This window comes from Leuresthes tenuis, unplaced genomic scaffold, assembly GCF_036924035.1.
Source record: "Leuresthes tenuis unplaced genomic scaffold, fLeuTen1.0.hap1 SCAF_24, whole genome shotgun sequence".
NCBI lineage: Eukaryota > Metazoa > Chordata > Actinopteri > Atheriniformes > Atherinopsidae > Leuresthes > Leuresthes tenuis.
Genome location: NW_027325378.1, coordinates 13,699,403 through 14,276,118, shown reverse-complemented (window position 1 = coordinate 14,276,118; position 576,716 = coordinate 13,699,403). Strand labels below are relative to the sequence as shown.

General features: G+C 40.2%; 17 protein-coding genes and 1 non-coding gene across 29 annotated transcripts in view; 7 read left to right on the top strand and 11 right to left on the bottom strand.

The window, feature by feature from the left end:
• The window catches only part of arxa (aristaless related homeobox a), a 7,350-nt gene extending 6,230 nt beyond the window's left edge, over positions 1–1,120 (top strand). Inside the window, exon 5 of the mRNA XM_072378324.1 lies at positions 1–1,120. This exon is cut by the window's left edge and continues 702 nt beyond it. The gene's annotated coding sequence lies outside the window, so the exon portion shown is untranslated.
• Positions 1,121–6,241: 5,121 nt separating this feature from the next.
• pola1 (polymerase (DNA directed), alpha 1) lies at positions 6,242–57,249 on the bottom strand. Of its 3 annotated transcripts, none has more exons than XM_072378227.1 (37): positions 57,097–57,249; positions 56,345–56,472; positions 55,838–55,934; positions 55,665–55,739; positions 55,462–55,577; positions 55,236–55,298; positions 54,912–55,013; positions 54,642–54,798; positions 54,388–54,559; positions 53,818–53,990; positions 53,582–53,694; positions 53,377–53,490; positions 53,194–53,268; positions 52,960–53,098; positions 52,706–52,860; positions 52,301–52,385; positions 52,064–52,125; positions 51,810–51,899; positions 51,571–51,687; positions 51,277–51,452; positions 50,989–51,118; positions 50,508–50,627; positions 50,317–50,407; positions 50,093–50,217; positions 49,867–50,016; positions 49,397–49,519; positions 37,855–37,887; positions 37,357–37,449; positions 37,042–37,247; positions 36,738–36,870; positions 36,411–36,542; positions 36,140–36,314; positions 35,140–35,321; positions 31,977–32,108; positions 23,600–23,716; positions 13,548–13,641; positions 6,242–6,754 (listed from the first exon to the last, which is right to left on the bottom strand). In XM_072378227.1, exons 1-37 carry the CDS (start codon positions 57,143–57,145, stop codon positions 6,618–6,620), a joined length of 4,431 nt encoding a protein of 1,476 aa, XP_072234328.1. In that variant the 5' UTR covers positions 57,146–57,249; the 3' UTR covers positions 6,242–6,617. The 3 variants fall into 3 exon arrangements, with proteins under 3 accessions (XP_072234328.1, XP_072234329.1, XP_072234330.1); XM_072378228.1 differs by having other exon boundaries at positions 54,642–54,795; XM_072378229.1 differs by lacking the exon at positions 57,097–57,249 and having other exon boundaries at positions 55,838–55,954; positions 56,345–56,404.
• Positions 57,250–58,406: 1,157 nt separating this feature from the next.
• Positions 58,407–70,558, top strand: pcyt1ba (phosphate cytidylyltransferase 1B, choline a). 4 transcript variants are annotated; one of them, XM_072378581.1, is made up of 8 exons: positions 58,415–58,759; positions 63,312–63,411; positions 66,084–66,200; positions 66,333–66,484; positions 66,968–67,046; positions 67,136–67,278; positions 68,505–68,693; positions 68,827–70,501. In XM_072378581.1, the coding sequence occupies exons 1-8, from the start codon at positions 58,679–58,681 to the stop codon at positions 69,049–69,051; spliced, it is 1,086 nt and encodes a 361-aa protein (XP_072234682.1). In that variant the 5' UTR covers positions 58,415–58,678; the 3' UTR covers positions 69,052–70,501. The 4 variants fall into 4 exon arrangements, with proteins under 4 accessions (XP_072234680.1, XP_072234682.1, XP_072234681.1 ...); XM_072378582.1 differs by lacking the exon at positions 58,415–58,759 and adding an exon at positions 59,632–59,937 and having other exon boundaries at positions 68,827–70,558; XM_072378579.1 differs by having other exon boundaries at positions 58,407–58,759; positions 66,084–66,484.
• Positions 70,559–70,560: 2 nt separating this feature from the next.
• On the bottom strand, positions 70,561–79,108 carry pdk3a (pyruvate dehydrogenase kinase, isozyme 3a). The gene is made up of 11 exons (XM_072378578.1): positions 78,740–79,108; positions 76,705–76,846; positions 76,527–76,598; positions 75,851–76,035; positions 75,668–75,757; positions 74,404–74,481; positions 74,122–74,198; positions 73,893–73,994; positions 73,671–73,778; positions 73,432–73,545; positions 70,561–73,070 (listed from the first exon to the last, which is right to left on the bottom strand). Exons 1-11 carry the CDS (start codon positions 78,840–78,842, stop codon positions 72,921–72,923), a joined length of 1,221 nt encoding a protein of 406 aa, XP_072234679.1. The 5' UTR covers positions 78,843–79,108; the 3' UTR covers positions 70,561–72,920.
• A 1,215-nt stretch (positions 79,109–80,323) lies between these two features.
• slc51a (solute carrier family 51 member A) lies at positions 80,324–89,122 on the bottom strand. Its single transcript, XM_072378583.1, has 8 exons — positions 88,924–89,122; positions 86,445–86,596; positions 86,273–86,346; positions 85,885–86,043; positions 84,703–84,814; positions 82,165–82,311; positions 81,875–81,980; positions 80,324–81,729 (listed from the first exon to the last, which is right to left on the bottom strand). The coding sequence occupies exons 1-8, from the start codon at positions 88,997–88,999 to the stop codon at positions 81,581–81,583; spliced, it is 975 nt and encodes a 324-aa protein (XP_072234684.1). The 5' UTR covers positions 89,000–89,122; the 3' UTR covers positions 80,324–81,580.
• A 3,278-nt stretch (positions 89,123–92,400) lies between these two features.
• zdhhc20b (zinc finger DHHC-type palmitoyltransferase 20b) lies at positions 92,401–102,246 on the bottom strand. 2 transcript variants are annotated; one of them, XM_072378894.1, is made up of 14 exons: positions 102,068–102,246; positions 100,730–100,756; positions 100,276–100,370; positions 100,069–100,189; positions 99,908–99,977; positions 99,742–99,774; positions 99,343–99,463; positions 98,747–98,782; positions 98,389–98,521; positions 97,263–97,389; positions 96,993–97,082; positions 96,803–96,921; positions 95,408–95,455; positions 92,401–95,316 (listed from the first exon to the last, which is right to left on the bottom strand). In XM_072378894.1, exons 1-13 carry the CDS (start codon positions 102,225–102,227, stop codon positions 95,412–95,414), a joined length of 1,176 nt encoding a protein of 391 aa, XP_072234995.1. In that variant the 5' UTR covers positions 102,228–102,246; the 3' UTR covers positions 92,401–95,316; positions 95,408–95,411. The 2 variants fall into 2 exon arrangements, with proteins under 2 accessions (XP_072234995.1, XP_072234996.1); XM_072378895.1 differs by lacking the exon at positions 98,747–98,782 and having other exon boundaries at positions 102,068–102,242.
• A 317-nt stretch (positions 102,247–102,563) lies between these two features.
• Positions 102,564–104,201, top strand: LOC140284886 (arylamine N-acetyltransferase, pineal gland isozyme NAT-10-like). The gene has a single exon (XM_072378896.1). It carries the CDS (start codon positions 102,724–102,726, stop codon positions 103,588–103,590), a length of 867 nt encoding a protein of 288 aa, XP_072234997.1. The 5' UTR covers positions 102,564–102,723; the 3' UTR covers positions 103,591–104,201.
• Positions 103,857–117,019, bottom strand: LOC140284884 (E3 ubiquitin-protein ligase MARCHF6-like). 2 transcript variants are annotated; one of them, XM_072378892.1, is made up of 25 exons: positions 116,652–117,019; positions 115,254–115,353; positions 114,152–114,225; positions 113,768–113,911; positions 113,185–113,257; positions 112,934–113,102; positions 112,427–112,613; positions 111,861–111,922; positions 111,711–111,743; positions 111,522–111,573; positions 111,359–111,417; positions 111,187–111,267; positions 110,930–110,998; positions 110,465–110,539; positions 108,894–109,028; positions 108,554–108,774; positions 107,184–107,321; positions 106,877–107,099; positions 106,265–106,334; positions 105,883–106,064; positions 105,512–105,646; positions 105,327–105,416; positions 104,939–105,071; positions 104,565–104,700; positions 103,857–104,382 (listed from the first exon to the last, which is right to left on the bottom strand). In XM_072378892.1, exons 1-25 carry the CDS (start codon positions 116,668–116,670, stop codon positions 104,295–104,297), a joined length of 2,748 nt encoding a protein of 915 aa, XP_072234993.1. In that variant the 5' UTR covers positions 116,671–117,019; the 3' UTR covers positions 103,857–104,294. The 2 variants fall into 2 exon arrangements, with proteins under 2 accessions (XP_072234993.1, XP_072234994.1); XM_072378893.1 differs by having other exon boundaries at positions 104,939–105,035.
• A 404-nt stretch (positions 117,020–117,423) lies between these two features.
• On the top strand, positions 117,424–117,497 carry trnat-agu (transfer RNA threonine (anticodon AGU)). The gene has a single exon. It is a non-coding gene; the product is annotated as a tRNA-Thr (tRNA).
• A 1,446-nt stretch (positions 117,498–118,943) lies between these two features.
• On the top strand, positions 118,944–120,755 carry cmbl (carboxymethylenebutenolidase homolog (Pseudomonas)). Of its 2 annotated transcripts, none has more exons than XM_072378024.1 (6): positions 118,944–119,073; positions 119,474–119,688; positions 119,812–119,919; positions 120,052–120,194; positions 120,277–120,368; positions 120,465–120,755. In XM_072378024.1, exons 2-6 carry the CDS (start codon positions 119,474–119,476, stop codon positions 120,642–120,644), a joined length of 738 nt encoding a protein of 245 aa, XP_072234125.1. In that variant the 5' UTR covers positions 118,944–119,073; the 3' UTR covers positions 120,645–120,755. The 2 variants fall into 2 exon arrangements, with proteins under 2 accessions (XP_072234125.1, XP_072234126.1); XM_072378025.1 differs by having other exon boundaries at positions 119,471–119,688.
• A 545-nt stretch (positions 120,756–121,300) lies between these two features.
• Positions 121,301–125,118, bottom strand: cct5 (chaperonin containing TCP1, subunit 5 (epsilon)). The gene is made up of 11 exons (XM_072378023.1): positions 124,885–125,118; positions 124,428–124,488; positions 124,064–124,228; positions 123,660–123,858; positions 123,302–123,494; positions 122,772–122,921; positions 122,545–122,664; positions 122,260–122,445; positions 122,034–122,171; positions 121,736–121,916; positions 121,301–121,618 (listed from the first exon to the last, which is right to left on the bottom strand). The coding sequence occupies exons 1-11, from the start codon at positions 124,987–124,989 to the stop codon at positions 121,491–121,493; spliced, it is 1,626 nt and encodes a 541-aa protein (XP_072234124.1). The 5' UTR covers positions 124,990–125,118; the 3' UTR covers positions 121,301–121,490.
• Positions 125,119–126,342: 1,224 nt separating this feature from the next.
• Positions 126,343–149,365, top strand: mtrr (5-methyltetrahydrofolate-homocysteine methyltransferase reductase). The gene is made up of 14 exons (XM_072379053.1): positions 126,343–126,495; positions 126,686–126,839; positions 126,975–127,092; positions 127,217–127,721; positions 127,808–127,921; positions 128,013–128,169; positions 128,365–128,453; positions 130,220–130,400; positions 133,606–133,648; positions 135,588–135,768; positions 136,406–136,524; positions 141,653–141,745; positions 146,733–146,921; positions 149,217–149,365. Exons 1-14 carry the CDS (start codon positions 126,352–126,354, stop codon positions 149,359–149,361), a joined length of 2,232 nt encoding a protein of 743 aa, XP_072235154.1. The 5' UTR covers positions 126,343–126,351; the 3' UTR covers positions 149,362–149,365.
• Positions 143,443–348,542, bottom strand: LOC140284993 (uncharacterized). Of its 2 annotated transcripts, XR_011910234.1 has the most exons (6): positions 348,181–348,542; positions 347,841–347,941; positions 347,564–347,723; positions 344,379–344,511; positions 342,492–342,812; positions 143,443–143,473 (listed from the first exon to the last, which is right to left on the bottom strand). XR_011910234.1 is itself a non-coding variant. In XM_072379052.1 (5 exons), the coding sequence occupies exons 2-5, from the start codon at positions 347,858–347,860 to the stop codon at positions 342,637–342,639; spliced, it is 489 nt and encodes a 162-aa protein (XP_072235153.1). In that variant the 5' UTR covers positions 347,861–347,941; positions 348,181–348,542; the 3' UTR covers positions 341,703–342,636. The 2 variants fall into 2 exon arrangements, 1 of the variants encoding a protein (XP_072235153.1); XM_072379052.1 differs by lacking the exon at positions 143,443–143,473 and having other exon boundaries at positions 341,703–342,812.
• sema5a (sema domain, seven thrombospondin repeats (type 1 and type 1-like), transmembrane domain (TM) and short cytoplasmic domain, (semaphorin) 5A) lies at positions 192,687–321,587 on the bottom strand. 3 transcript variants are annotated; one of them, XM_072378376.1, is made up of 23 exons: positions 321,040–321,585; positions 299,406–299,449; positions 286,259–286,472; positions 275,396–275,495; positions 273,407–273,452; positions 265,054–265,116; positions 262,078–262,176; positions 257,361–257,574; positions 255,795–256,080; positions 254,011–254,146; positions 249,846–250,050; positions 246,654–246,861; positions 244,870–244,987; positions 240,967–241,148; positions 240,235–240,378; positions 233,720–233,867; positions 223,581–223,806; positions 207,202–207,411; positions 204,387–204,557; positions 203,999–204,154; positions 200,365–200,409; positions 198,795–199,006; positions 192,687–194,087 (listed from the first exon to the last, which is right to left on the bottom strand). In XM_072378376.1, exons 3-23 carry the CDS (start codon positions 286,404–286,406, stop codon positions 193,968–193,970), a joined length of 3,237 nt encoding a protein of 1,078 aa, XP_072234477.1. In that variant the 5' UTR covers positions 286,407–286,472; positions 299,406–299,449; positions 321,040–321,585; the 3' UTR covers positions 192,687–193,967. The 3 variants fall into 3 exon arrangements, 2 of the variants coding, with proteins under 2 accessions (XP_072234477.1, XP_072234476.1); XR_011910196.1 differs by lacking the exon at positions 299,406–299,449 and adding an exon at positions 195,228–195,454 and having other exon boundaries at positions 194,004–194,087; positions 321,040–321,587; XM_072378375.1 differs by lacking the exon at positions 299,406–299,449.
• Positions 348,543–349,884: 1,342 nt separating the features above from the next.
• timm21 (translocase of inner mitochondrial membrane 21) lies at positions 349,885–353,221 on the bottom strand. Its single transcript, XM_072378857.1, has 6 exons — positions 352,774–353,221; positions 351,714–351,776; positions 351,507–351,604; positions 351,296–351,369; positions 350,574–350,679; positions 349,885–350,357 (listed from the first exon to the last, which is right to left on the bottom strand). Exons 1-6 carry the CDS (start codon positions 353,066–353,068, stop codon positions 350,265–350,267), a joined length of 729 nt encoding a protein of 242 aa, XP_072234958.1. The 5' UTR covers positions 353,069–353,221; the 3' UTR covers positions 349,885–350,264.
• A 957-nt stretch (positions 353,222–354,178) lies between these two features.
• Positions 354,179–438,714, bottom strand: neto1l (neuropilin (NRP) and tolloid (TLL)-like 1, like). Its single transcript, XM_072378871.1, has 12 exons — positions 437,943–438,714; positions 437,317–437,376; positions 437,109–437,243; positions 436,574–436,822; positions 380,909–380,950; positions 380,514–380,641; positions 373,356–373,438; positions 371,186–371,331; positions 365,623–365,736; positions 361,512–362,139; positions 360,573–360,647; positions 354,179–357,496 (listed from the first exon to the last, which is right to left on the bottom strand). The coding sequence occupies exons 1-11, from the start codon at positions 437,968–437,970 to the stop codon at positions 360,587–360,589; spliced, it is 1,674 nt and encodes a 557-aa protein (XP_072234972.1). The 5' UTR covers positions 437,971–438,714; the 3' UTR covers positions 354,179–357,496; positions 360,573–360,586.
• A 68,643-nt stretch (positions 438,715–507,357) lies between these two features.
• On the bottom strand, positions 507,358–517,638 carry fbxo15 (F-box protein 15). The gene is made up of 9 exons (XM_072378263.1): positions 517,517–517,638; positions 516,218–516,322; positions 513,973–514,203; positions 512,257–512,460; positions 512,032–512,161; positions 511,795–511,877; positions 511,015–511,160; positions 510,583–510,707; positions 507,358–507,638 (listed from the first exon to the last, which is right to left on the bottom strand). The coding sequence occupies exons 1-9, from the start codon at positions 517,636–517,638 to the stop codon at positions 507,372–507,374; spliced, it is 1,413 nt and encodes a 470-aa protein (XP_072234364.1). The 3' UTR covers positions 507,358–507,371.
• A 3,469-nt stretch (positions 517,639–521,107) lies between these two features.
• cbln2b (cerebellin 2b precursor) lies at positions 521,108–524,145 on the top strand. Its single transcript, XM_072378358.1, has 4 exons — positions 521,108–521,389; positions 521,744–522,279; positions 522,864–522,983; positions 523,081–524,145. The coding sequence occupies exons 2-4, from the start codon at positions 521,992–521,994 to the stop codon at positions 523,276–523,278; spliced, it is 606 nt and encodes a 201-aa protein (XP_072234459.1). The 5' UTR covers positions 521,108–521,389; positions 521,744–521,991; the 3' UTR covers positions 523,279–524,145.
• The last annotated feature ends 52,571 nt before the right edge of the window (positions 524,146–576,716 follow it).

Below are 576,716 nucleotides of genomic sequence, written 5' to 3'. Positions count from 1 at the left end.
CAAAATAGCTGATTGTATGAGGTAATGCTCCAAAACAAACTCTATTTGCAAAGATTAGAAGTGAGACTCCACCGGTAACATGTAACTTAATGATAGCAGTATCACATTCAGATGAGGTTACTACACTCATTAATTTAAAGAAATACAAAAAAAAACAAAAAAGCCAGTGACAGTTCTGATGAGTGATTCAGTTTCTTTTCGTTCTGTTTTCGCACACACAAACACACACGAGCACAGTTCTAACTGCAGAGCCACAGGGGAACCCAGACCTCTATTTTTTTTGTTTTGTTTTTTAGAAAGGATTCTTGTACTACTTAAAATGTGGAGAACAGAGTGCTCGACTTTAACACTGCTTAATCTGTATGCATTGATGTGGGCTGAGCAAGTCCGCTTTTCTAAGGCGAGTTGGAGGAGGAGGAGGAGGTCCCCCACCACCCCCCCTGCCCCCCTGAACCAAAGGAAAACTGTCCATAGACCTTCCATAGCCTTCTCTACAAGCCTGACTCCTCTCCACTGCTCGCCTGTCCGTCAGTCAAACTCAGCAACACGACTTTCTGTATCATTTAAGTTTACATTCAAGTTCATTTGCATCCACGTCAGTGCAAGATTTCAGTAAATTTAAGACTTTACTTCTCCCTCCTTTATTATCACCACAGCAGTGGTGCTTCCGCTGAGTCTGACTACAGGACACGCCAGCATGACACGTGAGATGTGTGTCTATAACGACCTGACTGTGTGAGAGAAAACTGTACATACTGTGTAAAAAAAAAAGAAAAAAGAAAAGAAAAAAAAATACGACAAAAAAGGATGATTTTCAAAACAAGGTCGTGTATATTTCAAGAGACCGTGTTTTGATAATTTGCACTCGGTGTAGTGTTCAATGAATGTCAGCCTGTGTAGAATTCCACCTGTGTTTATGAATTATTAGATTTTTAGATAATTATTTATGTCAAACGTCCCACCCACCCCCCGAGGAAACGAGTAAAGGGCGGTTTTTCTTTTTTCATTTTTTTTTTGGTTCTTTTATTAAGTGATTGTAAGTTTCCTGGTTTAATAATGCTAATTTGAATAAATTACATTGGTAAAACGAGTTATCTTTTATTATTTCAAATTCCTTAGGACTGACATGCCTAAACCAGGAAAAAAATTAATTAAAAAATAGACATATATAGAACTATTAATAAAAGGTGTTATGAAAAAGATGGGCTCTCTGTCTCACATTGAAGAACTCGCGAACATATTCTTAAGGAAACTTGTGGGGCTGCTTCTTTAAAAAAAAAACAAAAAAAAAACAAAAAAAAAAAAAACAGTTGAACATGAACTAAACCCTCTTGTGGAATGTGAAATAAATGTCCAACTCCAGTGACAGGTGTTCAGAATGCCTGCAGGCCGGCGGGCACAGAGCACAACAAAGATGATGAATGCGTCGCTGCGGAGACGCGCAGCTCCACCTGCTAAATGTGTGAGGTGTTTAATCCCGTGCGCTGCGTGCGTCTCTCCTCTTCAGCGCAGTTGACAAAATACTAACCATATATTCATGAGCCTAATCCCCAACATGTGAAACGCGCGACAAAGGCGAGGGGTTTTCAATTAGATCGCCCACTTTATCTTGGGGGGCCTGTCACAAAACTTCCTTTAATACCCTTTAAAGGCGCTAAATTGGTCTTAACATCTGTAATACCGTGTCGATGGAAGAGAGTCTCCTTTGTCATTAATGAAGTAACAAACCACTTCATCAAACGGCTTTTCACTCTCTCACACACACAACCTCGCAGAGTTAATTCCCCCCCAAATCTCCCCTCTCGACTGGATCTCAGCACTGATGCGGGACTATTACAGCAATCAATGGTTATTCTCCTCCGTTTGACCCAGCTATGGTGTCCGACCAAATCGCGTGAAATTACCCCGCGGATTAATGTAGTCCCTCTTTATCTCGTCTGAGTCTGTGAAAGCCTTCCTCTAATTCCTTCAGCGCTCTTGTTTTGCGGGTTTCCGCGGCTTGTACCTGTTAATCACTCAATTTACTCCAAAGAAGCATCCGATCAGGGACTGATGTGTCCACTGATCTCTCCCAGCACAGCCTCGGGCAGCACATCGGCTGCTGAAATGCAATATATACATATATTTATGAAAAAACAGGAGAATATAAAGAAAAACTCATTTCTCCTGTGCACCGTCCGCGATGCCAGAGCTTAATGTTTAAAAAACGTCTTTTGCTCCAACTCATTGAAGCGTGTTTTTTTTCTTCTTCTTCCTGTATGGCCCTATAGGGTTTTGATGAGATTGTCCGAGGACCTTTAATCTTATTGTGAATATAACTAATGAATAGCAAACCAATTTGTCCCTAATATCTGGGGAATGCCAGGAGGCGGATGACCCGCTGGGCGCGAGGCTTAAACTTCCTTTGCAGCGCAAAAAGGCGAGAAAATTGAAATGCTGTCGAGGGCCAGTGGCTCTGGATTTATAAAGTCACACTTGTTGGATGTGTGCTCTTTTATTCAAAACGGGCCTGTGTTTGGGATTAGGTGCCAGGAGGCTCCTTATTGCCTGAATGATCACGGTAATGAATGTTGACGCATGAAAGGGAATTGGAACAACTGTCCAATCACGCGCCGTTTCCTTGCAAGTTGGTTGCAAAATAGAAGAGAAACCTGCATCATTTGGTGGATTGTGTCGATGTACCGGTTCTGAATGCCGCCGCCCGCCTCTCTCAGGTAAATCCAGGTGTCCTGAAATGTCCTCCCACTGGCATGTCTGCCCATTTTCATCAGCGCTTTTTCCACCCGCGCTCCTTTTCCTTCCCCCAGCTGTTGGACTTGATTTGGCCCGTGATTTGGATTCTCCCGGGCCTCGTTTCGCCCACCACGTCCCTACCACAGAGAATAGGCTCAATCACTCCACAGCCTCCGCCGGATCAGTCCTTACTCAGTCCCCGTGAGTGGAGCTCTAAAAGGCGCTTTGATGAACACCCCCCTACCCCCTCCCCTGCTCCCTCTCCCCCACCTCTCCCCCCAATGCGGCGAACCGGCTCCGATGAAAGACCTGAATAGCAGGGCCATGGCTCCGCGCTCCCCTCTCGGCTCGCCCCTTAATTCCCCGTCTCTCTTGCTCTCATCCAATTAGCTCAGTGTATTAAGCGGTTTATCGTCTCATAACCGCCCTTTCAGCTCCAACAAGGGAGACACTTTGCAATAGGACCAGCTCTCCTTTTGACACCCTCTCTGGTGCTTGTATGTTCCACAGCGCTATGAATATCAGGGACAGAATAGGCGACTAATTCCCTAATCAAAGCCTACCTTGTCCATCGCTGGTCAAAACGACAAGCAATAAAGCTTAACACGACAATACAAAGAGACTTGTTCGACCTTATTAGCTTAGCAGGGTCGAATTAATGCAGGGACCCAATTTGACTGGGTTTACTCCAAACTGGGGGGACAAAACGGGGGCCCTCATTTGAAAATCCTGCAGTTTGATAGTGGGAATAGCAGGGCCTGCGCACATTTAACACATGGACTGTGAGCGGAGGTTGATTAAATCAGGGGGGGAGAGAATAAGCAACTGTGGGATAAGAAGTGGAGCCGATATGATTTAATAAATATGTAAAGTTATGAGCAGTAGGCTGTAAATGCACGGAGACACTTTTCTCTCACACACAGCATGTTCTATCCATTGCAAAGTGAATCATAGTTTAAGTGTTCAGCCCACTTAAGGTTGCCTTCACAAGTCACAGAGGATTGAAGTGATTTGTGAGGCGTGCAGTGTTTATGGAAATGTGCACAGCGGCATGGAGTTGAAAGAAAGAAAGAAAGAAAGAAGGAAAGAAAGAAAAATGTGGACTGTATCAACACAAAAGACGAATTCTTGTAGGAAGGAAGTGCTCAAACACTTCAAGTAGCATGATGAAGCAGATTAAATCCAGGCAATATTTAGAACAGTGGGGCCAAATACTGCATTCTGCAGTCTCATAGTGCTTCTCTTTTCTTTAGCATATGGTTGTTTTAGGCCATGTCAGTGTTGGGGTCTGCTTCATGAACTTTCCCACTGAGGCATGGAAATGCAGCGATTTCCATGTTTGACCAAGCTGAGTTTTTCCAACCGGGCTTTTCAGAGTTTCCAGAAAAGCTGCCACATCACAATGTGACCACATGTGATTGTAATGTGCAGACAGAGTAAATCCACCGTCTCTGAACACATTCTGGCCTCCCTGTGACTCCTTATTCAATTCAATTCAATTTTATTTATATAGCGCCAGATTACTAATGTCATCTCACGGCACTTAAATAATATAGTCCAATTCGAGCCAATTGGAGTTCAATTCAATGTAATCACAATCCAATGAATTCATTTCAAAATAATCCAATTCATTCATATAGAGCCAATTCAAAAACAAAATCCTAGCTAAGGAAACGAACAGATTGCACTGAAACTGGTCTTCAGTCCAATCTCTGTCCTGAGCGTGCCTGAGGAAACTGGACGGGACCGGCCCCCTTTTAACAGGAAGAAACCTCTGGCAGAACCAGACTCAGGAAGGGTGGCCATCCGCCTCGACCAGCTGGGCTTTGAGAAGACAGAAAAGAGGGAAAAGAGGGGGGGGGAAACACCATAACACCATCCAAAGGATACCTGTTGGAACAGGGAAAGCAGTACTTATCTCACCCCAGATGACAAAGATGCTTTTCATTTTTACAAAACCTTTGGTCCTTTCTCAGTAAAGCCACCCCCCACCCTTTTTTTTTTTCCTGATAAACTTTCCTGAACATGTGGACTTTTTCAGGTGCCGATTAATCCCAGTTGGTGCAGTAAGCAGGAGGGGGAGACGTTGATCAAAACCAAAATGATGATGATGAAATTTGGGGGTAAAAATGGAGCTCTGTGGTTACTTTTGGCTCAGCTCACCCAGCGCTGCCACTTCATGTTATTTTGTCACAAAAAAAAATAAATTGATTTCAAATGGCAAAAAGTGGCCGAATTCTAAACTCCAACTAAAAACTAATGTTGTTGTTAAACTACTGCTAAGCTTTTTCAGTTTGGCCCGTTCTGCCCTAACCTGAGTCATTCCGGCAGCAGTGGGTTGGGTTCAGAGTGAGGATGCAGGACACCTTAAGGAGGATTTAAGGGGGAAGAACAACTACTAATTACTAAAAGTAGATTAAAAAGAAAAGAAAAAAAAAACACCCTCATTTATACAAGTCAGTTTGTTATAAAACTGGCTGTAATATTACATTCAGAAACATTACACAGTTAAGTGTGTTTTACTCTTGTGTTGTGTGTATGTGTGTTTTATTTTTTTTTACCTCTGCGTAATACCTATACTTACAGGCCACTTACCTAAGTACACCTGTGAAACCTAAAGTAATCCAATCCAACAGCTCTGCAGCAAATCACATAATATCTCCTCCTCCCAAGTTATTCCATGGTATGAACTTTTTTTTTTTGGGGGGGGGGGGGGGGGGGGGGTGTTGTGGTTATGGTCTTTTCATGGTATTGAAATGGACTCATATGGATTTTTTTTTCTTATCGGTATCGGCAAGATAAATCAACAGATTTATCTGTTATCTGTGAAGGTGAATTAGATGTGACTCAACTGATACCACAAATGTTAAGTGGGGAGACATGTTCTTGACCTTCCCTTATGTGCAGTGGTAGCACAAAAGGATTTCCATCCATCCATCCATCCATCACACAAAATCGACTTCTTATCGATGATGATTGATTCTTTATTGAGATACAACTATAAAACATGAGCATCAATATCAAAATAACCAATTCATTTCAAAGCATTCTGGTCATTACAAAACAAGACATAAACCTTCCTGTGAAATACAACTGTGACAAAGAAAATGACATGCTTTAAAACACAATTTGCCCAAAGCGGGGAGGAGAAAAAAAAAAAAAAAAAAGGAGTAAAAGGGAAGAAATGACATCAGTTAAACAGAAGCAGTGAAGGAGAAGCAGATCAGCTGTTCGATACTGTGACAAAAGAGCTGAGGAGCGGCGCGTGTGGCCTTCCTTACCCCGCCACTCCCTGCATCCTCCTCACCCCTTTCTTTCATCCACTGATCTGACACACACTCGTCACACTCACACACGGGATGAATGGTGGTAATCAGAACAAGTGTCCGATCGCTGCAGGAATCCAGTGGTCTTACTGGCTGGGGTCACTATCATTGGCTAATTATCTGCCTTTGGAGACTACTGGCTGCTCTGAAGATAAGTCATTTTTTTTTTTCTTATTTTACACACACACACACACACACACTGACACACACATCTGGCACAGCCAGCCTCTGCACATACAATAGATGGTCATTTCAGTATGATTGCTACTCACCCTTACCATACAGAGTAAGGGTGATGGGGTCAAGTCATGAGTGTATATGTGTGTGCCGGTGGTGTCTGTGTGAGGAAAGTGGACAAGAAGAAGGTATGATTGGTGTTTTAAGGCATATAACAAGACCATTAGGTTGAGGGAGGATGACATGAGGAGGACAAAGCCTTTCGATCACCAATCGCACCACATTTGCAATACCCAAAAACACGTGGTTGAATGTGCAAATTGCCAGCTTCGCATTAGTTGTCTGAGCCTTTCGGCGGCCGTTGTCATGGTGGGAGTGTTTTTACTTGAGGGAGGAGAAAGCCTGGAAGAGCTTGGCCAGGTTGATCTCTGAGTAGCCGCTGGTGGCCAAGGCTTTGTCTGCCACTGCCTTTAGCTTGTGATAGACGTCCTGTTCAAAGTTCACTTTTTTCAATTGAGCTAGAAGAAAGAAAGAAAAGCAGAGATGAGAGATTAAAATAAAATAAAATACAGTGATATTCCAGTCATACCTCCGGCCTCCACGGTTCAGGCAACTTCTAAAGTAGGAGGAGCAGAAAGCACACCAGCTTTGTCTCCTGACTAAAAACACTTCAGAGCATTTCAACCTTAACAGCGGAGCAACCAGATCCAATAGTGTTTGAAAGTAAAGCTATCACTTTGAGGGCTGCGAGGGCGATCGCGCAGAATTGGACAGATGGGTCGATGGCGCAGGCATCCACGCAGGATCATGAGATCGATAGAAAAGCCCAATGAGAACATGGAGTCAATATCATGTCCCTGTTATCTCTTCAGGTGGGCTGTAATAGGGCCAGAGAGAGGACTGAGGAATGGCTTTTTTTGAGCAGAATGGTCACCACAACCAAATCTTCTCAATATTATACTGAGTATCAAGTGTAGATTAAGTCCAATGAAACCAAGTAATAATATATCATCAGAAAAAAGGAAAAAGAAGAAGAGTGCAGCAGGTTACACTGAGTATTACAGCGAGCTCAGCGACGGGAGGAGCTCAGTTTGGTTTCAGCAGCGACTCTCTTTAACTCTTTGTCTTAAATAGAAAGAATTCTCTTACATTATTTTTTACATTTTGAATTAAATGAATTCATAACCTAATAATTGTTGAAACCTTCAATGCAAAGTATGGATCCTCAAACTCTCATCAGATAAAACTGATCGAGAAGAAAAAGCAGCGCAGCACATGTATGGAAACGGCCGTTTAAGATTTCCATGCCAGGAACGACAGAAAATATCAGTTCTGTCAGAAATCGATCTGGAATTGGGGCTCGACGAACACTAATCCTAAAGAGTCACTGACGCTGAGCCAACTGAAGCCGAGACAAACGTCTGCGTTTCCTCGGGTACACGAACTCGCAATCATAAGTCTCAATTTGTTCATCCATTTGTTAGAAGGTCCAGAACACAGGACATTGCTTGACTCGATGTAGAGCTAACAATATTTTTGAGAGAAATATTTTGCAAATCAACAGATGATAAAAATCGATGGCGGCAGCTGTCATTACATCATGAAGCCTCAAGGTGATGGTTTCCAGTCACAGATGCACATACTGAAGCTATCCTGGCTTAATAAATGCCAAAAGCATGCAGGGAACAGAGCTGGTCATTTAGGCTCTGTTGATCTACTAATTGTTTCAGCTTTGCTTCAAAAAAAAAAAAAAAAAAAGTGCAAAATTTATCAGCTTTCCTATAAAGAAGAAGAAAAAAAAGGAAAGAATCTTGTCTCGAAGAGTGATTTGTATTTGTTTGCAAGTCTACTTGAGTTCTGACTCCAGATAACAAGCGCACATGCAAAGTTGTCCATATGGCCGGTTGTCATGCCCTCATCACCTTCACAGCCCTATCTCCTGCCTCGTCCTTCCTGCCTGCTGCATTAGTGGCTGCTGGATAAATATCGGCCCATCGAGTGCCCAGGGGAACAAGGGTTAGATACACACAGATCAACAGTGAGGCAGCCACACACACACTGAGAGAACATACACAACAACCAAGGTAGTTAAACACTTAAAAAGCCCAGCAACACAGCCACTAAAAACATTCAGATGTCACAGTGATCACACATGCATGTGTTCACACACACACACACACACACACACACACACACCGAGCAGACGATGGTGTGGTTGACTAAAGCACCAGCGGCAACTATTACCAGATAATCCTCATTTTAGCACGGACAGGGATGGAGGGAGAAATGGGAAAGAGGAGAGGCAGGGAGACACTATTTATCTGGGGATGAGAAAGGGGGTGATGATGCATGATCAAGCCAAAGCAATCATGTCATCATTTATGAAAGGTAGAAGAAAATAATTCTCCCCTTCTTCTTCTCCTCTCCTCTTCCCCAACTCAATCACTGCGTGGCGAACACATAAAAGAATGATTTAAGAGTCACAGAGAGGAGAAGAAAGAGGGGGAGATCTTGCTGGAAGTCAGAGCACAGCTGGGAGTGTAGTTAAAAAAAAAAAGAAGAGCCAGTGAGAGGTGGAAGGAGAGAAGAGAGGTGAGACGGCGCTACTGGGGAGGCCCAGACGTTAAAGGGAAAGAGGTGGAAAAACAGAGACCAGAAAGAAAGACATGCGGATAAAAAGCTCCCAGGTATGACTGGATCTATCACCCAGATCTCATCATTCCCTCCGTCGCACTCATACGGAGTCCAGCACACACATGCTCACAGTGAGTGTATCAGAGGTTATCTTTGCTCTAACTAGGTGTTGTCACACACTCGCACACACACTGGTGGAGCTGGGCACGAGTAGATCGGGGCTCTGCACGCTCTAACTAGGTGTAAATACAATAACAAGCCTGTAATTAAGTGAGCACGATGAAGTTAATGGAGATCGGCCATTCCGTCGGCCGCCTCCATGAATATTCTATTAGGCTGGTGGCGACGGGCAGCTGGAATAGCAGTTAATTTAATCACTACTCGGAGCACAGGGAAACTTCTTTGTGTGAGTGTAATTGCACAGAATGAATAATTGATTTGACAATCGCACCCGTGGATTTTGCCACCCCGCTTTGTATCGCCAGAGAAAGGGAGGGGCAGAGGAAGAGGGGAGCGAGAGAGAGAGAGAGGGGAAGAAAATGGAGAGAGAAAGGAGGAGAGGAGAAAGAAGACAGAGCGAGAGGAGGAGTGGGAGGGTAGAGGAGGAGCAAATGCAGAGAGCCGAGAGGTGGCAGGGAAGCTGTCGGTAGATGGATCATTAGAAAAGCGCAGCTCAAGGACAATTTATATTTTATCAATGCAGCAAAATTACATTATTGCTCACACACGCAATCATACTGCCCACACTTAAGATTGAGACCTGGGAAGGGGGGGGGGGGGGGGGGGGGGGGGGGGCAGCAGAAACAAGGGAGGTAAAAGGGGGAGAGCAGGAGAGAAGAAAAGTGACATGAAATGATTTGAAAGTCATTGATATGGGATGTTCCCAGCTAAAGGACGGACAGCATGCTTTTTTTCCTCCACACTGTGTGTGTGTGTGTGTGTGTGTGTGTGTGTGCGTGTGTGCGTGTGTGTGTAATCTATTAAAGATCTCCTGCAGTGGATGAAATTACCTCCATGTTTTACTCAGTCGCAGCAATCAGGAACAAAAACGCAACGTACATGTAGATAAGGCAGACGCACCCTTTCAAATGCACACACGCAAACACATTCTTCAGCACCGTGGAGCACACACACCAAAATTATAATCCGCCCTGAGCCACAGCCTTTGTGTATTGTATGCACGGGCTTAATGTCTTTAAAAGACCTGTTCAGTACGTTCTTGAACGTATACATTCAGACGGCACCATCAGAAATAGCCAGATGTCATTTGAACTACGTAACTCTACATAAACCGTGGTGATGGGTGTTTACATTCAGCAACCGGAGCGCATCGAAGCAACATCCTCGGTTGTTTTTAACGATGAAATGACCAAATTCAACAACTGGTGGAGCTTCTCTCCATCGTATAAGTACAGCCACCAAGCGTGTGCACTGAGAGGAGCAGTGAAAGAAATACTATCTCTTTAACTCATAAGTTAGTAGTTTCTGGTGGTGATCAGCGATAAAGTGTTCATGTGTCACTCTCCACAGCTGTAACATCTGCCCAGGTACAGTCAAGACTGCAGATGGAGTCAGGAGGAGGCTGTTTATACATTTACACATCCAGGTGACCCCCCCACTGTGACCTTTGATGGTCTTACTCTTACCTTAAACTGCATTTTGTTGCTTTCCTTCAACTTTCGGGTTTCTCTGCTAGCTCAACTTCTGTTGTTTGACACCATCTTTAAGTAGTGAATTAACAGTCTTTTCCAGTCTTTTTCAAGATAAGCAGCAAAGCAAAGGTAATGTGGCCAGAAATGACATCAGTGTATCCATTTATCCATCTTTTACTGACACAATGTAAACAACAAAGGCTTTCTGATGTGTTGCATCTGGTGACAAAATGCTGTCACGCTACTGGAATACACACAGTGATGAGCTGACCACTCTGATTGATCGTCATTAACAGATCCTCAGTAGAGGAAAAAGTATGTCAAAGCTGCATTTACAACTTAAGCCACCAGAGTACAAACAAAGTTATTTGCATTCAGGGCAATCACCACCCGAAGAAAGACAATATTGAGTTGAGATGGTATTCACGCACAAACAGTTCCCATAAAGCTGCACTTATGCACGCACCCCAACAGACACGCAGAGCAGAGTTAGGTGTGTCGGGTTGTTTGTCTCCTCCCTGTAATCTGAGCTGTGTGGCCCCTGGGTGCGTAATGCAGTAATATGGGGTATTACTGCCCCAGGACAGACGGATAACACCTTCAACCTATATTTTATAGCAGCATGAGCGCGTGTATGATTACATCCGGTGCATCTTTCTTGCTTTGAGGGAAGAAGTGTGTGTTGATTAATAATTTGGATTGTAAGTCTTGTCAGACAGAACAACATGGTACGAAAATGTAAACCAGTACCAACAACACACTGACACATCATGCTGTCTTCAAGACACAATAGATCTGCTGTAAATGTGATCTCTCACCTAAACAGAAGGTGTCATTGTTAGTATCATTAACTCTTGGCCACCAGTCATATATTGTATGATACAATCCAGCCTCAGATTAAGTTAAATCATGGTTGCTAGCATGGTTGAGCTAGCAGTTGCTTGGTATCCTGATAAATCATACCTTAATGTTTCCAAAGTCTTTTTTCCATCATTCATTGATTTTAGAAAAGCACTGATTTGATCAGTCACATGTAGCCTGTAACCTATCCGTTTCATAACATCGATACTGTTACAATTCTGTCATTTGAACACAAACTGGATCAACATAACATTCAAAGCGCTTCTTTCTCCAGGTCTACTTCTGTTTACCACAAAGTATATTTATTAGCTTGATTTCAATTGGTGACCACATTTTCATACTTAAAATAAACTAAATAAATAGAAACCTAAAAAAAAAAACTGTTCAGTATGTAAATACTGATCAGCCATAACTTTATGACCAGAGGCTAATGTTGAGAAAGTCTTCCTTGTGCCTCCAGAAGACCTTAGAGGTATATGTGGGACAGGTGTGGTGGGATGTGTGGGACAGGCTTGGTATTTGGGAAGTTTGGAGGCCATCTGATCATCTTAAACTCATTCTGAAGTTTCCATAGTCATGTGATGAGCAGCGTTACGGCTTAACCTGTCGCTGGTTTTAATGTTGTGGCTGATCAGTGTATGTAGCAGTGGTTAACAGACGGTGGCAAGATGAATTGTAGTGGTCAGGAGTAGATTAACGGGATACAAAAGAATCCAAACATTTTTCTAGCTTTTTTTTCCCCACGACACATCAAACATCAAGTGTGTCCTTTGTGTGTACAGTATCTGACGGTATGCCACTTCTGGCTGTGAAATATGAAGCTGTAGAAGTCAAGGGAACACAAAAAGTTGACTTTTTTTTTTAAAAAAAGCAAAAAAAGGACACCCTTTTTGCTGTGAGGCAACAATGCTAACCACCACACCACCTTGCAGGCCCTGTACAGTACTGCATAAAAAAGGAAAAAAAAAGCCTGAAAGGAAGGAAATCAACAAGACTGCAAAGTACAAGAGAACATAAAGAAAAGGAGGGGAGTCAAGAATTGATTGGTGATGATTTCTTGCATCTTGGCAAAGACAGAAATAAAAGAAAGCAAAAATGGAGGCTGTAATCATGTTAGCGCTCCCCCTTCCTCTACAATGGTCCAATCCCTCTATTTCAGCACTTTCCATTCTCTGAGTGGTCATCTGTTGATTACACGTTATATTTAAGTCGGCTGTCTTACTCTTTTGCTGCCTAACTCTGCTCTGAGCTCACACACTTCGCTAGATTCAGGCATACATACATAAATAACATACATACATAAATATTTAATCAAATAAATAAATCACTCAGCCCGGCGGCCCTTTCTAATCAAGTGACATCAATCAGGGAGAACTGTGGGTAAAGAGGTCTTGTGGCTGACGCCTACTGAGTGCACCCAGACCGCTGGAGTAGCGTCTATTTGAGTCCAAGGGGGGAAATATACGCTCCATGTCCCATTACAGGAGAAGGGCTATCCTTTCGTCAGCGCGCCCATTACTCCCCCTATCATTTCCCCAAATCTAAAACCTGTTTTCAATCAACACAGCCAAACGAGTGCCTGTCCAAGAGAGGCAGAGAGAGAGACAAAAAAGAGAGAGGGAGCACAGGAGAGAAGGTATTAGAGATGGACAGTAAGGGTGGAGGGAGGGCGATGGAGGGCTCTTTCCTTCTTTCTTCCAGTGATTGGAGCGTTTTGCATTCTGTATGTGTGTGTGATTGAATCCGTCTCCTAAATTAGGGCTGTCGACTCGAGGAGCTGAATGTCCTTAACCCCCCTCCCCTCAACCAATGCCCATGCGCAGCTACTTGTGTGTGTGTGTGTGTGTGTGTGTGTGCGTGTGACAACACTGGTGAATATTGTAAATACAGCCTGGGTAAAAGGTTTATGTTGAGACATTGATTGCTAATGCTATGTTGTATGTGTTTTTGCGAGGAAAGCATTGTTAGGGTATTAAAATTCAAAGTTCTCTGGTGGCGCGACGAACTTGATTTCAGTTCCAAAAGCAGTGCGATGGAATAGGAAGAAAGGCAGCAAAAAACTGAATAGAAACTTTATGATTAAAGTAAGTTGTAGCCAAAATGAAATTCACTCCATGCAGCATGAAATGTGTGTGTGTGTGTGTGTGTGTGTGCATCGTCTTACTTCTCTCAGTTTGAAGCATTTTGGAGAATGCGTAGTCCCAGTCAAAGATGGACCGATAGAAGCAGAGCTGGTTGTATAGGGCCTTCTCCGAGTACTGGAAAGAAAGCAAACAAATGTTACTCCAACGACACAAGAAACACCAAACATGATGAGATGAGCTTTAATCTAAACATTGGTTCCAGCAGTCCTGATTCAAATCTTAACAAATACAATATTTACCCGTTCCATTGTGCACATTGCAATGGTTAAATGGTGTCAGAGGGCTACACGAGTACCCGTAGAGAACTGGAGATACAACCACAAACAATGTTCTGAAGGTTGCATGATAGAGCGGGTAATTTAAGTGGATCTCGCCACCAGGGGGCGCTGCCGCACTCGATTGGGCTGAGTGCCACGGATCGTGTGAGAGAAGAAGTGACAGAAGACGGTGAAATGCTGGATAACGCGAAAGAAGCTGTTATTTACATAAAAAGGCTATTATTTGTGTCGGATGATCTGCCATTTGTGGTTCAGTGTGTGTCCAGAGAAATGCAAGTGATACTGTTTATTTACTGGAGGCGTTTTCTTGTTGCAATCTTTATGCTCTGCGTCCTTTTTATGCTCTTTCTTGTTGTAATTTTTGAGTCCATCGAGAGCCACTTCTATGGGGACAACTGGTTACAGAGCTTCCCAACTCTAGATATGGCCAAAGATGTCGCAGACAAGCTGAGAGGGCTGCTAATGGAGGGAGGCTTTGAACTGCGACAGTGGGCCAGCAGCATGCCAGATGTCATCAGCCACCTGTCCAGGGAGATAAGGTCAGAGACTAGTGAAAAGTTGCTAAACCACACAGACATGGATCCACAAGAACCGGCCCTGGGGCTGCGTTGATTATGCCATTCGGATACGCTGCAGTATAAGACGAGGCCACTGGAGCGCTCTCCTGCCACCATGAGGAATATCTACAAGGTAATGGCTAGCCAATATGACCCCATAGGCTTCTTCACGCCATATACCACAAGGGGACCCGGGGACGATCACTGCAGAATCTCTCAGGTGAGAATCGTTGGATCCATGGACCCCAGTTCCTGCGACTGCCACCCGATCAGTGGCCAGTGCACCCAGTCACAATGAGTACAGATATTGCTGAAGAGCTGCGAAGGCCTACAACCTGCCTGGTTAGCACGGTCACTGGCACTCACCATTCCTTGCCTGATGCTCAGCAGTTTAGTACCTTCAGTGAAATGGTGAAGGCGACTGCAGGGTACAGCTGCTGATGCTAAAGAGACTCCTAGAGCTGAGGAGTTCAAGGAGGTGGAACTCAGCATTCTGCAGTCTGCACAAAGAGACAGTTTCCCTGAAGAAGTCCATTGTCTGACAGCTGGGAAACAAGTCCCTTCCTCCAGCTGCTTAATCACCAGAATATGATGCTTCCTTACAGCTGGTACGAGTAGGAGGTCGACTGCGACGTTGCCAGGATCTGGAGGACGATGTGATCCACCCTGTAGTCCTTGACCCGAGGCATGCTGAGACGAAGCTGCTCATCCGACACGTCGATCATGAACTGAAACATCCCGATGCAGAGCGACTCTTTGCGGAGCTGAGGAGGAAGTTCTGGATCCTTCGTGGCCGGGAGGCCATAAGAAGAGAGCAGCGCTCATATCCTGAGTGTCAGAGATGGAGAGCCCAACCCGTCAACCCCCGGACTGCAGACCTGCCCCCTGCGCGGCTCAGGCTGCATCAACCAGCCTTCTACTCTACGGGGATTGATTGTTTAGGTCCGATGCAAATCAAAGTCGATCGAAGGAATGAGAAACGCTGGGGCTTGCTCTTCAAATGCCTCACAACAAGAGCAGTCCATATTGAACTGCTGTCCAGCATCAACACGGACTCCTTCCTGATGGCCTTAAGGAGGTTTGTATCCCGTGGTGGGAAACCAGCAGAGTTGCTCTCGGACCAGGGCACCAATTTCAGAGGTGAAGATAGGGAATTACAAGAAGCCTTTCAAACCCTCCATCCTTCTGTCCAAGCCCAGCTGGCAGAGTATCAGATAAAGTTTCACTTCAACCCACCTAGCGCCCCACACGTTGGAGGCTCCTGGGAACGAGAAATCAGGTCTATTAAGGCTGCCCTGACTGCTACCCTGGGCTCACAAGTTGTCAGTGGCGAAGTGCTGACCACAGTCCCGATTAAGATTGAGGGTATACTCAATTCCAAGCCCCTCGGCTACGTATCATCTGACGTAGCAGACCCAGACCGGGTCACCCCCAATCTGCTGCTGATGGGGCAGCCAGACCCTTCGCTACCTCAGGCAATATATCACGACTCAGAGCTGCTCAGCCGTCGTCAATGGAGGGCCTGTCAAGTGCTGTCCAATCGCTTCTGAATTGCGGTTCCTGCGCCACTATCTGCCCACACTGCAAACCCGGTCCAAGTGGCAGTCAGATACATCCCCTCTTCAGCTGGACACTATTGCAATGATTGCCGATCCTCAACAGAGCATCGTGGCCTGTTGGGAGAATCAACAAGGTGTTCCCTGGGGCTGATGGTCTGATTCGCACAGCGGAGGTTAAAGTCTGGGACTGCACCTATGTCCGACCTGTGAGCCGTCTTATTAGACTCCTTGCTGTACCAGAAGAGAATGACTAGTGATGGACTGAATCTGAAAATGTGCCGGTCCAAATTTGGGGGCGGCTGTTCTGAAGGTTGCATCATAGAGCGGGTAATTTAAGCGGGTCTAGCCACCAGGGGACGCTGCCGCGCTCGATCGGGCTGAGTGCCACGGATCGTGTGAGAGAAGAAGTGACAGAAGACGGTGAAATACTGGATAAAGGCTATTATTTGTGTCGGTTGATCTGCCATTTGTGGTTCAGTGTGCGTCCAGAGAAATGTAAGTGATACTGTTTATTTACTGGAGGCGTTTTCTGGTTGTAATCTTTATAAGTCTGCTAGTTGAGTTTTTCCAGATCGTCATCCTCATGATGACTATTGTGAATTTTAAACTGCTTTACGATGGCCTCAGACTGAAGAACGTCCGGTACTGCGTTGCCACTGCACACGTAATCAATGAGCGGTGGCTGGGCCATTTATTTACTTTCCATGATCCGTTTTGCACCATTTGTCTCCACATGTTCCGTCTTATATATTCATTCCATTCACTTTGAACCCTTTTAAAATATTTCCCACAGCAGATATGCTGACAACTTTAGGGAACCTGCATTTTGGCACAGCTCACGTAAAGTTGAGGTGCACTCAGTGAACCTGATACTGATCAAAAAAAAAAAAAGCCTAACGTATGTTACAGAGCTCTCCATGTGATTAAATACAATAAGAGACAGGGAAATAGGTTACAGTATAGTCACATTTTATATTTTCATTACATTAACCCATCGGTTATGTGCTGTGGACTGATAGCGGAGGATTTTTTTTCAGCCTTTTGAAGGCTTCCTCAGTGGTGGAAGTGAGAAAAGCAACACTTCAATACAGGTTTTTGTGTTAATGGACTGTGATCTTTCATTTTTCAATGTTTTATGGTTCAAGTTCAAACAATAAAAGTAAAAAACGCAGTTGTTGCTTTTTTTTTTTTCCTTTTGTTTATTTCTAAACTTCATGTTTTACACATCAACAGCCCTCTTGAGAGGCCAATATGGATGCTATGGCAACAAGACCTGTCCTCTTGCATTATACCTCACTTGACGGACCATCCAATCTTTAACCGCTGCCATGGGTATGTACGAATGAAATTGTGAGGGATTTAAACATAACTGTGACCAGGAACTGATTACAGAGGGCGGCTGCTTCAACAGATAGCCATTATTGTCCAAAAAGAGATACATCGCAATGCTATTCTTCATCTGTCATGCTGTCCTGTGTTTAGTTTATAAATTACTTCATTTATCTAAGCGATCTTTTTTGTGCCACAGTCATGTGGCTGCTCAGTTCAGGTAAAGCAGGAAAGTTTGGGCAGCTGTTATCGATTTGATGACACAATCGGCACAACTCCTCTTAGATGGAGATAAAATGGCAATGGCAACCCCTATCACTACTTGTTTGGTCCTTTATTCTATTTACTAATTAATAAACATTATTTCAGAAAGCTGAAAGTAGAGTCAGTATCATGACAGGACAAAACCAAAACATCGAAAACAGATCAACAGAGCTGGTTCACCAGGCAGATTGAGCATAAGGATACACCCTGCTTAAATGACTACACCTCCCTGAGAACATCTCCCTTCCTCTGTGTGACACAGTAAAGCAAGAAAACAAATTTGCTTGCTTTGTTAATCTCCACTGCAATTAAGTGGAGCCACATGACAGCCTGCCAGAGGAAGAGAGGGGAGAGAGACAGAGAGGATCAGCTCGACAGAGCAGTGGGAGGGAAGAACAGATGAGGAGCAAAGGAGAGAAAGAGTAAAGAGACAGAAAGAAGAGAGAGATAGCAAAAATCACACAGTGAAGAGGAGAGAAAGAAGAGAGGGGATCAGACCTGATACACCCTCCCTCATAATAGTTTGTTGTGATAAGCCATTGTGAGAGAGGCATGCGAACAGCCGAGGCTGTCAATTTGATTAGCCATTATACTGCATGTTTAATTGCAGTTATTGGCTCGTCATTTCCCTGCTACACTGCAGAGGGCACGCTAAGCCTCGACCCCACACTGCCATCAGGTGTGCGCCGAGTGCTTTATTATTACCACCAGGAAGAATCCCCTGACAATTCCTGCATGTGAAGAGAGTTTGTGTGTGCCCATTATACCTGCCAATCGGCAATGTGCGTAATTGTAATTTCAGTTTTTACTGCTGTGGCATAATCAAGTGGTGAGAGTATCTAATGCAGCTAAACGTGACGTGCGGAAGTGAGCGAGTGTGTGTGTGTGTGTGTTTTTAATGGCTTTCTATGGCTGCCCACATGGCACACACAGCTGTTGACCGTTGATGCACTGCCGAGTCAACAACCAAACCATGCACATCTCATAATGGAGCCTTGGTTACGGTTGCCAAGGTTGAACAAGCTTGGTCGGCACAAATACAGCACACACCCCTCTTCCTCTTGAAAAAAAAAAAACAACAAGAAAAAAAAAAAAAACACAAAACATGCATGCGTACGTGCACACACACACACACACACACACACACACGCACGCACACACACAGGGAAAACACTAACGTTCAAACAATATAAAGCTGATTGTGGGCGGGGCAGTCGCTGCTTCCTGACTGACTGACAGGTGTCAGGAAGGTGTGGCTAAAATGTTACAGAATTGTTATTGAATTTAGAGCCCCACAACCCCACCTCACTCTCACTCTCACACACACACACACACACACACGCGCGCATGCATGCACACCTACCTAGTCATTCAGCTCGGCGCTTTGTTCCCGCACTGACACCATTTCAATTTGCTCCACAAATCTGCAGCATTTTCAGCCTGACTGCCTAAGGAGCAAACCAGCTGTGAAATTGCCTCTCTCCCGGGAGTGTCGGACCCCCCAGCCCCCACCTCATACCCCTTGCTCCTTTGCCTCCCTCATCCCCAACTCCCCCGCCCCCACCATTGACACACATATACACATCCTGGCCCCTTGTACACAAGCAAAACACACAGGGAAATGTATGTGTAAGAGAAGAAAGGGGGGGAGGGGGGCGTGGAAAAAGCAAGAAATAAGAAAAGGCTAATTTATACAAAGGAATCCAACTTACAGAGCAACAGCACAATAGCACCTGTCTTAATATTTGAAACACACACACTCACAACCACACATCTGACCTCGGAAGAAACTTTTTTGTGCACAGTCGCTCGAGTGCACCAGTGAGGCGGTTAATGAAAAAAAAAAGGTAGTCAGTCAGACAATATTTCTGCATGCATGTGAGGAGAGAAAGAGCAGCGGTCTGAATACAAACAAAAACACACACCGAGGGTGAAAAGTGTTGCAACCCGCTGAAAAAATTCAAAGTATTTATCAACCGGTGCACCAGAGGCACAGAAAAGGCCTCACGGCGCACGCTTCCCTCCACACTCTTCCTTAGCTCTGCAGCAAACACAGCGCTCTAAACGCTAAAACTACAGCATTTAAGCCCTCGCACAACTGCAGCTGCAGAGAATGAGAGGGAGTGAGAAAGGGAGGGAGATGCAGAGAAACAAACATACATTTTCCCTCAGCTGTGAGGCCACAAGGCTTTAAAACTCTTGAGCTTTTTAGATGCGATGAGCGTTATTGCCGGTTGTGGTAGTCACGCCGATCAGCTTCACAAGACACCATAATGAGTCAATATATGTAAATCTTTACTAGGCAAACACGGCGGGAAACAAAGGCATTTAACTGGTGCTCTCGCCCGCAAGCCTCCAACGATTCAGCACCGGTAATTTCTCCCCATTGAAAGGCATAATTGCCTGCTATTTGAAGACATTCATGCTCAATTTTTGAAATTAATTTCAATTGGGGGGAAATGTAGAAATGTCAGCTCCAGTGAAAGGGATTTGATTTCAATTATCCTCGCTCAAAGGACTGTGATTTCCAAATACACTTAAGCAAAATTATGACAAGAATTTTTGTTCGGCAAAATTCAGTGTTTAAAGAGCGATTAGGCGATAATGGGGCAGCTTTGAGCCGGCAGTGAATGCAGCCGTCTCCCTCTGAAAGGCACTCAATTATCTCTGATTGCTCCCGCTATAATGTATCAAATAGAGATACCTGCTATTGCCGTAATTTGTGTGAAAATTAACATGCTGCAATTTCCACTAGAGGGAAAAAGGGAGCTCTAATGGGCGCCTGAGCGTACATCAATAAAATGAGGGGAGAAAAAGAGAGCGACAGAATGGGAGGGTGAGAGGAGGAGAGAAAGAGCGAGCCAAGAGAAGACAGAATGAGTGTAAGAGCTAAGGAGGGGAGGGAGGGGAAGAAAATGAAAAGAAAGGAGCAGGGAAGAAAGCAGCGAATAAAAGGGGAGAAGAAAAGGAAAGTCAGGACAGAGATTTGAGACAGGGTGAGAAGAAAAAAATAGGCTTTCTGAATTAAGCACCGAGGAGGGAGGGAGAGCTGAAGAGTGAGGAAGAGAGGAAGAGAAAGAAATTTAATTTACTGAAAATATTACAAATTGCACCTGTGCATAACTCCCCCAAATTACCAACCAATCAAGGCAGAGTGCCTATTACTCTCCCATTACATGGAGATCAGATCACACTCTGAATCTGTGTCCAGGGAGAGAAAGAGGGAGGGAGAAAGAGGATGAGGCAGAGTGAGAGAGACGGATGGATGGATGAGGGAGAAGAGACAGGCCCCGTAGCGATGGAAAAAAATGTACCAACAGAGAAATGGAAGTGCAGAGTCACACATTAGATGCTTTTGCAGAAAACCTCTACATACACAAAGAAAAATACTTAACCGGCTTTCTGGCTGGTGCTCAAATCGGCTCAGTAATCTACGATAATGTTGGCAAATAGAAAAAGAACGTAGGACATGTCGGTGATCAGGCAGGCGGAGAATCTATCTGGATGCGCACAAATCTGATAGAAATTTTAAAAACTATAACTTTTATAAGAAAATGAAAAAAAAAAAAAACTCATTGGAAACTGGTGGATTCCTCATCTTCTCTGATCAATCCGTCTATTACCATTTTAACAGCCACGAATGGCCGCTTGAGTACTTAGAATAATTAGAAACAATTAAATATGCAATCTGCAGGGCAAAGGTTAGCCTACTATGAGCCATGATGTAAATGATTTCTAGAAACAAAATACAAAGGAGGAGCTAAGTGGCAATAATCAGGGTTTATATCCATTTGGCTTGAGAGCCATTTGGCAGGGAATATGCTTGTAATGTTACATGGCAGCTAGATATGAAAAAAATAAAATAAATAATAATAATAATAATATAATGTTTAAATAGTTCAAATTTGAAGATCAACTTTATTCAATCGGCAGATTTCTTAAAAGGTTTAATGATGAAACATTTGACTTTACATAGAAGACCTGCAGCTTGTGTACAAACCAAAATGAAGCAACAAAACATTCTAAAACAAAGTCTTGAGTCAAGTTTGCTACCATGTGACATCCGCAGATGTTACAGAGGCCCGTCATCCCTCCTCAGGTTGTGGTATTTCTCTGGTATGGTTTCCTGCTAACCGACCTATTACCGAAGCGTCCGTCAGCAGCTTCCAATCAATCCAATGAGCATCACAAGAAGAATTACGATTAGCCAATCAGCTCTAGAGGCATTGCCACCCGCTTTATAAGAGAGTTTCAAAAAAAGTTTTGAACTGCAACAGCGCTCTGCACGTGCAGATAAGCACAATCACACAGAGAGCATGACGCAACATCCACTGCAGTCCAGATACAGATAATCAGGGAGTTTGTGTTTACAGCATTTTACTCTTAATACCAGCTCATTTCAATCTGCTGTAATTAGCAAAAGTGTGAATAAAGGTTGAGAAATAACATGGCAAACGTATTCAAATGCTATGTAGCAGCGTCCTAAACTGCTAAACCTGGTGAGAAACTTGGACATGGCGCCGTGCGTTACTTCTGCAGCCTTCAGGTGCGAATTCCACCAATACGAATAGCTCATAGAATTTACTCGTGCGGATTACATGGCCTATGACAGGCCAACTTCTGGTCTTCAGTCATCGGATAGAATCATCTGAAAATCATGTCACCCGGCCAATACAAAGTGGAGGAAACGGAACGCCGCAGACGCTCCATCTGGTGTGTTTGAGTTTGTGCACTGAGGTCAAAGTACTGTATCTGACTGATACATCAGGGTGTTGTTGAAAATCAATGTTGCTGTTGTAGCTCCATAATTTGGAGCTAGTTTGAGCTATTTTACATTAATCATACAAATTGATACAGGTTCTTCAAAATGAGAGATATGTCCAAAATGTGTCTCTCCTTTCCATTTAAGTATATCTCTTCTACACTCTGTATGTACGCCGTATAAAATATATCCTTCAATTAAATACTCACAGGTCATGAATAAGATGCAAATATATATGTTGTTTTTCTAGCCTCGTGCAATAAATACATCGAAAATAAACAAAGAAATAAATGGATTCATAAATAAATGTCTCAACGTGCAGCTCTGCATAAAGTGGGAGCAGAAAAAAGGAGTCGTGAGATGATCAGTGGAAGAGGAAAGAAGAATAGAGGTTCTCGAGCACAAATGTTGATGTTTTTCCGATTTTTTTTTAAATTTGAGGAGTAATTTGCTTTTTTTTTTTCCAAACAGAAGTTTTTTCTGCAAAACTGTATAAACTTAAGTGCACATGTTAACTTCTGTGGTGAACAGAAAGAAAGTGAGGTACAATGAAGCCAGGCTGCAGCTTTCTTTTTTGGTGGACAAAGGGTGCATGAGCAAGAACAGAAAGTTAAATGTTCCATTCAACCCACAGCGAGTGCTACAGTCCTCAGGCACAGCAATGGCCTGCCTAAATGGCCACAGTGACAGCAAAAATTGGCCTTCTGGTTTACAACCTGTCGCCACAGAGCCAGACAGAGCAAAGCAGCCGAGGGGCGAGGGACAGACGGCAGCAGAACACGTGGGATTTAAAACAGAGGAGTTCAGGGAAGGGAACGAAACAGGGATGGTGAGAACGGGACAGAGAAAGAAAAGGCTAAAGGTAGATTGAACAATCATGTTCAAATTGACAGGGGAGAGTATTCCTTTTAAACCCAGTGGTCAAACTAACAAAGTGTTCATAAGGCCAGAGCTGCAGAGAGATGCTTTAAATGGCCGAACTACCGTGCAGCTCTTAGAGCCTTTCAAAGAGACAGAAGCAAGCGAGCATCCCTGTACACAAAAAGCTATGGGACAACAAGGATATGAGATCGTCTAATGTATGGCGAAATGCGACACTAATGAGCAGAGATGTGGAGGGGAAACTGCAGCTCCATAGCACCATCACCTGGAAAAGACCAACAGAACACAAAGCCTTCGGGTGTGTGGATTCAACTCAACCTCAGCCCCCTGCATGTGAGCGAAGAGGCAGCTTTTGGTGGTTCATTGTGATACTCTCATCCCTGTTTGCATTGATTTAACTCGGCAAGCGTGCAACTGTGATCTCTGACGTGTAAGACTCACCTCAGGTCTGAGTGTAGCCCGGGTGCAGGCGGGGCAGATGGGTCCGTGTCTGGAGAAAGCGATGGGCAAACGTCTGGTCCTGTTCTGACAGGCCTGGTCCTCGCACACCAGCCAGCCCTGTGACAAGCACATCAGACGGTTTTACAAGTTCTCCAAACTTCAGAGGCTCGAATAATCGGTCCTTAAAACTAAACTTCCAACGCTCAATTCTAATACTGCATTTCTAGTTGCCTCAGAATACAGAAAACCACAATACAAAACAATGAGGTAAATAAAGTTGCAAGTCTGCAAAATTGACCCATTTACTAAATACTATTCTGTGATTTTTAAAGCATTAATAAACCTCCAGGAATTTCCATTACTGCAATACCACTGCTTTTTTTCTTTTCTTTTTTAAGTTAAAAGAAAACATAAACATGTCAAAAAAGACGTGATTAAAGTGAGCAACAGAAGGAAGGGCTTAAAAACACACACACACACACACACACACAGAGCCGTCTTCACAACCTTTTGTGATTCCTCATTTCTGAAACATGTTCATGTTGCCGTTTACTTTGTCGATAAAGATGTTCTTTAGGAATTGACAAAAAATAAAAAAATATATAAATAAAAACTTTTTGTTGGACTGAGACACTTTTTTTTTATTATATATATCTTTTTTTTTATAAAAACGCTTCTGGTAATGAGGGAATTTTGCTGAAAATTGTTCCTCCCATTTAACGGCTCTAATTCCGCACAAGAAAAAGGACTCTGAGGACGAGGCAGAGAGTTTGTAAAGTGTAAAGTGAAAACAGCTGAACGAGATATGGGGGGGGGGGGGGGTGTTACAGAAGTATACATGTGACTTCACGTCCTACCTTCTTGCCTCTCTTTACATTACATTACAGCCTCAGCTGCCGAGCGTCAAGGTGCTGCCGGACAGCCAGAACAGCAGTAGTTAGGGCCTCCCGGGGTGAGGCAGTGACCCTGGGCAGGTGCTGTGTTCTAACCCGCTCTATCTCACCATATTCTTCCAGACTCCTCCTCCTCTCTCTGCTCCTTATGCCCTGTCATTACCAAGGGGGGTTTAAAGGGGAGGGGGTTAATGCCCAACTAATGACAGAGCATAAGACCTACTGCCATCAACGCCTTTGCTCTTCTGCTTCATCCATCTTTCCTTCCTTCCTTCCATTCACTCAAAATAAACCCCCTCTAAATCACTGCACCTGTCTTTCTGTCCAAAGCTCCCCCCCCCCACACACACACACACATACGGGCATGTCGTATTCCTCAGATTGATTTTTAGGTCTGCCTTTGTTTAGTCTTTTGATCAGTTTTGAGCAGTAGGAGCTAAAAAAAAAAATTAAAAAAAAGAAAGAAAAGAAGAATGGAAAATAAAAGGTGTGGAATATTTTCCTTTTTACAGCTTCCTTAAGGTTATATAAACACCTCTCCTCCGCACTGACACCTTCACCACCCCAAGATACGGGCAAAACAAAAACTATTCTGAGGCATATGATCACAAAAATCAAGTTCGGTAAGTTTTTAAATGCAAACAAAACTATATTATAGTGTTTCTGAAGGAAATCATTTCAGAGGGACCCTCCAAATTAGACCATGGAACCGCTGGTGCCAGTAAACCGGGCCAGGGAACTAAAGAACACAGTGCGGCTTCTTTTACAACTGTGTTTCTGTATTCCAGCCTAAGCTGTGGTCTGGTTTTAATAATCCGAGTACTCTCATGGCTGCATGAAGTGAACCATCAGAAGCAGGTCACAGTGGAGACGTGTATTGGCAGCAACAACGTGCAAATGTGTGGTTAAGCTTCGGACACGCTTAAAACGTTTTGTCCAATTAAATAGTGGCGCAGCATGTCAAATGTATCCAATGCAATTCCAAACACTTCTTGGATTCCCATAAGGCTTTTACCGAAAAGTGATCCAATGTACAGCATATGCATGATTGATTTATTATGGACAGTAAACAGAGCTAAGAAGAAGAAAAAAATCTATTTTACAGAGAAAGTTTTAGGATGTTTAATGTGTAAAAGAGGAGCATTTCATACAGTCCATACACACACACACACACACACACACAGATCAACCAAGCCAACCTCTGAATGAAAATCAAACACACATATGTCCCAAATCAATTAGAAAGTCTCGGAGTTCACAGCTTTACCCACAAATCCCAGTTCCAGCACTAATTACCTTAACACCTTTGCTGCTCTTCAGCAGAGAGCTGAGCATCATGGGAAATGAGATGACTGTGCCATCTATGAGAAAAACCATGCATGACAGTGGCTCGAGGAGATGAGTGATCAGAGGAGCCCTGAGTCCACACACACACACACACACACACACAATATGCCACCGTTCACATGGATTACAATAAATTATTTAATTTCATTCCAACGAAGGCACACACCAAAGACTGAGGAGGCTCCAAAAGGAGAAATGCTACCCACAATACCCTTCTGCTTAGCTATGGCGACCCCATACCTATCCACACCAGCCACACGTGAGAGAAAATAAAAATTAAATTAAGATTAAGTGCAACAGACCTGTGAGCCGCACAGAAAAGATTAAAAACAAGAAGCACATCAGGAGCAAGGAAGGGTGAAAAAAAAAAAAAAAAACATCTAATTGAGGCATTTTGCCAGAGTGAAGGAGGGGGGGTGGGGGTGTACAGTCGGACGCGAGAGAATAAAGGCTCATAATTGCATAATTATAGCAGTGGATACCTGACACACTGAATGCAGACGTCAAATGAGTTCCACATAATTTAACCAAACAGAGGCAAGACCAGGCCATGACAGGGCCCACCACGAAATATACCCTCCCTCTGCTTCCTCCTCTTTGTCTGCTCGCCCCCCCCCCCAATTTCTTGCAAAACCTCTTTGCTCTGTTATTGTTCAGCTCATGGTTTGAGATTTCTACATCCCACTTAGTGCTGCACTTTTCTGCTGCAGCTCTAGGGACAAAATTAATGGGACATTTTTGAATAGCAACTTCCTGCAGTCAGAATCCTTCTGTCCCTTAAACCCTGACTAAAAATGGTGCTTTATACAGAAAAAAAAAACCAAAAAACAGTCGACTCGACAGTCAGCAAAACGAATAGGCAAAAACTGTGATAATCTATTCATTACTTCAGTGAAGAAAGAAAAACGCTCACGTTGGACTGTTCGTCTGATGGAACGTGACAGAGACTGAGCAGTGTATCGAACAAGGTACAATATGGGTGAGACAACTGCATTTGCATCGATGAAGTTTAATGTTGTTTCTTTTCTCTTTTCTCAGCCGCGGCCCCGCTCTCCTCAAAGCCAGCAAATAAACCCAAAGACTGAACTCATAGGCTCTACTCCCTGTTGTCAACTCGTCTGACAAGATCAAGCCACTTCCTCTAAAAATAAAGAGGAAAAAAAAAAAAAAAAAGTATGGGGAAAAAAGAAAGACGTTGCCCTGCAAACATGAAGTCAACTGACATCAATGAGTTGCACAAGTGTGTACTAACTTTCTCTCCGAGTCATCATTTTACATGTAAATGTAACCAAAAATCACAGCGGCCTGTCCTAAGAGTATCATCTCAGATGATTAGAAAATCCAGATTTAAGAGTGCAAAGCTTAGAAGCTTGAGAGTGACGGCTGCTTGCATGCAAATGAAAACCGTTTTGGGAATTAAGCTGCATTAAAACAGTAAATACAAGCAGCCGAAGTAGGAGTGAAGCAGATTTACAGCGGCTTGCAACTGTAAGACGTTACATCTTACCATCGTGGACGTTATAAGAGTCAGTAACATGTTATCTGGACTTAGGGGGCGCTTATTTGCTGCTTTTTCCAGCAAGTGATGCTAATTTCCCTCGTGGACTAATTTGTTGAGAACTTTCTCAAATCATTTAAATCAACCACTTTACGATGGGTCAGAAAAATGCTTCACATTGCTGGGTTTTTTAGCCAGTTTTTCTCTATTCTACTAATATGTGGCTACTTGCAGCTATAGGAGAGCTAACGGAGGGAATTCTACACACACCTCTACTGGGACCACTTCACCGACACGCATGGCTGCAGCACAGCTCATTCACTCCGGTAAGAACGTCCATCTTACTCAAAGTCGTTGTTCACATTGTCAAAATTTAATACATATCCTGCCATGTTGCACAAAACTAGCAGCAGCAAACTCTGTGTGAAGTTAGCCGACTGTCACAGAGAAAGGAGTAAATAAGCTGTGCTCCAGGGGGGCGTGTGGATAAAGTGGTCCCAGTAGAGTGCCTGTGTAAAAATCCCTCCGTTAGCTCTCTTATAGCCGCAAGTAGCCATTAACAGCACAGATTAGCTAACAGAGCTATAGTATATGTTCATTCATTCATTCTTCTTAAAGTATTGGTGAAATAAAGACAGATAATGCCTTATTTAGAGGCAGCATTGACCCTGCCCCGTTCACTCCGTTATATGGATCGCGAGTTATCTAAATAGTTTCCGAAGGACGCCGACTTTCACCAAACTGTTCTAAGTGAGTAGATGAATGTATTTCATGCCAGAAATAAGGTCTAGGTTTAAAAATACCAGAGTTCCCCTTTAAAGAACTGCCATTAAACGTGTTTCCTTCATAACAAAACCAGGAAGCGATTAGAAAAGGAATATAGATTGGACCTGATAATAATTAAACAACTCCCGTACTCCTGGAGTGGAGAAGCACCTCGGCTACGACTCCTGTGGCAGAGCACTCCCTCTGCCACACAAGCTGCAGAAAGACCTCCAAACTGGTTTTTGTGCTTCATCAGTCAAAACTTTCACTTCCAAGGAGAACAGGCCTAAAAAACTGATCTGCTTCTCAAACACACTCTTTCACACGGACACACAAACAGTGAAAAGAGCTCAAACGGTTCCACTTTGTACCTCCTCCACTTAATCAAAGCTTCACTATTCAACAATTTGACCTTTTGTTCAAAACAGGATTATCACCTTCTCTGGTCTTCATTCACCCTTTCTCTCTCACTCCCCCTTTCTTCACTTGCCCCTTAGCCCGTTTCCAGGGGCGACCCGCATGACGAGGGTAATTGCAATAATTTGTTAAATGCCATGGCAACGGTGGTTAGATGGGAGGGGTTAAAAAAAAAGAGAGAGAGAACGGAGAATGGGTGGTTCAGGAAACAAGCAAATCTCGGATTTTGCCAAAGACAGCGGGACAAGACAAGGAAAGTGTGACGAGTGTGTGTGTGTGTGTGTGTGTGTGTGTGAGATGGAGAGGGTGAATCATGTTTGCCCATTCTCAGGGTGCTGGTTTATTGATAAAAGTGGGGATAAGGGTGTTTAGGGGTGGGGGGGTGAGGCCCGCAGAGGTAATTTCACTAACGATTAATGTCTCTGTGGTCCCAGCTCAAGACGCCAACACACATGTATGCGTGCTCTTGTGCACACACACACACACACACACACACCTACACACAGAGCGGTACAGAGCTTTCACTCTATCTGGCCGGACAAACAGCTCTATTTGAACTCTCCCTCGGCCTGAAAGGAATCCTTAATTACACAATATTACCCCTCTTCATTGCCCCGCTGTGTGTGCTGTGTCCACTGCTGTTCAGCCTACAGTGGGTTGTGTATGTGAGGGAGTGCGTGTGTTGCTGTGTGACGTGTAAGTATTCAGTGGTAGCAGCTGTCTCACACATCATGACAAAGGGGCTGAGGGGGACTCTCTCCCCTCACATTCACCACACTAATTGATTTCTGTTCAGCACTGTGGGAGAGTTACCCCCACATACACACCATTACAGACAGCGCATTCCACTCACTCAAGACCAAGGTGTTGGAAGCTACCCAGAGGGAAAGAGTCCTCCACAAAGACAACGCCGGCATCCAGTTTAATTGACTCTCAGGCTGCGGCCTGAGTACAGTAACAAACCTTTTCACTGTAGCGTTTCACATCTTCCGTTTCTACTGTGCGTAAATGGAATCTGTCAGTTTGTGGATGTCTCAGTGTGGATCTACTGATATGAACCAGGGTGACTCTAACCTACCTAGTTTTCCTCGGTATCTATCAGCATCCTTCACAAAATCATGGCAGGAGACCATTAATTGATGCTTTCTGGGCAGCAGTGGGAAAACAAAGTTGCAGTCTTAACATTATATTCCACTGTCATAAAACACCAAAATGAGTTCTGAAAGCCAGCATCGGGACACGCAGTGGATTTTATGAACTTTTTTTTCAGGTAAAAACCAAAAAACGTGTCGTGTGCACAATCTGCCGCGCACAAACGCAGCGATATGGTAATCAAACTAATATGAGGGACCACGCTAGCTGTTTTGACCAAACGTCTGCAACGCAGGAGGAACGCAGCCAGCCCGACAAATCAGCCACGACTGAACAAGGTGCCGCCAACTCTGTGTTCCAGCTCAGGAACGAGGACCACCAAATCAGAGGCTGCTTTAATCGCTAGACCTTGGAGCGGCATTGTAATCTGCTCCCAAAAACAACCTTGACTTTTAAAGAAACGGCTGCATCTGCGTTCTAAAACCAAATTAAAGGCCAGGTACAGACATAGAGAGTAAAGATCGTCCAAAAGATCTGTGGACTTAAGAGGCACCTGATATATGATGTAAGATACGCACAGTACTGAGGTGAGTTGTGGGATTTTTTTAAGGTTCTACATAAAAAAGAAATCCTAACGGCTGATAATGTGCAATTCTATTGTAAGCAGAGGACACAACTCATTACGATGCATAAAACTGTTCACAGATTAATAAATTATAATCGACTCATGAGGACAGCAAAGATTCCCAGCTTTGCAAACTTTGCGAGGGAGGTGGTGAGGGAGATCTTCTGTCTGCAGCTCACCGACGCCGAGACATGACGCAAAAGACGGGCTTTGGAAATCTGGGTTTTCTTTACGACTTGTTGTGAAGAGCGCATGAAGCTCCTTGTAGTGCTGATATCAGTACTGCGTGCGTTTGTGTGTATTCACAGTGGTGAGAAGCGAGAGGAGAGCTTACTTGCACAGAAACAATAAATGCTTTGCAAAATGTACCCACATGTTAGCATGTTGCCTCACCTGCTCATGATCTGAGATTTTTTTTTTTATGGGAGGCTGTGTGAAAGAATCTCTGCACAAAGTCCATAGCGAACAGTGTAGACATTTGAGTTCATGCGTCCCACCGGTTCAGGAACATCTCCAGATGTCGAAATGCACTTTTTAAAAAATATATATAGCATCTTTCTCCTGTAGGACACTTTCCTTCATTTTACTTTCCCGAGAAGCCACATTTAACACTTTTCTTACCGTCAATAAGTGGAAATACTTAGTAGCCCTAGTAGCGTAAAGGTTTAACTCTGAAGTAAGAGTCACCAAACCCCTCAAGATGAATCCTCAGAGAAACTCGAAGGCCCCAATAAAACCTAACATACCTTCAGCAACCTACGAGAGACGTAGGGGTGCATCTAAATCAGCTCTGTCAGCATGTCGCTTTATTCTTTTTAGTACTTTAGTGTTTGTTAGAGGGCAGTCGGTTGGAGGGTAAAATTGAGTTTATAGACATTTGTCATCATTTTTACATTTAACTATTCATTCGATGAGCAATCTCAAAAACAAACAGTTGGTACCAATCTAGAGAGCCCAGGATCCACATGTTCACACACAAGACGACACGTGGAAGGTCACTTATTTCTAAAGCATCCAATCCAATTCTGCACAAAGTAATCGGTCTAGCAGAGATAATTCCTGCATTCTGCCTCGAGCTTTGAATTCAATTTCTTGCGTCATTTGTCTTTTTGCTTAGACTAACACTTAGGATCTAAAAGAACTGCATATGCATTATTGAGTAGAAAGTAAAAATGCCCATTTGAACATTTTCATAAATCACGCTTCTACAGCTCTCCCTGGAGCTCTTTACACTTAGCATGCACAGCATGCTCTTTGGCTCAAAATGTCAGCACACTGCCCTGCTGAGGATTCCATCTTTAGTCCAACATCTTTGTGATGGCGTCTTTTACTATTACCGCATCTGCTGCATCCCCTGTTGTGTCAAACACAGCCCGGGCCTTTGATAGACACTCATTTTTCACAAGTTACATGAGGCAATACAGTCGTTTCTCTGACCATTTAATTGGGTATTTTGTCTGCCAAAGCGTTCACTTAATTCATCTAAAAAAATATGTGTTGACAGAGGCACAACAGTCGTCTTTTTAGCCCAAAGATATGCTCCTTTTAGATTCTAGCTCACATGTTTTGAGGTGGCTCATATAAGCAAACTAATCTTTAGCTTAAGAAAACAGGGACATCACCTGGCTAGTAGTGACAGTCTAGTAAGTTTGAACATGACTCAGTGTCATGGCTATCAGTTTGAGGGTAGAATCAGTTTAATTCCTCAAAGTCTCACCATGACAACACAGAAATACTCACAGAGTAGTATTTTTTGACGTGCCGACGAATGTCAAGGAGGAGTTTGTTGCTGATGTTGACAACGCAGTCCAGCGGGCTGCTCTCACAGGGGACATGACAGCATCGCCTCAAACTGGGCTCCAATTTGTCGCCCTGAAAAAGAAAACAGGTGTCACGTCGCAGAAAACCTCGGCTCCCGGCACCTCTGCTGATGTCATTCATCAATAACATTCCCAAACATTCAGACACCAGTCACAGCTGTCGGTTTTAATGTTGTGATTCATCTGTTCGATTGTTCAAGCAATAATTGTGCAGGGAAAGTTTCCCGCATTCCAAGTCGTACAAGTGCTCCTACTGAGTGTTTTAAAGTTGACTTTGTACAAAATAAAACGGACTTAGGGTGCTTAAAATAGTCCCTCGGGTGTTTTGGCATTGGATGCAAAGAACACTGGATTCAGGCCTGAGTTAATCCAATTTATTTTATTAAAAGGGCTTTTACATGTTGGAGTCTTGTTTGACTGTAAGGGTCAATCATTTACTATAATCAGATTCTCCTGAGCATAAATATACAGTTTGCGTACAGGAACTAGCCACAGCTACATTTTTAACCCTGTAATCAGGAAACGCAATTATGTGCTGTAACATAGAAACTTTGCCATTAACTTTAAACCGCCACAAAGAGCATGTCAAACACTAAAGGTGTAAAAGCTGAAAGCTGCCCTGGGGCTGGTAAACTTTTACATTATTGTAGCCTGAAAGAAAACAGGTCAGCGTGACCCCGCTGAACTGTCCACTTGACAGCAAGGCTTAAAGCTAATGCAATGAAAAAAAGGCTACCACGGTACATAACAATTACACTAAATGCAACGGCTTTAAACACCTGCCCCCTTGGAACCTGAACTCCATTTACCTGTCGCACTGACAGCGGCAAAAAAAAAAAACTGTTTCTGCAGAGAAGTCAATGTCACAGAAGTATGCAAGCGACAGCCACCACCGCTACACACACAAGGGTTATTGTTTGCTTGCATCATTCCGTTTTTAGAGAGAAAATAGGCAAGATTTTCTGACATTTTGAGTCCCTCGGCTGATTCAGCCTGCCTCAGTCTGCTTACTTTTCTCCTCCTCATTTTTCTTTTTAAAGGTCTGCTCCAGATGAAAGGAGCCCCCCCCCCCCCCCCCCCATTCAATGATCTCCTCCACATCCTGCTCTTTATCTCACTTGTTTCATTCCAAGCTTCATTTTGCTATGTAAACCCTCCCACCTAAACAAGTTGTATCTATTAATATTCACCCACCACTGCCCTGGCAGTTATTTTATCACAAAGCAATTAATACATGAAAAATCCAAAGTACTTTGAACGTTTGTGTCAGACTCTTGAGGAAGGTTAGACGCAATCTAAAGACAGGATCTTTCAGCACTCGTTTGCAACTTGTACCAACTGTCATCTTTACTGTCGCCGTTTGTCTGCCCCTTAAATAACTGCTGCAACCTGTAAAACACTTTTAGAGGTTTACAATGTCAACCGTCTAACCAGCCCAGTTTTCATCGGTCTTGGTTTGATAATGGGCAGCTTTCTGTTTTAACTGCCCGTGCAGGATACCTAACGCTCTTTTCAACCCCCCCCCCCCGCCTCTCTCCGGCTGCCCCATCACACAACTTTCCTCCCCTGTCTGTCCTCCATCATCCATCACCGCCTCCTCCTTCCATCTCTGGCTCTGTGTCAGCGGAGGAGTCAAGGCCCATCTGTCCTCCCCTCTCACTGAGCTGTTAGACCATGTTTGCCACCTTAATTAACTTACTGTCTTATCAGTTCCAGTGCGTGCATGCATACCAGCCTCAAAAACACATGGCGGATCAGAAATCTGATGATTGCTGGTTAGCCTACAGTTCGAAATGATTCTGACAGATTATTCAAAAAGACATTTTTCTTCCATTACAAGTAGGTTGCCTCTTTTCTTTTTGTGTATGCGAGAGTATTTTAACAGAAGTATTCTTTCTCCCTTCTGTGACGGCTAAAACTAAACCTTACTGGGGTATCTGCCAAAGTGTGGAATGATATCATCCTTTTATGGAGTGTGTGTGTTTTACTCCTGTTCTAATTTAATGCAAGTTCTCCCTCCTCCTGTTGAGGACAGAGGCTTGTCAGTTTTATTAGTGTCTTACAGACAAGAAAAAGCTGTGTGCCCTGCTCCTCATTAGAGGCTGATAACACTCGAGCACACGACCTTGGCCTGACAAATGGTAGGAGAGGAGTGTGTATGTGTGTGTCCGCTGAGCGGCGGGGTTAAGGAAAGGCTTTTCAAGTTGTGGAGTCCAAACTATGCCAATGAAAACAGAGTCCGTTCTGGAGCCAAGCAGCTGTCTAAAAATACAGACACAGCCACAATATGGAAGATGACTAAAGCGTGATTCTTTGACAGGAAGTTTTACCGAAATGCCTTCGGAAACGCGACTCTCCCACTCTCGTACTCCTTATTGGTGTCTCTGCCGACTAATCCATTACAACTGCGATACACGCTAAAAGTGATCACCTCCTTTTGATTCCGTCTCTCTCTAATTGTGTGTGCAGCATGTGCTCTTCTGCCACTGCCACACTAAAACGGTTTACTGTGGTTTCAAGTGCAGCTCTCACATCTAAAGACAAGTTAGCGATTAGGAAAGTTGATTAAAGTAAAGAAAAAAAAGAAAGAAAAGAAAGGAAAAGGTGCCGAAATAAAAGGAAAAACTCTAGGCCCCGACGTTGAAGCAAAGCCGGAGCTCTGTTGGGGGATTTCCAACAAAGCCTTTCTGGGACTGGTCTTGGCCTTCATCCATTTGTGATACTGCAGTTTGTGGTGTGTTTTCTGGTGGTTAAAGAAGTCAGGTGTGCTGCTTTGTGGCGTAGACACAACTCCATTTTCTCTTGGTTAACATCCCTTTGCCTAAATGCGAAGTATTCTGGATTGAGGGACAAGCTCTCCGTCCTCCTAGTGAGGCGATACCCGACTCATCATGAGGTTTTATTAAATGGTTTTATGAATACAACAATGACAAGGTGTTTCACACGTCCCACACAGTTGAAGAATCAACGCGAAGAAGTATTCCAGGTGTTCGTGTGCTCCAGAAGCTTACTTTATCTTGTGTACTCTTGTAGTTTGTGACCCATCTGTAGCTGAATCTGAGCTCTTTCACACATTTACTTACAGCTCCTTCGAAGACGCTATCGTAGATGTTGTCGGTGCCACACTGAGGGCAGGTGAAAGTGAACCTCTCACAGTCTTTATAACGCTCTTCGTCACTCAGCTGGAGAGGAGCTCCCAGCATGCCGTCAGCCTCCTCCTCCCTCTGATACTGCTGTTGGGATCTGAACTGAGTCGGGTCCAGACCTGAAATGGACAAAAGCTTTCATTGTCTCACATAAGCTCGCAGCGATTTGTTTTTTTTACACCAAGCTTTCTAAAGGGTCTCTCAGATATGCGCTGCTCAATCTGACTGCAACTGAACGCATCAGCTTCACACCTGAACAGAACATTCCAACAGATTGCATAACTGAATATATACTAGTGCTGTTCGAACCTTTGTTACAATGTTTTTCCTGACCATTACTTGATGGAGCATCTATGTGTACTTTTCCCACAGTGCCTGAGCCAAACGAACAGGGTAAGAAAAAAAAAAAAAAAACTCCAAAATTACAGTGGCAACTATAGCCACTTGGCTCTCTCCTTCACTATTGAGGGCTTGTCTGAATGAAGCCTTGAGGAGCATTAACACAACAGCATGGCATTACTTCAGGGGGAGTTATTGTTATGGATCTCATGAAGTTTATCTATATCAGCTGTCAACAGACTTTATAAAAAGAATGATGACTAACACCATCACAACAAGGTTATTGGTAATATTAGGTATCTGTTGGTTACAGCTCATTGAAACCTGCAAGACAAATATTTATCTATAAATTAGCACAAGAATTGCACCGTGTTGAAACAGCAAATGAGACTTAATTTAACTAAATTATTTCACAAAGTGTGGCAATGTGAAGCCAACAACACCCCTATTTCTTCTTAATTATCAACACGCACTTGAACTTTTGATTTCTTTGAATGCTAATCAGTATAATTTGACATTTTTTCCAAGGCATAACGCAACGTGACACTCCTCAAGTCAAAGTCTTGTACAGTCAGACATCAACCTGTAATTAGCTTACCCAGCCATGTAGCTATGAGCACACTGTCAATGCCCTCGATGGGGTCACAGATGCGGGAAACCACAGGGTGGATCTGCTGGGCCAGGTAGTATTGCGTGTCCAAACTAAGACCCTCCTGCTTCTGTAGCTGCTCCAGAGCATAGGCTCTCTGACTGGCTGCCAAGGTAGAGCCGTCCTGGAGGAGAAAGAGGATTCGTTTCCAGTAACACTGATTGTAGGTACAGTGCTACAGTCAAAAAGACTTAAAAATGATGTGAGTAATGACGCCCACCTTGCAGATGAGGTAAGAAACTGTATCTCCAGCTTTGACTCGGCGACCACCCTGTGAATTAATCCACAGAGCTACGTGGACGTGAGGTAGACTCTTCTTATCTGGGTAGTCCTGAGGATCCTTTGTCAGTGCCTGGTTTTTTTTTTTTTTTTTTTGATGAGATGAGAAGTCAATCAGTCTCAAAGTAGCAGCTCATAGACTAAATGTTGCCAGAAAACGTAGGCGATGTGCGCTGAGACGACATTTGTTGTGATTTGGCACGCTATGAATAAAACTGATGAAAATTGAACTGAGTTGAATAGATGCAGAATCCAGCCAGGTCCTCACCTTGTGTATCTCGTACTGGTTGAGTGGTATGTCTCCACCCGCCACCTTTTCTCCCACCTCCACCAGGTGTTTCTGGATGTTCTCAACAATGACATCTCGGCTCTGGTCTGACAAGATCTGACCAATAACATAACTAGAAGTACGGAAAAAAAGAGTGTATTCTATTATGCTAAACAAAGACTTACAATTGACTGTAATTGAAGTTCGTGAACACCCTCAAATTGCCTCGTAGGTCTTTGTATAATAACACTCCAGAAAGTTAACATTGGCCTTTATAGTGCCACAGGAGGCTAATCTAACGTACTTGCCACATTCCTTGGCCAGGTCGCACCAATCCCTGCGGACGATATCCAAGCCTTTGAGCTCCTGTTTCACAGTGTATCGCCCTTCCCCGTGTTGCTCCACCACCAGCGCTGCATATTTCTTCTTCTTCAGCAGCAACAGCGACTTGAACACACCATCGATGTCGATCTCCAGTAGCTTGTACAGCTTGTTCACTTCTGCCTTTATCTGGCAACAAAGCATGCATACACAGACGCTTTATAAAGCACAATAACACCTAAAAGAAAGCAAATTACAACAGTGGGGTGGGTGTGCGTATACACAAAGGGACACAAACCTTATTTCCCAGTTTGTAGACCTCCTCGAGACATCTGCTGTTTGTGTTGATCATGATGGAGTCAGTATCTCCGTAGATGACTTCCAGATTCATCTGAGACACCCACACAATCACAGATAAAAATGTAACCAGCCTCCAGTTTCCAGCATATAGAGAACAAACATTACAATTGCATGATTTTTTTTAAAAACACAACGTGAACCTCATGAGATTGAGAAAAGTTACGTAGCTTCACAGAACTCAGACCTGGCTACGTATTATAACTCTGCAACAGGTCTGCCGAATAGGTTTCCACCAGAGTGTCGATAATTAAACGTTATATTGTCATATTTCATCATCCATTACCGGCCACACATAAACTAATCAGGGAAAAACTAATCTAAAGTGACAAAGCGTAAAGAAATTGTCACTTTTTTTTTTTCTTTTAGTATTCTTTGAATTTGTCTTGTGTACAGAAATGATACATAAACTCAGCAGAACAAGATGATAACAACTCACATTCTGAACCATGTCTTTGGTGTGCATCAGAATCTGAGGATGAGAGGAGACATTACAGTGTGAACGATACCAACAGCAAGCAACACAACACATACACAATCCCAGTAAACAAACAAATCACTCAGGAACAAACAATGATTAAATATTAAGCTTCTATGTTATTTGTCGAGTGTGTGTGTTTATGTGTGTGTGTGTGTGTGTGTGCGCGTGTGTGTGAGCACTCATTCAAGTGGACATGGGAGCAGAGCAGGTGACTTGCTTTTAAATGGGGAATAATTGGCTAAGAGGGCAATTATGAGCGCATACTGTGACAGGCGTCTTTTCAACCCACACACACTCCTCACCAGGCAACACACCCTCAAACACACATACATGCACCCTAATGACTCGTAATAGCCTTTATAACCAGCAGGGTGAGTGATGGAGAAATAAGAGAGTTCCGATAACGCAAGTTGTCCACTCTGTGTGTGTGTGTGTGTGTGTTCACCAGAGAGGAGGAAAGCAGCAGAGGGATTCTAACAGGTGGGGGCTTCGAGAAAAGGGAGGGCAGTGAGGGGGCCTAAGGTCGCTAATCTGGGGGGTCGGAGGGATGGAACGTGGTGTGACCTGTCACCAGCAATCTGCTCCTCAATCAACCACGGCTGCATATATATACCCCCCCCGACTCACACTGTGCTCCGTGTGGGGACAAGGACGTGGCTATTTCAGAGTGTGAGGAAGGGGCGGGGCCATTGCTTCCACTCCCTGAAACCAGAGCGGGACGTAAGCATGCTTTATGGGCTGCTACATACCACTGTACGGCGAGGAGGGGGGGGGTTCGACTCATTCACAGAACAGCCTCCTCCGTTAGGAGCCACTGTCAAGGTCAAGGTCTCACCGCTAACACACACACACACACACACACACACACACACACACACACACACACACACACAATCACACACCCAAATTTTGGCCTAAGCACAAATGCTGTGAATTGTGCTGCTAAGCTTTGACGCAGACAAAACGACTCCTGCCTGCCTGTTTGGGAGAAGAAGAAAGAAGACGATGCGTCTTAATGCCGACAAAAACTCCCTGCACTACCTTTATTTCCGAGACATTTTCAAACCTTTGCAAATGATGCAACTTTTACGCAGCGAAAGCTTTTTAGTGATAAAAGAAAGTGAACCACAGCTACACACAGCGAGTGTGAACATGGAACATGGAGTATCAACACCTCTTTTTAACAGTTAATGAATACCTAAATTACATTCCTCTGTGGATTAAACCTGCTTTCGTAATCAAAGGGGACATGGAGATGTCCTTGAAAAAAAGATAGGACTTTCAGGTTAAAATAACCTTAGTCGAGCAGCGTGATATCAGACTGAGAATTGTTGATCACTTCGGTTTCATTTTCACCGTAATAAAGAAAAAGCTTGAAGGAAGGAAAAAAAAAAGGCTGCAGGGAAAGCTGGAGTGGTCAGAGAACAGATGAGAATAAAAAGTGCTGGAGAGGTGATGAATGGAGAGATGTGGGAAAGGGCAAGCGAGGTGAGAATACGTTGATGTAATTGATGTGTGGACTCATTTAGACGGGTTTTCCATATGCTGTCAGTTCCAGCAGGACGGACAGCTTTAAGGAATGAACTGCGTGAAAGACAAGTCGTTTGACCATGACGCTGGAATGCGCGCAACTGACGGCGTGTGTGCGGGAGTGCAGGAGCGCTCGTCTTTAAACACATACCGACATATGCATACTATACCGACCAATGCAAACACATTTCCCCAGGGGGGCGAAAAGGGTGTCTGTGTGTTGTTCTTCCCCCTGATGACTACACTAGTCACTGTGGTGCGTGCCGCTCACACGGGGCCACGCAACTGAAAAAGCATGACAGAGGGTTTGTATTACTCCATACAAATTCCTGATATTGTGAGAGGCCTTTCAGAGAAGAAGGCTTAAAGGCCCTAAAATGGAACGGTGACAAAAGCCAATGTTGTGTTGAAAATGATTTCAACTGCACATCCGATTTCGCTTGACATCTAACACCAGTCCAGCTCATTCTGGACTTGACTCAATTTACCTAGTAACTACTCAGTAAATGTATAAATCTGGTAAAATGCTCTTTTCCTCACACCAGAGGACATCACTCACATTTCTTAGGTCCCTGCCTCTTTCCCTTCTCGGCTCGTTGGTGTTAATAAACGGTAATTAGACTGGACAGTAATTGAGCAGCTCATTGGAAAGTGCTCCCACGGAGTGAGGGATCATGACAAAGCACTTGTGAGCAGAACGGAACAGACAAACTTTTCGCGATGCATTCAACTTGAATGCGATATTTGAAGTGCGAGTGCTGTGGAGTGTTCTTGCATCACTACAACAGTTCAACTCACAAGTGACATTTTTCTTTCGGGCAGCACATTTTTAAAAACATAATGCACCCAACGAGTCTCCGAGACTCAAGGACACGGGCTTCGGAGGCACCAGAACATTGCAGTTTGGTAACTGGTGCCACAGTAGTCTATAACAATCAAAGCTGCTGCAAAGTGATCAAGAGAGAAATCTTCAGGAGCACAAATCCACGAGGAATAACAAACTCTGTCCAGTTGACTCGTGCAACTGAAGAGAGAAAGAAAAAAAATAAATACTCCAAATAAAGATTTTCAAGAAAAGACTGCAAAAGATTTATGGTTTGATACTTTAACAAAACCCCTTAACACAACACCGTCCACATTTCTAATGCTCGCCTGAATATTTCACTGTAAGTGCTGCACTTTCCCACTGTCTGCCGTGACTTTTCACAGCTTGTATTCCCCATTTCATTTAGTGCTTTTCACAATGTCTTTAGCCTTCGCGCGCGCACCTCGGTGCCAGCAAATAAGCTGCATCCATTAGTTACTGCACCCTGTCATGCTAACTGACGAGTGGTTCAGCCATGTTGTGATATTTACATTTTCCCGGCTGTTGCCAAGGTATTTGTTGGGCTATTAAAGATTTGTGTCTGGTTTTAATGTCAATTTCAAACAATCTACTTCCCCCTCCTCCTCCTCCTCCTCCTCAACAAATCCATTTTGTCTTCTGCGAGTTTGAGTTGCAGTGAAGGACTGTACCAACCGAACGATAGGCAGACAAATGAAAAAGGACGGGCCAGAATATGGACAGACTAAATCATTTACAATGTGGTATTTTGACGCTGCGTTAGACAATTCGTTTCCCATGTAAAGCTGTAACTGGGAATTTCTCCTCTGCTATGCCACTGCGCTTTTGACTTACTTCCCTTATCATATCTCCTCATTGTTGGCATCTTTTCTAATTGCTTTTTTTTTTTTTAAACTATCGCTAATTATAGCAACATGTTGGGCAAGCCACGACAATTTCCTTTTGAAGAGGGTAGGTCCCAGGACAGCTCGAGGGCTCGCTTTTCTTCCCTTACCTCAGCAGAGCAGCTGCAGCCTGACGGCGACTGTGAGCGGCGCGTGTGAACCAACTTTCTCAGACACATGTTAACACATGCGATATCATCAACAGACACGGTTAAGCTATCACCACGTAACAACTAAAGACCTAAATGACTGCGTTTGTATGTCGTTTTCAGAAAAAAAAAAAAAGAAAAAGAAAAAAAAGAAGCTAAGTAAAGAGTAAAGGTGACTTAAAAGGTGTGTTTACACCGTGTAAACTTAATGGCTTAAACCGGTTTAAAACAGTAAAATGTCTTTCATTATTAGTTTTCTTTCAATAAACACCTTCACTCACAAGCACCCCCGATCAAAGCTGTGTTTAAAACGATGAACTGAAAAAAAAGGTAAATTACATTGCATTGCCATCATTTCTAAAAAAAATACTAAGATATCACTTTTTGGACATATTGCCCAGCCTAAGACTAGCATGCTCATTGAAAGGGCATCTTACCCCCTGTATTTTTTCCATTTTATACCCCAACACACACACACATAATTGGATATTCATATATATATATATATACCATTCACCCTTCTGTTAATCAGCAGATCAGAAGCAGCATGTTGAACCTCAGTGGCAAAGAGCCCTTGTAAAAAAAAAAAAAAAAGAAAAAAAAAAGAGCCTGAGCCGCTGACGATTGTTTTGAAAAGCACTCAGCTGAAAAGCATTTTGGGATGACAGTCGGCCGACTGAAATAGCACCTGTGGAAGAACACACCACTGTCAGAGCGTGGTGGGGGCAACAAACGCACACAACACACAAAGGCGCTTGAGCCTGCGTATACATACATCATTTTCAACACAGTCACACACACAAAGATTAAAATAAGTTTAAATCTCATTTGCACTCAGCTCCATACAAACCAAAGACAGAAAAAAAAAAATCTTAGAAATGAATACATAAATCCAAAGTGAGCGCACACACACACACACACACACACACACACAGGCACCTGTCCTGGCAGATGCCACAGTTATGTTTTCGTGTCTGCTGTGAGAAAGGTCAATCGGTTGTAAAGCTGTGTCTGATTTAATACAACCGGCTGAGATCGCAAATGCCGGCTTTGATTGAAAATAACTCGACAATGCCAACAATCCTCCGGTTGTTTGGTCAATTAAAATGTGGTGCTTTAAAAGCTGGAAAGGACATCTCCTGGTATGTCACTGCATCTGCCCTGGCATATAGGCAAAGTAGTCCCAGACACATTTTTCACATGGTGTCAAGCAAATAAGTAATTTATGTGCTCATTATGGCACTAAACTTGCTCCACATTACTCAGAAAGTGGCATCTGAGGCTCTTGTGTCATTCGGAAAACACTTGCATCAACCTGGGAATGCAGCAAAGTAGCTTAGACGGTCACTTTTCATGGTTTGCTTTTTAGAATCTTTAAAGTTTTATTGAACCCAACATGCACGCATATGTAACCTCAGTTAAAACCATTTACTAATTATCCGCTCATTTACAACTATCAGCAGGCCCGATAAAGACACCAGATGTCAGATCAATCCATTATCAATTGTAATCCCTGCCATTAGCTCCGTCTCACATGGCCTCATTAGTAGGTGTTACGAACGCCGATTGAATTCTAAACTTTTGTCCCTTCCACCGTCGGCCCTAACAGACAAGCTAATGTAGCCAAAATAGCAGCGCTGCTCCCATGTGACTATTTGTTAAGTCCAGTCCTATCAGGAGTAAAGCCAGCTCTTTAAGAGGACCTTGGAAACATTAGTTTCCCTTGACGAGCTCGCCACCATGCCTGTGCAGACACACTCGCGCCTATCAGCGAAAGCGGGCTTATATTCTTACATCTAATTCAGGGAAATGTAAATACGATCCTGCGATTCTGAGACAGCGGCAGCGACTGAGACCCTGAATGAAAGAAATGTGTCCAACAATGTTTAGTCGCAAAGTCTGACAGATGAGGCAACAGATGAGACGGGATAGCATGGTGGAGGTATTCTTGTGTCTAATTCCGAGAAATGGTTGGTCATTCTTCAGACATGAGGAATGATATGGAACCTGAACGAGGGATGCAAGGGGCAACAACATTTACTTAGACTTCATTACAACCACTTCCACACATGTACATACAGGAGTTTAACCTGAACCAAACTCTGACCTCCCCGCACCCTCAGATCTGTCACACAAGCCCGCTTCTATCCTTCTCTTTGCATGCCATCCAATAATGTCAAAGACGAGCTCCCGTCAGGCTGTTTTTAAACACAAGGACAGAGACTCAATTACAACAAAATGGCTTTCATCCTAAGACCCACACACACCTGCTAATGGTTGTCAGATTTGCTGGCAAAAGAGACAAAGGTCAAACCAATCTGCAATCCACAACAATCAGCAGCTTCCGCCGGCCTGTGCTGTTAACGTCACTCGTTAAAGAGGACATAAACACTAAAGCAAAACTCAAAAAGAAAAAGAAAGGAGCATTTTTTATGTCTGCAACCACTCCGAAGAGATAAGCTGAATGTTGAAGTAAAGCACTGTTTGATGACCTCACACAGCAAAAATGAACCTCAGCAACCAGCCAGATCCTACAGTCTTCCCTGCACCTTCGCCAGTACGTTTAAGAGTTTTTCTAAATTTCCCTGCTTCACAGTTCTCTTCACTTGTCAGGTAAAACCATCCAGTGATGAATAAGATCCATTAACAAGCAGCTGATAGTAGATTTGCCTGTTGAGACAAAAATATTCATCAGCCCATTATAACCACATGTGCTGAAGATGTCCGTTTCATATATCTGTTCCTCTGCACTCAACTGTTCTCTGGCGAACATACAAAAGAACCCAAAATAACGCTGAGGGGTTGAGGGGGACATCAATCTGTAGTGGACCCTCGACTGTGTAATCCTAAACCTTCACCTTCCTCTTAATACCCATCATCCCTGCCTTTAATACCCACACATACCAGGACAGAGTAGGCCACAACAAATGGTCTGCCGACAAAGGGCAGAGTTCGGCCAGTAGCACATGCACTGATGTGCGCTGACACCCATCCGTGTGTACGTGCGCGCCTACAGGCAGATAGTTAGAAGACATACCCAAGAAACACAAACAAGAGTCAGGAGAAGAGATAAGTGGGGGGCTTTCATCCCTCTTAAGTTAGCAAATTTGACCAGAGGAGCCACAGCCAAGGGTCTGTCAACCCTCTCCAAGCACCCCCCCCCCCACCAACCCACCCACATCTGAACTCTCCCATGGCTGAGAAACCACTGACTCCCCCGGGCTGACCCACGCTGCCACATGGGGGGTTAGGCCTCAATTTAAAATGAGAGTGAGAGAAAGACGAGAGCTAAGCCAATCAATAAATGCAGAGGACACATGCACATTCACTCGGTACGCCGGTCCAAACACACGAGGGGAAGGCGTAGAGGGGCGGGAAGGTGGATTTACACTGCGGACAGAGTGGTGATCAGTGTACATGTTACAATTATAAAAATAAAAAGCCTCCTAAATCATGAGATGAAAGTAGAGTGCAAATGTGATGATTAAAATGGGGGCAGGAGAGCAAATGGCAATACCCACAAATACACTAGAAACGCAGCTATAAATGCCAGCTGGCTTTTCTGGCTCGCTGCATTTGGAGACTACTGAGAACTACTTGGCTTACGGTCTATTAACTTTAGCTTCTCCATGCAAATTCAGGAAAACTGGCTCATTTTGCTCATGATATTGCTGCTGCTGCTGCTGTTTGGTGCCTTGCCTGGACCACTAAGTGTACACGGTCAAAACGTGACGGTTCAGGTACTGGGGGAAAAAAAACCCCCCTCAAAGTTTCAGTGACACTTTTTCTGTCTAGAAGAACAAAAAAAATCTGGCACCTGACAGAATTTCAGTCGAGTTTAAGGATTTCGAAAGATATTTGACACAGTTTTTAAAACAAAAACAAATGTCAAAATGCTGATTTCTAAAGTACTAAATTATCCAAAAGCCAAGACATGCTGGTTTGTGGATAATTTATTCAAAATCCACTTAGTTTAACAGCGGGAGTGTTGTTCTGATGCACCGCTTCACCCACACTCATAACGTGCAGTATAAATAGAGTTGTGTCCAGGATCATAGATACAAAGTAAACAAAATACTAAGATCATGAGAAGTGGGATCTCCTGCTACATCAGCAAGTCGAGGCACAAGTTGAGTCCTCAACCCACATTGGGTTCAGATCTGACCGATGACCTTTCGATGCGCATCTCTGCGATATTTTCATAACACTTCTCACGGTGTGTGATGCACTAATGCAATAAAGCTCCAGCAGAACACAATCCAATCTTTCTACAGTCCCCCTCAGCACACTGTAACCCAAGAACATTGAGAAAACATTGAAGGCAAAGCCTGGCTTTGGGTTTCAAAAGAAGCTCTCGTGTTTCTGGAACCTCTACTGGCAAATAGGATTAGATGCAGCCAGCTAACACCAATGCTCTGCAATACGACAATCCTAAAATAAAAATACTGCCTTCTTTTAGCGCTTAACATTCAGTTTATTTAACCCACTATAACCTGAAGGGAAATTATACTGATAAAAATATCAAACTTGGATAATAATTGATCAAACAATGCCTGGAATGGAACCCCAGGTCTGGATGACTTGAGGAGGAGATGTCTGGGATCCAAAACAGGAACAAAATAGAGAAAAAGGAGGAGGAAGTTCAAACCATCGTTCCTTTGATCATCATGGGAAGTGAGCGATCACTGGCAGATAAAATGAATGAGCTCAGATCCCTGGCGAGGAGCAGGAATATAAAGAAGGAAATATCTTTTTCTTATTTTACCGAGTCGTGGCTACAGGACAGACTAACACCTAACAAAGAGGAGGGATTATAATGCTTTTTAACAGCAGATAGTGTAATCCTGGTCACTGAGAGGGAGGACCTCTTTACCCCAGATGTCGAACTGTTGGCTACGAGTTCTTGTCCATTTTGTCGAGTTCATCTGTCTTACCTGCCAATGCTGTGAGTGACATCAGCTAAAAACACCTCCACCCATTCATGGAGATCTCTGAAGATTTCTACCACACCTCTGTCTGCTACATCTTAACTTAGTAAATATTTATAAGCCGATTTTAATCTCGTTTTATTCTGTTATCCAAATATACTGCAGCAATATACTTTCCCATTTGAAACAAATAAGCATGAAGGCAAAATTAGTCATTGAAAATAAAAGCTTAAAGGTTTAAAACTGTCAAAGGAACTTTGTTTCACGTTTCTAGTTTCTTCAGAGGATGAAAAATCTAAAGCAAAATAAAAAAAAAAAAGGTTCCAGTCCATGCTTTTTAGTTCTCTAGAAAACCCTCGTTTTAGAGGGTAGCCTCAAGTCGAATGGGTTAACTGTATGGTCATTGTAGAGACTCCAGTTACTGCTGAAGTGTACTACATTATGTTGCCAATCAGTGATTTTATTTTGGCAGTGTGGGCAGGGTAAACAACAAACACTGCAGGGTAGAATGCAGAGCAGTTAAACAATACTGATTGCAGCAAAGTGCTTGAAATTGTAACGAAAAGATGTTCTCGTGGACAAGGACCTGGCTGATGCGAAGCCGTCAAAAATAATCAAAGGTGTCCAGTGCACATACTCCTCTTTGTGATGAAATCAGTTGCTTCCTGATGCTCAAGCTAAATCACGACTAGCATCCTCCTAACGTAAGCTAAACGTCGGTCATCCCTGCTAACAGCAATCACCATGCATAATGAGAGCTTATAACGATTGTTAAAAATATAATAAGAATAATGATAATGCAACATGGGATCACCCTTTGGGATAAAGCATCTTTTCATTTGATTTCATTTTAGGGATTTGTGCATCGTTTGCTCTTTGAAGGACTGCTTGTAAGCCGCTCTAAACACCCGTAATCCTGTGATACAGGTGGACAATCATGTGTATAACCAAGAAACTGGCTTATTCTCAGTCAGTTATTAGCATACTACCACATCAGTGAGTCATGACAAGTACTAAGTACTGAGGTAGTCCTGGCTAAGTCTAGGCCAAACTAGCTGGACCCACATAATACAAAATCCAAACTGTATTCAGGACATTTTCACACCTATTGTTTGCTTGTAATGATCTTAATCAGCTCGGTTCAGTTGACAAACTTGAGCTTTTTTCCCCCTGTTCAGTTCAGTCAGTATAAACTTTCTATGATCTGGACAACAGAAGAGCAAAAACATAACAATGCACCGAATCCACTTTGAATGTGCTAATACAGAACATGTGCAAGCAAATGTAAACCACAGTCTAACTTTGAACTTGTTTCACAGTAAGAGCTGCGAACCTCAAACTTGCAACTTATATTCCCACCCCAAAGAACTTTGTTTTAGGTTCAGAGTGTAATAAAGACTGGATTGATTCAACCTCCTCCTGCTCTCCAGGTTCTACATAACAAACCTATAGTTTACTGTGAGTCGATTCAAACGGACCGAATACTTCAAATATGAAAGCAGCTTTCAGCTTTGTTTCATCATATTTCCAACCACTTCGTAAGCAGTGGTGTTATTTTTGGAGATTACCCCAGATATCCTGCAAGAAATTAATAATGCACCTATGTCGGGTAATTTGGAACAACTACATGAAAGGTCTGTTTTGTAGGACGTAGCAACTTCTCACGGCTCTAATTGCAAAATGAAATCAACTGAATATTTCCCAAACACCCCTAAAATGACATTATAAAAGATTAAGAAATATTTTTCTTCACATTTCTGCCAAGAGTGCTCTCAATGTTACACACTGGAAGCTTGAAAAAAGAAACCTGGGGATAAATTGACTGTGGATTTTTATCGTTGTTATGCTACCTTTTGGTTGATTAAGACTCCGAAAACAATTAATTAAGACACGCGTAAACAAATCCATTCGGCTTTAACACAAGAGCCAACTTGCACAGAAAAACGTCACCATTTCAGATAATAATATGTATCGTTCTCGGCCAAGACACTGATGCTTCCTACATCAAGTAAAGCAAGCAGGAGGTAAAATGTAATTAACTCATCCGGCTCTGGCTGCTGACAGATACAAGCAGTAAGTTTAAGGAAGAGAAACTCCCACCTGACAGGGGAATCAAACGCACAACTTGACAATGTAGCTCTGTCAGAGGAACACTGAGCATGACTGGAGGCACCAATGGACTGACAAAATAACAAACACGCACACTGAGTTACTGCCCTGCCCTCTATTAAGGAACACAATGAGTGTGTAAGGGGATCTTAATGAAGGACTCCCCTGAGGCAAAGCCTGATGCCTCTGCTGAGGACTTGTACTGTTAGAGCTCATTAAAAGAACATGAGTACTACCACCGACGTAGTGTGTGTGCGCGCAGGAGGTGTTCAGTTACAACACCGGCTTTAGCTGTTTATGTCATCCAGTACACATGCTGCTTTGCACCAATTTATTGAGTGTGCATGCCTATCAGCTCTTACACAATCAGACTTTACATGGAGAGAGTGTAAGTTTCATCATGCGTCTGTGGCATTTTGTTATTGGAAAATGCTTACAAAGTGCTATTAATATCCGAGACGCTAAATCTGGTCTTTTATTCTGGCATAATGTGCTGGAATGATGGTCATTTTTAGAACAGAGAAGGGCAAGAGGACAACAGATAGAATGTTCTGGGAAAGGGGAACAAATCTGAGGTGGGACTAAAAAAAAAAAATAAATAAGATGAAAAGTAAGAAATGAGGAAGATAAAGAAAGGAGGTGTGAATAAGTGTGGAATATGATGTAGCAGCGCCCTCTTGTGGATGGAAATAGGAGCGTTTCAGATTTCCACCAAGGACAGACTAAAGGGGACTTCCAAGTGCAGATTGCATTGTCTTTTTATTCGTGAGCTTATACTAAAAACTACCAGGGTGAATTTTAGGAAGCTTTGTGTCAAGGCCAAGCAAGTGCAAATAAAAAATAATAATTAAATGATAATAATAGTAATAAAGCAGATCCAGATGACTTTTACAAGTGCCAGACGAGGCTATGGCCTTGACTGAGGAATGCGCTCGGAGTGCTTCCTCAGTCTGGGTTTGCATTAGATATCAAAGGTTCCGTAGCAACAACACTGGATCTCCATAAAGGATCCAGTGTTAATTATGTGTTTGTACACAGTGTGTATACTTGACTCACCTCTCTACCCTTGTGTGTGACCAGAGCAGCAAGTGGCTTTGCATAGAAGCGGCTGAAACTGAATCCCAGACAGCCGTACATACTGTTAGCAGTCAGCTTCAAGGCCTTCTGACGAATGTCGTACTTGGGAAGAAATGGAAATAGAAAACCATTTTTACTCATCTCAGGATATCGTTAAACATTTCATCAAAAACATCACACGCATTTTACACGATGAACTGATTTCAAACAGCAAATGGTTGACTTTTGTAGCCCAGATGCTTCTAGTATAAGAGAAAAACTTTGCTCTGCATCTTAAATGCCACCTTGCAAATGACAGAAATTAAATATGAAGCAAATCCTCACAACTTGAGAGGCTTTTGCTCACAGCTGGCTTTTATGTGTGTGTTTTTGTGGTTGTGAGCACAGAAATTGTGTGCGTCATTCGCCTGCGTGTTTGTTTTTCATTGTGGATGCACACGTGTGCGTACCTGCATGTAGAGATCAGGATTGATGTCTTGCTGCTTCATCAGCTGTTTGACCTGTTTTCGCCGTTCGACCAGTTTTCTGATTTCTTTGGGCAGGATTCCCATTTCCAAGTTGGGATCTGGAATCTCAGGAATTTCCTCTGCCTCGTCCTCCTGTTGCCATGGAAGAAAATGTTTAAAAAGGTGGAACTTTTCTCTGGTAGATTGGCTGTGGAGGCACTTTACTCACATAATTCTTCTTCTGCGAGTTTTGAGCCTCCCTCTGCACAGTGGTGAAGCAAATGTTGAACTCTTGGATGATTGAAGGGTATAAACTGTTGAAGTCAAGCAGCAGCACAAACTTATCGTAGAAACCTGAAAGAAGAATGGTACGAAATTGAGAGATCAAGAATACGTGAACCGGTACATCAATAACATGAATGAAGGTACGTCTCTAAGACCCACAGCACTTACCAACTTTAGGATCCAGCACCAGTCCGCCAGCATAGGCTGCCTTCTTCTTCCTCTTTCCTTTTCCTGCATCCACATCATCCTCTCCCTCATTCTGGAGCACAGAAACAAAGCGAGAATCCCAAGTAAAACAACTGATTAGAAGGTGGAGGAAGAAAAAGAAGAAGTTTGCATGCATCTGTGCCCATCTTTACCGTCTCCAGCTGGGCCTTTTTGAAAGACGGTTTGTCAGGGACAATGAAGTTCTTGTCATGGAAGGCGTGAAGCAACAGGAACTCGTTCCTCTCAGAGCGCCCGCCCATCAGCGTACGAGACTACAGGGAAGAGGCAGAGAGGCATCAGGTGGTGGAAGCAGAAGAGAAGAACATTCATGAGCCAGAGAGAGTGTTTGACCCATCCCGAAACGGTCTTTCATAATCTGATCATAGCCATAGTCCAAAATGTATTTTTACCCCCACAATTAGTATAACAAGTGACCCAAACAGCAGCTTAACTAAACATTTCTCATACTCTGTATTTGGATTCTACAAAAAGTGAGTTGAAAAGGAATAAAATGCATCGTAATCATACTGGTCATTTGAGTGTTGATACAATGCCATTGAGCGAAGTATGCGACTACGATAATACGAGTAGTAAAAGGTTGTAAAACTAATCAGCTGCCTTGCTGTGAGTTACCATGACATTGCCAGCGATGTTGGTGATCTGCAGGGCGAGCGGCAGCACGTTGAGCTCGCACATGATCTGGAGGATCAGCTTAGCGTCTGTCCACGTCAACTCCAGCAGGTACAGCAGGTGAGGAGAGTCACTGACACAAAGCGCTCACATTTTAGAATAAACACTCATTTCTGTGCAAAGATGATTATGAAGGCCAAAGAAAAGCAATTTACAAAGTTTAACAACTGACATACAACCAGACATGTGTTTTTGAGGGTTTTGTTTAAATGATGCTTGAAGCTCACACACCTGTAGAGATTTTTAATGGCTTCCTGAGGGACTGTGGCTCTCTCAGTCTTCAGCACCTGTGCAGCGAGCTCTGTCAGATGATAACTTTTACAGCGAATCAGCTCCTTGGCTGAGATCTCCACGTCGCACACCAGGCGGCCACAGGTCGCACTCTTCTCTGCAAAGGCGCCGCGACCCTGCGAACGCAAAAACGCCACACGTATACACTAAAACAAGGCTGTGAAATGTTTATTAATGCGCGCCGTGTCATAAAAACGCAACACGCTATTCCTATTCCTCATCGATTTTTCTTACCCCTAATTTGGGCATGTTGGCCCTCCTGAGGCGTCCTATTTTAGACCAGTGGGGAACTTTGCAAACATTGATCCTCTGCAGAAGAACTTCCAAATCAAAGCCAAAGAGGTCGTGGCCCTTTAGAAAGAAAGAAAAAAAAAAGGTCTGAATGTGGCACAGCTGCAAGTCGATATTCTGAGTTTGACAAAAATTGTAAACTCAAAATATATGCAATTGGAATCCCAGGCTCTAAGACTCACCACCAGCACATCAGGGTCGATCTTGTGCATCTTGGCTAGGAAGAAGCCAAGCAGAGTCCGCTCTGTCGCAGCTATCTCCACCTTCCCATTCTAACAAAGGGACAAAATCTCACGATCGGTGTCTTCACATACAGTCAGTAAAAAGACTTAGCTACTGAAATGTGCACAGTATAGTCTGAATCATGAAGAGACATTCGTGTTTCTCTGCAAAATAGTTCAGACAAGCTACGGTTTACAACCGCGCGATCGCTCACCTTCTTCCTCACGGCTTCCTTGAAGTCGTAAGGGAAGATGCAGTCGGCCGGTTTACTGATCACTGAGGAAACAAAATCGCTGCCATCAGATGTTGTTCAGCACGTCCACAAAGGTTGGTCAGCATGAACTTCAGCTTACAGCTGATGGTTCTTCAAGAAGCGCGTCATTTATGTAACAGTTACAACTATTCTGTTACGTGTACAACGGAAAAAGTAAGAGTAGAAACCTTAACTCACCACAGAAATGAGTCTGATATGGAGGTTGGGGAGGAGCTTTATCCATATGGAATCGATAGTGGATCAGTGCAGCCAGAGACACGATCTGAAGAGGAAAATGACAGCATTAAGTTCATGTTCCCTCGATGTTCAATCCCATCATGAAACAACGCATCAGTGTATCGCTTGGGGAGAACAGTACTATCGCTGTTGTGCATACGCAGCACATTTAACTGTTTTCCAACTCATTTTGAGAACATCTCGTCTCCCTTGCTTTTATGGCCCACTGAGAGATGACAAGATGAGATCCAATCCTTTGCAAAGTGTACACACTGAGCAGAATTTTACCCGTTTATACCCAAAACATGCCATTTAAAAACAACAACAACAACAACAAAAAAAAAAGATAACAGAAGAAGCACTGACCTCATTCTGGTGAGTCTTGGGGTTCTGAACAGTCTTGAGGCTGATGGACATGACAGTGAGGGGCGGTGGTGGCAGGTCTTTAATCACACTGACCAGGTCGCTCCTCAGAGCGAGAGCCTCCACCTTACACCAGCTGACTGGATGGCTCATCAGCTCTAACATAGACACAAAGGGAAGCTGACATGTTTTCTGTGTGCTTTTGAAATAAAATTAAACCAAGCAGATGATCTAGATATTCTAGAAGTCTTGCTTACGTGGCGTCTTGATGTCCAACCAGCAAGGGCCTTTAATCTTCCTACCGAGGAGGAAGTGCTCCAGGCTGGAGATGTTTGTTCCAAAAATGTGGGAAAAAGTTGCCCCCTTAAGGTCAGGCGGCAGCGTAGGGAACTCAGCCTGTAAAAATCAAAATTTATATCACTGTGCTTTCAAAACCCACATCTGCAGGCCTGAAATATCTGGGAATGCTGAACATGCGTGTGTCTGCTCACAGAGTATCGAACTTCGAGGTACTCGCTCTGACTGGGCACATCAGGAATTTCAAAAGCATAGTTCTTTTCCACTTTCTGCAGAAAGAGAGAGACCCAAACCAAACACCAGTTCAAAACTTCACCTCCCAGCTCTCTGAAGTGTGCGCTTACACCTTAAAGTCCGCATCAACGGCTGGTGCATACCTTAGACTTGAACTTCATAATCTTAAACTTCTCAGAGAGCTCGTTGAACTCCTGGTAAACATCCATCATCCCAACAGGTGTGTCGGACACCTCCCCAGTCTTTGGGTTTACTCTCTGTTGATTACAGTAAAAATCACTTCATACCTTAGCATTGAATTAACGTGCACGTTGTTTCATTTGTCGTTTGAAAAAGCACCAAACTCACATGTTCACGTGGGAGAAGGTACATGGTCCGCTCAATGTTTTTGACAGTGACGCAGCAGCTGACGTGAGACTTTGCTGACTCAATCCACACTTTCCCGAACAGGTACACCACACCTAGTCCAAAGTTAAAGTCAAATATCAGATCAGGCTCTACAAACCTAAATGGGATTTATTCAAGATATCAAGACTGAAACTGCACGGTTTCTTTGTAAGAAAATTTGTAAAAATATGCCATACCTGGTTGGTTGTATGGGTCTTCAAAGGCATCCAACCAATAGAAGCGGAACACCTGCTCCCCGTCTGCCTCTTCCACCAACGGGAGCTGACTGGAGTCGACCTGCACCTCCGCAGGAGCTTCACTGACTTTGCCCTCATCCTCTTGTCCCCAAGACCCTCCAACTCTACTGGACCTATAAGAGGGAAAAATATAGAGTTAGATCAAATTAAAACGTATTAACAGAAAGTGGAAACAGTTGGCTTTGGTCTAATTATTTGAAAGACCCTTTAACTTGAACAAAAGTCACCCTCACATGTGAACAACAGCTATCTCTGCCAAGTAAAAATCTCAGATTTGGATCCAATCGAACATCAAACAACAAAGCTCTAAGTGAAGCCTGCCCATCTCTGGTAAAACACACTTTATGCGAATCTATTTAAAGCAATTCTCAACAGAGTCAAAGACCAGCATTTCAAATGACTCCAGTAAAAATGGCCCAATAGATGAACAGAACTTTGCTTTGTCCTGCATTCACTAGAGAGCATATTAAGCACATTATGGGAAATGCAGACCAAAATAAACCAACTCACAAAAGAAGCGGATCCTGAGGCTCAGCTTTGGGCTCCACTTTAACTGCAGCCACTGTCGCCGCTGCTGTAGGTTCAGCATCGGCGTTCTCTTTAACCGCAGCCTTCTCCGCCTCGGCCCCAACTTCCATCGGCTCGTCAAAATCCACCCCATCAAATCCCAGAGAATCATTCTCTGAGAAACACATTATCGTAGATTTTAAGTGTGTGTTCTTGTTATGTGGTTGAGCAGCAAAATGATAACGAGCCTTCTTCACCTTCCTCTTGCTTTAGCTCCTCCACATCAGCCCTTTGCTTTGTTTGAGGAGAAGCAGACGTGGAAGGAGGAGCGCGGGCTGATGGCCTGGAAATGGGGTCTGCAGGTGATGCTCGAATCCCTTTGGCCTTTAGGGACACAGCAGAGGACGACTCCTGCTATGACATAATGAAATTTCAAGATTATTTCAGTGTGATGTTTTATCAGGCTAATTTAATTCAAATTCAACGGCTCATCAATATGGTAGAGAATCGTGAGGAGCACGGCGCACCTTTGGCATCTGAGGTCTGATGGAGAAAGGATTCATGGGTGATCCCACAGATTTCTTTTTCTTTAGAATGATAACTGGTGGAGGAGTCAGAAGAGCTGGTTTCTGGAATCGTGTTGACATATTGAGCGAGGTTAGGACAGAGAGATATAGGGAAGACAATGTGTCACAATGACTACGTATAATTTGGTTCTTAAGTAACCGCCTCATAGAGGTTTCAATGTAAATTTCAGCATGCAGGAAAAGTTCGGCTAATTCTGCTGACATGCCCAAGTAAGTGATTAAATTACAGGGTAATTATGAAAATGATGGTCTGCTTAGTCCCACCTCAGAGTGCAGGTCCTGTAAGATGTCTCCTAAAAGGTCATCTTTGGACAGGTCAACATCTTTCTGCAAGAGAAAAAAAATTGCAACACTGCATGAGCAAAAAGAAGATGGTTCGCTGTTGGTTTGCGCATTTCCAACCGCTGCAATGTGAAAAAAAAGACACCACGGACTCGACCAGGTACAATAAGTGTTGAAAAGGTTACAGAAAACTGTCCAGAATACACACCTCCACAGGCCTCTTGACATTACTGTTCATGAAGAGGCTCTTGATGGTGTTAGGTTTGGATACGACAGACTTCTTTGCAGTTTTCTTTGAGCCCCCTCCTTTAGCGCCTCCTTTGCCTGAACAAAAACAAACAAAATGCTTTCACACATCCGACCTGTCTGTTTGCCCATCCTCACATGAAGCGATTTACTCCCAGCGTTTACCTTTGCTTTCCACCACGTCATCATCCAAGTCATCGTCAAAGATTTCTCTGCCATCCTCCACATAGCCTGTACCATCTGAAAGAACAAGGGCACAATTAGGAATCAGGACTTCCAAAGCAGACCAGTTCATGAACACACGTTGCTGCATTAGGAGTCAGGAGACCGGAGCTCACCGTCATCAATGATCCAGTCATCCTCTTGCCTTTCTCGTACCATCTTCGAGTACTGCTCCTCGTCCACCTCCTCGTACACACTGGTAAACTCCTCCACCTGGAAAAGATCGACACCGGCTGACAAATAAACAATGATAGAGGCATGGAACAAATATCAAACTCAAATATACACATCTTGATGTTGGATTTTAACAACATATTGCTAAGATGTTTTTCCCAGACCAGGTAAGACAGCCCAAAGGCCAAGCTCTTAGATTTACAGGGATCTAGCCAGTTAAGATTTGGCTTTACAGATGACAGTTCAACAACCAAAATAGGTCTTTGTTAATAATCTTTTTTTGCTCCAAATGTAACACGTCTCTATTTCAAATCCCTTTGTCTAGTTCTGTTAAGATGTTCTTAAATATCAAGTAAGGATGGAAGACCAAAAACATTAACTGTGATTAATTTCCCAGGACAGTATGGACCTAGCAAACAAGCATTAACAACGTTTTTATGTTGCCTTACCTCATACTTGACCTTTTCCCCCCTCTTGACTTTCTTGAGCTGCTCCAGAGCAGACTTCCTCCCCACCTTCTCCCTCTTCTCTCGTCTGGATCGAGACTTTGCCAGACCACAATCATCACCCCCGTCGCCTGAGGTAAAGAACGTGTTGTCATGACGACGCAGCATCAATTTGACCTGTCTAACATTTTCCAAAGCAATGCTTCACTGCTGCCAAATCTGCATGTCTAAAGCTTCGGCGTTTTTCATTTCAGCATCATGCGAAAACACACCAGTTTGTCTATGTCAATAGAGGGCAACCTCATGGGTGCTCAGTCACAAATTGTAGATTTCGTGGCCTTAAGCATAACTGTCAGTGATTTACCCAAATAATCTAAGTGTATAAAGTGCACATTCAATGGAGCAGCTACAGCACGTGATATCCCTCAATACCCCTCCAGCTTGAAAGGTTTAATAGCTTAACATTGTCTAAATAAATAACAAAAACACGCACAGCAGTCAGAACTCACGGCCAACAGCCAACCTGTTATAGCTTAAATGTGTCTTGTACTCTCTTAAACCCGAACAACATTGAAGCCGTAAGATAAAATGTTATTTTAGGGGAAAAGCATATCGAAAGACTTGAAAGACACATTCAGTACTACCGTCTGAAGGCTGTTAGCAGGTGTTAATATCAGCTAGCTGTGTTAGCTAGCTACTTCGCATTCCCTGTAGCACAAGTCGGCAAAAAAAAACAACGAAAGAGACAAACATACCACCGTCCAGAGCGTCCATGTCTTTATCTGTGTTTGATACTGGAGCCATGGCTTTAAATTTTTGCCTTTCGCGTATACTCACTGACAGCTACCCAATGTGGCGACGGCGGTAGGGCAACACAACAACAGAACAATCCGCGCCAAATTCACCTTCCCGGGGAAAGTCATATGCAGGAAGTGACATCACAGTACTGTCGCCCAATTACCGAACATGCTGTCTATCGTCTGTCCGCATGGTGGCAGTGTTGCACAGTGTAAAGCTCTGATTTACTGACCTGATCTTATCAGAGCTCACAAGCAGCGTGTTGTAACTTGAAAAGGCTACTTAGGATGGGTGGGTGTCATGTAGTTGGTAACACTTAATTAGATTATGGATACAGTTTAAGTGAATCTAGCAAGATTAAGTTTAATTTTTACGACAGTTTATTTTTACTTTCTTGGATAGATTCAGTCTCAGTAATCTAAAAGATGATGACTTTGAAGAAAAAGCATGCTTTTAAAGGGTAACTTGATTTGACCAATTGAAAATTCTGCTAATCGTTCCAATCCGATCTATTACATTGTTCGTGAATAAAATTTACCCCTAATCCAGCCCAATTTTGGAGGTATTTTTGTACTTTTCATTTCACTTTTCATGACCGAAATAATTTTGTGTATTGATTTTTTTTCACAGATTGTTTTTAAGCAAAGATCTTATTCAGTTTAAAAATAATAAAATCAAATAAGTTCCACCAAATGTATACAATAAAAAACGATGTACGCAACATATCACACATCTGCTTGTGCTTTAAGAAATTGCTTTCTCTATTTCCTTATAGGCTGAAAATAGCTGTCGTTTAATCACATATTGCTTTTATTTTATCTTTTATACATATTGTTATATTGTTTTTACAGGTTGTGTACATTTCAGGTTATGATTTCACAGGCCATTATTCTCCATCTCTTATTCGTCAATGCCTGCGTACGCGATGAAGTTCGTTTCTATAGCAACAGGGCGGGTCTTTAGAGGGCACAATAGATTTCTGTCCCGGAATGGGGCCACAGTGGCTCTACAGTACAAACAACAATGCAAACACAAAGTAGGTTTTGTCCCCCCCTCCCTCTGCCTATTTTGGCGTTGTGTACCTTAAATAGGACTGTGATAGCTCAGATTGCTTCTTACTGAATCTATATTATCATACTCATCATATTAACTTTTTGAGCACGTTGTAACTTACGCCCTAATGGGTTGGCATTTGTCTTGACCTTCCATTCCACACAATGGCAGTAAACCTACTCAGGTCATTTTGGGTTTTAAGAGCCACATTAGGCCTATTCATTTGAATAAGCTAAAGGTTTTATACGTTAGGGAAGATGGTTCATGCATGTCCGATAGCCGTATGGCGCACAGTTGGGTCTGGTCTGGCTCTGCCCGCAATTGTTGCTGCTCGTCAGTGATGAGCAGCTGACCTGTCTCTGGGACAGACGGGCAGCCGCTGCTCTGCTGCACTTTCCTGCTGCGCAGGAGCAAGAACAGAGATCCTCCCGACCCGAGAGGAAAAAGCAGGGGACAAACAAACCAGTCTTTAATTTGAGTTTCGCCATGGTCAAACAGCGTCGCGCCAGAGCGCGCTCCTGTTGTGCAGCTGTTGCGCCTTTTTGCTCCAGAAGAGGACCAGTTAAGGTAAGAAGAACAAATTCCCAAAACATTACCTTGCGCTCTGTTACTTCAAAAAGACTACAGGGGGGACTTTGCTAAGTTGCAAATTGTCGAAACGAACAATCAAACAAACAAAAAAATCCTAAACTTGAAGTTTGAAGCCGGTCGCCAATTTTACATTTCTGTGCTATAACGATTTGTCTGTGGCTCAGCTTTAGGACATATTTTAAGACTTTAATGAAGTGGTTTAAACAGACTAGCTGTTACAGCTGTTACAAACTCTGTATCTGCCAAATTACAGCATATTAACTTCAAAAACAGACATCAAACACGACAACACTCGCTCTCCTACAGCGAAAGCGTGGCAAATATGACACACGAACATTCTGAGCTCATCTGAGTCAAATGCTAAAACGTATCCATGTAATCTTACAGAACCTTACTCGCTTATTTGACATTTGACACACATATTTGCTGTGGCGCCGACAGTCGCGCCGTTTGGCACAATTTTTCACTGATGGTGCTATTGAACACTCCGCCAATCCTGTCCGTGTACACTGCTGGACTGCGCGAGCTGTTCTCTGATTGGTCCATTCTCGGTGCTCTCTCCTCTTTCCCGTCGCCATGGAGAAATCTCCTCACAGAGCCCATCCCGTTTAGAAATGCTCTGCCGAGAGGCTGCTCTCATGCAAAGATCGTCTATTAGGACATGGGCTCACTCGCGTCTCACAAAAGTAGTCGCTCAAAGTATTGGGGGCATCGTTTAATGTAATTTTCGCCTGAGAGGAGGTAAGAGATAGCTACGGCACGTGATACTCTGCCTTCAAACTGACTGTGTTGTGTCTGCCGCTTCCACTTACAGCGCAGTGATACAATGGCACCGGCGAAGCCTTTTAGTTTAAAAGACAACGTCACACCGGGGGAGGTTTCGTTGCTTCTCTTACGCGAAGAAATAGTCAAAGAGTGAGAGCTCTTCCGTGTCTCGTTTTCTGCGGCAGGGAATCGGGGAAGAGGAGGAGGGAGTAGGAGTAGAGGACAGACATAGAGGCAGAGCAGGGAGTGGGCGGAGAGAAAAAAGAGGAGACGGAGTAATGAGGAGAGAAGCATCGTCTCACTGATGCTGAGTCACATAGAGAGCTGCATCCCATGAGTCCTTGGGAATAATGGAGGAGCTTGAACACACCTGCCCTCATCCCCGGACGGTAGGGCAACTGGGCCTGAGTGTTTTCTTACCTTGCGGTGAATGCAGAGTGTGCGTGACAGATAGATTGGGGGGGGGGGGGGGGGGGGACAGAGAGCTCTGCTTTGTCCCTTGTTATGAAACAGATCCTCTACAGCATGTGGCTGTGGGAGATGCTCAGAGTGCTGAGTGGATGGTGTGTTTGTTTGAGTGTGCTGCCGAAAGGAAGAAGGGGTTGGCTCGACATTGCATACATGTCCTGCTGAGGGGACACTCCTGCAGTGAAAACATATAGTCTCTTGTGTGTTGGGCTTCTTTCTTATCGCTCTTATCCTTGGTGTAATTCCTGGTATCTGTGTTTCTTCAAAGTCTCCATTTAGCCTTCTATTCGCCCTATCCTGCATGCATTCTCATGAGACCGTCTCCTCTGTACTGTCTTTGTTATCTAATGCCCCATGTCCCCTTTTTGTCATCTTTTAATCCTTCTTATGCCAGATGTTCATTGCTTGTGCCAATGTGAGCTTTACTGAGCACGCTCACACCGCCCTTCCTGGCAGGCCTTTGTGCGCTCGTTGTCACAAAGTTAAAGCTTTGCCATCTGCTCTTGCTAAATGACTCCACTCTCGCCATGCTTGAGGGATCCCGGGTGATTAGGTTGCTCCTCAAGACGTTGTTGTGGCTGCTGTTAGATTGTAGCTCAGATTCTTCCAAAATCTAATAAGCAGCTGAAAAAAACCTTACATAGCTTTGAAAAAAAAAACAACAACATAATTTTGCATCTTCTTGAATTGCTTTGCCTGTTTGAATAAATGTTGTCATTTTTTTACTAGTCCATTCTTAATATGCCTGTTTCCAGGCCTCTAAATTGTGTCCAGACGTCTATGTAATGCAATGGCATTTAATCTACCAGATCCAGCTTACTAAAGGGCACATTGTGACATGCTGCAAGCATTATATATTTGGGAATTTCCTTTATGCATCTCTTCCAAATATGAGTCACGTGCAACCTTGCAGCTTCTTTTTGACCGAAGGTCTAACAAACTCCTACTCTTTCTGGCTGCAGTATTGCCTGTAAGGTAATGGAATTGTAAACATTGTTTACAATGAAAATGCAGCCCAACATGGGATTTTTATGTCTGGGTATTTTCACCAATATATTGTCAGAATTGTCTGATATCTTTGGATTTTAGAGTTTATAATCTGACTTCATCTCCCAACAATAATCATCATAACATTCAGCCTTCTTTCACCTTTCTGTACGTTTGTGCTACTTCATGAAAACAGGGAACATTATATCAGCAAATCTTCAGAAATCCCTCCATTGCCCGTCTTAAACAACGCTTTAACTTATCTTAAATTGCATTTGATACCATGCTATCATGGTATTAGTATTATTAAGTACTGTTCATGCACTTTCTCATCAGTGCATATTTTAACGCTACATATGGGACAGTTTGTACCTGCTCTGCCTTCTACAAGGTTGTTGTTAACTCGATCAAAAGTCCTTGAACAAGCCACAAAGTCCAAAATGGGGAGCAGGGATATGGGGGGATGGAGTCTGGGTTGATAGCAGCAATATGTGCAGCACCTTTAACAGTGGACTTCAGTTCCAGACAGCAATCCAACAACAGGTTTTTGACTCCCTTGTTTTCATTCATCCACTTGCTGTTTATGCATCTACTTGATTGTGATACACTTTATTGTCTCCCTGGGGAAATTTTGGGCTCGACTTCTGTGACAGTCGTGTCACAATCTGCCTTCATGACAGATTGTTAAATTTAACAATCTAACTGACAACACTCCATCTGTTACCAGAGATGCATAGCAGTCGACCAGACAATGGATGGGGTGAGGCAACAGTTTCCTACTTAGAGTTAGGGAAAGATCATGCTTTGAACTAAAATTGCATTCTTTCACATTGTTGCCTTTCAGCAAGCAGTTTTGTTGGTGGCTGACGCGTGTGGAAATTTGCGGTGTTAGTGAGCAGTGACATCCAGCCACACCTGCCATTATGCACAGCAGGTACCTCCTGGCTTGAAATGTTACTTCAGTAATGATGTATTATGGCAGCGAATGATTGAATTGACAGAATATTTTTATATCAAAATAGGAATTTACTGTCAGAGATTGTGCAGTTTGTTATGCTATACTGTGACATTTCCCCCCTACGAAAAATCTTTCAAGTGAAAATCTGTTGAGAATTTAAAATAAGGTTATTTTTGAGAAATCCTAATGAACGAAAACTATCCTAAATATCCATCCAATCATCCATCCATCCATGCAAGTGAATCAAGGACCCAGAGCAGACCATAAGGGTAACAGCACCTCTCAGATGTTTTAGTATAATGAATCGGAGCCGGCTCTTGAATTTCTACCGTCAACAGCTAATTTCTTATAGCTTGCTGCAAGATATGCCATGAATTAAAGGATTTATGGCATATGTTGCTACGTTGCTCCTGTGCTGAGCTGCTTCACTTGATGCAAAGAACATTTTGACTTGATTTACCAGGAGACGACCAGGTATATTATTTATTATTGCATTTCATGATTAATACACCCGTGTGGGCACACGTCCTTGTGTTTTTAATGCTGGCTCTCTGTCTCGGCTTGCTGGGACACATAATGAAACTGAGCCAGAAATAAAACCCATTTCACTTACGCTTCCTGCAGTAACAAGTCAAAATGTCTGCGAGTGAGGCGTCTCATTATGTTCAAATCTAAAAGAAAGATGTATCTGTTTTTTTCTTTTTTTCATCTCTCCAAATGAATGTGGGGAAAAACACGTGCTTTCAGAGTCATGCCAGACTCCGGTTACATTGCCTCTCCTTGAAACACTGACGTCAGGTGCCTTTCTTGTCCATAGAGACTAAAGCTCTGTTTCCATGTCTTCATCCTCCTCTCCCACTTCTGCCCTGCACTGGTTTTGTTTCACCGGTGCGAATGAGAGTCGTTTAATATCTCCTGCAGTCAACAGATGGCACACACAGACAGTTTTTCAGGCAGGCTCACACTGCAGCACTTTGACCTTGATGTAGTTTCGATATTAGCTCGCAATACATTACATCCCTTATCTCACTTGTCCTTTCTTGCTCTTTGCTTTGATGTCACACTGCTACTCATGCTTATCCCGTCCAGTTTACTACACAAGATGCCCCCCCCCCCCCTTTGCATTTTAGCGGACTCCAACACCCCAGTTTCTGTGGCGGTAAAATAGACATGTAGTTGGTTCTATAGAAGTGAATGTCAGCTCAGTTTCAGTGATCAATAACACCGATTGCAGCGCTGGCTGTGGTCAATAACCTAATGGAGGTTACCGTTACTGGGAGGGGTGGGGAAAGGGAACCATATTGTATCCCTCATAGACTCTATCTCTAACCTCGTCGCTCTCTGTCTCAGACTCTCACCGAGCCTGCCATCTTTGCCAGGGAGACCAGCTGTGACTGTCGTGCACCTCATGAGAAGCTCACCATTGCGCAGGCCCGCAGGGGCACCCCAGGTACACCCCCCCCCCTCCCCCCGTGATCTTCCTCTTTCCTCCTCTTCCCTCCATGCAGCCTTCTCCCAGTGTTGATGTGTGTCGTTTATTCCTTACATCTGCGTTTCTATAATGAGATTTTCTATTATACTACGCTGCTGCTTTTTAAACTATTACAATACTGCAACTGCTGCTGGTGCAGCTGTTTCTTCGGTTATTGTAACCTCTGGAGCTGCTTCTGCTAAAATTCCAATACTACCATTACTTCTACCTCTTCTTCCACCACCGGTACTGCTGTCACTCCTTCAACTAGGTTGATTACTGTGTTACAGCTACCTCAAGTTCCACTGCTGCTGAGTTAACCATTTCATTTTGCACTGTATTTTCACTGGTACATTATTAGTATATTACAACAACTGCAAACAAAGAACAGAACACAATCATTTACAGATCTCACCAACCAATATTTTATTCAGAATAGAAAACAGACATTGGGACACTTTGATATTTCATGAAAAACATGGGCTCACCTTGAATTTGATGCCAGAGACACTTTTCAAAACAAGCCGGGACAGGGCCATGTATACCTCTGCGTAACATCACCTCTTCTTTTAATAACTGCCTGTAAACATGTGAGAACTCAGGAGACCAGTTGTTGTACCTTTGGGAGAGGAATGTGGTTCCATTCTTATCTGATGCAGGATTCCAGATGTTTAACAGTCCTGGGTGTTCTATGTTGAACTTTCATGAGGCGCCAAATGTTTTCAGCTGGCGAAAGGTCTGGACTGCAGGCAGGCCAGTAGAGTGGAAGGACTCGTCTACTATGAAGCAATGCTCTTGTAATAGATCAAATATGTGGTTTAACTTCTCTGAAAAGTGAATGAGAGCATATGTTGCTCTAAAATCTATTTATAGCTGTTTATAGCTGGGCAGGTCTCCAGATTCTCTTGATATTTTGATGATATTTTGTCCTGCAGATGACAGACTATTCAAAGTCTTTGTGGTGAACATTGTTCTGAAACAGCTTCATTATTTGCATATGCAGTTTTTTTTTTTTTACTTCTGATCTGTTGCCTGTACCCAATTAGTTGCAACTTGTTCCTCCAGCTGTTTCTTTTTAGTACTGCTTACTTTTCCGGCCTTTTGTTGATCCTGTCCCGACTTTTTGAGACATGTTACTGTCATCAAATTCAAGATGAGCTCATATTTTTCATGCAATCGCAAAAATGGCTTCATACACTTTATACATCCGATGTGCCTTAAAGATCCTACATATCCAGATCCATATCTTGAAGTGTTTACCTTTGCCCCAGTCTGTGATCTCGACCAGTCTGGAACAGGTTTTCACCAGTGCTTGTTACCTGTATTCATCAGGGGATTGTGCTTCTTATAGTACTAGTATAGTTTTATATAGATTTGCTCAGATAGTTTTTGATAAACTCCCAGCATGCTGTTATTTGCCTTTCAGAAAGGGTTGGCTTCTGTCTGGGGCCTGTACTTCAAAACAGGATTAGTACCTTAGTAAGGTGACTTCAGGTTCTGCTCTGGATTTTCAGTATCACAAAGCTAGCTCCCTTCTGAGCAGTGCTGATTGTCATGGCAACTCATGTGGGAAACCGAATCATCTCCGGTAAGGGGTACTTTAGGAGATAAGAGATAAACACATGTAAAAGCACCACCTCGTGATCAATCGATTCTCTTGGACAGTGAAAAGAAAAGATGTTTTTTTAAAGTTGTGTGGACAAAGACTCACTCCGAAGAGTCAAAGACTGACAATGCAGTGAAGCCTCTTCACGAGGGATATGTCAGCACAGAGTAATGCTCATGTAGCCTTGATTTGGAATTAATATCATCATTTTTTATTTATCAAATACACGACTGGGTTAGAAAAGAAATTACTTGCCTTTTTTATTGTTTTCTTGACTGTACAGCATGAAAAACTGCATCAAACTAGTTTTTTACTGTCCACGAAACACTTTTTTTTTGTCAAACATTTTAGAGAAGTTGACAGAAAATTCATTTAGACATTTACAAGAACCCACTGACTCATTTGTAAGGTTTTTTTTTGTTTGTTTGTTAGTGATTTACTTTATGTCGAAAACAATTCTGGCAGAATAAGACTGAAACTCCCTCAACTTTCAAGAATTCAACCTTGTGAATTGAAACATGAACACAGTCTGCATTCTTTTTATCATTTCACGTTTGGGCGTGTTGCTTTCAGCCTGTTATAAATACACTTTTGGGATCGGTCCTCTGAAGTCAGCTCCACCTGTTTTACATGAACACATACACACCTAGAGTCAGAAACACTGCGTTAAGACCATAACATCAGTAACTGGACGATCACTTACTTAATGTAGAGTGTATAATTCATTGTATGAAAACGTCCTGTTATGCCAGTCATTTCTATGCATATCATTACCACTGATATCAGCTCCCCAGCTGGCCTCTTATTTGGGTTAATTCACTTGCCCCAATATTTCTTTTGACTTAACATAAGAGGCTCATGGGTATTTGTCACATTTACATTCCATTTAGGAGAGGTCTCTGTATTTGTCTCACTGGGACACCAACAATCTGCTCTTTTTTTAATGTTCAAGCTATTTTGCTTCACAGCTTGAGCCTACATTAATAACACACCACTGCAGTGAGTCGTGCCTTCTGTGACTCTGTTGTTGTGTGTATATTTTCAGTGGACCGGCCTGTCAGAGTGTACGCAGATGGCATCTTTGACCTGTTCCACTCTGGACACGCTCGTGCTCTCATGCAGGCTAAGAACTTATTTCCAAATACCTACCTCATAGTAGGAGGTCAGACGGACCACACACACACACACACACACACACACGCACACACACACAGACAGCAGTCTACAACTGGTTGGATTCATTTGTGTTTAATGTATGTTTTTATTGGGTTTATCTTTCTTATTCTTGGCGCAGTGTGCAGCGATGAGCTGACCCATAAGTACAAGGGTTTCACGGTCATGACGGAGCACGAACGCTACGAAGCGCTGAGACACTGCCGCTACGTCGATGAAGTTTTGAGAGACGCACCTTGGACTCTCACGCCTGATTTTCTTGAGAAACACAAGGTGCGTGTGTGAGGTTGATTACAACATGTGGGCGTTTATATTGTGGGGCCACGATCAAAAAAACGTTAGTCCGCACAAGTCACATATGTTTACTATTGATTTAATTTCATTCATTGTGACCTGTGATCTAGTGCTGGTGGCTTTACTTCCCATCACTGACACAGACATGCCGCTACTCGTAGCCAAAGTGACTGAAATAGCTCAGCAACACATTGTCATCCATTGCAACAGGTTCAGAAAGCTTTGAGTTATCCTCAGTAGTGATCTTATCTCTGTTTAGGAGGACTTCCACAGATAAGATAAAGCAGCCTGTGAATATGGCCCCAGGGTGTGTAATGATGTGTTTAAGACCAAACTCTTTTCATGTCCCACTGAAGGACCTATTTTGCAGACCTTAAAAGACCTACTGAGCCATGACTTGTTGAGGCATGATTTGAGCCTTGTTTTCTGCCATCCAGTACGTGTCCTTTGATCGTTTCTCAGATCGATTTTGTGGCCCACGATGATATCCCATACTCCTCAGCGGGAAGTGAGGATGTCTATAAACACATCAAGGAGGCAGGTTAGTGCGCAGTGTCTTTGTAAGATGGAAAAATGGATCCCCCAGCGAGTGATTAACTTCTGTTCGTTGTGATAATGTGTGTCTCTCAGGAATGTTTGTGCCCACACAACGCACAGAGGGAATCTCAACCTCGGACATAATTACCAGAATTGTCCGAGACTATGACGTCTATGCCCGACGCAACCTTCAACGTGGTTACACAGCGAAGGAGCTTAATGTCAGCTACATCAACGTAAGACCCTGATCGGTTCTATGTACAAAATCTGCTGCAGTCGCTATATTTCTAAACAGTGAATTAACCCCGAACAGAAGCAAGCTTGTTTATCAGCTACTAGGATTTCTGCATTGATTACTCATAAAATTTGATCTGATCTCACAAAAAAAAGTCACAAAAATGGACTTGCACAATCCAAAAAGTTTGACTTTTCATGCGTTTATTCAACACACTGAGATATCTCTTGGAATTCAGACTGGGAGAAGTAAGTAATTAGTTAATAATTTAGTAACTCGTTGAACCTCAATTAGCGACACCAGCCTCCATCAGATGTTTCCTGTTGCTGTTTGAGACTTTATGTCCAAGTCAATGTTTAATTCCATTCAAATTTCTGGTATGTCTCAACTGAACAGGCATCCTGAGGTCATGCCGATGTATCTTGGCTGGGTTAAGGGTCAGGACTTTGGACGCGGCCATTTCAAAAACATGAACTTTCCTCTTTTCACTGTTTTACCACCCAACACTCAAGCTAAATACCTTTAAACAACTTTAAATAGGTAAGGCCAAGAAGTAGCAAAGCAGCCCCAAATCATGACGCTCCCTCCACCATGCCTCACAGGTGAGATGAGGTGTTGGTGTGTTGTCCCGTCATGAATCATGAATAGGTTGTTTAATCCTGTACACACTTAGAAAGTAAGGACCACCTCCTGTTGCTGTTTGAAATGTCCAGACTCAACAAACTACTTTAATGGTGTTTAATGCTAAGCTTTCTTTGGTGAAAACACATTTGAGCTATTTAACCACATCACAAACATTAAAAATGAACTGAACCCACCCAGAAACTGCTTGTTGCACCCCAGTGGGAGCCCAACTTGCTCTTTGAAAACCTCAGCTGTGGAGATGTTTAGGTTAAATTTTTGATGCTATCAGTCTATTTGGGTTGTGTTTGTCGGTAAAGATAAAGATCAGAACATGTAAGCAGTTAAAGGGTTCACAAACTTTTCCAAGACGCTGCACATTTTCTGTTGTCATCATATTAGCATACATGAAACTGTGTATGCAAACTGAAGTTCCTCAGCCACTGTGTGTTACAGCTGCACACCGCTTTATTTGTCATTCTCAAAATCTTCGTGGAAAACTTTATTCAAGGTGCAAAGATCAAATTCTGATGTTTTTTTAGGGGGTGGGGGGGTTCATGTGTGAAAGTAATTCATGGCTCTTCCCTCAACATTTGATCCCCTCAGGAGAAGAAGTACCGGTTACAGAACCAGGTGGATCGCATGAAGGAAAAAGTTCGTACAGTTGAAGAAAAGAGCAAACATTTTGTTTACCGTGTCGAGGAGAAGAGCCACGACCTGATTCAGAAATGGGAAGAGAAATCTAGAGAATTCATTGGAAACTTTCTAGAACTTTTTGGACCAGATGGGACATGGGTAAGTGGAGTTCACATATTGACGTATAAAAGTATAAACAAGGCTGGAAATGTTATTGCATATTAGACATTGGAGCTTAATCGGATCATGATCTGATCTGGTGTCCACCTTCTTTTTCTCCCTCTCTGTACAGAAACAAGTGTTTCAGGAACGCAGCGGTCGAATGTTATCTTACGCTCTGTCTCCCAGAGAGTCCCCCTGCAATAGTCCTCCCCGCGAACTCTCCCCCCTGCGCTCTCCTTCTCCCCCATCTCCCCCCGCCCGCTGGTACAATGCACGACCGTCGCCCCCTACCTCCCCGAAAGGAGCGTCTGCCTCTATAAGCAGCATGAGTGAAGGTGATGAAGATGAGAAGTAGACGGACTCCTTCACACGTAGAAACACACACACACCCCTCTCACAGTACACTGCCTTGGAACTCCTCGCAAACACACACACACACACACATACACACACACACTGCTACAAACACTGGCTGGAAACCCGAGACAGTTCTCCTCAAAGACGTTGCAAATTTGCAATGCCAACGGCGATCAGGGGAAATGTAGTTCTGAGCTGCAGAGCAAAGAAGCCATAACTGTTTCTGTTGTCTGGTCAACCAAGCAGACAGAAGGGGAATGAAGATGAGGATTTACCATTACTGTGTCCCTTATTCTAAAAGGGAAACGAATCCTGTGCAGTATCTGTCAAGAGGATTTGCTATGGAATGTCCAGCACTGACAGACTCTGAAACAGCCTGCTTATGATATCACAGCGTTGTTTTCTTTGTCCTGTTATGTCAATTTTTCATTTTCTCCCTAAGACGCTAAGTTTTTCTCTATAGTACTTGGAATATAAGTTGTGAGTAGGCTCAAAGTTAAAAAGACTGTTTAGTTCTTGTAAACTAGAACTTTTTATTCACCATGTGTCATCTTGTGCTTGAACTGAACACTGCACCCCCTAGAATAGCAATGATGACACTGTAAGGAACCTCTTTGTACGCCAACACACGGTCAGTGCTGGTTCACACCAACTTAGCGTAAACGATTGCCGAGAAATGTGAACTTCACTGAACACGTGATCCCTTTTTTCAGTAATCACCACTTTCAAAACCTACTTCTTATGATACGCATGAATATCTACATAGGAAATTATGAGCCTCTGAGCATCCATGAGAGACCCAACTGATAAAAAACAAACAAAAAAAGCTATTCTAACTCACATTACTAAATTCTGCTATAAAACAACATATTCACTCAGAGTAGCCCATGAGGATAATACAGCAATTACCCGTTTTTCCCAAGAATTTTGATTGTGTTAAGGCAGAATAGCAGCCATCGTGTTGGCTCTCTGAATGTAAACCGTGTCTTTGAGACTGCATCTAGAGGGCAAATGTAATCATTCTCGTCCGAGGTTGTAGAAACACTTGAATCCTTCGGCACCACGGCCCTTTTTTAGACCTCACAAATAATACCTCTAACAGCATCCTATTGATTAAAAAAAAGTTCTTGTCAGTGGCCAGTAAAAACCTGACAAACCGATGATACTTGAAATAGCCACAAAGAAAATTAAGCCACCTGGAGTGAACCATCTGGTTGTCACGAGCCTGAGCTTTTGCGCGAATATTTTTTGTTGCCGTTACCGGAAATGTGTACACCAATTGTTTTGCACAGGTCTGCGGATCCACAACCAGGCCGGAGGAGACCTTTCTTTCACCCAAACAACACAGTAAATGCCCTCATGCAATGTAAACACCTTAACGTCCTGTACGCACTACGTGTTAATCTGCACTATATGTAAAAACTTTGGGGATATGTGTCCTTTTTTTTTATTTTTTAATGTTCAAATAGCTTGACATGTAAATAAAAAACGTAGAACAGAAAGGGAATGAATCACACACAACAGTTTGCTTTATTGACAGTTGATCTCTTGCTGAATCATATTAGAAGACTGCTCTGTCGCTTTTTGGTGAATTTTGCAAATTTCTCGCACATCTCCATATGGCTGCCTCCACATTGAAGAGCATGCAAATACACCATTTAAGCTGGATGTACAGAAGGATGGAAAACACAGTGATCACTCCGCACTGCATGTACAGCAAATACATGTTATAATATATAGGCAATATTCTCTGAAATACCCTAAATATAGTCTTTGTCAACGGTTCAGTACAAGTTTAGGGAGCTTGGAAGATCCTCAGTCTTCTTTTCTTTTTTTTTTTTATCAAGACGTGGAGTGTAGCTATTCTACGACACAGCAATCCCTTTTCACTCAGGGAGACTGGCAGGTTTCAAAGGCATTGGCAGTGATGAAATCTTAAGAGAGGTTGAAATTCAGACCACAGGAGAATGAAGCTTTCAAACTGAAGAAGCAAATTCTTCTTTCATTTCACATCAGATCAGATGGAAGCTAAAAGAGATGAGAAAAGGAGATCACTTCAGACCGATGAAACGCCCCATCATCTGCTTTTTACACACTATTCGAAGTCTGTTCTTTTGTTAGTCGTCGTTTAAAAAAATAAAGTGGCTATTATGAAGGGCTGACCTGGAATTTGGCCAGATGAACTAATTCTTGGGGGAGTGGGAGCTCGGAAATTATTGTTTAAAAGCGCTGTCAAATACAAATATATTTGCATGGTTTGTAAAGTGCACTAAAAGTCCCCTGAATATAACCCTCGTGTCAAAACCGAATGGTTTAATGCAACGTTTTAGTGATTAGATGCTCCGCTCCTTTGTCCGCAATTTCCTCTGCCAGTTTTTAGACACTCAGCTTTGTCTGCTGCGTTACTTCTTCTTGCATAAATAAAGGAAAATAAAGTAGACAGTCTACAATGTTACAAATGACCATTAAAATATAATCAACAGTAATCATCAATGATTTAAAAACCCAACAGGTATCAACTTCTCAGCCGTGGAAATAAAAGACGAGGGCATTTGTAAAATTCACAAGCTTTGTTCAAACTCATTCAGAAGACTGTAAGGATTAGTTTTGCAACAAATTGGACACACGGCTGATAGGATGAAGCCAAAAGCAGAGTTAGGATAACAGGTCCAAGCTGTGAGCATGCTATTTACCCACCATGGCAGATCTACAGTAACATGTTTGAGGAGTGAAATGTGGAGCGGTTTCTTTTGTTAGGTCCATTCCTTTAAGGATTTCTACAACACGTCTTGCTGGTGTGGCTGTAGCTACTCACCACACAATGCTGGAATGGTGGTGTTTCATAAGCATATCATAAGTGCTCAGGGAATAAGAGCTGGACTGAGAGCAGAAATGTCAGTTGATGATCAGTACCATCAGTGGTCTATAAATGGGCGGCTGAATAAAGTCAGCGACTAAAGCGAAATCAGTCAAATATAAACCAAAGAAAAATCTTCCCAATTTCATTTTGATCTTATCCCTTTATGAACGTTCTTTACGTTCAAGTAGAGCCTTCAAGGCAGATTCTTTTTAAAACATCAAATATACCTTAGGTTTTTCAGAAGTAAGGCTTTCTCTCACGAAAAATCTAATGAAAAGGGCAACTTGTCAATAAATATTCTCTTTTTTTTTTTTCCCATTTTCCCCTGACAAAAGAAGACGAAGAGGGGGAAAAAAAGTGCAAACAAAGTCTTTGCCATGCTCGTGGCACACTGGCCTAATTGTGCATTCAATCAAGAAGCGTCTCCCAAAGGAAGAAAATGAAACCTCTTCCTCTTTGCATTTGAATTGAAACTATAACCCTCCCAATTCTGCCTGTGTTTTGAGAGGAAGAAAGATAATACAAGCTTTTGACTGATGGTGAGAAAGAGACTCACCCAGCAGGGCATGGCTTACTCAGCCACAGGGAGTAACGGCCTGGTCAGCAATGCTGAGGCAGGTTGAACGGTTCAACACAGGGAGGGATAGCAGCAATGCGGTGAATTTAGCTTGAGAGGATGAGGTCTACATTTGTCAAGATTTACCAAAACAGCTGGCTATTTGGAAATGGGGTTAGACGGTGGGGATCGACACTTTAGAGGAGATTCCTCATCGTCTCAATTTTGTACCACAACAATGAAAGCTACGCTGATGAAGGTTATTGCCATTGGGTCCAAATTCAAGTCAAGGTATTCCCACCTTTACAAACCTTCGACTAGTGGAATGTAAAAGCAAGTCTGATTCTAAACAAAGCCTTCACCCAAGGGAAACGTTTCAGCGAACATGCTCCACGCAGAGTGCAGGCATTTTGGCTCCCAGCAGAGGGCTATGCTAGCACGCCGGGCGGAATTATCTGTTGGCTTTGTATATGGACTTGCTGGCATCGCGTGGCTCCTTGCTCGGGTTGCTCCAGTCGTCCGCCTCGGGGCTGGTCTGGTAATGTCGCCACGCTGACTTGTTGAAGACAGGCAGACGCTCAAAGGACTCACTAGACAGAGCCTTTAGATGAGGAAACAAAACACGAGAACCGATGAATACTGTCGGTCATTTATCTTATTTGGAACGGTTAGTTTCTTTATACAATTACTGCCAAAACAGCAGAGAATTAGCTGAGAAGAAGCTAAGAGGAAACAGCTAACATTAACATAGAGATTTGTTAGACAAGTGTTTTTTCTTATCTTTTGTTTATGCTAAGCTAAGCCCATCATCTCCTATTATTATGATAAATAGAAAAAATTAAATAAAAAATAAAAAACTGAGCTAAAATTAGGATAAAATAACATCAAAGCTTGACAAAGGAGCTCCTGCTAATCAAACAAGGTCGTATTTGGACTAAAGGGTGGGACTGAGATATAGTTACCTTCAGGTAGATTACAGCATCCGTGCCCACTCCCTCCATAGAATAGAGCTTCAGATCCCCCTGGAAGTATCGGGCATAAAGCCGCGAAATGGGTAGACCATAGCCAAAACCAGCCTAGGAACAGGAAGGGGAAAAAACCAAACACCTGAAGTATCCAGATGACATGCACTTTATGAAAAATACATGAGCTGTACCGTTACATTTGTGACTACTGCTAATAGTGAATGGATTTTGTGTACCAGAGGGACAGCTCCTGGCTCAAAGCTTGGCGTCGGGGCAGTTGAGTACATGTAGTTAAACAGACGGTCTATCTTCCTCAGAGCAACTCCTCCTCCTCTATCGCTGATCTTAGGGCAGATAGGGATAAATAAAGAGATTGAGAGAATGAAGCAGGTGGATAAAGAAGATCAAACAATACATAATATTTTCTACAATGATGCATGCTGTCGGTGTCCGTTTACCTTAATTGAGAGATCCTCTTTGCCCAGAGTGACTCTTGCTTTTACTGGTGGTAGCCCCTCTTTGCTCTGCTCATGGAGCTCCACCGTTGCCCTCATTGAGTTCTGCAAACAGAGTTCTTTAAGTAAGCTCAGCTGACGTCCTCATAGGATTCTCGTCACACTGCAGATCATTACATTTAAAGAGCGCCATGCTAGGTAGACTGACGGCACTGAGGCTTCCCCCGCTCACCTTGAAGAGCTCAAACAACATGTGGAACAGATGTGAGGGCACATACACCGCCTGGATGGGCTTATTCGGAGCCTTCACTGGAGGGCAAGAATGCAAGGACTTTAATAAAGATTTGAACAGACACACATACAATTATACAAAGATGGTTCTTTGGAAGTTAAAGAGATGGTGAACCGTAATCATTCCAGGGCTATATTTGTATTCCCAGGCTGCACCCATAAGCTCTAAACAGAGAAACTGAGCACATGGTTTTACTGCTGCGCGGTGCCACTAAACTCTTACTGTTGAACTCTTCGATCTTGAGCTCGGGAGCAGCTAAGTAGTACTTCTCGCACAGCATCTTAGCAGTGTCGTAGGCATCTGAGGAGGAAGAGATAAAGCAAGATGAGACAGAACAGATGAACCCCAATCTCTCCACTGTTTAGGTTTAGCTTCCTAATGTAGCGTCTGTCCCTTTCTGGTTTATAGAGAGTGCAGCTTTTTGATCCATGCTGCTGAAACCCCTTTAAAACTATCACGGATGTATGTGTGTGCGATGAAAGGAGCGACTCAGCAGTTCCTAGAAACACTACAGATGCCACCAATCCAAAGGTTGGTGGTTCAATCCTGGCAAGGGCAAGACAGAGAAGCCCCAAGTTACTTCTCATAGAGAGTGTGCACCACACATGGAAGCTCTTTTAGAGGGCGAGTGCAAACGGATGAATGAGAAATGCTTTGTGAACGGCAGGAGAGCGCAGAGGGAAGTCAGAAAACTCAAACTGCATGTGGGACAGCTTTAGTGTGAAAAAAGGATGGAGTCTACAACAGGATAATGATCCTGGACAAACCTCAGAATCCACAATACACTACCTAAAGAGGCATAAATAAAGCTGAGAGTTCTTACAATGGCCCTCACAGTCCCCTGAGCTGCACGTCACGGAAAATCTCTGGATAAATAGAGGTTGAAGGAGCGGGACACACACACACACACACACACACACATGCTTTTACAAGCTGTGATAGATGCCAGCAGGGGGTTGGTACAAACTAACCACACAGTGTGCCCTAACTTTTACTTTTACACTATTCTCAAATTGAGGAAAGGGAAAAGAAACACACAATATTGCCGCCGACATTACAGAAATTTTAAATGTTTAACTGTATGCATTGTGGAAATCAGAATGAGAGGTTTTCACTACCGTACTGTATGCACCTGGATAAGTGTGGTGCACAACCGATCTGCTTATATGCTGAGCTCTGGGCGTAATGACTCTGCATTTTCTGTATACCCCTCTGGAAGCAATTTGTAATTAAAGAGGCCCACCGAGTCACACTGTCTGCACTACACCTTCATGTGCCTCGTTTCCCACGAACAACTACAAACACACAATTCTTGGAAACCAAAAAAAAAAAAGAACAGAACTCATGAGAGAGAGAAAGAAAGAAAGAAAAGGGGATTCTGTGTGGTAATGGAATATTAACTGTAGCGAAGCATCAGAAGGATGTAAGTTAACCTGACTGTACAGTGATTTCACTCAGAATAACCAACAGCAGCTGTTAAACTTACCGCTGACGACTTCAGCTACGTTGCAGTTGGGATCAATGCTGCCGATGTGTTTCGGATGAGCCGGGTTGGTGTCGTTACCAAACAGGAGAGCTGGACACAAACACGGAGAGAAAGCCTGACTGCAGACACAGGTGAAAACACCCCCGAACACACACCACACTTGGGCCTCAACAAACGACTCACTGTGCTGGTTGATGAGCATGCGGAACGAGATGCGGTTGGTGTAAAAGCGGTCGAGAAAGTACTGGATGTTGCTGCTGATGAAGGGGTCAAAGCCGAACTTTTCCTTGTACTCTATGACCCCCTGAGCCATGGTGGGAACCACATCATTGTGACGGTTCCGGATCTCAATCAAGAGCTCCAGGAAACTGAGACAACAAGGCGACCGAACAAAGGAACAAAGGAACAAAAAGCATAAGAAACAGGAAAATGAGTTGAGGATTGTCATACTTCTATTGTACACTACATTTAATATCCCTCCGGTGGTTCTCTATCATTGTGGGGCTACGCAAAATGCTCAGTCAGTCAGAGCGAGCGTCAATCTTAATGTTACTGCTGCTTCATTTCAAACTCTTGTTGTGTTGGCGAAGCAGCAAGGCTCTCCAAATTCCTGTCTGTGTTTATCAGTCACGCTCGGCCGTTTATCAGGCGGGCGTTTGCTGTGTTATAAACACACGGCGTTACCTGTGCAGCGAGCAGAGACGTATGCACACAAAGAGGATTAGCTATAGAGAAGAGGAACCCTTCCACAGCAGCTTCTAAAACCAGCGTACCACCAGCTGGCCGCTCGACAAAGCTGCGCTTACCGCTCATGCCATGTGTTTTCACAAGTTTTATCACTGAGTCAATATGCACTCACTCGTTCAGAGTGTGAGGGTCCTCCGGCTTTCTGTTCTCGTAGTCCAGCAGCTCCACAAAGCTCTGCATGTACCTAACAGAGCGAACAGAGGTCAGAAGTCGACTTTTGCACGCGCTGCTCAGCAGCACTGCGACCGTAGAGCTGATCCTCAGCCAGTCAGACAAAGAAAACTGCTTACCATTTCTGGACCAGCCTGACGGAGGGCTGGCTGAGCAGGTTATCAGGCAGCAGGTTGACCTCTCTCATGGTGTTGGCCAGCCGAACCGGCAGCTCCTTCCGCAGGAACATGTAGGAGGTCTTCTCGCATGCATTCTCCCTGCCTGAAAGGGGGGAAAAAAGGAATATTTGTTAAGATTTCACCTTTGAGGAGGTCATTTTATGCTGTTTGGGAGGCTCCTGAGCTCTTATCCTTCACCTCGATGGAACATCACGGCGTTAAGGAGAGGTGGTTGGAAAAATTCTTAAGATCTCAGGAAGAGACGGCTGCAATGACAACTGCATCACACTAAGCTGTGATGCGAGTCGACAGCAGTTAAAGTGAAGAAGTACAAGAAATACAGGACGAAAAGTGCTTTCCACGCTTTGCCAAATGCAATCTTATCACATTACACAAAGGTCATCTCATCCATATTTTATTGGAGGTCATGTGGAATATTACGTTGATCAAGGTTTGTAATTAAAAAAAGGAAAGAAAAAAAGCCTCAAAAGGTGAAATATTGTGTGTGCAGACTGCTCACACTGGGGGAAAAAGTATTGAGCGTCACTACGCCTGTGTCGTCCACAAGGAATTACAGGACGGAATCATCTCCTTTCTTTAATGAAGGAGGATTCCGTGCATCCTGTGCTAAAGGAGATCTTAAGTGAAGCACCGGAGCTTCTTTCCAGGTAAAAAACAAGAAAATGAGCGTAGGGCAAAGAAAATGAAAGAACAAACACCAGAAAGTAGTTTTCTTTCTGACGATAAACATTGGTTTTTCACACTTTTCAAAGTAAAACTTTCAAGGCTGTTTTCAGTGTAGCAAAAAAAAGAGGCAGCCTCCCGAGCTGCAATGTGTCCATGAGACATAAACGCTTACTCAGAGGCCGCAGCTGGACTTACTGTCTGCTGACACGAGTTTATGGAAACTAAACTAGGAAATCATAAATCCACGAGTCAGAGAGGTCTGGTGGATTCTAGCCTTAGATTTAAGCAGAGGTAAAGATTTACTGTGGCGGCAAATCTGCCGCGTTCAGGTTATTCCAGCTTTTAGGGCAGGAACACAGAGATGACAGAAAACCTTTGTGCAGACAACCGTGTCGCCTTGTGAGTCACTTGAAGACTCTAACCGAAGAAACTCTTGTTGCGAAAGAGGTTAAAAATTAAATGATCCAGCAGGATGAGAGGGACCGTCCCACCACCTAAGCTAACAAAGAAAAACTTCAGCACCGTCAGCAATAATAACAATAATGGAAGGCCTGGCAGGAAAAACGGGGGTAGGAAAACCACAAGATGTCAACCCTGAGATGACACAATCCACAGCTTTGAGAACATATTGCATAACAGACATGACAGGCGTTCAGTCACAGATGGATTAAGAAAAGCCGTGAGAGCAGCAAAAGGAGGCGATGACAACTGTTGTCTTCTGCTTTGAGTCTCCTCAATGGGTCCCTTAAGGTGTGCCTTGGGAACAAACCCAAGACAAAACTTGGATTTGACTTTTCTTTTTTTCTCGCCCCCCATCTTACCTTAAAAACACTCGACGTAGCTTTTATGCAGAAAATGCAACAATCAAGCTCTTGAGACTGAAAAGAACCAGAGAGGATGAGTAAACCCTCACTGAGAAACTGGGCCAAAGTGTTCACAATTTGCTGTTGTCCCAGTTAACACCTGCATGTAGGGAGAGGTGTGCCAGCATGTGTTCGCACAATAAACACGCATGCACCAGAGAGCCACCATGGAGGGCCATCAGCTTGCATGCTGCAGCTCGTTCTGTTCTGGGTGAGTTGCAAGAGTAACCAATTCAAATGTCAAATCCGATCATCCTCAGTATAACGTTTCACCGCAGCTTGTCGTGGACTTTTTTCTATTAATACCAAGTCAGGGCGTGCATGTGACACTGGCAATGTGCGATAGCAGTTGATAAGAATGAAACAAGGCTGTCACAGGCCCCTGCTTTGGCTGCCCTCCCAAACAGCGAGTCATTTCTTGAAGATGGGAGCTCTGCACTACTCACCAAAATCCAAAAACTGCTTAATGGAGAGCGGGGACGGTGAAAACCTGGAGTAGTACTCGATTTTGGGGTTCGCGTTTTTCAGGAGAGACACGAAGATCCTCATGTTGAAAGTTTAATGATGATGTCTGGATGTGACGTGAGCGTCAATAAAAACACGTCCATATGATCCACGGCAACTCTGGCAGATGTACGGACAGCGCTTCTCTCTCATCGGCGTCCACATTTCCGGCGGACACGAAACGACGCGACACATTAATGTCCATGAGATTCCGATAAAAATATACACCAACAGCTCCCAATACGGCTTCCTGGGTCTACATTTCTAGACGATCAGATCAGGCTCGTCGAAGTAAAGCTGGAGGAAATAAATGATCTGTGTCCTGTTGAGCTTTTCAAAATAAAACGCTGCAACTCGTCGTGCGATTTAAGTTATTCTAGATACCGGTTATCAATTTGTTGTTATTTAACGGTGATACATTCATAAAATGCCTGTTGACATTTGGACGGTCATTTTAACCGTTTAGTTATGATTTTACGGCATTTGAAATTGTATATTTGTAGTTGTAGACCCCTTTGTATTTTCAACCATGACCCATAACGCACCTTAAACTACAGACTCAAAAGCCAAGGCTGTTAATTAACTTGATGAATTTGGCTGACTGAAGCAAATCATTGCCAGTACTTGCTGTGTCATAGTACCAGCTCATTTTTGGCGTGTCAGTTGTGATCCACTATGGCTATCATTTTTTTGTTCAGGTTTTGGATTCTTACCTTTTTCGAGCATTTGGCTGTGTTGAGAACAAAGACAAAAAAGAGCCATCTGGATCTGTGCCATCATGGGAACTAATTATTTTGTTCATACCTGGGAAAAAGTGGCTTCATCTACTTCCTTACACAAAAGCATTTTGGTGGGGATCCCATAACATACATACATCATTGATAACATATGTGATAGCCTATTTAGTTATTGGACAAAATTATTTTTTGAATTTCGTAATACTTTTTGTCTTATAACTGTGATTTATTGGCCAAATATCATATGATCATCTAAGTGATTTTCTCTTATAAATTTGAACATCCCTGTCTGTGGGATCAACATTAGCTTAGATACCGTTTCTGTTACATGCCAATATTTTATTTTGAAGGTTAAATCTGGCAGCATCCGGCCCAGTGGATGTTTACAACAACACGTACTTCAGAAATTTTAACCTCAACCGCACTTGGCGGAGGTACTTTGAGGCGCTCCGGTGATTGGTCTAAATCTGGAAAGTGGCCAACAGCGACAACCTGATTGGTCAAAGGCGTTGTCAATCAACCTAATTTACGTTGCCTTGTTTATTCGTTCATATAGTTGATGGGGCAGCGCACGAAGAGGATTTCGTGAGAGCTGCTTTAAGATGAGACTGTATATGTTAAAAGCTTTATGTTGAATAACGTAATGCTAACTAACGTTTTAACAACAGTAAAAACGACAAGCGAAGATCATTACTGCAGTTTCACCGGTACCGGTGTCCCCCAGGATTTGATCTCCAGCCCCATCTAGCGGTGGGATGTTGTAACAGTGGAAAAATATAATGACACCAGTTATGCATCGATTGAATTTCTATCTGAATAAAATGCTTTTTATGTTGACAGAAATTCAGGGTTGGAAACACAGAATGGAAGAGCACATTTATGATGTATCTGTAAATGTCTCACAAAAATATAACAGATGTGTATATATCTATATAAAAAAGAGTGGTAAAGCTTATAGTCGGGGAACATATCATTTGTATCCAAGTCGTCATAAATAATAACCTTATTTGTCAATATTATAAGACTATTGACCAATTACCTATATGTATCGGTTTAAAACTGCTTCTACATTCCCTGCGTTTAGTGTTTCAAAAAGTATATGAGCATTATGTCGCTGCAATGATTTCTAGTTGTAAGACAGGGGCTCAAGGCAACAAGTGGCATGCTAAATTCAAACGTGCAAATGGACAATGGCATTCTTTTGGCTGTGTACAATTCCCTCCTGTAATCCATCCGTGGCTTCATCTTTTTCCAGTTTGATTTTACGTTGACAGTCTGTTATGTGCAGTACAAATTATACCAAAGGAAATTACAGACCTATGCAGACCTGGGTTTTTTTGTTCCGGTAAAAACAAGCAGGTCAGAGAGGACACGGGTAGGATGTCAGCATGGGTATGACAAATAATCAGTCCTTAATTCCATTAGATTAAATGATATGGTAAAAAAACAACTTTTTCAACACTCCATCCTTTTCAAAACAACCATTCATCAGCTATCCTACAGGGAGTTGAGGGGGGTGGAAGGCAGTGTACGCCTTGGACAGGCTGCTGGTCAGTTACAGGACCAGCAAAGAGACGGATGGCATACATCCACCTTCTGCCGACATAGAAACACCTCTGCATCCAAGATGCGTTTGTTTAAACTTTGGGAGTAAGCGAGAGTAAACGGGCACAACGCAACCTAAAATGTACACCTTGTTGCTGCGGTTGTTGAAAACAAATAATAATCTCACTGAAATATCAAGAACATCCTTAAGTTCATCACACCTTGACAGCTATGAAATGAGCAGGAGCAGATTTGGTATCCATGATAAAAACTCACACACACACATTGTTCTCTTACAAAAATGTGAAAAAAAAAAGAACCTGAGCGTGTCATCAGTCAAACAGTCCTTGTGGGTTTGCAACACACCTCAACGTACGGCCACAAGAGTAATTTACATATAATTCATATTATTTATACAATGTCTTAATCAAATACCTGCAGATTAAATTAAGACTGATACTCTCACACACACACACACACATGCATACATAAATTCTCTACTTATACAGAGCTGGGTAATGCAACCATCTTGGTGTTTTCATTATTGTCTTGCTCTTCTGTGGGTAAAGGTTCGTACTGTCGCCGATACAGCAGCCGTGTAACCAGCTTGATAATGAACATCTCCAGGATCAGCAGCTGCTGACTCAACACTGTGGAGACAGGGGGTGGGGGGGGGAAGGTGAGTTCAAGGAGTCACCCATGGTGAACAAATATATGGCTACATGGACTGACTTGCTGCTAACTTGTCTGATAGATAATCACACAGATGAATGGACTGATTGTATGTTGACTCACTGTATCCTCTGTCCGCGGAGGAAAAAGGTGGAGAGCAGGCAATAGTTCCATTCAAAGCCAAGATGTTGATGATGGCTGACTGCAGCTGACTCAGGATCAGCACCAGCTGCCAACATAAATACCCATGAGTGTTAGCTCTGACAAATGCAGTGTTAGAAAATTACATTAAAAAAAAAAGAGGCAATTTCACAATCTAGAAATGTACGGTTGCCTCTGCCAAGACCCTAATCAACACCAAGTGGTGGTGGGGAGCAGCTGTGGTGTGCAGCCATGCTTCTTTAGTCAATTACCTGATACATGGCATACTTGGGGATGATCTTAAGCGTTTGCAGGGCGGTCTTCAGGTGCATGAACATGATCGCTACAGGCCACAGAGCAATGATTGTCAAGATGCCCACAAATGGGTTGATCCATATGGCAGCTCCAGTGATTTCCATCTAAAATGTTTTCACATTAGGTGACAAAAAAAAAAACATTCATTATTCAATATGTTCTTCTTTTACCCCCACAACAAAGAATGCAAAGTAGTTTGTTTTGACACCGTATTGTACTCTTGTGTGCCCTGAGGGCGTCTTTTTATGTTCGCACACATCCCGAACTCTGACTAATGGATAGTGTTTGGGTTTCTTTTGCTCAAAGTGCAGGCTTTGCCTCTACAGTAATCTCAGTCCTGATATACTCCTCATAAACAGATTTTTGCAGGGGCTCGGATATTGGCACAACACCAGCTCATCAGTAAGCAGATCTGGTTTTCAGCAGCATAGGTCAATTAGGTCCAACTTCTCTGCTTCATCCATTTTCCATTTTTTTTCCATTCTCCACTAGATTTGGAAGTTTTTAGCCAAAAAAAACCCCAACTAATATCACAACAATGACAGTAGCTAAAGTAATGAGAGAGCATTCTTTACCAGATGGTTTTCCTGTCCCAGCATGCAACACAGCGTCACAGACCCTCACCTTCTTTATTGTGAGGTGAGAGTGCAAAATAGTCATTAAAGTTGTGTCGGGTAATTGTTTAACACAAGGGCATGCAGTAACATGTAACTGTTTGCATCTTGCTACCAGTTTAATAACAAGGCCGACTTTCATATTCTCTCCTTGGCCCAAACTCATTCCTACAGTTGGGGACAAGTGCCCCTTTTCTTCTCAGATCAAAAGTACTGATCGTCTAATGGTTTAAATTAAATTGAAAGGGCTGGATGAAATCAACTCCTTCAGTACGAAGGAATAGTCGATCCTTACCTCAAAAAAAAAATAATAGAAAAAAACCAGGACGGGGGGCCATGTTGGCTCTGTCAGGCTATTTTTAGCTACATGCTAACTCTAGCATGCTAAAATGCTCACAACGACAAATAATAACATGCAGAAACAAAGCTCATATAATATTTCTCATGTTCACCATCTCGTATTATTAAATGTTAGCTTGCCACAGTGGCAGCCAAAATGTTTTGGACAAAACTCCTCTGTTACTGTGACTCCGTTTTGAGATCTCAGAGAACTTTATCAGTTATTCTAGCATGTTAGGGCTATGACTTGTTCGTGGTCATTGTTAGGAAAGGAGATGAAAATATAAGTACTTTATAAATACCATTACTCTACGATAACCAGCATGGGTTGCCATAAACAGTTATAACAAACAGAATAAATGATGCCAGGAAAGCTGAAGAATACTATAAGAACATAGAGAAGAGTGGAAAGACTGCTAATGGGACTGTCGGTAAGGACAATAATAAGTCTTATTCGGATTAAGACCTTCAGCAAGATTTAAGCAGATGGTGTGATAGTCTACAGTGAGGTGAGCCCTGTAAAAAGCCTGATCTTTTCAAGTCATCACAGGAAAATCTTCTGTGTCCTCAATGCAAAACTGAGCATCTGAAGTATGCAAGAGAGCATCTATACAAGCCTGATGCTTTCTGGAGACGAGTCCCGTATACTGGCTGAGTCAAACTGATTTAGAACATTATAACAGGGTTATCGTCCTAAACAACGAAAAGAATCCCCAACGGGTACTCGTAAAAAGATGAAACGTGAAGGTTTCGCTTAGATCCCTGGACTTTAAACCTCTTCCAAAATTTTGGAACAGATCTCAAAGGAGAAGTGCATGCACCAGACAGCAGAAGAACTAGAATCCTTTTCACAGGAAGAACAGGGGAAATCATCTAAAGAAGATAAAGACTCTGAACTCTGAACATGATAAATGTTTCAACTTTTGCTTGTAGTAAGCCACTGATTTAATTTGCCTTTTAAAATGTTAAAATCTGTAAATAAAGAAGAAATCTTCCTATGACACCGATAATTTACATACTCTGGAAACCTGACCATCTGTCACTTGCTCTCGCTGGAAATGAATGGAAATCAAAAGTGTGAACAGTGGGGCTTAGATTTTAGCACGCCACAAAATTTGATGTGTAACATTAAAGAAAAAGTGCAACTAAGGCTGAATTATAAATCAGTGATAAACTCCCATCCTGCTGACAAAGAATAGGAGTTCAGAATCCATTCTAAATGAATTCATGTGCTTCGGTATGGCTCATATAGGAGTTACTCATCAGTCTAAAGATGGGTAATAAAAGAAGATTTCAACTGTGGCATTCTAACGGCAAGTGTCTGAAAATATATTGCTTATCTATAGAAGAACAGATGAAATTTTAGATGACAAAAATAAGAAACAAACAGTGAGATTAAAGGTATATTGGCACACTAATATACTGTAATCTTATGACTCGTTCATCTATGAAAAAAGCTAGGAAAATAATCTGTAATACCACAACTTAGGGATACAGATAAACAAAGAAATGCCATTCAGCTTTTCCATGTTTCCAACTTACGTTTCTCAGGTCAAAGTTCTTATTGGTCCAGAGGACAATGGAAAGGATGGTAAAGACAATCTTCAGGATGGCAAACTGGAAGGAGCCGAGCTTGAGCAGGAAGAGGCTGCGCCTGGAGTTGGAACAGAGGAAACAATTTCATGGTCGCTTCGAATCACACAAAATGTTCGAGTCTCTAAATACATTTGAAAAAATCCTACACTTCCTGGACTTAAACCGCAGGATGTTTTTGAATGATTCAGAGGGGCAAAGGAGACATCTTTTTGGGTTGAGGCAAGTCAAGATTGGAACATGATTGTGCAATCACAGCAACACCGACTGTTACAATGAGGGGGCTCTATAATTTTTTATAAACAGATAATGCAAGAAGTAGCTGAACACGTCTCGGCTTGATCCTGGTCGGTAACACCTTGTGCAGACTGACTGTTTTTAAAAGGATTTCATGTGTGGGCTTTAGGGAGCAGCACAGCAAAGTGTAGAAGATGGACACATCTGTTTGTTATTGCTTAACATTAGAATGCATTTAAAATGAGATTCCACAACCGATTAAATGGTGCAATCTCCCCCAAAAATTGTAAAGACAACAAACAAACAAACAATGTGTCCGTGAGACTGTCGAACTGTGACATGTAGTAAGAGTGCAGCCAGTTTCCACTCAGCCAGAGAGGGGCACGATGGGACCTTTGCATGGACGTTGCCCTGCCCTGACAGAGGTAAATGACCGCGAGTGTGTTCAACCTGTATTCAGAGAACTACTGTATGCACACAGGCTCACTGATGCTGTTCAAACAGGCTCAAAACTACATCGAAACCATCCGGAATGGTTGTATAAGTCAGAACACCATCTGTGCTTCATCAATATCGCAAGATGTTCCACTCAATTACATCATCAGTGTCTCTAGGAAGGTTAAACTTTGAGACAAAGCAGGTCTTTACCTTCACATTTTCATGTGAACGTTTTCATACAAACTCATTGAAAAAGATGTACCCCTATGTCAAGAATTAAGGGAGGCTGCTCCACTTTCCATACTAAAGAAACGCTTGAGTTATCTGCTCCAAGAAGTTATTCACAGTTAGCGCGTTGTTTAAGGATGACTGCGCCCAGATAAGCAACCAAGGCACCTAAAAGCAAACTGATGAAGCTGATGAACAACAGAATGTGTGTGGCACTGGGAAATCTACCGTGTGATGGCCACATGTGGGAGGCAGGGGCAGCAGCAGCAGCACGGCCCCGTGCTAATCCTCAGTTTATGTTTCCCCGTCCTTTTCAGGAAGGCCTCGTCACCGCCGATCTCCTCCAGCATCATGATCAGAAACTTAAACACCACGATGGAAAAGTAGCTGCAGACACACCGGAAAACAGGTCGAGGGACTCAGGAGGAGTTGAGAAAATGGCAGAAAATTTAAACCACACACATTACACAACAGCACTGTTGTTGTTTTTCGATAAAACACTCTGAAGGTTGTGAGGTTCAAGTATCCCCGTGATCTCTCACTGCGAGGTTTTAAAAAAAACACACTGACAGCACAGTGACAGATTATAAAAGAAGTGAGGGAAAGAAAAACCTACCAGGCAGAGGTCATGTCAGTAAACATGATGGCTCTGGGCATCCACAACCCCAGGCACGACATGGTGCTAATCACCTAAAAAAGAAAAAGAAAAAGTGAGCATCAATTTATATATTTCTCCCACTGTAGCAGGTGGAAAACGATCCTCTAAATCCTCTGTATATTGTCCTTACCGGAGCTGCCCCATTCACCCAGATGATTACGCTCTTCTTATTGGCGGGAACTTTCTTATAGATGAATGCACATTCCTCTATGAAGACCAACAGGGTAACTGCTGCCATGAAGGTCAGTATGGAGTACAGTATGATGCCAAAGATGTCCAACTCTGAAAGATTAGAGGGTAAGTTAAAAGAAAACTAGAGGTTGTTCCACTGAAAGAGAAAGTTTATACAAGCTTTGATTCTGTTGGTGCCAAGTGTAACAAGTCCTAACAAGATTTAGACCCAACTTCTGGGAAGGAGTATTATATGAGCATCAACGCAAGATTTATTTTCTCCTGCATATGTTTTAGCCACTTAAGAGGTGGGTGTGATGACAGGAATTTCTTATTTAGCAATGAACTTCATGCAGAGGTCAAAGTTAGACTCTGTTTGTTGTGCTGATGTAACAAAGCAGACATAAGAGTTTATTTTGTGAAATCAGGAGGGCAACACAGGAAGCCAACAACAAAACAGTTTTAGAGTAATTCACGCTGACATCATGAAACGAGCTACATTGATGAAGAATGAATGAATAGATTTCTTTTTGAAAAATCAGTCAGAGGTGGAAGAGTGACACGTTGTGCGAATTCGAAACCTTTTTCAACACTTTTCTCAGAAGTTTGCAGAAGATTGTCAGAGGAAACACTGCGGCTACCATTGCACAAACGTGCAACTGGTTTCACTGCAAACGAGAGTAGCTGGCAGAGGGTTCTTTCCAGAGATAACACAAAAAGATCGTCATCAGGTGACCTGCGTGTTTCCAAGTGGATTACTCAAACAGATGTTTCAAAGAAAGGAAAAAGCATGTTAATGCAAATCCCCAAACAAATAATGGAAGGAAAGGCAGTACATTGTTTCGGCTCATTGTCCATAATTGAGAGTAATCTTCCTTTTTAAACTGCGTCATTTATTCTGAGGTTGTCTGAGTCATTTGTGGTAGTCAAAATGAAACCACGCACACACAAACACATGCTCCTCTCCCGTGGATTGTTCTCCTCAGGTGGTCCACTGTGCCAGCTTGTTGTTTTTGTCCAGCCATCTTAAGATTAAAAAAATGCCAATGCAAATTAGACTTTTGAAACTTTTTCCAAGTTCTAATCACATGCACTTTGAATATTTCCAGGCTTTTGTGATCTTGTTATTTTTAGCCTCTTTATGTGAAACACAGCTGGGGACGAGCGAGGCCATACAGATCAACTTGTTCAGTGAATTGTTCGACTTCTGGTAAAAGTTTTTCCCTCTTGTGCACAGTACAAGTAATCCAGGATTTTTAAGGTTGGTGTTCATATTGAAATTCAAGAGACTAAAGAATAAGACAAGACGCTGGCAAACAACTGACAAAAGACCTTATTTCTGAAATGACCTAAAAAGGCATTATCTCTGCAATGCAATGTCTTGTTATTTATGATTCTGCATACGCTGATGATCTGTCTTTCAATATCATGCAGTATTTTGAAGTCTCATTCTAAACACAAGGTATGTTCAGCAAACTAAGATGTAACTTAAAACCATAAAAAAAATATTTCTTTATCCTTAAAAGTGCATCATACCCATGGTCACTGCTGTGGAGCTACAAATAGATCTGGCAATGTGTAAAATCCACAATACCACCTCACAATAAAAGTAAAAGAGCAATGTAAGAGTTTCATGAATTCCTGCTGGTCCGTATTAATAAATATGTCCAAAACCTTCTGGAATAACTTCATAGGTCCTTTTTAAGGGTTAGTTGCCTGATGAAAGACTGACAATGAGATGTGTAATGAGGTAAACTGGATTTCAGTGACACTAAAGTCCAATCCATGTTTCTATATTTGTGCATTTTATTGGTATGTTGGCATCCGATGACCAAATGTCATCATATTTATTACAAAATGTTCTGCTTTCATAGACGCTGAGCAAACACGGATCTAAACTTAAGTTCTATGCAGGTTAAGATAAATTAAGCGAATGAAGACTAGGATTTATAAGGTGATGATAATATCTCAACACTAAGCAACAGGAAACCATGATGTTAATCTGAAAGTGTCATCAAACAAACAAGGGATGCTGACGGAGCAGGTGGTCCAACTAAGTGAATGAATGCAGGTGAGCGAATAAAGAAAATAATCCTGAAAGGAAAAATACAGACCGTTACAGTAATGATAGTAAAGAGGAGACCACATTCCACAGAATCTCTGCCCCCTGCCCAGGGTCCAAGGACTTCAAGGGAATACATTGTGTCAGGAATAAATAACGGCCACCAGTTCCGTTGCTACCACATTTCTACAGTTTGGAGATACAAGAAAAAAAAAAAACGAAAAAAAAACCTCATCCAAACTAATTAAAATTCCGGCAGGGAAGGAGCTGCTGGTGCGTAAAGTAGCCGGCAGCCCCTCTACACTGAGGCTCATTAGATTAGGCTCCCCGAACCTTCATAAAGCCCGATCTGTGCCACAGAAGCCGGTGTACTCACGTAAGATGATGTCCATGGCATAGGGAGTTTCACCCGTGCAGTGCGGGTCGATAGTTCGGTTGGATCCATTATCCATGTTGTTGGGTTTTCACGAGTGCGTCGTTGCTCGTTGCTGCCCTGCCGGCACCAACAGACTGCAATAAAGTCTGCGAACTTTCCGCTCAGAGGTTTCTGCCTCTCTGGCACCCCGAAAAAGTACTGGGAAAAAAAAAAGCACTTGCTGCAGTCACTAGACCCGCCTTCCTCCAATGTCATGGGACATTGAACCGTGAGTCGTGCGTCGCTGGTGATTTCTGAAGTAATGAAAAAAGAAAGTGTGATGTTTAAGGATGTCGGTTTGAGGATGTGTTGCACTCTGTTGCTTGCTCATCTGGTTAATGTGTAGTTAACTCACTTTTCGTGGCTCACTGAGCCAGTTCACTGAACCTCCGACAAACTCGATTACTTACAGTAAGACAGCACAATTCCACCCTTTTGATACCCTTGTTAAACACCTTTTTTTGTTGTTGTTTAACCTCTTTTGGAAGCACACGGCATGCTTTCTAAGCCTGTGGCCAACCCTGGCACTCACATCATATGTCCAACAGTTCCCATGGCAACGTATACAGGAGGTATCATCATGTAAGGCATTTTTTTTGTGCTCTTGGCTTCTTTTGAGCCATTTCCCCAGTTTTACACCGAATGGCAGCGACGCCAGTAAACAGTGTAAAATCATCTCATTTGAATTTACCTGCTTCCGAGTCAGGTATCCCTAATCAGAAGTAGCTGGGGTTTTTTTTTGTTTGTTTTGATAGAAAAATCTAATGGTTCTTATCTTAAAATCCCTCACTATGTCTGTCATGTGTAACTTTCATCAGAGCCTGTTTAGTCAGGCAAACCTTGGCTCCTGAAAGTGTAAACTGACTTTGCACTCAGACGGCTTCCCTTTATCCTTGCATGTTCAGACCCATTATGGACTGATTATTAGATGTCTGAGGGGCAAAAAAAACGAGCATCTGTCAGCACATCATATGACAATGTATGAGTGTCAACTACAAATGTTAACATACAGGAAGGATGAGAAGTCCACATCTTTTTACGTATATGTAAATATGTACAGTACACGTTGCCATCTTTTACAAAATACACATATGAGCCACGTCTGTCTCACTTTAAAGACTACTGAATCATTTTTATTCAAGTCTGAGCAACTTTTCCGCTCATGACTGAATGTAGACACACCTTTTTGCATTTCAGTGCAGCAGATGAGTCTGAAATCATTTGTCCTGACTGGTCTGAGTTTGGGAAAGACAGAGAGAAGAATATGAAAAGTCAGGCTATGAATATTCCATTTGATTTTTTTTTTCTCTTTCTTCTAAATTCCACAACACAGCTTTGGCTTAATTTTTCCACCTAAGTTTGAACAAGTCTCTCTCGGCAGAGTCTGTAAGTTGACGAATATCTGAAAGGACCATGTTCATTTGACCAGACTCCTGCTATTTTATGATTCACATCTGGAGGCCAGATATTCACATTAAACACAATTTCTGTATGACTAGAAAGTTAGAAGAACCCGATTGCTTCTGGTGTCCTGCCAAAATTTACTGTACAACTAGATTTGTTTGTAGGGCCTGATGTCTCTGTCCAATATTACGCTTTAATGTCTGCGTCTTTAAAGAGACCGTGGCTGCTTCGGCAGAGTGGAGGTCAAACCTGTTTTTTTTATTCAAATCAGTGTTTTCCTTGACTCAAAAAAAACTGACCCAGAGTTCATTACCTCGTGAAGCTTTTAGTTTACACGAGCATGGATCCACACACACTGTACAAACACACGTGCACAAAACCGGTGAGATCTGTTAAAGATTGAAAGCTTCAAGGAAAGCAGGCGTTAGGGGAAGCTCGTGTTCCTCGGCATTTTTCTGTTCTTTTACTAGAATGCTGCTGTAGGGATTTACAGTCTCACAGAAATATTGATGGCAAACATATATGTGAGCAACTGGGGCTGCACTGGCGTCTGCACGGCAGATGTCCTACGTTTGGGTTTGCGTAAGCAGTCATCTCTGGCAACTTCTCAAAAGGGGAAATATTCTCACTCAAGAGGATGAAAAGGGACTGGAGCGAAGGAGCAGGGCGGTCAGCAGCAACACCGGTACAGCACAAGTCAAGGGCCTTGGTGTCACAAAGATAGCAAAGGTCAATGATCAACTGGGCTCCTAAAATCAAGTCCTCCAAGAGTGTTGACTGATCTGCGGCCAGAGCTCTGTTTACTGTTCCTAATCACTGTCTCCGGCTGACAGAACAAGGCTGCACGCAGTTAAGCCATCACCAGAGGGCTTTATCACATGCAGATGTTAATACTGGGGTCTGCTTCACAGAAACGATTAGTGAGAACAACTTACCGCAAATGGTGCCAGCACATGATGACTGGCACTTTCATAGTGAAACAGAGGATATTTAGTGTAAATCCGGTGGAAGTGAAGCGTGGCGTTTGCTATCTGTTTAAGCCACTTTGCTGGTGAGGTATTTGTATGTTTGTTTGTAACAGGGAACTTTTTAAAAAATTTTTCCTTCCACATTCAACCCAGGAAGTCTATTCTGTGTAGGGGGAAAAAAAAAAAAAAAAAAGCTGAATGGAACTGCCACAGCTTGCACGTGGGAAACAGACTGACTGGACACTGTAAAAACTCCACTCTTCTTACTCTAATGTAGCTAAGGTACGCAACCACAGTAATATTTACGGAAAGATTACAGCCACTTCATCCACATTTCCTTAAAGATTCGTTTTTTGCAGTTAAGCACCTAATTCCACTTCTTTTTTCTTAAATCACAGTCAAGCTACAGCTCTTTAAAAAAAAAAAAGGCAGGATACGTGACATAGAGACATTTTGTGTGTCTCCAGAGGAAGCTGCACCTAAAATCGAGCAGTGTGGGGCAATAGATTAGAACATTTTCTGGAGCTCGGTTGCCAGCTCCACACCTCAAACTGAGGCTGCCAGCTTGAGGTTGCACAAGTCACCCGTTGCACTGTTTGAGGGTGGAGATAGCTTCAGGCTTTATCCAGAAAGAAAGCTGGATGCCAGGGAGGAAAAAACCAAAAACAAACAACAACAAAAACAAGACTGTTCGAACAAGCTTGAAAGTCAATATTTAGTCTGAACTTTATTCTTCATCACACCCTTGAACCCTCGGAGACAAGCGTTCTGTCCTTTAATTAAACAGTCTTCAGGAATAGTTCTCCAGGCTTCTTGCAGGATCGTCCCAAAGCTCTTCTTTGGATGCCGGCTGCCTTCTCTTCTGTTCTCGGTTGAGATGATACCACACTGCTTCAGTAATGTTGAGGTTGGGCTGTAGGGTAGATTCACCCCTCAAAGCTCTGTTGGCAATCATTTTCAGTCCACAGCTTGTGTCAGGTAGCATACCTCAGTCAGTCAGTCAGTCAGCCAGCGCGGGAATATCTCAAATATGATAGAAAATTTAAGCTGGAGGTTTAAACAAACCAAAAAACAAAAAAGACATTTATTGTTATTTTCACGTTAATTGTACAGAGGCGTGTACTTCATCCACAAAATAGGGACAGTAAAATCAATCAGAAAAGAAAAATATGTCGTCTTTCTCTTACATTATCAACATATATACACACACACATTGTAAAATAGGACAAAAAGAGAGCAAAATGTAGCGCTAAGCAAAGTTATGATAGGCTACAACCTGCACGTCAAGTCAGACACAGTCTACATTTGAGTTTAACCCCCCCCCCCACAAAACTGATATTAAACTGAAATGAGATTTTCAGATTCTTCCGGTTTCAAAAGAGGTTTTATGGCTTCAATTATTCAGTTTTATACAGACCAGAGTAAAGCTAATTGAAAAACATGACACACACCTTGCAATAGTTTGAAATATATATATATGTGTATATATATATATATATATAAAAAAAACACGTCACGATCCCCGATATGACTGCACACATTTTAACATCAGTTAGCCATCATGCCTTTTTGAGCCAGAGTCTGACAGTTATGTTGACAGATGAGTAAAAATCTCATGGCTGCACAGAAGCATTCCTCCCAAAGACGCCAATTATACAAAAGAGAACACTCACTGAAGCGTTACAAAATACACGCACACTTAGCCTCGAGGCCGGAGAATATAGGCAACTGTAAAACAAGACGAAATAGGGCAGAGGTTTCAGAATCAGCGTTAGTGAGCCGGAACATGCCAGGTTCCTTACATATGCGACAAGAAAAAGAAAAAAAGTTTAAAAATCCTTCACTTCCACAAAGTCTCTGTGTGGTTATAAGAAAACGTCTGCACACATATAACCTTGGCTTGGATGATAATCTCCAAAAGTAATTTCATCTACTACTTAGTTGCAGGTTCTTAAAGTGTCATTATAAATACACCTGGGAATATATAAAGTCCAAAGAGCAGGCTGTTCTGAACAAGCCCAACTTTCCCCATCAAATGCCTTCGCTGTCCCGTCTGTGGTGTATTCAGCACAGATGGGACATGACACTTTTAACACTTTTAACAATACAAGCTGACTCTGTACAATAGAAAACGCTGTAAACATGGACCTCTGAGTCTGTTTACCTCAGGAGTTTGTGTCCAGCAACAGGCAGGGACGCGATCAGAGAAACAGCACACATCAGGAGCTCTTCACCGTTAATCTGAAAGCTTTAAAGTAATGCTGTGGAAAAGGACGGGAGTCCTTTCTGAAGAAATGGTTATTTATAAAAACAAACAAACAAAAAAACTTTCTTTACAGCTTTTGCCTAAACACAGTCACAAGATAACCAGTCTTTAAAGTTTTATACAATCGGAGGCCTTCGACCTTTCACAACACTGAGCTTATTCCAAAAATCACACAGCGACAACGAGAGCAGAAGCCGTAGTTGATGCCTCAACTCACTTTCAAAGTAAATTCAAATAAGTGGTAAAAGGAAAGCAATGCATAACAAATGCATCCGAAGAAAATATGTCAATCCAGGGGGAAAGCTGCACCTGTAAAATTAGACGTGACTTGAGCCCAGCCTTCGTGTGATGAACTCTCTGACTGAGTGTGAGCAGAGTTTTTGTCGCCACCCGCTGGTCTGCACTTGCATTACAACGACATCATGCCCCGCAACAGGTAAGAGAGACGGATGAATGATGTAGAAAAATATTGTCTCACATATGCCGCTGATAACAAGTTTGGTTATGATGACCCTGGCCAGTGAGGTTAAGATAAAGCTAAGATGCTGTAAACACTTTAGGTTCAGATGTCAGACCTCCTGACATTCCAGCCCTTATTTTGGCAATGCGTGTTGGTGTCTTGGTCGGGTTTGAAAATATCTGAGTTGTAGAAAAACAGGTCAGATTCTTACAGAACAGGTAGTGATGGGATGTGGGCCGTTGCACTGTGTGAAACACGGTTGGTAAACTGAGCAGCATGTTTTAACACCAAGTTGGCTTCAAAGACACAAAGCTCAATTTTTTTTTTCTTTTAGTGCCTTTTAGTTGTTAGAAAAATAAAAATGAATGACTGCCACTTCAACTGTTACACATTCTATCCCATACACGCACACAAAAAATAAACCATTAAACTACATGATCAAACATCTGTCAAACAACGGATGGACACGATTTCAGATAAAAATAAAAACAAAAAAACAAACAAAAAAAAAAAAAAAGCAGCACGTAGTTTTTTTTTTTTTTTTTTGATGGACGCTAAAAATCAACAAAGTGCAAATGCGCCATCTTGTGCTCTGATATCCAACTTGCCACCCAAAACTTCGTCTTCGCTGCTCCACTGAGCCGTGCAGTAGAGTTCTTGGGAAGACAGTCCAGGTTTTTGGTGGAAATCCATGAACCGTAGATGCGTTCCAACATTATCGGTTAAAAAAAATAAGACACAAAAACAGGTCACACAGTGGACTGATCCATCTCCACTGCATTAAAGAAACCTACACGCTGCGCTGCTCCGGCCCGCCCCGCCCCGCCCCTCACACCCTTTTCACTGCAGCATTGTGTCTGTACGATACTTCTCGGTGCTTCCAGAAGGCTTTGGCACAAAATGTTGCATCATTAAAACACAGAGATGCTCCAAGTCCCTCCGAGTTTGTTGAGATTTTCTTCATCGATTAATCTTCCACTTGTGAGAAGAAAAAAAACAGCACAAGGAAATATATAGAAAGCTGAATATGAGTGTGTGCGTGTGAGCGAGACTGGGAACAAGCGCGTGTCATATTTCTTATGGAGGTGGCTGTGAGATATGCTTATGAGACTACATGCAGAACTGCTATAAAAGCGTCACTGTGCTGTGACGGTCAGTAGAGTGCATTTCCATAGTTACAGGTCTGTGTGGATGAACTCGCTCTTGGGGCTAAACTGTCGGTTAAGGCATCGTATTAGATGACTGATGAGTTTCTCCTGTGGCAGAGAGGAAACGGCAAAAAATAAGAAGTGAGATTCAAAACTTGCTCAATGCTCTGAAAAACCAAAAGTGGCTGACTTTGGTTACCTGGTTAGGACTCACTCTCCATAGAGACTGTAACTGCGTCACTGTCAGCTGTGGAGCCAAACAGAACATGGGATAAATGTTACGCTGGAAGTGTAAAACGCAAATGAAGGGAGAATGCAATGATCTGAAAATACCGTAAACCAATATTCAGTTAATATCAAACGATTAAAGTGCACTTTTTTTCTTTTTACTTAGTAAAAAAAAAATCTTAGTTAATTGTGAAACAGGTCTCAAAAACATTAGGGCAGGAGTAAGAAAAAAAAGCTGGAAGAACATGTTGCAACAGACTCGTAAAACGAACAGAGAGCACCTTAGAGAGGCAGAGTCTCAGAAGTAAAGACAGGCGGAGACTCAGCAGTTTGCTAAAAGCTGCATCTACAAATTGTGGAGCGATGCTCTTCAATATAAAATTGTAAAGACTTTGACATTTCTATCATTTACTGTACATTAAATCATCAAAAGATTTAGAAAATCTGGAAAGATTTAGAATCTGGAGACTTCTCTTTGAGCAAGGGACATGCCTGGCAAACAGGACTAGGTGTCAGATACGTTCCAACCCTCGAGTGACTGCATTTAAAACAGCCACGACCCTGTCGTGGAGATCACTGCACAGGCTCAGGAACACTTCCAGAAATCATTTTCTGCTCACACAACTCACTGTCTAATCGACAAATGCAGGTTAAAGGCAAGAAAGAAACCAGTATTCTATGGGCCAAAGCTTAAAAACCTAAATGCGTCATTCTTTTCAGAAATCATGGATGCCACATCCTCCAGTCTAAAGAGGAGAGAGACCTTGCAGCTTGTTGTCAACGCTCAGTTCAAAAGCCCTGCATCTCTGACGGTACGGGGGTGTATTAGCGCCAATGGAATTAACAACATACACATCTAGGAAGGCACAACCGATGCTGAATGGTTTTGGAACATCATATACTCCCATTCGAATAAGACTTTATCAGGATTGTGCATTTTTCTGCGAGACAAAGCTAAAGCTCTTTCTGCATCTATTCCAACAGCACGGCCTCCGAGTAGAAGAGTTTGGGCGCTGGACTGACCTGTCTGCAGTCAAGACCTTTCACCATCTGAAAACATTCAGAGCTTCATGAAATACAAAATACAACAAAGAAGACCCAGGACTGTTGAGCAGCTAGAATCCTACATCCAAGAGACAATTCCTCTCCCAAAAGTCCAACAAAAGATGTTTACAGAATGTTGTTAAAAGAAGAGCGGATGCTTCAAAGTGGTAAACGTCGTCCTGTGCCAACGTTTTTGAGACGTGTTGCGGTAATCAAATTCAGTATTAGCTAATATCTAATGAAACTGAATGAAATGTCTAATTCTTAACGCACAAATCTACAATTTTATATATCGTCCAGCCTTTTTTAAACTGAAGCTCACCTGGTTTGAGGGCGTTATCAGCCAGCTGGTCAGCAATGTTGTTGGCGTGCTGCTCGTTGCTAAGAAGGCGATTCTGAGACTCGCTGAGTGGGCTCACAGGGACAGCTACGTCAGCCACGCTGCAAAATTAAGCATCTTTAGCACAGTTTCAACACTACAGGGGCTGCATACCATGTATTTTCTATGTCACCTTCTATTGGGCTCTGGATGCAGTGTCACAGTGGCCTGCTCCACATCGGTGTTGACCAGCCGGGTGGGGAACGTCAGCCCATCGCCCTGGCTGGAGGGAAGCAAGAAGGACACTAAAGATTAGGGATTGGCAAACACGCTGTGGATGGGTTTTGATTTCCACAGCAGCTGCAACAACCTGAAATGTCAATATTCACTGCGCTGGAACAACATCCATTTTCTTTAAGTGTAAAACCAAATTAATTGGTTAAACTACACGTTTGTCTTTTACCTGGTGAAGATGGGCAACAGCCAGTATTTCTTCTGGTCTCCAAAGACCTGAGCGATATTCTTCCGGAAACCCAGAGAGAAGCCATTCTTATCAGAGCCCGTTCTAAACACTGGTGCTCTGAATGCCTCTGCGGGGAGGGAGCAGCATGCAGAGAAGGTCATTAAACAATAAAACAGGGGAACAACAAACAGAGCGGGTCGGACAACAGATTGGAGGACGTCGAGCCTGTGCTTCAGCTGTGACACAGACATTAGTACGGACAGAAAGGGTTGAGTTCATATTTAGAAACACTAAAAATAAACCTGGTAAATGTCACATTCTACCTTTAAAAAAAAATTGGACGGCCAGATAGCTGTCTGTTATGTTTGAGAAGCACAGTGAATTCAGTCTTTTCTCTCTCTAGTCCTTGTGTTAACTGAGATGAAAAGGCTGAAAGATGGCATTCTCTTAAGCGGCTGAAAAAGCTAAAAGGCATCTTATCCACCTCAGCCTCATGAACTGATGAGCACCAGTTTTTCACTGAACAGTCACAAATTATTATTATTTTTAAGTATTTAATTTATTATTTATCTTATTTTATTATCATTTAAGTTTTTTTTAAACTTTTGTTCATGTGTTCATCCATTCTTCTGAAGCTAGAGTACTTTAAAGTCAATTTTCCACTAATTTATAAACAAAAAATGGCTTCTTACGGCTAAAATCCACTGAACTGGAGCTGAAGTTGATACAAGATGACTTTTCTTCTTTCTTTTTTTTTTACCTGTTCATGAAGTCAGTCTGACATTTGATCATGTGATTAACAGATGAACGAATGAAACGGTGGTGACAAAGATGAGCTACAGTGTAATCACGAGCACGTACATAAGCATGTACCATGAGTCTAATATGAGCACTGAAACCTGGACACATACACCTCAGTGGCATTTCAAGAAGTGTCATTTACTTGTCAACTTTTTTCCAGCTCGACTTGCTTTAATTTGAACTTCATGTCTAAAGACAGATGTATAGAAATCTATTAGTCCTCTTTGAAGTGCCAACTGACATTTTAAGCCTAAAGAAATAAATGTTCACATCCTCAACAAGCAAAACGAGTTAAAAACCTATTGAATGTGTCAGCGTTTCTTACCTATAGTGGACCTGTTCTTCCCCACAAGCCAGAGGTGGTAGCTGAAGAGGGACAGAATACTGATGCAGAACATGGCCGCCACAAAAAAAAGAAACAAGACATGGAATTTGGCATGAGTGTCTGGCAGCTCATTCTGGGGAAGACATGGGAGAAGAGCAAAGCGAGACAGGAATCAATAACAAATTCACTTTGAGTATATTTATGGAACAGAAGGAAAATAAAAGAGGGAACGCAAAAAGACAGAGCGATAGGAGAAATGAGAGGAGTCGTGTGTGAGCCACGTCACTGCATGCACACCACGATGGCATAGATGGAGACGCGCTTCAACACTAAAGGCTTCGGAGGGTGGCTCGGTTACCTTTGGGCAGTTTTCTGCCGATTTCCTCCGGCAAAGCTTTAGTACAAACAGAAACAAGACTGGTTAGCAACACCAGGAGAAAACAGGTGGGAGGGCGGGGTGGGGGACTAATAAGCAAATTCAGGTCACGGCCAAGTTCAGTGAAACAGCGGAAAAAAAGAGTGGGTGAAGGTAGAAAATGTGCCAAGAATTGAGAGAACAAAGAGATGAAAGAAGAAGAAGAGAGAGGAAATGAAAGTGGTCCTGCTAAAAGAGAGAAAACAGAGGAAGGAGAGGAGGTGTTTGCCACTGCATAAGAGGGTCTGACTGATGGAACTGATAGTGGAGAGGGAGACAGAAGAGAGAGATCAGAGAACAATGGTCCAGTGTGCGACAACTTGGGATAACAGAGGGGGGAAACAGAGAGGGGTCAGGGGGTGAAAGCTGAGAGAGGACGGAGAAAACAGAGGCGCAGCACAGGAGGGGAGAGGTCAGCACCATGCACAGCCAACTCAAGGGATGCTCATCCTGGCTTTGCCATGCACCCAAATCTGCATCTGCAGACACATATTCATATTCAACACATATTCACGGACGTGTCTGCACGGTTTACTCACTGTCCAGAACTTTATGAAATACTGTAGAACTGTTGCTGCAATGAACAAACAGTAGACCAGCGAGTAGGCCAGGAAAAGGATGAAAAACTTATAGTTGGAGAAGCCTACACAGTTGTTAACCCTGCAGACACACAAAAGTCACATTTGATATCACTTACTAAGAGGGAATCTTATCAAGTTCAACATTTACAAAAGGTGGAAGCTTTGTGCTTCTGGAAAGAAAACACCAAACAGTTCTTTTTTTTTTTTCAAAAGTAATTAAAAAGGGAGGTCTCTGGTGCTACTGAGGTTCATTAAGCAAAGCCTGCACAAGCTATTTAAGGTCTGACAATGAAATTAATGCACATAATTAGCCATTTGAACAGTTTTTGGCAGAAGCAGGAAGGTGGTCTTACATACCAGGGACAGTGGTGGTCCATCTTCAGCACACACCTGTCACATACAGCAAAAAAAACTATTTAAAAGCAAAAGACCCACTTTGTTGTAAAAACTCCGATTAGTACAAATACTGGCTAAAACATGAAGAATTCTCACAGCTGGTCGTTAGTAAATATGACTCTCTTACATGTCACAGGCAGAGCAGTGATGACACCGGTCCGGCTTGATGACTTGACAGCGGTCACAGTATCGGATTGCTGCAGCATGGAAACGCAATCTTTTGTCATAACTGCATAGCTCTAACACAGGCAAATTCAATCTCATTAACATCTGATGTTACAGACATACCTCCAGCACCAGTGCGGGTGTACAGGGGCAGGCTGGTGGCAGCTCTCCACAGGATCTCCTGCTGGGACTCGGGCCTCTCCTCCTTCTCGTAACGCTCCTTCTCATCCTTTGGCAGGCAAAACTGGGGCGGGAAAGAGCGGCATCGAGACAGGGGATTACAGACATGCAGACAGAGACGGATTGTTCCAGGGAGTTGGGCCATTATACCTCTTTGGAAGGGTTGGCAGGCTTGGTAAAGATGGTCTTCCAGTAAGACCACACAAACATGATGAAGGAGAGGTGGAAGAAGATCAGGTAGACAACTGGAGGGTGAAAACAACGTAATCAGTCCAATTTGTGCATCAACGCTGAACACCGCTACTGTTGCTAAGGCGGGAAGCTAGAAGAAGAAACTGTACATCTACATGATTAATGAAAGAGGAATGGAAATAACTAATGCTGATTGAGGGGGAGTTGCTGGGCTTTTAGCAGGAAAGCCTAAGCACTTTGAGAAGAAGCACAGTTTCTGTGCCAGCCCTTTTTTTTTTTTAGAAAACTCTACAGAGCACATTTCAACAGACCTAAGGGAGATTAACCCAATAACAGGCCACAGGGCACAGTTGAGCAAATCAGTCAGAATGGATTAAATAAATGTTGCTTTGCTTTTTCTTGGAACACTTACTCTTCTCTCCTATACTGGGAATGGTTACTGCAAGAGACAAAGAGAAAATGTAAACGTTAGCCCATCAACTATACTGAACAATTGATGCATTTACATAAATGGCAGCAGGTTTGGCAGTAGGCTAAACAGGGAAAGTGAGGATTGTAGAAGTCATCCATCTTGCATTTGCTGCAAAAGCATGCCAGACAAAATAAAAGACCACAGCACGATCAAAGTGATCAGCTGGCATTTTCCTTTTAAATAAAAGGTTGTATTATCCAACCTCCTTCTAATGGACAAAATCATGAAACCGCACGGTTCATGGTTCAGGAGCTTTGCAGACGTCTGGCGCTCAGACGTTCGGGAGCTTTTCATCGTCTCATTCAGCAGACAGAGCTTGTGATTCAATTGCTTTATCCACTGCTCTGTCCAATGTCAGGAACAAAGTTTTGAGTTCAAATTTTGATTTTATGTAAACCGAACTTCCTCCGAGGAAAAATAAATTTAAAAAAAAACTTTACTCAATTTGCTGTGGAAATAGGAATTTTCTCTGAATATTTTTCAAATGAAAATGACAAAAACGCGAGGCTTTTAAAGAAAGACAGTTTGACAGTTCATGTTATATATTCTGTAGGTTGGGGATTACATGGGAAAGCACTATTATAGAGCCTAAACACAGACTGAGGCTTTCTGAAATATACTTATAGGCATTTAAACTGCACTTTTGTTTAATTTCCACGACGTACGAAAACAAAAAACATTAGACACCGACATTAAATTCTGTAGGGGTACATTTGTGATGGTACAAAAATTGAAAACACTAAAAATACACGAGCTGTGCATAATTCATAAGTCAAGCCCATCAAATCGTCTCTTTTCCTCCATTTACTGACAAAGTTACAGCACTATCCCTCATTTAATAGGGGAAAAAAATCCGCCTGAGCCTAAACAACTCGCTACTAAACCAATGTGCCAAGTTAATTACTGGTCCCAGCAGTCTATTTAGGAAGAAAGTACTGATGTGGTCAGCCGGCCAAATACCGTTTAGCTAGCATTTCCATTCTCCACTCAGACTCTATTCAGCTCGACACAAAAACCACAAAGCCAAGAGGCTCAGCTCTGTGAACAACAAAAACGAAAGTTTTTCTGTCGCCAAAACACATTCCCCCTGAAATTAAAGTGAGCCCACAGCTAATAATGAGATAATTCGCTGTATCTCGACTTAACAACACCTTTGTTGAGCTGCACTGCATTCACTTCCTGATGGCAGCAGCTGTATGGTTGTGTGAACGGTACAATGGAAACAACCCCGTTTGACTGTAAAAAAATGCAACAGAGGGTAGAAAGACATTGACTTACTTATACAAAGCTCCACCACATAAGCGTAATAGGACCAGCAGACGACAAGGGCGATAAATATCACAGGTATCCATGCTAAACCCCGTTGACAGCATCTCAGTACGTGTGTAGGCGCCATCTTTTCCCCTCTGCTGGGGAAAAAAAAAGGGAGTGTCGACATGTGACGTTACTTGAGCGAAACGAGACAGGAGGCGGTCTGTTAAAAAAATTAAAATGAAAACAAAAAAAACCCCCAAAACTGGTCGACGTCCAATTTATTTTGGACGGTATGAATGAATAGTTTTAATTCTCTTAAGTGCAAATACTGAATGTTTTATCGCGTTTACATCGTCACCGTCTGTTTCACTTTGAGTACGTGCTCCAAAAAAATGCCCCGTTGGTGTCAGTGTATAACAGTGTGTGTTCCTTACAGTCATGTGATGCGAGTTTAAATTAAAAAAACATTAGTGCCAAACGTTGTCACGTGTTTTATGACTGTCTCCAGGAAGATGTACGTTGAAGTTTGAACCCTTCTACGTGGCACTGTACAGCAGGCTTTACACTTAAACTGTCCACTGACCGGGTATTATTGGCCTCGCTTGAATGTGCCTTTTTGGGACAAAAGTTTAAAAGAAAAGCGAAAGTGACGTGGCGCGCGTCTACGGCGAGCGGCGAAAATGTCGTCCGTGGACATGGATGTGGAGAGGTATTTACTGCGGATTGGATTTGCGGGGTCCACAGCGGAGCCCAGCCTGGAGCTGCTGCGCTCGGTTCACAGCTGTCACCTGCTGACGGTGCCGTTTGAAAACCTCACCGTGCACAGCGGCGGACGTGCCCAGATTGACCTCCCCATTCTGTACGACAAGATTGTAAACCAGCGCCGAGGTGGCTTTTGCTTTGAGAATAACTCTATTTTCTCCTGGTTGCTGACCAAACTAGGCTTCCAGGTCACCATACTCTCGGGCCAGGTGAAGAATTCTATAACAGGTCGCTACGGGCCTCCATTTGACCATTTGATCTTAATGGTGAATCTCGAGGGACAGCGGTGGCTGTGCGACGTCGGGTTCGGTGTGCCGGGGTTCAGCGTCCCCCTCTCGCTGGACACCAGCAGCCTCCAGGAGCTGGGCCACAGAGTTTATCGCCTTAGAAAGGACATGAGGATGCACTTTCTGGAGTGGCAAAAGGAGGAAAACAGAGGTGAAGATGGCGACTGGACTGAGATCTACAAGTTCACTCTTGAACCTCGGTGTCTGGGGGACTTCACTGAGATGTGCCAGTACCACCAGAGTTCTCCCTCTTCCATTTTCTTCTGCAAGTCCCTCTGCACAGTTTTAAAACCGGACGGAAGGCTCACTTACATGGGCCGCAGGTTGACAACCACCACGTTTCCGTCGGAAGGAACAGGAGGCTTGTTGGAAAGCACAACTAAGGATCTAGCAGATGAAGAAATCCCTGTTGTTCTCGCAGAGAAATTTGGAATTGTACTTTCATCTCCACTTGTACCAAAGGACGATACAATCACTCCACCCCCCGTTCTATACTGATCTTACTTCCAGTATGCCTCATATGACTCCAAAGCTTTTGTTTGTAAAAAAAAAATCACTTAAGTATTTGAATGACGTCATCCAAAATGGCTTTGTACCAATTGATCATCATGGAAATTCAAGTCTGAATAAACAATGATATATTTACATGATTGCTATAAGGTACCAATTAGATGATCTGATTCTGAGCTGGACACTTTACCGTATCATTAAAACTTACCAGTTGAACCATCCATGCTGTGTTAAAAACAGTACAACATAAAAGATAAACTGTAATTTTGATTTAATAAATTATACATACACTTAAGATGTACAATGGTCATTGCATTATTACACAACTGTCCTTTTTCATGAGACAAAGTCTGTGTTCAAAGTATTTACACATGTACAATTATCAGGCAGCACTTTACAAAGCAAGGCATGAATGACAATACAGATGTTGGGCTTCAAATCAGACCTGCCTACACCGTTTGTTTGAGATATTACTCTGCAGTCCCATCATCAGGACTATAATACATTTTCCAACCCCATCTTCGATGGGTCTGAAAGGAAATCGAACATCATCCATCAAATCCAACAAGATCCACTGAAGATTCAAAAGGATCTGAGGACTGAGCTGAAAAATCAAAGGACAGGGTAATGGAGGTGGAGGGTATAGACAGGGTAACTGGAGCAAAAAAGGTGGCAAGGTGACGCACAAAGGTTTACTCTGCAACTGGGTTGGAAGGTGGGACTGAAGTTGCTCTGCCAGATTTCCGCTCATAGTTGACGAGCCTCTGGCCAACCAAGTACCTGCATGAACAGAAATCAACACGAATCAATACTTCATTTCTGTTGTAATGACAGTTTTACACTCAGAACATAACTACATACACTGAAACACAAGTTTAAAGTTAAGAAGATAACTTTGATAGATACAAGCTTGATGTTTTAAAACAAAAACTGATCCACTGCATATGCTAAGCGGTACATACTTGTCGTTCTTGATGTGTTCATAGAGGCGTTTAAACTGTCTGATCTGAAAAGAAAGGATGCCGATGAGCGACACCACCATCAACAGGAACGGGTAGATCCTTCTCTGCATTAGAATTTCCATCTCTGGGGTCACTCCTGTAAAACAGATTTAGAACTTTACTCGCTTCTATCCTGTAACATTTCACTTTAAGAATAATTGACTGCAACAATGTTGTGAATCCTGTTAATAACTTGACTGAAAATAGTTACTAACAGGATGAATCAGATGCAAACTGAGCGTTTTCAGCAAATGGTTTAGGGGAACTTTATTCTCTTTCTTTAGCCACTGTAATGAGCACTCTAAACCTTACGAAAAGTTCATTCAGATACTGACCAACAGCAGGGACCACTCCAGCAGCGATCACATACGGTACACACAGGGACAGCAGCAGGACTGAGATGACAGGAGCTGCCAGCCTTCGGATTATGAACTGGAGATCAATGTTTCGGATTCCATTAGCATAAACCTAGGAGAAGTATAACGTCACTTATCTCTTTTTAGGAAATCTCTGCCTCTTTTGAAGCTGTAAGCATAAAAAAAAAAAAAAAACTATTCGTCTTGAATTATTGTTCTAAAATCCATTCATAGAAATATATATACGAGAAATTCTTATCAAGCCTTGCCCAGAGTATGGTAGTGTTAAAATGTCGGCAGTGAATTCCCAATAGAAACTTGGTCAAAAGGGAGAGGACTGTGTGTCAAACATTGATAAAAAATTTACCTGCTCAATGACAGTCTTCAGCCACCACTGAGGGCCCATGAGAGTGATGGCAGCAATGATTTTGGCATGCAGCACTCCAAGAGCCCAGTCCTGCCGGTGAACAGAAATGAAAGAACTCCTTAATGCTTCACAGTACCTTCACGAAATCCTGCCGGTTAAAAGCTGACGTACGGGCATAATCATACCTGCCAGGGATAAAAGAGGGGTGTTTGGTCCAGAGGTACCCTGAGCGGGGCCACGATGACCAGTTCAAACAGGAGTCCCAGCAGCAGCGGAATGACACCAGCAACCAGCAGAGCCACAACAAGGGTCTTCAGGATCTACCAAAACAAGTGAGGATATACAATTAATAAAAGCATGGGTGGCCTCTCCTTCATGAGGTGAAAATCTGCAATCGCTGGAAAGGTTGATAATAGCTCCAAATCTGGATTTGGATTTCAGATAATGAGATTGTGATAAGCAACTAAACTCTGTACTAAGGTGTAGCTTCAAAACAGTCAAATGGCTGGAAAAGGAAACTATTTAACACTTAACACCGATGCTCACTAATACTGACCATGAGGGACCATTCCTGGACTTTGCGCACGATAACGGTGCGTCCCTGTGGCATCCAGGCTAGCAGAACCGTGATTCCACGGATAGAAAGCCAGCAGACATACAGGCCACACGCTGCTGTGTACAGCTCATGGATTTTGGAATTTCCAGTCCAGAAGGACATCAGCCAGCGGCCGGTGAACACTGAAAGAGAGGCGGCAAAACAAACGTCCTCATTGTGCCAACTTCATAACGGTTGTGGAGGAGAAAAATGACTATCCTTACTTAAAATAGATCAGAGAAAACACCCTGCTTCGTACAAACACACATCTTTTAACTTAGGTTTGGGAGTGGGTCAAGAGAGTAGAAAATGAGTTTGTTTAAGTGCATGCATCACACCTCACCTGGTAGGGTTAAGCACACCAGACTGGCCACGAGCAGAGTGATGCACATGAAAGCAATCAGCAACACAATCTGGGGAAAAGAGAACATGTTTTTTTAAAAAAAAAAAAAAAAAAAAGGTCTCATATACGACACACCGCAAAACTAAACTCCATCTCCTGCTGCACTGTAACGTGAAGGCATTTCATAGACTGTTGTAATAGATGCGGAGAGAATGGGGTCTAAAACTTGAAAAGATAAAACAGGAATGCACCTCTGCAAAAGCCCCTGTGTCTGCAACTCTTTGGAAACAGAGTGGTTGTAAACAGGATAAATAAAGGATAAATATATTATATACATTTATTTATGTGTGTGGGAGGATACTCAGTCAGATAAGCCAGTGGAAGTCAAGAGCACACATGCTTTCAACTGGCTCTCTTTGGGTCCTTGAATGCACAAGTTTGTGTAGGCCCATGGAAAGATTTCTTTTGCCAAATGTGCACAGAGAGCATCTTTTACACAAATGAATGAGGCACCATCTTTGAACACAGAGTCTTGTTTTCCCAAATACATCTCGTGTATTCTGGATTCCACAATCTGTCCCGATATCGTTTAACGGCATGAGATTGCCTCACCCTGAAAGGGAAGCGGAGGGGTCGGTGGTAGGGCTGGAAACCCACAGGTCCCCCTTGCTGCAGGATGGCCTGGTGGGCTGCATGCAGCCCCTCCCCAACAGCAGGGGCGGGGTTGTTATTGTTGTTATGATGACCATGCGGAGGGTTGTTGTTGTTGTTGTTGTTCACAGGCTGGTTGGCGTCATTATCTTCCTGCTCACCGAGGAGGTAAGAGTGGAGGTCTCTGCAGACAAAGAGAAGTGGTGAGACATGCACAGGTAGCCATAGAAACAAATCTGTAAAAAGAAATGACTCAGGCTTGACTTACAGTAAATAACCAGCGCTGACAGTCCAGGCTCTGACCAGGCCTTTCAGCCACTGGCGAGTGTGTCCCTGCTCCAATAGAGCAGGAAGCACAACCTGGAGTAATAACAGCTCCAAAGACAGCTCACTGACAGGGGCGTCACTGAGGGGAAAGAAGGGAAGAGGGTAAAAATACGATTAAATGGATAAGTCACAGCAATCCTCGTCTAGGGCTGAACGATATGGAAAAATAATCTAATTGCAATTCTTTTAACAAATATTGCGATTGTGATGTAATAAGAGGTTTTTTTTTCAAATATAGGGATTATATCTTTCTGTTATAGTAGGCAATCTTATGTAGAATAAACAAACGAGTCGCAGGTCTTTCATTAATAATATCATTATCAGTGTTGCTGTTATTAATAGCTGCTCTGCTCAGACTCATGGGAGACGTACTTGTTTCCTGCCTTTTCCATAGCGACAGCGGCGCGCCAGAGAAATGTTCAGCCTAAGAATGTGTGGCGGGAGTGCGTGACAAAGACCGAAAAGCGTGACTGTCACGCTCGCTGAGTGAGACTTCAGAGCCTTGGCTGAAATGTTTTCCCTTGTGTGGTCGCCTGGGAAATAGCTCGTTTGTAGGCAGCGACTTTTTAGGTGTAAATCTTCATCAATAAAATGCACGTTAGACTCTGATAGGGCTCCGCTGTGCGACTTGACCACATGTCGGACGTGGTGGCAACAGCTGCTGTCAGCTCTGCAGTCACTCTCTGCTTGCATTGTTTATGCAGCTCAGGTATAGCAACCTGGCTAAAACATGTCCGGGATGGCATGCTGTACCGCTTATCCAGTGCATTAATTAAGGCTGTAAACCCAAGCTTGGTGATGGGCATCATGTCAAAACTTATTATTGCTCGAGTGATTTCTCTGTGCCGTTTTGACGAAGTTTCATATGGAGTCACCCTGTCGGGAGCTGTGTTGATCATGTGATGCGCTGCTAGTCGCCATTTGAGCCAGCAGTTATCATATAAGGCTTTATGGTGTTTTTTTTAAATGTTGAAACAAGTTTGTCAGGTTGCCTCACGAGGTAGTAACAGCAGCAAGACATTTTACACAATACCTGGCGCTGTGCAGCATCCTCTGTTTTAAAACCAAAATAATTTTTTCACATTGCGATTTTATCACAAATGCAATCAATCGTTCAGCCCTATCCATGTAGTAAAACACCTTTGTTGACGATACTGACAGCCTGCTGTTTTTGTAACTGTCCTTAAACGATTTTATGGAGATCTCGCTGAAAAGGAAGTGGCTTTTTCAATCATTCCAGAGACACAGCAGATGTTTCACACATTTAGTTGAGAGGTGACCCATCGTTTTTTTCCCATGTTTGATGGTTACCTGTAGAGCATGACGTTGTATGGGAGGAAAGTGGGCAGCAGCACTTTTATCAGCCTGATCGGCAGCCACAGCATGAGCAGCACAATGGAGCCAAAGACAACCACAGACAGGATGAACCGCCGCAGGTGTCTGTAGATGGGCAAATGAATCATCTCCTGCACTGGGTTAAAATCCGGATCGTTGAGGTTTCTCAGAAACCACAGCACTCCAGGTCTCAGCACCTGATGGAGACACAGCATGTAAGCCGTTTATCAAGTTATGTTGAATCATAAGCTAAATTAACCTGAGGCACAATGATTCCCTAAAAAAAAGATGGAGTCCGTGTTACTTCACGCCTTACCTCTCTCAGAAGGAGAATAAAAGACGCAAAGTAGAAGACATACACCATTCCCACAAGCCAGTGCAGGAACATGGTAGTACCGGGTGCCGATTTGAAGCTCAACTCTCTGTCTTTCAGTGAGGCATCAAACATTTCCTGCAGGCGAGAAGACAGTATTATTAAAAATAAATAAATAAATAATAAATTAAAAAAATCGGACAATAAATTCAATCAACTTCAGCTCTGGGTCAAAGATGTTTTCTCGTTCTTTTAATTTAGTCAATGAATGCACAGTCAGTCAGTTGTCTATTTTCTTTAGCATGTAAGTTAATTACAGCATGTTAGTATTTCTGTTAAAGGCCTCTTTGGAAGATGATCTTATCTGTGATAAGATGTGTTTCTGTTGATGAATTCACTTTGCAAATGTTGTCTGGATTTGTGTAATAAGTCATAGTGACTCTGGCAGACTGTATTGAATCGTTTTAAATGCATCCTTTACAGCAAACAGATTAGATTCCCGAGTTCAAAAGGCTGCTGACGGACACGCTGCGCTCCCATCAGCATATTTGTCCCGGCGTAGTTCATGCTTTTGTGCTTTTTCATGCCTTACGTTTTCCACAGGGTCAGCAGATCGGTTTTTCCTGCAAATGTCGGGCCACAGTAAGAGCAAAACATATGACACCTGATGCTTCTTTCTCTGCAGTACGTCAGCCATGTAAGCTTTCTAAGCCATCCCTAATGAAGGAGCATTTCTAGCTTTTTACTTTAGAAAAAAACTATACAGGTTAGTCATTCTTAAAAGCACCACCACACCACGCAGTCTATTACACACAAGTCTAATTTAAGACCGGTCAAGAGTCTGTTCACAGCTGAATAGACCTAGCAAAGGTCCAGGAATACATGTCAAATGCTTTGACTGATTTGGAGAAATATAGAAATTCCATGTTGTCGCTGGAGAAGACAGACTCTACTCCAGCTACTGCGCTGCTAAGCGTTAACCCACCCAAATCACCTAAAAACAGGAGAGAATTAGAGACAAAGAGTCACACACACCACAGTACCATGGTACTCTCTCTCTTTCCAGTCCTGCAAACCAGTCTGTTCTCTGTCTTTCTTTGTGGTAATGAATGTGTAAACTGTGTGAGCTACTGTATCCGCGTTTGTTTTTGTGCTGGATAACCATGCTAAATTCCACTTCAATTACTGTGACAAGCTCTCCAGACAATAAACAACCATGCTCGTTCTGATGGAGTGGATAAAAACAACTATTCCAAGTATGCTCTGAAATGTCAAGAATGTCCAGTCACTGTAGCTGCAAGAAGCATTTCAAATAGGTTGAAAAACATATATATACTACCTGAATAAAGTATTTGGCACCATAATAAATTTCTCTATCAAGAGACACACCAAGGACAATAAATAAAAGAAATCTAATAACCTTCATGCTCACATCATTTGAATCCAATTTAAACTCCTCGACCAAACTACTTAAAAAGTTTAAGAGAAAACACAAACTAGTGTTGGGAGCTGAGGCTTAAAATGATAGGACACGAAATCATAAAATAATAAGAATAAGAGCAAGAATGTCTTACTAAAGAGCAGATGTCGAGCCACCAGCCGCAGATCAGTGGAAAAACTCCAATCTCCACAACAACCAGCAAAGACACCTGGGATAGAAGCAAAGGTTTGGGTTTTTTTTCCAGTAAAAAGTTTACAGAACACGCTGAAAATTAAAAAATTAAAATCTCAGCACCCCCGTCACTGCAAGCATGACACATTTCAAAGAGTCTGATTACCCTGTGAAAGTATGAAAGGTCTGCCCGTAAGCATGTTCTATTAATGCAGGGCATTATTAAATGAACAATGGCATCAGAAATCTGCAAACTTTGTGTCAGTAATTAAAAAAAAAAGCCTATTTTTTTAGAATTGTCAATAAAAATCGTCGATAAATGTCAAATTCAACACTATGTGTAGGAAGAAAAAAGTGGTGAATATTTCCACCAAGGTCACCGTCTACAAGAGCAACAAGAAAACAGAAATGCATTTAGAGAGGTTACCTTGACAACAATGTAGCAGACTCCTAGGAGGCGCCGGGAACGTTGGAACCTGACCAGAGCAGCCAGTCCCTTTAGATAGACATTAAGGATGAATGCTGCATGCACAGGTTGTAATCTGCCATACAATTACTCCAAGATGCAGCTATTTATATTCCAACAGGAACACGATCCGCATGTTTCAAACTCAGATTCTGTAGAGATTCAGATTAGCATTAGAGGAATTCATGGGCTGTTTATCTAGTTAGGCAGAAGGATACATGACACAGGATGAGCGTCATGGCCAGCAGTATATAGCCCACGATGGTTGTGATTAGGCCCTCAAAGTGGGATGCTTGAACCTACGGTAAAGCACAAAATTGTATTCAGTGAACCAAAAGTATAATTCAAGGAAAGCATTTTAAAGGAGAAGTGGTTAAAGCGATGTCTTACATATTCCTCAAAGCCAAGGCCGACAACAGAAAAGTGCCCAATGTGGTAGGGACAAAATGCTGAAAGACACACACAGAAAACAACAAGGACAGTTCTGAATCTGTGTCTTAGGTGTGACAAAAAGAACAAGAATCACATGGAGTGTACTGTTCAGTCTACTTACCAAAGACCAGGATGAAGAGTGTGTTCAGAGACACCACCCAAAACACATGCTCCTATAGGACAAAGACGACAGACTTTACTCAAGTCATCAAGTGTTAAGACCTGCAATTCTTACGGCTCCTAAGCCATAAGAAGTGACATTGGAGAGCGAAAGCATTGGAGAGAGAAAATTACAGATTTTAGGACTTACCAAAAATACCAGCGAACCATCCAAGCCAAGCATCTAATGGGAAATTAAAACATTTCTTATTTCAATGTGCACATTAAAGAGCTATAGATCGTGTACAATGTGTTGGTGGTGTTTGGACACGAGTTGTTATGTAATGTTATGCACGGTTACCCTTTCCCAGGTGAGCTCCTCTGCTGCTCTGTCCCACTCCAATGCATTCCAATTCATGTCATCTGCAGCAACAGAGAAATGTGAAATGCAGTGAAGAAGATTACTACACTGGTCTCATCAACGGGTTGAAAAACAGAAAAATAAATAGCTTGAATTTAAACTGCATTTCTATGCTTGTCAGACTGGTCGTAGAACAAAACATAGACCGGACGTTTCATCTGTTTGTACAAATACTTATGAGATTTATTTCATTTTTCTTCTGGCTAATCCTTCAGCTTTTGAGGTAGACAGTTGGTATTATCATCAATTCAAATTTGTTGGCCCTGAAATGCACCGATTCATTGATGTGTAGTGAAAACCCACAGTCATAATGTCTAATACAATAACAATGTTACCAGAATCTGACCATTAATCGTATTTGCAGCAAAACAAGACAAATGTGAACTGAGTGACACTGGCAACATTTTGACACATTGTTATACCATTGTGGAAAATGTCTGCTGTAATACCAGTTGTACAGAACTAAATGTACCCAAATGTTAAAATGTTAGAAGTCATATTCCAACCTTGTGCTCCATTGTTGGGGTCTGCATCTTCAGCCGCTGCTCCCTCCTCTTCTAATTCTGGGTCATCAGCCTGGTCTGGGGGAACATCTGGAGGCTCGGGTTCTGCCTCATTCTGGGCCGGAGGATCAGCAGGGGCCGGCTGGGCTGCGGGGGGCTCATCAGCTGCTCCCTGACCCGCAGCTTGTGCCTGTGAAGGAACACGAGGCACACCTTTAATAGCAGTACAACGCGTTGTACAATTATGGGTTATTTAAGTATATGGCATGTGAATGCACAGAATAATACAAATCAAATGTGCATACCTTAAATATTCTAATGATCCTGTGACAAAGAACCAGATCCCTACTGTGTGTTTTTTTTTTAAAACATTTGCTTGAGCAGTGCAATGCAATATCTGCAGATCTTCACCATTTACACCAATTTCTGATAAACTTCAACGCAGTTTGCGTTTGTAAACTGAGGTCATCCATTCATTCATTCATTTCTGTGATGAGCCAAACCGTATACCTCGTTGGCTTGTCCGGCCGGGTTGGGGGGTGGCGGCTGGTGCTGCTCTAACCACTGAGGGGCACCGCCATGGACTATCTGTTCTCTGAGCCACACGAGACTGATGAATGCACACAGGGTGCAGGTAACAACGAAGCAACCTTGTAGACAGTCTGCAAGGAGGTTCTCTCTGCAGAAACACATTGAAACATAACATAAGTAACCGAGCCAATCGTATCGCTTTCATGCTGGTGAATACTGTTCTTACTTACGTAGAGAGCATGTCCAGTGGCAGCGTCAAAAGAGAGCTCACAGAGCCAGTAAAAAGACACTTGTAGATGCGACCTGTGACAGACCAACCATCTCAATAAATTTGTGTCATCGAAAACATATGAAATAAATTGTGTAATTACAGGTTTACAAAACACCCCAACGTGCCAATTTACATAATACGTAAGCATTAAACAGTTCTAGCCTACGTTTTACATTGAGAGGGATTTACATTTCGTGGCATACACAAAGCATTGCTTGTTATGTAACGCTACTGGAGCAGTAATTCTCTTGATCATGTTAAACCATGCACATGTGCTAATGTGTAAAGCTTCTGCCATTTTCACTTAATCACTGTACAGTGTGCTACAGAAGGAGGAAAAGTTCATCAATCTGCTTTACTTTTAATTTACTTCTAATCATACTGGGTGGATGGGGGGAAAACATAAGCATCAACATACTGTATAATAAAATATATCTAACAAGTTGATCCACTAAATCAAAAATAAGATTTTATATTGTTTTGATTCACCAGTTCAACGGACAAATAACATTTGTGCATTCATGTTTGTGCAAACTACTCACATGCAGTGAGGGGAACCACTCCAAGCCATGCGAAGGCAACGAGTGTGTAATGAAACCAGTAGCGGATGGCTGTGCCCACACTGGTCAGCAGGCCAGCACAGATGTCCTGAATGGGCAGACGTGAGGGCATATCTGGGGAGTAGACTGAAGTGGAAAGACGAAGAGAGTGAAGTAATTCAAATCTTCGCAGAGTGGTAATTTTATGCTTACGACACTGGAATGTATATCAATTAATCAAAGGTGCGTGTCAACAAGAGAAGATCCAACCAATAAATGTAAAGGCACATGCAGACAGAACAAAGACAAAATTAATCATCCTGTCCAATTTCCACTGCTTAACTGAGAAACATAAGGCTGAAAAAAGATTTTAGCAGATGGACTTACTTGGTGTGAAAGCAAATCTATGTTTGCATAGTTCACAGTACTCCTTCCGGCTGTGCTTCAACCATTGGACCAAACTGCAAAGTGACATTTAAACGGTGAAATCTACTAATTGACTTTCATTAAAAAAAAAAGATGAATATTTGTATATTTTCACTGCTCAACACACTCGCCCCGCAAGTGTACATTTAAAAAAAAAAAAAAGACAAACTCAAAATATATTAGCTGTCTGGGTGTGTGATTAGAGCTCATGTGTGTTTGCATTATTCAACATTTCCTGAACAACGTGCCCATGCTCACGTGCTTAACAAGCGAGTAAGAAATGAAGCTGTTGCACCAGCTGATTCCAACATGATGGCATTAATCAAGCCTGTCAGAATTACACAGAACTTTTTCTTCAATTCTTTTCCCCTTGTAAGAATCTTAGGCCAGCTGCCTGGTACGTGCATCCTGTGGAAGTATACTATCCACACATAAGTGTGTAGATTTCAATTACCACAGAACAATCAGGGCCTAGCCTGTGATTCTGCCTGAGGGATTTACATCCACCCGACACTCTTGGAACCGGTGACACTCACACTACACACCAGACCGACGAGAACACAAAACCACCTCCAGATTACTTGCCAGCACTGGTTTTGTTTTCACGAGGCAAATCTAACACCCAAGGCCAGTAATCTGGAAGACTAAGTGATAACCTTCTCCTGATGCTTATGTTACTTTAGCTGTCCAGCCATCGCTATAGAAATTATCACAGTCCATGACCCATGTTTAAAGTTATCTGATTTCATAACAAAACAGTAAGTGAGTTTCTCAGTAAGTGAGAAAGTAAGTGAGAGTATTTGTACTCAACTGTAATAATCTGGCTAACTTTGATAGATAAATCTTTTCATCAAAACACTTGTGAACTCAAATCCAGATTTCTTTAAACTCTTGACCTTAAGTGTATTGCATACTATTGTTTTGGGTTGCTAATGCAACTTGCATTGAGCTCCATGTTCAGAATAAAAGTTGAATATTTTGCCGAGGGTGTTTAAGGATAATCTTACTTTGCAAGGGCACAATAATGCCAGCCCCAAGAGAAGAACCATCTCGACACACTTACCATTCCTGGTGAATGAACTTGATGCTGCCAGTGCAGACACAGGGGTGATACAGGGGTTTGTCCGGGGTCCCCTCGGAGCGGCACACCCGACAAATATCCGCTGATCGCACAAAGAAACAAGCAGCATGTGACTGGTTGTAACACACGATCAGAAGTGAGCAAAACAGACGTGCAGATAAACTCAGAGTATGTGGTCTTACTACAAGGACACATTTAGAGTCGAGGAGCGATATAACGACACATGTATTAAATTACTCAGACAGGCAGCACACAGAAATTTGAATGAGTAGCAAGAAAAAAAACAATGTTTAATAACTAAAAGGCATTGGTAGATAGGCTTGTCAAAATTAACTACAAGTTAATTGTGTAACCCCAACTATTTGAGAGAGATCACCTGTGTTGAGTGAAATGAACAGAAATGTCATAATTCTGCCTTGTTTTCCTCCATTTACAAGAGATAAATACCTTAAGATTTTTCACCCTTTTAAACGACTGCTGTTATTCATTAAGGGTTCTTAAAGCTGGATTTACTACATAGAAATCAACAAAATAAGACAACAAAATCTTAATACTTGTCCAATAAAATTTCACAATGATTGCGGGCCTAGTATAGATGAAACACTCAGACACCATTCGTGAAAGAGAATATCAACACAAAAAAGGAAAAAAAAAAAAATCCACTACAAGTAAGCACTAGTTCAATTAAAATGTTTGCGGTTGTCAGCTAACAGTTGATTTTTCGCTGACATGTTGGACAAGTTTAACAATTGCTGAAATCAAACCACGAGTGGCTTGGATAGTTCAATGCAGGCACCTTAAATCAGACCCGATCCCACGTTGCATTTTGTTAAATATTGGAAGCAAATCAGGCTGATTTATTCTTTATAGATGCGTTGAACTATAAAGGATTTTTTACACTTTGCAGTGCTTGTTTCTCTGAACAGCATTCAGCCGCAACAGCTGTGAAATGAAACTCAAGGAGCATACAATACATTTTCCCTAAGAAATTTAAAGAAGTGAATTATGAATGAAGACCAAACAGAAATAGTATTAAGACCTTAAGCTGCAATGTGTGTGTTTTTAATGAGTAAATGTACTAATTTACTTTACTCCACTAAGTTAATTGACATAGAACAGGAAAGTGATGACATCACCAGCAACTTCTGGTTCTTTCTACGCTTTCATAACAGTTATAATACAGTTAGTCGGTCACTGTATTGTGCTCGTTTGCGTTAAAACGTTTAACCATCGTCTTCTGAATTAACCTCACACGACACTGACAGGCAATGCTAATCAGTTAAGTTAACCATCAGCAGGCCAACTCAACGGCAAGCTTGGTTCACGTTGTCTTTGCGAAGCTAATTTTTGTTAACGAGCAATGGAAAAGCAATGGCTTACCTTCTTCGGCAGTGTCCATGTTACTGGTTAAGCACCACAAACTCTTTCTTCTCGGAGGACCTTGTACAATGAACCCATCCACGAAACAGGCGATATCGTTTGGCTAGCTAGATTAAGCTAGTGAGACGACTGTATCCTTATGGGTCGGGTGCATTGGCAGTCATAAAATGGTTTCTCCACAGATTAACAGCAAAACGTTTGCTTTGCTGTGTCCTTTTACGTGCAGCTTGAGTTCCCTGATATACCAGTATGTCTACTTTACGATATAATTTCAATGTAAAACACTGCACCAGTAAGACCGTGACATTCTATGTTTTGCTAAAACGACAGTTTGAACCTGGATGACAAATGGCTAGCTGCTAAACTGACTTTGCGCATGCGCAAGAAAATACGACTACCAGATCTTGTCACAGCAGCTTTACTTCACCACAGCGCTAGATTTTTTACGACAGCGAAAACTTATTCAACAGCAATCATGTGATTGTGAGGATCAAGTTGATATTTTGTTATCAGATGATCGAAGGTGTTTGAACACAATTCAATTTCACGTATTGACACTGGAGTAAGTTTGAGCAAGGTTTTTCAAAGACGGTTTAAGAAAATATTTCAGTCACACGTGTCACAGCCATATACAGGATGACACTTCAACACGGCTATTTGGGTAACGCTTAACTGACAGTTAATTAGTCGAACTAAACCAATAACTCTCAAAATGAATCACAACTTCAGGTTAATAAGATTAATTTCTGTGGTATCATCGCCGGAATCCAGTGGCGCCGTGGCTTAGTTGGTTAAAGCGCCTGTCTAGTAAACAGGAGATCCTGGGTTCGAATCCCAGCGGTGCCTTTTGAATAGACTAAGCACCTTCATAGAGATATATTGTCAGAATTAAATGTGATATGTGGATTAACGATCATTGTTCAAGATCTAATAAACTATAACGAATATGACTGAAATTTGTAGAAGACATAAATGACATTGCAACAAACAAGTTAATACTTGTGCAACAACATGTATATTCCTTGGAGACTGATCATAATCTCTGATAAATATGTGAATTTGTTTCTTTCTTAACCTTAATATATAGCTAACACTGGTATAGAAAAATTTGGAAGCTATGGAGTGCACGTAAATGGTTAATTAACGTTTTAACAGCATTTTCACAAAGTAAATAAAAGATATGAGGTTGATCGACCTCTTTTAAATTGTCATTTAAGTGTCATTCTGTCATGTTAGTTCTGTGCACCTCCGGTGACAAAATAACAATTACAGTACAAAGATAGAAGAAGGTTAAAGAAGTTGATTTGCCAGGTAGATGTATTTTGTGGGAAAAAAAATGTATGGATGTATGCTCTCCATATATTACATAACTTCTTGTTATGAATACAATGGTGAAGTTTTCATTTGAATGTGTTCAAAAAGCAGTAGCAGAACAATCCCTGCGTACCTCGACAAACATTTAATTTTAGGTTAAACTCACAGAATGTCTACGATTATTTAATTGAATGCCTTTATTGTCATTGCATGACATAATTATAATCCAATCAGAAACTGTGGAACACCAACTGTGCCAAAAATCACTTCTGTTTGAATCGTGTGAATTTTGAGGCTAAATATGGCATAGTTGGTATTCCATAAGAAGCTGGTTACTTATGACTTTTCTCTTTAAATGAATCAATTTGAAAATTTGACTACAGTACAGAAAATGAGAAGTTTAAGCAACACAGTGTCTAGTGTAGGCACAGACCCTGAATTCTAATCTTAGGATAGTGTTTCTATGCTCAGACTGTAGGTTTAGCCTCTAAAATCATATCTCAATCTATTCCTAATCCCCCATAACCAAATGTTGATTACGATTGTATTTAGCCACTTAAATTAGTATCAATCCACTTAGTAAAATTCCCTACACATGACTTCATAGAATGAACACATCTGTGAACCTATTTAGTAGAAATATAATTAGTTTCCTTTTTAGGAGTTATCTGATTTCGGCACAATACTGGCTTGTTAGTGAGCAGATCTTGCATTCAGTGGTGCGATTCAGATTCAAAGTTCTCTCCCTTTTTTTTTTATTGTTCTCCATATCCTCTCTTCTCCCCTCGATTTTGGCCGTTTTTTAGCCAATCAAACCAAAATCCAACCAGACTATTATTGTCTTAAACTGAGGTTAATGGGAGACCTCACAAGATGGCGCTAGAGTCCCGGCATACAACACGGCGTGACGTATCCACCACGTTCCCTAATAACAGCTAATATTAACAGGGCCAGGATAACTGCAAAAGCTACCATTTCCAGTACTTTTACTTTGAAAGTTTTGGCAGGAATATCGCCGCTTGAGCTTTGTCACGTGACCCAGTCGTCTGACTGTATTCGAGCCCTGCAAAAGTCGATTTACAGTGGCTGAAAAAAACAGGAACCCGCGGTAAGTGTCTGATCCATGCAAATCTTCAAGATATTGAAGAGAATACTTTTAGGCAACAAGGGTTTGACCACAAAAACTTAGTTTTTCGAAAAACGCTTCGTCACTGTATTGCGCAAGACGTGAACTTCTCAACCCCTTAGAATTGAATTTGAGTAGCTAGATTTATCTTTCTTTCGCTTTTTAATTTCCAGTCTACCAATTTTCTTTAAAAGAACACAGACACAAATGTATCTACTTTATAAGTATATATATTTATTTATAATTTGGCGTCCTCTCATCTTTTAGCAGTTTTAATTAACACCATGTCATGGATGTGGAATCCTTCCCTGAACGTTGGTTGGCAACACTCCCCTTTTCACACCTGACTCTCATTTTTTTGTCTGTTTGTGTGTGTCAGTAGATGGCAAATGAAGGCAAGCCATGCCCTTGTGATATTGGTGATCGGATTGAGTATGGAGGACTTGGCCAGGAGGTCCAAATAGAGCACATCAAAGCATATGTAGTGAAACCCTCCTCAACATCTGACAAGGCCATTATCGTCATTCAGGACATTTTTGGGTGGCAGCTTCCCAACACCAGATACATGGCTGACATGCTGGCTGCTAATGGATACGTGTGAGTAAAGTCCAGTACATGATCTGGAATCGTTATTAAGTAGATTGGGATTATGAATCTTGTATTTGTTTGGACTCGTGGCTTTCGGTTAACTTTCTCATACTATATTTTTGCTCTGAGCAGTGCTGTTTGTCCGGACTTCTTCGTCGGTAAGGAACCGTGGAATCCAGCACATGACTGGTCCAAATTTCAGGAGTGGCTTGAAGACAAAAATCCGACAAATATAAACAAGTAAGTACACTATCACTTCAGGAGATTTGGCAGCTGAAGGCTGGAATGTGTTCGTCCATGCAACCTTCCTTCTGCCTGAAATATCTGGAGAGATGTGTGGATAGAGATGTGTCACAAACATTTCCTTCTCAGGGAGGTGGATGCAGTGCTGAGGTTCCTGAAGGAGCAGTGTGGGGCCGAACGCATTGGAGTGGTGGGCTTTTGCTGGGGAGGGGTTGCCACACATTACCTGGCCTTGCAGTATCCGGAGATTAAAGCTGGAGTGTCAGTTTACGGTATGCCATTCCAGCAGCAGAACATGCACTATAAATTCTTTGAATTTGCCTTTTGGTATGTTTTCCATGTGGTAATGTGCAGGAATAGTCCGTGAAAAGGAGGACAGATTCACGCTGAAGAGCCCGACACTGTTCATCTTTGCAGAGAACGATTACGTTATCCCTCTTGACCAGGTTAGTATGACGTTTTTGTTGATTTTACCGATACTGCAGGTTTGGTAGATGGTATTTCAGCACATAATCTGAAAATAATGCTTTTTCGCTCTTTAGGTTAGCGCCCTGGAGGCAAAGCTGAAGGAGAAATGCACCGTGGACTACAAGGTGAAAATATTTCCTGGTCAGACTCATGGCTTTGTCCACCGCAAGAGAGAGGACATCAATCCTGCCGACAAAGTCTACATCCAGGAGGCCAGAACAGACATGCTGAACTGGCTCAATAAGTACATGTAAAAAGATGTTTAAGAAGCAGTTCTCAAAGTCCAAGTCTGATACAAGTTATAACAGAGGACAAAAAATAGTGCCTTAAATCATAAGTCAAAAGTTGTGGACCATATAACAGAATTGTGGAGGTCCCATCAGTTAAGGAGTGGTGCTTATAATTATCATCACCAAATGTTCCATTTTCAAAAGTCTGTATAACTCTAATTTATATGATGAAATGTGCCTTGAATGTCTATGAAATGGAAATTACATTTTGTATTTTAATTTTGCCAAGTGCAGACTGTGACTGCAGTTCATTATTTAATTAATCCAAGACCAATAATGCTAAATAACAGCAGGCAGTAGACACGATGACTTCACACTGAGGGTGTGGAATGTCATGAACGAAATCAATCGCACCGGCTGCTGTGAGACAAGTTTTGGCGCAAAGCTTTTTTTTTTTCTCATATCTGTAAAGGTAAGCATCAAGAGAAGCTGTTCAATAAAACAGATAGTGAAAAACATTGGCTGGCCATCAACCTCTTGTCAGCAATTGTATCTTCCTGTAGTTTCAATGTTCAGGCAACAAGTCAAACACTGATACAGTTTACCCATTACGATGATTATAACGATTTTAAGTCAATTTAGGCAGTTAACCACGGTAGAATTTAATTTGAGTGTAGAAATTTTGACAGACCAACATTTTATTGGCAACTTTGATACTACAACAGCTGGGGCATTTTGTATTAAACGATAAATAGCAATATGCAGTGCGGTTTGGACGCGCAGCTCTGGGAAGTGCCAAAAACCTCAACAACAGCTCAGACAAAGATTGAAGAGCACATCCGAGCCATTTCTTTTCACAGCACGGGGGCTTCAGTCCTCGCTCTCTCCTGGGTTTCGGATGTCGTCTATCTTCAGGATCATTCGGACTACTTGAGTAGCCAGTAGGATCTGCTGCTTCTTGCCGATCAGGGTCTCAATCACATGTTGCTGCTTCATGTCTGTACAAGACAAAGAAAAAGCCTCTTAATACATCACCTATGAATCATTAATGTTTAGCTGAAATGAGTTCATGTTGGTACATTAGACACCACTGCAGGGTATTGATGGCTGCTTACCATTGGTGTTGTTGTGCAAACAGTCAATGCCAAGGAAGGGGTTGTTTTCTTTGACTTGTTTGGCTCTGATCTCAGTCATAGTCTGGATGGGGTTCAGCCCACTGTTCTCAGCCAAAGCCATTGGAATTACCTCTAGAGCATCAGCAAATGACCTCATGGCATACTGTTCCAATGATGGACACTGAAGGAGAAAATGGGCAGAATTAATAGGATAAAAGCAGTTGATGTGAACATCATAACTATTCTGATGCTGACGGAAAAACAGCGCATCGAACTGAATGTGAATCAAATGTCTCACCTTATCAGCAGCCTGGTTTACGGCCAGAGCACATGCAATCTCTGAAGCTCCGCCTCCATACACAACGCGGTTGTCTCGAACCAAATTCCGGATTACACACAGAGCATCATGAAGAGCACGCTTGGCCTCCTCAATGATCTATTCCAAAGATATAAAGGGTGAATTAAACTGACGTGCGCCACATAAACGTGGAATTTAAGAGAGATTAGGTCTCATATGTGCTGACCATTTTGTTGCCTCCACGGATGAAAATGGTTACAGCTCTGGTATTTTTGCACTCTTGGATAACCAACATGCGATCCTTTGTCGTGCCGAAGGAAATCTCCTTCACCAGGCCAGCTGTGCCCAGCTTCTCTGGTGTCAGCTCACAGAACCTCGGCACGATGCGGCCTCCTGTGGCTATCGCTATCAGCTGCGCAGAAACCACAAACATGAAATCAGTGAGCACAAAGAAGTCCATTTAAAATGGTCTTAAACAAATGAGCTCTTTGACACGGTGAACTGCTCTCACCTCAATCTCAGGCCCTCCGACCCAGCGCACAGCAGGCAGCTCAGTTTGCAACAGAAGGTGGTTTGCCTCATCGTCAAAGCCCCACTGACAGATGGCCAAATTAGCTCCATTGCTTTTGACCTAAAAATCAAAACACACCAACATATAATCGGCACATCTACGATCATTCAGAAAACAGTTAACTGTTAATGAAACTTGGGTATCTAATTGGTTATTTGGTTACTAACCTGTTGGATCATTTCTTCAAATTTTTCTTTTTCATACTTCTGGAGGGCTTTGTAGTCCTCCACGGAGGTCACATCCAACTTATGCTTGGTCTTAGGTTTAGGGGGCTCAAACGGGCAGGTGAGGATCGCAATTTTAACATCTTTCAGAACCTGGAGGGCAGAAAAGAGCAGCTGTTAGCTCGGTTACTGTACAGTTACAAAGACATACTTCTGTGACACGGCAGCACCAACAAGCACACAGCAGTGTCCTTTGTCACATTTGAGCAACAACTTGTACATTTTTTTGTCTGGCTTCCATTTCTATGCATCACCTACACATAGTCATTAGTCACTTCTAACGAATGCCTTTAACAGACTAAAACAATTTCCTTAATTACTAAAACAGTTTAACTTTGCGACTGGATATTAGCTTTAACTTTATTTTGACCCCCATGAACTGTCAACTGTTTTAATCCTTCTCATCACGTGTGTGTTTGAATCACCGAAGAGGGAGCCAATGGTGTGCTCTGAGGACTCTCCTTTAATCATACCTTGGGCATCTGAGGGTGGCTGAACTCCTTGTCAACTACCACTCCCTTGATGAGCTGTGTGTCCTCCAGCTTTCCCCCCACCTTGCCCTCCATCTTGATGAGCTCAAAGTCTACATCCTTTCTTTCCATGTCAGCCACAGTGAGGATGGCATTCACTGCAATCTCTGCCATCTGCCTGTGGCACCGGTTGATACTACAACACAACAGAATTTTAAATTTTAGTTGGTCTGACTTTGTTTCCAATACAAAGTAACAAGTCAAAAGGGCACATTGCAATAGGAAGAAACTGAAAATAAATAAACCTACTTTGTAGGATTGCCACAATTAAATATATATATACAAAGATGTTCCAACTTACACTTTGGATCCCAGTGTTGTCATGGCAGTCTGAATGAGTGGTTCTGTGTTGTTGGGATCATAGGGGAAGGTTTCAGCAATTTTGTCCAGCTGCTCGATGGCATAGCGTGCAGCCTGGTCATAACCGTCGGAGATCCTGATGGGGTGGATCCCACGATCTAGAAGCTGCTCGGCCTGCTCAAGCAGTGCTCCAGCGAGCACTGAGGACGGAAAAGACAAAAAAAAAAACAATTAAACCGGCGAACAAGTACATCTGAAATAGGATACAATTAAAGCTGAATATAAAATTAAGGACGTGCCACTTATCATCAACAGAATCAATCAATCAAGGGCAGAAAAGTAACTAACCACTATTATGCAGGGACTAGCTACAGATCTATCGGACAGGGTCGGCAAATAACGTACCAACAACTCCAGTAGTTCCATCACCAATCTCATCATCTTGAGACTTGGACAGCTCCACCATGAGCTTGGCAATCTGGTGGTCCACATCCATCATGCTGAGAATAGTGGCGCCATCGTTGGTGACAGTTACCTCTCCATCCCTGTCAACCATCATCTTGTCAAGACCTAGGTTAAAAAAATAAAATAAAAGAGGGGGGTTCGAGAGAAGCCACAGCTGTTAAAATTTATATTCCAACTGTATATTGATGAGGTAAATAAAATAATATATTTTTTTATTCAACTACACATCCAAGCACTTCTACCTTAAGTTAATCGTGTCTATTAAATCAGAAGATAATACAACAGGACTGCGTTTACTGCTTACCATTTGGTCCCAGAGATGTTCTAAGTGTGGAAGCGACTGCCTTGGCCGCCATAATATGAGACTGCAAAACACAAACACGAACATGTCAGCACACTCTTTAAGCTGGATACAACTCTTTGTCTTTAGACGTTGCCATTTGCAACTTGAAAATGGAAGTGAGGTGCATCACCGATGACCATTTTGGGCACAACCCCATGTAGCAACACCCACCGGTCTTACGCCTTGGAGAGCACATGGGCCTCTGTGTTAGCTTGACTAGCTAATCAAATGAAAAACACTATCCCGATGTTCTTACATGAGCAGTATAGCCTACCTGTCAAATGTATTTGTAAAACTAACAGACATATGTGCAAACTCTCATCGTACCAACTTTACGTCCTAAACTCGTGTAATTAACAAATTAAACAAACCGTTAGCGTACATGCCGCAGTTACAATGTACTGCTAACCCATTGTACCTTCAATGCATCAATGCCTGTTAACCGTGTCTTCTTGTCCTGGTCTTTAATGATGATGAAAGGCCTCCCATACTCATCGAAAGCCAATGTCCCCAAACTGGACATTTTGGATTTGGATTAGCTCACGCAACAAGACTTTAAATTGGAGAAATATACGTTTTAATGATGTAAATCTGGAGGGTGGCTGAGCTGCAAGCCGCACGAGTCTGCCGGCTACTTCTGGAAGGCTCCACGGGCGGGGAGGGCGGAACCAAATAGTATTAGTGTGTTAAATTAAACGTTTGTAAACCCTTTTATACAAAGTAAATTTAACTTGATACACTGAGCAGATACAAAAAACTATATGTGAAAATAATTAGATCCTTAAAATAAACCTACATTTTAGGACGATGACAGAAAATGTTTTTTTTTATATGTGGTTCGTTCCAATCCCGTTCAATCTCAGTTTGTATTCTAATCTCGCGCGACTTCAGGAATTATAAAACTTCATGGAAAGAAGTGTACACGTGAATTCTCTCAGCAGTTCCGTACAGGTAGGATTTATCCATGGACACAGCACAGCATATATATCGGCTTTTGATTATATTCATACGTGTTACCCTAGTTGTGAAGTAACGTATTGCTAGAAAGGAAACACGTTAGCAGTTAAGGCTTGTCAGGGTTCAGCGATTGTTATGTGTTTGGGTTCAGATACTAGCTGTTGATCATTAATTTCAGCTAAAACATACAACTATGTCATCTCTATAAACTGACTGCTTTGGTTTTAAGTGTGAAAGACATAAAAACGTGCTCAAATCCGCGCTATGGTAACGTAAAAATTTGACGTAACGTCAAAATCTGACCATATCTGCTGTTATGGTGGTGTTCAGATCAGCAGCTGTTCGCCTTTCTGCGAAGGCTTTTCTGGGGACGCCTGTCTATTACTTGTCCGGTTTTGAAGTATGTTATTAAGCTGACATCTCTGTACAAACACAGGTCCTAATCTGTCTTGGTAATATGAATTAAATTTCTGTCACCTCAAAGGCAGCTGTTAATGTTAAAATACTTGGCTCAGTATTGTTGACACCTTGGTTTGTCTCTCAAACTTCAGTTGTCTAGATATTTAGTGAGAGTAAGAGATGAAATGCCAACATTTCAATGGATTTCAGAGGATAGAAGCCAATTAAAATTGGGGACTGTGTAATGGCAAAGAAGGGCATCTGGTGCTACCTTCATTCCTAACTGCTGTAGTAAAACATTGTCAAGTTACAGTAGGAGATATGTTGGTAAAACAAGGCCACTTGATTTTATTTGAAACATTCTGGTATGAAGATACATGCGAGCTTATGCTAACTTCTCCCTTTAGTTTGCTTTGTCTTGTCTGAGTTTGCTGCCTCAGGATCTTGGTTGTGAGTCTGGTTTCTAAATGAAAAATCCTTCACGAATGTGTGCATGCACAGATGACACTGTTTCTCTGTTTTTTCCAGCATGCCTTGTGAAGGGAAGCCTCGGTTTGTGGTCCTGTACGGGTCTCAGAAGGGCCAAGCTCAATCCATAGCAGAGTGGATTGCTGAGGAGGCCGAGCAACACGGGCTCGTTGCTGATCTCAGCTGCTTGAACCAGAATGAGAAGGTACATGTCAATATGTTCACTTGCAGCAGAGCTACTCTTTTATCTTATGGCTTTTTTTCTTTTGAGAAATAAGTCATCAGTATTTTAGTACATATAACCTCACGTGATGAATGTGTGACTATTGATGGAATGTGTTTCCATGTGGACTGTGCAAAAACTAGACCCTAATTAATCATTTAACTGGTTCCAGTTCAATTTGGAGAAGGAGAGGGCGCCAGTGGTCTTCATCGTGTCCACCACTGGAGAAGGGGAGCCACCAGAAAATGCACTACGTTTTGTAAGGGGCATCAGGAAGAAGACCCTTTCCCCTGACCATTATAAACACCTTTGCTATGCACTTTTAGGTAAATTATTAGGGTCTGAAGTAGCTTGTTTCTGTTTTTTCAATTGTCAATGTGGGATTTTACATTTGCAAAATCATATTTTTGTAAATCACTGCACATGGAGAATCTTCACATGTTATTTTCTATTTGCCTCAGCTTTAGGAGATACAAATTATGCCGATTTCTGCAACTGCGGGAAGAAGATTGATAGTCGTCTACAGGAACTTGGTGCCAGACAGTTCTATCCCACTGGATATGCAGATGACGGCACGGGGTAAGTTTACAGAATAGTAAAGTGTAGACATTTAACCTTCTGAGTTTAACATTTAACCAACACTCCTTTACTTTTCGTTTCCTCTGCCGTCATTATATCATCTTGTGGACTTTGTTTGGTCCAGGTTGGAGGTGGTTGTGGACCCCTGGATTGAGGGACTGTGGAACGGCATCAGAGAGGCCTTATCAAAAATGGCCTCTGACAGGACTGCTCACTTGAAAGAGACTGTAGAAGATTCAATCCTAGACATTCCTAATTTATCCATACTAGATGTCCACCTGAATCCGTTGAGCATTTCTGACCAGCAGAACTGCGAGCCAGTCATAGCATCTGTAAACATGGACTCTAAACATGCATCTCCTGTTTCATCCTCTGCTTCTGCTGTTTCTGATCTCAGTCCGGCCTCCTCTGCAGGGAGCACTAGGTTAGCTTCCCAGTCTGTTGGTACTGGCAGTGTCTCAATATCAGTACCAAAGGCACAAACCAAGGATGATGGAGTTTCCCATGCTGCATTGGCAGCCTCTTTGACATCCTCCCTTCCGCCTCTGTCTGAGTCTTCGCTTAATGTGCCCGCACTGCCCCCACCCTATTTAGATGTTATATTTCAGGAGGTGGACACAGAGGAACAGGTGATGAAGCGCAGCTGAAAAAGTAATTCATTTGAGCCATACTTCACTATTCACCTCTTTAAATTTATTTATTTTTTTTCCCCCAGAGTATTGGACCATTGAATAAAGAGAGTCTTTATCAGGTGCCCATATCCAAGGCAGTTCAGCTGAGCAGAGGAGATTCAGTCAAGACTGCTCTTCTAGTAGAGCTGGACATCTCTGTAAGCGTCACAAATCGATGATTATTTAGAATGACTGAAAACATGGATCTGGACAGCGCTTTCAGTTTATGTGTTCCTTTTTCATCTCCAGGCTTACCCAGTGATGGACTATCAGCCAGGGGATTCCTTCAATGTGTTCTGCCCAAACAGGGAGGCAGAGGTCGACAGCGTGCTCCACAGACTGGGCCTTCAGGACAAAGAGAATCATCATGTCCATGTTACTCTAAAAAAGGATACCAATAAAAAAGGCAATTCAGCTGTTTAATCCGTGCTTAATACATCTTTGAAGAAAAGAATACATATTGTAACAAGGTGTTGGCTTGATGGAACAAAGAAATGCGATAGGTCACGTTGCATGTTGATGTTTGTGCTTTCACAATGACCCACTTACTTGCAGCACGCAGTTCTTCTCTGATTAGATTGTCTTTCTTTCCATTTTGAAGGTGCCCAAGTCCCCTCCCACATCCCCCAGAATGTTTCGCTGCTGTTCCTGCTCACATGGTGTCTAGAGATAAGAAGCGTTCCCAAGAAGGTAATGTACGCTCAGTCACTGCCCTGCAGTGACTTTCTCTGCATAGGCTGAAACTCTATAATGTGACACCCTGCTTGTTGTTTTAGAGTATCAGCACACTAAGAGGGATTTTTTTTGTCACTTATTTGCCAGCTTTTACTTGTTTTGACAACCATAATTCTATTATTGCTATTTCACACCAATTTTGATCTTCCTTATTGAACAAGCCCACTGGCACTCAGTTTACATCAGCATTGGGTCTGGACTCAGGTTTAAAGTTTGGTTTGAGAAGTTCAAGCAAGATTTGATTTACTAGGGCAGAAATAATCATTAAACACGCCTGGTGCCCTGTGGCAGTGCAGAATTACAATCACATTTGGTGCGTGGAAAGGTGCGTGGCAGCAGTCCTGAGCTAAGAAAGGGGCCAGAGCTTTGTTTGAGGATGTTACCAGCATTGGTTTCACCCTTATCTCACATTTAGCAACACTGCCGCACTAATGGTGGTGAATGTGGGTCTCTGAGCACCCTCCTGTACTCTGTGTCCTGGCTCTGAAGTCAATCTCTGGAGTTACGGCAGTATTATTTCACCTGCTGCTCAGTATTTTGTAAAAATAGTACCATCGTTTACGCATGTTACTTTATTTTTAAGAGGAGGAAAATATAATGAGGAGATGTGTCAGAAATATACTCTACATTTAAATTTTAACCGCTTCAATCAGTTCACTCTGGGGGGAAAAGTCTAAATGAATTACTTGTAAATTACTTTTGCACATATAAATTGATCCTTTCAAGCCAAACTGTTGTCTACTGACCACTTTGGTTTCCAGGCAGCCACACAGTTTATTTAAGCTCCCAAAATGATCAAACTCCCCCATCATAGAGAGACATAATCACCTCTAAAATGATGTGTTAAGGCATCATATTCAGGTGGACGTACGTTCTGACTCACCATCTCTACAGAGACAAATGTTAGAATATATTATTCAATCCATCCTGCCACAGAGCCAGGCTTTGTTTATACAAAAAAAAAATAATCGAATTCATTCATTTAATTTGAAATACCGTTGAAGGTGCCGGCTTCTCAGGATGCTCTGGAGGGTGGAGATAATAATTCTTCCAGTGCAAGTTACGAGCGTGTGCCACTAATCTCTGCGCGCGCGCACAAACTTTAATGAGTCGCCGGGATTATTCAGAACACTTTGGCGTGACAAACATTTCGATGTTCTGATTACCGTGTCAGTGGCTCGTTGGTTCACGGGTGCAGAATAAAGTCGAATCCCTCTAAAAGTCAAAGAGTCTCCATCATTTCTTTAATCCTCAAATTTGAATTCATTGCCTACAGTTAGAAAAACAAATAGTCATATTAATAAAAAGGCAGCTTTAACTGCAGCATGTCTTCTGCAAATGTAACATATGTATAATTTAATAAGGATTATTGGTTTTGATGAAGTTGAGAATTAATAACTTGCCTCTGTCTTTCTTTGTAGCCTAAGGAGCATTTATAAACCTATAGACACTTGTATGGTAGTGTGAGTGCATATTGAAATGGCTGCATTGCATAACTAGGCCAGTGCCACGGTCTGTCTCTGCTGTTTTTCATTACTGACAAAACTGGAAAAGCCTTATATTTAATAACCCGGGCACGGTTCGTCTGTCTGGATGATTGCGATTGTGCCTTTCATTTACTGCCGAATGAGATGCGAGTTAGGGGAACTGAAAAGTCACGGTCGTCGGAGTAGCAGAGCTGCTGAGAGTGACGCCACGTCTGATTCCTGTATCTCTGTCAGGCATTCCTGCGAGCGCTGGTGGAGTATACAGCGGACTGTGCTCAGAGGAGGAGGCTGCAGGAGCTGTGCAGTAAACAAGGTGCCGCGGACTACAACCTGCATGTGCGAGAGCCCAGCCTCAGCGTTTTGGAGCTTCTCGCAGCCTTCCCATCCTGCTCGCCTCCTCTCAGCCTCCTCATAGGTCAGACTTCCTGTTTTTTTTTTTTGTTTTTTTTCTTTGAAAACTCACTCTCTCAGTAGGTCTTAAGCTCAGAGATGATCTGAATGTAAATTCAGAAAAAAAGCAGGGATTAAACCGTTTGTTTAACTTTTTAAAAGACTCCAGGTATGTCAAGTTGGCCCCTCTGTATTTGTTTGTCATGATCACTTTTCAGCCAGTAGGGGGCACTGTAGCCTCAGTAAAGCAAGATGTTTGAGCACGGTCCGTGGCTGATTTTGTTATAGCGTTTAATTTTACAGAATGGTCTCTCAGTGTGAATCCAAAGGTTTCTCTAGAGGGTCAACATTAATTTCCTAGTTTAATTTTTTGAGTCGATGTAGTCCATTATAGCTTTTCTTTCTTTTTTGTTTTCTTGGCCACGGTTTCTGTAAATATTGTAGCTCTGAGTAAAGATGTGTTTTCAAGGTTTTTTTTTTCTCCCATTATCTTCATCCCTGCTAAAAATTCAGCTTTCTTCACTTCTGCCGTTTGTCACCCACGACCTCCTTTTCTTTGATCCTCGGAGCCAACTGATAACTAACATTTTCTCTCAGCTCATTAGGATAGTTGGCTGGTCATTCAGTATAGATCCTAATAAAATTTGACTGAAACTTACCCGACAGTGAAATGAGTTGGCTACCGCTCCACATACATACAAGTTGAGTTGTCCTCTAAAACTGCTGTGTCACAGCCCTTGGCCTACCCTAATGTCAGTTATTTTAGGCCTACTTGCCAACCACAGCACCTTTTTTTTGTTATTTTTTAAAAAAAACAAGCAAAAAAAAACTGGTGAACTGATGCAGAAATTGGCAATCGGGGACATCCATGCCCTCGTGAGAAATGGGGTGTAGGAGGCCCCTCGGGGTAACAGCTGTTAGCTGGTTTACTGGCGAGCCGCAGAGTGTTGCAAGGACACAAATGTGCAGGGTCAGTTTGGATCAAAGGTTAATGGTCAACTCTGACTCAGTATGTCAGCGTTAAAGTGCACTGCTGCGTTTTCGTGCTGATCTTGGTTCATTACCTCCACTCAAGGGGAGCTAAGGCCGTTTTACACTAACTGTAAATAATGAGAAGAGATGTGTCTAAACCCAGATGTCTTTGGCCAAGTGCAGGCTGGGTGTGAAAAAGGGAGGTGCTGGGCATAAATGGAAATGGAAAGATGCCTGCCTCTCAGTGTTAGCTCTTCTGTTATATGGTCCATTGTGTCAGACATAAACTTTGGGGGTCATAGGCTGTTAGAGCTACCCTTTTTTTAATTGGCATCTTTTTCATTTTATGAAATTGTGCAGTAAATTTTTTTTTAAATTTTTTTTTTTTTAAAAAGCTTGATTGTGACTTGTGAAGCAAAGCAATTCATATCCAAAGTAAAGGGAATATATCTGTTTCCCTAGCGTGGCCACTGTCTCAGGGAAAGAACAAACTGTAACACACGCTCTACATATTCCTACTTTTTCCAACTATGATAAACTGCTATTGATGATATTAAAATAAATGGTTGGGGAAACCACAAGCTAACAGGCCTTAAAGTTACTCTACAAATTTCATTTAAAAATTTTCTTTTAAACAATTAAATGCTTAAATGTTAGCAAGCTCCTTAATTTCCATTTCCAGCCATAATTCTCAAAAAAAAAGTTTTAGTTTTTTTTTTTATCCACTAAAACGGTGCCTCTGCATATGAATTGCTGCGCAGACGAACTTTTGAGATGAATTGGATTATATTGTTGTGCAGCGTGATTGATGATGCCCTTGAAAATAATAATTTCTCAAACTAAGTTTGTTGGATCACGGGGCCCTTTTGTAAACGCATAATTCAGAATGTGTCCCGAAGCTGCTCGCTGGCGACGGAGAGATTTTGTGCTCGGGAGCTTTTTAAAAGGGGTGCATCCTTTGTATCCATCCACCAGCAGTGTTATCGTGATGCAGTGATGTGAGATGATGGATTGATTGCGCTCTGCTCCAGACATGTGCTGACGCTGTGCGATAGAAAGGCAGCAACTCGAGCACCTTTGCAGGTTCGCCGGATTGTGTGAACATGCGTGATGCACCCTCTGACGTGGAGAAGTGTGAACTTTGACTGATGGAAAGTATTGGCAGATATGTTTGTATGTAATAATTTGGGCAGTTATTTCTTAGATCTTCTTTTTTCACTTTGAAAACATCAAAGATGTTGTTAATCCCCTCTGTTGATGCTTAATTTCTAAAGATTAATTCAGAAATGATTGAGACTGAGCTGCATCTTCAACAGAAGCATATTGATTATAAAACTAGTCATTTCTGGCTGTTAAGTTAAAAAGCCCCATTTTTCAAGGCATCAGATTTGAATAATCTGAAATGTGCTATTTTAACTCCTATGTTTTCACACAAACCTGAACTTAAGTGATGAATCAAAGGGTTCTTGGATCAACAGAAGCTGGTAACTCTCAATATGCGTCATCAATCCAATTAAAGCCGTTTTTGTTTAATTCACATGTTATTAGCCCTACGTTCTCTAGCTTTGTGTGATTGTGGATTTGTCTCCGACACCCTGAGCTGTTCAGATGTTAGACATATCCAGACTGAATGGAGAGAGCCAATTTTAGTCCAGCTGTTTGTCTTTGGGAGCAATTTAGCAGAAAAATGTGTTATTGTACAGCCACAGCTGGTACATATGGTGCTGTTTTACTTTTTCTGGCTTCATCCATCGCAGAGATACAAATGAAATGTGTGAGAGTGCATCGTAAGCACATAACACAGCTCTCAATCACTCCCTTTGCCCGTTTCTGATAAGCGGTGCAAGTTGCTGCGGGGAAAATGCTGCGTCCTGTTGCTGAAGGGTGAGAAGTTATCTCATATGTTTCCTGATTTCTCTGACACCTCCTCAAGCATTCAACGTTTTACCAAAAAGAGGGCACCTTCATGGCTGGCGTTGAAATAAGGTCTGCATAAGCAATCTGTTTCCTATTGGTTCCACATCTGGACACTTGGGATTCCATAACCCTGAGTTTGTAATTTCATAAATATAGAAGTGTGTCCCAGAAACAAGACTGTAACCTGGGTGGGGGTTACTGAGGATAGATTGGTAGGTAGGATGTCTCGGCGGGCCAAGATGACTTTCACATATTTTTTTTTCCCCTCCTCCTCTCTGTCATGGATGTAATAAGATCTTAGCAAGACAACGAGATGATTGACATTTGTGCTTTCCTTTCAGAGCATTTGCCGAGACTGCAGCCCAGACCTTACTCAGCAGCAAGGTAAGGTGACAGAAAAACGAGAGTAATGCTTCATTTTGTACCATTTGTATGCTGCTGAGCTCTGACATCCTCATTTACCTGGGAACCCCCCCCCCACCTGCCTCTACGTGTATGTCATTTGTGTTCTAACTCACTGTGGAGGGTTGAATCCACTAATTTCCTGTGATGCTTTCAAACCGCACTATAATCAAAGATTATGGGATAATTTATGGAGGCCAATTGTTTGGTCCTTTGAACTCTTGTAATCTCATGTGGAAATTTGTTGTCAATGTTTTATCACTGTGCATTCATTGTGATGGATTGCCAAATCCTCAGGTTTGTTTATTAGAAGATATTAGACCGTAAACTCCGAGTTTGCATGATGAAATATATATTGATATTGCTCTTGGCAACTAGGAAGTGCAGTGGCATCCACACAGGAGATCTGCTGTTTTGCCAGCTCCATCACCGGGATGGATCGAGCTCTCAAATCACTGACATTTAAGACGGTTGGAGAGAAGGAGTAGATAACACCTAAGGACAGCTCTTTGAGGTTTACAAAGTCTGGCATTTGCATACGGATTTAGATTTTCGGAGGCATTACAGAACGTTTTAAAAAATAAGAGGAACTGAGTTTATATTATATAGAGAATAGTGTCGGAATGACTATTTGAGCATCTACATGTGTGTGTGTGTTCCTGTCTGAAGTATGCCACAGATCCTTTTTGTCAAAACTTGGACATATGTTGTAAGTTTGGGTCTTTTGTTGATGTAATTTCCCAACAAGCTCAATAATGGAGGTAAACTATGCAAATGAATGGACTGTAAATATTGTATAGCCTTTAGCGAGTTATAGACCAAGAGTTGCTTCTTTTACCCTCACTTAGCCACACATTGATTTGCTCTTCCTTTAAAGGAAGTGCCCATTAGGTTTGCTTTAAAGCTAATGTGGAACAGCAGCATCTAAAGCAATGCCAGAGCTTCTCAGCTGCTCTCATTAGTCCCTTACGTAGCTGCTTATGTGTGTGTGTATGTGTGTGTCTAGTGCAGAGAGGTAGTGCAGGAGTGAGGGTGGCTGTAGTTTATCAGATGGTGCAGAGACATTAGAGACCTGCATTATTGATGCTGTGGTCAATAGAGGTCTCCAGTGGCCCACAGGAACTGGAAAGTGAAGGATGAGCGCGCATGAGAGAGCTTTAGCCAGCAGTGAAGATGGGAGCGGAGAGGAGGGAGAGGCGCTTTTATTTAAGCAAGACAAACGGAAACCCATCCTTCGGGAGCACATCTGTAGGTGCCAGAGTTTATGTGGAACGATTACAACGCAGCTCAATCAATTGGGAAAAGAAATCTAATGATCTTTTTGGTTGATTAAAAGTATTTGCATATACATCTTTTTTTGTCGAATAAAGCCTTAAGATAAGTACACTCAATATCGTACAATAATCCAAAGGGGGAGCAAACATTAGGTAATGCACTGCTGACATAAGCACATCTTTCCTGAGCAGGATGTAATCTTAAGAACTATTTACATCTATCATTCAGCATTAATAGTGCTTATTACTTCCATGTACACTGATTCCTTGCCATACCATCACCGATTGCTTAATGCTGTGTGGTGATAAAAGCTGAAGGTTTCGCTCACTTCAGCCCGGAAGATGAAACATCCAAACTGATAAGATTTTGATTGCTAGAACCACAGGACAGTTTTCCACTTGAACTCCATCTTAAATGAGCTCGGGTGCAGACAAAGTGGTGACTCTGAATCGCACAGCAGTTTGTTTTTTTTTCTCTTTAATTCAAAATGTTTTTGGCTGCTCATGAGGATTCATCAATAACATTGTGCCCTCCTCTTTGTTTCACTCTATTTTCTAATTCTCTGTATATCTCCCTGGGTGTCGCTCACAATTTGCCCGTGTTTCCCTTTTTCTGTCTTATACACTCTGTGGGTACATATCTGTAGCTCCTGTCTGAGGCATCCAGGGAAGCTGCATTTCGTCTTCAACGTGGTTGAGTTCCCAGCATGCTCTGGGAGGCCTGCGGGGGGCCGAGGCTTGTGTACCGGCTGGCTGTTTGACCTCATCAAGCCCGGCCTGGTGTTTCCTGTGAAAGCTGAACCTACCAGCAGCCTGGCTCTGCCAAAGGTAATGAATAGACTGAAGGAAGGAAAACTGAAAGTAGATCTGTGGCACATCTGTAGGAACTGCCTTTGCCGAATCATTTCTGCGTGCTCATGTACACTCACAGAGCCAGAAAATGAGATTTACCTCTTCTGACTCCGTTACCATTTAGCTATACATTCCCTCTCCTACCTCACTTTGTCCTTGTTTAGAGCTGTAAGATAATTGCCAGCTGACTTTTCCTGCTATTTCCTGCTTATCATCATTGTAATCAAGTGGTTCTTGGAGAAAAGAGAGCGCATGTGTTGTAACACATCAAATTGTGCAATATCTGGCAGTGGGGATTAAGATAAACAACCTACTACATGTTTTATGCTGCTCTGGAAACTCTTAAATGGGTAAGACTCTTTAAAAATAAAAAAATAAAATAAAAAAAAGAATGAGCTTTGGGCCAGCTGGGTTTTGTTAATTAAAAAATTAGCTTGCAGCAAGCAAATCCTGCCTACTACAGACTCTATGGATTCCTGTTAAGTTTTCTCATTAGTATGTCTTTGAATATTAAGCAGATCAGCTAATAGAGTTCCAGACCCACAGTGGCGTCTCAGCATTGTTGTGATTATTCCAATTCTTTAAAATGATTTGAAATGGCTTCTGACCTTAGGTCCATGTGAGTCTGAGGCCCAACTGCTCCTTTCGGCCCCCCTCAGACCCGTCGGTGCCCTTCATTATGGTCGGACCTGGCACCGGAGTTGCTCCTTTCATCGGCTTCCTCCAGCAAAGGTATGAATGTTTATTTATCCGTTTCTTTTTATATTTTGATAGCATGTTATATCGTGTACCGTGTAACGGCTTGAACAAAAGTTTGGGGTAAACGGATCATTGATTTGTTTCTGTCAATAAATAAAAAAAGCTGATGAGGGCAAGAATTCCAAAAGACGTGAAGTTAGAGGTGACGTGCTTTAAGCTAGGTAACTTTTAATCTTTTGCGCTTTTCACACAACAGAAAAGAAGAGTTTGGATAACCTGCATTGCCAGTACTTGACAATGCCTTTTTTTTTTTTTATGGTTTCTGATTTTTCTATGGTGCTCAAGTCTGGGAACTGTGAGGGCCACATGAAAAGCTTCAGCTCGCACCTCTCAATCATCATCAATTACACATTTTATGCTGTTATAGAAGCCATCCTTTTTTCATTCCTGCATCCTCTGCTTTCTCACAGATGATTTGACACCTGTTTCCAGAATTTGCTGCTATTTAATTATATCCTTATATCCTGTCTTTCCTTGACTAGTAAAATGTTCCCTGTGCCGCTGGCTGCAACACAAGACCCAAGAATGACTGATCCACCCCCATGCAAAAGTTGGAGAAACATTCCTTTCTTGAAATTTAGCCATGTTTTTCTTAAAAAAAAAAAAAAAAAGTAGTGTCCACAGGTCTTGTTTCCAAAAGGCTTCATGCTTATTAAATGTTAAACTTGTAGAATGATGTGGGCTTTATTTGACTTGGACACAGGAAAGGTTTCCTCCTTCTCGTCATCTTCTCTTGCTTTATGAGCAGCAGTTATTTAAAGCGTGCGGCAGCTGTGTTGAGGAGCATGTGGATGATATTGACTGGGGGGAAAAAGTTTGATCTGTCTTTTTTTTCCCCCATTTTTGAGATTTTACACATCAGGACATGTTAATCAATCATCATGTTTGTATGGCGCGATCCTACATTTTACCTCTGAAATATCACGAAAGAAAAAATACCGTAATCTCTCTTTAAAGGCTGAGTTTTTTTTTTTTTTTTAAATCTTTAACAGTAGCAGGAATTGTTGAGCAAGAATGACCAGACTTTTACATTTTGAGACCCCCCCCCCAATTTAAAAAAAAAAACAAAAAAACAAAAGTCGTAATATTGCTCTCAATCCTGTAAGCAGCTGCTGTGGGTCAGTTCATGTCAAGCATCAGGTTATGTACTGAGTGGCGCCAAGTGTGACACAGATTATTCCTGCTAAAATTGTGCACCCTGTAATGAATATTCACAATGCTGAAGTGATGTTAAGTGCACATCATCCCACGTATTTTCCGAGCAGCCTGCAGAGAAAGCTAAATGAGACCCTGAAGGTCCGCACCGTGTGCGTCACGTAAAGACTGACACATTTAAGCAGCTAGGGCTGCGAATACGTCAGGGATTACTTCACCGCTTTTCCGCATCTCACCAGGAATAAACCAGACCTTGTCAGACGTTTATGACTTCGGTAATAAAGAGCCAGGATTCAAAGCAGCACATGAGATGGTATTGATTTGAAAGTAAAAAGTCCTGAAGGCGGTGGCCATGTTATAACAGTAAATCATCGCTTGTAATTGGCTGCAAGGTGGTGTGAGCGTATTGACTGTAAGCAAAGTAGGTGGTAGTTCTCTCCAGTTAGTTAAACCATCACTGGAAGTCCCTCCCCTGAGGAGAGCTGTCATTTGAAGGAAGATGTGACATTTTGTTTTATTTTCTGAGCTTCTGAATTGATGGCTGAATCAAGATTGCATGAGGATGACCTGTCAGAGGGATTTAACGTGACTGATGCTGCTCTGTCCAGGCTGATGCCAGTGTGTTTAACCGTGCTCACAGCCACCGTGACCTGTCAGAGAGCAGAGTAAGCCGTTTTTGTTTTACTCAGCCTGACGTTGTCTAACTCCTGGGCGGCTTTGTATAAATGAGGTTGTGCCCCAGTCAAATCCAATTGTCTCTAAATCCTTGGGATGTCTGCTGCGTTGTGGTGGGTGGCGTCAGTGGGGGATCGCTCTAAGAGGTGACACGGCACCAGCTGAAGAGGTGGCAGCAGTGGATTGTCTGCAGTAGAAATGGGCGGATTGTCATCTGGGATAAGGTGGGGTTTTAGCCGTTGGGAAGGTGGAGCACTTAGGATAGCACGGACCTGGTCACACCCCGTGGAGATGGAGCCCTTTTCTTAATGATGACTTTCAGGCAGAAGCACAGCGCTCCTTTTTGCATTGCTGTGATACAAACATATCAGTCTCTTTTTCATTTGTGCAACGAAGCCAAAATATTGCTCTTTGAAATCTCAGACAATAACACTCATGTGTTTCATTAAAGCTGAACTGATTGTGGAGGGCTTTGTTTCCTGATACAACACACAGCTCTTAGTGTTTATTTTCAAAATGTCTTTTCTCATTTTTTTTATATATTTTATTAGATTTATTTCAAGAGGCTCTTCACTGTTACAATACAAACTCGTGTGAATCGATTCACCAGCTCAGCTGCCCCCTCTCGCTCTCGTGTTTCTCATCCTCCCCCCCCCGCCTGCTGCGTATTGTGCTGAAGGATTCTATGAACCTGTCATGGTGCGCGTCATTGTGCAGAATCTAACTTGAGATTCCAAACAAAGCCTCGCCAGATGACGCTGCACTCTGAAAGCAGATAACAATCACCGGTTTGTCAACGGGACGCCGTATCTGCCCCGAGGCCCTTGAAGGGTCGTGTCGGCAACAGAACGACATGGGAACACTTCGATCTTCCCATCTTTCCCCTTTCTCCCCCCACTGTTAATCGATGGCAGTTTTCAAAAGTACTTTGCACGGGTGTACAGCTCTGCTAACAAGTGGAAGAAGAGTTTCTAAAGGTCATAGCCTCACTTGGTGGTTGCAGGAGATTACAAAGCACCCCCCCCCCCCCCCCCAGTTGTCTCGTATTGATTGCTGTTTGCAGTTTTATGGAAAATTGGTGGGGTTTTTCTTTCCATTTGTTTAGCTTGAATCATTGGCAGTTTAGAACATATATTGCCTTTTAATTGCTGGTTAGCCTTAATCTTTTCGAGTAGCTGCAGTCTCCTTCCTTTGGGAGAAGACAGAAATCAGTTCATCTTAAAACTAAGGCACGCTCATAGGCATGCTTTACACATTCATTACGATTATGTTTGTTTAAAGTTTGTGTGGACAGTGGTTTCGCTGACATTAATTAGTCTAACTCTGTTGTGTTTTTGTTCATGGGCGTGTTTGTGGAATATGATATCTGGGATAAAGCCTTGAGCTGTTGTATCCAGGCTTTTTTTAAAAAAAGAACTTCGTTCTTGTTGCATTTTTAAATGTACAGAACCACTCTGCTCTACTCTCATGAAGCAGCAAAGATAAAGATATGAGATAATTATGTTTACCCAGTGTTAACCTTGGTCCCCCCCCCTGCTGATCATCTGAATGGCGCTGAAAGGCAACTGCTTCTGATTTAGGCCCCAAATAGAGTGCTCTGTGGATGCTGCCTCCTTCCTCCTGGGATTATATTGCAGGCTGTTATATCGCGGGGATGTGATGTGATGTGATTTGTATTCAGGGAAAGGCGCCAGTGTGGTCTACTCAGAATGGAACCCAGGTTTTTCATATTGGTATTGATCCCTTTAGGGCAGGCGGCGAGAGGAGAGAAACGAGCCCACTAAAATGAGTTTACTTCAGGCTGTTTGCAGATCAGAAGAATCTCGTCCAGGATGCTAATGGATGGGATCTGAGCGTTCAGATCGAGGCAGCCAGACAGCTCTCTTACGGAGCTTCACAGAGTTCAAACTAAATATTTTTTTTATTAACTAGCTAACTTAGCATTTAATTAATGACGGCAAAGCATTGTGCGAGTATTCACAATCACACTTTTGCATTGATTCGGTGTCTCCCCTGTGCTAATTAATGTAGAGCCGCTTCTAACAATAGATTAATCTGTTCATTATTTTAAAAGATGCAATAAATCTTTTAATCCTCTTGCCTAGAAAATGTCTGGAGATGGGAAAACATGTCTAGAGCACAAGGTGACCTGAAGACATTCTCCTTACATTGACATAAAACACAGAAGAACATCAAATGTGCAGATTTAAGATGTTGAGAATAGCAATTAATGGGAATATTTGCTTGACAAGTGACTTCATCCCATTTTCTGTCATTTTTTTTCTTCTTTAAAAGCAGTAACATCAGCCCTGTCTCTGAGTCACTTGTAACCCAACTGAAACTCAAATTTTAGCAGCTTCGGGTTAACAAAATGATCAACTTTATAATTGAGTAAGAAAAACATGTTTTCTGGTTCATCTCTCTTATCCTGACTGGTTTTGATATTTGTGTGGTCTTTCATGCCTTCTTTCATGTTATTTTCCGTCTTGGCCTTGTACATTTCATCATTCTGTGTGAACACAGACTTGTTACCTGAATCTTAATAGTTTCGTTTTCCCGTGGCTCGAAAACACAGCGGGACTCATTAACTCGGTTAATGGCACAATATGAGGTTCAGGAGGCGCACTTTTACAAACTCAGAAAAGCAGTTCAGCACAAAGAGCGGAGCCCGTCTTCCTGGTTGGTCACTTCAACATCCACCCAAGCCTCCACAACAGGGTAACAGATGATGCCTGGTCCTTTTGACCATTAGATGACGGATGGCATGGTGAAAGGTTGAGGGTCAACCGTTGTTATCTGAGACAGAGCTGTCACCTTCACAGCAGGTGTGTGGCACAGATAACTGCATCCTCAGAGTCGCTCTGTGGCATTGTGTCGCCTGCAAGGGGTTCTGGGAAGTTTGCCAATCTCAAAAGCTACACGAGGAATTGCTTTTTCAGGGGCAGTTGGTTTATTTTTTTTATTTTTTACTGAAAAACAGTTGGACACACAACACGAGGTCACTGAGGCCTGCTTTCATTATCAGCAGCTGTTATTTGTGATGGGAGCCATCCTGTTTGGGTGAAATTTAATAACGCGTATAACGTCCTCGTTTCTTCGCGCACGCTCGCTTTCGTGCTTTTAGCAGTTGTGGTGCTCGGTGTGCTGTCGCTGCAGACTGCTTCACAGCGTCTCTTCTCTTCTTTAACCTCTGCTGCCAGGAAGGGCTCCCTGCCCTCCATCTGGTCTGGTTGTATTGATTCACTGCTAACGTTCGCTATTTGACTTTCAGAGAGGAGGAGAGGAGGAAGAATCCTGAGGCCTCGTTTGGCGAGACCTGGTTGTTTTATGGTTGTCGCCACAGAGACGGAGACTACCTGTTCAGGTAAGCTGTACGTTTCTCTTCAGTTTAGTGCCCATCCACACATCCCATTCTATACCTGCTTAACCTTTAATGTGTCACATTTATTCCCTGCCTTTCTGAATCTGTGACCTGTCTGATGGGAAAAACATCTGTAACCTTTGTATTCACAAGGTTCATTTTCTTTCTTCACTTCTGTTCTTTGAGCTACTTTTATATTAAGCATACAGCAGCTCAAGGGTAAGTTGTTAGATGGAGGGAGGAAAAAAAAGGATATTCATACCAAGGCCACACTTTCAATACTTTTAGTTGTGATAAACACAAATCTGATAATATAAAACCTTTTTTTCTGAATGGAACTGAAGATGAACAACATTAAAGCTGCACTGACAGAATTTTCTTTCTGTAAACGATGGATTTAAGTGTGTGTAATGTCCACTTTTTCAGCTGTATGGAGCGCTTTAGCTTCTTTTTGATGAGCTCCAGCAGCAGCCGGAGGGGCTGTAGCACAGAGCAAGGCCCTCAGAGCCAGGACTTCTCTTTGTTTGCTGACGTAACAAAATCAAAAACTTACATTCGGAGATAATGGGCACTAGGACAGGGGTTATAATATTTCTTAACGAACTCAGGCTTTCCTCTACATCAATAAGATCAGAGCATTTTTTTTTCTTTTGAATATTTTCTTATATAGAAAGTATAGAATATAAAATATATTTAGTCTGTTCTGAATCACTGACCAAATGCATATATATATATATATATATATATATATATATATATATATATATATATATATATATATATATCTCATGGTCACATGACTCAAACCCTTTCTTTCTCATAACTGCAAAGCGTCTGTCAGACTCGGCAGGTTTACTTATTTAATGTATTCCTTCAGCTGAGAATCTGTGTCTTGAGTTTTTAATTAAACGAGTTCAGGTTCAAAAGGCTGGTTTTTAATTAGGTTTGAAATCCATGGTGGATCTAGTATTTCAGAATTGAAATAATGAAATGGTGTCCCTGAATCTAACGATTGAAAAGCCACCATTTGTTTAATATCTGAATGTGGTACTGCAGCTATTTTGCATAATAGTAAATACTTTAAATTCGGTTAAAGTGTCACATCTTTCAACACACCTGCATGTCACCTTTTCAATCTTTCAATCTGATGTTTCATCAAGGAAAAAAAAACAGTCAAATGATGGCACCTTTTAGTGATTTAATCCGAATAAAGTGCTTCTGAGCAGGTTATGAGCCTAAGTTACCATGGTGACGTCGCCAGATTGATAAAGAGCCGCCTTAGGGACACTGAAAATTCAGACTTTCAGCTGAGAATAGCTTGCTAAGCCACTAATCTAGCTAACACCCCTCAGGAGTTTTTCCAACTAAAAGCTATTCAGCATTTCCTCAGATTGTGGCAAAGATCAAATGGAGGTAAAAGTGGATTTAGTATTGGATTTTAATTTGTCATCTGGGCGCAAGCACTGTTTCCAGATGAATGCTAATGTTCCTCCACATCTGCTGCAAGTGTAACCAAGTAACTATAATTCGAGATGTCAAGAATGTTTATAGCTTGTGCAGCTATTTTTTTTCTTTTAAAGCCAAACCCAATTTGATTTAAAAAAAAAAAAAAAAAAAAAAAAAAAAAGAAGTTGCTATTGGATTCAGATTTGATCAACTTGCATTGAGTCAGAACCATGTTGTTCTAGGTTCCACTCACTCTCTCACACACACACACACACACACACACATCTGCAAGAGAGATACAGTTGAATGCAAAAGTCCTCTTCTGCCACCCCTCATTTCTTTGTATTTCGTTTTGAAGGAGAGAAACTCTCTTTCATTTGTTCAGAGTGCTTTTAGCAATAGTTCTGCAGGCTTTCTGAAGATCTCTCAAGGTTTTCTTTGGACATTGGCTGTTATGTCACTTATTTTCAGTTGTGTCCTTGCACCGAGGAATGTTTTTTTTTTTAAATGTATTTATTTATTTTATTTGTTAAACCTTTTCACACTGACCGATCAATCATTCGGGCTTAAAAAAGACACCCAACTCAAATGATGAACCAGAGTTGTGTCAACAGACAACTTTGCAAAGACCCAATTTTAAATAGCATGCTTTGGCACTCGCAGCTTGTGCCAAGACACATAAGTTGTTCCCATTTCTTTTTTTGTATCCATGAAAACTGGCAAAGATAGCACAGTTTGATAGACGCAAGATATTATTTTTTGCACCAGTGAGGCCATTCATTAAGACATTCTTTTTAAAACTTAATTCCCACAAAACAATTGAGGAAATTGAACAACTGGAGGACAAAAGGCCTGGCCGGGCCTTGAAAAAAACAAAAAAAAACATCTGCAGCAGCTGAATAGTATCTGAGAGTGACGTTCTTTATAAATAGGAAATGAATCCTGACACAGGACCTGAAAGATGCATCTGGACTTTCAGTTGATCCGTACACTGTTCACTGAAGCCTCGTCAGAAAGGGTCTCCGTGGAAGGGTGGCTGTCAAGAAGCCGTTCATGAGGAAGAGAAAGGGCTGAGGTATGCCACATGACACAAGAAGTGGAGGTGCAGGTATTGTGGAGTGATGAATGAATTACCGAACCGATTTCCTGTTTTCCTGGAAATGTGTAAGGAGGAGAGGCGACTCCAGACTTTTGCACATTACTGTATGGGGGAAAAAAAACGCAGTTATTATTAACTGTTGGTGGAATTTTTACTCGCAAGCAATCTTTTCGCATCAATTATTCACCCACCTACGGAGCATCGGAGGCTGTTTTTCTTTATTACTTAAAAGAAAGAACAAGAAAAAGCGAGTTTGATCCAGCTAAATTGTACTAAATATCGGCTCACTGCTCCTAATTTGCTGCAACCTGATGTCGTCCTGCCAGATATCCTTGCTCTGATTACTTTGTTTTGGCTTTACTTTCTCCTAACTACATACTAATTACTCGGCTCCTCTTGGTATCAGCGGCAAGCATGTGCTCAACGCCGGCGCACTGATCAAGTCTTTTTCCTGGATTAAATAGTGTGAATGGATTAGCATCCTTAATCACACAAGAATAGATCACAGAGGATGTTGTTTGTTCCCCTCCATTTCTTCGCTCCTTTACTTGAATACGAGCTCACAGCCAGGTAGTATGTGGTGTTTGCTCACAGTGTGGGCTTCTCTTATGTATACCCCCACAGTGTTGACCAAAGTGATTAGTCTGTGTTTTATGAGCCACCCATGAAGAGCTGCACTCAATTTAAATAGGCGAGCAGAATGAGAACAACATGCCAGCAGTTGATATTTGGCTGCCTGCATTCATCTCTGTGGGATTTCTCTCAAAGTAAGTGCAGTTTGATGTCTGGTGTTGCCTTGGACCGCGGAAACCGGCTTTGCATACACTTTGTCACATTTCGGCGTCTGCTGTCACGAGAGAAGTTCTCCGTTGGGGTCCTAAAAAAAGGGGGGGCAACGGTAACGATGTTGTCAAGTCGGGATGCAACCACCTCTCAGATTGTTTTCTGAATGCAAAAAACCAACGAGGCTTGTGATGCATCGCAATTCAGCCGCATCACTTAACGTCCCTTTGACGGATCGATGCCAGCTTGTCACATCAAACATGTCCTCCCCTCTTCCCCCGGCTGCACTTATGCTCGACACCTCCCTCTGCTTTCTTGGCCTCTTTGAAGCATGTGATTCCATACTGCAGGCCAGAGTTGACTAGAAGGACTGCTGGGCTCATGTTAGAGGCCAGGATACTGCCACAGACTGTAATGTGCGAAAACACAACAAGGACTTTGTCACAGCTCTTAGAAACACTTTGTCTGTTCTGTATCTAAGAAGTCAATTGCACTTTGTCATCTGCCAGTCTCTGCTCACGTGGTTATCACTCTGTGATGATTTATATCCCACCGTCAAACAAACGCTGCCCCACTCATTCTCTCACCGTTATTCACGCCTCTCTTGCATTCAAACAGACTCTGTAATCATCACACAACTTGGTAAAAAAACAATGGGATTTCTTTTAATGATCGTCTCCAATCAAACGTTAGATAGTAAACATTGCACTAGAGGCAATAAATCTGGACTTTTTAAATGGACCAAAGACGGCAAGACTCCCTTTAGTATTCGCGCAGCAGCTTCTGTGTGTTCCGCAAAAGAAAAATCCTTATTTTAGTCTGGGAGGTTACAGTAAAACACAGACGCCCGAGGTGAAAGACCTTTACCAGTGATCTCTGAGTCGGTTGTGTTTGGCTGCGTCTGTGTACGCCATTATGTTCATTCCAACTGCTTAACTTCAAACATGACGCTCTGAGCCACAGTGAACCTCACTCCTTCACCAGCACCGTCCTCCTTCCTTTCCTTGCAATATCACCCCCGGGCCCTGTGACAGAGGCAGAAGAAGGAGTTAGTTGGCAAGCAGAACACTGACTGGGAGCAAGGTTGTACCTAACTGCAAGGCTGAGAGGATTGATTATATATAAAAAAAAGCTGCTTATAACAGTGACTCAACCTGGCTTATGAAATCTGTATCTTTTCTGCACATCTTTTGTGAAACAAGGTAAATTGCATGTCTGGCACAGCTTTGATCAGACCTTGTCCATCACTGTTCCATTTCATTGAGCTTGATGGGTGTTTTGTGTCCACAGGAAATAGTTTGAGGGGTAACACACCTTGTAAAGCAGACAAGCAGTCTATTGCTAAATCTCTTGAGAGAGTATTTGGAGGGAGAGGGCAAACAGCCAGCATGCAAAACTATGTTGAATATGTTTCTAGATTTAGTTTTTCGCTTACAGCAAAGATATGCAAGTTCTTTTTTTCTGTAATGCAACTATAGAAAGATGCTGACAAAGCCGCCCTCCCACTCACTCCAACATTATCTTCTCTATTTGCATCAGCAATTGAAACCCAGGTCTCCCGAATACAGCTTTTAGAAAACCAATTTTCACAAATCAGGAGCAACTGTCCAACAACACGAGAACAGCCTGTTTAACTTCTAAATGGAATTAATTTCGTCCCAGGGAGGAACTGGAGAGCTTCGTGATCAGCGGCACCCTGAGCCACCTCAAAGTGTGTTTTTCCAGAGACGAAAGGAAGGACGAGGAGGCCGTCACCTCGGCGCCCAGATACGTCCAGCACAATCTGCTGCTTCACTGCCAGCAAGTCACCGACCTTCTGCTGAGACAAAACGGTTGTTTCTATGTCTGCGGGTAAGACCGACTCTGATTTTATAATCCTCTTAATTCACCCTGAATGTTTTATGGCCCTTTTTCTACTCCATTTTACATTAGTCCCACCTGGCAAGGTTATGTCACCTTTTGGCTGCCTTTCTCTCAACTCGGTCCCGGCTTTTTCTCCACTCTGTTTACATGCATGGCCTACTTTTGGCAGGTCGCCTTGAGTCTCCCAAGCACAGAATTGACTTCTACATCAGTACAGATTTCCAATGTATTTAAAGATGCATTAATCACCAGGTCTGTTTAGATCAATTACTTTCACAAGAGAGACCCACTGACCATGTGCAACAATCAACACATTGACATGAAAAGATAAATTGCATACTGGCATAGTGTCTGAAAGAAATAAATGACGAGCGTGAATATTTACAGATGTATTCTACACGAAATGTGTCCTGAACGTGGTCGTTAAAGTGACATTTTCTTGGCCTGATTTACCTTCAAAGAGCAATAATCGGTGGATGTGAAATCATTTTTGCAGTTTTCATTTAACGTCTAACTGCAGTAAACGCAGACCGACCGTTTTCTCTCAAACTGCACCGCGCTACACACACCGCTCTCTGCCACTGGAAATCTGTCAAACTGAGGTACTTCTTCAAAATCCAAAGGAAAATGAATTAAAGCATCCCACCTTTATACACCTGATTTTATTTCCTAAACCGTTTTTACTCTCTTTACTCATCTCACAATATTGAAGTGCATCACAGAAGGGTCTTACAAAGAGTCTCTGTTGTACAGGCAAAGATGATCCATCTTGATTTGATACGGCCAGCGCCTGAAACCAAAAGGTGTTTATTTTTTTTTTTATGGCTGTTGAAGAAGAGTGCCCTTGTCTGTGAGTTCAGGTTACCTGGATTGCTTGATTGACTGACCTGACTGATTTGAGGATTAAGGCTCTGTGGAGTAAATCTGCTGTGGAACTCCTTGCTCTGCTTGCCTGTGAACACACAGTATGTAGTTCTTTATGAGTTGGGTTACATGTTTAGCCTCAATCTCTGGGGTCCTTGATTGAATGCGAAATGATTCCCATTATTTGGATGATGAACCCACTGTATGCCAGAGAGGCGAGAACACCCATGGTCTATATCGCCTTCTTTGTCAAATGATTTACAGTTGTATCACATCTCGGTTAATACGTTTCCTCTAAGCTGAACAGTAGTGCATGTGCTCCTGTTTGAAATGAAAAACTTAACTATTCAGATCTGCTACAATGAAATAACTAGCCTCACAGCAGGAACTGACTAAAACAAAACTCGGTTAATTATTGAGAGTCAAATGTTTTATTTTTTCAGCGCTTTGTGTGTTTTTGGTGAGAGACTTTATTTTTCCCCCCAGCATGGAGGATGCCATTGTTGAGTGGGGAGGTTAAGATAATTACCACATGGATAGTCGTTAGCATATTGATTCAGAAGCTATAGATGCTAATTATAAAGCAATTTCCATCAGACGTAGCTATGTCAACACCGTAACATGGAAGTACTGTTTGCTTCATGTGAGGAAAAAACAGAACGTGTACATCATCAAAGTATTGATACTCGCGAATGTAACAAACGGAGGGAGCTGCTTAAACATTGTGAACAACAATAGACACACTGAGACAAAGTTTACCCCTAAAAGGGTCTAAATATATATATTTTTTAAATTATGCATGGCCTGCAACATTTTCCCAATGCTTTTACACATGAAAAATCCACAATATATGCTGAAGCGCCTTCCTAACAGAGATGATATTTGGCTTTTTTTTTCTTCCAAATTCAAACATAATCACTTCCCTGATTCATACCGTTGCCTTTACTTTGATGCAGCTTTATGTTCTGTTTATAGTAATATGCTCACTCTGCCTCTCCATGTCACAACACATCATCTCTGACGGTACAAAGACAACAGTAAAAAAAAAAAAACTAAAAAAAACCTCTCCAAATCCCTTCAACATTGTGTAGGTGCTTGCATTTTTTTTTCTCGACTTTCTCACAGTCTGGGCACTCTCCTCACCTCCGAGTAATTACTTTTGAAAAATCTGATCTATGTGAATTTCTCAGAGTCAGAAAATATCACAGTTAGATGATGGATTTCTGTCAGTAGGCAGCAACATAGAGATTTCATAGAGATTAGGTATTTCTTTTTTACATTCTCTAGGACTGGGTGCTCTTGGCTTTATAAGATATTAGCTTGTCAACAATGCAGGTTGTTGAAAAGAAAACCTCTCTTAATGATGTTTTCCCTTTTTTTTTTTTTTTTTGCTAACAAAGCTGCATTTTTACCTTCCAGGGATGCAAAGAACATGGCTAAAGACGTGAATGAGACCCTGATAGAGATGATTCAAACTGAGCTGCAGTCGGACAAACTGGAGGCCATGAAGAGACTGGCAACGCTAAGAGAGGAGAAACGCTACTTACAGGACATCTGGGCCTGACGGTGGATAAGGACATAAGGGCATTTTGCCGCTGGACTCACTTACATTAATAATGATAAAAAAAAAGATAGATATCGGCTTACTCAGCCATAACTTCTGGAACCATAAAATTCCAGACGCTGAAGCCTAAAGGTAGTTAACACCACCCAATGTGACTAAGATGGAATGACCCATGCTGCCCCGTGGATATCAGTTCACTACACCTTCTTTGCCTTGGCTGTTTGAACAGAACTGACCTTGGTCAGGCGCCAGTGCTGGAGACTGGTCCAACAGTGTGAAAAGCCTTTTAGTGTTGACAGGACCTCTTCGCTTGTTCTTTCTCAGGAAAAGGCTTTTATTTCTGCCGACCGTGATGGAGCGACTGAGAGCAGGATAGTGCTTCAACTTAGATGGACGGAGCACATCGATTTGTCTTTCACTCTCGCAGGAAAATGTTCATTCTCATTCAGGGAAGAAAGGAATCATTTTCACATGATGTCATGTTTGTTTTTGGGGATATGCCAAGTCCCCTCTGCCAGCTAAATGCACCCTGTTGTGCCTCTAGAATTAGTTGAAATTCTATCATTGTTTTATTGTTTTTCTTATCACCAAATTTAAAAGGCAACACTTTTATTATTAACAAAACATGATTTGTTTGAATGAAGCAATCTGTTGGATATTTAATCAACTGCAGAGATGAGGTGGATGTTGCCTTTAGTAATGAATAAATCGTGAAAAACGAGTGGTATGTTTTTATGTTTTGTTAATGTTCTTAATGATTTGGAGATATCTCTATTTTTAAAACCAGCTTGTTTGACTTGTGTCAACATATTTTGTTCATGAAACTGTAGGTGTAGTATTCTCTTTAAGCCATTTTAGCCTTCATGGCTGGTTTTAAAGGGCACACTGTATGTCTAAATATAGGTGAATGGGTTTATTTAGGCTCAACTAGAGGAGGTTTATATGTTTAATCCTCAAAAAACGCATAATTGTTCTCATACTGTACTTCACCTGTCACCAGAAATGTTCAGTTTCTTTCTGAAATGTCCAGCCTGTTCCGATTGGTCAGCTGATCGTGTCAGATCAGCCTCTCAGCATGAATTATGTAAATTTCATGACGATATCATTACAAACGAGACGTTTCAGACAGATCAAAAGCAACACCATCCCATTGCTGTTGATTCGTGGCTTTTGGAACTCTACAGACCTTTTACACACACAAATAAGCTATACAACACTCTGAAGGAACAGGAAAGAAATTGAGCTTCATAAAGCCGGGCTACCACACCCAGATAATACTGTTGGGTTTCTTATCAGTCCTGTGTCTATAGGCTCAACTACCATTACCACAGGTGATCTGTACATGCTCAAAAGTTCTATCTTTTTGCATTTTATGTATATCGATACAACGGAATTCCCAATAAAGCTGCTCTCATTCACATATTTTTGACTCGTCTTTTTGTCAGATGGCTAAACGCATCAGAAGTTGTAGACTATGAATGGACCAAAAAAAAAAAAAAAGAGAGAAGAAAATCACCATTCGAGGCACGGTCGAGCTGTAACTGTGGCTCATCTCAACTGTGCATGTAACTGTTACGAGTGAAAATGAGCAGCCCGACAGAAGCATTTTTATCTGCCTTGACTGTTCCTGGTGTCTGTCTGCCCCGACATACCCAGCAAGACCGTGCAGTATGTTGTGCTAAACCGCCGTCAATCTTTGAAACTGTGCCTAAAACAAAGGCATGTTCCTGTGTCATTGCTGACTTTGAAATAAAAACCTTTCACGGTAAACTGTTGTTTTGTGATGTTTATCAGTACCCTGCACACACAGGTGTGTTGGTACATGACCCAAATGGTGTTGAAGTGTGTGGGCGTGGAGACTGGAAGCTCTCCCAGTGTGCTTGAGAGGCAGTGAGAATTATTTCTCAGCTAATGAACTCTGATTGATCGGGAGTGATTGTTTTATTTAGATTTAGAGATAATTTGATTATTCAAGGTGACTTTGGGTGGAAGATGAAGGCACACGCTTTTAATTGAAGGCTTTTTGCGATAGGCCTGTGAGTGCAGCGTGGAACCCCAGAGAGAAGCTTCTCAGAACTAAATCTTCTAACACCAGTCTTTTTTTTTTTTTTTTTTTTTTTTTTTTAAATTTTATCCTCTTGTACGGAGGGGAGAGAAAAACATGTTTACAATTTCTGCCGCCTGACACAGTATTTGCTGCACTTTTGAGCCGCATAAACAAAACATCCACTTTCACAGATAACAGTCCCTGATGGTGAATGATTGGTTTAATACGGTGTTGTCGAAGGTAGAGCTGTCCTTGTGTTTGTCCAGGTGCAGCTGGCTGCGCCACCTCACCCTCATCTCTCAGTGTCCTACTGCTTCTACTCCACACAAGAGCAAAAGGAGGACAAACAAGGAAAATAATGATGCTGGATGGACTTAACAGCATCACCAATCTTCACATGATGCACATCTCCCAATTTGTTGTTGGAGAAATTACAAAAAATCTTTGTGTACATTAAGAAGAAAGTTTAATCAAAGTGACACAACTGTAATCTTTATTCATGACAAACTTAAGCAGCATGAAGTACACTTTGAGCTGCGCTGTCCTTATTTACCTACCCCATTAGCATGGCCTCATCTCCATCTAAAAAAGAATAAATGACCGTTGTGGAGACGGAAAGCCTGCCGGCTGCTTATGTCACCCTGTCCAGGGACCAACTACGACTAATGAAGTTTTAGATTAAGTCTTCATAATTAAAAAGGTTCACTATGGCAGCTTTGTCCCGCAGCGATAGTGAAAGGCAGCGCTGTGGACATGGTCAGGAATAAATCAGAGCTGCTGGAGGTCAGTGCCACCGCAGAATAGTAGCACCTCTGTGATAGATGCCCCCTGTTAAGAATGGCTTAAATGAAGCAGAAAGATGTGTGCCGAAGATAATGACTGTTATTATGGAAGTGAAGAGAGAGCCAAGTTGAGAAATGCACTTTATGCCCATGACCTCAGAATTAGAAAACCTGCCAAACCTTTTGCTCTGTGTTGCAGAAAATGCAAGCGGTGAGGAAGAGGAGAGTAACTTGAACCTCTCACACTCTTCCTCATTGAGCTCTGCAGGGATGGTGTCCTAATTAGAGAAGTGACAGTTTGTCCAATATGTCACTTGGTGTAGCTGAGATACTGAAGGTAATAACTGCAGCTCAAATAGCAGCGAGTTGAAAATTTGTCCCTTCTGACAAAACTTCGGTGTCTTTAGTTTTAAAGAGACGTGTAGTGTGTATGTGTGTGTGTGCGCGTCATGCTGAGAGTCCAACCACAAAATGAAAGTTTGTGAGAACGGCTCAGTTCTGTGTTCTCGCATTAGCTCAGGCAGGAGAAATCTTCCTCCTCAAGTTCTGTCATCTCCTCCTTAACTGTGTTTTATCACTAAAAAGAGACACTTCCTCCCTGTCTCAGCTGTTCTCCGTCTGCCGTCAGTGACCCAGGAATGTCTGCTCAGCTCTTTGATGTGGCATCAATGACGGCCCTGCGGGTGCGCACACGCTCAGACAGACAGACAGACAGCGAGAGTCGCAGTCAGCCTGCTCTCCAGTGCCCCAGCTGTGCGCAAACACTTTAACTTCAGCATTTGTCAAGGGTGCTGCAGGAAAATCTATGCTTTTCTAAAAAGGCTGCAACGCTTCTATTGAGTTTCCTGTTTTCACTGTGAGATACCAGTGTTGCTCTGGTCTTTTTATTGATGAGCAGGAGAGATATCCCCACTTCCTATTCAGTCAAACAAACAGCTGGTGTAACTACTACTGGCCAGAGGAAAAATATTCAGTAAAAACTTTGTGGGTTTGAGGAAGTATTTCCACGGTGGATTCAACTGACCAAAAAAAGCATGAAAAACGGAAGAATAACTTTTAAATATATCAACATGAATGCGTTTGTGACAAGTATATGACAGATTGTCCGTGGCAGTCAGGTACTGCATATCCGCATCAATTAAACAGAAACTGCTTAGCTAATCAAATGTATTAATGACGTTCCAGCAATGGTTGCACTGTCTGTCTCATTTGTCAAAGAAATGTAAAAATTGGTTGTGCATTTTTTAAAATTCCAACGACAGACGAACACTTAGCTGAATTTATAGCCTCCTTGGTCCTGACAGCCATAATGACTTATGCAAATTGGAGGTTAAGTGCTGAGATGAGGCTGTTCAGCAAAAACAGAGATGTGCAAAGGATTGATGGAAAGTGGAAGAAAAGGCTGACGAAAGGATAAACTGTGAGCACCTGACATTTGTCACCTTTTGAAGCGTGGGGTGCGTAGAACTCGATCAACATGACCTGCTCTGGAGATATTTTGAAATGCACCTGATGAGAATAATTTGAAAAGGAAACCATTTCTTTATCTATCATCATGCGTTTCGAGCGTGCGATAAATGCAACCCCAGTTTGGGTGCCTATAGCTCTGGAAGTACAGTGGTCATTCTTCTCTCGAAAGGCTGTGGTTTGATTCCTCATCATCCCAATATACATGTCGAAGTATCCTTAGGCACGATACTGAACCTGACACTGCCCTCTGATGTGTTCCCCTTATGTTAGTTGCTTGGGATAAAAATGTCTGCTGAATGAATGTAATGTGATTCCAAAAAAAGTTGTGGTGCTGTGTAACGTGAAATGATAAAAGAATACAATGGTTTGCTAATCTCATACATTTTTTCAGAATAGAACATGGAAAACCTAACAAATGATGACAGCGGGGCATTTTACTGTTTCATGAAAAATGTACCCATCTTGAATTTGATGACAGCAACACTTTGTTGTTGCACCTGAACCCTTCTACTATGAAGCCATTTTGTTGTTATAGAAGCTATTTGCAGTTCAGCATTGTCTTGCTGAAATATGCTGGAGATGGCCTTCCCTGAAAATCTATAGGCACTAATGCACCCCCTAACCATCAGAGATGCAGGCTTTTAAACTGAGTGCTGATAACAAGCAAGACGGTGTCCATGATTTCCGAAGAGAATTAAAATTTTGATTTGGGTAACCACAGAAGAATTTTTTCCATTTAGCCTCAGTCCATTTTAAATAAGAGATGGATGGATGCAATAGAATCATGTCTGTGTTTTAATGAAGTGCCGGCTCACAGAGATGTTTCCAGATTCTCTGCAACGTTTGGTGATATTTTTTGACTGTATGTGATGGATAATTCAAAGTAATTATGTTGAGGAAAATTATAATGAATTTGCTCCACAATTTGCATCTGTTTTTGCAGATTAGGGAACCTCTGCCCATCTTTACATGTGAGAAACTCTCCTTAATAAAGTGCTCTTTTTATGTTCAATGGTGTTACTCACCTGTTGTCAAATAACCTGATTAGTTACAACATGTTCCCCCTGCTGTTTCTTTCTAGTTTTATAAAGAATTTATCACAGGTATTATTGTGCTACAAATACATCAACACTGTTTTGTTTGCAAAGTGAATCGGCTGCTTGTGTTTACTGATGCATAGCCTCCTATATTCTCCTCTTGCTAAACTCTGCTGTGGCACCAGTGACAGTCCAAACCTTACCCAGTGCCTGATAAGCAGCCATGAGCTGTCTGGTGAGTGGGGCTCATCAGTGGCAGATTAATGTCCAGCTGTATTCCCTGCACCATGCTGTGAAAGGGATGAACAAAAGGAGTGCCGAGAGAGGTAGAATGGCATTGTAAAGTGGGTAAGACTGATTTTTAAAGCCTTGAGATTGGGTTAAATATTGACCAATCTGATAGTGAGACAGGGGTGCGAGAATCATTTTCATCTGTGGAGAGAGGGATAAACAGATGAGGACTTGAAGATGAAATGATGACTGACATTCCGCAGATGTGCAACGGCCCAAGTGCAGAAGGTCTCTGACTCTTGATTTATTATATAGTGCCTGTTGTGCAGAGGGAGGTGGTGCAGATTGAGTTGCAACATCCTTTGACCCTGTTGCAAATTTGACACCTGCAGGGATAGACTCAAAGCTATCACACACATTAGCACATAAATTAAAAAAGATACAACACAAGTTGTTTGCCCGCATCTCAACCGTTCAGGAGCTACATAAAGAGTTTATACTTTCATCAAGCCCATAATGTCGAAAAGAAATGATACACAGTCCCCAAGGCAAAAGAAGGCAATAAGAATGTATTTAAAAACGAGCAACTGTTTGTATGATAAATGACCATCCCACAAAGTGACAGCACATGTGCATGTAATGGTACAGCTGGGATTTTACTCAGTAATTACTGTTTTATTGAAAAATCTATAAGTACAAGGAGCAATTACAAAGGTTATCACATAAAATGTTAGTGCTGCAGTGTATCAGTGTTCAAGGCACATCATTCATCACTGAAGGAACTGTGTTTTCTGCTCATTTGTGAGACTAAGTATTAGATAAATTTGATATGCAAAAACATGAATTAAGAGTGGAGATTAAAAAACTTTGAGAACAAACTACTGTAATAAAAGATGCTTTTAAGAGACCCACTTTTAGAACACCTGAAATACAAAGTTTCAAGCTACATGAAAACATGCAGCTTTTTTCAAAATCTTGTCTAAAAAGGAGCATGTTTGCCATTTCTGCTTAAGACTCAACTAGTTGCTTGGCAACTTGCATTGACATCAAGAGTCGACTGCTGCGAGTCCTGCACGCATAGTCCTGCTCATATCCTCTCTGATCCACAACTTTACATAGGCACACGCTGTTTTTTGGAGGCGCTTAAACAAACCTCATATAGACCAGTAAAGGTCAAGTTATGCAGCAAGATTTTTAAAATGACTTCACTTGGAATAATATATTGTGTCTCTGATCTTTCCACAAAAACTTAATATGACAAAAAAAAGAAAAGAAAAAAGTTATTGAATATCTTTAAATAATTGTTATTCTCTCTTACTTTCTTCTAAGCACTTCATTGCACAATTACTGAACAACAAAAACAGTTTTCATGTCACCAAAGATCCTGACATTTCTTCGTTTTTAAATGAAGACGTTTTACAGTCCAAAAGCTGTGTGGATGTGTCCAGATTGGGGTGCTAAAGAAAAACCCTACTGACATTTGTACTGAAATTTTTAAGGTTTGTTCAGAATGTAGAAGAAGCACTTGGCACAACCTCTTAAGCGCTTCAGGCTTACCTGGAGCAATCTCTAATAGTAGTAACTAGAGCTCTTTGAGCGAACACCACGGAGGACACCACTACTGGAAATTTTGATGTCTGCAAAGAGTTAAACACATTTTCCTCCACTTTTTGGAAGATTTTCACTTTGAAGGGGAAACCAAAGTAGTGATATTTAAAGAGTGCAATGTATCCGTATGTTTATAAGTGACAAAATGAAGAAATATATTAAGATCATCGCGCTTACAGTAAAGTTTGGTGAAGCTTCTGTCATGCTGTGGGTCTGCTTCGCTGCTCCTGGTACCAGAATCCCTGAATGTATCATAAGAATGATGAAAGCAGCAGATCATAAAAGACTTTTTGAGAGTTATATGTTGGAAAGCTGAAGTAAAGGTTTGGGCGTTTCAGCAGGATAAAGTTGAGAAGCACACATTCAACAGCACACATAAATTACCGGAAAGGAAAAGTTTGTCTGTTTCAACCTGGCCAGCAAATCCTGACCAAGATCCCACTGAAAAACATGAGAGAGCTGAGACCATTTGGAAGGAAATTTAAAAGGGCCTAAACGTGTAGTGGGCGACTGACTGAAATGTCCAGCAGACACGTCCAAGAAACTTTGCGATGAATACGCAAAAAAAAGTCATTTACACCATTATTTGAACACCTATATAGGGATTCAAAAATTCCGCAACACTTGTAGTATATATACAGAGGGACTTATTGTGAATAAGTTAAATAAATAGTACTTATTTGAACCTAGCAAAGGATAAGTGGCTATATAAGTGTAGACTACTTATTATTTAAGGTGATAACTTCATAAACTACACACAGGCATATACTGTACATAAATGAGCAAGTTCTCTTCACACTGGTTCACTGCGCAGAGGATCAAGGTCAAACTGACCAGGTGATCACCATCTAGACAGCGACACTATGGGAAAACCATTTGAGTATAAATAACAAAATTCATTACATCAAAGGACAAAACAATTGCACACTCATACATTCAGTTAGGATTGTAATTCTCCCAGAGAACCATTAAGGTGGAGTTTGATTCAGTGCCAGTGATTAAAAACAGCTTAAACGTAGCTCTTTTCTTCGGAAGCTATAATAGTTTTACAATACACAGCCATCGCTGTTGCTAAGTAACTGGTCTGGCAACTGATCTTTTCATCACTTCACTTATATTGCAAAAGGCTTTATTATATGGAGTCAAGGCGTTTTGGTTCGAAAAGTAGTGGTAACAACCCAACTTTCCAATTTTATGTTATAATGACAGTGACAATGACAGACAGTAAAGTCTGAAGATATGTAAAATAAACTGTTCTCTTTCAAATAGTTGCAAATGCAAAAAGGAAAAAAATCTGCCAAAGCTAAACTTCTGTTATCATGTGTTTTGTTGAAGAATATTTGCTGCTGAGAACGTGATATGATATCAGTTGTAATATGTGTTAAACAAATTTTGATTCGACTTACAGCACTCCTTGGTTGCCAAAGCTGAATAACTGTCAAAATGCTACTTAACATTTTCCCAACATGATGATGGGAAGCAGATTTACAATTAGGTTTTCTTCAAAATCTATTTGCAGTTTCACTTAGCTGTGTAAGAACAATTTTATTACTTTACTCTATCAGTGATGCAAGAATAACAGTTTTTATTTTCCTGCTTCAAAAAGTCAGAAAGTCTGCTGTGGAAAAGGTTGACTAGAATGTAACCGCGTGCAAGCTCCAGCAGCCAGCCTATCGGCTGTTTGATTTCTCTGGTTAACTTGCCCAGGGGCTCATATTTAACAGCAGCTATGACACACAAATACATCAGTTGTGTTCCAGCTTTACTCTCAGACCACTTGCACATGTCAGGTTCTCGTGCTTTAACATTAGCAACGTACAATCATGACATCCTGCTGGCTCACTTTATTGCAGTTCTCACCTACTCTGTCCAATCGACTTTCTCATATTCCTTTTTTTCACCCACACCTCTGCTGATTTTCTCTCCCACCTGCTCTTTAATTCCAGTTAATTATGATCACCTGGGCTTCCAGGTGTAAATCAGTCTCTGATTGGATAACTTGAATAAAAAACAGCTGTGGGCTTTGAGGACCAGGATCCAAGGTCACTGCTCTAGTCATGTTCCTGTTTCTCTTCCCTGAACAGAATATAAAAACTAATGAACTAAAAGAGCTTCCAAGACCTCCTATGGTCCTCTGAAAAAAGTAATCATATTAATAAAAAGTCACCTGCTGTATTAGACCATATTGTATTTCCCTTGAGAGTTAAACCACTTGCTTATGTATGCATGCTTGCCTGCCACGAGCACACATAAACACAAACACACACACTGTTAGACAACTGCTGAAGCTTAAATTTTGCTGTTTACCTGCAGACAGTCAGTGGTTCTGTGATAAATCACCGTCTCTGACAGATGTCTCTGGGTTTCACACAAGCTCATGAACCTCGCCCTGAGAAAAGGAGCGAATGAACGAGACAGACTGCAGCAAATTCTCCCTGCAAACCTCAGAGGAGGCCGGACAAAGAGAGTGGAGAAAAAGACAGATATTCCACTGAAATGTGTTGCAAAAAGAACTAGAGTGAGGCTAGACAGCAAAAACTTAATATCTACTCATAAACTTATAGCCTTAAGTGTATTCTTTATTGATAAATGATCTGGTAGTTTACTGCAAGAAGTCTGGCTGAAATTTTTGAGGCAGGCATATTATTTTCTGTGCTTTATTATTCTGATTGAATACCAATGTACAAGAGATGTGACAGCAGTACTTGCATTATGACTTTTAGAGACAAAAAAACCCAAAACGTCCTCCAGTAATCATCATGTAAAAATACTACGCAGTATGCACTGCACCAGAACAGTAGCCATACTGAAAAAAGTTACACCTAATTACGACCTACTAATAATTCTGTATCGTACACCCCATACTGAAAAAAGAAATAACCTCCCTTTAAGGATGTTTGCTGGTCATTTAACTGACATGTCCGTCCAAGAGAAAACATGCTGTATTTCATGCTTTTTGGCCTGAGGCAAGATTCATTACCATCCTTAAAAAATTACCTCAGTATCACCAAACCTTGTTTTGGATTAATGCAATGAGAAAAGTGTCCAAAGTCTCAGTGTCTACCTGTGCATTTACTACAACAACTGCCATCTCCCTTGGTCAAACACATGTCATCAGTGATTTTGGAAATTTGCTTGCTTTCTTCAGGTGGTCATCTTTATTTCTTTCATTGGACCAGCAACAACCAAAAGTTCCAGCATAATCTCCTTGTCCAATGCAGATTGGTGATTCATCATTAACCATCACTGCTTGATAACACGCAGGAAATATTGGCACAGTCAGTCAAACGATAGCTGCAATAGACATTGACAACATGGGAAATGCTCCTTACCAATCAACCACCAAGCACCCCAGTTCCATAATGAATTCATTTGCCACAAATTTTTACTTTATTTCTTTGGTATTGATTTAAAAGATGGAATTGTCAGCTGTTTAATCACATTGTTTAATTTGTGTCATATCAGGGACTTTTTTTCTTCTTTGAGATAAAAAAAAAATAAAAAATGGATGAAATTCTCCAAGAGAAGTGATTCCATACTTTTTTCCCAGGGGTTGTTGCTTCATAAAACATACAGTCCATCATCCTTGTAACTCAAGAAGCAAGGATTAGGGTACCACGTTTCCCTGGAGAATCCACCATATGATTCTTGATGGAACAGCAGCTTGTGAAAAGGTCCGTACACTCATCCATCACTCCATAAGTCATTTTTTATATAGGAGCTAGCTGCACCGCCAAATCACTCATCTCTTAGGTCTGTTTCAGAGAATACTGATTAGTTTTTTTGTCAAATAAAACAAGTCTTGAAAGTACAACTTTAAATTACGCAGTGACGAGGCAGCAAGGAAAATTGCTCCATCTGACTCCACATGCCACCAGTCAGCAGTGTGTCTCATTTCTTGATTTGACTTACATGCACCTGGAGGTTTGATCTGTCGTCTGCTTTCCTGCTGCTGACAAACATCCCCCTTTCATCCATATTTGTCATTCTGAGAGTTTTATTCAGTCTGCACTGACAGGAGAGAGCACCAGCAACACAGATAACAATCTAAACAGAAACCTTCAAGAAATATAACACACAGCGAACTAACCTGAGCCTGGCAACAAGGCAAATGACAAAGTTGCAAGCTGACAGATGGACGTGAGCTCAAAGAATGGGGCATCTTTGGATCAACTTTATCCTAACAGGATAAGACAGCACTGATGTTACTATTTGGTGTGCGATGCTGAGGGGCAGCTCTGTGGTATTAGCAGTTACCTTGGGCTCAGACCTGCCCTGAAAAGATAATCTAACACTGGATTGCTCCTGTATCACACAGCATGTAGAGTAGATGCAGCTAATTATGTATTCTATCGAGCGCTGAGGAAGATGAGGGCAGATACACACAGTAAAATCCAAATAAAATGGCCCTCAAATACCTGAAGCTTTAACCACCCGTGTGGCCTTGTCAGCAGTCTAGTTTAAATTTCATCCTTACTTTGTCATGGATGGGTGGGAAAGGCAACATAGATTTAACTATAAACTGTCCCTCTAAGCATCAAAGATTGCTGTGGACTAGTGATGATTTGTCCCTTATGGTATAATAGGCAATAACATTTTTGGCGGTTGTCCAAGACATGCTGAATATTTCATCTGCACCACAATAAGACTTTGATAAACAGCTCAGTTTAAAATATGCTGACCCCTGTCAACAGGCTTCATTTAAGAAAATCCCAAAGAGAAGGAAAGTATGCAGTCCTGCACCAAGTTATATCATAAAGGTGTTTTTAAACTTTAATAACCAGATACCTATCTTCTCTATTCATTATTAAAACTTATCATCTATATATAAAACTGATTTGGTGCAAACATGATACAAGAATAATGGCTACATGTTAAAAAGCATAAGTACTGTACTGTAGCAGAAAGCAGGTACCATACTTGGAGTTATATTGTGTCACACTTGGGTTAATCGAGCAATGTGACTACCCCACAGGACCTGTCCTTACTTTCAGACTGGTATTATACTTTATTAATGGAACTTTATTCTATTTTTCCGCACAAATCTATGCTTCATAATAGCCTGTAGGGGAAGATAAGCAGAAATTATGGGAGTTAACTTTAGTTGCTGTAGCCAATGTAGTTTAACTGTTGGAGCCACAGGGGTGTTCGTAATAGCCCAAAACTAAAATGCGTGCATAGAAATGGAAATAAAAACTAGACCTCCATTCTTGTAATACTAGGCAAAGTATACTGTATATAATGAATGAATACGGATCCTTTATCTACAGTGGCACCTCGGCCACTGTAGATATAGATCCATATGTCACACATCAGGAGAGCACAGGATTCAGCATGCACCACAGAGTCAAGTTCAAAGAGTTCACCTCTTTTGAAAAGCAACGAAGGAAAAAGAGGTACAGGATTAGCCGAGGAGCAAAGTCATTAGCCAGGGAGATGTCTGTAATAGGCAGAAACACCAGGGAAAATGAAGTCCAAAACATGTAGAAGGTCATAACCAGGCAGATCTGGGATGACGCGATTGGCACCCGTCAGAGGGCAAGTGGAAGTAGACCGGTTTACAACATATACTATGGAACTAATGAGCTAAGGGAGAACAGGTCAGAAGGGGGGGTGTGGGTATTACGGTGACAAGGAAAGGCAGGAGGTATTGGGGTCGCAGCATGGCAGATGGGAGGGGATTGGTCTGTAATGACGAACAGTTAGTGGGGATGGTAGAGGGCAGGCAGCAATAATGAATGAACTGTGGTATCCATATGTATGCATTAATAGTGTGATCCTGGTTTTTGATTTACAAAGAAGGATGTTTGTTCAACTGAGCATTATCAGTTAATGGAACCAGAATGCACACTTTTTCAAGTTTTCATTTTGAAAAATCGGGTGAAGCAAGTCCAGACAAAAAAAGAAAAAAAATGACATCCTCTCACCCAACACACATAACAATGTCCAACAGAGACACACAAGCAAGTGAATTATTCTAAAGGAATGTAGTCTGAGAGACTCAACCTTGGTGTAGTCCTGAGAGGGATAATAGCCGGGGCAAGAGATGGAGACTGGGCGACTAATGAGGCAAGTCACTAATTAGCCACCAGTGTCACTGGCCTTTCAACTCTCACTTGCCGTGAGTGGGAGTGTGTATGTGAGTGTGTGATAGAAGCCGAGGCGGAAGCAAGGAGACTTGTTACAGTCATTCCATCAGCCGTGCACTTACATCCTTCATCTAACATGGAACAGTTCAATCTAAAACTAAATCAGAAATAAGCTGATGCAATCAGAAATAGAATGAAATTGTATGTTTTACAGTTTTCAAACAAAGCTCAGCTGTGACAGCGTTTGTTGCCATGGTGTTCTATTTATTGCCCAACTCACCTCCTCTCTCAGCCATGATACACTGGAACGCGGCTGTGAGTTGCATGGTGGCGCACTGTGAAAAATGATAATTAGCAAGATCATTATCGGTTATCTTTTCTCTCTTTTTTTTTTCAAATAAAAGGCATGTCTGTAGAATAAAAAAATTAAAAAGAATCTCTGCTATACATAGTTACTGCCAGTGTGTATACAAAGAGTGCATTTTTTAGCAGATTACCAGCTTTTCTTCAGTCCCTGTCCCATATGTTATTAACAGGGATGCACTGTAAGCAGCCAGACTTCATTAGAGGTGTGGACAAGGTCGGCTCCTCCACAGAGGATTCAGTGCAAAGATGACTGACATTAATTCAACAGTGCAACAACAAATGCTTGGGAAAATAAATAAATAAATAAATAATCAAAAAGTACCTCATGCTGCTGCTATCTCTTCTGGTTTATTGGTATTGGGGAACAGATCTGCCTCCTCCTCTGAAACTCATCCTGTCAGTTCGGATTGATTACACAGTCAGTCTCCCCTCAGTTTGGGGCTGCATGTGGCCCTGAAGGTCTGTGTCCTCTTCAAGCTCTTGTACATGAAGACTGTATGATACTGCTGACAGTAACACGCAGCCAGGGAGCTGGGCAAAGGTTATGCTACCTAGATTTGTGAGCAAAGTTTTATGCCAGGGTGATACTAAAGCAGACATTCAGAGCTGGACAGAGAGAATACATGCTTTTGCCATCATTCCTTCCTTTTGAGGGCATTTTAATGGGTGTTGTATATTGTATAAGCTGGTGGTGTGTCACAATTTCTCCTACTGAACACATATGATGAGCTAGAATGTTAATCTGATATTGACTTGACTCTGTCTACTTTATGACAGATCTGCCACGTTCTTGCATTTTCCCTCTGATCCCATCTGAGATCTCGCAGTGTTGGACCTTGGCTGCAGAATTGGGAAACTAGCTTGTGCGCAAAGACCTTCAGACACCATAGGGGTTTGCTATTTTTTTTTCTTCCTCTGCTGCTTATCTTGAGGGCGGAGGAGGAGATGGGACTTCACTGAAATTGCTACTGAACAGAAAATTGGAGAGCCGCCAATCTAATTGCTTCCAATGTCCGCATGTCCATCAGTCAATGTTTGGAAAAGCTCTGAGCAGCCTTGGCTGGGATTACTGTGGTTCACTTTAAGTTCAATTACAAGGTTTGTACCTAGATTATCTATCAAATAAGAATTATAGTGATAATAATGGGTGTGGTGGTTATCACTGTCGCCTCACAGCAAGATGGTTCTTGGTTTGAATCCCAGCTGTAGCCTGTAAGCCTTTCTCCCACTGCTCAAAAATAAACATGTTAAGTTAATCAGTGATTCTAAATTGACTATAGGAGTGAGTGTAAGTGTAATGGTTGTTTGTCTTGTTTGTCCTGTGTGAACCTGTGATGGACTAGCAACCCTTCTGAGGTGTACCCCACCTTTATACCCCGGTTTAAGTGTTTTAGCCTGAAGCCGAGATACCGTGGATAACTATAGTTTTCCAGGAAAAATGTTTACTTTATGTGAACAACTTCATCATGGCACGACACCTGGCCATTTAACGCCATCACATGATAGGAACTTGATGGGTGAACACTGAACCTTTACATCTTGTCTTTGAATAGACAAAAGGAAATGAGAGTGGAAAATGTAGTCATGGTTCAGTTGGTCCACGCTGTATTATCCATTCAGCCATGAGATTAAGTTAACAAATTATTCCTCTCTAAAGAGAATCACATACAAGATTTCAAACCACCAATTTATCTGGGACACATCACCACTAAAAATTCAGCTCAACAGCCAATCATCTGAAGCAAAAATAAGTCTTTTAAAACCTCAAAATTTGATCTCAGGACCTAAAAATAACTCTGAAAACGCCTTTTCTGACCACACCGAACATTACAGCTGAAACGGCATGCTAATTACACTCAGGCAAAGAACTTTTGAGATATGTACTCTGAATATTATTCTGGACTAGTAACAGAGATGTTGGTCACAGAGTAAACTGCTTTTTAATGAGAAAACTGTGATCTTATCATTTGGAGTTGTTTTGCCTTCTCAGGAACTGAACCGCTTCAGTATTTCAACTATGAATTTTTCAACATACCAAAGAGTGAGGACAATGAGAGGCCGACTGTGTAAATGTTGATGCTGAAGCTGAATTTGATTTTTCAATCCTCTCCTATATACCAGCAGTGTTTGCTGCAATGTTTGCTGCAATACTTGCTTCATCAGTTAACATTCCTTTTGAATAGATAGTAAAAGCTGTTTTAGTCAACTTTATGTCTGTATGCAGTGTATCAAAGAGGATCATGCGCTTGATTCTTCAAATATGTCAATAATGACACATTTGAAAAGAATTAAATTCTTCTTTCGACCGTGCATAACAGTTTCTTTCAGTATTTCATTCTGTCTACCCCTTCTTGCATTATAATCCTTTTTTTTAAAATAAAATCTACACCACTGAGATTGTCGTACAGATTACAGCACAATGAAGATGTTAAAAAAATGAGCTTGGCATTTCTGGCCTCTTTCATAGAGGTTCTTTGAAGTGTATGCTGAAAGGGTTCCTCGTTGCAGCTCTGCTCTGAGCTCTGCCTCACGTTGAGAATGAAAACTGTGGGACTGTCCCCTAAGACTCCTCAGGCGCTGATTGATTGGAATAGATTTGCGACACTTTTATCACTGCATCCACTCCCAACGCTTAGTGTGGCTGTAAAATAAGTCCTGAGCGAGTGATGCAGAATACCAAACACACTGAAAAGGTCAGTCAATATCTAATTGCTTTGTCAACTCAGGCTTTATTCGTATCTTAAATATTTGATATTGCCATAAAAAATTCATGGGTAGGATAACACATGATGACATTAGAGAAGATCTCATTAAGCATTTTTCATAATGAATGACTTTTTTTTTGGTCTCTAGCAGACTACTTTACATGGATATTCACACCTCTGGGACACTTGTCTCCACTGTGTGAAACAGAAAACAAAGGAAATGAGAAAATGTTTTATCTTATTGTCACGATATAAGATAAGAAATCCAGCAGCGACAGAAACTCCACCACTGTGTGTTTCCAACAGGAAAAATAGTGATAACCTGTTTGTTTGATGAGAATTAGGTGATAAAAACATTTACTTTACTCCTTATCTCATGCACTAGAAGGACGATTTGTCTCAACATCAGCAGTTTGGGCACTTCGGCTTTCTATGTTTCCAAAGATGAGAGATCCACTTCCTTTTCAGAGTGAGCTGCCCTCTGTATTCCAATCAATTCTGAGCCAAAACGCTGGACGCGCCACTGATGGAGTCCTGACAGGAGTCAAAACTAAGAGTGCTGATAAAACACCATCTTCGGAGTCAAGCAGTGAAGAGCAAACTTTGTCGAGCGGGATTAATGCTCTCTGGCTCCCGAGCAGGAAGGCAATTACTTGTGCTAACACCGATATCCACTGTAACGCCCCTCGATGGCTGATTTCTCTTTGTGCATGCCAATGTGTCTTCATATGTGTGTTAGAAGAGAGATAATGATAAGGAACCTCTTTGCTGTCTTATCTAATATATATAGATCTATATATATATATCCCATATGGTTCAATAGAATTAAGACAAACAAATAGTAATGAGGTGACTGTGTGATAAATGTGTGTGTGTGTGTGTAAAAGTGTGTGAAAGAAGCTAATTTGCACCTCTTGAGCACTGCAGGACTTAATTTTAAACTCCACTGCGCTGGGACTTTATGCCATGAAAAGCTCTGAGTCACCTTTCAGTTTGGGAGAAAAGCAATGAACACAATTGAAAGCTAAGTCGTAATTGAGACAGTTTTATTAAAATTATTTGGCCCATGTTAAAAATAGGTGACATATGATTTTCAAAAGCATTACTTTTTAGAGAAAATCTTTTTGAGCACATTGCGGTAAAATGTTTCGGGAAGAGTTATGGAGACAGAACTTCAATGAAAGCATTAGTGTGACAGGTGTGCCTTTATTTGTGTTGAGTAAGGGTATTTATAGGTATTGTCTACACCTTATATGCAAGAGTTGTGTCTAAAAAGTTACCCGATGCAAGTTTTCCCAAACTTTTTGGGGAAAAATGTATCTCTGCTCATTTTTTGTCTCATGTAGCTCTTTTACTTCAATCTCTCAGATGTTGCTGCTGTGTAGCAAAGTCACCCCTTCCAGCACCACAACTTTTATTTATCTTTTTAGGCCTCATACTGGCACACCCCACCCTCACACACCCATATGCCCCTTCCTGCACCACACACACCCACACCTCATCAACCTCTCTAATCACTGGATGCACGCATGCCGTCCTCCTCATGCCAGGCTGACTGACAGCTGATCGCTGTGACTGACCTTGGTTGGTTGTATTTCTGACAAACTTTGACAGAGAAAGAGTGAAACTGAAAGAGAGGCCTATGTATATAATAAAGACAGATTCAAACAGAGAAAAAGGGGATAAAAGAAAACAACTGATCCGCTGTCAAAACAGCATCTCTTTGAGTCTGTGGTGAATTTAATGCTGCGTGCATAGGCTGGGGCAGGGTGTCATGAGCGGGTCTCCTCAAAGGAGAATGAGGTGACTGTGGTCATTGCTTGAGTAGCTGGTTTGGAACTGCAGGGCCACAGACCCATTAAACACTACAAAGCCTCCTAATCAGCCTGCGTCTCCTGGGGACAAAACATGCAACCTCGCCCCATCACAGCAACACAAACATTTGCGCACACACACGCCTATATCCATGAAGTAATCCAAAAGCTCATTTTCAAAGGAAAGCCAGGGAGTGCAGTGAAGGTTAGAGCTGAGAGAACAGAGAGCTGGGAAGGACGATGCTTTTTGCCATTCTCCTCAGTGCTGTGGGGCAAAGCGGTTGACATTTACACGATTTCACTTGACTGAATCATTAAGTTTGTTTTAAATAAATATGCTGAGCTGTGTCATAACTTCAGGGGGTCAGGTCCCAGATTTACTGGGGTCCTGGCAAGGAGAAACGTGTGACTTTAGATTAATGTAGGATTAGAGTTAGACATGTATGAGTTATGGAAATAATCATGCATGAGTTTGTTACACATAAAACACAAACATGTTTTTAACCACTCAGCACAATCACAAATGAATAGTACAGTCAGCAAGTCTACAAAATTAATTTTCAGAAACATGAGAAAATGAGCCGTGCTCTTTTCTCTGATGCAGACGAGGATGCTGATGAACAGATGTCAGAGCAAATCTAATGAACCTCACTTATGAATCACAATGAGGTTAAAGCAAACCAAACTGCTTAGATTTGAATCAAAAATGTACACTGTGGATAGTTGATATTTCTGTTAATAACACTGTTAAAATGTCCTGCCACAGCTCAGCGTGGTAAGCTGTAGGAGCAGTACGTACATTGATCCAATCTGTCTTTGAAAGACTGTGAAAGCTTGTATTAATACCAGGTAAAATATTAGCCAGGATTTCACTGTAATCCTCAGCTCTATATAACCATGGCGCAAAATCAATCCAATCAAAGCCCATTCAGTCATCTGCCTTTGGCTATCTCAGTAGGCCACTGAACCTCCAAAACATGGCTTCAGCTCTTGACTAAAGTAATCCACATATTGTAAGTTTCTATGGTACATACTGAGCAGTAGCAACTTTAGTAAGGATCCAATATTTAACCTGTAACAAACTAATCTAAAAAAGCATGAATTAGCAAATGTTACAGAGCGGCTACAAGAACTGAAAGATGGAAGAAACCCATACATGCAAAAACAGTAGAAGCCAAGTCATGGGGCGACATGATGTTGAAGCTAGATGGAGATACGAGGTGGAGGAGACTGGATAAACTTGTAGAGGGATGTAAGGTTTTCCTGAAAATATGAACATTTTTAGCTTAGACTTGAATAATATGCTATCAAGCACAGATAAATGGATTTTCCTGTAATCTGCCCCCTTTCAAATGTTGCAGTGTTTGGGGCAGGGTTGAATTTATTTTAGACCTTCTCGATGTTAGACCTGCCTTAGAAATCCTGAATGAAAATAATACAAAAAGCGTTTAACAGTACGAGTCATGGCGCTCTTAGTCATATAACTTTTTAAAATAAACTATTGTTGCACTCGACTGACATCTTTCCGTGCAAATCTCTGAATTTGCTTTTCTCCAACTTTGAGGGGAGCCTTAAGGTTTGGGTTAGGCTGTCTAAAATCAATCGGAGCTGACACAAGTTTCATTTCACATGCTCCATTTAGAGTTTCTTGAGTTTGGGCTGTTAAACCTTTTCTCAATATACTGTATGTTTCCCTTTTAGTATATGTAGCTCTGCTTTTAAGTAGTGATTTTTGTTATATTACTCAACAGTTTTTCATATATTAGCACCTTTGATTCAATATTTCTAATTATTTTCCTTATAAGTTTGAATGTTTCAGGTCCCCTTCCACGGTTTAATGTAGCCATCTTGTTCTCTTCTTGTTATTTTTGTTTGCTTTGTCTGTTTTTTTTTATTTTGCAGGATGTTTTATAATGAGTGGGCTCATAACCTTGGCCTTCTCTGGACATAGCTGCTTAGCTCTGTTATTGATGCTCTTTTACCGTCCCGCATACAGACGTGTTGAAATGAAGTGTAAAAAACAATTTGTCAAATTCACTGGGATTTCAAAATACATTGATTGGTGTTAACTTTTTAAAAAGTTTCTGTGTCCCACATTGTTCATAAAGCTTGAGAAAGTATTTTCTATAGAGAACTTTATCGAAATGTACATTTAATACTTGTGAAATCTTATTGGACAGTGCACACAAATACCCCAGACCACTGCCAAGAGAGGATAGGGATTCATTATCATCTCCACTGAACAAGAGAATAACACAAGAAACACATTGTACAAACTTTTCAGTCTGCCAAAACTCAAAGAAATATCTGTCTTCCTGAACCCCAAAGCCCATCTGTGTTCTTTTCAGATACTTTCAATGCTGTATTGATCGCCGGCTGCAGGAAAACGCCCTGCTTCTTCTCCTGCCTTTATTCAAGTCTGAGCTTCCAGATCTTTCTTCAGTATTGACAGGTTTATCTGAAGACACACAGTTTAGATCAAGTAGTGACTGATTTCTGGACTGTGTTCTGATAATTGAGATGTTTTTTGAGGCAATGTCTGCTCACACAGCTCAAAACCCGGATTTGGGAAATAGACATAAATCATCACAGACGAAAGGTTTGGCTCGAGGAGATACACACCATCCTCTTCCTGTCTCTTCATCTGTAAACAGCCTTTGTGCTTGACATTATCAGAAGATGAGGACGTGCTTCCTGTTCTGGTCCCATTATTTCCTCATGATGAATCTCCGCTAATGGTAAGTCTCTCCTGAGGTGCTCTGTGGTGCTTGCAGTGGGCTCCTTGTTAATTGGCCTTTTGACAGTGATGCCCACCCACTGTTGGCCAACTGGGGTTTGATAAATGAGGTGCTCCCTTTACTTGCACGCCCTCCATGCTTTATGTTGTGAGAGTTGATAGAAGTGGGCGTTTGTTTTTCGTAGCACTTTTTAAAATGCTTTTTAAAATGCGTGCGAGCAGTCATAAGAACCATAGGATGAACAGTGCTTGTTTATTCATACGTGTGTGTGCTCTGTATTCAGCAGGCTCCCAGCAAATACTTTCACATTTTCTGCGCCTGTTTTGTCATTGCTGTCAGATTCATCGTATGTGTCCAGATGTAAACAGCACGAGATAATCAAACTGGGTTATTATTCTTCCTCCTTTATTGTTGAATATCTCCTAGTCATATACAGCCAGTAGCAAATGTCAGGTGCAAGGCTTAGCATTCAGCACTTTCAGTAATCAAACGAGTGTATCAAAAAAAGGGCAGATATAAAAAGCTTCTTTACCAGCTATATGCCATGCAATGCAGCGTCACAGTAAGACTCAGCTTTCATATCAGGCATACATTTCAGGCTCATATCAAACCCACTTTGATGCACGTTTTCTTGAAAGCCCAGAAAACACCTTATCTTGACCTGCTGCTTAATGTTGGGAAACAGTTCCTGTATGGACGTGTAGCTTTTCAACGGAAATCTGAGGGATTTTGGTTATGTTTATGTGATCTGAATTTGGAGCTGGGAAAATGTAAAGCAATATTCAAATCTGATGACACCACTCTACACAGTACTGATGATGCACATTGGTTGAGCAGTTTGGACAGGCGATGTTTTAATTGATAAATAATACTCAGCAATATTAAATCTTTAATTGTTCTACATCTTCTCAGAGATATTCAGTGATTAAGAGAAATGATTTACATTTTCACCTTCCTTTGTAGTTATTCCATTATGTTAGGAAACACTGCAGTAAATATCTGACATTGTTATAACACTTAGATCCTTTCGCCAATTATGTATAAAATAAATGAGCAAGATGAATGAATTTATCTGAAAGAAAAGGGCTGCAAAGCCTGATTATTAATCTGCAGAAATAAAGTAGCAACCCCTAGGGGGCACTAAACTACTAAATTAACCTCAGGTCAGCATAATTTATGAGAAGGTGTGCACAGACTCCAGAAGAAATTCTTGTCATTTCAGTGCACAGCTCGCCAAGGTTGTATTATTACATGTTTGTCTGGTGTAAGCCCTGCTCCAATAGAAATACCTCCTCTGTCCTTGCATACTAAAGAAATATTACTTCTAAATGTCTTTTGCAGTTTTTTTTAATCGGAGGAATATAACAGGGTGTAAGTCAATCAACATGCCAGACATTTTTTCCCAAATTGTATTTTGACTTCCTTCACCTCCGTTTCCTTTGTTTTGCCTCAGAGGCTTGTATTCTTCACCGCTTCCTCTTCCCCTCCTGCTTGTCTCTTTCAGTTTTCTTTTAATTCCTTCTTGTACTCCACTTTTCTCTGTATACACTGTGTTTATTTCCTCACTCATGCTGCTTCTCAGCCTTTTAATGGATTAATCTAAGTGCTCTCTCGGTGCCTCGCAGCTGCTTGTTGTTTTTTATTGCTGTGGCGACTTGACCTAAAGACAATGCAGTTTCTTCTCTTGTTCCACTGTGGGCCAACAACTTATGCCCCTGATGAGATGGCCCTGCTGAGCTCAGATTCATTAGCAAAAAAAGATGTGAAGTGGCGCTGAATATCACAGCATCAGGTACTGATGGATAACTTTTCACCAAGTTGTGAATAATGTATCAGATTTTGTTTACAGGCTCCTCAGACATTATATTGTCAGCTCCAGTCCTCGGCTCCTTTGAACTATGCAAACTCAAGAGCCTCTAACTTGCCTAAAGATGAATGAGACTCGCAGGGAATCACCTTGCATTCAAATTACTGTTGTCTAAGTATGCATAGGGACACTGCTCTTTAGAAAACACTCTGGGTGTCGCTAGGTAGGACATGCACGATAATTTCTCGAAGGAAAATATCAACGAAAGGTGCATGTCCTCTAGCCTCCACTCAAATCCTATTTGGACAGGAAAACTGATTAGAGCATACCTATGTGAAGGGGCCAAATCAGATCATGTTTGCTGCTCCCAGTTTGATTAGAGATTAATTGAAACCAAACCCCAAGGGAGTAGTGTGGAAATAAAAAGGGTTACAAAGCCTCACACACACACACTTCACCTCCCTCTCTGTCTGGGTTTATTGCTATCTGTGGTTTGATTACCCAACCTGCTCTCATCAAAGCTGAAAGAACAAAGCAGCTTGCTTGATCACTCATTCATTCTTATGGCTCTGACAAATAAAGGATGCTGTTGATTTGCTCGAAATGCGCTAGGCTGGGCCCACTTCAGTGATTGTTTTTCTCCTTGTTTCATATAGAACGCCTCGCCCTAACAAGAGTTACAGAGCTGAAGTCGGCTTTGCCTCAGAGCTGATTTGTCTTGAAATTTGTTGGCAGCTTTAAAGTCACTGCAAGAAAATACATTTTCGACTGAACATTTAAGCCTACCCCCTATAGTTATTGTTGCGTTGACAGGCAAATAAGCTTTCTGTTTTTGGTGACACATAATGCACTTAATAAAAACAGGAACAGACTTGCTTCTAATGATGCCAGTAATTTTTGAAACAGATGGCCTTTGATTTCAGCGGCAGACAAAAGCAGGCTTCTCATTTCAAGCTGTCAGCCCTTCCATTCTGTTGGCTGAAATGAGACAAATCATGGTGCTGGCAGATATTATCAGTCATGGCTGGCTTGCTAATAAGGCTAATAATAGCTTAATAGTTGAAACCACTGTCTTTGGCTGGCTTTTTCACCCTTCAGGCAGGCTTGTTGCAAAACATGATCCCTACAAAACCTTCCACTTCCACACTGTACTACACATAGTACTAAATGTTGGCCAGAACTTACCCATGAACTGCAAATATGACATTTTAAAAATCTTCAGAAATAAATGCAAAAAAGGTTTATTTTCTATGGTCACGATGTCATATATAAGAACTACATCAGTGATTAAAAACAACAAACAAGACCTCAAACTGTGAAATATCAAATAACAAAAAAAGAAAAGTAATCCAGGATAGTTTCATTGACTTCTACAGGCTTCTTGCACCTGTTTGTGGGCTGTCATTTTCTACAGTTTTTCCACAGCTCCATGTTGCTGCAGCGGATTTCAGCAAACTCCAAAGGTTTCAGTCGGATTTAGGTCAAGACTCTGCTGAGTTTTAAACTGGCCATCTTTCCCGTTTCAACCATCCTTTTGTGCCGCTGGACGTGAGCCTCGAGTTGTCCTACTAAGATACCCACTGGGCCATGAGGTTAAGTGTGTGTTCCAGGTCAGCCTGAAGACCTGTAGATGTCCTCTCTCACTGAGTTTCTTCACAGCTCCAAGCGTTGGAGGCATCTCACGTCTGTTATGACAGGGAAATCTTTGACAGCTGCCTTGTAACTTTAGGATTTGTCATGTTTTTTGGTCCTAGCATTTCTAATGCTCTCTCACAGCTCTGCCGTCTGTACGTTCACTGTTTAAAAAAAAAAAAAAAGGAAACAATCCTTCACTTTTTATGCCGTTAAATTAGAACCCACTGGTTGATTTACTGTATGTGCTCACTGTTTTACGGAACAGCAAATGTTTCCCTCTGCATTATAGACATTTGCTTCTCCCTTGGCAGCTGTCCCCTTAATATCCAGTTTAGCTGACCAAGCCTGTTGAATGCATATGACTCTGTCCTCAGTTGCTGATGGTAACCAACTGCTAAGACACAGTTAAGACTGTGATTTTCTTATTTAAAACTAACGCTCACTCATCACTCAGCATTACTTAGAAACTGGGCGGGGCACAATAATTGGGACAGGCTTTTGTTATAGACCCCTATTACAAAAAGCAACACATATCAACTCTTTTCCATTAGCATTAGTTGATAGAAGTATAAAACTGATCTGGGAAGATGCGGCATAAACACAACTGTGGATCTATAAGAAGCCGTCTTTGCTCTTCTGTTATCAAAAGGTGCAAAGACGTTTTTTTTCTGCTTACCTTGATGCCTTTCGACTGGAAACCAGAACCAAAGTGGTGCCAAGTAGTAATCAATATCTCTACTCCTGGTCAGAAACATTTTTGTAACATTTCTGAAGTCAATTGTACCCTAGTTGTGGCTACTAGAATTGTCTGATGAAGTTCATCATTTAATCCTGTTACCAGAGAGACTTATTTCTCTCCCTTGATTAATCCCAGAAAAATGATAAAAATTTGAAAACACACATAGCACATTGAAAAGCAACAGAAAGTATATGTCATGCATCCCAAATTCAAGACATGTATCATGTTTTTTAGAACGTTTGGGCATAAGAGGTTATTATCCTCAAAATAATGCAATGCTAAATTAGGTGGAAAAGCAAACATGGATATTTGGTTTTACTGCCACTAAATTCCATAACACCACTAAATAGCATTTAACAACCAAGACATATCAAAATATTTTTAACAGGATAAACTGACTGATTCAAACTGAAATTACACTTTGTGTACATGCATTAAGCAGCAGTTGATATAAGTGCACTTGAATGACAATTGAATAAGTTGAAACCACTTGCACCTCTTTTCTCCACAGCAGGGGTGATATTAGTAATGTGTTACAGTGAGAGAACTGCCTGATGTTCAGCCATTGTAAAAGGGCTTTATGGCTGCCGTGCCGTTTGATATGGGCCCACTACCACCAGGGTTGCACCATAAATCTCGCTCATTCGGCTTCCTCTGCTCCTTAGCTCCTCTGTTCTCCTTTTGATTGAAACCATTGACCAGAAACATTAATAACGAGAAGAGTTTTAGTCATGGTCCATAAAGTTGTGCTTTGCAGTCGTTAAAAACACTGTGGGAGGGAATCATTTGTTGAGTTTTTGATGTGAGTTGTGTTAAAGGAAACTCACAGTCTGATGATGGCAGCGGCAAAGCACACAGTCTGGCTTTCCGAGTCTGTTGAGATGCTGAATGAATATTTGAAATTTGTTTTTTGAGAGACAAATTCATCACATTAGCTTTCATCATTCCTCGTGATTAAGTAGTGCTGGTTTCTGGCTGCATGGTTAAGGATTTTTCATTTTCAAGTTAGTATAGCCATCTTGCCTTTGCAGGCATTTGTTGTTTCATTTGAGTGTCTTAGTCTGTGAATCAGTGTATGTGCTTTTATTTGCTGTCTGATAAGTATGGATTTATGTTCTCGATGGAGAGTTTTACTCTGATTCAGAGCATATCCTCTCCAAGGAATGTTTAATTCCTTGACAAAACTCCATCAATTCTCTTTGTTTGTAGTATACAGTTTATGTATCAGTTTTTATGACAGTGTCCTTGAAGCTTATGTACTTGTGAGGGTGTGTGCATGCATGCGTGTTCCTTTTTTTCTGTCCCATCCGTCTTCTGTGCTCCGTAATGGGGGCCCAGAATGGCTTACGCTCGGCCTTCTGATCTGTTCTCATTTGGTTGGCATTTCGTTTCAGGCCAGACACTCTTCCTGTGACGCGTAAAGAAACCCAGACTACCTTCCTCCAGCTGCCATCCTTGGTGCTATTTCTCCGTTGTCCTTTCTCTCGCTCATTTTGTCTGACAAAAACAAACGCGCACTTAGAGACGCATTTTCTTCCCTCATCTGCATCTCAACTTTCACAACACTGTCCCTGGGTGAGGCAAAAATGAGGACAAATTGATATGAATCCCAAGGAGAAAAGAAAAAGTCGGGGGGGGGGGGGGGGGGGGGGGGTTAAAAGAAGGAAAAAATGGTGGTGTTGTCTGCCTGCATGGCAACCTTAAGCATAAATCCAGTGATATACTGCCAAGATTTTCACAGTGTAAGTGCGTCCATTTGTCATTATGATGCCCATAATGTTCACACTAGCACAGCTTGAAGGACAACCAGATGTATTATCTCCATCAGATGCTTTTGGTTATGTGTTTTGATTTAATATTTGCTTTCAGTATAGAATGCAGAAATCCTAGCAGTTTATTTGAGCTAAGTTACTCCTCCTTCAAACATTGTTGTCAGTTTGTCAGATATGAGGCAATGGTGGACTTAAAAAGGGTTACACAACACAAAAACAGGCAGTCTAGCTTAAAGGGGTGATCTGCCACAAGGCTGAGTAGTAATGCATACAGGCGGCTTGCTGCAATACCCTGGGCTTAAACTGAGGCCGGCAGCAAGTTGAGACAAACCTCATCTCGGTTGAAGGCAATTCCCCTTCGCAGCTTCTCTTTAGCCCTGAGCTGCTGGGCTGAAAACAATGGCAGTCCATCTAATCATGAGAAAAAGTAAGTGGGGAGGGTTAGCAAAAGTAACAAATGGAGGGAGGGAAGCTGAAAAAGAGCCCTTTTGTGCCCAGTTTGTGCATGAGTGAGTGGGGGACAGAGCTTTACAACGTTAATCCTATGAAGTCTGAGGCTGGTCTCAAAGGTGTCTCAAACTCAGATTCACCCTATGTACCACTTCAAAGGAAATAAAACTGATAAATGCAAGAATCCAATTTTATTCTCAGCCCACACTTAACCCTCTCCTCTGTTTTCACACTGAAAAAGAGACCCTCATTTTTGCATATGCAGGTGCCCCTATAGATTCTGCATATAAAGCTGTACTTATGCAGAGCCGCACTTTTACCCAGAGAAATTACTGTAACCTTTAAACTTAAAAGCAGATCAGCAAATGCACAAAGCGCATTCAAAAAGCACACAATTTTTCATATCTTCTGTTGAGCATTGGAAAAAAAAGGTCCGCTGTGTAGGTGTGAGCAATGTGGTGAGCTCTTAAGTCTACTCAGCACAACATGGCTCCTCTGAGCTGCTGGATTGCCCAACTGCTGAGCACTGCAAGTACAGTACATCTCAATTTGTTCTGGGAAGGATCAAATTCTACTGGCTTGCAAATCTTACCAAGCAGCAGGCCAAGCACACGATGAAAAACTGGAAAACTGTAGGAAATATGATAAAGCCGAGTTTGAACCACCAGAATCAAATCGAAGTCTGGATATCTGTATCAATAAACTATCTGTGGGGGGACAAGCCAAGCTTGATGTGAAGTAAAGCAATATGATTCAGCATAATTACAGGCTGCATATTATCTAAATTCCCATTTTGCATTCCCTTTGCTTTGCTGATGAACGTAAAAGACACACTAAACGTCATTGCATGGGCGAATAATACAAAGTCTTGTCTTCCAGGACAGTCCATGCAAGACTAAAGTCTTATGAATAATCACAACCTTTTGCTAGATGCTATTAATCATTCACTCAGAGCTGGCCTGACACAGAAAGAAGAAAGTCTTTAAAGGTCTGGAGAAGGTTGAAGAGCAGGGGTTGAAAAAGTACAGCTCTGTCCTAATTACCATCATCACTCACTCTTTTCCTTGATTTATCTGATCCTCTTCCGGAAATGAAAAACCTCATCACCAAGTCTAATAGCCAATATAACAGCAGAGGAAGAACTGTACAAAGTAAGGCCGTTTCTACTTAATATCAACGTCTATATCTTTCTGCAAGGTGATCTTAAATTAATAGCTAGATGTTAGCAAAAAAGAAAGGGCATTCTGACAAACCATCTTAAGGGGTTAACATCAAGCTGTCAGACCAGGGTCAGGTATGGTATTGAGCAGTCTTTATGGAATCAGAATGGCAAGATGACTAACAGAAAAACAGACATTTTAGCTGCAAAAGCAAGGATATCTGGTTAATTAGGCTATGCACAGCAGCAAATTAGTATTAGCTAAAGATGGAATTCTGCTTTTTTTTGTCATTTTTTTAAAATATGAAGACCAAGAAGTTACTATTAATGTTTTGAGTGACTTTACGACAAAAGTCCAACTTGATTTGGCAACATTTTACTGTAACAAGAAACATTTAGTTTGACAAAACGATCATTAAGAGCATTCGATATAAGGGTTATTGTCACAACCGGGGTGGTTGTGCGTGGCGTGGTGGGAGTTAGGACCACGATGCAGATTTTTTTAAAAGTAAAACTTGATTTATTTACACAAAATACAAAGCGGGGCTGAGCTGGATTACAATAAAACTTAACTTTGACTAAGAAAACAAACAAAACAAAACTTGGTTTGAACTATGAACATGACTATGAACACGCACCATTGAAGAGCAACCTGACAAACTTGAGAGAAAGTGAGGATGTGGCAAAGTGCAAAGGGAAATCTGGAAACTAAATACTGAAGGGAGGTGATTAGTGATGGAGTGCAGCTGAGGGGGAAAGCACAGGTGAAGTGAGTGAAGCTGATGACCAAGGGTGACTGAGGGGAAACATAGCAAAAACTAATGACTAAACACATAATTAAAAAAAACACATAATAAAACTAACACATGTGACACATAAAAGCTGCGATTAAACTAATGACTAAACAGAAACCTAAAAGATGAAAACAAAACTATAATCAAAAACACAAAACCCAAGACATGACAGTTATTTTATGATGAATGCCATTCTGATTAGCCTGCTTTCTTAGTTATTAGAAAGGGCAGTTTAAGAGAGACCTGTGAGTAGATATGCTTGCATTGCTCAGAACATAATAAATGATAGTAAAATCATATTGTATCCCTTCAGCTAAATATTTTAGGTGGCAGTGGAACGGATGATTGAGCGGATTGACCCTAAGCCCCTCCTCACGTTGAAACCTCCTTGGGCTCAAACAAATTAGCAGAAAGCATTCAGCAGTCAGCTGGAGACACAGCCATTTTTTTGGTGTACTAAATCAACAGTCGTCAGAAAATAATGAGATGCCTGCTGTTGTTTACGTCGCTGGATTCAAAGATGCTTTGTTTCAAAAATGACTGCAAATTCTGAGTGGCAAAATGTTCTCTATGACAGAATGAAAACAGCAAATGGTCAAGTATGAGTACTGAACGCAAAGTCGCACATGGAGGCTCACTGCCTCCCACATTACTTTGCAGATTATTTTCCAGTTTTACAAATTTGTGTGCGGTCCTCTCTCATACTTTCCGAGACACCTTGTTGTAGATCGATAGCTCATCACAAAGCCCATTAGCGGAGAGGACAAATCTAATGAGATGCTTGAATGAGGAGTTGGTGTAATCCAGAACAGCGGAGACGGATTTTAATTGTTTGCTGCAAAAAAAACGTGGAGAAGGATGAGTTGTTTAGATTTTTATTGAATACACAGTTATACTACTCCTAAACAGCTTGCACGACAAACATTTTCAGTTTCAAATGCCTTATTCCCATTGTGACTGAGAAGTTACTTCGACTCACATCTCTGTGAAATGAATGTTTAATTTTGTTGTATGAAGTCAGTAATCAGTCTTACAGTGTTTTTTAGGCATGTTTTACTTGTTCTTATAAGAGCCATTATAGCCAGAGTTGCACAAAACACAGTGACTGCTTTCCTGTAATGATTCCGAGGTAAAGCAGGTGCCCAGTCATCACGCATTTCTGATTCCACATGGTTTCCTAGTTAAAGGTAATAAATTTTTGAATGAGCAAGAATCACTTACGTTTCACTGTCTGCGTACAGTGCTTTCATTCATCATAAAGACAAACCGTGGCTTCGATGTAACACGTCGCATTGTGTCTTGTATTGTAAATTTTAGAAAAAGGCAGAAGAACAACAAACTTTGTAATACAGAAAAATGGAAGATGTTACAGCAACAGAGAAGGCAATCAGACAAACTCCACGTCTGGCGTTTCTCTTTCTTGTACTCAACTCTGTCTTTGTCTCTCCAACCCACCCTTTCTCTGCATCATCTCCTAGGGCTTCATTTGTCATCCTGCAGGTGATGAGTGCGGTGTTTTCCACCCTGACCTCTACTCTGTCCATAATGAGACATCAGCTATGCTGCCTCATGCTCACACAACCAAGACTGAGACCCGGGTCAAACGCTATTTGGAGATACACTTTCACTTTTCAACACATAGAAAAGTTGAATAGCGCCTTGTTGGACAGCTTATATGACTCTATGTGAATTATATTAATGTTGTGAATTGACCATCTAGTGAGTGGGACAGATTAAAAAAAACAAAACAAAACACAAAACTCATGCTGGGAGTAAATAAGTTCTAAATACAGCTTGAGGGAAGTTTGATACAGTCACACTAAGATCATCCTCTCTATTAAATAAAACCTTCAACCTTGAATACGTATAATCATTCTAACACCCACAGTTATATTTATAGTTGTATATATATCTATATATACATTTCAAGAGCCTTCGCAGGTAGATATCTTTGCCTACTAATGTCTGATGTGTCGTGACTTTTTAAGAAGAACAGTTTTGAATCCTTGGCAAACCTGCCACCATTAGTCATCATATTTTGAGTCAGGCACAGCAAAAAAAACCCACAGCAGGTAATGCAACCAGCGCTGTAATGCAAGAAAGATTTGATAGCTGCTTGTGTGAACGAGAAAAACATCTTTGTGTGTGTGTGAGTTAGGCCATTAGTTGTCACCATACTTTTAAACATTCAGTGACTTTATGATAAGGGCGACAGGGGCAAATTTTTCCCGGCCAATTTAGAGCCACTAATTAACCAAGCATGCATTTGGACAGTGGGAGGACTCCAAAGTACCCAGAGAGAACCCACACAGAAAGGCCCCAGCTGGGATTTGAACCAGAAATCCTCTTGCTGTGAGGTGACAGTGCTAACCACGACACTAACAGGCAGCCCGGGGTGTTTTGTACCAAATTAAAAGAAAAAAGAAAGTGTGAACTTGTGTTAACCAACAAACATGGGAATATTAAAAAAAAAAAAGTAATTAATAATTGAATACAGAAAAATGTAAATAAATTGTTAGTCAGTGATAGGTTCTTCATACTTAGCCCTTCAGGGCTCAATTCAAGTATTATCTGAAGCAAATATTGGGTAACACTTCACTATTCTGACGATACTTTCAATTAAAGTGTCACCAAATATTGTTCATTGTGTCTGAAACTATGCAATAAAAACATATTTAGGGAAAAAGACGAGTCATTTGTTACTTATCTGGTCCACATATTAAGTTAGGGTGAGTTAAGTATCCAAGTGGATTTCAGGATCTTTCCTATAATGATCAGAATTGTCACAGTTTATGTTTTGATTATTTCACAGCTGCACATCATCACCAATCACTTCCCCACAGCATTTAGTTTCCAGGTTCAGTCCCAGTCATGGCAGAATCCTCACTTACCCTCTCATGCCACAATTTGGCTTGTTAAGTCTGGTTTTGCCTCATAGTCTTGTTAATCATAGTCATGCATTTTGTTAATAGTCTTGTTTATTGCTGGGCCCGCCGCACCCTGAATAAACCCTTTTGATTTTTGAGAAGTACTGCATCTGGGTCCTACCTTCCACCTCCAATCCTGACAAGAATGCATCAATGACAAAAGGTTTTAAACCATTGACTTTACAGGTCATGGTTCTAACAATATGGTTTCTTTGAAATAAAGAGATGAATTTGTGGCTCAATTTGCACCAGGTCAGGGGTAAGTTGCACTATCTGGGGGTAAAATGATCAATCTAGACCACACCATGTTAAAATCGAAAGCCAATTTACCAGTTTTTGAATACTGATTGAATAATCAATGTTTGCTTTTACAGATAGTCAGGTTTATTATTTTCCAGAAGACTTAAACATTACAAAACCAACAAAATTAAATTAAAAATTGTTTGCATTTTTTAAACTTCTTTGAAGACCAGTGGTTTTACCCTAGAAAACACTGAAGACCAAACTAAATAAAGAGTTTATTGAATAAATCTAAATAAAAACTGAAGACTACTGCTCTAATCAACATTGCCATGATCTATGTGAAATGCAAAATGAGTCTTTTTTCACTTTTATGAATTTGAAAATTAACCTACGACTACAGAGTTTATTTGATCAAAATATAATACAAGAACACATGGTGATGCTTCACACCAAATCATAGTCAAGTCTATATTTTACAGTTTAGTTTACAGATAGTTTACCTTCTTATAAACACATTTATCAATCCATTTTAAGTTCAGCTGCTGGCTTAATTTACCCCTCAGCATATGGCTCACTTTGCCCTGGAGCAAAGTGAGATGAAAATCGCTCGCTCAACAATTTGGGCTTCTATTTAGCTAAATGATGTCCATGGCTTTATATGCTGGCAAATTCCCAACATGCATCAGGAGTGACTTTAGAACTAGCAAAATTGGCTATGATGTAGCAGCCATTATATCTGATATGCCTAAAACAACTTTTGAAAAAAAAATGGTGCCTTTTTGATTTCTTTCAGTTTTTCATGGTCTGGCACAAGGGATGGGTTATTTCAAAATGAAAGGTCCCATGACAACAAAAGCGCAAGGTTGCCAAGATTCAAGGAGTGGGTCACCTCATCCCACATTCCCATATAGTTTTAGGCGCTTGAGTATTTCTATTTTATGTTTATGCATTTAGCAGACGCTTTTATCCAAAGCGACTTACAGGTAGGCAGTCAGGGTAAGGGGGTCTTGCCTAAGGACCCCTACTGGAGGTAATACCTTTCATGCAGGGGATTTGAACCCATGTCTCCCACTGGCAATCATACCACTACGCTATCCAGCTTATTCTACTGTTTACTCCTCTACAAGCCAAAATGTAAAACAACAGAAGTCCTTTAAGCTGTACTATGTCCTGTTCCGAACAGCATTTAATCCAAGATAATATAGTTTTACAGTGGATAACTCTAAGTCAAATTTAGAGAGTCAATAAGCAGGTACTCAGATCAACACAAGGTAACACGAGGTAAAAAAACAAAAAAATGGACATTTTCAGTTATGGGACAGTGGATCTCTAGATCTCAACCCATTTCAGTTGGTAAAGAAATTGTTTAAGATGTCCAAGGAAGACCCACAACCAAACACGCCAGCTGCAGTAAACACCTGGCAATGGATCACAAAAGAGGAAACCAATTCTTTTGTGGTATCCATGGGTTCCAGACTCGAGGCATTTATTGCTGCATTGGTTATGTAAATTTGTTCAATTACCGCTGAACCCTCCAAAATCTGGACTGTGTATAGAAATGATTGCAATCAGGGTCAGAATGGAAACAAAATTCAGCTCTGGCAATTTTCATCTGGACAGGTCCCATTTCCCCCAAACTGGAGCACTCCTAAGTAAAGCAATTTAAAACATAAGAAAGCTAATACTAAATTATATTGGACAGTTCACCTATTCCCTAAAAACCCAGACAACGCTGTTCATTGAGAGACAGTGCGCACTATGTAGAGGTTCACCCCCTGTATCTCACACAGAATCTTTTAATCTCTACCAATATTAAATATTGATAATGATATTGAATGCTTTGCAGTGGTGTGGTGGTTAGCACAGTCACCTCACAGCAACAAGATTCCAGCTTCCTCTCACAATCCAAGAACATGTATGTTAGATTCATTGGTGATTCTACACTGGTTGCTTGTGTCTGTGTGACCCTGCAATAGATTGGCGACCTGTCCAGGATGTATCTGCCTCTCACCCAGTGGTAGCTGGGATGGTGATTTTCTAATCGCTGTCTGCCTTGATTTATCTATTTTCTCCTGATCTCTGTCATTATCATGGATAATGAGACACCTACCGATCATACAGTATAGATACACTATATGAGGAGATAGAATCCTCTGTTCAGATGGGCTGTTCCAACAACAACTGGGCTGCACAGTTGTGGTTAGCACCGTCACCTCACAGCAAGAGGGTTCCTGGTTCAAATCCCAGCTGGGACCTCTCTGAGTGGAGTTTGCATGTTTTCTGCATGTATGCATGGTTCTCTCCAGGTAATTGGTAACTCTAGGAGTGGTTGGTTGTTTATCCCTGTGATGTACTGGTGACCTGTCCAGGGTGTACCCCACCTCTCAGTGACAGCTGGGATAGGCTCATGACCCGAGTTGGATTGGGCAAGGATAGAAAATGGATTGATGGATGCTTTCAACAGACTCAAGCTGTTTCAATCAATGTGCTAACTGGCTGTTGGCAGAAATGTCTTATAGTCATGAAGACATGAATGGTATCTAGTGAAATATGATAAAATTGGTATAATTTTCTGTTCATGAAGAAAAAAATATTAAAATTTAAGCGACTATTTAATTTTATCACCAACATTCAACTTCTGGCATCCAGTAGTTCAACTACGGATAGCCTATCATGCTTTTACTGATCTTTCCACAGGTATATTCCTTAGTTTCCATCAGAGTGATTATAAAGTGAGTGATCTGCCTGATCTGCACTATTAACATTGAGTTCTTCCTCAATGATACTCCAGAATGAGAGGCTCTGCTTCATCCTGTACAACATTTTCAGATGTCACAATCCATCAACTGTCGCCATTTAGGGGGAGCTTTAAAATGCTGAGAGACATGGATCACGACCTGGGGACTATAGTGGAGGAGTGGATGGTGGAGCTGAAGAGCCTGAGTGAGAGACTGAGATTCAAGCAGAGGAAAAAAAAGCATTGCTTCTGACAGCTGAGCTTAGGTATATGTCAAAGGAAATGAAAGAGCAGAAAGCAAAGCTGATAGTGATGTCTGGTGCCTGAACCAGCAAAAGCAAAGTTATCAGAGTAGTTTCGCAGGAAGTTAGCAAAAAAAAATCTATTTCGTAATTTGTTTTCCTTTGTCGCATGCTACATGCTGTACAGTAATTGAGTTGTAACAGATAGTAATGGGTGAGTTTTTCAGGTAAGAGGCAGAAGTAGTAAATACGATTCTTTTCTGTCAGAATCAGAAGCAAGAATGTGTTCCACTACTATGATGGATGCAGTAAGATGTTAATGGTTTAACTGTGCTGCTGACATTGACACATAGGGATGTTTATATTCGCTGGTGCTTGACCTCAGGTGCACTGTAAAAGGTTCACAAAGTTTTTCAACCATTAATCATTTCTGATATTTCAGCATACTGTAAATATGACCAATATGTTTCAGACAACTCATTTGTAGACGTGTGTAAGGGCACAAGGAAAAGGTTGATGCTTTCCCAGCTGGAACAGATTCTAAAAAGAGTTTGGACTCAGTCAGACAGCTTTTGTTCAATATACAAATGGAGGAATAACAACATTCAACATAGAAATAATGCATAGTTGCAAAAGACCAAGAGAGCAATGAATCAGGGATGACATGTAAGTTAATGCCTCATTCAGAAATACTTCAAATCGAGGATTCACTGGAAGACAAACCTTTTGCAGTGAATCAGTAATTCAGTCATAATGAATACGCCATAATAATTCATGATTATTCATCCCCACTTTCTTTATGCAAGGTTCTTGATTCATCCTGATATCACGCACAAGACAGCACTTAAGAACAGCACTTAGCATTACTTATTACTCCAAGAAAATTAATTCCAGTTAATCCACGAATGCAAAAGACTGTGTAGTAGTCTTGTTATATTGATAATATGTGAACAAACACCATCTGGAATAAACATGCAAAAAGAAAAAAAAAGACACATCTCACAAACGCTCTGCCACAGATATTTTGAGCAGATGATACTGTAGGACTGCAGGACCTGAAAAGTGATTATTCTTCTTTGGATGGCCATGACTTTGTATTTGCAGAAATAATATCCACAGTGACTCACAAGAACGTGGTTGGCACTGCAGAGAAATACAATGAATTTGTTTGTAAAAGCTCAGTTTCCACTCAGACTTTTTTTTTGCTCAAATTTTCATAGGAAGGTATCCATATTTAATGACTGCCAATGCTGTTTATTTTCTAGATATCGATTCAAATATTTCATTTCAGGATAAATTTGGCTTCAGGATATGCTATTAATCTTTCCACTTGATTTGTTACGATAGTAATTACAATAGATTTCACTTTGTTGGATTAGTTGAGCTAACCTTTTGAATGCCTGGCTGAAGCTCATGATTTCCCTGTCTTTTATCAACAGACCTTTTGAACAGCGAATGGCAGCTTGGGAGAAAGACCTGGACAATTAGAGAGCAAAAACCACCACCCAATGAGGGTCAAGTACCACTGAGAATCAAGTGCAACATCAAAAGATAGTTATAGAAGATCTGGGAGAATTAAAATAGGTACGATCACAACAATGATTCCATAAAGCCCTCCATGTTTCTGAATGATGAAATAGATATAGAGGAGTAGCTGTATTGCTAATTGTTATGATTTTTTTCTTTTATTCTATGACTCTATAGAAGCTTTGCATCATTTACAATTAGAATAGAATTCTAAAAAAAATGTTGCCGCTCAGTTCATCCACTGTGACACAAGTCCATCATTGCCTTTAGCCCCCCTGCCTAAAATCCCACTTTCTTCTGATGGCTGGCTTTGTGGAAACCTGCTGAGGGACAGCTCCCAGTACACATTAAACATAACTTCCTCCTCATGCCAATGTGGATTCCATAAAAGCAAATTGCAAAGCTGCTACTGGAAATAAAATTATTCATCTTCATTTCTTCATATTAGGTGAAATATTTTGGGTAGGATTGGATCATTACAGAATATTGTTAGAAAATTGAGTTGCACATTCTGGGTCATATAATTGAATGAGACTATCCTCCCTGTTATAACCTATTGGGATGTTTGTTCACCCAGGCCAATATTACCAACAATGACATGCATGTTTTTGGACAGTGGGAGGAAGCCGGAGTACCTGGAGAAAACCCACGCATACATGGGGAGAACATGCAAACGCCACACAGAAAGGTCCCAGCAGGGATTTGAACCAGGACCCTGCTTGCTGTGAAGAGACAGTGCTAACCACCACATCACTATGCAGCTAATAAAAATGAATTGTAAAAAAAAACCTGAAAGAAAATAACACTGATGTTTACTATAACGTCAACCACAAGGGCGTGGGAGACAGATTTAGTGTAATGAATAATAAAAAGGGGTTCACATTCTTAACTAGTGCTACTATTTACTGGTCTACAGGATCATACATTTAATTTTGAGTGGTTAGGTGCGTCCAAACTGTTGACTGTTTATCAGTACTGTAGATTTAATTGATAGAGATTTGCCTTGCTTTTATATGTACATGCTCATAACAGCAAACTAGATTAGATGCTTTGGCCTCCAGAATGACAGCTTATGGAAAGGAAACTGAGGAGAGGAAGATCGAGATGGAGAATCAGACTTGAACATCACCATGACTGAACTACAACTCAAACACAATGACACAGAGCATCTGTAGAAGAAGAATGAAAGCAACACTGATGAATTACACCAGCGCTCTAAGGTTATATATGGATCCCTATATTGTCAAGCAACACTCAATAAAATATTCGTAGATCTGTGTGCCATATTTAACATACTGGACATTGGTATATGAATCATTTTGAATAAGATAACAATAAAGGGGTCATATCACCTGGAATAGAATTAATTGAAACAGAAAAGATAATGACAGATATTTTCTCCAAAGGCAAGATGGCTTTATTCAGTGTGGTGAGAAAATTCAACATAGAAACTCCACTGTAGTACAACAAACTTACATCCGTATTACTTATAATCCAGCATTAGACTAGCTCACAAATGGATATAAGCACACTTACGGCTCACAAGGCCGGACATGCAAATCCCTTTTTAATTACCCCCATACTGAGTCAAGTTCATAACACCAGTTAGAGGAGGCTACTATTACAGATTTGTGACCTTTGATTACTGACATGGGAATATTTTTGGTATTACCCTTTTCTGCAGTGATGGAAAAATCATGTCCAACTTTAAACAGTAATGAAGTTAATTCAATATCTGTCTAATGCCTTAACTATTCAATCAAATGAGCGAGACTTAGTTTACGATCAACATCTCTTTCTGAAGAGCCAAATAAACAAAACACTTCAGATGATCCTTACTGTTCTGTGTAATGGTTGATGAACACTGCGTTGCTTGTTTATACTGATAGTAGTAACTATAAAGATAAAATGGTGACAATAAGCCTTTAATGAGGTTTCATTTTGATGTAAATTTCTTGTGATTGAGTTTTAACTGAATTCTTTGAATGATAGGTCCTTTTAAGGCCATGTGTTCTCTTTATTATCTAAATACAAACTGCTTTTGGAGCGTTTAGCCTTAAATTACTTTTCATCTCAAGATTTAAAAACATTATTTATGGGCACAAATGATAAGTGAGACATAGAGGGTGCAAAACATACAGATTTTGAATTCTTTTAGTATTCTCTTTGCTAAGATCCTCATGTGGAATGAATGAATGTGGTAGAATATTAAAAGTAATATTAGTTGTCTTTGCAAAACAGATTCTAAAGTTAGAATGACTATGAAAGACTTTCATGAAAATGACATAGTCTGCATAGCAGCATATGTTATTACATAATCTGTATACATTGTTTGACACTGTGGACACTAATGCACCTCCATACCATCACAGGTGATGAACAGCTGATGAACTGTGTGTTGATAAAATGCCAGACGGTCTCTTCCTTGTTACCCCGATGGATGCAAGAAATCTAAAAAGACTTTCACATTTTGATTGGTCATACCACAGAACAGTTTTCCCTTTCTTCTTTCAACTCGTCTTAAATAGACATATGCCTAGAGTAGCAAAGTAGAAGCATTTCTGGATGTTTTTTTTCTTTTCATGGTAGTTTCAATTTGCATTTGTAGATGCAGTGCTTCCAGTACCTCACTGTTCATTCACAACAGAGTTCAGGGATTCAAAATAATGGAAAAAAAATCGGGGGGGGGGTTGTTTTTAAGGCAGTACAGCCTGAGGGGATATAAGATCATGGCCATGGGCTTCATCCTTGTGTACATAACGTTTTGTTAATCCTTTAAATCTTTAAATGAACTCATGTATTGTAGATGATCAAATTCCAGTGTGCAAGCAAAACATGACAACAAGTTGCACAGAACATGCATTTATGTAGCATTTAAACAATAGAACAAAAAAATCTAAAGTTCCACGTTACAAATGGAACATAATATAACATAGTTCTTCACTTGATTGGCCTTTTGTGTGACAAAAGTAAAAATAACTGATTGCAGCAAATAGAGTAGTTTTGTAAACGTTCATTCTTGTTGCTGAAAGCGATGGGCTTCAGAATATGTTATCTTCAAGAGGTTTGATTTTAAACTAAATGGCCATGTTATTAAAAGGTCTGGCTACATCTCTTCATTGAATCCCAGTGACAGTGGACATTTTAGCGACACCTCTGCACTGTTCGTAAGACCGGCCCAACACAGTGGCAGTCATCAATAGCCCTTGTGAGTGAATCTAGCGCTGACAGAGCCCCTCTGTTCTGAAAGGTCTCCCACTGCGCAGATACCAAGGAAGCGGAACAGCGCCAGAGCAGCTGGGCATGCTGAGGAGAATCAGGACTTGTAGTGAAGCTGGCAGGGGAAGACGAAGGAGACATAGTGGGTAATTGGAGCGCAGCGATATCCGCAATCTTGGCTCATTACCTAAATAACAGCTTTGATTGAGGTGAATAGGACCATAATGGGTTGTGGTGGAGCTGATAAGCTTTGGAAGGCTTGGCCAGTGTTGCGAGGCTTTTGGCATCCGTGAGGACTCTTGGCTTCCTGGAGCTGAGACCTGGATCTGCAGGACGGGCACCTGGGATTCCAGATGTCCTGGCGTAGAATCTATGGTGGCATCTCTCAACTGGCATTAGAGCCTAGGATGACATTCATCCCTCAGTCTGGCATGACGGAACTGGAGCGTCGCGTCAGCTTCCTATGAGCCTGGCTGGGAGGGCGCTGCTGGAAGTTGTGCTTCCTTCTGTCTGGAATAGAGAAAAAAAACAAACAGAGTGCGGGATATGGATGGCACTGCTGTGCTTTCTAGATGCTAAGAAACAACAACTGATAGAATTAGTAGGATTTGAGTATTGGTGGCAAAAACACAATGTTTCTTGCAGATGCCACTGAGATACAAAACAGATATCTTTTTAACATGGCACCCAGCACACTACAGATAATACAGCTGCTGTTTGATTTTAGTACATAGTAATGCTTATCTGAAATGAAGTTGCATTAGGGAATATTTGCCTCAAAACTACAAGCACAGAGAGACAAAGAAATATACTTAAGGGGATAATCTAATACACTTCGGGGTAGTTAAAGTACATTATGTCTGAGTTGGTCTATTTAGAGCCTCAAAGTAACAACAAATAAAATTACCTTGATCTCAAGTGTAGAGAAATACACTGTAGGTGTAATACATGGTAGAATTTAACGTGTAACCCCTTCACGCCCACCTCAAGCATTCTGCTTCATGACAGGCATCTGTAATCACTGTTATTTTCCGACTGGAACAAACACAACACTTCATGGCAGCTCATAAATTGTTCAGTGCTCTTCAGTCTTGCCCGAGGCTGTTCAGTCAACATCTACTTCCATCACTTCCCAGAGCTTATACAAACACAACACATCAGGATACATTCATCCCAGTGTCTTCTCACCAAAAGTATTTTGCAGCATCGACTGAATGAGGTCTTGTCCAGGACTTCAGAGCAACTTCACAGTGTTCACTGGCCACTTCCGCATCCAGTTGTTGTTGTCAGCTGGCAAAATTTTAAGGCCTGTGAATGTTTAGCCCTCTTGAGACTGCAGTGCTAACAGGGGGATTGATCTGTGGCAGGAGACACTGCAAGATCAACCTGAAGGACAGTTACCCATCTGAATGAGAAAGAGATCAGGTCTCAAGAGATAAAAGAGGTGTTTAGCGAGATGTTCACGCTCTGTTACCTACAAGACAGAAACGATCTTACTCACTCACCTTGTTTGCCACTCAGAGGCCTTTGTGTACTAGATGCTAATTAAGAGAGTTTCTGTGTGCTTTGGGCATAGACAGGCTTGACTCAATTTTGGGAAAACAGTCCCACTTGAAATACAGTTTCCTAAAAAAATTAAATGAAATCTTAAGAGTGCATTATTTTTCAGAAGTTGCTTACAGTATTAGCAGGTTTTTTTTCCCAAATGAGTTTAATGTGTTCTCTTTTGTTTGGTATGTTAGTGATGACTAATTAGCATTAGTACAAGTCCAGCTCAGAGTGATGGAGACGTCATTCGTTTTCAGGTGTTTTTTTGATGATTAACCAAAGCTTTGAACTTTCTCATTTGAACTAATTAACTGAAATAGTAAAATAGGATCATCTGAAGTAAAATAAACAAAGCGAAACAGAAATAATCAGCTTTACAGTCAGGGAGAAACCAAAGTAATTAGCATTTAGTTCTCTGTCAGCCCCAAAGGCCAACATGCTCATTCTCATAAAGCCTACTACATGCATAAATTAGAGATTATAGATGACACTCATGACTTCTTGATGCACATGCAAGCACTCACACAGCCAGACACAAGCTCTGCTCTTGTAACCTTTAGCTGTGAATTTTAGCAATCCTGAAATGCCACTTTGGGAAAGTCATTCATCGTCTTTGAGCCTGCTGTCAAAGTGGAATGTCACAAGTGTCTGACTGACTATGAGCTACGTAGCCCACGTTGCTGGCAAATTTTTTAAAAGATGAAAGCGCCGAGGAATGCTGCAGCGCTACTCTGATGGCTGTGGATCCATGGTTGCATGTGTGCTGGAAATAGATGTATCTGCTTCCAGTTTGTCAGTCAAAGTTTGGTGAGGTCAGTGTGGAACGATCGTTTACTTTACACAGCATGCTCACAGTCTGAAAAGCTCCTCTGAGGACAACCAATGAGACAGATATACAGGCATTTGCAGCAAACACCACTTACCAACTCCAAACACACATTTACAGTACATGTACGGCCCACACACAGCTGCACCTACTGTCCTTTAGCCCCTTAACCACCTGTGTGCCTGTTTACGCACTGCTTCATTCTCAGATAGTGAGAATGAAGTCGAAAGGAAGAGATTAATTCTCCGAAGTCAGGCTGACCAAACAACAGGGTGATTAATAACTCCCCTCCATTACCCTCTGCACACAGATGGGATGTCAGGTTGAAGGTTGATGGAGCACGGCACTGCATGTGGTATCACACCCCATCATACAGATTACAGTTTGGACTTTCAACAGCTCCCCCATCACCTTTACCACACTGCCTGGTGCGATTAGTATCCTTCAGGTATCTTTCCACCTCTCTCAATGCCATTTGTCACCACAAGGTCCTGCTGAAGATTTCTTTAAAAAAAACAGGTGGAGAGAGTCTTTAACTCTGGTTTAGGATGATTAATGAACTGCTGGCGTGTGCTTATTGTGCTGTGGTGTTTTGCTTGAAGTCTCCAAAGTCGTCAGAGCCAACCATACAACAGGTGCCTCAACTTGACAGTGAATGCTTTCTATCCCTGTCTATTTTCACTTTAGCAAACTCATTCTTTAGCCCATTCATTGGAGCCGTGGCAAGAACACAACATTTGTAGGATCAAAGTAATTCAAAGCTCTGCAAAAGAGTGCAGACCACCGAATCGGTAAAACTCACAGTGGAAAGTCTTGTATGAAGCAGTTTTAATTTATACACAGTAACACAAGCAAACATGTAAAAAGAGTTAGTTGCAACCGAACCAATGAGAAACTTAACAGTTGAACAGAAATGTCTGATGAAGAAATTTCATTTTACGGTACACGGGTAGCACTCAAGTTGGGGTTCAGGAAAACAGCATATGCTGCATTCCCTCTGTACAGTTAATGCCATTAACATTCTGCTCTCACAAATGCATATTTAACTCAGAAGCCAAAGGAATAGTCAACACTATCAAAATTCAAAAACAGTATTTTTTTTCTTTTTTACAAAAAATATATAAAAAGTACTATGACGAAGACTTAAACCAATGCAGGCTGCTAAGAATACTCCCAGTTACTTGCCAGAAAGCACACATAAACCTTTTTTTTTCTTCTCAAAAGAAAATGTTCTTTAAACACTTGAGACATTGAATAAATGTATTTAGAAAAAATCCTACAGACATATGCTTCAACCTAAACTTCCTGTACAAAACACATTTGCACCTTTTAAAAGCAAAAGTAATGTTTGAAAACAATTTCACATCGACAGCTCATTCTATTCTAGCTGCTAGAGAAACATGAAGCTAAAGGAAACAAAAAAACATGGACAACCTTGACCACAGATTTCAAACATCTACATCCTGATTCCAGGACAAGGGGTGGATATTGATCCAGCTGGAGATTGCTGCTGCAGCAGTAAATGATAAAAGCCACCAAGCATCACCGCTGCCTTTGTTTTTAGGATTTCCAAAGCCAGTCTAGCACCCAAGACCATCCAACAATGTCACTGGAACCCCAGAATGTGATCCATCATGCAAAATTAGACAAAACACCAGAGGAAACACGTCAGATGAAGTCATGCAAAGCGATTTGTGGTTATTTCCCAGCATTACAAATACAGGTTTATTTTAGAGGCATCACAGGAAAGTTGAAAGGGATCACATTTCCTACAGAATCTTAAAGTTCTTCTTTTTCCCTTTTTGTCCACATTAGGAGATCAATTTGTCCATTTCTCAGTGAAGGTCAAGGCAAGATATGCCTCCAGCTACTGAGCTTTCCAAGTGTACCCAAGGCACCTGAGAGAAAGTGGGCATTTCCCTCTGTTGGCAACGCTGTGTGTCTGTGTTTTCATTACATACCAGCTGCCATAAAGTCTCAGAGCGAGACAATCCCACGCATGGTGTCACGAATCTCAATACAAAGCACAAAGAAAAGAGTATAGTCAAAATGGACAATAGGGTCAGGGTCTCCGCTGTGTCATGGAGGCTGGGGTCAATAGTCATCATAGGTGTTGAGGTCGGTGAAGTATGCATTGGTATAGGTTTTCCCGGCAAGCTGTGGGTTGAAGTACTTATTTCTTTCCTCCAGAAGCAGATTGTTTTTGTTGAAGGCCTGCAAATAAGAAAAGAAATAGATGGAGAGAAGAAAGAAGAGTCAATATGGACTCGTTTCCACCACTTGACAGAAAAATAAAAGCAAAAAAAAAAAAAAAAAAAGGCGCAACACAAATCAATGGGAGGCTGCTCAGTGAATGAAACATACATTTCACAGAGCAAGGTCAAAGCATTGGCAAACAGGCTGGAGAAATGATAAGCCACCACAGGGCTAAATTATTTTGATGTGCATCCGAATGTCCACCTCTGTCATCTCTAATACCCAGCATCAGCAGTTTTTATGGCCCTTGAATTGTTGGTCCTCCAGGACAATAAAAGCTATAAAAATCGATCAAACGAGAGTGACTTTTCTGTTAAACAATAAGGAAGAGCCATGGGGTCATCTTCTCTGTCCCTGCATGACGTGGTAAACATGGAACGAGCTTCAGATGTGCTGCTCAATACAACATCAGCAATTTGGCAAACAGATGCGTTCGTATCCAGTCTGTTGTGGTTGAGAGTCTGATGGGAGTCCCTCGGGGCAGTGCAGTTGAACACTTGATGATGTTGCATTTGCAGCTGATGGATGATTCCGACAGACACTGATAAGAAACAAGAGTGCTGAGGAAAAAACTCATATATTTTGCTGCGCTCCCTATTATGTGATTTGCACACAAAGGGAATGTAATCAGCTCTCCTGCAGTCCTGCAGACAGTTATGTATTTCTGCAGGTGGCCCCATGGCTGCTTTTAAACAGCTGTGCAGCGATGCTTGTTAGCATCATCTACTTTGTCTTCTTTCCTTAAATGTTTTTAATTGGCTTAAGAATGATTGAGTTTGGGTTTTGTGTGCCTTTGATGAAATTTGCAATAACTTTAAAGTGCCGTTGGAGATAGAGAGGTAACAGAGGAATTTAAGAAACAAACATCACAATGAGTTCTCTTTCTCATCTAATCAAATCAAACGTCAATTAAAACACAACAAAACAAGAGGGACGAACATGAAAAAAAACATGCAAATGCAAGCAGTTGTTGGGAGAGAACAAAAAGGGAGGGATATACTGCCTTCTCACAAGCCGGCAGGGAGAAGGGAGGCAGCTGCGATGGAAAGATGAAAGTGTCTGAGCAGTGAAAGAGAAACTAGAGTTCATTACTACAACCTGCCACACACAGGAAGTGCCACAGGAAGTGGAAGGGCAGGGCACGTTGGGGATAAGGAAGTAGTAGTGGTTGGGATCAAAGAGTTGTTGGGGGTCAAGAGGTGGGATGTTGTAGAGGTCAGTGGTTAGTAGAAAATCTCCAGTCCACGCATAGACACCCCCATGTTAGCAGAGAGAGGCTGGTGCATGGCAGGGTCGTCCAGAGGCAAGAGTACCGACACATCTGGCTGCAGGGAGGAAAGTAATGGGCAAGAGTCATCCTCAAGGAATTTCTAAGGCCACATTCTGTCTGATAAGCAGCCTGTAAATAAGATAAACTGTAAATAAAACTACAGTAAAATGGTGTCTCAGCTCTGTGATGATAAACTAGACTGCTGGAAACATTCCAAGAATCCAGCATAAAAGATGTCAGTGACACAATGCGCAGAATAGTAATGACTAATGCAGCATCAATATCCGAGTTTGAACCAAACACTCTGAAATATGGCATCAGGTGTACATCATTTCCTCCCGTGAACACTAAAAAAAAAGGCAAATTATGGTTTTGCACACTTAATAGCTGAAAATTCACTGTAGCATAAGGTTGTTTAGGCTCTGTGATTGAGAGTTGAAGGCAGAACGTGCTCTTGGAAAATTTGTCATTTGTCATGCAGCTCTGTTTGTATTTTTGCATGCACTGTCTATAGTCATATCTGCCTCCATCTGTAACTGCACTAACTGAATTAGGCCCAATACTCCTGACTAATTGCATGATAGATGAAACCTCCTCACACCTGCAGAAAAAAAAATCCCATTCAGGGAAGTCTGCTCCAAGCAAAAGTAACAGTTTGCAATTTGACAGCTTTACAAAGCACTTTCAACACTATGTAGGGAGAAGAAATGCCATCCAAATTTATCAGAAATACAGTAAAATCAGCATAACTGTAATTCCATGGCCAGTATGATTATCAGTTGTGTACTATTATATACTATACTAGGATGGATGTAGTCAGTGAGATATAACTCATTGTTTTGTGGGCTTCTGTTTGGAGGCAGAAATGTTTCTTTTCCTTACAGGGAACATATTTATACAGAAGGGAGGCACTGGAAAGTGATAGAATACAAATGAAAATCTTAGGTACCACATATCTATTTCATAATGGAGATGGACCACCAGATAAAGCTTTTGCAAAAGTTCATTAAGACAGATCTGATCCCTAAGGTCTGCTCTTAATCCCTGGCATTCTAGCTTTTACTCTTTTACTGTTCGTCGCTTCCATTTTGCTGTACTGTCAAACTGACATCACTGTTCTGGTCCGGTGGTCGTCTTGTCTGTTACTCTTCGATCTTGTCAGTATGTTCCCTGTCTTTTTAAAACTGGCTTCTTTTCTGTCATTCTCCCTCCAGACTAACTCTCATGCAACCCACCTGCTCCCTGTCTCCACCCCCCTCTGATGCCCAATAAGGAGCCTCAAAAGAAGTCTTCCACCCTCTAACTTGTTCTTCCCTTACTAAAGTCTGGACTCTGAGGGGTCCTGTTCTATCTCGTTCGTCAATCATGTCATAAAGATTCAACTGACTCTGACCGTAATCTAATTCTTCGTACATCAACAAATTTTGTTCCATCCTTTCAATTGATCTCTCCTTATTGAGCTCACTGACGAGAAGACGTTAGTTCAGCTCTATACATCATAATGGCTTGTGAAAAAATATTGACTCCTTCTTGCATGAGAGAAGCAGGTCCTTTTTGAATGGGAGTCTGCTGCTATGTTTTGGAGCCAACCCCTTGTGGTTGTAAATTTTATTGCACTTTATTGCACTTTAGCAGTGGCTTTAGTTTCCAGAACCAGTGGCTAACTCAAACTTTTATAAACACATGTTTTCAATTCAAAATGTGCCAAGATGAAGATTTCCAAATGACTGTTAATTTAAAGCCCTCCCCCAAAGAAGGAACTGCTCAACCTTAAACCCCTTTACTTTGATAGCAGGTTCTTTTTTTTCCAACACTGTGACACATCTTGAAGACATTTCTCCTATGAGACAAAAGACTTGCTCTAACTAACTGTTGGGGAGAATGTAAACTCCTCTGACCCCCACATATTAGAACTGGGCAAGGTACCTCAACAAGAGATAAAACTGGTGAGCTAACAGAAGACAGAAAGCTTTTGCTCCCAAAATGTTGTCCCTCGCTAACACATTCTTCATACAACATTACTTTACATCAGTTCATAGAGTTAAAGCTCATCTAAAAAAGGCTGATGGCCTTCTATCTGAAAGCTGAAACTATACTCTTCATTGTTTTTTTTTAATTGAATTTGGCAAAGTTTACACACTTAGCCCGGCCATTGTTAGCCAAGCCAACCTTAAGTAACTAAAACAAAAATCTTTGTCTGCCTTCTATCAACCTTTTAAGGTTCAAAATCCTTCCTGCTGTTCGAAAAGAATGAAAGCTAATCTGCAAAACAAGGTAAAGTTAGGTGAATATAATTAGAATATAATTATGACAACAATGCCTGAAAGCAAGGACGCGTGGTTTTAAAGATACCTTTTTATTCTGCTACAGTTAATATTGTAGGCTGTATATCAGCAGGGGGAGAAATAAGCTTATTTTGCAAGCAAAACAAAGACATGCTGTTTTCTAATGTTCTCTCTTACAAAAAATCCTTTATCCACACATTTAATTAAAGGAATGGCACTGTCAGAAACTGTAGACCAGTAACTAAGGCAGAGCTTGGCAAACTGTATTTTTTAAAACTCTTTTGTTCTGTCAGTGTCTTTGCAAATTCAGTGACAGCTAATCAAAAGTAAGATCTTGAAAAAAAGAAATACATACCAAGGCAATTTTTTTTCCCTCTTGGCCTGAAATCATTGTACTTTTCTTTCATTGCCTCTGTTGGCACTTTTCAGGGTAAAAATTGCGCAGGTTGTTAAAGTGGTTTAAATCTCTTTAATACAGAGTATGTGGATCGCTTAGAAAAAGAAAAAAAAAGCGGGAGAAATAACCGTCTGTGGACAAGCACTAATCACCAGTTCAGCCTGGCACTAAAGGCCAGATGTATCAGCAGAAAAGAGACTGTTTGTGCCATGAGAGTGGCTAAATCTCCTTCACTCGCTCTTATACATCAGACTGTCGGCACTTCAGGATGCCATGCTGACGCAAAGAAGTGGTGAAAAAAAAGAAATGTGCAGACACCAGGTCTCTTACCTACCCACGCATCGATAAGTAATTGTATTAGTATGTTATGAGAAAGCAGTGTATGACCACTGACAAAGAACAAAGTCACACTGAGACACACAGCAGAGGAGCACAGGAAGAGAGAATGAACGCACTGCTGATCTGTTACATGACTAGAGAGTGTGACAGGAGGTGGTGTGGCCGTGAAAGTCATGCAGTAAGAAGTCTATTCAATCACTGCTGACACTGGAGGAAGAGGGGAACCGTTGCTCACCGACTCTGAGTGGGAGTGTGACATCAGTTGATTAAGCCAAAGAGTAAAGAAATGTCGCGAACTGATGCTTTGCCTCTACATATGTGGACGTCTGTCAGACATGACCCGTAGTGAACCCAGAAAAACTCTGTCTACAGACCTTGATGGCCTCCACAGTGTCGTATTTGTCCAGTTTGTTGATGTGGTTCGTGATGCTGGTGTTGAGCGGAGCGGGCGAGATCGGGTGGATGACGGTGGCGTCGTGCGACTGCTGCTGGTAGCGCTGGCAGTACGAATAGACCAGCAGGGTAACCAGGCAGCCTAGAATGGAGCTGCTTAGCCCCACAGCGATCATGTGGAAAAGGTTGAAGTCTGGAAGAAGAAAGGGAGGAGGTGGGAATGAGAGGCTGGAGGTAAACAATTCAAACACTAATTGAAGCAACCATTCATATAACAATGGAGGGTTCTACAATAAGAAATGATAATATATTATCAATATTTATCACTACTTTTTCTGTATTTGTGTTCATACAAGAGATCTTGTCTGGGTCACATCACATGATACCCTAAGGGAGGTTTGTGTCCACTTTTCATAGTTGGTTGGGTCTTTGTTTGGTCCTAGGGTTTGCTTAACATTATCTGAGTGTAAAATACTGTTGCAATAATGATAGAAGTCCCTTTATTTAAATGTAGCATAATACAGATATACTTCACATGCAGGAAGTCAGAATTACAAATTGTGCAACTTTTGACCTGAATAAAGGTACCTCCTTTATTGCTTATGAGATAAAAAATACTTTCCTAGTTGGAGATTGAAAGTGTTTTGTGTAAATGAATACTGCATTTGTGTAAACATCTATTGAAAGTTAAGAGCAAAGTACAGCGCATAGGCTTCACTGAAAAGATTAACATTATCTCTTAACCCACTGAGGAAGTGTGTGTATTTTGTAGTTTCTATAATGGCCAGCAGGAGGCGACTCCTGAGGAGTCAACAGAAAAAATTGCTCTAGTTCTTCATTGATTTTTGACTCTAGTAAACATTTTATAACAACTTTGTGGCTTTAATCACTACTTTCATGTTTTATTTAACAGCACATCGTGCTCCTTTTGTAAATTAGGGTCAGATTTTGGGTTAAATAGGTAATAAATCAGGGTATGCATTAGGATGGGGCATGCAGAGATTTACCAAGCTGCATCATTCTATTTCATACCGTGTATAGCAAAGTGCCACAAAGTGGTACCAAATCACTGTGTGAGCAGATGTTTTAGCTCGGAAGATGACAGGTCAGAGGTTAGATATGTCACAGAGCTCATAGAGGTGACAGCAAATTAGCAATGCTAACTTTAGCAGCCAGTCTTTTTGGGTCAGAATCTTTGGACCAATGAGAATCCGTGATTAAGATCTCTGGATTATATTGTGTGATAGCTGAACCATGAACATGATCTGTTTGTGTCATGAATCAACATTACAAGCATCACCTGAATATTTCACACAAGATGAAGAAAAGATAATGAATAACATATTCTAAAAAATACAAAAGAAAATAAGTAAAATACCTTAAGTTTGAGTTATTGCATTTACATTTGAATTTATATGCTGTTATGCAGTGTTGAGAAGCTTCTTCTAAATCTTGTTACAAATAATGCTCAACATGTGTTATACCAAGTGTTACACTCCCCCATTTTCTGTGTCTCTTTCACACACACTCACGCATACAAACATAAATTACCTCCGCAGCGTCTCTCCTCCTGACTGGAGCGTGCAATTGAGACTTCTGACAAAGAAGAAGAAACACCAAAAGGCAGCAGTATTAGAGCCAAAAAAATCCCTTAGAAATACACCTCCTGCTAGCATGACAAATTGTACTCCTGAAGGTGAGTGGGGAGATGAAAGCTGTACTCACTTCCAAACAGATAATCGTAAAAACTCCAAAAGCTAATCATGGCCGTGGCACCTGGAGTGGTTTATAAAAAGTACCAGTTCCCATTAAAAGGAAATGAAGTACAAGATGTTGTTAATGAACCTTAATGGACCACCTCTCCCATAAAAGGGGATGGATGATAAGATAAAAAGGCAAATGGGTAATTCAGTAAAGATCTGCCAAGGTTTTCTTGAGTCCTTGCTAATTAAAACAGAAAGATTACAAATATGTGTTTCAATCAATTGTTTATTCTTTCGCATAATTAATTACCCTGCTGAAGTCTAATGATCATGGTATATGACAATATTACCGTTTGCAAAAATATGGCGTCCTTTTACATTGCTTACAGTGTTCCCAGTCATACATTGCAAAGCAAAGGCATCCTTTGTTAAAGGGAGGGGTTTTAATGATCTCTGTTTAGCAGAGATGCAGAGATCAATACTTCTCTGTGTCTCGCATTACTAACTGTCAATAAGGAGATGCCTGTTGAGGCAGATGTCAATACCAATGGTGTGTGTGAGATAAGAGTGCGAGTTTGCAGCAAATATCGAAGAGCTTTCCTGACTTTTTAGCCTTTCACCATGAGTAGATTTAAGTTACTTTTTGAACTGGTCTTCCTTATTGTATGCAGCCAACAGGTCATTTTACATGAATCAAAATCTAAAGAGCCCAGTTTTAGATTTCTCTGTAATACCTAATTGCATTTGAGGAAATCAAGTGTTGTAACAAGAGGCTGTAATTACCCTCACTAAAACATAAAGGGTTAATCTGCCCACGATCACTCTAAATTGCTCATGTGGCTTGTGAAAACTGAACGCTTGGCATGGCATAGTTTATTTAACAGCAGGTTTGTTTTCAACTTCCAGCTGGAGTCAGGTTCTGTTGTTGATTTTTTCTTTTCTTTTTTTTTACGATGGTTAATTATGGCAGAGGACATCTTACTGGTTACTTCAAACACAATTAGGATGCAAATTTCAACAGACCTAAATGGGGACACCTTTATGCCAACTGTATCTGAAGTCAAATAAAATAAAAATTACTCTCAAGTAGAAGTGCAAACAGTCAGTTCTTTTGATTATCTAATCAGCCCAACTGGACTGGGCACTGATTCTGAAAAGAAAAGTTTAAATGCTTTTCATGAAACAAATACATGAACTTTAAAAATGAGTTCCATTCATCTGCAAACCTACCAAACCTGAACAAAAAAAACCCTAAGCTACCAGGGATGAATACACACAACAAGCTCACTGAGACAGAAGTAATTGTACGTTTCATTTGGATGAACACACGTATAAAAGCGAATGAACTGAAAAAGGTGCAATGTTTGTGAACAAACAATATGACACTTTAATAGGCTGTGTTTGTTACAAAATCTGTGAAAGGAGTGATTCGGTAAACAAACAAAATTCCCTTAATCTGTAATGATGGCTCATCTGGCAACAGAAAGTTATGGTACAATATAATGTCTTTCTTATACCTGCTAACTATAAACTGTTTAGTCAGTTACATTAAGGGACTATGAAAGTAGGCTGTGTTCTGTATGTAACGGATCCATGCACAAAGTATCAGAACAAATGATACGGCATTAGGGACTTTCCAGTGTTAAAACAGTCAGAGCTCAGAGCTGAACTTGATTATGGATGCTGTGCAACAGATTGTTTGATTGTGGTCAATAACTTTTAACAGCTGACACGTACAACATGTAAATTCCCCATCACATCCTGACCAGTCTTGCTTAGGCATAAGTGCACATCTTGATTATGATGCTAGAAAAATTGAAAAACCCACTGGACTCTTACAAATATCTGGGGCGTAATCAACACAGAGAAATGTACCGTAGCCCCTAATTATGTGTCGTCAAAACCAAAAACACATTTAGTAACAGCGGGAGACCATTGATGACTTATTACTGGCCTATTACATACATTTCACTTTGGTCAACACCATATTACGTGACAGAGGAACATGATTTGTCAAAAATAGTACTCAGAATCACAGAGAGCAACAAGCGTCTCATCGTGTGTCTTAATCCTATTTCAAAGAAACTGTATATGCATGACCACAAATATCAAATGGTATTTGCATTATTTTCAATGCCAGGCAGCCAGAACTTCCATTTATTTTAAAGAATATAACTAAACAGATCTAATGCCAAAACCTAACCAAAGGGGAACTGAAAACAAAAAGAAAAAACACTGAATACATTAGAATCCGGTTAGCGCTGTCACCTCAAAGAAAAAGGGTTCCTTGTTCGAATCCCTGCTGGGGCCTTAATGCGTGGGTTCTCTCCAGGTATCTCTGGCTTTCTCCCACCGCCCAAAAACATGCATGTTAGGTTAATTGAGGGAGTGAGTGTGAGTGTGGAAGCTTGTTTGTCTTGTTTGTATCTATGTGGCTCTGTGATGGACTGGCAACCTGTCCAGGGTGTACCCTGCCTCTCACCAAATGACAGCTGGGATAGGCTCCAGAATCCAAATCCTGGGCATTAGAATCCTATGAAAACACACCTACTCTATACAAATAAATGACCGTGCTGTTTTTCAGTACATTTTTGGGCCATGAGACGCAAAAACTCTCCTGTATGTAGAGAAAGAATATTTAATCCTTCCACAGGGCTACATTTTTTCTCAAATTTAGTGATTTTGTGGCTTTTTCTTATTTGGGGTGATTTATTTCATGCAGCTTGAGACAAAGCCAGAGAGTGGGTGTTTCTATAAGTTGACAATGCCAGTGAGCTGTGTATTTCTCTATAAAATCAATAAAATTTTTACCAGTTTTAGTATCTTACTTGAAGTTAACTGATCTGAATTGTTTGACGTTGTTACCCTGGCTTTCTTAATAAATCAAAAGAAGCACGCCCACACACACAATCTCCTTCAACATTAAAGATAAATTGTCATGGAAACACAGATATCGCAGAACAGAGGAAGAAAAAAAGTCTAACTTTGAGCAGGTACAGATACATAGAATACAGGAGCCATTTTTTTCTGTTTGAGAATAATAAAATGTGCTGGTGGAAAAGCTTTATACGTGGCCTGAGACACTAGGACTCCTACTACTGTCTTGTAACAAATTCAGCAGCTGTATAAAACTGTACTTAAGTATAGCCCCTAAGTTCATGGCCCCATGTAATCAATAATCCTACCCAAATCAGGAGTCCTTGTTCACAACACATCTAATCCCAACTATCTCCAAAGGCCTGCCCTGTCGCTAAACCTGATCTCTGCCACGAGACGCTTCCCTCAGTGGGATCAATAATGTATTTCATTATCACAGGATTCTTGGAAATGAACTGAATTACCGCTGTGGGCATATGGCGGTGGTGGGCGGTGCAGAGTGTGTGTGTGTGTGTGCAGGCTGAAACTTGTGTTCAGTCATACACAAGTGCCCACAACACGAATAAGCTTGTGTGTGCTCACATACTGTGTGACTGCGTGATCACCTGGTATAAAATTGGAATCAGGGGAGCAGGGCCTGGTCTCGCTGCTGTTTCCTGAGCACTGGTTTCCGGTGGGAAAAAGAACATCGCAGTGACGCACGCGCAGCTGGGCGCCGCTGGAGTCGCAGTGGGACCACTCCGACCAGCTGGACCAGCTCTCTGGAAAGTGTAATGACAGCATATCTCACAGCATGTCATGTGTGCGAATGTGTGTGTGTGTGTGCATGCAATGTTCTGTTTGGGTTTGTGTATATTAGTGATGCATGAATGGCCTCTGTGGGGCTGAGAAACTAAAGAAAATTAGCATGAACATGTAATGGATTGTTGAGCATCGGGGCACTAAGCTGCTTATAACTGAAGTGAGTGTGAGTGGTCGTGTGTTTGTGTGTACCTGGACAAGCCTGTGTGTTGCATAGTGCCTCCTCAGTGTGGAGGCCCAGGCAGATGTCCCCTCCATAAGCTGGTGGGGGGTTGCTGCAGCTACGCGTCCTCATGTAGTGTCCCCCTCCGCACGTCACTGAGCACTTGGACCATGAAGACCAGCACGACCAACTGCCGTCAACTGAGATCAGGAAAACTGGGGTCAGATCTTTAATGCACTGAAAATGTTTAGCACACATGTTTAGACAAAAAAACTAAAAATGAAAAATGTTGCTATTTGTGTGGGAATAGTTTCTAGAAGCTATTATATTTCTATGGATTTAGTTTCCAGATCATTTCAACAGACAATTCCCTGGGCTGGAAGTCATTCTAAGGCATTTTGAACAGCAAGGAGGGAGATATGAGCTGCTTTAAATAAATTTGAATACGTGTGTGAGAGTGAGTGTTATGATGTGCCAGAAAGTGTGCTTCATCTGGCTTTTACAGCAAATGTTTGACCTCCACAACTCTTAGGTTCACACAGTCTCTCTGGTGATTAATGAAGATAAATGAGCCATCCTGAGGTGTGTTGTTGTTCTTCCCTATATGTGGTGACAAGTACCAATAACAGATGCTTAAGAGATGTGTATTTATGCATCTGCACACATATATACATCAACAAAAAAAGTACTAAAAGAAGCAGAAGGGGGAGAAATAAAAGAAGTATAAAGAGAGAGTAAAAATGGGGCACTCTTTCATATGAACCAGAGGTAAATATCAGTCTGAAATCATCTGTTTAAAAACCTCACCTCATTGTGGCTGAGAGAAATTCCCTTTAAGACTCCTTTTAAAGTCCTAAAAATGTATGGCGGCACTAAACAGGTAATTGCAGTTGCCATTGCTTTTTGTCATCTCTGTGTAATTTCTCTATCACAGAGTGACACCGAAGTCGATTCTCGGCCCCCAATGAAGGATTGTCTCATCTCACGCGCAGATGCAATAAAAGCATAGATTCATTTGTTTCCAGACCAGATGGATGGAAGGCATAACACCTTTTTTCTACGTCTCCTTCATAGCGCATTTAAGAAAGCACCTGATTAGCTACAGGTGGATTACAAATGGTCGACTGGCACTGTCTGCCTCCTTCAAAACAATGTCTCACTTTCAGAGGAGCGCTAATTGAGTATGCATTAGTATTCATTGCTACTCAGGCTGGGTTGAGTCAGTTCCTTTGGGCGACAGGAGTGCAAAGTTGTTCATCAACACACTATAACTGTAGTATCATTATAGTCAACATCCTAGAATAGGTGTACAACATCCGTTCCCATAGTAATGTAGCATAGGAAACTAAGATGCTTTTAGATTAATCGAAAGTCTTTTTTTTAAACTAGCAGGTGATGACAGCTTACCTTATCAGTGACAATACTCCAGTAGCTGGGAAGCTGAATGGTATGTGCTTTCACTGTGCGAATTAACGGGCTGTAAGAATGGTATTGATGGCTGCTCACTATCGTGTCTATTCCATTTGCTTACAGCCTGGAAGCGGTTATGAAGACAGAGTGTGGGTGCTGAAAGTGGCGTGCAAATCCAGGCTTCCACTAAGATAGCACCGCCTTTCTCCAGGGGGCTTGATTAATAATCATCTGAGACGACGTCCTGCATGCTTTTTGGCCCCCATCTTGAATACCAGGTGGGTTTTGTGCCAAACTAAGTGTTGGATTTCCATTTCGACAGTTTACTTCACTTGTCAGAGTGTTCTTTTAATTAGAAAGCTTCCTCATGTTGTCTTATGCCAGACAAGTGTTGAAAATGTATTGTCTCAGGGCTTTTCACAACAGAATAAAGCCTCCCATAGCTGGCAGTGTAATTACCCAGCAATGTAATTACATACTAGAGTGCCACAGGGACTCTCTTTGATTCTTGGTCTAAATTGAGGTCTTCGTCACACCTCTTATCTGCAACTGATTTCTTTTGTGGGTTCAAATGATTTGGTAAGTCATTTATCAGTGTAATTCTTTATCCATTAATCAAAAAGAAAAAGATAATGTAGCTTAAATATAGTGCAGAGTCGTGTGCATTTATCAGAGTGAAAAAGAGATCCGGCCAAGGTAGTAACTCCTGAGGCCTGACGAATAAAACTCTGTGCGGTTTAATGACTAAAACTGCGTGTATACACAAAGGCAGAAATGTGCATACTCGTTCTTTTCACCAGATTTATGAAGCTGTCCTTACATATGGTTCTTTTTTTTTTTTTTGACAATTACCAATCATGATACAATTTAACCATTTGCAAAAGCTTAATGTCCACATCCATTCTTAGCCATGAATGAATGAGGACACTCCCCTAAAAATGTTTTCATCTAGAGGATATGCACCCCCCCAGGGTTATTTTAAAATACCTTGCACCTTGAGTATATAGAGCAAATTTAAAATGTTCAGTCACTTTCTGTTCTAATCTAAATTTCAAAATTCTTATTGTAAGTCGCATGACTGGCTAACATCTACCAAAAGACACATGCCGTTCTCCATCAAATACAAAAACATTTCAGTTACACAGATTATAAATGAGAGATCTGAAGTATCTAATTTTGTCAAAATATTGTACAATAAGATTTTTTTACAAAAAAATATAACATACCGGACACACAAAGTCTACTTTCATTAACTTGTTGAGTTTTTGCTAATGGTTATAATTCAACTTAATGTTTTTTTAGTACTCATCCTTTATCCATCTGGGCCCTGGTCTTGACATATATATTTTCTAAATCTCTGTCTGTCTTCCGCTCATTGTTCCAATTTTGATTTTTAAGCATTATCTGCATAGTTTATATGTGTGCGTGTCTCACCTGGACAAGGGGTTATGTTACACTCCTGATACTCCTGTGCTGGGCCCAGACAGGCCTGACCTCCGTATCGGGGCTCTGGGTTACTGCAGGTTCTCTTTCTGCTCCGGATTCCCCGACTGCAGTCTCTGCTACACTGAGACCAGGAACCCCAGGATGACCAGCCACCGTTCACCGTGTGGCCCGAGATCCTCCCCAAACGAAGCACTTCACCTGTTAGGTAGAGACAATTGACAAGACTGAAAATGAGACTCTTGTCAAATTAATTGAACAGTTTCTCACCTGAGCATTTTCTTGAAGATTAACATAACATTCCTAGACCCCCACTTGTTTTTGCTAAAAAAAAAAAAAAGAGGATGACCTCCATTTCTGGCAGCACTATGTGCAGTTGTTTTGATGAGCAAAAATAGGCCAATGAAACAATAAAAGCTCCTGATATGTCTGATAAGAGCAGGAGGGCATATCTCTTGTCTTGTTTTTAAACTAATTTGTTTTGAAAGGCAATTTAACAGAGACTCATAGAAATTGTAAATATCAACTTTAATTAGTTCAATAAACTATATGTAAAATCATACTAGAAACATACATACAACATACTACAAAGCATCTAGTAAATCAAAAGGCAGAGGTTGATTCAGTCAGTTAAGACTGTGGCCCTTCCCTTCTGTTCTACAGAGGTATGGTACAATTTATCTTTTAGGTAACGAGAAGTTGTGGTTATTTAGCCCTTTAGCCTGAACTTTAGGGACCATGTGGATGACTACACCACCACTACTCCTTAATCCTTAAAAGAAAAGGGACAAATTACCTCTGCAAAATGAAGGAGTAGGGCTAAGGGGAGGAATTGGATTTGGGTCTTTGTTTATTTGCTGCACCATTATCACAGTTCTTAGGATACAAATGTCAGCCTGTTAGTTGGACTATACTGTCTCATTTTAGACATATAACTATTTATGGTATCTGCCAGGATTGTTATGACTTTCCCTCTAGTGTCACCATGTTGACATGCTTCTCCTAGAATACTTTGATTCATGAACAAGTACCTGTAATACAACTGTAATTCTTTGTTTTTAAGCGTTAATTAGCTAACGTTAGCTTGCCAATAAGCTTTTCAGAGCTGCAGAGGCTGGGCTCATTTGTTCACTTATCCTTCTAAAACATTTCCAGAGATGGATTCAGCGAGAGCTGAGCGTGTCCTATCAACATGCTCACTCAACAAACAACATCAGCCGCCTAATCTACACACTCTCATCTAGAATGAGTGGAATGGTGAAATCCTAATGAAATCTGAGACTGTAATTTCTATTAAACTGTAATTACTGCATGCATTAATCAGCCCTGTGGAAATGTGCCTCGTGTTAAGAGACAGAGAGCAGAATGAGCAGGGAGAGAATGCTTCTGGCCTTTTTGAATGAAAAGAGGGAACCCATCTGTTTGAGTGAGCGAAAATGAAAATCGAGAACAGTGAAATTGTTACCGTCAAAGCACTTTTCTGATTATTCCCTCATTCACTAAACTATGCTGTAATAGGGATTTTTTTAAGGTGCAGATCCAAATTTTGCACCTCTGCTGCTTCTGCCCAGATAAGAGAGAGGAAACCATTTAAGTGCTGTTGAAACAGACAGAAAAAGCATTGAACTGTGATGGCAACCCTTTTGTTTCTTTTCCCTGTTAATCATCAGGTTACTTTTTACTACCACTATCTCATCTATTCTGCTCCCCGCTTCTCTTTATCCCGCTCTTCCTCTCGGCCTATCTTTGCTGTTATTAAGTTAATCTTGCCTTTTGTCTCACTTCCACTGTCTGTCCTCCAGCCTGGCCTCTCTGCTTTGTCAGTGCGCGCTTTTCACCGACAGTTATCACAGCCTGGCTACTTTGCATTCTCAGGGAGGGGACGGTGTGTTTACCCAGTGCAAATCCTCGACCTCTTCATAACGGCGGTCGACCTTGGCAGTGCACAGGGCAGCTCACCCTGGCATCAAGCTGCCGTGAGCACTGACAGGCCCGTTGAGGACTTCGGGCCCTCGCTCTTTATTGATTCTGAACAGACAGTGGCACAGACAGTCCTGACTGTCACTGTGACCCAGAGTCTTTATCAAGCCCTCTGGGGCCTTTGAGACTGGACCACCGCAGTAAAGGTAATTGAGGGCTTTATCATCAAGCTTCCTTTATGAGTAAGCAAACTCTGGAGACACATGCACAAATACAAACATGGACTTTAATGAGCTTATTGGCCACGATTACATACACTGCACTTTGCCCACTTTGCTTGCACAAGCTTTATTTTGAGACCTTTCTGATGTTCTCTGCATATTGTCTGTGCTGCTTCACAGGGGTTGCCCTCCCGTTGCCAAAACAAACAGCATGGGGCCCTCCCTCTCAAATAGATAGCTAGTGGATCTATTGATCCACACAGGAGCCATACAGCTGGAGAGAATAAATCCTCACTCCCTTGACGTACTTTCTTCAGCCAAAACTAAGAAGGACAGACTGCAACATCCAGTAGTCCCCAAAGCAAAGAAACAAGGACATCAATAAAGACCACCTCACTAGCTCAACCTCACAACCAGCTTAAAAGCAAAAAACACCAAAGAATCTTACAAACTTGTGTGTGTGTGAGTCAGAGAATATAAATGTGTGTGTGAAAAAGAGGAGAGAGGGTTTCTGAGAGGCCACACACACATGCAATGCTCTCCAATCTAATCCACTATATCAGCAGCAGTAATGAATGTAAGAGAGAGTCAGAGACAAACATGGAGCTCTGCAAACCAACTTTGCTTTAAAAGTGATACAAGTGAGAGACAGAGTTGAAAAAAATCACTACCCTCAGAGGAGAGGAGTGATGTGTTGTCAAGTTCCATCAAAATATGAGTTAGAGCGGACCACACTGAGAGAAAACAAGTGCTTCTTTCAGCCTGTCCTACATTCCGAACTGCACATTTATTCACCATTACATGTCCTCCCCTTTTACTCTCCCTCTGAGATCAGCAATGTCTCCCTGTGGATGGACCGATTGCTCTCATTTTGTGCCTGTGTTACATCTTGTGACACAGTAAAATTACAGGTTCTGGTTGTCTACAGTCACACAACATGACAGTTTTTTTCCCTTTGCTGTCCTGAGGTCTGCCAGGCAATGGTCTACCCAGAAATCCTCCAGGGAGATATTCTCAAGATCCAATTAAATGTTTGCTAGAGTGCAATTAAAAACTCAACCATGAAGAGGATGAGGGATCTGTGCGCACGCACAGAAAAAACAGAAGCATAAATAGTTCTGGACAGGAATACACTCATCGACTACCACTTCGAACATCTCTTTATGCGATCCAATCAACATTAGGGTGAGGGTCAGATAAATAAAGGTGTACAGGAGTCCAGAACACCATTACAACCTCAGTAATAAACATTAAATTAATTTATTACTTTATCACAACATCAGCAAAAACCTTAACAAGTTAATAAAAGTAGACTATGGATTTTGTATTTGACAGGTTTTACTCATAAAGTACTCAGTGAGTGTATACACTCACATATTATGTGTACACGGATTACTGAATGTGCTGTTGTTCAGTGTTTTTGGAATTCACCCAAGCTGAATCCAAAGAGATTGTCATGCTTTCATATGAGGTACTAAAAGGTCTGTTCTACACCTCCATAGTGTAGGTTGAAACAATGCCATCCTCGGTTTGATTACAAAAAGATTTATTGGCCTGAAGGGACTTTTCTTCACTGTCAGTTTGTAATATTTGGGCTTACAAGGATAAAAGTGCAATACTTCACTGACTACTAGTTTCTTACTTTGTGGTGTTTGTAGGATTTATTGTAAAAAGGGATTCCTAGAGGGTTAGACTTCATAAACTGGTTGCATTTTGACCTCATTGACTTCAAATGTAGTTTGCATCACTGCCAACATCTCATATGTAACATCTGAAGCCGGTGTAGAGCAACAATCTTTCAATGTAACACTACATTCACTTGGCTTCTTAAATTAGGGGCATTTGGGGTTCAGTATCTTGACAAAGGACTCCCTGACATGTGAATGGGGGAGGCGTGGGATCAAAGCAGCAATGTTCCAACTGCATGATGGTCTCTCTACCTCTTGAGTAAGAGCCGGCACCAAGAACTGAACGGGTGCCATTCATTTAGCTCCTTTCTCATCATTTGTCCACAGTGGAAAATGAGACCACAGTTTCCCAGTTCAGGGTTATAAGTTGTGGGACCAGGAACACTCTGGTGGGAGGTTGTTTTGTGCATCAAGTCTCATGACTGGAACCGCGACCAGTAAGTATTAAACTGTGTAGTCTGTGATGTGTATTTTTCTAAACCTTACAATGTAGTTTGTAACATCTAGAGCTTTTCTAACATCTGAAAGTATTTTCAACTTCTAAACATAAGCATTTGCAGGTGGGTGCGAAGAAGAAAAGTAATGGCAAGAGGGAGCAGAAGTAGAGAAATGAAAGGGCTCCTGAAAACACAAACACGTATGGGATTTGATCTTACTATCTCTTGCTTGAAAGTAAGGGGTTTAACAGAATCTGCCTGGCCATGTGTCCCCTAAAGAGGCATTTTTGGCCAAGTCAAAAGTGCCGACTTCATAATGTCGCAAACGTCACATCATCATGTCAAGACAGGAGTGGATAGGAACGGTATCACAGTAGAGTACAGAAAGAAGGAATAATAGCAGTGGGACATTTTTTGAGGCAATTTTGCAAAATTGTAACGTATTGTTCCAGAGACCATCACCGTTTTACAATCTAACATGAGATTGCATTCATCTATTTCACAGCATATGTACGGTGTTTGTCGTCTATCTGGTGGCTTTGATTTTCAAACGAGGTGGTTCACCATTTCATTGTCACATTTTCTTTCTTCTGACCAACAATCTGCTCTTGTATTTGCGTTGGAAATGATGCCGCAGTGTGCTACAAAATCACAACTCTGTCAAGAAACCGCTAAACATATATTTTGATGGATTCTATATGCAGGTTTAAAGTCACCACAGGCTAAGTTTGCACTGTGCCGAAGTGAAACTTTATGGAAGGCTTTAAAATGTTTTGTCGCCAATATGAATTATTTCTGCAATCTGCAAAGGAAAGGAACTTATAAAAGGAACTACATGTATATATATATATGTTCTTTTGTTCAGCATTAAATCACTTCCCTTGCATTTAAGTTATGATAACTAAAGGTGTGTATCACAAATGGAATTAAACTTGCCTGGATCTGGAAGACACAAGGCCCCACTCAGAATTATGGCTATCATGAAGGTGGCTATCACCTGTCTTTGTTATCTCAGGTTTTTTCCTCCCAGGCTCTTTGCACACCTCCATAAAAAGTGTCAGTTTAATGCTTCTTCCACATAAAATGGACCAATCGTGTGTTGCCTATTCCGATCTTGAAGAGGTTGCTATAATGGAGAGCTGTGAAGACTATAAAAAAAAACAGTTATGACGGCAAAAGAATTACTCAATATGCTCTCAAGGCCTGCCGTTTAATTCTAATATGGCAGCTGCATAATGTAGCTCTTCCAGTCTAAACTTGATACATTCAAACATGACGCTAAGGAAGTGAACTGTGTGGCAATGCTCTTCAGTTCTCTTCAGTTTTTGCCAAATCACTGTAAAATGAATCCTATTGACTGTAAATTCTCATTGACAAGAGAAAAACAAAAAAGAATTTTATTAACCTTGCTCGTATTAGCTATCATGAATGAAGAACTAACTTTACTGCAAATGAGAACAAAGCATCAAAATGTCTTTAGCTCTTTCAGTTGTGCAGTCACTTTCTGAATGCATGCACAGTTTATGTTACTGTAGCAAGGTGGCATATAACGTTACCTCGTTCGGTGACACTGCTAAAGATCGGCTGATGGGGTTTGCATAAGTACCACATCACTTCAGCTGACAATCTGCATGGCACATGTACAAAATCCAAACAAAAGAATAAAAAAAAGGGCAGTGGGTCTACTGTGTTGAAGTCCTCATAAATTGCCAGGAAAACTGCAGGTGCAGTACTTCATTCAGAGACCGATTTATTTTTCTCAAGAACATTTTTGGTGGGCCAATCAAGTGCGGAAAAGTCATTGAGCAGGTAATAGTTTTACATGCTGAAAGGGCTTTTTGAAATATTTTCACACAAAGGATTTTTTGTCCTTGGAGGACAGTTTAATAAATGGCTGAAATATCGTTTTGTTATTTTTTTCATTATAAATATTTTTCATTTCACCAATACTAAAGGAAGAAGTAAATGGCAAAAACAATTAGTTCTGAGCCAAATTATAATTTTCAACATCGTCGTCAGAATTTGGCCATTATTTCCCGATCGCTACATCCCAAGTAATTTCTTTAAGTAGTCTTCAGGAATAGCTTTCCAGGCTTCTTGAAGGACATTCCAAAGGTCTTCTTTGGAGAAGAAGAGGTGATTCATTTTTGAGTGATGAATCCTCTGGGGAGAATTCAGTAAGACCCGTTGCTTGTTGCTGAATTTCAATCTAGCTCTTGTTTCATTTGACATACCTCAGCCTTTTCTTCCTATTTCTTCTCCTGATGAATGACTTCTTGACACCTTTCCATGGACAGAGTTGACAGATGCATTTCTCAGGTACTGTATCAGGTCGTTGGTGGATTATTTTTTCTTATTTCATTTTATATTTGCTGTCGATAGTTTTTTACATCTACCATTTGTTTAAGGACACACTGCTCACCATGCTGAGACCAAATTTTCAGGTAATAGCTCTTGGTGCAAGAATACTATTTCATTTCTGTCCAGCTGTGTTATTTTTGGAATTTTTCGTAGGTGCAGCTCAAGAGATGGGAATAAATGATGTGCCTTTGCGACAGACTGCTGGTGACACAGTGCTAAAGATGTAATTCAAAAAGTGTTCAGCTAAGTTGTACATGTGTCAAGATGTAATATGTAGACACAACACTGGTTTATCCCTTCAATTATGTGCTTTTTAAATGCTTGAGTGATTTATGAGTCAGTGGTGAGGGGTTTGAGTGGATTCGGTGGCTCTGAAAATGATCAGTTATGAGGACGAGCCTGATAAAGAGAGAGAGAGCAGCCCATTTCCAAAGAAAAAGGCCCCTTCAAAATAATATTAAAACAAATGAGGGAATCGAGACTGTTGCACAGTATCATAAATCTCAAATTCGGAACATAGTCTGTTCCAGAGTGTGTTATGCGTTCAGCGTAAATTGACAAAAGTCTGGCCTCAGGTTCAACATTCCTCCTTGTACCAGTAATCTTACTTTGTAGTGCACCCCTCTGACTTTTGTTTTTCAGGATTTTGTTTCTATGTGAATAGAAAATAAGAAAGCAGAAACTCCTGACCACTTTGTTAACAATTATCGCTCGTTTCAGTACAATAACAGGTGGTAACCAGCTGGTTTTGCCAGCCTTACTGCTTGACTTCAAGTACTTGTTTGTTGTATTTGTAAGAAACAGTGCATGTTACTCTTCCTCTACCAAAGGACACTTGCTTCTATCAAAACAACATCCAGCTGCCTGGTATTTTGTAGGCCATATCTTTGCTATCTACTTTGAGGCAGCATTCAATTCAATTCAAGCACGAAACTACCGTAAAAGGCACTAAACCGGAAAGTGAAGAGGCAAAAAGAAAAAAAAAGCACTCAGTCAGTGCTCTCAAAAATGTTTCTTGGGTGGTACTCTTCATAGTTGAAACCTGATTAGAGGACACAAATCTGCTGTTTAAGAGCTCAGGACCATAATCTTCAGACAGGCATGTTAGGAAAGAAGTGTCATCCTACCAACAGAGTGCATTTTATTTCTCTCACGTGGTGATGCCTTTCCATCACCTACACAAGTTTGTTGACTCCATATTAAACTTTTTTCCACTCAGTGAGTGTTATGCTGAGAGGGAAGGTTAAACAGACTGTGTCACCAGCATTCCAATCTTTCTCTGTTAATCTGGTGTCAAGTTAATAGCAATTAGGTCGCGGACTCCATCTGACGGCAATCTGGAGGAGGCCATGGGTTATTGGCTTAACTGAGGCATGACAGACAGACACAGACAACTTTCTTCATGACAAGAGATGCCGCAGTGAACGCAATCTAATGTCATAAAAGACAAAAGTAATTGGCCCGGAGAGACAGATAGCTAAAGGGGAAATAGAAGATTAATGAAGATTTGGTGGAAGTACTTTGCGGAATTATTTTAAGGGAAGTTTATTTTCTCTTTCCTTAAGAATTTACCCGAAGGTACAGAGGCATTTTATCATTTTGCTGCAATTTCCTAATGCAACAAGCACCTCAGGGACCAGGTGCACAGCACGTGTTGTATCAATTCAATAAACTGTGTGTTCTGATGTAGACTCAACTGAAAAAAAAGTAATCTAACCACAGAAAAAGGTGTGCAGACTGTAGAGAGGGAGCGAGGCAGAATGATAGAAAGACAATAAGGATGGTAGAATGGTTGTCATCCGTCAGAGACGTCCCTCAGCAGTGTCCTGTGTCTATTCAGCGCCTGCTCATGACATCCATGCAGGAGAAACTAATCTGTTGTCCATGAGAGGGCCCTGGCCTTGATACCAGATCAGCTGAAGTAAAACACATCAGGCTGCTGACACACCACCATTTCTCCCTGGGAAAAAAATGAAGCCATCACTCATTGACACGAGCCAGTAAAATTACCAACTCACAACCTTCTACAGAAAATGCCTTTCATCTTTCCAGAGCTTTCTTTTACTCCCCCCACCCCTTGTGTCGACCTGTCTTTACCAGATGCAAATGATAACCCACTAGGACAGATACCAGATTTGGACATTTTTTTTAGGCTGTATATTACTCACCCTTCATCATAAATCGTGCATGACTAAATATTCTGAATATTTCTTTTTATTAAATAGGGCAGGGGTATCTGTTTCATAGACATATGGCTTTACAGTAATCATAATTTGAATCATATGCTGGTGCCGTGGGCTGGCTAATAGCAACAGAAAGAGAGAGTGATGTCGGATACGCATTTTTGTTGAGGCTGACTAAAGATAGACAAATAGCTGGTTCCAATCCTATGGAGAGTGGGAGGGGACATTCCAGCAGCTGGCTGTTTTGTAACTGACTGAACACTGACTGAAGACTCTGCTCCTAAACTGCAAATATCCAATCAAAGTTTGGAAACAGTAAGCAGGCACAGGAGGAAAGCTTTTGATTTTTAAATATGTTGATACGGTGTGCCTTGGGTTTCAAAGGGAATAAAAGAAATGTACGCTTCAAAGAGCTAAAGGATTGTGTTATTATTTCAAAGTTGGAAAAAAAACCCAAACATTGAATCGAAAAAATTAAATGGAAAAAAATGGAGAAAGCAATAACGTGTTATTCTACCTCAATATGAGGTGCAACCCAAACCAATCTCATGGCAAAGCTCGTGATAGAACTGGCGGGAAACTGCACAAGAACATGTCGCATGTTTTGTGTGAAACAATATGAGAGTTTACAGAGACAGCAAGAAAGCTCCATTGTCTGATTTCCAAAAGCCACAAGACTTTCACCCAGGAGGCTTGTGGTTCAAGACAAATATATCACTGCCATTTTTGTTTTTTAATTTTTACACTCACTTTTCAGTTATTACTGTTTCCTGTTTTAAAAGTGGACATATCACACCACACTACTGCTTGCATCTGATGTGCTTCCAATTTGTTTTATATATCTATGTCATGGTATTTTGTACCAACTTGCTTTATGTAGATATTATTTTTTACATATATGCTTTCCTTCACGTGCCCTCATATGTGTCTTGTTTAGTTAGGATTAGGCACAAAACAGTTTTTTTAACTTTTATTTTACTTTTGCTTCTCACTTTCAGACATTTTTGCTAAGGTTCAGGCAACAGCAATTCTACTTTCTTAGGTTTTATGAAAAGATGTCTGCAATGAAATGATTTACACTTTATTCTCTCAATGTCTGAGTCTACACAGTGCTTTTCTATGGCAAAAAAGTGCTGGCAGTGTTCATGGAACTGCTTCCTGACCATGTTTTTTCTTTAAGTGCTCTAACCCAGTGCTTTTAAAAAAAAACATTTCTATGGCAACAATCTCCCCCAACCCAGTTCCACTTTAATCACTATTTTGTGATAAACCAGGTTAACTCCTTTGCTTTGTGCTGTATATTTTTCTGAGCCTACTATTTCTTAAAATTGTTTTTCTCTCATATTGTCCCTCATGTTGTCCATTGACAAGCTTGTCAGCCTGACAGCGGTAGTTCAGAGAGAAGTCGGTGTCTGACAGAGTCCATCAGAGACAGCAATATAATAGATATCATAGTTTTGTACGAGCTGTCAATAGTCTGTTTGAGTTTTGTTGCCATCACTTTATCAATGAAGTATGCTGGTTAGCACAGTAAGAGGGTTCCTGGTTCATATCTCAGCTGGGGGCTTCTGTGTGGAGTTTGCATGTTTCTTCCCGAGTACGTGTGGATTTTAATCCAGGTACTCTGGTTTTCTTCCACTATCTAAAAACATGGATATTAGGTCAATTGGCAACTCTAAATTGTCTCTAGGGTGCATGAGTGTGCATGGTGTTTTTCTTTTCTCTCTGTGTGTCCCTGTGATGGACTGGCGACCTGTCAAGGGTGTACCCTGCCTCTCACTCAATGACAGCTGGGATTGGCTCCAGCCCTCCTGCGACCCTGAGATGGATTGAGCGGGTATAGAAAATGGGTGGATGGATTAATGGACTAATGGATGCAACATTATTGTTCCCACAAGCATAACTTTCTTTCATTTTCCTGATCATTTCTGTCAGGCACATCATAGCCTACTGCTCACGGTGGACAGACGCAGCAAGAGCAACTTTATCTTTAGTTTCCCTGGTTACTGGAAAACTACGGGTGAAAATATCTGCGAACATCATTGATCCCTGAAAAAAAAAAATACCAGCGACAGATCTTCAACTGGAAGTGCTCGGGGTGGCCATACAAAAAAAGCATATCACTCTAAAAAAAAAGGCACTGGGTCTAGCACTATCCATCTCTGTGGCTGGGTTTTTACTCTTTTACTTTTTGGAAACAATTGAAGAGCAAAGTGTTATGTGGATATAAGTCATATTACAGGCTTTACCATGATAGTGGACAACTGTAATACCTACAGAGTTATTCTCTCTCTTATCAAGTGACATATTATGTTAAAAAGGTGCTGTGAACAGGACAAATATACACTAATCCCATGTGCGCCCTCTGTAGTTTGCTTTGTCCACTGGTGCCCCCTTTGGGAAAAACATGCAGGACATCAGGCCCAAGGAGAGAGGACAAGGATGTTTTGTAGGTCAGAACTGAAGATAACATGACCTGAGATGCCTTTTTATTGGATTTTTGGGTATGTTTAGACCTCAGTCAGGCTTGTTACCCTCACATCATGTTTTCCACATACATTAATTAGTACACATCCTGAGGGCTTTTTTCTCTTTAAACAATGAACTTAAAAATTCAGTTGGAGAATGTGGAGTAATGCGGGAGTTATCTGCCAAATGAGGTCCTATTGGAAATAGATATCATCTTCTGTGTTTGTTTAAGCCCGTTTCTTTGTGTCTGTGACACCATCACTATTGCTGCCAGCAACAGAGAAACAGATGTGAAGATGTCTGTGCTGAGGATAAACATGCAAAATGCAATCACCATACACAATATTAATTGTGTACTGGATAAATATTCTACTGAAAATAGTTAAAGAGAAAAGTCTAATGATGAGCATAAAAAAAGAGAGAAAGAATGACAGCCATATCTTAAAAATTGAATGGTTCGCTTCATGGATGTTTTAAAAATACATATTTATACAGGAAATTAAATAATCAAATGATGTTTTTTTTTATTCAGGCTTGTGAAATGTGTTGAGATTGAAAAAAATCCTTACAACAACTACAAGACTAATCACTGGGTGTACATGATGTGAGAGGTCTTTAAATCTTCACAGATCTAAAGTAATTATCTCATTGCTATCATTAAGCCATGATTACTGATTTGAAACAAGTCAGTATGTTATATAAAAGCTAATTGTAAATGCTTGGTTAAACCACATTTTTATAATTCATCTCTCATAATAAAGACGGATAAAGACCTCAGTATAGGAGACAATGCCACACAAAGAAAGAAAGGAGCTGGCAGGGAGGTCTGGAAGGTGACTAACATACCTCAATTATTGATTTTGTCTCTGAATTGACAGGGGATTAATTCTCCTTATCTGTACAGCACACATGTGTCTCCCAGGTGTGAATCAATGACATCTGCCATGTCTCTGAATGGAATCCTAATCATCAAATGTCAGGTATATCTGATTGCTATGATGCTCTGATTTGTGGTGACACGTTGCTCCGGCAAAGGGGAGACAGAGAAGATATCTGACAAGATGGCAGAAAGGGAGCTTCATCCACTAACAGGAAAGCAGCGTCAATGTGACAGCAAGACAGCAAGTGAGAAAAAATAGTCTTGCATCGACTTCAAATGAGAAAACAAATAAATGGCATTGTTGGCTGTGGTGTAGGAGGAGTGCAGAGTCAGTATGAAGCACTACTTTAGCAGAACTCAGTCTCTTTAACAGGAACATGCTGTGTCAAATATCATGTTTCGTGGCGAAATGTATGTATATAGTCTATATAGTTTCTGTGTATACAAATATACAGTGTGGTAAAAAGAAAAACCCAAAAAGTTTACCATCTGGATTTAACTAAGCAGACGATCTAGGGCAACATTATATGCCCAAAAAAATGAGGACAGCTGACTGCCTGAATAAACCGGATAAACAGGTTTTTCCATTTCATCCCTCCATCCATTTTCTGTACCCACTGTAATCAATTCAGGGTCACGGGGGCACTGGAGCCCATCTCAGCTGCAATTGGGCAAGAGACACGGCACACACTGGACAGGTTGCCAGTACATCACATGAAAGTTATTCCATCAGTAGGTTTTCTTAGATTCGTCCAGGGATATTTCCAGATAGCTTCATCTAGCTTAAATTGTTAAAGAGTGGTTCAGGGAGTGTGAGACATCATTTTCACACATGGATTGGCTGCCACACAGTGGAGACCTTAAGACCCCATCGTCGTAATCTGCTACAGAAGACTTTACGAAGCTCTCTGCCTTTACTAATATAAGAGCTTGGCAAAAAAATGATTGCAAGTGATGGAAGCAAATGTGACACTGCATTAGCTAATCGAAACAAGCGGTAACACATCAATTGTTACAGCAACACTTCGAGAGTTAAGCTTGTTTCCAAACTTATCTAAGACTTCATCTGTATGTTTTCACAGGATAAACACCTGCAGGATATATTAGCTTAGCACAGCTGTGAAGGTGGTCTTTGGATGTTTGTAGTTTCAAACTAGCCGGTGTTAGCTTTTCCTCTTCTCAATATTTATTTTACAACTACCAGCAGTGAACACAGCTACATGTTAAGTGCAGCATGCGTATGTAGGACTCAGAGGTGGTGACAGCCTTGGGTTGACGAGCAAAAGTTAGGAGGAGAGTAATGCAGTTAATTACCTTTGCTGTTTAGTGATTAGGAAAGTAATATAAATACTTTTTGTGCTGGGTAATTGATTTTGCTTTCCAATAACTCTTTCTTTATACCTCTCATACATCAACCTGTTTTATAGTGCAGAGAGCTCTAATCGATTGCAAGCTGCCTGGTGCAGATGGTAAATCTTTATGGAGTGACACGTCATTCTTTTTGGCTGCTCATCTTTGTGGGATCTGAGTGCCCTTTGCCCCAGCTGTGGACATCAATACACACCACCACTGTGGGGGTAATTATCTTATGATAGCCTTCTGTTTTAAGAGAGGTTAACTGCTGTCTCCAGGGATCAGACACCTCATGCGTCTCTGGAAGACGGACAGTAGGAGGAAGGCATTTGGAAAAATAAAGTCTCAAACACAGAAGCAGGTACACACATCCAAACACACATATCGGCTCGCTCCCACGTACACCCACATAAGTACACACCGGTGCTCTCCAGATGGATGGCGACTTTGATAATGGTTGAAATGAAGTAGCGGATCAGTGGAGTCCATCCTCTCTTCTTGACAGTTATGACTCAAAACTCCTATGAGACCTGCACCATATTGAAGTCTGGAAATGAACAATCAACGTGGGACGGAGCAGAGCTGCACACAGAGGCCTTGCACACTGCAGTGGGTCTGGCCATCACTCAGTCGCAATGTACTACGACAACGTGAAACAGGGTTTTTGAAAATGAAGAAACAGTTTCATCATCAACACCCAACTTTCTTCTCTGTAAAATGTACACAGCTGAGAAAAAAAACACACCTTTGAGAAAACCAGTGTTGATGTTGAAAACAGATAATCCTTTTCTGAACATTTCTGCACAAAGTACATGGAAAAAGTATATTTTTTATTTCATTCAAGGTGTGAATGTAAAGTGCAACAGCATCAGGACAAATTACTGCTGCTGATTATCTGACAATAGGTCTGTGAGAGTATAGTGAAGCTTGTCTACATTAGCACAGTGTGGTTATGTGCACAACTGAGTTGAGCTAAGGTTATATAGTTCAGCCTGGCGTTTTTCTTGGACCAGTGTCCTTGTGTCCAATTATTGACTAAGGTATGTCCAATGCTGCAATACCGTGAACTGTGTGAGAATGTTCAAGATGTTCTGCTGCTTCTTACTCTCTTTATGGGAGATTACATTCATAGCACAGATGTTATCTCTTTGAGCTGCCTGAATGGTGATTTTGTCAGATGACACTAAGGTTATAAAATCAGGATTTTATAAGAGTGGCCTTGCTTTAAGTAACCGTGAGTTGAAATATAGTTTTAATGGGCTGATTTTCAGTCACAATTACTGACGTACTTAACTGTCTGACAAAAAAAGAAAAAAAGAAAAAATGTGAACTAGAGCAGCTTTATTAGGAATTTCGCTGTTATAAAATGTACTTATATTTAACTGTTTTTTACAAAAAGATGCAAAAAGATGGAACTTTATAGAACATCTTGTGCCATTTGAGTCTAGTTGAGTGAGTAAAATTCAGAAGTGGCCAGACTTCCATTGCATTATGTGGGTGTGTCCAGCTTTGATAGCTGGTTTTGGTTTGAATGACACACCAAATCTATTTTGCCAGTGTCATGCCGACTGAATTATTACCTCACTAAAAAGATAAGTGTAAGCGAGACATCCATACATGTTAAAGGGATCTACAGCTTTTACTACACTGCTCATACTGTACATCACTATCTTCCTGCTAGAGCCCACAGGCTGCTTACATCCTACAACACAGACTGACAGTTAGCAAAAAGTGACTTCTGAACTTTTCTGCCTTTTGCTTTTTAGTTGCTGTAATTAACACTGTCTAATCTGATGTCAGGCTTCTGGTGACAACCTATAATGAAACACAATGTGTCTGTTACTTCCTCTCACTAATCAGACTTAGTAAAGCTCTGCTCTTTGTTCTCTAACGTCTTAGATGTGGAGCTGTCACTCCTCTCTGCTGTCTTCCGTGCTTGTCAGTGCTCATTTAATACCCTTCAGGAACATTTAAGCGCTGGCTTCAAAGTGTGAAGAGAACAACTTGTACCAGTGACAGTGCTGACGCAAGGACAGATATTAGTATTAGGAATAAGGAACATGAGAAAGATCAAAGGAAAAATCCCTCTGATAGTGTACATTAAAGATAACCTTAGTGATTACCACAGCATGTGGCATGTTAGCTGGGTGGCAACAGACCACCCAGAGATGTACATGAACTCAAAGTGATTGGAGGCCACCGCAGCACAGGCAGGCGCTAACTGTAAACCCCTAAAAAACACGTCTTTTCCCTCAGAGGCAGCGAGCAACACCATAAACAAACTTTAACTGCGGCAGCTGTATCTGAACGCCTCTTTGCTGTGGTGTGGTGATATCCCGCCTGTCTCCTCTCTAATACTTCCTCCAACAACATAAACAACTTGTCAATTAGCAAACTGTTTGTACAAACATGTACAGCACTGACTCCTCCGGGAGTGCGGCTGCCTGAGATTGTGTGGTGCATCGACTCAGGCAAACAGGAATAGCTGCAAAGATGGCTAAAGAGTAAGAGTGTAACTGAACTTTGCTCATGCATAGATGTGTGTGTGTGAAGACAAAGCTGCTGATTGGCTTTGCGGATTGGATGTTCATTAACACGTCTGCCACTTTGATCCATTGATAAAGTCTGGGAGAAGGGGATCACAAACACAGGAGAGGATTGATTTAGGGCTCCTTTTACTTTTTCCAGGACAGTAAGCGCTGATAACAGATACAAAGTTACAATACAATTGTTTGAGGGGAGGATGACAGCAACCAGCTCGTGGAAATGTAGAGAGCTAGTTGAAATGAGATAACGGGAACATCCAGCAGATATAGATATAGCTGGAAAGAGACCATCTCTTCCCATATTGCACTCACCATCAGTGGAGCAGCCTGTGGATCCGTCGCTGGAGCAGTAGCGCATCTCAATCCTCTGTCTGCCCACTTCCAGCAGGCTTGGGTCTGGGATGCGAGCTTTGCAAGTGTAGCGGAAACGTTGCTCATAGTGGCCGCCATTGTCGGAGATGTTGACGGGCGTCCAAGGAGTCCAGGGTGTGGTCTTCTTGAGGTCAGGACATGGCAGCGTGTTGCATGACTGATACTCCTGCAGGCACAACAAAGGGGAATCCTTTCACTGCATTTAACCTACAGCTTTATTTTTTCATGGCAAACACATTAGCAGGCAGGTGAATCTGACACATGTAAAGTAGAAGGAGATAATCACATCGGTGAAGCAATAATTAGGCTGACACAAATTTTAATGATCTTTTTCACAAACTTAATGAATGGCACAGTTGCTTTTGAAATTCTCTGAAGGGAGTCATGAAAAGAAACAGCTTATTTTATGAGCATAAAACCAGCCTTTTCAGAGCTTTTACTGTCACTCATCCTGTAAAGCCTTTTTAGTCTAGTTTCGGCTGGTTTACCCTGCTAATATGTTACCAGATTCAGGGCCACTGACTCCCCAAAATACGCTGTGACTAAGGCTACATTCCCATTAGACAACTTCCTGAACACGACAAGAGGCAAACAAGCCAAGCAGAAAGGGTCATTGATCAAGCTGAATTTACAACCAAGGTGAATAGATAGGGGATGGAAAGAGAGGGATCGAGAGGTGACAAAAGCGTTGACAAAGAAAGAGGCAAGGATGTTGAAGAAGAGGCAAAAGAAGAAAGTATCAATGACAATTTTTCTCCTATCCGCATTCAGCTTTGGGATTGGGCAGTAAAAACGAACAACACAGCACTGAAGCGTTGATATTATGATGTATAAGACCTATTCAGGAGTGCCATAAGTAAATATATTTTCTCTCCTTCCCTCAGCCAATATGCCGCTTTTTCTGTGCTGCTGTTGTTGGTCATATGACAAAAGAATATAATAAGTGGGTAAATGGCAGTCGAGCAGTCTTCTACGCCAAGCTAAAAATGAAGGTGTTTGAGGAAGCCACACATTTGATGTAATTGACACTCTTGAAGAGAAGGTGAGATGGCTGCCATTCTCTTCAACACTTGTTTATTTATGCTGAATAGGACTTGAGTGACTGCCAGACCTTGACAAAATAAGATAAGAGTTTCTCTCACCACATCCGTCAGCCTGTCACATGGGGTAGCCTGACAGGTCAGCTGAGAAGAGCTCCATACATTATACAGTATGCAGGCCTATATTTCACCATCTCACTTCCCGTTTCTATTCCCGCTCATAATCTCGTTTTGCATCCATCCATCCATCTTTACATTTCTTTTGCTCAGTTTTTTAGATGCTCTTCATACCTCGCCTTGTGTCAATCTCTTCCTGTTTTTCTTTTCTTCCATATCTCTGTTTAATCTCTTTCTGCCTCTCTCCATTCACCCTCATTTCTATCACCCTCCCCACACCTCCCCAGAGTATCAAGGTTAAAAACACAGGGAAGATTTAAATTCTGTTAAGGCCTCTGTGATGAATGGGGGTGTCACCTCCATCGCACTTCCTGTCTCTCTCCATCTAGCGCGGCAATCATCACCAAACATTAATATTTAACGTTCTCACGCATGGTAGACCAGCCCCAAATCTGCGATTATCAGCCAAGGAATGATAACATAGAGAAAGACAAAAAAAAAATGCCTGGCTTAGCGTCTCGCCACGGGCGGCGGAAAAGCAACATATGGCATGAACGGGGCAAAAAAGGCAAACGATCTGTGGGTGTTTGTTGTGTGAGTTGTTGATAGTGGCCAAACACAGTAAATATTTAATGAGGTTTGTCTGGTAAGCATTTCTCCCTTTGCTCTCTGAGGATTAGTGTAGATGCAGAGGGCTGAGGAGATAATTACTGGGTTTAAAGCTAAACCTCATTCAAGGTCTCTGAAGGAATCCACATCAACTACAGCTCAAGCATATGCAGCTTACAAGGTGATAAGTATATACTGTGTAATAAAGATATCCCATTGGCTGAACTGAGGTCATACGGTGCCCTTACGTATGCCCAGACACATGCTTTATAAGATATCTTCACTGTAGACCTAGACTCATTAAACAAATAGTCCCATTTAAAGACAACATAAAAGCTGGAGATCTCTAACTGAGAAGCCAGGGCTTCCCATTGGCTCCTGAGATAAATTTCAGAGGTCAAGATAGACATAAGGTGATTTATTAAAGGCTTAACTTTAATGTAGTTTGATTCTTTTTTAAAAACAGACACTAATACCTGCAATGTGGATGGACAAGCCTCATTGTGTTTTGAATTATCAGGCCAACTTTAATCCTCAGGATTGTTTTTATGCTGAAGAAACACAATTCTAAATGTGACTGAACCTCAAGTCTGAATGTTTAATGTTTGTAAGGAAAGGTCAGTTTTGTCCTTGTCAGAAAATACTAACATTTAAACAGCTATTAGAGAATTGTTAAAAAAAAAGCTAAAAGTTTTGAATGGTAAATGTGACAAATAAGAGGTAAAAAGTACCATTTAGCACCATTTTTAGTGAATACTTAGAGACCATAGAACCACCTTTGGAGTCACCCATGGAGTCTTCCAGATTATGCATCTGCACATGTTAAACCTCTATTGAAAAAAACCACATGTTGCCTCACAGCTCTTGTGGACCTTCCAGGTGGGTTGCAATTCTGATGTTTGCAGTTAATTTGCACCTTTTGTTCTCAACTCATCATTGTGACCTTGTTAATTATTAACAAGAAAAGGTTTGATTGTCACACCTCTGTAATTAAGCTGTTTCTTAATACTACATTGTATGAAAGTCAATTTAACTCAGTATGAATTAAATCATATTGCACACCTTTATTCAAGGCATTAATCAATTTAGATTTAAATCACTCAGTATAAGTATATAGTAATAATTAAAAAGCCAGAATGCCCACTTCCTTTTAATGGGTCACAAATCATAAAGGATGGTAATCATTATTCTTATCTCTCAACCGTAGGGCTTTAATGATATTTAAAGGCAATTGAATGTAACATTTTATTCAGCTTATTTTACATTAAGAGATGGCAACTTGTTTGATTAATAATAAGCAAATGATATTAACTAATGTGCAAGATTAAGGCTGAGACTAAGATCCAAGAAAGACCTTTATGACAGATTATTTAGATGTCCATGAAGTCTTTCTGGTCTTTTTTCCCCTTTTTTTCTAACTTTATGGTCTCATGAGATGTATTTAAGTTGTCAGATTTATTATTAAATTCATCTATGTGTGACAGTGTAGGCATGTGTTGGGGACTAGCTAAGTCAGTTCTATTTATACAGCTCATAATCACAAATCACATATTTACTAACGGGGATTTACAATCTGCTCAGCGCAGTCCTGCACTGGGATCCTTCAAAGAAGACAAAAAAAAAGTCGTGTCTAACAAAGAGAAACTTCTAAATGAGAAACAGAGGAGGGGTCCCTCTTCTAAGACATTCCATACATGCTGTGTATAAATGTTTATGGTCTGTTAAGTTTTATTCCGACAGTTTAACAAAAAGATATTGTTCAAGCTTACATCTTGCTGAATAAAAAGGAACGTATGAGAGTGTGATTATAGCAGTGGTGTCCTGCATCAACCCTGTGCCACTTTGGGGTCTACAATAAGAAAAAAGTTAGAGTCCTGCCGTTGACAGTACTAAATCCAGATCCAAAACCAGAGGGATTATGGACAGTTAATTATTTTCTGCTGTGATTAAATGAGCTATGATATTGTGGCTGTGGATGTGAATACACAATGGCCTAACTATAAAGAACAAAAACAAACCCTTCTGCTTTGAGAGTGTTTTGAATAATGCATTGAAAAAGAACCAGAGGCAGAGGAAATAAACCTCAGTCCAAACCCATAACCCCAACACACACATTCGCCCACAAACAAATAATAAAAAGGGAATACTCCATTCAAATGACAATCATTGTGCTTTAACAGTGAACGGGTCATCTCAAACATACATTGCACGCAGACCGTTTATATATGTGCCTGACTAAATCACAGTGCCATTCAATTCAATTTTGATGTTGTGTTGAAACATGTCGCTGCTCTATTGAAACAATGAATGTCATTAGTTCTGTTTGACATGGAGAAATAACAGGATACAATACCAGAAAAAAAAAGAAAACAGGAAACATTTCCTTTAGTTACGTCAGAATAATTAAGCTAAAGTGAGAACTGCAGTGTAAAGCATGCTGAATATAACAGGTCACACGAGGAACACAAAAATGGATTCAATTAGTCAGCTAATTTTAACCCGCACTCGCACTCTTTCTGGTAAGAGCGCCAGCGTGCACTATGGGCAAATGGAGAGCAGTCATTTTCTGCTGAAAAAAACCTTTAACAGGCAGCTGCTCAGAGACGGGCAGCTCTGTTTCTGGCTGAGCTTCTGGAGGGCTGGGCGAGAGGATGCTTGATAGAATTTTTGCTGCCTAACACAAACAAGCTGCCTGGATGGTCCGTATATACAGCAGGTAGTGGTTGCACTGTTCGTGTGTCTATCTGCAAAATTGTCAACTTGACTACTGGGCAGAAAAAAACTCCTTCAGGCTGGCACCCCACACTGATTTGTGTGTATGAGGGGTGTGCATATATGCATGGCTGAGTTATGGATTCAGGCAGTCCTTTCTTATTTTTCAGGAGCTCTAAACTGAGGGCATATGAGCTGAGAAGAGGAAGAGCAAAAATAAAAACCAAGAGAAAGGCGAAGGGAATATAAACCCTTAGTCTCTCTATATTTTCATAGAAACATGTGCAGTGGTGTTGAATATATTGTATGCGTTTATTTCTCTGTATGTGACTTTAGGTACAAAAGGACTACTGTGTCTTCTGACCAGCTGTGGGAGGGGAATAATAAAGAGTCGTGCCTCCTCTGCCTCCTACCATCATTACACTCATTATTCTCGTTATTGGACTGGGAGAGCTGTGTGCAAGAAAGGAGAGCAGGAGAGTTTGGTCCAGGTGTGAGTAACCCTCTGCTGTGCTAACATCTTTATCAATTGTGGTAGAGTCCACAAAGACAGAGGCCTCATGTTCCTCAAGTCTCAGTGACACATCCGTTCAATTAGCAGCACCGACCAAAACACACTTTGTCAAACCCTGACTCCTCTTTCTCTCTTAGTCTCCTCAGAAGTCTGGCTGCATAATGAAACCTGCTGTCGGCCAGGAGCCGGCCACACATCGGTGCGCACACAATGACTAACGCTGAACATTACAAAAATATACATCAGTGAGTTCCCACATCAGGCTGCCTACACAAACACAGGGTACTTAACTTTCATTTCACAGCTTGGCTGCATGACTGAACTCCTCACAGGTAAATAGAACAGCTCTCAATTTCATTAAGCAGCTCTTTGCATCGTCAGTTCTGCATGGCCCAAATTTGACTTATTCGACTCTGAGAGGGAGATTCAGCAGAGTGGAATAGTTCTTTTTGATCCTTGGACATGAGAGCTATTTGATGTACTTTACTGTACACAGTAGGAAATACCGCGGTGAGTTATATATTTTTGAAGATTGCTAAACTCTCAGGCAAGTGTTCTTTCATCCAATAGATCTAGGAATTAAAGAGAATACCAGCATTCCATTTACAATGAAGTTGTAACTCTCGACAAGCTCTAGTAAAATATTCTCTCTTATATACCACAGAGGGGCTTGAAAGATTGTGAACCCATGAGAATTTTCTACAATTCCGAATAAAGAATTTAAGGGAAAATGGTATATTTGACCTTTGCAGCAATAACTGCAACAAAACGGTTCTTTTAGTTTTTGATCAGTGCTGCACATCAGCTTGGAGGAATTTTGTCCCATTTCTTTGTACAGAGATACTGTACTCCGCTTATATTACGTACTGTGTGTGAGTCTCTTTGTGGGCTGCACAATGGTTAGCACTGTGGCCTCGTAGCAACAGGATTCCTGGTTTAAATCCCTTTCTGTGTGGAGTTTGTACACTCTCTCCGGTTACTTCCCACTGTCCAGAAAACATGCATGTTGGATAGATTGGTGATTCTCAAATGACCCCAGGACCCCACACTCATAACCAAGCACAATTATCATGTGGGACGTGCCATGTGTATCACAGGTTCATGCACACACACACATTCATTAGTTCAGTAGCATGCTCGCTAAGCAGTTGTTGTGTTATCCTGTAGTTTGAGGTCATCTATATCCACAGTTGTGTTGTACGCGATTGCTGCTACTTGTGTTTTTTCTCTGTTTGTCTGCTTTCAGGTGCTCCTGATGGCTCTAAGGCTTTTACAGGTGTAGCAGCTGGTTGTCTGGTTTTTTATTGTTTGTATCTTTCTATTTCTGTTCAGTTTCTTTTTTTCTTTTCTCTTCCTCTCTCCCTGTCCCCTGGTTCGGTTCAGCACTATTACCTGTTAAGAATTGTAACAAAAATGAATAAATAAGCAGTTCATGGACATCAGGGGGAGCTTTACGTTCATAAAGCCATTGGAAAACAATTATTATTTTTCAATCATAAAATTTGCACACTGTGGGTCACTATCATGTTGTGTGACCCTTTGTTTTGGATTCAGTTCACAGACGGATGGGATCGACATTTTCCTTCAAGAATTCCCTGGTCTGAGATGGAATTCACAGTTTCACCATTTGCGGTGTGTCATTCTGGCTCAAACTTTGATACTACCACCATCATATTTCACTAATGGTATTCAGATATTTAGATCAAACTACAAATTCAGGCATTGTACAGAAAAAGTGAAAACACAGCACTCAATGTAATGTTGACTAACAAACATGGGGAAGAAGCCACACATTGGCTCCCCTCTGACCTTGACAAATCATAAAGTAATTAGGTTGGTCTTTTGTTGGCTGAGAATTTTTTGAAACATTAAAACCTGACAGAGATTTCGGATGATAAAGGACAACAGTTAATGTAACAATTCCAAAGAGCACAAAAAAATCCCCAAACAAACATCCAGTCATCTGCTTACCTAGATTTTGCTGAAAAGGGCCATGACTTAAAAGCACTTAAAACCTTGCTGCCTATATTGTAAAAACGGCTGTTGTAACTTGAATGGCATGCGACTCTTAAATGAAAATGTAAAAGGCACTTGTAAGTGCCATTTTTTTTCTTTTTACCTCTTTTCTCTGTGAAAACAATTACCTTCACAGTCAGCCTTTCAAGCATGCGGTGTGGATAAAAAGGGTAAATGTGATAATTAGTTTCTTTAGTTTTATTTGAATATATATATATATATATATATATATATATATATATATATATATGAATGATGACTTACCATTTATGTATTAGGAGAAAAAAAAAGTTTAGCTTCCAGTTTATACAAGGTTCACTGAATACTGTTATTCTTTTGTAGCAGGGTTTCTGAGTCATCAAAAAAAAAAAAAAGAAGGTTACTGGATTCTTGAAACAGTGAATCACTGTTGGGACACCTACCCCTCGCTTGTTTATTCCCAACCAAGTCTCACTGGAGATTCAAACTTGTAGTGCAGATACAGTAAAAAGAGTGAGATGGACTAGCGCTGCCTGGATCATGGCTCGGACCAAATGAGCTGCAGTCATATGGTCTTTCGCATCTGCACAATGATTCACTCACTTATAATAATACTGCATCTGAGACTTCTGGCTATGATACACAGGGCATCATTAAGACAGGTTTGCTGCGTTTAAAACCGCAAAAAGATTTTGTTGCTTAAAACTAAAAGAATGTGGCAGCATTTTCTTTACAGGGCACCATAGTTGTATTGAGAAAGTTGACAACCTCACTTATGCTGTTCTGTATTTGGTTGCGAGGTGTGCACGCTGTGGAGGATATTTGAGGAGAGAAACTTGAAATATTGTGGATTTTCAGCACATTGGGAGAGTATCAGAAATGTTGCAACAGAATTTTTGTTTCCAACTGCAGTGCATCTCTCTTCAGAAAAGTTCTGAAACTTAGCATATCTTGTGAATTCTCTGCTTGACATTTCTTTCAAACACTGAACAGATGTCGGCTCATCCCTGTCTGGTAATGTCTGGCAAACACCTGGAGCTGACCACAGGGGGCCGCTTTGATATCGATCTATGAAGTTAAACTTAAGTGCACAAATTAAAATCTACACATAATGTCTAAGTCATAGACTATGCTGCTCTATTCAGATCTCAGTACAATACCTGGTGTAAAAAAAAATAAAATAGCTGTGATGGCAGAAGCTGTAACACGTACGGGTGTGTTTGTGGTCTCCTTCTGTTTAATTAAACAGGAACTTATCCAAAGACAGATGGCACACAAAAATGAACTCGATAGCACTTTTTGGGCCCTTGAGGAAATTTAAAGGACATATTCCCAGCTATCTCACCATCATTCTTTCACCATTAAAGGTTTGAGTGGCATTAGAAAAAAGTTTTATTCAGTTGAGTTCAAATGCCTGTCTTGAACACATGAGCTGGCCTTGTTTAAGTGCACCGAGGCAATTGTTGTACATCAACAGCTGCCCCTTTGAGCGCTTTGTCAAAGTTACAATTGGAAGGCAGCAAATGTTAAATTTTTTTAATCAGAGTAAATATGCAGCGATAACGCATGTTAGTCAAGCTGTCCAAATAAAGTCCACCCTGGCCAAGAGGTATTTGTGAAGCCTCATGCAATTACAACTCTGCTGGCTCAGATGGCCCCAATTAAGCAAATATCACAATGTTAGAAGACAGGATGTTGATGAGAAAATAAAACAAAGGGAAAAAAGAAATAAGTGCAAGTCTAAGAGCAAGAGGGAAGAAAACATAGAGCCACTTGGTTAAACAGACAGAGAGAGAGTATTGAGTTAGAACAAGCTGCTCACTTGACCTTTGCTGCTGACCCACCTCAGATTTGACCTCCCCTGGCACCAATAAAAACTATCTCTGACATGTCCTACTCACTGAGCCAAAGCAACCCCCCATGCTGAGGTTATAGCAGACACAGCGACAAACAGTGACAGTAAAAGAGAGGCTTTTCCTTATGGGAACGACAGCAAGGAGGTTATGGGATTCCCTCTCACTCGGCAGAATCAGTTTCCTTTTCTGAGCTGAGATGCTAGAGGAATGTCCTCACTGTGCCAGGACGACTCAGAGAGGCTATGGCTTCCGCGTGATGACAGAAATAAAACAGCTGCCATCATGCATGAGTGTTTGAGGGAGAAAGTTAATAGGTGCATGAATAGTAGCAGCAGATTATGTATTTTGAACTGCTACATAATCATGTGGTGGTCCTCCAGCTGCTAATGTGTTAAAGGCAATTAATCAGACAGTATATATGTTCTTGATATATGTTTCCAGAGTGTTACTCAGCTATAAATAGAGCCATTACACAACCTGTGGGATGAGATTTTTCAGCTACATATGATGTGGGTCAGTTAATGCTTTTTCAGCATTTCACAGATTTGTTTTAATTTATTTTTAAAGAAAAACTAATTTCATCCAACATCATCCTAATTTAACAAACTGCATGCCTGCATCCAATCATCAATTCCACACAGAGATTGTGTAACACAAGCTCAGAATTATAACCTTCCATCTGAAGTCTTAATTGCACAGCTAAAAAGATCAGCTTCGTGCTTAAACCATTGAAAATTCCAAATCTCCACCAAATTTTTTAAAGAAAACACACACACAAAAATAATCCAGCTGTGAGAAGCTATCATGTTCATTCTCCCTCATTCTTACCCAGACTGTTGATGGGGGGGTGTACACGTGTTGAAAAATAGCACCAGAAATAACACAAGTGTCACATCCTTCTATCATTGAGGCCCGTATTTCAACACTTCCTTGCATCATCTATGGTTTGGAGAGAGCTTTGTGGCAGAAAATAAGCCTATTCATATGCGGAGTGATTACTCTGTGTGTGTGTGTTTGTGCGTGTGTGGCATTAAATAGGTCTTGGTAATAAATCTGATAGCTGCTGCCACTGTTTAAATATAGCCAGGGGATTTGGTCATGTTAGATGTTCTAGTTTCATCACCACCGAGAGCTCATCACATCAAATGGTTTAGGCTGAGCTCCTAAGCAATGAATAGCCTGAGGAGGACAGATTAGAGGGGTATCGCATGAAAGGTATCATTAAGCATGACATACCTGACCACACCCAGGACAGTCATTGCCATTTTCACAGGTTCTACGTCGGGACTGGATGCCTCCGCCACAAGGCACATTGCAGCGTTCCCATGCCGACCAGGCAGACCAGTAAACGTGGGGTGGGCAGGGCAGGTGTTCATTACAATACCTGGGTAGAAAAAAAAACACAGAAGGTTGAGTATAGTTCAAGAATTCAGAGGTTCAGTGAGCACAAGAACGAAGGTTCTAAAAAAAATAAACAACGCAATTACAACCGTAATCAAAATGATTAAATATCTGGCTTTTCATTTCATTATTATGCTACAACATCCAACACCAATGTCCATCTTTAGTTTTTCTGGTCTCCACTAATTCTTGATAGAAATGTCTGACTCCGTAACTGTAAAAGGCTTTTCTGTGTTTACTAGTTAGTTACAGACTGTGCCTGCCTGTAGTTTTGGGTTTATGAGACATTTTTGGGTGGAAGGCACTGCTGCTTGTAGACACACACCAAACGTACCCAATCAGTGAGCTGAAAGATGCTAAAAAGGTGAACTGTAGCTTTGACCATCAAAAGGCCCCAAAGAAGAGGGAAATGTCAAACAAGCAAAACAAAATTAGGCAATTCTAATCATTTGGCTACCTAATACTACTGGTTTAATGATATCATGCTAACTCTGTCAGAACTAGTGTCAAGTTTATGTAACAAATATCCACTGCATTTATATGCAAGCTGAGTCTGTCAGACTAAGTTTAGGTCATAGCTTTATGGATAGATCATACCAAGCCAATCGGTAGCTCTCTGACCCAGAGTAAAGGGCCTCCCTTTCTATAGACATGTCTGAGGAAGGTCTTGTTTGCAACAGGTACTGCAGCAGCTGTCCAATCAGTCAATATGCCACTAAAGTGAGATGTGAGGATAAAGGGAAGGGAAGAAAAAGTACAACATTGTAGGGTCTCCAAAATGCAATATTTCTCTAGTGCTGCTCTAAAGAATAAGAAAACAAGGACACAGCAGAGAGCTTGCTGAAATTACATGAAGAGACCAAACTATTAAGCATTTCATAGAATGCCTTCATCAGACAGCATTCTACAAAGTTTAAAAAACAACCTTTTAGTTGGTAGTCTGTGGGCTTTCTTACCAAGTTAGTTACAGGTCTTGTACAAAATTTTTTACCAACCTCAAATTTCTGCCACTAAATCACTTTAAACACTACAATTAGTTGAAACATTTTTATTTCAGAAATAGCTGATACTTATCTTGTTGAGTAAACACACTCCAGACTCAGCAGAGCCTACATGCCTTTACAGCGACATGCCCAGACAAACAAGATTTTTTGTTGTTTATTCATTGTATGTACTCTTCTATCACATTGTATTCCTTATGCAGTTTGTGTGATTGCATGTATGCCTCATAGATTTTGCTGAGACTCCTGATTTAAGGTTTAGTGATATCATTCTTAATGAACATCTATCCTTCCATCCATCCATTTTCTATACTGGCTTAATCCAACTCAGGGTCGTGGGGAGACACTCAAACCGAGAGTCAATTTTAGAGTCCAATTAACCTAAAATGCATGTTTCTGGGTGATGGGGGAAGCTGGAGTACCCGGAGAGAACCCACGCATACACAGGGAGAACATGCGAAATCAACACAGAAAGGCCTCAGCAGGACTTGAACCAGAAACCCTCTTGCTGTGAGGCGACGTTGCTAACCACCACCGCGCAGCCCATTAATGAACATCTACTGAACCAAAACATGTTTACTACAAATAAGCGCTTTGTGCATCAACAGTATGCAAGGACTATCCCTTTAGAAATTGCAGGACGCACGCTATAGAAAATGAAAGAGTTATCCACATAAAACAATACAGGTCAGTGGAAAATAGAACAGCGACTTTATTTGACACGCAAGTGAAATTAGACGTGAAGGGCACTGAAGATAGCAACCTTCTACTGAAATCTTACCATGGAACTAAAGCAGCTACAAAGAGATTGGACCACAAGACTGGGATGTCTGAAAAGCCACAGTAAGTCTAAAACAAATTTTAACAAACACAGCATGTGTCTTTGATGTGGCCCTGGAGTGCAGAGGACACTGCACAGAATGTGCCCGAATTTGTGCATGACTCATGCCACCAGAGGCCACACCAGTGGCAAATGTCTGTGCCAATGTTGCTTAAAATTCCAGCTAAGAAAATTACATCTCAAATCTTAATGAACACGCATATGCAGTTTGCATAATTCATTGGCATAGCCTATTACAAGAGTCACAAAGATGCATGCATCATCTCTAATTACATAGTTTACAAGACAGTGTTACTGCAATGTCTAAAATACTTTAATTACTCAATCCTCATTATACATTAACAACAGACGATTGCCAGGTTTATTAGAGCCATACAGTTTATTTTATAACTCAACACAAAACTATAAAATCGCTTTTATTGCTGTTTTGTAGTGGTATTGCCATTTGAAGAACACTGAGATTCCTTTAAATAGCTATAAATTTACAGTATACCCAATTCTCCTTTGGCTAAAGCTGAATATTTCTGTTGCACTATTTCTAAACACTTCAGCATTGTTCACGGCAAAGTAAAGGCTATTTTCTATACACCCTGGATGTAATAATCCTCAGAGGAGTGTGTTTCTTCCCACTTTTACGAATCTGCATGCTTGTAGTTGGCTGATACGGTTGGGGAGGAGGAGTGTGGAAATGTGAGGACACGTTTGGATTACAATCTTGCACATCTTCCCGGGAGAAGGAGAAAGATGTAAGAAAAACAGACTCGTAAAAAAAGACATTGATGCAGAGAGACGAATATGTACACAGAGCATCCCTACTCCACCGCAACACACAAAATTTAGTGTAGCAGAGATTATTTTGAGTTTGAAAACTATCATCATGCACAGTCTAATCATACAAGTGAGCGGCTTTGCCACATCTTATCTTAGCCTTTTCTCTTCTCTCTTAAACACACAGAGCTGATCAGACTGAAATGAGGCTAATTACCCACTATAGGCTGAGCAAGCAGTGTGGACACTATCAGTGTGCTTAGGGAAATACCGACAGAAGGTTCATAAATGCAGGCATTAACTATCCAGATTTAAGCCTGTAGCACTGCTGTGTACAGTTGGTTTCATCGCATTTGCTTCATGTTTAAAGGCTCTGCTGCAAACAATCAGGAACAAACTTACAGAAGGCTTGCGAGATAAAGGGCATTAAAAACATAAAGTACGTTTATTTTGCCGTTGGCATTTTTTTTTGTTTTTGACAGTGTGCGTGTGTATGTGTGTGTGTGTGTGTGAGCACATGTCGGGCACATGTGTGCATTAACATAAGGTCTGTATATTAATCTGAATAGGGTACTTGAGGCAACAACGGGAGAACAAAGTGTTCAGTGAGCCATACTGCGGATGCCTCTGAAAGTAACCCTATGCCCCAAAAAACAAAAGCTTTTCACAACATTAAAACAATCATTTAGATCAGAAGAGAAAAAAAAGCTAGTCCTTCTGAAGCTGGTAGAGAAGACTTCACTTATTTCACACATGGGTAACTGAAAACAACAGATGTGGTGGAAGCTTTTAGACCTGTTATGACTGCTGAACACAAAAGTTTTTCAAGAACCGTGCAGTAAACATTCCTGCTACACCTGGGCACGCTAATGTTGATAGCACTCACACATTTTCTCACGTATCTCTTTTTCTTTATTTTCTCCCCTTTCTTCAATCTTAACAACTGATTGCTTTCCCATAACTCTTACCCTAACAACAATAAAATCTAACCTTACCCTAAAAAGGTTTAACCCTCCTAAGGATTAAAAGACCATTTTCAAACAATTGGGACAGTTGCCAAATCTCCAAGGATGGAACGTTCCAGTCAGTTCACCTCAAGGTCAGATTGTGCAATGCTCAGAGAAAATGCAAAAAAACCAAGAGCGACAGCTCAGATTCTGTCTCAGTTAGCTTGTTAACTTTCTAAATGTACTTCTAAATGTACTGCTTGTTCACAGCAGTACATTTAGAAAACTACTGATAACATACAGCTTCTTTAGAAGGATTGCTAGGAGAAAGCCTCCTCTCTGTGAAAATAACAAATCACATATCAAGCACAAATCATTAAGAAGACTTCCAGAACAACATTCTTTGGAGAGGAGGCAAAAGTGACATTTAATCATATAACATACTTGCATCATTTTGGTGAACATCAAACATAGCATATCAGCTCAAACACCTCATACTAGCTGTCGAGCACAGTGGTGAATAGCTCTTTATACTGAAGTATTCTAGATTATACATGGGTCTGACTGACAGCTAAGGTTTGGCCAAAATTGGGTCATATAACAATAACCAAACACATTAGCAAATCTACAACAGGGTGGCTAAAAAAAAAGAAGAATCAAGGAGTTGCAATGGTCCAGCCAAAAACCAACTTGATTGAGATGATGTGGTAGGACCTCAAGAGAGCTTTGCATCAACGAAATGTCCAAAAACCTCAATGAACTGGTACGACATCCTAAAGAAGAATAAACAGAGATGGAAATAAAAGTATCTGTTGGCATTTTGTGTTTTTGTAGTGAGAAGAGAGCCACAAAGGGCTGCACAGTGGTGTGGTGGTTAGTCACCCTACAGTGAGAGGGTTTCCGACTGGAATCTCGACTGGGGCCTTTGTGTGGAATTTTTGTGTTTTCCTCATGTCATCGTGGGTTCACTCTGGGTTTTCCAGTTTATTCCCACAGCCCAAAAACGTGTGTGTTAGGTTAAACTGACCATATGGCTGAATGTGAGCGACATGATTTTTTCTGTCTCTGTATTGGCTGTGAGATGGGTCGGTGATCTGTGTGGGCTGTGCTCTGAATTTCGCCCAATGAAAACTGGAATATAATCCACCATTTCGACTTTGATTAGGATGAAAATAAAAATATGAAAAATGAATTGAATGCAGTGAGTGTGAGAAACCGAGGACCCTTCCTGTTCACCGGTTAACTAATCTATTACTCAAATAATCCCTGCCCATAATAATGTGTACATTTGACTCTTATTATAATTTAGATGTGTAATTTATTTTAATATTCACAATTGATTATTCATATGATAGTAAAAATATGTGCAATTATTATTAAGGGACAAGTTAGCCATAAAGAACAAAATGATCCCCTCTGTCAGGATATAAAAACGTTTATTTCTGTTGTTGTTGGGCATTTTTACATGGGGATCTATGATTACTGACTAGCTTTTGGAGCAAGGCCCAGGCGACCATTCCAGGAACAGTAGATTTGGCCATTTCCATATTGGCTTTATTTTTCAGCCCTGGAGGTTGCAGCTTGACACACACACACACACACACACACACACACACACAAAGATTGCTCTCCTCTCACTCCTACAAAGATCCTTTTCCAGTACTCACAACTGTCCCCTGGCCAAAAACTGGCTTAACATGTTTCAAATAGCTAAAGTGAGCAGGTACTGATAGCAGGTAGCAGGATGAGATTAAAGCTCTGAGAAAGAAATAAACGGAATAGCAAAATCTCCTGCTGTGATCTTTAGTACCAGTCACCATTTTTTCTTGAGTGTCTTTTCAGTGACTAGGCCGTGCCGGTCACTAAATTTAATCCCCATGTCTCCAAAAAGAGCAGTTCTTAAGAAAAAACTGCTACTTCTGGAGCAGTGATGACTAAGAGAATAGAAGGTGGGAGGTTTTAGTCAAAAAGGGTGTAAAAAAGTAAAGAGAAAAAAAATAGTCATTTAAGAATCATTCTTAAAGTCTCTATTAAATTATTCATCCTACAAGATGCCATTTCTTTTGCCATGGTAACAACGTAAGTAACATTTTTCTTTTTCAGTACCCCCCAAACTCTGTTTAGCCGAGGCTGGGGAAAAAACATCAACACGATGTTTCCCCGGATAAGGCAAGATGCTAGAACCACAAAGAAGGAATGTCTCGGTGCATTAACACATACCAGTCTTCATTTAAAATGTATTATAGTCAGAGTTGTGTAACTTCTAAAACACAATGGAAGCTGTCAAAGCTATCATAAGTATTGTTTGTTTTAAAGTTTGACCAGCAATGGGCTTAACTTTTAGACAGCCAGAACAAACAGAGAGAGAGAGAGAGAGAGAGAGAGAGAGAAAACTTTTAAGAAAATCAGCTCCTGACCTTTTCTACCTGCGCTGCTTTGTATGTTTTTTTTTGTGCTACTTCACATGCTTTCTCCTTCATTTTTTTTCATGCCTTGACAGTTGCTTGGAAACCATACAAACAGCTTAAAAAAAAAAAGGATTATTCTACATCAAAGCTTCTAACGGCTCAAAAGGTAGACTCATGTGCATGAAAGCCAGATAATTACCCACAGGCCTGTCCCACTCATTCCTTAATTGACTATCATGTAATCAGACAGAAGGCGTCAAAAAGTCATACTTCCAAGCCAAGGTTGTTTTGTATTCATACCTTTCACATGTGTAGACTGACACACAAGTTTAGAACAAGTATGTACTTTAATAAAATCATGTAGACCAATATAGGTGTACATTACCTCTCCTCACGGTTTTGGCCAACACACACTCGCCCGCCGTGCCGAGGGGTCGGGTTGCTGCAGGAGCGCTGACGAACCTGGAAGCCAATGCCGCAGCTGGTGCTGCAGGGAGACCAGGAAGTCCAGGGAGTCCAAGCCCCGTTTCTATGGCAACATACAAAGCAACATCAGTCTGGGACATTAGCCACTGATGAAAGATTTGAAATTATAGCTCCAGATATGAATTCTTAAACTTCAAATATTAATATGTTGATGATAACATGACACGTCCGTCCCTTTTAAAACAGTTTGTGACGCAATTGAAGTTCAAGTTTTTAATTTGCTCAATTTTCCACTCAAGAAGATATAATTCTCAAGCCAAGAAACACAACCATTGTTACAGGCTGCTTAGAGGTGGAGCAAAACCTCTATATATATCATCAAATTGACCGAAAATTTTGGTTGCCAAATAATTAATGGACAGTGCAATGTAGCAAACATTTTGGCTGTTGGAATCAAATTGAATTTTGTAATTTAAAGCAAATATCGATAAAGAAATAATGTCATGAAGAAATACTGCAACAGTGTGTCATGGGTTTCTCAGAGAATCTGCTTTTTCCCCTTTTTTTTTTTACTCCCAACTGATTTATTGGCAATTAAATCATGGCTCCGAGTACATATTGTACTAAGGGTACTGCATCCCTAATAAATTGATGAGCAGATTATTAACAATGACAGACCAAACTAATTTACCTGGAGCAGTTGGCGACTTCAACACTGATCCCATAGCACTGTTGGCCACCACACTGAGGGGCGGGGTTATCACAAGCTCGTGTCCGACACAGACAGGACCCTGCACTGCCTCCATCATTATGGCTACAAGTGGACCAGCCTGTCCAGGCACCAAATCCTCCATCAACTGTTACATTACGGACCTGTCAGTGACAAAAAAAGGACCAAAAATAATAATGGCTTATCATAGAAACTGGTCATGGCATCAGTGATGCTCTCAGGAATGTGTTGCTCTGTGAGGTGCAGCCCATGGGTACAGATGGATGACAGCAAAAATCTATTTTTTCTCAAATAGATACAAACATATCTACATTACATCATCTACTGAGAAACTCGAGGAAGACACAAAAATTGTTACAGGATGTAAAGAAATTGCAAAAAGAGAGATTCACACTGGACACATTCACAGGACAGATATATGAGGAAACGAGAGCAGCCTCATAAATGAATATCAGAAGCAAAACAGAATCAAACAGGAAAGCTCAGATATTGCAGTGGCAATGAATTACGAGCGATGTCCTGCGCATATGAGCTGACTACAAAAAATTCAGGGCTGCAGATGATATGAGCCACGTTGCTGCTACATTTCAGGGTGATTTAAAAATGCAAAAAACACTATTACACAAGAAGAAGAAAGAGTGATCATCATCTGCTTTGGCAGAAGCAGAATAACGTCTGGCCTCCGCTCTTATTGGTAATTGAACTCTGCCGTGTGCCTAAATGAGGAATGCTTGGCTGAGACAGACAACATCTGCAATGATGGGCAGTCTAGGAAGCAAACAACTCTACAGAGATATCCAATAAAGCAATATTACATTATCATTCAGGCTGAGACTGTGAATGTTCTGGTCGTGGTGTATTATCCATTCAATGAATATTTCATGCTGTATATATTTCATTAAAAACGCTAAAATTAAAGAACTATTTTGTGTACTGTTGAGAAATTTGTATTTTCTTCTATATAATGCCAACATTGAAAGGAAAGAACAGCAGAAAGAGGATAACATATAAGGTGAAAAATGAAAAGCTTTTATGTTTTATGAGGATTGTATTACATAAAACTTTGCTTCGTATGTGCTTTATTATTAATTAAATTGCTTTGCTAAATAAACAGTTGAGTTTTTATTTCCTCAGAATTAACCATTTACATCTGTTTGTGGAGCAAGTCGTTTTGCACAAGAGGATGGCTATAAAGAGTAGAGTAGGAGAGTACTGTTCAGAGGGCTGCGATGAAGAAGAAAATGGAGGAATGAGTGGTTGTTGATGCAGTTTTGTAAGAGGTTCAAGGGTATACATTTGAGAAATGGAAGATCATACTTGTTAATGCTAGAACGGTACTGGCACGTTATCTGACCTTGTCAAAGAGGCAAAAACATAAAAAGATGGAGCAAATTTGGGACAGGCGAAGCTTAAACACTGGTGTGGCTTTTAGGCTGATGGAGAACAGCGGCCTTTAAAGTGATGCCGGAGTTCTTTTTTATTTCATCGATTCTCATATAGATGGATGGACGGCATTTAAGATGGTTGTAAGAAAGTGTTATACGCTGCCCCTTTAAGGAGAATTTTTAATTTTAACTATGTGCAAACTTATAGAATTGTCATAAAGAAGTTTCTCTAACATCACAGTGAAACTAGTTGTTGCTTATTTAGAGATGCAACTGTGGTGCCAGATGGCACTTGTGAATATGTTGGTAAAGCATATCCTGTCTCAGCCTACACAACATGACTCAGTGTTCAGTCTTGACTGGCCTCCAAATTCAGACTACCACTTTGCAGGAGTACTCAGCAGAGCAGACACTCAAACAGTTTAGCTTTTGCAAAGTGTTAATGGACTCATAGGGAGTGAAACTATAACTGTGAAAAAAGACCACTTCTTGTTTATTAGTTTTGACATCTTGCAATGAATTGCTGCAAATGCACAATTTTGTTGTTGGTCTGGCCTCAGACCTCAGAGTATACGGTCATTTCTCATTGTAAGCATACACAGAGTCATTATTTCTAGAGTTGATTTATGCATTCTCTAAATGGACTGGACCTAGTTAGACTGATTGAGTGGCTGTGCGGCAGAAATTTGTTAAAAAAATTAACCTGGAACTTTAATGATTTGCCGATTGTTTAATGGATTCAGTGGTTTCATCACAAGTTCTTATTAATACATTTTATTTTATATATTTGTAAACCCCAAAATGGATACAAAGGATTGCTTATAGCTTCTTTTAATAAAAAAAAAATGGAGATAGTGTTTCCATGATCTGTTCACGCTACAGGATGCCTGAATTACAACAAGAACAGTGTTATTACAGAGAAAGCTAATATTGGTATGAAAATGAGAGCAAACAGTTTATACATGGTAGCCTGTATGTTTATTTTACAAGAAAAAAAGTATAAAATCTTTTGTTAGCAGGAATATGTTCTCAGACTTGTTTTAGTTGTTGTTGCTTGTGAGCTGAGTGTCTTGACATGCAGGGTGTACCTTCCCGAGGAGAAATGGACAGGTGTGTGATGTGGAAAGGAGAATGAAAATGGAGGCAAGAAAGGAAAGATATATTTTCTACCAATTTTCAAAGTAAAGACAAAAAAGGAATAACGTTATTAGGAAGGGAACTGCAAGCAGTGATGTTATGTAATTTTGCATAGGTATACTCTAAAACTTAATCTGATTTTCACTCTAGATTTGAAATCTGGTAAAGCAGACCCAATTAGTTATAGGAACTTATAATTGGTTCATTGAGTAAAAACAATCCAATGCCTGATATCTGTAGGTGGCAGATATATGTGAGCCTCTAAAATTGGTTTATTTGCTGATGAAATTACAGTAATGTTCTCAATCAATGGGATGATAGTCGGTCTGAGCCTTTAATATAAAGCTCTTGCTCACAAAGCATTTCTGGAGGTTTGTCATGGCATGAACAAAGGGAGAATTTCTAGAACTTTAGAAAAAGAGTTGTTGATGTTCGTCATACTACAGGTTACAAATGTTTTGGAAATGAGTTTGGATTACACCAGTCTATAGTCAGCACAATGAAAAGCGTTTACTCTTCCCAAGATTGGTTGACCGATAGAGATAACTCCAAGAGCAAGGTGCGTAACAGTTTATGGGATCACAGAGAAACCCAGTGTAACATTACACTTCTGTTGTTTGTGAAAGATCACTTGTGGAAGCCAGAAGACAAGGACAAATATTAAAAGGACAGGAAAGTTCAAAGCAGAACTTTTGATTTAAAATGAGAAATCCAAATTTATAGCTGGAGAAATGAAAACACTGCTTTCTAACCCATCTGTGAAACATGGTGGACGTATCGTGGTTTTTACTGGTTGTGCTGCATCTGGGAAGAAGCTGAAAAAGGAGCTTGCCATTCTTAAATGAACGAGGGAAAAAGGCAGGACCAAGAAGAAAATGTCTCATGCAAATAGACAAGGGCCTTAGTCAAACAAGTTGCTCCGCCAAAGAGAGAGTATGTTTTCGAATGGTCAAGACAAATACGTGACCTTAATCCAACAGAACTGTTATAGTCAAAACTGAAGAAAGCACTTCATGTGAGGGAAGCCACCAACAGCACAGAGAAGTTACTGAATGTGCTAAAATGAATCCAAGCTGATGTGCGGGACTGATCAACAGTTACTGGAAGTATTTAGTTGCGGTTATTGCTACACAAGGGGATAACACCAAATACCGAAAAGAAAGAGCTATGCAATTTTGTCAAATTAAAAAAAATAACCAGCTTATATTTATTTGCTTCTTTTGTTAAATTCCCTTCATCTAATTTTAGGATCTTTCAGGTAACATTTATGTAGAAATATAGGAAATTCAAAGTGTTTTAAATCTTTCCATTTGCACAGATCAGATGGCAGCTCTGTACTCACGGGGCATTTTGTGATACTCTGCTCCCACTGGTTCATTCGGACACTTTCCTCCAGGGTGGTGCATTTCTTCAGCAGCAGGTCCCAACCACAGTATGGGTCCCTGGCTCCTACACAGGCTCTAAAAGGTGAGAAGAGAATTCACTATTTGCAGGCTTTTATTAACCTGTCCTGTATGTGGATAGACAGCTCTGCATTATGGAACAGCATAAAATCAAACATCACGTTGAAGAGTGAGATTACAGAGGAAAGTATAAGATAAGATGCTGGGAGAAATGATGTATGGAAATGTGACAACTGGCAGAGATAAGATGGTAGGTGGAGGTTATGAGCGAGAGTGTCAGAGGAGTGAGGGCAGAGGGAATATTGAGAAGAAAGAGTGGATGAGAGGGGTAAAGAGATAGTGTGAAGTTAGGACAAAGATGTGAGTAGAGTCACAATTAATAGGGAAAAAAAGAGAGGAACAAAAATTGCAGGAAACATCAACATCCATTAAATAGCATCAGCGTCATAAAACGGTGCCTTAATACAATGTGTTGATGGATTTTTCATTTATCAGCTCAATAAGTATTCACTGTGAAGCTATTTTAGCAAAGATAGCGGCATCTGTCTTTTTCGTATCTTCCTCAGATGGTTTATTGAGTGCAACAAAAATCCTGATGTTACTCTTTTGATAAAAACACATGTCTGTGGTGACAGTTTGGTGACATATCTCTCAGCTGCAGGTGTCAATGCTGCCTGATATTCCCCTGGTGAAATATGAAGGTTTTTTTCTGAGTATCAGTAACAATGAGCCGAGTGCAGACACAAACAATAGCTCTTACGCAAAAAACACATGATCACAGCTATCCATATGGATTTGCAAAAAGGTAAGACTTGGGTTTGTCTGCACACACAAGGAAGCTGACACAATGTCTGGGTGACTAGCAAAAAGCAGACAGTTGCAGACTGTATCTGTTAGGACAAAGATAGAAGAGATGACGACAGCAGCACAATATGAGAAGGGTGAAGAAACACGCCAGCACCTGTCTCTCAGGAAGCCTTAAGGGTCTTGCAGATTCTATACTACAAAATGATGAGCCACACTGCCAAAGACAGAGACAGCTCTCTAAGATTTCAAACAAGTAAATGTATAAGAAATGTCAGCAAATAACCCAGTGATTCTCCCTACGGCGACCAACCAGTCTCCCTTGTATAATTTATTTTATCACTTTTGTTTTTTGTCTGACTTTCTTGAGCTCTCATGAGAAAAAGAAGGAATTAAAGTTGCAATGAAGCACTGTCGTGGCTGTAGCACATATCACAGAGCAACAGCTGTAATATGAAGCCTTATGTCTTCTGTGTAATGCAATAACAGCTCATTGTGTGAGAGATAAAGAATGCAGGTGCTTTTCCTTTTCTGTTTTCTATGATGGATGGGATCCAGACCTAGTGCTGAGTTCTCACACCAGGGCCTGTATCTCTGTTTTTCTTTGCCAATATTTATTCCTTGATGGAGAGCCTTCCAAACAGACAGGAACTCAATATATCTGATAAAAACACACAGACGCCAGCAGTATTGTGCCAAGTCAAAGACAAGACAGCAAGGCAGTCAGGGAGATGGACTGAGGGCAGCCATGGGCACCTCCAGCGGCTCAGACAAAGCTGATTTGGAGGATTTTAAATCTAGGCCTGGTCCTCTCTGATAAAGAGAATCTTATGAAAGAAAGGGCTTGAAAACTTTGTTGCACATTTGCTTTTGAATGTTTCCATTGAGATTAATGGCGTTTCTTTGTGCAAGTACTCACTCTCTGCTCTTGTGGTAGCTGCATCTCTTGAGTGGGATCTTGATGACCTGGTCTCTTACACCCACATAAAGCTCGCTACGACTGTGCAGGATCAGCAGGCTTCGAATTGGCTGCCTCTTCCTGGGCGGGAACAACTCAATCTCCTCCAATAGGCAGCTCCCTGTGGACCGGTTGAGAGGAGAAAGCACTTTCCTGATAGTACCGTAATCTGGAAGAGAGATGAGGGAACAGGGGATTTGGTCAAAAAGAGGACGAAGGGCGATTATCCACTGGAGAAAACGTGAAGTAATGGAGGAGGGAGAAACAGAAAAGCATGGATAAAAACAGAGGAGTGTTTGAAGAGGAAAAACAACGGCAAATAATATATATGGATTTGCAAAACTACACAAGCCAATGTGAACCCTGTATGAACTACACAACAATCGTCTGCAAACAGAAAGGCTATAAAATAAGACAGGTGGTGCCTAATGTGCCAAGCTTGGCTGTGCCATCAATATGCAGCGCTGTAACTGCAACCGGGGAATTGATATGGCACCTGAATGCATGATTTCTGGCCTACTTTTCTTTAAGGGGATATTCTAGGGGATGAAACCACTTTGTAGTTCTGAGAGCGAGAGAAATGTGGAAATCAGTGTCATTGGGAACACACTCTGACCTTTTATTTTATGCGAAGTAGGTCCCATGAGATGCAAATTTTCTTTTGGGAGTGCTAAAACAAACATAATCTATTATACATGCAATCCCCTGGGCAAGGAAAAAGTAATTAGGTGTACAGTGGTGCCATAAAAGGAAGGGTGAAATGCTAATAGGTAACTTTATGACAGGTAATGTAAAAGTTAAGTTTTGCCCCAAGCAATATGGACAATAATGCAATTAATATTTCATGTAACAAGTAGTATATCAGACTTTGTATTTCAAACTTAGACATTACACTACTGTACGAGTGTGGCTCGATTACATCAACGTTTTGAGGTTGTCTTATTTTTGCGGTCTCATGAGTTACAGATCTGGCACAGAAGCTGAAGGTGTGGAGAACCACCTAACCTCGTTCACAATAGAATTGTAAGCTATGAGGACTAACCTTATAGAGAGCTGGGTACTAAGCATGGCACCTATAGGAACCAATGTCAGCTAACTGCTGATAGCCAGAAAAATAAATAAAAACTCTTGTTGCCTTGATTCTACATTGCTCTTAGCTTACATAGATTACATTATGCAGCGTATACCGTCGATGTATTCGATAATAGTTGTAGTATTTGGAAGTAATATTTGATAAATTTGATAATGTCCTACTGTAGGATATATATATGCTGCTGAGGATGCTGTCCTTTCACAGTATTTATGTGCTTGTGTTGTAATTATAGTTGTTAGAAATGTTTTTTATTTTCAAAATCATTACCACTTATAGTTTTAAAAACAGAGTTTTACTTGTGCTTCTCTGTTTTTGTACGGCGGGGGAAAAAAAGCCTTGTGGAACATCTTATAAGATCCTCTTTTCTAATTCCACTTGTATAACAGTGCTACAGATGTGATGTGTGTGTACATGTGTGTGTGGTGACTTTGAAATTGTTTTCAAATTGTTTTCATGCTCTAATCAATGACGTGTATTATCTGTCTTTCACTCTTGAGTAATTAGTAAATTACAGTTTGAGCAAGCAGGGGCTCAACACGTAAGTATTATTCATTTTTTGTATTTTCATCATGGTACGCACCTCCTTTACTTTGGTGAAAGGAGAATTAAAATACCTCTCACAATCATCAAAATTCTGTTCACATTATCTTCCAAGCAAAATATCCTGCTGCTGGGCATTAATCCTCAACAAGTGCTGAATAACAAGTTCGCAGAAATACTCAGCAAACTCCGTGTTCGTACGAAAGAACCCAGCACCCTGACATCACTGGACTCCCAGCTGAAGCCATTAGGTTCTCCACAATGGCCCCAATCAGCAGGGTCCGTTTAGGCGTTAATAATGTCATGTGATTAGGTACAGCATTTGCTCTAGCCAATGGCCCTGGCAGCGTTTCAGATGTTTTCATTATCGTCTGGTTGTGTCTGGGGAACTTGCAATGTGGGCAGCTCTGATTCAGTGTTACATTGATCACAGCACCATGCAAACAATGAGAGGGGTGTTTTTGAGGGAGATGCCGAGCACAGAAGCAGTGAACTGGAACAGACTGTATGTGTGTGTAAGTGAGACAGACCCAGACAAAGATTGTGTGTGTGCATATATCATGTAGGATATGTACGATATCTTAAAATAACACTGGCTCTACAACAGGAGGATTATGTTGACATTTCCCAGTGGGCTTATGGTACAGTGAAGTGGGTCACTACGTTCAAATGTTGTTCAGTGCATCTGTTCATAAAACATATGTCTATGTGTCTTTCAGTGTATTTATGGTGACTTACTGATTGTGTTTTCCACACCCTGCCAAGTCTCACATCGTATATTGTCTCACCTGTATGATCAAATGATCTACTGATAAGCAGGTGGTGCCATGAAGGCACATCGGACAGAATGAATGTGTAAGAGAGCATGTGTGTGTCATTAATCATTTCATCTGTTTCATTTTGACACATGACAGTTGGATGTTTCATGATGTTTACGATGTCTTAGCGAGGGATTACACTCAAATGGCAAATGGTGGTGTGATATGGGTGCATGTATGTCTTTTAGTGAACGCATGTAAACTGTGAGCAGCATGTGGCGGACATATGGAGGTAAAAAGTGATCAAACTCTTATCAAACATAAAGCTTTGATGTCTACATGATGATAATACAGACCGACTGGTTTTCTTCTTCTTCTTTCTTTCATGTGTAGATTGAATTTCAAGGGCTTCAAGCCCCCTGAAGTCAAGTATTTCTTTGTAACAATCAATATTTATGGCCCTATGAGAAATAATCTGTGTGTACTTTAATATTGGGGTATAAGTTAATTAAACTATTCATCTACTCAACTAATGACTTCTGACAATGTGTTTATTGTTTATGTAAGATCCAAGTAGTAAGAAGATGATTGAGAAAATATTAATCAGGACCTTTAAGATGGCGTAAAATTTAACCAAATCAAAACAAACTGTATATTCTGAGAACTAATATGTACAGCGTAGTCAGTCAAATTACAAATGTGTGTAAACACTGATTATAAAACAGGCAATATTGTTTAGAAAAAGTGTTATAAAGAACCTACCAGTGGCCAAATAAATGATGTGAAACAGTGTGTCTTTGCCCTGCACCACATCCACTGCCACATGAGTGAAACGGACATTGTCCTCCATGAAGTAGGGCACAGTGACCACGGGCTGGACCACCTCATGCATCAGCAAAAACTTCTGAGCGTCCTGCAGGTTTCTCTTAGTCAAGTTCACATAGGAGCCAGAGTCGATGGTGCCGCACTGTGGAGGTGGGAAAGTCAGGAAAAATAAAAGCTTTGATTAAGTACATTGATAAAAGCCAAGCTCTTCGGCACAACAAGTTAATAGGCTTGAGATTTTTGTTCAGAAGAACAACTAGAGGTGGAAAAGAGAGGGGATTGAATGATTAAATGAATAAGGATTTAAAGTCAATTGCTGGCTCTTTGCAATTGTTTACTATCCTCACCACCTCGAGGCTTTGTAGTCGATACACAGAGGCTGATGGAGGAAGACTGAATGAGTGAGCAGTAATCTCTTTTATTAGATTTTCTCATGCACATATATCATAATCAGTAAGTTTTGCACCTCAAAAATAATCACTAAAATCAAAAACGTTTTGAAAGCTTAATCGTTCCAATTGATAATTTTTCCCTAAATGCGGCAATATCAACCAAGGATTAAAAAAAGTATCAAAATAACTTTTAGGACTGTTGAAACTCTAGTGATACCAGAGCCATTTCACATAAACAGGTAGAGTTCACAGATTTATTTGGTTTTATTTTTTGTCCCAGTCTAGCTTTGCTACTGAAGTACTGAGTTTGTACCACTGCACAAGGCAATAATGCGAAATATCTGACACATAAGATATTTCCAAGGTTTCATTTATTAGAAAGAGTTCAGTATAGCAAACTCTCTCCAAATGGGAGTATAAAGAAGGAGAAACCAACAGTATGGCTTATTTCTCTTTCTCTCTCTTCATTTGTTCACATAAAAATGTCTCTTTATAGTTATATGACCTCTTATAATTAGGTATATTTATCTAGGAAATGTTTTATTTATTTCTAGTATTTTGAAAATCTTGTTTTTCTGGATGTAATTGGGTCTACCGGCAATATATATGGAACTGCACACTGCTGTCAGAAGCTATATTATCTGGACCCAGTGTAGCACAGTGTAGCACTAATAGCATATTAAAAAATAACAAGCAAGGGTATCTTTTTGTTAAATGCTATCACTGTCCAGTGAGTCTGCATTTTTCAGATAATTCTTGAAATATCAGTGAGTTTTTAGATATGCATGTATTTTCCATACAATTAGCTGAAAAGGGAATTAAAGCGTTGCTATTATTCCTAGCTTATGAAAAGCTAACGTTTTAGAGACACATGGCATTCACAGGACAAGAGGAAATTCATGCTTTTTAAAGTGGAAATGTGGACTGTGTTCTCCAAGCTGAGGTGAAGCACAAAGCCTGAGGCAGCTGAGGGAGAGCTGGCTGAGTAACGCTAACCATGTGTGTCCCTCTCAGTAAAACAGGTCCCAGGCTGGGGTTAGGATTGCAGATTAAGCTCCCTTTCACAAAGAATAGGCCTCGGCTAAGACACAGTGCATAGAAAACAAAAATAATCCTTTCATGACAATTAAACCAACCCAAATGACCAGTGCTGTTTTATAGTATTGTATTGCTCCAGGCCAACCATATACAGCGTCTCTGTACTTATGTGAGACTGGACCTTAGGTGGTGATTAGTTTCTGCTGACTAGCCACAGTAGTAACAACATGGACACTTTATACAGATCAATCCTTGGCCTTCACTGGACTGACAGATGAGAATCATGAAGAGCTTCCCCAGGCTTGTGAGCGGATCAATGCTCTTACCACATCAGGAGATGGAAAACTAGAGCCCTGGAAGACTGGCAGATGCAATACTGTGTATTCATGTGCTTCAAAATGAGAGTCCAGTTTATGGCAAAAAATGTGTTGCATGGTGTGGAATTCTCAGTAACACATATCTAAGGCTTCCTTTTGTGGTTTGTCCTCATATTATGTGCAAGTGTCTGAGTCCCAAAACGTCTGCATGACTATAATTTTGCCACAGTGTGGCAAAGTGAGTGGGACGAAGTCAGGCGCTGACCAGTGAGATTCTATCACATCTGTGAATGCACCAAGAGATGGATGTTATGATTTTCTCTCACAGTCAAGGTGAGGGACACAACCGTCATTTGGCTGAGGGCCCATGCAACACTCAGCTGTCCCCCATCATCACCAGTGTGCTGGGCTCTGCCAGGATGATAAGTGCCACTCAGAGATGTTTTACACCACGGTTAAGCAAAATGGACTTTTTAATTTAAAATGCTCTACTTGTAGCTTGTCTTTTTTTTTTTTACCCTAACTTTTCCCGGTAAACTGATTTTTCAATACGTGGTACAATCTGATTATAATCTTTTGCTAGTTTTATGATCACAAATCCTTTTGATATGAAAACGGAGCAAACTGGCACCTTTAAATTGATGCACTAAATCTATAGCATACCTCCCATCAGTCAAATTTAACATATTATAAAAGATATGTAGCTGAATCTTTTTTTTTCTTTACAGTAAGCAATTATAAAATGGCAGAAGACCTATACAACACATAGAAGGTATTAGCCTCTAATGCACAATGAACATGACTCACAGCCTGAGTAAACCCTGCTGGATCAATCGGTGTGGTTCAAATAAATGGAGGGATTTTCTCTACAGACAGACAGGGAATTAAGCTTTCAATCAATGAACAATGTGTGTGTGTTGAATGAAGACTTTACATTCATAATTATCTCCATGTGGCAGCAATAACCCTTTATTTTTATAGGTGTCTTTGTGTATAGTAGATAGGCAGGTGGCCAGTGGCTTTTAAGGCTGCTGGTTTCCTATAGGTGTTTGTTTATGCCTGCGTATGTGTGAAACTGTGTGTGCAGAAATGACCCCAAAAAAGACAGGCTATAAATCTTGGGCTCGTAAATCTAATCCACCAACATTGACAAATGCTTGATGAAGATGTCACTGAAACCTAGATAAAGTGTGCATCGGTCCAGCTGTGAGGAGCAGCCATTGTGCCTGAATTTAAGTGGCGAGATGGGGACAGAGAAGAGGAACTGATCCGTGTTTATCCTCGAAGAACACAGTCACATAAACACACTATGGTGCACAGAAACTTCTTGGTGGAGAAGCCATAGTTCCCTGAGCAGCGAAAATCTGTGCTCAGCGTTCCGAGTTAGGAAAACTTAGTTTCCTTAAAGGTAAAGGAATTTCACTCAACCAGCTGTGGATTTGGAGATACGTGAGCGTGTGTGACGGCAAACAGAGGCATTCCGTGTTAAAGATTCATTGGTATGTATACAAGTTTGTATTAAGTGTACTATGACAGCTTGCACTTTTCGATATGAGCATTTCATCCACTCTTTTTAGCATGAACAATGTGATTATAGATTATGTGTGTGGGCAAGTTCTTGATAGCAGGCTCATGCATCTGCTGGCTTGACGGAAACACGATCAAGTGGAAAAGAGGCGTGTGTCACCCAGTGGTAGGCAGACCTCAGAGGGAATTCAATCCCTTATGGGAGGCTGTGTGGATTAGCTCCTTCTCTATCTGCTAAGCCTGCAACAACTGAGAGCCACTTGCTCCGCTAATAAAACATTCCTTCCATGTCATCAGTAAGGAGCAGAATCAGAATTAGGTGTCTGGCTTTCCCCTTTTAGAATGGAGTACATACATAAAGTGCCATCTGTGCAAAACAACTCTAGTTTATTCGGAAGGACTACACTTCACAGATTGAGGCTATATGACATTTTCAAGCAATTAATAACCCACAGTAAAACACACTGGGTCCAACGTGCTGATCTATATTGGATCTTCTCTGCTATGGTTTGTTCCTGAAGGATGAATTTGACTCACCACAATCAGAACAAATTGTGAAAACCTTGCAGATGCTAAACTAAGAGGGCTAACGGGGTAAACATTAGACAAGCTTTACATTAACATGTCGTTATTTGAGCGCTTCAGTTTTCAGCTTAATGCAATATACAACTCCACTGAGCCATGGGCATGGCTGTCATCAAATTAGTTTAGTTTCAGTCATTGTGATATGTCTGTCTTGTTCAAATGTAAAGATGAATAAATAAATACGTAAATAAATAACAATAAATAAAAAAAAAACAGATAGAGAATTTCATTGCATTAGATTACCTTAAAGTTTGGGTTGGGGTTGGGGTACGGCAGCCAGGCAGACCGTGAGTTTTCCTGGTACTTAAAGGGCCCATTGAAAACCTGCGATATGGCACTGAGATTGAAGGCACACACTGCAGAAGCAGCAATGCTGTTTCTGAGTGTCAGCAACAGAAAAAATGGTGAAGAGACAGAAAAAAAAGACATGACATGGAAGTAAAGAGTGAGAAAGAAAGAAACAGAGAAAAGTATTAGAGGATCAAATGTACAAGAATCATAACAGCACAGATTTATTTGTAAAGATGGCCTCCTTACCTCTTTATGTTTTCATTTGGCTAATGCACACTATGGCTTAAGTGATTGTCATTACTGGATTATAAATCCAGCAACGGGCCACAATTAAGATGCTCGGCTTGTCTGATTAACTGTATAGATCTCAGACCTGAAATACAGCTTTGACTTTTTAAGTTGTCAGTTTCAACAAGTGCTGGTCGCCTCCCACGGAAGCGAGGCTAAAGAATGAGTGTATTAACTCTCGACTCAAACTGCGCGACTTGGGCGAAGTGAATTATAACCGAGTGCAGCTGTTCATTAAACTCTGTGCCTGCAGGGGGAAATGTTTCCAATACCCTTCAAAAGACTTCTTTTTCAGCAATGTGAAAGCATTGACCATAAAGAATTGATTACTCAGCTTTAATAATGGTCTGCGTGTGCAAGTGTGTGTGTTTGTGGGTGTGTTTGTGTGTATGTGAAAGGAAAAAAGGAAAAACGTGGAAGAGACCAAAAGCAGTGATATCTCTGAAAACAGATAATAATAATATCCCTCATTACAGCCACATATACATGATATAATGTAGACATAGAAGCTGTAAAAAGCCATCCTATTCGTAAGTTAAAAAGTGAAATCATATTATATATATAACAATACATTAAAAACAGTTTTATTTGTCAGCCTTCTACATGATTCATCAACTCTATAAGATCCTCAGTTTTTTCATGTAGAAGTTTTTGCAACTTAATCCAGAGCCTAGGGTGCCACATCAGTCCCCCTTTTTAAAATAGTGGCCAACATTTAGTGCAGTGACATACTGTACATCTATATCATCTGGCACCTAAAAAAAAGGCCACTTTCAGAGGTAGGTGGTGATAGAGGAGGAATAGAACAAAGGTCCTCAAACCAAGATACTTGATTTTAAGACTCAAAGTCAAGTTGGGACACCTTAAGCTATCCGAAGATGACAAGTATTGGAACTTCTATGAGAGACACTTAACAATACATTTGAATTATTTTCTTTACTTTCTTTTCAGTTCTGGGTTTAAGCACCTGAACGACTTAGTTAGGATTATGAAATTGTGCTTTGACAACAATAACTATGTGTTAAACAGTACATTTTTCTGCAACAATCTTTTACTTAATTTTTTTTCTACAAATCAGTGGTGTTTTCCATGTTGACATCATCAGCAGAGAACATTTGGTTCCAATTTTATAGCTTTATAGCTTGTCTTTTAGAAAGTAATTAATCAGTCTAGAGGTATAGAGACATTGTTTTGACAGACTGTTGGAGCCAACATTATCTTAACTTGCTAGCTAGTATGTTTGACACATTTATTGATAAAATCAGTGCAATCCCATCTGAGATCCCTTTTACTGGTTTCTTCTACAGTATATTTAAATCTACAATATGCAATTTTCTGTTAAATGTGTTGTGAAGTAGCTGTATTAGGAAAATGTTTAATTAAGACCAGTGAAACCAACAGAACCATGTATGCTGCTCATATTGTGATATGAAATACATAATACTCACACATTGGTTGTAAAAATACCATAGAGCAGCTCCAGCTCAGGTAAGTAGAAAGTGCCCTGCAATTCGTTGTAGTTGAAGGGGATTTCTCCAGGTCTAGAGCAATTAAGTCTGGCCTTCATGAAGGTGGTCCACGTGTCCTCCAGAAGAAAGCGACCTCCAATGTCATTTTTACACACGCGTCCGGCACGGGAAAACACCGTCCTGCCACAATCGTGCTCCACCGCATTCTCCCGAAAGAAGAAGTAGGTGAAGTTGCCGATATCGTAAGAGGAAACAAAATTTGGCTCTGTTGAAAAAAGAGACAAGAGGAATGAATGGAAAGGAGAAAAAAAGCTCACAGAATGAAAAAATAAAGACACACAGAGAAAAATTGAAGACATCCAACAGACCGAAATGAAGTGCAGAAAGATTAAGAAAAATAGAGACAGAAAAAAGAAAAAGAAGAAGAGTGGGAGAGTGAATGGGTACTGTAAGTGATATGACTGATTGACTCCTGGTCTGTGTGGGTCTGCAGCCCATACAACAGCAGGTGATCAGGATTAATAACTACAGGCCGTGTTATTAATGGCATTGTGATGTAAGAAGAAAACTCATTTTTCATTCCCCAAACCAAAAGGTTAGGATGAGAAATGACCAAAACAGGTATAGTTTAATAGCTCTCACCCTATCTGAAACATGCAACCTCCACGGCACTGTCACGGCTAAGACGTTTATCTTTATGTATGACATTATTGGATCTAAACCACGCACTTCATTCTCGCTGACACTGATTTAATTCAGCTTTAAACGAAAGTGTCCCACCCTCACTTCAGCCCTGCCTCGCTCTGCTCTGCACCTGCGAAGGGCAGTGCAGGGGGAGGGGGGGCGATGAAGGAAAAATCAATTCTTCCATAAAATTAGTTATTAAACCTTAAAACCACCTGAAGGTGGCTGCCAAGCAATATAGGTGGTTGTTTAAAATTTTTTTTCAATTGAACTTAAATGTGAATCAGATAAAAGTCACTTGCTCACAAGATACTGATTGACTGACTCCTCAGTAGACAGGACACCTTAAGCTATCTGAAGCTTTTCAATCTGCACGGAGATGGCTGTGAGCTTTCTGGGAAAAAGACATTGATTTTGAAGAATTCACAGTTAAGTGCTCCTCATTAAAGAAATGGTGAGGCATTTACATATTTACCTCACAAAGATTTCTGGTTGCCTCGGAGCTTATGAAATTGTTGTTTTTACTGATAAAAGGTATCTGAACGATGAAGAAAAGAGAATCTTATATTTCAGTATTTGCAACACTGCATTGTGCAGCATACTGATGATTTGTGAAGAAGGGAGACACTTTCCAAATCCCATGTGAGATAAGCATCTGCCATCCTCAAGTTTCCTTGAGAAAAAGAAAATACAAAAATCCCACCAGCAGCAGTTCGTAGCTGTGAAGGAAAAATTAAACTAGAAAGAAAAAAACTTAAACTTAGAATCATCATTTATCTTTTATGGAACCTTGCAGCTATAACATTAATGCATTAATGTAATGTATGTATATATAAAACGTGTAAGATGTATCTGGACTACCATTGAGCCATTTGGAGTTGTACTGGGCAGTGCGTAGTGGTGGCAGGCCGCCCAGGCTGCGATAGATGGCCGGGTCTCTCCCAGAAAAATCCATGGCAGTGGCAGCATAAAGCTCCCCGCTGGATGTGATTAGAGCGGTGGAGTTGTGGAGGGGGTTGTAGGGACATCGAGCCATTCCGCTGATCTGATCGTGGATTTCTGTCAGGTTAGTCAGCTGCAATGGAGAGAAACATGAAGATGAGGCAAGGCAGATTGAAAATGAAGCATCAAAAACAAGATGAAATAGAGCTTGTCTGGAAGCAGAGGCTGCTTAGATACACCAAAACAAAAATGATTTAAATTGTTAGCAACAAGAGCTTGAGATCAGACACGAAAAGAAAAATAGTAAGTAAGATTCACTTTGTGCCTATTCATAGACAGATTATTGTTGAAAACTAGACACAAATATAGGACAGAATATCAAAGGGCAGCATTAAAATGCAAACCGTAGAAGTTTTCTGTTTGTTCTTGCCTATATGGAAATGATGGACTAAAAACAAACAAACAAAAACAACAAAAAAAAACAACAAACTTCATCTTGTTATGTTTTGCTTGGTTTATATCATCTGACAAAAACACACACAAAGACTTATAGGAGAAAAAAAACCTTCAGGAGCAAGAATCTTAATCAGAGAACACATTTAGAATAATTGGTAACATAAAACACTCAAACACAGCAGCTGCTTCAAATCGAATGTTAAGAAACCACCTGTTTGAAAGCAAAAGAAATAATCGTGGCTGCAGTGAGTAATTGGTTACGTTTCTGAAGATTCTACAGGACAACCAGCTGTTCTTAGGCTACAATAATAATATACCACATCTTTGAGACGGCTTTCTGGGCTTAAAAGAGGGACTCGTCTTGTGTTGCATACTGCCTTTGAATATAAAGCCAAATCCAACCTCCTACTTTTTAAAAATACTTTACAGCCTGACCTTGGCTTAGTGCTGACACACTGCACTGATTCCTACGTTTTAAAAAAGTACAGGCCATAGCTGAGTGACTCAGCCCTGAATACAAAGAGGAAGTAATGCAAGTTTTAAATCCAAGCTGTAATTATATTTTATGGTGCAAAAGCAAACAGCAGATGGGGATTAGCTCATAACTTGTGCTCCCATCCCAAAGATTGCACTAATGTCAGCTTTAGAAATGCACAAATAATAATCAAAATATTCTTTATGCAATTACTTTACTAGCAATCAGTCAGGTTCAAGATTTGCGACTTTACACTGGTTGCAGAGGATATCCATTTACAGCAAAAGTCGCCAATGATTCGGAGCTCAAGCTTTCCTCTTTCTTTACTCAATTTAACTTATCTGCAGATTCATTCCATTACAAGGCCAGCTTTCATTCAGGGCTGTGCATTGGGTGACTTTTCCAGCCAATTTTCTAAAGCCTGTCGATTAGGATCAAAGATTCCGTTAACTCCTGCCACCTCCACGCCACCTCACCCACGACAAAAGAGAGCTACCCTGTCTGTGCTCTGTCAGTCTGAGATGAAGGCTGGGTATTGACAGGACTCATACTGCTGGTCAGAGGGGTCTTTTTAGGTCAGTTGGGTCATTCGGAAAAAACACAAGAGGGTGAGTGATAAATAGACTGCAGCGCACCCGTTGCATTTTGAGGAAGAGGAGAGAAAGTGGTCTCTGTAACTGACCCAGCAGCTGCACGAGTAGACACTGAAGTGGCATTAAATGCCTTTTATAAAGACTTTTTTAGAAGGAGTCTGTTCACATTTAGAATTACTGCTGGCACAGCCAGTTGGGTGCTATGTATCGTGCAACTGAGAGGCTATTGTAGCGAGTGTGAGAATTTTTGACTGCCTGCTAAGGCAGGAAACCCAGCCATACACACTGTGATCTGAGGTGTGTTAATGAACAGGGCTGTCAATATTCCTCGATGGGTGGCAGGCAAATGTCACATCCTAATAGCTATCTGTCCAATAAGTGTGATCAGAATGTCATACATAAGTACTGTGTCTCAAGTCTACTTCATCTCATTCTGAGCAACTCTAGCCTCAAGTGTAACCTTTGGCAACTACCATCACTGTCAATACTATAAATAAGACTAGTCACAGGTCACAACACCTGGTTTCCAATCTACTTCTCCTTTAAGTTTTCTTTATTGTAATTAAAACTCAAATCTATAATGTAATAATTTGCTTGAACCTTCAATGTGTTCAGTAAATATAACTCATTCAAAATTTGATGCTCATGGAAAAAAAACAGAAAGGTTTAAATAATATACAATAAACAGTTCTGGAAGATTCTACAATCAGCAAATTAATTGGTGACAGACGGTGTCAGGATTGGGTATAAAAGGGGCATCCCCCAAAGGATAAGACTTTCCAAGCAAGGATGGGTCTTAGCTTACCATTTTCTGTTAAACTTGGTCAAAGAATCATAAATAAGTTCCAAAAAATATTTCCTAAAGCAAAAATCCAAAGAACTGTCTATGATGCACAGTAATATGAAAAGATTCAGGAAGTCTGGGGAATCTTTGTTTGTAATAGCAGAAACCACTATTGGATGGATGTGACCTTTGAGCCTTAAGGCAGCACGGCATGAGAAAACATCATGCCACTATGATCAATGTAGCCACACGACCATGGGTGAACTTTTAAAAAAACATCACAGCCCACAACTGCTTCAAGTAAACGTAACCTGAAAGGTTGCTAAAGGAGGAGACCACGTATCAGTGAGAAGTGTAACTAAGTTCTATGATAAAAAGCTCAGAAAGACATAAAGACAGTGGGCATGTGTTTTCGTTTGATTTTTTTGTGGCAAAGGTGAAAAAATGTGAAGGAACCATTGATGCAGAGGCGTATATTGGAAATGTGGAGACATATGCCACAATGGAGCTAGTGTCCCATGAGTTTTTGCGGTTAATTCAGCAGAACATTGCTATACCTCATTCAGCATGATTGAAACAGCATGGTTTCATAGACACAGAGTGTGTGTGCTTAACTGTCCAGTCAGCAAATCCAGATCTGTCTCCAATTTGAATATATGGAGCATCATGAGGAGGAGAATCAGAACCAGCTGAAATCTTGTTTTCAACAAAAACGGACACAAATTCTTCTTGCAAAACTGCAACTACTAGTATCCTAAATTTCCAAAACAATAAAAGTTTAACTAAAAGGAAAGGTCATGAAATGCAAACATAAACCTCTATCCCAACTTTTTTGAGTGTGTTTTTGACACCGTAAATTTAAATTTAAATTGATCACTAATGACCCATTTATTTATTTGGACATGTGTCTGGCCTTTAGAGGCATGTGTCTGCTAAAGATTCAAATGAATGAACACAGTACAGATTTAACATTTTTTTGTGTTTTTAAAAAAATTCCAACTTAACTGAAAATGAGGTTTGTAAATATTAAGACTGGGGTGTGTCCAAATAAAGAGATACTGTCTTCAATTAGGACACAAGAAAATCACATGATTAAGGAGAATCAGTCAACCTTCAAATGGTTAACTGTGGTTTAATCAAGAGCCTCTGAGCTCTTATCAGATTGTTAATATTCTGCTCATCCTCTGGTCATCAGCACAGCTGATAGTAAATCTGCCCGAGCTTAATTCCATTGCTGTTGCTGCTCCCAACTCGTGTTTCACATTAACGAACATTCGGGGTGTAAATATGACGGCGACTGATGAAATACTGCTATAATAATGTCATGGCATTTCAGCTATATGTATTTTCACAGAGGTAAACAGTCATTATGAGCTGCTGACCTTTGGATGTGGTGCTTTTGGTCAAAAACAAATGTCATCATAATGGTAAACTCCTTTCCCCATCTCCTCTAAAAATCCAACAGAGGGGAACGCAGATGTTGGATATGGATCTGTCACTGCTCTAAAGTAAGAACCATACTCTGACATTTTGAATGTTGCTCTATACTTAACTTCTCAGGGCATCTGTCCCCAACAATAGCCTGTTAGACGCTTCAGTTGCCAGAAAATGTAGATAATATCACAGTTCCAGCAAATTGTAAACCGGCATTTAATAGACACTATGTCAAGAGCCTGCTGAAACTCAAGAGCAATTCAAACTGAGAAGACTAACTACAAATCCCTTTAAAAAGTGGCATGAAGAGCTGCAGGGAATTTGGACAAATAGGGGAGGGAGAACTTAAAATGTTGCATCTCATCAGCTTTGAATATAGAGGATGCAAATATTTCAGCTACTTTTAAAGAACAATAAAGAGTGTTTACTTGGATGCTAGAGCCATCATTATATGGGGTATTGAACTTAATGTTTTGATTGCAATGCTTAACAAGTTTGAGGTCACATGAATTCCTAAAGAGAGCCCTTAATAAGCTATATTTTGTGATTAGGCTGCATCCCTGATAGCACAAAATAAGGAAGGAATTACAGTGAATCATGAGGTAAGTCATAACTCACCTTGATTAAGTGATGTGCCTGACCTTTCTGTTTGACATTGTCGGTTCATTAAATAACAGTTTAACCAATTAAACTTTTCAAAACCCATTCTTGGTATAAAAGAATGACAAAAGCTGCTGTCAAGTTCAACATAGCACTGCAACGTGTATGCGAGTCTGGTGATGGACTGCTACAACCCGCAAGCTCCGTGATATTTATTGGATAAGATGTACCTAAAATTCTTGCTCTGAACTTGCTCTGAAAATAGCATTATAGAAGTTCTGCTCTTATTCATACCGTTCGGTTGGTGCAGATGGGGGTGAAGGCGTTGGTTCCACAGGTGAACAGCCTGTTCCCATTCACGAGCAGCACCCTAATGTAGTTCTGGCACTCCTCCTGTGGAAGCACACAGCAGCAAATACATAAATTGCAGTTAGCATTTAGTAGCACAACCATTATCTATCCACTAACAAACTGCAGCATTAGGTAGAGGACCCAAATTACACTTTAAACCAATAAATGAGAAAAACACCTGGAGCCTTGGGAGGGCTGCTCCAAAACGTGGCCAAGCTAGACAGAGTCAAATCAAGGCTAATGCCCACATGGCTTAGCCATGTCACATCTTAATTCAACAGGGAACACATTTGGAGAGGGATCTCAAAAAGGCAGAGACCAGATAAATGCAACAGGTGTGGGAGATTAGTTTAGAAAATTGCCTTGGCTTTGTCGACTGGTCAAAAAGCAAAATGAAAATGTAGCCTCTCATACACCTCAATCACGTTTCTTTTTAGCCAACTTCCCAAAATTAATCAATTCAAACCACTTTTCTCCAAATTAGGGTGAAGTCCGTGCTGATCACTCTTTTCTTGACGTGAGGTTTTTGGCCTGGTTGTCTAGAAAAAACACTCAGCACTCAGCTTAAAAGCTCTCGACAAATAGAGCGGGACTGATGGAGTGAATGACTGACTGAATGATAGATTGGCGCTGGGTGTTATGAACTCTTAACATAAAGGTCAAGCTTTGATTGAAGCTTGCCAGTGATTTCCATCAGCAAAAGTGATTCGGTTTTAAATGCAACAACAGTTTTAAGTGTTCCTGTCAGAGAGAGGCATTTGTTTTTGTCATAGGACGGGGTGATAAACTTGTAGGGTCTCCTCCATCTAAATAGGGCCATGGCTGGGTTGGTTAGGGCCTCTCGTAGAAATTTAAAACCTTGTAAATCCCCTGTTGTCTGAGCTGCATGAGGTGCCCGGAGCAACTCTTCCTCCCCTCTTCCCCCTCTCCAGTGTCTGATTTAGAAGTGGAGGTCATACTTGCAAAGATGGAGGGGCTGTTACTTCCCCGAAGCAAGTTGAAGGTTGACTCGTAAAACAAGTCGCTTCCTGGTGCTAAGCACAGTTTGAGTATATATGTGTATATGTGTTTATAGATGTGTCTTCCAAACAGAGAATGTGTGCATGAGTAGCCACAGTTGCAAGCATGTCCATATATTTGTGCTGTTTGTGTAGCTTGTCACGCACTGCATACTTGTGCGTGCATGTGTGGGGGCGCAGAGTAGAGTAGAGTTTGTTTCAATGGTAAATAATGGTATATTTAATATTTTTCCAGCCTTATAGTCTTGACTTGTTTATGAAAACTTCCTGACAAACGTTCTACGTCTAAACTGTAATACAGAGGCAGTTTTGCTTGGCTCTCATATTATAAAACAAAACTGAGGCAGCAATCACATCCTGTCAAGTCGATTTAACTCTCCTTTTTTCTGCCAGTTAAAATAAATCAAAAACACAAGAGAAGAGTGGATGCGTGTATTAGGAAAAAAATCCAATCACTTGTAAATTCACTCAAAGCACAGGGACGGTATCTGTGTAATAGCTTAAGCGATAGTATATTGCTGTGCATTGAGCTAGGTAATAAACCATCGAAAGCCTTGTCAGCTGCTGGAGAAAGAAGCATTTTAATGCTATTCTTAGTGTACATCACAGGAGTTGATCCTCAGAAGGGAACATCGAGCAAAACAATTCTGCTCTGCCAGACTGCAGTGACTCGCAAGGACTGGGGTAGCTTTGGTCTGTAATTCACTACGGCTATCATGTGCTGGCCTGCCTCTGCATGCCTATTATGGGTCCCTAACCACCTTTCACAGGAGGATAAATACACAGCGGCATGCACACACATAGGGATCAGGGCTGGGCAGTTCACCTACATGTCAAGTTCAGCTTGAAACCATCTGTTTTATAGACAAAAGTATGCCCACTGACCACACACAAAAATATACCATGCAAAGAAAGAGACTGCAAAAACAATAGGAACTCCCTTTGAGGAAGGTCTATAAATAAGGGTTAAAGTGTGGCTGGGAGGGTTTTACTTCAAAATTAAATTGATCTAAATTCACTTTGAGGTCACAAAGCTGAAATTCCCAGAGTGTCTATAGGTTAAGGCTGTATAAAAAGCCTCCATATTGCTTTCAAACCTCACTATGTTTCATCATAAGTTTATATACTTTGACTTTACTTTGCCATTTTGATGCAATGTACTCTTTGAAGCGGATCGATGTAACTTTAAGAATAAAAGGAGATTTCCGATTTCTGTCTTTCGAGTGGACTTTTTTTTAGGAAGTGACGTTAATCAGCATTGATGTGCTACTGGGATATTCTAACATCAAGAGCCTTCAGCTCCACTTAAACACCAATTATTGGGTGTTGCCGTTGAGAAAATTGCTCAACAGTGGTGGAGATTTGCGCTCCAGTTTGTAATTTTTCAAAATGGTTTTATCAAGGGAAATTCCATCAGTTTTACACATTTATTTGAGTTTATTGGACATGCACTAGGGCTCAGAGTGGTTCCTTGTCAAATACAAGAAAACAGCTCTTCTTACACAGTGCTAACTGCTTTCATTTAATGCTGACTGATAAAAATTGTGTAAGCATGTAAGCATTGTTTGTGATCAAGTTGGCATCATAATTTGGGTCAAAGCTAATGTAACTGGACACTTTAAGGGCTTGCAATGCTAAAACAGGACAGGGAGTAGAAAATATGTTGGCATTTACCTAGCATACAAAATGTAATGATCTGACATGATCACAATGAAAGTAGAATCTAGGGTTTTGTCTCTATCGAAGTCAAAACATAGCAAAAATCGCAAGGTGCAAACAAAGTTTTTCAGAGGAAAACTGTTTTCTTTTGATAGTGCAGATACTAAAACTCATTTTTCTCAAGATACTGAGCGTCTAGTAAAGCAGTGTAACAGTGTGTTCATGCATCACTTAAATTCACCTCAGATTTTCCACGGCTGAAGCAGGCTCCCTTGGTGAACTCATCGCAGTGCCACTCTGCCCCCTGCAGAGACAGAGAGACGCAGTGTAAGGCTCCCAATAAACCATCAAAAGAAGAACGCAACGTCAACATGAAGAGCTTTGAAAACATCTCAGAGAACCCAAACAAAACAATGTCTGGGCTCTCTTTTTGGGAAAAAAAACCTTACCATCTTTTTTAGGAAAATCACTGTCTTGTGACTTATCAGGCGATATAAATGGCACTGAACACAAGAAAGCACAGAAAATATCATGGAAAACCTTACACACTGACTTGGGAGGAATGCGCATGGAATGGACTGAAACGGAACCAAATGGTAAATGCATCATTTCACACCTTCACCGTACTCTCAAGCCAACATGCCTACACTCACTCAATTGCACACGTTATAAGCCATGTTAAACACAGACACAGAATCCAATTATCCAAGTATGAATCTAATTAGAATGCCAAACAGAGACCTAAAGAAATGATCAGCTAAGGTGCGCAGAGACAGATGTCAATTTGATTTATGTGGGAGGTAAAAGCAGACTCTGGAAACATAACAGGCTGGTCCCTTGAGTAGGATGTCGGTGGGATTTACATGTTAGGAAGACACAGAGGGAGTCCTTTATTACATATTAAAACGGCAGAGAAAAGAAAAGACAAAAGTGTGACTTGTCTACCCCCACGGGTGACGACAACACCCAGCTACAGTTTCTACCTTTTAATTTGATCAGGACCTCTAGGAAAAGGGGTCCTCTCCGTTGATAAAAATTCTACATTCAAGTAATGAGGGCTGACCTTGGGAGAGAATGGGTCGACTAAGTCGCTTACCTTTGTGACAGGTAGAATTTGCCCCCGCTGCCACCAGCTCTGTATGACTGGCAGAGAGAAGATTACTTAACGGAAAACTTGGCTGTTGCAATATTACGCTTAAGTCACGAAAAGTCCTCAAAAGTAAAACCGTTCAACTTTTTTTTCCCTTAAGGCTTCAGCGTTACAACTTTCTTGCGTTAATAACCTGGCAGGTGTCCAGGAACAGAAGAATGTGGTTAATGTTGCTAAACGACAAGGAATATCGAAGTAGTTTTAAGGATAAATTTAATTTAATTTCCACTTCTTCCATTTGCTCTTTGAGAAACTTTACACTGTGTTCCATGAAAGGCCTAAACTTTCTGCCACATTGCCCCATGGGAGGTATAGAAGCACCCATATGTATACTCTCACCAGTGCATGCAGGCACAGGCAGCAAAGCTATCTTAGAGAGAAGAAAGAGCTCAGGGTGCGGGGTACTATTCAGGCAGGATAAGATATGGAGCATTAACAGAAGCTGACTTTTTTCTTCTGCTTCTTCTGTGTGAGTCAGTTTGTATTCCAGGCTGGCTGTTCTGGGGGCCATGCATACACACACCAACCACATACATCAGCACAAGCAGCTCAGCCTGCACACACAGCATCACAGCTGGCCCCAGCTGAATTCAATGTGGGCGCTCAAAGTGCTTTCGCTAATCGCAGAGGGGCAAGAAAACCTGTTAATGGCCTGAAACCTCGCTCACTCGTGCTCAGTGTAAAAATCAATCATAATAACTACTTGAACTCACATTAATGGGAGGAAAGTAGTTGCTTTTATCATTATGTGGAAATTCATCATCATTCATCAATATTAAGAGCTATTTACAGAATACTACATATTCTAATTGTGTCTTTAAGAAATCTATTTTATGGATACCAACGTAGGTGCCGACCTGAAGTCTGTAAATTGGTCATATGTTGCTGTTATTGACCACTAAAGTCACCTAATCCGCCTGTCCTGGCTTAAATGGTTCAGAGTAAAGAGCAGAATCACAGCTACACAATAGCTAGGATCATTTTCATCAATAAACATTAAAAGCTCATTGGAATGCATTTGTTTAGTCACTGTGCCCCTGAGATGAGGTTGTCTTGAACTGAAATGTCTTGAATGGGCCGTAGTTAAATCATAATAATTTAAGCTTCGTCAGAGGGATCTGCTGTGTCTTTGTGGCCTAGAAGTATAAAATGAAGGGAAACTGGTAAATGAGCTGAAAGATTCTCTGATTTCACTAAATTATCATATTCATATGTATAGCATGGCGGAGGTGGTACGTCAGTCATTTCAAAGCCAAATACTGTCCAAAACAGGCAAAAGAACCCCCAAACATTTCCAGCAAAAAGCAAGAGTTTGCATTAACTAGAAAAGTCTGAAAGCAAGCCACCAATGCTGCAGCAACCACTGCCAATTTCAAGCTAAAAAAGCATTTGGTTAATACCAAAACAAAAGCTAATATAATCAAAAGGTGATAGCAACACATAACATTATATATAATAAAACTCCTTAAAGACATTTTCCGGTTCACAACAAACTTATTGACATAGATAAAAAATGGATGTAGTCACTTGTGGACAAAAGTGGAGCCAATAAATAGCAAGCCGCATTACCACTGATGGCTGCCTGCCTCTGGCTACAAAACCTTTATGGCCTTCACAGACACCCTTTCTGAAAGAGTCAACTTCTTTCACACTAATTCAATAAAGACTTTAATGATTGAATAAATCTTAGGCCTCAAAGATATACATTTTCTTTCCCTGTCAGGTTTGAAATAGTGACAGTCAAATGCCAAATTCAAGGCTTGTTTACATGACATCATTGTGATATCACAGTGGCTATGTCTAGTTTTAAACTTCAACGGTTGTAGCCAAAAATCATTACCTCCTCTTCAGCTAAATTCACGACTTCAACTGAGTCGAAGCAGTGATGGTTGGTAAGGCAGATCAGAAGTCTCTCAGTGAGGGACAAAGTGTAGTTATGCTTTTATGCACTGTTTCTTTCAGAAAACTGTGTTCAACAAAACATACATGACGAGAAAAAACAGAGTTCACCACAGGCCGGGATGCATGCATCCCAAACTTTGCATAGAGATAAGAAGACTTCCACAGCAAGGTAACATTTTATGAACAACTATTTAATCTAACATCAATTTTTATTTTATCTGTTTTTTATAGATGGACTGAGAGGCATTTTTAGTGGATCTGTGATGCAATCAAGCCCAAAAAGACTTTTTCTGCAGCAATTTGTAGAAAAATCTATTGAACTTTTTCTCATCTTAATAAACACTCCTAACTGATTCAATGTAAAAATTTGATCCATCCAGACTAATTTTATGTAAACCTTTGTGGAGAAGGTAATTATGCCATATACCTCATGTTGAGGCAATGGGAAGTAAACCTGCCAACAGAGGAAATTTCTATTTCACATCCACTAAAATGGAAAGGAAATATTGTGCTTCTTCTGTTTGGGAGCACAAGAGCTGAAAGCTTAGAGCAATTTTTACAGAGAGAAATATAACACTAGATTGTAACACAGCATTCACTTTTGCCGGTACATCTATGGTGATAGTGGGTGATAATTTTGATGTTTGCCTGTTTGCTCTCCTGCTTGGCTAACTGGACGGTTAAAGCCTGGATAATTGTCTGACTGCTCCTGCGTGTTGCCTCATTGGATTTCTTTTCAGTCACACTGCGACCTTCCAAGATCTCAGCCAACACTTGGTGGATGGAGTCTTGTTATTGTAAAATGGCACTCTCGCCAGAACTATGAGGCCAAGTCTTGTATTAGAGTAGCATAATCCTTTGAGAAGCATGAAATATCGCATGAAAAAATGAGGCCTTAAGGAATGAAGACACAATCATTTGTTGTTTCGGGGAAAACAAAGAAAAATTCCTGATATTTTATGTTCCACAGGTCCGCCCTCTCTGTTGCCCCCCGCAGTGGGTACAGTGCTCAGAGATGATCCATTGTGCTCGAGCCTGTCGTCAACAATTACACTGAGGGGCTATTGTCACCACAAGATGGGTGCAGGAGAGATAGAGGGAGACTAGACAGGGAAGGAGATGAGCAGAGACAGAGGAAGGACAGAAAAAATGGAAAACAAGGGACAAACAGAGAGGAAAAAAAAACAAAGAAGAAGGAGTCCGATTTAGGAGGCAGCCAGAACAAGGGAGACTGTGTGGGCAGAGTAGAGTGAGATGGAGGAGGGAGCGAGCAGCTGAATTTCAAAACAGTGGTTTCCAGACATGATATTGAATATATTTTACATAAAGAGGGTCCAGAGAACATACTCGGTGCTGACAGCTGTCTGGCTTTGTGACAGGCTGTTGAGAGCAAGAACTGGACATATCCTATAGATGGAATCTAATAAGTCATATGAGCAGCTGACATTACCTTTTGATGTGCTCGCATAATATTCACTATTCACACCGATGTCTGCTGATGTAAGCTGCTGAAAAATTTACACATGAAATTGGTCTTGATGTCATGTCTCAGCAACTGAATAGGCCTCACTCATCACACATATCATCATAACACCATACAAAGATAAGTAAAGTATAGAAGCAAGCCCCTGCATTGCCTGTTACTACTTCGACTTACAAAACATCTCACTTAAAGATGTCATCATCTCAATGACATTTCTTAACATGCTGGCATCAATATTTCCTATTCCAATCATGTTTTTTATTCTATGCATTTAAATGACCAAGTTAGCGCGATAGTAACCGAATTAGCAATGCTTCCACAGTTATGGAAGACAGTGTCTGTTTGTCACTGATTAGTCGGGCTAATTGTCAAGCTGACGAGGTGTAATTACGAAAGACAGACCCATGGAATACAACATGCAAGAGTGGAAAGTCTTTTGTTCTCTCTGGAGTCCCTTTCTCTCTTAACCACAAGACAATACACTGAGAAGCAATGAAAAATGGAGGGACAATATACACCTCAGTACCATACAGTGTCTGTTGCCAAAGGGAGAGAGTTATGGATAGTGTTGATAGTGTCATGTACCAGTGAAGGAGGACAGAGAGAGCCTTGAGTCAATTTTCACTATTTTCTCTTCCTCTGCTGTATTAAACGGTGAACAATGCCACTGATCCTCTTTATCCCAGTGCTTATTGACTAATGCCGCGCCTCAGTGTTTCTGTTGAAACTCAGCCTCACTCTCTGCATCCTGTTTCGATTTAGCAGGAGACTATCGTCATAACATCGAATTCCTTAAGTCTTTTTTTCCTCTACTTTTTCCTTAGATTAGCCCAATTGCTTTGGATAATACAAATTTTAAAAGTCCCCTTATAATGCCCAAAGATTAGACACTCTGGACCCTTTCATGTATGGCTTTTCAGGGCCAGCATGGTAGCGCATCGTCTCCTATTAGTGTAGTAGAGTATTTGGTGTTTCAGGAATGTAAAGGGAATCTGTCTGAGGAGCTAGTAGCCAGACTGAGTGGTGCATCAAGCTTGCTTGACTATTTTTCAGCCCTTGCTACACAATGGGAAACGGCAAGCCATTGATTCGACTGCTCAAGGTTGGCAGCGGCCAAGTTCAGGGAGTTGAATGAGGGTACGTGGAGGCACAAGGACAATACTGAACAGATGTGAGATATAATATGAGATTCAGTTTTGGACAGTTGAAGGAAACTGTGCTTGTTTTTATGGTTGATCACAAACCAATAGGTTTAAATGTTTTATCAGTGGTGCATGCTGCCATGTTAAATCTTTATTTATCATTACAGCAGAACAAGTTTGAATGTCAAGCGTGGAGCAAAAATATCTAGATCGGAGAGGATGAGGGTAGAGGTTGACAGGGAGAAGGCTTTTCAGACTGAAAAATATCTACCAAATATTGACTCCAGTCAAGGCTGTAGAGGGCTGACTTGGGTTTCAAGGCCCAACTTTCCACTTTAACCTTGCCTGCAATTCAATTTGAGTACATCCTGAGACGTTCATGTAATGTGAAATATTTTCACTTTTTATCATTCTCTGAGTGTCTCTCTCTCATGTTAACAGTCCTTTAGACAAACCTTTTTATCTTTCCTTGGGGACTGAACCCTTTCTACTTTTAGGACTTATTGATGACCAAATCTGTGAAGTAGCCTTTAAAGATACACGTATGATGAAAAATTTAGAAATTCACGGATAGCTTAACATCAAGTCTGCCTCTCTTTATCTCTAACTTCTGATGTTGTTGGCTTTTCTTTTTTTTTTCTTTTCTTATTTTATTCCTGTAATTCTTTTTTTATTACCACCAAGCAAAGAGGGCATTTACAGAGAAGGTTATGGCTGCTGGACTGTGCAATAGATCACCATTATTGAGCTACCACCCACAAGGGTGTGAGTTCAAGCACGTGTGCACCCCCCCCCCCACCCCCCCTCTTCGCACACAACTACACAACAATTACATTGTCCAGTACTCAGAGTTGATTTTTTTACCTTGACATTGCTTGAAAACAACTCATCCTACTTTTAGCCTGCATACTGTGGTGAACTGTAGTGGCTGTTCATGTACACTTGAGATGTCAATTGAATGGTAATTACATCTGTTTGTATTACAGCATCACTTAGTCTTGTGCTGTATCAGATCATACAAAGTCTTCCTCTTAATGCTGCCAGCCATCCAAGAACAAAACATTGCCATCAGGCAGTATCTGACAGGGCTGACACATGGGGATGGGTTGATATATCACTAAGACAAGTGTAGGTGTAGCTTTTAACTTGGATTTTCTTCCTTCAGGAAAGAAGAAGAAGAGGAAAAAAAGAAACCTCGTACAACTCTTTTGAACTTCAGCGCAACCGAGACAAAACCTCACTGAACTACTAACAACTGTTTGTGCTGTGGCAGTCTCAGAATCGTATTCCCTTGTAAATCTATTTGATCAATCAGCAATGCAGGCCATGTGAGTGAAGCAAACAGCGCCAAAGGGGAAATTCATTGAAATCTTTCATATCAAGCAACAATAGGAATCAGGCAACCAATTCCCTGTGCAATTAATCTCCGGTTTTATGGCAGGATGACAAAGAAAGAGGGAAGAGAGAGAAATGAAGAAGAGCTAGATGGAAAAATATCACTTATGATCTGCAAATTTCAGTAGTTGAACTCAGACTTCCCCTTGACTCTTCAGCGTCGGTCCAATCAAATGCAAAGCAGAGACTTTGTACACAGGTCATCTTAAATTGGCCACAGGCGTTTGCAGGGATTACCAGATCCTATTCTTTCAGGAGAAGACATCTTGGAGATGAGGGGTTGATTGGCTCAGTGGAATCTCCTCGATGATTCTGCAGCGCCAGCCGAGCGCAGGATGAAATAAAGGAGGGGGGAAGATTGGGTGTGCGGATGGCACAGAGCATCTTTAAAAAGCATCTGTGTCCCAGTGAGAGGCCACAAAAGACCGGCTCTGCATGAATCCTCGTCTCCCTCCGTGGGGGGTTTCACTGCTTTCTTCCCTCTATCTCACTTCTCACTGATTCCTTTGTGTGCTGCCCTGCACTCCTTCCTACCCAACAGATTCAGTCTCACTTCTTATTACGCCTAACAGTTTTTCTCATTTTCCCCTTCCAGTCAGATTTATATCAACAGCACTCCCTCCATCCTCCATTCTCCTGCTCCATCCAGAAATTCCGACTCCCCTGTTTCTCTTTTGTCTCTCCCCTCATCTCCTCCTCTGGTTTTCCAGGGTGTAAATGGCAAACATTGTAAGCATGAAAGAAGCCTTGCTGCTTACCACTTAGAAATAAAGCCATCATCATGTCAATGCTTGCATGGCAAAATATTGTTATCTACACAGGTGGGATTCATAAATATGAAAAAAAAGGAAAAGATTAGTGACGTTAAAAGCAGATCAATGGCAACATGTGGGAGACGGGATGAAAGGTGAGGAAAAAACATGACTCTCATCTTCAGAGTATTGCTATTTATGCATGTTTTGTGCAAAAAAAAATGTCACCATAGGCAAAGGAAAATCCCTGAAGCTTGTATACTTAAATTTCTATTTTCTTTACTTAAAAAAATCTGGGTCTGTATGGATTTTGACATTGCTGCCTTGACAGAAGCTAAGGAATTTCACCACAATTGTAGCATCCTATCAAATACGATGTGCATGCTTTTCGAACAGCCGCAAACATGTGGGAAAGTATAGCTTCGTACATGTCACTTGCACTTTCAAATTGGATTTAAACACAAAGGGGATTAACACTGACAAGGTGTAACTCATTCCCTCCCTGTTTCTCAACCCACAGCCCAGACGACCTAACCCAATGCTACTCCACCATTCGGAAAGTTGTTGTGACACGTGAAAAGTTAAACCACTTTACTGTAACAGCTTTAAGTAGTGGAAGCTGGCAGCATGGTGCAACAACGAGGGCCGCGTTTGTTGGAAGCAGGCGGCGCTTCGGATCCCTGTGAGAGTGATATGAGCAGACAGAACGAATACAGATTCCCCCGAGAAACCGGTTGAATCAGACGGAGCGATAGAGAATTAACACTCACCTGGATCAGTGTCAGGTCTTCAAGGTTAAGCCTGAAGAGGTGATTTCTGTGAAAAGAGAGGAAGGAGTGAGTTGATGGTGCCATTTCTTTTTTTTATAAAATAAGGCAAAAGAAAAGATGTTCCAACAAGCTTAATTTCTGAGCAGCATGTATCTACTGTACCAGTCTGTTCATCTTCACCCATGTCATTAGTACCGTATAGCAGACATGAGAAGCAGCCACTGGGGTCTGACAACCTCATTTCTGTCTAACTATCTGTTTTTTTTTCTTGAAAAACTCACTTCAAGTATTTTCACCGCAACATTTTATTTTTTTCACATGTGCTGTGCTAGTCTTTGACTGAGACTTAAGAGTGTCGTCAGGGAGGTAAAGCTGGTTGGATCGTTGAATTCCACCACTAAGGTAAATAATGGGTAACTAGATTTCTCCAAAGCATTTTTGGGACTTGATAAAACAAAGCGAAAATATTTTATGCTCCCATTTGCCATACATTTTTTAAAAGCAGAAGAGCAACTCTAGCTGGCAGAAGAGTTTTCACATCAGCAGGGCACAAATAAAGCTGTTTCATTAGCTTTTTCTTCCTATTTTAAAATACATTTACAGGCTGTAAAGAGTGCTGTCTCAGGAAGAACATTCTACATTTTGACAAATTATATTTCACTTAAACCTGCTATCACCAAAACTACTATTAAAAAGAAGCCAAATTTATTTGGTGGTGACATCTCCGAAAAGAAAATCTTTTAGTCTGCATTTTTAGTGCAGTTGCTTAGCAAAAAAAAAAAAAAAAAAGGGAAGTGTTGGCCATCTTGTGCCTTTCGTTCATGTCAGGGATCTTTGATTTCTATAAAGTGGATACATCATTTCAGGGGTAAAATCACATTCACACCAACACTTGCACACTTGCACTTGCACACCTACCCACATACATGCGAGTGCTGTTGCGGACATCTATAAATCTCTTGAAGAGTGGCTATCAGAGAGGTCTCAACGTGGCTACGGCCCCCTGTTTCACTGTATTGATATTTGCATCGATCCCACTTTCCTTCCATTATCTCTCATACTTTTAAGCCAACCTGCTGCCATCCATCTCGTCGCATTGTCTTTCACAGTTAGACACTCAGGAGCAGTCGAGATGGCACCGACAATCGAACTAAATCTCTTCTTTGATTTTTCTTTTTTGAGCACTGATTGTGTTGATAGAACTTGATGAATTGTTGATGGGTGATAACAAGTGACTTTACTACTTCCTATTCTGTTTTTGTGCCATCTGACTCAAAGGGTTTTTACTAGCCTTTGAGACCTATATCTGTCCACAAATAGACTTTTTCTAATTTCCATCTCAGTTCCAGTGCATTAGTAAATTCCCTGTGCTCCCTTTGTTCCTGCTTGTTTTGCTGTTCCTCCTCTGACAGCTTTACTCTCATCTCCTATTCATGTTGTGATTGTTTCTCTCTACTGAAGACTAGAGCCAATTAAACAAAGTGCAGAGTCCACTTTATAAGGACTCAGCCACAGCCTCACGCACCTTCACTGCATATATGTATGCACATATTAAAAGAAAAGTTAGTTTAGATTTCACACAAAATTGATGCAAGCCTCTAGTCAGTGGAACCACCACTTGCCTGAGAATAAATTCAAACTAGAGCCAAATATCACGTCCTAGAGCTAACACCCACAGTACAACCATGTGGAGATTTATGTCCCCACAACATAAGCAATATATGTGTGTATATACACACACACAAACACACAGAGTCATATACGTTTGGCTGGGCTTCGCAAAGACAATGGACTTAGATCTCCAAAGCCATTCTTCTTTGGCTTTTGGGGACATCTTTAGAGAAACTGATCATTACTCATGCAACGCACCAACAAAAACAGCGAAAAAAGAAGAATAAAAGCACAAACAGGCAACAAAACAAAAGAAAATAGAAGGATGTAAGAAGGCAGCCAACGGGAGAGGAAAAAAAATGCTGGATGAAGGGTTACCTGGCACCGACGATCAGTTCATTCTGGCCGGGGTCAAAGGTCAGCTGTGAGTAATCCACCGTACCCTCTGCTTTGAATCTGAAGATCCACGGCTCCATCTCTGCCAACAACAACAAAACATCTGTGAGCTAATGACAATGTTTATGATTGTAGATGAAAGTATTACACGAGTTTAAAGGGCTAGTGAAGATTTTCTCAAGGGACCAAATTAGTAAGGTTGCAGGTCTTTCTCACCTGCCTCTGTTTAAAATGTCCTCTTTAATTAAAGATATATTTGTTACAACATGATTTACAAATCTAGAGCCTAAATTAAAATGAAGAAATAACACAAGATAACGAAAACATAACAAACTGCTATCTAACGTTTTGGGATTCTCAAGTTTTCTCATAATGCTGCTTTAGAGAGGCAGATGCACCGTAACAATAAGGACCAGTATCATCTTTAAACTTAAGGATGCCTCTTTCATTTTTAGTATAATGTGTTTTTTGGATAATAAAATGCCTTCCTCCGGGTGATTTTGGCACAGCTCATTTCCAGCTATTTATTTCTCCAAAATTTCCTTTCTTTTAGCATCATATTTAGTTATCTTTTAAAGTTGGCAACTGATAGATTTGCTGCGCTGAACCTCTTCAACATATTTTCTAATCATAGTTTTAAAACAAACCTGCCATGATACAAATATGTACCCTCTTAGTGAGTCAACATTGTGAGCCAGCAGACAATAACTTTTATTCATTAGCCATTCAAGACATCATATCGTGGTAGAAAAAAAGTACTAAAATAAAAGTTTAACAGTCTCCCGAGACATGACCTGGCTGTCCGTTGTATTTTTTTTTAATTGTTTTACCAAAGTCAGAGTATGCTGTTACCACCCTACCTTCTCAGATCATTTGTTAACTTACTTGAGCAAACCGACGTTTAAAAAGACATTTAAAATGTCCCTATTGTGTTTATTGGTGTGCCAATAAGGAAAATATTGCCTGGGCTTCCTTGATCTTATATATTGTAACTTCATACAGCTCACAGGATAACAAATAATAAAACAGATGTAGGTGAATAAAATACATAAACATAATTTTCACATTTTACAAAACAGTAGTTAAAAATATATATGAAAAATAAAACCTTGGCAAGGCTAGGTAAAGGTCAAAGCACTCAGACATGAGTCTTTCACAGGATCCTTGTCTTGAACCTGAAATATGGATTTCTCACAGCTCAATGGGGAGTCCTTTGATTTCTAGATGCTTCTGATGATTGAGTGGTTTCAGGGAAAGGTATTCTTTACACAGATCATCAAGACGGATGAGATTAAAGTTTTTATGGAGACTGAGCTTGTCTCCAAGCTTCAGGAATACGCACAAACATGAAGAGGGACAGAGTTATCCCAGACAGACATTGACATCTTATCCACAACATGCCTGTTCTCCCGGCGCCCAACCCATTAACCCCTGACCAATCAAATCAAGCGATAAGGACGGCCTGTCTACTGTCTGGTCACCCGATAGGTTTAGTCAAGGGTGGTCAATCAGTCCTCATGGTAGCTTGTGTTTTTCATCACTCATCACTAGCTCAATCTGTAGTCATAATAACTTTTCTCAGTAATACTGTATAGACAGGCTTGATTATACCACGAGGGACCATCACCTCATGTGGGACATTGTCTCCAGATTTGATTTTCACGTGTTTCATTACAGACAGAGGCCAGAACTGAAGTAAATCAGAATTTTTAGAGGTGGCTCCTGCAATATTTGTTAGCTATCTAAAGAATAAGAATTTCAAAAAGTTTTTATTTTAAAAAATAATAATAATTTACCGAGGAGCTTTCGATCAAGGCCGGAACAGAGGGAGAGGACAGCATGAATCTTGTCCTCGAAACACATTATCTGCTTCTTCAGGCACACCTGTCAGATAGCGCTTCAAATAAAGGCACTTTCTCCCTTGACTGCATCAAAAGCAAGCATTTCCAGTTTTGGTGACAAACGTGGGGTTTCTGAGCAGTTCAAAATGAAGACAAACAGAGGAAAGAAAAAAAAAAGCTTCCAAAGAACATCTGCCACCTCCAACTAACATAATGGGACCAACCCCAGCTCTCATAACAAAACAATATCTTCTGTTGAGAGACTGCATGCAAAGACATCTTCCCTTGTTCTCTTTCAAGTCTCCGGGGATAGGTACAAGAAAAATGCAAGAAGAGAAAGCACCCCATGACTTACTGCAAGCTTCACACTAATAAATTTTAATTAGCCACGGTGAAATAAATATCCAGGAGGTCACGACCGACCTCGCCCCAAAGATTTCATCTTGGTTAATGGATGCAGCTCTGCTCATTTTATAGAGAGACGCCAAGTTTTAGATGTGCGAATCCTTTGGCTCCAGTGGGCTTGTTTTTTTTTTTACGCCATGGAGAGGATCCCTGGCATACAGATATAGCTGTGACACCCCCCGAGGGGAAAGACGGTACTTGACGAACCCCAGCCTCTCCCCATAAATCTCCCAGACTCACCAGAGAAGGCTTGCTAGTGGGGTGACGGTGTGTGTGCGTGTGTCTGTGTGTGAGATAGAGACAGAAAGAGAGGATATTTGTTGGAAGTAAGAAAGGGGCCAAGAGGTTCTAATTGAACACAACAGCCTTCAAAGGATTTATGGCCTCTGTGACGAGGCCAAGGAGCCGTTCATAAACATTCATAACCAGGGTGGATCGCCCTCCCAAGGCTTTGCAGCTGAATATACAGAAATTCCCAAAGTCGCACTCATGGGGGTTTATCCGGTTGCTGCTGGGATGTAAAAGTGTGGCAGATATAGAGAGAGTTGTTTATTTATTTTTTGCAGAACTCACATCTATCATTCCTTAATTTCTTCGACCTTGGATAGATTGTGTATCATCATTTTAGAGGCTCCAAGGGGAGTTTTCAAGATCCAGAACTGAGCCAACAAACCCGCCAAGTGGAAATGAAACAGTGGAACCACTCCAAATAAGTTTATCGTTGCAACTAATTGTATGCCCTATCCCACTTGTAAGATTTCACTTCTGCTTTGCATGTTACATGGATTCACAGCTGCTGCATGGTAAATGCATGTGATAATGTAATCCTGTCAAGTCCGTGCTTGTACAGGAGCTTACCAAATTAGGGGATTGGCTGCTGATGAGATGAAGGCGTGATGCGCAGACTTGCAGATGCCGACTTGCACACACACATGGACTGCTATGAAGACTGAGAACACAGCAAGGGTTCTGAGCCAACACAGAAACCCCCATTTTTCAGTCCCAATTTATCCTTTCCACTCCTGTTTCCGCCTCCTCAAAATAGAACAGCCCATCACTCACATACTGTTTGTTATTGCCCGCTCTGTCATGGTGCACTTGACACAATGGCAAAATGACAGGATATATAAATATTTACAGCAAGCATCAGAGGCCACGCCAGTCTCTGGTCTACCAGCCCTTAAAGTTACAACTTTTAAACAGCTCTACGTTGTGGACAGACTGGCATCAATGGAAACATGTGGAATCAATTCTTAAACATGAATGGTTTTTCAGTGTAAATAAAGTCGCATAAATGAAGAGCCAATTCACTCTAAATGCAGCCCTGTGGTAATGGGCAGCAGAATGAATGGCAACTATTTGTCCGAGTCAATGTGAGGAAACAATTGGTCAAAGCAGTCAGAAAACAAACACCTGCGTGATCGGCATAAATCTAAAGCAAAATGCAGGGTCATTTCATGCACGCTTCTGTGCACCTGTTATGTCAAGCATGACAAAACAAGCACATTTTACGGCCACAACTGTACCAGTGCTGTGCTGCGGTCCAGGACAGTGAGTGAATCTCGTGAAACAAACCACTGTGAAGCCACAAATAAGTGTGCAGTAAAATCTTTAAATCTTATGTGTATTTAGGAGATCAGCCTTTTGGCTGAAGGAGTGCAGGAGACGAGACAAGCTTTTAACAAGGTGACCAAATCTCTTCAGGCCACTTGAAAAAAACAAAGAAGCTTTAATTTGTGCCTGGAAAGGATATTTGGGAATTTCACTGCAGTGAACTAATGAAAGACGCAAAAAAATCCACAAATACAGACAGACCCATTTTCATCCCACTGCCAGCTTGTCGTCAATTAAAATAAAACATGGCCAGAACATAGCTGACTTTGGACATCGATACAGAGAATTTAATGTTTTGGAAATCAAGCTTCAAAGACCTTGGAGGCCTTAGAATTTAAAAGAACCATCCCCAAATGCCTCATTAAGGCATCCCTGATACGAACTGTAGCCTGTTGCATTTATGAATGCTGTGAGGCCATTTGTTTATCCTCCCGTTTTCACTCCCATCTTTCTAACGACATTTTAGCTATTGAGGGATGATAAAAGCTGAGCTCATTCTGTGGCTGTAAAACTAGTCAGCCAGTTCCACTCCTCAGAGACATGGCCCTCAGCTTGGCCTGTGAAGGCATTGTTTACAACACAGTTTATAACCTTTAAAAGCCTTCAAGCCTTCACCCAGGAACACTTGTTAAAGTAACACTTTATTAATACAGCGCATCTCTTGAGCTTTAAAACAAAAAGCTAGAATAATGTTATAAATGCAGGTTCTGGAGACCTTTGGCAAAAAGTACCCGTCTTCTTACATGTGGTCTGTTAACGCCCCTCCAACAATAATTCTATAAATTGCACACGTTTACATTGGACCCCTGCTGAAGCTATTCTCAGCTCTATGAAGAGTGTTTTTGCTTCTTTTTATTTTTTAGGTAAACATTTGGATCACTGCTTTTTGAACTGTACAGTGTACTTTCTTTCTGAAACCCTACATTTCTGAAACCACCACACAAAGCAAAAAGCAGTCTTTAGACTGCAGCAGCCTCGCACCACATTTGCCCTTCTCTCAGCCAAGTGTTGTGCCAAGTCAGAAAACCACCGTCTCCAGTGGGGTCAAACCCATGTGAGACACACCCTTCCACAGTCAGGCCACAGTCACACAGAAAGAGAGAAATGCTGTCACTGGCACCCACTCAACCCAGACAAACCTTGACCTTGACTTCTCATGATGGGTAAGAACCACTCATTGGGTTCTGCACTGCTCCTTTTTTATCAAACCAGCTGTGAGTGTGAGATATTTCAGGAGGTCAGCAGGTCATTTTTCCCTTCTTTTTAAATTCTGAGCTCTCATTTTTCAACCTTGAACTACAGATGATGATCTTTTCTTATTTTTTTCCCTCCAAACAGGAAAGATGAATCAGTCCTTACTTGGTTAGTCTATTGTTGCTTCCTTTAAAGTTATTGCTTCATCGTAAGTGTTAAAAAACGCACCAAATCCTACATGCCTTAATGCACACAAAACACATTATTTTGTTACATTGTACATTGCTGCAGCATCTTTACTTTGGGTCTAAAAACAGTCTGTTTTAGTTGCTGTGGCTTGAAGGCTCCCCTCCTAAAAGGCCAAGTCAGTTCTGATTGGTCAGCTGCTCAGTCAAAAATGGTGACTTGGACTATAAACAAGTCATTTCAGGCAGGTCAGCAGCAGTGTGTTCTTCTATGGGAGAGAATGAATTCTCTGTAATGTTGACTTCATAACGGACACTGAACGTCAGTGTTTAATGATAAAACAGTGTTTTATGTAAACATGTTAATTATAATGTAGCTGTATTTAGATGGACTGCACATGTCAAATTGGTCAAGGTATCATGAGAAAACAGCCCGAAGTCTCAGCTTTCTTACAAAGCGTTTTCCAGCTAATCTAAGAGGGTTATTGAATTATTAATGTAGCTAAGGAACTAGGACAACTTTCTCAAAGAATACAAGATCATTAATCTTTTCTCAAACACTGAAAGTCAACATGTTGAGTTTCAGAGACAATATGAAAAGTAACCGCAATTGACATGTATTGAAGTAAAATGCACACTTTTAGAAGTCGCAGAGTACCTATTTAGCACTACAGTTAGTTGTATCGAGCAGTGCAAAGAAGTAAAGCCAACATGGAAGCGTGGAAAACAGTGGTTTCACAAATGGCCACTTGAGGCTGGCTCTGGTAGCAATTCAATCTCCACTCTGTAGACCATGTAGATGTGCAAATGACTTTAGAGCAGGATTAATAATTACATTAACACACTGGTACAAAAGAAGGGCTTTGGTCTCTTTAGCTAAATTCATCATCTATGACAACTGTATGGGATCTGAAATTTTTATAAAACTCAAGACTTAATGTTTTGGATCACTATAAGCAGGATGGCAATGAGTGATAGCTTCTTCCTGAGATTCATCCAACCCCATCCACTTTTTATATAAAGTCTATGATTTGTACTTCAGTGCAGCGCTGAAGTCAATGCACTTTAATTCCCACTATTGCTTAATATGTCACTGCCAGCAGCAGTTTAGCTTTCAACCTCTACATAAATAACACTCTCTGGTAATTTGTAAAACAATAAAAACAACAATTTGTGGTTTTGATGCATTAGATAAGGTAATGGTTGGTAGATTTTGTTACCTCTGGAGAGGTCATACAAGGCATTTCCTTTGTTTGCAATTAATTTGCTGAGATAAATTAAGTCCATGATTGCTGTAGCTCCATGTTGAACAAACATGACTATTTTCTTATCTAATTCTGAGCAATCCAGATAATCCAGCAAATAATACTACTAACTGTGAGACTCTGGGTAAGTCTCTATATTTATGTCTGTGTCCCAAAGATAATGTTTGTCAAGAGAATAATGGAGCATTGGGTTGCTGTGATCCAGAGAGGTATTTTAATTCGTTTGTAGTTCTCCCAGCTTGGCTAAGGGGGAGTAATGGCAGCCTCACACTGCACATTTCCAGCAACCAGGGATTACACTACATTACATGGAGCACAATGACTCGCAAAAAAAGAATGATAACAGATTTAAAAAGTGGTTCCGCCTCCTGCATACACAAATTGTACGCACGTGCATGCATGGCTCCGTATGGCTCCTTAAGCTTGGGCCTTTCAGTGTGGAGTTTGTATGCTTTCCCCATGCTTGAGTGTATTAGATCCGGGTATGCCGGCTTCCTCCCACCTTCCAGAAGCACGCATGTTAGTTTAATTGGTGATTCTAAATTGTGCATGGTTGTTTGACTCATTCGAGTCTGTGTTGGCCCTGAAATGGATGGGCAAATTGTTCAGGGTCTATCCCGCCTCTTGCACAGTGGCAGCAGGTAAATGCTCCGTGACCCTGAATAAAATTAAGCAGGTATGGAAAATGAATAAATTCATGAAAAGGAATTAATATATTCTACAACTCCCAAAAATCAGATGTGCGTGAACCCTACGAATTATAACACCAAGCCATGAAAGAATATTTGCTAAAAATGTGAGAATGTTAATATAATTGTCAAGGTAGTGATGAAGGTACATTTTCATGAGACACCACAAATAAGGAGCTGATTCAACTTTGAGATGAGACAAAAAAAGTAACTTGTGTTAAAGGGAAATATTTATTCCCTTAAAAGCAAGAAAAAAACCTCACACAACTGAAAAGCTTTACTGTATAACTGCACTGATGTGCAGACAAGGATCAGCAACCATCTAAGTCAAAGTTAAACAAAAGTAGTATCCAAACCAGCAACTTGTTTGATAAGACCTAAGTTTATCTCCACAGGGGTCTAAAGACATGCAACATGTCTTTAACATGAGTCAGAGAGGCATTTACATCACATATACATTCCATTAAAGCGCAAAATAAACACAGAACGCTCCTATTTTCTAACAAAAAGTAACCTCCATGCTTTGCCGCATCAGATTTATGAAGGTAGGTGTGTCCAAACCCAATGTTTTTTTTAAGACACAACTTTTTGATGTGATGAGGTTTTAGTGATAAAAATGGGACTGTTGATAGAAAGTTTTAAATTCTGAAAGCTCTGAAAGATGGCACATTAGATTAGATGCATTTTAAAACTTATAAAAACTTGAAATAAATCTGTAAAGTATAGCATTAAGGGTATCCTTATCATCTAAGTTAACTAACTTTTATGATACTTTTATAAAACAACATTTCTCCAGAGCAGGTAGAAAGTCAGTATGCATTGAACAAAAAACTGCTGATCATTCAGACCATACTTCTCCTTTTCTGTACAGAAGGCTTTGTGAACCATGTCTGCATGCTGAAACTGAAACGTTGACCCTCTCTATTAATGCTCCTAAAGCATTAAACCGCTGTGGCTTAATGGGCCAATCAGGCACATTAGAGACCACAAACCCACTGATCACAGCTGACCCCATTGCTGTTGTGTGCACAAAGCACAATGCTGGAATGTATTACATTAGCTAGGCAGTTAGTCATCATCATTGCACTCAATTGGCGCAGAGAGAAGAGTGCCACTTCAGCTAACAATGGAGTGAAAATGACTGGCAAGAAAGACTGAATGGGAGAGTTAAGGCATTGCAGAGGAGAGCGCTTATGACGGTGTTGGGTGGTTGTATTAAATATGAATCTTTACATGCATGTAGATAACATACTGTGACCTTGATCTTCAGGTCAGTTTCACCAAGAGGGTATCCCATGTGATTATCTGACTGGGACTGTGCTGTACTGAAAACAGCTCAATGACATTTTACTGCTTTTCTGTGGGTAGACAGGACGGCATTGATTGCTACTGGTACTCTCTGCCGACTGGGTTTCGCAGCATTTCATTACAGCTTAGTTGTTCAATAGCAATGCAAAGTAGAGGGTATGAGCAATGAAATCTGAGGCATTATCTAAAAACTGCAGAGCCATGTAGCTAAGGGACAAAAAGGTACGCAATGTAACACCGAGGGGGAAGTTTTCCTCGACAGCAGAATTTTACAATAAGGGAGTAAACAGAGAGGTCCACAACTGTGTCAGTATAGAAAGCTGGGTGTGAGCAGCATGTTTAGTGGAGCAGCAGCAATAGTGAGCGCTCTGCCTCTCTGTCTACACAAGGGACCTCCAGGTAAGGTGTTGAGCATAGGTCTTTGCATTTGCAAGCACTTTGTACCCAGTACACAAGGGCTGCACTCATGTGTGAAAGACCAGGAAAAAACTGCTTGAAATATCTCAAAACTAAGTATGGTGCGAGAGCACTGGTGTAGACAGCTGTTGTGATTTCAATACATTTTCATTACTCTCTTTCTCTGGAGACACGTTTAACTGTTAATGCCAATCTATTTCTCCTCACACATCACATTCACTGTTCACACTCAGAAATGGATGATTCCTTTTTTAACAGGAAGTCCACCGTGAACAAAAGCAACATTCTTGGTGACAACTGGCAAAATGTATCTAACGGTGCCTGAGGGCAGAGCTCAGTTGTATAGCTGACTTTTGAATGTTTTCAATCCATCAATATATCTTTTTATACCCATTCAATCCAATTCAGGGTTGCAGGATGTTTTAATGGTTGCCCAGGTGATGCATCAGTGCGAGGACACACACTATTGTTGACGAGACCCTGCTGAACCCACTCGTTGAGACAGCAGGTACCTACTGGCACAAATGTATGGCAGAGATGTGCACTGATATTACCTATAGAAGGATAAGATAACAACAAAATTATCTGTCCAGGGAGTGTCTTAAATTACACTTGATGACTATGCCCTTGCTGTAATTTCATTAAAAGCAAGTGTTTTGGCTGTATAAGGTTTAATGTTACAGGGAATGGCAGAAGAAAAGCTGCTTACCACGCTAAAAACTGCAGCTTATATTAAGGTAGATAAGCACTTTCTACAATGTTGTTCTTGTTGGAAAGCGAAAAAAGACACCATTATTTATTTATATTACATAAAGCTATAGAAAAAATACAAAACTTGACAAGCCTGCTGAGCGTAAATATAGTATTCTTATTTTAAAGAAAAACAAGTCCGCATCAGTACTTGCAGATTTTAACAATAAACTGTATATAAAAGGTAAAAATATAGCTTCAACTCTGAAAAATTAAGACATCAAGATATTTATCTATCTAGCTAAGTGTCTAAGATTTGCATTATTTTCAATGGGCAGCTTAAGTGGTTGAAGAATAAGAAGTCACAACCTAATTTGAGGCGCTGCCTGAGACGAGACCAGCATGCTCAAATAAGACTTGTACTTTTTCGCTCTACTTCTTACCTTACATAGATAAACAAAAGCTGGTCCCTTATTTGGCCACTGATGCACACTGTCACCATGCATCTGGTCTCCAAAATCAACTCAACTCATTATCTGGCAATTCATGTCAGATAATGGCATACGACCCCACCTCTAACTTGACTTGTGACCTCAATTTAATGATTTGAGATCTTAATCACTAGTTTCAGTGCAGGATGGCATTCATTTTAAGAATTTTAAGAAAGAATGGTATAATAAGCAATGGCTACCCTATGATAGACTAGTTGCTGGCCTATGAGCGACATATTGTCTGCACATTCTAAATCAGACCCACTTAATGTTTGGGTTGTGCAGTTTCAAATAACCAACAAGCCAAAGGCCAGCTTATTTTGCATAAATGTAATATGATTTTCACCCAGACTTAATGTTCAAATCAAATCAAACGTAAGGGTAGTCTTTTCTTGTATGTGATACAAGAAAACAACATGTCACTAACTCCTATGAGAGAGACAGCTAATTGCAAGTTGCCAACTCTAAAATAAGGTACCTCACTTCTGTACTTTCTTTTTCTTGGGTCATCAATTTGCTTATAAAAGCCAGAATGTGTGTAAGACTCTTTATGTTTCCTAGCAACAGGGAGATGTTCAGATGAAATGATCTGCAAATTTTCCTTAAATGGTCCAGAAGTCTACTCTTGTGAGTAGTAAAGGAATGGAGAGAGGCTGAAATGGATATAAATAACTAAACAGAGAAGCTCACACAATTATGGAGGGGAATATAAAAATGTAATGAGCCATGCTAATGATCGCACCCACCTGAATGTGGGATGAGTGGGTGCTCTGTCTTGTGGCAGGGCGATTCAGGCAGAAGTACGGGCCCTCTCCTACTGGCCACGCCTCCAAGGCGCAGGGCCAGCATGCACTGCAGCAGCAGCAGTGCATGCTGGGTAACAGGGCGTCCCATGGAGGCCTGTGGGCTCAGCTCACTTCTCCTCAGGCCTCAGGGGCCAAGAGCATTGAAGAGACACACCTGGTGAGACAGAAAATGACAGAAAATGAAAAGATCTGGGTTTAAGTAAAGCTTTATTACACATACGATCTTTATTCAGGCGCTGAAAATCGTGATAGAGTATTGCAACTCCATAACGTTGACGCTCACAAAGGATTTACTTCAGGTGATGAAAAGCAGCTAAAATAAAATAGGAGCAAGGAAGATAGGTGCAAGGAAGAGAGTGTGAGAGGAAAAAAAGTGTGCAGCATTTTTCCTGAGCAACAGCTGTGTGTGTGCCTCTCAGAGGCAAAGAGTAACCTCACACCTCAGGTTCATGAATCAGAGGCGGTTTGCATTACCTCACCACCTAACCTGTGTGTCTGTGTGGGAGTGTGTCCTCAAATGTCTAAAATCATGTGCCCTTTGTGCAAGTCTTTGTTCCAAGTCCTATGGAGCTTTATTTTCTAAAATGATGGAGAGCAGAAATAGCAGATTGTGCACGGTGCATTCATGTGTTTGACATTACTAAGAGTCAATTTCTTTGTGAATGTTTATGTGACTGATATATGCACAGTACAGAGCTGCACAGCTCCCCTCGTAGGTCAATTAAATCTTCTGGCTGCTGTAAATCAGATGTGTTTTTATTCATAAACAAACCCTCCAATTGCTGAATGTGATTATTAAACAATGCTTACAGCAGCTTCATGCTGCCTGGAAAATTCTGCAGCTGCAAGGAAAACAAAGCACTTTGAACAGCTCAGTTGTTTTTGATTGATAATCAATCTGGGCCATCTACATCATTACTTTTTTAATCATTTAGATGATGCTGTTATCAAGAATGATTTGTGATTTGAGCTGCAGCAGCAGCAGCATAAGCCTCCCTGACTGTTCACCTTAGGAGCATCCGAATGTAAAGCTACAGTAATCTGTAGCTGAACTTGCTGAAACAGTCTTGTTTTCTTTATTACATATGAAATTGGGCTTTTATCTGTTGTCCTGTTTATGGAGAAAAAAAATCTGTATTGTAGTGCAAAAACAGAACAATCCTCCGTCCGTGACAGAGTTGATTTGGTGCGAATGGTGGGGTGAAAATGAGCAAAAACTACTGTTATGGTATTTGTTCTGTGAAGGCAGCAAAATATGAGAAAATCAGCACATTGCAGAAAAACAGAACCTGATGCAAAGAAAGAGGTGGTGTGAATGTTTGCTCTCCACAAGCAAACCTCATCTCCACTTCTCTCTGAAGTATGGCTCTTCCTTCAAGCTTGGAGTGGCTCTCGGGTTGAACACGAGGAACCTCTCTATTCCTGCCCTCCGATGAAAAACCATGATGGTGAAACTTTATTCCAATACCTCTCTGAAAGAAAAGTTTACTTTGCCTTTAGTGTCCATGAATATGCTCTATGATCTTGGGGCCTACACTCTCACTCTCATTTCTGTGAGGCAAAGGCAGCGCTGATGTGTGGTTTGTCGTCACCAGCAGCATAATGTAAAACACCTGTCATCTGCAGCACCGAAAGCAAGTGACAGCTAGCGCCTTGCTCTGTTCCATTTCCCTTTTGTCTTGTCGGTTCATATGTCAGCCTCTATATTCTTTATATTTCTTTTCCAGTCATTGTACATGCCATTTTTCTACATCTGCTGTTTGCTTTGACAGCCTTTAACCACGTTTTCCCTTCAGAAAGCCGTTTTACCTGTTGCTAGTCTGCTGGCAGGGACATTCTTCCAACTATTTGTCAGACAGTCCTATAATCTTTAATGTCTGTGTTCACTTAGAGAAAAATATGTCATGATCTGCTGGGTGAAAAGGTGAGGCTGATTTAGGAAATCAGATTATGGTTCAGTCTTGCATTAGTGTGTATGTGGTCAGAGATTTGAGACAGCTTTGGTGCTTGCTTAAATTTCTCTGAGCATATGTGAAGGTCCCTAACACACAACACCACACACACACGCAAAGGGTGTGCTGACAAAATCCAAGATGTGGTGATAGTGGAAAATAGGGTGCACTTCTTCCAGTAACCAGTGCGTCAGAACGATTTTACATCCTCCGTTACACTGCCTTGTTTTATCCTCATGCATCACTTTTTCTGGATTCAAATACTGGTGTTGGGGTTGTTATTATTATTATTATCATTATCATTATCATTATCATTATCATTATCATTATCATTATCATTATCATTATCATTATTATTATTATTAATCCATTATTATATGTAATCTTTTTCATGTCAGCTACGTTAGGCTTTTATTGACAACGGTCTCTTAAATTTGAACCAAGCCATGAACCCAATTATGATGTAGGCATAGCACATTTTATATCGTCGCACACATAAAGACAGAGCTCAACAATGCTATGAGTGTAACTTTACTACGTTTACTTTACTCTGTACATCTGGTTTTACTGGAGACCGCCATCTCTTTATTGGCATGAAAACTAACCCTAATGAAAACCTTATCACATGGAAAAACAATTAAGACCTCCAACAATCTAAGACACCACAAGGTTTTGAGTGCCATAAATTTAAGAAACTCTGTAGAGACCCAGTGATAGCCTGATTTATGCCCACATGTGCATTTGCATCGTGCCTTTTAATGTAAGTAAAACAGTACAGACGGAAATGATTTAAAACCAAATCATATGACTTGTTATCATTCCCATGCGGTGATTTCTAGTGAATCATCTCCTCTTTAACTCACCGCAAGCCACCGACTGGTCCTGTGGGAGAGAACTGAAAGAGTTTTCCGTGCTGTTCGGTGGTTTGACTCTAAATCATCTCAAGGGGCATTAGTACAAGCCTCCAACACCACCACCTCTCTCCTACACATGGTCACATGTACAGTACAGGTGCATTTGCAGCACACGCTCTAATATCTCCCAGGGACCTGGTGATGGATAACATCCCACAACATTCAGAGCACAGAGCAGAGGGAGCACTAGCCTCATAAAGTCTAAACATGGGATAAACGGTGTTGTCATCTGAAATGCATGCAAAGAGCAGTATATAGTATGCAAGTCAGGATAGTGTTAAGCAACAATCTGCTTCTGATTTAGAGAAATCAGTTTTTTTTTCTTTAAAATAAAATCTCTTTAAATTTTGTCCTTATTGCTCCACCACCAGACTGCTGATGTTGTTGATGCACCTATCTGCCCTTATGATAAGACTGCACTCTCAGAGTAGCATCGGGTGGTGCCGTCAACCTATTTTTTTTCCTTTGTTCCTGGCTATAATTTGCTGGATACTTCCACGTTGCCTTTCCTTGTTGTTGGAGGTTGTTGGGCCTGTATGCAGCCTGAGGGGACGACAGCAGGTGGAAAAACCAGCACTACCACAGCCCATGTATGATTTCATGTAATCCATGTGTCTATTGATGCCAGACTTGAATCTGCAGCAAACCACCTTTGACAAAAAAAAACAAATAAACCATCCATTCCACTTTATTTACAGCATCTGTCACCAATCCATGCGACTGAGCCTTTGAACCAATGTTGTAATTAAGTCCTGCCAATGGGGCCGTTCCGTGCCAACTCACCCAACACTCCAGGTTCATGACATGAATTTTCTTGAAAGCTTCTGTTTATGTTATGTTACCTTACAAAATCCTCTAAACTCTACGTCAAATACTTTTTCTTGTTTTGCGTTTTCAAATTCTGTCCTTCGGAGCTGAATTATATAATTTCAGGGATTCTTTCAAGGCTTAACCACTTGCTCATTTTCTCTTACTGTTGGAATAAAGTTTATCAATTTGAGCAGAATATTTTTTAGTCAGATGCATATTATCCTTGAGGTTTAATCAATGTTTAGAACATATTTCAACTCAATCCAGAGAAAAATGAGCACCTGATGAGGCTTAGAAAGGATCACAAATATGAGTAGTTAAAAGGAAACAAGTTTATGATATATTTTATAGAAAACCATTGCATAAAACATTCACCGCTGAATAATGCGTGTCTGTTGCAGCATTCTTGTGTAAAATCACAAACTAAGCACAGTTACTGACAACAGTTTCAACCTTCAGCAGTTATTAAGCAGAGTGAACACAACATATTCACTTTACAAGTACTTTTCAGCAGTTCTTTTTTACTGTTTTTGCCTTTGTTTAAATTGCAAGTAAACATTACTTTACATTACATACTTTAGGGTAAAAGAAAACTGATGAAACTTCAGAAACTAGTGAAATCCATAGACTGGATGCACATACTCAAGTGAAACCAATGCAGAACGGCCTTAAAGTAGAAAAAGCACTGAGGGCTGCTAAGTGCTGGCACCAAACATCTCAGCTTCCAATGGATTCCCATTAAAAAAAGAGACTGATTTCCATCTAAAAACAACACTTTGGATTTGTTGTTTCTGCAGACAATAACAAACTACGAAGATTACTTTCTAAGTATATGTGACTGCTAGTGGTTGTGAGAGCAAAAGCATGTGAATTATCAAAGCTAGCTTATATTGATGTGATGGTGGTGTAGTATTGAGAATGCACTTTAGTCCTAACCGAGATCTTTTTCTAACCTTCACTGAGTAATTTCATTTCCTAAGTCAAACTGAAGAGACTAAAGTCTTTTAGTAAAGTGTTGAAATGTTATTGATTAAACTTAACCCTGAGGTGAAAGAAAAGAGTAGTTGTATTTGGGTTTCAAACTTGCATAATTGGACCATCCAGCCCACCTGAATAATCCTTAAGAGAAGTTTGCTTGTTAAAAGAAATGCTTGAGAGTGACATTTTGCTCTGATGTGGAAACGTTCATATGAGTTATAATTCCCTGTCGCTGCCTGTAGGGGTAGTAGTTTAGGTGACACTCCTTTGGGTTGTATTTAGGATTATAAACAAAGGACCTATTTGGCTGTTTAGTAGACATTAGGGATCAAAGACACAGATTTTTGTCCAGTCAAATTTCAGACATCACTCTGCAGCACAACTCTCTTTCTAATATGGTCACTTCTTGTTGAAAATAACCAAAATGGCAACATCCAAGTGCCAGAGAAAAGGCTTCAAAACAGCAGTTCTCATACCAATGAATGACTTCACGATGACTTAATCCAGTTCCTTGCTGAAAACCCAAAAATAAACAAACGACTATAATTTGGTGGTTAGAGCAAGGACAACATTTACAAAAGTGAGGTGACTGTCTGTAAGCTAAAAATAAATTGTATAATCTGACCGTCAACATGCAACAAGTGAAGTTCTGGAAAGTCACTGCACAGTCTTCCACAAAAATGGGTTATTTTACAATAAACACTGTAAGATTATAAAGGTTGACTAGACTTCCAGAGCTACAGAATAGTTTTATGCTTATGTTTGCCTTTCAAAATCGTGACAAACATATATTTTGCATCACTGGATACTGTCACACAAGCTCAAACATTGCAAAATTGCTACATTTTGTTTTCCTTTGCAAGCCACTACATGCATATGTTTTGCATTAGATTAAACTGTCACAAATGTTATATTGGTGAATTAGTAGATGCTCAATAATGCTCAGAAGAGAACCAATCTGAGATTTTTTTTTTAAGTAGCAATTTGGGGAAAATAATCAGACATTTTGACAAAAAATCTTATTTGTTTTCTCATGTGTAAACCCTGAGCCGGCAGTCAGTATCGAGCTCACTAATCAAAATGTCATCTGTTATTACATCTTGTTTGTATTACCTAACTAATTCAATTTAATACATTTGCATGCAGGTTCTGTAATTTTGAAGGTCTTAAATTGAAGCTTGGATGTCTGTACAAAACCAACCTTTAAACCCTGCATATTATTTGACAGCCTTGGGATGATTATATAGATGCAAAGAAAAATGTAAAAGTAGATGATGACTAATTCAGTTGCATGTAGACAATGCGCACACACACACCGATGGGATAGGATGAGCTGAGGTGTCAGCTAACTAATCAATTGAATTCTTCCTGCAGTAACGAGTGGAGAGAGGATCATATCAACACCACTATTGATTTTGTCTGAGGGGGACTTTGTGGTGGGTAAATTGCACTATACATAATGAATAGGCTCCCGAATAAATGTTGGCTTTGTATTCGTCAAATTGACACATAGACACAACTGACACACAAACACACTCATAGGCTCACATGCTACAAACACATTTGTCAGATGTGAGTGGTGCAGCGATGATCCATCTGTCCAAACACAGTCAGGGGAGTGTGAGATCGGGGGTCACACCACAGTGCTGATAGATGCCTCTCCATCTCACTGCTCTTTCTTTCTGGCCAGACAGGACACACACACACACACACGCACACACACACACACAGACAAGAACTCCAGTAAAATACACCCAGACTTTGCTTTAGACCAGAGCACACAAAGACACGATTGGACTGCCTTATAAAGCTCAATGTCTGTGATGCAGAGCGCTTATTTGCGTATGTGTTTGAATGCAATTGATTGGGTGTTCAGCCGTTTATCACTCTGTCTATCAGGCGGGTTATTGCCGCTTTTTGTTTATTGTTCTAGGTCTTTGTCTGACAATTGCTTTCTGTGAGTTTGGCTTCTTGTGTTTAGTCCAGAGGACATGGAGAAATGACAGAGATATTTGCTCTTTACTTTGCTGTAAAAGGACAGATGATTGATTTCTGAATGTCACAGTGACTGATCAGGTTGTGACTGAACTTTGTTACTGGTTAATAGAAGAATTAAATAATGACTAATAATTGAAAAGTTGCTTTCAGGCTGGCAGCTTCACAAACAAATAATTGGACAAAAGAACAAGCTGCCGACCGAGTGACTGAATGCTGCATAAAACAACATGTTTGACCGAGTGGCCAGTGGTCTGACTTTTTTCCTTTTCTGTCTGTGTTTCTTGTACATGGTGAGATTTTTCAGTCTGCTAATATTATCTGTCCCTTGTCCCCTCCATGTCTGCCTTCCATTGACCTTTTCCCTCAATGTTTATGCTTGTAGTGCACCTCAGTCCGCTGGGTGTCTCACAGGCTCAGCGAAGAATAACAGAGGGAATGATGGAGTGATGATTTCTCCATCAAAAGGCTCATCGTCGCACAGCAGGGCCGTTTCCGCTTGTTGACCCGGAGGGGGTTGTGTGTGTGTGTGGGAGGGGGGGGGGTGTCAGAAATGTTTGTGTCTCTTAAAGTGGGACTGAAAAGTGCACTCGGATCAGACGGCTTGTTTGTTTCGTAGCTTTATCGGGAGTGCACAGTGTGGCATTTGGGGCACAAATCAAATGTGCACATATACAGTTTGTCTTTTCGTCTCTCTCTCTCTCTACACACATCGGGTGTGTATGCGTGTGTGTACTGCTAAGTAAACATCTCTTCCAGATTTCTCCAGCCCCAGAATGCATTTAACACTGCGGGTTTGTTATTCTCTGCTGAATTCTCTCTGCAGTTGGATTGAGTAAGTCACCCTGTTTCTGTGTGAGAAAAAGTAGTCCCACATCGGGGACAGTGGTTTCATGTTATTGTATTTTATATACAATGTATTATATATTACTTTGCAGCTCTTACTGATGTTGAGATGCAACAACAAATCTACCGCACGAGCTCAGTATAGTCCTGCTCTCTTATTAAAGATATTTCCTCCCTCCTACACTTTAAACTTTTCAGCAGGTTAATGGTTCCACAATTTTGAATCTGCAATCTTAAAACTACATGTCAAATGTAGTTGGTGGAGTTCTGTATTTTAACATTAATTCCTCAATGACAAACATACAAAGACACAAAAGGTTGTTCCAGAAAGTGAAACTATTCTCCATACTGCCATGTTTAAAATACATCTTTATCAGTATGGTGAGAAAGTGTCCTTTACCTTTAGCATAAGGACAAACATGGTTTCCACCTCACAGCAGCAGGAAGTGTCTGTATCTGGTTGAAAATTCATTGCATATCCTTAGTGGAATATTGTATCTTTACCCAAAGATAATCTGACACTGGGGCCAAATTTCATTACGTTCCGCAAACAGCTCTAAATTGGAAGTGACGTTAAATTGAGCAAATAGTGAATCTGTATTTCCTTGTCGGAATGACGATTCCAATCTGTTGTTGGGTTTGGGACCTCTGCATATGATAAAGGGGAAAAAACAGAACTTCACAAATTTCTGTTTATTTACTGCTCTCTGAAAATGGAGGGAAGGGACAAGGTTGATGAAGCCTGTGGTCCTGGGGATGGGACGTAATGGGAGTGTTTCTGGTGGTGAATTGGTAATTGCAGACTTTCTACTTTGTTAAAGTTTGTTGTACGAAACCTCTGCAGACACTTTCTCAGCAGATCTTCTTGGGGTCAATTTAAGATAATGTCACCCTGCTCTGCTCCTGAGTAATGGTTGTGCACAGCATGGCCTCTGTAGTATTTTTCTTTTTTTTGGTATAAGCTAAAAAACACAATGAACACTCCAAAGGCTGTGTGTACTGTATTGTTGGAAGGCTTTTTTTGACCGGCCTTGATGACAAGCCTGACCACAACCACAGCTCTGGTCCAGATAAATCTGGGACATAGATCACACACATTTGCACACACTCACCGAGCCACACACACACACGCACCCATACACGCGCACACACACACACACTCTGACTCTCTCTACTGTCCTGCTCAAAAACACACCCAGCAATTTTAACAGAGTCCCACCCTAAATCTCCAGAGGTTCCCAAATTCTGCTGTTATTTTTACTCGGCTCTCTCACACTCTAACACTCAAGCAGATGATTTATCAAGCTCCTGAATACAGTCTGCTTGTGTTTATCTGTAAAAAAACAACTCCATGTCCACACCATCCAATACATGGCATTGAGTGACAACAACCTTAAAAAGAGACAAACATACTTGTGAAAAGCTCTCACACACCACCAGACAACAATTACCAGAGCGACTTGGGCCTTTGTTGATGTTGCTGCCTTCGTGATTGCTAGAGGTACTTCAATATGACCTCTGCTTTAAAACCATTGCATAAGATCCAGTTTGGTAGACCTTGGAGTGCAGAGCTAAGGTTGTTTACCTCCACATTTAGGTCGAGGTAAGGCAGAGACTGGACTTACACTGGCAACTTTGAAATTCCTTATTTACCGTATGTTGTTTTGCGTGTGTCTGCTGTGTATTTTTTTCTCTTTTTTTTTTTTATTTAAAAAACATCAATGAAAAGTTATGAAGCAATTGCCACTTTCTGGCTGACACGGTTTGGCCAAAAGTTTGGAAACAGCTCGTCTGGGTTAGGTCAAAGTCAAATGTAAGAAAAAAACAGTAACAACAACAACAACAAAAAACTATTACCTCCTATTAAAGCTTATCAAATAACAGTTACAGATAAGATATGTTTTGTAGAGGTTTAGCCATGGCTAACAGCTTTCTTTGTCAGTGACAAAAGACTGTGCTACATTCAGCTCAGTGACAGGATCAGCTATCAGGTTCTATGTACAAGAAATACTCCGCCTTTCAGCACCAATTACCTTCAGTCCACAAACTCAAAACCTGTCCGAATCACTACAGTATGACCATACTGCTGCCACAGATATCTGTATTAGATGATCCACCTGAAAAAAAAAGGAAAAAAAAAAGTCCTGTTCCTGACCCTGGCACTGATCGACTGTGGAGGCAGCGGCTCTGACACATTGTTTAGACCCCGAGGCAACTGTCTGAGCTGCTCAAAGTGTTAAGAAAATGTTGTTCACAGGGACCAAGTTGTCACAGACACATTACAAAACTGGAGACCTTAAATCTCAGAGATGAAACCCAGAGTTTGTCACCATAGAGCTTAAAACTACATTTCACTGAGAGCCGGGTCTGAACATAAACATCCTAGGCTGATCAGGGTATTGCACAGGCATGACAGATTTTGTGCGCCTCAAAGCCTTTGTTCTCTGCCCACCTTTGATCTTCATTAGCAAAGCCAATCCAGCAAACGGGAGCTATGTCATCCAGTGACTGATCAAGGAAGTGGTTGCAAAGATGACCACAACACTCCAAGACTTGCATACAAATAACTTGCCATGCATACAGGAAACACCAACACTGAAACTGCAAATGCACACTCACCTGGTACCGCAGTGATAACGTGCATAAAGCCCTTCACTGAGGTATGGCGACATTTTTAAAGCTTTAATTACATGCTTGGCTAACGGGTAGTCGGCTGTCTCACTGGGCGCAAAATTATACTATCAACGTCTACAGCTGTGGACACATGCAAAGAGTAAAACCGACTTGAATTCACACTTGCCCTGTGAACCTTTGAGGTGGAGAAACGGAATGTGGGCACTCACTGCCCTGTCAGTATCAAGGGTAACTACTAACTACAAGACCAACCCATTGATCTATACCCCCCCCCAAAGGTCATGGAAATGCTACTTTGACGTTTGCCAGACTATAAATGAAAAGAAAATTACAGTCATCCAAGGGTAAATTCCTCTCATTCAGCTGAGAATATGAAATTACTGAGTACAGACTTTTCTTCCCTTTTTTTTGTTCTGCACAGGAGGCTGCAGTTTTGAATCATCCAATTACTAATATCGCAATCAATCATCAGCTTTAGCGATGACACAGTATGACTGGGGGGGTGATGGATGAAATCTTTTCCTGATTTTACAGACGACGTTGGGTCTCTTCGGTTGCATTCGCTGTAAATATTCAGAGCTTTTTACTGTTTGTACTGCTGGAGCTTCTCGAGCAGAGGTGTAAAGTAAAACCCTTCACTCTTGCACTGCATTCAAACACAATTTACTCAGTTGCATTATTACGATTAGGCTTAATATTGGAATTTACTCATTAATGTAATTTCACATAATTATTGAAGGTACTATAATCAATATTTGTTACTCAACAGAAATTTAGAACCTTGTTTACCTCATTAATTTGGACAAACATATTGATCTGGTGGCCAAAAACATTATTATGAATGAACGATCACGTTATTCCATTGCTAATAAATGTGTAAATACTGTTTGACAAATCTATTCAAAGGTCATTGGTATTCACAAAGATTAGAATCTGTTTTCTACCTTCCAGAAGTGGAGCAGTATCAATAAACTGTTACCTTGAAGGGCTTGTCAACTTCTACAATATCATCATAGGCAGAGCCCAGGCTCATCCTTCCATGTAAAAAGAGAGAAATGTAGCAGTCTCGTGAGAAAGGCTCAAGGCTCAAAAATGGTACAATTACAACATTTTCTGAGCTACAAAATTGTGATAGAGCTTTCAAATTTGGAACATTCCTAAATTTAGTAATATGTGAAACTGTCCCTGTCAAAAGAGGATTTTGCACAACTATTATACGTTCAAACCATGCTTAGAGTGGTGCAGAACAGAATGAATGATGTTACACATCACACTGTCATGAAAAAGATCCAAGTTTGTGTCCTGTCCAACCCAATATCATCAAAAAACTTTTTCTTTTTAACTTTGCTGTCAGCTATGGTTGGTTAGGGTTCGGCATTAAAAATAGAGTACATGGTTGGGCTCTAAATAAATATATAGTTATAAAGCACTATAACTATAAAGCAATTATGCTAATCACAGGCAACAAATAATGTGCTTTGTCCTTAGTATACACTGTATAAATTACTGTGTAAAAAGGATGAACCTCTTGATCTGAATAACATTCCGATGTAAAAGCCCCTTAAACATGCAGTGTATCCAATGTCCAGGGAGCCTATCATGTAACTGCAAAGAGGAATAGAATGTTGGCACATAAACCAATGGGTGATACTTCCCCTTTTACTTTAAGAGCCTAGGGTTTATATAAAAGATTTTGCCTCACAATGGTTTGTCCAAGATTTGATTCAAGGCTTACGATCCCCTTTTCCACAATTACTCTCATGTTACACCTACCACTACAGTCAGAGGCATATTTTCACTTAAAGCAAAGGATGAGTAAGACATATTCCATCATTTCAATCATTCAGTATATTAAAAAAACATGTTAATACATTTTGTCCCCTACACTATTATGAAGTAGATATGGAGCAGCCACATCTTCTAATGCATGGGCTGTATGCCTATGGCAGCAAAAAGGTCACATAATTATAATTATATTATTATCATAACTTGCTGAATTGTGAAACAAATACCTGAAATTAATATTTAAAATGCTGGATACTTGTTTCCTAAAAGTTTAATACCCTGCACACCAGTGAGGGAAAAGAAAAAAAACATGCTAATCCACTCTCGTTTAGTGTGTTTTGATAAAAAAAAAGCTGCAAATTTTTCCCCCATGTTTCCCCTTTTTTAAATCTATAGCTCCAAGATAATATAGTTAGTAGATCAACTGAAGAAGAAATTAGCAATGATTAATATGTTTCTGTGATATTTATATATAGTACCATAAACATAGCATTTTATTAGTGGCCTTTGTCTAGTAAAGTTGGTCAGTTTTTGACATTCCATCAGTTTTTCCACACTTTCACATCCAGTTTGAATGACAAACAGCTAAAGCTCTGGCATTTTAAACCTGATCTTTCACTAACAAAAGTTCCCATTGTTTAAACCAAATAGGAGGCAAGGGGACAGGAATGAATGTACAACAATCAATCTTACCACATGTTACTTGCAATCAACACATCTAAGATAACAAGCCTAACAGGCTGCCAACTCCTACAGCATGGTAATTATATGCCTGAAAAACAACAACAGCAACCTCTTTGGCAGAAAACACACAAACACACATGCACATGCATACTCTGAAACACATAAGGGACATGCATATGGGGAAGGAGTCATAAGGATGCTGTCTGGAGATGAGTCATATTTTTGTATCTTAAGAAATATGTCAGGAGTGATAGTAAATTAGCTCTTGGTTCCACTGGAACCAATTAATTACCCGGGTGTGTGCACGTGTGTGCATCCCTGTACGTCTGTTGAGTGTCTAGCCTCTATCCCCTTAACAGATAGGCATAATAGCAGAAAGTTAGAGCATTGATGCAAAAGGGAGATAGGCTTGGTTAAAAGCAACATTTAAACAAAAAGAGAATGTGGCCAATGTGGTCTTCAATAGTTTTTGAGTATGCATGTGTGTACCTGCTGAAGCCTCCGCCTCCCTGAACTTGTCTCCCAAGGGTAAACTGGAACAACAGAGGAGCAGAGTCTGAGACGGAGCCTGCAGGCATCCAATGTGATCGTGTCTCTGTTAGACGAAGCAAAGAGACCCATCTCCCTTTCACTCGCCTCTCAACCTTTCTTTCTTTCTCTCTCTGCGTGCCACTGAGGAGTTTGAAGGATTGCATTTCACTGAGAGCTGAATGGACTACTCAAAAATAGAGATGCCAAAGACTTCTAGCCACTTTCATAACTAACCTGCACACCTTATCTACAGAGGAGTCTCTGGATCTATCAGCCATAACTCCACCTCATTTTCAATTTACCGCTGAGCCTAACCAGGATCCCAGAAGCGGTATTTTGCTTCATTAAGATCTGCCTGTTTACACCACATGTGCATCGTATTTAACTGTTTGTCACAAATAGTTTTCAAGTTTCAGTTTTCAAGGTGTATTTCCATTCCACTGATCATTCCAGGGCACTGCTTTGTGATGCAGTGTTCTCTAAACCAAGCCATGAACCATTCCTTAACCTGACTGATTTGATGCCTACACCTTCTATAACTAAACAGCCACTAAAACAGCACATCGAGCGCAAATGAAACAGAAAAAAAGGAACTGAGGTTGCATATACTTCAGAGCATCGTGAGTTTGGTCACCATAAGCACCAACTAATTTTTGTTCTTGGAGGAGTTGGTGACATTGGCAGAAAAGGTCCCTAAGAGGAACACTCACACACGCAACTAATTTGCTATTTACATTTGCTTTGAGAGTCTTTTTTCGAGTTGACCTAAAAAAAATAAAAATAAAAAAATTCCCCGCGACCCGACCAGACGGATGAAATAATCGTATTCACTGTAAATGTGCCAGTTTCACTTGTGAGTCTTCAGGGAACCTATTTGAACAAAGTCAGTAGCACTTCTTGAGCTCACAGGATGCACATGTTAAAAATGGCTAGTTAATAAGGTTATTTACATCTTGCGAAGAAGCGGGTGAGTAAATCAAATGATCTGTGGTGTGTCTTTGAAATTCAACACATTAAAGAAGATAACTTTTAACATCAGGCCTTGGTGATTAAGATTCCGCAGGGAGACAGTAATTGCATTTCCTTCCGTGTGATCCAGTGCATTTTACCCATGTGAGAGGCCAGCCTGTTTTCTTTTTTTCTTTAGAAAAGAAACACATACACAAACGCATAAACATACACAACTTGCAACACACTCTTGAAAAAAAAAAAAAACTGAAGCGAAGAGGTAACAGGTGCTGTTATTAATAGAAGGGGGAGCGATCGATCATTACTTGTCCTCACCATAATGTGTGTGTGACACATTTTTCTCTTGAGGAGAATAACAGCTTGAATATTGCCCCGAAATATCTTTGGTAAAACGGGAAAACATATAGTGTTCAATAAACCTTTAGTTTAGTTAAATCTCTTTCCATCACTTATGTATTTATTTCTTTGTTAAAATACCATTTAACCATAATGCCATCCTCCACTGTGCAGCATGAATTTTACCCACTCACTGCCTATTCATAAAGTACTGAATTCACCAGAGCTGTTTTACTGCAAGGTAAAAGAGCTTAAGACCACACACAATATCATAATACCACCCACATCAGTAACTGTCGTTGTCTACATGCTTAGGTCCAAAGGCTTAGCGACCATGTTGTCCCTTACCATGTGCTCATTAAGCATTGTGATAAAGCTATTTTTGCAGGAAGAGTTCTTCAGCAAATGCCACTTGGAAGGTCATACGAAACAGTGAATTGGGCCACAAGTTGAAAAAAAGGCCACGACAGAAATATTGACTAAATTAGTCTTTTCTCCATATAAGTTCCTCATGGTGATGTGATCATTGGTGACACATGTTAAGCAAACTTAACATGAGCTACTGTACCATCCTCAGAAAAACTGTTATACTTAAACTCCATACACTTTCGTAGTATTTCATAAGGGAGGGGGGTTTGAAAAGCTGAAACATTTTGTAGACAAGGACAGAAGAGCATCTCACCTTAGCGGAAAACTAAAAAAAAAATCCGAGGTTCATGCAAATTTTCTGTGGGTGTCATCACTGATGCTGATCCCTCGGCTTGTCATGCTACACCTACTAATTAAGTCTCACTCTAAATTTTCCACACTGTCTCTCATTCCTATCAGTGACACTCTGCCCCCCCCCCCCCCCCCCCCCCAGAAAGAAAGCGTGAACTGCACAATTAATCCACTCCGCCGCAGAAATGCTAAATCATCAACATGGCACATGAGATGGACAGATGGGCTGGGGGGAATGTCGATGAGGCAAAGATAAGATCACAGGTTTTTCAGACCACACAGGGGAAACAAAGAAGCTGGCTTGGGTAATTGTCTTGTCTGATTGGTCCTGGCATCTATATTGTCCATATTCAGCCTAATGCAGCAGCTCTACATTGAACACAGTGTCACTCAATGTGCTCTAGATTAAATACATTTTAATGTTAAGGTAAAAGTAGGCTTTTAAAGTGGAACAGGAACTGCTGACAAAGCCATTTGCAGTGGGCTCATATTGCAAGGAATGGACACTATTTGTCTTGTTATCGACAGGCTTTAAACAACTAAAGTAAAAGAAAAGAAAAAAATCACTGCTGGGGAACTGGGCAGCACTAATTTAGTATGTTAATTTCAGGAAAAACAGAAACATAAAGCGACATACAGGTGAGTTAGACGAATGACTGCTGAAATGCAATTAGGCTGAGGAATGCATTGAGAGCTCAACACTGTTTATAAAGGTGTTTTCATGCCTATGTTCTGTTTGCTCTGGTCCAAATTAATTTAATAGTATTCATTGGTACATGTAAAAGTGATGCATTTCCCATCTTTCCTGTTTGATCATACAAAAGGATTTAGTAAAAGCAATGCAACAAGTATTCTTCCACTTAGGTGCGAACTAGAGGGATAAAACTCAAAGAGGGTCTGAAATACATTTCTTTCTATCCAAAGAGGACTCAGACTAGCTGCTTGCAACTACACTCGTTTATATTCAGATTTGAGTACTTCTGGCCATTGGAGCTGAAGTTCAAGCTTGGGTCAGAGGTTGGACGATGTTCTCTTCTCAGTAGGTCTGAGAAGGTCTCAGGTCTCAGGTCTCAGTAGCAGTCATCCTTCAGTGTGGGTGTTTGTGTACGAGACAAGTTGAAGGTGATGCGTCAACCCTCAGGTTAGAATTTATCCGAAGAACATCACAGGCACGCAGTTTCCATTAGTTCTAGTGATTTTCATGTGGCAGCATTATGCAGGTTTAAAATTCATGAGCACTGATATTGACATGATGCTATGTACAAGCAGATATGTTGGGTTTAGGTATCAGGACAGAAGACATGTAATAAAAAATAGACAGAACAGCGGCAACATTAAAGCCAACTGATACTGTGTATCACGGGACAGAATTGGAACCTCCATGACGTCGGATAGCAATATGTTAGATTGCAGGATGCGGCATCTGCAAATTGGTCTAGTTCATGTAGCTGGATTTCATGTCTTGGTATTTGGAAACATTTAATGTCTTTCGGCCCTTTGCCGTGTTCCGAGAAATCATTCTCATTTGACTCAAGCAGTAAGCTGAGCTATGTTTACAGTAAGGCTCCCATGGAAAGACAAAAGTACACTGCTGCACACACTGCATTATTATGTAATATATAATATTATGAACAGTAAACAAACTGCATCATTATTGTGCTTTTCTTGTCTTGTTGATCACTCAAAACAATTCCACACTACAAGCCATTCACCAATACTAACCCACACTCATGCATCACTTTTTTTAGAGTATACAGTCTTACAGGCTATGGAGTGTTTATTTTTTATCATTCATACATGCAGTGTTCGGTAAAGGTGCAGTGTCTTTCTCCAGAATACTTAGACATTTGGAATAAGAAAGCCAGGGATCAAACCCCTCCTGAGTTACAGTCCAATATGTAGTAATAATCTGTCCTTCAATCCTAAAGATCTCTTTTTTTGTTTGTTTGTTTTGGCTGACGCATGAGATGCTATTTAAAAAGTTAAACTTTCTCAACTTTCCACCATGAGCAGCAATAGCAGACTGGGGCAAAGCACCCGCAATTCAGTTAATCAAGACACAATCTCACATTATTCAAAGTAAATGAGAAATGAGACCACTGAAGCCTGTCGGAAAGCGCCGCAATGGGTTTTTAATACTAGACAAAACAGCTATAGTCTTCAACAATGATGAGGTGGGTGGTATAAGTCAAGCTAACAAGATGAGGGATGTTAATCACTTTACCCTTCAGTGGATTTAATGTTGTGGTTGTATATCAGGATATATATATTTTTCCCATCTTGACATCTTGAAGTAGATGAATTACATTTCATTACTTCAAATGATACCCTCTTAATCTTTTCCCATATTTCACACTGAAGAAAGGTGCCATTCAAGTCAAGCTGAAACAAATTTTGATATGAAACTTGACAAGGAGCACGTCCCTTCTTCTTGTTTGCCTAAATTAGTAACAAAACTGCCAACACTATGTTGAAAATAGATATGATTGAATATAGCACATTTTATTTACTGCAAAGGCATAAAGAATTATACTTTTAAAACAATAGAAAAACCCAACACCATGTATAGCCAACTTGTGCTGCCATAAATAAAGAATAATGAATCACAGTCTCATATTAACAAAGTGTTTTTAGACCACAGCACATTGACAGCATACAGTACAGACTATAGTTAGCCTACAATAAAACAGGGCTCTTTACAGAGAACTTACACCATGACTGCCTTCAACTACCTTGTATCCAAAAAAAACATTTCAGCCGTTTTATGGGAATATTTGAGAATGTCACTGGCAGACAGATAATTGCGAGTCTTCGGGGCACCCTGTCACTTTGCCCCCAAAACACTGACAACACATAATGAGTTTCTTCTAATTGACCCAAATGAGCCGTGTAGCAGACAGAAATCACTTTGATGGTGTGTCATCACTTTCCTCTCTCTCTCAAAAAAGAAAAGAAGACTAGATGCTGCAAAGAGTAAAGATGCACATCCTGTCTGCTCATCTGAGTATAAAAGAACTGAGTGTGTGATCATAAATACCATCTGTCGGGACAAATCACACATCAAACAGAGTTATAAAGCTGTAAATTGCCACATATACAGATGCAGAGTGTCTAACATTTTTCATCTGGGTAAAACACCAAAGATGGAATTACAGAAAACTCATCCCTCCTTCCTGTGAGGAGGTGGGTAGATGGCCTATAATTGTTAGAAGAATGGATGTGTCAGCAGGTATGCAGCAGAAGTCCAGGTGTGTATGAGCGTGTATGTGTGTAATTCAGGTTTCATGTTGGAGTTTAATGAGTTTTATGGGGGTATGTCCAAGTTTTCCCAAATAACAATGAGAAGCTGGTTTCTATTTGGGCCAGAATCAACTCTGAACCTTCATAGCTGCTGACTTCTCTCTAACTTGATTGGGCAGGTACGGGGCAGGAGCTTTGAGCGCTCTCCTTGCTGAAATTAAGGCGCATACAAGGACAAGCTGGCACAAACACTTAAGTCAGTACACAAAGGGACAAACACACAGGCAATCTTTGTCTTTCTTTACACCTTATACCCTTTCTATCTTTTTACACCTACATGCTACCACAACAAAGTGGCAGCCTGGAGCAAAAAACAATACCGTCTAATCAGTAGCAACAACTACATCAACTTCCCTGACAGAAGAAGGCATGGTATGTGTCTATGGCTGTGATGGGTCTAAATTAAGCTCACAGCTAAATATACAATACAGTGCAACACTGCCCCTCTGAACTGTGCAGTTTCACAACGCCTTTGATGGCTCAACATCAAAGCCGAATCTCATCGCTTTTAACTCTAATGTATTAATTCACTTTCTATGTTTAGGTTTTGCCTCATATTTGCTGGGGGATGGGGGTGGGGGGGTGGGTTAACTCGCCCTCACAATACATATTCATGGGGCTCGTGCACACGTGTGCACACTCTACAACAAGATTTGGGTTGACTGACCTAAATTTTCCCCAAATTATGACATGTATTAATTTGGACAAACCTTCCTGTGTAATTATGATAATTACAGGTTGTGGTCTTGGTTAATACCCCCTCGCTGCTCTAAATCCCCAGGAGTCAGTGGCAAGAGTTCTGTGTATTTAATGTGTGGTCTTCAGTGTTGTTGACACACCACCCCGAGGGGTCCGTCTGAGCTTGAGTGCAGGCCCAAAACAGATGTTTCATCCTGTATATGTTTGTGTGTGCATGATGATTTCTACCTCACCTGAAAGCCTGTGCAGCTGTCTACCTGACCCAAATGTATCCATTACTGCTGGGATGGCCCTTAGTCACCGTGTACCTGACCCAATTATATGAGTTTATGTGTACCTGAGCGTTCCGTACCTCTGTACCGACATGTTCCTGTGCGAGTGTGAGTTTGTTAGCTTACGTCCTTGTTTATATTTGCAGGATTAATTTTAATATTTGAGGCTTTTTCTCTGGGTTTATTGTTATTTAGATGACTCTTCTACAGAATCAGATAATCAGATAATCATACAATACTTTTGAATACTGAACAAAAAATAAGAATTTGATGAGAAAAAAATAATTTAAAAATGACCCAGTGGTGACTTGCAAACAAGTTATGATTATCCTTTTTTTAAAATGTATTTACCAATTCTATATCAATATAATAAGTTTATATATGAGTTCTGTGGTCAAAAAATTGTACCCTGATTTTATGAAAAAGTTCTGTTGAAGTGAAACAATTGTATGATGACCAATGACCAACTTTCGCTTGTAAAAAGTGATTATTGCTCCCTATTTCAGACATTTTTTGGATCTTTGACTGATGGTGAGATAAAGAAAAAAATATGAAGTATAATAAGTAGTGGGCAAAGATAATTTAAAATAAATACTTCAGCCCAACAGTGTTTCATGGATGAAGACTTTGTTATAACTTGCACACCCTTTTTTGTGCAGATTTGTAAAAAAATGCCTGTTTTCTCCATAATTTCTCCAGAAAGCCATCATTCTGGCCTGATTCTGAAGATTCTGTGTTGGCTTTGGATCAAGTGATTAGTATAAAGTTTATCAGATTTTCAGTAAACTCCAATACAAAAACACAAAAATACACTATGGAGAAAGAAGTGTCAGATGTTGAGCTCCACTTCACAGAAATGTTCAGCAATCACAGAGGGGTGAGACGCAGATCTATATCATCTCCAGACATAAATCTAGCTTAGTCTGTGGGTTCATTTTTTCCTGGCTAGATGCTGTTTATCTTGCATGAGATAATGCAAGACCATGCAAGAAATCATCCACTGCATCAGAGCAGGTTTTGCCTCATATTTAGGAAACACTTTATGGCCATCTGGGTAAGATCAGGGAATATAGCATAACAATGACGAATAATATGAGTCCAGACAAAGTTTTTCAGCTTTTTTTTGTGCCTAGGATAAATTTTTATTCTAAACAGACGTGCATGTATGGTTTGTAATTCTTACTATTGTGTCCTAATTCTAATATTTGGTGTCTCTAATGTTGTCTTTACAATGTGCTATATATCAGTCAGTCTTTACACTCATTGATAATATATTCTTTTCCTTTTTTTCTTGGATATTTTACAGCAGGTAGAGTGATTTTATTATGTTTACATATAAAAGACAATTAATACTGATTCTGATTCTGAGCTTTGTCTGCTTTTTATTTTGAGAACCAGCCCAAAATCTGAGAGATATGTCAGATATATATTTTTTTCAGTTTAAATGAGTGCAAATGGGTCTTGGGAAAGCACTGGGGCTGGCACGTTGTCAATGGAAACAAAGTAAATATTTCTATGTAGTATGGTAATACTAAACAATCGTCACTAAAAATCTACCTCAAACAATCTTGTAAAGAAAGTGTGTTCTTTTTGTTATTTGCTCAATCTCCTGCTTACTCATTCCTTACAAAGTCAATATGAGCAACATGTTAATAATATCTTAGTGCTATCTGTATATTTGCCATATTTTTTGCTAAATTTTAGAAAAATATATATCTAATACAAAGTAGTTTCGCAATTCATGCATACTAATGGTAAAATAACAATTGTTTTGGTACATACTTGTTTTATGCGAGGTGAGGTAGTGTTATGTAATAGGAATGGCGACCAATTTGTATTAAACTGTGTGGTAAATGACACTACCATGTATTTTGAACATCTAAACCTAACCCTGTACATTTGTTCAATGAAAAGGAAGTTAATGTGGAAGTATAGTGGAAGTGGAAAAATGAAAGGCCTGTGAAAAAAGTTGTGCAGGACAGAATTAGTACCAGGCAGCAATCTTTTGCTTAAAGGTTAAAGGTTTACCGCCACCCACCAAGCCCCCCTTTCACCAATATGGCATTTTTGTCCCAGTCAAGACCGGCAACTGTCAACACTATTACACTGAGAGTATCATGTCGGAACCGGTATGGGAACTTCATCGGTAGAGAAACTGCTGCTATAGCACAGTAGAGAACTACAATTTTGGAGCATTTACTGTGCAAATATAAAGTATGTCTCACAATCTCTCATGAGATCACATTGAATATACCCCAAATGAAAAGCATTCACAATATCTAACCATTAAGCCTAACTGTAAAGATGGCATGCTGTAGGTTTAGCTTAGGCTAACAGTGTGCGTCTATGCATTACCTTAAATGCATACACGTTTTCAAGTGAGCTTTGGTGAAAACGCACACATGAAATTGTCCATGAGAATGTTTTTCTGTGCCTGCGTGTCAGACAGTAATTTATCGGAGGCAATGAGCTGCTCAGCTGTCACAAAGACGAAACTCGATGAAGCAATGGCCTTCAGTCTCTCATTGAGCTGCTCTTCAAAGGAGAGGAGCAAAATATGGAGCAAGAAAGAGTCAAGTTTAGGGTCACTGAAGTAGATTACTGGAAAAAGGCCAGTGATAATGAGAGGAATAGAGGAACAAAGAATGGAAGAAATGGAGGAGAGGATGATGGGTAGAGGTTGGGTGAGGTGAAATTGAGGGACGGGGCAAGGATAGAGGAGGTTGGAGTTAAGAGGAGAAGGGTGTTAAAGAGGTTAGGCAGGAACAAAAGAAGCGATGAGTGAGGAGGAGAATGGAGAGGATTACCAGAACATGGAGTTTGGATGGAAAGGAAAAAGAGCTTAAGAGCACTTCAGAGAAAGCAAAGAAAAATTGGCATTGAAGGGTGGCTTGGCTACGAGGAATGCCTGGGATCTCCATAAATAACACAGCACATGCCATAAAACTGCAATTCCTCACATGTCTGCAGCACAGTGTGTGTGTCATGTGTAAGAAGAGTGGTCCCACAGAGGTAATTGAATCAGGACATGAAAACAACAGGGGGACAGACTTGGGGCTAGGTGGCTGGGCACAGCTGGAAAAGCAACAGTTCCCCCTCTTTTAAAGAAAAATGAAAGGAAAGACCAGGGGAAACAGCGGTGTTGTGAGTATCTGAGACTGCAGTGTCCAGAGAGCTGACTCTGCATGGCCTTCCATAAGGGCAAAGCTCCAGGTGCAACACAAAGCAGGTCTGTTTAACATCAAATTCACCACGCCGTCTTATTTTTTAGTCCACCCCCACGCCGCACATCGATGTTTTCAGAGGTTTTCTTTTTGTTTTGTTTGTTTGTTGTTTGGTTTTATTCAATATAAACTGCAGTCATATGACTGTAATCATCCACCACTGTGCGAAATAATGACAGAATGGGCAATGATTGGTTTAAACTCGACTTGAAATAAACCAGCTCGCACACACTCAACAGCCTCAACAGCCAGTCTACTTTTACAGGTTACAAATAAATAAATAAATGAAATTGGCGCAGGGGAAGAGGCTGAAATTGACCGAGTGGAAGCTTAAAGTGTTCCGTCTGCGATGTGCTTTTAACTGAGCTCACCCAGCAAACTACTGCTATTGTAAAGGGAAATTGCCTGGAAAAACTTCCCCTCTGCTACCTTGTCCCTCACGCCGGAGAAAATGTGGAAGAGAAGGTTCAACCTGGGAGCAGCATTTAAATAAACCTAAATAAGGTGTAAACAAGTCCAACAAGGAGAGGCAAAGAAAAAAAAGGTGGGTGAGCGGTCTCTACAGACTGTTAATGTCTGCACTTATTGTATTAGACGCGACCCCGTGGCTGCCTCAGACAATTATGCTATTCTTCTGGGTCTGTGAGTGTGGGTGTCTGTGTTGTGAGACTGAGTCTGGAGGTGATAAAACAGCAGCGAGCACATAAATAATGACTTAATGATCCCCTCCACCCTTAGCTATAATGATGACTTTGGAGTTTTCCAACCCAGGACGCTGATGGGGGTGGGCGGGATAAATCACATGTGGCCTCCAGGTGTGTTTGACTCCAACAATGAACCTTCTTAACCTAACTCACTAGCGTTATGTCTACATTTGTGCATCTTCTGCTCTTTATTGCAAGGCGGTGCTGTGTATCCAACTGTAAATTCAAGCTTTGAAGTGTGCTCGTTCCTTGTGTCATAAGGACAAAAACAAACCTTGCCTTAAAGCATTCACTTTTCAAACAAATAATACAGAATAGATAGAATAGAATAGAATGCCTTTATTGTCACTATACACAGTACAGTGAGATGAGCTGGGTAATCTGAATTTCTCATTCATCAAGTTACATTATTTTATAGGCAGAGAGTGTGTGCAAGTGTGTGTGGATGTCTGAGTGACAGACTGCAAGGAAGCTGACACCAAATGACGTGTAGCTAAATTATAGTCCAGCCACTGAGGCAGATATAGAAATATGGAATGCTTCTTGAGGCACATTGTGACACAAATGCTTAACAACAATCACAGTAAATCATATGGCTGTACACTGCAATTAACATCCATTACCTTTTTCTTAGTAATCATGCGCGGCGGCAAAATGTAGATGCGTTAGAAGCATTTCAGCATTTTGTGCTGAAATTCTTTTCTTCTTATTATTTTGTCAACACTTAATTAGCTTTTCCAGCCTCTGAAAAGTTCAGCGAGAACCCTGAATGTCATCGATTCCCTCTGTAGCACTGAAGAGTGAGAATCAAAGACGAAATAAAGTAACTGTAATCTGACAATTAGTGTAATTGGTTCAGCTAAACCTGACAAACTCTGGATAACACAGAAATCACACTGGGATCCTGAACTGGAAAGAAAAGAAAGAAAGAAATGCTTACTTTTTAAAATCAGGCCAAGAGGAAACATGCATTTGGAATTGGAAATGGAGAAAGTGTTAATTATGATAAATGGGACCAGAGGAGCGGGACAGAGGGAGTCAGTGTGGGTGTGGAGCTCCACTGATGACAATGACAGGTTTCAGAAGGTCTCAGTGTTTGTACAGAGAACCTGCCGCCACTGTGGGTGTTGTAGTGGTTGAAACGGCTCCAGGACGTGGAAACCGCTGTTGTTTCAGGCCTATTAAAATGCACAACACCGCCCATAAACCTAGGGTTGGTAACTCCCATGTGTACATTACTACATCCAGACCCTGCCCTTCAACCTTCTCAAATGAGAAAGGAGTGAGTGAAAGAGATTATTCCCTTTGAGGATAAACATTGCTTTGTGTGAACCGTAAAGGTTTGAGTGGAGTGTGAGGAGGAGGTGAGTGGGCATTTTAACATGGTCATGGAGAAGTGGAAAAAGAAACTCCCATTTTCTTAAAAATCAGCCTAGAATTCGTTGTTGATCTTCTGCTACAAATTTAAGGCTTTTCATGATACTAGCAGAGGCATTAAAGAGCCAAACAAACAGTCCATACTCGTACAATTACCTCCTGAGAATCAGCTGCTTGGTGGTCTCCAGCATCATTTTCCACTTCACATTGGGCTGTGCACCTTCTTTACAGAAAATCCCCTCATGTCCTTAACCGTTACAGTGAAGGAAGTACTTTTTCACCCGGAAAACCTTCGGGGAGTTGTGTGGAGCACACAATAGATCAGGATGCTATGGAGCCTGGCTTTCATATGGGCAGAGGTCTATTTTCAGTGACAACAAGAGCAGTACAAAAAAGTGTTGTGTACAGAGCAAGTCCACAGGAGATGTATCCTCTGCGTAGGAGTTCTATCCTAATCTTAAAAAACAAATGCTGAGGTTTGCTGCAACAAAATGTGTTTCATCCTTCATTTAAAATTATTTGCCTGGGGTCATCTTAGCTTACCTGTGCATAGAAAGATCACACAACTGTGCCCTCTTCTCATAGCACTCATGATAAACAGTAAACGTGTATGCATTTCATCCAACTGTCTTGAATACCTCTTTCTCCTTGAAAGACATGCAAGAAAGTTGGGGTCAGTGTTGGGGTCGGGTCTGGTCAAGCTGAGGTCAACAAGCAGGAGCAAGCCCATTATGAGAAAGTGAAACAAGAGACTTTCCTTTCAGTGGCTCTACGCCCTGCTGACCCCCTTAGTCCTGACACATGCAGCCGAGTTGCATGAGAAATAAGCAGAAGAACTATCAATATACATGATATATGTACACTGAGATATTTTTGTTACAGCCTTGAGTCACTCTGGTATGCTTCTTCTTGAGGATTTATTTGTTGATTTAACTTTTCTGACTATCTGACAGCCTCTGTTTCTCTTCTTCAGCTGACTCTCTGCCTGTACTACACATTGCTGCAGGGTTTAAAGCTTCTCCGTACAACACAAAAGCACATAATACACACTTCAAGATGTGTGAATGCTGGCGATGTGTGTTTTTAGGTGCTTTGATGCTTCCTTAAGATTTCTGTTTTTTATGCAAGAGCAAGAACCCTTAAAAAATCCACTTTAGCCCCAACAAAGCAGATGAAGCGCAGGTCAAGAGTCAACACTACGCATGAGCGAATCTCACTTATCCAGTGCGCTCAGCACCACAATAGAACCAGAGCAGAAGACGAGAAACTTTCTCTTGTTTCATAAACATCATAATCAGACCACTTTAATAACCCACCAACACTGTATGGGAAAAAAAAAGGACACTCCTTGCAAAACCTCCAAAATTACTCCATTGTCTTCTGCAGCAATTGATATCCCTATTGCTGAAGTGCAGTATCTGGCTAGACTTAATGTTCCATAAAACAATATCTCTTTGAAACAAAATTCCCACTTGTCTAAAACAGTATTCAACCCCAAATTACTTCCTCCTCCCATGCACACATTTAAAAAAAATCAAAGTCAAGTCAGATTTAAATCAACAAAATAAGGCGCTCACTGTTGGCAGACAGCCACTCGGTTTCTAACTGGGGGCTCATTTGTCTAGATGGTTTATTCAAGGAAGAATGAAATGTTATTCAAAGGGAATAATAAGTGGTCTATTATTCACTGCTGGTGGTTTACAACAGACCACACATCCGCTATGTGGTTTCACCTTCAGAACTGAGGCAGCATTGTGTCTTTGAGCAGCTAGACTACACATTCACCATGTGCTGAACACAGTCTGGTAAAGAGCATGACTCTTTAGAGTCTGATGTCTGGAGAGAGTGTGGCGTTTGCAGGAAAGTTTTTGGAAAACAATAGCTGCTCGGAAATTGAGCTCTTTACCACGTGCCTGTGTATAATTTTTGACATTACATTTTCCCCTTGGAACTACAAATCGAGTTACTAATTGTTCAGTAAAATGTTGCTGCATCATTAGTGCTACTTCAAGATCAGATCTAATTTCCTAATTTCCACATTAACTTTTCATAGCATGTCGTAAGTGGAATAATAGCTGTGATTAAATATAAATAAAAAGAGATAACCTTTTACACAGCACAGAGGACGTGGCACAGATTTTTTCTTTTCTTTTTTTTTTTGGCAATAGTTCTTTCTCTGAGGCTGCATACGACCCACCTGTAAAAAGCTAATAATATGCAGTGGATTATGTAAAAAATCTGCATGAGAAATTCAACTCAGAATTATCAGCAAATGTAACCAAAAAATACAAAGCATAGAAGGGTATATTTGGCTAAATGACTTTGGATTATTGTAACAAATGCATGGAATGCATTTTTTTGCTGAAACCAGTTGAGGGATAGCCAGTTTATTTTCTTTTAATACAGTATTACATTTCAGTCCACTGGCATCCAGCCTCAGAGATGTCCCTTCAGTAGGTCACAAGATAAGTCTGAGGGATCATAAGATTATTTACAGAGTAGGAACAAAGTTCTATATATCAGTTTGTGAACTCTTCTGTAATCTTTGCTCTGCTGTCCACAGACTGAGAGATGAAACACATGGAGAAAAAAGTCAACAAAATACCAGAGGGTGGCAAAAGTGAAAAAAGCCCACATTTTCTAATGTTGGTGATGCATAGAGCTTTGTAAGTTAGCAGGGAGAGCACACTGGGTCAGATTTATGTGAGTTAGCACACTGAAAATGGGTAGGAGCATGAGATTTTAAGGATTACTCCTTATTTCCACATGCCTGTGAAGTCAGTCTGTAATTTGCTGTAGTATACGGCACACTGTCATGTGTGAATGTAAGGAGTAGGGAGGATAGCAAATAAGTATGGACTGAGACTGCTGCTTAAGCGGCCACAGTGGAGCATCTCAAGGCCGATGTTTGTTAGAGTTGGTGTACCCACGTGTTGCTTAATGAACAGATGTACATGTAGGTTACTGGACTCTGTTAACATCATGATTTAAACACTGACAAACCCCGCATTGAGCTCAGTCAGGTTCTATTCTGGTATGTGGAACTATTGGCTTTTTCTTTTCTCCCTATTGTTTTATATGGATCTGTGTGTGTCTCTGAAGAAATAAAGTCAAATATAAAAAATAGAATAAAAAGTATTCCCCATAGTGTTCATTGTAAGGAAAACCATGGCAAAACAACATTAGGTAAGTTGTTTTTTATGAAAGACGTTAAAAGATATGAAGTGCTATGCATACACCCCATACATCCCACAACTTCCCATTATTTTGACACCAATGTTGGCTAGATACAGCTGAAGTTTTTTCTGGACTGTGTGATGGTGATCAGTTTGACTGTAAAGCTCGTTGTTTGTTAACCTGTCCGCTCCCTCGCTCATCAAACTTTCTGACACGCAGTGTGATTGCTCTCTAAAATCCACCACAAAAGTCAGAATATATGTGGAAACGAGGCGTTATAGGAGGTAAGGAAGAGTGCACCATTTCTTCTTTTCTCCCTTTTCTTTCCTCATCTTTCTCTCTTTGGCCTGGTCTCGTTCTGACCTGCCAGGCTATCTCTCTCTGTCCATCCCTCTCTAAGGACCTCTAACTCTGACAGCTGAATCCAGCTGAGGGATGTATGCAAGGCTGTGGGCCTCTTGAGAGAAGCCCCTCGTACAATTATTTCCCTGCTCATCAATCCTGGTATCACCCCATCTCCATTTCTTTCTCCTACCTTTTATTTTTCCAATTCAAAAAGCAGGCTCCTCCCTCTTTTGTCTTGGAAACTTAAGTTCTTATCTTTTTACCTCTATCAGCCCTCTCTTTCTCTCTATATATCGAGCCTCTAATCTCCCTCTGTATCTCTCTTCTGCCCCCCTTCCTTCTGCTTGGCTGCACAACAAGTAGTGGACCACTTTATCTTTTGGATGTTATCGCAAACTTTCATATAAGGTCGGATGAAAAGAATATAGCACGCTCTGTAATTTCATTTTCTCATTCATCTGCTGTGGGAATCATCGGCTTGCAACTTGAATTTTCCTCTTTTTTTCGAGGACAGTACTCTGATTAGCCCTTCGTGATATATCAAAGTAGAGATAAATGTTTTCATTTTCTGAAGATTAAAGGATTTTCTGTATTTATATCCTCTCACTGATTAAATTAGAGTTTCTCGGGCTGTTTGTGTTGCTGCGATAGAAGCTCAGATAGCTCTAAACACATAACATCAAAAGAGCTTTTTACCCTAAAATAATATGCTCCATAAAACTAAGATGCAGCGATGCACATTCGATGAGGGGTAACAAAAACTCATGGAAACATTTTAGCCACATCACTTCCTCCTGCTGATATGAAAAACATATACTGTAGAAGATGACACACAAACAAGCACACACAACCATACTCCTGCTTTAGTAATGGGTGGCTGCTAAATTAGCGGTGACTATACATAGCAAAGAGTGTCAAAGTCTCACAGGAGGCAGTCCAGTTTTGCACTCACCTCCGAGGTACAAGCTGCAGCTCGAAAAGAAGAAGCTTCTACAAAAGAGAAATATACGAGCTGAGCGCCACTATCAAATGATCCTCTCATTCACGCTTCAAAGCCATTCATCTTTCTGAGAAATACAGCTGGGTGACGGCCCACAGAGAGGGGAAAAAAGTGTGTGTCTCGCTCCATGTGTCTGCATGTGTGCTTGGTGACAACTCATGACTCATTTCACCCTTCAAATGGCCCCATGGCACTTAATCAGTCAATAAACAAAGACCAGCAATGCCTCCTCACTCTTTCTTCTTCTGTCTCTTATTTTAAAATCCTCTTTTCACCTCTTTTCCCTCGACTCATTACGCCCCATCACACCCTCTCACCACTCCCATCCTCCTCTCTTTTCCTAGTCTCTCCAGTCTCACACTGATATAAGTGCAAGAGAAAAAAAGAGTAAAAGAGTGAACTCCAAAACTTAAAAAAAAAAAAGACGTTTACAATCAAGTCTGGATCCATTTCAAACATCCTCTTGGCTTGATCCCTGGTGAAAAAGAGGCTTTGGGGATTATTTAATAGTGACCCAAATAAAGTCTCCGTCTTCCTCCTGGGCTGCCGTCATGGTTAAAAGACAGATTCCTTTTGCTATTTGAGTGGGGTTTGAGGTTGTAAGGGAGATAGGGACATAACTAATGTAGTGTAACAGTGCTGGCGAGTGACGGCTGGCTTAGTGGAGCTAATTCTATCTGACATGTTGACATGAAACTGGATGTTTTGCTCAAACCGCAGACATTTATTCTTGGATCCAAGCAGCAGAAATAATAGTGCAACCAGGCTCGCATGTTGCCTTCCTGCGCTTCCCTGCCTCTCTCTGAAGTCAAATGATTTCCTACACCTGCTCCTGTGCTGTTTCTGCTGTTTAACATGCAGTGTGAAATTACCTTGCCTTCCCCTGCCTGTTTTACAAGGATACGTCCCATCAGAGAACTGCTGTGTGTGTGCTTTTGTCTGATTACACACGTGCACCCCTACTTTTTATCGCCTCACTTACAGCTCTTCTCATGTCTGCCTTAATTTTGAATCTGTTTGTGCCGACCTTACTCTGACAGTGAAAGATCTCAGTGTAACACAACTTGCAATGGCTGCTTATCTGTTTTTAAGGAGTCAAAACCTGACTTTACAGCTGATTTAGATGGAAAGACTTATGTGTATGACATGTTGAGTTTCGTGAGGATTAACAGCAGATAAACAAATTTAGACATAAGGTTATATTGTGAATCCCACTCGATTACTTCCTCACAATCTCTTTAAAAACTGTTGTGAGACTTTGAGGTAAAAAACAGGAGAGTTGTGGATGATAATCTTTCACTTTCTCTGTGAAGGGCGGGCTTTTCAGATCCAATGTGAGAAACCTTGGAGTTGCCATAACAACATAACACCATCCCACCTAATGACAGACAATAGCAGAAATGTAAAGAGAACAAACATATGTCCTCTGACACCTTAGCAACTTTTTCTATTATGTAGGGATTGGTCAGAAATGTTTCTGAATGCGCTAAAACTGACACAAATAGTTGCAAACTCTCCAGGGAGCTCCAAAGACATATACAAATACTTTCAATCAGTATCTTCTAACATGTGGAATGTTTCTACGGGTCCACTACAGGCTTGAAATCAGAAGTGGCAGGTGGAACAAGGAAGGGATGAGATAATGGCAAAGTGGTTGTGATGTATAAATATTCTGTGGTACTGAGAGGACAAAGCACAGCAGGGAAGAATAGTAAACCACCTCTGCTATTGTTTGAGACTCCAAGTTTACTTGCGTAAGAGTAATAAATCATCCTCTGAAGGGAATCTGTAAAATTGGTGCTCCTGTGCAGTTCTCAGCCAATAAACCCCAATCTTTTGTGAAGCAATGTGTACAGACACAAACTATCCTAAAGCCCCATCTTGCTGTTGCCAGATAAATGAGTAACCAAAGGGACCTTAAAGAGCACAGAGGGGCTAGAGGGTAATGACTGTTTAGTTTAAACGCGCATGATTATGCCTTTTACTTTCACTCTCAGCAGGACTCGCACCCCTCCCCAAGGGGATGCAGAATCACAAAGGTCAACAACAATGGGCTTGTCGTTCAATCAGTTTCTATGGCGACCACACAACCTCGCTAAGGCCGCCAGGGTCATTTTCATCACGGATTTCTCCTGGCTGGGGCTAATTGCTGTGTTTGTGCTGGTTCCAGAGCTCGGGCAAATTTCCATCACAGTGCAAATATCAGTGCCGCAAATCAAATGCTGCTCCTCACTAAACATTAGAGTGACTGACTGGTTAACCTTCAATGGGTTCATCACTATCTGCTACTCATCTCTACTTTAGAGCGGGAAGGTAAGTGTTCTTGTTGTTTTGTGCTACAACTATTTACAATTTAAGGATTAGTGCGCATTAGTGTGCATAGTGTGCAACTACTGTATTTACTTTACTACATTGTTGTTATCTGTGATAACGAGATATACAGTACTGCGCAAAAGTCTTGAGCCACCCTTGTTTCTTTATATATTGTTAGGAAGAGTGCAGCCATTCATTGGAATATGAGCAAACACAAATGGAAATACTGGTACAGTGCAGAAAGCAAAGTTTGTACAAATCTAAAGTCAATATTTGGTATGGCCGTCATTATTTTCCAAGCTAGTTTAAACCTGTCAGACAAGCTTTCTTGTCATTTGTTTAAGGACATCTTTAACATTCCAAAGCTCCTCTTTGGATGTTGGCTGCCTTTTGTTCTGTTTTCTGTCAAGATGATCCCACACTGCTGCAATAATGCTAAGGACTGAGCTCTGGGGGGATTCATCACTACATAAGACCTGTTGCCGCTGATTATCACTTTTTGTGTCATCTGGAATACCTCAGCCTTTTCTCCCTGTTTCCTTACTTAAGAATAGCTTATTGACAGCCACCCTTCCATGGAGACCATTTCTGACGAGGCTGCAGGGAACAAGAAATGGATCAGCAGAAGGGTCAGATGCGTCTTTCAGATCCTGTTACAGGTCTTTGTTGGAATTTAAATTTTTCAGATTTCCTGAGAAAATCACTCTGGATTCTATCCATCTGCTAAATGTATTTTTTAGGCCTGACACTTTTTTTTTTACACCTGTTCAGTTTTTTTCAATTTGTCAGAGCCACACTGCACAAGATAATCAGATACGCCTCAGACATTTTCAGCTAAAAGCTCTTTTTAAATAACTTTGTTTTTTTTCTGTCAATTAGTGTTATCTCTGACATTTTTCAAAGATGCAACTGAAAAATGGGAATAGATGTACAAGAAACTGCTAATAAAAACGAGCCTGTAAATACAATCTAAAATTGGTTCATTTCTAAGTTCTCTGTCTTGTTTAAATACTACAGTTATTCTTTATTGAATTGGGGGCCTTTTTTGTTTGAATGGTTCATTAGTTAGTGTTAATTGGCCTATTAAACAAACATACAAACAAAATAAAGAAACAAATTACTTTAAAAATTATCTGGGACCACGACTTAACTGAAAACGAGTGGAAAAGCAGCCAATGTCCAAAGAAAGTCAAAAAGTCTTGATAAGTATTGCTCAAGACTCCATTAAAAGACGACACGAAGACTTGTGGCTTCAAAATATAAAGAAATTAGGCTCAACACCTACTCCTGTATTTTTCATTTTTTTATTAGGTTTCTGTTACTAACTAACTATTGCATCTTCATTCTTGGTGTTTTTTTCCATGCAACATTTCTCAAGCAGCTCAAGAGCACAATAAACTGAAAACTTTTGCCAAGAGGCATCATATCACATTATTTCTTGACTCAACACTTTCATGACCTCACTCTCGTACTCTTCTCACTTTCTCCTCTTCCCTCTTGCCTGAGGGATTTTACCATCCAACATCCAATAAAGGCCTGGACACTGTAAGTATGAAGGTACTCTACCATCTGGATGAGGGTCACTTATTTCCACTGGTAAGCACAACATGACGGGATGGACTAGCCACAGCGTCCTCCTGGGTTTGAGGTCTTAAGATCAGAGGAAGCTAACTAATCAGAGATGCTACTGTGATCAAAACAAGCACAGACCCCCTGAATACCAATGGAATGGAAAATAGTATGTTGAGGGCAAAATATCAGCGTAAAAAAATCAGCATGTTTTCTGACAAGGTGAATGCCTCGGGCCTGAAAAAAGAAGGTGAATAGATGACTTATTTAATAATTATGTTCACTTAATCATACACTAATGAGGAAGAACAGGGTTGAGGAATAAAGCTGCTGCAGGGGCAACTGGAACACTATGAATTAACCAGATTTCTACTCATTATCTCCTCAAAACACCATTTGTATTTTTTGCAACAAATCCATCGTTCCATATTTAATGTGTCCAACTCACCGACAGAACATTCAGTTCTGAGCCGGTTAAGCTTTTGTGTAAACATAATGTTTGCTTAAAGTGGGATTTGCAGTGTAAGGAAAGCTGAAATAAATCTCTGATTCAACCACTTACAAAACAGTTTCATGGCTTGACAAAGCCATGGGTAAAAACCATCAAGGACAGGCTCTTTTCTGTGCAATTAATTCAGAAGCCTGAAGTTCGGGTTGTATAGCCAAGGGCCTCGAATACACTGACTGCAAATACAGGTAAAATATAAGCATAAAGCTGCACACAGTCTCAGTTCTCAGAGAGGCTGTGAACACTGTTCCTGCCCTTTGAGCATAACTTTCCCCCCAAAAAATAAATGGAAATCTTTATTATATCAAATCACAATATAGGGGCCAGCTGACATGAAATAGCTTAAAGGTTACTTCTAATGGTAAGGGCATTTTATATTGTAAGAAAAAAATGAATAAATAAAGTACATAATGTGTATGCTAATATTCTTTCTAAGAGTGACATTTCCCAACTTGTATATCAGATGTGAAGCCAGCGAAATATCCAGCTCACTGCTGTTTGATAAGCTCCTCTCCTTTTTTCTTTTTAAATTCATCATCAGTGATATATTTCAAGCCTCTGTCAAAACACATGTGCACTTGCTGCAATGACTACAAGAAATATGAGCAACTGAAGCTTGTCGGTTGTCACACCAGCACCTAATCGACTGTATTAGGCTGTTAAAAGCAGAAAGGAAAAGCCAAACACAGATGAAAATTTGTTAATATAAGGATTTGAGGATAAGCTTTGGGGTGTGTGGTTGTGGTTGCACTCTGTCAGCACCACCAAGTGGTCAGAAATCGTAGAGCACAACGCAAAACTTCTAAAACTGACTATTTGTGTGACTGTAGGTTTGTGGACCGGTGTGTCCTCATTGCGCGATGTGATTACATTCTGCGGCAAAATTTCATTTAAGTTAAAAGAAAGGCAAAAGGGGTGTATAACATCTAATTAGAATTGTTCGATAATGATCAAGAGAAAAATAAACAAATAGCGCGTAATGAAGGACATTTGCTACAGACGTCTGTGACATTCTGAATAACAATAAAATCCGGAGCACACCAGCCCGTAGCCCTTTGATAAAATACGCTGCTTCTTACCAAGTGAGGTGCCCAACTCCCGTTCATCTGTTAGAGACAAAAGCTGCGTGTGTTGTCCCGCTGATGAGAGTGGCGAGGAAACAGAAAATGAAGATGAGCTGAGAGATGAAATATCCTCACTTCTGCCGTGGCTCGGGAAATGTGGACCTCGGTAAAACTCCTTCTGTCTCTGCACAGATTCCTCTGCGCCCTGTCTCGTCCCTCCGGAGCCCCGTGTGCTATTTCTGCCCCACAGGGAAGCGCTCTGTGCCGGTGGCTCCTCGGCGCACGGCTTGTAATCGGACACCCAGCTCTGTCGCGCTGCGCCACACACAATGTGCCTCAGCTCTGTGTCGTGGTGCGAAAAAGGCAACTGTGCGTTGAAAAAGGAAAACTTTCCCGCAGATGAAACGGTCAGTGCTTGAGCAAAGAAGAAAAGAATAAAAATAACAAAAACCCCACACAGCCAGAGGAGCAGAGGAGGGCGATGCCTCCGCAAGACTGCCTTCAGTTACAGCTGCGCAGCTCGGGAGCAGGGTTTTGTTGGTTGAGGATTGCGCCCCCACTTTGCGCGTCCACTCCAGCGGCGATCAGAGACGTGGCAGCGGCGCACAGCTGTCCTGCAGGTGGAGGAGAGCGATAGAGCTCATAAAACGCAGGAGCTACAAGTGGAATGACTGGGATTTGTCAAGTCTGACATGTCTGTTGTGACATTTTTACATTGGCTGTGCTCTCTTGATCCCAGCAATAACGATCTCTCCTGGATTGTGTTCTCCAGCTGGGTCAGAGGTCAATATCAGCCTCTGGTAGTTAGTGTAATAAAATTGTATGTAATCCTGGGGGTCTAACAACACATTTTGTTTACATTCTCTTGCTAGAGAAAGATAAAAAAAAACGTATTAGTTATTTTGTTTATTTCTATAGTTCTTACTTTTAAACAAGTAGATCCCTAAAGGTGTCAGTGTTGAGGTGTCATGAGATTTCACAAACACATCAGCAGAAATGATGCTTTATAAAAGTGGGCTTTGAACTCTTTCACGTATACCTCCAAAGCCAGCTGCTCATCATTCCGGATGAAGTTTTTTGCAACTGCTTTATTCAGTCAGCCTTCCATTCATTTAACAAAATGCTATTATTTATCATATTTGATGTTAGAGAGTTAGACGGAAAGATGAGAGAAGAACAAGGCAGAGAGTGACAGTGCTGTGTTTCTATGCCTTTGTGTATTCTGGTTGTGACATTCCCTGTACAATTACCTAATAATTCCCCGGTGAACAAATGCTCTGAAATGAATGCTTCACTATCGAGCTCTGAAAGCTCAAAGTGCTGTACACCGCTTTAGGGCTGCACAGACAGTGTGTGTCTGTCTTCTTGAGAGACATGTAGCCAAATCAACAACAGCTTGTTAATATGCCTCTACGTAAAAAAGGAACGAGTCCCTGCGAATGCCTCTGCTCCCGTGTACCCACATCTAAATTCAAATCAGGTGATTTTCATAAAAATGTTGCTGCCCACATGGGGGAAAGTAAAGCTGAGATTTACATTTCAAGTGGCCTCTGTGCAACTCTGGGAATTGCGTGGGTAACCTTTTCCTTTCTCTCATGGTGCTGTGAGATGCGGAGGGAGCAGATCTGCTGCATATCAGATCAGACTGGATGATGATCCGGCGGGCTGAAGGCAGTGATAGTACTTGACAAAAGCAATGTTAAAAAGTAAAAGAAGGAAGAAGTTGAGCACTGAGACAATTAAGGGAATTTACACAATCGACTATCTAAAGTAGTTTCGTCCACTCTAAGTGCTGTGAACTTTTACTTCCTGCATCGGGAATATGTCTCTCTTCGAAATGGATGTTTTACTCCCTGACGGCTAAACCCAGAGAGCTCGGCTGAACTTCTGAGTGAAGTCTCAGTTGCCTGAGCTTCACATGTTTATCAGTGAAAAACATTGCAGTGCCTCTAAATCAGGGATCACAAACTCTGGTCCTCTAGGGCCGCTGTCCTGCAGAACTTAGATGTTTCCCTGCTCCAACACACCTGATCCAGATTGATGCCTCATTAGCTGATTTGTGCAGAATTTAACAATCTTTTGCAGAGATCCATTTACTCTGAATCAGGTGTGTTGAAACAGGGAAACATGTAAAACCTGCAGGACACCGGCTCTCGAGGACCGGAGTTTAAGATCCCTGATCTAAATGGACAATCACACGGAGAGTGGGGTGATTGTAAGTACATCAGTCCATGATGGGGGCGAGCCAAAGCCATACTGGTATCCAGGTCTTCTCTGGTGTTTGTTCCTAGCATGATATCATGCTATCTTGCTGAAGTTACCAGGCAACCACAACATTTTTATCATATACCTGTTCATACAACAAAAATGATGTTTTCCTTATTCTGTTTCTCAAACAGATGCAGTCATATATCATTCAGTTTTCTGATGCCATCCACGTCTCACCTGCGTTCATTTAGCCACAAATGTTCATAAAAAGGAAGAAGAGGATGGTAGATGGTGCTAATCTATGGACCTTGAAGCAACAGATTGCTATTTGACAGTGCTCTCCACCCATTAACCTTTTCTACTCTTTTCTCCCTCTCCATCGAGATTCCTTTCTTTTCTACTGCACTGTCATACATGACTAGTTCCAGTTAAGAGTTAAAAGAACATGGGTAAAGTTAATAATAATTAGGTCTACATGTTACCAAAATATATGCAGACATGCAAATACATACAGACCTACAAAAATATTCAGACCTACGGCTCACATATGATGACTCCTGTCATACATTGTCATCTCACAATTTACTACCATGGATGGTGAAAGCTGCATGTTTTGGACATGTGAACAAATGTACTGATTACACATTTGCTGGTGAGAATAGGTTGCTTTTATTGCACTCATTACATTAAGCAGATATTGCTTTCAGAGTAACAATAAAATAAATTGTTTTTATCTAGTGGAAGACAGTCACACCATAGACTGTTCCCTGCCATTTTATGCTCCTTTTGTTATTATGTTTACTTTATGTGAGCATGCACATGTGTAATGGAATGTGTGAATGAGTGTCTGTAAACAATGATAATGACTTATAACACACAAAAAAAAGATACTGACAGCAAGCCAAGATCAAAGCATGGGTGCCAAACCTTAGTTGACTATAGCCAAGACCCCATATTCCCTCTGTCAAACAGGCCATCTGTCATGCTGTATCTCTGCCATATCAAATCCCAGGTCATCTCTCACTTTTCAATAACCAGCCAGGCACAGGACCATGCAATGTATACAGTCTCACTGAAACTTAAAGGCAACATTCTCACATGTTGAGGTTGAAATATGCTTGTACACTGCATGATTGCACGTCAATGGCTCTACATCTGACTCAGGTTGCAGTTGCGGTGAGAGCGCAGGTGAGTTCAACACAAACCAGGGACAGGTGTTTTGGTCACTTCCTCGGGAGAGAATGTGCTGGGATTTTAAAGAGTGGGGAGAGGCATGACTACGGAAACATCGCAAGGGTGAGAGGGAAGAGCTGGCCAGCTGTGAAAGTCTGCAGTCATTCCTCATTCTTAGCTTCATACCTGCAGACTCAATGAGCCGTCCCACGCTGCAGCAGGGCTAAAACCGTGCGATTTCTCAGGCTTACTCAGCCTTACCATGCCCTGCAGCAGCAGCATTTAGGGCCTTGTAATGGCGGGACTCAACAAAGTCTACTTCCCCTGTCACGCTCCACAGGAGGAAGAATTGGACAATGATGCTGTAACTGTCAGGACAAGTGTGCATGTGATACAGGAGAGAAAGGTGTCAGCAGAACTACTCAGAAGGGGAAAGTTTCCACTGGGTGCTAAATCATGAGCTAAAGATCTAGGATAATGCTCTTCCTATTAATCATGCCTATCTCGTGTGTCTGTAGGTGTGACATTGATCTATCAGTAAGCATGCGTCTTATAATTCTCAAAAAGAAATATTGGATGACTGGTTATGAAATGTTGGCATAGGTATCCAGAGGTTGAATCTTACACCACTGGCAATCGCGCAGCCGTATCTCTGAAACAGCTGTGGTCATCAGATCAGTCTAAATGTGAAATGGACATTCAGGCTTCGTTATCCCTCACTTTGCAATTGTGGCCAGGTGAAGTGTGGTTGTTGCACAAGTACAGCCCTGATATCAGCCCGACACCTCCAAACAACATCAACTTTATAAGGCATTGTAATAAATATTAAGATTAGAAGTTTTTTTAATTCATGGGTAGAACAATTCTGCAATGAGGGACAGTTACTCTAGCTTTGTTCTGGCAAATTATGCCCAATATATTTTCAAGGTGTAGCTGGCCATGCACCTAAATATGAGAAAGGTGCAACAAATAAAAGATTTTGTACTCAGTTTTTATGCAGAGTGAGGCACAACAACATTTCAGCAATGACAATATCTGTGGCTAAGAGTTAGCCAAGTTTAAGATGTTTCAAAAGTAAAATAAGCACTCAAAAGTTATCTCACTTCATATTCATACATTTAGATTTTATGTAAGTACTTTCTCATACTCACTTTGTCCTATGTTTGAAATGTTTGAACCTTTGGGGCTTTTTGGTTTCGAGGTTTCTGCAGAGCTGCTGAGGGAAAAGGAGGACACTCACAGGGGTGCTGGGAGCTTGAGTGAGTGCTTTTTCTGCATTTATCTTTTGAATATAAGATAATCTAAGTAAATCATTTAGCTGTCCGATCCTGCAGAACCTGTTGAAAAAGCAAGGGGGTGAATGAAAAGTATTTCTCCCCACATGAATCACAGGCCCGTGTCACCCAGACCTCAAAAGAGTATATTCACAGATGCTCAAAGTATAACACCCACATTTCATTCCCCCCCACAATCAATTCTAAGATGTCTGATGATCCCTTTTTGTTCCATATGGTACCATCATTAGGCCAAAGGTTTCCTTGTTCAATATCAGTGTAGGGGCTTGTTCAGTGCCAATTAGTGCTTCCAATGAACATGGTAGAAACAATAGCAACACATTGCATCAATTAGGATTGTGATCAATGACAAAATAATGATTTGTTTGTTTTTCAAATCTCTTGAAATGCTATAAAAAACTATTTTAATGCAAATATATAACCATTTCCTTTTCTAAGAAGGTTGCATTGTGGAGAATCTGATAATGATTTGGTTACAGAATAACTGTTTTTAGTGTCTTAAATAACCTAATCCATGACACAACATGTTATACATTGCAATTTCACAGTAAACGATACAAAACTGTTCAGTTTCTGTTCACTTAACTCAATTCTACGGAGCATTCTATTGGCACTTGCCAGGCTCCTACGATTCCCAACTAAAAGTCACCTGAAACATCAACATGTGAATGTTTAGTGTCTCATATGTCTTTGACACCATACGTCTCACAATGTATGTCATCACGTCCACTTTTACAAGCTAGACACTGTTGATTTATCTAGAAATGCTTACAAAGAAGAACAAGGGGATGGTGAGAAACGCTTATGAATGGATGTCAAGTCAACACAACACAAGTCCATCCTGCATTTCTCTTTCTACTTTTCTTTCACTGTGATTCCACACTCTTCTACCTCATCCTTGCAAATGGTGAGGGTTAGGAGTTAAATGACAGGGTTAGGATTAGAACTGAGGAGGGGGTTTAGGTTAAGTTTAAATGTAAAAAAAATTGTTAGGTGTTAGACCTTTAACCATTCATTGGTTGCATTCACATGGACACTAACCTACAAAAAAAACAGCCCTTGTGCCATCTCACAACTTACAACCCCTCATTGAGATGGTACTATGTTTTATTACAGTTTAATTGAATCAGATTGGTCCAAGCAGGAATGGCAAATTAGCAACTAGGTTTTGTGCTAGGCTTCAGTGAAGACATGCTGCTACCATTTGGTAGCAGTTTGTGGAAAAGATCAACATCCTTAAAATGATTAAGTATCTTCAACACTATGTCTCAGTTTGCTTGATGTTGACGTGTTTGACCGGGCAGGGCTGAGCATAGTTTGGGCAATTTGATTCATCAGATGGATGGATAATGCTTTGTTACAGCACCATCAGATGGAATGGACTTTTAATCAAGAATCTAATTATACATTTATTTCTTATTTGCATCAAAGTAAGACTATATTAACCACAACCCGATTGTACACCTGAAAACAGAGCACTCCATTCACTGAACTTTACACCCTTCTCTTTCACTTATATCATCATGAAAGTTTACTCCATTTATCCTCAGTCTGTCAATCCTCAACAGCCTACTACGATGCTGTTTGGAGGTATGACACAGTATTCTTAGGGCAGTAACCATCCAAAGGTAGCGAGAGAGTGGACTGAGTTAGATAATGACTTGCAGCACCACAGTCCAGAGGGTCATCTTTCAGGCTCTCTGCCAAGATTCTGCTGGCTGTATTTGTCTTTGTCCTCCCCTGTATAGCCTGTGATGGATGGCAAAAAGAGTATGGCTGATGGTTAAAGTTTTCCCTTTTTTACACAATCGCCATTAGCAGTGGTAAAGTTAAGGGCTGGAGAGTTGAACTCTGTGAAATTCAATCATGGGAATTGAGGGTTTGGAGGTGTGAGGTCTTGGCCTCATGGGCAGTGTGAAGATTGCTTCAGATTAATTAATGTCAAAAATGGAGAGGGTGAGGCCGCAGAGAACAATTATGTATGGGACTGCTGGGCATGATGTTCGCCTTTCACAGTACAGTGTGCAGTCTGCTGAATTTCGTCTGTGTATTAGGGAAGATATTCTTTTTTCCCAGTCAGTTATTTTGAGCAGCCACAAGCAATTTTAACTGAAAGGCAAAAGCTACCCACGGCTAAATAGATAGAAAAATAAAGCCACTTATGTAACCACTCAAGGCATATATAATCCGTTGAAGCCACAGTGGGCAACACTACCACCTCCTGTGCGTTGTAATCTTCTGAATGCAGATTCTGGGTTAAAAGGGAAACACCACTCAATTAAAATCTCAGGTTGCATTTTACAGCTTGAATTGTACAGTCAGTCTTTGTGTCTGTACATATGAGCCACCACATAATAACTATATTCAGTGTATTTTGGTGCAAAAATGTATTTGCAAAGGGAATCTTGCACTTCTTCGGTGACAATGTTACGTGTAATATACCCTTACAGTAACTGCAGGATATCACCCTGCTGCCACAGCCACTTATTCACCTTCCCACTGCGTTCTTAATGGAGGATCACATCAACAGTGCAACATCTCAGATTAGGCAGATGAATAAAATGTATTCTGCTCCTTTTGGCCACAGGAGACTCGAGTAATTGCTCACTGACACTGTCTCAGGAAACTGAAATAAATCCTACAATTTCCAACTCAGCAGATGCTATTTGTTTCTTTCAATGCCATCTTGCGTTTCAGGGTGACTGCACCGACCTCTCACCACTCAACACCGCCTGTCCTCTTGAGTGCACACATCCACAAGTCTGTGTCCTCACACACTTCGGGCGCAGACATCATTCACACTAATATGACCCACATAAACACCACATGTTCGCAGCCAAGCACACCTTTTTTTCAGATCTGCCTGATATGCCTCGTGACTTTGTTTCTGCCTTGCACATAAACCACAGCTACAATCTCAGACCGCCCAGCACAGTGGGACATTTCATTTACGTGAACCTGTGATGCTCCCGAAGCAGGTGTGCACAGCGGACCAAGATTGGTCCTCTCGCTACGGTGGATTTTTATTTCCTGGAGCTTTGGGAACTTGATTTATGTTAGTCAAAGTCAAACAAAAAGAGATAAAAATATGAGGGCTTTGCACCGTTTTCCAGTCAAACAGGAAAACAGAGAGGGAAGAAATGAAGAAGCCTATGGATGCTCTCTGTAAATGTAGCACAACAGTGTCTTTGGAGATTACAAAGCTGGTTTTTAAACCCTTCTGCAGATACTAATTTTCATAAACTGCCACATACAGGAGGGAAATAACCACCAAGACTGACAACAGCATCCAAAGCTGGCATTTACAGACAATAATCAAACTCATAACTGGGATATTATCATTTCTTATTATTCTGAGTCATACACATCCAGTTTTCATAATGAGCCTGCAATATGGAGGGAGCCCATTAGAGAGGAGGCTCTACTGGAAATACAGACATCCATCATCTATGTACCCTCCTGTAGAGGCCAGCTGCAAAGGACTGTAACACGCTACTCATGCTTCTCATGAGAAACGAGCTTTGTTGACAGGCAAAGGGGCGCTTCAGTAATTGTTTTTGTCCCATGTTGGACAAATTAATTAATTTCAATTACTGCCTCTCCAGTTGGAGGTTAGAAGTCAGAGATGGGGCAGGCTTTTCGAAGGAGGTAGAATCTTGTTTATCATTCCATTTATCAAAGAAGACGCAACTGCATGCTGAGTTGATACCTGTGAGAGAGAGCTCAGACAGCCTTCTTTCTGAAGTTGTTTTAAGAGCTGCTCTGCCTACTGATGGGGAGAGTGAGCTCATGAGAGTCAGGCTGTTCACGTAGTCGAGCCAGAACCGTCAAAATGGCATTATAAGATGGAAGCACCTGCTTGTTTTCATGAAATTTAGGCCACTCGGCGAAAAGCAAAAACTCTTTTGCTTTGGCTTTGAACATTCCCTCACCCCTGGAGTCACTTTCACCCTTTCCCATCTTTGAGGCACGCCTTTGGACAAGATGAAAGTAAATGTCTGAGCACTTCAGTCAGGGTAGGGATAAACTATGGAGGCTGCGAATGTGAAGTGAATGCTTCTAAAAGCAAGAATTCAGAGAACAACGGACATCTAACAAGGTCTAATAGCTGAATGGTACTAGACATGCTGCATTGTTTTGCAGTAAAGTGACAGAACATCATCAAATGCTGGAAGATGATTTCTTTGAAAAAAAGCTCTGGTGATTGTAGCTTTTTCCGGCATGAACTTATTTCCATTAATCCGATGACAACGGAATGTTTTGGCTTCGTGAAGCTGTCAGCGTTCCGAACGCACAGGTCACTTCTCTGTGAAAGTCGCGACAGCAATCTGAGCCAGTTGGAATTGTTAACATTTACATATTGCTTTCTAAATGACACAAGTATGAGATGCATTCAGTTACATAAATGGAAAGGCATGGACACATTTACATCACATTTACAGAAAGGCAAGAATGGCTCTTTTTTTCATATAAACTGACACGAAAACAGTGACATATAAGAGTGCCGTCTCATAACGTTTACTGAAACTGTCACAGAAGTACTGTTTACCAAATTTAACAGGCAAAAATGTCCAAATTTGAAAGGTAGACAGAGTAGAGATGGGGATAGTCCCACATAGCACATTTTACACTTTATTTCTTTTTAGACTTCACTCATGTTTTCATGTGTAAAGCAAATAACACAAGTTTATAACAGCAATATAAAAAAATATCAACGCTCAACACGACCATGAGCTCTTACACGCTCTACCTGAAATGTTTGGCCAATCAAAGCAATCATAGGTGGCATTGCTTGGAGCTGAAATATTCAAGCATTTACCTGTACATGGAAAGCACATCTGTTTTCCATGTGCTGTCCATGGAGCCTCACCAGTAGCATGGTTAGAAGTGGCTACGCCAATGAAGCGATATGTAACTGAAGGCTACACTATTGACCGTCAAAGTTTAGTCCAAACCATGGATGCAATTTTTTGTTCTTCTGTGGGATCATTTGATAAAGTTCTCTGGGAATAACTTGATTTTATGCAATATTTCAATAACAAGACAGATCAACTGAGATCAATGAAGGGATTGAAAAATAAATCATTGATGAAGAGTTGGATGTGAAACAATTTCCCTCCTGGAGTCTAGTGGATGGTGAATGAGAGGAGATAGGAGGTGGAAGAGGCTTCTGATGAGGCTCCTCAGGCATCAGGAAGGGATGAAGATGGGTAGGAGGCAGGTCGCACAAAAGTCAGCCTGGAGGGGGAATTTCATACAATGTCCACATTCCTTGTGGACCTATCTCATATTCATGTACATGATTCGGTTACATCAAACTATTTTGATCCAACAAATAGTTACTGGGGGGTGGTAGGGCTGGCTGATAGCTCTAATACATTAATTCACCTGAAAGAACAAAGTTCAACTGCTGCAGGATACTTTTCTTCCCTTCTTTCCTACCATTGTTTCACTCTGTGATAAATCCTCTCACAGCCGTATTGTTTTCCCCTCCTTCATTTTTTAGTATCATGACTTTTCTTTTCTTTTATTTGGTTACACATATATACACCCTCGAACTTGGTTATGGGCAGGGAAACATCAGTGTTTCGCTACACATACCTAATAAACCATTGCTATGCCACATGGTTCCAGATGCACCAAGCTTCTTTAGCTTTGGAACATACATATAAAGCATAAGATATGTTTCCAGACATTTGAAATGCCTGGAGATGAATGCCATTCTGGTCTCCCTCAGCAGAGGCTTACAGCTTATGAGTTTTATAAAGTATATTTTCCATTCTGCAGTGCACAGATAAATTAAAACTACCAACTCATATTAATTCTCCCATTAATTATTTAAGCTTTGATCAGATTCGAGCCAACAACAGTAGCTGGGACTTCTGGAGACGTTTACTCTCTGGCCAATCATTTTCAGAAATTGCCATTAGCTTTTATAAGATCAGTGCTCCATCACTGTCAGTGAAAACATTCCTACATTTATCTGTGCAGAACCCAGTTTCAATCAGCAATATGCTAATAATATCTTAGTTGTACACTTGAAAGCTCTCTTGGAGGAAGGCAACTGATTTCCCAAGTGTGACCTTATGGTTGGAAAAGGCAACAAAATGAATAACCAGCCCAACTTTGATTCCATGCAGACAGCAACACATGTATTATCATTTTAGCTACATGGAGCCCCATCAACCTCTTAATTGATTAGTTAATTGCTCAGAATCCCTAAACTGTACCCTGAAGACCGGCTGGTGTCGCCTTAGGGAGTGTGAGACTTGTGTCAACATTTCCCCATGTCATCTCATTCATTCCCTCTTCCTGTGTCTATGCGGCAGAGCATGAAGCATGAGATTGGATTTACAGTGTAATGGAAGAAACGCATTGTTTCTCATCTGTGAGAGAGGAGGATAGAGCTGATAAAACCCTCCAACTTGCCCAGCTGGAAAGTTGATCAAAGGCCTTGCATGCCGTGAGACAGATTTGTGTGTTTTCTTTGCTCTTCCATTTTCCAAGTTTACTTTCTCAAAAATAGTTTGGGGTTTTTGTGGGGATGTTGCCATTGATTTGCTCTGTTGTCTTGCGTTGCGTTTTGGAAGAAAAGCAGGAGTGAGCGAAGGAGGTCGTCATCAGCCACTGAAACACTCGGATATGATGTGAATGTTTTCTCCAATAAGCTTGTGGTGCAATTTGTATGGAAGCAGACATGATGAAATTCGCTCTACTTGGTTTCGGTCATTGTTGTGGCAGCTGTGATACAGATAACTCAGCATTCATGCCATCCCAGTGTGAAGCTTAATCAAGAGGAATAAGATAAGCTTCTTTTCTTTGAGATCTAAGGAGTGTCCATTTTTCTCTCTGACTACTCGCTTTTCATTTCCATTCACTGACTCTCCTCTTAGTGAATGGAATGTCATTGTCAGTTAATTACCTCTTATCTGCGTTACAATTGCAATGATAACATTTTCCAGTGTCACACCAATGCAAAATCTTTTTAAAGTCGCAGCCACCGTCTAATACCACAACTTTATCTTTATTTCCCTTTATCCAATGCAGAGAGAGTGGCATCGCTTTGTTCTGGCAGGGGCAGGAACACAGGAAGGTCGTCCTGGATGCAATTACACAATCCAGATGCCTTCTTTCAGATACGGGCTCTGATGGTTTGTTACTCAATTTATGCTCTTGTCTTTACAGTTTCTTTTATATTAGTGAGATGATGCAGTTGTTATCCATTTACAGTGTACAGTACTTATATGAAGCCAACATTTGTCCTGTTCACCATAAAAATTTAGAAAAAACAATTGGTATTAGCATTTTAATTAATTTGTAATATGATGCTGTACTCAAACTTGATAATACATACTAAAGATACAAAATCACAATCAACGGGACTAGAATGAGAGTCAGCCAAACACCCACTAGATTCTTTTTCTTCTTAAAGGGACTTTGTTGCTCTTTCTGCCCCGCCTGATGTGGTCTGAAAAGACCTATAATTAGACCCTGTCTTGCATCGCATCGTTTTCATTTAGTTGTCAAAAATAATTGAAGCAAACTTTTGAAATGTTTACTTAAAAATTCAGAACCCGTCAGATCATATTTACCGTAGATATACTGTTTCCATCTCCATTTATGCTGATTCATTATTACTTTACAAAAGTATATGAAAACCTGTGATTGGGGGGGGGTTCTTTTTGTTTTTCAAAATTGAGAACCTTTCTTTAATTTATGACACTTCCATGATTTTTCTTATCGCAGTACTCGGAATACAAAAAAAGAAAACAAAACAACGGATAGGAATCAGGAAATGGTTACGTCAAACTGTTTCTTGCATGGCAGTTGATGGACTAACTCTAATTCTACGTCCTTATTAGCATTTCTTGCAAATTAGCAAGTTAGAAGTAAGCTGTGTCTCTGTATTTAGAAAGGGAAAGAGTCAATAAAACATTGTCTTAGTACAAAATTGGACCCCCTCTTAAAAAAACACAACATTTCATGCTGTGGTCTGTGGTTTTTTTTAAATAGAAAACAAGATTCCTTGTAATCTGTTGTTTCCTTAACTAACTAACTAACTGTCACGTGTATGACTGGTTTATGGAGGCTGAGTGGAGTGAGATAGGTCAGCAACTAGTGTATTATGAACTCTTGGCAGTTTGTGTCAACTTCACTGACCCCTGATCTTTCATCTCGCACCTTCATCCTGTCAAAATTTCACTTTGTGATTCATTGATCTGGAAATTGTTGCTTCACAGACCTACGTCAGTCTTTGCAGATTCATTGTTTGGCTACATCTCCAACAAATGATCTGTTACCCAAGTTTAAGATGATGAAGATTGGGTTATCTTGCAAAGTCAGCTTCAGGCTCATAGCTTGCACAAGCACATTGTCTCAAGTAATATTCTACACAGATGCAAAAGGTCGACCAAACAAAGACACACTGATGAATTGTACTGTTTTATCTCAGAATCTGACAGAATCTCCCACATCAGCAGATGTGCCACATCAAAGAAAGTGAAGGAGCTGATTTGTTCATCCTGATTAGTATGTTAGAGAGCTGATCTGAAAACACAGACACACACACACACACACATTATCCCTGCCTAGCAATAGAAGCATTAACTATTCTTGGCAAATTCAAATTCATTAAAATACATACAAGCTGACAAGTAAATGTACAAAAACAAAGCCCAGCTGCAGTTTTGTGATAGTTCTACAAACATAATCCAAGAATATTTCTGGTGATCGCAGACAGTATGATCTTGGCACATGAAGTTGAATTCTGCATAGTCAATGTGAATGGCTCTGACTGCCTGTCATCTTCACTGGACTCTCACTTCAAGCCCACAAGCTGTTTCTCTGAAGGGGCTCCAGTTACTCAGCATATACAGTTTGGATGAAACATAAGAATTCAATTAAAATGTAAATTTGCACAAAGCTGATAAATGGGACAAACACTTCCTTCGGCACCACACAGGAGGTGTCTACTTTATGGAGGGGACTCGTATCTTGTCTGGGACAGCAGGTAAGCAACGAGGCCCAGCAGGCAAATGCTGAATGTAGCAATGGGGCGAAGAACGGCAGATTTAAGGCTGTTCAGAAGGATTTACAGACTGCATCTTTTTTTCTGCTATAGCCCTCACTGCTTCTTGTTCAGTGCACATCTTCTGTGTATTGCAAGTCTTTGTCTGGTCTGTTGACAGCTCTCTGAAAAACTTCAGTCAGGTCTGCACCTGCTCCTTTAAGTTTTTTGCAAAAAGTGCACAGGTTTGCAAAGAGCTGGCATATTTCCACTACTCACTTTAGTCTAGCTTTAGAAAAAGGAAAAAAAAAAAAGAAGAAGAACAAGCCGGTAACACACCCCATGTCAATTCCAGTACCTGGAGGGCAACATTTCAAAACACTGAATCCTGGTATGAATTATGACATTTTTGCAAGTCTGTAGATGTTTCACAACTCTTTTTTGATCAAAGGCTCATCTGATTTCTGACAATTTTGGAGGAACAGTAGAGGATTATCAGAATGGCTTTCTTTTACAAGCCAATGCTGCAGAGAGTAGGAAATTAGCCTTATTAGCCTGTCATTATTCAGATGAATCCGGCAGTTGTTATATATCATAAAAAGCTCATAAAAGTTCCCATTTGGATATGTTTACTGGTATAATTTTTGTTTTCTTAAAGCTATGCTGGGAATGGTATATGAGAACAACAGAGAACAGGTCTTGAAGGAAATTACCCAACAGGCATCATAAATTCAGTCACAGTCACAATTTTGGCTGCTGTATCATTATGCCTGGACACATGTGTGTCTGCACCAGGTGCTCATCCATCCTGCCTGACATTGAGACAGCCTCACTTACCTTGTCATCACACACACACACACACACACACACACACACACAAACAGGCATGTCCCTGCCCTCAAGATTATATCTACTGTGGCAGGCCACGGAGAAATGATCAAACTGCTTATCATGCTTTCGACACTTGATGAAGATGAAGGCTTGTATAGACAGCAAAGTTTTAGTGTGGGGCAAACAAATGAGGTAGAATGTTCAAATCCTCTTGTTTTCCTTCATCTAACATACAATATAAAAGTCATTCCCCATTGTGGCCAACTCACTGAATGCTGTCTCTTATCATTAATCAATGTTATATTGATAACTAATACTTTATTACAAATATTGTCCAATAAAGTCCATTGGAGTGTTAGGGGCACTTGTGAAAACCTTTTTCGATTGATGTGTCATCAGCCATTTTTTTTTATGGAGCGGTCTTTTGGGGCAGCAGCCTCTCGGCTGCCACGGAACTCAACAAACTGATCAGGAGGGTCAGCTCTGTCATGGGATGCCCCCACGACCCAGTGCAGGTGGTGGTGGACAGGAGGTGCTAGCCAAGCTATCATCCCTCCTGTACAATGTCTCTCAGCCCATGCAAAGCTCCTTCAGTGACAGGCTGCTGCAACCTAAATATGCCCTATCACAGGTCGTCCGTCCTCACTGCTGTCACAGTCTACAACCACCAACAGACCACATAAAGCAAATGCACAAAAAGATAAAGATTGTACGAGAACTGTGTTCCTTGCAGCCACCATAAACTACCTCTCCCTATGTTTGTAGTTTCTCTCATTTCCTGTGAAATAAACCAGCTTTTGTCTGTTTTCACACTTTTTCATTCATTTCTAATTTTTGTACATTAATATGCAAATTTATTTCTGCACATTTTGTGACGACCCTGTCTCTTTTGGTTGCTGGACTGGCTGCTCGTCATTGCCTCTGCGTTTCATGTTACAGACGCCCAGAAGGTGCAGTCCAGTTCACATGCATCAGTAACACCTGGCCCCGGTATTCCCAGAAGAAAAGCACTCCTCAAACATTTCCTGAAGGGCTCAGAGATGGAATCTCAGCTCCATTTTACACCACACACATTACCTGAAACTTTATTCCTTTGTAACCACACCAAAATCCCCCTCACTCACACTCACGCAAACTCGTAGGCACTTTTAACCAATGCACACACTCCAAAGCGTAACTGTTTAAAATGTGAGTGCAGTGCTGATGTTTTCTTCTATTCACATTCGAATACTTAGAAGTTTTGCACAGTCCTGCAAACAAATGATGGTCACTTCAGAGAGGTGTTGCTTAAGTATTTTAGACAGATGTTCTTGACATATATATATTGTAACGACCCAGAATAAAGTTAAGTGCACACAGTTGGCTGTTTCCGCCTCTTCCTGTCAATCACTAGACCGCTCTTCTGGGTTTGGTTGAGAAGCAGTGCGGATGATTGCATGTGTGTTAAGGTCCAACAGGACTGTGTTGTAAACTGGATTGAGTTCAGTAAAATAAAAGAGCAGTTCGACAACGTCTTGTTTGTGAAGTTCCCCGCAAGCCATTACAATATATATGCACAGACAACTGTAATTAGGTTTAAGAAAAATAAGACATTGCAACAAAAATTAATGAAGGTGTTCACACTGAAAAAGAAACCAATCTGTCAGCAGTTTAATGAACCGCAAAGTCATTTACAAGCCTTGTGTTGTGGGTTGTGACGACGCACAGGCGTTGCAAGAGAATGACGTGAATTTCAAGCAAGACATAAATGCAAACGGTGTATAAGCTACACGTCACAATAGTGAAACTTTAAAGGGATAAATAAAAAAAAAAACAGAAATATGTTGGACATCTTTCACTTGCTATCCCATATTAGCAATAAGCCTCTGCACTTAAATTAAAAGGTGCAGTTTTGCTCCACGGCCTCTGCTCACCCTCAAAACAATCATCTATTAGACACTGCACTGATTTGCACAGCCTGAGAGCACAATTCATCTCTTCCAGACAAGAGCGGGTAATTGAATCATCTATTCCTTTTCTCAAATGGCCTTCAAGACCTCAATAATCTTGAAAAGGATTCTGCGAATATCCTCGAGGATTGCGTTTTGAGTTGCAGACGCAGAATGCGTTTGCAATGATGTTTACGACGGGCTCACGGGCTCTCGTGAATGACTACACGCATCAAAGAATAAAGTGTCCTTGACAGAATTCAGGTTTAACGGTAACTTGGTTTCTTAGCAAAATACGTGCGCATTAAAACTTTGTTTTCCCCGTTCTTTTTAAATCTCCCCATGTATCAGACCTACCTTAAATATATTTCACTTTGAACAGCATTAAAGTGCACACAGTTTGTGAATGACTTCAGCTCAGCTAATCTGTATGCAGCTTCGACATGTAGCAGCCAAGATATGAAAAGAAAATGAACATCCTTGAGCGCACATTCCACACGAGGGCCCAACAATTGATCTTTATCAAGCCCAATTATTTTATTTTCCCATCCAAGGTATAAAACTTTGCAAGAAAAGTCAATGCCATTTTCTCTCACTTAAATGTGTGATGAAAGACATCAATCTACGCTGAGGTAATTTCAAGCAGCCGCGCAGCTTGTTTGGCGCTCAGCAACAAGTGGAGGCCTCTCCGAAACGTGTGGCTGAAACCACCAGCTATTCAAGCCTGCCCTCTAGTGGCCAATTATAAGTCCACAGGTTGATACAGTTGTATACAAGTACAGCTCAAAAAATTTGAATACCGTGAGAAAATTATTGAAGCCTTTATTTATTGTCATTTTGATGATTCTGGCTTACAGATAACGAAAACCCAAAATTCAGTGTCTCTGAACGTTTGAATATTACATCAGATCAATCAAAAAAAAAAAAAAAAGGGCCTCTTTGTGCATGAATACTGCATCAATGCAATCTGCCTGTGACACTGCCAAGGTGTAATGGAAGCCAAGTTGCTTTGATAGCAGCCTTCAGGTCATCTGCATTGTTGGGTCTGGTGTCTTTTATCTTCCTCTTGACAAGACCCCATAGATTCTCTCTGGAGTTCAGGTCAGGTCAGGTGAGGTGAGGTGAGTTTGTTGTGCCAATCAAGCACAGTAACACCGTTGTAAGTGAACAAGCTTTTGGTGCCTTTGGCAGTGTGGGCAGGTGCCAAGTCCTGCTGGAAAATGAAATCAGCATCAACATACAGCTTGTCAGTAGAAGGAAGCACGAGTGCTCTAACATTTCCTGGCTGCGTTGACTGTGGACTTCAGAAAACACAGTGGACCAACATGGCACCCCAGATCATCACAGACTGTGGAAACTTCACACTGGGCTTCAAGCAACATGGATTCTGAGCCTCTCCACTCTTCCTCCAGACTCTGGGACCTCGATTTCCAAATGACATACAAATTTTACTTTCATCTGAAAAGAGAACTATGGACTACTGAGCAACAGTCCAGTTCTTTTTTCCATAGACCAGGTAAGACGTTGCTGCGGTTTTCCCTGTTGCCGGTGCACCTTTTCCTACCACACTTTCTCCTTCTACTCAGCTTTCTGTGAATATGCTTGGATACAGCATTCTGTGAACAACCAGCTTCTTTAGGAGTGACCTTTGTGGCTTACCCTCCTTGTAGAGGCGGTCAGTGACTGTCTTCTGGACATCGCACACGTCAGCAGTCTTCCCCATGATTGTGTAGCCTGCTGACCCAGACTGAGACCATTTAAAGGCTCAGGAAACCTTTGAAGGTGTTTTGAGTTCATTAGCTGATTAAGGTGTGACACCATGAGCTTCCAATATTGAACTTTTTCATAATATTCAAATTTTTGAGCTGTACTTGTGCTTCCAAATAAATCTACAGTCCCTGTCGTCTATAGAAATGTTTTTTTTTCTCCCCAGAACTCATCTTAGGTTTACAGGAGATGGAGTTCAGCTTTCACAATATTTGTGGTAAAAAATACTCGACCAATTCCTCCACTGCAGATCATCTAAAAAGATGGTTACCGTGTCAACAAACGAGTTTCTCATTCAAAAAGAAAGTAAACGTGCTCAACTACTGAATCCCGAAGCTTTATATAAGCAACAGATGAACCTCAGGAGGGATTTCTGCAGAGAAAGGATGGACTGCAATATTTACACTCCCCAATGCCAGAATGGCGATATGGCCTGCAACAAATGATGCATAAATATTAACGTGAAGCTAGGCAAGTGTGCCGTTTCGGTACTTTTTACACTTGGTTAAATATAAAAGTTCCAAGCAAGAAAGCATCCGATATGGAGTTTTTTTTTTTTCCTTTTTGTGCCGAGTTCAGAAAAGTGCCATCAATTCTGTAGCTACAGTGCATTTAGCAGATTTTCTTCTTTTAATTCAGGTTCCCCTCCAAAAAAGGTTCATTGACAGTATTTGAGCAGTCTGCTTCATCTATATATATATATCTATATCTATATCTATATATCTATATCTATAAGGCCCTTTTCATCACGGCTGCACAAACAGAACTGTCAGGACTTCGTAAAAGCACTCGGCCTGAATAAGGTGACCGCAAACTTTCAGAAAAATCAAACTTGCACCAGTAGGTATTTATATATTTATATATATAACAACAATTTATTACAGAGGATTTATTTCCCCTGCCACAGGGAAAAAAAAACAAAAAAAAACAACCCAAAAACAGTTCATTTCCCTCAACTCACACAGCTACAAAGTGAAGAGATGCCAACCACCACAGGAATGAGCATGAAGTGAATAAACAGGACGTACGTTACAGAGGAAACCTTAAAAACTACGGTTCAGGGAGTCAATCGTCATCATGCTGCTGCCATGTTAGTGATGTCAAACATACATTCAGATTTGCACCTCACAGCTTCTCCGTTGCATCCATTCGATTGTAAAACCACAAAAGGAAAAATGGTAAAAGGCATTAGTGACAGAAAGCTCGTCAATACAAGGGAGTTACACATCATTTTGCTGCTTTGCCCTAATGTTGAGCAACTACAGAACATATCGATGCAAGCAGCAACGCGGAGGCCAAGCAGTTAAACAGTGGAATCGCCACGGAAACTTCATCCGATTGTGGTAAAAGCGCTCTTGAGAAATGAATGGGAAAAACACATTTAGGTCTACTACACAGAGATAATTTCTTTTTCCTTTATGACCTCACCAAGATTTACTGAGTCCAAACAGTGCTGCTGCGCTACAATTGCATTTCCAGCTCTAGCAGCAATTTTCACTGTAATGAGCCAACCATTATGAAATTAGAATCATCTGAGATGACTTTTGTGAGGCTTTGGCTGAAGACAATCTGTGCAACATTCAGTTGAGATAAGAAAAATTTTCAAAAATCAAATAAAAAAAACCCACTCCTGTCCACAGCAATAACTCTACACAATGACTGCTTTAAAATGGCTAATAAGGACCATTAGATGTGCTTTAAGTAAGTTTTCCTTTTTGGATTAATAAAGCATTATTCAATTCAGTTGAATATGGCAGGAGATGATGGTTTTGACTTATTTCAATCTAAGTAACCATATGATACCTCTGGACACCTCCAGCTTTCACCCACAGGTGGGGCTGGAGTGTTTGAGGACAGGAAATACGCGAAGAAAAAGGACCAGATGACTGCTGCCAAACAGTTGACCATTTTTCCAAATTTTGAGCCACGTGGACTCAAATAACAGATCATCACCATCGTAAATGACGGCCTGCGTTTCCACAGTTCTCGTTACCACGGTCTCTCCCAAAGTGCTTTGCAATTTGGTTGCCTCATTCACCAACGAAGAGGCTGCCACGCGAGGCCGTCGTAAGGACGGTCAGTTACGATTTCTGGCCCAACACGTCTGCGCAGCTTCACTGCTTGGCCATGAAATGTAGCATTGCTTAAAAAAAAAAAACATTTTAAGTGTATAACGTGTTCTTACAGTGTCATTTCTGTATCATCAGTAAAGCAGTCTCACAAGAAACAAACAAACAAACAAAAAAAGGAGCAAAATGCATAGTGAAAACCTTTCCCGAGGAAATAAAACAGCTGGTTAATCTCTCACCAGCCTGTGGCGGATTAAAAGAAAGACTGCGAAGAGCAGAAGCTGTTGTTTTGGTTAGTCTTCATTACGCAAAAATTGTTATGGGGAAAAAATAACAACAATAACTGAGTTCTGTGGATGAATTTTCTTTTCTTTTCTTTTTTTTCTTTTTTCTAAAAACAGCAATCAATGCAGCCCTCTGCTCCGAAAACCACTTGGGAGCTCTCACTGTAAGCCCTGTGGGTGGGTTTCCAGGACTGTTACACATTTCTCATCTGACAATATTGGTTTTAATTGATGCCTTCGGAAAAAAAAAAAAGAAAAAAAAATTTAGGAGCAAATGCAGAGCAGCACCAGCAGAGAACAATCCCTTATCTACCCGCCTTCATCCATTTCACCAACCTCCCATTCACAGATCTAAGTTGCTTAAACCACCTTCTGTCCCCGTATGCTCACAACAATATATTAGACACAAGTTATGCTAATGGGACAATTATCTAAAACAACTGCTGTATTCATTGTCATACAGTCCTTGAGTGCTGTAATGAAGCTCAGAGTAGACAGTTTGACGCATTTTTGGTCCAAACTAGGATTTTGCATCACACAAGTGCTGAGATATTGTGTTCAGATCCATTGACACCCTCGATGAAGCAGTAGCAGGAACAAAAACTGTTCGGCACCAACTCATTTCCTCAATTGGGTTTTGGAAATGAGTCTTATTTTGGTTCTGCAGGGGGAAGCGGTCACAGACATGCAGTGGGGGAAACGGAGCACACTGTAGAAGTGTCTCTTTCTCTCGGTTATCCCTGCTGGGAGGCAGGCTCTGCGCTCCTGACTGAGGCACACAGGCTCGCTGAGGCTTGTCATCCGCTACTGCAAAACTCATCAGATGACCACTTTTCATGCAAAGTGGAAAAGCAACCTAGTTCGAAAAAAAACATACCAATACACACACTCACACACACAGACACGCAACTATTCAAATAAACATTTACTCTCGGAGGATGAGAGTCAGGCTGGCAATGATCACTGAGATTGAACGTAGGAAGGCAGCGCACGGAAGAAGGCAAACTGGCATCAGCGACTGTTTAAGTGGACCTGCTCTCTGCGGCCGGGTCAGTCTTGTTGACCAACTCGAGCGGGGGGAGTCAGTGTGTATGGGGGAGGGGCTTCATTGACGCTTACAAAGGTTCCTCCCCCAGAAATGAGAGAAGCATCATTGGAGGGAGGAGGGGGGGCAGCCTCATCACCCTGGGCACACTCACTGTAGGGAGGGGGCTTCAGATCGTCCTCTGAAAGCAAGGAGAAGACAGGCCAGGCAGTTATCCGCTGTCCGAAAGCTATAAGCAACAATCCTAACCATTAAAAGAGCACGACTGATCGTAACAGTCATGCACTTATGCAAACCTTTATGCTGTCATTGTTCCCATTTCATACCTGTAAGAAAATACATTAGACTGAAACGAACCCGTAATTTATACCCAAGTTCCACTGCTAAGTGTGTTGTTCTACCTGTGGAAACATTCCTGTAATACGGTGAGAGAACAAGCGTTTGTCGTCTTATTTTCTCCAGACAAACAGTGAGGAAAAACACAAAGTACACAAGAGAAGCTTCTGAATACAAACGTTCGAATGGATTCTTCCTGTTGCTCTTATCGTAAACCACTTTCATCTTATCATACGTTCTCAGCTCGCTGATTTTAAGAGATCTGCACCCCCCCCCCCGGTGTTGCACAATGATGCAGCACAATTAAAATGTTCCTATTAGAGCCACCCCTCCAAAAAAAAAAAAAAAAAAAAAAAACCCCTCTGGTGTCTGTGGTACTGGAAAAAAAAAAAAAGATCTCAGAAATGAGGTTGGAAGAGGTTGCGTCACGAAAGCAACTGACAGCAGAGGTGCATTCATTTCCACCTGCTAAAACCACATCCTGCAGTCAGACTGAACGAGCATCTCAGATCAAATGAGATGCCTTCGGCACGAGGACAGTCCAATACTTAATTCAAAGGTTTTACAACTGGAGCAGCTAAATTAACTCGTAAAATCGTAGTAAGTAAAACGAAACTCAAGTTAGTCGCATGTTAACACGTTCATATATGCTCTTTTTAGAGCATATATAATGTGAAGAAAGGAAAAGGTCAAGAGTTATGACTGAAAATAAGAATTAAAAAGTACTAAGTAAAGCTCACAGCGATAGTAGACCACAGTTGCCCCCCCCCCACTCTCATCTAAGTAGCTTTGTTATTTCCTGGATGACTTAGCTGTAAAATTTAACTGACACATGCCCAACAGACACGATACAAACCATTGAAACCAATTGCTTTTAAGCTTCTGTTGCAATGTACTTTGACTTCATTATTAAAGCACAAACAGATGGATCCATGATGGATCCATGTGTGCACTCAAGCTTATGAACCGATGACGAGGAGAGACGACATTGCAGTTGCAATTAAACTGCTTTTTCTGCGACGCTGAACGTGGCGATCGTGACAAGATGTGGTTGTTCAGCTAAATACATGCGTGAAAGCAACATCCACTGAGCTCAGTAAGCTGTGCTCTTCATCAAAATAAATTAAAACTACACCAGCACAGAAACTGCATGGAATTCAGTTAGGAAGCCTGTGAACTGTTCTACTGCAGGAATTTATCGGTGCAGATACTGTGTGTGGGGAAACAATAGACTTCAGGGCAAATGATGTACTAATTCGAGTATAAAAATACGAGATAAAGTTCCAACTGAGAGGAAATATGTGAAATGGATTGCAGCCAATAGGCTATTAATGAAAAAGCGGAGAGAAAAGGCTACTTGTCTAACATCTGAATCACTTGACATATCACTGGATTTATTAGCGTATACTACCTCCAGAAACCGCCTCATATGGGGGTGGCATGTCCAGGTGGGCGATGGACGCGGTTGGGGGCAGGGTTGCGGAGGGCTCCTCTATCGACAGGTCATCCTGCACTCCGTACCAATTAGGCCAGACGGATGTTTGCTAAAAAAGGGAAGGAAACACGCAAAGTTAATAACACACGCAAAAAGCAGAAGCACATAAAAATACAGAAGTGTATAAACACACAGACGTGGACTATTAAGTTACCAACTGGCCTGGTTTTACAGAGCACATCTCTGGAGATGGCAGTTATCATACTAGTGAATTTAGACATCTGCGCCACTAACAATAAACTGTTCTCCATAATTCTCTGCTTCATGGCAACACTGATAAATACAAGTACAAAAAAAAAAAAAGAGATAAAAAGAACGATTGACAAGCCTTTCCTAACGCAGTCCCTTAAAAGAAGAAAATGGAAAACAGGAGATATGTAGATGATGAAACCTTCACATCATAATGCCTGAGGGATGTACTTACCAATAACTTCTCTTACTGGTAAGTGATTTCATAACTCCTTTGAAGAAGCTCTTATGCTCTCTTAACCAGTCCATTTCTACTTGTGTTAACTTCCTAGTTTTATCAGGCACAAACACAGACGAGGCAGGTAAGTCTACTGGCAGCCTGACCCTTTCATGACCCTTTGTTACTGCACCACCAACCTAACATATGTGCGGAAATAGTGTCACATGATTTTTGACATATTAAATTGACTCCTTGTACGGGAGTTATTAAATTTTATGCTCCACTAACAGCCCATTGAGCAATGAGTACCATTTAAGATAGAAAAAAAAGGACACTTTTTATGTAGTCTAAAAGAACTGAAGCAAAACCAAAAGAAATAAAGTAATCTATAAATAAATTTCTCTCCGGGGCTTTGACCTGTCTTAAGGGTCTTTTTGTGCGCGTCATGGCTATACTGGTAACTGTGAACACGGGCTCTTTTACATCAAACCGACCGATCAACAACCCGCAGTGATGAAACCCCAACTTCATGGTAGGACGTTAGATCTGCAGCCGCTGAAGACTTTGCAGGGAAGAAAGGAGCAGCCGTCTGTACATTTTTCAATAAGGGAAACCAGAGGACCGTACATGTCGACGAGAATGGAAACAGGGAAACATCAAGTCGGGTAATTGTTAGTTCCCTTTTCAGTATCTAACATAGCTCTGGCTCAGTCAGGTGTGTTTAGATTGCTCATAAACCCGTTTCAATTCATACCGGCACATCATGAGGATCGTTTGGTAGCTGCACGCTTTTATTTAGCATTTAATCTTTAAAAAAACAACACAGTTAACCTCACATTGACCTAAATTCGCTTTGCAGAGAAGCCAATCAGCAATTTATTTCATTGTGACACCTGACCGTAATTCAACATGTTGAGTCGAGTGGTGGTGGGGGGTGGGGTGGTGGTGGTGGGGGGGAACTAAACAAAAAACACGCCGACATGCTCCGACAGATTTGGCTGTGCGCTATGCTTGCAAAAGGCAAAAGAAATACTCACTGACACTCCTGACATGCCCAAAAGCTCATTGCTGACTTAATGGATAAAACAATGAAAGCAATGTGGTGCGGGAAAAGAGAGTGGAATAAACAGAGTTCTGGAACAGGGTGAGATCAAGGACTTAAGAAGGCTAAAGATGAAAAAAAAAAGAAAAGAAAAAGATAAGTTCAAGGATATGTGTGGGATTCTGAACCGGTGAACTGGGCAGAGTTAGGCAGCGTACACACATCTGATAAGACACAGACTGGCAGTCCTATGCTGGACTGCATATTCTCTCAAATCTGACAGCTCAGATAACCGACAGCATATCATAAATGGTCTGGGGAAGCCCAAGGCTAAAAGCCCAAGGCCAGCATGGTTTAATTTATTGTCTTTTCACAAATGGGGTATTTCCTGGAGCACAAATATTCCAAACAAGGCTAAAAATATCACCGTGTGCCTCTTACATGTAACGACACAGATGGGGAGGGGTGAGGGGGGCAAAATCTGTGCTGGAGGAAATGACTCAATTTTCTGTGCCGATTTCCATTTAAATGAATCATGTCTGAGAAAGTGCATCCAAAGAGCATCTTTTGCAATAACTAATGGGTGGATGAAATGGGCCGGCGATAGAAATGAGTCAGAAATTTAAAAGGAACGAAGGAAAGAAGAAGAAGAAGAAGAAAAAAAAGAAGCTCTTTGTCCTGGAGATTGCCTCCAGGTGTTTTAGGGAGGCCAAAAAAGTTGAAAAAGGGTTCTGGTGAGAAGCACAAAGACATTTAAGCCTGTATAAGTCTGTGATGCGGACTCCATACAAGCTAATGTAGAACGAAAGCTTTTCCAAGACAGATAATTGAAAACATCAACAGAAATACAACAGCCTTCAGCAAGGGCTTCGAGAAGACAGCAAAAGGGAAGATGGCTTTTTGACGCCAATTTCAAAATGAGTATGCAGCGCTTACATGTTGCCGAAGCCCAAGATTTTCAAACTCGACAAAAAGAATGACTCTGAAGGTCAACCCAGATGAAAACAAGCCACATAAACGAACAGAAAGCTCAAGCAGATTAAACATTAAAAGAGATGAAGCTCCTTTTATTCAAACGTCTTATGTTTCACACGAGAAAAGACAAGTTAATCATAAGTAAGTAAGTAAGTGAATAGGAATAAGTAACTAGGTTTTTATCCTCCTACAAAGATAAAGAACCCTATAAAACGGGAACGCTGCTTGATGAACTTCTCAAAAGCATGAGGGAAATGTTACTGAATTACATAACTCAAAGCTCGAACCTGCATTTCTAAACCCGTCAAGAGCCTGAAACAAACTGCATAGAAACATGTCAGATGCAAGAGCAAATATCTGTTCGACCATTATGGCACAACCAGTCTCGCTCAGTATGCTACTAAAAGCGAAACAGTCTGTCAAAGAGTGATCATGACTGAAAAACCACACGCATTCTCAAGAGCGCACATAACTCCTCTGCAAAAATGTCCCACGACCTTGATACTATCTGACAGTCCCTTACATATTCTTCTCATGCTGTGTACCGTGCTCCGGTCTCGACACAAAGAGCGTCTCTTTCACTACAAAACCCCTTTAAAACTGTCCAAATGAAGACACACGCCGGAGGCAGAAAACCACATTTCAGATATAGGACATGTGGAGCTCTGCACTTACACTCTGTCTCTCGCACATCTGATGAAGGTAGGCCCTCCCTCCGACAATGACTATCTGCGCGTTGCGTGTGTTGCTCAGGTATGCTGCCAGCTGCCTCTGCCTTGACCGGTACCAGCACACGTAGAAGAATATCTTGATGATGATGAATACGATGACAACTCTGTAAAAGAGACAGACAAGGAACAATATGGGGGAGGGGGGTCGTCTACGCTTGAGAACCAGTTCCAACTCTACACAGAGAGAATAAAAATGCAGAATTATAAAATGTTATACTCACATGTACCAGTACAGCTCCATTTTGAGAGATGTTTTATCACTGAGAGGAAAGTCTCATAACTGAAGAGCTACTTGCTGACTCCTGGCCAAAAACAACTTTCCCTGCAGACAGCAACGTTTCACTTGTTTTAGCCGAAGAAACCAAGTTCATTTTACTATTTTATATCAATAAGTTATAACATCATAGGTAATAATTCCATAAGCTAACATTTATAAAGCAGCATCCAACAGACAGTAGTTAATGCAACTTAACACAGACGACAACTTTAGCACCACAGCTCTGTCTCTAAATAAGCTTCCAATTAGCAGAGGCAAACATAGCAGCAAGAATGTAGACTTACTTTAAAGCGGCAAAATAGGCCTTTCTGAGTTAGCTGGCAAGGTGTGCCATTCCTCAAACAGTTCCGGGGACGAGAGTGGACCTCCAGGAGCCAGCTGAGGCTGTAGCTAGTTGAGCTAAGATATCGTGTAGCAGGCCAAAATAACAACAGCTCCAGTTACCCAGCCCGGGAGCTAAAAAAACGACCAAAACTGACCTGTTTTCATAAACATACCTTCTTGGAGTTTATACAGTATGACTGGCTTGCTATTCGATGGGCTAGCTCTTAACTTAATATTTAGGTAACAACTTATTTAGCCCAGAGGAGTTTAAGCTAACTGACTGAGCACATCCCTGTACTCACTGCTGCCTTTGGTTTTCTCGGTGGGCGGTGTTCCTACGGCTGATGCTTTCATACTTCCCGTAAGATGCTACCCCGTCACATAAACACACATTTCATATCATTAATTGATACGTTTTTCCGTTCGAGTGTTCTTTGTTAGATCAAAGTGGCGTTTTATTGTTTTTTTATCTCTGTTTTTTTTCGTCTAAACACAAAGATAATCTGCGATTAAGTCATTACGGAAACGGGAAGTTGTCGCAGGTAAATAGGATTTATGCCATATAAGTACATATATATTATTTTTACTAAAGTATATAATTGCTACATGGCAATGTAACATTGTTAACCTAACAAATTACACATAGTGGTAATGTGTCTCACGCTTGCAGTAGGGTATACAAAATATTCAATAAATTAGTATTAAGGTTATTGCGACAGCGGCACTATGATCCATCATATATTCCAATATTTCAGAGGGTCCGGGAAGGCAGCACCTATGGACCTAACAAAATGTTCAGTATGACCAAATCCCATTCAGAATAACTCAAGTATGTCAGCAGGGTTAAAACATAATAACATTTTGTGAAATTAGATTTGCATTAAAAAAAAAATGAGTACCTACAGTCAGTCCCAATTATACCAGAACCAGAATCTCTTTATTCTCCAAATGTACAATGTACACAGGAATTTGACCTGGTGTAACAGCTCCACAGAACATTAAATAATTTAATTAAACTATATTTGATAGTATGTAATTAGATTTTAGTTACACTGTCAAGCATTACTTGATTATATTTTAAATGTGGCTATAAAAAACACTACAGTACACCTGTATAAATGCTTTTTTTGTAGTGGGGGAATTTATTTTATATTTACAAAATATGATCTTCAATTACAAAGCAGCAGTAATAGTTCAAACACAGTAAACCACTGGGTTGTGTCAGAAGTGTCTGTATAAGCAGAAACTAAATAAAATGACGGCAAATACGAACTGTGAAAAGGGCAAAAGGAGAATCTTTTTATACATATGGCCATCTTTATGAAAAAAATGTTATATATTCATGTATGCTGAGTCAAAAATATATTCAAAATGCTTTTGAACATGTCTAAAGATGTGAAGAGCAACAAAAAAATTCAGACATGTTATTTCTGTCTCAACTCTTTGCTGTCATCTGGTGGTCACAGTTTTATAATGCAAAGAACCATATTAGGTGTGCACAAAAAGAAAAACAGAACCATGCTGACAAACTATGTGGGGAACATATGGAGCTGCAGTATTTTCAAAATATCCTACTTTTTGTGAGGTAAATGTTTTTGCTAAAAATCACTGCTTTTATAATCTTTTGGGACAATACTGTAAAAACAAATAAAGCAAGAGACATCAAAGTTTCAATGATTTATTTTCAACAGTGATGCCATGTTTGTCTCTGTGCATGTGACACAAAATCGCCACTTATCACAATTTAAAAACATTGTTTTTTTTTATCTCAAAACCCGTTTCCAGAACATTTGAATCATTTCTAAATCAGCTGTACATAAGAGTCAAATGAGCATTTCATATACACAGACAGCACGTTGCAAAGCTGTGCGCCAGTTGCTGACCAATGCAAACTCTTTCAAATCAGCCATAATCAATGACAACTTCAAACAATGCAGTGCATACATTACAGTAAAAACAATACATTTGAGTGAAAGATGTTCATCCACAGTCACACAAATCTTGCTTTTCAGACTCTGAGTCAGTGAGGTGGAAGACGCCTTTCTCATCTGTTGTCTTCCACAACGATAGTCCGACTGGGGTAGGCGTCTACCTCCACAAATATATAACGAAACTCGTATTTCCCAGTTTCAGGATTCTGTAAAATGACAGCAAGAAAACGGAATCATTACAAGCCATCTTAACTGGGCAGACAGAAGTCACAAATTTTAATCCTCTCCCGTCTAAATTCAATCTCTGCTGTCACATGAGACAGCACACATACTATTCATACGTGTTAGATTACCTTCATTTGAATGGTAGAACTTTTATACGAACTTTTGGTACTAGATTACAAAATCTGGCAACCACCCACCTCTTTTGACTCCGTGTGCACAGTTCCTTTAAGGCCTGGCTCTGAGCCTTCAATGTAAAACTTTAGTCTCATATGCTTCAGTCCGTCTTTCAGGTACTCCAGATGACTGAGGTAGAAACACACACATGAAATAAGAGAAAACTCCCATAATGCCACAGTAAAACAGAAGCAATATATATCAGTTTTCTTGCCAACAAATATTAATAGATGTGCTCACATCCAGGGGGCAAAACTGTGACTGGGAGTGATGAGACTGTAATAAACTTCTTCTATAGATGCACATTTTTATATCATTCTTCAGTCAACTGTGAAAAAACAATTCCATAGTTCACAGCTTTAAAATACTTTGGATACATTGAATTATATGCTCTGTGAAATTACAAGAGTTCAAATCTCATGACATGGGATCATGTTTTGCATTTTCAGACAAAGTTGGCACTGCAGAGGCTGACGGAACACCATTCCACCATTTCAGTGGTTTGGATCCACAATCTCCCTTTGCACTTGACAAATAACTAATATTCCCTCGAAATATTGGCTAAATATCCATCCATTCCTTTTGGTGGCGAGTTCAGTTGACTGTCTTGTAATCTTTGTTCAGGAGCTCGGTATGGGATGACCGTGATTGCACCGCAACTCGTCTACAGCAGAAATGATTCACAACTAAAAAGTACAGTTTCGTTGTTGGAATATATGAAAACTTATTGCACAGCGATTCCCACCTGACTTGCTGCCTCCTCCCCCGACGCGTGGTCTCGCCGTAACACTTGATTGGCTCTCCAAATGCACCAATCACCTGCATTTTCAACGAGGAAAAACCTGCACTGAGCTGAACTTAAAGAGAAGGCATCCACAGTGTGTAACAGGGAACGGAACGGCTGTGTTTCACTGAGATTTTGTCTGGCCTGAAAAAGTATGCGGTCTCAGTCTTACCTCCGGGTGAGATTTAACTTTGCCAAAGGCTCTCCCGTAAACTTTATTTGGGCTTGAGGAGGAAAACAGCTCCTGGAACACCACATACAACAGCCCGCCTAAAAAACAAAAAAAGCATGATGGTGGTCATTCTTGTTATTTGACTTGAAATAGCATGAGTAGTTGGCGTCTTCGGTGGCATTTCGGGAAATCTCGCCACTGTCTCACCTGTCACTCCGAGCCCGATGAGAACAACTATCAAATAGGTGAAGTCTCTTCCAGCCTCTTTCACTGGAAGACAATGAGCAGCAGTCAACCAGGAGCTGTAACGGCTAAAACTTTAACAGCTTTTGCATTTTATATAAAATCACAAACGAAAAGATATGACACAAAACAATTCAATCTAATAGCTGAAAATTCTGGCTTTGGAAAACACACCTAAATGGCAACAATAAAAAGGATTACAAAACTTCTTTAATAAGGTCATTCAACTCAGAGTGTGGCAAAGGATGTTGGCTGTTCCCAGTCAGCCGTCTCTACAATTTGGAGCAAACAGGGGCGACACACAGGTCGACCAAGGAAGATGTCTAAGCGTCAGGAAAATGCACAACAAAAGAAATACATTTAAAAAAATTATTAATTAATGGGCAGAAACATGAGGATGTTTGTGAACAAATTGTAAGAAAACTGTAAAGACAATGAGGTTTACATTTAAAAAAGTCAAACGTAAAGCATCACTTACAGCTAAACAGAAAAAAACAAGGGCAAAAGTGGGCAAAAGAGAAGCAGTCAAGGACTGTGAATGATTGGAGGTGGAAGTAATATTGAGAGAAGAGTCACCAGTCTGCATTGGACAAGGAGACGATACCAAACTTTTGTTTGGTGCATGTGCAGTGAAACATACAAGAAAGCCGCATGAAGAAAACAAGCGAATTTCCACAAGCATTGATGGTTTGGTATGTCGTCAGGTGAAGGATCAGGGGAGATACCTCTACAGAAAGGTAAAAAGAAATGTTGGACACCTTGGTCTTATTCCATCAATCGAAAGGAGGTTTTGGTGACGCTACGGTCATTTTTCAGCACGGTAATGCATCTTGCCATTGAGCAAAGACCATCAGAAACGACATTTCAGTTCAATGACATGGCCAGCAAACAGTCCCCATGTCAATCAGATAGAAAACTTGGGATGGAATTATTTTAGGTACATTTCACAAATCCAGAGTGTTCAGCTAATACATTTTTTTGTTGTTTTCATAATTTTTGTCAGACCTGTGTTTTCTTCGCATACCTTTTTGTGCAGCTGAAGGCTGGGGGCTCCTACTCTGATACCTGGACACCGACTTGTCTCTGTCCTCGGGGCTGCTTCTGTTTCTGGCAGCAAAGTCGATAGAAATGCTCCGTCGTCTCTGTGCTGACGACGCCGCTTCAGTTCTGAGGAGGGCCAACTGCGATATTGTGGACGTTGTCCTGCGCGTGAGGACGAGCACGCCAACCTGTGAGAGTTTGCATCTCCGCAGGGACAACTGCGTCGCTGTGTGTTGCAGATTTCTGTGCAGGGCTTTCAAAATCTGCACGTAAGCCATTGCTACGTTCAGCAAGTCCTGTCTGTTAAACTGTAGAAACTACAGCATTTGACCTTATGAAAAATTCTAAGAAAATGACATGAATACACAATTTTATGTCACAAAACTATTGAGACCTCTGTTACGAGGAGATCTGTGTCAACTATAACAAGCTGTGGTAGGGCGCATTATTTTGACGTCAACTGCTTCTTCTTCTTCTTCGTGGGAGTTTGGATGCGGCAGGCAGATCAGCTTACAAGTGCAATACCGCCACTTAAAGGAGTGGAGTGTGTAGAGAGCCTGGCAGAAAAACCAAGGAAAAACAACAACAACAAACAAAAAAACACTGCGAAATATTTTCCCGCAACATAATAGGGTCATAGGTTGGTTACAGTGCTTGTCGGCTCTTAAAAGTTTAGCTTACAAAGATTCTTTTAGTATCCTTTCCCCATGTTTCTCACTCTCGTTTCCCCCTGTCTCCTGCTCCAACATGAGTTGAAACCCGAATAGAAAAAGAAAATAACCTCTTCTGTTTATTATATATTCTCTGCCATACTTCTCTGACTGCTGACAACAGCAGGTAAGACCATATGGCTATTCATGGGTACTAAAAAAACAACAAAACAACATAAAAAAAAAAACAGAATACCCCTTTAATCTCTCATATAGCAATAACACTAAAATAAAATATTATCTTCTGCAGGCCTAAAGCATGGGCCTCGTTTCATCTTTAAGATTAATAGCTTTTTATCTCACAATGACAGTCATAGATATGGAAGTCATCAAAAGTGTTCTCTGAGCATAGATTAAACCCCCAACAGCTATGTTTATTATAGGGTTGATATACCAATAGGGTTCTACAAATATGCTGATGAAGCCCCTCACCACACACACACACACACACGCACACACACACACACACTCTGCAGCTCTATCCATCTAATGTGTGCATCAAAATGACAATGCTTATTAATTGCTCTCTCAGGCAGTTAAAATAAGCAAATTCCCAGCAAAAAATAACAATCGCACAACCCTGAACAAATTCTAACAAAACTTTAGACTTTATATGAATAAAGTAAGCCATCACAATGAAATCAGTAAACTTGAGTTTATTGAAAACATTCGGTCCAGCATTTCTTTATGTTTTGTCAGGTGAATATCCAAATGGATTAAAAGAAAAACAAAACAAAACAAAAACAACCACAATGCAATGAGCTGTGACAATGAGAGAGGCAGAAAAACAAATGCTATCAGTAAAAGCGTTATTACATGAATGTTTGTTGATGAGTCAGTCAGTAGAATCTAAGAAGCTTAATATGACTTGATTTAATATATTCTGTTATGTCACCTTCTCATCAAGTCTGCAAGTAAGTGTTCTGATATAAAATCAACCTGATTCTCTACTGTTAAGACATAAGCCAACATTTAAAAAAAAAACAACAAAAAAAAACTTGTGGAATGAGTAGCCGACATACGTAATGTCACGTTTAGATGGTTTCATGAAAATGATCTTTTAAAAACCTGAATTTTTATTTTTTTTTCTCCATGAACATCTTTACATTAAAGGTACTGTATTCTTGAAAAATCAAACGTGTTCAGTCCTCCGTCTGAAATGGTCAAGTGCTCCATGTCAACCGCAGCCATGTGGGGAGCGGGTCACGGTGGGGATAATGCACCTTTGTCATCCAAGCAAAGAGGAAAAACTTCATCACGAAATTTGAAAGAAAAAAAAACAAAGAAAGAAATTTCTCATCACAACACTCTACATTGGTAAAGTTACTCAGGGCAACAGTTCACTCAAGATACACATGGGAGAGAGACGTTAGCTCCGAATGCAGTCAAACTTGCCAAGATGCAGAGGAATGATGCATCTGTCTGATGTATCTGCAGAGAAATGAAAACAGCGTTACTTTAAGCCTGCTCTGGGCCCTGTACATTCCTCATCTGCTGCCTCAACTGCTCGTGATTGAATTGATTCAGACTTACTTAATTAGTGATGTTTTCGCCTCCATCTCTGAGCTGGCAGATGAGGTTGTGACTTTGTGTGCGGAAGTGTGGGTGTGTGTGTGTGTGTTTGAGGTGGAGCAGAGAAGAGAAAGACGGAGAAAAGTGGATGAGTATCGGTGCTGGCTGTACTGAGCAATTTTTACAATTCTGCAAGTGTTAAGTTGTAGAGCAGCGAGAAAAAAAGAAAAGTCGGTGCAACGTGCGTACGGATATGAAAAATGTTTTATTTGGTATACGCAGTAACATGTCTGTGCGTGACTGTGTGTAAGGAAGGAGAAAAGAGAGCATGGAATAAATAATACACACAGCACATAACACTGAAAATGGAAAATTAATGCACACATACTGGAGATGCTAAATGCAAATAAAACTGTCAGAGTAAGAAAATGAAGCATATTCAGACAGTGACACAGTGTAAGGAAACAGACACACAGGAGTGTGTGAAATGTGTGTGTTGATGTTGCTGTGCTCAGAGGTAAGCCTTTGAAATCTGCGTTGTTAAGTCTCCAGGAGCTTTTCACTAATACTGATCAAATTTGGTCCCATCTTCATTTCAGTCACAAAAGTTGAGAAACACAACGGCTACCTTTTTGAAAAATCCTTCAAACAGTTGAACTTTTCATGTCTTCAGAAGACACTGAGTGTGTGATGTGTGTGTGCCCATTTCAGGTTGGAAAAAAAAATAACTAAACCCCTCTCATCATGACTCCTTCGAAAACAAACTGGAATAATGAGACGAGAAGGGTGGGTTGTGAAGATGCTCCTGCCTATGAATAAAGGCCAATCATCATTGTTGGGCTGTGAAAGCCTTGCAGTCGTTGAGATAACAATCCTCCTCAGAATTTTGCACAAAAAACCCCCAGAAACAACAGAAAAGTCAAAGAAAAAGAAGGAGATTCATGTATTGAAAAGCCCTGAGTTGAAATCCTGAGGTAAAGCCAACTGAGATGCTGCAGGACGATCTCTTTCAAGACATTCCAGACATATTGATGTTGAACAAATAGCTGCTGTTGAGCGTAGAAATGGTCCAGAATCATGGTCAAGTCTCACAAGCAGCTAGGGGAAACATCTTCTGTTCTACAAGGTGACATTCAAGAGTTCGCCCATTTTTTCCGGCCCGCTCAGTGTGTTCGTCAGACGTGTGAAAAGTACAGCTGTTTCACGAGTCATTACAGAACGTGTAGTCTAAAACCCGCCTGTTTATCTGGAGTGTTATCAGAGTGCAAGGCTGCTTTTCTTCTGCAGTGAGACTGATTTTGTTGTACCACTGGGAGTCACAAATCTGTTTGTGTCCACATCTGACGCAAGTCACACCAAACACAGACGCATCTAAAAACGTATGCTTGTAAGACATAAATGGCAGGTGAGGAACGACTGACCAAAACTCAATAAGTCAAAGAAAAAAGGGGAAGCTTCATTGTTATTTATTTTAAAAAGCATCGGTAAAATCAGCCCTGAAAGATAACTAGAGTGACAGTATAAATGGTGATACTTTCCTTTTTCCTTAGTATAAAAGTCTGTTTCAATACAAAGGTATGAAGCTGCTACAGTAAAAGAGAAGTCAGTTGGACTTGAATTAAATATGCTTGTCTAAAAGAAGCAAGTAGTCTTTGTTAAAGTAAAAATGCCTGTCAAAAAGTTAGCCTGACATGTTCAAAGATTCAAATTAACATGCTGAAAATGTATTTGAGCAATGGTGAGTAATGATTTAGCTGAGCAAACACATGCAGTGCAATTAGTCTCACGTGAAGATGCGTCTTAAACCACATATTTTACCCACATGGCTAATGTATTAGTAGAGTTTTTTTCTTTTCTTTTTTCCCCGTATTAATGTTAGTATGTTAACGCTTTAATGAATGTAGAGGAATCATGCACAAACCAAACGACTCGGGCCTTGAATTGTTATCCAAACTAAACTGCTTCTGGTTAAATCAATTCAATCAAATTAAATTCGGTTAGTAATAAGCGTCTACATTTGTCGAGCTGTACGCACCTCTAATTTGCTAATAAAAATCATAAGATGTATGCCATCAATTTGAAATATACATGCTTAAATTGAAGTTGAAGATGCTCAGTAACGTGTTATCAGCAAGGAATTTATGGTAATGTCAGATATGTATCTAACATTTAGGTTCAGTGAATGTGTTCTATGTAAAGGTCCATTTCTTTACAGTGAGACAAAACATCTGGGATGACTACACTATGCAGTATACAGAGCTGACTGATTTTCAGAACCTCTGCTCTTCACAGCGCTGCTGCTGGAGTATATTCTTCTAGCTCTTTGAGTTCATCTTTCCATATGAATACACCTTCAGTATCCATTACATCACAGTGTCCTCTCATCATCATCAGCATCATGCTGGCGTAAATCTTCGCTCCGCTTTTTCATAAGTCAGTGACGCCCGTTCGTACAGATCCAGGATAGCACTATTCTCAAGAAGTCTACATGATGGAGACAATGCAACATAATGTAGAACACAAGCAGACACACATATATCAGGGCAGCACAGTTTTCACACTAAAAGACAAAACAGTGGGTAGCACCCGATGTGACAACTCCATCACACGCAGGCATGAAGCTGCAAGCACGACCCGTTTAAAGCTCTGCTTTTTTTTTTTTTTTTTTTTACAAAGTTAAACTTTCAGCGATCGATCAAAAATAAGCTCAATTCGAAACAGTATCAAATACATCTAATTTCTAATGTTTTATTGTGCTTTTTGCAACGTCATGAAAGCACCATCATGGAGCCGAGGCACATGAAATGTTACACACAGGCATAAATACTATGCTTGGTTTCAAACATAAAGTCAAAGACTAAAACCGACACAAATCATGCAAACCTACAGAGGACTTTTTCCTGTAACAGAGTGGTGAGTAATTTAAGTGACCTTAGTGTGCTTTCTCTGGTGTGCTTTATTTGGACTCAAAAAGTTTCTTTACAGCATTAGTCCATACCAACTCACACTGACTAACACTCCCAGTCTGTCTCATGGATTTCCTTGTAAAATGCAACTCAAAATACTTTTGATTAAGTTTGGATGTATTCATTCACTGTCATTCAATTCTATCCATTTCTTTCCAGGACAATTTGCACTACTCATCCATTAAACTTAGTGGTGAATTTGCAACTTAGCAGCTGTTGCTGATCGCAATAATCAAGTTAATGACAAAATAATTCTCTACCTAAAAATATGTATATATTTTCAGTTTAAGTATCACTGAGGAATACGAGTTCACCATTTCAACATAAAAATAAACATATTTCAACAAAATAAAATGATAAAGAAGTATAATTCCACTTTCTAATAATCAACAACGAATGGTAACACTTCCCCACAAGGAAAAAAAAAAAAGGATAATTCCAAGGAAGAATGGTTGTTTTTCCAGCTGCAAATTCATATTCACACGGGACAAAATAACTTCTACTTATGACAGAAGTGTGAAGCAGAAATGAAAACAGAATGCAATGATTAGCAAATCTCATAAGCTGATATTTTATTCAGAATAGAACATAGAGAACATCAAATGTTGGAAGTGAGATATTTTACTGTTTCATGTAAAATATTAGCTCATCTTGAATTTGATAGTCTCAAAAACAGTCGGGTCATTGCCGTGTTTACCTCTGTGTAGCGTCCCCTTTTCTTTCAATAACATTCTGTAAACATCTGGGAAGTGAGGAGACCAGCTGCTGGACCTTTGGGAGACGAATATCTATGTCTAGCTGCTCAGACGTCCTGGGTCTTCTTTGTCATATTTGTCATCCATATATATATATATATATTGACTTCATAAAATAGGCAAGCTCCTCCTTAAAAAAGTAAAAATATATATACCTCTCAGCACTGATGATGCCTTTCCAGATGTGCATGTTGCAAGTTCCTTTGGCACTAACGCACCCCCATACCATGAGAGATGCAGGCTTTTTAACTAAGTGCTGACAACAAGCTGGATGGTCCGTCTCTTCTATATACTGTAGGACAAGGTGTCCGTGATTTCCAAAATGGAATTACAAATTTGGTTTCTTCTTACCACAGAACAGATTTGCCTTATCTGATTCCAAATGGACTTTGGCCCAGAGAAGAAGGTCGTTTTTCTGGATCATGTTCACTCATGACTTCTTTGCGCGATAGAGCTTTAACCTGCATTTGTGGATGGCACGATGAGCTGTGTACATACACAGGGATTTCTGGCAGTGTCCCTGAGCCCATGCAGTGATTTTCATGACGGAATCACGTCCGCATTCAATGCAGTGCTGCCTGAGAGTCGAAAGTTCACAGGCATCTAATATTGATTTTTGGACACGTCCCCTGTGCACAGAGACGTCTCCAGATTATCTGAACCTTTTGATGATGTTACGAACTGTAGATGATGAAATAGTATCCACAATTTTGCATTGAGTAGCATTTTTCTGACAGTTTTTCTTTTCTTTTGCAAATTGCTGCACCTCCATGATCTGTTCCTTTTGGTATCACTTACTTTTCCAACCTTTTGCTGCCCATGTTGTGTTTTCAGATGTGACATTTATCATCAAATTCAAGAATAGCTAGTATTTTTTTCACAAAATAGTACAATGTCTCACTTTCAACATTTTCTGTTTTTTTTTAAGTTCTCCTGTGAATAAAACTTTGGTTTATGAGATTAGCAAAATCATTGTATTCTGTTTTTACATTTTACATGTAAAAACATTTTCTTATTTTCTATTTTTGTATTATCTTTAAATTTTTTTTGGGGGGGGGGTTATATATTCATACGACAGAAAAAAGACATTGAGTAGCTATAAAATTAAGATTAGTGGAGACAGGCCTTTTTGAAAGTATTTTTGTTCAAGTGGAAAATAATGTCCTGATTTTAATGCGATGGCTGCAATATATCTGGAAATAAAAGCTGTAAAATTCCTAAAAAATGTCCTGGATATATTTACTGCAAATTTCAACCCAAAACACTACAAAGAAAAGAAAAAAAGCCCCAAAAATTACTTGGAACAGACTCGAATTAAAACTGAATAACAATAACAATAATGATTAAATCTGTTCTATCTTACAAGCAAGGAAATCCATGACATGACATGGGAGGGTTTTAGGTGAGTCGGCATGAAATGACCTGTGGCTTTCCTAGGAGAAACATGAAAGGGTTAAACACTTTAACTGATAACAGCCTCAACTAAAAGATGGTTGAAAAAAGTTCCATGCAAATGAATATCCACAGAGTGATATAATGTATGTCTTCAAGGAAAGAGGACATACAGTAAACTTGAGCATCACAAAGACTTCAAACAAACTCACTGACACGGCAAGATGGCTGCAAGCAAGGGGACCATCTTGGTGAAAATGAACAATCAAACAACAGAAACAAAAATTACATACAAAAATAAATCAGTAAAGCAAATAATCAGCCTGTGCAAAAGTCACAGAAAAGGAAAAAAAAAAAAAAAACTTACATAAAAGTATATACTGACTGGGCAAATGATGACTACACAACAACATATAAAGATGTTGATCGTTAGATAAGGGTGCTTACCTTGAGATTGTCTCTTAGACCCTAGTTGTGTTGTACTCTGATTCATGTTTGCTCAAAGAGCCAATGAGGCAGAACCTGAAATGTCATGGCTCTTTCATTTAATATCAAACTCTTTTTGCATAAAGAGATCAGAATGTATAATGTGCTACATAAAAGCAGTACGCTTCAGAAGTGCTTTGATAGCCTTTAAAAGCCTTGCATGCATACTTGTAGACTTCAGCACATAGAAAGTGCATGCAGGGAAAGATTGTATTTTAGGTATTTTTCAAAAGAACGTACTCTGATACCTTCTCATGGCGTTTTTGTAAACATGTACAGTTTTTTTTTTTCAAGCAGTCAAGGTGCAAGTATACAGTAAAATACTTCTTTTTGTTATTAAAAACAATCTTCATGCCAAAATATTGATCTACTGTACGAACAGTATAATTTCAGTATCACAGTTAGGAATACAAATGCATATTTGATCATTTTCATTAATGTAAATGAAATCTGTTACCTTTATGAGGCACCGATTCAAGCCCTTGTGTGATCAGTCAAAACTGGACTATCACAGAATTAACATTTCTTCAAATGAGGTCTGCATTTATTTAAAGAGCTCTGACAAACCTCAAACCATGGAGGAGTTTGAATAGAGTCCATAAAACTATAAATCAACACTCAGGGAGGGCATGTGCGAGAATGAGCATGCAAGAACGGACGAATTTATTTATCATCTGTAGTAATTTAGCCCTTTGTGAAAATTTGTAATGGTAGAAAAGGGGGAAACAACAAAGGTCAATGCAGAAATTAAGGTCATAATCATGACAAAAATGAGAGGAAGTGCAAGAACAAAATCAGAACACAAAAATAAATGTAAATATCTCTCCTGCATTTCAAACATCTCTGTTGTTAACTCTAGGATTGCTGTTCTTCCATCATCAGAAATCTAAGGATACTGACCGCTGTACTGCCTTTTCATGACGGGAAAGTCGGTGGCTGGTGGTGGGAACTTCTTCCAGGTCATCGTCCAGGTCACATCCAGTGTCCGCTGCCTCTTGCGAGTAGCTGTGCTTCATGACCAAGATGCTTCTGCGGTTTCCTGTGGTCGGCAGCAGGGGCCGCACTGCCATGGGCGGCTGCGGAAGGTCTGTGAGCAGAGAGGTGGCTGCTGTGTCACGGGCGCTCAAGTTGCAACGACTTCCACGTCCACTGAGTGACAACTGGGACACGTGTGCAGAGCCGGGGTTGGAGGAGGAGCCACAGTGGTGATCGTGGACGCAGCGCGAGGAAGCACTGCGGAGGGCGTGGTAGTTCTCAAAGTCTTCTGCCAGGTCGACCAAATCAGCCGAGGCTGCTGTAGGTGTGGTGGCACTCCGCAAAGTACACAGCTCATAGTGAGGGGGCTCAAAGACCTCCTGAAACATGGTGGGGTCAAAGTCCTCACGCCGCAAGATGTACTTCTTACGAGGCTGCTTGATCTGGACAATCACAGAGACGATCAGGAGGATGAAGACGATGCAACAGGTAACACCAATTACAGCCCCATTAATGGTGTTCAGGTTGTCCAGGAATTTGGTATTAGTTTTCTCTGTGGAGTGGTGGAGAGACATAAGAGAAAAAGCAGATGGTTAATGAAATGTCTTGGAAGACTTAGAAGGTTCTTTCACAGTAAGAAAGAACTGGGATTAACAACTGTTCATAGTTAATTGACGATCATTTGAACATCTTGATTGTTCAGTTGTAGCATATTAACACTCACTTCAGGAAGGGGAGGCTTGTCAAACCTCTGATTTCTTTTCTCTAAGAGACCAACTTGAGTGATGTTTTAAAAAACCTTACATAAGTAATCAAATCCTGCTAACTAACTAACTATTTAAAACGTAATTTGCTGGTTGATTTATTCTCCAACTATATGCATTATTATTGTGATGATTATTTGAAAAGGTAGAATTATGAGACATAAATGCTAACATTCAGCAGAAAAAGTAGGCATTCTGATCTATGCTCCTAAATGCTTTGTTTCCACAACACACCATATTCTGCAAAATGGGAAAATTGCAGTATAGGTGGTAGCTAGTCTTTGAATGTTGTGTTCTTTTGAGACAGGAAGAGAATAAGCCAGAATTGATAGCCTCATGTTCCCAGGGTACTATGTAGTTTGGGTCCTGTGTTGTCAGGGTTCTAAGTGCCCTCATTTTTAGATTCTCATGGCTTGTTTTTTTCTGGATCCCATATTTCAAGGACTGTATGCTGCTTGGATTGAATGTTTACATGATCCTACCTGAACTGATATTGCATTAAGTCTTTATACAGGGAACTGAATGTACGACATGGACCTGAGAAAACTTGGGAGGAACCTTGGGAACACTGTATGAACACAGATAAAATCAACTGCTAATGCCTGGCTGTGAGAAGCCCTTTCCTGTGAATCTCTTTCTATGAGAAGTATTTCTGCAAATATTAGTGCTCTGAACTCCTACTATATTAAGCCACAGAAAAAAAGCCCTGCTTAGTAAATGTTCACAGATCTCTGTTGCATCCAGAAATAATAAGAAACTATAGCTTGAGTGATGATAATTTCTAAAAATGGACCTTATCATGTACAAAATGAAGACATGACCTCTATGTGTTTTCAAATGCTTGAATACAATTTTGGGTCGCATTTTTAATCTATTTATCACATAGCAATCTACAAAGGGCAGGACAGACAAACAGTGAGTAGCGAGCAAATCTGTGGGCAGATCTGTGACATTTAAATGCTGGATAAACTCGTAGCACAGTGGAGTGAGGTTCAGTGACAGGAAATGGTTACACTCAGTCATGTAAAGGAGAAGGGAATAAAACTTGACATTTTACAACTAATGAGGACAAATGTGGGACTTATGTATTAGTAGAACAGTGAAAAGGAGAAAGACAGAATAACAGACAGGAAAACATGGCCTCTTCTTGCTGAGTCCTACACATTTTCAGATTGAAACTGTAGGATGGAATGGTATATTATACGAGTGAGGAACAGGTCATGCAGGATTTATCAGGGTTATCAGTGGGGTTACTTAAATCCTCAGAGTTACCGTCTACATACAAAAGTGAAAAAAAAAATTCTGCACATATATTGTTATGTGAGAGGAAAAAAGATCAATGTGAAAATAATATAACAGAACACTGTTGAAATACTGGAAGTTCATTGCTGTGGTTTAGATTTCATCTTATGAACGTGGAACGCACTACATGATCATGGATCAAGAAAGTTTTCATTCTTCATGGCTAATTAATTGAGCAATATCCAACAATGCAATGAGGAAGTCTTACTTCAAAAGTGTAAATTATTGAGCCCTCAGTGGCAGGACACATTTTGAAGAAAGTCAGTATATGGATCCAGTAGCTTTACAACTTAGAATGATGTGTCAGAGAATACAAATAACCTGTTAAGATCTAAAAATTGGGAAATACAAACCACCTTTTCTGCTCTTTGTTTAGTAATATAACAACATCAAAACACATTGAAAAAAGAGCAAAACAAAAGAAGAGACACTGGAGCAATTCATATCCACAAGATCAAAAGCTAGATCGTTTGAAGGGAAATGAAAATTGATTGTAATCAAAAATCTTATTGTCAGAGTCTTACATCCAAATGATGTGATTAATGTAGTCAGTGGGATTATACTGAACATGACTGATGTCAGGCACAGTTTGCCTCACATTTTAGAATGGCACAACTGATAGATTTAAGTCAGTTTATCTTAATTACAACCAACACATTCTACCAAGAGCACGTAAGAGTGCAGTGTCAAACAGGGTTTGGGAAGCCTGCCAACCGAAAAAACACAGATGCAGCATATTATTTGTAAAATGACAAACAAAATGCTCCTCATCTTCGATTCCGGAATGTTGTTTTTCTTAATGAGGTTTGATGCAGGTGCATGCGTTGTCAGCGTGCTTAGCTCGTCCACTTAGGTTGAAATATTTGAGCCACCTGAGGTCGACTATAGGGTGACCTGGTGAACCCTTGTTTGAACCCTTGACTTGTTTGAAAGTCAAAGCTCATGTCACATGGGTTGAGCAGATGTGCAAATCATGATTAGATTTTTACATAAAAAGAAAGAGGGAAACATCTCATAGCCTGAAAACCTGTCATGCTCAGAACCCCCATTTAAATTGTTTGACAGCATCTTGATCATTTGGGAATCATATATACTTTTGCTTTCTTCCCGTTGCTGACATCAGGAACTGCGACAGCAAAAGTGAAAATCTTGTCAAAATGAACTGCAGACCAAAGAACGAAAGGGTGCTAGAAGTTTTAGTACAGCAGACGTAGGAATATCACCTCACTTTTCTTTAAGTGTCTCTCTAATAAATTATTCTTGTTCTTTTTCTTATTCATATTCTTATTAATATTATTACAGTGCAACAGTAGTATTTTATATTGGCAGTGCTTTGTTTTTTTCTTTTATGTTGGCACTCTCGATGAATGGTTACAAACTGACAAAATGGAGGAAGAAATGGTAAATAGACTGTAATTATATAGCACTTTCCTAGTCTAATTGACCACTCAAAGTGCATTTACACTCAAAGCCGCACTCACCCATTCACACACACAGTCAGACAGCATATCTTAATCTATATAATTTTACAGGCTACACGGTGCTTTTTTCTCTATTACTTGCATTGCCAGTAATGTTCAGTGATCAGAATGGAGGCAACATCAGCATAAAGCTGGACAGAGGTTGTAAGAAGTTGATAGTTTTGTTTATATTAGACAGAAAAAAAGAATCTCCTCCACAGATATATGCAGCAAAGCCACCAATAATCCTCATGTTCACACATTTCAGTTGCTCACCCTTAGTAAAGCAGTCCATTAATTAATGTAATGGCCAAACATACTACAGCTTACATCTGTTTTCCAGTCTAATGCGTGACAACTTTTCTCTGTGTTACTGTCCAAGGTGCTGAAGCAGTCAACACATTCTCTCTCTCTCTCTGATTATGGTGCTGTGGCTAGTTTTGGAAATCATGTAAATACAAAGCCAAGAGGGGCTAAGGATTCAAATTAGGCTTGAATGTGGCCTCTTACCTTTACATTGGTTCTCATCCCAGGGGTAGACACAGTTCTGAATGCCATTACACACCAGTGTGTAGTTTATGCACATGTTACTGTGACAAAAGAAGGCATCGGCATCACATGGAGCTGAAAGAAAAAGAGAAAAGAATCACCACACAAAGAGCTTATCATTATAAAATTGAAGAGAACAGAAATATTCTGTGGTACCACTTTCTTATAACTGAAAAATTCCACTATTTCTACATACAGAAAGAGTTGAGTGATAGGTTGAAATTATTTTATTGAAAAAATTCACGTTCCCAACAACCTAAAGTCCGAGGGATATTCATATATGCTGCTGTGCAAGGTAGTATTTGAAGTCCAAATACAGAGAAGCCCCAGTGTTCCAGGTTTAGAGTAAGTAAATTTCAACTGGCATTATTTAAATCAGAGCAGTCTCCCCTGAATCTGTTCTTCACAAATTTCCATCTGCACCCTCTGACTCAAACATTTGCTGAGACAACTTGAGGATATGAATGAATTTCTCCTAATATGTCCATACTACAATCATCTGCACGATAATCCAAAACAAAGTGTTTCTTTAATACCAGATGTTGTTTATTTGTCTGCAGATGGTCACTCTTTGGAATGGGCAACAATAAATCGTCCCTCCTTGATTGCATCTCCACTTTCCTATGATGGCGATTTGCAGCAGAGCAATCGGTCAGCAGAATGTGACTCCATTGTCATATGTATGTATAAGATAAGCTACAGAATTGAAAGCTAAGGTGCCCTTGCTCTCAGCAACCAATCTTACTAATGTATAATCCATCTAAATGGTTGATTCATTATTTTTGCCTGTCAGTCCCAGTAAACAGTGGCACATCAAGCCTAATTGTGTTTAATAAGAAAATCATCATTTATCATCTGTGCACTTTTTAGATTTAGGGCTGTTGATTTGATTCTCTAAGAATAATTAGCTCCATAAAATAACAGAAAAAAGGTGGATGCAGTAAAGACAGTATCCTGAAAACCAAAGGTGGCATGGAACCAAGTCTTGTTTTAGTTGACTGAAAGACTAAAATGACTCATTAACAGCAGAAGCATCAATGTCTATGGCAATATTGGAGTGACTTGAATTAGTCATAATATTATGATATTCCTTCATTTAAAAGCTTTATACTCACAGACTAAGCAAAAACTATTATCATTTACTCATTTTTAACTGTTTACTATCACAATTTATGATCAGTAATGGCATATGTAGCTACATATAAAGAATCTAATGAGTCAAAATCAAACCACACAGAATAACTATGAAGTAAAGTGCCACAGGTTATCATAACTAATGTACTAGTTACATCCCACCACAGCTTTAGATTGCACTGTGCACATGTGGAATTACTATCTCCTATGTCCCATGGACAAGTATTGGCAGGTTATAAGTATTTTAAAATCATTTTAAATATTTGAATACTCCAAAGGTTACTCCTGACATGTGACCATAATGGATGGCTTTGTTTAGTTGCTGGCTGGCTGTTATGTAGGGGATCTCCTTCCCTACCTTTGTTCTTCCACGTCTCATATTGTCTCTCTTTTATCTTTCACTTTCTCTCCACTCCCACACAACACTGCCACTGGTACTGAAGGAGCTTGGCAGTCGAATGGCAGAGCTAGGGACTCTTTGACATCATTACCGCTGTGACGTATGGCTGTTTTTATTCCAGCTTTCATCCCAAGTGAACAATATCACACAGAATTAGAGTGACTTATATCTATCTCTCTATGTTACCCTTCCTTCCCAGGCCTTTGCCAGCATTTCCTTAGTACAGCTGGCTCTCTGTGTATGCTCTAATATTCCTCCTCTCCTTTCCTTTTCTTTTCCAGTCGCTTTTTCTCTTTCTCATTCCTTAATGACACTACACAGCATTCTGTTGGCAGAAGCTGTGGCGGCTTGTTTTTTTGTAAACAGCCACCAGAGGGAGCCCACTGCCTCTCATATTGCCGCCTAAACCTCCCGTTCTCTTCAACACTCCAAAGAGCGAGGCCAGATGTTATAAAGAGCTTGATCCACTCTAATCTCCTGAAAATTAATTTCAAGACGTTCTGTTATAAAATTCCCGCCTGCCGACACAGAAATGTTCACAGTCACCACTTGAACCATAAATCATCTCCTAAATGAGTGGCTGATGAAACTATAGTTTCTCTGCAGAATTGGACTTTGAGAGTAAAGAGGCTTCTGCTGCAGTGAAGTGTTTCACCTGGTTATTGGGAGTTTATTTAGTCAAGAATTACGTTTTTTTTATTATCATCATTGTTATTATTGTTATTATTATTATTACAACAGTCTAGTTATGCAATGTCTATAAGATGAAGATAGCCTGTCTTTATTTCTGTATTTAAAATAATAAACATTTTCTAGTAACAGCTGCAGTATTACAATCTTTCAATTGCTCTAATTTTGTGCTGTCAATATTTAATCAATTTTAGTCTATAACCCATAAACATACTTTTAAATGCTATATTTTTGTCTGCCATCATGGCATGAATTTTTAAAATGACATTTTGGTAATAAATACGGTAAAGCTTTCTAGGACATTGCTATTCTTAGACGACTGAACAGTTGATCCCTTGCTTTGTGTTTGTTTTTCAGCAAGAAGAAAGGAAAACTACAAAAGCCAAAATTCATAAAACCCGCAGTAGAGCGGGGGAGTCTGGGAAAAGGGAGGACCCATTAAATTTCGTTGTAGCTTTGGATCAAAGTAAAATATATCATATAGTTTGTTCAAGAAGACAGTAAAAACCTATGATAATGCTAAAATAATTAATAACCTCTAGTGGTCATGTGAGCAACATCATGTGAAGCGTCAGATTGGCAGTGGTGACGCCAAAACTGATGACGGTATTATGGGACATAGAATTTGATTCATTTAGAATCATGATGACCGCTGAGATAGGCTCCAGCCCCCCCACGACCCGTCCGACAGATTAAGCGGGTATAGAAAATGGATGGATGGATGGATAGAACCATGATGTTTTGAGCAAAGTAGTTTTGATTTCTAGCCCTTAGAAAGTGATGTTTATGTTTAAACCCAACCAGGAAGGGAGGAAATGTTGTAAAGTATTGTTTTGATGTGTCACAAAGGCAACCATCAAAATGGTTACCATTTAAGAGACAGGTGCTTCGTAAAAAGAATGTATTTTATCCCCAACCATGGTAGCTTTCTAACCCTGTCCTGGTGATGTTATTTCCTAAACCCAGCCAATGACAAAACTGTTGAAGGAAAGTGTTGTCGTGTTACTGACTAAATATAACTCAGAAGCACACACAACAGCTATATTTGCTCCCATGAGTCATATTTCTCCCCTGTCCCATCGAGGGAGAACATCCCTCTGGGTTGTTTTGGTGGTAAATTATGGTAATGGTATGAAAAAAAACAATTTAGATGGTCATATTGGATGGAGGAGTTGTTGAATTAATAATTCTGTTGAACATCAAGCAGGTTGATGTAGAGGTTGGCTCTTATTTCACAAAAAGAAGAACAAATTTTTTTCATATTTACTTTCAACTAATCACTAATGCACACATGTTGATTGCACATTACAAGCTACCATGATAAGAAATACATAAGGATAGCATAAGTGAGTGCTATCCACACTCACGACATGAGTGTTGGTCTCTACTGCTTCTGTGAACACAGTAAAGAAGCTTCGCGAGAAACAAGAAGTGATGTGTGTAGTGAAGCCAGAGAAAAAAAAAACGGAGACGAGTTAGAGATGAGATGTAAAAATGTTGACAGCTGAGATGTTGCACAGACACATTTATCACATAAGACATAATTACTTCTTGGGCAAAGCTTGGTTTCATTTTCCTATATGTCACATTTGTAATTGTACACTTTAGTTCTGCATTGTAGCGCTGTATGTGAGTGTGTACGAGGCTGGAAACAGAGCAAGATCAGTTGTATCAGCAGGTGTGAACGCTGCACAGATGAAGTTGGATGTTTGTGTTTGGGAACATTGCTCTCCACACAGGAGCAGCTCGCTGGGAGTCAGCAGCTGTGAATGATTCTCTAAGAGCTGCTGGTTCCACTGGGAGCAAACATGAAAAAGACTAAGGATCCATGGTGGCTGGGGAATGCTTATCATAAAAAACTGTCTCTGTCGCTGCAAATCCAGCCGTGTGCACCTGTAACAGAGTCAGACATGCTCACTTGTGGTGGTCACGCAGTGCATATAGATGAGGTTTTAGATCTCATGAAATGACTGTCGGGCACTGATTACTTTTTGCTTTGAGTTTGACACTGTCTTTGGATTATAAACATTACTTATATAAGGAGGAGAAAATGTTAAACTTACGAAGGCTTCATAAGTACCAATGAAGCACATGTAAGGAAAAGTTGATCTCTAAGGGAAGAAAGTAAAGACCTCATGCTGAACTGAATTACTTGCTCTGCTACTTTTTCTTTCCCGAGCTCTGGCACATCTGTGCATCCACTGTTGACAGGGTTGGTGCAGTGCTGCTGAGCTGCGGTGGATGCTGCTCTAAAGGCTGAGGTCTGGCTGGGGATCACTTGAGTGACTTAGGCAGAAGCGTTGCCCCAGCAACAGCACATCCTCGCTCTACTTGGTGAAAAGGCCTTACAAAAGAGACACTGACTTCACAACATAAACACCTTTGCTGCTGCTGCTGCTGTCTACACTGATAAAGGCACAAGTCTAATTGCAGCAATAAACAAATAGAGCATAAGCAGGTTGTAGGTAAGTAAAGTTCATGGTTCAGTTTATATGTAAAATGTGTTATTTCTTCCTGTTAATAACCAGAATCTCCAGTCACACTAGAAATATGACGAATATATTGAAGTTAATTACATTTTTTTGGGTGCACTTTATTGTTTTAGTCTGTGCCTTATTCTCTTGGGATACAAAAGATAAACTTTGACTCCCAAAAATGAAAATGCTAATGGTGTACAAAGGCTGTAAGACTGCGTGCACCTATTTGCTTGCCTATGTGCCATCTGAAGAGCACTCAATGATATTGACATGCTCTGCACTCTCAAGCCTCCTACGTTTTTCGCTCACGTCACTGGTACAAAGTCCAGCCTGAAGCTCCATCAGTGAATGAGAATGTGGAAGACAGAATGTGTACTTTCAGGTATTTTGTTCAAGGAGATACAAACAAGGTGCAGCCCATCCTGGAATCTTTTTTTTTACTCTGGCTCTGCTTCATTCTTTTTTTTTTCTGTCTCAAGAAGGAGTTAGTTACAATGCCTTTTCCCCAGCTGTGCTAGTGTGGCAGAGCTAAGCTGCAATTTACCCCATCTGTCATATTCACAATCACCCACAGGCAACATTCCTTTTGCTGGAATTTGTGGTCCCTGGTTTCCCATTGGCTGCTGTTTAAACTGTGATACCTCTAAAAGTAAACCTCTGATACAACTGATATAACTTGCCATAAATGTGATTACTGTGCCTCCATCTTCTTTTCGTTGCTTCCCCAAAAGACCACCCTCTGTTTTACTTCAATTTACTTTGTCATTGTACAAGAGCACATATGCATTGGTATAGGTATCTGTCTTTCTGAGCCCTATCTTACGTTCTTGAAAGGTTGTGAAAAGGATGCGAAAGCGGCTTTTGCGGCTGTGCTCGTCTGCCCACATGCGCACGACTCCCAGCGTAGATACCAGCATGATGTCGTTGGCCACCGTGGAACAGAACTTGCTCTTCAGGTCTTCCACCGAACTGAAACAAGACAGAAAGAAATAAGAATGCATATTTTATGGCAAAATAGCATGGATATTCTCCGTCCATCTCAATAAGCCTCACTGTTGAACAGAGTCTCAGAGCAGACATGGCTCCTGTTTCTGTTCGGTCCTGTGTTGGACTCATATCCACTTTTATGGTTATTATAGATAAGACTTCAATTATAACCTTATCTTATCATATCAACTAGTATTATCTTAAATCAGGAATTAATATTTCATCTCAAGATGAAGAATAAGTTATTTATCAAAGCAGACATCTTTGTAAAAAAATGTGTGGGAAGCATGCTAGAAACCTTTATGCTAGACTTGAGATAAGAACACCAAAATCCCTCTCATATAAAGAGAAGCTTAAGTCAGTAGCTGTAGCTTATTATATAGGAAGATTAAGCCTGCTGACTCAATTTGCAGGTAACCAGATCCTCCAGCGTATTATAATGGATTTGTAAACGTGTTGAGAATTTTATTTACTTCTGCACATAAATGACCAAAAACATAATCAGATTTGCACACAAGTCCTAAAGCGAGATAAAGCAAGGAGACAATTAAACTGATTCAACTAAAACATTACACTTTGTCATCTATTTTAGTGAGGCCAGTATTACATATCTGTAAAATATGCGTATCTGTTGTGTTCACTGACTAGGAGTTATCTTAACCAATTCCTCTGATCAGGTCCGACTTTGCAACGTTGGAGGATTTTCTCCATGCCTATTTTTTACTCACTATTGGCTTAAGGTCCGATATTTGACTTTCAAGAAATTTTTTAATGTAAAGGCTTCATCTTATTGCCAGGCATTCTGCCACTTTCCTTTAGAACTTGCTTGTGTTATGCTTAAAGGCAGTGTTTTCCTTTTAAAAAATACATAATCTCTTTTTTAACTAAAAAAAGAAAAAAACTTTATTAATCCTTCCATAAAACATTTTTAATTATTGTGGCTTGTCTACATGATCTTTATCAAACTGCTGATGTGTATCTTTCCCTCGCAGCCATGTCATGTGTTCCTCCAGTGATGGTTACATTGCCATTAGTTAATATGAGGGAGGCCTTTAGATGCTGAGAAGTTATCATGGTTTCCTTTATGACCTCAGTTCAGTTATGCACAATTTAATTAATCTAAATTAATTTTGTATCTAGCATCAATTCATATAAAGTCATTTTTACAAATAATTTAAGTTAAAGTCAAATCCAGTTGAATGTGGTCCAACCCGATAAAATCAAATTCATTCCAATTCAATCTAACTCAGTTCAATAAAGTTATCTTTAGTATGACAGCATTTATATAACGCCAATTTATAAAAAGTTAACCCATTTATTACCTGCACACCTTGCTCTTGCAAAGATCTTTGTGGGTGAACCACTCCTGGAAAGGGGAGCAGTGGTCCAGAATTTCCTCCATGTGTACACAATCTTTCTGACTGTGGGTTAGTAGAGCTCTCTAGTTTCACTAATGTGTGCAAACATCAGACAAATCACTGTTCTTTAGATGAAATAGGCACCCTCTCACACTTGACTGCTACCTCAAACCTAGAAGTTCACAAACTATTGCCTCTCATGGATGTGATTTTAGATAACTTTACAAAGTTTTTTTAAAAGACTTCAAGCACCGATGTGTATGCTGTTTCTTTTATTCAGGAGAAACACAAATTATCACAAGACAAGAAGCTGAGGTATTACTTGGCTCATGTGCCATTTTTATTTTGGCACATGATCCATTTATTTTTAGTCTATTAGTATATTTTTTTAGGCTTGGCTAATGTCATCCATATGAGATGAAAATACTCTTTACATTCAACTTTCATCAAGAAATGTGATTCCCAAAAGTGTCTCTTTAACTCCCAAAAGCTACATGAACATGACAACTGTTTTTAATTTATCAAAGCAGACTAATTTGATTTAATTGCAATTTAAAGTTCTCAGTCTTTTATAGAGACACAGCCTAAAGCACTGCCCTGCAACAGCAGAGCTGAAATGGACAAATTAAAGATACTAAAAAACCCCACCTGCCACCATCATAGACTGCTACGAAGTTGCGCTTGCATTCGTTGGAATTTGCCATCTCATATTCCAGAAAACGTAGATAGATCTGTCCAATGCCAGGAGTTGGAGAGCAAGACAAAAACAGGGACAAAAGGAGATCAAGTGAGGAAAATTAAAAAGACACGGTAACATTTGGATATGACAGAGGAATGAAGTGAACAAATCAGACAAGAAAAGAGGGAGAAAAGAGTTCAGCTCCTTACTATTACTGCCAGTGCATCTTAGTCATTATCCCAGTGTCTGATATAGCAGTCATTTAATGAAATAAGACTGACAGACTGCAGATAGTGCAAAGTCATTACATACGCATATCAAATGAGGACTCAAAGACAGACAGAGTCGATCAGTTTTATACACATTTTCCATATCTGTTAAACTAAAGTATTACACAAAACCTATAACCTTATTAAAACTTAAAGGAGACTTTGGGAATTACGCCACAATCTTTGCATGTCAAGAGGGAAAAGTCACCAACTTTCTTTCGAATTTAAAGTACTTTTGGGCCAGTGGACCTCAAATATTACACTATATGAACAGACTTACCTTATTTCTTAATCTAATCTAATCATCAAGCAAGAGTTGTGATAAATACAATAGATGCTCTGTTGTATTTCCCTAATAGTCCTGTGTTCAGTGAAATATCCACCTTGACTCTTCACAGTAGCTATTCAATGCATCCTGATTGCCTTTACATTATTGTCTGTCACATATTCATCCGGCTGAGATTGACAAATCACAGCTATGGTTTTGGTCCGCTGCGCACAGCACTCGCCATCATTATGGTTAATGACTGGTTCGCTCCCTAACTGTGACAGGGAAACGTGACGCTTTAAATGCCTAAAGACGAAAGCTACAGATGGAGCACGATAATGAACCTTGCAATGTCAACCCTGCTCTGACAACATGACAAGTGAAATGGATCAGAGTATAAAAACAAGCTAACCACTTCCCCTGAGGTCTCATAGTGGTGTCAACAATTTTTAATCTCATAAAAAAAAAGGGGTAGCTTTTAGCCTCTTGGATCGCTATGTTGGCTCTATCACAAAAATGACCATGGTTACCGTTAATGGACAGCTGCTCTCATCAAAATTCTTCTTCTTCCAATTTAAAATTCAAAAGAAAAATAAATTGAAAAAAGCATATTAATTAGGACACTGGCCCAGTCATTTGGTAGACAAGTAGCAGGCAAATTAGACATGGAGTTTTCCACCCACAGCACAAAGAATGCACTGAATGCAGCCATCTGTAACCAGTTATAAAGTTCTTTCAGTCAGAGCAGACTAATTGCAAATGCAAAACCCTGTTTATAAAACGAACATTAAGGTCTATGTATGGACTTTTATTGAGTGCTAATGGCTAATTAAAAGAGACAAACTTAGAGTAATCAAAGAGCATCTTGACTATCACAACAGTCTCTTGTTGAAGTCATTCTATTAGCAGTGTTGCAGAAGGTGGTGGCTGCTCTTTTGTTGTTTTGCTTTCAGAGTCCTATGTCTGAAGGATGGCCGTGAATAGAACAACTTATCCTGAAAACAATCTACTTGACAGATTGTCAAAAGTAGTGTACGGACACTCTTGGTTCTGATCCTTTGATTTATAATCAGATACTAAAAAACTAAATCCCAGCCCACCGGACTCAGTCAGACTTCAAGCTTGATGCATGTAATCAAGCTAATATTGTAAACTAGCATACTGTTATTGATACTCTATGCAAGTTAGTGTGGTGACCTTATAATCTAGCTCAAAGCACTACTGTACCCTAAATACACATTACTCAATGGAATTTGCTGTGTAATTTTAAGTAATTTTCTAAAATTTAGACACTGTGAAAACTGTGAAGTGAGTCAAAGACAAGCTGATCTGCAAAGGGCATAAAGTTAAAGATGAAACTTCAACATTTTAACATCTAACATCTGCACAAATATGAGCTCTATGTTACAGTCATCTGAAAGCATGATCACCACAAAAATTCAATGTTTGCATATGGACAGTAAGCCTGATGCATCTTTGATGCATGTTCTGTGAACTAATCAGCATGAAAAGATGATACTGGTACATCGCATTAGTTATGGTTCGTAAGAGGAGAAATGTAGAATTTCAGGAGAACACCTTTCAGCTGTTGAACATGACTGGATCAATCATGCTTTGGGCTTATACTGCATGCAGTCACATGGAGCAATAAAGTGGTTGCAAATTACTTCAAATTCTCGGGGTTATTGTCAAACTGATGATTCAGAATCAAATCCAGAATGGACTAACTCAGTGTAAACTGAAAGTTTTTACATGGCTCACACAATCCTTCTAACATAAACACCTCAATCTGTTAATTAATCAAAAGCAGAGTATGCAGGATGGCCAACTGACCTCAGTAAACTGGAGGTCTTTCTTGAGAAGAACTGGAGAACATTTCAAAACAAGAATTGTGTCTTAGCTGTGACAAAAGTGTTTACAAATTGTGATAAATGCCAAAGGAGGTGTCCCTAGGACCAACCATGATGAGAACCCTTTTGGAAATCAGGTCATCTTAAATTCCCTTTGTAACACACTTACTTAATTTTGGTTAGAGGTGCCTAAACCTCTGCATACAGTACCAGTGTATCTGATTAAACTAGTTACATATATTTCATACACATTGTTACGATGTTTAAATTACAGTTTTATGCTCATGGAAATGGAATGGAATAAGAAATGGAATGGTGTGCTTTGTCATCGTGGGCTGAATTTGTTTCCATTTCGCTTGTGTGCATTCTGCTGAGGAAAAATAACACAAATCTTTCTTGGATGTAACATCTTTGATAATATGTTGTCGACTCAGATTCCTGCATCTGATAGATGCAGTTACTGTTTGCACTGACTGCAAGGTGAACACAGGGACCTCATTACGTGACAACACAACGAAAACTAAGACTTACACACAAGTAAAATCATTTGATGTTGCTTTTCTGCTGCTCCTTTTTAATGAGCTCTAACTGCCCGATAATGAAGAAAAATCCAAGAGCAGGACACAAACCCATGGGACGACAATGGATCAGATACAATCACAAATTTGTAAGGTGAGGGATTGGCTCCAGCTAGAAAATAGGCTGCCGCGTCATTGATCGCGGCACCCAATAATGACGAGGAATCCATCACTGACCAGGGAAGAATATGTTCTCTCTGTGGCTAAAAAGGTGCCTGCAACAGCGCCCGCTGCTCATTACAGTCTGAATGACTGTCCATATTGTGACCATTATCTTTATGAAAACAAGCAGAAGGTGTCAGGAAGTGCAGGCGGTTGTGGTGGAAAAATAGACAGGACAAAAATGTTCCATAAGGCAAATGAAAATATTCCTGGATAAAACTAACATTTGTCATCTGAATTTGGGCAGATGTCACAACAGAAATACCAAAAATAAGCAACACAGCAGTTAAAATCAGACAGCAGTGGGAAGACATACATGGATTTGACTTTTAATTTCACAGTCTTGCGGTCGATGAATTGTTGGTTTTTGTTACTTCTATACAATCTATACCGTTTCTGCTAAACCTTTTTATAGGAAAAGCTGCGGGGAAAATGACACATGCTGCTGTAAAGTAATGCCATCATTGCATTGAAAGTGCTGCAGTGCTGTCACTTCTGGCAACAACACATGGTCATTACTGCTTACCTGCAGGAATTTCTACTTTCACCATCACTTTCAGCCATCTGCCATCTTACCCCTTAAACTCTATCTCTTATACGTTTATATCTTCTATAAAATGCATTATTAAGTATCTTCGTTTTCCCCCTCCTGTCTCGTTCTTCCTCCTCTGTACCCCTGCTTCCCCTCTGGAGTGCTCCTGTGCAGTCTAATTAGAGCCTCTGGTATAGGATGTCATTATCTCTCTGCTGTTCCTGGCACACTGGGTACAGTGCAGTACTGTATCAGCATAGGCGAATGGATGCCTTGCCCAGCTCCCAGCGCAACTGCATGCATGCACATACGCAGTAATTGGGGTGGGGGTGGAGCAGTGGCAGTGGCATTCTCTGCATCTCTGAAGTGATATGTGAGCATACGTGTGTGACAAAAAGACTGTAATAGAAGTTTTATATGTTTAATGAGTGTTGCAGTGCAGGTAAGAGCTTCAGGGCTGTGAGTCTGAACACTGAGTTGTACTAAAAATTTCATTTGTTTCCTTGTCTATCACTGCCAACTGCTGCAAGCATTTGGCCCATTACTCGCCCTGTTACACATGTACTGTTACTCTGTTATGCACACAGACGTTCATATCTGCACACACGTGGATATGCGTATGCGATCTTCCTTCGGTGCCACGCCTGCAATACACAGACAGGAGTTTTACACTCCACATAGAGTAACTGAGGAGTAAATACACTTTTTGTGTGCATACGTGTGAGTATGAAGGATTCAGAGAAATTCTGAACGTTGAGGGTGCGCTCTAATATTTCCCGTGGCCTTGAATTTTAAAGCAAATGAGTCAGAAGGACATTTCTAAGGGAAAACAAGGGCATTAGCAGGAAATATGCAACACGTAAGAGTATGCCAGATAAGAACAGCTGCTGTGGCCATGAATCACAGACCAACTAATGTTATCAGCGAGGCATATCATAGGCCAGTGTGTGTGTACCAGAAGAGACAAGTACATAGAAGAGTAAGGGGCTTCTCTGCTTTGGAGAGGCAAAGAAAAAACAAAGTAAACCATTAATAAATCTCAATATAATTTAGAACGTACTTTTCTTCTCTTGCAAAAAATACATCTTTTCATTTAAAGTCCTTTTCTGACAGTTCTTAATCCACAAAAAAAAATGAAAAAAATAATTAATTTAGTTTTTGCCACAAAATAATCTCATGGTTTTCTGATGGCTTTGCACTTGATTCTTCACTAATTCCTCATTCACTGAATGGGGATGAATGAATATTTCTTCCAGCCAACAGCTGACACCGGCCTTCCTTATCAACCCTGATTCTATTTACGTTATGGTCTGCTTAGCTCTTCAGTATCGGGGGTAATTCAGCCGAAATGTTTGAACCAGAGAGCAGCTCTAGAAAGGAGGAAGCTAAATTATACAAAATCACATGCAAGTGGAAGTATTAGAATGGTAATTAATAAGATTTTTATGGCTTTCATCAGTGCTGGGAAGGAACTGCTTGCTGGCCAAGAGCTGCGACAAGCAAGCGCCCAGCTCAGGTCTTGAGTATCACTGAATTATCTCTAAATACATGATCACATACACCATTTAGCCACAACATTAAAACCACCTGCCCAACATTGTAAAGGTTTTGCTTGTTTGTTGGATGTGACATGTTACTCAGTAATGCATTAAAGTATCTAGATGACTTTTTGGGGTAAATGGTCATGTGGAGTGTTATTATTTAGAACAATATTTAACAGCTCTGTGCGTGTCGGACAAAAAAAAAATAGAAAAATGAATCAGAATTCTCGAATTCTCGAATTCTCAGCGGGAAGACAGTCCTGCACATGTCACTGTGCACATACAGCTCACTAAACTAACAAGGTGGCAGACGTTTTTAGATTGTGAAAGTTCCGAGGTTATTTTTGGTTTCTGGAAGAAAAGAAAAAACATCATGACAGTGAAATGTATATTGTGCCTGGGTGCTAATAAGTGAAGCACCGTGTAGTCGAATTCATGTTGGACAAACCCGCATAAAAATGTTAGTATCACAATTTAGCAATGTTGGTAACTCAGTCCACAGTTGGTAGGTGATCAAATTATTTTACATTCACAGAGTACATTTATGATTTAATGTCTAAGCAGTTTGCTTAAGTTAGAATAAGATACGTCCGACACTCATGGGGTTAATTCGTGATCTGACATCTGTCTTAAACAGAAACCCCCAAGTGTCATTGTTTTCTTTATGATTTTAAGAGGTGATTTTATTTATTTAGTCATTGTTTTAATCATTAATGGTTGGTTAAGTAATGACAGTTTTTTTCACCCAAAAGGTAACAAACTCATTTCATAGATTTCTTTCCGCTTCACCTGTCAGTGTATTCAATAATTTTGTCATTTAAAATTTCTGAATGGAGTATAATGTTGTATATCTTTAGACCGTTGCAATATGAAATAGTTTATTTCACCTCAACATTCTCAATTACTGTAGAAAAATAATGACCAAACCCTTTAGCTTGTTAAAATGCAGAGCTCATGATACTTTGTGTCCTTGAAAGAACTGTTCTAGCTATAAAAGTCAAATATTCTATAAAAATTAAATCCTGTAAATTCACCAAGAAATGGGCCAACGCTATTTGAGAAGTAGATTTAATGCGCTCATGAACTGAACTTGAACGAGCATCTTAGTTCAAGCCATTACGACACAGATGAGAGGTTGTAACGTTTGTAAAAAGAAGCTTCTTCCTGCCCTGCCGCTGCAGCCTCAGGAGACTTTTAATCCTGTAACATTAATGCAGCGCAGGAACCTCTTTTAGATAAGGAAGCATGTCTATTGAGTATTAGGGTTGGAGTAAAGGTGTACTTGTGTATGTGTGTATGCAGGGTTAACATCCAGAAAGCTAGCAGAGAAAACAAATGGGGGCTGTTGGAGGCCTCAGGGTCAAACTGCACGGCAACACTATTTCGTCAACATTAACTCTTCCTGCTTCTCTCTCTTTGTCTGATCTACCCAGGTCCCCTTCTCCTACCCTCATTCTATCTCTTTCTCCTTTGCCTCCTATCCTTCTGTTCCTCCTGGCAAAAGTGTGCTGATTAAAAACATGGGCCTGACCCCAAGTAAACCCTTCTGCCTGTCTGTCTGACCCGAGCGGTGGAACACATCCCCCCTCCCGCAGCCAAAAACAGTCACACCAGAATACTGCTGACAACTGCAGAGAAACCTACATGCAATATAAAAGCCTCCTGATGCAACCCCTGATCTTGCAGCATGAGTGCAGGAATACTAAATGGAAACAACGAATTATCAAGAAAATCCCCCTCAATAGAACCTGAGAGGAACGGTACAGAACACAATATATTTGTCAGCTGAAGAGCTGTTTTTCTGGTCATCAACCCAGCTGATGGGTACTCAATTTAATTCCCATGGTATTTTACGCGGCATTTTAAAATTTAGCTTTCATCGAATTTACAGTTGGATGGGAGCATGGTAACATAGACATACACTTACCTTGGAGCGCGGCGGAGCACGGATGTACCATTTACAGTCGACGGCTTCAGCAGCACCAGCCTTCCCATCTCTGGTGATCTGATGAGACTCAACAATACCTTCTGGACCAACCATGTCATACTGGCAGGCTGAAACACACACATTCATAAACACGCACAAGCACATGGATACACATGCATACAGGTCAAGCAAGCAGAAAGGACTCATAAATACACCACGCATACCTAGCAAGCATTAGAAAATCTATGCCAATACGTATACAAAAACAACTGTATCATTAGCTCCAGTGAGGAAAAAAGAATGTGCGGAGAAAGAAGAATTGGGTGATTGTGAACAAAAGTCAGACAGAAAGGAGGAAACAGGAACAGAAACAGATATAGAGAGAGTGTACCTACAGGGCAGAGGTGGGGGTACTCCCAAGTCGCCAAAGTCTGGGTCTGAGGAGAGAGCAGAAGAGGGGCAAGGGGGAAGTGGAGACATTAATTTTTAATGCCTGATCACAAAATGTTAATCTTCATGAAGGGAGAGAAAAAAACAACTTTGCTGAAATTGCTTTTTTGGAGTCTCATGCATGATTGCTGGTTAAATGGATAGAGTATTCCTGTCTTTATTTCATTCAAAGTAACAGTGGAGCAATCTAAAAACACTCCATCACAAGTTCTGCATGAAAAAAGTAAAAGTAGAAAACATTAGTAACCCAATCTATTTAAAGTACCCAAGTACATTTACATTTTTTGTACATCTGACATGATCAGATTATCAACACTGAAGCATGTTAATAAATACATGCTAATGTCTGAGCTAGTAGTTTTCTACAGCCGCAAGATAAAACTAAGACATGATGATGCTTGATTTTTTTTTAGAAGCAAGTGACAAAGGACAAAAAACTAACTGTTGGGTGCTGATTCAAACAACTCATTGCCATCCGAAAAAAAAAAAAAACCTTAACTGCATACTGCTTTTTCATAGACATCAGCACCAAAAAGTGCTGGAAACCACTGGTTTAATCTCTGACACTGTGTTTACAAAGTTTGTGTATTATAATACTATAAAACCTAAATTGACTAATATAATATTCTAAAATCTTTGTGTTAAAAAAACGTCAAATGAATGTGGTGGAGTAGAACGTACAGTATCTCTCTCTGAAATCTAGTAAAGGAAAGGAAAGGAAAATGTCCCATAAAGTGGTAATATTCAAGTACAAGTTCATCGAAGTGGTATTCAAGTAAAACTAGTATACTCAATCAATATATTGTAAGCATGAAAGGAGCCATCATTTTTACACTGGCTCCAAGAAAAGAAAAAAAAACAGGAAGGGGAAAGCTAATTTCAGCATTCAGCCTTACATAAAATAACTTAATGGTAAGCCCTGATCACAAGTCTACCAACTATATCATCTTATAGTCATGCTGTATCGGGTTGACTCCTGCTCCGTTAAAAAATAATAGACTATTTTTCTCAGAAATTATGATCCACAGCAGACTGTAGCATATTTAACGGCATTAGTGTCATCCCTTTAAATTGTAGCAGTATGCAGAGTTAGCTTTAAGAGCAGATGTTACCATCACACTGAGAGGAGCCATAAATAATAAGAAAAAGAAGTCTATCGTTTACCAGCAGCTGTACCTGTGTTTAAAAAGCTGGTATACAGAGAGCTTTCCATTACTTTTGCAGCCATATGAGACCTTACTTATATGCTGTTTTAACAGATTTTCTGTTCACATTCTTAGTTTTAGCAAGTCTTAGTATGCCTTTAGCTAATTCTAGCATGCTAACATTAAGCATACTAAATATTTGCATGCTAACTTTTGCTAATCTATTATTTCACAATAGTAAGGAATGTCATTTTCATTTACGTTTTCATCTAAAAAAAAAAAAGAATGACAGCTTAGACGTGATGATTACATGTCAAAACCAAAGAGAAAAAGTTCTAAAGGTGGAAACTGATAAGCGGGAAAGAACAATGTTTCAATCATAAAAAGTGTTTCTGCCAGCATTGCTAAAATGTTTCAACATGGTGACATGGTAGAGTAATTAAACTCCATATTTCTTTGTTTTATTTAGATAAAGATTGATGGATTCAAACTAAATGTAATGAAAAATTTGCCAGACAGTTTAGAGTGTGAGGCCAAATCAAATCAAAACTTATGGTTGTTCTCTGATTCCAGTAACAGTTTTAATCTGTTCAAGTTGCACCTATATAGTACATACATTTGTCTAATTGTTTTTCATAGATTTACTCCAGATACATTCTTCTGTCAAAACTACTGATATGACTTGAACCAAGACAGCTGTTGTTTTTGGGAGGCATAACAGATGGATTATGCAGGCATTACAGTAGGGTCACTTTGAGGTCAGCATTTACTTACAGTTCTTATGACACTGTAAGTCTTGATAAGAATACAGGAGGGATAATGTGTTCTGGGTTGGCCTCTCCAAGAGGAGTAAAAAGTCTTCTGTGCTCAACTTTAAGTCTTATCTTTGTTCCATTTAGCAGGTCGGAACAAAACAGCATTAAGGCTTAGCACAGATAAATGGAACTGCAGAGACATTAAGCATACTCTTAAAAAAGCTTGTTGAAAATTGTAGCAGACCATCGGGCACTATAAATCTTATCCTTAACAAAACTTTTACTCAGAATAAAATTAAATAAAATCAAAGCCAGGCACGAGCAATCCATTTAGTTTGCTTTGAAAAATAGGTTTGACGCAAAAGGTTTTAACTGATCTATATCCATAATGTTGCAATGAAAAAAAATCAACTGCATATGACAGCTGTTACCTGCTCCTGCTAGCTCAGCATCACAGTTTTGCCCAAATATTCGATGTCACTATTTCAATGATTTCCCAACAGACAGAAAATGACCGCTGAGCTATCTTTCTTCTTTCATGTCATCATTTTTATTTATGTACTGTGATAGGGAGATTTGTGTTTTTGCCCATCACAGTTTAGCATGTTTATAAAACCCAGAAGGCTCTAAAATGGATCTGAATTCAATTTTACAAATTAAATTGTTGTTTTATGATATGCTTTTAGGAAACTAATCTGTCTCATATTTCAACAAGATAAAGGAAATACAAATGTAAAGTTTCAGCCACAGGAAAATCAGTTTTTAGTCCTCTGGCCATCCACGTGAAATCCTGACACCATACCATAACTTACAGCATCATCTTTGAACTAAAGACATCCAAGACATAAAATAGAGTCCTACTGATCCCATTTTATTCCAGCCCAGTGGCAGAGCAGTTGTGCTTTTAAAGATATGCCGTTAGCTGTGACCTCTAGGCTCCTTTCATTTCAGAACAGAGGTTGCACATGTAGGAAACACCAGAAAGGCTTTACACGAAATCATGGCAGCCACTGACTGAGCTCAGTGTATAAAATGAGCCCTGATTGCACAGCATGAGCACCTTGCCTAAATGTCACAGCTTTTTTTCCTGTCTGTATATATGCCCTAATTACATTCCATGTAGACATGAATCAGAGCTTAAGTGTATGTTCAGCGATTACAGCTATGGTCAAGAGGAGATCAAAGGGTGTGGGGCTCCCTGTATGTTCAGTAGAAGCAGAGCCAGTTGAATACTTGTGACAAATCTAACAAGGCTCTACAAAACCTGATCTTATTGGTGCACTCAGCATTGTCTACGACTGTAGAAGATTTGTGAACACAAATCAGTCAGGAGATGTGAATGTATTTAAAAGTTTCTCCTGAGGCTTTTACTGCACTTCCCCCCTGATAAATTATTTCTTTTGACAGAGGCTGAAATGATTCAATCTGTAAAAAGCGGTGCGAGGGAATACTGCCGCACTGCACTGCTTAGGTGGCCTTGGACAATAGTGATAGCGGACAAGTTATTTTATTATTATTGTCTTTGAGGGAAAGCTACGCTTTGCTTGGATGTAGCTTAAACAAATCTACCCACTCTCCACAGGAATGGTACTTTTCTTCTCTCTCTCTAAAGAAAAACAGGAATACCTTACCTTTTAGTCATTTTCACAAGAAATGGATAAAAAAATGCTTATTTTATAAAACAATGTTGACAACTTGCAGACATTATGAATTTTAGTCTGTTAAAGTTGAAAGTCTTTGAAAATGTGATTATAAGCATACAAAACACAGACTCCATCATTATATCATTTAACATCATTAAATACATTTAATATTCATAGTTCCTTTTTTCAAGGAGGAAGCAAAACCTTTGCTTATTGGAGAAGGGCAGAGTTTTTCAGATGAATTTCACTACCCTTGGAATTGCTTAGATCCAAAGAGATTTCACTGTATCGTAGGGGAGGTAGATCGTGGTGATGGACAGAGTTGTGCTCCCGTCATGCTTCAGGTGACCAAACATTACTCAGCTATCATGGTGTATTATCAAGACCTCACAATAGATCATGTGGTTGTTAACATTTGCCTTGCTGGTTCATGTGACACTGCCCAAGTTGTAAACTTGAAGCAAAACAGTTGGCCCCAAAGGTCTGCTATCTGCAGCCTGCTGTATCATATATTATAGATACGGTCCATGTTCTGTTCATGTGGCAACATATGCAGTAAATAGATCAAGTTCACAGCTGATTATAGTACAAGCGAAGTAAAGCAACACTGGGTAAAAAAAAAAATATTCCTGTATTTATCTATAATCTAATAAAGCTGGGTGTTGGAAATTACAGTGTGAAATGTCAGTATTGTAGCAGCAATTCACATAAACTTGTATAAAAAAAAACATAATGAGAAAAGACACACACACAAATGTATATATAACACAACGCACACGCACACCCAGCTCATATTGGGAAGGAACTCAAATCATGTAGTGAGAGCATGAGCTCCCACACTATGTAAAAAAACAGAAACCAATCATGCTTTAGATGACAATTTCAACACATCATCGGGTCGCTTTAGTTTTTGATCAAATATCACGACTTACAACTATGTATGAAAGTGCACTTTGTGTTTCAGAGCATCTTAGAATCAAGAAATTTCCCCACCTCTGCCTTCCCCACAAAAGGATGATGGTAAAAAACGTGAAAGGTTTACTCTACAGCCAGCATTTGGTTTTTCCCTTCTGAGCTACCCTGGAAACATCCCGATTAGTTTAGAAAAATAGGTAGCCTTGAATGTTACACACGGATATGGCAACACCTGTAAATCTTTTTATTGAACTTTTATAACCAAATTTCGTATTCATCAAAGCATATAGCACTAAACTTTGCTCTTGTAATGAAACAGAATATTACACTCTTACACTTTCGTTTTGAAGCCAATTACTTTCCCAAAACTCAAGCTGACATTTTGCTTGTTTTGTTGTAGCAGTCGATAATTCAAACTGATCAGATCAACTAAAAGGGAAAGAGAAAAAACAAATGTTGACATCATCTATAACCAGTGAAATTATTTTGGCATTCTGCATTGGAAAACAATCGATCAGTTAACAAGAAATAGCTTGACATTTGTGTAACTACAAATACAATAGTTTCTTTCATGTTGAGAAAGAAAGGAGCAGACCCACACCACTACCCATATTTGGATTGCAAATATGAAGTTAGAGCTACCGTAGGACGGGGATATCCCAACACAAAAGAAAAGTCCTGTGAATATTCAACTTGGGCCTCATTTTCCTCTCTGTTGTGTCACTCTTGCGTTATTTGATCATTTCAAAAGAAAAAGTGAGGCTGATTTAAATCAGATGCAACCATTTATTGCAGAAACGGCCTCATACATTAATTCATGTGCATGTGCAGGGAATGAAATAGCTTATTCAACTATTTAGATGAGGCATTTGAATTTTAAGACCATTCACATTCATGTGAGCTGGAGTACACAGAAGTAGGGCTCCTAGAAATTTAAGAGAGGATGAAGACAGAAAGGAGCAACAGCCAGAGGAGGATGAACCTAAACTAATAAAGTCCTTGCAGCCATGTCTTTTCTTCAAAGAGGTGTTTTGGTTTAGAATTTATTTTTCTGTTAAACTGGCATCCTGGTCAAAATGTTCAGTGTCAGAAAGGGAGCCTCAATGATGTGTTGCCACAGTTTGAAAAGGCACAAAGACAAACCAAATGATTTGTTTTTAAAGAGTTGTTTTAACACAGTCCAGCTATAACACTACTCCATTCTTCCCAAGTGAGGGTTATAATTCTGCCATAACTGATCCAGAGCTTTTACTTGGCGGAGGTTGGCATTTTCGCTCAATATCAATCAGACTTCAAATGTTTTTGTGAACTTCAAATAACTGACAATGATATACAAGTGAGAAGAGGGTCCAAGTTGAAAAATCTCAGAATGTTTCTTTAATATTGGAAAAAAGGGATAAAAGATAATTTAATTCTCATTAATTGTAAACAAAATCTACCTACCAGCACTTACAACCAGATATGGTTTAACAAGTAGTAGTTTAACAAGGAGTAGATAGTGTGCTTGATTATTGTTCGGCTGGCTCAGTTGTCCTAGAGCTGCTGGTTTCTAGGCAACATCACTGTAGTTACCTATGAAGCATCAGCTTGATATTTAACAGACAGATATGAGAGTGTTATTGACCTTCCCTTTGAAATCTAATCAAGAAAGCTAATCAGCATATTTCCCAAAATGTCAAACTATTTCTGTAATCAAGTCTATATGTACCCCTTACAAAAGCCTCCATCCTCTTTATCTATGTCTGTGTTTCCATTCTCATCCCTCATGCCCGTGAGAGATGAGAAAATCAAAGTGGAAGACAGGTAATGAAACGGTGACCTTCAGGTCATCTGCGCTGGTTGTGCCAGAGATTTATTATTGGGCTTTGGCATCACTTACCCCGCCACAATCAGAAGGCCGAGCAACCTAAGCAGAATATGAGCACGTATGGAGGTACACACACACACACACACACACACAAGCACACCCATACACGGTCATCTATGAATTCCTCTGAAAAAGGCTTCTCTTAACAGCGACAAAGGTTCCACTAAGAGGCTGCTCTGCCTATAAATTGGTCTTGGGTGACCCTTGACCTTTTCAGACTCTAGTTTCTGAATTTCAATCAGGTGGGCTCCACTCCTCATGACTTCTATCACCTTCTCTGTCCTTCTTGATTAATTGATTCAGTCAATTACATGGGCTGATAAAATGATTTATGAACTACATACTGTAGTGTACACTCTCCACTGCAGATGATTTACCCGTGTTATCTATAAGCTTGGCAGGGTCCCTCAGTGCAGCTGGACAAATAATAGATAGATGTGTGAACATGAAATTTCCAGCACACCACTGTATGTTGCTGCATTAAAACCTAAAACACGACAGTAAGAACAGAAACACGTTGAAATTAATAGAGTCTGCTTTCTGTATTGTATACACCCCTTTGCACATATACTCTCTTTTAGATCCAACTCAGGGTCATGGGGGGGCTGGAGCCTATATCAGCTGTCATTGGGCAAGGAGCAGGGTACACCCTGGAGAGGTTGCCAGTCCACACAGAGACAAACGAGACAAATAACCATACATGCTCACACTCACTCCTAGGGACAATTTAGAGTCACCAGTTAACATGCATGTTTTGCATGTTTTTGAGTGGTGGGAGGAAGGTGGAGTACCCGGAGAGAACCCACGCATACACGGGGAGAAGCAAACTCCACACAGGTAGGCCCCAGTCGGGAGTCCAAACATGAAGCCTATTGCTGTGAGGTGACAGTGCTAACCACCACACCACCGTGGAGCCCCTTTTTCATCTGCCACACATTAAATCAATTCTGTTATGACTTTGGCATGTGAGACCAATGAAACTAAAATACAGAATGATTTCATTGCACGGTAATGTGGGTTGACTTTAGAGGTGCACAGCCAGCCAAATAAAAAATAACCGGATTACCTTAACTCATGGGCTACAACCCTAAACATCAACCAAACAACATTTGGTGAAGAGATTCCAAGACATGGAATACCCTTGACTGGCTAAACTTATTTCAAATGATTGAGCAGCATTTCCATTGCTGGAAACCAGACCAAAGTCTGACAAACCCCAGAGAAAGCAATATGTGAGGTTTTCTCCAGAGAGCACCGGGGATGATATAAGGAGCCAGCTGATCTGTGTAGGTATGAAGGTATTATGAAAGACCTAAACTGTACCTCTCACACAAATAATCCTTCCCCTCATTTAAAAATTGATCATTCTAAACCAAAACCATTTTCATTCAATTTAGATAGGGTTGTCTAATAATCCACAAGCTGTCCATTTTTTCTTCTTTATGCACAGTGCAGCCATATCAGCCATATTAGTTCCTGCATATTTTCCTTTGGGATAACTTCAGAAGATTTTATAAACACAGCTCTGGCTTTTTTTCTTTTAGGGCCCAAAATTAACACAAAGACCCGACAGCAGAAAATTGCTATGAAACTAATAATTGGATTGATGCAACATTTGCCATTTTATAGATAATAGGTAATGTATTTTCTATATAAGCTTAGGTACAAATCTTTTTGTCTTTGATCGCTTCAGTTTTGTAAATATAATGTGAATAGCCAACTCTTTATTTTTGTCTCCTCTGTTGTTTGTATGCTTGCATGTTGTTAATTTGATTATGCCTACACAACAACCGTTCTTTTGTTTCAGGCACGAAGACATGACATCTGTCATCACAATATAAGAATGGAAATTGTGTGTTTTATTGTCAGACAGCCTACTTGTTGGTGCTGTTGCCTTGGCAATGCGTAGCCATGAATTTGGTTTGTGTATTTTAAAGGAGCACTAAAGGGAGAGGTGTGTTTGTTTGAATGCTTTCAAAAGCCGTCTTTCAATAGAATGAGACGCTCCATCTGAAAGCTGTGAAGTAGCACCTTATTGTAGTTCCATTATGTAAGTAGTATATATCTAATTGTACAGTTACACGTGTTTTGTTCTCCAGTTCGACTCTTCAGCACATAGAAACAATAAAGAACTATTTAGAATTATTGCCACATTAGAAAAAAATCTCAAACAGACCAGTTCTGTAAAGCTTGAATATTTTGATAAGATGTGCAAAATAAACTGAGCTAGAATTAATTTAAATCAAATAAATTCTTCAAACACAGAATGTACCCCAGTTACAATTGTTGGTGACCATCACGACTGTTTGGTTGCAGAAACTGGCCGTTGGGCAGCCTCTATATGTTTCTCAAAGCCATCGAGAACCTTCTTTCAGCATGTATTTCTGCCGCTCCTCCACTACTGTGAGTTCAAATGTCTCAGTAATCTTATAATTATTACTTTTAAATGTCCAATGCTTCCAGTAAAATATGCAACACAGCAGTATCACAGCATGATCAGACCTCTGCCATGCTTAACTGTAGAAAGAGGGAGCTTGCTAAATCCCCTGTAAACAATCAGATTCACTGCATTCCCAAAGATCTCTGCTTTGGTTTCCTCTGTCTATAGAGCATTATCCCAGAAAGACAGTGGTAGATCTATAATGGTTTTTGAAGACATTAATATTTCTTTATCTGCCTTCCATTCAGGGAATGGGATGTTACAGGCTGATAACACCACTCCAAGTTGGCTGATGTCATCCTGATGCTCTTTAGATGTCTTGAATAGTGTTCCTTGGTATGTCTTTTTCTCAATTTTCTCTGGTGCTCTCAGACAACTCTGCTGTCTTTAGCATTGTGAGAAATAAAGTAAAAACACACAGTATGTACTTATGTAGTAATACCACCACTCATTAGTTAATTAAGGTTATATGAACACTAGAAAATAATATGGGGATATTTACTAATTATTGTCCTGTTAAGAGAACATTTTTTTAAACTATTTCTAAAGATGATCAAAATGATGTGCTTAAAATTCAGGGGGGGGGCAATTATTTTGACCAGTAGTGCCTCATTTCTGTCTGAAAGTGCAGAGGCAGGGGGCCTGAACAAAAGCTACACAAACAAGTACACTCTGAAAGCAAACATCAGCAGCTTGCAAATGCCAGCTCAGATTTCCTCATTACGTTTCTTCAAAAACCTGTTTATACAGCTAGTGGCATGACAATAGCCATTTCTGACACAAAAATTAGCATTAGGGATTGGCTATAGAAAACATGTCTTAGACAATTGATGAATACATCCTGATTAGCCATGCTAGGCTACGTAGCGGAAAATGTTCTTCATATATCCTTTAGGCACACATACACAGAAATTAAATGAGAAATGAATGCTGTAGAGCTGACGGGAGATGTGAATTTCTAATAACTATCCAATCCCATAAGTATTGTTTCCCATTTCATAATACAGGCCCTACACAATGTTTTATTAATGAGACACAATAAGACTCATTTGGAGTTGAAGAGTAGGTTCCACTGCTCCCTCCAGTATTCGCTGGTACGTCCAATGTATGTACAACTGCATATAAATAAGCTTTTGGTTATCAGTGTGGGGCACGATTCCAGGAACTAAACATGCAGCTTGTACACACAAGCAGCCAACACTCAAAGACTCAATTTCCCAGTGGCCTCATTTCCTCTCAGCTGCTCTGTGGTGACATTTAAATAAGTATCTGATTAATAATCTCTCTTTAAGTGGTTGATCAAGTTAATGAATGGTTGCCATTAATCACAGCATACACAGCTGTGGATGGTGTTCTACTGACAAAAGATGTACAGAGAGAGATGTAAGTACAAAGTAAAGTACAAAGTAAAACTGCCATCGCCAGAGGTCACTGTCTATGTCATATTCCAGCAGTTCAACCAGCATCCAATTCCTAAACTAAACATACATGTTACACTAGACTGTTCGGTTGAGTGGACAAAAGCCCATTGTGAAAATCTGTTTTGATGAAATGGTGCTTTAAAGATTAGCCATATAGCTAATACACACTCAACAAGGCTTTGTTGACCCTCCGGATGACAACACAACTATACAGAAGAGTAGCTGTAAAGAGAGGACGACACTGACTCTGCAGGACACTGATATGATTCACCACATCCTGGGTGTCACGGCTGGTGAGCTGGGTCTGTGCCCCGAACAGCGATTGGCACTGATGTGTACCCCAATGCTACCTCACAAGCATCGCCAGCTACACACCAGCAGTCCTGCTAAGAACTGCACTGAGCTTGACTGCAGAGCAGCGAAGAAGGAAAAGGACTTGTGCTTATGCTGCATAAAGTAATATGAGATGTTATTTATCTCAGGAAGCTTAACTCACTCTGTTTTACATTCATGCAGACTGCTTGCCTTTGACCTCTGAAGGTAAAATGTGTTGTGTAACCCTGCAGCATGAGATTGTTACTGGGAAAATTCTCTTGACTTATCTCCACTCCTGCTACAACCATTTATGGTTCAAGCGCCCTTGATTAAAAGCACTTAACCCTAGGATGTTCTGGTGGAGGTGTTCAATATTCACATATATCAGTTTTAAAAAAATGAGATCCTCTGTCACTTTGAGGACAAACTGTTACAGTATTTTCAGAAGCATATAGATTACAAGAACTGTGTGACCCCTGTCCTTGTGTGTGAACCAACAATTCACATGAGACATTATTGATCTCTATATGGAAAGGAGCTATGGAAAAGCTCTTGAACTGGATAGGGATAAAATATCTTTCACAAGGACACCTTAGCAGGACAAAGATGACTCTATGGGCTATCTGATTCATCCTAAGCCTGTAAACCAAGAGCTCCAAGCTTTGTTCTGTTCAACATACCATCAAAGCCCTGCCAGGGGATCTCTGCTACACTTGTCAACACCCGACATCATGGTCAAACTTGATGGTATTCAAAATTATTCAACATCTTTCTTAGTTGTTTTTTTTATTACCTTTGATAAGAATTATGTTTTTAACCTTTTTAATATGTCTGTAAGACGTTTATTGGGTGTTACAAGACATAACATGAGCAAAATCTGTGCTATGGTAAGGATTTCTGCTTTGAATCTGCCAAGTAAAATCCTAAGTTTTAGAAAGGTGAGGTCAAGTCTATTGACTATTATGACTATTTTACTGGTATTAATAATCCTGGCGATTTGTGGGGTGAGACTGTACAGCTAATTGGTATACACAGTAAGAAACAGATTAAATGAGACGTAGCAAGCTGAGGAGAAATTAGTAAAGAATATGTGGAGATCACAGCATAAGCAGGGTTGAGCGAGGAGCCTTAGCACTTGCTGAGCCGTGGGAGTTGGCGGAGTGAACTCTCGACTGGCCCATGAGCCGGCTAGAAGGTCACATACTGTATAAGCCACTGTTAAGCGCCAGTTAAATAAGCACGGGAATAGCTCCTGGAGCTAGCAGCTTCTGTCGTGAGCAAAGTTCCAGTTAGCTTGCACAGCTTGCCAAGTGCCATGGTTTCTCACTTGGCCTTGCTTTTGATATGTGCCACTAATCCTGGGAACTGGACAACCTCTGGGAGCACCAGGCCAGCTAGTGGCTCTGAGCTAGTATATAAATTGCCACTATGATAGTTCCATGTGCATACGACTTTGTATAATTCCTTCATTTTTTTTCAGAATCGTTCGCTGGTTCAATAAATTATGGCAGAATATTTTTTATCTTTTTTTTTAATTAAGCTTTACAAACTATATACTCATAACTCATCCATCCATCCATCCATTTTCTATACCGTCAATCCGTTACTCATAACTCATTCAATATAAAATCGTCTGCTTTAATTACACCAATATTAGAACTGGTCATTACTTTGTAGAGACAGGGGTGGCCAGTATCAGCTGCTGGTGCACAGTGATGTTGGGTGGGGCTAGATTAGCATATTTATAAAATGCCATCACTAAATGAGGAGGAAGATGTAGAAGTACTGCATATCCTGAGCAATTTTAAAGGTATGATAGGTTTTTCCCTGCTAAAAAGGTATAGATATCACATGTATAATTTAGAGGTACACACATGAGTTTTCAGAAGATTTATAAGCCAAAGTAGGACTTCAGTTAATTTGAGATACTACTGTTGAGTGCAAATGAGTTGCGGCACTAGTTTTGGCATATTTGTTCCTGCCAAAGAGGTTATTTGGTTTGTTTATTTCATTAGCAGGATAACTGAAAAGGTTTTAGATGAAAAACTTGAACAGGGATGAGGCATACTGTAGTTCTTACAACTTAGAACTAATTAACTGTTGATGTCAGTCCCGATCTGGATCTAGGATTTATTAATATTGCAAAATAGGTCAAACTTGGCAATTTACATAATCTCTTCACAAATGAACACCAAAGTGAAATAAGACAAACTCTCTTGACGTTACGATTCTTAAATTTACTTATCATTGCATTAAAGTCAGCATAAAACCAATATTTTTCTTTTTTGTCAGCTTTATTTTATTTGTTGATATATATTTACATTTCGTATTTCAGACATGCAATATTTTCAAACAGAAGTTGGAACAGTAAATCTTTTATCATGAGGTGATGATGCAATTGTTTTTCATAACGTTAAAAGGACTGAGGATTCAAAGCGTTTCAGTTCTTATTTCATTCCTTTATTAGTGCAAATGCATCTTCAGGTGTGCAGTGATATGGGATTGCATACCCTCTAATTCCACGGCCATGCCATTGTACTGTGTGCAGAATGTCATGTACCTATGAACTGACATCCATGGAAAAGATTTAATATTTTGATTGAATTTGATTTTCTCTTTTTAAACCTGAATTCCTGCATTCAAATGTCTTAGGAAAGTACTGCAGTCCTGAAAAGCAAAAATGAATGTGTTTTAATGAATGAAATAAAGTTGGCGAGACAAAACATGAAACATCTTGGGTTTATAATGCCTACAATAAATTAAAAGTTGAAGTAAATATTCAAATAATCATATTCCTTTGCTGCATTTTTGCTGTCTTTTCAACTTTTTCTGATTTGGGTTGTAAAACTGTGTAAAAATAGGTTTGCATTATAGTACATATATAGTGCTATAATAAAGAAACAAACTGGGGTAAAGACTTCTGTAAAGATCCAGAAAATATGGTGTGCAATATATAGATAGCCTTTATTTGATCTTTATATTTAGGTTTGAATAATAGTATATTATTAGAAAATAAATATATGTACCGGTAGTTATTCATATCAAAGCAATCCTCCTTTGGGGAATTTTTCAGCTTTTTCAGGGGGATGTAGTCTCAGACTTCTCTTGTTTAAACCATTATCTATTTCATTCATCTATCTTCTCGATACCTATTAAATATGTATCCAACATTACTTATAGCTGCTAGCAACTGTAGTTATAATATAGCTTTTTAGTATGCAGACATTTCAGTATCCTGAATGTATGGACATATTTTCATGATTTATTGGAGCTATTCCATGTAGCCTTTGGCAACTGCAAAGCATCCTCTTAGGTACAAGTACCCCACGCTGGAAATGATTGATGATCTGTGCTTCAAAACGCTCTAATCAGGAATTTACAGAACAATGACAATGCATATTTACTGTGATGTTTTTAATTGTATTTTTTTGCTAATTTACTTTTTAAATAACTTTTTCTTCAGACCATTGAGCATACTGATATTGAAAGAGAGCATCTCTTATTTGTTAATTAATCTGCTAGTTTGCTCATTCATCCATCTCTTTGTCCCCAGACATCACTATATTTTACTGCTGTAACACATCCACTATTTGGAATTTGGCACACTCTACAGTATAGGTGAAACAGTATAACAGTACCACACACTTAAAAAATGTGTCCATCACAGCTTTTGCTTTGAGCGTACAGCAGGGCGTTTGGTCAGTGGGCTGCAGTTGCACTTCATTTTCCACCGCTATTCCCAGAGATAGATTTGATCAACCTTCTTTTTTGTGGCTGTGTGTATGAACAAAACTGCAAATGTGTGAGTGTGTTTTTCCATCTCTTCCACTGAACAAGTTGTTAACTGCTCCCCTCCTTTAAATGCCCCAGGGAGAAAATGACAAGAACAAAACGCTGATACTGAGACAACGCTACACCAGCACTCTGTGAACAATGTCTCCAGTCCAGCGTGAATAGATGTGTGTGAGTGTCATTAAGCACTGATATACTGCAGAAGTGTACGGGTATCTGTCGCAGTTTTCCACCACATGGTACAAATCGGCACTGTTTTCCTATTTACTAGAAATAAATCATGGTTTCTGTAGTTTCAAGTCATTTGGAGCTTAAACCCCTGCTAAAACAATGGAAAAGCCACTGTTTTTCGTCTTAGCTTATTTGTACAGATAAAACAGAGGAGGATCAGTGGTGAATCAATGACTCGTAAACTTTTGTAACGGAATCAACCCAATGACAACTGTGTTGTTGGTGAGAGTTGTGCGTTCTGCTGCGCTAAGCTAACTGTCTTAAAACACATCGAAGCCTGTGATTTGCAAACACATAAAACAACATTTCTTCTCATTTTGAGAGAAAATATGTGAACAAAGTAATGGTTCCCTCGAAACGTGTTCACTCCACGTAAGTGGAGAAAAACTGAGCTTCAGATTCACTATGAGCTGTACAAACAAAGCCTGCAAAGTTATAACAATGAGCTGTGTAAGGCCAGACAGCTGCATTTATCTGAAATTATTAATAAGAATGCCAACAATTCTCGAACTCTGTTTGCTATGGTTGAAAAACTCACAAATCCTCATAAACAGTCAAACCCAGACCCCCTCTCTACTGAGAAATACAAGAAATTTGCCAACTTTTTTAGCCAAAAAATCAAAATAATTAGACAAAACATTCACGCCACAGAGACCAACAACAAAACTAATATGTCTCTAACACCTAGAACTAACTCTGATGTCATGTCACAATTTAATATTGTTGAGTTAAAAATCCTGGAGGAAACAGTTAATCTGAAATCAACAACTTGTACTCTGGACATAATACCATCCGACTTTTCAAAAACTGTTTGTACCTCAGTAGAAAGTGATCTCCTACAAATAGTTAACAGCTCACTGGCATCAGGCATTTTTCCCAAGTCACTAAAGAGAGCTGCCATTAAGCCACTCCTAAAGAAGATAACTCTAGACACCTCTGTGATGAACAACTACAGACCTGTCTCTAACCTCTCTTTTATATTCAAGATTATTGAGAAAGTTGTATTTAACCAGCTCAATGACTTTCTGAATGAAAGTGGAAGCCTCGATAATTTTCAATCAGGCTTCCGACGTCATCACAGCTCTGAAACAGCTCTGGTCAAAGTGTTAAATGACATCAGGTTGAATACTGATTCTGGTTATGTTTCAGTCCTGGTTCTGTTGGATCTCAGTGCTGCGTTTGATACTGTAGATCACAGAATCCTGTTGCACAGGCTGGAAAACTGAGTTGGACTTTCTGGAGCGGTCCTTAACTAGTTCAGGTACTACTTAGAAGGCCGGAGTTATTTTGTTACAATAGGCAGCTATGAATCTTGACAGAGTTTGTGGTGCGAGAAGGGAGGACCCAGATGCGGAACTTCAAAAGTAAACTTGATTTATTGACAAAACGCACAAGGCAAGAACAAAAGACGTGGCTGAGCCGGATATAAAAAATACTGACTGTGAATAACAAAGCAAGACAAAACAAGACTATGAAAACGAAGACTGTGAGGCAAAAACCTGACCTGACGAGACTGTGAACAAACGTGGAGTGATCATGCAAGGTAAAGTGAGGATTTTGCAATGAACATGAGTGAACCTGGAAACTAAATACTGTGGGGAGGTGATTAGTGACGAGGTGCAGCTGAGGAACAGAAACAGGTGACTTGAGTGAAACTTAACGTGACAGGGGAAAAACATGACAGAAATTAACTAAAAACGTGACAAATCTGAACGAGTGGCCATGACTTGTGGAGTCAACCAGGGGTCAATTCTTGGACCTCTTCTGTTTAACTTGTAATACGCTCCCTTTGGGCCAGATATTGCAGAACTTTAACATCAATTATCACAGTTAGGTAGAAGATACACAACTTTATGTGTCACCAGACGACTGCAGCCAAGCAGACATACTGTGTCAGTGTCTGGAGGAAATAAACACCTGGATGAGAGAGAATTTTCTACAATTAAATGAAGACAAAACTGAGATCATTCTGTTGGTAGCAAAGAGAAGAGGGTCAGCACTGGTAAATATCTGGAGACTCGGACCTTAAAATCACTGACCAAGTGTGTAACCTTGGAGTGTTGATAGCCTCAGATCTGACTTTCAGCAGCCACATCAAAGCAGAATTAAAGGTTTTCTCTCCCAAAAAGACCATGAGAAACCCATCCATGTATTCATCTCCAGTAGACTTGATTACTGTAATGATCTGTTAACTGGACTTTCCCAAAAGAGCATTAAACATCAGCAGCTCATCCAAAACGCTGCTGCTAAAGTTTTAACCAGGACAAATAGATCTGAACACATCACACCAGTTTTAAAATCTTTACGCTGGCTTCCAGTCAGTAACAGAATAGATTTTAAAAGCCTACTGATGGTTTACAAATCAAAGAAAGGTTTAGGCCCAAAATACATCTGTGATATGTTCAGAGAATATAAACCCAGCAGAGCTCTTAGATCCAAGGATTTAGGTCAGCTGGTCCAGTCCAGAGTCCAGACCAAACATGGAGAAGCAGCATTTAGCTGTTATGCTGCAAACAATTGGAAAAAAACTGCCATTGGAGATTAAACTGTCACCAAATGTAGACATTTTTAAATCCAGGTTAAAAACATTTCTTTTGTCATGTTAAAACATTTTATCATTTATCATTTCTATGCATGAAATCTGCACAGTATCTTTTAACTTATCTAGACTGTTGCTTGCTTTAATTATTTTAAATTGTTTTCTTTTTTTCTTTTTATATTCTTTTACATATTTTTTTATGCTTTTTCTGCTCCCCGCTGCAATGCTTTCATTTTGTGTAAAGCACTTTGAATTGTTCTGTACATGAAATGTGCTATACAAATAAATTTGACTTTGACTTTTGACTTTGACTGCTGCAAAGTTGTATAGGAACGTAATTTCTTGGGTAAAGAATTAAAGTCTGAGGGGCTCTGATCACAAGCACTTGTAAAACGCGGTGCAACAGCTGCTGGTGTACTGATTGTTGTCCAACAGTTCTTCCTCTTTCACAAAATTCAATAAGGTATGTTAGTGTGTTCCCTTCATCTGTAATAAACTTCAAAAGCAATAAACTTTCTGGGATTATCTGAAATGCATTTTGCTTTTCTGTATGGCAATCCCTGTTCTTTAAAGTCTTTTTGTCATGGGATTAAAATCTCCTTTGAGCAAAGATGCACAAAACCTGAGAAATTACCTCAAGTGTATCACTAGCATACCACACACACTGTTGTCTATGATGAAACTAAAACTATTTGTGTTGCGTTGTGGGAAATGTAGGCATTGTTTTCAAACACAGAAGAAGAAGAAAGAGCAGAATGAGAAAGACAAATCCTCGACTTATTAAAAAAACTGATGTTTTTTCCATCAGTTGTGAATGAAACAGTATTGTAGCAGCGCAAAGCTGAACAGATGGATTACTGTTCTAAAAGCAAAACTTGACATGGCTCACATAGGAGATTGTAACATGACTGACTGCTTCCCTCTGTGAAATAGACAGGGATGTATAATTCTGATATTTTAGGTAGAAATACATTAAATCCTACCCCCCAACACACACACCTCTACACTACACTCCAGTGAGCATGTTTGTGTGAGTGACAGTGACGGTTTATCAGTGCAGCTTGCATATTTTGTTTTTGGTGGTAGGGAAGATTATTCTGCTTCTGTGTAAACTGTGTGTGGGTGTGTGAGTGTGTGGGTGTGTGTGTACTGAATGCGTTGATGGTTCAAGTGGGGACCCACTCCTGATAGCACAGTTAGCTGTCCCGAGGCATCACAGGTGCTTCTATCTAAGCGACGCCTCAATGACGGACACATTCCATCCAGGTTCCATTTGGCCAACCATGCAATAAATCAACACAGCATCACCACTCTGCTGCTCATTACTGCACACAGTTTCTGAGCGGCAGGAGCAGAGGGTGAGAGAGAGATACAGGGACATGAAGGGACATAACAGGAATAGTTCTGCTGATCTGCAAACAACGCCCCGCAAAGACAGATAACCAAAGATTCTGATTGCTTTTTTGAGACGGGGTTCCATTTCCCTGTCATGAAATTATGAGAGGTGGCACACCTCTGTTTCAATTTTCAGTGCTGCTCTGCAGCTGTTTTAGAGATCCCAGGAGGGAATCAATGGCACAGAGTTTTCTATGCCAACAACAGTCTACAATTTGACCCAGAGGGGTGATGAACTGCAGGAAAACACACTTAAGTGAGTAGCCAATACAAACACAAGTGGATTGAAAGAATGGATGCTGAACAAATCGTTCTACTGTTAACATGGGTTAAGATTAGAAATGATGTGGTATGAGTGGAATATTAGGTGTAAAATAAACTCAAGAGTTAGTGACAGTTAAACAAGCAGAGTGAGGAGCAAACAGTAATGATTGGAGAGAACATTTGTAATTGTGGAAAAATACTGAGAAACTAACATGAAGTGTGAGAAGCACATTAGCAAACAGACACAATGATGTAAATTAAGATTTTGCATTCCAGCTCTGCAGTTCCCTATAAGTTATCTTCACTAAAGTTACAACTTCTTAAAGGCACCATAACAGCTGCATTACAAGCATTACACAGCCAGCATAGCTGAGTAGCTCAACAGGAAACTTGTCTTTAGATCAACGGAAAGAAAAAGCTAGAGTGTTAAATCCACAGCTTGGTAACAATAAGCAGCATTAGCCACGCTGGATATATTCCCAAAATTCATGTTTTCCCTACAATGAGCTAGCACATTAGCTACTTCTAACATGTGTTTCTAAGAACAAAAATGGCAGTGTGTGGTGCGGTTGACTGCTGCACAAGTGGAGGCTGACTCTGAACACGGAGCACTGAGGAAACGGCAACAGCAATAACATGGAACAACATTTAGATTTTGGTACAACAAAGAATTAGATTTGAAAAAATGCATTACTGTAAGAATCTTTGCCCCAGTGATGATGAATATTTCAAATTAATCACTGAGATGAGCAGACGAATCAATTTAAAAACACTAAAAAAAGATTCTAAACCAGTCAATACTCACTATACACATCAATGGGACTCAAAGAGGAGGCAAATGGTTCGCTCATGTGTTTTTTGGAGTAGCTTCATCAAGTCTGATAAATCTGAACATCATGAACATTTTGGAAAAATGGCAATTTAGTGGTTTTTAGTTATTTTGGCAAATCTATCTCCTTATAACGCTGGGATGTTGTGAATGATAATACTTAAAAAATATTTTTTAGTTCAAAATATTTATTCATTTTTTTAAAAAACAGTATCATATATTGTTGTCAGTATTACATTAAAAAAAACTCTTTTGCTTTATTCCTTCTGCAAAAAAGATATAAACATTGTGGATCTACTTTAAAAAGTTCAATGTTTTTAGTCTTAATATTAAGAATTTGAGCTGCTTCTTTGCCACATAAATTGCTTCAAATGTGCTGAGGGTTTGTACTTGACCAGTTTAACAAATAGATTCTTATGCTATGTTGTCATATTGTTGTAAAATGAACAGAATGTGGTTTGACATTGTTGTGCTGAAATCAACAAGTCCATTTGTGAAAAAAGCATAATATGGATGTCATTGTATGTTGCATAAGAAAACACGTCACAAAAATGCATATATCATTCCACGTTAATTGTACTTTCACATTTATACAAGTTATACTGGCCATGTGCACTAATGGAACCCCATTCCATCAAGGATGTTGGTTTTTATACTTTGCATTGATAACATATGGTTTTGATAGTGTTGCCAACTTTGCAGATTTGTCGCCTGATTTAGTGACTTTAGACTGATTTAGATGCCCTCAGCGACTTTTTTCTTTTTCAGAAATATGACAAGAGACAAAAATCCAGTGAATTTTCAGGACAAACTTTAGCTCATCGATAGATAAGAGAATCCCCAATACTGCCCTGTGAGTGCAGGATCCAGTGATCTGCTGTGTGTGACCCTTGCTGTCCCGTGAGTGGCAGCCGCTGGACCACCACTAACAGACGTTTATAACTTACTTCTGAGATATTCTGCCAGCTCTGTCTTTCTCTCTGAGGGATTATCATACGTGTATATATAGCCGAAATCACTGCACAGACCAGTTCTTTAACTTACCGTAAGTGGGTGGTTTTGTCAGATGACGCTATGCTTACGCAACTTTATTAGAGGTGGCTGAAGATTTCAGTCAAACTTTCAAACTTTTTTAACTGCCCGACAACAGAGATAGACAAATATGTGAATACGCGCAGGTTTCTTTTGAATTTGGCTGTAAAATACAGAGCATGTGAGCACGGATAGTAGCAGAGGAGAAAACAGATGTAAAGGGCCGAAACCAAGCAGAATGTGAATGTGATGCGATGGCGTTACGGAAAAACTAATTAGCGTATGACCATCTGGCAACATTTAGAGACTTTTTTGTTCTCTTTAAAGTAGGCTTTGGCTTTATTACAGTAGAAATAGCTGGAAGATTGCTTTGATCAGTAAAAAAAAAAAGTACAAGCTTCATCCCTTTTTATTCTGACCTCTGTCTGCTGGGGACGCTGACTTTCAAACTGTGCATATTATGTAGCACTTGCATTTGTGAGATAATACTTGTAATGCTGGTATCTTCAATTGTTATTGAAGACAACTGATGTATAGGGACGAATAGGGCCATTTTGACTTCTGTCGTAATTCATCTTGTCATTTGATCAAACTAAAGTGGATTACTTTTCTCCTTTGTAAAAGCACTGTTACATAATCATGATTCCATCAATAATAAAGGTAAGTAAGATCAGGTTGAATTGGATTCAGTGGGTTTTAAATCCTTTCTACAAAGTTGTAAGCTTAAAAGAAAATAATCCATACCCATTGTTCCAGGGTTGTTCCTAAGTGCCACCGCTGTACTTTGCCTTGCCTTTAACCTCCCTGAGTCTCTATGCAGCCTACTTCCAAAACACTTAAGCATGATAAATTTTGCAAAGAGCCCTGATTATGCATTAAGGTCACGAGGGCCAGAAAATATGTACACCAGTCAGCAAGATTCTCTTGGAGTGACTACTCGACAGAGTGACTGGCAGAAAGCTGCCAAAATTGTCTTTACATTCATTGGATGATGAAAACACAACAGATCGCAGATTGTGTCACTATTCCAAAAATGTCACATTAAGTATGAAATGGCATGAAATTGCCAGATAAGTAATCATTCAGAATGGTTCAACACAGTGATGGCAGACATCCAGCCTGAGTGCTTTCCTTGCTGCACAGCATATTTTCAGGACACAGTGTTTAGGTCCAAATGAGTAAATAGAATCAGCAGTGAGAGAGGCGGAGACTGGTGGAGGATAGGATGACACTGTAGTTACAGAATAATAGAAATCAAATTTTTGTGAGCACGTGGAAACATCAGATTTTACTGTTTCAGCTGTTCCAAACAGCTCCCAAACATGGCAAACTAAAAGGTAATGCCGGGTGGTCTTCATTTTGTCAGCTATATGGAAACAATGAATGAATCTCTGAGTTTTATGTCTTATGCTATTCTGTTGTCACTTCCTGTCCTATTTTGTTAATCACCTTCTCTGTTCATGATTAGTTTTTTTGCCTCCTATCTGATATTTTGTTCAACTCTCACTGGTTTCTTCAATGGTGTTTCTTTTCCTCGTAAATTATAGACTATCTAGTGTATATGGTCTTGTTTAGACATCCTCTCTGTCCCCTGTCATTTTTCCCTGCTGATTCACCTACCTGTTGCTTACCTGTGTTATTCTTGTGAAACTCCTCTACAGTTTCCTTCTGTACCTTTGTTTTCCCCTAGATGTTAATTTTGTTGGCCATTTGTTTGGACTACTTGTCACACCTGAGGGATGTACTACTTGTTTTTTCTGTCTGTTTTCCTGCAATCCTTTATTCATTTTACCCCTGACTGCCTTCAAGTCTTATCCCTTGCTTTTTGATTCTTTCTTGTGCTGCACACACCCACATCAAGGTCATTAAAGCGTGCGTGTAAGAAGAGGCAAAGAAGATTTCTTGTTTTACCTTCTAGTACACAATCTGTATCAATAAAGGCAGGTTTATAGCAAAAGCACACTCTTGAGCATGTATCCATGATATTCTAAATCTATTTGTTTTGCGTTCATGTTTGAGATAAATTGCTGCATTTCACATGCCAGTCAAAGTCAATTAATGCAACACAGAAAAATAACAGTGTTCTACTTTATTTATACTTGTTTTATCGGAATGAGGACATGTTTGCAAAGTTTTTAATGTTCTCTGCAAGGTTGAAAATATATACATGAGGATATATTTTACTTCATCTACTGCAGTGGATAGAAAAGTTAGCTAAAACAGGTTTTCTGCACAGCATACCAGGTCAAAATCTTTGATTTTCTGTCAATTCTTCTATCATTCTGATCCAGGTCTATAAGCTCAGCCCTATTGCAGGAAGCCAGTAACCACCAAAGATCTGTTTGGTTAGCATAGCACAAAAATAGCATGAAAGTAGGGGGAGGCAGCTAGCTTGGCTCTGTCCCCCTATAACAATGTCTGCCAACAAGGTGACTTGCTGCTGGCTGGAGTTTCATATCTATAGTACAGACAAGACACTGAATAAACGTATTTTCTAAAATGTCAAACTGTCCCTTTAAATCAACACCTGCACAGTAGAAATGACTAAGATGTATGCAGGAAAACTAACCAAGATGTTAAATCCCCTCACTTTATCAAACAGACATAAACAGGTTTGGAGACATAAATATACTTCCACTCCGCTCACTGCAATGGCACTGGATTAAGACCCTGTTGGCACAGCAACAAATACCTGCATGCACAAAGAGCTACTGATTAACTATCAGCTAACAGCCACCTACAGAGCGATGTGCCCATCTTTTCTCTCTCACCCCGGTCTCGCCATCAGCATGCAACAGGGGAAAATGCTCAAGCGTCACTCACCAGACTTCATTACAGTACACCCTCATCCCTGCACATTACTGATCACTGTCAGCACTGACAGATTTATTTTTAAGGGAGGGGGGGGGGTGCGTCTTTTATGGCACTGCGGTCAAAGACCTCCTCCAGCAGCTTTTTTTTTTTTTACAAAAATGTGCGTGTGTAAAGGGGACTGATATATTAACATGGCTGCATGTGTGTAGTAAAGACTTGCATACGTCCCCTAAATAGAGAGTCCAGACAGTCTTGTGTTGTACTGTGTGCTGCCGTTGGTTTCATGATTGTTATGACATGCGAGTCAGTGAAGCCCCTGAAAAGAATTCGAATAAGAATGGAGTGCCGGCAGAGTATTACATCCTTCCCTGTTCAGCACTGACATTCTACAAATCGGCACTCACAAAAAGAAAAAAAACATTCACCAAAACGGTTTCTCCTCTTTCCTCAGTTAGTTAGCAGGCTCCCAGTGTTGTGCAGAACATTCAGACTGTTTAATGGATATGAACGAGATATAGTGCCGTTTGTTGGCAAGAATACTGGTTGGTCTTCAAGCCTCTAAAGACGGTGTGTCATGTTGCTGACCCTAAAATCTGAAGTTCTCTTCAGTCCACACCAAAACATCTCAAGAACTGAAATTTGGTATCCATGGTGCTCAGATAATGACAGCGAATGACTTATTATGAAGTTTGGTGATGGCTAACTCTGAAATTTAGCTTTTGAGGCTGACACTGGTCTAAAGAAATCTGTTAATATCTGCAAGGAGATTTAAACTGCAAACAACATGAGGCACTTCTGAATGCAGGACACCGGTAATGGCATTTGATATAATGCATTATCTTGATTAAACAAGTTTCTGGTAAAACTGTACCCTGGTACTTATATCCGTAGTCAGGTGAATCTGAAATCGGTCATCTTCGATGCTATCAAACTGAGACTTGTACTCTATGTGTGTCCTCAGCACTCATGACGCCCATGAAATGTCAATCCTGTACACTCAGAGAATTATTGTTCATATCCTGTTTCATTCTTTCTTGTACCCACTCTTCAGTGTCTGTCTTCATTGTAAGCCACTGCACTCAGCCTCGAGGCAACCCACTGAAATATCTGAGTCTCGGAAAGATAAAAGGAGTGATACTGTTCCTGTAGACATTGATACAGTAATTTTTTCCCCCTCTCAGTTCTACTTAGATTGCAGAATTTTTACTGCAGCCTTTTTAATGGAGTCACTTCATGACAGGACAATACATACTGTAATGGTTCTTTGAACTCTGCTTTGCTATATAAGCATGTTTTGGATTTACTTACAAGCTCTATCAGCTGCAAAACACACAGGCTGCTCCTTCATTCTTCTCAACACTGCGGTAGAGGTTTGGTGAAAAAACAAATCCTTGTTAGATCCATGATAACGCTTGCACTGTATGTGCTTCTAGCTTTTATGGATTTGCCTTCAAGTAGCTCTGCAGCGCACTTTAATCCATTTTAAATACAACATTTTAACAGACTTCCTCAGGGAGCTGCCGGCATACTCTGCATCTTAAAACCAAATGTCAGGTTTTTTTTTTTTTCAAAGTGGTGGTGTTGATAGTCCAGCTACTTTTTAAATTAATTTTGGTGAGAAGAGCAACATGCCAGTCCTCTGAGGTTGGATGGTGCAAAACTTTTCAATTCAAATTTACCCCATTCTGCTTATACATACCTATATAAAACACTTGTCTGTTTGTGTGTGTGTGTGTGTGTGTGTGTGTGTGTGAATGAGAGTAAGAAGCTGTCAACATGCCAAACTTTCTCTTTCCTGTTCCATCAACATCTCTCTTCTTGTGCACTGTCTCTTGGTGCAGAGCAGAGAGAGGTTAAGAAAGTCTCCGTTCTCCTTCCTCATCTCCTTCATCTTCCTGCCTTAGCCCATCTTTTTTTTTTCAGTTGAAAATGTCAAACACACAGTATTTGCAACGTTGTATGACACCATGTCAACATATTCACCCATCAAATTCAGCATTGTTTTGGTCACTGTTGAACATCCAACATCCGTATGCAGAAGTTCATATGTTTGCCATAAACAGCTCTAGTGTTAGCTTTCTGGGTCGGTTGCCTTTGTGCCCTGCTGTCATTGTCAAAACTTAAGGTCAGGAGCCACAGACTCATGAAAATAATGACAGCCCCAAGACAATGACGCCAGACTCAAACGCAGAGGGTTGCATGATTTCAGCATGTCACATGTGTCTCACATCATTTTGGATCAGGGATGTTGAGGGCTGCTTTGTTAGCAGCCTGACATCTTTGTCAAGAAGCTCTATGGAGGGGGCAGTGAACACTTCCCCCTTTCCCTCATCAAAATTCCAATCTTACTATTTCTAAGAATGGCAAAGTACATGTTTCTGTTTTAACAAATATTTAACATTATGGTTATAATTTGAATCAGAACAGTATCATGTAACACTAAGAGATTCCGTTCTGCAATAAAGCGATTCTGAGTCACACATTTTTCTGTTTAAGATCAGAGAACAGAGCGAGTCTGAAATGGTGACTAAAATGTGGCAAATTAAGACAATTATACAGCAGTCACAGATCTCATGGAAAATAACAGGTGAGGTAAACATGAATTAAATGGGGTAGATCATTATTTACATAACATAAAACTCTTCAAAAACCCTTTTAGGAATCTCTTCAGTTAACACCTGGCAATAATATGGGTGGTTCACCGAAAAGCAGACAGCCCTAAAAGTGGCCCCATTTTTTTACATCTATATGCAAATAAACATGCAGCCTACATCATACGCAGTCAGCGATGGGCAACAAACAGGACATCAGTATTTATACTTGTGTTTCTGCAAATTCCTGAATAGCATTCACTGACTAGAACTTGAACAAGAGTCACATCAATTGCTGTAAACTGAAAAACCTTTCAATAGGCTTTACTACTGTATTTAATACATGCAATATGTAAGAAAGGTACCAGAAGCAAAACCCATGACAGCTTTCATTCAGAGCCACTGAAGTGGAAAAAAGAAGTGACAGTTCTGTGGGATGTGCGATTCTTGTAATAACCAACGACACCATCTCCCTCCTTCCAACACTTCACGAGAAATTCTGCTGTTTTTGAGGAGTAGAAATAAGCAGGGGATTGGCTCTAAATATTCAGTAAAATAGCCTCCCCCCCAGGAAAAACAGACGGGCCAGGAAGTTTTGGCACTGCACTCACAGCTCTTTTGCTCCCTATCGCTGCAGAAATTAACACAAACTGGGGGCAGGAGGTTTTCTGCAGATGATACATACAATACATTTGGACTTTTCCTTGGATTTTATCATAAGAAAAAAAAAAGTCCATGGATGCTGCTTACATCCACTTAGATGATTACGTGGTCTGTCACATTAGCAGAAGAAGACAGGCACATGTGGGGGCTTCGATATCAGATTTCAATGCATTCTGAGTGAGTTGCTGTGCTTGGAACTACATGCGATTGAATAACAAAATAAACAGTTAATACTATGTGTAAACTCTGCACGAACAGGGCAGAACATGAGGCCCCTTTTAATGCAACTAGAAAATTAAAAAAATAAAAATTGTGCTAAACATGTTAGTCGAACCAAAATGTTTTAAAGAACTTCTCAAATTTGGACTTACACACTGACTCACTACTCCCAGTGACTCACAGTCAGAGCGGTTCGGGAAATCCCTCCTGCATGTATGTCAATTTGACTCAAATAGGCATAAGAACTCTTTACTCTGGACACCTTTTGTAAAAACAGTAAAGTACAGGTGTATAATAATACTGCCTAAATTCTAACGAAGCTGCTTTCTTTCAGGTGACTACACTTGTCAGAAACTGTGATTGAAAACCTATCCGTTTAGACTATGTGCCGACTCAGGGTCACTTAAAGCATTTCCAGACTGTTGCTTTGCTCTTATAAAATCCTGAATATATAACTCAAGCGTGATCTGACAAAAAACATCATTAAAGTAACTTAAAGGCAACGTCTACATAAATGACAATCAAACATATGCAAACATTCAGTCTGTTGCTGTTGTCAACCGCCAATTACGGCTTTATTCATAACATATTTACAGCCAAACCTTTTGCTGTCTGACATATGAGGATGAGAGGTAAAGCAGAATTAAGGTAAAGCCAAAGATGCTGACAACAAAGTGTCCTAATGACCTCTAAACCTTTTAAACATCTGCATGTCACAATTGAGTTTATTCCTGCTTTGGAAAGCTGTGGCATCATGTACTACAATAAACAACGCTGCTCCACATGCACCACTGACCAATCAAGTCAGACATGAGACAGATACATAAGAACTTTTTCACTTTATAACATTTTCGTCACAGTATGGTAAATATTTTAAACTTTATATCAGTCTTTGTTTATGAGTTTGCATCATGAGCTTATGTAGGCACGTTTGGAAGCAGTGTTGCATTAGATTAGCATGTGTGACATTGTCAAAGTAAGTGTGTGATGCAACAGTGCAAATGGTAAGTGTGTCTGTATACATTAGAGAACCATAAATACTTGTAGTTTAGTATATAAGGAACATTTATAGATGTCTATTAAACACATCCCTGGCTCTGTTTTCCTTCATGACATAGCAGTAAACACTCAGGGGAACACCTAGTGTACATCGCTGGACTGGAGACAGTGATTTCTGACCATTTCCAATAAGAGAAACACATACTTTAACACGACCAACTGAAACGCAAATAGAATATCTTCTCTCTGTGGAGATTCTGATGCAGTTGTTGTGACAGCATCTTCTCTGTGTGTGTAAAACATTGCAAGTGTGTAAGAGGTGAGCAGCCAGATGTACAACAGAAAGACGTGAAGATATTTTCTATCTGATTAAAGCTACTGGGTTAGGTTAACTAAAGTGTTTTTCCTCCTATGTGGTTTCTTTAATGTTTTTGTGATTGAAGAATTCAAATAGGCTTATTTTGCTCAAACCAGCAGTGGAATTTAAAATCTGCCTCAGCCTCAGCTTAAACTGAACATTATTGTTATGTTATGTTTGTCCACAACTTTAGGTCTGAAGGAGTTAACATTTATTTCAGCCTAATTTAATAACAGTGATGCCACTTTTTCCCCATGTAATAATGAATGAAGCTTTAAGGACATCTAAGGCCTAGTTGGCAGTGGGACCCTCGCCTACCATCAGCACAATAAGAAGGCCAATGGGAGTTAGCCAAGCACTCGCTCTCAGCACTAGCTGTGAGGGACTAAGTGGCAGGGAGGCTGCATTGCAACATAGCTTTTGCTACTTGTCTGCCAGATTTGAGCATGAATAAATAAACACGGCAAGATCTGTCCAATTTTCCCTCAGCCCCAAGGCTTTAAACCAGAGTACTTCTGACACCTGCTATGATCATTCATTATCCTTTCCTCGCATGCATTATTTCACATCGGCCAAGTTAAAAATAGTTTGATATGAGATAGATTCCGACGAGTGAGATAAATGAAGCCTGCTTGTGCTTGACACAGCACATAGTGTCAGTTCAAGAGATTATTGCCGGCTAAGCTGATTTAACTGTGGTTTCCACAAAATAACTCAACAGGTCACAGTTCACATGTGAGGGGAAAAGGGAGCTGTGTGGGTACAAGAAGGATGCCTAAAACCTAACTTCTTGCTTTTGGAAAACATTTTTCCTTCAAAGTTAAAAAGCCCCATGTTAACCAAAAACCATGTTAACAGTTCATCACTATAATAAAGTTTATGCAGCGCTAAAAAACACTTACACTGCATTGAGGCTATCTTTTCACTCTTTGTGAATAGCTTTTCTGCCATTATACAATACATGTGGTCAAACTATCAACTTCAGTGTTTATATGAATTCATTATTAAACTTCATATCCTCTTGTGCAGTCCAAGTAACCTTGATGTTTTCACTCATCGCCAGCTTGGACACATTCCTGTTTGCTGCCTAGTTTAAACAAAAGGCAATGTATTTCATATATTTGTCATGAATCACGACGCCAGTTGAGCTGAATAGAGCAGAGAAATGTCAAAATGACAGCTGTGCTCAGGAGCACCTTGCTGAACTAGGTGAAAGCTGCACTGTATGTGTCTGTCAAAACCATGCCAAGCGTTCAGAAATTCACATCCTGGTGAGATATCCTTCAAAGCAACAACTGAGACATATAGAATATGTACAACTTTGGATGCTACAATGTAATTCTACAGAGATATAGCATTTTAAAAAAGGGTTTTCTTGTCTTCTGTTTTTTTTTTTTACATTACATAAATTGTTAAACCTTGGAAGCTTAGGAAGCTAAAAAAAAGAAACCCTGCCCACACTCATTGATCTGGTTAAATCTTTGGTTGTTTATGAATGTAAAAGAAGGGGCTCCATGGTGGTGTAATGCTTAGCACTGCGGCAGCAAGAAACCCCAGACAAAAAACTTGCACGTTAGGTTAACTGGTGATTCTAATTGGCCATAGGACTGAGCGTGAGCGTGCATGGCTGTTTGTCTCATTTGTCTCTGTGTTGGCCCTGCAATGGACCGGCGACCGCTGTACCCTGCCTCTCGCTCAGCGACAGTTGCTAGGCTCCACACCCCCTACAACTCTGAGTAGGGTGAGGCAAGTATGGAAAAACGAATGACAGAGTGATGTAAATGAAGATAAAGGTGTGAAATTTGTCATAAATAGGGGAAGATTCACAGTTTTTGCACTCTGTCCAGATTACACTTGAACCATTTATTCAGCTGAGCAGTGCCACAAGAAGGAAAATTGTTCCTGTTGTACATCATCACAAATTATGTGACTTCTTTGGGAGTTTTTACTGTTTTATTAATTAAAACAGTAATGACACCTATCACAAAAGTAATATTATCGCTCATCTGTAGAGAATTGTTTTATATTCTAGTTCAAACTGAAGTTGGGCAATCAAGCACTGGTGACATGGTAAAAACCAAGACAAAGACTGCAGAATCTTTGTAACTTATCTAGTGTGACAGAGTTACCTAGTTCCCCAGTGTCGTGCTAAGAGATGGAGGCTGACTGAAACCTGTCCAATGCAAAATTACACGAATAACAGGCTGGCACACAAGAAGATTGACATAAGCGAGGAAATTCTGTCCTGACTGTCAAGAAATGGAAAGAGACAGAGACAGAGAGGCTCTGAAGTAGAACGAGGAGAAGGAAACAGCAGACTGAGAGGGAACAGTGAGGGGGAGAGAGGAGGAGGAAATGAAAGAATACAGACTAATAAATAGCATCGAAGAACTGAAAAATCTAGTGACGAGAAATGAGAACAGCGCTTGAAAGAAGCAGTGAGAGATGGAGAGAAAAGACAAATGTGAAGGTCTGCAAGCTGTCCACTTTCAGGAAGAGAGGCAGGTGATAAGTTGTGATGTGATGACTTCAGGTAAGCGTGTTTGTGTGTGTGTGTGTGTGTGGGTGCTGATGAAGGATAGCTTTCTAGCGAGAAACCAGCCACCAGCCAAGTGGTCTACTACCATCCTGGGAGAAACAGCATCTGTCTCAGCAAAATAGAGAGAAGCAATCAATAACTATACAGTTAAGGTGTGGGTGCACGCTACTTTGCAGGTGTTTGTGTGTTACCTCGCACTGGCCACTGCAGTTGTGCTTACGCTGCATCTACTGTAGCAGCATTTCCATAGAAATATCACATGTAAATGAAATGGGAGTTTCTGGAAGAACATGTTGAGCTTTGATTTTTTTTGCTTTGCTGTTAAATTGGCCTCGGGAGAGGCAATATTGATCTACCAGTCACTCTGTACTTCTCTATGGTTAAAGGTATCTGATGTCAGCCCCGTTTTGGGGTGGTAAGCACTGCTGCATCAAAACAACAAGGCTCCTATACGTTGAACTTTGACAGGGGACCTTCTATGGGAACTCTGCATGCCCTCTCTTTGCCTGTGATCTTGATCTCAGTATTTACTTTCAAAATTGTGAACAGAAAATCTGTCAATATTCCCTCTAAACAGATACACCCACATCCCTTCTTTTTAAAAATGTCTTCTTTTTTTTTTCTTGATGTGAGCAAGACTTATTTTGGGAGGGAAGACTGTCCTCCTCCACAAAACATTTGTTCATGCAGGCAGATAAAGTCAATGATTGCATTCAAATAACATGTCACCTCTAGCATTGTTAGAGAAACTGCATTCAAGGGTAAAAATGGTGTGACAGTGATAGTCACGTGTTGCTGCATTATTAATACACATTAACAACTTTTGTTGGTCACGATCTCACGCCACAAAAGAGGCACTATTGAAAGTGTAGCAGCTAACTCCACCATCCGTCCCCTACTCGCTTCTCATGAGGACTTTGTGGCTTCTTCAATAGAGGACTTGACAATGACATCTGCTTTGATGCAGAGATGCTTAAGAGTTATATTTCTCTTCTGTTGCTTCTAAGGGATATGTAACAGGATGCCATTATGAGTCATATGGACTGAACAAACAGCCACTGGGACCATTGTAACTGTTTGATTTGATGTGAGTGGGATAAGTCAAAGATAAGAAATAAGTTAACCTTTTTTGCTTCAAATATCACTTGGAATCTATGTGCTGCCATGTCATGTTACATATTGTCACTTATTGTAAACGCCAAGATCAACATAAGGTGCTAGAACATTTACAGAAACTACCTGTAATGCCCCTTCTGTTTCCATTGCATTGTATGATTCACCAGACACATACTTTAGCAATTTCAACTGATACATTAGTTCTAAGCAGCCAAATCACAGCAATGAAATGAATCAAGGCAGTTGTTGCACTCTACAATGAAAAATAGCATATCTTACTTATCTTGGAGGAAGTTTTGAGCTCAGTCAGCTTCTAATAACACTGACTAAACTCTGATAGTGGTGGTTATGAATGAACAAGTCCTCCAGTAAAAACAACCACAGAGGTCATTTGTTCACAACCTTAAATGTGACCTATAGGTGTGTTCTCTAACTATCACATCCACATGCAACAGGAAGGAAAAACAACCCACATGAGCATTCCCACATTAAAGCAAATGTCATCCATAAGGGATTCCTTTAACAAGCCACAAAGTCCTCTCATGGAGGATGGAAGGGGAGTGGATGGGTAGAGTGTGCAGAGCTTTCAATCATGGGACACTAGTTTAACTCTAAGATATGATGACAACAGCCTTTTCCACCTCTGAGTCAATGACTGAACTCAAGCAATAGCACCATTTGCTCAGGACTACAAATCAAAAATATTAGGCTACGATGAAAAAAATACTGTAGTTAGAACACTATTACAACTTATGGGTCATTTTTGGTAGAAGTCTCTTATGGTTTCAAGTTTAATATTTCATTAGATTATGATGTATGTAACAACTGATGTACAATACAACCCAGTGAGAACCGAAACTTTAACCAAATCTACATATAAAAAATAAACATACGTCACTCATTTCACCATCTATCTGAATATGATTGAAGATCCATATTCAGCTTCCTGTTTACAGAGCACAGCTTATAAATATAGCGCAATCTAGCAAACACCCCTAGACATTATACATAAAACATCAAATGCATTGAAATTAGGCTATATCTACGTGTAGACCCCATTTTGCCGACTCGTGCTACAGTATGACTCTGGAGAAATACCCTTACAGTGAACAATAATCCATCATTCTAATCCATAACTGAACAAATAAATAAAATCATTCCTTCAGTTTTTCTGTCCATCTTTAAAGAAATGTGAAGAAGTTCCAAAAATATGCTTCAAACCTACTTCTAAAGCACACGTATGCTGCTTGACTAATAAAAGTAGCAGCTTAATACTTACTTTCATCAAATGATTGGATTAGTCAAAAACATGTTTGTGTGGACATGTTGTGGATGTGTTAAATTGTTAGCACCATCTGGAAATCCTTTAAACTAACACCAATAACACTTGATCACAATTCACAGCACATGGTTTGTGGTTTCCTTATCTAATCAAAAAGTCCCTTTATTGAAAGATTAAAGGCCATAAATGCATCTGAAAAGTTGAGATGTAATCTCACGAGAAGCAGAATAAAAATATATATTTGTATTGATACCAAATTTGAACTGAAAGATCGATTTAAGAGAGGCAAAAATAAGGCTGCTATACTATGTCACGATGCGAGGGGAGCATGATCAGCTTTATGCAAATATCTGATTCTATGAGCCATGGAGAATACAAAGTGCTGTTCAGATAATGGATATTCATGCCTGACATGTATTTACTGTGAACAGGGTCAGTATATTTTGTTAGTGTTTCATTAGTTAGTGCCAAGAAAATATGCCAATATTACTATGCAGAACTCTCCAAATGGACAGTGTATCAAAGACACACATGCACAGACTCATGATGGCCTAAAATGTGGCCACAGATATCAAGGATGAATTATACATACAGTATATGCAGTGATTTTCTTCTAGAATGTAACCTTTGAAGTCTAATAAAAATGGGAAGAAACACTCTGATCTCCCAGAGAGAATAACGCTGTTGGTCAGATTCACTGCAATCAAAAGGACCGTCTGTTTCTCAATGCGTGTCAGGGGGAATTAAGACCCCTGAATGAGAAATCAAATCACACAGCATTTCCTTTCATCTTCTCTTGAATCGATACCATGTCATAAAGTATGTTGGAGCAGACCTTGCAGCTTACTGGCATTTTCTACAAATGAAGACGGCTGATTCCCGATTCTCTTGGGCCAGCTTCAAACAGAAATTAACTTCATGCAACACCTGCGAGTAACTTCCTGAAATGTCGGGTTTGTTCCCAGCCACCATGACAGGCTAGTATCAGACCCTCATCAGAGTACCTGTCCTTACAATACATACAGTTCATTGATACAATTTAGACAATTTAGGCCTTCCCCTGCCTGGGTGTTTGAGAGATGCCGAGAGTAGTTGGCAATGGAGTAGAGACTTAGCTTTGATGTTCAGGCTCAGACTGTTAGGGTATTCAGGTTGACTTTGATAAACCCCATTAGAGTTTCATTATCTCGCCTTCTCTCTCTTTCTCCCTTTTTTGCAAACACTTACAGACTATGAGCCCAAAAGGAATGAGTTGGACGGCAAAAATACAAGGTTGCTCTGACACTGGATAGAACTTGGGTCGTCACAGTCAGTGAGAGAACATGTGGATAGTGGAGAAGAGAAATCTGCTTACAGAAGGAGTATGCAAGGTTATCGCGATGACATATAATGAATGTAAAAACATTTACAAGTGCATTTTCAGATTGAAAGATGTACAGTGTTTGTGTGTGTAACTGGAGGAATCTATGAATGTGTTGGCAGACCTGCAGTAGTAACATCAGCTCCATCATAACAGAATGAGTGATCCGTCAAGAAGTCTGATGGAGGTCGGTACACTATGTGCACGCCAATGCAACGCCCCATTCACCACTCGCCACTATCTAAATTGAAAAGAGTATTTATACCAACTTCGGGATCAGAAGTTAATGGAAGCAGTCATGCATCAATTGAGTTACATAAAATTGTCCGTTGGAAAAAAGGGTAAGATAAGTACATCCTTTAAAAAATTTCAATTTTCTCAAATGAGCTTTTCATGTCCGTTAAGGGTATGTGTGAATGTGTTTGTGTGCATGTGTGTGTGTGTGGGCGTGGGCTGTAGGCAGATTGCTGTGAGAGTTTTAATCAGACATCAGAAGGGGTATTAATGGGGAAAAGTGCTAAAAGAGTGGGATCAAATAAAGATCTCACTCCAGTGTAATGAAACACTGCTATGTACTGCTTGGTGTGCTGTCTAATTATGCCGGACACGTCACAGCACAGATTGCTCACAGCTTTGAAAAAAAATGCAAAGACAGAGGTGGAACAGTGATGAAGTGATTATGAATTCACTGCCCATGTGCTTTAATGAACCTTTTGGCACACAAGAAGGGCTTCTCGGTTTAACTATCCTGCCCTCGTGTAAACTTATTTGTCAGTCAATGGCTCTCTAATATTTCCATCTGTTAGTTTAGAGGAGGACAGAAACTACAGTTGCTCCACACATTTAAACCTCAGGCAAGCTGCTGAAATCCCTGTCCCGTTTAATAAAATGAAATACCCGTTCCTATCAGCACTGCACTGAGATAAGCTGTGCCAAAAAATAACACTGCACAGCACGCTACTAAAAAAACATTGTCACTCCACTATAGTTTCTGGTGGCTGCCGAGACTTTTATGGCCAATATCGGCAATATTGTTTAATCAATATATCATTTACAAAATGTTTTGTTTATATGGTTGAGTAGTATAACATTCCAAAGGGGCAAATCTCACAAGGTCTGTCTAAAACATGAGTGGTTCTTTTGATGAGGATAGAGAGCATCACACAATCTGAACATTACCACAATATGACGTATGTTTAAGCATGAACAGTATTAGATACAAATCTATAGTCAAAGATCAGGTGGCCTTTTTAAACAACCAGCTTCATTACTATAAATCATAACTTTGTAAGAGTTGAAATGCCCTTCTTGCTTCTTGGAAGAAGCCTGTTATCAGTGGAAAGTTCTAGATTAAAGCTTCAAATAAAGCTTTATGAGGTGGTATATGGGAGACACAGGGAAAAGCTCTTGGCATCACCACAGACACTAAGGCCCTGAGTGTACCTGGCATTCATATGCATCTTGGTTGATCTGATCTGAAGTGGACAGATGGAAGTACCTAAGTTCACATCTGGCTTTTCAATGCTTCTTGATTGACCACTTGTGATCAGATCTCACCCCTCCCCGTCTATATCCAAATAGAAATGTACAGTTCAGATCACTTGCCTTGAACTAGTTCTGCAAAAATTACCCAAATGACCCATATTAAACACACCGGCTGCACAGACAGATACAGATACAGACAGACAATTGTCCACAGGCTTGTATAAAATAAACAGCAAATAGCTGTGGGTATATGACTTTATATGCTTTTTTCAATGGCAGATTGCTGTTCAGTTGTGTAGGGGGCCCTTCAGCATGTCCCTGGTCGCATTCCACAATCACACTATCGAGGCCACCTGTACCCAGACCACGTCTACATGTTGTCTGAGCTGACAGTACTCTTTCTTTATACGTCCTGGGAACATTCACACATGTACTTTGAGCTGACCACATGGATTATTATGTTCTAGACACAAATTATTGCCCAGCATGATCATGGCATCAGAGGTATAGAGGTATCTGAAGCTCGGCTGTGTATTTCTGCAAACACAGCAAGAGTAAATGGCATAGAATGGCAGCTAACAATTGTTCCCTCACTGACAATTACTATTGATACTAATTTTTAATATAGCCAAATCACACCCAAAAAAAAATCAATTGAAAAGTCTGTGAAGTCCATAAAACTGTTTCTAATATGATGAAGTAACAAAAAGCTGCAATTATGCGACACTGTCTGGAAACAACACATTCCCATTCCCAACTCGTCAAACAAGGCTTATGCTACGAAATCAAGAGCCCCTCGGGTCAGTTTCCAATGAACATGGTGCTTCTTTTTCTTCAGTGTCCACTGGAACTACTCTATAGCTGCATATCGCTAGTTATCCTTCTGCATCATTTGGTGACCCATTGGCTGTACAAATAGTAAACAATGACAGGAACTCGTCATTCTATGGTGCTGTGTCACGAACATGTACTGTAAAACAGACCGCACAAGGAGGTCAGAGGGGTGGAAGGATATTGACATCATCCAAGCATATGACTCATGTTCAAGTCCAACTTTGAGACTGCTGTTTTTCACTTCCTTTTTTGTCTTTATTTTGACTTCCTTCACTCTATTGCTGTACTACTTTGTGAAATGTGTTCAATCGACACATAGGGCAGCTGACTAAGCATCAGTTGGACATCAGTATGTGACAAATTAGAGGTAACAATGGGCTGCTGGGAGCAGAAGTACAGTTAAATCATTTTAAACATATTGAGAAAAGCCAGTTGTAGCAGTCAGCATGATCTACAATGCAATGAGAAACATAACCGTGATTTGAGCTGAGCAAATAAGCTACATAGTCAACTGAACACCTTTTCTTAAAGTCTGAGTTTGTGAACAGGTAAAAGACAGATGACACATTTACCTCAGATATCTGCTTAATTATCAGACAAAAAGCAGCTGCAAGGACAATCGCACAAAGGAATTCTGGGTGAATTGCTCAGTGGTGGAGTAGGTGTAGTCTGAAGGCATACAGTATGCACAAAGCAAACATATACCTTCACTTCTGATCTTTATACACAAAGATAAAATACATCAAATCTGTCAACAATTCCACCAATGGCTGATGCAAGCCAAAGAGAAATGAATCATCTTAAGGTTAGGTGAAGGAAACAACCTACCAACACGTTCATTGTTCGCTGCCATACTACTTTGGCACTGAGACACTCCTCAGTCTTAAATGAAAAAACAAAACAAAACAAAAACATCACTTCAGTGGAATGGGCAGATTAACAGACGCCTGACAAACAGAGCCTCAAGAAATCCACCACTGTGCAGTAAAGGGCAAAAACCTTACTCCACAGTTAGCACCACCAACAAATGAATGCCAAAGCTGCACCAAAGCTCTCCTTTCCATGCACTCAATTTAAACATTTTCACTGAGCTCTTTCAACAGCAATCTAAGTTTCCACAAAGCCTCGCTATTCAGAGGCAGAACATGATAAAATCAATGACTCAGACTTCCCTCCTGATCACAGTAAATCTCTCTTTCAAACTAGAAACACACAGCGCCTCTTTTAGGGGAGTTAAAGTCTAATCTCTTCTCCTACCCCCCACTTCACTTTATTTCTCTATGTGATCTTTGATCCCGTGGTGATGTTTCAGGCTCTTTTACTTTGCTCTGTGGTGATTTGAATGCTTGTGGCTGTAGTGTCCAGTTCTCTCATGCGTGGTAAGATGGGGAATTATGTTTTTCGTGTGGTGGCAATCAGAATTTTCATGTAAAAACAGAAATAATCTCTTTAAGCAGATCACTCGATAAATGTATATGTATTCAAACATTGATCGTCGCAAAGGAACAGAAATTTTGGCCCAGATATTCGTTATCCAGATGCTCAGTGGCTTCCAACTGAGGCAGAGACATCTGACTGTAGCACAGCTGATGGGTATTCCAAGTAAAAGTACAGTCTTCCAATCCACGTGAAACAACACTTTTAATAGGTCAGACATCTTTAAAACTAAACCAACGTGTATTCTATCAATAAACAATTACACCACAACACATACGTATTCCTGGTTTGATAACAAGGAGAGAGTTAGAGATCAAAAGGTAAAGTTGGCAGACTCAACTTGAAATATTAAGAAATCTGTGCTGCCCAGAAGGAATTAAAATTTTAAGCCTAGCTCCCCAGATTCAACCTCATCTCTTCTAATTTAAAAGAAAGAAAATTATGTCCTTGTGGCACATGATTATCTGGGGAGAGGACGGCGATTTCAATCTCACTTGAGTTCTACATCTTACCAGAGGAGCCACAAAAGGATTATCCCTGAATATGTAAGATCGCATAATGTACACGGTGAGGTTGGTTAAGAGTAGTAGTGATTTTGACAAAGTAACATGGTTTTCGGTATGTGTATTCGAAAAGATAAAGTTTCACTACTCAGCGAGTTTGTGTTATCATTCTTCCTCTTCCTTGCAAAAATGACATTTTTTACTGCCAGCACACAAACCCAGAGCCAACATCAACCCTCAAAACAAACTGGTGTACAAAATGAAAAGGATTTTTTGATCTGAGGGTTGAGACGCAGCCGCTCAGAGGAGGTCCAGTGTGTGTGTCTGTGTCTGTGTTTGTGCGGGGGGATTAGGAGCAGCATACAAATGTGAATACTTTCCCCCAGCTAAAATCCAGCTGGACTCAACTCTCTGGCAACTGCACAAGGGACAAAAGAATACAGGGAAGGTGCTGTACCTATAGACTTTTCAGCAAACAGATGCGGGGTCAGCATTGGTCGCAACAATTTCCTCTGACAGGTGCTTTACTGTAAACATGACTGTCCAGGATCATAACTGAACTGTATAATATAAATGTACTGTATCAGTGAATAACCTACTTTTTGACAAACTAAAGGATTTCCAAAAACAATTTTATCCTGCAGCATATCAGATATTTTCATTATACAGAATGAATAAACAATCAAAGTGCACGCATGAAATAAGATAACGTAAGCAAGTCTAGGTTTAAATATGCAGCCAAGCAGCTGTTGCAGAATAAAAATATCCAGAGATGCTTTTGTCATGCATAGCCGTCTTGACACACCGAATACATTTTTTGAGGGGTTGGGAGCTTTTCAAGGCTCGTAAGGAAGTATAGGAGCGACCATTTGTGCATGTGTGTATCTTGACAAATCATTTGTATGCATGTTGGGCTCTGCGACTTATTAGAAGCCACTAGGTTAAAGCCAATTGGCATCCTTTTATTGACGGTGGCGAGAAAAGCCAGTGTCAGCTCAATGAATATTCAGATAGAAGCTGAGCCTTGAGGGTACGTGGAGCAGCTCCAATCCTTTATCAGTCTTCCATCCTTTGAGGCCATAACCTACTCTTCGTAATCCAAATCGTCCTGCTTGCCACTGAATTTCTCCGTCTTTGTAACCTTTTCTGTTTTGCATGTTACTTTTATCCGTCATTCATACAGTACTTGCAGTAGCTGAGTGCTCTCCTTGCTCAGTTCCCCCTTGTTGTACATTTTACTGCGCGGGGGAATAATGAGAGCCAGCAGCGGTGGGTGGCCATGTGCGTCGCATTGTATAGGACTGCTGTGATTAATCGAGCTTGCCAAATGGAAAATGAAATGCCAGCAAGGCCGTGCTGTTCAGCAGGCTGTTGGTGTTTGCTTGAGAGCAAAAGAGAGCTGAACGCACATGATCGACTTACTGACTTTTCCAGGTCCTTTTTCTCGGCAATCTGCCAAAAATGCTTCATTCAATCGCTGATAGAAGATCGTCTTAATTGACTTGCTGGACTCAACTGATGTACAGTGAGTGGTCTGAGTATTGTGAGGGGATGAAATTTTTTTTGCAACCCCCACTTCACCTCAATAATCACAAATGGATGAGCAATTTGAGCTTCAATGAGGGTGAAAGAAGATGAGATGTGTAAGAAAAGCTGGTAGATACCAAGAGCAGATGTACCAGATGTATTTGAGCATGAAATGCAATCATCCTGTCAACCTTTGTCACTCGTGGAGTCCAGAAGCTTAACATCTCCAGCGCAATGGTTAAAAATCAGCTGAAATACCTGTAATCAATATCAGTCACTCAGTTCATTTCAAAGACCAAAGATCATACCAAATGCCACTCAAACACAGGAAACAGAATAACTTACAAACCCTTAGACAACAATCCGATGTCTGCCTTTCTTCTTTTCAGAGAGTAACACACCATCTGCACTGTTGTACCTCGTCCACAGTTTTTCAGCCGATTAAGCATCTTTCTTAGTGGTCTCTCAGTGTCAGAGATCTCACTGATTGTTTCACACCGTCTTGTCTCCTCCCATCCACGACCAACAGGCTACGCATTGCCAATGCCACTCTCATGAGAAAGTTCTCACTAACCATAACCTCAAACTACACACAAACTTCTACAGGGAGTGAACGACATTAACGTAATAACAAGCAAACACTGCTTTGTTCACCTTTTTAATCTACACGGTCTTCCATTGAATACCGTAAAAAGATTCCCAACCACTTCTGTGCTGGAGAGTTGTGCCTTTTGCGCAATCGTAGAGTAAATCACAAATGACAGCTTCAAGAGGTTGTCTTTGCAATAGGATCTAGTATTATGTTGTTTTTTTTTTTGCTTGTGACACGACGAGACGCAGCAGGGTGTGCTTTTGTAGCCACTGTGTCTTGATGTTGGTTTGGTGTGTAAGAACCCATATCCTGATCTTCCCTATTGGAACCCTTCACACAGATGGGGAATCAGGATTAACCCTGAAAAAAATTAGCACAACTTTTTGACCTCTCAGATACTGTTTTAGGAGGCCTCTGATGTAGAAATTAAAGAGTTTTCAGATTTTTTACATTTAAGCTTTTAGGGAAATGTTGTAAATTTGCAACGTTGGGCATTGTTGAGAGCAGAACTGCCTGGAGGCACCTGCAGGCATTTTTCCCTGAATGAATTCAGCCATGGTCTGAGTTTTCAGAGTTAGTCCTTCTTTTCCATCTCTGACATATTCAAATTGTTTATCATACTAAAATGAACACGCACAACCCCCCAGAGCACTTACAGGTTCACATTCAAGACCATTCGCACCTGTCCCATTCGCACCTGTTCCACTTGCACCTGTCCCTGAACAATGCAACAGGAGTGCCTGTTGAACAATGCAACAGGCACCCCCCCAACAATTGCAGAACATTCAGAACCTGTTTTTCTATCTCCTAATGCTACTAACTGTTGTTTGGGCAACACTGAGAAAAATAGCTCAGGATCATTTAGAAGTTAAAAAAACAAAGAAAAAACTACAAAGATACAGGGATTTCAAATACTGCGATAGATGCTGGAGTTTCTAATATTGTTATAATTGGCTTTGTTTCTAGACATTATGTATTCATATTCTGTATTTTTCTAAATAACCTATATTCCTAGTTTGTACTTTTCCACTCTGCTCATACTACACAATAGATGACCTTAAATAGTCCAAGACTTTCAGATAGCATAACTAGACTAAATAACTGGGTCAGATGAACCTTCTCTGTCTTGTCAGACAGACTGGTCCACGCCTAAAATAACACTCACACACACACATCATTTATCAGATGGACGAGGACAGTGGTTGGCCTGCTCATGCCACTAAAACTGGCCAGTTATCGAGTGTAAGTACAACCTCTTTGAGATAAAGCTGAATATGAATATGAAATGTTTTTGGATATTGGGGCTCGGGCTGGCGGATTTCCTGTGAGAGCTCTGTCACTCCAAGTCCAGCGCTGCAGTTTACTTTACATGTGACCACTAATAAATACTTTGTTTAACTTAAGATTTCTCCAGCTTGTTCTTGGGCTTCCAATGAAATAATCGGGCTAACAATATCCCATACAATTTATTCATGTGTTTAATTATGGTCTAAGCTAAACTAAGTAAAAATTTAACAAAAAGCACTTTTAGTTGTGCTTAGTTACAATGAATCATCTATTTTACAAAAAATTTAATTTATATTTTGTTTTCAATTTGTGATCATGTGAGAAGCGCAGTGTTCCTATGTAATGTGTAAGGGACACAGGCTATTTTGACTACCACTCTGGCCCAATGTTGTAGAATTACAACATAGACATAACAAGCTCTAAATCAAGTTTGATTAATGTTTTCCAAAATAACTAAATATGTACATGTTCTACACATTATAATAAACACAAAAAAAAATTTAAGGGATTTTAATTACTTTAATCCTGACAAATCCAGTCATGCAAAAAAAGGAGATGAGCTCAACGGAAAATTTGCAGGTAGAGTGAGTTCAAAGCCAGATGACCGGACCTATGAACACTTTTTCTATCAAATAGTATTGTGAGGACAAACAATTGGACCCATTAACTATGTAAATGTGGTCTTGAGAAAAAAAAAAAATTGCAACTGTGGGTCTTACAGGGTTAGGCAAGTCAACCCAGCAAGTTTTTTAGGGGCAAATTTAGCACTGGCCTACTTGTAAATTTTAGTTATGTGGTTATGAATATGCTGCAAATCCTGCGACAATTCAATTATTATTCCATATACATTTTTATATGCTTCAAAAAGAAATGTTTCCTTATATTTTTTTTACAGAATACTAGTTTCTTGGTTGAGCCTAGGAAACGTTCTATGATAAAAAATGTTGGACTGAGGGGAGCTGCAGACTTATAGCCTGCTGTAAACCATAAACCAGTTGTCATGGTTTTACTATACGCCTATCAAATGGTAATAATATGCATTAAACAGAACGCAGAGTGTATGGATAGCTTTTATATGACCCAGGCTGCACTATTATTTCATGAAATGTATCAAATCATTTCTATGTAATTTCCTATAAGGGGGTGTTGTATACTGCTTTGACTGTCTAGATCCATTTTTATCATTCCCAGGTGTGTTTGACGATTACTGACTTTCCATATTTCATAATCCCATCATGTCTTCTTTAATTGCTGAGTGTTGACATCATGCTCCCAGCAGCAAAACAAAAGCTTGCCATTACCTATTAGATTATCCATATGCCAAATGTAATTTAGTTCCCTTTTGAATCAGACTTTGCTCTTAGATGATAAGATGGGAATGTGGAGTTCAGGCAACAGTCAACCACGATGCAAGAAAGTTGGGGAGAGTGTGTATAGAGTGTATAACGAGAACTGAACATTTAACGTTCACGTTCCTTCTGAGATTGTTGATGTTAAGTCAATTTATATTAATACATCAGCACCCTAAGGAAGTTGCAATCCAACTGATGAGAAGACGGAAACTAAAGTAAAACCCGTCAAGCATTAAAAGCAATTTGCTCTGTGATGTTCTCGGAAATCAGAGGTACAAATCAGGCGTGAAACTCTTTCACCTTCCAAAACTCAAAGGACCTTTTCAATCAGTTCTGAACAGAATAACACTCTTAAGATGTTTTCAATGGGTTGAGGTCTTAATGTGCACAGAGATAAAACACCCAGCTCAATTTCATTGCTGCCTCAAACAGCATAATGGACAAACTTGGGCTCTCAGCATGGCAGCCAAAGATCTACCACAGTGATAATCTAATGAGGTAAAGAGCCTTTGGCAAACTATCATGCCTATAGAGGAAGGGAGTGAAGGAAAAAACAACAATTGAGCTAATTTTCAATGCAGCTCTGAGAGCAAATACCATATGCAACATGTATAGAATGTAGCTAACACTGTATGAAAAACACAATAAATCACTCTGTTGTAGGAAGGGTACACCCTCTTGTACTCTGTTGTAGCATAGGAAGGGGTCTGAACAGGAGAGTAGCCAAGAATGTTACAGATTAGGGGGCTGCATAGTGTAGACAAAGATGTACAGGGTATGGCAAACACTTACAATATACTGAATGCACACAATCATCCACAACCTACAGGCCACCTAACCACTATAGTTAAATGACAGCAGACTCCCAGTTTGTCCCGACCCCCACAGCATCTGTAGCCCGACAGCAAACGGGTTAACAAACTGCCTGAGGTGACCAAAGCAATAGGCAGGCAGAGCCACTGAGTGATCCTCAGGGTAATTGGCTGGAGCAGCTGAAATCACTAAAGGATGTAAATGTTAGCAATTCTGCTGGATAGTGAGCAAGACTGACTGGCTGTCCCCTGAATGAAAACTCGCTGTTTGATAAACTGGCGAACACTCTGTGTTGGGACTTGCCTGCCAGGTTAGGAAGAGCACGGTGTGATGTCAAAGCAAAGGATGCAAGAGGAGCAGAAGGAAGTCCAAGTCACCAGAAAGTGGTACAAACAACATGTGTCCAGCTTTGCAGATTATGACTTAGTTGCAAACTTACCAGTGCTGGTCTGTCACAACAAAGAATTTTGGGTAATTGTGTTTTTTTATGTGCTCTTTTTGTAAAGATCCTGCAAGAACTGAGGCTGTTTAAATGCAGAGCTCTGTCTATAAATTTCCAAGTAATGTTGTATCTGCATATACTGTAAGACTAGCCCCTAAAATCAAATCTAAGCTGATTTCGACTTAACATAACAAAATGATAATGTCTGTCCAGTAAAGAAAAAACTGGAGGTACACCTGGTTGAAATAAATTTGAAGATTATAGAAAATCTTTATCAGCAGTGATATCATATACACCGGTACACTAATGAATACACAGCTGAATGTATTTGAAAGTGCTATACTTAGGAATCAGATCAGATGTTACTTTTAAACTTTTAAAATGTTTCTACTCAGTAGGAAAATTGTTGTTTGGCTTGTCTCTCAATTAGGTAAATTCCCTTTGTTTTGTTCTTGTCTAAATCTCTCTCCTCCTTCATTAAACTTGACTATTTTGACCAGTTTTTTAGCCATACTAAACTAGACTTAACCGAAGAACAAGGGTGGCAAGAACAGACTGACAAAAATAACTAGTACAGTAAATTACATTTTATTTATCTGTTTTAATGCTTTGTAATGAGATGAACCAAGTTTTCCACCTCTACATAACCTTCTATTGCTAAGCTGCATTTGATGGGAATTGGTAACTTAACTTTCTTACTCTCCTACAAAGAAAAAAACAGAACAAAGAAAATTAAGGAGATTTCTTTCTCAGTAATTTGCATATGTAAATTTGGAGTAAATTGCAAAATTTCCCTTCTCAGGTAAACTACGTAAATGCAGAATTAGAGGCTATTTGGAGAAATATCCAAAATTGAAAGGGCCTGTTAGCAAATATTAGCAACCAAATACACCATTAAGTTGAAATCTAGCAAGCTGAATAAATCCCCAAAAGGTCACAAGTGTTTCAAGAGGTGTTGCTTTTTATCTATGACTCCCTTCTGATTTTTTTAGAATACCAACTCAAGGTACAGTTATGAAGAACAGATTAAGCAGCACATTATTGAACCAGCCCGTTTTGAGCTCTAAGCCTTGTCAAGAGGGTTGTCTATCACTCACACATTTTACCACATTTTGAAAGTGAGCAGTGTTCAGGTTTTATTCGACATCTAACAGTGAAGCTGCATAAACGACAGAAACAGACTCAACCCCTGTGAACTCACCCATTAGTTTGTAAACGGCGGCTTTGAGACCTCAAGTTCAGTTTTCCAGCTTTCTCCATCGCAGTCCTTTAAGAGTAATAAATGACCATGTTGGACAAGAAGGTGGAGATGAAGAGCGATTCTGAAAATATGATTGGACAAAAGTGGGCATCTTTGAGGCCTAATTCCCTTTTAATTAGGGGATTATTTTCAGAAGGGCCGCCAACCCACTGATGAAAAGTTACTCTAGTTAATGACACCATACTGACTTAAGTGTCATGAGGGAGGTTGATGCTTTTTGAATGAGACTCTACGAGAGCCAGTGGTGTTTTGGAGCCAGCAGTGAGTGTCCATCTGCCATGTTGCACTATGAGGAACTTCTGCATGGCTGACGCCAGATGACTCTGTCCATCTTTTCATTCTTTTTATGCTGTCAGTGATTAATACTTATTCTACATCAATGTAGACAGCTGGCCCAAAAGCAATGTTCTTGAAACTTCTTGCTGCCAGCACTCAGACTGTTTTGTTGTATCTCTATGATATTTCATATGATACTTTAAAGAGACTGGCATTCAGTTCTGTACCTATCAACAGTGATGCAGACATAATCACTTATTGGTGAAAAATAATTTCAGCTGAGTTTCAGTTGCTCAAGAGTGAGTGCAAATGGAAATGGGAACCCAGTAATCCTGGATTATTAACACAATATTTTCTCCTATTTTGACAAATTCATGTTTACTATGGATTTCGCAAAAGAAAAATGTGCAAATAAAAAAAGAATGGCACCTCTTTCTTTCCATAAATCTGTCTTGAATCACATCGAAAACATAAATCTTGCATGGTGGTGAGAGAAGAAAAGATGTAGTGTTAGCTGTAAAAAAACAAAAAACAGAGACAAGTGAGGCAAGTGGGGGTACAGCAGACCTCTTTCACAGCTGCAAGAGGTGTGCCTGCAATGCTAACTCGCTCCATCCATCTAATTTTGCTAAAACTGTGAGGAGAGAAGGGGGAGCACAAACACATCACCTGTCATTCTTCCACAGCAAAGGAGATTTGACTCAAAATTAGATTTGCATTGGCGGAACTCAAACATAAAGCAAGACCATTAAAAAAATACATGGGACAAAAAACTCTACCCATGCAGCCCTGGTATTTTCTCTTTACCTAAACTGTCCAGCAGATAACATTACCCTGGGAAACAATATCATGCATGAGAGGCATGTGAGTAATGTCCACATACAAAGACAGACCCACAGCAATCTGTAAAACAGTAGGCAGTCCTGAAGAGACAAAGTTTCCCACAGTGTCACTATCACTGTGGGGAGCACTAACAGCAATAAGCACCATAGCAAAACATTGAAAAGAACATCCTCGATTCTTTAATTTATTATTCATTTACTTTTTTGGTTTGTGATTTATCGAGACTGAGAACACACAAGCAGCTCATTCAGATAGACATGCTGAGATTTTAGGATCACTCCAGAAAATACACCACAGGAGATTTCTCTCTCAATTTATTCTCGTGGATTTCATCAAATTCTGTGCTCCTCTGTGAAACTAAAACGCCACAAGAGCCGATCCATGGAAAATTACATCTTACTCCCACCGCAAAAGGGAAAATAACAGTGTAGGGCAACTTTTTGACAATATTTTCCATTGGATTTATCTCAGAAGGTATTGAAATAGAAAAAGCTTGAATCTTCACTCTGCCAGTTGAATTTATGTGAACTGTTACTATTCAACATTTGGATGACATGTTTCACACAGAAAAGGCCTTTGTTCTTCTGACAGCTCAGAGGAAAGGGGGCAGCAACACTTCATCCAGTAAGGAGCAGGAAGACAATGACGATTTTCAAAAAGTAAATGCCAGGTTTGAAAGTAAAGTGGACACTTTGGCCAAAGTCCCTGAAAGCCATATGAGAGCTGTTTGTTTCTATCTTAAAATATAACTAATAACACATGAATTATCACATGCCTCAGTCTGCCAGTCTGGTAAATGTCACTGTCTTTTAAAAACTTCATCCTGAGAGGTTAGTGGATGCAATTAAACAAATGGCAGTTCACATTTAAATGCCGGGTGTTGCCGCCAGCAAATGCCTTTGGAAAAAGATGTGAAAATGGGAAGTCGCCTGGCATTACCATCCAGCCTAAGCAATCGTGCTGCTGCAGTCAGGTCCTTCCAAGAGCGAAGAGTCGATCTCTGCGGTCAAATTTCCAATTTTCCAGTTTAGGCCATCTAGGCTCAATCTCATGACTGTGCCTTCTTGATGATTGGCCCATATATCCTATTTCAGGTATAATCCTAAATGCCACTTGACTCATTCCAATCTAAAATGATTCTCAGTCCAGCCTGATGAGCTTCAAGGCACTTTGATCAATCAGTGTCATCTTGATTATTAGTCATGGCCTGAATCATAAATAGTAGAAAGCATGAATCAGCACTGCTACAACAGGTAATATTTTAAGCTTGCTGACCAATCCTAACTATACTGTTACTGCCATGTTTTCCATGTTAATGAATAGAGTTTACTTAGGGCACACATCTGCAGCACTTTCACTTTTTTAAGCACAAATGTAAAAAGTTTGAAGAAAACACAGACATATCAAACATAACTTAGCCAAACTAATTATAAAACTCAAAAGAAGTCAAATTCAAGGTGTCATATTCAATGAAGCAGTACATATATATATATATAAACACAAACGCTCCCATAGCAGCATCTACCTCAGCAGCAGCAGCAGCAGGTCTAGCTCTGCAAACAGGCAATGATAAGAGTGCAGGGAGCAAGAGGGAAGGGAGAACTTACAGCTTTTATTTGTTCGGACTTTGGCTTAAGGTGCTGTAACACCACTTAATCTACCGGTCCACCGGGGCCTAAGGTCACGGTGCCCTAGGACGGTCTGAATAGCAAAATGCTGCTCAAATCCCCCAACAGCCTTGAGCCTGCACATACACACTACTGTACATGCACCGTGGTTCCTCCATTCAGTCATTCCCCCTGCTGCACACGATGTACACAACTCTTTCTCTTGCAGTTTTATATTATATGACATTAGCAGAAGGCAGCCTGTCTCAATACAACACATTTTCTGTGTTGCTGATCTCCAGAGATGAGGTAAATCTAGGAGACGTAGCTTTACATGTTCGACAAAAATGACAAGCTTATTATTGTGCTGCAGGCTTTCATGGCACACTGCTGAATTCCGCTCATTATACCCCACGTCTCTCTGCATCCTATCACCACACGACAGAAATTAGCACACTGATGATTGCTCAGTATCATACATTCACGTTTCCATTATTTCAGAACTGAATGATCATTTCACCAAGGATATATTAGGGAAGAACAATGAATACAAAAGAGGAGAGGAAGAAACAAAAGTCAGATTTTTTTTTTTTGCAAATCCAAACACAGTCTTGTTCTTCTAGCTTAAGGTTCCCAGTCTTTTGCTGAATAAATATTTGTGTGGGTGGAATGTTGCTTATTCCTCTGTCTCTGTATTGACTGAAACGCCTTTTGAAAATGAACTTGATTGCTGCGCATTAGAGTTTCATGACATTTGGGATACACTTAAAGTGGCTCTGCATTTTGGCAAATCTGAGATACTCAATGTAAACTCGTAGGAACAAATTGACATTTTGATAGTTCAGTCCTTGCTCTTGCCAGAAGTTAGATGAGAAGATTAACGAGACTTTTTGACGATGAAGTTGCCGCTGCTTCTACCTATAGCCTGTTTATTTGGCGCAGACACTGAAAACTGATGATTTCTTGGAGTCAGGTTTTGATGTTGCCCTGGCAGTATTGTGCAAGTTCAGCATAATTTGAATAGTTAAAAGTTCAAAATGAAATCAACTGATAAGCCAAAATCTCCTACCTCCCATCCATGCAACACCAAACAAATGCAGCTTCTCAAACTAAAAGTAATACAGAAAAAAAATTGCTTTTGTTAGCTTTAATTAGCTTTAAAATGCTCATTATTGTTTTTTTTTTCTTGCTTCATAAAACTCCTTCAAATGTTCTTATGGATTTGGTTAAACTGTAATGGTGGTAATGGTAGCTGGGCTGCCTAAAATGGCACTAAGACAAAGCCATGCTGAAGTGCTGAACTGTTGTTCACATTTTTCGCAAATAAATTGTGCATCTCATCACTGGGGCTGCAAAGTTAATTTGGTATCTGCTCTGTGGAAACTCTGTGTCTGATATATCTTCCTTCTTATGATGCCACATGATTGAAAAGCATCAGCAGAACTTTCATTCATTTAACCACTACAAAATACACATTATGTTTACAGTATGGTTCCAAAGCTGGGGTCCCCACTCACTGCACCGAAGTTGTCCAAAGTACATGCACATACATGCATACCCCTGAGGAAAAAACATATCAACACATACACTGGATCGTTATATAAAAGCCTGTGTGAGGATGAAGTTGAATAAAAACTGATGATACACACCAATGAAGTACATTGGTCATGTGCATGTTATGGAACAGCAGGAAAAGATAAAAAATTATTTTTTTTATAGAATATAAACCACAGCAGTGCAAACAGCCGACTGATGTATTTTGGATTAAAGCAGCATACCTTCACTCTTTACTCTGAGACCAACAAGCGGATGCAAAGCCCCGAATCAATCATCACGCGCTACAAAGAAGCTGTCTATGCTTTTGTGAGGAAAAATGTCAAAAGGGGAACCGCAGATGATACAGTCAGCTTGCACTATGTGTCCATCATTACACAGTCAGTTCAACCGGTACATGAACATACATTGGGAGGAACACGAGTCCCATCTTGCCAAAGATGGTGCATATTTTTCAAAGGAGTCATCCATTACAGACGTCCATTTTCAGCTTTGAGCATGTGGAAGACTTCAGCTGTAAAGATGAGCGTTCTCACCTTCCAGTTAATTTGGTGTGAAATGCCTTTTACACACTGCCCACTCAAAGAAAGAGAGATTGCATCAGTGTCCTATGTGTAAGTGCAGAGGAAGAAGGGGGGGGGCTGATATGCACCACTGATATGCCTCTGAGGTAGTCACAAACTCGAACTGGCGTGTGTGTAAGGGGAAGCCGGTAGGACTATGATGCTGCCATTATTCTGCTGAATCCACAACCATGGCTTGCTGTGTGTAAGCACGCACTGATGTGGTGTGTTAGAGTAGATGCGTGAGGGTGGGGGGCTCTGATTTTTTTTGTAGCTACAAGTAGTTGGGCTTCAAGGAAAATAGGTTGGAAACCATTGCAATATATGATCCTGGATATCGTGAGAGTGGTGCTTACTTCTTTAGTCAACAAGAGCATTAAGCTCTGAAAGGAGAAACTGGAGGAAAAACAGAAGGGTTTCTTCATCTCCTGAAATGGCTAAGGAAAGAGAGCAAGAGGGAGAGATTCATGGCACCTTTGTTGCATTCAGAAGAGGAGGGCCATGTCAATTAACATGGCTAGCAGAGCAGATGCACATGCGAGGCATTATTCAGATTACAAGATTTCAGAGTCTCAAGTCGAGTGAATTCAAGACTTTTATCTTCTTTAATAATGTAAATCATATGCCACAGATACTTCCTGTCAAGTCGAGAGGCAAAGCATTTTTTCTTTCCTCTCAGCAAATTTTGACTGAGGCTCCCAAGAGAAGCAGGAGGAATAAAACAACCTTTCAATTGCACATTACAGGAAAAGTGGTCCAGATGATTTATCTCCACCTATCATGATCTAAGAAGAAAGAAAATACTAAAGATTGTTGATCTTTTTCAGTAGTAATATTTTTTTTCACAAACAATCTACGTTCAGTGTCAGAAATGAGATTTTAAATGAACTTGGAATAAAAAAAAAAATGTGCAGAAAGGTTTTTTTTTTAAGTCTCACTTAATTATAATATTTATAATAGATAAATTATGATATATTGTATTTTCTGCTTATTGCTTTCTCATCAGGAGATGAGAAAACTTATGAACTAAATATAAATCTAAAACACCAGCTGCTAATTAGTTGAAAAGACCATATGAAACTCTTCTCAGTTGAGCTAAACAACAATAAGACACAATATGTTCAGTAAACTTGACAGAATGTTGTGGCACACACTAACGCATGACCTCAAGCTGCTCCATTGGTATATAGAGGCTAGATAAACTAGCATAGAGAGAGGAGGAGTTCAAAGACCATCTATCGTGACACACTGTCTATACTAAGCATGAAGGCCTTCATTTCAAGTTAATGCAGATTAAAGGGTATCTAATACATATTAGACTGAGGACTGATGTTCATGTTTGATATGGTAAACATATGTAACAGCAGTGACATAAAAGCTCAGACTTCAGTTTATTTACAGTACTTTGTTTCCAACGTTTGTTGGCCATGTTGAGCTGACTACATTTCATTATAGATTTCCTTTTTAAGTAGCCTGACTCTGTTGCACATTGACAAAATTTGTTATCTCAAAATAAGTTGTTTAATAGGCATTTAATGACTCTGATATCCAAATAGAGATACTGAAATCACAATGATTTGACCTTTTTGCTGAGAGTAGACATCTACTTAACATCAACTTCTAAACCTTTATTAGCCTAAGACTAGACATATAAAGACAAACATACTAGACTGGGAATCTGTCTAACATTTTCTCAACATCAAAATACCTTGGTTAATGGGATTTTTTTTTTAGACACGGCATGAAATGAGGGGTTTAATACAAAGCCAGTATAATGCAGTACTACTCAGACGGAATAAAAAAAAGAAGAAATTAGCATAATAGCTTCACTTAAAAGCTTGTGATTGTTTTGATATGTTTTGGGGTGAATTAACATATAGAGGGTTAACAGAAAAGGTCCAACAGTCATGTCTGTGTGAATGTTGCAAAGTGAATAACTTTTTTTGTGTTCTCTTTTCATGCATCCTTGGACATGATAATAATAGACTTTGTAACGTTCTGTTGCCTTACGAACCTGCGTCCACAGCCATGTCCCCATATGTTCTGTCTTGCTAGCTTCAACCCTAATTCAGGCCAATTCTTGGCATAAAAACCTAAATTGTTGTGAAAAATGTGTGTTTTTTCAATTTTAAAATTCACATATCCAAACAAAATCTAAAAAAATTTTAATCTGGTTCTTACCAGGTCTATTTGACACATTGCCATTATTTATTTCACAAAAACTAAATAAGTGAAATGCAGAAGCAGCTTGTAAAAAATAAAGTAGATGCCATGATTCAATAGCTTGTAAAACCACCAATAACAGCAATATCTTGAAGTAATCATTTTCTTTACAACATTATCAGTCTCTAACTTTGTTGGGGAGGAACTTTGGCCCACTCTCCTTTCCACATTGCTTCAGTTCATTGCAGTTTGCTGCATTTATTTATGCAGAGCTCTCTTGAGGATCTCTTGAGGATCCACCAGCTTTTAAATCAGGTTGAGTTCTGGACTTTCACTTGACTATTGCAACACCTTGATTCTTTTCTTCCTCCCTCATTCTGTTGTAGATTTGCTGCGGCACTTGAGTCCAGTCACAGGACCCAATTTTGGCCAAGATTTTACTGACATATAGATGAGAGGAGCTTGTGTTCAAGGTGCCCAGGTCCTGTTGCTGCAAAACCAGCCCAAATCATCAGCCCTCCACCACTGTGCATGACAGTTTGTATGAGGTGTTCATGCCGATATGTTGTGTGTGGTTGCTGCTGTGAATTATGACTAAACATCTCCAGTTTGGTCTTGTCTTCAAATACATTGCTCCAGAAGTCTTGTAATTTGTTCAGATGTAACTTTACAAAGCTGTGCCTACTTGTTTCTCCTTCAGCCCTTCCAAACACGCCATACTTGTCTTATTCTAATTGAGCTGTTATGAACTTTAACATTTAACTGAGGCCAGTAGCTTTATTTCTCTGGCTTTATTTATTTTTATTTATTTACAGAGTACTGTATGGTCTGACATTGTAGTGAAGTTACTGGTACATTCACTTCTTGGAAAACTGGCACAATCTTGAACATTTTACTCTTGTGACGAACCTCTCTCACAGTAAAGTAACTTAATATTGTTGGAATATGGTCATATGGTGTTGTAGCTCTTCCCAGACTGGCGGTCAGCAACATTTGCTTCTCTAAGACCATAGCTGATGTTCTTCCTCCTTAGCAGTGTCTTTACACACAGCTGAATGCTTCAGACTAGCAAATTGAAAAAAAAAATTGCTAATGATCAATTAATCAAGGGCATCTAATCGTCAGCACCTGGCTGCTGCTTACCCTCTTAATTCCCATTGTAGCAGTAAGGGCGTACCTCGTTTGTCACAACGCTTCTGCATTTCGTCTTAGTTTGTGTTAAACAAATAATTGCATAGTGTAATGTGACCTGTGTTGCACTTCGTGTCAGGTTGTATTTGACTAAATTTAGGATCATATAAGGACACAATGATTTTATTTTTTATTATGTAAAGTAAAATCTTAGACCTGAAAGGAGGTTTATTTTCTTTTTTATGTCACTGTAAGTTAATGTTAGTTAAAATAGAGTGTGGATAGGAAATCTCATACTACTTAGCTGGCCTCACTGATAAAATGCACCAAACAGCACATAGCAATTTCACAAAAGCATTTCTAAAAAGTAAATCTTGAGGAGAAATTACTCTGTAAAGCACATTTCCAGGATAAGAGATTAATGTGTTTCTTTTTGTAAACTTTTACTTGATTTTTCTTTCCAGCTACCATCTGAATTATATTGACATTACAATGAATTACATTTGACAGGGTAACACTGAGACTTTTACTGCGACGACATAGATAGATCGAGCTCGATTTACCTCGGCCTACCAGATTTTATTGCTACTGGCCGCACTTTTTCACAGTAATTTCTTATCAAGAGCTTAGCCGTTCTGATTTCTCCAGAACAACACAGTCATTAGAAATAAATCTATAGCCCCTGTTCACCTCAGCAGCTTTTCCCTCAATAGCCTGCAGCATGTAGCATGTTTATTGGATGAAAGGTCTTTGTACTTTATTCGTATTTATCACATAAACAATGACAAACTCAAATGTCCAATGGCAAAATGCCCCTGAAGGTGCAATAGACAAAATGGCATATCCTTCATGTTTGCTGGCACTGTGCCTTTCAAGGCTCAAACACACTTAAAAATGTGATAGTGTTAATAAGCCCAGTCAGGTGTGGATGAAGGAATATCAAAATCATTGTTATGACCTTATTCTTTGTCATCAATAGTCACGCTGCCTCAGTAATGGGATTCCAACTAAAATTGGGGAAAATTATAAAAGCCAAAGGTTTAACATGCAACCAAAGTGACAAAGGTAGTGTTTGACAGTACTGGTTAATTTTCTGCTCCCTGTAAACTGAGGAGTGGTGTCAAGGACACTGTTCCACATCATTAAAAACAAGCCCCAAAAACAGAGAATATGTAACAAGCAAAGCCATCACAAGGCAGACAGTGACAGCATCGTGTCAATAGTAATACTGGTGTGTTGACAGACAATCAGTACAACTGAAAATGGCTTCCTGAAGGTTGAGAACAAAGCTTTGCCTTTGTTATGCATTTGGTGTCTGTGTGCTGTTAGAGCAATAAAGCATGGATCTCTTAATTGAGAAGAAAGAAATCGAAACAAGAAGAGCAGCAAATGAACAACAAGGGGAACAAAACATACCTGCAGTGAAGTTGTAACGTGCTGAAAATCCGACCCCTTCCAGTTCTCCATCAGTTACAAATTTTATCCACAGGTATCGGCCACTACTCCTGATATCAGGCGGGCTTTGTTGACCACAGTACCGGCCGAGTATCGGGGAGAAGCCAAACGGTCCATCCCGAACCTCGATGTTGTCAAATTTACATTCCCAAGAGGACTCAACTGAGTAGTTCTCCTCAAAATGTAGATCAATACACTGCCTGGGGGGAGCTGGAAGATACAATGAAAATAATTAGCACAAAGCATAAGTAAAATATTGGTCATGCTCTCATTGATTAATCTGTTTCATTATCAGCACATCCACAAATTCAGTTCGCACCTCCAATCCAAGCGGTGAGTCAGTTAATTTCTGAAACACCAGAGCTGTTCATTCCACACTGTCTGCTCATTTGTGGATTTTCCAATCAAGAAAACCACAGGAATCCATATAAATCTACAATACAACATCACCTTACCTTATCTTTTTTTTTTTCTTGGAAACTGCTGCTGTATTTACCTTCAAGGATGTAAACACACTCTGTGTTCGGGGGGTATTTGTTTGGGTAATTGGGAGAAGTAAAGAGCCCTCCTTCTGGTTCTTTCACCCATGCTCCACACTGACCTGCAGGCTTCACCCCAGAATTGTTTTTCACTATAACAAACAAAAGTTGAAGATTAAAGCTTTGAAGAGAGCATATTTATGCAAAAAAAACACACAAATTTACCTGTAGCTGAATCCTTTTTTGTTGCCCCAGACAACCCAAGTATGAGTAGACTTGCAACGACTGTAACATCAGAGAGATAAATACATATTTTATTGAGGTTTGAGTCAGCAAAGCCCACATTCCCAGTACAGGATCGCATGTACTACTCAGCAGCATTATGATAATGCTAAACCTGCCCTGACTGCAAACTTATGAAATCATAAAGAGGCAAACAGTGTCTGAGAAAAGGATGATAGCTTCCCTCAGAACATAACCATAAGGCAGGTAAATAATTATAAGAAAAACGTGTTTTTCTTTTCAAAATAATTATCAGTCACACATCTGAACAACCAAAACACCAATATGGCATGCTTAAAAATACGTTTCTTCTTCATTTGAGGATTTCCTGCCAACATTTAAAAGAGCCTCAACAACTTACATCGTGACCTTCAACATTGGGTTTACAGGCTGCGTGGCATTTGTTTTGACCAATAAATCACTTTTCTGCATCCTAGTTTCAGTTTGATCTGTTGCTTTGATATTTATGGACCACCCTCAGCTGATTAAAAGATTATTGGAGGAGTGTGAGGCCAGCAATAAGAGCGTTTGAGCAAGTGAGCCTCAGCTGATAAATAAGGATGTCTTACCGTGGTGGAAGCTGTGCCCATGTACCATGTCTGTTCCTTTCACAAGCGGCTTCAGACTCAACTAATTCCATTTAGATTTAGGAATACTTAAAGAGAAAAAAATGACTGGTGAGTTTTTTGTTTGTTTGGGTTTGTTGTTTTTTCTTTCCTTTCTTTTATCAAATTCACACGTTCATGCCATACGACCTCTTGGTGGAACAAAAAAATACTCCTTCTTAAGATCTCAAGTGAAAAGCAATCCTCTGATGATTCGCAAAAAACTAATCACCAGTTTCATATAAAACCAAAAACAGTTCCAAACACTCGCCCGATTTCCATCCAAACGTTTCTAATACCCTTTGGTGCTTTTGGTGCACTAAAAGGATTAATTGTCCCTTCATCAGCCCTTCTCCAATCGCTCCACCTTTGCGATCTTCTTTGGGAAAATATCACGGACAGCCTTGTTTTGTCCTCTTGGGTCCCTCTATCAGGAGCGAGGATCCTTCAGAAGCACGCGAGACCACGAAACACTCATCTCTGCGGCGTTTCCTTTACTCTTTTGTGGTGCGTAAAAAATCCCAAGACGAGATGGCTGTGGGTTTGTTTTTTCTTTTAGAAAAAAATATCGATTTATGTTTAAGTGGAATCTCTTGCGGGTTTCATCTGTCGCCCCGGTGTTTCTCCATAGGCAGCCAGTGGTGATCTGAGTGTGCCCCTCTGCCTTGGCTTCTGTCAAATGAAGAGTCCCCGCAGCCAGCAGGAGTTAATGTGCGATCTCCCTCCTTCTTTCGTTCATTCAGCTCAGACTACAGCCGACCTATGCGCAACGATGCTCGCGCACTTTCGACGCACGCGTTGAAAACTTCTCTAAGAGAATGCTTCATCCTCACTCGTGCATGTACGCACAACATAAGAGAGAAAAAAGTGAAAAGGGGAGGGCAAATGTGTCTTGGTGCACGCGCGCGCATGTTTGAACAATAAAGCACGAGCTGCAAAATTCATCTCAAGTCGAGGATGTAAGAAAAAAAAATAGAATGGTAAGCAAAAAAGGCAATGAGAAAAGGAATGAGGCAAACATGGGAATCCAGTAGAATGAAATAGACCAGAACCCGTAAACAAATGCAGGCTCAAACCATACCCTTAATTTGTTTAAACAATCTACATTTCTTGTTTACTCATTCAGGACACCATTTGCTGTATTTGGGATGTATCCTAAAACACAAATAGCTTCACAACTGCACCAGCCACCCATGTGGAGGTTTTAATCGAAGGGAGATATAAATTTTCTGCTCCACGCTTTCAATCTTTACAATGAGTAGAAAGATAAATGATGTGGGCAGAGAAAGGGCTCATTTCCCTTCTTTTTTTTCAAATTAGTAATATTTTTTTCCTGCAGTATGCATGCCAGGATGAATCCACACTTATGGTGAGTGTGTAGTTGCTCTCACACCTGATGACAAAGCTGATCAGAGGGTGCTCAGGGACATCTCAGGGGCTCAGGCTCCCAAAATAGTCTTGGCACCCAGGAGACAATATCCATCTTCTGATACTCCTGCTGCAGAGGCAGTCTTGGACTCAATCCCTCGGTCCGTATGTCAAATCTACTGGTTAGCATATGGTCTCCAGTTTGGATCAGCCAGAATTCAACTGTTACCGACAGTAGCTGCTGCAACAACTTTGTTGTCTTTGTGTGTCTTTCAACTGCAGGAATCATCCCGAGATTTCCAAAATAAAAACCAAATAGCATCATAAAAGTCCTCCTTTTTACATTATGCCCAACAGATTGCTATGGCTGCTGTAAAGTGTTTGGTGTAGACTTTGCTAGTGTACATGTGAGAGTGGGAAATGTCAGAACTCTTTTCAACTGTTAGGCTCCTGTTAATCTGTTATACACAATGATTTAATACACATACATACAAACAAACAAACACGCACACACACACACACACACAAGAATTTAAGCATAGCCACTCCCTCTATCTATACAGTACAATAAACTTTCTTGATGCTCGAGCCTCACTGCAAAGTGCAGCTCGCTCTGCTCTCTCCAAAAGTTGACAACAAAACTGTTTGGCTAAAAGATTTCAAAATGTCAATTTCTTTGCAAAGGCAAAGCATACAGAGCTTTGAATCTGAAGGGATGTTGGTAATATCTGAGATACGATAAAATGCAGTGCCCAAAGCGTGTTATTGATTAAAAGAGGTGCTACGTCATTTGACAACTTTATAAACACAGCTCCATACGTTTCTGATGGGTAAACTCTGAGATAAAGCAGCAGTGCTAGATGGGAATTATTCAAATGAGGCTTATCTGGCTGACCGTATGCAACAGTAGCCCTGGTGAATTCAACAGCAGCCTCCATTTTAGCTATATAAACCATCTTTTGACTGAATACCACTGAGGCAGTGGGAGAATCTCAGAAAGATAATTCATTCTACAGAAGATTTAAAGTCTGTTATTTCTAATTAAGAAAGTCTGTCATTTGGCCACACATATGTGCTGTGTTGGCCTCACCTAAATCTAGTATTTGTAATCAGTCTGGAGAAATGGGACGACCAGGCATGGTGCCACACATTACTTGCAGCACATGGGTAACAGACACAAAAATACAGCATGAATTTTGTTCTCTTTTTTTTTGCTTTTGTTTTGTTTTATCATCTTCTAAATTTCAGAAATTTCCTATTGTCCAGATGCAAGTATTCCCACACTTTCTTGCCCCCTTAAACATCAATTCAATAAATCAATTCACAACAAAACATCAGAAACATCAAATTTTTTACTATATTGAGTCTTGAATTTGATGGCAGAAACATCTAAAAAATGTTGAGATGAGCACCTGAGAGAAGCAGAGTCTCTCAGAATTAAAGATGGACAAAGGTATAAACAATCTTGAAAAAAAAAAAAGATTGCATTTGGAAATTGTGAAGCAATTTTAAACTCAAAGTAAACATCCGAAGACTTTATACATATATTACATTATATTGAAAGATTCTAGAATATGGAGAAATCCCTGTGAGCAAGGGAAACGGGCAAAAATCTGCCAAAAAAAATGCCTGTTTTCTTCGAGGCCTCAGGTGATCCTGCATTAAAAACTGACTCAGTCAGGGAGATCACTGCATGGGCTCAAGAGCACTTTAGTAGTGTTTAATAGTGCCTATTAAACTAACAGCTTGCAAATCTGTAAAGCCACTATTAAAGCTGAAAAACATACAGATTTTGGAGCAACATATGCTTCCATCTACACAATGTTCTTTTGAGAGATGTCCTTAAATATTTCAGCATGACCACGTTAAACTGCAAGTTGCATCTATTACAACAGCATGGCTGGAAGAAGAGTCTGTGTGCTGAACTGACCTGATTTTTATTATTTTATTTAAACTGGGTTGTACATTATTCTGTTAAATTTTCAGAATGGCAAATAACTCACAAATGCGTCCTGCTATTTTTGCTTTTACATTTAGTGTTGTTCTAATGACACTGTCAGGACTTTATTTTTATTATTCAGTCCAACAGTGGACAGTGCTATAGAAGTTAAACACCAGTGCCAATGCATCCCATCTATTGGAGTCAAATGAACCTTATTAATGATGCTTTGAGCAGTCTGTTGGCCTAAAAAACCAAACCACAATGTCTTTGTCATTGAGGTGCCTTGTAGTTCATTAAACAGGGCCCAGTTACAAGAGAGGGTCCCGAAATCCACGGGCAAATTCCATGGCACTCTTTATGCTACATTAGCTGTCTGGGTCTGTGGTGATAAACTGCCTTTATCCTGGCCCAGCACCTGGAGCCAGCAGGAAAATAATTCCATCAGATGATGGCCCATAAACTACCTGTGGCTTCATTTTTGCTAAGGGGCTTTTGTTGGTTTGCGATACAGCATGCAATTTTAAGCCCTGAGCGCCTCTCTCTCTCTCTCTCTCTCTCTCTCTCTCTCTCTCTCTCTCTCTCTCTCTCTCTGTCTCTCTCCCTCTCTCTCTCTCTCTCTGTCTCTGTCTCTCTCTCTGTCTCTCTCTCTGTCTCTCTCTCTGTCTCTCTCTCTCTCTCTCTCTCTCTCTAAGTGTTATGAAAAATGAGGAAATGTGTAATAAATCCAATAAAGCTCGGTTAAGGGAAATGATATTCTCCCCAAATAACCTGCAGGAAAATGCAGTGTTTTTTCCATGCATGTTGTTTTGCAAAGAAAATTGATTATATTACTTAAAAATTATATATTTTTCAGCATTAACTGATTAATTATCCATCCTTTGAAAAGTGAGAAATGATAATAAATGCTACCTAAATGGTGAAAAGTATTTCTTCAGATCAGTAAAAATAGTGTGGAACCAAAGTATTGGATTTAGTGTGTGTCACCGGGAACAAAGACAAGCTACATATACTTATATCAGCATCGTATCATGAAAACTGTCACAAAATGCAATCTTTTAAATTGTGTACAAGAACATCAGCACGATCCCATACAGGAGTATAGTCTCGTGACATTTTGTAAAGTTATCATGAAAATGTTATCAATAAATGTTATAAAAATGTGCGTTTGGAGGATGTGTTGATGGATCTTGTTCAGTCAATGGCTAAGATTTGCAGGGGATTTCTTCATCACATTCCCTGCTCAGAGTCAAATTACCCAGCTTCCACATTTGCACTATAAGCTGCCATTATAAAACTAAACTTATAACATCAGTGGAACGTTGCCAATAGAAGCAATAGTTCTTAACCTTTAAAAACTTAAACAAAACACAGAAGAATAAACCCAGGGTTTGTGGAGCCTATTTGTGAAGATGGATTACGACTATAATCACTGTAAAATTACTTTCTTTATATCTCTGCACACTGTCACAGTTACAGATGGAGGACAGCATAAGTTGCATAACTGTTTTGTTTGTTTGTTTTTACTGCAAAGACTATCCTAGACTTTATGTTTGTTAGTTACACCAAAACCTCACTACAAAAGCATTAGTTCGTATTAGGTCATAATTGCAAAGGTAATCATAATGGACTGGTTAAATGTCAGCAAATGAACGAACAACTCAGCAAAACAGCTGACACCTACAACCCACTCACTGTTGTTGATGTTGGTTGATGACGTTTCATACCATAAATCATATTTTGAAACGATGAACTCCATATGTTTGGTTCTGGTAAGCTGTATGTTAAGTCACTGAAAGCAATCAATGCTAGTTTCCATTTGAACTTCTCCACATCTCTCATGTCCCTTCAGCACACCAACTTATCTGTCAATCACTCTGTTCTTATTCATTCAGCAATTATCTCAACCCAAGAGGGGCTGCTGCACTGTCTATAAACCCAAGTGAGTTGCTAAGTCTTCTCTGCAGATTCCTGCTCTAATTGTAGTATTGGGAGGAATTGTGTGATTTATTTTATCATCGATTTCCAGCATCCTGTCCATATAATTTGACATTAAATTAGCACTAATTTTCACACTATTTGGGTGAACATACCCTCTGCAATCTGTTTTGTGTATGAAGTCCCAAACCCCAATGGTTAAACTGACTGTGTAATTTGTTATTGGACCGCATCAACCACTTAGGCCGGGTGCCATGGACACTGTGAAGTAACACTCGGTGGGAAATAACACCAGTGGTGAAGTTATTCATGTGCCTGATGGAAATGCATTGCAGCTGGGTAGCATACAGTATCATAATAGTATAGTATAATATGATCATTTCATTATAGAATTGTTGACTGTATGAAACGAAGAACATAGGCAGTGCGACATCACTTATTGTCTCACTGGTTAGTGGACTGACATTTCCAAATTGAATTTTTATATTTTTGCTGTCATCTTCAGTCTAATTCAAGATGAGAAATTATAGTGAAGTGTTTGGTCTGACTGAGAACCACAAAAAGTAGGAGCTCTTAAAGGGTTGTGACTTGAAAATCACAAGGTAGCCTCAACCCAAGATTACCCTCCTTTTTCATTGACTTTACTATTTCAGAACCATTATTTACAAAATGATTATCATGTTTCTAGTTATTTGGACCAAACAATATACTCTAGTGCAAAAAAAATTCTTAATCCATCGACAGGAGTCCGCTTTGGTGCTAGTTTGTTTCTTGAGGAATAAAATGCAGGATTAAGCAAAAATCCACTACATTAACAAAATTAAGTATTACAAGCTGCTCCAATGATTTGAAATTGTAGTCTTGTCTCTTGATATGGCATGACTACAGTTCTGTTTAATGTGTGGATGGATAAGGATCTGGTAGAGGTCAGTGAGCTTACAGCCTAAAAAAAAGGATGGGAATTGTTCAATATTCCAAGGGAAGTCCCGAAGCCAGCAAAGTCTTTGCAGTACTCACTTTGTCTGTCAAACTCTGGATCCCGTATCACCAGACTTATCTCTTTAAACTACACACTACATAAAAATAAGCACATGGATTCACTTGCACAAGGATTTTTATTATTGCTCTCTGTAAAAAAGATAAAGTGACATTCTCAGTTATGTGTAACACTTACTTAGAAACCTGACAACTAGCACAGTCATTTGAACATCAGTGGAGTGGTTAGAGTCACCACCAGCGGCTGGAATAGTACCATTCATACCAATTATTCCATCATCAGGGACTTCTTAAAAACCTTGCTATACTCTACATAGTTACATAAAAGAATCATTAATCAAATATGACGAGAACCTGAGATCCCAACGCAACTCCTGACAAGGATGAGTCTTGTTCAAGGTGTCATTTATTTTAAATGTGTTTTAAACTTGTCTTGAACATTGTTACATACAAGGTCCAGTGAAATTAAATCACCATTGTGCTGACAGTATCAAGTAAGGAGAGAGGAAACACAAACGTACAAAGCACGTTAAAGCAGTCTATGACAATCCTGTGACTGCCAACCACAATTTGTCCCCTTGATGTGCATCCAGAAATGTTTGAATACAAGAAAATGATATAAACTCTATCTAAAGGATACTACTTCTTTATTAACATGCTGGTAAGTTATTCATGATGTAAACATTGATGCCATATATAGCACATATTTAAGATCCTTTTACAATGTACACAGTTATACTGTGATACAGTTGATAGTTGCTTACAGTTTTCAATTTAGTGAACTTAATTTGAGATCAATAGCCAAAAATGAAGAGTGTGCTTTCGTTTACTTTGTTGTATGTTTATGTTTATGCATTTCGCAAACGCTTTTATCCAAAGCGACTTACAAATGTAAAAATGGTAAAACCTAACATTCCATGGTTTCATTCCATAGTTTGAGCAGCAAATCCATTATTACACTTTCACTTACACTTTTATTGTAAAATGAGGGCAAAATATTTCAACGACAAATAACCTGAGCAAAATGTTGAGGACATTAACAACTGTTAAAAGTATTTTGAGTTTTTTAATTCGTTCAACTATCTATTTAAATTCACAGTTTCTCACTCCCAGTTGTGGGAGGGGAAAAATTGCATCTGTTCTCATCCTGTGCTGACGGAGCCCCACTGTAAGCTGGCATGGAGAGAGCTCTTTTCTGCTGATATGCCAACTGGACTCTGTAGAATGGAGACATGACCTTTTATATTTACCCCAGCATTTGAACTCATGGCAGCAGAGATTCTTGCACCCTTAACTACACCTGCTCCATTTCCACCTTGTGAGTTAGCACACTGTTTGAGCATGGTACATTTCCCTCAGTTACATGACACTGACTGATGTTGCTTCCAAAAATGTCACAGTGAACAATACAATTTATTTTCTTCTGAACAATGAAACAGGATGAAATAGCAAGACTTTGAACAATAAGCATCACATTAGATAAAGCGACAGAGGCAGTCGTCAATTTCACAATCTTTTCATCCATCTATCCATTTTCTATGCCAACTTAATCCAGCGCAGGGTCGGGTGGGCTGGAGCCTATCCCAGCTGTCACTGGGCGGGAGGCAGGGTACACTCTGGAAAAGATCGCCAGTCCATCACAGGGACACACAGAGACAAATGAGACAAACAATCATTCGCACTCACACTCACTCTTAGGGTCATGTTAGAGTCACCGATTAACCTGACATACATGTTTTTGGGTGGTGGGAGGAAGCTGGAGTATCTGGAGAGAACCCACGCATACATGGGGAGAACATGCAAACTCCACTCCGCTGTGCTGTGAGGCGACGCTGCTAACCATCACACCAACGTCAGTCTAATAAAAAACATAGTCTGTGATTATATTTCAAAGGATTATGACCCTTGAAATTTCATTCAACCAAAAACATAGGCAAGAAACTTAAGCATATGTATGACAGAGGATATTACTAGATTCTCAAACTAGGACCTTTCTCATGTTCCTTATAGGCACAGCTGGGCTACAAGGTGTGTGATGGGAAAACTTGCTTTTTTATATGTGTAGTTAGGCCTATGATGTGTGACAAACTCTGAGGTGTAAAATTATTTTTCTACAACAAATGACAAAGAAGAATGTTCACAAACTACATAGTTTCTGAACCACAATCTTGTCCAAATATAATGACGTCCAGTTTAAAAAAAAAGAAAACAGGATGACGGCTGTTAGAATGTCTGCGAGGTACAGTCTGTGAAACACTATGCAGCAAATAAGGCTGTACAGAAGCAGCTGGGCCAACAGTCCAAACAAGTCCATAGACTCATAGTCTTGATTGTTGGCTAAAGGCAACATAAAGGGGTTTGAACTATCTCAAATGGATGGTACAAGTATGTGTGGCTATTTTAGTTTTTTTTTTTTTTTTAGTTGCTGAAAACAATAAAAATTGTCCGTGATATAAACTGCTAAAATATAATCACCTACTTTAAGGGTCTGCATGTTAATAAGTATGTAAAAAAAAAAAAAAAAAAGTAAGGGAGAAATACCATAACTTTGCAACCCCCCTGCTGAATAGTCGAGATGCTTTTGCTCCACTTGCTCCAATGATCAGGTGCCTTATTTCCATGTACCAGGCCTGAATATCAAGCTGATTTTCTAGCATGTAGATTTGGGACTAATGTGGGCCACTTCTGGTGCCAGAGGTGCACCATTGGCCACGAGTGTTGAATGAGCTGTGGGAGCATGTTTGATGTATCTGTGGCTAAATGTAGGTTCCACGCTCACCCTGACTTAACCTTGTCATTCAAGGTCAAATTTGAGCAATAGATGTGGACTTGTTTTTTTTTTTCTCAGAATAAAACAATTTTTTAAGTTGATTTTAAAAAAAAAAGAAGAAGAAAATATTGTCCGGGTGGAACTTAAAATCATCAGGATTTATAGGAGTCATATAAGTCAGGGTTTCCCAAGCATGGCTGTAGTGTTTGCGTCCCTTAATGTAGGCTTTAAACAGTTTAGTATTATTGCCTATAAAGAGTGTTTGAAGGAGTATTTTATCTTTTAAGCATTGAAGGAAAAAAACAGCTCAAATATTGACAGTGTATCAGTTCAGTAATTCATCTCAGAGAGTGGCTCATGCTAAATAGTCCTGATCTCAAGTCTTGCATACTTCATGAGATGATAATGACATAAGAATTATTGTTTTGTAATTACATATAGATGTTGATTCTTCCCCCATCTTCTGTACTGCCAAACATTTGTTTGATAGCACGCAGGTAATTGTTTGTAATGACTATTGATGACTTTAATATATAATCCAGTACAACTTTGGATAACAAGAAGGAAAGATGTCAATGTGCATTGTCGTGAATTAAATTCAGTAAGAGACAGGCTGGAGGCCCATGACTTGATGTGTACTGGCTGGCATTTCAGTCTGTTGTACTATTTAAGTGTTGATGGTTTATAGCACACTAGTGTTAACAGTGTGCCACAACAGTGCAGCAGCAAATCATCCGGGTAATTTGTATGTAGTAGATCCTTTGTCAACTTTATTACATTCTTGCTATTAGGCCTATTGGTCTTATCTCATCACTGCAGCTCTTATACAAATGCTGGAGCAATCGGCAGAAGAAGAGCTGAGATAGCATGGAGCAGGGAAATGAAGGAGAGGGTGTGGGGGAAGGGAAGTGAGTAGAATAGCGGAGAGAGCAGGAAAGGGTAGGAGAAGAGAGAAATGATTAATTATGACTGTAGAGAAGATGGCCAAGGTGGTTTGTGAAATTAACGGAGCCTTAGCAATCAGCAGGCCATGGGGAGTAGAAGGTGCTTCAGCTCATACCAGCAAAGATCCAACCAGTGTGTGTGAACCTGACGTTGTTCATTCATAAGCACTACTGTAGCTGGATGGAAATAAAGATATATGTGTCACATCAATGTCAAACAAATATCAAACAAAACTGACCAACACTAGAAAGCAACTGACCAGGAAATTTATGTTCACCATGGCGACATGTATCACCATGGATGGAATTATCCCTAATATCTGAATGTCAACCCCAGATTCTGCTGCAATTTTTAGCATTGTATTTATTCATTCGTTGATTGCTTTAAAATGTAGGACTAGTCAAAAATGTGCAAGAACAAATCTCCTCCGTCTAACCCTAACCCTAACCCTAACCCTTTCCCTCAAAACCCTAGGTGCAGCATTCAGCAGACTGCCTGGTGAAGAAAAGAAGACCAATCATTCTACGGTCATGTGGAAAAAAAGAGAACACACTGTGTCAATTCCAAGGTTTTATGCACAATATCAGGGTATGCTAAAAAGAATCAACTGGCCCATAAAAGATCTTAAAACTGGGTAAATACAAATACACATGAGCAATGACACACAACATATTACACATTATCATTAATAATTCAACACAATGGCAAAACACAAAGTACATCTCATGATTCAATAGCTTGTAGAACCACCTTTAGCAGCCATAAGTTGAAGTAATCTGTTTCTGTATGATGTCATCTGTCCTTCACATCATTTTGGAGGAATTTTGGCCCTCTGTACTTTACAAATACTGTTAAAGAATGTACGCATTTGTTTATGCAAAAGTCTCTGTTAAGGTCCAACCACAGCATTTAAATCAGGTTGAGGTCTTGACTTTGGCTGGACCATTGCAACATCTTGATTATCTTTTTCTTCCTCAGCCATTTTGTTGTAGATTTGCTGCTGTGTTTGAGATAATTGTTCTGTTACATGACCCAGTTTCAGTCAAGCTTTAGCTGTCAGACAGATGGCCTCACATTTGACTCTAGAATACTTTGGTATCCAGAGGAGCTCATGGGGTACTCAAGGACTGAAATGTGGACTGAAATGTGCCCCTGTAGCTGCAAAACAAGTCCAAAGCCCTTCATATGTACTAATATGCTTGGTTTGGGTTTCTCCAAATGTCCTTTGGTCATGTCTGTCCAAAGGACAAAGGTCCAGAAGTCTTGTGGTTTGTTCAGATGCAATTTTATAAATCTAAGCTGTGCTGCCATAATCTTTTTTGAGAGGCGAGGCTTTCTCTGGGGAGCCCTTCCAAACAAGCCATACTCATAATTTTTTTTCTGACTGCACTGCCATGAACTTTAACATTTAACATGTTATCTGTGGCCTGTGGAGTCTTGGATGTAGCTCTGGTGGTTACATGGCCTGACCTTAGGATGGACATACTCCTGGGAAGGCTGGCAACTGTAGAATGATGAACTACAGATTGTTTGGAAACAATCTTATAACTTTCCAGATTGAAGGGCAGCAAAAATTGCTTCACTAAGATCATTACTGATGTCCTTCCTCTTTGGCATTGTGTTCACACACACATAAATACTCCAGCCAAGCAAATTGCCACAACGTATGCGCTTAGAGAGGTGGTCACACCTGCGGATGATCAATTAATCATGTGCATTTGATTAACAGCACCTGACCATTACTTCCCCTTTAAATCCTATGTAAGCAGTAAGGGTGGATGGTAAATGAATAATGACACAGTGTGATATATCACGTGTTTTTGCCTGTTTTAGGAATTTGTAAGGACTCATTATCATAATAATGATAATAATAATTATTTGCTATTTTATATATATATATATATATATATATATATATATATATATATATATATATAGACAGTAAAAGCAAGTTATCAACCATGAGCCGGTTACAGCAAAAACACGTTCAGTTCACTCACGTCACCTGCTTCATTGTTCACAGCTGCACCTCATTCACTGATCACTCCCTTCACAGTATTTAGCCTCCTGATTTCCTTTCAGTCACTGCAGAATCCTCACTAACCTTTCATGCCACAGCCACGGTTGTCAAGTCAGGGTTTTTGCCACCATAGCCACAGTATTTTCATAGTCTTGTTAACCATAGTTATTTATCCATAGTCTTGTTTCTTGATTGTTAAGTATTTTTGATCCGGCTCTGCCGCACTTTGTTTTGCCTTTGCTCCCTGTTCTTGTTTTTGTTGGAATAAACCTTTTTTTGAACCAAAAGAGCTGCATCTGGGTCCTAACTCACCACCAGTCCCTGACACACAGTGGTTTAGGCTTACTTTTCCAATAAACATTAACATTCTATCACTGGAGAACGACAGTTAATTTGCTTGATTTAAAAAAATAAATAAATTACATTGTTGGTTTTCATTTATGCAGATTTGGCAGCTTTGTTGCAAGATTTATCTACTTTTCAAACCATCTATAGCGTTAACAAGGAGTTTAATTAACAAAAGCCTGTTTGTTCCATGTCTAAAGGGATTTGATCACTGCAACAACAGTTTTAATGCATTCAACTTTAGAAGAAGATAAAATCAGAAAATGATCGAATTCTCACTTCAGTCTCATGAGTACTTTAGGTGGCAAGATTGCCTCAGGAGTAGACATTTTTCCAACTCCGTCGTTGCATTGGAAGCATGTGGACAGAACACCCTACTTCAGTTAGTAAATGGACGCAAAATATATATAACACTCTTGTTAGGAAAAGTCAGAAAGCAATATCAATGCCAGCTGAATTAATAAGCCCACACTGGAAAAGCTGGTTACATGGAAAAAATAGGCCAACAGTTAATATAAATGAAACAAAATGACAAATGGTAAAGATGGCAGCTGTCAAGATGTCATAAAATGACAAAGAAAAAGGTGTTGGCACCACAAAATGAATGGTTTCACTTGGCTAAAAGTTGAGACACTCTGAATGTGTGTAGATCTTCACTGGCCGTCTTGGCATTTTTAGTGTGATTGATAAAGGGGATCGGGAGTCCCACACAATTTGTTGCTACAGTGAGGGAGGAAAGTCGGAGCTCCTCGAAATAATTTTACAACCTTCTCTATATAAATCTGGGGCGCTGCTTTGTTACGACTTGTCCTCCACCCAGCAGATGCACAAGTGTTGCACCTAAAGCAATGGATACTGGAGCAGTGCATCTGCTCACATGCATTTAGTATTATTTCCTATCTGACCTAACCCCAAGAAGATATAAAGCAAGTCATAATTCTATACTGTTTTTTTTTTTTTTGTCCATTTTTGACGAATGGCGATGAAGGGATCTGTGTCCTTGGAATGTCACTAAGGCATGGTAGTCCTTAAGGAAGTAGAGGTCCCCTGTGTACACTTCAGTATATGTCGATGCAGTTTTTCATTTATCAATGTGGCACGCTGCTATATCATAGCTTTTTATTTTTTTATTTTATTGAACATCGCTTAGCAATAAATCCATCAACTTGTAGGTCAAACAATCTGTTGCCAACTAAGCCCAGAAATTGAGCTGCTTTCAGTTTTGCATTTGTGTCTGAGTATGATAGCTACCATGTGAATCATGCATTTCTTAGGAGTGTCCATTGTGGACATCCTCAATAATAAACACTACTCATATGCAGAATGGAATAAGGAAGTGACTAAGGGAGTTGCTTTTTCTGAGTCATCTGCACAGAACTATAATACTGAAGTGTCTGTATGTTCCTTAGATATGTCCTTTCCATCTTGAAAGTTCTGTAATATCTGTAGTTTGCTGGTGTACCTCCTCAGTTTTTGTTTTTTCCTCAAAGAACAGTCTTGTGAAAAATCAAACTTTTCAGGACAAACACTGTTGACGGTATCGCTATTTCAAAGGCTTTTTAGAAACCATCTGTGTATTTTTTTCAAAAGAACATCAGACGATTTTTCCTTTCAGGTGATAGAGCAGTTTTTTAGAAATAGGATATTCGCAATGCCGAGTAGCTGCTTGGAGATTGTTTGAGATGAGCTGCAAAAAAAGGGCTGAAGCCAGCCGTGGTTGGCGAGTTCATGGCATCATGTAATGATGACACTATCTAGCAGACTTTAGCTACTTTCCACTGGAAGTCACTATTAGTTCATTTCAACATCACAAAAAGAAAAAAAAAATGCACGTCTGGGAAACTCCAGTGAGATTTTAGGTTGGGATTGCTGGAGTATTTCTAAATTAAAGCAGAAATACTAGAATACATTTTCAGGCGCAGTGATTACACACACAGTTCATCTTCTTCAGAAAATACTATTGCTCACTAATTTCATCCCCCTTTAATGTTTTTGCCCACACACATTACTTTGCCACACAGTTATGTTCAACTGATGTTAGAGCCGTATAACACTTTAATCAATTTATCTTGATAAAACACAATTTTGCCAGAGGGTTATCCTGTGATGATAAGGGTCTAATGTTAAAATAAGACTCACACTGGTAAGGTGTCATCACACGACAGGCATCCCGTTTTACCACCCTCCAGAAAAATCAATGGTTCTAACTGTGCTGCAAGGCACGTAATTCTGGTGTTTTAATCAATCTTTTCAGCATTCAGAGAAAGCTCATCATGAAAACAGCCAGATCCCCCTGGACTGGAAGAGGCTAGTGATGAGTAAGTAACAGATTTTTCCTGACAAATGGGAGACATTAATTACACATGGGGGTTCTCTGATGTTAGAACAAAACATTTGCGTAGCAACAACTGCACATCAGACAACATATGAACATCTGATAAGCTGTAACTATAGTTGCTCTGCACATTGTACAATTAATTACATTGGCAATGGCATTGCTTTTTTTAATGAACAGGTAATGGTTTTAAAATATGAACTGTAAATTACAATTGTTTTCATTTGCTCAGTTGCTTGTTTTGAGTCACAAAAACTTGCAGAACACCTGCATTCTGCACCATTCTGGATGAACCAGCAGCCAAACTTGCCCGAAAGCTTACGTCCCACTGACAAAAACAACAATGTGCGTTATTTGCTGGTCCACTTTGATTTAAGATTTTGCCCTGAATTAATGTAAAAATGCTATTTGTTAATTTTAATTCTTGATCCAGACTGTCACTGTTTGTCCATATATCACACTGACAACTCAGAACCAAAGAGACAACAGTAGCATTTGTGCTCCCGGATGCTGTCTCCTGATGTCATTTAAAGGTTGAATGTTGTCTCAGTTGAATATGATCGATAGTTCAGGCCACAGGTCTGCGCAGGCCATGTGGGACTATGTTCTCATTTGGAGGCATGACGTCAAATGTTTCTGATTCAATGTTTTGTCACTGACAAGCAACTTGTTTACTGCTCATTCATTCTTTTCAACAATGCAGGCAGAGAGAATGAGCAGGAGGATAACCAGCTGTCACTCTTCGCTCTGAACACAGACCGCAGGTACATAACAGAACATGTGGAAACTAGCACCCAAATCCAGACCAGTATACTGACACTAGCCCTGACCTTTTTTAATAATCACATTACTCTGGCCCGGTTGAGAGTGAATCAACAATAATTTTTTTAATCTCTAATGAAAAATGATAGTTTAAATGTCAAATTTGCAAGAAATTAATTTGATTCCAGTTCCAACCACATCTTTAGGTTCTTTGTAATCATATTTTTTGCAAGGTATTGTCAATAACTGATACATGTAATATGCAACATCCAGTTCCGCTTTCAGTTCTTATTCTGCTCCCTAAAATTTTAATTGAGGTGTGGAGTTTTGTGGTGTGGATGGACATTTATGCAACTCAGTCTGTCTTAAATAGATTCCTGCTACACCAACATTAAGAAGACGCTGCATTATGTCAGATTACCTTACTCCAAACCAAATTTAAAGGGCACGATCCTGCCTCAGACAGCAACTTAATGAGACGGTGTCGTGCCAATGACACCCCTGGTGCTTTTCAGTAACATTTTGTGGTGGCAATCTCTTAATTTCTCTTAGGTCTGACTTGTTAACATATATTGTTTGTATAATTTTCAATGAGGCACAAATGTGAACAGCAGCAGTCATATGAGCAGACAGGCGCACACACAGCAGTGGTGGGTTAATGTGGCATATGATCAGCTGTCAGAGTCGACAGTTTGCACTTTACATCTCTATGCTTTTAGGCTGCAGCACTCGCTTTGTTTTGTCTTGTGCACTGTTTTCTTTAACAAAGTATGTTAAACGTGTTTTAAATGTACATTTTAGTCAGATAATGCATGAAATGGTATGAATTATGATAACTGTAACTCCATAAGGACTTGGAGAGCATTGTTGTCCAAATAGCTTCAAGCAGCAGTGACAGTGGAGGCTTGTCCACAGGTGAAGTAAAAGACCACATTTGTTTTGGAGTATGCCATTACTAATTTTTTATTCTTCAAAAGAATAACACTGGCTCTGCAATAAGTTTGAATATGTAGATAAGGGATTTTCTCATCTGTTTCTATTCACCACCTGCAGTTTCCACAAAACCAGACTACTAATATGACTTCTTATGTCGATGTGACAAAAATGTGACTGTACAAAGGCTTTGGTAATATACCTTACTTATGCATTTCCCTTGTTTGAATAGAAAATATTGCACGCACCCCATTCATTTTTCACATGAATGTAGCAAAGAGGAGCATGTACCTAAACTGACTGAATGCCTTCGCTTTTACAAACTCAAGAAGTAATTTATTTTACGTACCTCAGGTCTGACAGGACTCTAGTTTGTAATTCCAGCTGACATGCCAGCATTGTGCAAACAGAGGTGTGACATGTGAAACAACAGTATCTTCATCTGGAATGGTGTTGGAACCACATGTTACAAACAAATGACAAATCCAATCACTGCATAAACTTGTCAAGAGCTTAAAGTAGCAGGTGGCCTCACTCTGGATACCTTAATTCATCATCTGTTTGACTTAAAAATGGGACCATCATTAACTACTGTATATGAAAACCAATCTCCATAAAATTAGTTGCTAAACTAGAGATTAATATAACAAATCCACACAGAAACTATGGATTTAAAATTATGTTCTTCTGACTCATTTTAAAATACACTAACCTCTGTCATGCACATCCCTGGGCCTGAAAATGCCTTGAAGGGTTCAGGGACTGAGGTAATGCAATTCATCGACTAGACAACAACACATCACCACCATGAAAAATTAAAGCTGAAAGGAAAAAAAGAGAAGAAAAAAGCCCTGACAGATGCAGACCCAAGACAATGCTATAATGCTATCAGAGGAAGTGCAGAAACAGAGATCAAGTGTATGAGCAAGAGACAAGGCGAGAATTAACATCAGACTGCTTTTTACTGGAGCTCAGAGAAAAAACAAGACGCAGGACAGATGCAGAGTTAGCTTTGTTGTTGCTATCTGTAAGTAATAACTGATAAGATCACTTTTTAGGTGATGTGTCCCATTTGATTTGCATGGCTCTATTGTTAAAGTTGCTGATGTGTTGGTTTATATTCATGACAATGATCATCTCACCCTCTGCTCTGTGTAGCTTGTAAATCAGAGGTGATTTAAGCGATGGTTGATTTTTACAGCTACTAACGAACTAAATATGTTGATACACTTCAGACAATTAGTGCTCTGTATCATGGCTAACAGGAAATACACAACAATGCAACAGCAATGTGTTAATCTGTGTTATGTTATTTATAAGAGATTAAATTGTAAGTTATAACTTTATCGTTATTATCTTTGCCTTACAGAAGAAGCCGCAGTTAGGCAGCTAAGATTGGTTTCATATTCACTTCCAAATGAGATCTTACATAAAAGCGTTTGGTCAGTTTTGGCAAATTTCACAGCAACTACTGTAACATTTACAAGGGTAATCATGTAGCACATGCATTGATTTCATTCATACGGCACATTCAAATATTTCAGATCAGAAATCAGAAAAAGCAAACTTTATAACAGGTAAACTGGAGCAATTTTGGGGTTGTTGTCATTTAAGGGCATGTTTGATCGTCACATAGTGTATAAAAAAAAAGCGTTCTTACTCTGTATAAGTCCGCTTGACCTTTTTGGTTGCTTCTTTAGGAGCCTTTGTCCGCTTTTTCTGCATAATAACACATTTACGTGTATGCCTGTGCATGCACGGGGTTTGTTTTTACAACGGTAGCATTTCAAGTGTAAGGGGAGCCAAAGAGCAAAAAAAGAAAAAAGTTCTATTGTTACTTTAACTAACTCCCGTAGCTTAGCTCCTAACAGTTTATTTAATCTCCCTGAGGCAGGTCTCACACAAAACCTAACACCACTGTCTTTCCATGCCAGCTCAGCTTTTTACTAACATGAGTTTGGCTCTGTGACAACCTCTGTTGCCAGCAGTGGAACAACAATGAGCTCCCATGCCTTGTTAGTACATTTCATTGTTCTACATTGAATGATGAGGTGGAATAACAGTGCAACACTCCTGCCTGGTGCAGGCTCTAAAAATGTGGCTCTAGTTCGCTACCATCTTGGTTAGTGGATTGCCAAGAGTTACAGAGTGACTAAACATTGTATGAGACACTGCCTTCGGCCATTTCTTGAAGAAAAATATGGAAGAACAAAACAAATTATGCAAGCTCTTGATAATAAGGAAAAAAAAAGCAGGAATGCACACATTCAGGGATGACACAATAACAAGTTCCTCAAAGTACTGCAAAATCAAAAGGCAGACAAACAAACATAAATGGCAGAGCAAAGACAGTTTCTGCAGATGAAGGTGAAACTAAAGACCAAAGGAGACCAGACTTTACAGAAGGAGCCTGGGTCCATGTCCGGACTGAATATGTTTATTCACTTCTGGGGACTCTTTGGCTGTAATCAGCTTGCATAAATCTCTTTGATGATAGCCTCAAGAACATCTGCTGGAGCAATAAAAAAAATAAAAAAATAAAAATCAAGGGAGGCAATAAAATGTCTGGCTGAACATATGTTAATGGAAATGTGAGTTGTCGTGAGAAGTTTGTAGCTGCCGCAATATGAGTATCCTACTTTTAAATTCATGCTGAGCATCCCTGAATGTAGCAAAGCTAATGTTGTTATTCCTGTATGTGCAGTATGATCACCCAGAAGCGTGATGAATAGTAGCTGAGGTTATCGAAGTTATAGCTGAGGTTGTTCTGAGTGCTTTGTCCTTCAGTAGCAGTTTCCCCTCTTACCCTGCCTTTCCCTCTCCTCCAGTATCTTTAGTTTGTTTGAATATGTTCTTGCATCCACATACACACAAGCTCAAATATGCACAGCACACAAGTTTATGGTTGCATCCATGACAGAAAGACTGCACACTGTTTATCTTTGTCTGCAAAAGCAGGGTGGAGAGGTGCAATGATTTATCGGAGCTGTGCGTTTGTTCACTTTTGAGTTTGTGGGCATACCTGTCAGTGTTGGGCAAGTTAAGCTAATTAACTACACGTTCTTTAGTGAAAGACTAATTACATGACTTTACTCACTACTCAACAACAAAAAAAGGTCCCACTGTTTTAGCGTAATAACTCGGTCCAGTATCTTTAAACCGATCCAAATTCTCACATGCTGCATATTCTGTATTTACCACACATCAAAAGAGAATGAGAATACATGGTTTAACAAGCAGCCCGCATCTGTTATGGAATTCTTCTTTTTCTGACAAATGCTAACATAAGCTTTCAGTCACATAATTCTTGTTGATATTTTTAAGCTGCGGTGCATGTGATAATGCATGTATAGCTTGGGGATAAGTCAGGAAACTAAAAATAACATCAGAAAGCTGATATTCACTGTCATTAAAAAAACAACAGTGAGCTGACTCATCTGCGTTTTGCCATGTTTATCCACCACAGTTCCTTTTCAAGAGCATAACAAAGATGTTCTTAATCCACTTTTATAACTAATCAGTGAAAGAGGCACACAGAACTGCCTTTCTTACATAATCTCCAAAAAAAAACCAACTTGACATTTTCAGCATTTAGGTTGTTAGCTTTCAGCTTTAAATTTCTCAAAGAAAATGACATTCTGAAAAGTGACACATGAAGCAGAAGGGGCGGAAAACACTGCTCAAAATGAGCAACCACCCCTGCAGGGTTTTACTGGCCATCAAACTTGTTAACTACATTAGAAAAACTCAAATCTCAATGACAGAATCATCAGACACAAACTTGTGTGTTACAGCTGTTGTTTAATACTGTCTGAGCCGGATACAAAAAACTGTGTAAATTCCCACTTAAAACTGTGTGTACACCCAAAGACAGAAATGCATGCGTACATTTTTGCTATAGATTTCTCATGCATATTTCTTATTTCTTCATTTATTTCAATTATATATATCTTTTAATTACCTTTGGTCTCTGTTCTTGACTCATGAACACAAAAAAAACAACTTATGAAAGGAAAGAATTAACAGAGGCCACAAATTCTTATTAGAAAAAAATACCCTAAATGTGGTAAAAAGGAAACAATCATACGACATGTATTGGCAAGGTCCTCAAAAGTAGCCACCCTATATCCCCATATTGTAATTGGGCTTATTTATTTTGATAATTAATAATAAAAGAAAAGAAGGAAAGAAAGAAGGGAAGGAAGACTTGTGAGGTACGTCCATGCTCACCCCACATTCTTCCTTCATTAACACTGTTTTCTTGTGTCAGTCGGGTAAGAAAATTATCTATCAATCCATCCATTCATCCACTGTTGTGTAAAGCATTGTGGCTTTAAGTCTTATTAGAAGATACATCCTTCCAAGACCAATTGATAATGAATGTATGAATGAATGTAACGTTGTAATATGTCAGACACTGCAGACACTGTTATACAAGCTGTCAGTTGGTAGTTGGTCATATCTTTAAGAGCTGAGTTACAAATAACTTGTAAGAAGTGCTTCATTATTATTATTAGTCTTATTTATGTTTTTTTTTTTTTGGCTCGTATGTCTGCTTGTTTTTCCTCTACGTAATTTATGAAAAATAATGCATTCTCCTGCTCATTTCCTTCTGTTTGCTCACAAAAAAAAAGAAAATCACTTGATTACAGTTTAATGAACCCAACCAGGACAAGTTAGACAAACATTATGACTCTGTCTAAGCATTGGCGTATGAAATGTCTCCCTGCCTGCATGTCCACCACATCTCAGTACAGAACAAAATAGCAATTAAGGCAACATCATGTTTTATGTCAGCCACATGAGAGGAGCCATGGGGGGCTTTCACATTCAGGGCGCATCGCTTTGTTACAAATATGGCTTGCCAACTGGGTTATGGCTGGAGGTTATACAAACAACTGTGTATCTCAGTCTTGGTTTTTTATTTGTGTCTAATTAAGTTAAAACTCTTTGGACTTCCTACATTTACTAGAGTTGAGTGAGCATCACATTTACTGCATAGGCAGTTGCAGATAGGCTCTGCAGTGACTGAGGGAGAGCTGGAGTAAAACAGTAAAAAAAGGACTTGTTATTTTTGGAGAGGGTTGAAAGGATATGCAGTTGGATCGATTTTGTGACAGAGGAAACTGTTCCCAAATCATCCAGTCCTCTAGTCATGTGTCTGGCTGAGTTAATTGTGTGAGAGTGATGTGGATGGGTGTCTGTGACTGGATAATTGATCCATTTTGTGGGTGTGAAAACCACCCGCAGAGCAGGGTGCAGATAGCAGAAAGCATACACAATGCTGTAATCTCCCCCTGTGCTAGCGACCAAGCTGTGGAATTTCAGGAGCAGAAGTCCTGCTGTGGGCTGAGGAATAGCTTGGGTGCTATGCTTTTAATTTCATTTCCAGCTCTCTCTCAAGAGAACTGCCAGTATATCTCTGTACATGAGCTGAAAAATACAATAAAGTATAAAAAGCTGATCAGTTTGTTTACAAATCCAGTACAAATCATGGCAGTGCACCATGCGTTTTTGTTCTGTGTGGATTATTAATCTGGATTTCACAAACAATCCAATCACTCCCACAACCCTAGGCAGCTTCTGAATGTGCAGTTTTGTTCTTGTTTGTTCTGAAATTTACTGTCTATATTTCAGTGAGGTGTTCAAGCAAGAGTGTCACTGCAGTGTTCTATCAGTCTGCCGTGGCTCAAACAGGATATTCTGCTTCCGAATGCTGAAAGTCACTGCCACCGCAGACTCCTACCGAGGCTCTGGAGAGTGTTGGAGAGCGTGTGTGTGCTTATAGGTGAGAAACATTAACAGCAGCAAAATCATTGAGGGAAGAGCGCCGCTTTTGTGCATCGGCATGTATTTTAATGGAAATATGGTGCAGATTAATGATTGGATATGTATAGAGAGCGTGGAATGCCCATGTGAGCTGTGGTGGTGTTTTCGTAGAGAGCTGCAGACAGCAGCGTAATGGATGGCTGATTAGGGAGGCAGGAGGGAAGACTTGTGATTACTCACTGACACTGGATGACAGTGTGCAAGAAAGCCTCACTGGTCTGTTTCCTGCCTCTAGCTTTAGAGGTGTAACAGCTTGACAACCTTACGTTCTGAAAACCAAAATCACCCATTTGATCCAGCAATAGACATTCCTCTGGGCAAGCCCATGTCTTGTGTCCTTTGATATGTTTAGCTTAGTGTGCCATTATTTTTTTTTTCTGTTATACCATATATGAGGGCTGCACAGTGGTGTGATAGTTAGCACTGTCGCCTCACAAGCAAGAGGGTTCCTGATTTAAATCCTATCTGGGGCCTTTCTGAGTGGATGGAGTTTGCATTTTCTCCCTGTGTATGCCTGGGTTCTCTCCACGTACTCCGACTTCCTCCCGCCATCCAAAAACATGCATGTTAGGTTAATTGGTGAGTCTAAATTGTTCCTAGGAGTGAGTGAGTGTGAATGGTTGTGTGTCTTGTTTGTCTCTGTGTGGTCCTGTGATGGACTGGCAACCCATCGAGGGTGTACCACGCCTCTCGCCAGTGACAGCTGGGATAGGTTCCAGCCCCCCCGCGACCTTAATTGGATGACACGGGTATAGAAAATGGATGGATGGCATGTGTCAGCCTACACACTACCTACTTTCTCAAATATTCACGAGCATGCTGATTAGAAGAGTTTCTGTGTAATCTGTTGGTTTCCTTAGCTAGGATTTTTTATTTTTTAATTGGCTCTGTATTGGATTATGATTACAATGAATTGAACTCCAATTGTCTTAAATTGGACTGTATAATTGAAGTGCCTTAAGATGACATTTGTTGTAATTTGGCGCTATATGAATGAAAGTGAACTGAATTGAAGGAGTTAATCAGATTGATTCAAACTCAGCCAGACTGTGTGTTTGTTGTAGTGACTTGTGTGTGTCAAAAGTGCAAATGTGTGAGCATGATTACATACTGTGAGTTCATTCCTATGCATACCATTCTCAAGGCCACATCATTAGAATAAGAGGGCTGTAATTAGTGACTCCATGCATATTAAACAGTACCCTGTATCTCTAACCCTGACAGCCTCAAATAACAAGTCTCTGCTGTCACTTGGAGCAAATAAGTCACTGTTACTGTTCAGAATGTTGCACATGTCACTCAGGAGCACTAAGCTAACACAATCAGCAATCAGAGATTTTAATTTTGCACATCACCTTTAATGTGCGACATGGAATATCTAATTACAGTAACAGTTGAAGGAATGGAAGAAGTAATCTGAAAGCTCTACCAAGCAGCACTAAATAAAAGCAGATATGAAACAGCAATCAGAGCGTATCATCAGTATGTCAGGTTATGCCAGAGGTGCATACATCTGTGTTTTCTATCTGTCTGCCACTTACAGAATGCAGGGGAAATTATGAACTTCCATTGAGTTGTATTTCAAAATGTCAAAATTGTAATAGACTGTAGGAGACTTGGTATTTAAATGCATTTGAGGACACATACATTAAGACAAACACATTCAAGATCCTGTGTGCATCCTTTAGGATGTCAAATTGATTCACATTCACTGTAAAAATCTTGACTGAGTCAGAGTTCGGCAACACTGGATCCAAATGCAGGAAAACAAAACTAAACTAAACTAAAAGTGATGCTAGAGAAAGAGAAAATGAACAGAGAGTACATGAATTTAAAAAAAAGAAAGAACGGAGAGCACGGTCTGACAAATGGAAAGTTTGATCGAAAATACCAACAGAGTAGCAACAGGAAAAAATGACCACAAACAATACAAGAGCGAAAACCAGGAGAATATATACTGGGGAGTAAATCACAAAATGAATGGCAGGTGAGGCAATCAGCAATGGAAACCAGGTGTGACAAGCAACTCTAACAGAAGTGAACAAAAGATCTACCAAAATGAAACAGAACATACAGAGACAAGAATGAAAAGGAAAACCAAAACACAGAAGACAAAAAAAACATGGATCATGGCAACCTGTACCCCAACATTAACTGTAAGAACCTCACCTATAAAACCCACCCAGGAACTTGGAGATGACACTTTGCCTCATTACCTGGACTTTGTTCCCTGAAAGGACAGCTGGGTCTGACAATGTGTTTGTTAAATGTCCTAATTAGGGAACAAACATTATATTTTAAGATACGCATTTTAAACCACATTGTTTCAATGTATATTATTATTTGTCATTTTAATTCAACCAGTATTTTTTCGTATGCATAAAATGACAATAAAGCAATTTCAGCAGGACATTGCCTCCACTCCAATTCATGGTGGACAGCACAATCCAAACTATAACCAATTCATGCAGAACATTAACCTAAACCTGATGTCATTTCAAATTAGGGTTGCACAATATATTGTTATGGCATCATCATTGTGCGCAGTAATTGAAACACAAGACACATGACATCATGATTCAAGAAGAAAGCTGAAACATTTTTCATTTTCTGTAATTGATCTGTCCGTTATAGCATAATTTACACAGATTACAGTGCTCTTTCTTTTTATATTCTGTCTTTTAGTTCATGACTTTATTCATGAATTTATATTAAGGTTGCTGACACGCAATCTCTGCATGTACAAGAATGAAGAAAAGGAGAATTTGGTTACAAAATACATGTACTCTATATATCAACAATTCATGTCACGGTCTCATTAGATCAAACTCATATCTCTCAGACCAAGAACAAGAGAAACAAATAAACGACCTGTAATGGTTAAAGTAAAGGTTGAGAACCCATGCTCAGGACACATGAAAGTGAAAATAATAAATAAATACTATCAGTCTGGCTAGGAACATAGATCCAAACAGTGTACATAGGGACCGGTGATCATCTAATAGAACATGAGAGAGGAGCAACAAACGAACAGGACTCAGATATCGAGTAAAAACAGTTTTATTTTCATGGAGCCAGTTCACAACAGAGATTAGATTGTTGTAATTTACAAAAAAAGAAAACTTATTCACTTCAAGCCCAATTACATACAATCCAATTCAGTCCACAAACACAAGAAGCAATTACAACAGGCGCATAACATTTAAAAACGAATCCAAGAGTGACATGCAGACATGTCTTTATAGCCTCTGTACTAGCTGAAATCGCCTCACTGTGAGGAAAGCAAAATGGCAGTGAGGTTATGGAAGTAGATACGCATGTGCAACTCTAATTCCCAATGTGTTGGGAACTCAGAAGCATCAATATTAAAGCATCTTCCACAAAGCTGCAACACCCTCAGTTGTATTCCCACTCATGTGGAACTTTGTAGCAAGTCAGTCCTTCTTTCCCCTCATCATTTTTTGTCGAAACTGATGTTTCAGTATTTCACTGAAATTGGCAATGACTGTAATTCTACTATTGCGATATCCTTAGCTCACAACACTTGTAATTCATTGCAGGTTTATTTTAATTTGTTTGAGGAGTGTAAAAAAGTTACAATTCATAGATGGTTACAGATAAAAGGCTATATCGTTATTATTCCTTTCAATGAGCAATTTGGACTGGCAGCCTTGAGCAGATGACTGTGGGCTCTGTTGGTAACTAGGTTACAAACCAAAACATGTGTCCTGAGGAGCTTTGAAGGTCACTGGTCATTATAAGGGGTGACTCAAAACTGTCTCCCAGCCACAAGACACAATGTCTCTGGCTAACATTATAATTTTGAGGTTACCTCTCCATCTCCTTCCTGTCATCCTGCTTCCACTACTTATTTCCTCTTCACTGCACACTCCCACCCACACACAAACTCGAAAACAAAAAGGATCAGCAGCGAGACGAATTCACAACTCAGATGTAATGCTTTTCTTGGCAAAAGTAGTCACCATTTTACCTTGAAATCATTACAAAGTAAATTCTACAAATAATACTAACCTCGAAAACAAAGAATAGAAAAGAAACAGACAAAACCGCCATCATTTATTGTCTAATGAGAAATCAATAGGATAAATCGGTTTGAGTGAAACTGAGGAGATATTGAGGAGAGGGGCAGGAGAGATGGATGAAGCTGATAATTAATAAAGAATCACAGTCCAATCCAATTTTGTATGGGACCACATTATAATAACAGTCATCCCGCTCAATAATTTAACCACAATCCTTGTTAAAACCACTATCAAAGCCGACAACAGACTGAAAAAGGCAGGACACATATTTCCTCTGTAAGTTTCAAGATGAATGAATTTTACCATTATTACCTACAGAGTTGTTGTAGCTCTAAATGATGAACAGCTTCCAGTGTCGGAATACAGTTCATTCAGATGTTCCTGTAATTGGCTAACTAATAGAACTCATCACTCAGAACGTACAACAACACTGCACAGCCACCGCATCTGAAACTTCTCAGCCTCCCTCATACTGTCAGACTATTCATGTGCCTGAAGGTACAAATTTGATTTTTAAGCCTGAAATGAACTTGTTGGCAGTGTTTACACTCAGGCTTTATCAAAAACGGTGGCAACATTCCCACAGATGTTATTTCAATCTCCTGAAAGCGCTTTGTGAGATTTTAAAAGTCAAGTGTGCTTCTAAATGTTGATTCAGGTTTCACCCCGAATTTTATCATGAAAGTTTCGCAGCTTTGACTAAAAACCCTGACACGTTTCATCTGTGTACAAAAACCACGGCAGTAGATGGATTTCATTATATTATAATCAAAGGTAATCTGATTATGTCTTACTTGAGAGTATAATTCAATATCTTATGCTGCCGAGTTGGCCATCATCACTCAGACAAACAGCACACAGACCTGTGTTGTTTTAAGTGCTGAGACTGAAAAGCAACATGTTTTAATTTCACTTTCCAGAGACCTGACGTATGCTGAATTGCCTTTGTTGAACCACAGTGCAGTGTGATTGCTGCTCAATACTTTGTTTCACAAAGTTGTGGACTTTCTTTTCTTCTGCCTGAATTTTTTTTCTTTTCGTGACTAGCAACTTAACTTCAAGCTTTTACTTTTCTGCTTTTTCATAAACTGTACATGAAAGATGGACATAATCACTGTGAGGTCACTTTTTTCACCATTAGAGAATTTAAGCAAAGATCCTTTCACATGCACACTCACTTTCTAGAAAAGCTGCACTGTTGGTGACATGACATGTACTTCTGGAGTCTTACTTGGGTGTTATTGAAGAGTTAATAACATTGAATCAATGAATAAATATGGACCATGGTGAATATAGTATGATGTCATTAGGATAAGTGGGCTTACAAGTAAACATCAGAATTTACACATGTCATATTTGCATTATATATTTACATTTTTCTTTGCTGTGGGATATATATGGTACCTCTCACGGGTGTGTCGACACAAACGGGTCTCAAACAAAGCTCATCTGATTTCTCATTATCCTTTTGTTTAAAGCCATTTCTCTGACTCTTCAGAAATGTGTGTTGTCAAAGATGGCTTTGGCTATGCTACTAGTGGTTGCAATTCATTAGAAGAAGTAGTTGTCCCAACCAGAAACCTGAAATCCTACATCAAGAAGACTTCAACTATTATCTTTAAATCTCTGGTAATATCTGGGATGTTATATCTGGAACGATAATGAGTTTATTGTTTGCTGGCTCAGACCAATCTTTGTCAGGTCATACGTGATTTGAAATAGTGTTTCCATTCCTGAATATCAAACCTCCTTCAAAACAGGCAAATCTATGTGAAGATGAAAATGTTTTTGCTCTTTGAAGTTTCTGAATTTTTTCTGAAGTCTTTTAAATGTGGACTGAAAATAGCCCCAGTCAGCATTTGTGCATACGTTCAACTTTTTTTCACTGGCACTACTGTTCCACTACAGGCTGTTCCTTTTAACCAAATGGTTCTTCAGACTAGCAGATTTTCTTCCGCCACCTCCATTCAATGCTTGTCATTCTGCTGGACTCTTTGCATTCAAAACCAGAGGCTCTCAAGCACCACCAGTGTTCCGCTTTTTTAGTGTGGCAGCTCTGTTGAAATGAGGTGATTTGCTCTTTTTCTCCACACTTGACAGATGGTGATGAAGAGAGCTGAGTTTCTCGTTAGCCTTCAGGGGTCAGCCTCCAGCTCTCTGTTCATACATTCAGTGGTGCACAGCTTCTCCTGCATGGTCTCATTTTCCTCCGAAAGCTGCTGTCACTTTTCTAAGATGCTCTTTTCTTGGGGACCATTATCTGTGCTACAGTCCTCAAATCCTTCATCACAGCCTTAATTCTTCCCCTAAGGTCTACCATTGTTCTGTTTTATTCCTATGAAAGTATTGTAGAAATATGCATAGTTTACACTTTCATATCATTGAAAAGGAAATATGTTACTGGACTGACAGCAATTCCAAAAGGAGAACAGTATAGCAGTTTCCAAACATGAGCAACAGAGCAATGTATTCCTTTAACTCTCAGTAGTGATGACTTCATAAGCTTCTTCAACAATAAAATAGTTTCCATGAAGAGGAAATTCATGGAATCCTTCCCAATACTATCACAGATGCATCATCAAGTACAGCAGCTTTAGAGACATCTGTAGAACCTGATTTGTGTTTAGACTGTTTTTGTCCCATCCAAGCCCCATCATATCTTAAAGATGTCACAGTTTCATATTTTCCCAAAAGAGTACTTCACTCTCAGACTGCATGTTTACTTGTGGCTCCTAGAGTTTATAAAAGTAAAATGGGAGACTGAGCAGTCAGTATGGGTTTGGGTAACAGACACCCTCCCTTAAAGGTTTAAGATAAGGCTTAAAACTTTCCTTTTTGCTAATAGCTTGTAGTAAGGGATGACTCAGGTGATCCTGAAACAACTACTACTTCTGCTGCTATAGGCCTACACTGACTCTGGAGGACATTATCAGACAACCAAAGCTTTTCCACTGAAACCTTCATCATGTTGCCAAGGAGATCAAATGTGCTACCTCTAATTTATTAATAATATGGACTGGGACATGACAGACTTAATAAAACATAATAAAAACATATTTTTTTAGAAATCAAATACTTTGGAAATCATGGCACCTTTTGTTTTAAAAAAAAGGAAAACCCTTCTTGTGTTATTTTAATCCATTTATCATTATTCTTATCATTTAGCAAGTCATTTTCTTATCTATTTATTGATTTTAAAGCAGCTATGCTGCAAATAACTCAATACAGGAAGGGCAATGCCCCAGGGTCTGTCTATCATCGTTCAAAGGTAGCAAGAGGCTTGCTTTGTCTAAGTTTGTGGGCAACGAAGATAGTAAAAGCTACAAAGTTGCTGTACAGCATGCAGATTTTCTTCAGAAACTGATAATACCGCAAAGCATAGAACGCTCAAATGGTTCATAACCATAACAAATTAAATTTGATATGAATTTATAGGTTTCTTTTGGCAGGAAATGACATTATTCAACATTATCTCGTGGCGATACATATTCACGCACTCATAGTGTGTTACTATACATATTTTAAGCTGTTAGAATAACAAATCAAATGACTATGGTGAGGATAAAAGCACAGGGCAGGGTGTCTTCCTCTCACAGAACGTAGCATGCACACTTACTACATGCAACTTCACTTGGCGTGCAATAGCTACACCTTTTTATGATACTACACCTATGTATGATACTAAGCTGCATTACTAAGTGAAAAGAGAGACGTAGAACACACTGGCAGAAAAAGTCAGACAGAAGTAGATTAAATTGAAGCTGCAGACTGCCTTACCTGTCCTCTTTTATCCTCCTAATCTTCTAAGACCCCATCCTGTCACACTGATCTGAAGCTATGGTGGGTGTTAAATGCTGATTGATTTAGGTGGAAAGGCTTTAAAAACTATTGTGGAGGTTGATCATCCTTACTTATATCTTCAGAAGCAGTTTTATATGAGAAAGGCAGACAGCATTAGGATTCAAAGCAGATGTAGAATGTTTATTTAAAACCAGCCACTTGGAGCATTTGTACATGAGATCTTGTACCAGATTAGAATTGTTGATGGGGATACAAGGTCTACAGCTTAGCTTTCTTCTTTTCCCTGAATTCCACAGAGGAAATTATGTATGGAAACAATCCAACATGAGTCATAATAGGTAATCGTGATCTGTCCTTTGAATAAACTTTCAACAACATAAGATATAAACTCCAGCAGCAAGAAACATGCTGTCATGGGGACTTGGATGTAAATCACTGAGAGACGATATTTGCAAGATGAGGCTTGTGTATTATTACAAAATCTGGTAAATTTTCATCACCATGCAGCTCTTTTACCACAATGAACAGTTGAACTTGTTGTGAACTCAATGCAAAGGCAAAACAAATTGGCTTGCTGCCTTTTCTGTCATGTCTTTTATTTATGGGTCTAATTGCAAGCTCCTTCGCCTCACTGAGAGATTAAATGTTTGAGTTTATGAACTGAAACACTGATGTTGTGCAGGAAAAAGGTCAAATCAGCTTGAAAAGCTAGAGGAAAAGAGAAAAGAAAAGAAAAAGCAATAACCAGTGGCATAATCATTACACTGGCAGTTTTCTTTTGCAGGAGGCTAACTTCTGAATGGCAGACTCAGCTGTCTGTCTGTTTAACATTATCAAGCCAATGAACCACTGATCGCTAATCAAATGGGCAATGAAAGACAACTCGGTCTCCGGGTGCATGAGTTAACCAAGATGGTTTGCTAAATAATCACATCATATAATCTCACACTGAAAAAGGTGAATTGAATTAAACCAGTGTACCTTGTGTGTCACGTAGAATGAGTTTGCTTCAAAAATGCATTGGCATTTTTCTAACAGCTGCTTGCATTTCTTAATCAATGTTCCAAGACAGCAGTCACGCCTCACACCAAAATCACTAAACATGTTGCATTTACAAAATGTATCTTCACTTCTATGAAAAAAAAAAAAATAACCATATCTATTTTTTACTGTCTCTCATTACAAAGTTAAGACAAGGAAAACCAGCTGGTTGGCTTGAATTTTTTCTGATATTCGTTACATCTACTTTAATCACTTAAAGCAGAAACCAGATCATTTCATGGCAATGATCACCATGTTTAATTTTTTTTTCAGCTTTGTTTCTACCTCAGCTGGCATTAGAATTGAGAAGAAGCCAGCAAGAAGCAGCACTATAGATACTAAAAACCAAATTTGATTGAGAAATGACAGATAAACTGACACAGAATGCGGATTTTGGGGCGAACGTTTTACTCAAATATTTCTTGGGTGGAATTGGGCTGGGGCTCTGCTCTTGTACATATGCTTCGTTATAATGGGGAGCTAAAATTTGCATATCTTCAGTGATATATAACACTTTTCTAAAGCTTAAAGTCATGAAAAGCTATGATTTTCTACTTCCAAACACAACAATCCATCCAGTTTGGCTCCTTCTTCCTGACTGCCAGCTCTGAATCTGTCAGTTTGTCAAGGTTGTCGATACGCAGGACAAAGTATAAGACCCCATTTCCCTATTGATTCTCAGTGGTTACACTCCAAAGCCCGTAAAATCACATCCACACCTCTGCACACCTTTTTTGTTAGTGCCTTTACCAGCAGATTGGCAACCTCAGCTACTTGTCATTCAGTCCCACACAAGAAACAGCCAGCCAGAAAGCTGAGGGATGTACGGAAAGTTACAGAGAAGAAATACTGTATGTATGTATGACTAAATGCAAACCCTAAGTGACACATTTAATGCTTGCTTTTGAATGACAGACCAAGACCTTGCTGCTCATTCAAATGGGAAACACATTTTCCCCTTTCTAACGCAAAAATGAGAAAAAAACATTTGCATACAAACAGAGTAATAAGTGTTCTGCTCCCAGTTCATCGTTATTCATTGCTATCACAGTCCTAATGCGAGAGGAAGCACTTGGAGCCATTTCTAACTTTTTCAGTTAAAGCAACTTTCAACAAATGACTACTGACTATGTTCTGCGTACTTCAATTAAAAATGACAGCAGCAGACTCCAAAAATGTATGTTGCGCTAAAAGCCAGAATAGTTTAGTTATTTCTTGAACAATTTGAAAATGTTTTCATTTTCTTTTTTTGATTGTGCCACCTGAATATTTACGCAATCGAACTGCCATTTTTATATCCCTTTTAATCTGCTGTAATGAGCCTCTTAGTAAACACTGAATAGTGTAGCCTTTAAACTCTGCCATGCATGCTTGACAAAAGTAGCAACTGAACATTTGAAATGTCAAGACCCAAGAATATAGAGATGAGAAGTAACCGCTACATGTTTCTTGGATCGACAATCCGTGTCTGGGTTCTGAACACAAAGTCGATATATCTTTAAGGAGCAACAGAATATGTATTTCTATCTTTTTCTATTTCCAGGAGAAACTCAGCAACGTACCATTTGAATGACTGAGAATCATGTGAAAACAGGCCGAAGGAGAAAAGAGGATTAGTTTTGACCTCCAGCAGAACAATTGCCTCTTTGACACCACAGCAAGTTCTAGTGCATTACTGTCTGCAACTACACCTGCAACTGCAGCATTTTGTTCCCAGAGCATTCATCCTTATATCGACCAGCCCCCAAAGACACTAAACTGGGCAACAGAGCAAAGAATAATGCACACGTCGATATTTTCAGTTGTACTGATTTATACTTTTTTTAAAAAATGTTTATCTCAATCTCATTTATCAGGGTTCTTGCCATTAGTCTGTCTCTTGTCAGGCTAAAACTAGGTACTGACAACCAAATGGATAGATTCTACTTTATGAAATGGAGACAGAAAGGTCATTTTGAAAAAAGACAGCTGACCTTTTTTTTTCAGGACAGGTTCTGGTGCAGGATGGGTGTTTTTGTTAGCCAAAGCAGTCTCAAAGCAGTTTGTCTCAAATTTTCATGTACAAGATCAAAAAAATCCTTTTTGTGTGTTTACTAGTTTTAACAGGCACAATATTCAGATAAGGCTGCAATAAAGTGTGGCAGTGAACACACTCGTACATCAACTAATCCCACGAGAAAATTGTCACATAATTCTAATCTACTGATTTATGTCCTCAGACATGATTTTCACTGTTATTTTTTTAATTAATCTATTTTTTTGTGCTAAAGCACTAGAAAACTACCCCTGAGGCTCTCTGTGAGGCAGAATTTTTATTATCCCCCCTTGTCCTGTCCAGTGTTATGGCAGCAGAATTGTAATCTGAATACCTTTTTATGCCAAACACTTTTGCTTTGCCAAGGGAAGCTTTATGAATGTAAAGCTCCCTATGCTTCCCAAGTACTGCTTATTTATTTTTGTTACAATACTTTACATGCAATAGAGCCGAACCTGACAGTGAAAGAGGGAGAGTAAACGGGAAAGAAATGGAAATGATCCAAGAAAACAATGAAAAACCAGACAACCAGCTGCTACACCTGCAGAAACCAAACAGAAGACATCCCACCGCCTCTGTGGGGAATCCAGGTGGAGAACCACCTGTAAGCAAACTGAGAAAAAAACAAAACTACAACAACAAAACACAAGCAGCAACAACACCAGCAGCAAGCACATACAACACAACCGTGGGTACGGATGGCCTGAAAAAAGGACTGTGTTCATGTAGGAGCACAGTCCTACATGAACTGTGCTCATGTGCTCAGTTATGAGTGTATAGAGCCACCGCCCCAGGCAGAATTAAAAAAATAAAGTCATGTTTTAACTGTTGCATCACATTTAATTAGACATAAAAGTCCATATATGGAAGCTGGAGATTGGCACTACAAACCCTACTGCCAAGTGGGAAGGTCAAGATCAAGTATTGTCCTGACCTCTTGTCCCTTCAAGTAACTTTTTACAGTAACTTGACAAATGACAAACAACTTGGTCAAAGATAGGTACTAAAAACAACATGATTATGTTGAAAAAAATATCATGGCTAGCGTTAAAATTGACCTTGTAATAACGTATTATATCATAACATCCTTTTGCTGAATTACTGGGTGCTAAGTCCCACTCAGCTAAACACACAAAACTTGGACACAAGAAGCTGATGTTCTACTGAAATACATTACTGTACCTTGATTTTTGGTACAAAATTAAATTAATCTTCATCCGCACAAATACAGTTTTTCCAAAAGAGAAGGCATGACTCTCACTTAAGGGATACAGTTTTGTCTCCCGCCCAATCCCAAATTGTAATCCGCTTATTTGATTTTAAATATCACTTTTTAAACACACCTTTTAAATAGTTTATGCCTGCTTTATAGGATATTATGAATCCTGCAAAAAGAAATAATAAAAATATCACTTTGTGGCCATCTGCATACAAAAAAGTATTTTCTCTTTGAACTGGGTAGTTGCCATTTAGGCAAAAGTCTTTATAAAATACATAGTTTTTAAATCAGAAGAGGGATTTTTTGGAGCACTACAGCATAATCCACCTTTGCCCCCCTTATCCCCTGTTGAGTGAGTAAAGTCTGATTTAAATTAGAGAATCTTCTCTTGAAACCAGGCACTGAGCCAAGCACAGTGTATGTTGGCAGTGCCAGCCCTTTAGGATTGCAGCTATATATTTTTTCCTATTTTTATGTTTAGTACACAGGAGACAAGGAAAGCATTCATTCAAAGCCCAGAAAGGAGGTTGACTTTTCAAATGTGACATTTAACCCTGGGCGATGGACCTTTTGGTGCAGTTTCTTGATTTGTCAAGAAGAGAAGCTGAAGTCTTTCACTGTTGGTTGGTTTGCTTTGTCTGAGAAAAGCAGAAAACCTAATTGTAGCACACAAATGAATGGCTTTACCAATGCAAATGACTTTCATATAGTTAAAGCTTTCCTTCTTGTTCATGTGTGCTGCTTAAGTATATACAGTAAAAGGAAACAGGAAAAGCAATTAATTTTAACCACGTTAGGTATTTCAAATGTAGCTCCCAGGTCAAGTAGCTTATCACTTTATACTGCAGTAATCCGTTAACCATACTGCCAGCACCCAATCATCTTAAACAAAAATCTCAAAGCAAACATAAGGAAACAATAACTACAACCTTAGGACATACTAACATGGGACTATGGTGTCTCAGTAGTTCAGTTTAAAACAGCATTTTGTACATTAAATCTAGCCTCTGCTTCCCAAATGCCTCAAAATTCCTTGATGGTGAGCTAATTTACTGTATGGACTGGTTGTGTGATCTGCATTATAGTCATAGACAGTGCTATGTAAAGTAAAGTAAGCAGACCACTACAAGCTCTAATGAATCACGTTTGTGCTAAGCTTACCTTTGCGTGAGACTGCTGACAGCAGGTCAGAGGGCACATGTATAAAGCAGGGTGCTAAGGTAGGTCAGGTAACACCCCCACGCCCCACTCCTGGAATTACCATTTCCCTGACAAACAACACTGCATTAACCTTCAGTCACAGCTATCTGATGGCAAAGCCCAGTGGAGCAGTAACTCATTTGCTTAATAACAGACCGTATCTAAGAATAACGGATAGAGATAGGAAGTCAATCAGTGAATAGCTGAGAGAGTGAGCATATCTCTTCTTCATTAACACAAGGACTGAATGCCACCTGCTTACTGATTGCAAAAGAACCATAAAATGTTTACGAATACAGTCCAATAAAAAAGTGTTTCTGTGTACAGAAAAAGCAAAGAGCACACCAACCAGGTCTAACTTAAAAATCCTGATTTTGACTTCCTTTTTTTTATTAATTTAGAAGTATCCGAAGGGTTTGGCTCTTGAGTTTTTTTTACTTTTGTATTATTTAATGCCAGTTTCACGAGTTGGACTGTCATCTCACTAATTAGCCAGATTTGCAAAGCAGGGTGCATCTGAAAGCATATACTGAAGCTGTGGGTTGTCACCGACAGACGCAGGCATTAGTCATCAGCTCAGCCTGTCTTTGATGCCTGATGAATTGGCAGGCCAAAGTGGGGATGGCAGGCAGGCAGCCACAGTACAGCAATTATCAATCACACACGCTGTGAGGCTGCGCTCGTGTTTCATGCCACCATTGTCGAACAGGATGGATGTCACTCAGGAAGATTTATATGCCATAAAAACCTTACTGTTCTTTTTTTTTTTTTTGTACTATATTTGAGTAAATCTATGTGATTCTTGGCTATGCATAAAAAAAACAGATCTTCTCCAGATATTTTCAATCTTATGGAAAAAATTAAGTGTGATCCATTCAGTATGACGACAGCAGTTATAGTAGCTGCATCAACAATACCTCAGCCAGCTCTTACTCAGGACCTGCACCTGAAAGTATCCTCAAGGCTCTCTATCTGATCCCGCAGTTGTACTCAATGTTCCCGTTAAGTCTGACAATCACTGGATAACTACATTATAGTACAATCTGAACAGGAAGAGTGTAGACTAGTTTGAGATAATTTGCCACCCAAAGATAGAGTCATTTGAGCCTCATTTCAATTAGCAGAGTTGCATTTGGGTGCATATGAGCAGTTAATGGCGTCTGGGAATCCATTTTTCATTAAACATACATAATGAAGGAAGAATGAGCAATTAGCTGCAGCAAAGAAAATTGCTCATTGTATAACTGACATCCAACTTGAAGGAACCGGTACAGGAGTGAGTGTGCTCATCACACTTATGGGTGGCATCAAAAGCACTATTTCAATTGCACAATTAACCTGTAAATTGCTTTAAAAACATGTGCAAGTGTCTTTTCAGAAGTTCATTACAGTCACGAGTTTACACTATTCTCCCTGTCCTAACACAAAATTGACTGAGCAACATTTAAAAAATGAAACAGTCTCATTACTGCTGGAGAGAATAAGGAAACTTAAGGTGATGGATGTAGGCACAAGAAAATGTGACAGAAGCTCTCATATAAAAAGTAATAGTATGGGTGTGAACTGGGAATAACTGACAAACAGCCCTTATCATTTGTCTGTTACTTTCTCCTTCTTACACAGGCCTGGGAATTAAAAAAAAAAAAGTTTTCAGAGGTTATACAAAAAGTGTGCACAGGTAAAAATAAATGCATCAACTCTGAGGTCTACTGGAGGAGGATAGGCCTTAGGCAGGTTAGAAATTAGGCTAAGAAAGTGGTGACAAAAAAAATTCAGTGGTGCTATTTAATGATAATGATCAGCGTTATTCAAGTATACTTCAGAGTGAATTCAGTCACACCTGAGGGTGAATTATTCAGCTATACTGCAGATTATTAAATGGCACAGAAACTCAATGCGTATCCATTTCCAATAGAAGCATATTTGGAGAAGATGTTGTGTTTCTGAGCCTATATTAGGCTTGTCATAGAGCCTCTGTAGTACCGTGACCTAATAGAAATGTCACAAACAACTCTTCAACACTTCCCGCAGTGGCTACGAACTCCAAAAAATGCCATCATAGCACAATTCTGTTAGTTTGTTTGGGGCTACTCAGGTCTAAAGTGTATCATTCAGAGAACCTGATCAGATGTAACACCAGAGCTAGAACTATAAAGGAAGCTTCACATATAAACTCCCTCACTGTCAGCTGCAGAAAGCAGCCTCAGTAACATTGACCTCTAGGAACAGGGTATAGGAGTTTTAGCAGACTGTTCTACCAACATGAGCCAGTTTAATGTTAGACTCAAGTTACAACAAGATAATGCCCAAATAAGAGATCATTAACAACAGTCTACAGTCAACTTTAGATGAGGGAAATGTAAACAAGCATGATGCGATGCTTCTTTAATATGTATGAAAGTTTGGTCAACCGGCCACCTGGAGCAGTTCTATACAGGACTTTTTAGACAAGGTGGGCAAGGTCGTTGTGGTACGATCCCAGGTTTCTTTTAACCAAAGAATGTCAAAGACATTTTGTTAAGTCCTCAAAAATTCTGTCAAGACTTAAGAAATGTTAACAAATGTACCAGTTTCTCATCTGTTGTTTTGCCAACAAAGTAGCAGTGAACAGCACTTTATATTACAAAGGCAATCGCATTGGGGGTTCCAAATCATCTAGAACTGAAATCTTGAAGTTCAATATACAGGTGTGTAAGTGTGCTCACAGACATGCACAGGTGGATTTGCTTAGTTATAATTTCTATGTTATGTAAATAACATTTTGCTACTTAAGGCCGGATTCATACGTACTCATTTAAGGCATCAACTGTCTTGCTTGTCATTCACTTTAAATTTTGAGTCACTTTGCTTTGTTCGTGTAACTTGAAGTGGGAAGTTGAGAATAGTTCAACTCTTTCAAGCAGCTGCGGAGGCCCTAGTCAATCAAATCACCGGACTAATTCTGTGTCTAATCTTGCAAATGATTGTAACTAGGATTCCAATCTCAGGCCCATCCACTGTTAAACATTAACACACTGCATCTGTGTGTTTTCTGCCTTAAAGCATTGCATTTCTTTTTAAAGACTGCCAATGCTATTTTGCATATGATTGCTATTTATTCAGCCCAAATTACAGTCTTTCATGTAGTCAAATATAGTATTCAATGAGTATTTGGAAGCTTAACAAATTCTTAATATAAAAAAAAAGACATATATTACAACTGTCATCATTCCCAATAAATGACAATGAATTCCCAATCATCCCAATAAATCATTTTCAAATAAATTAAACAGTTGGGAATCAAACCAGCAACTCTCTGATTGATGGACATCCACTCCATCACCCGAGGGACCTCTTCAATTTCTAAGTTAGACCATAGTCTATATAATATACTACATGATAGCATATAAACATAAGTAGCTAAAGCATACAACTTATAAATCCTTCATGTGTAGTCTGGAGCATTTATTTGGAGGCAGGCTTCAGGTTTTCCTCCATCAAAGAAGGTGCTTTTTTTTCAGCTTTTGCAGGGGGCTTTTCAACGCCTCCCACAAAGAGACGGATTAGATCAAAGACATGTCCTGGATGGAAAGCATTACAAGCTGCTAAAGGAGACTGGGTTGGATCTATGATGCTGATGCTCTGATAAGAAACACAATGGTTCTGTATTTAATATATTGCACCATTAAAAAGAACAACTTCAATGCCATTATCATGCCCATCTAACAGCCTTGTGAACCAGTTACCACAGTGCCCTAAATGTAGCCTCTTTTTACTATTGAAAAAATGTTCCTTGAATAAATGAATGAATAACTTGAAGATTATGACTAAAACAAGGGTTACGATTTTTTTCTGTTATCATGTTAACAGTGATTCGTGTGGACTCCATAAAGTGTCTGTGACTGATATTCTTAAAACAAAAATGCATTGAAATCACAGTCAGAACAACGGCTATGAGAATGTGAGTGGAAACCTGATAAAGGACCAAAAGAAGAGCTTCATCCAACTTAAACACTTTGATTAGTTCTTGTGTTTCTAAACATATCCATTTTTTTGTTGCTATGAAAAAAGTGACTGAATGGGAACAGTAAAAAAAAAAAAACTATGATCTCACTCTCACATGGGACCTTCAAGTAACTAGGACCCTGTTGTTCATTCATGAGGCAGGCTATGCTCCCTGCATCAAATACTGACTACCCATGTTTCACAACAACAAACAGCAAAAAAGGATGACTTGGGTACATCTTAAAGGCACTGGTTTTCACAGAACAGCAGTATTTGACCACAGATTGCAAAATTTCTGTTATGAAACAGATCAGGGTAAATGGTGATATGCAAGTGTGCTTCAAAGTAAAGTTTGTGCCTTTACCTGAAAAAATGTTGTGCTTGAAAGACAATATCTATAATGTCAAGATCACTGAACCCAAAGAGTGTTGGTTTCCAGATGAAATAGAGTGGAGATAATTACATGAGAATTAATTAGGATTACCAATTTTAGAATACATCTGTATTTCAGTCTTATTGTGGTTTCAAAACAGGATAGAAAGTTTCTCTTATATCTCTCCTATCCTTATCTTTTTAGCAATGACACTGCCCAAGGCTAATGTCATTTGTTATGGCCCTGCACCATCTTTCACTTTAACATTAAATCATCCATTTGATTGCAAATTACATAATTGGAAATAATTTTAATATGCCCCTCCAATACGTAAATGCCCTAAAGCCACAGGCAACCACAGAAAACCACACTGAGAAAGTCCACAGGCAAAAAGACGAAAAGCAGGAGAGAAAAAGAAAAGAGGACAGTTTTTTGTAGGGTCAGCCAAGCGGCAATTGCTCTGCACAGTTGAGCAGTGGAGATAAGCCACAAAGCAGATGCCTGCATATCAAGTGCTTGCCTTGGTTGCCACATTTCCAATTGTTGACTTGCAGCTCTAATTTGCCTGAGGACATGGGTGTTTTTTCTGAATTTGCTGTATTATTATTGTAATTGTTTTTTTTGGTTTTTTTTTGTTCTTTCTCTTTGTATTGTGTGCTGCTGCTGAGCTCTGAAAACCTGTGGTATTTGGAGGTGTTCAGGACAAAGGGAAACAACTTTAAGAGGGTTAAGGTCTGGTTATAACTTTTGGTCAGTTCCAGAACAGAAACAGAGCAGGTAGTATCGATCGTGTGAGGCTCTGTGACCGCAGAAGGCATTGAGGATGCTGGAGGAAACAGCTACACTGCTAACCTTAAAGATTAAAAACTCATTGAAAACTGAGTTCAGCTTTGTGTGCTGACATTTGCGAAAGAAATGTTTCTGATTTTAACATGCACATAGATTCATATATACAGATTATCAAAATAAAATCCTACCTTTGAGGTATTGCACAGAGAATGCATTGCCAGAGCAGTTCTGTCAGATTAAATGATATTTCTCCATCCATGGTTGCACATAAAGTCCCACAGTATTGTTTTCAGTAATGGCTTTTGTCTTTTTGTTTGCAGCATTGATGCATGCTATCATGTTTTTCACCTTGTTCAATTCCATCTGTTGTCAACAAGTCCTGGGGAAGAGGGTTTCTCTGATATTCCCATTTAAAATGCAAGGTGAAGCCTATTACTTTGGGAAGAAATTAACTGAAGAAAATGAGGAACATAAGATTTTAGTACGCTGAGCAAATTTTTCCTGAAAACTGCCATCCATCTGCTGTGAAATATCATCTAGGGAAAATGTAATGAGTATCTTTGTGGCTCCCACTTATTTCTACATTCAAAGAAATTACAAAAAACAATCCTTATGCAATACAGTGTAAAAAAAAAAGATGTTTACATGAGGATGAACGGACTGCACAAAGACGGCAAGTAAGAAAATATGGAGATTGCATATAGAACTCATTACACTGTTGTTCAAATGCTGTAATCATGGAGTGTTTTATGGCATCTGTGTGAATTAAAGACATGAAGAAGACATGGTGGATTGAAGCTACAGTTTTGATAAGCAAACATAAGGGTTGTCACGATCATGCTTGGCTGTGTTGTTGTTTCTTTGGTTTCTGAGTTATAGGTGAGAGCAGTCCAGGTTTCCTGGAAGCCTGTGGCAGAGTCTGGATTTCTCCTGCTGCCACACCTGCTTCTCATCTTCCCTCATCAAGACTCCCATTTAGGAGCTGCAGGAGCGACCAGTCTTCACCAGATTGTCTCACTTCCCAAGTGGTAATACAGCCGACTCCTATGTTCCATAACGAGTTATTCCTAGCGCTTACCTTGCCTCTTTGTCTCCTGCAGTATTGCTCCCATCATCTACTCTCTGTGCTCTGGTTTCTCATGCCTGGATTGACTCCCGCAGTTGGATTATTGATATCTATTTGCTTCATGTACCTGCCTGCTCGCCCCGCCGCTGACTCAGAGCCACAGCACCACAGCCATCACCCTCCCCTCCTTCCTGGATTCCCTCCTGGACATTGTAAGGATAAACCAGCCATTATCTCTGGAATTATCATTATTCTGAACCTTCCTAATCATCTCTCCCCTCCCTCAGAGTACCGCCTCACCTGGATTCTCTCTACGGTCTACTACCATCTCCTCAGTTCAATAAACGCTGTTAACTTTTATCCTGTCTGCTCTTGGGTCCGAGTTATTTTGAGGCGGCTAGCAACCTACGCGTGACAAGGGTAGCACAGTCAATTAACAGGATCTCTGCAGTAAGAAAAAATGCAAGATCACAACAGATAACAAATTAGCTTTCACCGTCACTGACTGGGACATGTGAGAGTCAGTGATTTTTTTTTTTTTCTGAGCCAAACACTAAGATGAATGTTGTGTGAAAACTGGCTATTGATTTAGCCTATCATGAGACACACTCTCCTAGGGACTATTGAACCACTTCTGGAATCTGAAAATGCAGAAGGGATTAGTCTTTAAAGGTCAATGAAAATTATACATGTTCAGTCGAATCTACATTAAGGCAAAAGAGTAACTTCAGATTTCCCTGCTTGTAGACCGAAGAAACGTTGAATGAAGAATTGACAGAGATCAGATACAGAAAGGCGAGCATGTTATTTCACTTGCCAATCTAAAGAAATGTTTGACGAAGCGTTCTTGTTTGTCTTCCTCATGTTCATTTTCACAGTTGGCTAAGACTAGTTAGAGTTAATTATTTGTTGAAAGACATAACGTGCAATCATGGACCTTACTGTATATACGGTTCATACTCTATACCTTCATATTATGGTCCACGTAAAATCTGAATTAGACCGAGATTACCCAAAAAGTGCAGGAAATAAATCTGATCAGCCAACTTGCCACCATGCTGTCATATGCATGATCACTTTGGTAAAAATGTGGGTTACTTAGATAGCTAACAGCAAGGTTCCAAGGATCTCGCACAAAATTAAAGACTGATGTATTTTTCTTACCCCAAACAAAGCCATACTGTGCTGGTTTAACTCTCAATTGTAATGCTGAAGGTATCCCACAATGCAAAGTGAGGGAAGATGCAACATGCATAACGGAGACAGAACAGAAAGGAAGAAATGGTCCATCTTTTGAATAATGTATGTTCTTACCTGTCTACAATGCAGTGCATGTCTGTGTTGTAAAGATTGGCCTTTGTTACCAAATATGCAAGGCAGTTACATAGTCATTATACTGATATGACCTTAAAAAGACAATAGCAAATGTGGATACTGAGTGTCCACAATACTGTCTATTCATAATGCCTTTGTAGCAGAAATTTTCAAACTATATTCATCTGTGTATCCACAGTTGTCAATACATGTCATGTAAACATTGCTGTACGGTCCACACTGAGGTGTAACAACATCAAGTAGGCAGTAAGGTAAACTCTCCATCATTCATGAACATGAAGAATTTATTTTGCACTCTTGACACTGAATCCAAGAAGATGGCAATGACATAAAATTATGTAAGTTAAACTAAAGCAAAAAACAGCAAAATACTATGATTAGCTAAGTTTCCATTCAGCAATGGTAATGACCTTCAAAGCCTAACTGACTGCAAATGCAATTTAAGAGGCAAATGTCTAGCATCAACATATAGGGTAGCCTAACATTAGCATCCAAATTAACATCCACATTTTAATAAAATAACTGTTTTTTTTAAAGACATGAGGTTAATAAATTTATGAATTTACTTAAGACTAACAATAATATGACACACACAAGCGTTGATTCTGCTGGTGAATGAAAAGGTAAGTTGTTAATCTTCCGGTGCCTTTTACATCTGCAAACTTCACCAGCCTGCCATTTTCAACATTTTCCAGGCAAGATCCTAACATGACTGTAGCATGTTTACATTTTGTTTTTACAAGCGTCAAAATAAAAGTATGCCTCAAACTAAAAGTAAACATGAAATAAAAGCGTAAAAAATTACACCTGCTGCCCAAAAGGCAGAAGAAATGCAACGATGCATGCATGTAAATAACAAATGACACAGTAGAGACATTAAAGCGGCAAATCTCTTTTAACCTCAAATAAAAGACAAAAATTGATTCTGAAGAGTATAGGATTTTTTATTTATTTGAATGTGGGACCGTTTTCAAGTAAGATTCATGAGTATTTGTGGGCTACTGACTCAATCTCTTAGCCCTGAACAGGTATGACAGGCAGAATATCTTATTAGTGGATAGAGACTCTTTCAATTGTTCCCTATAGTTGTTTATGTCTGCAAGGTCACACCCTTTAAATAACAGTAGAAAAACACAGATTTCCATAGAGAGGGAAAGCTGTTTGAGAGCAATGGGAGAGTAAACGGATGTGTCAGTTGTGGTGCAATTAAATCAGCAGCTAGCTTTAAAAAGTATGGCTCCAGTTTATCTGGACCTGCTGCTTTTCTAATATCTAGGAGTTGAGAGTTTATGCACCTCTGAAGCTTCTCCATTTTCAATAAGCTCTAGCTACAGGATGGTAGCTTGATACAAAGACTGCAAATAGGGAATGAGATAGCTTGCCCCTAAACAAAGATAACAGCTTGATTTTAGGTACATTAAACTAATGAGACACAATGACTTGATCTGTGAATTTAGAGGTAGATTTGTTTTTGTTTTTTTGGAACTAAGATAACTGTAATCTGTTAAGAATTAAATATCCTGTTGCTTTTGAACATAGAAACATTTACACATAGATACCACGTCTGATCTGGTGAGCGGTATCAGTGTGGTTCTACATATCTTTATTCTAATATATTAATATGTGAAACAGTTCTTGTCGGCTAACAAATTAAAGTAACTGCCCTGATAAAATTCTTTAAAAGGTTAACAATTTTTCGTGTTAGAAAAATACGTTTACATGAAATGACATCGATTATATACTTTAGTCTATTGTTCCTGTGTGCGTAAACCGTTTATCCATTCATACCTTTGGGGAGCTCCACAATCAGAACACGAGTGTGAAACACTGAATTAGCCTCAAGCGTGATGGAAAAGTTTACTTACCATAAAGAAAGTAGTGAAATGGCTAAAGAAACTAAGCTGTGACTACATACTGTACATGCCAATAATTCCTGCATCATCTGAAATTTAAATTTAAATTTAAAGAGAAAAAACAAGTTTTTAGCAGGGCTTCCTTTGCAGAAGACGGGCATCCATATTGAATACAACTTGTTTTTGAGTCTTTTTAAATTAAGGAATCAAACAGGGACTGCGAGAAACGCTTTATTTCGTACAACAACATGTTGCTTAACAGCATGGTTATTTCACTGAATCGATTAGATAAGTGTTTTTTGTATTTTTCTTTGCTTTCCTCTTTCCAGTATCTCCCCATTATTAAAAGCCAGCCTCTGTTTATGAGCATCACCTTTGCCCCCAGGCATTGTAAGAGGCCCATTTTATCACTGATTCCTGTTTTTATTCAAGGAAATATTGTCATTAACATCTGAACTGAAATGCAGATATGTTCGTTCAGTCTAAGATAAATGTCACATTAATGTTTGTGCCTTTTTCTAATCTTATGCTGAATAATTAAGTTGAAAAGATATATAGAACAACACATGGTGTACATCACTTTGACGTTATCTCAAACTTGATTTATTTGCACATCAACAAGCTGGCATTTTGTAAACAGCTGAAGGCTGCATGGATTTAGCCTTCTGTTCTGACAGATCATTAAATATATGACTTTGAGAAGAATTTGTGCACAGCAGTCAGGTTATGGACAAATTGATATATGATAGAAGAACCGGGTGGAGTCCTCATTCAAAGAGAAAAATGAATGGTATTACAAAAATAGCAGTGAACATCCAACACTGTCTGGAAAATCTCTAAAAGTTTTATATTCCGGACTTTTCCACAGCTGTCTGCAGATCTGCTCACTCGTGGAGAACAGTGAAGATTTTGCTGATCTTTAAGGGAGAGGATTAAATAGAAAGCATTAAACTGTTCCAGGTTTAAGATCAGGGTTTGATCAGTAGTGTGGAAAGTTTGTATTGATTCAGAGATGCATATACACCACACACACACATCCCACTAGCAAATCCAGAGACTGGCGTTTGAGGATTAAACATGCCATTTAAAGTAAAACACCTTTATTTGCATACAGTGGATCAAATTCAATTCTCAGGGATCAGAGCAGCAAGAAATCCATCTTATCGCTTTACAACTGTGTCACCACTTGTTTGATATAGTTCTGATTATTGCCATGCATTCTTATTGTATACATTCAACCAATATGAACATTTTAGAGCTCATCCCGAAGATGTTCAGTTTTTATTTTGACCTTACCAACTTCATTTCATCTCAGTTCTGCACTCACCAAAATCCCACAGGGGCACGTACTCAGACTTGTTACCTTTTATTGGACAATTTTATTTGGCAAGGAATGGAACACAGTATGCTAATGTTGCAACAGAGCAATGCTGGCAAATTAATTTGGAAGTCTCTTTCTAAGGAGTTCAAACGATTTATCATCAGATTAATGACCAACATAATAAACAAGCAGAACTTTGAAATGGGCACCTCGATCGTTTAACATTCAGCTCAGCTGAAGAGCATGAATGCACCCAGTTAACTGACTTTCTCCTCATCTTCTTCTTCTCATTTTCAGAGGTCAAAAAAATCTCCATAGAGTTGTGAGCCATTCTATAAGCCCTTGTCATACTACTGTATTGTAGTATTGCAAAGTGTTGTTTGATTAAAGCACATTTAGTGGCTTTTACTGAGACTATGTGAGTGACAGCAGCAGGGACTCAGAGAGGATTAACTCAGTCTTTAATGTTTCCATCCTGCATGCAAACCAGTTGAGCTTGTCAGTTAAGATTGCATCCACAAAAGGCCACAAGGGAGGTCATGTGAGAGGAGGATCAGAGGATTTCAAGCAATAGGAAACATCCATGTGAAGCTTTTTCCCCCCAATGTATTGTCATGATTGTTCTGTATTTAATACATGGATAAAAAGTCATACTACAACAATTCTTAAATATATGTGATCCAAATTGATTGACAAAATACAAAGCTGCAGTTGCTCTATAAATAGGATGTGCAGAGGCCAAAATGTATTCCATTGTTGTTTTTACTGAGTGCTGTTTAGATGGTTGAAGCGGGGCAGATGGCGAAAACTGCAGCGAGGACAACGGCAGCGACTCGTCGTGTTCATCACTGACGGATAACCAAATCAAGTCTGACAAAAAGATGAATAGAACTTTTGTGAGGAGGGTCGGATTCCTATTAAAGATGGTGTGCGTTATTCTTTGTGCACAAGCGTCTCCTCCGCTGGAGCTTCAGCTCCACTGAACCAAGAAAAGGCTCAGCTTTTTAATGCTGCTGTGTTTTTTTTTTGTTTTGTTTTAAAGAAAAGGGATGTTGGAAGTATGTTGGAATTGTTTGAAAATCCACTTTAAAAGCTTTAGTCCAATATGTTATTGATACTTTAAGATAAGATTAGAAAAGATTATTGATATCACTGTATCACTGAGAAACTATTGTGTCTACATTTAGATAACTGAAAACAATACTAAAAAAAGAAAAGAAGCATATGGTAGTACATAATATGAATAAGCCTTATTAAGCAGTGTCTATACCATGCATACTGGGTTAATTCACTTTTCTTTCAAACTATGAGAACTGCACAATTGCATCGGGCCAAATCAGCAAAGTAAAACCTTTCGATCATCAGATTATCAATACTGACAGCATCAGTATAGTGATACACCAGCAGAGGAGAATCAACAGGAGATTAAAAGCTGTTTCTCCTTTTTGATAGGAAAACAGATAACCGTGTTCATGTTTCAAACCGTCCAATTTCCCTGTCAGCCACCTGAAATATGGGCAGCGCCCTATAGGCGTTGTGAAAATGTTCAGACCTGCAGCTCGCTCAGGTGTTAAAGATTATCAACGAGTCAAGCAGTTCTTTCAATTCAAACAAACTTGGCCAGATTTCATGCAGCCACAGCTAATCCTTTTCTTGCAAGCAGTTCCAGTCTCAGGACTTTGCTGAGCATGTGTTGCTTCAAACATATGAAATCTCGTCTTCGCTGCCTTCGCCCTTAAAGTATCGTGACTGTCTTGCAGAACTGCAGTCTGCATCTTTCAGGGATGTGTAAGCAAAACATACATATTTAGTATATATATCTATATCCATATATATAGATATATATTATATATATATTTTTATTTTGCCTCACAAAAACAACTTGATACTGTGAAGTGTAGTGAAATGCTGTCATACTCAGAATAATGCATCGACAGGACTGTCCTAAAAATGAAGAAAAAAGCAGTGCAGGCAGTTTATTCTGACCCAAAGTTTTACTGCGCACTCTGGAAAGTCCACAAATTATGACTTATGCAAAGAAAACACTTCACAGATGCTGGGGTGGGTGGATCCAACACCGGATTTTTCTGTAGGAGACACCGTTCCCGTTTCAAATTGAAAATCAATACCTCCTTTAACTCTGACTGTATGGTTGTTGTTGTTTTTTTTTCTGTACATTACAAGAAACATCCTCAATTTTGACACAGACCTTTCTCTTTCTCTCAACCTAATATCTGTGCTCCAGCTGATTCCTGTCAGGGTTTGAACTAAGCGAGGGCTTTTGCTTATTTGGACCTGGTACAGGCATATAGCTCCCCACAGCCGTCATCTTTAATTTTCTTACGCATGTTTCAATCTGTATGAAAAAATACCTTTTACATGTGCGTATTTGTCACTTATTGAGGCAGCAACATTGAATTAAGCTGATGGAGTGTTTTGCTCGACTGTAAAAGAGCTCCTGATTATTTAATTGCAAGTGATTTCTCACCACACTTTCTGCAAACAGGGTAATGCACACTTATTATACTGACTGGGGAGCTGTAGAACAGGAATTCCCTGGAATTGCATATTTGGAATATTACATTTTAGGGGGAATTAAAGTATGTCAGTAAAGTATGTCAATAAATCATAAAGTGAGTCATTTGAAGTCATGTCTCTTCTCATTGCTGTAGATGAGATTTATTTTTTTCTTTTTAAAACCACTTTATCATGTAGCAGGTGTCCCTGAAGGTGTCAAGTTCCTATCAACACATTAACCTACATGGGGGAGTAGGACACCTTTTGAAGGCCATCCCAGTTTGATCTTCATTTGGTATCATAGTTCTGTTAACTTAAAGTAAAGAAAATTAAGATAGTGACTGTTGCTATTTTTTTTGTTGTTGTAAAGTGAGACCAGTGGACATCCACAGAGAGGAAAAAAACCCATCTGGGCCAAGACTTCCTGTTATGTGTACTGGTTACTGTTCAAATCAAGATAAAATGGAAAAAAAGCACATAAAATGCCAGACTGTCGTTGATGATTTGGGCCCATGTCCTCTGTTTCTTTGTTTTTTCCGTGTGATGGCACACGAGTGAGATCAGATCAAACAGTGACTGCTCAGAGGTAAATGGAACTGCATTCACATGGCAATTTTCTGGTGTTGTTGACCACTCAAAGCACTGTACACTACATCTGTATCAAACACACTGACACAAGCACTGGGAGCAATGTGGGAATCTTTACATATATTATATGGATATATATGTGCGTGTTTTTGTGTGTATAGTTATTACTCACACCTAAAGTAACACCTAAAGTAAAAAATGTGCCTCAGGAAGATTAACTCTAAGTGTTGCATAAATGATTGCTGGGCGCAGTATTTATCTTCTGACTCCTCTGTCTTTTGTTCCCACAATGAAAATGCTATAACATCAATTGTTTGCGTTTTATTTACCAATGGAGGAATTTAATTTTCACAAATTTTCATTGCTCATCCTCTGGGAAGATTAAGAACAGGTTCAAATATAGGACACATGGACTACGTACAATTGGCTGCTGAGTACCCAGCATCACGCTGAAAAAAGCCAAAACAAACAGACCTTTTTAGATCCTCTTTAACAGTGCAGCATGTCCGTAGGGATGCTCAAACGTTTAACACTGCCCTGTGTTGCAGTCACAGTAAATATGCTACCGCTTCTGGTAGGCTGAAAGAAGAAAGAAAGACTCTGCTAAACAAATGCTTTTATGGAATTTGTGCTTTTCAAGTGTAGGTTTTATCTTCTGTCAAAATAGAATATTGTTTTATCAGTTGCCTATCCAGTTTGGTGAACCACTTTGAACCTCCCCTAACAATACTTAAATTGCAGCAGTCATAGTGTTATCATGCAGTACAAGCAGCTGAACTGCATCCTATCTATTTTCCCCCAAGCTTTTTCTTTTGCCTTTGTGCTATTTTCTATTTTTATATTGCAGTCTTTTTTATAAAGGTATGTTCATCATTAGAAGTAAATAATGTGCATTTGACAGATGTGTTTTATGGCTAAAAATTTAAGAACTTATCATTATTTCCTTTACTTCTGGCCTTAACGTGCGAGACACAGAATAACAGTTCACATTTAATTCCCGAAAAATAATTGTTTAGACTTGGACTAAATCATGTCAACACTTTAGCTTGGGGAGAAGCTCAGCCACAATGAGATATATATCTCAAAGTAAAACTCTTGTAAATATATTGCATAATCCAATCCAGTCCAATCCAATCCAATCCAATCCAATCAATCTTTATCTATAAAGCACTTTACATTACCACAAGGACCACAGGGCTGTACAGAATACAAAAAAAACAAAACATTAAAATTACAAATGCCATTACGCAGACACAAAAACATAGAATACTAAAATCCAAAATACTTTCAAACACATATAACCAGCCATACAATAAAAAAAACATTAAGTAAAATAAGCACAAACTAAAGTCAAAATGTCACGTGGTGTCAAAGAGATGAGTTTTAAGAAGTGATTTAAAAACAGACAGTGATGTAGCCTGTCTGATGTGCAGTGATGAGTCATTCCACATTTTAGGAGCTGCCACAGCAAAAGCGCGATCCCCACTAAGTGTATGTTTTGTTTTAGGCACACTAAGGAGCTGCTGAACTGAATGAGCAGGAGGGGTGAAAAATGGTGCAGCAGCTCTTAGAGGTAGGAAGGAGCAAGGCCACAGAGAGCTTTTTAAAAACAAAAAACAATGAAAAGGACTTTAAAATGAATCCTGAAATGTATGGGAAGCCAGTGGAGTGAAGCTGAAATGGAGGAAATGTGTTAGAGCCACTTCAAATAAAATGGGAAGACCGTAGGAAAATAACATTCAATCAAGAGTATGTCCATGTACACAGATTGTACAAGATTAAAAGAGTCAATAAACAGCAAGTTATGATAATGTACCTCTATCAAAGTGGTGGAAAACATAGAGTTTTTGTTAGGTGCCACGTGAAATGTGTGCTTTGGCACAATGGCAGGCTGTACAGTCAATAATAATTTATTTTGGCCATATGCTGGAAAAGTGGAAGCAAGAGAAAAGCGATAAGTAATGAAGCATCCAGTGGGTTGCCAAGAGATGATTTTAGCTCAAAATGTGTATAATTTAAAGAAGATAAACTCAAGAGGTCAACAAAATATTGCAGCAAAATAAAACAACAGAACTTCTCTGTCCTCAAAGGCTTTAGAAATGCCTGATTATTTAGTGACAGACTGTGTGAAAGACTATGTAGAAGACTGATGACACTGTATTTTTTTCATTATTTGTTCGTCAGTTCAGTTAGTTAATAAGCTCAAATCAAAAAGACTCTGATGGGAATGAAATGTACCCAAATCTGCTTGTTCCTGTGTTTTTAACCTCTGAGGGTACAAACATCATCACAGAAAACCTTGTAATGTGAATATATCCAAGGAAGAACTTCACAGATCTTTTGAGGTCCGATTGTCCACACAGCAGTGCGTTCTGTGTCATGTTTGCATGCACATAACCTACTGTGTTAAAACAGTGAACGCTAACAAAAAAAGATTAAATGAATAGAGACAGATTATTTCTGTCCACTTAGACTTGAGAGTCATGTTAAACCAAATCACCTCCCATCTAAACTCCATCCCGAGTAGGCAAGGCTCCAATGGCACTAAACAATATTAACTGATACCGACTAAAAACAAGGCTGATACATTGTTTTTCTTGTAATTATTTTCAAAAACTGATCACATTTAAACTCTGAAGTAAATAAGTATAAAATACCTAAATACGTCACATATCCAATGTGGTCTCAACATTACCCGGTGCAAGTTAACCTAGTTAACCTAATCGGCTTATTTTCTATTGTCTGTTGTGAGTGAAATATTGGTTTATGGGGCTTACAAATCATTGCATTCTGTTTTTATTTCGATTTTACAGTGTCCCGTAAATCTTTTTTTAAAAAGATTGAAAATTGACTACATCTCATGATCTAACTGCCCAAAAGTTCAACAATCAGAAGAATACAACAACTAAGGCCAGTTTGACCCTATTCCGTATATTCCTAGCATCTTACCCTGAATGCCTCAGGTTTGTCACTCCAAGGTTACTGTATTCCAACCAGCCTGTCAGCTTCCTAAATTCTAATTATGTTTATGACCTCTGCTCTAAGCATGTTGTAAGGAGTCCTTGACAGGACCAACTCAGTCACCCCTCGAGTTATTATCGTATATCAAACACCTTGCAGCATTAGTGGAAGTGTCAGCGCGTCAGGCAAAACCTTCGTTTTACGAATGGTCGCCCTGACAAGTGTCATATTATTTTGAGTACAAAGTTAGTCATCTCCACCAAATGAACAGGTGTTCCCAAATGAGTTGTCATAAAGTAATGTGATAGAAAAATGGGAGACATCAGTGTGTTATGCTGCTTTAAAATGAAACTTTGTGTGGAAATGAAACACACTTACCAAAAATGAATGATCCAATTTCGCAGTGATGAGCTCACTAGAAAGCGCTGCTGTTGCTGCCTGCACAGCTATCAGTGTACCGTGGCATGTACATATGAATATATTACTCTCAGTAGCTTGTCATGAAAGTAGGTGGTAGAGGCTGTGCTGAAGGCTTGGAAAACTGTGAATGGAAACTATTCCCTTTTGTATTCACTTTTTTCCTCCGTGGTTCCATTCATTCCACTTACAGCAGGGCGTTTTTTTTTGGTTTCATATTTCTGATTGATAAAAAACTAACACATGTACATTTGGACTGTTGGGGATGCATATAGACAGAGATATATCTGTCTCATCAAACAGTGAGTAATTGGTCAGAAAAATACTTATTCACTGTAAAACACCATTATGTGGTTCCAAAATACTTCAGCCCAGGCTGATGTCATGCCAAGAAATTACTGTGGACGTTTAAAACAGTGATATGAAACATTTTTGTGTCAACAGTGAAGATTTTTTTTATTTTTATAGATCAAACCATTTATACGATTATTAGTATGCATCAGAATATGTGATGTGTTGATGCTGAAGTAGAAAATATGTCTTATGACCTTGTGTATGCACACCTGAATGGCTGCTAATGCATTTGTGAATATTCACTGGAAATTGCAAAGCTTTTCTGACATCCTGATGAACTGTGACTCAATGTGTCAACTTTTTCAAGGGCAGCAATGAGTAGAGGTAGTGCAAATTGCAATGTATGGACTCTTATGTACTGGAAACACTTTGACACGCGAGTACTGTGCATGCCACACTCGTGCTGTGCAGATAAGACTTCTCTTGTTCTACTCTTAATCTGCTCATTTCAGACTCTTACGCAAACTGCCTGTTATGGAGCCTGTTTCTCCAAATCAATAAAACTTGCATCAGCAAAGAATTGTGCAAAGAAGGGAATATGAGTGGGTACACAACAGGATAGACGCACGACTGGAACATTATGTATATTTTGTGATCACTGATGATATTCTATCTCTAAGCCCTTGGATTCTCTGAAACATGCAAGCTTATTAGCACAGTTTTGTGGGTCATTCCATTACATGTGCCCGGATTCACGTATCAGATACTCTTGACATTTGCACGTTTACTTTATATTTCAGTCAAACAACACTGTGAAAAATGATCGAAGCACCAGGTGCATGTGCTTGTGTGGTGTGAGTACTCAAGAGAAATCACCAGGAAGCAACACAAGCGGGCCTCAGGATAGATGATTTAGTAGAGTCTCTGCTCTCAGTCATTATCTCCAGTACAAAATCTCATAAAAAATGCTGTTGATTTCATGGAGGGAATGTATCTTGACACTCGTCTCCAGGGCTTCATAAAATGCTGAAAACACTCCCAGTCACTTCCAATAACCATATGACGCACACCCGGTGCTCAGGGCAACAGGTTGCAGGAATACAAATGTGTGTGCGATTTGCAGTGTGGTGACTATGTTTACAAAATCTTGTGCAAGCAAGCTGGACAGATTTGTATATTCTGATTATCCAAGGCCTTGGTATAGGGCCCTCGGCTGTGACAGTACTCCATTGATTTCTGTAATCACTTTGACGTAATTATGCAGTAATACGCTGAACGAGCTCCAAGGGGGAGAATGCAGAATGCTTTCTGTAGTGCGACTGTCTGATCACAACTCCCCAGCGTCACCCACCATACTTTTCAGCCACCCTCTGTCGCAGAAAAACGCTTCAACTCGACACATTAAACGTGAGCATTGCAGGATGGATCCTAACGCAACACAGCGGCATCAAATTCAGAGGGGTCTGCATACATTATTACACATTTTAAAGTTTACTTTGAGCTTGTCTCACTATCCCTCCTCTTTTAAGTCAGATGAATGACTTCACTGCAGTTTGCACACACCCAAAGGTGTTGTCAGGCTCTAATGAAATTGACAACTTTCATCTCAGTGATCCCGAAACACTGAATTAAATAAGGAGGAAAAGCAGCATTGAAATGTTGTCAAGCATCAACGGAGGAGGGGAGACTAATAAATACAGTTTACATTCATTTAGGAAATGGAAGAGAACAAAACGTTTCAACCCAGGTTGTTATTCTATTAGAGGGAGTTTAACGACATTTGCTGAAAACTCCAGATACAGCCCACAAACCTTTAAGCAGCACAATCTAACTTTCCTAAAAAAGTAGCAATACAAGATCCTTGAGCATTGTATTGGATACGTTCAAACTGAGATAGGTATTGGTGCACGACCTATAAAACTATTCATGCCAAACAAAATCCCACAACACCATACTAATGTGCTGTAAACTAATGTTTTACAAACCAAAACACTCAATCAGTAGGGTCATTCCTTCTATATTAATCAATAGTAACTCCTGTACTAAAAAGTTCAACAAAGCCTTATCCCATTTAACTTTAACAGTAAAGACCTGATATTGAAAATATGCAATATGATATGCAAAAACATAGCATATTTAAACAGTATAGTAATAAACTGGGGGTAAATTTTCCATTTGGTACCGTTACTTTTAATATTTTTGGATTGTTCGTCAAGACATACTTACTTTACTTTAATGTAAAAGGGACACTTTAATGGTTTGTGATTAGTCATTTTAGTCAAACAAAGAATCAGAATATTTTCCCTATTGGCATTTTCACCTTACTCATGAGGATAACTAATTACAGATGCTTTGACAGTATTGTCTGCAGACTCCCATGAGGTGTCTGCTTTTGTTTACTTGCCTGAAATCAGGGCTGGGTGATATGAAAATATAAATGATCTGAAACCACAAAAGACAAAGGAACTGTTCAAAACAAATCTTAATAAAATGAGTAAATTTTTTACTCCCTCTTGGGATTAATATACAATGTGCATGTTTCAAAGGAGGGGAAAATGAAATACGTAACAAATTAACAGATCTCTCAATGTGACACAGTTCAGTTTACTTCAAAACAGCTTTTCCTCTTGGAAAAAAAGTGTTCTGACTTTGATAAAACTTAAATAAAAACAAAACTTTAACAGAATAACTGACAGATTGGCTTATTTTCCCTTTTGTAAACATAATTACAATTAAATTTCAGCATTGTGCAGTCCGTCCTGAGGTGTGTGGTGTGTGTTGCAGCCTGTGCCTCCAGTTATTTCCCCTGTCCATACACCACTGTGAGACTGGCCGGCCCTCGTCGATCAAACCTTGCTATCCTCTGGTTGAGTCCCCATCACGTGTCTCTCAGTACCAGCCCACCACTTGTAACATAACCATGGTGCAGGGGTTTCTACCGTGGCTGTCCGTTGCATGTATCCAGGCACACTCCTCCCTCCCTCCGGGTTCCATTTAATGTGTTTTTTAAATGATCTGACTGGAACGGTGAGACAAGTTTTGCCAGTATGATCCATCAGACATTAGTGAGAGTGATCTTTCCCCTACCTTCTGTTATGCTGTTGTGTCTTTGCGGGAAGTAAACATGGAGGGGAGGGCCAAGCCTAAACTACAGGAACCCAGCGGGAGCAGCAGACGGTGGAAGTTAAAAATAGAATATTAATTATTCTGAATAAAATTAATCATAAACAAAATAAATCAAGAATGAGGCAAGTAAGAATTATTCAGCACTTAATTGATAAAACTAATTTATCAATCAGCCCAACCTGAAATCTAAAAGTATTTAAAAAATGTACAAATGTGTTTTGTGAAAATGGAAAAGCTTGACATAAGAATCCTGTCATCCTGGGGCAGGGAGTAGTTAATATCAATTAATATTATAGTAAATATTTGCTAATAAAGGGGAGTGTGTATATGGTTTTCTATAATGACAGCGACACTGGTAATAATAGTCATGATGTAATGAATGTAAGAGATGTGATCTGACAGAGCTTGACAGCACATTTCAGGCGTATGTGACAAATGGTTTCCACTCAGTAAGCAGAGGTGATTTTGAGATGAGGGCTGAAGCTGTTCCACTCAAGCTGTCACAGGAAGCTGGCAGCATCAGTTCCACTGACACTTCTGAAATTGGCTTTGGTCTACCTGTGCGTGAACATCAGGATCCAGGTTGACCTTTAGCTGCCTGATCACCAAGAAGAAAGGGCAAAGTAGTCGAGGGAAGAAAGGGAGGGTAGCTTTAGCTGAAAACGACACGCTTTGTCGTGGTGGTTCACAACAAAGATGTTCATTTATTAAACATGTGATTTTAACAAGAGCAAGATTTGTGATGACAATCGGATGCGATTATCATCCATTTCCAACAGCTGTATTTATTATTTGTTGTTCTCCTCTGGAAATGCAGGTGTCCTTTTTTTTGAAGGGGGATTTGTGCTGCAATCTCTCATCTTCATCTGCCATGTGCTTTGAAGAGAATATTCATGCGAGTCTACGGCATCGGCTGGGGGGCATTTTTATGTACGTCTTTAGTCACAGTTAAGCTCCCTCTGTTTATCAAGGTTCAAACGCTTTCATTCCCTTTTGTTCAAAACACACGGATGCAAGATTTACACCCACAGTGCTCCAAATGCCAAGGTCAGAGCTAACTGGTTAAAATTCAAACAATAAATCAGATGTCATGATGTGCGCATTCACGCCATCCTCCTCGATAGGGCTTTTTAAATCAAAAGGTTTTCTAGCAGCTAATGTGATTTTGTGTGTTGGCTGCAGCTCTTACATGACTCTCTCAGAGAGTGGGATCAATGTAAATTCCCAAGGGTGTTTTTGGACGACTGTTGTTCTTAAGAGGCTGTAAATAACATACAGCTCCCAGAGCTGTGCTTGTACCTTGCCTGTGAGCTGCTTATATATGAGGTGAAGCGATGGCTGCAAACTAAGTGGACTTTTACCAAATGGTCAGTGCTATTTTCAGAGGTATCAGAATACATCTGCTCAGACAGAATAATGTTCGGTGTTGTGCTATGCATGTATCCCTATCATCTCATATGCTCCAAGCTAAGCTATTTCAGCAGATATTAGGATCTGGGTGTATACATATTGTCTTCTTCTTTATTGTTTACCTTCCCTGCTTTTCTGTGCATATAGTTCCAAAAAATTTCAGTCTCAGCTGTGAAGTTGCACAAATGATTGCCATGCAGGACACCCTGGTTAATCTTCCAAATGATCTGGGCCTTTTCCCATTTTCTTTTCACTGAGATCAGTTTGGTTTAAACATCTAAACCACTTGATTGGGTGTGTGCATTCAAAAAAATATATACTTTAAGCAAATATTTCAAAGCAAGAATCAAGTGTGCCAAAGTCTCTTGAAGGGGATCACTTTCCAGTTGATGAAGCTAACAAAACCTACACAGCACTGATAATTATGCATGGTACGTTTGGACTATTATGGTGTAAATAACCCCATTCAAACTGGGGTTTGAATATTTACTGTGACAACACAGTCCTGTCTTGGAAAAGGGAAATTATGTCAAACCAGATCTTACTGAATGGACATTAAACATTCAGGCAAAACACTATGGGTGTGCCAACAGCAAAAACTGACTTACATTCTCTCAAGCCCGAGCCGTAAGGTTATATCCATGTTCTATGCTTTAAAGAGTTCTGCTTTTGTGCTGCACGGCTACAAACAAAAACTCCTCCAAACTACTCATGGATTGAAAAAAAAAAAAGGGCTCACATAAGATCACAGATACACCAAAGAGGCAGGTACATAGATAGCAGGCAGAGTCCAAAGGAAAAGTTCAACCAGAGTGCAAGAAGCCTACTAACAGGATGTGGAGTCAGGAAAAAAATATTTACAAATGTAACTTTCACTTTTCAATCCGATTCTGCCTCTCATCTACATCTGTTATTTGTTACAAGTAGTAACCAGATATCTTGTGGACTTGCGGAGAAGATGTTTAATTACTTTGAGATGCCACACTGTGACATGCTCGTTAACAATGGACTTTGTTACCAACAAAATCTGTGGCTGGTGGTTAGTAGTGAAATGGCATGAGATCATGTTGCTGTGTTATTATCTGTGTTGGTTTAGAATAGAAATCTATTCTTAGAATGTCTGTTTCTTAGAAAGAAATTCTCTGTCCAAATCAACCATGTAAAATTGCCTTCATCTTATCGGTTTTGTGTCTCTAATTTAAAGTATAAAGGTTGCAGCAGACTGGTTCAGAAAGGTGCATCAATGAGGTTTTTTTTTTTTTTTTGCAAATACAGATGCTGTTGCATAACTGTTTATTTATAGTGACAAATTACTTTGTCCAGTAAAATTAGGCTTACAAAACTTTCTCTATAATGCTGCAAAGGCAAACGAGCACTACACTGACGCATCAATATTTCAGTATTTTGTTTTTCATAAAGAAATTAAGTCAAACCAAACAGTGGATGTTAGCAGGCTAAAACTGATACCAAGGACATAAAGGAATTTGATCTATATTGATTTCACATCAGCAGAAATTAAAGACTGAAGAACCTTGACAGAGATCTGTTTCATGTGCTGCTCACAGGGTCACACAGGGCACCCTGTGGTGCTCGCACAACTGAAACGGACTCGGGGCATCCGCAGAAAGAAATGCACCATTGGCAAAAGCTCAAGGACGTTGATGAATGTTGTCCTCTGAGGTAATATTCTCTGATGAGAGGCAGTGTGTGCTCCTGCCCACAAAGCTGTGAGTGCCACAAAAAGTGATGACATGAGGGTGTGGAGGCCAGTGCAGCAAGGCCACAGGAGGAGAACGAGTCACGAGAGAAACGATAGAAAAAAAAAAACTGTGCATCATCACACAAAAACAAAGAGACGTTCTGTTCTGCGAGAGCTGCATATAGTCTCGTCCCTTCCTTCTCCTGTTCACGTTATAAAGCAATATATGAGCAATGACTCGCTTGTATTACTTCCCCCTGTGTAAATGCAATGTTTATGGACATCCAGTGTCTTAATTTTATATTTACCTCTCAAAAACACAGAACACAGCCCACTGGGGTGTCTCCCTTGCCTCAAAGTGTGACTTTTTGTGTTTTTACCCACAGACTTTCTGCTGGGCACTGAACTCTTTCCAGATTGTGTGACAGAAACAAGCAATCTGTGTGTTAAGACAAGCTCAGAACAAAAGATAATGCTCTTGAAAAAAAATAAATAACAGCAATTTAGCTCATAATAAGCAGATCTGGCCATTCTGGAACCAAGCATCAGCGCTGTGTGTGTAATGTAAATGTAGCCATTGTGAATCATTGCTGGCTTGGTATGTCCAAAGTCTACCTGGCAAACAAGACAGTTTTCCTAAAAACAGCACCTCAGTTCAGACTGTTAATTGCAAGCTTTAGGTCGCTATCAGTCTGGGTATATCAAGCATCACAAGCAAATCCATCAAAACAGGCTTTGATGGGAAAACAACAAAACCAATTACTGCATCAAGCGAACTTATAGATTAAAAAGTTGATTCTCTCTTTCTTATGTTTGCACACAGACTTGGGATATCACCTGCATAATATAAAGAAATTACTGCCATCAGCTGTTGTAATAATTTACAACATACAATGCATGTGAAGTTCACATGCAGGGTTCATTGTAAAATATCTAGAAATCAACCAAGACTTCAATTGCTGCAATCTGTAAGACAGGGTGAGTCACAAGGTGTTTCAGTGCCTTCTTGTGGCCACTCCATATTTTCATCCATCTTTAAGGTCCCATGCCCACTGGCATCCTTCTGTCAACACTCATATGACACTGAAAATTGGATCTTGAGAAATACTCCTTAACTTACTGTGGAAGCTTGTTTTTTTCTGGGCAAACAGGGACATCCAGTGTTATGCTGGCTGATTTACTCAGTAAGCATAGATAAAGCCTCTTACCTCATTGCAAAACTTTGAAAACAACGAGGATGTTTCCAGCATAACAAGTTTTGCAAACATGAAAAATTATCCCTAACACCTCCAGTAATCACTGTTACACTGTGTTTCCTCTCTGTCATACTCTTTTCCCTTTTATTTTCCAAGAGATGCACTTATGTGACAATAAGAAAAATGTATATCTCAGTTTTTAGATGAGGGCAGACCATTCATCTTACTAAGACAAGAGGTAAGTGATCATGAAGTGTGGAGACTCCGGCAAAAAAAAGCTGGGACCTAATAGCATCAGTCATGATCATGCCAGCCAATGAAGATCTCATATCACACACACACATGCACACAAAAGTGTTCACCTTCACTGCAGCAAACTGTTTTCATTAGTCCGGTATATGGGTCATTATTTAACAATGAGCCTCTGGGATTGTTGCAGGGGGAAAACAACATTCATCAGTCCCATGCCGATCGGACACATTCAATCATGGAGCGAGTGAGGGAATAAAAGAAATGCATTTGATTAAGATGGCAGTGTAATGAAGTGAGGTGCACCACACTTGACCTTTCAAATTAATTCCACTTTGGTAGGGGATTGAATTAATCAGGGTGTCATATAAGTAACTAACTATGAACCGTAGCACCGCTGACCATGTTCCCTCTGCATTCATAAAACAACACAAGTGCACAGAGTGGTGTCTCGCATTGATGCAAATATCGCCATGCCAACATACCCACAGCAATTTCCTGTTTAGCATCTTAGTTTAGCATGTTAGCATAAACCTAAAAACCTAATCCTTACGGTGGTACCAGATGATAATGAGGGATCGCAGTGGTTGACAGACTTCATAGCTACTTGCTTTTTGAAGATGAAGCAATGCAGTGATGTTTACACCAGAGAGTGCAGCCACTCTCCCTTTATGTTTGTCATAATCTGTGCCCTTGCGTTCTGTGTTGGCTCGTGTGCAAGATAGTGCACCTGAGTGCCTGCCCAGCAAAATTAAAGGCCTCACAGAAACACAGACACACGAGACAACCTTGCTTTGCTTAGCACTAGCTATTTTTGATTTGATTGCCAAAGCACTGGCTCTAGCCTGGAAAAAACTGGTGCTACAGTAGCACCATCTATACGCTTGGCTTGAGCGAAGAACAGCTTACGTCAGCGGTGGAGTCAAGCAAGGTAAACTAAAATGTTGTGACTGACATATTTCGAAACCCAGAGCCAGAGTAGCATCTACCCTGCCCAATCCAAGAGAGAATAATAAAAAAACTGAGCTGCAACATGGACATGAAGTTGAAGAACATGAGCTCAGTGTTCCTCTCATTTTCCTATCGTTTTCTGCTTTAATGTCACCAGTTGTGCTTGTCCAGTGCGCCTCATAAAGCAGCATCCACCATCACTATTTCATCCGAACTTATCTATGGCATTCGAAACTATGTTTATGAACATTGCCACGTATTTCATTATCACCAGCTGCCATTTATAAATCCTGCTCGAAACAGTGCGGAGTCATGTATGAACCATCATTAGTGCGTTATGAGCAGACTGTACAGGGCCACCAGAAGAGTTAATTCCTCACCATTTTTAAATAACTCAATACTAAAATATTTTGTGGAAGTTCAAGGAAAAGGTACCTTATGGATTTTCACACTTTGTCACTTCTGCACCAGTTGATAGTTTCTCACACACAGAATGTCTGTGTGCTAACATGGTCTGCAGTCTGTTTCAAAAAATGCCTGGGTCGCCACAATGTGTCGCAGCACGGGCTGCATCATGCAGATCCAGTCTGTGTAACCGTCTGATGCAGAGGTAAAAATCAGCACTATCGTTCTCACCCGAACCACTATGCAATTTTTGAGATTTGAGCAATTTGAGCTGTCAGGAAATTATTTGACTTTCCAAATGCAGAGCGCTCTGACTGTTAAAAATACGGCAAGGAGGACACTGATGACTCATACAGTAACTATTACACACAACCACTCTCCAAAGATATATCAATACTCCATAAATATTCCTATTAAACTTTCTGCTAGGTGAGGAATATATGGGAAATAACTTAAGCCTTCATCTGTTGGACTCTTAAGTCTATCCTCTTACTTTTCTCTGTCTGCAGATCACTCACCAGCCTTTGAATACACCACTGTTATGTAAAGATAAGCACAAAGTGTATTTCAGGTAAAAGTATACACAACTGTGTGTTAGTGTGTGTGTGTGAGGCGCAAGTACACAACCTCATTCCAGAAACAGACACACAGAAAATACTCCTCCTGATGGGCTTTGGTTAGAGTATTAATGTGTGTTCAGTCCTTCTCTTTGTTTAACAGCGATTGGTAGGTGAGGTCAGATGTATTCAGTCAAAGGTTATTGTCATAGTAATAGCAGAATTTTGTCACATAAAACCAGAGCCGCAGCAGCACCAAAAGAAAATAGTGCCTTTTATAGTGCCATGAAAATGTCATACTGCAGCAGCGAGGAAAACTTGCAGCCTGTTTGGTTCAGTAGTTAAACCAAATAAAAATGTTATAACTCAGCTACAATTGGATGATTTGGCAGGTTTCCAAGAAAAAGCCCAGGTAGCAATGTGGCAGGCTGCCCAACATATGTCTTAATTTGCTTTTGTGACAGCTGTGAGTATATTTACATGTTATTCCAGTCGCAGTGACTGGCATCTATTTTAATGGGTGTCAAACACAGGTGGGGCTACAGCAGAGACATGATTAAAAGGTAATCATCCAATACCAGACTGGCTTGTTTCAATGTGTGTAAAAGAGGACCTTTAGTGTTCCTAAGGGGATCTCTGAATTAAGGTGTTTCACAAAGGAGATGCGAAAACTGAAATGGGAATAAGTCAAATTAAACTTTAATCTGAGGATGTGTTTTTGGTTGTTTTTGTGTTTTTGTGTTTTTTTTTTTTTTTTTTGCAGTGTGACATCTTACTGAGTAAAGTGCAGCATTTGTCGTTTCGTCAAATCGAATTTCAAGCAGAACGACAACAGTGGCTGCCCACGACCCCAAACCATGTGTGATTAGTTTTTCAATTCAGTCCAAGCTGTACGCAGCAAATGGGAGAACTCAGCAAAGTCGCTTCAAACTAACATTTGAGTAAGACACAAGCAATATGGAGAGGTCCACTGGGGATTTTCCAATGTCAAAAGTCAAAGCAGTGTGTTACTATGACAAAGATACAAGCTAAATCAATAATGCATAGCCTTGTAAAGTTAGCTCACAGAGCACAGTTGGGTGTTATTAGGCTGGGTGCAAACCAAAAATATTACTGACAGCTACATGTGTTCATGCATCTCAACACTAGATCTTCACTGTTTGTTCAACACGATCCCTTGTTCACACATAATGAAGGAGGCTTTCTTTGTGCGTTTTTATCTCCGTGTGTCTCATGCTTTCCTTCTTAATGGAGGCTGAGATCAATAGAGTCTGCCTCGGGCACAGACCTTTGCACTGAAGCCAATTGTTCCAGGAACTCTGTAACAGCGGAGCTCAGACCGTTTTCTGTGAAGCCTGTCTGATTTTTGCATCCCACAAATGGCACTGCATTTACCATTTGACTTAGATGGGAAGAAAACATATTTGTTTTGGCTAATGTCACAATCTTGTCGTGGACAGACGGTGTCCAGCAAGTCACAGGTAGCAGGTAGAGCGATTTGAAGGCTATTGTCATTTTAATCCCTCGGTTTTGAACAGAATCAGGAGAGCAGTTTGTCTACCTTCCAGACTTTATGCTTTGTTTTGACCTCACAGACATTAAAAAGGTATCAATCTTAAAATGAAACTCACCATAAGAAACTATCTACAAGTGAATAAGCATTAAGACCTTATTCTTGTTGTTTAATCCTTAGCTTGGTATATGGGTGAAAAGGTGACCTTTTTTTAACCTACGATCAGTAATAGTAGTGTCAAAAAGGACAATGGGACTGTACCAACCGAGCTTGTTCAAAGACCAGACAGACACAGGATATTACAAATTAGCGAACCATTAAATTGCCAAAAGAGCTTCAACAGTATAATGTGCTGACTCATACCATCCATTTTTCTCTCTGGCAGACACAGTGTAACATTTGAGAGACAATTAGATGAAAATAGACTAAAAAAATTAAATAAATCAAAGACTTTGATAGCCACCCCCCCAAAAAAAAATCAATCTAGCTGTCTTAAATTTTAGATAAGGTAACACAGAACTAGGGCAACACAAACTGTCAGGACTGAATGTCAAATGTGTAACAATACAGTTACCACAAAATAAACCTGCTGATAAGTGCTGAAAATCAAGGAATTAACACAGTTTTAATACTAGCAGTTTTCTAGTGGAGCTCATTTAACTGCTTGATACAAGCTAACAAGAAAAGGGCATTATATATATATATATATATATATATATAGAACAGGTTTTGTTTAGCTTGTAAAATCTAAATCTGAAACAAGCAGAGGTCTCTGCAGAACAGAAGTTTCAATTGACAGGCATTCTTAAATCACAAGGCATGACTGGCTAATTATAATCAAAGCTTGCTATTTCAATACTTAGTAGCACTGTGACGCTTTGACATTTGCACCTGCTTTTTACTTGTTTTTACTTGCTTTTACATGTTTGCTATTTTATGTGCGTTTTATGTTGTCATTCCTGTTTTATCTTCACTGTTAAGCACTTTGGTCATCTTTTGGATGTTTTAAAACGCTGTATAAATGAATGCGGACTGATTGATTGATTGCCAACAAGCCCCATCCCTGTCCCTGTACACCATAAAATGGTTTGCTGCTGAAATATATACTTAAATTTGCAATTTTTTGACAGTATACCCATTCACAATTTGAACAAGTCTGCCTTGACCACAACTTAATTCCCCATATAGTAGTGCAAAGACACTATGACGGTAGAAAAGCTTCCCCGTATCAATGACTGATTCTAGCCAATCCCATCTTGCGACCGAAATACTCCCATTCTGCAGAGAACTCTTATGCAAAGCTGACAGAAAAGTGAGGCAAAGCTATCTCACGTCCAAGATAGAAAAGTAAAAAAACGAACATAGTATGAATTGTCAGATCTCATCCAGAACAAGTGGCTCAGCGTTGGGCATACTTATGTAAAATGATATGTAAAATAACGGAACTGCAGGCGATCATCGGTGCCTGTACTTCATGCATATTGTATGCAAGGACATTACAGTTGTTTTACTGCACACTGTCATTACATTACATACTTCACTGCTACTACAAACTATTCTTCCGACACAATGCATCAAACTCCTCAAACCACAGGATGAGCAACAGCTTTAATGATATTGGTCATGTCCTGCCAAAGCAGCTCTGACGGTATCCACTGGTTTTAAGTCGCGAGATGTTAGCAGCAAATTCTTTACATGCTCTAAGCTGTGAGGCAGGATCTTTATTGTAGGAATTTTTCAAGAACATAGATGCTTGATTGGATTGAGATCTGGGGAAATTGGACTAACTCCCATTTTAAAATCCTTCTCCTATTCCCGAAACCATTCCAGAGAAATTTATAAGTAAAAAAAAATATATATAATATATTCAGCCCTTCATCACACCTAACACAGGACTGTTTGTGAAAAAATCAAATGCCTTTTAGCCTGGTCATTGCTATTACCAGCTCAATGACTTTTCAGGGCTTACTTCTTCAATCAAAAGTCTTATGTGCCAACAATAAACTTAAATGCAACAGAACCAAGAGCCACCAGGTGACTTTGCCCATTAGCCGACTGTGGTCAATAAGCTGAATATCTGCCAATACTAATGTTGGGCTGATATATCTCCGGTTATGCTCAAAGCACCTGCTGCTTTGATGTTACTCTGACCCAGTTATGTCGCCACAACATTATGTTTTTTGTCATTATTGTTCTGTTCTTCACGTCCATCCATTTTTTTTTCTGCTTAGAAAAGCTCCACATGATGCACCACATATAGAGAAGACAAAAAGAACAGTATAACTCTCACCCCTGAATCTTCCTTCATTACGCATGTCTCCTTCCTAGCATAAACAAAGATGCAAAATAACTATAGAATTTTAGAAAGGCTCGTGTCCAGTATTTACAGTGCTGAACCATCTGTGGTATCTATTTTCTGCTTGATTATGGAGCTGCTAATGGGACATATTTGACAAGGACATTTTGGGTTTTTGTAGCTGATGTTTTTTCTGATCATTACATGCGCGATTAACTTCCCTGGCATCACAAACAAACCCAACGAGGTAATAAATATGGAATAAAAGAGGTTAGGGATGGTGAGGACATAGGGAGAATGTTATGATTATCTTCTAGAACTGTGGAAGATTGAAAATTGGTTGTAATATGAAGTTAAGTGTGTCATTTAAAAAAAAAAAAACAACAGACACAATCAATTCCCCTCCTAGTGAATCTTTTTTTTTTTTTTTCAGTTAAACGTTTTCCTCCAATGAGAGGAGTAAATGAGGACTGTGTCAATGCCTTCCAAGGCTGCGCAGTTTGTGGAACCCAGCTGGTCACTCACAAGGGAGAGAATTAAAGGCTAAAAATGGAAGCAATTTTCTTCCAAGATTAGCCAGTGAGGAAACAAAGAAAGATGAGTTTAATGAAGCTTTGTGTCACTAAATTTACTCTTTTTTTCCTTTCTTTTTCTGAATTGTAATTCTGTGTGCAGGTCTTTTAAGTTTCTTGCTATCTTGCTTGTACAGTAATTACTTTGCAAGAAGATCAGAAAAAAAAGGAGGAACAAATTGCCCATTCTGTGTTGAAATGTTCCAGAGAAAATTAGACTATCATTGTGCTAATAAAGAGATTGGATTCACTCATTGTTTACGAAAGAGAGCCATCTACTGGAGAAGAGCCTAAAATAAAACAGATGTGGATTGCATGCTTGCATAGCTATTTGTGATTCAAAATCTACATGCCAAAAAAAAAAGGCTACATAAATAAATGAATCAGTTATTACTCAGCAATAGATATAACAGAGTTATTACTCTACAAAGCCAGACACAGAGGAAAGTGTGCTTTCAGTTAAGGACTCTTAGTCCTTGCCCTGTCTGGAAAGACTTTAGCCATTATGTAACTCAAGTGTCTGAATGACAGACTTTATATTCTCATCACTCTGTTACCATTACACATTACCCTTGGCACCTGGTTTGTCATCTAAAGTTGTAATGAAGGACTGGTCATTTGCAATAGATAATGTGACAGCAAACAGAATAATGAAGGAGATGTGCTGTAACACACAACCTAAAAGTCATACATGAGAGATATGCAAAACAGTTAAATTTGCCTGTGTGTTTTATTTTAAAGTAAGAGAACCCTGTGAGTGTCAAAAAACTCTATATACTGGCCCTTATTTGGTCCAGTCGGTATTGGATGCAGGTAAAGAGTGTAGTCACGAAAAATGTGACAACACCAGGACTGCTTGTGATTCAGACCTAGTTTCTCCCCCCTCTCACTTCAGCTGTGAAGCCTGTGACAAAAAGTAATTCACCACACATATAGCTGCCCCTCTTTTCCTGACTCATTTCCACAAATGAATTTCGGGATCTCCTGCCAGAGATGTTGGTCATGTGTTTGGAAAATTAAGCATCCTTTCAAGGTGGCAATGACCCTCTCTGTGAAAAGGAAGGGAGCCCCTGAAATCCTATTAAGAGGCCCGCCTTCTTTTACTGTCATCAGCAGTGCTTCTCCATCAGCAGCATGGGAACAATTTCCATCAACTGCCTTTGCACTAATTCTATTGATGGGGGCATACTTGCCCAGGCTGTGGACAAACTCCATTTTCATTTAAACGTGATTGTATAATGTCTGGCAATGCATTCAGGAACAGTGGTTGGTAGGGCGATAAATGCTGTTGAGAAGTGGCAAAACCTGATTTGCGTAAAAAAGTTTTTTCAAATTATTTTCATCAAGTAAAGCATTTCTTAATCTTGCCTGAATTTTGTAAAAACGTCCATGTAAACAGAAATCCGCCTTCATCAGTATATATCAAAGAAAGGTATAAGAGATGAGGTTAAGACATATCTACAATAAGAATAATTTCTGATAACTATTACGGATAGAAATAATTTAGATATTTTAGTGACAAAGGACCTGCTAATGTGATGAAATCAGCTATGAAATGGGATGGCATACATCAGTGACAGATGCACATGTGCAATAACTTATCCCTACTATATTTTTCTTCCCAAAGCAAAAACACCGGTTTATAAACACAAGATAAATTAATAAAAATACATTTAAATAGAACTTCGGCTTCTGCAATTAAATGAATGTGGACATTTAACGCTGGAAAAGTGTCTGTGTGCGTCCATTTCACACATTTGCACTGGCAATGCTGTCGTTCTCTTGGAAAATACTCCAATAAAGTTCTCGTAAAAGTGTTTTCTGAGACACCAAATGTCACGGTGGAGAGATAACAGGGTTTAAAGCTGGTCGAAATGTCAGGGTGCTTAAACCTGGCTGGGTCACATCTTAGCAGTTTACTTTTTCATATCACAAGTGCGGATTAAAGTGCGGATCACCTCAGTGTTTACCAAAAATATTACTACGGGCTGTATTCAATGTGTGCAAGCAGATCTGCAGAGATTTTGTTATCTTTCCGATGAAGAAAACAAAACATGAAATTGTTAATTGTTGGACAGATTTGTAAAACGTGAAGCGTGAGGGTATGAGCCACACAAAACATTTTACTAAAGATGATGAATATATGGTGTCTGTGAGCTGGTGTAGAAATAAGAAAACAGAAAAGAAAACCATGTCATTCACTTATTAAACAGTTCAAGACAGAATCACGAGAAGGACAGCAGGTTTTCCACTTCATCACAACATTTACTGAACGGACATAATGTGCCCTGAAGACGACCCAGCCTTTAACTCGTCAATTTTCCACCAGTTGTGGTGAAAAAATCTCAAATGTCGAAAGCGAAACCACTCTTCTGCTGGACCGTCGTAAGGTTGCGCCTCAATCAGTAATCTCTACCAAAATGCTTGTTGACGTCACAAACCCTCACATAGAGAACTAAGCCGACGAGGATGAACCGTTTCTGCTCCTTCATAGATACAAGCTGCATCTTCACCTGGAGTCCGGAGTCCTGATAGTGGACCAGGTAATGCTCACCGTCGTAGTCATAAGAAACGGCTGTCTCCTCTCGCTTCAAGGAAACGGGAGAAGTGACGCACTTGAAGGGTTTCCTGAACTCATCCAGCAGAGTCAGACTCATGATGCAGCAGTTCTGAAAGGGTGAAGAGGAGTAAACGTGTGTCAGCAAGCATCTTCACTTTGTTGTGATCGTGCTGGGGTTTTGTCACAGTTATAACAACCTTTTACACTGTGGACTAGATGATTCAACCACTCCGTTTCCCTTGTATTAACTGGTATATACAATAAGAGAATGCATGGTGATAATGTCCTCCCCTCACGAATACTCAAGACTATACGTTCATGTGTTTTATAGCTAGTCAACCCTGATGTGTTAAAATAAAAGTGAAACCAAACACCATAATAAATCTAAATAAATAGATCGGTTTTATGGAGTATGTGTTTCTGTAGTTATTGAAGTTAAAAAACTCAATCAGTCCACAGCCAGGTGTCTAACCCAAATTTTGACAGGAAATGGGAGCTTCAACAGGCTCATGTGAGGTGTCAATCAAAAGCTAATGACATTGCCTTTACTCGTCTATTACTGTATCAAAAACATGTACATGCAAACTCGACGTAAAATAAGAACAGATGGCAGACGATGCAACACCGATTGCTACATGATGATATAATCTGTGTGGATATATTGAAGAAATTATTCTTTTGAGCCAAATGTTTTCAGTGAGTTACCCGGGAGGAACTTTTTGGGTGAGTTTCCCCCATTTTGTCATTTTTGCTTTGATTGCTTCTGCCGCTGATTGTACCCACTCTGGTGTCTTAACACCTTTTGCATCGATCAAATCGCAAGAGTCCAGGCTTTCCAACGGTATGTAGTATGTGTGCCTAAGTATATGCAGGACTTCTGTGTATAACTATCACACATTAGGCATTATGCACATTTGCGGGGACATTCCTTTTTTTTTTTTTTTTTTTTTTTTTTTTTCCCCTTGTCCTGTTCAGCATTATGGCAGCAGAAATGTAGTCTGAATACCTTTGATGCCAAACAGATATGCTTTGCCAAGGGAAGTTTTATAAATGTAAAGCTCCCCTTGATGCCCATTTATTTATTTTTGTTTACAATATATAACATGTAATAGAACTGAACCGGACCGGGGGACAAGGAAAGAAGAAGAGGAAAGAAGAGGAAACAGAACAAAAATAGAAACAAAAACCAGACAACCAGCTGCTACACCTGTAAAAAACAAAACAGACAACAATCCATGGCCTCTGAGGGGAATCCAGCCTTAGCGCCACCAGGAGCACCTGAAAGCAGACAAGCAGAGAAAAAACAAACACACAAACAAACAAAAACAAGCACAAGAAGCGGTAATCGCATACAACACAGCTGTGGATAGATGACCTGAGACGACATGATAACACATCAACTGCTTAGCGAGCATGCTACTGGGCTAATGAATGTGTGTGTGTGTGTGTGTGTGTGTGAGAACATGCAACACCCATGGCACAGGATCTACATGGTAACCGTGGTTAGTTATGAGTGTATAAGTGTACAGGGCCACAATCCACAGCCCCCCCTCCCAGCAATCAGAAGCAGGCAGAGAGGGCCACAAGACCCAGGCCACCAGCAGCCCCCACGGAGCACAGAACCCAGGAAGCCCACCGCAGGGACAACCACGCATCCACCCAGAAGACGGCAGAGGAAGCCCCCGGATAGAGCCCCCATAAGCATAGGGCAGAGGCCCTCAGAGAGCCAGGGGCAACAGCCCACCGACCCCGCCAGGTCCCAGCCGCCCAGACATGGGCCGTGCACTGGACCCGGGCCCCGGGAGCCCGAGCGCCCCCAAACCCCCCGGCAGAGGCCCCACCCAATACCCAGGAGGGCCAAGTGCCCCAGACAGCCACGCAGTGGGTCAGCGCCTGCCCCAGCACCCCTGGCCAAGTGCCCTGGGAGCCAAGACGTGCCCACAGGTGGGTGAAGTCGCGAGCAGCGGAGAGAGGCAATGCCGCCCCCCCATCGGGAGAAGCACAGGCAGGCCAGGCCAGGCCAGGCGACAGCAAGTCCCAGATCCAGGCCCAATCATTACCACACACACTTTCACGTCCCATACATCCACACGTCCTCCCTCCCTCAACTCCGCTGGGGTGTAGTGCAGCCACCACAGACCCCGAACCAGCAGAACAATTAATTAATCCTCTTGGCCCCTTCCGCCTCGAGCAGCAACCAGGAAGCAGGGGTGTGGGAAGAAGACCCCTCCCCTCACCCTTCTGGCTCTTCAATATTTTCTAATAGTGAGCGATAAAATTGAGGGGCAGCCAAACTTGTAGGACTGGGAGCGCGGCCCTCTGGGCAGCCTACATACCCAAAGAGCCCCGCCCACCAGATGCCACTCAGTGTAACCACCCCCCAAGACCTAATGTGTGTGTGTGAGTGTGTGTTTGATAAGTAGTAATGTCTAAGGTGTAATTAAAACAGGGACATTCCAATTACACAATAATGTCCCACGATTTGGCACAAGAGGTCCCCATGAGTGGGTGTCCTGTTTGGTGCTCATAATGATATAAAGACAAACATGAATAATTTAGTATGTATGTGTCAAGGTGTAAAATACTTTTTTTTTTTAGATTGTAGTCAGTTAAATAGAACTATTTCTATTTAACTTCATCCAAGGTCATTTGATATAACTCTGGAGCTAACGGTGTCAAATACCTTTGAATGTCTTTTGTTGATGTAATTCCAAAAACTAGAGCAAATGCTTTCCATTCCATGTCTAATAAGCTGTTGTGCAAATTAAGCCAAATTAAGTGGAAGTCAGTCTTACACGCACGTATCAAATTTAAGACCAAAAACCAAAAGACCAAAAACACGAGTTTACTCTTAAAGTCTGTGTTTCCTGAAATGGAAACTATCCACGCCGATAGAGACCAGTAGTTTCACAGTGCCGACATGAAGAAGCTCTTTGAGTCTTGCTGCATTGTAAGTCTAAAATGTACTGTGACCAACATACTTGAAGAGGCTCTGGGGATAGATTTCCTCCTCTGCACAACAATAGCGAAACAGTTATAAGTGCGCACTTTACCTCCACTGCTCCCTGCAGGGCGTCACACCGCCAGGGCAGGGTGATGCTGCCTGACAGAGGTGTGTGCTGCGACTGGTTTGTCCTGCTGATGGCAGTAAGCTGGATCAGTCCATCAGAGATCTGAGCTGGTAAAAGAAAACGCAGTAAGTCTTCACACTGTAACTATCAGTGTCTCATTAAAAAGTCACCTTCATAAGCTAAATCATGTAAGCGTAATTTCTGGGGTTAAAATACTCATTTCTAAAGGTCCCAGTGTTCAAGTGAGCTGCGCAGTCCTTCGGTTTATAATGCGAGAAATTTGTAACAGCTATAATTCATTGAAAAAAAATAAACAAATAACATTTTTCCACGATCTTCGTTTAAAACCAAAAAGTTACAATATATGTAAAGTCAAACTGTGTGACGTCGTGGGTGTGAGTATAAATAGATTACCTCTGGGGCAGAATAGCTTGGAAAAGCTTCCAGACATGAGCTCGCATGCCGTGTCGTGCAGAACAATGTGTAGCTGGTAACCATGGAGACCGTATTCAGGGTCTATGTCATCAAAAGGAGGTTTGACGTTCGGCTCCTCATAGGGCCTGGAGCAAGAAAAAGGTAAAGGGGTAAAATGAGAGAAGATTGAGAAAAATTCTCTTAATTACAAAGGCACTTTGGAGGTTTATTTACTTTGGCGGACTCGAGTCATAATACATGGTAAATGTGCTGTGATCTAATGAAATACCAGTAGAGGGGGCTATGTCCACACTATGCTGAAGCGTAGGACTCAACACAACACACACAACAGAGTACAGAATGGTGTGTGGTCCTCGCAGTTCTTTTGTTTCCTCACATTTAACTCCAGGATAAAATATCACACAACCTGGATCAGGTCTCATTCTCATATGGATGTGAGAATATAAAATACCGGCTGATGTGGCACAGAGGTCCCCAAACTTTTTTGCTTCCAAATTGGTCCTGACACGCGATAAAAATCACTAATATAATATCACTAATATAAAATCCTGGGGTTGGCTCATTATTGACTTCTCTGGTGGAATTCACATGCCACTTAGCTGACATCGCAGTGCATCACAGATGGGTTACTCCGAGAGCATCAAATTAATTCTTTCATTGATCACATCAAACAGAACATGAGCCAAAACCAAATGATAGTGATACACTGCATACCACTGAAGAATGAGAATAACAGGAGCCTGTTCCAGTGGAGCCTACCAGACAGAAGATCCCTGAATGCTTCTCTCCACCAGCCTGTGGAAGTGGACGGTGAACATTATGAAGGCAAGGGAGCACTGGTCCTGCAAAAAAGAGCCGTCACTAAAACCTGTAATTTTTTTCTGGCTAAATAAGTTAGTTTGACACAAATAAGTACCTGTTACACTGGTTCAGCTACAATAAGCTAATGAATAATAATGAAAAAAAACCCGGCACGGCTGCCTGTGAAGTAATTACCCTCCAGACACCGATAATGATTCCAGGCTGTAGCAGCTTCAACTGCACCAGTCGGTCCTGGCCGATGACCTGTGTGCTTTTAGTTAGAGGATACGTGTCCAACTTTGCCATTAGGGACCTTCTGCCGGGTCTGACAGAAGAAGCGAAGAACACAGTTGGTTTCACAGAGAGATGAGGACACAGAGACAAAGAGAGAGGGGTTGAATGGAGGCAGGCTGCCGTTACTTCTTTAGGCCGGGGCATCTGAGGGCAATCCTCCTGACACCGTGGAGCTGAAGGGTGGAAATCTGCTCGCATTTGGGCAAGGAGCCGCCTCCGCTCCAGCACAGAGTCAGAGAAGTCTCGAAGAACTGGGACCAGCTCAACTCCAGAGTGCTCTCGTGCCCTGACTTATCCGTGATTGTCAGTTCCCAGGTGACATGCAAGTTTCTAGTAGAAGACAATGCATTGCTGAAATAAAGCAATATCATTTTTTTTTGGGGGGGGGGGGGGTGATAAAAAGCATGTACAGTGCGGTCAGAACTTAGCTACCCTTTCAAACGCAAACACAAAAAAGCTGAAATCAGCAGGTCTTCTACTTAATGAAGTAGAAAACAGCTTTCTCCGTGCTCCTGAATAGAAAACATTTCAAATCCATTTCTTTCAATACAACTCCAGTAATTGGGCAGTTTTGGGCAAAGCCGCTTTTTAAATCAGCAGAATTACTAACTTGATAAATTTAACATTTCTGCTGTCAGCAGCAGGGAGTGGCTTGACTCCTTTCAAGCTGGTTCTTGCTAACGAAAGGATGTGCAACAAATGAAACGGAACTGCAGCTGTTGTGATAAATTCTCTTGATCCAATTCAGTCGAAGCTGCGATTCACGGCTGTTCCTGCTGTGATGCAGTCAGAGTCTCAATGAGACGCCATCCAATATCAATTAATCGGAGGAACAAAGCTAAAAACTGTAGCGGCCCAGGAGGTCCCCCGACGACCCAAAGGATTTCACTCCGCACTGTCTGTATACGTGATGTCTTGCAACATGATTATTATCGAGGTAAATAGCATGCTCCGCAGTCTCTAACATACAAATCCCCATGGGGGTTTGTCTCAGCTGTTGGGAGGAGGAAAGGCGGGGAAGGTGTGGGCGCATGCATCTGTGTGTGTGTGTTGGAGATGAGGGGTTGGAGGGCTAAGTAATTTATTTCAACAATTCAGACTGCCTCTGCAAGGAACACAATTATTTCTACTTCCCCACCGTAGCACAGCAACTGCTACAGAACTCAAAATTGAGTGCTGCACAGCCTCTAATCAGAGGTTATAAAAACACAGCAGAAACCGCAGTGGAGGTGGCGAAAGAGCTTCTCCCGCTGCGTGCTGGCATCCCCTGAGCTCACATCACATCCAGACGCAGACCTCCTTTCTCACCTTTAATAAGAAAGTGTCATTAAGTGCGATATGACAAAAAAAACAAAAAAAAAACAAACCATGCTTTGTTTTCGATCGCAAGAAGCTTGTCTCATGTCTCTGCCCCTCAACTTTCTCTACAGCGGGAGAAGATCTGCAAAGTTTCTCTTTTTCCCAACAGTGCAGGGATGCCTAAAAGAGCTCGATAAGTCAGGGGAATAAACTAGGAGCCCCCCAAAAAAACCGATCCAGTTTAACGTATGCAGTCTAATCTGTTTTTGCTTTGTTTAGATGAAATATACAAAGCAAATTCACTCATGGAATCCCAGAGAAATAGTGAGAATTCCGTTACTCACCTAAGTGGATGCTTAAAAAAAATGTGCCGAAAACTCAATTAGCTAATCTCTCAAGAAACACTTGTCAGGCCTCTCAAGTGTCAGGTACGTGAAATGAAGTGGCTGAAATATCGAACAAATAGAACATCTGACATTCTTCATCTGAACCGGCTTTCAAAAGCTTTTTTTTTTTTCTTTTTCACGATGGGTCTCACTGCACCTGAGGACCTGCTCCGTTTGGCTTGGGAGACCAGTGTGACAGCTGATGCGTTCGAGAAGTCGTTTCCACTTTTTTATGTCTCGAGCCACTAAGCTCTTGAAGTACAGCCACCTCCAACAGCCCTCAGCTTGCCCCTGCATCTCCATCTTCAGCATCAGCTCGTCCACTGGCTTGGGTTTCTGCCTCTTGCTCTTGCCAAACTCAGTCGTGTATATCTTCATCCACAGAGTGCTGTATTGATGGTATCGGAAGGGACAGAAAATACGCAAACTTTGGGTTAGTGGAAACAACTGAAAAGGCTGGTTGACAAATGACTTAATTGTGAGGCGTATATCTGCTTCGCTAATTTGCTGCAGCCAAGCTGAGATTCAAGACAACGTTCCGACTTCCGGACGTGCTCTCGAGGTTTAACAGATATTATTCTTGGAGAAGTTAAAGTGCAAGTTTGGAGTGTTTAGATTAATGCTGTCAGTTAAAGCCGAAATAAGCTTAAATAGTCATATTTCATGTTTTTTCTTAATCAATAAAGGATGGCTTATCAAAACTATACAGATAAAAACACCAAGCTCCACCTATTATGTACTTTCTTGAGAAAGCAGACAACTGGATGCAAGAATTCCTTCTTTACACCAGAGAAAGAAGGAATGCTAGCACTCAGTGCTAAGTGCTTGGTCTACTGTAGGGCTGTAAAACCTAATACTTTGGTTAAGAATATTGGTCTAATCGTTGATGAGGATCTAAAAGTACATTTCAACCATCACCACCCAGAATTTTAACAGCCCAGGGCTTTTTTTTTTCCAGGAGCTAAAAAGATTATCTTAACTAAGGGCCTGCTGCATGAGGTCAGAGGTCAGGCAAACTGAATCGGCTGCAGTGTGTTCGCTTCACCTAATAAGTGTTAGCGCTGTCAGGCTGAGCCTCGTCAGTATGATCAGGAAGTCAGACTCAGCTTTATTAATTGTTACAACTTCCATGGCTTGTGGATGTCCTTATTTGTGCCTTAGAACATAACCTCTGTCAAACAATCAGAGAAAAACGTTTTATTGCATTAAATCTCATTTTTGCTATTATGACCACTCCTGTCTTGGTTGTCGACGGAAGAGGCAGAGGTGCCCCGGAGACCAATCTCAAACCTCTCAATCTTTATCTACCTCTATCTAGCCATTCATAGGGCCTGAAATTTGTTTGAGCCCCTGGTTTCACTGGCTTTTGGGATAAATAAAGAATGGAATTTAGAGCCTTGCTTTACGTCCTAAATGTTTTCCGAACAGTCTGGATCCAAGTTATATCAGAGATAAAAGCCTGGAAAAATGCCTCAGATCCGTAGGTTCTAGCCAGTTTGTGTAACAGAGATAACCACCATAGAAATAAATACACTGACCTAGTTTTTAATGGGTTAAACCAGACAAAATGAAATAGCATTTATCCATTATACTGCCCTCTGCTTAAATCAACTCATGTAAACCTTTTCTGCTACTCTTTTAATTTGCATATTAATGTCTTTTTACTCAATATATTATATGTATTTGTGCTCCAATTTTTAATTTTGTCACTCATGCAGAATCTGTGCACACTAAAGGAACCTTCAGCATGATATGAAGGTACGTCACACCGTGTTGCATGCTGGGACGGGGAGTGCCATCTCATAAGGGATATTCTCCTCATACCTATTGACCTATATATTATAACTTCCAAATACATACAGTAGTGTGTCCATTTTATACAGTTTATATGCAGTGTGTTTATTAGTCACAACAGTATTCTAATAGAGATTAATAATCAAACTCATAAAAAATGTATTTGATTTAACTTGCAGTAGACAGGGATGTTCAGCATTTGGTTATGAAGACTAGAAACGGACTGAGATAGGATTTTAGAAGCTAATCCTATCATTTGAGCATAGAAACACTACCCTGAAGTTAAAATTCAGATTCTGTTCATACAAAAGAAACCCTCAGAACTAGCAGGAATACAATGTGGCGTCCAAACAACTTGATTTGCAACATCAAACATAAAGCAAGCAACAAAAAAAGACAATTAGGTATAAAAAAACAACATAACTGTTGGCTTAAAGCATTCTATACTGTTTCAATTGATCTAATTTGATTAATTTCCATTTGAGGATTCAAAAATACACTGAACTCCCCGACTTATAGGGTCTCCACTTTCTGTCGGATTAGATAAACGTTCTCATGTTTTTAATACACTGCTTTTGTTGCACTGACAAGCTCTGGATGATACTCACTTATCACTTGCAAGCAGATAGAAGAGCTTATTAATGTGGCTGATGGTGAAGAGTGCAGAGGCATCCAGGTATGACAGAATCTTAATCAGAATCTCACGCGGCAGTCTACGAAAAGGATAATTAGACATCAGCACAAGGAAGTGACACCACCTTCTTCATGTCCCATGCTTCTCAGGTTGAAGTCATGAGACAAACAAATCAAACTATTCTCAATCTAACTTCGAGATGCTGTCCATATCTGTTAATGGGAAATATCGATCAGGCTTGTCTAACTGCACCTGTCCTGGTTGGTGATGCAAAGCTGTCCAATTAAACCACTTGAGGGATTAATGTATTCGTGTTTTCACAACTTACCCAGTCAATCAATGACATTTCACTGCATATCAAATACCATACGAAACTACTTTAAGAGTGCCGTTGCCGTATGAATAAATCATGCTCGGCGGGGTTTGAACAAGTAAAAAGACACCTAATTCAGCTTTAAATTCATGTTAATCAACTAGTTAACCCGACACTAACACCTGGGGCTGTGGTCATGCATAGGTACTTTTCATACCGTGGAAAGAGCACAGAATGGCTGAGAGTGGTGGTCTCCCAAGCCAGAAGTTTGTTTTATATGAAATGCACACTTTTGGACGCTTGACATCTAAGAAAATAAAGTAACATCAACAAGAGAACGCTCGATGCATGTCAGCTAGAACTAAAATGACACGTAAATTAATAATCTAGTGAAGCCACATCAACAATTAATTGTTACCAGCAGCAACCTTGATAATTCACTAATTTACTCATCCCAATCAAGACTTCATACAATTACCACTGACTTACATGTGTGGATATTCAGAAAGAAAACCAGAAAGATCAAAGTGAATTAGATCATTAGTGAAGCATTCTGCAGCACTAAAAAGTGCCATGCGGGGTGAGTTAGATGTTTGATTGTTTTGGACATATTCCCGCAGAAAAGATGTGGTCAATGTAAATGTGAGTTTTGAGTAGTATCACCCCCATGCAGATGAAAAGACAAAGTTAGCCAAAAATAAGCTGTCGTGTTTATAAAAGAGTAAATCAACCGCGTGCTGATGTGTTTGACCTGCTGTGAATTGCTGCCTACGTTCAGTGGGAGAGAGTCAAAGTGTTTCGTGTGTACATGCTGCGAGCTTAACGTTTTACTGCCATAAATCTTTGTAGTTAGAAGGCTATACAGCCTTGACTGCCACAGTTTCTGTACACAGACTGGTTGAAGTGCTGAATGCCATTCAGGTTAACAAAAAAAGGGGGGTGCTTGTTCTGACAGATTACCTTTCAATGAAGTTGTGAGTGGACGCTCGAGATGATTTGTCAGCTCTTTTGGACGTCCTTACTGCCCGGAATCGAGAAACAACTGCTTTCGTAGCGGCCATTTGTTTACCTGCTCTTGACATCTTTGTGAATGGTACAAGGCGATTTATGGGCAACCTGCATGGAGGTCGTGTAACGTTCAAAGTCACGTTTATGTGACAATGTTTTTGTTCATGAGCCTTTTGACACTTGACACTGCAGCAAAACTATGGAAAGTTAATAACTCGAAAAAATATTTATCGTCTCTGCCTCTCGTTTAAAGCTGTTCGACCGTGTAAACTGTCCGCGTCCAGTTACTATGGTGACGTCCGCTGAATTCCCTGCACGTCGAGAAACAACGTCTTCCGGTTGGAAGCAAGCACGGCCCCAAATAAAAGCGGAGAAACAGAAGCTAGTCAAATTGTAGTTTTGAAAGTATGCAGTACAACATTTCAGTCACGGCTTTCTCTTTAATGTAAAATCCAAAAATAATTGGATGAATCCCCATTCTCTCTGCTAAGTTTGCTATTATTTGACAGGCAAACCACTAGACGAAAGTAAATTCTGTTTTCATCAGTCATTAACATTTCATTATTAATTGTTACAGTGTTTAGTAATACATATTTATGGTATGGCCAACGTTGGTCTTATACTTTTATTGCCTTTAAAAACTCCAGAGAATAGCTCTGGCTTTATGTTATAAATTTTCTAACTTTTTCTTTGAGGTCCATAAAAAACGTTACAAACATTTAGTTGTGGTAATGTATAAATAAACATATTTCATGGTTCAAACTGAAGTCTCCTTCACTAAAGTAACTAGTTATTGTTGATTATATTCATATTTGTATATTTGTGTGGCTTGTGCAGCAATTATGTCAGCAAAAGTTGTTTTTTTTAATTGTGCAATGGTTAAAAACTTTTTCCTTGACACTCTTTAACTACAATACTGAACTGGCATTTAGGATCAAAGATGAAATCATACAGTCACGACACAAAATTATAAATGATTAATCATTTTGAAACTGTCTGAAAACTCTTTCATTTCAAAGAGTGCTGGTTCAAACAGTTGAAATATGTGGATTTACAGTGTGCAGATTAACTTCTGTAGAAAACAGTCCCTGTTTCAAAAACATGAAAACAGAATGAAATTACTTTTAAGTAATGTAAATCAGATATCTATATGAACACAATACAAAGAGAATCTACATGTTACCCTTTTCTTTTTTTCTTTTTTTTTCTTTTTTAAGGTCAATATCAGCAATACATGTTTTGCAAGGTGTGGTAACAAACCTCAGGGGTAGCAAAGAGACTGGAAAATATGTGTAAACTTTAAAGTAAAGTAAAGAAAAAAATACCCGTTGGAACATGCATCCTGCTTCTTTTCAATAACACAAAGGTTTTAGATTTGCAAATCATTGCATTCTGTTTTTATTTTGATTATTTTACACAGCATCCAAGCTTTTTCAGGATACTGTATAAATGGATGCTCTTTCACGTCAATTCTTACCTTAACCCTGACTTTAAGTCTCAAAATGTGGTGGCCAAGATCCTTTGTCCTAACATTGAATTGAATAACAGAATCCAGTTGACATAATAGGATTACTACAACTATTCACACACAGTAATACCTGTTACTGTGAGCTTTGGCAGCACAGGACAGCCTGCAGTATTGTCTCTCTGGGTTACCAATATAACTTCTCATCAGGGTGTTAGACCAAAACTAGCAGGGGACAAACTGAAAAAAATTGATGCCATGTGTCTCCTAACACATGCTTAGATAGAGGTCATTTCTTACTGATGCAGGACAAGTGAGACATCACACAATCTCCCTCCTCTTCTCTCCTGCTTTCACGGTCTCTCTGCATTGTGAGAGACCTCACAAATTGAAGCAGTTTGATAGTCTGACCTCATTTCAGACAGTGTCATTTATCGCTGCACATGGACAGATGGACCAACAGACAGATGGATAGGCGGATAATTATTTTAAAGTGGGTCTTTTAACATGGTGGTATAAGCACATAAAATGGACTAACTCAGAGCATACTCATTAAATGCATAATATTTGTAGATGAGACATTAAACAGGTATGCTGGTGCATAGAGACACTTTCTTGCGACAGTGAAGCGACAACAAAGAAATGACTCAACATTAAGCTGAATCAAATCGAAATCATTAGTGGGCTTATGCTAATGTAAACACATGTCTGACATGTGCAGAAAAACACTAAGTAAAGCAGACTGAAGATAAGTCCTCTGCTTTGCTAAGGCAGATGGCTCGCTTTTAGACCCAACACATAACCGACCTCCCTGTTCCTGGAAGCCAGTAGGCTCTGCTAGCTGTCAGGGAAAATAACCATAAAGCTGTTGTCATTCTTGCCGATCTGCTTGGCTGTTGGAAGTGAAGTCCCTTACAGGGCAACGGCAGCCCCTGGTATGGTAATGCAATGTAGGCCACATCCCTTTTCCTCACATGTCCCCTGTACTTGACATTTGATGTTTTCTGTAGCTGTGTGTCCTTCTAAAGGCCTGGAGACAAGTGTGGCTCTTGGATACCTGATGTTACCCTTCCGCATGATTTGTCAGTAAGCTCTGACAGTGGAATGTTTGTCAAATGGAAAGGAGAAAGAGGGGAAAGACCAACTGTGATTAAGTCTAAAATTATGAATTTCTTTTTAAGTGGAGGACTCTGAAACTCCAGAGCATCTGGCAGACATTTCGTGTGTCACATATTCATAGTTTTGTCAAGGCTTTTATTGCTAATACACAATGACATTCAATATCTTTAGTTTATCTGCTACCTGGAAATAAAACCTATATGTGTAACTTATATTTGCTTACATCTAATTAGCTCAAGTCCAAATGAGTTAAAGAAATACTCTTTTCCTCCAACTATTTTCAGAAATGGGTGAAGCTGAAGACAATCTATACAGTACCTCACTGTGTAAATGTGAGAATCGTGCATAATATAGCCAGTCTGCATATCTCTAAGTAGAAAAATGACAGCTCATTAAAGGTCTAAAGTGAAGGTTCGCCACTCTCGAAGCCCACTCTCGCACCATTCAGGGCTGTGGAGCACTGATAGGGAGCCTCTACCCAGCTCTTCAAAGGATGATGACATGTCAGGACTTGAAAGAAAAAGGTTAAAGGTGCACCAGAGAGAAGCGGGTCATTCTCTGTGAAGTGGAGCATTTTTGAAGTGTTTCCTTCTTTCAGCTTGCTCATCAGACCTTTGTTGATTTTCAGTGTGGTTGTGAAAGCATCTTCTAATTTGCCAGTAATTAAAGCTATTAATAAATTGTACTAGCAAGGTACCATACAGGCTGTTTATTCAAATTATTTGAATACATTATTTTATTATAATCTCAGTGGCAGGAACCTATTCAGCACAAATAAAATCAACCACTGGATGGCGCACAAGTATCTTTATTGGACTCATAAAACTGCTAGTTTAACGTCTCGAATTGGTAACCTATAAATGCATGCTGAATGTACCGTGCAACAACAGGGTTATCTACTGCAGCCCCCTTCATTTCACATTAATCAGTGCAAGACATGCGAGTATCACAGCATATTAATGACACACACAGACAGAAAGTGATCCTCGGCGTTCTCAGGGGCCCCTGGGTTCACAGGACTGAGCTGATTAATATGTAAGCAAACCTATTAGTCCACGCATGTGCTCTTAATTGCAGGGTACTTCTCTGGAATCTAGTCGCAGTGGTTACACACAAAGAATGGGCGTGAGCTGTCCCTCGAAAGGGAGCCCACAGACTCGTGCGTTTTCTGTACGCATGATCTGAGCGCTCAGTTCAGTCTGGGAGAGACACTGAACACACCAGCGGGATGGAGAGCACAGGTAAGTCGAGCTTTGCGTCTTGTTTTCCTTTTAAAAAAACGTCTGAAAAGTGCATGTTTTTCTACATATTTATTAACAAGACAAAGGGGAGGAACCGTTAACTACATATTGCTATTTTAAATGTCTTAAGAAGTCCTTCATAGTCACACAGATATGATCAAAGACGATGATGAAAGGCGATCAATTTCTACCGATTTTTGTTTTCAGGTTACTGAAAGCAGTAGCTGTTCATTTTACGCATGATGGTCATTTTACGCACACAGAATAAATCAAGTTAAGTGATTCAAATGTCCGAAATTACCCTCATACTGTCGTCTCACGCAACAATATCAACTTTCCCTCTCATATCATCAGGATTTACAACAGTGGCTGTTTGAATACTTTCCCAAAACCAAGTAAGACGCACAGGAGGGAGGGGAGTTTCAGCCGGAGAGAGTCGAGGTGCGTCTGTGTCAGATAGTGCTTGGGAGAGTGAGGGAGCATCACAGTCACAGAAAGAGAGAAGGGAACAGAGAAGAGGGACTAAGTCTGGACCAGGTGATCGACTGACCTCCAAGGGGCTGCCGGGTTGTATCATTGTACACGGGATCCGTGATCCAACCATGGTGACAACGCGCTGCCTGGGACCCTGTGCCATCTTGGCATTGTCTCTCTTCTTGGGATGCGGCGTAGTTCTCTGCCTGGGCCAGAACGATACGGAGCCCATCGTGCTGGAAGGGAAGTGTCTCGTGGTGTGCGACTCGAACCCTTCTTCGGACGGAGCGGTGACCTCCTCACTTGGCATATCAGTGCGCTCTGCTGGGGCAAAGGTGGCTTTTTCCGCCGTGCGTGGGACCAATCATGAACCGTCAGAGATGAGCAACACGTCCATGACCATCTATTTTGACCAGGTGAGTTGTCTGCTCAGTTTAATACAAACAGAGTCACCCGACAGTCTTTGTAAATTGGCAGTGGACATATTTTTTAAGCTCAGTGTACTTGATTATTTTGGTGAACATAACTTGTTTGTCATGGTTCATTGATTTTCTATTACTTGTGACAATGTGTGATCTGAGCCCTGAGCATCCCTAACCCACAGAACACCGTGTCGTTCTACCTCTGTAAAGGGTTCAAATGATTCTGCGTGTAATTGGCATGATTTGGAGATACGCTGCCAAAAAAGGACTGATCATTCATGCATTATCCCATTAAAGTTTGTTGCTCGGATTAGATATTATAATAAGTCTTGACGGCTGAGGTCTTTGGACAGCGGCCTGTTATACGTATGATATTGGGAACCCTCCAAAACTGTTACTGAAGCGCAGCCTAAAACACTTGGCAAACCACAGCCAGGCTCTCTGATGCGCTTCTTTGCAATCACCATACAGAACATCCACAAAAAAATGCATGACTGCAAAACAGCTGTTATTTTGATTGAAGCATACAGATGTAAAAACAAGCACTGTTTCATTGTGCGCCTTTTATTTGGTCACAGGTTCTAGTTAACATCGGCAACCATTTCGATCTCAAAGCAAGTGTTTTCCAGGCTCCAAGAAGGGGGATATATAGTTTCAGCTTTCATGTGGTGAAGGTCTACAACAGACAAACCATACAGGTGAGCCATTATGAAGCAGTTGGTCTGCGTCGCTCATTAAATTGATGATATTTCGGTGCAGACTCAACTTCGAGCTTGTTTCTGTTCCTCCCTGCAGGTGAATCTGATGCAGAATGATTATCCGGTTATATCAGCATTCGCCGGTGACCAGGACGTTACAAGAGAGGCGGCCAGCAACGGAGTACTGCTGATGGTTGAACGGGAGGACCGGGTCTATTTGAAGCTGGAACGGGGCACCCTTATGGGCGGATGGAAATATTCCACCTTCTCAGGCTTTTTAGTCTTTCCTCTATAATCTAATTTGCGATTATTCACGTCGCAAGGGACCCTGATTAGGCCGAGGAACAAAAAAAAGAAAAAAGAAAAAAAAAGAAAAAAAAAAGAAGAAAACATGCCATTTATTTTTGACTTAAGAACTGTCAGCCAAGGAAGCCGGTGAATTTCTGTCCACTATCTAGTCAAACACAAACGTTTCCTTGGAGTTTCATAAATTAAGATCCATCAGTCAACGTTAACGCAATCTGGATGACCAAACAGTGACTGGCCAGTGACTGGCATGTGCTTGTCGGGTATGTGGATTTTTTTTTTTCCTCGCTTGGAAAACAAACTTTAATGACAGAGAAACGAGTGTCACACGAACAAGGGAGAGGAAGAGGAGTTGAGGAACTAATGTCCCGGACACGCCGACTGTTTTATGCTCTATTTCATGTTTGTATAGCCTTAAAGAATATATGGTTTTTCCGTCCAAGTGAAGTAAATGGAATTATGGACAACCAGAGAAGAAGTGCTTTCACGCCCAAAGGCAAATTTTTTGCACGAATGGAAGTTTCCTCTTTATGTTTTGTTGTGCTGTCAATGGTGTTGCGTTTGGATGCTGAACATATTGAAAATAAGCCAAATGTAGGCCGCCGACGAGTTTATTAAAAGAGAAAAAAAGGCAATATATTCCAGCCACCAGAGATGACTTAGAGCCCTTTTATTTGAAAAAAATCTATATTTAATTTCTAAAGTATACATATTCACATTACTGTGTGTTTTACATTTCGGAATCTGCGTAGCTTTGACTGATTTAATGTTCAGTGACGTTGCTCACTAAATGTACATTGTGAAAACAATAGAAGAATCCCTATATGTCCCGCCTAATAAAAGATATTGTATTGTATAGGCTAAGCGAATTCATCAATTGTTATTCATGTGACTGTACAAAGAAAGGAGATAAGTTGAAGACAAATTTTTGAACATGAAGTCTGAGGCCTCAATAGGAGACAGGCACGCTAGAGCAGGTCACTGTACTCGCTGTCCATGGTTCTGAAACAGACTAATGGGCTCTCTAAATAGTCCAAACTGAACAGAAAAAATCTTAATGGGCAAAGTAACTTTGATGCAATTACATTATCATCGCGATGATTTTTATAGCCGAGTGGAAACTTTGATTTTACTGCTTTATTAGTTTGTACACTGGTGACTGAAAGCGTTCTTATCAGCAACTTGCAGCTCTACGAAGCTGTGCATCATAGCGCCTCAAAGCACAACACAACAGGAAGCATCATTGTCTTAACGCAGACCAAACACGCACATAAAACACACCAACGATTGACGTGAAGGGCCCCTGAAACCTTGCAAGAGGCAGAGCGAGCTAAAAAAAGTTTGAAGTTTGAGCTGACAATTGCAAAGTTTTACTTTTTTTCGTCTGCTTTTCTTTTCTTTTTCAAATAACATCATTTAATTCCATCTTGCTTGAAAACCCACAGTTTTTGGATATTTCCGCCCACCCCCCCACTCTTAGAAATACAAACACACCTCTTATCCCTCCCTCTTTTCCTCTCCCTGAATTTCATAAACCTCCCTCCCTGTCTTTAATGACGTTCAAGGCCACACCTGAGTGATGCAGGTGATCCAAACCAATCAAAGCAAAGGGCTGACTAAGCAAGAATTTTGCTTTATATACATATACATATACATATGTATGTGTATGTGTGTGTGTGTGTATATATATATATATATATATATATATATATATATATATATATATATATATGCATACATAGAGAGAGAGAGAAGTATAGATTGATAGATAAGTTTGCCTGTAGATAATGTATATAACACTTTTTTTCAATTAATGCAAACAGGCAGGTCTTAAAAGATTAAAAGCTTGTTGTTGCCCTCGGTTATTTTTATGACCTACAGATGAAAGCCTTTAACCTTTATTGATTTCCTTTGTTAAGTCTGTACCAATTTCAGACAAGTGATACACTTAGGGGCAACAGAGAGGTGTACTAAGCAAAAGCGAAAGGCTCAATCTCAGATAGGTGTACGCACTGTTTTTAACAATCTCAGAAGTTGCCTCAGGTCTTTCATTTTGCAGGTCAGGATAAGTGATCTTTCTGATAAAAGTCGGCTGAGTAAAAGTCTGTTTACCTGCGCTTCAGATTATTTTGGGGAGAAAGAAGACCTTTAAGTGACGTGGGCCAAAGTTGTGTAATAAGCTATGGGAATGTGATCAGTGCACAGTAGACACACATCTTTAAGTGTTTTGTATAGAAGCTGTGCTTAGATAGATTAGTTGTTGTTACAACATGCAAAACAGTGTGCTCCTCCTGAAATAGGTGCATATGTTAGAGGAGATTTGGTAAGAGAGTGGCGTGGGACAATCACCAGTGAATACAAACATGATTATGTAATACTAAATAAGACATTTGGAAATCGCAGCCCATTCATTTAGATTTGTTTTCCTTTTTTTGTCTGTAAAGAAATTCTTTTAAGTAGGACAAGTTGGTTTACCATTAAATTAGCCTTCCTCGGAGTGTGAAAGAAAAACAGAGAGAGGAATGGATAAAAGATTACCTCTGAAATTCGGAGATTCAGTAAGAATACATTATGTGTTGCCTTTTTCAGTCAACAAAGCAAAATAATCAATGACCAGACTAAGATAGATCAGTGAAGCATTTAAATCTGATGGTCATCCTTAAGGTGAAAGTCACTCTGCAGAGGAAATGCCCATCTTCGGACCAAGCCAGAAGAAAATACTTTTAGTCTAATAGTAAAGTGGGAAACCTGCCAAAAGAGTAAAGAGCCCAATTGTAGCACTTGCCAATAATCCCCAGCTTGTTGAGACATATTAACACTCTACCACAAACAGAAGAAAAATGTTTGTTCAGCTGGGGATTCAAAAGAACAGCAACAGCTGCTGGGCTGCTGGGCCATCCGAGAATATTTTACATATAACAGCTGGAAACTTGAGTTTGTTTGCTTGCCTCTGCAACGTGGATATCTGCTTTTCTCCTTTTTCTTCTCCTTAACTTTACCTTAATCTTGTGTATAACAGAACACAACAGCAGGGAGCAAAGAGAGACCATTTGAAGGCTGCTGATGCCAGCAATAGGCCTGTGTAAAGCATCAGAAACAGCCAGGGAAATCATTGCATATTGGCACGCTTATTAAACTGGCCTATATTAAGAGCTAATTGAGTCCATACTGAAATAAAGAGTTTGTGTACGAGTTATCCTTTCAGGTAACTGACAAAGCCATCAAGCTTACCTTGCACAGCAAACAGGAATTGAAAAGAAAGACTTTTTGTTGATGAACGTGGTCAGATAATTTGATGAAAAATGTAAATCAAGTTATAGATTTTACTATTCAAATGAAGATATATTTGTTGATATTCTTGTGTAGGAAGACCTGACAAATTCATAGTCACATTGTACCACAAACAAAGTGTAAATTACTCTTTCATGCTACCATTATTGCAAAACAGTTCTTATCCTAAATGGATTCTTTTGTTTAACAGTGAAATCAGAGTCAACCCCACCATTAAATAGTGTACAGTTTGTCCTTATCCATTGTACAACAGACTGGGGTCTGCTTTTATTGAAGCACAGATGGCATTTTACTGCACTTTGCTGGACACAGAGATAATTAACACTTGTAGATGCTATTAAAAAGCCCTGAACTCATATAACTTTCCACAGTGTCTTTAAAACAATGTCCTCGTGTCACACTTTCTTTTGAGTACCGGCCCTTTGATTTGTACAGCTCTAGAACATGCGCACATGCAGTGAGATCATAGCTCTGCTGCACCCTCACAGTGGGGAGAGGCAGCAGTCTTGTGTGCATTGGAATTTAAATCAAGTAATAGATTCATGTGAGTTATTCCGTAATGAGGGAGTTTTAGTGAGTAAAAACCCACAAAGAAAACAAGGACACATATTTACTTGTTTTGGGAAAATTCGTGCTTACACACAAACACACAATGCATAGTTTGATCCCTGCTCTTTCAGCCTTGAGGAAAGCGGCTACTATTTGGAAAGATGCGAGCATATCTTTTATCTGCTGTGGACAAACAACATTGGAACTATCTTAGAAAGATAGAAGAATGAAAGTTGTCTGCGGCTGATTTGAAAGCCAGCCTTTGAAGATCAACACTGCTTTGACATTCATTTCAGTTCCTCTTGTAGTCTCTAAACATTTAATTACACTGCCTCTTCAGTGAGTGATTTGTTTAGCTCTAAGAAGTATGATAGTTGGCAGGAAAAATGTCATCTTTTCAAAATGTATTTACATGATAAGAAAAAAAGGAGTTTGTGCAAAGAGGATGAATGCCACCCTCATCCTCCTCATTGACTCAGAACATCCCCATAATTTCTTCCTTTCAGCTGACTAACAAAGTCTTCTATTGGAAAAAAAGCTGTACAAATTTAATTAAGCTTTTGCTAAATGCAGAATAGTGCCCTGACCTTGTTTGTACCAAACGTTAATTTCTGCTCTGACATAATGCACCATTTGTGTCATAACTTTGTAGTTATGCACACTATTTATTAATTTAGCTTCAGGCAATGCTATATACAACAGACTATTTAGCCTGAAATTTACTATTAAACGATGTTAAAACAAACAACAATAACAACTATAAAAAAACAAGTGACACATTGCTGACTCCAGTAGAATTTGTTGTACATTTTAAATATCTTTTCATATAAATAAATTGCTGCTTTCACCTTGCAAATCTCTTCACTTGTCTTTACAGTTCAGGCTTCACAGATTCTACAAAAGTCACAGATAGTGGGGAAGAGTTTTACCTCGACTCTAGTTTCTTTCATCTCTTGGAGAAAAGCCCTCTTCCTCCTCAGATCCAACGTTTCCTTCTCCTCTCAGAGACACAAGGTCAAGTAAACATTTTAACTCAGTCGGCGCACTTTGAGACCTTTTGGAGATGGCCTCCTGACCCAACTTGAATTTCAGCCCATGCTTAAAGAGCAGCAGAGTTTTATACTTGCTTCATCGTCTGTAAGATGTGGAAAGCCAAATAACAAGAAAGTGAGCTCTGTTGTGCAACCAAATCAACCATAAACTTGATGATATCTAATTATCTGGAACTGTGCAGTTTTGACGAGAAGCAAAGTTTGATGCCATGTTAGTGCTTGGGTAGTTCTTGAATTTCCATAGCTTATTCTTCTGTTCTCTTCCTATGGGAGTCAGTGTGTGGATGCACATTGTACCTCTCTGACAAGAATTTCTACCTTCCCCTTTGATTACAGATGATCTAAACACATTGATATGCATAGGGAGGAAAAAAGCCACAAAAAAGCTGTCTTTTGCTGTAGACTCATTTTCTCCCAGTCCCGGCCCCTGTTATGGGTGAAATTGCCTTAAGTGTGATTGTGAGTGTGAATGAGCCTTTCACAGCATCATTTTTATTCAAGCTGTTCTCAGGCAAACCTAAAGGCAGTTCCTTCTAGGTCTTGAAACCATGCTTTGGGGCTCACTCAATCTAATATCTAATGTGACTATGAATTAAAATGAAATGCCTACTGAATGTCAGGATTTATCATCACTTTCAATGGTCCAGAGCCCTTTATATATATATTTTAAACCTCTTTCCATAGATTTCTCTCCAATTGCTAATTTCATAGGTCACATTTATAGCCACATTTAGTCTCCAAAGCCTGTTTAAAAAATAAAACCACTTGCACACTCCTACTGAACAGTGCTTTCATACATTTTCCCCCTCAAATATTTAACTCCTAGTGACTAAACCACATTTGATCACACATGTGAAAAAGTTATACGCCTCGCTGAGTTATAAATTTAACCCCCGATTTTAGTATTACAGTTGGGTATGGCCCTAACTAATTTGCACTTGAATAGAAAAAGACTGATGCAAACGAAGAATACACTTGGAGGATAACATGTGGCAGTGGCTTGTTAATAATGCATTCGTTTGCCAAACAAATAAATAGACGCATAACATTGACAAACATCAGTCACAGAACCGCCTCTGTGAGCGGGCCCATCCCTGAAGAAAAGGCAGAGCAAGTCTGTTTATTCCTTCTGCCACAGCCTGCAATATCCATACTGCTGAAACATGCAATTCCCCAAAGAAAATGCAACCTCGTCCAAGCCCACCCCTCAGCACTCAAAACCTCCATCGGTCCCCCTCCACCACACGCAGACAGTAGGCAATGCAGAGCCAGACATCCCCAGCTAATATGAGTTACTTCTTGATGTGATGGTTCCAATACATCATCTGTCTACACATTAGATTCAGGCACAGTATGCCGGAGAGACATCATCCTGGACCCGACAACTAAGCAGTTTAACTGCATTCATTAAAATTGACAAAAAAAAAAAAAAGGAAAACTGCCTCAGCATCACCAGCTGCAGGTGTGGATCTCCTGGATCATACATGCACACGCAGAAATACACACTGTTCCATGGCACCCATGTTCAAGGTGGCAAAAGCGAGGACACTGCAGCAGCAATAAGACTATTTTTACTGGAGCAGGTGTTGATTATGGTTCTGGGAATTTTTTTTAGCTCATTTGGAAAGGCATAGCATAGGCAAGGCAAGGCAATTTTATTTCTAGAGCACAATTCGTACACAAGGCAATTCAAAGTGCTTTACAGCTATATAAAATCAGAAGAAGGAAAATAAAATCATTCCATAAATATAAAAAAGAACCATTAATTAATTAATTAAAAGTGAAGAGCGCAGATAAAATACTTTCAGTTGTCATATGCAGCTACATAGAACTGTTTTCAGCCTGGATTTAAACATTTTCACAGTTGAGGCCCCATCTCACATCTTCTGGAAGACTTTTCCAGATTTTAGGAGCATAAAACTGACACACAGTCTCACCTTGTTTAGTCTTGACTCTGGGCACCACCAGGAGACCCCTCCCTGAGGTTCTCAGAGTCCGAGTTGGTTCGTATGGCTCTAACATGTCAGAGATGTACTTTGGCGCTAGACCATGAAGAGACTTGTACACAAGCAGAGCTGTTTTAAAGTCTATTCTCTGTGCGACAGGAAGCCAGTGCAGAGACCTGAGCACTGGACTAATATGGTCATATTTCCTAGTTCTAGTCAGGACTCGAGCTGCAGTGTTCTGGATGTACTGCAGTGAGCAGACCGTTACAGTAGTCTAACCTGCTGGAGACAAATGCATGGATTAGTCTTTCTAAGTCTGGTTGAGACACTATCTCTTTGATTCTGGCAATGTTTTTTAGATGGTAGAAAGCTGCTGATGATATGGATTTAATGTGGCTGTTAAAGTTCAGGTCTGAGTCCAATATTACCCCTAGATTTCTAACTTGATTATTCGGTTTTAGAGAGAGAGTCTCAAAGTGACAACACTTTCTCTTTGTTTCTCTGGGCCACAAACAATGATTTCAGTTTTGTCTGAGTTTAGCTGGAGGAAATTGTTTTGCATCCACACACCGATCTGTTCGATGCAGTGACACAATGTATCTACAGGTCCGTGGTCTCCTGCCGTCAATGACACATAGATCTGAATGTCATCTGAGACACAGTTACCAATTTCAACAAAATACTTCCTGTCCGCGAGATAGGACTTGAACCAGTTTAAAGCACTACCAGAGATTCCCACCCAGTCTTCTAACCTCTGTAATAAGATTGCATGGTCAACTGTGTCAAAGGCAGCACTCAGGTTCAGCAGAACTAAGACTGAGACTTTGCCTGCGTCTGTGTTCAGGCGGATATCGTTTGTCACCTTGATCAGAGCTGTCTCAGTGCTCTGGTGGGGCATAAAGCCTGATTGAAAAGTGTCAAAAGCATTGTTAGACAGGAGAAAGTCAGAAAGCTGTTGGTATACAACTGTTTCTAGGACTTTGCCTAAGAATGGCAGGTTTGATATGGGCCGGTAGTTGTTCAGTACTGTGGCATCAAGATTACTCTTTTTAGAAGAGATTTAATCACAGCAATTTTTAGAATTTTTAGAATTTTTGGAAATGTTCCAGTCTGAAGTGAGATGTTAACTAGATGGGCGAGTTGTGGTAACAAACTGCTCAACACAGACTTTATAAATCTAGTATTCATCAAGGCAGCATGTCAATGAACTCAGACTGCAGATGATCTCTTCGACTATTTTGTCAGTGATAGGTGTGAAATGTGTCATCTTGTTGTTTGTGTTCTGGAAATTATTGCATTTTTAATGCCTTGAACTTTGCCCTTAAAGAATATTGCAAACTGATTATACATAGATGTAGAAATGAGTTCTAAAGGCAGTGAAACTGGAGGGTTTGTTAATCTGTTTACTGTAGCAAACAGGACACGAGAGTTGTTACTGCAGTTTTTGATGATTTCAGAAAAATAACTCTCCCTTGTTCAAAGTCTGGTTGAACACACATAGCTTTTATTTGTAAACCTCATAATGAATCTGGAGTTTTGACTTGCGCCATTTCCGTTCGGCTCTCCAGCACTCCCTTTTCTGTGCCCTTCTCTTCTTCATGGCGCCCTTTGCCTACTTTTAACCATTCTAACCTTGACAGGAGCAATGGTATCCAAAACATTTAGGAGACTTCATCATCAACATTAGAACACGGGGTGTTCTCAAACCTAATCATTTTCATAAACTGTGTCCCTGTTCTATAATTTATGAGTCTTCCCTGAACAACTGCAGACACAACTGCTGGTCTGGGTGTAACAGACAGGTCGAAGAAATCACAAAAATCATCAGATTAAGATACATTGACGACATCCACATTTGAGATAACAACACCCTTTGAAATTAGCATATCTAGAGTGTGCCCTCTGGTGTGGGTGGGCTTAGTCACACGCTGAGTTAGACCACACAATGAGTTCTTTAGTGTGCTTATCTTGGGCTTCATCCAAATGCACATTCAAGTCCCCTGTTATGACTAAACAGTCAAAAGCAGCGCACACAATTGAAAGTAATTCAGTAAAGTCATAAAGTCATCAATAAAACAATTCTGTGATGGTTTTTAAATGATAACATAAAGTATGGAAGATTTCAGACACAAAATTGAAGTGAGGTGGACTAGACTCAATCAGGACTGCATCAGCTGCGTTTTTCTCGAGCCATGTCTCAGTTAAAAACATAAAATCAAGATTGTGAGAGGAAATAAAACTATTAATCAAGAATGATTTGTTACTTAAAGATCTGACATTGAGTACTGCGTGTCTGAGATTAACCTTTTGTCAGTGGAATAGGCTGAGGTAGGAGAGGGGCTCGATGTTTCTTTGAGGATAGAATTCTTGATCTTGCCATGTTTGGCGTGAGAGGAACCATTTTAATCCCTGATTTCATCAAGCTTTCAAGGTGATCAGGAAATCTCATGGGTGACGGTGGAGAAGAGAACGATAGTGAAACATTTCTGGAAGGTGTAGATGCAGCAGGTGGGTCCCAGGCCTGTGGTGAAGGTGATGGAGGAGCTGCTGAATCCTGTGTTTGGGATGCTGGAGGTGCTGCTATGGCTGCAGTAGTTGAATCATATTTTGGGTCCTTGGGTGGCGAGGCAAGTGCTGTTCTCTCGCTCCTCTTCTCTCTCGGCAGCAGCACAGGACCCGGTCCTGGCCCATTCTGATGCCTCAGAACGTGGAGCAGATTTTCCGTCAGTCGTCTCACTCCACCTCTGTTCAGGTGTGGGCCTTTTCCTTTAAACAGATCATTTCTTTGCCAGAAAAGATTAAAGTTCTCAATGAAATCCAGTCCTCTAGACTCACAGACTTTGGACAGCCATGTGTTTAACTGAAGCAGCTGGCTGAATTTGTTTATCCTCCATTGATGCCAACAGTTGGACGTTTCTTCGGCTTAGCACCAAGTCCATTACAGAGTCTGGGAAAAGACACAGTATCATTTAGCTTTAAGTTGTAAGTAGCAGTTTTTTCACCCTTTTCATTTGGAAGTAAACGTGGACTTCTTACCACTGGATTCCAGTGGGAGCATTTCATGAAGTCCCATTTCAGTTTCTAAGGCAAAACTCCATTCTTGTAGCACACAGATTTCTTGTTGATATATTCGACAGCTTTCACAGGGCATGTTGAAAGGATTGTAGTTGCTGGGTTGTCAGATAAGTTGTGAAAAATAATGAAAATTATTTAAAAAGTCTTGGTTCACTTAAAAGAATAAAATTATATGCGAGACTTGTGGAAATAAGTAAAATGATTATAGAGCAAATAAAGCAATAAGCAGCAGGAGGAAGCAGAGACACGTCTGCACTCTTCAGAAGCAGGAAGTAGTGCATAGCATAGCACTGTGTTTAATAAGGTTATATTTCTTGTCTCTGTAACTGAAAATAGGGTATCTGAAACTCATTGAAAGTCATGCACAGTGTATCTCCGTATTTCAGACAATTCACCCATAGTTTGTTGTCCAAGCTGACAGGGTCAGAAAGAGCTGCATGTATTTGTATGCAGGTGGTGAGCTTTTAAAAATAGCAAGAATGAAAAAAAAGCCACAGATATGTGCAGGTATACATAAAATCATTAGCACGTGGAAAATCGAATTGTCAAAAAATGCTTCAGGAGTTCAGAAGGTCAGAAGATTCTTGCCACCTTACAGGGGTTAGCACACTTTCCCGTTTAGCACTACATTTACACAGCTCTGTGATGATGTCAAATACCTACAGAAGGTGCGTTGTTCTGCTCCTTTCCTTCTACACTGAGAGCGATGTGAGCCATTTAGCTATGACTCCGCTGTACAGACCACAGAGATATCATCTATATATCATCTGACCAACACAAAAAAACATGCATTTCAATAAAAAACAAAAGTGAGAAATTTAAAGAGACTTTAATTACAAGCATGCACAGCACGAGGCCGCCACTGATTTTGTCCCTTTCGGAAAGAGTTGTATTTTTTATTTTTTTCTGTCATCTTTAAAGTCCCATGATCTAATGTCTTTATAAAAATTAGCTCAGCTGCAAACCTTTCAGTACTTGGAAAAAAATGGTATTGCCATATAAAGTATTTATACAAATAGGAGCTATATCATTCCAATGACGCAAGACATATTTATGAGGATCAAATTTAGAACAGTTGATCTGTATGTGAAAATGAGGTTTCTCACCTTATGGTAACTGATAACAGCATGCACCCAGTGTCCAATATGAGTCAGGTTACAAATTAACAAATTATTCCATGTACGAGCTTCGTCTTTTGCCACTTTCACTGTGATATAGTATCAAAACTAACTCAATATTCATTTACTGAAAAGCAAATAACTAATTATTAGTTCAACTGTGGTCCTCTGAAGGCAGTGGACTTTTACAAAGCTAAATCTTATGAAAAGTTAATTAAGAATGTCTTAATGTCTTTAATTTGTTTATTTCTTTGAACCTTTCTCTTATTTTTCGATGTCTTTACTGACGAGCTTCATTATGTTTGGAGAACATAAGCAAATTAAGAATTTATGTCAGAAACACATAAAAAGTTGGGAGAAAGAAGAATGAGAAAAGCTTATTTCTGGAAGATTCTACAATCAGTAGATAAATTGGTGACAGGTGAGGGTGTGAGGATTAGGTATAAAACGGACATCCACCACAGGCTTTGTTCTTCCAAGCAAGGATGGCTCATCGCGCACCTCATCATGCCTGACTCATCAAGTCTGTCAGAGAGTCATCTGAGGATCCTAAAAAAATATTTAAAAACTTCAAGATTGCAACAAACTTTAGGGTGTCCACAGCTGCAGTGCATGGAGCTTTAAAAAATTCAGGGACTCCCAGTATGGGAAATCTCAGTACATGTATCACTGTGTCAAGGATGAAAACCGCTGTTGAATGGTTGTGACCTTCATACCCTTTATGGCAGGACTGCATTAGAAACTGTCATGCTATCATGAGCAATACACAAGCATGGTAAAACTTTGGAAAACCATTCTCACACAACTCAAACAAAAACTGAAACTGTATTATCCGTGGGTGACGCCATACATCCGCTGTGCAGAAGTGCTGCTGAGTTCTCTGGTTACGAGCTTATCTCAGGTGGACAGTAAGACAGTGGACAGTGCTCCATCAGATGAGTCCCTGATTCAGCATATTTTGAGGGAAAAAATAGATATCTGGTTCTACATTTCAAAGATGAAAAAACTATCCAGGCTGTTAACAAAGAAAGATGCAAAAGCCTGGGTTTCTGATGGTATCAGGGTGTATCAATGTTCATTGCATGGGTGATCTACAAATTTCCACACCTACCACTGATGCAGAGTTAGTATATTGATATTTAGAGACATGTGCTACCATCAGATCAACATCAGATTTTTCCTGGAATGTTGTTGATCATATCAGTAAGACAATGACAGACCTCATTCTGCACGACTTACAACAGTGTGGCTTCATAGACACAATGTGTTTGCTTGACTGGCCTGTCTGCACTCCATATCAGTCATCTAATGAAAATGTGTGGAGCACCATATAGAAGAGAGCATGGATGCTTTTGAGTTGCTGGAATGATGTTTTCAGCAAGAATGGTGAACAATCCAATAATAAACTTCTATCCCATTTTTTTTTAAAGTATATCATTGGCATGAAATTCTAAATTTGTTACTTTGTGAAGACTGTTAAATAAAGATTCAAACAAATAAAGCAAATTACAAGTTGAATTTTCCCAACTTTTGTAGATTCTGAGGTAACGTGTCTCCTTGTGAAAGATTACTTGCGGTTATCACTGTTGCCTCAGAGCAATAGAGTTCATGGCTGAATGCAGGATGGTATACTAAATAGATGGGTTAATCATTTAAATGAACCAAATTAAAAAATATGTAATTTTGGGCTGGGTGGTGCTGATATTCAGGGGTTCAGACACTCACACTACTAGTGGGAGAGAGAGAAGCAATGAAGGATTGTATTTCCATCATAAGAATGGAGAATGGACTCCCATTAGTGACAGAGAAAGTGACACAAACAATGTGATGTTCTTAAATGAGTATTGTTAAACCCTGTCCAGTAAGGTGAGCTCAGTTGGCAAAATAATGTCTCAACAGGGTTTTGTTTGTCAAGGTGAGGAAACTGAGCTGGTTGCAAAAGCATTCATAATTGCAAGGTCACAGTAATGCTGCTATATAGCAAACAGGAACAGTTTCAGAAAAAAAAGATCCTCAAACTTGTGAACAAGCTCAGCCATCATTATTTCCATCCTTTGTCCAGGAGTCCTGGAGTCCTGCATGATGTAGCTGTTTCATGAGAGCATTCACCGTCGACTGCCTCTACCTGCACTTGGAAAACAGAATAACAGTCACATCTACTTACAGCTTGTTTTTTTTTGTGTAAAAATGAAATAAACTTCCTGGGAATAATTAATATAAGCACTTTTGTTTTCCATGTATAAGCAGATTTTTGGCCCTGACCTGCAGTTTCAGCTTCACTAGAAGAACATTTCACAAATTCTCAGAGGAATTACAATTGGCAAGAAAAATAGGATGGATTTAAGGCATCTCTCCATAAAGGTTTAACGGAAAAACTGCACATTTCAAAAGGGTGTCATATCGTCTCAACTGACTTGGACTTCATGCAATTATTTTTGCCGATATACCTTTCAGAATTACAATATTGATAAATTTCATATTGATGCAGATGAGATCAATGCCTCAATGGAAAAGGGAATAAAAGCTTGAGCACGTCAAGCTCATCTTAACGCCAACATATGGATGGAAAGGCTTGGTTGAGGGCTTGAATTGAACCTGTGTTCATCAGTTTCTCCACAGCCTCAGGCATTGCAGGGGACCTTGAGGAATGCTACAGGCATGTTTAAAGGCGAAAAACGAGAGAGAAGTCACTCAGCTGGAAAGTGAAGGTTGGTTTGCGATCAGTCCATAGCGGAGAAGTTGAAACTTTATTTCACTGTCAATAATCACCTTTTTGTAGATTGATCCAGGTGTATATGAAAGCAGTTATTAATATTTGGGCTGCATGTGGTTGGCCGCAGAGATACCTGGTGGACCTTCATGGTCTAGTGAGGACGACAAAATTTATGTTACACAGTCTTCATAGTCAAGCAGATGCACAAAATGTACAATTAACCATTTTATCTGGCAACCAGTCAATCCTTCTGGCAACCACTTAGTTAAAAAGTCCATAACATATCACTCGGTGCATCTAAAAGTCAAGAGCGCTTCCTTCGAAGGATGAGTTCATCCATGTAGCATCTCTCTTAGGGTTGGGAAAGACTATTTCTTTGCATTCAGCAAACACATGATTAAACTGTCCTACTAAGTGGGCATTTTCAGTTACACTCTACACACTCACACAAGTTGAAAAATTGGCATGGCTGTTGAATACCCCGCAGATGTTGCATGGCTATACTATTTGATTATACCCATTTGGTTGAACAAATTACAGTGCAAACTAAATGTTTAAGTATCATATTTGCAGTGAAAATTAACTGACATAGATCTATCTTCTGTCTGTGCCATCTTGGACATCTGCGAAGGAGATGCAAAGGGTGCTTTGAGATCACCAAGGATTCATTGAAAGAAGGTCCAAGTCCCTTGAAGGACCATTAAAATCTGAATAGTCCATCAGCAAGATTTGATGACACTTGGTGGCATCTGTAAAGGTAAACATTAAGAACTGCATTTAACTTTGAGAAATACGAAATGTTTTTCAGATACTACTCTACTCCACTTAGTAGTCTCAGTTTTTTATGTATGTATGTATGTATATTCCTGTGTCTGTGCAACATGGCAACTTCAACAGTTTCACAACTTTGTCATGATATGCATTGTCAAATCTAGAGTCGTGTTGGACAAACTCCGGCTAATCACGTTCAAACAAGGTGACCTGAACAGCTTTGTGCGTGCAGGATCTCAATTCTCTTTCTTCAACTCTCTCAGCCCTGCAGAGTGACTTCACAGGTCTGTGAATCTACTTTCTCTTGTGTGGTCTTATTTCAATTACAAGTGTGAAATTTTCCTGCATAACCCAAAAACATGTAAATTATAAGTTTTATTGGGAATCCAATAGTATTAACATTCAATATAGGTAAGCAACAAAGAAGAAAACAGAAATATTTAGTTTTCTCTTTCAATGCAAACATAATAGTAGATCTGAATAGAATACAAAAGATATATAATGTATTGGCTAATCTGTCTAAAAACACCTATAAGTAACTTTTTTGGTATCTCATACGCTTTTGTTTTTTTCTTGCTCAGTCACTTCCAGTGGAACCTTAGAGACACCTGTAGATATCTTTGACACATTTAGTCTACCACTTCAGGACTCACCCAAACTAATGGTTAATGGAGAAGGGCTTCAGACTGTATGTTTAAAAGTACGGATTCCTGTTCAATCGTTTAAATTTCTGTGTATCATATTGATACAATGAATCTTGTCTAGGTAAAAGGCTTCAGTAAATGCTTGATATAATACTCCCAAAACATGACTAGTGTATACAAAACAAAGCTATGGTAATGCAATCATAATTGTTATATAATAATAATGGTAGTAAAAATGTATATTCACTTGGTTTCTAGGTCTGAGCAAAATGTATCAAAACTATACACTATGCACTTTGTTTGATGGCTTACATAAAGCCAAAATAAATGTTTGATTTTAATGCTCTTGGTGAAATTTGAACCACTTTTCCTCAGACATCACATTTTTATAAGAATATCTTAAAAGCCACAAGAGCTGTAAAGAGGAAGGGACCGTGCTGGTTAACATTTTAACAAGTATTATCAAGGCTGCGATGTTCATATAGCCTATTTGATTTCTAGCAACCACAAAAAGAAGTCCCCTGCTGGCCACAAGAGAGGATATTAAAGGGACTTTAACATTAACGCAACAGTTCAGACTCTGGGGCAACATCTATCTTTTATACACAGTCTATGCTACAGATTTAAATGCAAAAAAGCTGGACTAAACAAATCATCTCAAAATTACCAGAATTAAATCACCTGCTGCCCTCAGCTGCATATTCAGTAAGTGTATTTCCTGTACTCTATCAATTTACTGGGTTTAAACCTTACATTTAGTGTAAATTTAATCATTTGTTCGCAAAACACTGAGAATCATATTTTCTTGTTCAAACAGCAGCCTGGACATGAGCTTGTGTGTTCTCCATGTGGTTTACGGCTGACAGAAAGAGCCTCTTGTTGGAGGCTCAAGCGTGCGTTGGCTCAGATCAAATGTTTAAAGGATGTGATCGAGCCAATCCACTTTGGAGAGAACCTTGTGCTGAATCAATGCTGGCATGCTGATGAGCTTTGCTCAGGTGTTGCCAGAGGCACCATGATAATGGTCAGAGCATGCAGAATGATTTCAGCAGCACAGATAATTCAGGATGAATCAATTATGTACATGCAGAACCCCACAAACTCTTTTGGTACTCAGACTCTGCATCTGTTGGTGCAGAGACTTCATACTCGAAGGTGAGAGGTCAGAGACACTTTGATACAATTTTTCTGTCCAGGAAATTAAACACAGCCATCAAGGCTGACCCTGACATCCCCAGCTCCTGGAAGCCAAATGCTCTCCAAAAAGCACAAAAACAAGTACAAACTGAACAATCTCATGTAGAATTTCATCATTTTGAATACTTTTATATTTGGTTTATTGAATGAAATCTTAAATTCTCAAGTTATAAAAAACATTTAGAGTCACATGACAGCAAAGCAGCCGATTGCTTAGAAAATCCATTTTGTTCTCATGATACTGTCTGCTTTGTGTTGAGATTTGCCCAGTCAGTGTCCCCTCCACCCCTCCTTTCCATCCACTCTGCCCCAGTTTTGGAATAGTCTCCATCTGGTTTGACAATCTGTTTTGATGGTAATCAGTTGCTTTTTCTCCTCTCTCAACTCAGCTCACTGCTTTTGCAGCTACTATTTGACGTTTCCCTGCGATCACAGCTCAGAGGCTTCAGATGAAACTTGGGTATGATCACAGCCGCTCCAGCATTGCCACCACTGCCTCGCAGTGCTCATCCACCCCGGGGAATTGGGCCTTAAACCACAGGAGCCCTTAATTTTCACCTGAAGAGAAACTTGAATGGTTCTCTTATTCTTTTAGGTCCTTTTTTCTTTTAGGTTTCGAATTTTATGTTGGTTTCACTTTATTCGTCTTTCGAGACCATGAGTCAGGCTAATAGTTTTGTAGAAAATTGTGAAAGCTGTTTTAATTAAGTTTTATCCTGTTTTCTATCAATCCAGATGGACATTATTGCTCCCTTCAAAAGGGACTGGCAAGGTACCTTCTTCAAAATGGAATCAAAATATTTAGTAAGCTAACCCCCACATTAAAAGGACTAGAAGGAATTAACGAACAATTCATGCAAGCTGCTAATTTTGCTTGCCTAAATGTGATGGTAAAAGAATAATACAAGTAAATGCAGCAAAACATAAATAGAAATTTGATTTGGAAGGAAATTTTCATCATCTCCGCATACCTTTGGATGTCAGCGTTGAAAGAGTAAACACAGTTAAGAGAGTCAGCAAGAAAACAAGAAGGGGGAGCCGGGCTCCCCCTCATTGCCCCTCCCTTGTCTGTCTCTGTGGAATAACAGAGTCTACCATCACAAACTCTGTCTTTGTCAACAACTGCCAGTGAATCTTCAGACGATAAATCGTGATCAACGTGGAGAAACTCTAACCAGGCAGAGGCAAGGAAGCAGAAGAAACGCTTCTTCTTCCTGTTCTTATTTTTATTTTATTATTTCTGCGTGTTTTTCAGTAGGAATATACTTTTGTGCCATGCCTTCCTATACCCTCTTTTATTTTCATAGCTGTGGAGTATTTTAAAATGTAGAAGGTGCTGTGTCTTTTTTCCTTCTCCCCAAGTGCATTCCCATCCCAAAACACCCTCCCCCTTACCCCTCCTCTTTCACCCTGCACTTTTTTACACAGATTCTACACCCCGCATTTTCACCAAATGATATCACTGCCTCAAAGTTCTTTTCTCCCGTGCCTCACATCCTGGCTGGCACATCTTTTTTTTTTTTGGTTCCGACTTCACTTCAAAGAGGTTTAAGGAGAGTGGTTCGACCTTTCCTGTCTCTAATGTGAATGTGTATAAGGGGGACACAGACAGCTGCTCAGGCTGACTATCTCCATCTTTTAAAAAAAGGAAAAACAATTCTTTGTGTAAAGCTGGTAAGTATCACCTAAACCCATGGATTCACATGAGTTTTGTAAAAACCTCTACAGTGGTAGTTTCTGACATTATTTCTTTGTGTTTTTATATATCTGAAGACAAGGAAAGGCTTCCTTAAGTCACTTCTAGCCTCCTTTATTCTTGTATGCTGAGGAGCAGAGGGATGAGGAATGACAATGCACCACACATGAACCTTAAGATATGTCCTACATCAAAAGATCCACCCGCTCAGTTCTGTGTGGAGCTGCTTTTGATTCTCAGAAATCTGTGAAAGTGTTCATTTAGTGGTGGGTAAAAAAATGATAAAGAAAAATCCATGTTTGCCAATGTGGGCTGTATTTAATCCTTACCATAGACTGTACAAGAATCCTCTCATATCTTTACAATATTGTCAGGGTGGTGCCTCAATAACCCACACCTTTTCCTCTCCACTCATTTGCATCTTTTTTTCCAGCAGCTGTCCCAGGTGTGCCTGTGTTTATGTAATTCTAAAAATTGAAAAAAAAAAAAAAAAAGCACAGTAGAAGAAAAGTCCACTCCTCACACCCTCGGGCTACTCCTCTGTTATTGCAGATTGTACTTCCTTTGCTTCACCATGAGTGTGATACCATTCCTTATTTATCTGCTGTGCGGGCTGCTTTGTTCAGGCAGCATCAGTCTCCACTGTGAATCAAACGAAGGGATTATAAGAACATTCAATTGGACCAAATTAGCTTCCAGGAGAGCTTAAATCAATCTAAAGTTATAACCGCAGAGACAGGAGCTTTGGGATATTTGAGATCTTGACGGGGAGGGTATAGGCTGGTGGTAGAGGGGAGTCGAGCTGTTTTGGGTAATACCAGCATGAAATGCCACAGCGTCAATTACTGAATGATTGAAAGCAATCTGACTGTGTGTGCTGCCATTCAGCAGGGTGGAGGGGGGTTTAATGGATAAACACTGATTATGCTGAGCCCTCCAGATTGAGAATGTTCATATTTACAGTGTGACAGCAGGATTACAACAGCTGTATTACTGCCTGTCATTTATGCATTATGTGTATCATTTGCAGAAAGTCTCAATTTGCCTGATTCTTAAAAGGAGTTGTATTACTGTGAATTGTAAGAGCTGGAACAAATAGATTGTGGGCTTTTTCAGGAACACCGTTGCCATTATTGTTGTGTTCTATTTGGTTTGACTTATTTTCCCTAAATGGCTAACTAATTGACCCGTATCCCTCATTGCTACTGTCACTCATTGTATAATACAGTATTTGTCAAGGAAATCCTGCTTTAAACATGTCTGATTTCTGCTTGAAATTCTCAAAGAGGCAGCTTTCATCTGCCGGAAGCCAAACCTCCGCCATCCCACCCCTGTCTTCCTCTGTTTCTGTCTTTGTCTCTTCCTCTGTCTAACCCCCCTCTTCCTGTGTTGTTAAGCTTGCTCAGTGATAGGCCATGGCTTGGGCCCCTTCATTCAAAAGACAGGCACATCATTAGAGAGCTGTAGAGTGCAGCTCCTGCCCCCAGGGGAGGGATGACAGTCCGTCACCGCCCTGGGGCTTTCCTTACTTTGGGCCATAGAAATCAAAGATGATGCTGTGAAATTTGAATAGAGAAGGATGAAATACTCCTGATACATTTTTCGTAGTCTTTTCTTATTCTGCTGTTTGGGGAGAGGTAAAAACAGCTGAAGTCATTTTGATGCGATAATAATTAATCATTACGTGAGTGCCAGGTCGATTCACAGTTTCGAGAGTGAATAAAATTAAATTTGTTCAAATGTGGAACTTCTGTTATCACATCCAATGGTGTTGGCTTGAAAATAGCTACGGAGGAGTTAATATACTGATAATTCATAAGACTGGTAATTTTACAGATAAACCCTCCAGAAATGCTGCCTTGACACAGTGAGACTTCTTATTTAGAAAGGAAAAAAACTTTTCAATTTCCTTTTGGGAATTGCCTCGAGTTTGTGGGTCAGGACCTTTTTTGTATGTCAGTCCTTGGTCTGTTACATAGAGTTTCTCCATTTTCTCTACAGAACAATACCGATGCACCACATTTCATGCCGAAAAAAAGGCTGATTTAGACTGATTTGCAGCCACCACAGAAAGCGCATATTTTAATCTGAGACACTGAATCACTTTGCGTCTGTAAGCCTTTTTTCATTGTAATAACTCAAAGCACTTGCTACATGTGTAGGTATATGAAACATGAGTGTGTTACAGAATGGATTAGTAACACTTTCCAATAAATTAAACAAATGTCTGGACAGATACAAAGAAGCTTAGAATATAATAAATTTTGTATGATACGCTGAAACATTTTTGCATCAACATCAGTATTAAAGAATGTATGAGGACTTGTTTTTCTCTTTTGTCCCTGGTCTGTGATCAAAAACCCTATAAGTGCATCCACGGTAGAACCTGAGCAGACACATAAATGATAAGCAATGGTATGGTGATCTTAGATTAATCATACATGTACAAAAAACAGATGACTGTTAATACAAAGTTGTGTTGGGGGCACTTACTGTCTTGCAATTACATCCCCATGACACAAAAACGGATAAGTACGACCGTCACTGATTTAATGGTGTTGATAAATCATGCTCATTTCACGTGTTTTAGTTAGACTTGTCTGCTTGGTTACCAAGATGATGAGTCCCACAAGGTGACCACATCAAATCTCGTGTGAAAGAACTCAAAGACTCATTCATTCAGGGGACACCAGACATCAAATGCTTATCTAATAATTTCTAGGTTAAACTGGGCTTCCCTAAACACATATTTTCAAAACTCCACCCATGTAACAGTAACAAGTTGTTTAACTTAACTTTTCTTTTTTTGTTGTTGTTTTTTTGCATCAACCAATCATATGCTGCATTCCTTGTATCTATACAGTAACAATAGTCTCACAAAACTCTTGATGAAAAGTCTTGCATTTGTACTGCCCGCTGTAGCAGGAAGGTATGGGTGTTTCTTTTTCTTTTTTCAAATGTATTAATGCTTTCTAAATTAATCAGGGGAATTAGTGTTTCCGCCACAAAAAAGCCACAATAGTTTCTGATGGCATGGTTTTCGTGGTACCAGCATGTAGTTTCAGCCGCTGCCACACAATGAATAATTTAACATATTTCTATCACATTTACAAAAACATCTATTGTGATAGGACAGTTCTGGATATTGAGCCATCCCCTTAGTTGCTGGAGTCGCTTTAATGTTCTCTTTGTTCATCAGGTAGAATATAAGGGTTTATATTTGGTGACTCAACAGTTTAACACTTTCCAGTTAATTTCATTGGCTTTTGTAACATGACCCTGGCCATCACATGACACATTTATAATGACTTTTCCATCTCTTTGGTAAAGGTTAAATTCACTCTCATCTTTCTATGCATATACATATACTTTGTTTCAGGAACTTCATATGCCAAATCTTAATGTGACATTCACTTTTTTGCTGTTGATTAAAAAAAATTTGGATTTGGACTTTTTTGCATTTTGTAGAATGACCTATGTTATCTCTTCTGTCTATTCTGTTATATGGATTTACACACATTCACATCTGCATCTAGACTCACAGTGATGTCAGATAAACAGTTGTTCTCTATAGATGGCTTTCCTCTGTTTGTTTTGAAGCCAACCTATGGTTTCCAATTTCTTCTGGACTTTCCACACTGATTTACTTACTACATACATTTACTGTGTACTGGATTTCAGTGACTGTTTTGCTTGCTTTTTTTCCATATAGATCAATTGTTTTGCTGGCATGGTCTCTTTCATCTCTCATCCACATGACACTCTTTGCCTTCTGGCTCAGACTGCAAACTAAACAGATGACAAGAGACACTGAGACAATGGGTAGACGCCCACTACCCTTTTATGTTCCACCTGTTAGTCAGTCTTTGATTTACTTTTACACACCTGAATGTGGAGGTGATCAGCACAACACAGCCATAAGTGAAACATTAAAAGAGCAAGTAAATGTGACTGCCATTAAATGGCATTTGCTTCCTTTATTTCTTACTCATCTTTAGATTTCAAATCCATTGGAAAATCCATCCAAACTCCTGGTAATTTAATCTAAAATCTACTTTCTCTCTAATATTAAAGGAACCCATGGCGTTTTTTTCCATGTTTTCTGCTTTATTTGCAGTGTGAAAATGATATATTATTACCTAAAATATAAAGAAAGCTAAAAATAAGTTTTTTGTTGTTTTTAATGCAGGAAGAGCTCATTTTATCCAGTAGTCTAAAACTCTTGCTTGCAAGACTTTTTTTCCCCCACAACTTATCATGTATGTCACAGTCTGCTCTTTCACAGTCTATGTTTTATCGGTCACAGTTTGTTTAATCATGGTTTCAGTTATGTTCTAGTCCTGTTTTTCCCCTGCCACCTCGGTTCACTCAAGTCACCTGGCTCATTGTTCACAGCTGCACCTCATTCACTGATCACTCCCTCCACAGTATTTAGTCGTCTGGTTTCCTTTCAGTCACTGCAGAATCCTTACCTCACTTTATGCCTTGCCACACAGATAAGTCTCGTTTTGCCGATCTCAGTCTTGTTTTGTGTTCCTTTGCTTATTCATAGTCTCGTTTTTGTTTCATAGTTAAGTATTTTTGATCCGGCTTTATGTTTTTTGGCCTTGTCTTGTTTTTTGTTCTTGCTCCCTGTTTTTGTTAATAAACCTTGTTACGTTTGGAAAAGAACTGCATCTGGGTCTTACCTCTCCGAACCGTGACAATGTACACATCACAGGGAGTGAAAGGCATGCCCATGGAGACCACCACCTCATCAACTTCAATATTTGCTTCAGAGATGTCCCCAAGAAAAGTGTTTTTGGATGTTAGGGCAAGTTGATCTTTTTAAGCCTCCAGCAATCTTGGATCAGTGGATGTGATTTGTTTTTCCTGTCCAGCAACACAACTGGGGAAAGGTTTGGATTTGTTTGCTACACTTCACAGACAAGTTTTATGAACAAGAATCAGTTTTTACAGACAGACACTGGTTTTACAGGGAAACTGAAACTAAAAGTCAAGACTGCTCCAGAACTAAAAGAGAACAAGTCACAAATATTGAGTAAAACTACTCCCAATTTATGGGCTGTTAGCATTAGACATATGAATGCATTGAATTTAAACATCATGGTTACAATGAGTGAAAAGGCAGTAAAGGTGGCAAACAGTACTTTTTGTTAAAACGTCTATACACAAGACAGCAAAACATATCAATTTGTTACTGTGACAACTGCTCAGAAACACAGAGTTACTCATGCAAGCACTTGAACAATAGCTGGTTCTTAGCATATTTACCAGAAACAAATGTCCTGATATAATGTTTGTTGGGGTGGTTCGTGTGCTGCTACCTCTGATACTCAGGATCACTTTTGTCAGATCCCCTGGTTCTCCGGAGGAGACTTTCCCCAGGAGAAAGTTCTCCCTCATTCTAAACTAATAACAGACTGTGGAGTTATAAAGTATCCAAAGCTAATCTTGAGGTACCCAAAATTAAAAATTAGATAATTGGAAATGATCCTGTCATGTCCACTTTAACTGTGCCATGTACCATTTAAAGTGACTGTCAAGTTTGTCTCTGAAGAAAGAAAAGGCCACATAGTCCACCTTAGGCAATGATGATGCTATGACCCAAAAGAAAAAAACAGGACTTTTTCATAAGAGACTGTTAGTGTTTTGTCTGGTCCCCTTAAGTTATTCATTTCATTTTTATACTTTGTCTTATATTCAGTCAATGATTGGCACCTAGTTTAGTTATGTTTAGGAACCAAAACAAACAGGATAGGATAAGTAAAAGATTAGGGTTTGGGTTCAAATAGACAACAAGTTTAACTCAATGTTAACATTTTCCTCTTTGCTCTGCCAAGAGGTACATTACTGATTATTGGACAAAGCTTCATTCACGAAGACTTTGAACAAGTTACAACCCTAACAAAAGTTACGAGAGTTCAAATCTTTTGGGGCGACTTCAACTTTTTTTTCCCCCTTCCCTAACCCCATTTTTTTAAAAGACAAATAAAGAACATATCATGGTTTATATGCTGAGATAGTTTGCTCTTTTACCTTAATCTTTAACTTCATGCCTTTTGGAGATTGCCTCATCCCATTCTCACTTACATATTCACAGTAACAAAGGTTTTGACCATTTTCACCAAACTTTTGGATACTTTTATATTTAGACATGGGGCAGCTGTAGCTCAGGAGGAAGAGCAGTCGCCTACCAATCGGTTGTTTGAGTCGACGCATCCTTGGGCTGGACACTGAACCCCACGTTGGTGCGTCCATCTGTGAATGAATGTGTGGGAATGTGTTGAAGAAAGAACTGTGTAGCTTATATGGACTATGTGAGTGAATGCCACATGTACTGTGAAAGTGCTTTCAGTGGTCAGCTAGACTAGAAAAGGGCTAAACAAGTCCATTTATCATTTACATGACCACACATCTATTTTAAAAGTCCGTGCTAAAGTAAGTTATTTGATCAGAAGCCTACACATACACATGCAAATATACTGTAGTAATCTAGCAATCAACTAGTGGTGGTGGTCATGGCATCCAAATCGGAGACATTTCATAAAGGTAGCATTGGAGCACCAGTGTATCTTGATGTAAAACTTTATTCAGTGGAGCAGTGGGGTTCAAAGACCCCCATAAGGGTGATCAATTCTAGCTCCAAAAATAAATGTACTATTTAGGTAGTGACTGCTTGTCTTTACTCATGGGACTCTTTGTCATTGCTAATGGCCAATGTGCTGACCAGCGAAGTGGAACACTACTTCCTGCACACAATAGCCTTGTTTGTTACTGAGTAAATCCAAATGATACTGTTCCTCTGGCACTGTGAAAGCCGCTGGCAACCCTGAGATCTGACATGGGAATTTAACCTGTAATTTTCCCTACCTGTGGCACAGTGGTCAGGGCCAAGTCAGTTCACTGATTGCAGGTTGTAGAGAGAAAATCTCGGAACGGCTCATCCTTTCCTGTGCTAATAGCAAAATCTCTGACATTCAATTCATCTCAATTTATTTTATGTTGTACTGTATCCATGGCGAATATATTAAGACCTTAGCTGTGCGCTCATTTTAACTGTCACAAATCACACTGAGAAATAGATTGCTCTCAAATATTCTGTGGCACCCCATGTAACTGTCGGAAGCTGCTGGGTGGTGGTAAGACAGCAAATGCCCCCATTTGATGTCTAGCAATTCTTTCTGTGGCATTTTGCCTCCTCCTGTTGTCTCGCCTCTCTTATTAACATGCACTTAAATTCCCTTTGTTCTCTCAAGTGCTCATTAAAGAATTCACTGCCTTCTGATGTCTATAGTTTTACATAATTAGAACCCAAGAGGGTTCCACATGTGCACTAAAGTTCTCCGTTTGTTTTACTCTGCATTAGAGGAGCAATTTGTTTAATTTCTCTGGAGTTTAACCTTGCTGACTGTGATGGAAATGCACCTGCAAATCTTGCATTCATTCAGATCACCAGTGAGAAAAAAACTGCTTGCGACTATTGTCTTCTTTGTAGCGTCTGAGATAATACACACATCCATTAGAGTCATCATTTACATGATGTATAATAAATTAAAAGTGTAATGTCACTGTGACAAATGCAAAGAACATGTTATCAATCTTTGTGCATAACAATTCATTATAAAGATGCATGTGCATCATTTATTGAGTTAATATTCAAAGTTTAATATTTCATTTAACAGCAGGCTGTCATTGTATCTGTATGGTTTACTGTGACAAAAATTCAGATTTACTGGTTAGCGTTGGGAGAAACACTGAATATGTTGTTGGTATACATGTCTTCTGGCAGGTTTTGTCCACCAGGAGACATGTCTAGTTGTTTTTTACATTAAAAAAAATAATGTGTAATTTATCTGTTACCCTGAAAACCTTGCATCTCAAAATGCTTAAGGCACTTTGGAAGATTGAAATCATACTTGCATGGCATACTGTATATGAAGCCACAAAGAGCAACTGGGTAGCTTAGTTTTGCATACAAAATTAAGATAGGGGGAAATAATAAGTCTGGCTATGACACAGCAGCTTACAGAGATCATTTCATAAAAAACATTTCAGACAGAATGCAATTTATAACGATCTTTTCAAGCGATCATGTCCATATAAGAATTGCCACAGCACACACACTTAAATGTGTGTGCTTTTGTCAGATGATGCTTTATTCATGAAATCCTAATTTTATTAGAGCAGAGCAGCAGCCTTGAAGGGCTTTCAAAGGGACCAAGATGTAGTATTAATGGGCTACTCTTCAGTCACAATTTCATACTTAAGTAAGAGTTATAGGGAATTCAGTTGTATTAAGATGTAGCATGGTGAGTAGGAGAGAAGCCAACTGATGTAAAAGGCTGAATATATACTGTATATTGTAAAGTAAAATAAAAATGTTCAACAAAACTATTCTAATTAGCACATGACATTCTCTAGAAACATTTAGCAACCTTTTTTTTTGCATACTTTAACATGTACATTCTGTTGGAAATAGTTGGCAACACTACATATTTGTGTGCATTGGAGGTGTATGTCAGCCACTAGTACTACACTGCAATTAACAACGGCTAGCTTTATTGTATAGGCCTATTTCACAAATTGGCAACAGAGAGCAGAAGTAGGGTAAAATACTTACTGATTTAGTCATTAAACAATTGTTAGCTTGAATGACAGAGGTTATTGTTTCAGGTTCATCCAGTGTTGCCTCCATTTCTCCTGTAACAGGTGGTGAACTAGGTCCACCCTCAGCATGTGTCTCTGGAGTGTGAAAAGCCAGTACATGTTTTTAAATGATCAAGCAAATGACAAACAGCAAACCTTAAATACGGTAAACTTTTTACACTTAGTGTAGGCTGCAACTTACATGAAGTGGTGACAGTTTGTGCTAAGGCTACGTTAAATGCTAATGGACTGCTATTAACTGGCAGATATTTACCACAGGAGAGCTGTATTAACTATCCATCAATTCTGTAGAAGGCAAGTGAGTAAGCATATTTTCAAAAAACATCTTTTGACTTGACTGAAGTTTAAAAGGCACAGTATTTTGACTTTTAAAGTTAGAATGGTCTCATTGTAGCAGAATGAAAAAGAAATTAAAATCATAGACTTCATAAAATGATTAAAAGAGAGCTGCCAACCTGCATAGTCCTCACTCCAGACGTGCTAAGGCGAGAAACTGGGAGCTCTGCAGATATGTCCCCCAGGAGCCATTCATGTCTAAAGCCAATATTGCGAGCTTTCTCCTTGGTAAAGTCTCTCTCTCTCTCTCTCTCTCTCTCTCTCTCTCTCTCTCTCTCTCCCTTATCCCGCAGGATGAATGAAAGGAAAACATTTGGCAATTTCTGTCATACTTCCACTGATGCCAATATGAGGGACAAGGCCAGAGAATTTATTCTAAGCCATGCCACCCTCTGCATCTTTTTTTGTCTTTCTTTATTTTTGTCATGATTTTTCACCTAACATCCAATATACGAAAAGCCTTTTGTGCCCATCCTTTATGTTGCAGCTGTACAAGGCTAAGGGTGAGCAGTAGGTATGTCTCAACATATATTGACCGTAGTTTGTGTATGCCGATGGGTCTGGACTGTGGAAAATGTTAGGTGTGGTGGGAGGGTTTTTTTTGATGTGGTGTTCCAAAGTAAGTGGCCCGCCGAGGAAAACAATAAAGCACAAATGACAGGAACAGATGGCCTTCTTTATTGTCCCTTGAAATGCAAACACTGAATATCTGTGCTTGGTGGGTGGCACCATTATATATTTATTTTCTCCCTCCTGTCCTTCTCACTGCTAATAGCACTGGAGGCTGGCACCCACCCACACTTAAGACTAAAAGGCCTGATAAAGGGTTGGAGCCAGATGCTTATTATTGAATGCTTAAGATTTAATCGGCAATGACGCAGAGCAAAGACGACAAGGTGAGGTACAAATGTCCAAGCAGTAGAGGCTATCCATACGCAAAGCATTCAACATCAGCATCATAGCATGTACATAGCCCAGCCTCTCGAGACTTACTTTGCTGTTTTATATTCTAGACACTAAAATTAACATATCATATGTGCATTCCTCAGCCAAAGGAGTCCAGTGTCTCTCCCATCTTATGACACATAGCTCTTAGTGAGGAACATGAAGGTTTTTTTCCCCCTAATCCTAACCAGGTATTCTATCTCTTTACCTTAACAAGGTATTTCATTTTCAAAACCTTAGGGGCTCTGGTGTGTATGCATAAATAATTACAACAAAAAGGGGAAAAAAAACACCAGCAGATTAACATACCACAGAGAAAAAAAAGTCATTTTCAAGAAGAATAGTTTCGACCTAGGAGTCGAACTTGGGTCTCCAAGGTGAAAGTCAATGTTTTAGCTTTTAACTTTACCAACAAAGCCTTAAAATTTGCCCTGTTGAGGGGAAATTTCAAAATTCTTAGTAAGAATCATTCAAATGAAGCATTGAAAGTATTTTGGTGCGGTTTACACCATTGATTGCGACATCATTTATCATCTCTTTCGTGCTTGATATAGCTGCTGGTCACTGTCGTCGGTCAACACTGGTGAGAGAAGTCGGTGATAGAAAGAAAAGGCTATTTTCCTTTCCCTGAATTTTTCCCTGAATTTCTTCAGAATGCCCATGGAAAATATTGACCAAAAGCTGTACCTAATTTCCTTCACAGTTGTCAGTGTCCACATTTTCGCCATTATTGTGCCTGAGCGCAGAGGAATATAATGTTGCCAAATGGCCATAAAGCTGTGACACAGCACAGGTTTATTTCCACTTACTCTCAACTTCTGGATGAATGATTGTTAAGAGATATAGCAGGCATGCAGTAGACTGCAGCCATAGCTAGGGGTTGGATAAGTCCAACAGGTTTTCCTCATTTTTGGTTACATGTTAGGTTTTAATGACTGTTCCTCACTCATCTGAGCTATTCCATCCGAACCATGAAAAAATATTGTCAAATTTGAATGTTGCTAAACTTTATAACACTCATGGAAAAGTTCATTAATGTCGGTCGACTCACTAAACAGTTTGCTTTTTATCTAAGCCAAAGAACCCTTCTTTAATGTTATATTCTTGAACAGGTAAGGAAGTTCATGTTTATATGACTCACTGTTCAGCAAGACGAACCAAAGGCCATCATTAAAAATTTGCTTGTTTTTCACCTGCGTTCATAAATACCATAAGGTGCAGTTTTACAAGTAAACTGCAGTACCGGATACTTTCAGTGGCACTTTTTCTGATTTGTGACCACATGCCACAAGACAAGTTTATACTCTTGCTTGAGACACATTGGACTCTGCAGTCTTCATCCTCAACAGCTAGTGAGCAAATGGCACCGCTTCACTGCAGGAAAAGCACTACAAGAAGTCGTAAAAGAAGTACATCTTTCATCCACAGTTTCAATGTGTTTTACTTTTACTAAGTATTCTATGTGTTTTCTAATCTTTTTGTAACATTTGCAATTCTTGTACTTCTTTGGGTTTTGATGGATTATGCATGCACCAAGAGAAATAGGCTTGATCGCACAGCCTTGCTTCCAGCTTCTCCTCTTTTGAAAACGTGACATTTTCATGGCATGGATATTGTAGGTAACAAAAATCTTGAGGTGTGTGAACCGCTGAGCCGATGCCGAAGCGCACACTGCAACAAGTGTCATCAATCTCCACCATTTGTGAGAATTATGACTGAATTTGCCCTGCTTAGAGCCTGCCCTACAAACTTGCCTGAATCACTTTGTAGCCCCTTTGCTGATGCTGGGTGTCTTCTAATTTACGCTTCATGGTGGTTATGCTGTAGAGATTGTGTATAAGAAAGAGAGAAATCACACTATTTGGACTTGCTTTGTAATTCTTCCAAACAATGATGGGTTTCAAAGAAATACTTTTTACACGATGAGATCCCCGTACCATCTAATGTTTTTTATCAAAGGTATAGTGAACCATTGTGCTTTCCTTTCATCCTGCTGTTAAAAACTCATCTTTCATGGCCAAATTTATTAGCCCTCTTTTGCCCTTGTACTGCTCATCAGAGATAAATTAGCAAGCAGGCTTACAAAGCCCAGGGACCCTGGTGTTTTGGGGGCAACTATGCCATCCTTTGTCTGTTATTACCATCCTTCCTGATGCTGATGGTTAGAAGGCTCAGTCAAAATTCAATATTCACACCTTCAAAGGGAACGTTCCTCCCCTCAGGTTTACACTAAGACATTTAGGATGTGTTCTCCTTACTTGCAATAAGGTTAATTCTCTTAGGGGATCTCAACGCTCTCTCCTTGAAATTATATTATTTGAATACTAATATGCAATACCAAATCAGTAGTCCAAACAGATGATGCACTGTGGTAGAAGACAGTAATGCTGCCCAGGTTGTGTTCTTTGGTGTAAAATGCCCATAATCAGACAAATATTGGGACAAAAAATGAGCAAAAGCAACCAAATTGGCAATAACCACAAAATAACATAAAGTCAAATGTAAAATCAGGCATATAATTATCATTATGCGAGAAAAAATAAAGAGATTAGAAATTACCTTAAATAAATGGAAAATGTCTTTAAGATACTCGACTGGAGATACATAGGAATAAAAACACTGATCATATCGAACAGTTATGTTTTTGTTTCTTTTTTCTCTGGATTTCAGTCCTCAATCGTACGAGTGAGGGGGCCTTCTACTGGTCTGAGCTCAGGGATCGGTTATTACATTTCATTTATGTAAATGGGCTTGTTTCATTTGTTTTCTCAATAATATCTGCTTGAAGCATTGCAGTATCCACTGGAAACCAATAAAGTGTGATTATTGTTTTCATGAGAGCATTTGGTTGAAAAGTTAGAAAAGTTTGGAGTCAAGCAGTCGGTGAAGGTCAGTAAACTTTATGCTTCGGTGTTACAGCCCTGCGCTTTAATACAGTGAGCACAGTCATGACTAAATGATACTTTAATGAAAAAATTTCAGACAGCTTGGATTTGGATTAGAGGGATTACCACTTTAAGCTCTTCATTACAGAGTCTTTAGCAAAGATACCTTCCATTTCACTGTCGTAGTACAAAAGAAAGATCCTCAAACTATGTGAGGATTTTCATTTATCCAATTTCTATACCTGCTTAATTCAACTGTAGGGTCGTGGGGGGCAGTAGCCTATCCCAGCCGTCATTGGGCGAGATACACCCTGAACAGATTGCCTTTCCATCACAGGGCCACACAGAGACACAGCATACACAGGGAGAAAATGCATGCAACCTTCACACAGAAAGGCCAGGAATTGAGCCTGGAACCCTCTTGCTATGAGGCAACGGTGCTAACCACCACACCACCATGCAGCCCACAATTTTCATCTATATATAAAGAAAAATGGACCCACAAACTTGGGTCACAGTGATGCAGTGAAAATGTTCACTGCACTTTGTCAAATTATATCTACATTCGTCTCCGATGCTCCTCTAGGTCTTATTCAGTTCTCCTCTGCTTATGTGTTAACAGGACCCACTTCATCTCACTGCCTGTCTGACTCCTCCTCCCTCCATGTCTTATCTTTTGCCAGTTTCCCCCTTCTTATCTCACATGCTCTTTCGGTGCCCTGCCGCTCTCTTTTGTCCCTCCCCCTCCTTTTTCTCTCACTCACTCACTCACTCACTCACTCACTCACTCACTTCATGACTGTAACACAGTGGTGGCTGCCCTGGTTTTTGCTGGGTTCATTGCTCCTCTCACTGATAATTCCCCTGTATTAACTGGCTGGAGTTATTACCCGTTATATGAGATGTCTATGTTGAGGGCGCTTTATGAGATCCTGGTCCCCGTGGATAAGATGATGGAGTTGGTGTGTGTTGTCATCCCCCAGCCGTATAATGGCATCAGTTGGGAAATACACAATGCCAGGGATTATTGATAGAGCCATATCTGCACTTCTGCTGACAAATTTCTGGCCTGGGTTGAAGGGGCACATAATCCTGAAGAATATTTCTGCTAATATGGCCGCCTCCATACAGTTACACCTCAGCTCTCTTTGGGGTCCTTTGGCTTCTCTCCTCCTCCTCCTGTGACAAATGTTCGAGCATTCGCAGTGATTCGAATGAGAGGGTAAAGATTTATTCTAACAATAGGCTCTCCCACACCGCTTTACACTGAAATACAGTAAGTATCACTGAGTAAATAGACCGTCTTGCTGCTCCTGTTGCTCCTCCCAACATGAAAAATATGATTGCATTCTATGACGAAAACTAAAGCAAAAAGATCTCAAACTAAGTATCTTGAAAAAAGCTCTCCATCTGAACAAATGGTGAAAACCTGAAGGGTATAACGGTTAGCCTTCCGCCACCCATCATAACAAGCAGCTAAGAAAGAAGGTAAACAATCCTGCACTCCTTTTAGATGTAGAAATTCTCCTGGCTCTCATTACATGCCTCCTCCCTCTCTATTCCTCAATCTGTCTGATGTGCTGTGCTGGGACTCAACAGCGTTTAGTCGGCGTGAAGACCACAGGCTGCATTCTCAGTTATGGCCTCGATTTTTGATCCCAGATGCAAGCATTACACTCAGACGTGTGGGCTGTGGGGGAAGGCAAGAGACAATAACTGATCAAACGTAAGCAGTTAACGAAGCTACCGGGGGACGCGGTGGGTCCAATAAAACGGGCCTCCTTCTGGTCTGAGGATATATCAAAGACTGTTGTGTTCACATGAGCACGAGCAAGAGTCTTCTTATACCTCCCCACCAAGCTTAGTTATTTGTTTGAGAAATTCTATGTAAATGACCAGACAACCGTCTTCTGGTGAATTGCTCCTTGTTGCTCATCTCGAGACCCAAGCCTCGGCAGCCATGTTGCTTTTCAGAGGAATATGAAATTACTATCACATTGAGGGAAATCAAAGTCTTGTTCTGCCGCAGTCCTCTGGGCAGCATTGTGCAGTATTGCTTTGGAAACAGGCCTAATTGGTATGTGTGGGCCAAACTCACCCCACTGCCTGAAACTAGCTGGCTTCATGTTCACAACAATTGGATTTGGAATAGCTGCCCTAGATTGTTTGCATTTTGCAGTTAGGTTTTGTGTGTGCATAACATGAAGAGCACAAAACTGATCCCAGTCTCTCCTCAGCCTGTGATATTAGAATGCATGACTCTTGTAATTGCTTTAAGTCTATTGTCGTGCATAGCATAAACCATGTATTTTTAAAAGTGGTGGGTGGCCGTGGTCTTCTAAAGAAAATGCAGGGATTTGAGCTGAACAATTAGTGGCAGACTCCATCTGACAGACCATATTTTTGCCTTTCAGCTCAGTGTATGGCCTGGCAGCGCACCAGAAAGTAGAGAAAAAAAGGAACATTAAGTCACCTATAATTTGCTTTCTGACAGTCAGAATGTGAAACAGACACATGACAGCTTAATGATTCATCTAGTCAATGCACCATGTCTGCCTCCTGAACGATGATTGGCTCTGGCACAGGGCTGGCCTCACCACGCAAGCACAGTGTGCAGGTTCCTTGCATTTCTTTTACCATCCTCAATTATTAACCTGAAATCTCATACTGAATTACGGACACAGGGGCTTTCTTCTTTGCGTGTCTGCATTCTGTGGCTCACAACACAACCATGCCATAAGGGGGACATGCTGGATGAAAGCTCCCCTGCTTGCAACTCACCTCTCATCTGAGGCTTTAAATGTGTAAATAATTTGGAAAGCATATTAACTCTCATTCTGTTGTTCAGCAAAACCCTAAGCACTGCCGGTAATGTGTACTGTGCTCACCTCCAATATGGAGGTTTGCCGAATTAGCTTGCGCCAGTAAGTTTTTTCCTCCCAAACGCACCACGGTGTAATATAGGGAGGGAGAGAATGTGATTACAAACAGTAAGTTATTGCCTCGGGCACAATTAAAACTTTGCAGATGAGCATTCCTGTGATTGCAAACTGAATCAGGTATGGTGTTGGTGGGGCATGTTTCTTGTTAATTGGTTAATTACAGAGCAGGAAGGCTTGCTGTACAAGTCTTAACAGGGAAATCTGCTCTACATTTTCTTTCAGTCCCACATGTAAACCAGACACTGGGGCAGCCCCTCAACTAAAAATAAGCTCATCAGCAATTTGGAGCTGTGTGGGCTGTCTCTCACCATGATGGAGGAGCTTTTACAAATGGGCCGCTTGATGCTCACTCACACCACAATGCTATTCAATGCCATAGGAGCAGTGATTTTATAATTCCGAGATGGAGAAATATGCTCTCAACTGTGTCATTAAGATAAAAGTAATGATAATCTACAACAGTAGTGTTGTTGGGTAGTTTTTACATTAGTTTTGAATATAGTGAGAGATTTAAAATGCATCTTGGAAGTCAGTGGAGGTTATTTCTTGGTTATGAAGCTGTTCTCTGCAAGATAAGGAATAAATCTGGTTCACCATGGGCTGTGAAGTGCACAGCACAGTGACTTAACACCATGACTTGCAGGTGTATTGCTTCATGCAACATGTTTCCGACAAAGTCGGGGGGAAAAACAGCCCAGGGCATGGACTCGCCACAAGGACAGCATGCACACAAAACATACACACACACAGACACACATACGCATGTGTACCTCATACCTCAGAGGAAATGTTAGTATTTCTTAGTCAATGCCCTCACTGCCTCAAATATTACAGGTCTTACTCAAAGCCAATGTTCACTGTTGCTTGAGTAAATCAGAAGTGTTTTCTGACTGAAACTGCATTTGGCTTTGATTAAAGCAATGCCACGGGCTGAAAGCTGTCCACATCCCTTTATGAGCATGCTTTTCTGACCTTTCTGTTCAAGTAAGTCTTCTTAGAAATGAAGACTTGACACAAAATGACATGTTGCCAGGTCAGTAAACATGGTGTTGCTGGAGATGAAAAAAGCATCAAGCAAAAACAAATTTGTTGCATGCTTTTCATCAATTATGTTCAGTGTTTTTGATTGAAACTCTCTGTGGGTTTATTCTATTACAATTATCAAAGATCATTGCTAAACTAACTGAAAATAGTGGTAACTGGAGCTATAATCTGGTTTCTGTTTTTATTTTTAATCATAATGTAAGCCTTAAGTGGCAAACCTATCTCTGATTTTGTGTATTTGTTCATGGACTTTTTCTTTTTATTCATGTATCCGCTCACAAGTTAATGACAAATACCCGTGTCACTTCTCTGTTTTTAAATCTGTGAAAGCAAAATTTAACAAAAGATATGACAAAGAATAATTGCTATTGTATCCTCATGGGAAGAGTGAGGCTTAAATATGATATGGGCTGCACACAGAAGCCTCAATGTTGTTTTTTGCGACTACTCTAGCGAAACTAACTCAGCTACAGTAATGTTAGCATGTCAGCTAGCGTTTTGCTACATGTAAAGCATGATAAATATTTTACCAAAATTATCACTTCAGTACATTCTTCCTCAGTGGATTTCATTTTTCATACAGTTGTATGATAACTCATAATTACTAATAAACTAACAACCTGCCAGTTGTTTCGTACAGGGGCAGTAGGCCATCTTGTTTCCAAGCTGTCTCAGGCCTCATCATCAGTGATGTGGAGCTGTGCTTAACTTACTTAAATATGAAGCACCTAAACACTCTCGTTATTCTCATTTACAAACCCCAGTCTGCAGCAGGTAGTTGTTTTCAGAAAAAACTTTGAAATCCACCATGCACTGCCCACCCACGAAAGCATCCAACAGCAGACAGACTACCCCAAGTACCCCTTCAATGATAGTCGTAAATGAACATTACTATATGAGTTATGTTTCAGAGTTGTTTATCAAATTGTTTGCTGCATATGCATATGTAAATAAGCAACAAGCATTTTTGACCTCTGATTAGGCTCTGTATGTTTAATAAGATGATGCTAAATAATTCAGTCTCAAATTTTTTCAGCGAGGAATTAGAATAACGTCTCATCTCCTCTTTAACACAAGAATCTACTTGTCTCTGTCTCATTTAAGTTACATTATAAGTAAACAAATCTGTAATTGCCTGTAAATTATCAATTTATTTAGTGTAACATCTGTGTGCAGTGCTGTATTTACATTAATCTGATTGGAATATGAAATTAGGGGTAAATTTAAGGTAAATGGGCCGTGACAACAGAAAATTAGTAGCCAGTAAATGGATAGGTTAGAAAGTATTTGATTAGATGTTGCTGGAGAATAGCAGATTTGTGCTGGCAGGCAAAGATGGATGTGCTGTCTGTTTTGTTTTTTTCACTGCTCAGTGGAATATGCTTGTTTCTGGATGTTGGTGGCTGCCAAACTAGCTGATTTTAGTCAGCAATCAGATACTGTAACTTATTCAGTACTCACACCTCTCTGAATCTCTCACTTGCTCATATATTTTCTACATATCTGTTATTCTAACTAAGTAGAAAAAGGTTTGTTTTACTCAAGAATTTTGCTTTGGTTTAGACGCTCGAGTGTGACGATACCTCTGCCATCATATCTGCGGCCTGGCACCGTCACCAAGTGGCCCTCTTAGTTTATGGGCTGCCCAGGTACGACAGCGGGTACACCACCCACACATTCCTCTTATCCATCGCCAGCTCAGCTTGGATGAAATAAAACTGCTGTTCACTAAAACAAGCCTTCAGGTGTTAGTGGGAAGGTAAAAGAAAAAAAAATGAGAGAAGTATTCTTTCTGTAAAGAAGGAAGAGCAAGTTTGAATCCATGGTGGAATTTTAATTGGAAATCATTGTAAATATTTATAAAAATGATTGCTTGAAAGGGCTTAAACAATTACACATGCTGAACTCTTAGAAGTAGATATCACCATTTTTTTTATCTAAAAAGCCATGTTTTTAAAGCAAAAGCAGTATGAACAACAATCCTTTTTTTAAAGCTAAAATTGTTCATGGCACATAAATAACAGGATTTTAGTCAAAGTGCAAATTGCATGTTTGTTTCATTTACAAAGTATATCATAATTTGTGGAGATGTTTTGAATGTTCAGAAATCCAGAAAATTCTAGTTTTCATTCTAGTTTGATTAATTTAGTTGGTCATTTTAGCTACTTTCATAACCGTGAATTATTTTGTTTGTATGACTGGCACAAACTCCAGTCTTACAGCACACATAATCCAGTCTTTTTCTAAACTAATGGAGCTACACAGCTTCCCTGCCTGGATAAAAATAAATAAACACGCCCTTGTGTGGTGCTCATTTGAGACACAGGGATTATATACCAGGATATTTTCTGAAGTTAGATAGTAGATAGATGAGATGGTAGAACTGAGATTGAAAGCTGATAGCCCTTCACTCCATGCTGCGGCTTCTGCTGAATGTCCCATTGAGTATCAAGCGACCTGGACAAAGGTGTATGCAATTGTGGGATCAAAGGTGATGGAGCACCAAGAAACAGCATGACAGAGCAGCCAGTTCCCAGGAACTCTGGACTGTCTTCTATTTCAATAGTTCTTTCATATTGTTTAGGATCAGCTTTCCGTCTCCCACTCCAGTGTTATATGTAATAGGAATAACAGCCCACCAGCTGGTCTTTGGGTATTAGGTTTTGTTTTGTATCCTGTTTGATGTTCCAATTGAAAACAAGTTGCATATACTCTCATGAAGAATATTTCTTCCAATCCTTGTCCATTCCAGGATGTTTTAATGCCTGTCTGGCTCAGAATAAGGATGGGGTCTGTGATCCATAAATACAATTTCGATCTACCAAGTATCAAAAGTCCTATGTGGAGTCATAAGTCTTATTGTTAGAAAAGCTTAGCTACTGCTCCTTATGGTATGTCACAACTTAACCCCAACCTTCACAATGTTCACAAAACTAAAGCCTAAAATATGTTGCCATCTCACAATTTTGAAGCCTGCATTGTGAATTTATTGATACATGTTTCTACACTTAAAGTCATTGGATTGCTAACCTGAAGGTGGCACTTCAACAATTATATGTGGCTACAGCTTGGGGAATACTGACCAGAGCCCCCATACTTTATCGTTTGCATGACTTAGAAGCCTTGAACAGCAGTTCAGTAGCTACCGCAGTTTTGTTTTTTGGTTCCCTCTGCACCTCAGATGATCTTAATCACCATGTTCCCGCTGCCACAACAACCAAATCTTAAGCTTGAAATCACACAACCCAGACAGAGCATTGTCATCAGATAAAAGCAATGGATGATGTGAAGTAATTTATTGTGGCACTTGTTCATACTGGCAGAGAGAGTTACATCATTGGCAGCATGAACTGGTGCCTTGCAGCTAATATCCTGTAGATTGATGGGGTATTTTCTCTATGTCTGTCTCAGCCTTTGCTGCCTTCCCTTAACAATGCCAAGAGGGTATTGAGATTTGGGCACAGAACAAATCATGCTGTTGTTCTTGCATTGTTTGACAAACATCCAAGAACTTGAGGTAGATTGACTCAGACTTGCATATCATTCTGTGGTTTTGGAGACTAAACGGAAAATGCTAGGGGTGAAGTCGAGGCAGTGGGCTCCATGAATGGGCAAACTGATTTAACAAGCACAGGACAGACAGATGGTGTGGCAAGAAATTAAATGTATTTTTTTCTTCTAAAAAGAACGAAAATAGACAACAAAAAGTTAATAAGAGCGAGAGGACCCACGTGAAAGGAATGGAAGAGAATCCTCCTGGTGAAAAGTTAACATGTACCTCAGTTTTCAGATCTATTCTCCAGACAACGTCTTCAAACATAGCAGGAATAGCAACAAATACCTGTCCCCAAATGTTTGGAACGGTCAGCATTATGATGGCAGCATGTTGCTGCTACCCTACAGACTTAATAAACTTCACAATTAACATGGGAGTTGAAAAACTGAACCGACTGTGAAAACACAGAGAAGGTATTTGGAAGACTAATAAGAAGTGAGCTATACAATGTACTGTAACTTTGATTCTATCCAACTGTAAAAAAAAATCAGAACATCTGAAATATTGCTAAATACAAAGTGTTCATCCTCTACTTGGTTTACTGCAAATAAACTAGGCTGTGGAGTGTCATCACAGGGACAAGTATAGGCTACAGTTTACATGGCTGTAATAAGCACAGGAGTAAAAACAAAACAAAACTAATCACCTTGGCCATATTCAAGGTTACAGAGCAAGAATCACTTTCTTGCTCTGACGTTACAAATACAGACAAAAAAAGCATAATCTAGGGGCATGCCTCCAACATTTTAGACAGAGAAAAGCTTTGGAACATTGAGGATAAAGTTACCAGAATAGCACAGATGGGGCTATACACATAATTACGGCAGAAAGACTAACTATGTGACAAACTATGTGCCACAAAACAAATATTATCATAAAAATAATGCAAATGCATCTAAAAAAAATTGTCCATGAGGGACTTTTTTTTCACAAGTAAGACATTGTCTTGCCTGAAACAAAGGGACAAAGCTGTTAAGTGACTTTATATTGGCATTGTTTTCACTGTTAGTGTTAAGAGGTTCTGTATCTGATTCATTGCAATTATTTTCCATAATCACTTTATAGTCACACAAAAGCAGATGGAAAACTACAACTTACTGATCATACTGACCCTGAAAATAAAGGCATTATGTTGCATCTGTAAGAACAGCAATGTGTCCACTGAATGCTGTAGCTGCTTATCTAAGAAAAAAATCCTCTTTTAACCCAAATCTTTGTACTTTGATGAACAAACCAATTAAAGTTAATGTTTTTAGTCAGACATTTCTGCTTAAGCAGTTTAGTTGTATATTAAAATAAGTACTAGTTTCGCCCTTGATGACACCTTGTCGAGTCTGATTTTGACAATTTCTCCCTGGTGATCAGAAGCCACAGCTCCTCTTTTGGCCCAAGGGAGATCACTTGCAGATGAGTTATTGTTTAGCATTAGGAATGGCGTGTAAGCAAAATTAATAACAGCTTGTAACAAAGGAGCTAGCAGACACCAACACCTCCAAGGTCATCGCCACTGATTGCCCTGCTCCACGTGTTAATGACTGGGTTGGTATTCTGCTTCAGTACATGCCCCGCCATTTACCCCACCAGAGGCATGTATATTTGGAGTTAGGTCTACTGAGAATCATTAGACTAATTTCAGTCCCTGAGTCTACGTGTGTGTGAGCATGAATGTATTCAAATGCGCATGCCAGCTAATTTAGATTTTAAATAGTGAGCTACCACGGCACTTCAAAAAGATTTCTGTGCAGCAGCCTACATACTTTCAGTATATGAACTGTTTGTGGTGGCAGAGCATCGATATTTGCATACTTGAAATATGAAATAGCTCTCAACATAATTGTACCCGTGGATGAAGTGGCATCTATGAAAGTGAGTGAAGAGGAAAGTAAATGGCATCAGAGCAGCTCAATAAGATTTTCCATGTTCCACATATTCATTATAATATTTTGACACATAAAATTGATCACTTTTACATATTCATAATTTTAGCACAATTCTGGTTGTAGCTTAGGTCCACACTCTATGGTGTCACTTTTCACCTTAGGCATATTCCTATAGCAGTAAAAAGTTAGCTGTGAGGTACCTTGACACAAGCACACTCATGCACATACACTTCAGTGCTGACTGTGGAGATAAATAAATGAACATCCGTCCCACTTCACCCATAAAATATAATCCACAACCCTTCCCCAGGTTGCTGTGATTTGGAAACAGCTGTTGTTGTGGTGTATTCGCCCCTCTCTTCCAGATCACGTTTCCCCTCCGCTTCTCCCCAAGGAAGCTCTGGTAAATTTTTGCTGTTGGGAGGGGTGTTGCAGGGAAGGGGAGGGTGAGCATGGAGTGAGAAGTCTTGCCTGGTTCTCTGTCAGGGCTCTAAAGCCCAAGGAGATACTTTGAATAATAGAACACCTGCGCCCAATCACTGCAAAACCATGCACACTTCTGCTCATATATGTATATTTGTATAGTAAGTGTGTATTTCTGTGTTTGGTGAAGTAATGCAACATTGGGACAAGACAAAAAAAAAAAGAAAAAGAAAAAATAACTTTGTCAAGCGAGACACGATTGTTACTTTGCTATTAAACCCCCATCTTCTACGATTTGCAGATGTATGCACTCTATCATCTCTGGAGATATCAGCATGAACAGCACATTTATAAGTTATCCATTTGGAGCAGCGTGGATTTCTCTGCCTTTTCTCCCTCCACCTAACAGCTCCCTCATTTTTGCAAATCATCTACATTATTGCTAATTACCTGCTCTGCTCTATCTACCCAAAGATATTTCTTTTTGAATAAGAGCCTAATGTGTTTTTTTTCTCTCTGCTGAACACTGTTGAGGTTTAGCCTTTTTTAAAAAGGTGTAAGTCTACACTGACTGCCAAATGGTCAAATAAAGCAATTTGAAAAACATAGTTAATTGGTTTTATGGTTTGACATATAGTAAAACAAAAATAATCATGAGCTCCTTACCAGGTCTTAAGTAAATATAACAGCAGATGAACAACATCATTATTAAACAAACACCGTACCAAAATGCAGAGACAGTGCATTACAACAGCAAGTACACTTTTACCGCTTCCATAGGATTTAAAAGGATAAGCAGCATCTAAGTGCTATAATTGAACCTGGTCTTCTGCACGGGTGGCCACCTCTATAAAAGCAGAGGTTTGTGTAGTTAGCTGATCAGGAGCATTCAGGTGTGTGTTAACACTGCCAAAGACGAAAGCCAATGGACTGTATGAGCTGAAGAGATATTGCAATTACCCAAGAACCACATCTCAGACTCAATTAGACTGTTAAATGTTAAACTTCATGACTGAGTAGATTAAGACTGAATAAATATGAGTTTTGGGAAGGGTTGTTGGAGAAAGAGCTCCCTTTTTCTAAAAAAAAAAGAGCATGCTAGCATGGCTTAAGTTTGCAAAGTTGCATCTGAACAAACCACTAGACTTGTAAAACAATGTCTTTTGAATAGATGAGACCAAAGTGGAGATGGTTGGTCATAATGCACATTGCCATGTTTGGCAAAAACCAAAAAGAAAACAAAACATATAATCGGTACAAACACCTAATACCAACTGTGAAGCACAGTGGTGGAAGAGTGATGATTTCAGCTTCTGATGATTTGTGAGTTGTTGACATGTTGGAACTTGTCTGCATACAAAAGTATTCATTAGTCATATCTTAGGCCATTCCTCTTTGACAGCTAAAGAGTTTGAATCGTGTAACAGTACAAATATTGCAAGCACACCAGAAAATGTAAAGATGTTGTCTGTGGTCCAGTCAAATACCAGACCTCAACCAGATTGAAAGGTTGTGGTGGAACTTTAAGAGAGCTGTCCAACAGCATGTGCTGCAAACTCCAATTAACTGAATTGATGTTGTAAAGAAGAGTGGGCCAAACATTCTCCACAATGATCAAATAGACTTGATAAAGAAAAGGACTACATCAAGCTATTGCTGCTAAAGGTGGTTCTAACATCTATTAAATGTAACACAGGAAAACTCAGAAAATACATCACCGGTAGCAATTTCACCCCATAGGCATTAGTCCAGTATAGATTGGTGTAAAGCCTCTGTGTATCCTCAATAGCTTTGCAGTGTTATTGCACAAGTGTAATGGTACAATTTATGGGCTACTTCATCTTATGTTCATACCTGAAAACAGGCATGGATAAAAGGTTAACCTGGCCACTCTTGCTGTTGAGCTTACCATTCTCTCATGGTCGTAGAGTCTTTTGCACTTCAGTACAATGAGATTAACCAAATACATATTTAGGTCATGAAAAAAAAATCGAGTTTTTCTGTCCATATGACACTCATAAGCCAGGTTTAACAGTTGCAAAAGCAGCACCTTATTTGTGGTTGATTTTCATTTCAAATTTAAATTGGCAACAACTTGTAAATGAAAAAAGATGAGATCAGAAATAATAAACATTACTAATTATGTCACAAAATCTTAATAGTCATAGTACATGGTCCGCTACACACTGTGGGATACAGGGTAATTCCATCTTTTCATGTTATTGTAGCTGACGATAGAGGTTTGTCACCTGGGAGATAGTGGTGCTGAATGTAACTCGGAAGGGTAAACAGAACTACCAAATGGAAAAAAAGTTTTAATGTCTTGTTTTAGTGGGTGTACTTGCTTTAAAAAAAAGATGACAAAAGAAAAAAACTGTTTAAACACTACTTTTGGAATAAAAATTGTATAAGATTATCCCAAGCTCTACAGGTACCAAGCATCTCTGGAAATTCTACCTGTGAAGAATCTACAAGTTACTGGGATGTAGCTCAGCTAAAGTTAAAAACAACTGTGTCCACAACTCTTTGAGGATTCAAAGCTTATTTCTTTTCAACAGATTAGTCCAAAAAGATATAATACTGTAATTTGTGGGCTGTAGTGGTATTGCTTTGGGGCTTTTGTTACTGTTGTGCGGTAGGCTTGACTGTGTTTAAAGACTTTGTGCAAAGGTAAGCTAACAGCTAACTGCGCTCCACTTAAAGGTTTGCTGTTTCAACATCAAATAAATGCTTTTCGAAAAACGTCTCAACAGAATGTGACAGCTGAACATTATTATCGTGATTACTTTGAGGTCATACTGATTATAAAACCAATGAATAACATTTTCTTTTTTTCTACTCAAGAGAGCAACACAAACATGTGCCTGTGTGTGTATGTTCAGAAGCACATTTAAATGTGCACACAGCATTCCCCATTAATCCAAGGTTTATGGTTATGGTTGGTGCAAAAATTGCATTTTCTTTCCCTAAATAAGTCATTTTGAATCCAGCACCCTGAATATGTTTATTGCCATTGTCTATGGAATATGCTGCAGCTTTTTTAATAGCCTGCCTGGTGTGTGCTCATCAATCACAGAACAAGAGCAGCCCTCTCTCCACAGTCACACGTTAACTGAGTTACAGGGCTCCACAAAACTAACTCCAAGTTTTGAAATGTGATCAGAGTAATCACATTTCTCCCAGTCAGTATTCTTACAGATGTGAATCGATGACATTAATTACTGTATCATATTATACACGGCAAATGTGTTTTCATACAGTCTTATTTATGAAAGGGACCTGATAATTTACCAAGAGGGATGGGAAATTTGGGGATTGGTGGCGGCATTGCACATCAAAAATCCAAATCTAGCCCCAAATTAAAACTAGAAGAGAAAAAGAGCAATAAATGTTGACCAACCCTTTAGCTTGAGAAAATAATGCTTTTTCATTTTTTCCTGTTTTACACAGTGTCATATGTGACATCACCTTATCTTTTCATGTCAGAAAGAGACTACAGGCTTTGTATTTCGGTACTGCCTGTTCATTTTTTAGACAGATGTGCTCTCACAATTTTTCTTACCTCATGCGACCTAGAGCGTCACATACATATGCCAAGAGACTGCAGCTGCATGGTGTCAAAGGGAGAAAATAAAACCCTCAAGGGCCATATAGCAACAATTGAGTCAGATTTCCAAAGGCCTGAGGTGACAGAGCTTCTAACTAAGACAGAACACTTCCCCTCTCAAACAAGTGACATTACCATGGCCAGCGACACGTGACTAAAGCCGCATAATTGTTTGGGTTTTCTTTATTATGCACTCCTTACCGCTAAGCGCCAATATGGAAGAGAAATTACACTCACTGAAAGACATGTTATAAGATATGAAATATAGAGAAGCAGTCAAATTACAGCCCAGTTCATTTAAGCGTCGCAAGAGAAGACATTCTTGTAAGACCAGCGATGAGTGAGGGGAAGATTCCCCAGAGGGTTCCAGTGTGTCTCTGCCATTTATCCTTGTTAAAGTTTCAATAACACAAGTCTCTTGCACATTATACTTTTCAGTGGGCTCATCAATACAAATGGGATCTGCGTGAGTTTGTTATTGTAGATACTTTTTCCTCATCAGTGAATATCTCTACATTCTATTACTCATTTTAAAGGCTCTGTTATTTGTGTGTTTTAGTCTAGATTAAGAAAGATTTTTTTTTTTCTCAAGACGATGAATTTTTTCACCAAAGACGGGACTGAATTACCATGATAACATTGTCGTAAAAGGTTAATTGAATGCCCTTTTTTTCCATGACACAAATGAACAGATAAACATGTTTTTCTTATATATCATCTTAATGATTCTCAATAAACTCGTTACAGTTATGACGTCATCTCCTTGTCATGTCTTTGTTTGAATGACTTTTTCTGTTTTCATAAACAGATTAAAACCTATTTAGGAGCAGTGTGCAGGATTTAGTGACATCTAGGGGTGAAGTTGCACATTGCAAGTATTTCCATAACCCATCTTGCTTCTTCAGAGTATGCAGAAGAAACTATGATTGTCATTAAAAATGCAAAAATGCACTCTTAAGCCAGTGTTTGATTAACCCATTTTAGAGTGCTGTACGAACATGGTGGTACAACATGGAAGTCTCTAAGGCAGAGGATCTGTGCCATCTGTTGATATAAATTACTTGCTGATTCCATAAAAATGCAACAGACCTTCATTTTAACTTAAAGATAGCTCTCAATTTCATATCAAAACAAAAAAAGTTTTAGTAGTCTGACATTTTTGTTATAAATAAAAATATAAGCTGGCAACATTTGGCAGGCGCTGTGGAAAAAAAAAAGTGACATAAGCTTTGAATTCATATTCAGCAGAGCCACGAGGCGGATGGTGAGGTGAAGAGTGGACAGGTTAAGAGGTTCCAAGCCACTGAAGGAGCGAGGCAGGCTGTGATGGCTCAGAATGAGAGCGGCGGCTTGCATGCTGTGAGTGTGTCAGGCTGGCACTTGCCACAACTGGTGGTATTAATAAGACCGAGCTAAGATGAGCTCTGGGATGTGGGTGACTCAACATGTGCTGGTGCCGCTGATGGGCAAGTGCAAATGAAATTAATGGGTAAGGGAAATCAAGTGACTGAGCCCAGAATCAAATTACCAATCCAGTCCTCGAACAAATTAGTTGGGTGCCAAAGTTGTAATTGATAGCAATACAGGAGCATGCTATTGGATCAGACAATATGATCCAACATGCATTGCCTCTGATGTGATTTGCTGCTGTGTTGTTATGACTGAATATTACAGATTTGTAGATGAGTGTCTCCATTTGAACAAATGGCCTGATGGGACATGTTGGGGGTGGAATGAATTGAATTCTGATTGGCTTTTTGGTGAGGCGATAAACAAATATTTCAGTTTGTTTGTTTGTTTGTTTTTCAAAACAAAAGACCCTCATTTAAAATTGAAAATAAATTGCTTCAATGTCTCATCTTTATCCACCACTGAAGAAAAGTCATTGGCTGTAGAGCTACCTAAGCAGAAGTAGGAAACAGGGTGATATCTGAGCAGAAAGACTAAAACATCTGTTTGGGTAATATCACAGCAATAATAAATTTAGTCTGACAGCTACAGCAGCTTTTGTGGTAGCATTTATTTGCTTGGTTCATAAATGTGTAAACTCTGATTCCTATTAAAGGCTTATTCTCTTCCAGTCAGTTCTGTGTGTGGCTTTGGATGCTAGGCTTTTTTCTTTCTTCTTTTTACAGCATTGGAGAGGGCTTTTATATAACGAACTGAGAAGCTTTTAATAAAATATAATGATCAGCTAAAAATTGGTTTGAAATCAAACACTCCACAGTGGCTCAGCAAAACGCATATCTCAAGGCACATCCACACTGGCTGCATAAAAGATGAGAGATTTCTTTTTTCTTTTCTTTTCTTTTCTTTTTTTTTGTGATTTGCAAACCTTCAAACCCCCTAAAACATCAAGCTCTTACAGCTCCACTAAATTCCTCGTCTTTGTCCATACAACTGCGGCGCATATTTGAGCAGATTCTTTATGATGTGGAAAATATTTCATTAGTAGCTACGGGCTTCATGATTCATAAAACATTGCATACAATTGGAATTCCAATTGGCCTATAGTGTACAAAGACAACACAGAAGTGGAACTCATTTGAACTTATTAATAATTAAGAAAATGTTGCAATGCCATGTAATGTTGTCCTATTTGCTCTTTTACCTATTTAGAAAAGCAGCTTCTCAGAGTAAACAATATTAAAATAGAATCTAAACTGAAGAGCGAGACTTGCTGAAGCTCTGTGAGGCAACAGGAAAATAATAAAACTTGGTCCTATCTTTGTTTTCCCTTTATGATCCGAACTTGCTAATAATGGATTATTTAAAAAGTTCATCCTAATTAAATAGTACACACGGCGCAGTACACAATCCCTCCAATCCATTTGAGTAAACTTCCCTAACAAATACCGCATTCTGTGCACACAAGCTTACATATTTACCTTTCATGCATATAAAGCACAGCACACAAAAGCGCTCACGCTCACACCAAGCCGTCCAACCCTGTCATTCCCACACTGCACAACATTCAAATTTGACTGACTTTTTTTTTCTTCCAAACCGTGCGATCGGTCTTCCGGTTGGATACATTACAGTACAACACTTACAGTGTGCGTCAGCCTGCCCATGCATGCATGCTCGTTTATTTGAAAGCGGTTTTGTGCTTGAGCATTTGTGTATATATGTCTCTGTTTCAGCACAGAGTCATTTCCTTTGAAGTCTGTTTACCAAGCCGAAGCCTTGCTGAGAACACTGGGATTTGCAATCTGTGACACTATTGACACCTGGCATGTAAACATTGACAATAACTCTGTCATAAAATCTCCAGCAGGTTTGCCCTTTCTTACCTTCACAGGCTTTGGCTGCAGACACAGGGCCCCCTCTATCCACAGCTACCTTCTTTGTTTTGTTTTTTTTAGTCAACTTTAAATGTCTTTACTTTGACTTTTTACATGCACTGCAAAAAGTTATTTATTAGGATAAAGTCATTTTACAAACATTCAGTCATATTACTATTTTTCACTTAAGTTATTTAGCAAAGTCCAACTAGCTTAAGTCCAAAAATGCCCCTTGGAAATAATTCATCACTAGGATTTTTCTTAATGCCACTGATTCAGTCACCAGCAAAATTATTCAATCTCCATGCAGTGTGGGCTGGTTAATTTTGTTTAAATGCCATGACAATGTGGTCTTTAAAAAAACTAAGGTATATTAATTATGCTTAATGGAGACTGGATTCCACATAAATACATTCAAGTAGTCACTTTCCACCTTAAAATGAGCCCTTTTTAAACCACGCATCTGTTAGGGTTTGTGTGTTTTTTTGGACTTAGGTTTCGTTTTGCAGGTCTTGGTTTTTCTGTGTTTTGTGCTTTCTTGTCTGTCATTTAGTCATTATTAGGATTTATTCTGCTTGTATTTGTTTAGTTTTTATTTGTATTTTTGTTCACAGCAACACATTTTTTGTCTTTGTTAGTTTTAGTTTGGGTAAAATAGTCTTGTCATAGTTTTATTCAGTTTCTTGTTTCTACCTTTCCTCCAATAGTTTATATCCAATAATCAGTTCCCTCCTGTCCGGGTCATCAGCTCCACTTACTCACCTGTGCTCATAGTCCTCAGCTCTAATCATTCACAGATCAGTTCCCTACAGTATTTAACCTCCCTGGTTTCACTTAGTCTTTGTCAGATCCTTGCAGTTACCACCTCTTATTCTGTTTCATGGTTTGTTCTAGCGCTGATCAGTTTGTCTTTTCAGGATGATCTGCATTTTGGTTATTGTTTCATCAACTTTGGTTTCTTGGTGTTTCTTGGTGGCTTGGCTGTGCTCATCTGTTTGAGTTTTTAAAAAATCTGTTCAAGTTTTCTTCAACCTCCAGTTTCCTCTGAGTCTGTATTATGTATCACATCATCTCCACCAATCATAACAACATCTACATATTTTGCTGTTTTTCCCTTTTTTTCATAATTCATCTGCATGTAGGTTCAACTAAACCTTGTTTATGTCGACGTGAGACAGGCCTCAACTCTGACAATGTTTAAATCCAGGCTGAAAACTATTTAACTGTGCATATGACAACTGAACATGTTTTATCTGCACTTTTAATTGAATTAATTCATGATTATTTTTATGTTTTATTTAATGATTTTATTTGCCTTCTTGTGATTTTATGTAGCTGTTGTCACAGTTTTTTAATATTCTTCTTGTCACATTAGGTTCATTCATGTCACCTGTTTTCCGTTTCACAGCTGCTCATCATCACCAATCATCTCCCCACAGCATTTAGTTTCCAGGTTCAGTCACAGTCTTGGCAGAATCCTCACTTTCCCTTCCACGCTCACACCAAAAGTCTAATACTATGTCTGGTTGTGCCGCATAGTAATGTTGGTTTTTTCACAGTACCATAGTCTTGTTCTTTTCATAGTCTTGTTTGTTCCCTGCCATAGTCTTGCCTTGCTTTTGTTTTTTCACAGTTTCAGTATTTATGATAATCCGGCTCAGCCGTGTCCTCTTTTGCCTTGCTCCTCATTTTTTGGAATAAACCTTGTTACCTTTGAGAAGTCTGTATCTGGGTCCACCCTTCCTCCACCGTTCTTGACAGCTGTAAAGCACTTTGAAATGCCTTGTGAATGAATTGTGCTCTACAAATAAACTTGCCTTGCCTTTATCCATTGGATACCCAAAATCGCCAACTCAACCCCATCTCCAAACAACATTGACAATGCAGTGTTCTTCTTTTATTCTGTCTCCTTAAAAGTGAAGGTTTTAGAGGTTTGCACTCCACAGTGGCGAACATTTAATTGAGGGGGTGGGGGCAATACTGCTAAATCTAACCATGAGCTTTCACACTCAAACGTTCACAACTGGGTACTTCATTGAAACAATCCTACCTGACATTTTATGCTTAAAATTGCAAATGAGGCGTTTGCTAATTAACCGTGCACTGATCCAACATAATCTCTCAGGAACATGTGAAGATAACAGCCCCCTTTTTCTTTTTTCTTTTTTTTTGGGCACTTTTCACATGTCATCTACACACATTTTACAATTATGTCATGAAATTTTAAGCCGTGCAAAAAACTACCACGTGGATAGGGTTAGGATAAAAATGTCTCAATCTCTGAGGAGGATTCAAATATCACCCTGTTAACATTTAATGAGTTGTAGTCCATAAATTTATGTATTATAAATGTACAAATTAGAAAGCAAAAAATACTACATCATCCCTTTAAACATGAAGGAATAGTAGTGTTAGAAAATATGAAATGCGAATACTTGGTTAACTCAAAAGCAACAGAAGCACGGTTTTGGATTATTCTGAGTTAGCAAGTGTCCCTATGTGTGATAGAATTTCACAGCAGTCTGGATGTTAAGTAGCTTTGTGTGGAGATGATCTTGTTGCTAAGAGTATTAAACATCATGACACCAGCCATATCTATAAAAATAATGTTTACTTTAAAAAAGAAAAAAAAAATGATAGGAACAATTCTCGCAAAAAAAAAAAAGGATGAATTTATTACTTCTGTTTCTATGAACTTCACTAACCACTTGTCTCGTTCCACCTCCTGGACCAATAATCTCGCAGTCGCTGCTGTCCCTGCTCACATGCAAGGCTCTTATGAGAAACTATTTACTTTTTCAGCATAATTTGTCACCAGAGCGTGGCTCCTTCATTAGCATATGATCCTGCTAACTGTTCCCTTTGTTATGACAGATAGCTTTCATAAGTCACTGGTAAAAACCTTCAGCGGACGTTTGGGGTTTTACTGTCACATAGGCTCCATCTGCTCGGTTTTGGTGGGGTTTTTATGCTGCGCCATCATTCACCTCCCACAAGCAATAAACACTATCTCTCCACACCCTCTCACTATGTCCCTTGCACTCACTTGCCTTTGCTCTTGCAGTTGCTGAGGTCTTTTTATAATTCTCTTTCATGGGAAGAAAAGACAACAGAGCAAGAAAATCTAGGCACTATATTGGTAACAGTCAGGGGTTTGATCTATCGTCAGTGGTAAAGCTTGTGCCCTTATTCTTAGCTGTTTTGCATAAAACATATACACTGAGTGACACTCCATGTTCCTCTTTAAAGAGGGAGATACCTTCAGAGATCTGCCGAGGAATTTATTTTGATTAGGGAGCATTAGTCGATAAAGGAGAGCTCAACTTTTGACTTCTGCTATAGTGAAAATATAAAAAAAGGGGGTGGCACATGAGCAGCAGCCAGTGTAGCTACTTCAATTTAAACACACCGCTGATGAATACACGGCATTATCTATGTTAATTCCTCTCCTTTGATACTGCTGAATCCACAGCACCTATCACACATTTGTGTGCTTCTGCCGGAGTGATTTATGATCCCTCCCCACGACAGACATTAGGTATGAGATACAATTGTTTTCTTAAATCAAAATAAATGGGTCACATGAGGTTCTCATATTGTCAAATATTGTGGATTAGAAAGCCAGCCGTGCAATACTGACTGTATAATTGAATCGTCTGAAAGCACAGTCAATTTAAAGCAATAGATTTGAAGGATGAGGAAACTGTCAAAGCATGCATCACAGTCAGCACTTCAGCTTCGAAGTCCATCTCAATCTCTCATTAGGAAAACATAATGGTAACATCGATATATTTTACAAATAACAAGCTCTGTGGATGTCTTGTCATTTTAATAATTTCCACAAAAAAACTGAAGTACTGAAGAGGATATTCAAAACTTTATTTTTTAATTTCGACACATTACAGTATAACCTCTGGTCATTTGATTCTGATGTTCAGTAAACAGCTTAAAATGAATGAAAGATTTTTTTTTTTTCAAAAACAAGCTCCTCAGTCCTAATAGGGGATCGTTTTCATTCCTTTTCGTGGCATCGGTCTCTCAATTTTCTAATTTCAGTTTTGTCACGTACATTTTGTCCGATTAAAATCCACACAGAGAGTGACTATATCAATTCATTCCACCTGGACCAATGAAATTACTTCCCTCAAAGATTTGGTCCTAGCAGGATTTTATTGGAGAACCATTTCTGTCTTGAAAAAATCGTGGGGGAGAAAACGCAACTTCATTGCCCATTCAACCGTTATCAATCATCTGACCTCATATAACGGGTTTGCTGGGGTGTTTGGATGAGAAATAAAGTCAGCCAGGTTTCGTACAATATTAGAGGTTTGAGCTTTGGAGCATAAGGTGAACCAGCAAGGTGCTTCCAATCCAAGGACAAAGCAACATATTTCACCACACTGTTTACACAATATGCTGCTGTTTTGATACGTCATTTTTAAGTAAATACATCTTTGGCCTAGATGGAACGCATTTTCTCTCCTTTGAGATTTCTTGTGAAAAATAGTGGATTTACTCATCTTTGACACTTATCACTGAGTTTGTTTAAACATGTTAAAATGAGACGAACCCCTCACAGTGCAGCATAAAGACACATGGCAGACATCGTAACTCAAACAAGGATATAGATTGTCTGCTAAGAGTTTATGATTCATTCATTCAACCCTAAAATGTATTTTTCCATAACAAAAAGAACCTATACCGCTTGGTAGTTATCCCTAAAACCCTGTCAAAAAATCCTGTAGTTTCTCCTCCTCTCTTTTTCAAACAATAATGCAAGAGCATGTATTCCCAGAGCAGCACATGAATTTGATCTTGAACCATTAAACTTTCAAATTTCTGTACAAAGTATTGCATTCCTCCCGCAAATAGAGGGTACATATCTTTCAAAGGCTTGTTATATGCTAAAATGTGGCAATATTTGTGGTCCGGGTGAGAGCTTTTCATTAACTTCAAGGCTGCTGTGTTTCTCAGGTGTTCGCCTGTGACCTCATCAGCTCCGAACCGTACAGGCTGATGCCAAGGATAGTTTCTTGTGTTCCCTCCACAGGATTATTGATCTCTCTGTGATGAAAGAGAGTTCTGTAATAGTGGTCCAATTATAGTTTCAACACCTGAACCCAACGTAATCATTTGTTTTTGATCATTGTGTCAAGTACATTATCAGTTATTAGCCAACCATCAGCAGCCATCAGACAACCCTGAAAACAATGTAGGCTCTTGTTTGGCTGCTCGAGGAACACTTGATTATATGAAATAAAAAAAATATATGGGAGACAGTTTCACATTTACATCTGTGACTTTTTGAGGTGCTAACAATGAGTGATGATCTATTTGTATGCTGTTTGTGTTTATTATCGGCTTTGCCAGATGGCAATAAATGCAAATTTACCAATTTAAGTAGCTTAATTTGGTAGTAATTGATGGTGTCCAGGGTATGATGCTTTACAGATAGATGGATGGAAAAAAGTTGGTTCACTGAGAGCCTTTAGATAACTGAGAGACTTGGCAAAGAGATGAGATAAATACTCTATATTCCCCCTGGCTAACTCCCTTACACTGACAACTGACAACTACACTGACACTCAAATGCTTGGCGTGGAGCAACATAAGATGGGTTGATTCAGTGCATGGCTGTATTGATCTGCTTTAAAGTAAGTGTGTACTGTTCGTATTGCATACGGCATATATTGGTCCTGACAAATAGGAATACAGAGTGAGGTAAGAGAAGTGTCATTGCTTCAGAAGAGCTGTAGTAGTTAATGTGTGCTTCCAGTTTATTTGTCCTTTCAGCTGTCACTCT

Excerpts from the sequence above, each read along its gene's own strand:
- pola1 (XM_072378227.1), bottom strand. The coding sequence starts at position 57,145 with ATGGCTCCAGTATCAAACACAGATAAAGACATGGACGCTCTGGACGGT. Across the intron at positions 55,299-55,461 it reads ATGTCAAGAGGCCTGTGGAG|AAAGATGTTGACCTGTCCAA; the intron begins GTGTGTATTCTG and ends TTTCTCTTGCAG. Across the intron at positions 51,900-52,063 it reads AGGAAGCCGTGAGGAAGAAG|AATGGGAAGGTGGAGATAGC; the intron begins GTGAGCGATCGC and ends TCCCTTTGTTAG.
- pcyt1ba (XM_072378579.1), top strand. The coding sequence starts at position 58,679 with ATGGTCAAACAGCGTCGCGCCAGAGCGCGCTCCTGTTGTGCAGCTGTT. Across the intron at positions 58,760-63,311 it reads CCAGAAGAGGACCAGTTAAG|ACTCTCACCGAGCCTGCCAT; the intron begins GTAAGAAGAACA and ends TCTCTGTCTCAG. Across the intron at positions 67,279-68,504 it reads TTAATGTCAGCTACATCAAC|GAGAAGAAGTACCGGTTACA; the intron begins GTAAGACCCTGA and ends TGATCCCCTCAG.
- pdk3a (XM_072378578.1), bottom strand. The coding sequence starts at position 78,842 with ATGAGGATCTTCGTGTCTCTCCTGAAAAACGCGAACCCCAAAATCGAG. Across the intron at positions 76,599-76,704 it reads GTCAGGCTGGTCCAGAAATG|GTACATGCAGAGCTTTGTGG; the intron begins GTAAGCAGTTTT and ends TCGCTCTGTTAG. Across the intron at positions 73,546-73,670 it reads AGCCAGGAGCTGTCCCTCTG|GCTGGTTTTGGCTATGGTCT; the intron begins GTACACAAAATC and ends TCCTGTTCCTAG.
- slc51a (XM_072378583.1), bottom strand. The coding sequence starts at position 88,999 with ATGGATAATGGATCCAACCGAACTATCGACCCGCACTGCACGGGTGAA. Across the intron at positions 86,044-86,272 it reads ACTGACATGACCTCTGCCTG|CTACTTTTCCATCGTGGTGT; the intron begins GTAGGTTTTTCT and ends GTGTGTCTGCAG. Across the intron at positions 81,981-82,164 it reads CCAAGTATGCCATGTATCAG|CTGGTGCTGATCCTGAGTCA; the intron begins GTAATTGACTAA and ends TTATGTTGGCAG.
- zdhhc20b (XM_072378894.1), bottom strand. The coding sequence starts at position 102,227 with ATGTCGACACTCCCTTTTTTTTTCCCCAGCAGAGGGGAAAAGATGGCG. Across the intron at positions 97,083-97,262 it reads CTGTTGCCCATCTTCACCAG|CCAGGGCGATGGGCTGACGT; the intron begins GTAAAAGACAAA and ends GCTTCCCTCCAG. Across the intron at positions 95,456-96,802 it reads TGATAACGCCCTCAAACCAG|CTGACAGTGACGCAGTTACA; the intron begins GTGAGCTTCAGT and ends TTGGCTCCACAG.
- LOC140284886 (XM_072378896.1), top strand. The coding sequence starts at position 102,724 with ATGTCGTCCGTGGACATGGATGTGGAGAGGTATTTACTGCGGATTGGA.
- LOC140284884 (XM_072378892.1), bottom strand. Across the intron at positions 111,574-111,710 it reads ATGGTTCGCTGGTATTTTTG|GAGCATGTGTTTTGGGTGGT; the intron begins GTAAGTCCTAAA and ends TTTGTCCTATAG. Across the intron at positions 105,417-105,511 it reads CCCTCTTTTATCCCTGGCAG|GACTGGGCTCTTGGAGTGCT; the intron begins GTATGATTATGC and ends GTTCACCGGCAG.
- cmbl (XM_072378024.1), top strand. The coding sequence starts at position 119,474 with ATGGCAAATGAAGGCAAGCCATGCCCTTGTGATATTGGTGATCGGATT. Across the intron at positions 119,689-119,811 it reads CTGGCTGCTAATGGATACGT|TGCTGTTTGTCCGGACTTCT; the intron begins GTGAGTAAAGTC and ends TGCTCTGAGCAG. Across the intron at positions 119,920-120,051 it reads AATCCGACAAATATAAACAA|GGAGGTGGATGCAGTGCTGA; the intron begins GTAAGTACACTA and ends TTTCCTTCTCAG.
- cct5 (XM_072378023.1), bottom strand. The coding sequence starts at position 124,989 with ATGTCCAGTTTGGGGACATTGGCTTTCGATGAGTATGGGAGGCCTTTC. Across the intron at positions 123,495-123,659 it reads ACAACACTGGGATCCAAAGT|TATCAACCGGTGCCACAGGC; the intron begins GTAAGTTGGAAC and ends GTTGTGTTGTAG. Across the intron at positions 122,665-122,771 it reads TTGAAGAAATGATCCAACAG|GTCAAAAGCAATGGAGCTAA; the intron begins GTTAGTAACCAA and ends TTTGATTTTTAG.
- mtrr (XM_072379053.1), top strand. The coding sequence starts at position 126,352 with ATGCCTTGTGAAGGGAAGCCTCGGTTTGTGGTCCTGTACGGGTCTCAG. Across the intron at positions 126,840-126,974 it reads CCTTTGCTATGCACTTTTAG|CTTTAGGAGATACAAATTAT; the intron begins GTAAATTATTAG and ends TATTTGCCTCAG. Across the intron at positions 128,170-128,364 it reads AAAGGATACCAATAAAAAAG|GTGCCCAAGTCCCCTCCCAC; the intron begins GCAATTCAGCTG and ends TCCATTTTGAAG.
- sema5a (XM_072378376.1), bottom strand. The coding sequence starts at position 286,406 with ATGGGACGCCCTGTTACCCAGCATGCACTGCTGCTGCTGCAGTGCATG. Across the intron at positions 256,081-257,360 it reads CAACTCCAAATGGCTCAATG|AGCCAAATTTTGTTTCCTCT; the intron begins GTAGTCCAGATA and ends TTTTTTCAACAG. Across the intron at positions 200,410-203,998 it reads TGATTCCAATTTTATACCAG|AAGTCTCAATTGCACGCTCC; the intron begins GTGATCACGCAG and ends CTTCTTTGTCAG.
- LOC140284993 (XM_072379052.1), bottom strand. The coding sequence starts at position 347,860 with ATGGAGCTGTACTGGTACAT. Across the intron at positions 347,724-347,840 it reads ATGGAGCTGTACTGGTACAT|AGTTGTCATCGTATTCATCA; the intron begins GTGAGTATAACA and ends TCTCTTTTACAG. Across the intron at positions 344,512-347,563 it reads AGATGTGCGAGAGACAGAGT|CAAACATCCGTCTGGCCTAA; the intron begins GTAAGTGCAGAG and ends TCCCTTTTTTAG.
- timm21 (XM_072378857.1), bottom strand. The coding sequence starts at position 353,068 with ATGGCTTACGTGCAGATTTTGAAAGCCCTGCACAGAAATCTGCAACAC. Across the intron at positions 351,605-351,713 it reads CATCGGGCTCGGAGTGACAG|GCGGGCTGTTGTATGTGGTG; the intron begins GTGAGACAGTGG and ends TTTGTTTTTTAG. Across the intron at positions 350,680-351,295 it reads GGGAGGAGGCAGCAAGTCAG|TCATCTGGAGTACCTGAAAG; the intron begins GTGGGAATCGCT and ends TTTCTACCTCAG.
- neto1l (XM_072378871.1), bottom strand. The coding sequence starts at position 437,970 with ATGGTACATGGGCACAGCTTCCACCACG. Across the intron at positions 437,244-437,316 it reads AAAAAAGGATTCAGCTACAG|TGAAAAACAATTCTGGGGTG; the intron begins GTAAATTTGTGT and ends TGTTTGTTATAG. Across the intron at positions 436,823-437,108 it reads GTGTGTTTACATCCTTGAAG|CTCCCCCCAGGCAGTGTATT; the intron begins GTAAATACAGCA and ends TGTATCTTCCAG.
- fbxo15 (XM_072378263.1), bottom strand. The coding sequence starts at position 517,638 with ATGTCAAGAGCAGGTAAACAAATGGCCGCTACGAAAGCAGTTGTTTCT. Across the intron at positions 512,162-512,256 it reads AGATGCCCCGGCCTAAAGAA|ACCCGGCAGAAGGTCCCTAA; the intron begins GTAACGGCAGCC and ends TTCTTCTGTCAG. Across the intron at positions 510,708-511,014 it reads CAAGCTATTCTGCCCCAGAG|CTCAGATCTCTGATGGACTG; the intron begins GTAATCTATTTA and ends TTCTTTTACCAG.
- cbln2b (XM_072378358.1), top strand. The coding sequence starts at position 521,992 with ATGGTGACAACGCGCTGCCTGGGACCCTGTGCCATCTTGGCATTGTCT. Across the intron at positions 522,280-522,863 it reads TGACCATCTATTTTGACCAG|GTTCTAGTTAACATCGGCAA; the intron begins GTGAGTTGTCTG and ends ATTTGGTCACAG. Across the intron at positions 522,984-523,080 it reads ACAACAGACAAACCATACAG|GTGAATCTGATGCAGAATGA; the intron begins GTGAGCCATTAT and ends TCCTCCCTGCAG.